Here is a 553159-nt window from a genome sequence, read left to right on the forward strand (position 1 = left end):
AGAGATCCAAACCTCTTCAGGCAGAAACACTTTTAAAAGAGGCCCTACACAGCCACACTATGTGGGGATCCCCAAAACGTGATGCCAGAAGAAAGAGCAGAAACCATGGGAAATGACCTACATGTCTTTTTGTGAGTCCTTCACATTTTAGGCATCCAGACACAGCAGCACAAAGGCCTGACTAACTGAAATTAATCTAAAAGCTCCTTGTGCGGCAGTAAAAGATGAAGCTGAAAGGAGGGCTTTTCCAGACTGGTGCATGAACCAGCCCCACAGCACAGAGAGAGGGATGGGGTGAAAAGGGATGTGCTGCCAATGCTAAATCTGCTGCAAGGAGCAGTTTTAGGAACACAGTGGCAGCTTCGCCCCCTTCTTCTCCCTCTCTAGCACTCACTCCCAGGACCACGTTAACAAGCCCAGCCCTAAATCCTTCAGTGTTCTCTGCATGAGCAGATCACCGCTCCTGGATCTCAGTGGCCCTCCTGGGACTAGACAGGGGATAGCTCTTGGACAGAAGGGACAGAGATGCTGGGAAGGGAAAGGAAGGGGAAATAGGTATGGAAACATTTGGGCACACCGCAGATGAGGCTGTGCCCATTCACACAGCATAAGGGACTAGCTATAGTGACTTGATGAAATGCAAAAGCGGTGGCGTGGAACTGCTGGGCAAGGGCCTGCTGACAAAACGGTCCGTCCTTGGAAAAGTCTGACTCAAAGAAATGGAGACTTCCCATGGAAATGCATCCATGTCTACAAAAGTTTCCTTAGGTCCCTGCCTGGACCTGGTCTTGCCTGACTTGTCTCGCTTGTTCTCCTTCTCCGCATGGTTTTGCCTGGAAAAGCCCCAGAGCAGCTCCACAGTTTGAACGCTGCCCTGCCCAGCTCCAAGCAGGAACGTGGAGGATCTGTGTCTCGCATCCCACGTGAGTGCCCCAGCTGTTGGGTACGTTTTTTTTCTCCATTACACGCCTCCTTCTCTTTTTTCCCCTGCCATCCAGCAACCAAGCAACCCATCTGATTTTCCTTATTTTCTCTGCCCGTACAACTCACTCTCAGACTACCAGTAGATCCAGTTGAATTATTCACTGCAATCATTGTCATTAATCCAGCCTATTTGCTGAGCCCGCCCTGATGGGTGAATATATTTGTCATTCCTAAGTATTTGCCAAAATAGCCTGGGTGAGCCATTTAGCCCAGGGCCATCTGTAGTAACTATTTGTGTTCCTTTCCATTAAAACTCATCTCTTCCGTAATGGCCAGTACAAGCCCTGTGTGGTGCTGAAACCCTGCTCAGGTGCTGTTTCGAGCACCTTGGTGCAGGGCACGTTCCCCTGAGCAGTTTTTGCCTTGGCAGCCTATCTGCGCTGCCAGGATGGCAAAACGCAGCCTGGCAGAATGCAGCACTGGCTCTCCCGGAGGCAGAGTTATGACTCCCCAAATTAATGCTTTTCCCCTCTATAACTATTACTTTTTTTTTAATTCTCTCCAATCATAGCTTTTCCTGGCTATGGACACCAGAGTTACGTGGATTTTCTGTTTGCTTCTTCAAAAGTGCACGTGCATATGGGTGGAGAAAATGTACTAAATGCCAAAGATTATATTTCTCCAAGTGTTGTAGTAGGTTCTATGGTTACAGCCACAGAGAGCAAAGGAAATGCAAATGCTGAAGTGGCCACAGGAGCTGGAACTGAGCCTCTGTGCATAAGACTGGCGTGTATTTAACATGAGTGGCTATAGGCTAGATGATCTGTTTGAAAATGTAACCAACCCGTGCAGAGTGTTGAAGCCTAATCTGTTGGGGGAGTCATTTCTGGTGATGGCTGCCTAAAAACTACACATTGTGTTGCTTGCTTATTTCCATTTCCTAAACCCTGATAAGGATGTGCAACATCCTCAGTTGCACAGAACCCTTTATAGTCACCATGTAGCTGATCACTATTTGCTAACAATGCAATATGTGTTTAATATAAATTAAGCTAATAACTATGCATGTGTATTGCAATTTGAAGGATTCACCCCCTGTTAAATATGGGGTAATGCGGCAAAAAAATCCCTATTAGTGACATATTTGTTGTAAATCCTGACAAGTTAAAAAAGGCCCTCAGCTAGTCAGTCAACTTTTGATAAAAATATTAACATTTAACCCAGAAAGTGGCAAAGCTGAGCCCAGCCTTGACCCTGCAAATGTAAATAAAATTCAGCTTTTGAGATGGGTGGTGTTTGAAAGGAGCCCTGGATTAGCCAGACAGCACTATTTTCATTCCATCAGACTCCACGACCATGAGGATCCCAATGTGCAATGGCTGTTACATATAACATGACAGAAGAGGCAAACTGCTTGAAACCTCTTCCAAGTTTAAGCCCCACGGAAGTCAAAGCCGATTACACCAGACATGTATTTGGCCTGTAAACTGCTGAAAAGCAGATAATCAGATATGTTCTTTGCTTGCAAGACAGAGGCTCCAGCCTCAGGCATGGCCACAGCACACGGTCAGTGTGAGGACCGCACTCCGGAGGGACGCACGAGGTTAGCACTAAAGCCATATCCCTCCTGCATGCATGCTCACGTCTCCTCCCGGTATCTTTTCGCATTCTCTGTTTGCCGCAGCCGTCCCTGGACCACACAGCCTGTTTCTGACCAACTGCTTCAACCATCCTCTGATGAAAGAGGGGTGACCAGCCTCACGTGTAGCATCGGTGGCAGGATGCACATAGGCAGGTGCTCCGGAGCTGCTGACCCACTCTCAGTTCACACTGATTTACTTTCTCTCCATATCTTGATAGTACAATACCTTTGACTGGCCGGAGAGGACTTTGCTTTCAATGCACCTCCGTCAGGGCCATAGAGCAAACAATAAAAACATAGTGTGTCAAGACATCAGACTTCAAAGGTTCTGCCTGTAAATTTTTTTGCCTCTTATAATGACTTTTTGCAAACAGGTGATAAAATGCAATTGCTCCCTCCTTTTTAAGTGAGAGCGGTGTACGATAAGCACCCCTGAGAAGAAGAAATATATTGTTCCACAGCTCGATATATTCATAGTTTTAGACCTACACATTGCATTAAATGAGTTGCCATCAATCAGCTAGGAAATGCTTTAGGTCTGTGAAGCGTGCCATGTTTTAGAGAACCAAAGGATGTACTGCAGAGCCCTTTATCATGAAGACGGGGACACTGCTCTGGGAAACGGTTGTTTCCAAAGATAAAGCCTCATGGATCAAAACTCAACCCGAGAAATAACAGTAAAATTGTACTGACGCTCTGAAATGGCCCTGGACCAGCTCCCAGAAACACACCATTAACAAAGGCATTGCAGGAAATCTCTGCTTGCTGCGCTGCATGGTGGCTCCCCGCTTTCCTCCCTCTCTTCCCCCACGTGGGCAGGAACCCTGTTGACACAAGCGGTAATTCTGCCTAGGTAGAAAGACAAGTTTATGTCACATGGAGACTTTCATAACCAAAAGGAGAACTTTACCACAAGACCTATTTTTGGGGATAAACAGGCCAGTCTTGAAATTTATAGTTGTTAAACTTCTGTGGCTAGGGCTCATATTTGCCTCATATTTGCACAAAAACTATACCAGCTTTGTGCACCTTATCTCCACAGATCTTTACTTGCAACTTGGATGTTAATGCAAGCTGTGAATGTATCTCTGAGGGGAATCCAATCCTTTCTTGCCTCGATCCTGCAGCAGAGACTACTCCAGGAGCAAGGGGAGCACACTGGGGCAGGGGCAGGTATGGCATAAACACCTTCATCTTCCCCCAGTCTTCCTTGTAATCAGATCCCAAGGATCCATCTTGGGACTCCCTACAAGTTCAAAATTTGTCTTTGGAGGGAAATGATGACAAAATAAACCAAGTGTTGAATGCAAAGCCCCTTCACCGTTGTAGAAAAGCTGCCTTTATACATGCCCTTCTTCCAGATCAGAAGTGTTTAGAGAGGAACCACTGTAGAACAATGTTGGTCTGCATGGACCAGACCTCGACAGGCTTTCACAGGGCAAGGCTAGTGTTACACTCCTGCCGACACCCTGGTTGCAGTACGCTGAGCAGGTACCGCTAGAAGAAAAGAAAAAAAAAGAATATGACATCGCGTTCTCTAGGCATGGCTTTGTAAATCTGAATCAAAGAAAGCTCGTGGAGCCTGACAGACTGAAACCAGAAACACAGAGCAAAGTACTCGGCTTTGAATGGATGCAGGGCAAGCAGAGAAGACTGTCAATGACACAAATTTCCTACACTCCACTGTTATTGTACGTCAACTCCTACTTAAAACATATGATTCTGGAGTAAGAGATCCCAGAAATACAAGGGAATCATCCCCACTTTGCTGCATGACCCCAGAATCGGTGGCACTGGCAGCAGCCCAGGACAGGAGAAAGCATGGGAACTGCTTCGGCTGCCCTTGCTGCCAGGAGAAATCCCTGTGCAACCGCAGCCACAGGTTCCCTGCAGCAGTTCTGCCTCCGACTGCCGAAGGGTGACAAATCCCATCACCACACACCCCATGCCCATGGGTGCTCCCAGCTGCATGCAGCGGGGCAGGGGATGAGGATGAGGAGGGCCACGGGAAGGGGCCAGCAGCTGTGGGGAGGAACAGATGGCCTCAGCCTTCCCACGGCAGCTGCAGTTGTGTCTGTTTAGAAATTGCTGCAAAGTGCCAATTTTCATTACGTGAAGCACTGAATACTTGCCTGGTGGTAACCACATTTCATCACAACCTATGTAAACTGGAGATTATATGAAACTCTATTAGCCTGGGTCTATTTTTGAACCAAGTTTTAACAATTCTTTCATTTTTACACCTGAGGAATTTTCATGCAGACCCTCTCCCCCCTCACTGCTGCAATCACATAGGAAGCTGAGCCCAGAAGACCAACACAGGACAAAGTTACAGGGTTTAAAGAAGACAGAGGATGTGTGGAGTTGTGCCCACCCCTGGCTTTCTGCAGCAATCCTGCCTGGGGACCGGAGCGCAGCTTTGCTTAAGGGTAGGGACAGATGACTGCACCATCAGAAATTGCCGTGCTTTCAGCTGAGATACAGTATCGGTGCACACTGGTCACCTTGGATAAAGAATTACTTGAAAGGAGTTATTTTCACAGGAACAAAATTCACCTTGCTGCCCGCTCTCTCTGCCCGCTTCCAGGCAGTGATCTGCAACCAACCGCAGGAACAGGAGGGGCGGGTGAAGGAAGGGAATTGAATGCTTAAACACTTGACTGCATATTATGAAATGTTTTACATGTAAAATAGCTTAAAGAACATCATGAGGAGGAAAGAATATGGAACAGCAGGTTCATGGTGTTGGTCTAACATGCATTCATGGCAAGGTCAGAGCACACAGGAAAAGTTCATCTTAAGGAATAAAAAAGCTCAGATCAGATTCTTGTGTATCCAAGAGTTTTAAGTCTTGCAAAGAATTATGATTAACCTGAATGACAGCATTCGGAGCTCCAGGAGAGCTCAGTGAAGCAAATCATGCTGAACTAAAATTAGCGGCGTCTAAAATTCAGCCGTCTACTTGGCATCCACACATTATGCTTCCCTGGCCCCAGACCCATCACATCACTCAGCTTTCCCAGTGCCGTCAGCTCCTTGCTTTCAAAAGCACTGCTGAGTGAATTGCTGCTGTTCACATGCAGCCTGCACCTGCCTAGAGGCAGCAAGCCCAATTGCTAGACATAGGTTTGGTTTTTTTCCAATATTTCCTCCAATGTTTATTTGCTGATTGTTTTCCAGGCAGCTGGAATACAAGATGTGAAGTGGGGACTGTCTGTCAGTGAAAGGATGGAAAAAGACCGCAGATAATAGGACAGGATCATAGGTCTGGAACTACACTGGAATCCCACATGGCTCAAAATGGACAGGAACCGTGTCCTGAGAAAAGCAAGAAGGGGTTTATCATGGTCCACAAGCTATAGGGCAGTAAGACATGAGTTAAGGTCAGCTTCTAGGGGACTTAGCACGGAGAATAAGTGTGGAAATAAAGTTTTGTTGCTTTGCCCTAGATCCCATGTATTTGCTGCATCTGTGCACAAGAGTACGGCTGGACTCACTCACCCTGAGCATTTTTCAGCTCCAGACTTACTGTTCCCATTTGCTGCCTACAATCCCATAGGCACACAGGCCAAGCTCTGAACCATGCTTAAGCACTCACTGCCCTTGCCCAGGCCCACGCTCTTCCTCACAGGGTCTGGAGGGACTGGTGTGCCTGTGCTACAGACCAGTTCGCCAGCAGTAATCCCAAAGCCAGCTCCAGTTGGAAACTTTGAGCCCAAACTGTGGCTTAGCTAAGAGCCAGCAGTGTGGATGGAAAGTACTCAAGCAAAGGGATCCAGTGTTTGTCACCTCACAGAGCCCAAGGGTGCCTTGTGAGGAGTAACTTCTCCTAGGGAGCATGAAAAGGATGACACAGGACATTAGGACAGAGTAGCAATCTAGCTTCCATCTGTAGAAAACCCCTCAGAAATACTGGGAAATGCTGAATGTGAGGTTTTTTGCCTGAAGAAGCAGGAAAGTGGGAAACTTGGCAGGTGATGCACAGTGCACTGGTAACAGCTAGAGAGTAAGACAACTTCACAACAGCTTGCCAAAAGGGCGGACGAGCAGCACAGTAGCGGTCAAAATGCCAGGCCAGCAAGCACATGTTGGAACAACCCATGCAAAAGGCAAACCAGAAAACTGCATCACTTCAGGAAGACAGGGTGGCCAGCAATAAATCAAGGATGAGGCAGGGGGAAGGCAAAGAGGGCAGAGAAAGAGAAGGAGGAACCGAGATTTACTCACAGTACAACAGCAGAGACAGCAACAAAGCTAGGGAAAAAATACAGGTATTTTTTGAGCACAGGACATAAATGAATAGTATTTAAAAGCTATACTGAATTTCTCCTAGTATCACAATGCAGACATCATTCAAAGAATCTGTCAGAGAGCAAAACAGAGACAAGAAAACACACACATACTGTGGAGCTCACAGCCATCAAGGCCACAGATCTCTCATGACTCATATGAAATCTTCATATGTACAACTAAATACCAAGAGAGTTTTAGGAGCGATAGAGCCACATGTCCCACGATTATACCAGTTTCAACAATGGACATGAGGAGAAGACTCACCTCTTGTAGAAGACTCCATATCCACCTATTGCAAGGGCTTTTCACTCGTCCTCGTGAGCATTTCACATCAGATACAACACTGGACTGGAGAGACCACTGGACCCACCTAATACAGTATTTTCCATGCTACTATTTTTTCTGACAGCCTTGATCTTCTGATGTCTTACAGTGGAGTTTCTTCTCACCCGTACGCCCTTTCTGCACAGACACATGCTGTCTGCATCCTTGTGATGAGGTATTTTCACAGGCTTGTCCAGGTACAGCCTTTGAAAAAAAACCTGCAGTCAAGAGGATGCGACTGGGTGCTAATGGAGCCTGCTGTGGACTACCCGGTGGAAAAGGCACAACTTACGGACCAGGAGCAGTGGAAGCTGTGGGATGAGAGAGAAGAGAGTGAGGAAAGGAGGAGGTCCAGATGCCGGTCCTGCCTGGCACAACAGCCAGCCGTGTGCTTCATTTACTCCATCTCCACGTCCTCCCAGGCTCCATTTTAGGCTCTGCAAACCCCTTTTCCTGATACCATTTACTGTTGAGTGCAAAGGAGTTTGTCTGCCTCCCGAGCTCCCGGGGCAGCTTCCCTCCCTGCCTGCACCAGTCCCACTACCTTATTTTATGCATCTTCCCATCTCCTCGAGGTGGTTCACAGATCATCATCAGCGCTGACCTTTCCCACTCACCTTCTCCCAGCTGGACACAGGCAGTGGCACTTAAGGCTTTTATCAGCTTTGAGAGCAGATTTCCATGTCTAGCCCGATGCTCAGCCATGCCAAGCCAGCGTTGACTTCCAAGAAAACTTCCTGCCCCGATAGCCATCTTACCTCACCACAGAACATGAAACATGAACACATTTCATTGGAACCACCAAATCAGACATTTTTATGGTGCACAAGCGGCAAGTAGGATCCCCAGAAGCTGATAAACCAACTGAGGTGAAGCAGGGGGAGGAGAACACTTTTGCTCGGAGCACATAAACATTGGTTAAGAAACAGGCATAAAAAGAAGTTTAAGGCACGATCATTCAGGCTGTTACTCCTGTATTTAGGCTGCCTAACATTTTGCATGATAAACAATTTGTGCAGGTTTCTTGAAATGCTTGGAGATTACTATTATTTGCAGGAGATCTCAAATACAGCAGGTAGAGCCCTCAGGCTAAAGCCATGCCTTTTCCTAGACTTGTGAACTGCTATCCCAATTTTGTTACAGCAGATAAGTCATTAAACATGAATAACCGTTTTGCTCCCCCTCATTCCCTCCCCTACTACTGTTCCCCCTCCCCAACTGTGTATGCCTCAAAACCTTTTAGCACTGAGCCAAAGTACCTCACAGCAAACTAGTGCCTCTTCTACAGGCACAGGGGTCACACGCTGCTTGAACACCAGTGCCACATAGTGCATGGGGGATGCTGGCAACCAAGGGAAGAGGAAAGCAGGGGGGAGGAAAATAAAAGCAAAGGACAGAAGCAGAGGAACAAGGGCTTTGTCACGGCACCATTCTCAGGTCTGGCTTGAGGGCTGTTGTTTGCCGTTGGGAAACTGCACGCAAAAAACTTTCCCTGCAGGAATGTCAAGAAGGGTATGAAGTCAAACACTCAGACTTGGGAAACACCAGCTTTCCCAGAACACCGTTTCTTCTGCATACACATGTGCAATGAGGTGCTGTATTTTTCTACAGGACCCCTGCCTGATTTTTAGCTCAAGATGGAGGCAAAGGGGAGCAGAATCCAGACATGAACACTCACTTGCAGCATTTCCCAACTTTCGACCGACAGACTTCGTAACTGCAGGAGCCCTCTTTCACGATTTGTATGTGTCAGTATGTTGATGCACACACATACACGGACACACACAAGGTAGATTTTAAGCCACCACCAGTGTGCAGAGCACTGCTGGGAGCAGGAGAGCCATGCAGGTTGTGCGAGCTGAGACACAAACTCCCTCCCGGAGGAGACAGATAACACATCTCCCATGCAGAGCAGCTCTACACCCATCAGCTGAGTCACAGGGGTTAGGTACACAGGCAATCATGTCAATCCTTTTGTTCTGGTGTGGTTTCTGGGAGGCCTGGGAACAGGCAGCACGGTTACACGGGACACAAGAAAGCAGCAGCACTTACTTCTGCCATCTTCCTAAGCCTTTCCAAATGAGTGGTTTGGGCCAGTTATCTCTCCACCAACCAGCAGAGATGTCCTCTCATTCAATGCACTGATTTATCAGGCAATGAAGAAACGAGCTTTCCCTCCTGCTCTGCATGCTTAAAGAGAGGATAGCATTGGCCAGAAATATGTTACCCAACAAGACTAGACACTCATCGTGCATCAGTCTCTGGCAGATTGCAGCCTCCCAGGTTTATTTGAAGTTACAGGTATTTTTCCTGCTTTTAGGGAAGGACTGCCAACAGTGTGTTGCAAATGTCCTCTCTGGTAGCAACGGGCCACCCAAGTCCCATGGCAGTGTTAGTTTCCTGCCTGGATAAGCACAAATCTTGTAATCAGGAGAAGGTTTTGCGAAGGCCATCGGTGGCTTTCACTGCCTAGGGACAGGAGACAGATAAGCTGTGACTCTACAAGTTTTGTACAGATCATTTTCAGCTTTTCCTCTCTGAGCCACACAGACCTTTGCCTGAGGCACTGGTACTTTAAAAAAAAAAACCAACACAAACCAAACTTAAGCTGCTTGACAGATTTGTTGGCAAGATATGGATCTTACAGTTAATTCTGTCTGAGTACTTGTTAGACATACTTATGTACATGCATGTTTTTATTTACAGAAGACTGGCACACCCATGTCTGGCTGACTTCATAGCCTTTGTTCCAGAGACCTGGCAGGGCTTTCTGAAAACAGGATCCCACGTTAAAACCTATTATTCCATTTGCAAATAATGAGGTTTAATTTTGCTTTCGGTAGGTATCCAAAGCAGTAAATCTTGACTGTTTGAGTGTTCACAGCTCATGAACGCAAGAGAGGTGCGAACACAGATAAAGCAAGCATATTTTTAAGTCAGAGCAAATACTCACAGAAAATGTACTGCATTCTTCCGGCCTGGTAACCGGAGAGTGCACTGGGCTGCTCTGTTTACTCTGGAACGGAGTGACTCCCATCTGTGCAAGAGTTAGACACAGGCTCATAGAACTGACCAAGTTATTTGTCACAAATAATTTTAGAGATTTCGGCCTTCACCGTTTACAGTTTGTTTGCAAGCAAGGTTCTTTTTTAAACAAACCTCTTCTGTATTCCTAACTATTTGGCAAGCACTCCAGGCAAACAAATTTCAGTCTCCCAATTGTTTGCAAGCTGTGTCCATTTGCTATCATTAGTTCTGTTGCAGAGTGGTGGACTCCAAGTTCCTGCATGAGAAGGAAGAGATCCCCCTGGGCTAGGCAGAAGTAGGCAGCCCAGCCTTGATCAGCAATGGTCTGGTGGAAAGCACAACCTGCCTGGACAAATGTACATATCCACCTCCTCCACTGTAAGACTACCAGTTAACAGGTCTGCTGTAAATGCCAAGACACCCAGGAGCAACTGGTGCTGTTGTGATAGGTGCTTATGATATTTTTGGCTGGTGAATCACTTATTTGCTGGAAATAAAAAAAATTAAAAGGCAGTTTCAGGGTGGCCAAAGCTATTTGTAAATTCAGGCAGCTCCACTCTACATGGAGTATTTGAACATTTAGCAATCCGGAGACAGGCAGACTGAGGGCAAACTGTTCCAGTTGCTGCTGATTGAGGTGAAAAGGTTACCACTCCCAAGCACACTTCACTGTCTCAGCCTTTCCCCACACTAACGGTAGTTATCACATTCACTTTCTTACCCAGTTTAAACAGTTTGTTTGATCACTTCCAAACTCAAACCTGTAAACTCTCCAGCTTAATAATAATAAAAAAATAAACCTAAGAACATACTACTATTAAAAATATTTTTAAAAATTTCCCAGACCTTTAATCATTACACAATCGACAGAAGGTTACACAGATGTGGTAAAGTTACACAGTGGTAGGAACTGATGAAAAGGATGTGGGAAGAAAGTTACGACAACCAGCTGGGGATGGAGAGGAGAGAATAAGTAATCTGGACCAGCAGATGGAACAGGTCATCAAGGTCAACAGCTGGAACAGGGATTCAAAGGGAGAGCAGGCAAGTTCATGAAAGAGAAATACCTTGAGTGTTACTAATACATAGAAACTGCATTTGACTCAGAAAATCCCTGAAGATAGTTGAAGGCTGGGAGCACACTCACGAAATTCATGCTTGGCATGCTTGAAGTCTTCTCCAGGCACTCACATCTGGCCACTGCTGGAAGCAGGACACAGCACTAGGCAGATCCTTGGTCTGGCACTAGAGAGATACTTAACACCTGGCTAGACAGACATGGTGGGCAGCCCACACGCCTGAGGAGTTGGACAGCTTAGTTCAAATCTCTGCTTCAGTTCCAGCTGAGAAAGTCTGGTGAAGAGGCTATTCATTTGGGTAGTAATGATGTGGGGCCAGACTGTGGGAAGAAGAGGGGGAAGGCGGTAATGGGCCTTGAGTGCTATCTGCTAAAGATACACCCATTGTATAGTCAAGCAGTGCTTTTTTTAAGGGTCCTTAAGGACCATGAAGCAAGGCCAGATCACTGTGAGAACAAGTGATGCCAATGTATGAGGAATATAAGCTGACAACAGGTCTGTTTTCTACATCTCCTACCAAGGATACAGGTGTCCTTGTGATCAAGTAACATTTGCTAATACATTCTTCCAGTGAAGCACTTTTCTAGTCCTTAGAACCTCTCCTAACAGTTTTACAAAAGTAATATCGCCTCCACTTTTTAAGTTCAAAAAGACTTTTTTTTTTTAACAAAGTCTGTTGGAGCAAGTGGGATAAGTGACAGCATCCAGATTTGATCTGCATCATTAATACTGACTTCTAAAGGAGGCAGTTCACACAGGGCAGGTGACAGGATCAAATATATTGTTTAAGTGGGCACAAGAAGAATAACCATCTGTCTTCCTTGCATCCTGAAGCTCTGCAGAGCGTGTAAATGACAATACTTTCATGTCACTAGATCAGGCAGTTGGAACAGTGCTGGGACCAGTTCTTTCAGCAGTTAGTATGGCTCATACACAGTTTCCCTGCAGGGGAATCACAAGGTCTTTTTCTAGATGTCCTAAGAAAACTAAAGCATCACTTCTCAGAAATACTGCAGTCACCTGGGTAGTTTGTATTTATACTATTGGCCCCTGCCAGGCAAATTTGAGGCTAGTGAAATGTATGTTGTGGGCCACACATCATAAGCCAACAAAACATGTTCTCCTATGGCATGGTGGTATCGAGTTTCTGGAGTATCAGGAGTATATTGAGCCCTTGCTGTCATACTTAACTTATGTCTGGCACTGGCAAACTTTTAAACATGTTTAGCTCACATGTGAGGACATGGAGAAGAGGTGAAAGGTTTGGTAGAAACCTCAGGTTAATCTCAGTATGTGTTCAAGTCGTAGAGCTTTAGTTTTTGAAAGACATTTGGGACTTGCACAGACAAACCTTGAGGGATCTGCAACTTGCACTGAACTACTGAAAGCCAGGTACCACGTTGAGACATGAACTGGACAAAACCCATGCCTCAGGCACTGGTCCTGGGAGCAGTTTGCCAAGTCAGCCTCGTGTCCAGCCTTTTCAGGGTATCTGAGTTCACCGGGCATTGCAAAACTGCTGCCCAAAGCCATTAGGAATGACTGTCTTAATGGAGAGAGTGGTAAGCCCCACAATTTGTGTTGTGATTTCTATAGAAGAACTGCATGTACCCTTCCATGCCAATTGCTGCAGGCCCTTCCCGAGGGTCTTTGCCTAGGAATTGTACCCAGAGGTGAATTAACAAGGATTGGCATAGCAAAGGAGCTGTGTACCCAGCACCAGTCCAGAAAACTCCCCTATACTGCAGACATGACATTTTTCTTCACATTGCATGCTGAGAATTTGAAAACTTCCTCTCTCCAGATCTGAGTTTTCTTCACTAACGGTGTCCAAAGCAAGGCGTAATACTGACCCTTTCTCCCCCATGGGTATGGTGGTGTGGAAGCCCATGGGCAAAGAGCTACACAGCCTACACACTATTGCCTGCTTCAGGGAATGGGCAAAACCACGCTCTTTGTTCCTAGGAGGACCAGCCCTGCTGGTGGCAAGAGCCCTTCAGGCAGATGCTGTGAGCAAGATCCTTCTGCAGCAGTATTAATGGTGAGCCTTGCACAGGGGGATCCTGACTCGTTTGCTGCATGTCAACTCCTGCGCCTCATTCAGTAAGAATTCATTAATCTATAGGGTAGCTTTTCCAGTCAGAATCCCTAACAGCTAGAGATAAATTAAGCCGGAACTGGAGCTGGACCAAGAACATTTGAGTAATCCATCCAGCCTAAGCAAGATCTCCCAAGACAGGAAATCTCAGCAAGAGCCTAGAAAGAGATTATAAAAGACAATAAGCCCAGGCACTGCAGTCATGTGCTGGGTGGACAGCCCAGCAGAAATGAGAACACATTAGAGGCCATAAAGCCTGGTGTCCGTAAAGGCTGTTATAAGCATACGTCAAAGCATAAGGCAACCTCAGCTGCGACCAGAACTTCTTTAGAAAGAAAAATTGCATCCTTCAGGACCTGTGGTTTATTTCTGTGGCTCTGTCCTACAGCATCTTCTGCTGTTGCCTTTCCCTGACTACCTGTGAGAGAATGGGAAAGGAAAGCTAATGAATCCCGTGCATAAAAGTGCACGCTCAGGTTGAGCAGCAGCCCATCAGATGTAGTTCCCTCTTACCAAAGAACACGCTAACACCACAGAGGGAAAAGTACAGGAGAAAAAGGTACACTGCCATGGTCTAGAGGTACATCCTGAAGTTGGAGAGCCCAGGGACCCTTGCAGCGGTGTTTCTCACAGCTTAAAACCATGTTACAGGTGCCTGACCAGGGTGGCAGGGACTTTCACCGGGATGTCATAGGCCATTTCTCGACTCAGCCCTGCTTTTTCTCTCATGCAACAATGACACTCCTGAGGTCAGAAGTGTCACCTCTACCATGTAACTCCACCAACATGAGTGCCCTGCCTCTCACTTCAGGTTATTTCCACACCAAGTGGGGCACCTTGCTGAGGACAAGGGGTGGCCAAGACACTTTCATCTCCCCCAAAGGCATTGCTGGCTAACAGCGTGCAGCCCACTTCCCATCACAAATCCCCCAAAATGCCAGAGCAGCGTTTCTCCTGCTCGCACACAGCCACATCCCAGCCTAATGCAGTGGCTACACAGGACAAGTAAATTTCTAGCAAAAATACCATTAGCTGTCCTTACTAGGGGCACTGCCTTGAGGCTCAGCGAGGCTCTGGGATATAGGAAGGTGGGTAAGCATAGGAAGCATGAGAAGTCTGAGCGCAGACAAAGGGGACTTGTATCAGAAGTAAGCGGGAAGAGGATAAGGACTGCCAAGCTTTTAAGAGGAACTGGAATTTAATGAAGTGATTGAACAAAGAAATTGAAAGCCTCCTTTGCCTCCTGCAAGGGTCAAATGGATCTGAGCAATACTTGGCTTGGCTGCATTATAGGGTTGTTATTTAATTTTAAATAACTTGGAAGCTTTCAATGTACTTCATAATTCTATTGACATTTATGATTCGAGATACTTAATCTTGAAAAAACAAACACAACGCTGATCTGTCTTTCACCCAAGAGAACCGGGAATCAGTGCCTGCAGCTCTTTAATGCAGCAGATCTAGGCCCTGCTTGCCATGTGCCAGCTTTTACCTACCTCTGTCGCTGATACCAGACAGGGACCTTGAGCTTTGCAGAGCTGAATTATTCAATCCTGAATAACTTGATACCTTTAAAATTAGCTCGTTTCATATTTACCTTGCAAGGCTGTGACTCTGGTCTTGCTCCTGGAGAAAGCCCCCACCCCTCCCACACCGTGCTCAGGCTGGGAGCCTTCCTCCCATAAACCTGGATGGAATGAGTGGAGCCACGGCCACATCATCCGTACATCAACAGCAAAGCTCATGCAGCTTGCTCGTTAGACCCCTGACCGCACAGAGGGACCAAGGACTCAACATCCCAGGCTTGCTCCTGGGTACCCCAGGGCATCCGCAAAGCTACAGCTGACCCTGTGTGTGTGTCGGGGTGTGTGCAGACAATGTTGTACAACTGAAACTGGCTGGGTACTTTTGGGTCGTTCTCCCTCCCCTGGCAAAGGATCCCACAGAAACCAACATGAGAAATGTTGGTATATTAAGTCTCATATTAGGACCAATATATTGCAAAGCTCAGGTCTGTTCACATGTGAGGGCAGATGTTGCCAGTAATCATGTGTATTAAAATGGAAGAATATACGTGGCAAGCCTGAAATTAATTAGGGTCTGATTCTGCTCTCATTAACAGGCATGCAATTCCCATTGACTAAACAAGATGTTGTACCCTTAGAACAGACTTTGGTCCTTAATTTTCACACCATGAAATTGGCACCTACATTTCAAAGGCATTACAGTAGCTGAAAGCTTGACCCTTGGTCTTTGCTACCAAATGTATTTTCAGAGTATGACCAATTTGTAAAGCCTGACATTACACTCATTAGTTAGTGAATGAAGAGCACTTTGAAGATCAGAAGTGCTATTATTATTTCCATATTTTTGCCAAACTGAAACTCCATGCTGAAGCCATGTGTGTCAAATGTAAAGCATTACCTCCAATGCATTCTTTCCGAGCAGACCCTCCCCACATGCCCCCGTTGTTCTGCCTCCATCTGTGGTTTCGAGATTATTTTGTGAAGATGCAGTCAATGACGTGGCAGTACTGCAGGGATGGTGGAAGGCGCATCCGGACAGGATGGCAAAGCAAGCTCTGGTTTGGATTTCACAACCATGTTAGGGAGCAGCAACCTAAGAGCTGAATCAGGTGTCAGCAGAGACGGAGGATGCGCTGGAGACGGGGCAGTGGATCGCTGCTGCTCCGGGATGGCAGGCTTGAGGTGAGGAGCGTGGGTGGGACCAGGGAGTAACCGAAGATGAGAGAAAAAAGGGAGAGCAAGGAAAAACATACTCTCAGCAGCCTCACACTCAGTCCCGCGCCTGGCTGGTGGTGTGTTACGATGTGAGCGCAAGCATGGGAAAGCAGATGAATCACAGATTTGGACCAAGTGGAAAACTCAAGAGCCTCACGCTTTGCACAGGGAGACAAGGCTCCGCTTTGTGAGCGGCTTCGCCGAAAATCCCCCCCTCTGAGCTCCCACAGCCACCCTGTATGCCCATACAGCCAAAGGGACGTAGCCGGATGGGAGCTGGAAATAATCTAGAGAACAGCAAAGCCCGTGGGAATTTTTCCATTGATTTTAGTGGACTTTTGATCAGACCCTGAGCGAAGCAGAACTTGTATGTTTGATACCAAATTCTGTTCCGGCTCCAGAGAGAAGGAGGAGGGTCGGGTAGAAAAATGGGAAAGATAGGAGGTGAAGCTGCCTCTCATTTTTTTCTCTTCTGTAAAGCTTCTGCTGTTTCACAAACTAGCGGGTCCAGAGGGAAGGGGAGACGAAAAGGGCCAAATCACTACGTGAAGGAAGAATTTGCAGTGCTGAGATGGGGAAAGTCTGCCCTTTGTGAGATAGCATTTCTGATCTGCAGGCGCACAAAGCCTTCATAATTGCTGGAGTCATTATTTGCTGTAGATGGCAGAGAGACATGACAGGTACTGCAGGACACATAATAAGCTGGAATGAGCAGTGATGTTAATCCAATACCATCAAAGATGGGGCTCATCACAGAATCCCATTTAGAGTCCACAACAGCAGCCCTGATACCGCTAAGGAATATGTTTCATCTAAGTGCAGACATCACTCGGTGCAGGCTTCAGTCCACGGCTGTACATTTGCTATCTCCTCCTCTGCTCCCAGATGCTGCAGCTACAATCTATCCACCCCAGTTTACCCCAACCATGTATCTGACCCACTGTTTGTTAGAGCCTGGCCGCCTGCATTTTATTTCACTACCTAAACTATCTCCAGTAATGAGGAGGCCAGTAACGACCTTAAACAGCATATGTAAAAATTCACTTATCTTTCAGCCCAGTTTCCAAGGCTGCAGGTGCTGTGTTGCTCTTGTGAACTTAGGGGCTGTAAGCTGAGTTTCAGCTCTCAGACATTTTCTATTTGTCGTGATTCCCAGATGCAGCATCAGTGAACACCCCAGCGTACCTCCTCGCTTCCACAACATGCCAGGTAAGGAGAATATGTCTAGACAGAAGGCAAGGCTGAAGCTAGGGATAATTTTTCCTCCAGCAGCCCCTTGACAGCTTTCAGCACAGGAATGACAGCTAGGGATTTATGGATAGGTTGCCGAGTCCAAGCAGACAGACACCTTACTCAGGTGCTTTTGTGGGGTTGGGAGACATAGGAGACAGCTGCTGAAACAGCACGGTGTGGGAGGACGTGTTTAGTCAGAGCTTTGTGAAGCACATTCCTGAATGTTTATTAAATTCAAATTTGACTGCACAATTTATGACCACTAAGCTGGGTACAAGTGTTCCTGCAAAGAGACATGCACAAGAACTGAGGCTGAGCTGCAGCTGACTTCTGTGGAAATAGCGCCCAATGTCTTGAGCATTTGGCCTGTTACTTATTTTTAGCACTTGAATTTTGCACTGTGGTCTCTGTGAACTTTACTACTTTGATAGTAACCAGAGTGCTCCGTGTGAACAAAACAAGAGAATAAAGTGACTACAACTTTTAACTACAGCGGCAGGGGAAGCTGCAAGACACAGCAAAAGGCACATGTGAATTTATACCAAAGAACTTCATTAGCTGACTGCTTATTTAGAAACTAGCAGCGTGACCTAACAGCCCTGGCATCCAAAGATTCAGTAGCAGAGGACTGGTTTTGGGTATACAAATATACTACAGCACTATAAAACCAAAATGTCGCTTGTTTTGCTACATTTCTGGAACGTAATGCCTTTTCCTCCACTTCTAAAAAAGCAGAGAGTACCAAATTTCAATGACTGCAATTAGCCTCCCATCTTAGTTTTGTGGCTCTTCTGTTTATTGGTTCTTCTCAAGGAAACCCTGTTCAATGAGGGCTCAACTCTGCCTTGAAAACTTGATTAACTTCTACAGGAGACACTAATATAGCCTGGATAACCAAGGACGGATAGGGCATAACTGGAAGGAAACTGATGAACGCAGAGAAAACAGCTGTAAGGGACAGCTATTTGTACTAGGGAAGTACCAACCACGTCTTGGTGTTCGGATACCAGCTCCCTCCTTCAGCTGCACACTGGAACTCAACCTCTTTACCCATGATTAATGCATTCATGCTTTTAAAAACTTGCAGCACCTGGAGTATGAAGAGAATTTTCGGATTTACAACAATATCCATTAAATGCATTTTTAACACAATTAAAAATAAAGACTGGGGCTCTATGACACTTAGCGCTTCTGCCAGTCCTCTGTTCAATGCTCCCATACGGTTAAAAATGAAACTCTTGTGTGCCCAGGCTGAATTTGAAGACATTAGCTTGTAACTAAGCCAAGCTGGTAATGATTTATATAAGTGAGATGATGATATAGACTTCTGCTAGGGTCCGCTCAACAGATCAGTCATTTCTACAGCTGCCTGGTAGTTTGCACACCAATGTCTGAAAAACTATCAGCTCTCTCTGCAACATGGGATGATAACGTGCCATCGCCTATGGTCAGAGCACTGGTGGCAACCAAAGGGCACTCCGTCCCTTGTGGTGTACTAGCTCCACCTGCACCCAGTCTAAATTAGCTGCCTAGGTTTTCTCTAGGAGCTACGGAGGGAGAACATGTCACATCCAAGAGGCAGTTCATCCCTTCTGACTTACCTTAGGACAGGTATCTCCAGAGGCAACTCACCTTATAGATCTGCACTAACTAGAGAGTTCCTTAAGACAACTAAACTGAACGCCTTGCTTTTATCTAGCTCGAGATAGACACGGAGTGCTTGGGATTGCCACCAATACAACAGGAACTTTCAGGGTGCCAGCTGCTGTAGTCACCTCCACAAATCAACCAAAAATTAGAGTCCTGTATCATCGCTATGGGCCTCAGCCATTTTGCACTCAAGTAACTCAAAACAGTTTTAAGTCAAGCGTACCCTCCTTCACATTCCTTTGCTTTGCTGCCGAATTCACTGTCTGAAGCAAGCATTCCAGACCATCAGAAATAACTGGCTGTGCAGGTGAAATAAAGAAGATTTGCAACTCATTGCATTAACTTGAGGGCTAAGAGATCCTTAAAGTGTTGCTCTGTTGGTGCTCAAAACCACATTATATCCCTTTCAAAAGTTGCCCAGCCCCTAGACTAGCGAGACCCTCCTTCTGGTGGCTGTAACTTGCAGAGAGGCTACCATATGCTTACGCTAGAGCCACAACACCATACAAGAAACTACTTGACCTTTTATTGTTCCAGATCAATTTTTTTGCTTACAGATTTAAATTTCCTTTGCAAGACAAAGTTAGGATTGTTTGGCAGATTGAACCTTCATCTTTCTTGCAGTAACATACAAAGATTTGTTTCAAAGGTCCCCCCTATGCTTTTTATCCTTGAATTGCTGAAATAAACACTCCACCTTAAAGGACTTTGTCTTTGAATTACTTGGAGCCAGAGGAACTGAACATTTATTCAGTGATAATGGCACCATTGCCCCTGCAATTTAAAGTCTTCAGTCTGCTAGATCATCAGAACAGCAATATTCTGCATGATTTCAGATAAAAGGCTGTGATGTGCTCTAATTTCCAGGAAATTAGTTATCTTTATTAGAAATATTTCCTTAGGTCAGTGTTCAAGACTTACAGGATGGCTTGCATTGCCAAGACCAATGTGTGCATTTAAATCCGTAAGCAGATTTAGCATCTCTCTTCCAAACAGCAATGTCTTGCTGCCTGACCCCTACCATGCCAGTAAATCCCATGTGTCTCCCAGAGCTCATGTGTCACCCTGTGAAAGGTGGGAACAATCAGTAGCTGCAAATATAGATTCAGAGGCCTCAGCCATGTACTGATATAGCTCCTTTCACTCTCAGGGGAGAGGAAAGTATAAACAAAGGATCCCTTACATTTCTTCAGAGTCACCCAGAGAGTCCAATACAGCACGTTCCCTAGGGCATCCATTGAGAAAGACCTTCTCTGTCATCCTCATAAGGGCTGCCTATGAACTTTGGAGCCAGTGGGAGTCTGCCCTTTGCGTTTTGGGTGCACATTGAGAACCGAATGGACATTATTACTTGGCAGTGATCAAAATCTACCCATGGTTTCTGAGAGTCACAGATAAACACTGAGTCCTAATAGATAAAGTCATCTTAGTCCTCCTTTGTTCTGACGCTAGCACCTGCTAAAATGCTCAGGAATATAGGATCAGAGCTCATATAAACAATCCGTACCATGCCCACTCACCCTTTCCACTCCAAACCACCCAAGCTCCCAAGGCTTTCAGAAATCCTCAGCCATACCATCTCAGCCAGCATCTCTAAATGAAAGGTTTGCGTATCATCCCAGTCCTAATAGATTAGGACTCCTGCTGGCAAGCAGAGAAGCTGGCTTAAAACATGAAGGTCAGTCGGTCGGTCAATAGCCATTTACACCAGAAGGTTGCTACTCTGAACAGCGTTGGACCACGCTGTCCAGATGTCAGCTCGGAGGCTCCTGCCTCCACTGCCCAAGCGGTGAGTGCGGGGATCTCCCCTGCCTCCCCAGGCACGACGAGCTCTGACCCCGGGGAGCTCAGCCCTCCTCCCCTGCCCACCTTCGCCCCACCAGCAGTGCAGTGCAGTGCAGCTTTTGGTTTGGTTTTTTTTAATAGCCTCCTTTATGCAAGCCACTTTATGCAATGGAAAGTCCATTTCATGGGGAACAGGTTAAAGCACCCCATCAAAAAAGCCAAAAGCAGCAGGAGAGAGGTGTTAAGAAAGAGAGGAAGGAGTGAGTAAGGACAGGTTAAAATTGGTAGTGAATTACATTTGGGAGTTGCAATCCAGGTCCTCCTATTGTGCAGGTGTTCACATTTGTCCTTAAAACCTTTACTTATTAACAGCAATCACATAAAAATGGCCAAAGCATGGTTAAACCTTGCCAGAAGTGGAGTTTTGGGAAGAGCAGAAGCATTGGGCAATTCAATCCAAATTTAATTTTTTCAAGTTCCACAAAGGGAGCAATTTTTTTTCAGTGTTGAAATACTCATTTTCAACTTAAGAAGTATTTAATCCCTTTCAACACTTCTTTCTGAGATGGCATATTTCATTTAAAAAGCATCCGAAATTACAAGCGAAAAGGCTAGACACCCCAAAATAAATATTTTCCAAATAAAGTGTTACAGGTCAACCCAAAATTATTTTTCTGGTTTTATATTTTCCTGGAGAGCCTAATAAAACCTTTGGGTTTTGATTCAAAACCCAAATTCTTCTAGTCCAGCCACTACCCAGACAAACCCTTTATTTTCCAAGTTCTACTTGCACAGATGTTTCCACCATCAGACCTGTGTTTAGTGCTCCCAGCTTCGCTGAATTTATCACACGTAAGGTGATTTTATCCTGGAAGAGCACAAGACACCCCATCAATTTTCTGACTGCCCAACACATGCTCCTCATACGAGCTGCAGAGAAGCAGCCGATCACAACTACCATGGGAGACAGGGAGAGCCGAGAGGACATTTCGGACAGGATGCACAGCAAAGGAATAACAAGTATTTTTCACAGGCAGGGAGGCGAAACCGTAAAGCCCAGTCGAACTAAGTCTAAGGCTGCTTTGTGTCACCAGAAGCAGTGGAGGGGCCACCAGAAGCCTGCAGGACCTTCTAGTGGGGACAAATGTGGTTCTGACTCTGCCACAGCCTCAAGAGCACCTTCTCCATCCGCACAACCCCACGCAACACGTGTGCCAGACTTTTCTGACTCAGTGATGTATTATTTTTTTTTTTTACCCTGAGTTCTCAGATATCACATCCATGGGAGTGGGAAGGGGGGCGGTTAATTGCATTTCTTTAAAAAATTAGGAAGTTAAGCTTATCTCTCTGCCTGCATATGGGAAGCTGTGTGTCCTGGATGAGCGAGCTGACGTGAGATGGTTTCTAGGCAACTTCTGCAAGCCATGTTGGAACAGGAATATGAATTAAAATTAAAAACAAAACACAAACAAGTCAAACAAAACAAGTCACAGCTACTCCACACAAAACCAGTTTTGACTGACTCGTAAGGTTCGTGCGAGGTCTTTTGTGGGATTAATATTGCTTTACTGTTAAGGAGAGAAAAACTGGCACCCCCGCATCAGCATCTATTGTGAGACATGTGATAAGTGTGTTTATGCAGACAACATACATAGCTTGTGTGTGATAAGAGGCCTGTCATGCCACATCCGTGCAATGATGTTACTTGATAGCTGAAATGCCACAAACCAAGTGTTCCAGGAACACCAGCCCAAGTACACCCTGGGGCTGGAAAATGGTGTCATTAACTCCAGTTTTTTCCTCTTTCCCAAAGAATTTTGCTTTGTATTTACCAATTCATTATACCTCTTTTTTCAAGGGATTGGTAAAGTTTAGGCAAAAAGTAGTGTTCTTGGGAGCTGCCTTTATTTGCTTCTTTACTATGTAGTAGAGAAATGAGGACGACGTCTCATCTGCTTAGGTTATTCTGCAGTATTAGGAATCGATCGCTGTACTTTTTTAGTCTCGGCCCAAGTTTCAGAATTAAGGTGAGGTGACCCCATTCCCCTCAAAACCTATTCTTCCAACTTCTTCACCAATTTATTAAACTACAAAGGTGTCAGACAGAACACAACCTCACCCATGTAAATCCAGAGTTGTGTCATTTTTCCAGTGTCAGAGTAAAATTTAGTCCTCAGTGCTCCGGCTGAAAATTAACAGTTTCACCCCACACACAGTCAACTTTGTTTCTGAGTCAGCATAACAAGGGGTATTGGATGCAGTGTTTACAGCCTTCTCTTAAGTCATGGAGGGCAAGGAATGCCTTCCAGGGATTTTAATTATCAGGATCCCATTCTGCTCCTGCATTCACCAGCGTGAATGAAAAGCAACTGCCAAAGTCTGAACTTGACTGAGAATAGGGAATTTGCATGGTCAAATAAAATTGCTAGCAGGTGTTTTAAAAGCCAGAATCACCATCATTATTCCAAAGTGTGTGTTCAGGTTTCAAGAAGAGGGATACCAAAATCAAGTGAAGTGATTAATAATCAAGCCTCCAAAGCAGTTTAATTTACAAATCACCTTTTTTTTCCCTTAAAGGTTGCATGGCACCGTTTGTCTGAGTGTAAGACCGTCTTCCCCCAAGAAAGCAGGTTATAAGCAGTGACACTTCACAAATTTTGTTGTTCATATGAAGTCAGAGCAAATCACGGTTATCGTTAGAAAACAAAACCTCTAAGCCTAACTCAAGCTTTTCTCCCAGCTCTAAAGAATTCATCGACCAGCAACACTCCTGGGCTTGCTTCCAGTGGTTATGGACCCAACACTGGCTTTAGCAGTGGTGTGTTTCCTCTGCTCAAGAACCCAGAGCAGCATCCCAGATACTTCAAATTGCTCCACGTGTGTCCAGCTCCTGATCCTTCACAGCTTCTGACAGACGGCCAGTGAGTGAGCACTCCTGGACTGCTGATGGAAGTGGACTTGCCTCTGGGGACCAGGCTGTGCTGGGTCAACACCTCCGGTGGTGACACGCTCTGGCTCCATCATCTCTTGCTAGCAAGAGGGCTAGGCTTCCCTGCCTTAGACATCCTGTGGAGCAGGACCCTGCTGGTCGTTTCCATGGCTGCTCCTGTCGATGCTGGCTGGAGTTTGTAAACCCAAATTTAACCACCCTAGCACTTGAGTCCCATGCATTTGGCCTCCATTTCTGGAGTTCACCAGTCCTTAGCACCGCTGGGTGACCATGCACAGACTTAACTCTTTTAATCCCTCCCAGATTTCTTCATGGCTGCTTTCTTCCGAGTCCCTGTGACCCACTCGGACCTCTGAGACTTTGGAGGCTCAGCTCAGCCTGAGTGAAGCTGAGGCAGATGCTGAGACTGGCCTCCTTTTTCCTGCAGTCTTTCCATGTGTTCCCAAACTGACAGCTCTGCTCCCTGCAGTAAACACTCTCGCCTGCTGCCATCACTGGAAACCTCGCTGCCTGCCTTGCCTGCAGACAGAAAGGGGCCTATGTAATAAAATAAGGAGGAAAAATTACCAACAAGGCCATGCTGTGATACCGATTATAGAGAGTAATGGCAGCCATCATCCATAGCCAACATCCGTGGTGTAATTCGGAGTGACACAGCCTCTCCACTCTCAGGCTCTGGCCCTTCCAGAGGGATAAACCCCTACGACCACGCAAAGCGACTCACAGCATTGGGACTGAAGCACTTGTCTTCTGCAGAGGCTGGTCTGCTCCTCACTACCAACTCTCCACTGTCCAGAAGACATGCCAAGGGCTATTTTAGGGGGAGTCTTGGATTAGTCAGAGAGGTTGCATCAGAACAAGGAAAGGCAATTTCTCCTCTCAGGGATTCAAGCTACTGCCTCAGGAAGACTTACAAACAACTCTCGGAAACCCAGGACAGGAAAACCACAAAAACTAGATGTCACTTATTGTAGTTCTAACCCAGAATGAAGGACACCAACTGAGTATGCAATGCATTATTATTATTATTATTATTACTATTACTACTACTACTACTACTACTACTACTACTATTATTACTACTACTGCTACTACTACTACTACTGTAGAGTGAGAATGCAGGTGGTACCCAACACTGCTCACATATTAGAGAAGCTAAGCACTGTCCTGCATTACTTTTTCGGATTTTAGTGTTTTCCAAGGACACTAGCTTAGCCACAAGTGAAAATTTAGCAGCAGAGCTGATGGAGCTACGGTTGCTCCAGCCTGCACCCTTCCCTTTCCCCCCACACACTGCTCGATGCAGGACTGAAGCACTAGATCACCTGGCATGACGGCAGTCATATAGTTCTAGAGGTCCCCTTTGCGCATCTTGGCTGCTCTCACCCCTGCCAGCACAAGAGGAAATTTGCCATGAGGTAAGGTTGGAAGATACTCTTTGAAAAGTTCAAGTGGAAGATTTGTGTTTTGCAAAATTAAACCCCAAACTGTGGATGAGTCAAACCTAGGTCCTATCATATCTGTACCCCAATAGCCTGCCAGGGGAAGAGGGTTCCAAAAAGAGGTCTTAGTTTACCTTTCCCACGTAAGCAAATACATGGCTATGTACGAACAAGTGTCTCAGTGATGGCTAGGTGTGTTTCAGAAACCTTTAGTGTTTTTAGGAATTTAAAAGACCAGTCACCCCTGAAAGGCCTTTACCATACCCTCCAATAAGCTACCCAGAGCTTTGTCAATTCTGTTTCATGAAGGAGCCATCTAACCCAAAGGCACTGTGGTCTTGCCATTTCAAGGACTTCACAGAAGAAAATGGCTGAGGTTCACTTATTAGCTTTATTGGACACCCATAAAAATGTCAGGATTCTCTGTTACTATATAAGCAAGTGCAATTCTTACACTGCAGATTAAAAACTACCGTGTAGAAAGATTTTGGAGTAAATGTCTACCATTCATTCATGCCTTTTTAGGGGACTATTGGAGATTCACTTTTAAAGTAATTTCTGTTCTGGATCTTTGCAGTTCATCTCTTCTAGAGATCTGAGGACACTGCAAGATACAGGCACATCTGTTTCCTGAACGCAAACCTACGGGCAGTGACAGCTTGCTCTGTCTAATTGTGTGTGTGAGTTTGTGGGCAGTAAAAATACAATTGTGTTATGCACAGACACATACACAGAGAATATTCTGTTGGTGGCTTAAGCTAAAGCCTTAAAGCAAAACACCAGGGGTATCAGAATCACAAACCAATTCTGTGGGCTCACCTTGCATGTGATTTCAGCATAATCTTACAACGGCTTGCCTTGTGGGTTGTTCTTGATAGCATTTTTCTAGAGGGAAATTTTGAGTAAAGTACAGTAGACAAGGGCTTGATCAGCTTCTGGAATCTGGTGCCAAATTTTCAGCAGAGCCTGAGTCAAAATAGCAGGAGAGAAAAGTGGCAGATGATTTTTTGTCATGCTTGCTATTATGACTTAGTGGTGGGACGCTCAGGGCTGTGTCACAGCACAAGCACTTCAGCACATGGTACAAGTTAAAGAGCATGGGCCGATGGGGGTGACTGCCCATGGAGTTACCTGATCAGCAGAATAAACGCCTAGCTGTGGTGTGAAGCACGCTGTGTAAGCCCACAGTGCTCAGCGTACCCTGCCACATCCCAGCAAACAGCCAAGCTTGTCTCTGCATAAAACAGCTCAGTCCACATGTAATGCATGCAACAATTAACTTTTACATGTTAATTACCTGACTTTTCTATCATCAGTCTACTTCATTACAGACCATCACTCTGATTTTCATTGCTCACGTCTTAATAAGCCACATACTCCCTTTTTTTATGGTTGAGGGGAAGGTAAGCAGCACATCTTGACCACTTAGAGCACGCATTAGGCGAGGAGTCCCAGGGGGGATTTCTGCTTCGGCACTGCTGCCTCCACTGAGAGATAAGATGAGCAGAAGTTCACGCGAAACATCACTGCATGATGTTTTGAGCAACTAAACCTCAAAAGGTCTGCAAAACGCTCCCAAGCAAGTTACAGATGGGTGACCATACTGTCACCTCAGAGAGATGCTGAGCTCTTCAGTGTCATTTTCTGAGGTACATCGGACTGCAAGAGAGCAATTCTCGTAAAAATGTGAATAGTGATTGATTATATATCTTTCTGACCAGCCGTTTCAAACCAACATGAGAATCCCAAACAATTTTTTAGGCTGAAGCACAGGGGCAGCTAACCAGCATAAAAATATATTGCTTTTAAAACGCTTCATTTCCATTTTAAGTGGATTTTTCTAGAGGAATTCCACTGAAATCCACTACTCCAGATTTACACCACTAGGATTAAAATCTGGCCCCCTCCTTAAGGAGGGCCCATTAAGGTGTCTACGATCCAGCAACGTAAGGGGTATTAATGTAATGTTAATAATTCCTTATTAGCAGCATTTTGAAGCCTTCCAAAGACCTGAAGGAAGACCAGAGCTGCCTGGAGCTGCACAGGAAGTCAAACACGTGGTTCCATCTTGTCTCAAAGTCTATTGCTTCTCCCTAGTAAAGCGTCCATGTTCTTACTTAAAGGCATCTGCAGGTAAATTACTCTCTGCCTAGTCTAATGGACCAATTTCTGCTTTCATTTCTGGGGATATAAATCTTAGGCTCACTTTTCTGACAACACAGGCCATTTCAGTGTAAGAAATTTCACCCAGCAACCTCAAAACCCTGAATGGTTTCCTAACTTGGGGCTTTTTTCAAAGTCCTACAGTTTATTCTTTGTATGAAAACAGTGTACCAAGAAGCACAGCAACCTTACTGCAGATGTCAGCAGCTTATCCAAACAGACCTTTCCAGAAGACATTTCAAAATGGAGGGTGCAACACACCAGCGTCATCTGTCTTCAGCCTGGCTCTGCCATTGGCATTGCGCAGTCAGCTGAAGAGCAACAACAGGCCCAAAGTGTAATGGCTTGGTGCAGGGCACAGAGGAGGAAGAAAAGTGAAGACTGAAAAACATCCATCACGTGGGCTTCTGTGTTCAGCATCTGCAAAAGAACGTTGTTTTTCTAGCAGCTGCTTTTTGCAAAAGGGTCTTACTGCCAACAAGGTACAAACTTTATTCTTAAAAAGCTTTTAATGAAGCCATTTCAGTAATACAACAGACCACCTCAGGAAGGGAAAACATTTACTGTATTGTTTCTGTCCCCTGCTTCTGTCTCTGCTCTGGTGACCAACACTCTACCAGCATGCAGGAGGAGCACCACCATCCTACACTCAGCAGCACGAATGCTGAGCTTTCTGAGGAATACAGTCACTGTTGTTTTCCCCTGCAAGAGGGCTATATGCACAGATATATGTAAGAAGAGAGCATTTGATCTCAACTGCTGATTCAGTAAGAAAAATGGAACACAAAGAAGAGACCAGAAATTAAGCAGACAGCTAGCGGGGGGTGCAGAAGCCATCCGCTGATACCTGTGCAAAGTGTTGCTGTTTACCCACCGTTTGAAACTCCTGGGTTTTAAAGCGGTGGCTCACTTTGCTTTCTACGTTTCTCTGTTTGCTGATCTTGGTGGTGGAAGGTCGGCGGAGCAATTAGCCACTTTTCCACACTGTGGTATTTGCCACAGAAGTAGTAAGTGAAAGCAGCTTCTAAAAAGGCACCTGGCGTGGGGCTGGGGTAAAGCAGGTGCATTAGCAGGGTGTTCAAGAGTCTTGCACCTGATAGATCAATCAAGGCTAAATTCAAAGGCAGATGTTTAAAGACTAAAATAATTTTAGAGATTAAGGCCTGAATTTTTAGCATCTAACATAAAACACTTGCATGAAGACCCTGCATATGAGCAATCTAGAAGTCATCATCACTGGAAAGGAAAGGCAGATCTATCTCCTTTCCATCGACCACCAAGGAAGCTCCCAGGAGTGCTCTCCTAACGGAGGACTCTCAGCTGAACGCTTGAGGCTAGATGTTAGGAACAGAGGCCATGATTAGTAAACTTGGCTGTAGTATTCAGGCTTGAGTTTAGACGAAGACTCAATTATAGGCCTCACTGCTCCAGTGATGGTGCAGCAGGAGTCCAGTTGCTGTGCAGATATGGAGATTCTCTCCTGCTTCCTGATGCTCTGCATCATGCATGGTGGTTATCTGCAGAAGAAGGAGCCAGTCACCTGGAGGAGTGGAAATAAGATACTGGTAACCAGAAAGTACTGAAGCAAACCCAGCCAGTACAAGACAGTGGTCAGCATTTGCTAGCCCTCAAATCATGTGGTGAGTCTCAGTCCAGCTCCCAGTACACCAAGGTCTCCCTTGCAGAGACCTTCATGGTCGGTGATGCTGAAATGGAGAGGGCCTTTCTCTGTTACGGTGCCTCTTTCATGGGATGCCTTTCAGCTCCATGGTTCTGCCCATATATGCTGCCATGAAGGAGAAGACCGCAAGTTCATAAAGGCACACTGTGCACTGCAGAGACTGGCCTTGTCAACACCTGTCCCTCAAACCCTCACTCCCACTGTGCTTTTTTCGAGCATATTTAAAATTCCCTTTCATGTAATTGGCGATTTCCCTTCCCTCCCTCCTACAGGTTAGGTTAAAAGGGGCAGGAGGTCCTTTTCCGCATTGATTTGTTTTCCTGACCTTTCAGATACACGCAGAGAAGATCAACAAAAAGGCACTGGAAAAGGAGCAGAACAAAAGAGCAGTGCTTGCTCTCATTTGAAGAAGTAAGAGAAACACGAGACTTAGCATTGAGTAGAAAATAAACTGTCCGCTGAGGAAAAGAAAGAAGCTGCCCGAACAGAGAAGGGACTGTGAGGAGTACCACTTTGCACTGCAACATCGATGGAGCAGGCTGTGAAAATGGAGAGTCAGCCGTCAGCGAGCAGTCACGACCTCAGAGGTTTTGGTTTTCTCTTTTCTTTACTTTTTTGAAATGTAATTTAAATAGATAAATCCTATTTCCAAATCAAAGGAAATCAGATAAATTATTTTTAATCCTTGATATTTACACCCTGCTATTAAGCCGTTCCCCACCACAGTGCACTGTGTGTGGTACCATTATATGTGCTGTGGATTTGGTTAGACATAAAGCAGACGCCCTGATCGCTAAAGCTCCCCTGACATTTTCTCGCGAGTGCATCATGGTGGCTTGACCAAATTCTAAGCTGGGTACTAACATTTTTTTCCTTGCTTAATTCCTCCCAGGCATTCAATAAGATTTTCTTCCTCCCTCCCATATCTTGTAGCGCTGCTTTGCCTTGCTGTATTACACACTAAAAGCAGACATAGCACAGCAACAAATGAAGTGATTGTTACAAGGCCTTTACCAACCTCACAGGGACATGGTGAGGATTAATTAATTGCTTATTCAGAGCTTTTATATCCTAAGATTAAAAATAGTATAATCATAATAAAAACAGATTACTACATTATCAGAATCAGTTACTAAAATCCCCAGTAAAGACAATACAAGTTTCCTACTAAAAAATTTCAGGACTGTATTCCAATTACACCCCTGCTGGGAGACACAAAAAAATTAACCCAGACTAACTTTTACGGTCAGTAAATTATATCTCATTAAAGGCCTGTATGACATTCTCTCTCACAATTATGCTGAAACAAATTAGGACCATTTTAATTCTGAAGAGAATAAGCTAAGGAATCCATCCATTTATGTGGCATTGCTAATCCACTTTCATTTCACACATTTAGTTAATTCAGATTAAGTTTTCCTCAGCGACTCTGCATACGCAAATCCTCGCTCTGAAGCAATCACCTCCCATCACAGATACTCATCAGCAGCTTTCATAAGTTCAGTAACTTGTGCATTTATGTGGCTGGACATGGGCGATGGTTTCTTCAAAGCCTCAAACCTCTGGGATTCAGATCTGAGCACCAGAGAAGTGGGGGAACTGCAGAGGAGATTCCCGTAGTCCTTCGCTCGAGATGTGACCCAGGGTTGCTCCAAACCACACACCAGATGCAGTAACCCTTGAGGGCTGTCAAGCAGCCAAGAGCAGATGGGCTGTGGGTCCTCCAGTGCCGTTCCCTCTCACGCCTCGCTCATCCCTCGTGCTCGGAGGCAGCAGGCATCCATCTCTTCATGCAAAATTTACTCCTTTGGGTGCAATGTCCATCCTAAAGGAATCCTTCGTGGAGCACTTGTGTTCATACGGCCAGAATGAGATCTGGATTGAGACTTCTATGTCCAGTTTTTATACCATGAATACCTGCCAGGTCTTCAGGACCTCACTGCAGGCATAACTTCATTGTTTTAGAGGGAGAAATACTCTGTCAAGTTTCAAACCCTCTGAAAGATGGCACTAATCCACTCCACTATTACACTACTACCAGTGAGGTCTGCTGAAAGATATCAGCACGAGGGCAAAGAGCCCACAAATGGGAAACTGAAGCAAAGTACCCTGACACGCAAAGAGCCAATGCTCAATTCAAAACAACCAAAACAATCCTTTCCTTGTGCCCTGAGGCACTGAAATTCTCTCTGAGAGTGACATTCTTTTAAAAGAAGAGTAATCAAATATAAATGCTTTTCAGCGCTGAAGCTGATGCCTGCACCCACGATGCGCAGGGACGAATGCACCTGTGAAGAAAACGCCTTTGTTCCTTTCCAGCTCACATCGGGGCAACGTGCTGTAGATGGCTGCAACTCCTGGAGCTGAATGTAAAGGCTGTGCCCTAAAAAAAGGAAACAACATTGCTTTTGTGTACCGTTAAATCTGGCTTGCCACCAGGGATTCGTTTAAGATACAGGGGGTCCTGAGGCTACATGCCACTGATGTATTTTGAAGTTAGGGCAGATCTCTTCATTGCTAAGCAAACCTTTACAAATACCTTAGCACACCCTGCATAAGCCACAGGAGGTGTTTAGGAGACTACAGAGGAGCGTTCATTAGAGCTGCTCAGCAGTGAGGAAATGGAGCACCAGTGCATTCTGCTGAGAGAGGAACAAACGCGCTGCTCAGAGCCGGTCTGTGGATATGTACACCATTATAAAGTGCTCTTACTGCAGTGTTATGTCCTTTGCAGCTTCTTTACTCTAGCTTTTCTTGTGTTTTCTCTTTCCTTTCCTCACCTTCATTATCCCCAATTGCTCTTCTGTCTTCACCTCTTTCCTTCCCGCCTCTAGCTGCAAGGCCGCTCTTCCTCCCAGGTCTGAGCAGTCCTAGCAATACAACAGCAGCTACCCTGACACTTGACTAGCTCTATAGTCCTCTCTGGCAGGACCTGAACACTTTCAGGCACACAGGCCTGGGTGCATGTCACCTCAATGCATTACCTGAACTTTGCATTACTGACTGGTCACCCTAAGAGCTCTCGTTTTCTTCTCCCAAGACAGATAAAGAGGTCCTGCAGGGTGATTCATCCCATTCTCATCGCCTTCTGCAGTGGTCTCACTTGCACTGGCTTTGCTTATATGCTTAAGTGATGCTCTTGAATCAGGCACCTCAATTAGATTTCCCTTTGTCTCAGGGTAGCCAGGATGAATCTGGGCTTCATACCCTGCCAGCCTGATGTACCCTTTGCGGTAGGTTTGGGGTTGATGCATTTTTTTTGCCAACTCAGGCTAAGGATAAATACTAAATCTGGATTCACTGAAGCTGTATACACGCAGCCTGCACTGAGTTCAGTCCTTTTCTAACTGTGGAGAAGCTCAAAGCCGTCAGCTGCACAAACAATCCATGAATTCATAATCTGTGAATTTTTGAGGATGGGGAACAATTACTGTACAATGCTGCACATGTATTATTCAAGCTCCTGAAGCCACCCAGCTGGCAAGACAACAAAAGAACAAACGTTTTGCAATAAAGTTCATTTTAATTGAAAGACCAAAGAGTCACATGTGCCTCTCCTTCTAGCCTTAAGGACAGCAGTAAAAATAATGTCATTTTCAGAGCCTCTGCTATTAAAAAGAGAGTGAGAGGGGCTTTGTTTTTTAACTATCAGAGAGCCATATTCACTTTTAATGCCCGTCTATGCTACTCTACCATTATACAGGGGAGTCCATTTTGATGAGACTATGAAGCTGTATAATTTGCCTTTTATGGATTATATGGCCTGTCACCTCAAATATTCATCTAGATATTACCACAGAAGGGATAAACACAATAAAGATCTGGTTCTGTAAATTCAGTCCACATTCATGACACCACTACACAAAATCAGTGCTGGGTGGGAAGCTCTTTGGTGTGTTATCCTTGGCATAAGAAATAGCTCAACAACTAAATTAACTTAGATTCTCTGATTTAGAGGCAAGCGTACATACGGCTGTCTTCAGGACAAACTCACACACCAGGCTAGACGTCGGGATGGCGACATTTCTTTCTTTTTTCTTTCTTGGTTTAACAAATCACTAAAGGCAGTCTTGCACGGTACATGTCTGCAGTTTTGCACAACTCGAGGTTGAAGTCCCAAAGTGACTGAAACCACTGGTACACACTGTTCCAAGCACATGTATTTATGAGGACAAAGCTTGTGAGATCAGAAAGACCCAGATGAAGCCAGCTTCTGGCTAACTAACTGCTGCGTCCCTCAACGTGCAAAACCATATGCTATACGCTTTACCTTCCTCATGCATTCTCCTAGAGTGACCTGCTGCTATTAATAGCCTGCTACCATCAGGATCCAGCGTGACCTATCAGAGCAAAAAAATTTGCTCCTTTTTGGAAAAGGCAGACAGCTTCAGCATTCCCTGCCCAGCTTCTCGGAGCTGCTCTCTCTGCTGTACTCTATCCATGCAAGGGCAAATTTTGTGGCCCCCTTCATTGGTTTAAAAGGGTGTGCAGCAGATGAGTTAGGTAGAAATAAAATGCAGATTCTCTGTAGTAGTATGGTTCTAGTAGATACAGAGCTCCTCTGTGACACTGCAAGAGCATAAGACTTTCACGCCTGCTGCAAAGCTATATTCTGCATGGCTGCAGCTCCTGGGAAACTGCTCTCCTGAAGTAAGGAAAGAGGTATGGCCTGCAGAAACGAGCTCTGACTTCTTGCCAGGACAAGAGGATCTGCTTGATTAGACAGAGTTGTTCTGCCCATACTCTACAGGACAGCACATCTGCTTTTTTGGGGACCTAAGCCCCTTATTTAGGGCTGACCCTTGTTTGACCAAGTCAAAAGTCCCACTAACTCCAAGTAGTGTAGGATCAGGCTCTTAATCCTTCAACACATTCGGGAACACAGAGTTCAGTGAATTTCACTCTTTTACTGAAATCTCTTGCCAGTGAACCATGGTTTGCTCCATCCTGAGCTCCCTGTAGCACTTGATCTCAGATCTCCAAAAATGCTCACCAAATTTAAACTTCCTCAGATTCCTTTTCACTTTCTTTTTTAAAGGATGGAAGTTTTGCTTTTGTTTCTTTTTTTAGCTTTGGAAATGAATTGTTTCTGAATAGCTGATTACAACATTGATTCCTCCCCTTCTATCATGCAGGGTGAATCTAGATATTTTAATAATGCTCTAAGACTGTGTCTGCCCTGTACCAGAAACCACTCTTCAGTTCTGTTCTGCAAAATATATATGTATTGCTTGCTGTTTGTTGGCCTCTGGTCAAAGGAAATAACAAATGAGCACAATAAATTTAAGATATGGGAGAAGAGAGATCTTTTGGATGTGGAAACATCACTACTAGCAATTTCAAAACCCCATTCCACTTGCCCCAGCCCTTCTGAATGCCATCCCCCTCCTGTCTTCCAGGATATCAGCAGTCCTGGAGGTGGGGAGAAGCCAAACAAATGGCAGCTGCTGAAATCCGGCTTCTGCAAACAGTCCAAGGACAATCTGTTCCTTTCCAGACCACTTGGAGGGAAAAAAATACCCTTCAATTTTTTAAGCATACATTTTGTATTTAAAAGACCACACACAGTCCAGAGCTTTGAAATGATACTGTGGGATTCAAAAGGATATTTTCTGGCCATAATGATTTATGGTGCTGCATCAGAGCCCTCTTTGAAGAAATGAGGTGAAGCAAAGTGGCTTTGGCAGGAAGGGAAATGGCCATCCAACGATATGTCCAGACATTAGGTTTAAAACAAATAAAGACACAACCATCACTGCAGGATGTTGCAAAGGCTGGAATTACAAATGGGTTAAAAAAGGGATTAGACAAATTCATGGAGACTGGGCCCACTGGCAGCTATTAAACATGAGGATCTGGCTGTAGCCTCTGGCTTGTGAAGTTCCCTAATTCACTGATTGCCAGCAACTGCTAGGTTTTATCGAACGAAGATGTCTATATGTGCCCTGTCGTTGTAGTCTTTCCTTATGCAGCTGCCACCCACAAAAGGCAGCGTGCTGGCACAGCCCTGGGTCTCGTGCAGGAGGGGGAAGCGCTGATTTGCTCTGCTGAGTTACCCCAGGCCGCGTGGCTGAGTGCTGCTGGGGGGGTCTCTCATCAACTGAACATACAAGGGTGTTCAGTGGACACTAAATGCAGAGCAGGTGGGAGGGAGCGTCCTGTGCCGTGCTCACTCAGGAGCCGAGCAGGTACGTGCATCCTAACGCAGGTCCCAGGAGGATGACAGCTACAAGAAAATACACTCGTTAGGTTTCCTGCAGGACTTCTGGAAAAAAATACACACACCCTAGTAAAGTCTTTAACACTGAACACAAACACTGCAGTGGAGTCAGCAGGAATCCCGTCCACGAATCCAAAATATAGCCCAGGACTGAGAGCTTGTGCAACAATATCCTCACTCGCATGGGTGGAGAAAAAGCACAGGGAGAGTCTCTGAGGTTACAGCCTGGAGCGGGGAAGCTGTGTTCAGGGGAGAGCCTTCCCCCAAGGCTCTCCAGTGATGTCTCCAGTGATGTCTCCAGGTCTCCGTACCTCGCTGAAGAACAACCCAGATGTCTTTTGAGAAGAGATACAATTGAGATCAGACTTCAAAAATATCCATCATCTTCTGTAAAACAGAAACTCTCGCTGTGAGCAGCTCCCCACATGACGCAAAGTGCCCGGTGTTGGTGAAAACCCTGCCCTGTGGTTACCCACCCAGGTGAGAAGGGACATCTCAAAGCATGACCCTCTTCTCAAGCAAAGAGAATCATTTGAAAATCTGGATTCTCACTCAAAAAATCCACTGATCGATCTCTGCATTTTAATAATGTGGTGTAGGAGAGTTGTCCTGCATTTTGAGAAGTTGTGTGATTTTTTTTCAAGTAAATGCTCCCTCCCTAATACCTTACACAAGCAGACTTTAATGCCAATCCCATACAGCACCTGTAAGCCATGTGGAAGACGAACAGCTACACAGGCACAAGCAGCCTACCCCAAAGTTATGGCAATGAGAGATAATGATCCCGGCTGCAAAGGCAGGGGCAGAGCACTATTCTCAACAACATCTTTCTGAAGTCTTCTCTCAGCCCTAACTCTTCTCCCAGCCCTGTCATGCCAAGCCTGGTCTCATTCTCCTCATGTAAACCCAGGAATATATTCATTACAGCTGGTAATGGGGATTTGCCTCCTTTCTCAAGCAGTAGAGTGGCATTTTACCAAATGGATGGCAGGGTCACTTTGTTAGCTAGCAAAAAAATAGAAGATACTCGCTGAACTCTCTGAGATTGTGCTTTGGCATGCACATCTTCCAGCGCCCAGCACTAAACGTCACCACAGAGGGCAACAGCAGGGAACAGTCAGACGGTCCCCGAATCAGCACCTTAGTGCAGTGCCAGTGGCAAACAGCTGGAGCACAGCCAACCCTCTTACTCACCGCCTCCTTGATTGCTACAGCTTGTACCCAACTGTAAAAACGCCAGGCACTGCCTACGTTTGAGGCAGCAAAGCCTTAAGAGAGGTGAGGTGCACAGAGGAAAAAAATGATGTGATGACTAAAACAGTCGCCAGGGACTCCAGGGACGCGGGTGCTGCGTGACACCAGGCAGTTCAGCCCCCGGTTCTGCACATCTTCCCGCACCGCAGCGGTGCTGGGAAGCTTAATGAGCACTTGAGAATCCTGCAACTTTTTTTTTAATTAAATTGTGCTGCACTGTGAGCTTTTGCTGTAACAGGTCTGGCTGAAATACCATGCACAACGACCTGCTCAAAAGTCACCTCAACGTTAAAAATGATTGGAAAAAATATGTCTAGAATTCATTTTAATGTGCATATTTTTCTCTCTGTCCTATTTTACCTCCCCCATTTTTTCATATCCCTCCTCTCTCCTTTTATTTCAGTGCAGCCTTGTAAAAGGCTGGTCCAGGTCTCTGACTTCTGGTTCCTGTGCTGTAGGTCTTACGTTCAAATCCTGCAGTGGTAGCAGCAGGTGGAGTAGCAGCAGATGACCTCTTCAAATTTTTTAGGGTTTTAAAATGGATGTTGAACCATTTATGGAAGGGATTATATGCTTTTTCTTCCAGTCCAAAGGACCTTTTAAAAGCAAGAAGTAGCCAAAGGAGGGGAAAGACTTCTTCTATTTAAATGAAGCAAAGCTTTAAATAAATGATGGTTTCCCAAAGAAATGAGACTTGCAGAGCGATTCCCCAGACATCTTTCAGGCTGGCTGGTCCGACTCAGCCAGGTTTGCCAAACAGGCAGAAACCTCAGATTCCTGTGAGCTTGGAGGCAGCCAGAAGAGAAGAAAAGCCTCACGTTAGGTCATCCACCGTGCTGATAACTACGAATGCTGTCGCTACTTCTCCAGCCTCCCTATTCAAGAGGGGATGGGAGTGGGGAGGAAGAGGAAGGAAGCAGCCATGAGCAGCATGACTCCTGGGAGGGGTAGGAGGCACAGTTAGGAACCTGAGGATGCTGCAGTGAGACTCTAGCAGGCTTTGGGGGAATTAGCTACAGCTCCAATAGCCAGCTGGAGAGCACTGGGCCCGATTCTGTCTGTCAGGAGGTCAGAAAGCACTGCGCTGGGGCTTTTTTTTAAGATAACAACAGGGCCAGTAAGAGCTGGTAGGGCTGTCAGAAGAAAGCTGCTGCAAAGGCCAGAGATGGTCCCCAGTCTCATAAAATCTGTCTCAATGGGAGAAAGTAGGACTCATCTCACTATTTACACTGCCACACAGAAGTCTGCCACTAAGCTGGTCACCCCCGTCTCTATTTAGAGAAAAAGAGGAAGAACAACACAGTTTTAGGGTGCTATGACCTAGTTTAGGACAAGAAGGGGAAGCCCCAAGACTATGTTAGGTATGTGTATGCTGACTGTAATGGAAGTCTGGGGTCACTGCTGCAGAAATCTGGGACAGGGAAATCCTTCTTCAGGTGTGTAAGTCCCATCCAGTAGTCCCCCTAACCTCTTTTCACTTGAGCCTGCCATCCAAAAAGAAATTACACTCCCACAAGCCCGTATTTTCAGCAGAGAGAGGATCCCAAACCCGAGGTCAACTCGCTCGAAGCACGGTACTCTAAATACAGAAAAGCGCTCTCCTGTGCCCAGTGCTCCTTTTGCAAACCCTCTCCACAGCACCGTCTAATTCCCCATCCTTCAGCCAGGGAGAAGGTGTGAGAGCGGGAGAGCGAGCACACAACCAGGCTGCAATCATAAGAGCAAGGGAGGGACCAAACAGCGCTCTCTACAAAGGGAGTTCCCAGCTACACGCTAGCCGCCTGCTAGCCATACCGAGCCCTGCAATGGGGTGTCTAGCCAGTAGCACCGCACTCCCCAAGACCTAATTTGCAGAGGCTGCAAATAATGAAGAATAACTCAAAAAAAAAAATTCATATTAAAAGCCTCTCTTTTTAAAAGGATTTCCTCAGTCATCCCGTTTCACGTCTTCGACCACGGGGTAAAGGTAAGAGCCAGTTTCGTTGCACGGGCATCCCCTTGCAGCAGCTGCAGTGTGGCAGAACTGCCACCTCTCTTCTGCTTCTCCCCGGCGACGGTAAATCCCCTGCAGGCTTTTTCTGAACTGCCTCTGTCTGTGGCTCCTGCAGAGCACAAGCAGATCTTAACATCCATCAACAGATCCACCAGACCTCACTCCTGCTGTCATCCCCCAGACTTCGTCTGCCATCCTCCTCCACCGACAGCCACCTGCCTTTGCCATGAGACTCCAACCCATGTTACTCAGCAGGATGGATTTCTTTAGCCAGGAAGAGTCTGCCATTCCACATGGTCTTTCCCCCTCTCCTTGCCAAGCAGCAGACAAGGTCTCCAGGTGCCCCTGGGCAGGGGACTACCAGAGAAAGCAGCAAAGGAGCCGCTGAGCCAGTTCCTGGTCTGCTGCAGGCCCCAAAGGGATTTGAGGAGATGCACAAGATGAAGGAAAGCCTGTGCACTAATGGTCTCATGAGCTAGTACCAAAACGACTGCCTGCTCCTCCTGAACACAACTCCTACGTGTCCGGCTTTGATAACATAGTATGCACCTTTGCAGTGGTCATGAAGACGCGCTCTGACCTTGAAGCCAGAGCTCTTCCAGGCCTGGACCTGCCATGCAGGTTTGCAGGGGAATGAACCATGGGACCTTGCCCACCTTCCCTGCCTCTCCCTCCGCTGCTGACTCAACGGAGACAGCACCGAGTCAGACGCCATCGCTCTGAGCGCTCAACGGACATAACCTGGAGAGACCTCCAGCTGAAAACACACAAGGAGGGGGATAAGCGTGCCACAGATACCCCTTCTTTTTTTCCCCATCATGCCTTTCCAACCTCTGTATGTGAAATGTACAGCTAATCATGATAGCTCCCTTTGATAGTCAGTTAGTGATTTGCATCCTTTTGGTAATTATCCCATTGCCTGCACAGAGCAGATAATTCAGTGGGTCTGCTGGCACCGTTCAGCAGCCACGTCCCCAGGTTATAAAGTGAAGTGCTGAGTGGAAAATTTTAATGACTAGGGGCTGGTGAAATCTTAAATTGATGCCAATACATGGTGAAGTCTGTTAAGTAATGTGAAATGCCCTTTTGGCTGGAAAGGGCTGGATGAACCTGTGGTTGATAAGTTGTTAAATTACATCCCATGGCTAGCTGCTTGTCTAAGGAAGGTACCGAATGATAAGTGCGCAAATTATCGTTACCACACGGAGCAAAACTATTTCCAGCAGAGATGATTTGATAAAAGAGAAGTTATTTATCATTATTAAAAACAGTACCTTTGTACTTCTCCACATTGAACAGATCCTGAACTGGCAATCATCCTCCAAAAAGGTACCTGAGCCTGATTTAAAGGGCTTTATGACTGTTTTAACAGATGGGTTTTTCTCTCATGGAGAAAGAAGATTTTAATATCTAAATTGCCGTGTTTCTCAGAATTATTTCTCCGTTCATTGCAGGCAGCTTGATTTCATTTTGGTTTTCACACCCTGTTGTCATATTTGACTTTTCCTAAAAAAACCCCAAAGAAACACTCTTTCACAAACAAGGAGGAAACAGGCTGCTACATGCAATGGTAGAGGAGAGCTTTGTCTTCTACACCTTCACTTTGGGCCATGCAGAGACAGACAAGGCTTAAATTAATTTTCAGTGGTTGGCTGCTCAGTGATGGAGGGGATTAGGTGGTAGAGTCAGTTTTGTTGCAAGAGGCAGAGTGACTTCAGTTAGCTTTAACTACCACAGCCAGCAGCTAACCATTAGCCACTGCCCGGTGGCCTTTTGAACTTCTCAGGGGACAGATCAAATGAACTTGATATGAGCTCATATGAGCTATCATTTGAAATATGAGCTTCCTGAACAGCTCTACAGGGTACCAAAGCCATGCTGGGCAAGGTGAACCTGCCAATGTTCAGTGAGTTTAATGGATAAATTAAGGGTGTTATTCTCCAGTACCGTTATTGCAGGCTCCTTTAGCACAGGTCAGTTAAATGTAACAGTTAAGTGGGACTACCTATAGAGTACCATGACTGCCACAAGTTGCTGGTGACAGCCATTGCTAGCACCAGTATACAGTAGCCCTTGCATGGGGAAGAGCCCAGTCATATTCCCAAACCATTCCCTTTCCCTTCCCCCAGGTCACAAGGAACTTGGCCATTTTGTCTTCCTTGAAACAGCACAAAAAACCCCACTTCATGATAATGTTAAGCTTATAGTGCAGCAAGGTAGCTAAACATGTCTGGGCCAAAAGACAAGAATAAATGGTACAACATCAGGGGACTGCCTCACGTGCATAGAGTATGTGAAGTCTAGTTTGCTGAACTAAAACCTCTTTCCAGTATTTCTTGAGGTCTTCTGAGAAAGACGTCATTGTTGACATTTTGGCATTAACTTACAAGCCTGCTATCTCCTATTGATGCGGTAGTAGCTGGTTTAGATTTGATTATCAAATCACCTAATCTGACTTTCCATCTAATATGGGCCAAGGGCTAATACAGGTGAGATATTTACCTTCCTGCAGTTCAGCCAAGCTCACCTGCATCTGACTACAGTGCCCCTTTCAACACAATCTTACCCTTGACCTGAAGTCTTCCAGAAAGATGATTCAACACCAGTGTGGACATTTCAGACAAAAGTACCTTTGAAAAAGGGGAAAGAAAATTCACCCATAACTATATAATGATAATGCTGCGGTACGTAGAGAACCAGCGCTTTCCAAAGCCCCACTAGTGCCATCACCAAAGGGAAGAAAGCGTCACCTTGCACTGACATGATCCCTTCTGGCAGGATCCACATCTAAGGACTTCATAAAGTTTTTCTTTTGTATTACAGGAGCTGCAATGCTATTACAGATCACTCCTTTCAGTATTTTTCCTCTGTTTCTCTGTTTATTTATTTATCTATGTTTCAGTAATACACTATGCCTGTGAAAGTTAGACATTCTCTGAGATTTTCTGATGCTCAGAACGGTAAAGCCCCAATAACAGTTTATTCACAGGGAGTGTGTTCAACAAGACAAGCTTAAAAGAAGAGAGATGGAATTAAAGATCAATTGGAGAATCAAAACATTGCTCTTTAAATCTGCATGCTTGCCAGCCAGACAAGGACAGGGGGATTTCATAACTAGGTTCTCACAGGGCTCCTCATGCTGCCCTGACAGGAGACAGCATGGAATATTTCAGCTGCACCTCAGTATCAAACTCAGCTCCATCACGCCTCAGTAGAGTTGTGTCTTCTCAAACAAGGGACAAATTTGGCCAAGAAGCTTCAGTGGGAGCAGCACATAGATAGCCCTGAGCAAAACTCAGTCCTGTCAAAATGTCTGTTTTCCGTCTCCATTAAAAAAACATGTCCCAGCGTATAATCACGCAACTGACAGAATGTGGATCTCCTTTAGCATGCAATTCATCAGAGACCTGCTCCTTCTGTCCTGACCTCTTTTATTTGCAGTGAAAGAGCAGATCTCTCAGCTCAGCCATGGCACACCTGGGGCTTGTGCAGGAGTGGGACCTCGTCACCAAGAGCCTTCTGTGCCACATGGACTGAAAGACGAAGCGGTACTTGGGCCCTCGTTGCCCTTACTGACATCAGTGGGAAAGGGGGCAGATGCTAAGAGCAGAAATTGCCGAAGGGACGTTTTTGGTGACTTCTCTGCTTTGCTGAAGTCCAAATGCTTTAAGGCAAATTACCTTCCATGAGAAAAATTTCATGAGAGGCAAAATACTGGGGTGCTGTCACAGACTAGAATAACTCCTCATATGCGACAAAGATCGTCACGTAGTGGTGAATTTAAAAAGTGGGTGAGCTCACCTATTCAGTGTAAGCAAAAGAGGGCAAACTCTATATTGCCTAAATTGGGTGTGGAGCAGCGCTGCTTACCTTCAGCTATGTCCCTGGGAAGGAAAACCCAGGGTCATCCACAGCTCTGGACAGGAGTCAACAACCCAATAACCCGGCTGTCCTTCTGTGCCCCAGCTGGGCACCTCCTCATCCACTGCTGTCACCATGTTGGATGGGAAGAATGAAAACAAATGGCAAAACTCAGAAGCTGCTCCAAAATTGGAATTATCCTCCTCCAAGTGACTTCATTAACCAGCACTTTATCAGAGGTTGGATCCCTCACAAAGGCATGACAGTCTTGTAAATATTAAAATACCTCCAGCTGTTTAATTTCTAACAGTGCTTGGAAAATTCACCCAGGTCCGGTTGAGCAAAGCACTCCTCTACTTGCTCAGCTTGAGGTGCGCTGAGAGGAGTGGGCCTGGATTAAAGCACATGCTTAAAATAGCACATATGAATAATTGGTTTGCTAATTTGCGGTCTTAAAGTTGAAAAGGTCCTTTTAGAAGCTCAGGGCGGAGGTATGATTCTGATTTCCAATGGCATCACTAAGTGTAATTGCTGTCAGATGTTTATGTATGGTGAATATATGTGCAGCAGATGATAACCTAAAACTGCATTGACTCAAACTATACACCATGAGTAACAGTTTCAGTGCTCATGTAGTAATAAAAAATCCCATGCTCCATTTATGTTTCTGCTCCCCTGTGTCTGCCCTTGTAGTAACCCAGGGCAGTGATGGAAAACAAGCTAATACCCCCCCTAGTTTGCTAGGATTCCCCTTTCAAGACCCCAGAGGAACAGGGCAAGCTCTTAGTGGCATTCTGCATTAGTAATTCTGCCCCCACGGGGAATGAAATGAATTTTTATCATCTTGACTCACGGAGATGGAGAGCAAGGGCCCTGATCTCTGCCCAGGCGTCTGCAGTGGTACCTGCAGCAGAGGGAATGCTGCAAAGCCAGAAGCACCGGGTATGCAATAGTACACCCTAAAATGGATTAAGAAAGGCCACATTGCACCAAAACAAGGGTTTATTTAGTCCAGTAGCCTCCTCTGACAGTGGTCAGAAGGAGATGTTTAGAAAGAACAGAAAGAGGGTTTGTATACAAAGATCTTTCCCTGATAGACCCTCTCAGCTTCTGCCTGTCCGCAGTTTAGGCACTCTCTGGGTCTCAGGTTGTATTTTAGTTACCAGTAGATCTATCCTCCCCATTTCTACCCAAAACTTTGCTAAAACCATTACACTTAGGGCTGCCACAGCAATCTGTGGCTGTAGCTCCACGAGCCGTTTCTGTTGTCAGTGAGTTACCGGCATGCAAAACTGAGGACTTGTTCCGCCGTTTCAGGGAATCCAAAAGGACCAAGTTTATGGACTGATGTAGCTGATCAAGAATGAGCCAAACAAAAGATGCTTGTTACTTATCCTGTCCGTCTGTTACCTCTCCATTCTGCCAATGGACCTTTGACAAGCAGCCACGTTCTCATGCTGATGCCCATGTTCCTCCATGCCCTTCCCTTTCCCTACAGCATCTGGTGTCAGCTCGCAAGGTCCTGAGGGCAGAGAGCAATGTAGTTGTATTCTGAGGGGTCTAACAAGCTCCTGGTAACTGGAAAATATAAGTACTGATAGCACTATTTAGTCTATGCTATTAAAGTATACACAGCTGGCTAGAACTCACCCATATTCTGCTAGGCAATTTACTTGAGATGGTTGACAACCAGCATGTAAATGACAAAGTTACTTTGTTGTAGAGGAAAAGCATGTGGGTACTTAAGATATTGATGAACTGGACTATAAGCGGATTATCACAACACTATGAGTACAGACTAATTTCCCAGTAGAAAAAGCCTTTTGAAATACAAGACAAAATGTCAATCCATTTACTAGTCACACATATTTAAAACATTTCTCTTATTTTGCTCCCTGCTACCGACTCTCAGCTTTCAAATGATACAGAACTGAGAGGAATGTCCAGCATTAAAACACCACATAACTTTCAGATGATCTGGATCTCAAGGTTTGGAAATTTGGGATTTGGTGGAAAGGCAAAAGGTTCGTACAGTTCCACGGTCTATCCAAATTCCCTGCAGGGTCTAAAAACACAAACACATAGATTTTCCTTGGAGATGACTGCTTCAAGGCAGGAGGATTTCTCCTGTGGACTGGTGGAGGAATCCAAAACCTTCTAGCTATACCTTGAGGGCCTCTTCCAGCCTCTTGTTTTAGTCACGTGCAAAATTCCCTTTGATTTTTGTGTGACAAAGAGAACATACAGCATGAAACCCTTACTGGAGGGACCCCACTACTTTCAGTTGAAATACAATGTCCAAAAGGAAAAAGAAAATAAAACTGGAAGGAAGCTGTGGAGAAACCCTGGTGCCTATTGTAAACATAGAGAAGTCTCTATAAGAAGAGATCTCTCGTTAACGCTTAGTGGAGAACTCAGAGGGACTACCTCTTCTTTGGGCAAATCACAGCTCACTCTTGGCAATCTGTCGGTGGATCACCCAAGCCATGGATTCAGCATCTCTTAGGGTTCATGAGCCCAGTGCCATGCCAGACGTGAGGCCACACGCTTGCCACTCAGACTGGGCTCCACCCTTCCCAAAACCCTGCTGCTGGGCAAAGAAAACTTCAGGGTTCGGAGCCAAAGAGAGTGCATGGCTCTGTCATCTCTAATTGCAGTCTCTGCCTGGGATGAAGGACACCTGGGAGGAAGTTCCTGGTGTTAGGACTGGTTCTGTCTTTTAGCAAGTGACCCTTTAACTTAAAAAAATAGGTCCAGGAGCAGGACCTATGGTACCATGCTCTACAATGGTGGCCCTGCCACTGGAGAGCAGGAGCCAGGTGCCCCGGGGCTGCCGTCGGCCAAGAGCCAGAAGCTGCTGGGAAGGGGCAGAAATCGTGCAGGGAGGGCTGAGCCCAGGAAAGTCCAGACTGGGGGGTTTAATGGCACAGATCAAATGGGCTGCTCCAAAATTAACTGAAGACATGGGGAATATTTCCACCCATGTCTTTGAGTAAGATTTGGAAGACGTTTCAGGAAAATGCATCAGCACATGATAAATCCAATTGAAGATGATGACATTTAATCACATCCTTAATTCTGACCTCACGCTTACATGCATACCTGTATAGGAGGCTAACAGCAGCACTCCCATTAACTTCCACTTTTCAGACTTTCCAGCTGATCAGATCCTTACGTCGCCAGGGTCATTTTAATCCTAACTCGGCTGGAACAATACACAGGTTGCCTGTCTAGACTTAAATCTATTTCTGAAAAAAAAAAAAAAAAAAAGAGGGGGAGAGGAAAGAATGAAATTCTTTTAAGCCATTTTCAAATCCCAGACCTTCAAACAATGCAATTTCACAGCTGATTTCGGGTTCTGGTTTTGGTTTTGCCAACAAAAGCAGATATATGTTTTTTAAAGCCATTTAAAGGGTCCTGCTGAGGCAAAACTTGAACTCCCATGCCTGGCTGCCATCCCGAAGGATCGGGCCCACCAGCGGAGCAGGTGGCGGGTGGGTCACCCGCGCCTGTGTGACAAACTGTGATAATTGGATTGTTTGGGGAGCGGGGGAGGGATGCGACCGCTGTGTACAAACCACAGAAGGGAATTAAAAGCGAGCCTGCATCCCGGTTAATAGCACTCTATAAAAATGCAAAGTGGCTAATGATAAGCAAAGGAAGTTCCATTAAGCCATGTGCCTGGCGCGAAGGGGCATCACTGACCCCACGAAGGATGTTTGCTGGGAAGAGTCAGGCAGCAGAAACAGGTGCAGAAATAAAAGCAAACCAACGGCTCGTTTTAAACTCCCCAATCTGCAATGTTAATGAACGTGAGGGCTGGGGACAGCCAAAGAGACTAAAGTGGCCAGAGCGTAATTTTTTGTAGCCATTAAAGTCACAGGCATGCTCAAAACTAGAGGAAAATCGGGAAAGGGCTTGCCTAGCGCTGGCCGTCCATTAGCCCTGCGCGGCGGTACGCTGCACCGAGAGCTTGCCGAGGTTATTTGGGGTGGGGTGGGACGGAGGGCAGGGAAGGAGCACGGGGAAAAGTTCCCCTGAGCCCCGAGCACCTGCCAAGCTGTGATGCGGTCAGTGGGGAAAGGGACTCTCATCAGGCCGATAATGAGCCGTCCTCATTATAAGATTAGATGCCAGAGTGAACAACACCCTCTTAATAATGCACACATCACTATGACAACCACGGAGTTTGATACCCGAGGACAACTTTATTGTGCTTGTGAAATTTCCTTATTTTAAAAACACTATTTATAGTTATCAGACATCGATTCGCCATATCCACCCTCCTCCTCGTCTCTTCGCCTTGCTTGTTTCCAAGGCAGGATTGGCCGAAGTGTTTATGTGCCGCTCCTAAGGTTAGCAAACTGCTGTCAAGTATCAGCGCCAGAGTCTGCTGACATAATTATCCTGCTAGCCCATACATAATTAGTAAAGCTAAACCCAAACTATATTAATACCAGGATTAATTACGGTGGAAGCATAAACAAGGATATTAATGCTATGAAAGTAGCAGTACGGATATTCGACAGCCCATATGCTTGTCTGTAGGACCACTAGGGATTGTGTTGAATCGGGAGCTGTGCAGTGCCCTGACTGTAATGAGAAATGAGAAAACTGCTGAAAAATTGATGCCGCCTGCAGATTGCACAATCCGCTGAACAGCAGGGGGTCGGCTTCTTACATCTCCCACTCTCGGTACAATATGCTAATTTCTGCATGCATACGAGTGTAAAAGGAAAGAAGAAAAGATTTCACAAAAGGAAAAAAATGCAAATGACAACCACAAAGATCACTGCAGAGAAATCCATGAGCTTTATATGGATTAACTGTGTTGGAGCTAGTGCTCGTCTGAGTTTAACCCTTTCTGTCCTAGACCCTTTGGCAGGTCCTTTTTGTGGTACAGAGGAATACTTATGGCTCCTTTGTGGGGAGGGAGGGGAGGGCAGCGGGGAGCTGAAAGGATGGAAAGGATCTTTTTTGCTCTTTTCCATGGCTGCACTCCTCTTGCTTTAACACTGACAAGGAGGCAAGGGTCTGGAAGGGGGATAAAAAGGGGACTGGGAGGGGAGTTTAGAAAAGGAAGCTCACCAAATGTTGGTAGTGTTTGAGAGGAGACCACTATGGCCCAGCCTGGTCCAGCTTTAGCTGGGGGGGACTGGCTACAGACCCTCCCTTGTCCTGCAAGAGCTCCTCCGACTCCCTTTGCCCTTTGCAGCATGTGGCCAGCAAGGTCCTCCTAATAACATACTACAAAATCCTCATCAAGAATACAATTACCCCATGATTATTTTCTACTCCCGATTCACCACCTCTTCCTCCCAGGCGAAAGAAGCAGATGTGCTGGCTTGCTGACAAGCCCATCTCTTCGCTGGAGACAGCCGATGCGCCGGCGGTCCTGTGGTTCCCTGGCATGCCCCGAACGTGCAGCATGCCTGCATACGAGCGGGCTCCAGCAGCGCCCAGACAATCCCGCTGCCATTTCCATTCGCCTTGCTCCCAGAGAAAGCCTAACCCTGCCCTCAGCCTGCCCATGGGAGCGGAGGGAATCGCTGCTACCACAGCTCCAGGGAGCAAACTGGCCCCTCTGCCTTGCACGTAGCGCTGCCAGTGTGGGGCAAACCCCACGCGTGCCAACTCCCGTAGAGATAACGGTGGGGTGGGTGTCCGTACAACCCCACTCTTCCTTCAGGTGCTGCCGGGGGGGGCCACCCACGCAACGGTTTAAGCCCCTCTTGCAGCAGAACAGGAAGGCAAAGAGCATCTCCTCCCCAGCCTGCAGGGGGGAAATACCTATGTTTCTGCAATAAGACAAATCAAAGCCTTAATTCTTCTCCAATAATTAAAGAGATTAGTTGCTCTCTCTTTAGTAGCAGCAGGAGCAGCAGCAGGTGCTGTTATGCTTGGTCCAATGTATGCATAATGCAGCTTCTGTATGCAATCGCTGTGTCCAAGCATGAACAGAAACCTTAGGAAATATTTGTCATTAAAAAGTTGCCACTGGGCCTGTGTAATACAGTAAGTGCTTAGCAAAAAGAAATTGTTTGCTTGTTTGTTTTAAAAAGTTTTGGAAAAAATTTAGCACTCCTGGAAAAAATATTACTGCTCTGGCAGCCCAGAGCACAGAGACTGGAAATGCCCGTCTCACACCTGGCAGGGAGCAAGATGCGCATCCTGGAAATGCAGCTTTGCCCCAACCTGGACAGACACTTGGAGTGAACAGGAGAGGTGGCAGAGGGAAAAAATATGAAGGCTGTCCTGCCTCCCTATCTGAATGTGGCAGAGACTGTGTGAAAGGAGGACAAATATTTTGGGTTTTTTGGTGGCATAAATTTATCACCAGAAACTGGGACAACAAGCAATGACCACCCTGCAGATTTCAGTACCTATGTAAATCTTCAGCCCACAAGTGAAAAATCTTTGTATCCCACTGGAAAGTCTCCAGTCACCTTCTGAGTGTTCTCCCATCCACCAACCTTCTTCCTCAATATACCATCTCCCCTCCTCCTCCAAGCCTCTTTTATCCTCAGCGCTGCTTACACTAATTGCTGATTTATAAGGGATTTTTTTCCTGATTGTGACTTATCAATTTGATTTTAACCTTTGTATCTGTGATTGCTTGTGCACGCTCTTCTTCCCCTGCTGAGTATTCTTCCCATCAGATGATATTGAGTCTCTTCTCTAGTCTGATGCTGGAACCTGTAAAAGCAGGTGACTTGTACCCTACCTGAAACCTTCTGACTCCATAGCAATAGCTGTAATAGCAATAACAGATGAAGAAGAGCAGTTGGCAAACAATGAGGAACACGTGTTTCTTGCCTCTCCTCAAATACGTTTGCTTGCAGGTGAAGAGGGGCATTAGTACAAAGAACAGCCATTCCCCTAATATTTCTGCAAGAAAAGTCCCTTTAGGTAGATGTTCAAATAGCAAACAAATAAGTAAATGAAGTATGAGTTGTTGTTGAGTAGCGTCATCGTTTGGAATAGCAATGAATATTTGAAAACAACCTTTAGTAGAAAGTATTATTTAGTATTTGATCAGCCCTACCATTACAATAACCTTCCTGAAGTTACACAGAAAGTCTAGGGTGGCACTAAAATGTCTTCTTTTTGTTTGTACCAGCCTGACAGACTAAGAATATGAATGCTGTGCTTTAACCTTGCTGGAGTTAAAAGGTGTTTGGGGGAAGGGGAAAGCAGTGTGTTTATAGCAGAAAGGCTGTCCCCCTAAATGATGGAATAGCACAAGAAGACACTGTTATGAACACCATAGAAGGAAAAACCCACACTCAGGTGAAAGAATATCTTGTTGGTAGTAGTTTAGAGCTGCTGTGTTTCAGGAATAAGCTGCCCACTCTGGAAACCCCTCTATCCAAAGCTGTTAGCTGGAGCCAGCCAGCTGGAGAAAATGTGGAGAAAGGAGAGAGCAGAGAAAACCACCAAGTCAAATGGGGCAAGTCAGAACGCCCCCCATCCAGGCATCCTTCCAGCAACTGTGAGGTGCGCACCCACACAAGACGCCGGCATCCAGGGGCACGCGGGTGCTGTGGAGGGGCACAGCACACTGCCAGATCTGGTCCCCCAGGCAGCGCGGCAGTGGCTGTGCCAAATTCACCACAATCAGTTGAACTACGTCAGATTAAACCAGCTCATTAAAGTGGCCTCTCAGATTTATAATGAAGGCTTCTCCTTTATATAAGCTAAACCGGCACCCCTGGACTATACACGCATTTGATTTGAAACAGAAACAACGCCTAATTCTCCTAGTCTGCATTGGCTTGGGTGATGAGCAGTGTAATTTTGACTCCCACTGCAATTTAACAAATTTCAGTTTAAATCATTTTTACTCCTCTTCTCTCTGCTTTTTTGCATCCCTGCATCATCTCTGGGTAAAATTGTTTGCACTGTAAAACCAACCCTGCCTGATTTATTATTTAAACCTGGATCAGCTCATTGATACAGTCAAAAGCCCAGCACCACAAGCTATCAGATCGGCTCTGCTGAAGGAGAAGCACAGGGGCAGGGACAGAAGCCCTTGCACCAGGATCATCGCTGAGAAGAAAGTAAGAGGAGCCACACACCATCAGAGTCTTCTAGAAACACCAAATGCTGTCTCCACCAGGGAAACTAGTATTTTGAAATCTATAGCAGGGCAATGCAGGACATATATTCATCAGGGCATGTCCATTTGAATTTGTGCTGAGCTCAGGAGGACCAGGTGAGTTTGCATGATTAACTACCTGACCTTGCAACCCAAATGCAAATGCAGTGAGTCAACAGGAGATTGCTGTGTGTGAAGAAAGCAAGGCTCATATATGAGCTTCATATATGGCAGTGATGAATTCAGCCATAAAAACATTTATACGGTGGCGATATTTCTTTCCTTTATTTTTTAGAGAACTTCTAAGGAATTTGTGGTGGCAACGAAGTACAGAAAGGCTGTGACCATTCCTGTGACAACACCTTGCTGCTGGTGCAAAAAACCCACATAAATTAGGCTTTGCAGAGCACTTGTAGGAGAGGATCTCGCTGCCACAAGCCCCACTGAAGACTTCGAAGAGGGCGATAGCTAAGGAGAAAAGTAGTGAGGCAATGGCAAGATCCCATTCCGGAGGCTGTGGTAAACAACTCAAGCCATGTGGAGACACATGAGCCCTACCTCAGATGTGCTAATGCTCTGGCTGCCGTCCAGGGAAGCCATCGCACCGCCGAGCCTCCCCTACCCTCCCTCTTGCCCAGGAAGTTGTGTAGTGCCGCTGCGTGCGCTGTTAGACAGATGCCCCTCACCGCTCCAGCCCAGGGGAGCCCCGCGCAGCACGGGGATGCGTAGATGTGCACAATATGCTTCTGCCTGTCGCTTGGCTGTGGCGGTGCTTTGAGTTGTAGGGTTTTTTTTCCTGGATAAAAGGGGCTGCATGAACATAAGACCTGATTGCTACCCCGGGTTGCGTGCAAGCCCTCTGAGCGGGACTGATCTGTCACGGTGGGCAGTTCTCTGTCTGATGTGACCTGAAGTAATTAAAAGTGGCCCAGCAGGCTGGTGCCTCCCTCCCCGCATCTCTCCTCTCGCTCCATTTGCTGGCATTTACCCAAAACAACAGTGACTGACGGCTCCGAGAGAGCTGTCGCTGCTTTCCCTGCCACGATACGGCCATTGATCCGGCAGCATCTGCCAACTCATCAGTGCTTATTCTAATTCCCTGCCTCCAGGTTTGGGGTTTTTTTTTCCCTCCCCCTCCTCCCCCGAGTGATAGCTGCTGCGAAGGAGAACTCCCTTTTGACCAGCCTGATGAGATCTGCCAATTACCACCATGTCAGTGCTCAACCTTGGGAGTGCTTGTGACCACACACTGACCTTAATCAAGGACGTTCAGCCCACTGTCGGAGCAGAGAGCTGATGGCAGAGCGGAAGGGCAGTCATTTAGCTCAGCCCCCAACGGCTGGGGGTCCATCACTAGGAACCCGCCTCAATGTTAATTCATGGTACAGCCCAAAATAGAGGAGCCTGTCGTGTATTTCTCCTCTTTCTCCCCATCTCTCCCCACCTACGAGGCATGGGGAAGAACCACATCAACCAGCAAGATGGAGTTATACTCTGGAATTGCGATAATTGCACCAAAACCCTATTATCAAAAGCCTAGACGTGGCCTTTTTGCAAAGCGTGAATGAACTCCAGAGCAAGGAGCATCTGCTGTAGCTTCAGAGATGTGAAGTGGGTCTGCCCTGGGTCAGCCCAGGGTATGCAAGCGAGTGTGAACAACTTCCCATGAATTTCCCCGGTAGCAAAGCAGTCTTCATCATCAGAGCCGAAAGAACAACCACCACCATTGATATGCTGCCTTTCATGAGGTGGGCTCATTATAAATGAAGACTTAGATCTGTAAGTTACGTGAGTGGTACGAAACACTTGGTATGAATTGGCCTGGCTCCAAAGGACTCAATACAGCTCTATGGGAATCACTGCAGTTTCTGTGAACCAATAGCACCTGAGGGATACAGGAACCACAGACAACACCAGTAAGGATGTCAGTCTGTTTTCGACAGTGTCCAAGACTACCTTTTTTTCTCTCTTCCCTGTTAATGCATGATATAACTATTACTGCCCCTGAATAATGAATATTTCACCATGATTTTAAATTCAGCACAGGGCCACGCTAACCAGAAACCTCATAACACTTTCTGTTTTCCTTTTATTCTTCCTATTTTTTTTTGATCTTGGCTTCTACTTTCAGATGGAGGTGCGTACGCACAAAGCAAAGTGATACCTCTTTCACATCATGTAGGTGCATGGGTGACTGCTCCACCAGGCACCTTGCTGGCCGCTTGCATATCCTGGGATGCAACCTGTGGGCTTGCTAGCAGGCTGATCCTCTTCCACATTGCAGCGTGCCAGCCTGCCCAAACTGGGCTTACACACTCCCACACACCCACCCCTGGTTATCCATGAGCTCCTTTGCCCTAGGGAGAGGGAACGACTTTTACCTCCTCACTAAACACCTAGGAAACTCTTTTGGTCCAGGTCTTTCTTTGCTTAGTCTCCACTCATCCATATGATCAGCCTATCAACTTCAGCTGAAAACAGCTGGCCTTTCCGACCACAGGCATTCAAATATCATCAACCAGATACTCAACCACCCTGAGAGCACCTTAAATGTGCTGGGATTTGGGAGAAACATTGCAAAACCAGTTTGCTACCCTTAGGAAGCTCCTTTTTTCCAGCAGGGAGGAGAATCGGGGTGCTTGGCGCTGTCTCTTCTGCTGCTTTCAGCCCTCCCTTGTGCCCCGTGGTGCAGTGCGGAGCGGAGGGGAGGAGGCGAGGGCACATCTGGCTGCCGCGCTTCAGCCTCACTGGGGGTTTTCACCAAGCACTGCGTGGAGCGGCACCAGACGTGCTCGGGAGCCGCATGTGGCCTGTCGGCTGCACTTCCGTCACCCTGCACGGCGGCTTGCGTTGAAAGGAAACTTCAGCCGTGCCATTTTATCTTGGGCCCAAGAACGCCCCACGAAATCCAAAACTCATGTTTCATCCAGATGCAACGCTGCTGCTGCTGCTGCTGCAGGCGTGGTGGACGCAGCTCCGGGAGGCTGACACAACCCCGCAGGCATCCCCTCCGGCTCCAGCCCAGCAGACCTGAACTGCGGCTCGCTGCCTGGGGCCAGGGAGTGGACCGAGCACAGATGAGTTGGAAAGGCAGACTGCTCTTCAAGCACAACATGGAGGTCTTGGGCAGCAGGCAGGAGGATTCCTGACCAGCACCACCCTGTGATGAGCTTTTTGATGAAAATTTGAATTTTGAAGCAAATATATAGAGATATACCTACAGGAGATGCAAGAGAGACGGATTTTCTTGCCCATTTTTGCTGCAGGATAATGAGACATGAAACAGCCTTTCCTTTGCTTGTGGGTTGGGGTTTTTTTTTACCCAAATATCAGGATGGTCCAACCCGTTGCCATGCCAGCAGGACTTTCAGAGGTCTAAGAAGCACCATGCTGTCAGGTTCTTCAGCCTTCAGTCAAAGCATTGACCAAATTTTGTTGAACCTTTGTGACCGCTTTCTCCTCGCAGTGTGTTTTGGCTCTTAGACTAAGCTGACCTACATGCAGAGAGCCACCAAAAGAGGTGGAGGGTTCTGCCCTTAGCCCAGTGTCTGTGTTGCCTCCCTTCTGCTAGCGTGCGCGGCAGCGAGGTCACCTGGAGCAAGGAGCTAATCCACCTGGACGCTACTTCTACCAAAAAAATAGTGATGGCTTTTCAACCAGACCAGTCCTCTCCTCAGCAGACTGCACAGCCACTCTTATGCTGCTTTCAGCTGGCTAGTGGCTGATGTTATGGCGAAGTACACCATAACATCAGCAGCAGTCTTGATGTCACTCCCAGGAAGGAAAACTCCACGTGCTGGGAAATGAAGTTAGAGTGAGCAGTTTGACAGCAATGCTTCTTCCTCATCCCAAATGAATACTGTTATAGAGGTGTGGAGACAGGCAGAGGGTGGCAAAATGTTACACACACAGAGCTTGGAAGAAGGGGAAGCAAAGACCTTTTAAAGAAGCCTAGAAGTCTATTTACCTAATTTTCTTTTTTAATTACCACCCTTTCGCAATCTAACCAAACGTGCTTGTTAGGATTACTTGTGCGAGCCCCTTATTTAGGGATCACCAGTGTCCAAAGATGGTATCAGTTTCACCTGGGGGAAAAAAAATCTTCAATTTATTTTCTATCACTGGGGCAGAGGCTGCATTTTTTATAAAGTTCCCAAAGAGTATTTGGAGACATCCCCAGGCTGGTGAGACTACAAGGCAAGCGCTTTGTTCAGAGCCGCAAGAAGAACTCTGCTGACTCCCAAAAAATAACATGGTAATAATGAATAGCAAATGTGGGTCAGATGCTCAGCTAAGAAAAATGGGCCTCGCTCGTCAGTCTTTGGCAGAGCTCAGGTGGTTTACACCAGCGAAGGACCAGGGTTTCTCACTCTACTTGAGGATATCTATAGAGGATTCCTTATTTGCTGGGGTGGCATAAAGCTGTTATTGACATGAATTTGGGATGCCTGCTCCACTCATGACTAATGAGGCCACAAGTGAGTTATATTAGTCACCCTGGCATGACTGACACTTGGATTTTTACTGTGCCACACCACTGCCTCTTGTTTATGCCAAAGGATTTACAGACACAAACCCTAACTCTGAGACTTTATTAATGTCTGCTTTCTTAATCCCTCTACCTGTACTGCTAATTTGCCTTACCAGAGACCTAGGAGGGAAAATAAATATAAATGGTGCATTTTAAAATGTCTAAGCAACTCCCTAAAACAGCAGTCTTGTCAATCAGTGTCATAATTTTAAAATCTTGTATTTCCAATCTGCCACGGTTGGAAACACTTGCTGTATTCCTCTGGAAAGTAGGATTTCTCAGCCATCCGGTAGCAGAAAGCCTTCCTTTCAAGCACTCATAATGATATATATTGATATTTGTTTCTTACAACTGCCACTGTTTGAGGGACTGAATATCGTACATATAGCAAAACCAGCTGGCAGACTAATTGATTGATTGGTTGGTTGATTTTGGAGTGGCAGCAGGATTTTTTGTTTGAAAAGGAAATTTTTGCTGTTGGTCAATGTGGAGAAGCTTAAAGTAAATTGGCTGAGATATAAATCTCAGATATACGTTCTTATTTACAAATAGATAAATTTGTTCTAATTGGAGTTGAGACTTCCAGCTATGTAATCCCAGGGGAATTCGCAACCAAGACATTGTTCTCAAGGAAAAGTCTTCTTAAGCAACCAAGGCCAAAGACTGAGGTGATCAAAGGTGAAAGTTAGATTAAGTACAATTTAGCACCTGCTTTGGCAGCTTACCACAAGGGTATATGATCACCTCATAGGCTATAAATACGTGCATACGTGCATATTAAATACAGATATAAATCTGGGAATAAATTCACTTTAATATTTAAAATCTTGGCTCTATAGCAGAATTACACTGCTATAAACAGAAGTGTGAATCTAAACTCACATAACTACTTGGGCACTGTCCTCTGTGGATATCCTTACTCCGGAGTTGGCCATGTACTGTGGTGCAAGCAGCTGGTAAGACTTTCTGCCGCAGTCAGTTCCTAACTCTCTACCTCAGCTGTAAAAGACAGCTTAAGTGATCTAAACCACAGGCACAAAACATCTATTTATTTACACTGGCTGCTTCATTTCCACCACTACGTGGAGTTAGTTAAGGCTGAATTGAAAAAGCAACCGCTGGTATCTACGGAGATAGTTCAATAAACGTATATTGCACCCACAGCCACAAACCCATTTTCACTCAGGAGGTGAACATGCCCAGGCGAGTGGGTCTAAGAACAGTCTTGACATTTTCATTATCTTTAATAAAGGGAGAGGCTGAAGAGAGAGGTCAAAAAGCCTGAGGAGGTGGAAGTCATGTAAAAGCTGCTTCCAACTGTGTGTAAAATGGTTAGCAACTCCGGTGTCATAGCAGTTCGACACTGAGTTGGCAGCGTACGCTCTCCTGTATGCCAGTTTCTCATGGGGCGAAGGACAGCTTTCCTTGAATTGCCAAGCCTGCTCCAATGATCAGACATTATTGAAGAGGTGACAGGGGCTGGGACTGGCAGGGCTGGTTTGTTTTCAGAGGTATTAGGGGTATTATATTCCGTTCCAAGTTAGTGACATCTGCTTGGACTCAGATCCTCATGAGGCTCTTACTCCTGTATATTATTTACAGTGTACTTCTTTTCCAGGGGCAAATGTCTAAAGATTTTGTAGTTGGCTTTTTTGTAGAGAAACAGCTGTAGCATATAGAATAATCTCAGTGAAATGAAGGATGGAAATAGAGGCAGGAAGGGTTACAAGAAGAGCAGCTAGCAAAATATCAAACTTAGCTAATAATAAAACAAAGTGTCCAGATGATTTCTTTTCTTTCTTTCACTGGTGCCTTTTGCCAACAGTTAAATATCAAAAGAGGAGATGGACCAAAACCTGTGATAAGAGCAGTTCCTCCCTGCTCCTCTACTAAACTTCACAGAAGTTCAGCTCCAAACTTTGTAGCTTTCTCCTGTTTGATATTAAATAAAAAATCCTAGCTTTTGCCAATGATTACATTCCTCAGCAAATCCATCTGTTACTGTGCTGTTTCCATGGAAGTTGAGCTTATCAGCTTTTGCGCTGTTTTGATGCCCATGCATGTTTTTAGCCAAGTGGAAGGCATACCTGAGAAACCGTAAGGTCCCTTTCTTCAGAAAATCGTTTGTAGCTTGATACCTGCAACCTAAAAGGCTCATTGCAATGCTGAGTCCCAAATCAGTAACTTCAGCTAGAGAAGAAGAAGAAAGGCCATGCCAAGGTGGAAAGAGCTTAGCTAAGGGACCTATCCTTTGTTAACATGCAAGCATATCATGAACTTGGGAATTAGATTCTAAATCTGTAAACTTCCCACCTACTCTCGTTACCAGGAGAGGACAAAAGTCTCAAGATACCAAAAAACTGATGTGGGCTGTCCTTCCCCAGGTTTGTTTATTGTGTGCCTTAGGGAATGGTCAGTCTGCTGTCCTGGCCACTGGCACCCCTGTGCTGCTCTGCTCAGCCCCCTCCGGAGCTCACTTCCCCCTCAATTTTGTCAGCATAATTGCACATGAAAGGGCTCTCTAACCCAACTGTTGAAGTGATGAGAGCTACAAAAATAAATGTAGTACTGGAAGTGTTGAGGCTGACCCAGATTACTGTGACAGAATTGGGTTAGGGAGCACCTCCAACCTGCAGTTATGCTGGCAGATACGAAGCAGGGATGTTTAGCAGGGTGGAAAAGGACAGCTGGGGCATGGGGGTGCTCTGAAACTGGGTTCATCTGAGGCCAGAAGAGCACATTAACCCCTGCTTTAAAGAGCACCTGCTGCCAAGAGAGCATCTCATTTCTTAGCTGGGTGAACTCTTCCCTACGGTACAAGCATTCAGAAGGCTTTTCAGTGACGACAGCAGTGAAGCTAAAAGAAGCCATGAAGAGAAAGAGGGACAGGGTGAGAAGCTGGTAAGAGGTGAAGGCTGTCCTTGCTTTAGGGTCTAGGCAGAAGACCCTTCTGAGTTACACACAAGTAAGAGAAAAGCCCTCTTCTTTCGCCAAAACTTCAGAAGGGGGTGGTTTTTTTCCAAACCAACAGAAGCTCCAGGGTAGAGATGAACCCTGCCATCTCAGCAAACACCTCTGAACTGAAGTCCATCCCTCACTCAACATTAGCATTTCCCCCTCTCCTAGCACTTGCTACAGCAGCCTCTTGAGTCAGTGAATGTCAGACTCTCTCACGTCTCTGCAGCCCGACTCTGGTCACGTGTTAGAAAAGATTAATACAAAGATAGGAACTATTATTACAAAGAAAGTAAGGTTCCAGTTTCTTGGAAGCCCTCTTCTGTGGCAGGTTGTTAATCAAATGGTATCAGAAGTAAACATTTTTTCACAGAAATGGAGAACAGGACAAAGCCTCTCCACTTCTCATTTGGGATAGGGCTGGGTGAAGAGCAGGAAAACGGGGAGTGGAAAGTAACCAGCCATCTGCCAAGGTAAAACTACGCGTCTTTGTAGACAGAGGGGATACATCAGATCCATCCCAGAAGGTCAAGCTTAGGAGAGGAAGAGAAGGTATGGAATAAAAGGCAGAAAGGCTAGCTCTGTTTTTCAAGACTACCTGGAGCTTTCCTGGCAGGGTGCCTCTGGTGAGAGAGGTGTGCTGCTCAGAGAGCCCCCTTCAAGGGAAGTCACCACAGGCAGGCGTTGTGGCCAGGGAAAAGTCTTCCTCAGCACTGGAACAGAATTAAGACGTGATATTAAGTAGAAGCTATTTGCATTTGGTAAACAAGTTGCATTAGCTTAACAAAACCCTGCAATTATGCTACTTATTCTGGACATCACCTACTGATGACCTCTCTGCTGTTCCTCATGAATAATGTGTATATACGGTGATACAAAGCACTCCTTTAGTAGAGACTTGAGACCAGTTTGAGGGTGTTGGTTTTGAGGGTGTTAACCCCTGGAAAGTCTGGGCTCTGGGTCACATCATAACAGGGCCACTACCCTGTAACTGATTAAAAGCGCCTCTTATTCTTAGCAGCACTCCCTGGGGTCTCGACTTTACAATACGATTCAGGTAATGAGAGCAAAGTGATTACAGATATTAATAGATATCAAATCTAGCTGGAAGATGGGAAGCTGACTGTAAACGTGAATGCCTCCCTTAAGTGAGTTTTGTCTGTGAGCTTGGTGAAACGACTGAAGTGCAAGGGAGAGAGAGTCATTCTCATTTCCAGTAATATTTTATTGATTTACTTCACATAATGCAGTTCAATAACTCATGCCCCAAATAGATGAAACTTCAGCTCCATCTAAATAGGTATTAATCTCAAGTAAATTACTGATGAGTCTTAATTAAGCAATAAGATGGAACAGCCCATATAGTCGGGCTGATTAATGGCACACCTTGGACATGTACTGAGGCACAGGGAGGCACAGGGCAAAGTAAAGTGCTTCTAGTCCACCCATGGCATGAAATTAATCAGCAGAACGGTAACTCCAAACCCACCCTCAGGGTACTGGCATAGTCAAGGGCTTGACTGTTGCTCCAGCCATGATCATGCAACTTCCAACTGTTTGTTTAGAAGAAAATATGGCAGAAACCGAGTCCCTCAGATTCTTCCAAAGCAGCAGGCCATGTGATTGCATGTGTTTGCATCTGCCTTATGCATCCAAATAAAACAAGCCAGTAAGAGCAGCAGGAGCAGGGGAGAAGGTGTATAATGCAAGAAACACACCAAGTAGAGGGACGCCTTTGCAAATCCCTGGAATACACCGTGTTCTTTTGGTGTAAGCTGAAAACAATTCTGCACGTTTCAGAGGGCATCGTTCTGATTTTGTTTATGGCACTGTAAATTAGGAGGGACTCCATGGAGGTCAAGAGAACTAAAAGAGTGTGAAATTGATGCAAGGGAGAGAAGAGGGGGAAAAAAGCTCCCTATGTTTCTCTTCTTGCACACTAGCGTCAGAGTCTGCTTCCTGGTTTATCAAAGCATGCTATAGCCCTTTCTATTTCCCACTAGAGAAGCAGACTATTAGCATACAGCTGCACCTCTTAGGAGAGCAAAACAGAAAGAACTGGAGTTTTGGTGGAGTGTTTTTCTGGGGTTTGGGGTTGTTTTTTTTTTCTACAACAGGCAATATAAAACACACAGAAGAGGGAGACACGACAAAGCAGGTTCTCAGCTACAGTAATTCAATGCAACTTCTTTGTAGTCAGTGGAGTTATACTGATTTACACTAGATGGTTAATTTACATCAGGCTCCCCACACCCCCTCTCTCCCCCTGGGTCCAGAGAGGTTGAAAGCAAGCACTGAAGGGAAAACAACATATAAGGCCAAAGAAATGCAAGTGGCAGAGAACCTTGCGGAATGAGAATGCATCGATATTTAACAATGCAAAGACTATGTGCCAGAGAGGGGAAAGGGAGACACAGGACATTCCCAGGCAACTGGGAAAAGTTTCCAGTGGAAAAGGCATTGCTGCTGGACAGTCCTGAACTGCTAGCACCACTTCTGACCCCTTCTGAGAAGGGGGAAATGTAAGGTTAAGGCGTAAGTAAATGAGGGACTTCCACTCTACTCTACAGGCTGAGATTACGGGTCCATAATTATGGGAGCCCACTGATTGCAGGTTCCTATTCCCTCCTTGCTCAGGGTCTTCCTAGTCTCCTGCATGCTGGGGCTCTGCATGCCTCCATTCCCACTGTTCTCCCTCTGCTTCACCAGGATCCCTCCTTCCCACCACCACAGGACCTGCCTGGCATCTCCTTATTTTTTTTTCTCCTTATTTTTTTTTTCTCCTTTCCTCCTATGTCCCTTTACCACTGATTTTGTGGGTCCTGTTTCATTAAGGTGGGAGGTAGGTGAAGAAAAGAGCCATTGGCCATTGATTATTAGCACTAAGGACTTCAGCCCCAAGGATAACTGTCCTTGCTGATTAAAGTACTGACTGTGGCTATCAAATCACTTTCTAGCTTAATAATACTCTTCCTGCGTGCCCTGTCCACCCTTCCAATCCAGTTGGAAAAGTCCAGAGCAGGCTGGAAGCTTTGACAATGAAAATCAGTTCTTTTACAGGACTGTTACAAATAAAGCCTTTGTTGGGAACAATTTCTTTGAACCAAATTAATACGGTAGGTTGTTACCTGGCACAGCTGAGGAACAACCAGGTCAGTTGTTCTATCATGGTCTGCTTCTGACAGCAAGAAGCTCTGGCTGAGGTGTGGTGGGCAGGCAGAAGTCAGCAACCTCTTCAGCCACCTCCACTGAATCCAACAGACAGTGTGAGTCAGCTGGTCTTCAACGTGTCGGGATGTCCTGCTAATTTTTCCCCAAAGTTCAGCACTTTGGGGTTTTTTTACTCAAGCACCAGAACAACAGATTGCATATTAGAAATCCTTTTTTCTTTCACTATTCACTCTGCACTTCAACTACACTCCATGCACACACGCATAGACACAGACACACACACACCATTTGAGCTACTGGCAGTCCAGCTATATCCATCCTAGCAAAGCCCTCTAGGGCAGATGTAAGTAATACCAGCCAAAAGTGCTTTGGGTAGTGCACCTTTTAGTCTGGTTCACTGATGTAAATGAACTCTGCCAGGGAAAAAAAATGTTTGTTTTTATGCTTGATGTTGGTTTAACTGCAGCTGCCATAAAAATCTAGCTGGAAATGTCACAGCAGAATCACACCCTGGCTGACAATGAAATACCAGCCCACGTTTCTAGCATAAATCTTGCATAATGAAAGTACCAAGGTTTAATTTCTAGGGCAAAGGGAAGCGGGCAGACCCAGCAGGCAAGAATTTAAAAGAAAAGAAAGAAGAAAGGCACCTTAGAAGAAAACAATTCTATTATTAAATAGATATTCATTCATGCACATTAGCAGATAGTGCTGCATCCCATTAGCAGTCACTCTTACAACAGTAAGAATTCTTCTGTCTGTTTAAGGCCTCTGGATAAAGCTGCCAATTGTTGAATGGAAAAAGCTCCAATGAAAATATTTAGTTTTGGCAGAGACAAGGCCACCTACGAGGCTTTCCATTTCCCTTTTTTCTCCTCGTTCTCCCTCTCCCAACCCCCCTGCAGCCATTAATTTACTAGCAGCAGCTGTGATGATTGTCTGAGATATGCAGAGAAGCATAAGAAGACCATCCTGCGCCTCATGCCAATGCTGTTAGTTCAGGAATTTTACGGGATTATTTTTTAAGATTTTCCTCCTGTTGTATGAAAGGCTGGAATTGAAAAAAAAGAACTTAAGAGGATTTTCATGCAGTGTGTTTGTTATTCATTTTGTTGTTGCCACAGCACGTGGGATTTGTGTGCATTTAAGATATCAACTTAAATATGTTCCCTTCACTTCATTACTTGTGTTTGCCAGCTGATGGGATGCCAAGGTGAAGTAACTGAATCAAAGAAGACTTAAAGTAAATACCATTTAGAATACGGGGCAAACAATGTAATAACTAGTGAGGTGGCTAGAGAAGGGGAGAGGAGGGGAGGAAAAGGGGTATCATATGCCATTTTAATAGAGGGTGCCTCTCCAAAAGACTAATGAGAGGAGAAACCAGCTGTCCTGACAAAAATCATCTCAAATGTTGCCAGAGACTTCTGTTGTCATCAGTCCCTTCTTTCAAAGGACTGCTGCACTCAGGTTTTATTTGGCGATGTCTTTTACTGTGTTCTGAAAGGCATTCCAATCATTAGTTATCCTTAGGAGGATAACTACAAATAAACTACTGCATTGTGCCGTAGATTGTTTTTGTCCCATTTGCACTGTTTCTTTACAAGATAGACCTTATCAGTGTACGCCCAATAGATTTTGCCTTTCATCTTCTCATTCTCGGATTTTTTCTTTGCAGGTACCAAGAAAGTAAAGACTAAAAACTAGACGCTTGGGGCGTAAGCACTGGCTACATACTCTGTGCCCTACCTCCTTTTTTTGGAGAGCCCTGTTGAGTTAGATGATGTGTTATTCACACAGTAGAGCTCTGCCCAAGGGGCAAGCATGTGACATTACCTTCACTGTTTTCTAGTTGGGAAGGTAAAATCTACTATTACACCTATCTAAAATTTCACTTGTCACATGTCAAGGAGACTGACAGTGGTCAGTAGTTAATGTTTTAGAGAAAGGAATGAAACATCCTGTTCTTGAAAATAATGAAATAACTTGGATCTTGAACAACTGACTTCTATCGGGAACTCTCACTACCCGCACTTAAGGCACTTCAAGGTTAGGGTCACTTATTTTCAATCTTCTAAACAACAAAACAGTATTTTGTCTAGGGAACACACTAGTATGGAGAATTCAGAAGAATTATCTCTCTATACCTCTCTCTCCTCCATCCAGATTTTGGAAATGAGAATATTTATTAACAGTGGCAAACTGGAAAAGATATGGCCCAGTGAAGGGGAAAAGTCATTGTCACTCCTTGCGAAAATCTTTTTCTAACAAACAGCTTCAAAACTCATGGACCTGCCAAGGCAGCCTTCATTTGAAAGGAAAGGAATGGGTGCTTCTGGTATCAGATACATGTCACGTAAAGCTTGAAGAGCCAATGGCTGAGTTACCTCATGCAAAGGCCTGATTTCAAAACGGCTCACTCGGTGTCCTCCAAGCCTTGCTGCCTTCCGCTTAGCTGCCCATAATAATGGATTTAGCCTCAAAATGACATCAGGAAACCAAGACCTCTGACCCCCATTTTACAGGTAGGGGACAGCACAGAGGCTCAGAGCAGGGAGGAGATGGATGCAGATCTCCCAAGTGCTTAGCCGCTGTCTCGACCGCAAGCGATACCCCATCCCCAAGACCCCTTTGAGTGGCACTTGTCACCCGATAGCCCCAGCTGTCACCGTGCCAGCATGCCGCTGGCTGTGCCCACACAGCAGACTGCAGCTGCGCCCGTAGCACGTGCCAGCGTACCTGCCTTTCTGCCAGCAAGGGTAACGACGGCAGGGAAAACGGGGGCAGCGGGGGCTTTGGCATATGTTAGGAATCAAACCACATAACCAGCATCCCCGGAGTGTTTGCATGTTGGTTGCTAGCAAACGTTAGAGCCCGGGCAGTAACAGAGGCACAGCTGCTGTCGCCCACACTACTTAGAGTAATGTAGGACATGATACAATCACACCTTTGCTCTTCTCTGAGGCTTTTGCTCACCGCTCTTGAGTCACAGCCCGGGGGCACTGGACAAGATGTTAGGAGACCTGAATGCACGTGGCTTGAGACGGGTCATTCCACTTCTGTGCCTCCATTTCTCAAGGTTTTACGGCCCTAATAATTATTCCCACCTTATCATTGAATCTTTTTGTTCTCCTGTTTACAGTACAGCTTACAAGGATGCTGTGTACCGCTCTCATGTAGTTTTACTTTTTTAACCTCTATTGTTTACAAAACCCCACTTAAAAGGCTGAAAATAAAATTTCTCTATTGATTTCTTTTCTTTTTCCATTTGGCGAACATTGATTTTTTTTTCCTTGTGTTTTTAATGGAGCTTGAAATTAACATGAATCTGTTTGTTCAGATCCCTGTTTGAATTAGTGCAGTTTTAGTAATAAAGTTAGGTAGCTGTTACCTTGGAAACAGAGCTCTGTTTTAGCAAACACTTTAACAAACATTAGGGCCTATACAAACAGAAGTAGTAACACCAAATTCCTCGATAAGAGACTGGTGGATGTTGGTATCAGCCAGTACCTTCAGCCCAGAACAGGCTGCCTGCCTGATGGCGATCGTATAAAACGTGCGTTACCTTGGGGGCTTTGGCTGTTTCACAATGTTCAAGTTTTTGCAAGTGCTTCTTTTTTCCCTTTTCATCCAGTAGTGCCATGTTGTCAGTCAGCATTAAGGATTCGCTGCTTTTCACTATCCCTTAATTGCCAAGCTAATCTGAACTGCTTGGCGTAGCTGTGTGATCCTGTAAAGGTGCAGGCGTACTGTGTGTACCTCTGATTCCACAGCAGTTTCATATCCAAGGTACTAGGCACGATTGCCATGGCAAGATGGCCACAGGGAGCTGACGATTAGTTGCAGGGATATACTGCGCTGCTGCAAATATGCAGGTTTGAACAGTAACCCACATACTCAGAAATGTATTAGGCCTTATCTTCTGCAGAGGTGCAGGAGAGAGCCTCGAGACAAAAACACTGAAATGTATGCGACAGTTCGGAGAGCGGTGGTACAAACACAGAGGCAGAATATATCCCGCAGATGAAATTGGAAAGTGGTTGTCCATACACAACAACTTCACTGGACAGAACAAGAGGCAGAACAGACTGAACCAGCTGTGTTAAGCTAGATCACCTGAAAATTGTTATTTATACTGGTTAGACAAGGTTCATTTTTCTCAATTTCTTTAGTTTCCAGTGACATCCAACTGGTGCACCCGGATAGGACCACTCCCCCTCTTTCTCCCCCCTGAAAGAGAAAGCATTTAACAAAGACCAAAAAACCTCAGGAACAGCAGAACTGTTTCAGCTCCTCCTTGAGAGGTGTGATTCATGTACACCTGACTTTCTTTGACCATGAGGCTAAAGGTGTCTCAGCCATGCTTGCTCAGATTCCAATTAAAAATAAATAAAAATAAAATGCTGAAAGAGAGATGACATGCTGTTCTGCTGAGGTTTGTTATTTTTATGATTGTTTCTGGCTTCCAGTATCACCTTCAAAAAACAAAACTTGTAGCTTTGCAAAACACCAACTGGCTGGTTACTTATTTAGCTACGTGTGTCTTGCGGACAGGCAGCAGAACAATGAAGAAGGAAGGATAATGCTCAGTGTAGCCTCAGCATTAACGCATACAGCATAACAGATGAGTAGCCACCGCATTTGAAGAGCAGTTCATGAAGCAAAGTAGAAATGATGTGTGTGCAGGATATAATTACAGCAGTAATGTAATAACATTCCATGTTAGATTATTAGGGGTCTATTCTGCCCTTGACATGCCTACATAACTCCCATTAATGTTAATTGAGGTTATGCACGTGAATCAGCAGCTGAGCAAATCTCTAAATTAATTACATGTAAAGTACCTGTTTCATTTTTTTAAATCCACTGATACGTTTGGCCAGTGCAAATGCTTATAGTCCAGGAACGAACTACCACAGGGTGGAGAAGGGATGTGGAAAAGACTGCGCGGATTTAAAAACCCCATTAAACAAAATTAAGTTTTGACAAATAGGTAAGGGGTAGTGGGAATATTAATTCCTGGCCAGGGCTTCCTGTACATTCTTCAGAAACCCTGGGGCTCTGTTTGAATAAGCTAGGAGAGACTCTTGCTTTTCTGTAGCACCTCCTGCAGAGGAGGTTATCTGGAGCTTTTGTAAACAAAGGTGTTAAATGCTGGCTCTGCAGGCAAAGGCAGCACCTATTGTGAGTGCAGCCATAAGAGCAACGACAGGCTCGGATAAGGCATACAGCTACTATTTTTTTCCTGCTTGGCAATCGCAACCCCCACTTTCTGTTCAGGAACGCTTTGATCAAGCAGATGTGATGACAAGGATCAGTGTGATGACAAAGTCTTTGCATATGGTGGGAGAAGTTTGGGCTTGAAATTCAAAGCGTGTGTTTCACTGAAGGCTCTCGTTCTGCAAACGCTTATCCCGGAGTTTGAAGGGTGGAGATTGTTATACAAGAAACTAAATCAACCTTCTCTCACTCTTTCTTTGTTTCATTTTTGGCTTAAGCAGCAGGAGCTCTTGAGCTTTCAGTACTCCTGAGCTGCTAAAACTGGGTGCAAAGAACAGAAAGTGCTTCCTGGAGAAAGGAGGGGGACGGTAAATACCCTCCATCATCTGTACCTCTAATATTGCCTCCTTCTGATGCTATAATTAGAGCAGAGCTGGGTTGTCAGCCTTTTCCACAGCAGGAACCCCCTGGAATCCCCTTCTCAGCTGGGCAGGATCTGGAAGGGATTCCCCCACCCGTTTAGCAACCTGAGAAGGCCCGGATGGTCATAAAACCCTGGCACCTGTTTGTGATCCCCCACTGGGAGGGGGGGCAACTGCCCCACATTCAGACTTCCTGAAATAGAGCAATATCCATGATACAACCATCAGAGCCCCCCTCGCTACAGATTAGAAAGGACACCTGGGCTTTTAAACCTTTATTTTGCATGGAGTAAACAGCCTCTCTGGTTTCCTCTGGACCTCTCTGAAAGAGCAGCTTCTGGAGTGGCTTTAGTTACAGTGAGCTCGCTCCTCTGCCCCCACAGATAGTTTGTGGCCGGCTCCCCGTGTGTGCCTGGTGGCACTGGAGCATGTTAGACGTGCTTAGCCATGTAAAGAGGCTTCAAAGAGTTATGCTTACAGGCTCAGTGCCTGCCTGACAGGCAAAGGGGAACCTAAATTTCACCTCAAGACAGTGTGGACACAGCTGCCGAAGTAAAGTGAAGCTAACCCTGGTCAGCTGCACTGCAGATGGGGTTGCCAATTTAATTATCAGTAGCATTACTTTCTGTAATTCTTAATAGATATTTATACCCATTTATTTGTAATAATTTTCACTTAGGAGTCCCTTGTCATCACTGAGGGTATAAAGAGGGCCAACTGGAGGCATAAGCAAGCTGAGCAGTTGCCCAGGCTGGCAGAGAAAGGAGAGAAGGTAAAACTGCAGCTTTCAGTGAGATCTCACTGCAGCGGCCACGGCATCATCCCTGGCCTGCACTGGTTCAGTGGCAATGGCATAGCTATTCCCACAGGTCCTATCCTTCTCGAAGAATAACAAGCAGTGATGGCTCTGCTGCCTTGGTGTCTGGCTTACCACTGTCTCCCTCCCCCACAGATGAAGACAGACAGCCCACACAGAAATTATGCGTCCCAGTGGCAGGGAAATGAAGGTGGGATAGAATAAAGGTGTCTAGAGACAGACCATGTTTCTTCCTCCCCTCTCCCTGCTCTCTGGCATGTGTCTCAATGTTGTCTTGTGGAACCCCATCAGCAGGACCACAGCAGCCAACTGTGGGGCTGGGGAACCTTTGCTCAATGCCTCAAAATGCTCAAGAGAGATGGTGCTTAAAGAAATTGCTCTGCTGCAGCAAAGGAACCCCAGCGCAGGTGAGATGGTCTCCTTTACCTTCCGTGCACCCTGGACTGCGCACACTGCTGAGAAACTGGAAGTTGTCATGGAGAAAGGACTGGCCTCTGCCTCAGAAAGCTAAAAAGCTACCACCTAAAAAAAGATGAGAGTACAGAGAATAGATATTCAGATGCCAAATAAGAATTTTGATGCTTAACTTCAAACATTCATGTTTAACAATATAGACATATGTATTTGCTTGAGAAACAAAATGACTTGTTCATCCCTTGATTTTATTCAGTTCAGTCTACAGAGGTGTCTGAAAAGCATTCAAGGTTATGGAATTGGTAGTTTAAGAAAGAGAGGTGGACCTTGTGGACATAGGACTGGCTTTCCTCCTATATCTAACGTGTTTGGCTCAAAATCTCAGGTGCTGCCCACTTCTATTTAAAAATGGAATTATAAAACAAAGAGAAAACAGCACGTGAAAATGCTCACCAGCAGGTTTCATAATGTTTTTAAAAGGACAGATATCTTACTGTGCTCATTTCAGAAAGGAGGGGACTGGCGCTCACAGGAGAAGCTGTGAGTAGTCAGGCAGCCACCAAATGGCAGATCCATTTAAATGAGCTCCTGTCCCATATCGTATTGTGCAAGTTTCATTACCTGATGTGTGCATGGATCCTATTCCCGTAACAGGTCAGATTCAGAGATATCAGAAAACCTAACTCACCTCTAGAATGACTTTTATGTCTCCAGCACATAGTGCCTTTCTAAGACATCACCTACACATACAGGCTCAGTGTAAGTATACAAGGCCTAATGATTAAATATCCCTGTATCAAACATCCAGTAGTTGGAAATTTTACTCTGCAGTTCCACAAATATCAATTACTTGACCTGAACTCTTCTGCACTTTATGACATATTAGAAATCACACCTTACTACGGCCTCTCCTTTTGCATTACAGATTGCACTTCAGCCTAAATATTCAACTCCAGTTTGTTTTGCTTAATAAAGTTCCGGGCACATCTGTGCTGGGAGAGAAATCATAAATAACATGAATAGAAGGCAGGTCAGGCGCTGCAAATACAGCCAGCCAAATCAAAGAGAACTTGAACGATTTAGACATTGATGATACTAAAGTTTCGATGGTGGCACACAGAATTGGGCTATGCCTCCCTCACACCCCATGGGGTTGGTTATGGAGGCTGCCACTGAAGCTAGTGGAGACTTTCCACGTGACTAAGCTTCCACCTCTGAGTGTAAGAATTGCAAGATACAGCCCATAACCAGTGCCCTATGTCACAAAGGGGAATCTTTTCCACTATGTTTTTTCTTTGTTGAATTTTAAGGCTGTCTTGCTAAGCCCTATTTTTGGTCTTTTTTTTTGGGTGCTCCACGGGCAGTTCCCCATCCTCCCCACAGTTAATCTCCCACCTGCCCCGACCAACGCGAGCGGCCTGACTCGGCGCTGCCCATCAATTAGGCCACTAATCCTGGGTCGTGGAGGTCTGTGGCCAGAGCAGCGTGCAAGCCCCGGCGTGCCTCGTCCCTGTCCCCGTCCCCATCCTCACCCCGGGGCCAGCCAGCCCTGAGGCCCCGAGGTCCTCAGCGAGGCACCCCAGGCCCTGGCTCCCGCTTGCCCACAGCAGCGCAGCGTGTGGCAGGGGCCAACGCGGCAGCCGGGAGCACCGTAAGGGGACCAGCGGGCACCCTTGGGTGTGGCGGCTGCCCCACGGAGCCCCAGGGTGCAGCCGCCACCGGGCAGCCAGCACCGGCAACCCAAGAAACGCAGCTTTCACCGGAAGCCAGCATCACTGTATCTTGCTCCTCGCAGCACTTTGTTCCTCGCTCATCCCAAATCAAATATAAACCCGAGCAGCAGGTGTTGCCCTAGATATGTAGGAGAGAAAAGAGAAAAAAAGGGAAGACAAGAGGGAAAATAAGGAAAAAATAAACAAACAAAACCCCAAAACACCAGCCTTGCGCTATACACCTCTTCTGCTGACAGCCCTAAGGAAAACCGCGCTGCCTCCCAGCCGAGCCCCCCGCCGCGATGAAAGGTCGGGCGGGGAAGGGCGGCGGGGCGCAGGCTCCGGCGCGGGTCCTGCGGGCCGGCAGCGCCACCGAGCCGCGCTCTCCCAGCGCCAGATGCCGGGGGCTGCGCGCAGCGGCAGAGCCGGAGATAACCCCCGGGAACACAGGCGCGGCCCGCCGGCCCGCCCCGCCGCGGAGGCGGCCTCCCCGCCCCGCTGCCTGAGGCGCGGCCGCCACCTGCCGTCCCGCCGCCGCGCTGCAGCCGGCCCGCGCCGAGCCGGCGGGGAAGGGCGGCAGGCGCGGCGGCCTCGGGCGGGTTGTGAGCTGAGGGAAATGCGGTGAAGGCAGCCTGCCTGTGAAGGGAAGCCGGGCTTGCTGGAGCAGCTGGACGGCCGCGGCCACCGCCACCTTCCGCCGCCCCTAGCATCGGCCCTCGCTCAGCGCGGGGCCCGCTCGCCCGACAGAGCCGAGAGGACAAGGCCCACACAGGCCCCCCAAAATCGCTCCGGCGTTGTGGAGGGTGCTGCTGGCGGGGCACCCGGTGGCCTCCTCCCTCTCGCTCCGTGAAAGGACCAGCCGGTTGAAGCAAAGCAAAATTTAGCTCTGACGCTGTCAGCCCCCGACTGATTTCAGGCGTAAATTAAGGCAGAATCTGGCTACAAGCGAGTGTAAATCTCCTGGGTGCCTTTGAGCGAGAAAAGCCTGAAACACCGCAAACGGCACCAGTGATCGGTCGGGAGTAGCTGGAGCTGGCCAGTAGAATAGGCCAGGAACAGGGCAAACTGCACCACTTTCTGCTATTCTTTCCCCTTTCCTTTGCTTTTTATATGCTAATAATACTCATTTTGCAGACAGGTCCCAGGCTGATGTAAACCACACCACATCATTGTAATATCCCCTCACATCCTCTCTCTTAAACGCTGTGGCCACAGACTGCTGGCTGCCATTCCCAAGCAGACATCAGGCCACTTCAGGTAGGGATTTATTTCTTCACTGTTTTGGGGGTAACAAATGGATGACAGACAAATAATTATTGCCACTGCAATCAAAGGGTAGGCATAGGTTATGAGTGAGTAACTGCTGAGCTGGAGCACGGTCAGAGGCAAGACCAGGAGAGAAGTTTCTCTCCCTCGTGATCCTTCTTTGGTAACAAGATGTAAATGCTATTGCCTCTCACTGCTTTGCTCACATGTACAGCAGCCAGGATACAGTCCTGTGGGTTTTAGAAAAAGGAAATAAGGCTAGAGAGGATGCTGACTCGGTTAGAAAATATTTATTCCTCTGTACCTGTATTGATTACCTTTAGGTATGAATAGCAATGGCATTCTTATCCTCCAAATGTTCGTTCTAGTCAATAATAAAATTAATTTGTATACCAACAAATCCACAGCTATCCAAGAGGGAAATGAGCTCATATACAGTAGAGGGGAGAGTTTTGGCAAAAGGGAGACTGTAGAAAGAAGCCTGCTTACAAGAATTATTGATAAAAGAATTATATGTTTATAGAATCCAATTCTGTATCTTGAAGCGTTTTATACGCTCAGTCCTCAGCGATAACTGCAATCATTTCAATAATTGCTGTTTGCTGAAGAAAATTGATTTTAAAATCTCCCTGATTCATTTACAAATTACTATTATTTTTTTGTACTAAAGTAGCACTCCAGAGTCTGTAGCACAGATTAGGGCTCCTCTGAGGTAGGTGCTGTGTAAACTCATAATACAGGAGTGTTGTCCCTTCGAACCATCACCCGGGAACTGGCTTTCTAAACCACACAGCTCAACAAGATCCATGGGTATGTATTTGTGCGTGTGGTATTGTATGACTGCACTAAAGCTGACACCTGACATAAAAGCATTTATTTATGAGAGCCTACACAGGTTCTCAAGCACTGAAAGGTGCCTTAAAAAAGCTAGCATCCACACATAAAAGTCTCTAACTCATGCAAAACCCTAATCCAGCTGGTGTTGCAGCCACTGTGGACTCTGAACTCCTTACAGGTGCAGAGGAGCTGGGGGAATGGTGGAGCACCATTCAGAGGAACTTTCGGTCTCTGCCTGTGCCAACCCAAAGCTGAGGGCAAAGAGGACAACACAGGAGGTTTGCAGAGGTGTGATAGGATGCAAAGACCTTACCTCACTGAATTTGAGAAACAGGCTTGCATGGCAAATGCTCGCTCCAGTTCTGCCCAGGAGGTGCAGTGAACAGGCCCCTTCCCTCCCTGCGGGGAAGATTTGCTGGGTGACGTGTTAGCCTCAGTGCTGGCGCTGTAGGGGGGAGGAAAAACTAAAGAGCAAATGGCCCAAGAGGTACAAGGAAAAATGCATTGGGGCGCTCACAATCCAAAAAAAATGCCACCATATGTAAATAGGCTAGTTAGACACAAAAGGGGTAGGAAAAAAGTATTATTCTCCTCATGCTGTGGTATATGGTGAACTGCCAATACGGGAAAACAAGACGTTAAGAACCAGTATTATCCAGGAAACATGTGACAGGAGCAGGAAATGATCCCCATTGCAGTGTCCAAATAATAAGGTTTACCTTCATCTTAACCTCAGTGTTAACTAATGGGCAAAATGAACGAAACTGCATTTTAAGGTCAAGTGATGCTTTGCCATGGACTGTACCCACAGGGGGGAGCAAATGAGTGTTTTGAGCAATGCAAAGCACAAAGTAGAAACAAGTGACGTGGGGGAAATCCATCCTCAGACGAAGGGCTGTGCTGAGCCAATGTGTCTTAAGTTGAAACTTAGGGGACACATGGGTTCTGGAGCACCGGCCTGGAGGTGCACTTTATCCCCCACATACACGACGACAGCAGAAGCTGGGGAATAAGCACAAAGAATGCACAAAAAAGACAAGGAAGGTAGCCATGATCTGGATGCACCAGGATATCTGCGTTGTTTGTCCATCTATCTCCAAAACATGTGAAGGGCAAGTCTCAAGTGAAACAGATGGGCAACCGTGGCAAAAGCTATTCTTGACTCTGATCCAAAGCCCACAGCAATCAAGGGAAGTCCTCCTCTATGGCAAACCTCATGCAGTACCCACAGCTTCAGTGAATATGGTCAGTCTGTAACAAGGGAATATCAAAGATACACAGAGGAAAGGGTGTCTTAACAGCACCCTGACGAGCATTTAACCGTTATGAAAAACAACCGATAGCATCCTTCTCTCTGCTGGATGCAGTAAAACAATTTAATGGCCAAATATCCAGTCATAATGTTACCATCTTTCATGGTATATGTTGAATTTTTTCAAGCCTCAGCTTCTGGAAGAGTTCTGTGATTATGTGAAGAGCCCACTTTTATTCTGGTTTTGTTTTTATTTTTACTTTAGTTTCTATTCTCCATGTAGCTGTAGAGAAAAGCTCAAAAGCCATGAACACTGAAGGGCCAAACTCAAACTCAAATCAAATGTATAATATATACATACATACGTATGTATATACACACACACAGGTGTGTGTGGGGGTGTGTGTAAATATTATAACGCCACTTCATGGTTTGACATAGGATTTTTTTGAACTTGAGGGCTTGGCAATACTGTGATCATCAATGGCCAGGCATGGCCTTTGGGGAGAAAAACATATGGCGTCACATCGCTGAACACTAAGGTACCACCAGTCACCAAAGTGACAGTGCTAAATTCTTGGCTGCTCGAAACTGGCATAGTTCCACCGAGTTACATAAATCAGCAGCTGGGTCATGAACTAAAACCTGAAGTCAGGGAAAATACAAAATTCTGGGAATACAGACATTTCAGCTTGCTTCACACCCCCCATCTTTTGTTAAACTCTTTTTTTTTTTTGGCGTTTGCACAGAAAACATGCCAGTGTGTCTTTTGCAGCACTCTGAGGAAGAAAATTCAAGCTGCTCTGCCTGATATTAAAAGATGTGGCATTTGGTAATATTTGGATGCAATCCAATTGCTAAACTGCTGAACCGCAGTTTGTAACGCAAGCACAGCTTGAAGGGAAAGCAGCAAAAGACAGATTAAAATGAAATTTATCAACAGGAATAAAAGAACATGTGAGCAGAAAGCAGCAGGAGGAATATCCAGTGTCTGAGAAGGGAGAGAAGTGTACCAAGCACATTAACAGTGGTATTAGTGATTTAAACACAACCACGTAATGAACCTGAGCTCTAGCGTCATGATAAATTGGAGTCGAAGAACAAGCTTTGGAGTGAGTGAGTGGAAGCATAGCATGTGGCCTAATGTGTGATGGCATGTGAAATGAGAGTGACCCCACCTGGAATATGTTAGATGCTAAAGACCAATGCTTTCTGCTTACTCAAATGACGAAATGGAAGTTGCAATATGTAAGATCAATACACGTTAGAAGAAACAGATTATTATGCTACCAAAAAGATCACGGTCTGGTCATCAACGACTCAGTTGTGTAACCTCCAAGTATTTAGCCTTTGAACAAGTGTTACACACATTCAAGTGTTAATAATTAAGGGTGGGATATCAACCTTAAGCTTTGAATTTTCCCAGATATTGTCACTTTAAATCTGACTCTTGGCATTGCTATACCATGTTTTTGGTTTTAAAAGGAATGATGAGGTCCTAGGAATATCACATCAGCCCTCCTAATGAAAGAGCCACAGAAAATAGGGCTGGAAGGGACCTTGCGAGGTCATCTAGTCCAGCCCTCTGCCCTAAGGCAGGATCAATTATACCCAAATCATTCCTGACAGATGTTTGTCTAACCTGTTCTTAAAAACGTCTGGCAATGAAGATTCTACAACCTCCCCGGGCAATCTGTTTCAGTACTTCACTACTGTTACAGCTAGAAAGCCTGTCCTAATGTCTTCCTTAAATCTCCTTTGCTGCAATTTAAATCCATTAGTTCTTTTTGTATTCCCAGTGGACACAGAGAACAATTTATTACTTTCCTCTTTGCAGCAAGCTTTACATATCTGAAGACTGGTATCACATTCTTATTCCCTCCCCTGCATCTCCCTTCTCTAGATGTATAAACCCCCTTCTTTCAATCTGTCCTCACAGGTCATGTTTTCTAGACTTCTGATCAATAGCACTACTTTCTGCTGGACTTTCCAATTGGTCTACATTTTTCTTTTTTGAAGTATAGTGCACAAAAGTAGACGCATTACTCCAGCTAAGGTCTGAAGCAGAGAATAAGTAGGGTAGGATTACTTCACACTTCTTCTCCATGATACATTATTTATAGAGCCGAAATTGCATTAGCTTTCCTCACACCGTGGCCTATGTTCAGTTTTTAATTCACGGCAGTCACAGATCCTTCCTGCAGAATGACCACTGAGTCAGTCGCTGCCATCATTTATGCATGTTGTTGGCTATAGGAATTCAGTGGCAAGATCCTGGAGTGTCCAACACTTCACTTCCTTGAATTTAAACCTATTCACCTCAGACTACCTTGTTCAGGTTTAGTAAGGAGTTCACGTATCTATCAGTATCATTTTATTGACAGCAATGGAGTAACATCAGAAAATAACTTAGCCCAAGCTGCCCATCCAGCATAGAGGAATTCAGCAACAGTTCTTCCCATTAATACCATGTTTAGCATATTCAGTCTGCAATAATCTGAAACACAATGATTTCTTTTTAGAGGAGTTGGAGAAGTTTAAAATACAGAAAATTAAGCACCGAATATTACAGCTTAGAGGTATACCGATATGATGAAAGGTCTCCAACCTATCTGTATCCTGATGGGTATAATGCCCAGTGAGGGGAGGGCTCTTTCAAGCACCAATTATACCCAAAATAGGATGAAATGGGAACTATGTCTTATCAGCTCCACCTTGGCTAGTCGTCTGGAAGGAAAGTTCAATCTCTATTCATATCTGTAATGTAAGGAATTGTATTTGTCTTATATAATCTTGAAATGTGTGACGAGGAACCAGGTATTGTTTCTCTTTCTGCTCTAGAGGCAGATCCTTCTCTGTAGCAGCTGGAGTGATTTGCAGGAACAGGCTTAAGCAGAGAGAACAAGGTTCCTCACAGTAATGAGGCCTAAACAACAACCCAAAACTACACTGTGGTAAGAAAAGGGTTAACTCTTAAAGTCCCAAAGTGGTTTTTCACCTGAAATAGAATTACAAGTTACCCCCCACACACACTGTTTATAAGCACATTAAGCACAATAGCAGTGGAATTTAAAAATTGCTCTGAATTTGACCTTCCTCTAATTTTGATTTTTACCAAGTCTTTGAAACAATTTGGCATGATTAAAAATTAATAGTGGAATATTAAGTAGCTCAAAGGAACAAATCTTCTAACTCCCATCAAACTCGAACGCATAATTCCCACGGGTGCCTTTGAAAACCTCTATTTTGAATGTTGTTGTCCATTGGATAAACAGCTCAAACATCACTGGCTTTCTACACAAACATCATCCGCCTGAAATAATTTATGAAAATCATAAAATTGATTTAAGCTCTTCTCAGTGCTCCATAAATTTTATGCAGCCTTTAAATTATAAAACTGCTGCTGCTGCTGCTATGGCACTGATCAGAACAATGCTTAATCTCTTCTCTTGAGATAGCTGGCATGTCAGAGGAGAAAAGAAGAGACTCGGGCAGCTGAATTGTTTGTTTCAATTTAACAGGGCAGAATAAAACAGCCTAGATGCCAGGGCTCTAGTCCCGCTGAGACTGTGTGCATCAAATTTTTATTGCCAAAATAGTTGTTCTAACCTTCCCCTGCCTTTCCTTGGTTTTAAACCAGAAAATAACTTTCATAGATTTCACAAGGACACTTTTTTTGCACACATCATCAGATTTGTGATACTTGAGATGTTCCCCTTCTAATTTATAATCAGTGTGTTCCTGTTCTCAGATACATGACAACAAAATGCTGCATCTGCCCAATTACACATTGGTGAAAAAGCTCTGCAAACCTCACTACATCCTTATCAGATAGTCTCTCTCTCAGCCCAAAGCTGTACCAGAACAAATGTAGGCTTTCTGCTTTTACTAAAATTAGACTTTTTAGGAATGTTTGATTTTTTTTTCTCTCTGCCTTCTTTGGCAAAGATTAAAAACATCATTTTTGGCACTGAATCTAACACAAGGTGAAATTAAAGTCCTAGTATAAAGAAACTATGTTTGAATGGGCTCCTTTACTCTTAAATTTGGCCTAGCCACGTATTAAAGCTGCAGACTGCTTTGGCTTTATTGAGATTTTGATTAGTGCTAGCTAACTCAGATTAAGAGCATCCTTGTTTTTCTGGTGAAGTCTCATCTGGAGTAGCCCAGTTTTCAAAGGAAAAGCGCTCAGAACATTATTAGAATCACTCTTTTTGGTGTTTCATCCTGGGGATCCAAAGTCAGCAGCTGCTACAGTCTTTTTCTTAGCACTGACACTTTCCAGCTCTTTCCACTCTCCTGATAATGTTTCCTAGTCTGTCATTCAGACAGTAGTCATTTTTAAGGGATGCGTTTTCAACCTTTCTATGCTCACGCTTTTCTCCCACATAACCCTGTGAGTTTCGTTCTTTCTCGCACGCTATGTTTTTGCTCAGAGGTATACAAACCATCTGTGCCTCTAATACAATGTTCTTAAATAGCCTCCAGGCAGATCTCTATGGTTTTTAAGTACTTCTCTTTGCCCTTCAGCCTGCTGTTAACCATTTTCCTCATAGTTTTATAATCTGCCCTTTTAAAGTTCGTTGTCACTATGTTGTCCCTAAGGGAACAACTCTTTTATGATATCAAAACTAGAAGTGTGCAGTGATCACCGTTACCCCACGGAGGCTTGACAACACCTTTCTCTAATAACTTCTGCCTATTACAAGGTAGCTCCCTCTTGCCCATGGCCTTAATTAATCAGGCATTGCACTGAGGACTGCCACGGGAGTCAAGGAAAAGGAATCCTTTGCCATATGGATTGGAATGGCACCAAAGCCACTCTACATCTTCTGATAGAGGAAAAACTGCTTTTGCCAGCTGTTGCTTTACCTCCAACAAAAAATAAGAAGTGATAGCGGGGTAAACACTGTAGAATTCAATCTTGCATAATTTTCCTGACTGGTCCCATCCCTTTTCCCCAGGAGAAAGTTACTTCTCAGGCACTGGCTCTGAGATTTTGTAGGTTCTCAAAATCTTGAGGAAGTCTACAGGAGGTTGCAGTCACTCACATAAAACCCTGTGGTGTTTCTCCCGTGGTTTTAACAGCTACCCTTGTGACTGCTGTCTCTGGAATGCTCTCAAGGAAATGGGGCAGAAGGGGAGGTCTACGACATGAAAAATCTCTTTGCAGATTAACACCTCACTCTAGGAATGGGAATAAAGGGATGATACTGAAAAGGCAGTTGATACACCAGCCTTTCTGTTTGCTGAATGCACAAAGGATTGATTTATGGCATCTTGCCACGGGAGAGGGCTATAGGTTATTAACCAACTTCGATGGACAAACACTTGCTGAGACTGCATATCATACCTCTTGTGCTGTACCAAAGGTAATGACTCATCTTCAGGCACGCCTGATGTCCTTGAGAATACAACTGGCTCTACACAGCAAAGTGAAGCATTTCTTAGTTAATGCACTACAGCACAAGGGAAACAATCAGCTGAAACAATAGCATTGCTACTTCCTGCTTCATTATAGATCTGCAGCTTCCTAACAGGATTATATACTGAAGCACTGTAAAAAAGACATTAAGTCCTGTGATGAAACTTAAAAAAATGTGTAATTAAAACAGCTAAATACAGGCTTCTTGTATTCAGTGTCTGAAAAACACAGCCTTTGATCCTCCAAATTGTATTTCCTGGAAAAGTGCCGGACACAAAAACTATCAGAATACAATTCTGACTCATCCCTTCCTGTTTAGGCCAATGAAATGACCATTTGCAGTCCAACAATTTGTTTTTATTTGAGAAAAATTAACCTAATCAGACAGGCTAGAAATATAACCAAGGGTAGGAACTCCTGGACCACCTGCCCACACGTGCATTTTCTTGCTTATTCTGTTCCATGTCTTTGCATAATGCAGCATTCTTGATGATTCACCTTGATTCCTATCATTTAGAGAAAGATCCTCTTTCTTCAAAACCAAGAAAGGTGACAGAGCATCTCACCTTTCCTGATGACATCCAAGCACCTTTGCAACATGAAAAGCCTCCACTATAAGCATCCATTGCTGCAATGCTACTACAGTTCACCAGGTTTGTTCCGGCTTACTGCTCAGCTAAGAAGAACAAGAACTAAGACCACCATCAATAAATGTTTTGGAGTCTTAACGAACTGGGAAATTTCAAAGATTGTATTAATAAAAACTGTACAAGATTCCCATATTAGGTAATCCACAGCTACTTTCACCTTGCTTCTCCACAGCGCTTCTCTCACACTTAGCTGAGCAAGCTCCACAAGAAAATAAATATATATACATTCCCCGCTACAGGAGGGGAAAAGCACTGAGGATGGGGGCAGGGAAGAGAGAAAAAAAGAAAAAGCCAGGAAAATTGTCCGTTCCAGTCCTAGCCCCATGTTCCATGTGCTCACTTTGGCTTCCTCTTTATTAGAAAGTTCTTGCGATTATTATTTTTCCATGACCCATTGCTTAAGGCAGGTGATTGCTTAAGACAGTTTCACCTTTCTTTCCTAAACGAACAAGTAATTGTTCTCTTTAGTCACAGGTTTCATGGGGAGTTGATGGCGTGTGTAATTTTCCTGGTGTGTCACATTAAGAACACTGAATTTTCACATGACTGCTTGACTAAAATACTTTTGTGCATCACTCACACCTCTTAATAAATATATCCAATTAGTTATTGTTAAGTAAACTGGGGGTGAAATACAATGAATACAGAGGTCTCCTGGTCAGAGCATTACAAACCAGAGTCAGAATAAAGGAAAGAAACTGGGTTTCCGTATCCACCTTTCTTTCCCCTGCTGTGTTGCCTGAAGAACAACATGCCTTTCATTATATTATTTCCAAGTAAACCCTTTTAATTTATTTGCATTCCAGGCATCTGTCATGAAGTTGTAGGGCAAGGAGCATGATTAAGCAAAAGTACCGCACCCAATATTTTGAGGTAACTCTCTTTTTACTGGACTTCAGTTTCACAAGTCTTTCACTAGGAATAGTAATTTTTGTTTAAATGCAATTACTAACCAGATTCAAACAAGACCTCAATTTTATTTTGAACATGCCAAATCAGCTGCATATTTGGGAGACCCTCTCTAATTTTAAGGTAAATCCAAATTCCCTCTGATCCTTGGCAAGCATTTATCTCTTGACAGCCATGTCTCCTAAACTGCCTCACAGCTAAAGCGAAGAGTTTTCAGGCTGTGCAAGAAAAATGTAAGCAAGTATATTTTTGTGCTGACGAACAGAACCAGAAAAGTTTAAGTAAGCAGTCAATGGTTAATTCATTCTTTCAGACGAGTCTCAGCAAGTCAGAGTATTTACTCAGTTGTTGAAATATGTCCAAATATTCCTTCAGTATACTGTAATGCTACAAGATTTCTCATGGGTGTATATATATATTTTTTAATGGATTCAAACAAGTTTGAAGTATACAAAATAAATGGAAAGATTAATCCCTGGGAACCTTTGATTCTGTATTTCTTCTTCCTATGTTTCATTTTCTTTTTTATATATGCAGAATACAGACAAATTTTGTATTTACAAATGTAACATGTCCTCGTGGGAATAATCAGGTTGTCACACTGCACCTCTCTGGCAGTTCTAATATCAGACCAGTGCTACAACATGACTTTAATATCCATTTATAGGTCTGGTTTTAACTTTCTCAAAGGACAACAAATCTATTCATTTTCAAAATCAGAGTAACATGCACTCACACAGTGTGAAATAGTATGCAGACTTGCATTGGTCTTATGCTGCAAGGAGGGTGGTATGTACAGAGACAGGTAGCAGTCATAAGAGGCTTCATTATCAGGTGACAAAAAAATCCCATTTTATGCACTGAAATTTTCATTAAAGTATCTTTGGACCACTTATAGAAAACATAATTTATTGTTTAATACCAGATTAACAAACTAAAATGAGCTGTTTCACACAGCAACTTCAAATTTGCTCCTCAATGAAGCTTTACAGCCCAAATAATTTTGAATGTCCTGTCACGCAACAGAAGAACTGGTTTCATTGCTTTGTACCCTGTAATTCTGCAGCAGTCTCAGGTCTTGCTTAAATATGGTTACAGAACACACCATACTTCAAAATAATTTCAAAGTCACTAGTCCCATTTCCACCACCGTGTTCTCCCCAATTCCATCAGCTCTCTGTTATTTTGAATTTCAGCACATCCTGTTACATAAATGGTACAGAAATGATCACTTTCAGTGTATTGTACATGGGCAACTGAAAAATTTTAAAACTTTGTATCACAGCTATAACATTTCTTGACTTAAATTTCCTGTTTACAATTTCCTACTTGAAGAAAACCAAAATAATGCTTTTCCACAGCTTAAAGATTAAATAATTTTTTAAAAATAAGCTGTTTGAGATCCCAAATAATTATGAACACATATGTAGCCAACTGGAACAAATATATTTCAAAAAAAAACCCCAGCACCAAACCACTGAGCCCATCAGTATGATAACCAAAGTGCACAATATCCAAGGGTTTAGGCATCTTTCTTTTGCATTAGTTGATACCATCAACTACAATCAAAAATTTTATATCTTGCTAGCACAATCAATTCAAATTAATTTGATGCTTCTCAGACTGCACTCACCAAAGGCAGGATTAAGACTGCATGATTTTAGCAACTGCAGGCTCACTTACTGCAAGGGCTCTGCAAAGAGCTAATCTGCCAAACCACACATGCAAAAGTTAGGGCAAACTTTTGTTAAGCTATGAGACAGAAAACTTCAGTCTCTGTTCCGCAGCAATGAAGTCTCTCTCTTTTGAATGTCAAGTCAATAACAGGTAAAAAACACACAACTGTCAACTAAGGCCAGTAAATAGAGAGGAAATACATTTTTAGTAATGAAGGATATTTTAAAATGTATTGATTGAAAATTTATATAAGCTGGATATGTACAGGTATATTTTGCTACACATTTGTGACCTCAAATAGCTTTTACATACATGTTTAAATTCTCTTTTAAAATAAGACATAACATACTGTTCATACAGTTCCATCTGAACTGCAAAGACTTAGCTCTTGCTAGTTTTATACTATGTCTCTCTAGTTGGACTATAGCAAAGTTAAGAGAAGACTCAGATACCATGCCTCAATTTCTAAGAAAACACTCAATCTTACTCAGATCTCTAGAAGTGTAAGTAAAATATAAAAAAATACAGCTCCTAATCATCATTTTCCTCATCATCAAATGAGAGAAGACTGCTATTTTTTATTTGCTTAGCTGTACTCTGAGGAGTAGTTGCTTCTCTCTTAGTTTTCTTTGCCTCTTTCATCTTCTTACTTGAACTTACATTGAAGTCCAAAAACTTCTCTGATGAACGTTTGGCTGGTTTCCTGAACATAATTTTTCCATCAGCAGGTTCTGGTTCACCATCTATAACAAACAGAGTAAAATCAGAACTCATCTGCACATGTTCACACACACATACAGACCTTCACTATTATCTTTTCTTTTTCCCCAGGACCAAGATCAGCGAGACCTCTGATAGAATACAACGATCATGAAAATGTATTTTTTTGGCCACAAAGTCTGTATCGATGAATGTCCTTCATGCACACGCATCTGCTCCATGGAAACCAGCCCCTGAAGACAGTTCTCCTGCAGTTCCTATTAGAAATGGGTTCTCACTAACCAGAGCTTTAACTTAGAAGAGACTGTGAGCAGTAGAGCTTTTCCCACACAATCCAGCCGCATCCACTCATCAAAATGGAGACGACAACTTTATAGGATCCTCTAATTCCACTTCACTAGTTGTAAAATCCATAACAACAAATGCACTTATGTCGGAATTATGATATATCTTTAAAGAACAAAATGGCACATATACAAGACAAAGCTTTTCTTTTTCTTCTAACATACTCTGTCCTCCTGAGATAGCTAAAAAGATTACATAGTCATAAACCTGCCTTTTATTTTCATATGGGATGAAAGTTTTAGGGTTTCTTTGTATCTGTAAAATCACCAAACTATTCTTACTGACTAATTCTGTTCCTCTGCATGTACTAGAGCAAATAACAATTTTAAAAACAAGAGAAGTCCCTTCCAGGATTATCAGGCAGAGGAGGAAAGCTACTGCACAAGTAACAGCATCAAGGTAATATTTCTGGAAAAAATCCCCTGTAATTGTAAAGTCATGAATCAGACACAAAGGCTCACGCTGCAGTAGTGTGCAATTTTTGTAATATATATGTGACAGGATGTTAAAGAACCATAGGTTTATTTTTCCTAAAGTACTTTTGTGAAATTAATTATGCAACAGAAATTTCCTAACAATATGCATGTGTTTGACAAGATTATGTGCTATTTAATTATAACCAATAAATATCTTTTGTCTTTATCACAAATTCTTTCCTCAATTCATAAGCATTATGGCAGAAGACTTAACATTTCAGTGTTACCATGCACAGCGCTGGCTGAAACACTCTTCAGTGCATACTCCAAACAATACAACTATTATATCTGGTGTCTTAAGGGTTGTGTGGTACAAATTAAGATCATCAACCTCATTAGGAAACTTCACTTATAATTCCTTAACTTTCACAGACCCTTTTTAAGAAGAAATCTAGCTTAAAAAACTAAGCACCAATTCTGTCAATGACTTCTACAGAATGCACTCTTCTGCAGTAGTTTATGAGAGGAGACTACTATGCAGAAAATAACTAACCAGGTTTTGGGAAAATATTTCAGTACTGGTGCATTACAAAAGCATGACAGTTAAAAGGCAATACCAGCAATAGTAAACTGTAGATATGATAAGCATACTTGTCAATGGATCTGTTCTGAATTCTGCATGGAAAGCTTAGGCGTTTAGATGCTGTACATAGGATACAGAAGCTTAGGAAGTGCCTATGGTAAATTCTGGCAGAGAAAAATAACTATTTCTTAAAACATATCACACCCAACCAATCAAAATGCACTATGTACCATTTTTCTCAGAAGTTGGATTAAAAATTCAAAATATTTTTCCACATAACTGCCTCCATTTTGGGGCTCTGAAGTTAAATATAAAATAATTCCCCTTACTAATTGTTGGTTAACTACAATGTTTATTTGGAAACCCAGATCTTCTAACTTAAATAAGATCTGAGGCACATGATATAAGCCAAATTCTGAGGAAAAAAAAAAAGCATCTATAAGAAAAATTTCACTTATAAGCAGACCCAACTGTGTATATACTTGAGCCAGTCAGCACACAGACTGTATATAGTACCAGTAAAGCTGTGGAAATAGGACTTCAAAGCAACCAGCTACTGCATAAGCATGAGGAGCATAAAAAAATCTCACTGGACACTCTTTTAAAGAGCAATTACTACATTTTCTTAGAATGGTAAATTGAAAAACCAAACCTCTAAAAACCTAACAAAAGCATATCCGCAAAATAAATCAGATAAACAACTATGTACTCATAATCCATGTAAAAATGGAAGTCAGAAATTTCAATTTTACCCCCATGTCTCCCGCTACCCACGTTGTGAACTGCACAAAATCATTTCATCTTGTCTACCAGGTGGAGAAACTGATAGGTATCTTTGCAATATGAATTTAAACTCTTAATAAGGAAAGTGCATAAACAGGGCAAAGCTCAAAACCTCCACCAAAATGGCAACTAGCTTAGCTCTGACCTCCAGGGCCTCAATACTATTTGCGGATCATTCTGCATCAAAGGAAAAGGTTTTAGCTCTTGGCCTGGTTAAACACTGTCAAAATTTCATTATATGCTCAAGGACATTCCTTTCAGCAGGAAGCCCAGGCCAACTTCAGAGAGCTATGATGTGTTGGCAGTGCTTGACAAAGAATGAAGCAGATGAAGAAACACAGCAGGCCTAACCTTACCTAAGCAACTTGTGCAAAGAGGGAGAACAGACAGACTATGCTTTTTGAAAGAATTGCATGTAGCAGCTCAATAAATTTTTGTTGATTTGTTAAGATTGTCTTTTCCAGCTGGTAAAAGCTTCACCTCATCCTTTCTAATTTTACCAGACTCTTATGTGTCAGCTGTCTTTTTTGTTTTTATCAATGACTCCAAAAACTGACTTGTACTGAGCAATGCAAAGAAGAGACTGAAGAAACAATCTCAGTGTTGGTAGTTTTTAAAACAGAGCCCCGATGAAAGACTGTATCAGTATTACAAATTATGGAAAGCAGGATTTCTGATAAACACACAAAGTAAAATAAAACCAACATAAAAGCATTACAGGAGAAATAATAAAATCCACTTGTGATAAGAGAGTCAAAAAACTACACTAGCAGTTCAAATTCTGACTGTTCATAGCCTCATTGCTGCTTTTACCTGGATCACAAATGTTTACACTGATTGACTAAGAGGGGCACAATCAAACATTGAGCTGAAAACTCAGCTTAAACCATCAATTTAAGAAGCCACAAATGCAGAAAATTTTTTCTGCTCTTTAATTGCAAGTTAGGTATTACAAGAGAAGTAGAAATGAGGGTCTGAAAAAGAAACACTGCTCTTCAGTTGACTGTATTTTTTATTTAGTAGTCATTTGTGTAGTTAGCAGCACCATTTTTCAGCAGTTTCTGTCCGCACAGGTTAATGAGGCAACAACAAGAAACACAAACGCCACTAAACTGGCAGGAACAACAGGAGGAGCAGCGCAAACAATATTCCAAGATATACATCAATTCAATGATAAAGGTTGGAAAAAAATTATGATAAGCTGGCAAATTTCTTAATGGTTTCTAAGGTTAGAAGTTCAGGTCAGCCGTTTCAGATGCTCCTTCTAGTGCTTTCTGGCCACCCATCTCTTTGTATGCCTTTGGAAGCATTTGCTACAGGAATTCCGCACGCTGGTATCATGAAGGTAAAAAGGCCAGTCTTGCTCAGATATTCAGTCTCAATCATTTATGAGGATACTTGGGAAAGGTTTTGTTACTTAAATACTGTGAAATTAGCTTTGATTTCGATTCCTGCTGTTCACATGATGAAGAGCAGCATGAACTCTGTGATATGTATCTGATATAACAGCTGCTTAAGCTAAGGAAAGAGCTCCGATACCCATGACAGGTATTCTTGCCTCTCCCCTCTCTTGTCCTCCCCCAACCCCAGCATACAGAATGAGACAAGAATAGTGTTAAAAGACTTTGAATGAGTAAGGACACCTTCTGCCAAAATTTGGTCATCTGCATGTATCAGAGTGTCCCAGAGGACAAATGAACTAGAAAAGCAGTAGAAAAATCAATTCCATAGACTATAATGAATGCTGGGATAAAGTATCTTGCAGTAATTGCCATCTTTTCTTTTGTGCAAATTTAGTTTCTTGTAAGACCATTTTTCTTTGTCTCTGAACCAAGAATTTATAAAATGCTGCATAAAAATATTAAGCAAAATGACTGTTGATAAACAAATTCTTTTTAAAAAGCCTCTAATTCAGTCTTCCATGGAGAAAAATATTTCAATATGGAAAGGCGTTTTCTCATATAGGAAAGGTTCAGTCCTAGATAAAAAAGGTCCCTGTGATTACACTTGCAAAAGCCAACGTACAAGCTTCACTAAATTTTGTTCTGCCTTAGGAGGCAACTAAGTGCAGCTAGGACATTAATCAGCTGGTTTTGCCAAATTAATGCAAAAGTGTTACTCATCTGTAAAAGAAAATGCAAGTAATGGAAACTGCTGGTGCCTGAAATAAAAAAAAGTGTAGCCGTGTCAAACTACTTATAGAAGAAAATTAAGGAGAAACGATGTAAATGAGATATGGAAAATCCTAGAATAATATCCCAAACCAAAGCCTGAAGACAAGGACCTTCAAATGAAGACAATCACTACAGATACAAAAGAGGAGAGGGCAGAACCTCAAAACTGAGTACTTTCCATGTTTTGAAAAACTAAGAGTTTCTATTCACAACAGATAGTTAGCAGCACATTACATACGATCTATCAAAGTGCCTCGGCATTGATCCATGGTGGAAAGGAAGATTATCAGTTGGAAAATTTACTTCCCTGCTACCTTTTCAGCTTCGTGTAATTTCACTAATGATCTGATTTGGCGCTATATATTATGATCTAGTACCCGTTAAATTAATTTCACTTTCAACTCTGGGATAAAAATCAAAGCAACAAGAAATGTAATCAAATCATGCAGAATCAAACTTTCTTTATACTTCCCACTGAAGTATAAAGTATCCATCAGAATTGACAATTATTTAAAAAAAAAAAAAAAAGAAAATAAATGAACACCTTATTCAAAACTCTCTTTACTAAAGTGGAAGTAACCAGCTGTCTAAATACCTGCCTCCAACTAGAAATCAGAATTTAAATCTAGAGGTCAGACTGTCAGTGCAAAGATGGACAAAGACTCAAAAAAAGCCTTCAGCAAGGTGTAGCACAGTCACCTACACCTTCATTAAACATTTCACACCAGGTCCTCTCCATAGCAGAGGTGCCCTGTTCATTCCCATAAGCCAAAAAAAGGAAAAGGAGGCCAAGACCTCATATTAACAGCAAAGGCAGATGAACGAATAGTAATACAATAATGTAGAACAGAGGGCAGCAGTCCCCAGAGCATAGTGATTCAACACTCCTGCTACCTACTACTGTGGGGTTTTCTCCTCCAAATGCAAGCTATTACTGAAGGGCTGAAGGGGTAATAAGCAGAGGTGCCGAAGTCCTACAGGGACTCAATACTACCATCCTCACAACATACAATTATGTCTTAGGAATTTCTTTATCCACCAAAGAAGTTCAGTTACTCTATTCAAATACACTGCCATTTCATACTATGTATTCAACTTAGTAGCTGTTTTTGGACTTTTTTCACAGCATGGACTCCACCTCAATAGATTCTCATGGACAACTACTTCTTTTTGCCCAGCCTTACAAAATCATTTTTCCTCCTACTGTGATCATTCAAAATTCAAGTTGCTTATATGAAAGGGACACCAATGCTTAGAAAGAATCATGCCGTTTCTTTCCAATACGTTGAAATGTCTCCCAATACTAGGAGGGTGATCCCACTTTTGAAAAGAAATCATGTGACAACTTTACAAACTGCAACACCAAGCACATGCATTACACTTCAATAATAAGAGACCAGGAAGTAAGCCAGAAGCTGAACACATTTTCTCAGAGGAGTTCAAGTTATGTAAACGCAGCCCTCAGTCCACTACCTGGTTACACCTTACATACTCATATCTACCTGCAGAAACAAATCAGATGTAGTTTTATTTAGTTTCAAGGTAACCTACATTATAAAAATTAAGAATTTTTCACCAATCTGTTTTTCAAAAATGTAAGATTCTCAATGTATTTTCTCCCAGTACTGTTATTTGACTTCTCCATTTATACCATTTCTACCACTTAAATTTTAACACATACTTCTACATAGGGACAGCACAAACCTGAATTTTCGAATCCAAACGGCAGAAAAAGACAGAAGCTAAGGATGTCATATTGATAGCCGTATGCTAGCCTCTTAATCTGCTCTAAATTTAATTTATAGCCTTTGTAAATAGCCACAATGGCTAACTGAGGAAAAGGTCCACAGCTTCTATGAATCACCTTTCTATTTCATATTTGTGAGGTTCCAGTTCTAGATTTTTAATTGTCAAGACATTTCCACTAGAGACAGTAATATCTACCTTTAATCTGTCACGTCTTCTGTCAGAAAAAAAATAAAAATAAAGCTACATTTCATCACACCCTGTGTGATGATGGAAGGTTTTGGACTCTCAGAGCATTTATATAAAACATATCTGAATGATGAATACTGACAGAAATTCTTAACATAACTGTATTCATCAGCTAGTTTCACGTCTTTATTGTCTAACTGCAGCAACCTCTCCCATACTACTTCCATCTTCCCATTCTTGAAAAGCCTGTTAAATAACTTAGATAAAGCTTTCTAATTCTTTGTAGCAAAGAAACATTTTCTTCTATACCTTGCTGTTTTTTGGTACTATTGTATCATCTGTTATTTTCAACTAATCCATTCAGTTTTGCTTAATATATTTGCAAGTCACAACACATACTGGGGGATGATTTTAAGCAAGTAGTAACATGGACCAGTCAGTTAAGTGAACACATTACTGAGCTTACACACCTGCCATTCTTTCTACCTAAGTGCTAACCTGAGTTTCCTCCTTCTGCCCAGACACTCTCTTTCATGAACTCATACGACTACCTTTAAGACATCCACTCCACCGTCAAATTTGGCTGAACTAATTAATGAGTTAAAAAATTACCACAGGTGGTGTCAAAAGACTGTATACTAGGACAATGACACACCATAACAAAACAAAAAACAACAAAAAAAAAAGAAAAGAAAAGAAAAAAAAAGATTTAAGGTCGTATTTGGAGATAGGATGATGCACAATCAAGACGCACAGAACTCAACGCTATAAAAAGCCAGACAGCCTGGATATGTACTCAAAGACTTCAGATTAGGAATTACAAGTCCAAATTATTTAGCTGAAAAATTCCAAACAACTAATCAAAGGTAGTATTAAACGGTAGAAAACAGAGAAAATGTCAAGCTCCCTTTTATGGGTTATGTCTCTTTGGCTAATACAAAGCAAGAAGTTAGTTTGAAATTCACCTGATTCATTTGACTTTAAGGCCTCTTTGATTTGCTGTTTAATTTTCATTGCTTCTTCAGCAGTCAAGTCCCCTTTTTTCAGTGTTACCACTTGAGGCTGCTCATCTTCGTTGTCACTGCCGTTCTCACTATCATCATCTGCAAGTGGAAGCTGCTCTCTCTAGACAGGAGAGAAATAAAAGCAATTCTGATCACATTAAATCACAACAGCTAAGGGTTGGTTAGTACTCTTTGGTTTCACTTTTGCAGTAAGTGAGGAGACCTGGCACAGCTGTCAGTGCCAGGCCCTCCCAACACGCTTTGTCCAAATGGCACTTCAATTCTATCACTGAGACATAGCATCCCCTAGAAAAAAAACAGTATGGGTTCTTTCAATTAAAGACCAAAACAGTAGGAACTTGGAAGATAAGAAATTCATTACTTTTGTTCGTTATCTTTACTGTACAAGTACTGTCTGCCATGCAACACTAAGAAAATCTTAAATGCGTGGGTCCAAATTTGAATCTTCTATGCTGTACTCAAAACAGTGCAAAGGGAAAGGGAGCTCATGGTGGCTTTGTTATTAAAGCCGCCTAACCAAATCATTGTAAGCATTACTGACATAAGGAAGACCATGTCCTTGTTTCCACTCTCTCAAACTGGTGCTCTGAGACAGACGCATCATTTGGAATAAAATTTTATATAAATAAACTTGCTGGCATGGAAACTTCACTGCAACAACATAAAGTTTGGCAATATTATAGGAACGGAAAATTTCATCTTAGAAGAAAAGTATGGATAGTACTACCATAATCTACTTAAGTTACCAAGAGATAGACAAAATGCAATCTTCCTCAGCAAGGAAAACAGTTCATACTAAATTTACTAAAGGCATAGTTTTATCTCAAATTCCAGCTTGTCACAAATAATGACGGGCCTCTTTCTTACGGCATCCTGTAAAACCTTACAGTTAGTAGGAAACATATGCAAAAGCACATTGGAAACATAGAAAAAAAGAATGCCCCCAGAAAAGGCTGCCTTTTAACATGCTGGCTCAAACCCCTACTGCCCCTGTCCTGCCTTCCTGGCCATCACACCAGAGTTTGTGTCTGCTGACCTGATGTTAAGATGATGTTAACCCTTTTCCAATATACCTTTTTACCATACTCCTAAACCACTTTTTTTTTAATTCCTGCCTGGGCTTTGTAAGGCCAGTTAAACTTGGGACATCACTGCTGTTTCCCCTGTTGCCCCCAGAGACGACTTGGGCGCTGACAGGTCAGCACTGGCTGCTCTGCAAAGGGCACCATGATCACCATGGCTGCAAATATTAAAAACAGCAATGGCGAGGGGCACTGGATTTTTGTTGTTGTTTTGAATCTCCAGCACAGAAGCAAAAACAAGTTACAAAGACACGTTTCAGCTAATTCTAAGCGGGTAACTACTGTTACCCCTTGCCCTACAGGGGCAAAGCCTGGAAGTGCTGCTTCCCCACCGCCTGCGACGGGGCCTCTCCCCCGCCTTCATTTTAGGCCCCGGGGGCGGTATCGTGGCACGGGAGGCCCCGTGGAGCGAGCGCTGCCCCTTCCCACCCCCAGCGAGGGGCCGGCCGCGGCGGTGGGAAGTGAAGCAGGGCCCCGACACAAGCCCCCGGCAAGGGGCCGGCGGCAGCCCGGGGCGGGGAGGGCCGCGCTGCCCGAGCACGGGGCCAGGCCGTTACCTTGGTTTCCACCGTGGGCCCCTCCCGATACCCGACCTGCCGCTTGAAGCGGCTGAGGAAGGCGGGCTCGGCCGGCCGCACGTAGGAGACCTGGTTCCTTTTGCTCATGGCCGCTGCCCGCGACCAAGCCGCACTGCCGCCTCCCGCCCCACGCTTCCGGGCCGAGCGGGCGCGAGAGGACGGCGGCCCTAGTAGGACATAACTAGCACACCACCTCCCTTCCGTAACTCTCCTCGTCACGTGAAGGGGGCGAAGGCACTTTCAGCCAATGGTAGGAGAGAAACCGGAGCAGGGAAGGCGGGCATAGAGCGAAATGGCCGCGCCCATGCTGGCTTCGAGGAGGGGGCGGGGCCACGCTGCCTGCTGCTCTTAGCGCCAAATTCAAACATTCGGCCATTTTGGAGAGGTGGCCGGTGGGTGGGGGGGGGCGTTGGGGTTGGCAGGGCCGGCGACGATCATGGCTCCCGGCATGAGAGGTGAGGGGGGACGGAGTGGCTGTGGGGCTGTGCGGCCGTGAAGGGGCTGAGGGATGTTTCCCCCCTGTGCGGGGAGCAGGCGGGGACCGGGACGGCTCGGTGAGGGAGGCCGCGCTGCAGGCAGTGCCCCCGGCCGGGTGAGGAACGGCTCTGCTCTCTGGGGCCGACCGCCTCCGGGGGGAGTATCACCCATGTGTAAGAACAAGCAGGGTCAGGCAGAGGTATGGCCGTGTTGGCTGGGCTCGGTGCCCCGCGGAGGGGCTGATGCGGTCCTGGAGCGCCCGCAAGGCAGCCGCGCTGGCCCCGGTGGTGCCGGGGAAGGGTGGTGGGGATGAAGGAGCGGCACGGAGAGGGGTGCCCAGCGCTTCCAGAAGTACTTCTGGCACCGACATCCCCAGGCGCTTCTTGTGGGTGATACGTGTAAGCAGCCTTCCTAAGCGGGAAGGCTTTACAAACCCTGTTGCTCTCAGCCGTCCCGCGTTTATCAGTTCGTCTTCTGTAATTTTATCGAGTTTTAATTAGCTGTGATGCTTGTAACTAGTCTCTTACAAACTTTCAAGTGAGAGCAGCGCTTGAGAGCTAAGAACGGTTAGCTGAGAGTCGGTCATTTCCCAGGGTACAGGTTGTGCAAATATCTATCAGTCTGATTTAAGTTTTAAGATGCACTGCTTTTCTTGTCCCAGCTCGTTTTGATACCTTGTGCATCTGAAGAACAAATAACTGAATTAGAAGTTAGCACATCCCTCAAATGTTATTGTGTGAATCAAAGCAGGTAGGCTCGCATAGCAGCAGCAGGATATTTATGTAGTATGAGTGTTAATGAGAAGGTTAGTGCCTTGGCACATCGTAATTAATCTTACTTTTAAAGGGATCCTCCTACAATAGAACTTGTGCACTTTTAGAGACTTCATAAGGTCTTTATTATTGGAATATTTGGGAAATAATCTTTTTTTGTAATTTTACTTATTTTTAAAATTTGATTATGTTACTTAGTTAATATTTTTACTAACCTAGATGAAATAATTTCATGTCAGATTCACCCTTAAGTAAAAAATAAGGCACCGTATCTACTATGGGGTAATATGTGCCATCTCCTTGAAATGTGAGGCTGTGCAAAATGATGCTCATACGTATAGGAGAGCTCTATGTATTACAGAGTGCTCAATATTACTTCATAAAAGTGAAAGTAATATAGCTACTCAGTTGTGCAGGTTTAGGAAATTGAGTTTTTGCAGTCACGTGAGTAAAACTATTTAATGCTGTATTGTTTTATCTGCAGTGAGTTAGCAATTTTTAAAATATAATGGGAATATATAATACTATTAACATTTATGTTCCTATTCTCCAAAACACTTGCAAAACCTTAGATACATTAATTTAAGAGGCTACTTATTGTACATACATTTACAAGTGTGTGCATGCTCACATTGCAGGACTTGGAGCTTTCTCTACTTTTGCAAGAAACTGCAAACTTTCTGTCAAAGGAAGACAGTTACTAAATATTTTTGTGCAGTTCTGATTCATGCATGAAACAGATATTTATAAGGCTCTCCATTTATTTCCCTCAGTACTGCTTACAGTGTTTTCTATTTAAATATGGAGTTTTGAGCAATAATTTTATCTTGTTTAATTTTTGTGTGTGTGTTTCACTTTTATTTTGTAGGAGATTTACGTGACTCTGCATTACCTTTGTTGAACTCACCTAGGTAAAGTAGTATTGGCCAGTTCCTCTGTATGAATAATCACACTGTACAAAAAGTGCAAACAAAACCTAGTATAACTTTGTAAAATAATTTAAAGTTTTTTCTGTCAATGTTTTCCTGCACAAGACTGTTGCCTTTCTCTCCTAACTTTCTTCTAGGTTTTCAAAAAAATGTTCTGTTAATAAAAGTGTTGTTCTGAGGCATCAGATTCCTCTTGGAATGCTGCCATGCAGCAAATTCTCATTTGTCCACTAACTCTGCAGCTGGACAAATATCTCTTCTCTGAAGAGATATTCCATGAGGAACTTCAATTCTGTGAGGAAGTCCTAAGCTAAAACAAAAAACAGAAAGCCCTCCTCCAAATATAAACAGTTTCTGCCACAACTCCGCATAATATTATCTAATGAAAAAAATATTCAGCAAGTTAGTGTGGTGTGTCTTAAATCCAGTATAACATCTTCCCTTTCTCAGCTGCTTCCTGTTCTTTTTTAGACCTTTTCTCTGCCACTCCCCAACCCCCCATTTCAGTCATGAAGTCCTTCCCCCACTTTTAAAACTATTCTGTTCCTTTCTCTTGTTTACCAAAAGTAAAAATCAGTAACAGTTATAACACCCTTGTGCTATAACTGCCTTTTGGGAAAGAATGAAGTAAAGTAAATCCAAGTTTGCTGCCACTTCATGTAAGAATTTAGTTCTTTAATATTATATCGGTGTATTGGTATTTACGCCACAACTCCTCAAAGCTTTAATATAATAGTCATGCACAGTTACTTATTCAAGCTAAATTTACTGGTGCATCCACTGATAAATTTAATGAAATAGGTTAGGGAGCTTTTAGATGTAGGCATTGCTATACTTTATTGGACTCATGGATCAATAATTCATTGTTCTTTCCCTTCTTGCAAGCACCAAATAAAAATGCTAGTAACTTTCTTGCAGCCCATAGTCTTAGAAACCACTGAAACCTTTATTATAACACTGGTTTTATATATCTCAAGTTCAGTGTGAAATGTAGTTTGTTTTTTTTAGAGCTGAAGTTACATGCAATACCAATAAATTCCACTAACTTCATGTTCTTTGTTTTTAAACCTGCCATATTGTTACCTTTAATCTTTGTGTTTAAATCTGCCACATTGTTACCTTTAATAAATCTTTGACTTGTAATGAATTGATGTGTACAGCTAGAAGTAGTATATTTTCAGGAGATACCTTTGGATGACTTCACATGTTTAATCTGATTTTTGTGATTTAATTTTATCAAACAGCTGATAGATCTATTTCAAAGTAATCTAATGCATAAATATTCTTTTAGTGTTGAAGGTGATGCTATCAAAGTTTATGTAAGGGTACGTCCCCCTTCAGAGGGAACTGCGTTAACTGATGGAGATCAAGGCTTGTGTTTATCTGTTCTTTCATCAAATACCATCCGTCTGCATTCGAAGCCTGAGCCAAAGATCTTCACTTTTGATTATGTTGCAAATATGGAAACAACACAGGTAATAACTTCCAGAATCTAATAATGATATTGCAGTTTTCCCCCAAATTTTAGCAACTGCTACACTAAACCTTTTGAAAGATGTAATGCCTTAGGTCTTATTTTTTGCAGTGGTCAGATTGGTAATATGTAGTTGTAGTACAGAAATGCTGCACTAAATTCTGCTAATGGTTTTAATGTATTTTTTAACTGTTAATTTCTTTAATTAAAGTTTGCATTAAATTGAAGCTTCTATTTGTAAATGTTACACTAACACCATAGACAGAAAATAAACCCCCCTGTTGAGACAAACATATCAAAATACCTGGCAGTCAGTAGCTGATATTAAAGATGCTATTTGTATATTAGGAACTTACAAGTTTATATTCTATTAGTTATATTTCTTTCTTATACATTTGCCTTTTAAACAGATGCGTTGTTCATCTGGGATGAGTAATACTGGAAGGAAAATCCTTCAATTTAATTTTTATAATATTGTGTTTGAAATTCTGAACATAATTTTAATTCCTCTAAGAATTCAATTTCATTTAACTTCTGTTTAAAAAAGCAAAACCCCCCAAAAACCCCACCCACTGTAGGCTGTTATTTGCAGCTAGGCTCTTCTTGCAGGTCCAAGAAATACGTGAAAATAGATGAAGCTAACAGTTGTGCAGATTTTTTGAATAAGCCATTGTACGGTGGCAAATGTTGAAAGCTAACTAGATTTGATGAGTGTCATAGGTTCAGTGTTGACCTACTGATGGTATAAACCACAAAAAGTAATCAAAAACACTGGACCAAAATTAATATAATATGTATTTGAAAGCTGTTACTATGATGCTGAGTTTTATTTTTTTATTTGAGTTATCAAAAAGGAATAAAATTTTTTCAGAGGGAGTGATTTATGTCACAGACTTAGGATGTATTGTTCTGCTGTGAAAACTCCAGGGGTCATGATACACATCTAACTTTAAGGAATGCATCTCTTTTATACATTATAAAGTTATGGCATAGAAAACAGTGATAGAAGAGATACTTAAATGACTGGTGCCAAGTGCCTTCTCTTTCCCTTGTCCCCAGGAGTCAGTGTTCTCAAGTGTGGCCAAAAATATTGTTGAATCTTGTATGAATGGCTACAATGGAACCATCTTTGCATAGTAAGTAATTTAATGGTATTTCATAGCAATTGCAACATTTGAGGAGATTGTGTTAATGAGTAGTTGTGGTTTTAAGTGCCAGAGCCTGCCTAATGTTACAGTAAACTTTGAAAGTGCTTCCTTAGTGCAGCACAAGATAGGGAATGTTCCTGCAATATTGAAGAGGAGTACTTATTCCTCTTTTGGAGCAATCTATTTGTAGGTGTTATGCTTCTAATACTTAAGGCCAATAATGTGGATAGTAAAATTTAAATAAGTTTACAATTGTTTGTCCAAAAACTAGAAGTTTTATTGTACTGTTAAAGAGAAAGCTAGTTGTTTTCAGTATGTCCATAGTAAAATGGAATGAAAATCGCTTTAACTTGATATTTGGCCAGCTCAGCTCTTTAGTGAGTCTTAGCTGCCTGTGGGGAAAACTCATGAATGATAACTTTAACTTTCAAAATGTTTTCAAGGTAGAAATATATCCATGACTAGTAGCATGAATATCATTATATTAAGTCTCAATATTTTTTCATTTTGAAAACTGAGTAAGCACTTTGGCCAAAAATGCTAACTTGAGGGACTGATCTAATCAAAACCCTACTGGGTTTTTTAGCCTAGCACAGCATTTGCAAAACTGTGAAGTGAAGTCTACTTTGTTACAATATACAAATGTGGAAAAATGAAGTGAAATTGCCCTGAAGTTTCTCTAGCATGATTAATAACTATGGTTTAAAAAAAGGATATATGCAACCTAAAAGTATTTTTCTCATTTTGGGTTTATGTGCACTACTGGGTGACACAAAACCCAAAAGATTGACCCAAAAATTAGTTTAATGTATATATTTGAAAGCCTTCACTTTAATGCTAAGTTCCACTATTTCCCTTTCCAACAGAAATAAGGAAGAAAATGGTGGGTGGTGGGGGAAGAGAAAAGGTGATTTATCTAACAGAATTTCATGCTTAAATTTGCTGTTCTATTTTTATACCTTTTTAGCTGACTGATTTCTCAGCTTGCCTCTGTCTCTTTTTATCTTTAGTTTAGAAGATTTTTATTTATTTATTTTAAGCTGTGAGTTCTCCTTAAAAGATGCAGATTAACAAAAATTTTAGAGCCAGAATAAAGCTTTATCCTGACCTTTTTTTTTTTTGTTGTTAGTGGCCAGACCGGGTCAGGAAAAACCTTTACTATGATGGGTAAGTGGATGAGAGAGCTTAATCTTTCAGTGGTTTCTTAATTTTTTTTTTGTCTTGAGTTGAAATGTTGTCTTGCTTAAACACCAGGGATGATTTAGATTTTTGTCTTCCTGCAGATAACTTTAAGATTGAAGAAATGGTGTAGTGCTCAGCGCAGTTTTCTTGCTTTATATCAAAAGAGTGAAGTATAGGTACTCTCCTCTATCTTTCTGAAGATGTAGAATTTTTTTTTTCTGTTTTTAACAGGAGAGAAGCTTTTCAATTAAATCTAACACTTTTAGTAAATTTTCTCAAAAATGATGAGTATTCTACTGGTTTCCCTGTTTGGCTGATATCCCTTGCATGTGTAGAAGAAAAATATTCTAGTGTGCAAGGGTCTTCCATATTAAAATATAGTGAGGTTTTCAAAATAACTGCTTCCTACCCAACTAGGAATTTAAGGCCTCTCTGTATATGGAAGGGATCACCTTGTAATCTTGTTCTTCATACAGTGGTGATTTTAAATGCATTAATATTGTACTTGACATTAGAAAGTTACTGAAATAACCAAAACCAGTTTGGTTGACATGTTTCCAAGGACTACATAGTAATTAACTAAACATGGGGACAAATCTACCCCATCTTTCTGGTTGATGTACCTGCACATCTGTACATGTTTTCTATGGAAGTCCAAGTAGTTTATACTATTTTAGGCTTAGGTAACCTATGGACAGGTAAAATAAACTTTCACAAGCATCATTTAGACTACATATAAATCTTATTATGGAATATTATCTTAGATCTTGAAAGTTAACTTTATTGCATGTCTTCTGTGGTTTTGCCATAAACTGACTAAACCCTTTTTGCTGAAGTCTTCTATAATGACATCTCAAAAAGATCAACCATTATTCTTGAGTAGTACTAATTAATTTTTTTAAATTAAAAATCTCTTTAGGACCCTCTGATTCTGATAATTTCACTCACAGTCTGAGAGGTGTAATTCCACGGAGCTTTGAATACTTATTTTTTCTGATTGAACGTGAAAAAGAAAAGGTACATTCATTTTATACTTATTTTTGCAGTGAAAGTAATGTCTCTCATTAAAGATTAGCTAAGGCTGTTTGATAAGCCTGGTGTGTAGCAGTTAAGTTTCCAGGATTATTGCTGTCTTGCATCAAATTTATTAATGAGAAATGTTTGTGTCTAGTACTCTACCAAATTATAATACGCATTCTTCAGATGCAAGCGTGCTTATATTTTGCGTCTAAAAAAGCATCTAGGTTTCTGGGTGTCGGTTGTCATCTGGGCATCAGAAATGTATGGTATGCAGAATATATATGCAAACTAGTAGCTTTAGATATGTATAAAAAGATACTCACTGCCATACAATGCCAGACTTAATAAAACCAATCTGTTTATAGTGTAAATTACTGTGTTTTTCAGGCTGGCAGTGGAAAGAGTTTTCTCTGCAAATGCTCGTTTATTGAAATCTACAATGAACAGATATTTGACTTGCTAGATTCTGCTTCAGCTGGACTCTTTCTCAGAGAACACATCAAGAAGGGAGTCTTTGTTGATGGTGCTGTTGAACAGGTGTTGTCATCTGCTGCTGAAGCATACCAGGTATTTTTTTGTCACTTTTTAATGTTTGGACTATTTATCCTGATGCTTATTTGGTAAATATTCCTCTTTGATTAAAGTACATTTTTTTGCACAGTGTCTGTGACACCCTCTTCCCCTATCTCCATCCTCCAAAAAACACTGTAAAAAGCTGTCTAGGCAATGCTTCCTGACTGTACCACACACGTAAGAAATCATATCGTTCTGGAGTTTGGAGTATATGAATTGCAATTACAGTAATCTTTCCCTAATGCTTGCCCTACACATCTCTGAAATAGCAACAGAAAACGACACCTCCTGCTAATTAGGCTCTGTGTGTGTGTTCCAGAAATTTTCGGGTTTATTCCTCCATGAATGAGACGCATACACATAGTACTACTGCAACTTTAAATATTTTTTTTCCTTGTGTACTGCTAACATACAGTAGTATTGGATATGTTATGCTTTCAAAGGGCAATGGCACTCTTGGAGGAAAGAAGTTAATATTACAATTAGTGTTTTTATTAAGCTGGACTTGTAGCTATATTTTTTCACTTTTAAAATACTTCTATTGCAAAAAAGTAAAAAAGTCCTTGTCCTTGAGATTTTTGAAAGCTGTTACACTGAAATACACTTACTACTGTTTGTCACCTGTATGTAAATACTGGATACAGTCTGAGATACTTGATACTATTTGATGTCTTTTTCATGGTTAGGTATTAACTATGGGCTGGAGAAACCGTCGTGTAGCATCAACCTCAATGAACAGAGAATCCTCAAGATCACATGCAGTTTTCACTATCACAGTGGAATCCATGGAGAAAAACAATGAGATTGTTAACATTCGGTCTTCCCTGCTCAACCTGGTAGACTTGGCAGGATCTGAGAGACAGAAAGACACTCATACAGAAGGACTGAGGTTGAAGGTTAGTTCTGTAATCTGTGGCATCTTTCTCCTTTCAGATATACTGCCCTGTTCCATCCACCAAAGCTATTCACCTTTGTTCTCTTCTCTTTTTTTTTTAGGAAGCAGGTAACATAAATAGATCACTAAGTTGTCTGGGCCAAGTAATCACAGCACTTGTTGATGTGGGTAATGGAAAACAGAGGCACATTTGTTATCGGGATTCCAAGCTCACTTTTCTGTTACGGGTAATATATATCCTCCGGATTTTATATGCTGCTTGAGGTGTAGAAAAAAAATATTTTTGGGGGGTTGGTTTACTTGTTTGTTTTACTCTAAAAAGCTGAACTCGGGTACATTAGAGATTTGTTTCAATATTGGGCAAGTGGAAGAAAGCTTGAAAAATATCTCTTTACCTAAACAGACTTATAGTCGATTTATTGCTGTTAACAGAAGACAAGAAATGTATTTATGCTCATAATCTCCTTTTAAATATTTGCAAGTCTTAAAGAAAAAGAAGCATATGTTTTCATCCCTATAATTTGGGAAATACCATGTATCACAATGTAATGTTTAGAGATGTGTTGAAATGTTTGACAGGATTTCCAGAATTAGCCTATGTGCGCTAAGTCTTGATATGATGTTAAGAGTTAGGTAAATTTACAGTTTCCTACCTGAGAGATTATGGGCTCTTTTCAAGACGAACAGAAAACAAAGATGGAAGCAGTCGAAGATTTGTTGTATGCCAGCCCTCGCCAAAATTCTGTGAACAGTAATGAATAATATCTGTAACATATTTTTTATTATAGTATAGTATTTGTACATAATATAGTATTTGTGTTGCAACACAGTATTGTTGTATTCACAGCAAAATTTCCCAATCATTCCATCCCTGTTCTATGTATATCTTAGAATCAAGAACCTCTGAAGAATTATGTTCTTCCAAGGCAACCCAAAATACATAGAAATTGGAAGTGAATTGCAATCATATGAGCTGTTACTTTCTTAAGTGTTTTTTTTTTTTAGGTGGTTGTACTGCAAACAAGTCCACAAACATGACCTTCTCTACCAGATAGAGAGAATGCCATTGAGGCTTGTGGGCTATGTTGTAGTACTAGGCTTTTAGAGTCTTGGGTAAAACTGCTACCTTCTCCAGAGATTTGAGAGCTACTTGTCTAACAGCACAGAGGTATTTGAAGACATGCGTGTAGAAGGGAGAGGTTCCTCTTAATCCTTGGTCAAGAATCTATTCTTTTGTGATTTTGTTTGTTTGTCAATTGCCACCAGAAGATAGGTTGGAACAATCAACAGGCTAGATGATGTTCAAAATAGTGCAAATACCAATCTGCTAATGACCAAGATTAAAGTGAAAAATCTACTTTATTCTCTGAATTTTTTTCTCTGTTTTTTTCTCTCCCTGCTGTTCAGGTGTAACAAATATCTCAAATTGTTGATTAGTAATATAGAATCAGGGTTTTGAAAACCCAAATAAAGTCTTTATTTACAGTCACATCCTTTATACCCATGTTTGAAATAAAATTTCAGAAACTTAAGTAGCATGGAGATTTGTTAAATCCCTTCTGCAGTTTGTTGAAAGTGATACGCAGTAGCTCTTAAGGGATGGCTTCCTGCTGTAGCCAAAAACATGCAAATAAAGCTAACCAACTTGTATATTTTCAAATAGGATTCCCTTGGTGGTAACGCAAAAACATGTATAATTGCAAATGTTCATCCAGGATCCAGGTGTTTTGGTGAAACACTGTCTACCCTTAATTTTGCTCAGCGAGCAAAGTTGATTAAAAACAAGGTAAGAGAGTTACTCAATGTCTTTATTGTTGCAACAAACAATTCTTGTCATATAAACAACACATCTGCCAACAGGATAGCTTCATTGAAATACTCTTGTGCTTTCACTAATTTAAATGAATATAACTTACTTTAAAATCCTAAATTTGCTTTCCTGTTTGACATGATTTTTGAAAAGGACTTGTTTGCTTTTGATTATGAATAGAGTACAACAGCTGGGGACTAGGTAATGGCTGATAATTGTGTGTGTTCATTGCTCATTCTCCGAGCACTTAATTGGAAAAAGTAAGTAAATCTGTACTAAAAATTAAAATTTTCATTTAAAAAAATTAGATTCAATAGTATTTCAGTGCGTCTAGTGTTTATATATGTTAATTCCCAAAATGTAATTTCTCATGAGTGGGTTTTGAAAGTATGTTGGCATCTGGATGGAAACTACTGCCTTCGATACTGACTGCTTAGCTTTGTTGGTCAAAAAGCTCCAGAGAAAATTCTGCAGAAAACATTTAAATTTTTTAACCAATATTTTTAGCTAAAGTGCAACTTACTGGTTTCTCAGTAAATTGAACTTTGCTTTTCCCATGAGTTCTTTCTTTCCGACGATCGAAAATTTCTCAGTAGTTTTGTTGCTTTGCAGTCTTTTACTTTTATCCTATAAAATATAAGATTTTTTTATTTGTACGTCTTCCTACTTTTCTCTTTAACATATTTATGAAAGGCTGTGGTAAATGAAGACACACAAGGAAATGTGAGCCAACTGCAAGCTGAGGTCAAGAAGTTGAAAGAGCAGCTTGCTCAACTTACTTCAGTGCCGTCTATGCATGATACTTCTGTATCACAAGGTAAGAATTGGAGGTGAGGAAGAGAGAACTTGTTACTTTTTTAGCCTAGAGTGTTGGAGCCTTATGTAATTCATTAAGTTCCTGAACAATTAATATTTTTGTAGGGACTGGCCTACAGAGGTTGCATTCGTCTTATGGATCCCATTGCCTGTATTTGTATCTAATATTTTGCGGAAATTGTTAACGTGATTTTATTTTCTTCCTCTCATAAGTTTGTGTACAGGGCTATGTTTCTATTATAGAATACCTAGAATACTCTTCCAGTTTGTAAGAGGTATGCTGCCTATTCCTTTAACCAAAAGTTTACACGTGATTGCTTGTACATTTAGGTTGGAGGGAGGGCACTAAGGTGTTGATAATGCCCATTGAATCTGCATTCTTTTTAAGCTCAGGACTGGAATTCCCCCCCCCCCCTTTCCCCTTTTGCCCTTTCAGGAAGATCCTAAGAAGGATGTTTACCTTTCAATAAAAGATCAGTTTCCATGTAAGATGGTAATGGATTTTTCATCAATATGTAATTTTTTCCTTCCATTAGCTTTTCACTAGACCACTCTATGCTGGGATCTATATTGCAAATAGCTTTCTACTATGTATACTTCTCACTGAAATATGCTACCTTATAATGTTTGATTACAAGGTAGTAAACTTGATCTTGTAACTCTTAGTGTGATCCTGAGTCAACTCTTTCCTGACCTTGCCAAGAAATAAAGATACAACAATAGAAGTAACTACAGAAGTTAGAAAGACTTGTCTAATATAAAGCATCTGTGGTTGAGCTTTCCTAAAGAAAAATTACTTGTCTGTGAGCATACACATTTAACCAGTAAAAACAAGTCAGTGATTATGTGGGACATTGAATCACTACCCGTGAATGCACGAATATCGACAGAGGGCTCAAAAATGTTGTTAGGCTTGTAATAGAGTTCTGAGCAAGTGATGACGCCTAAACACTGAAGAGAGGTTTTATGCAGAACCTAATGTATTAGAGCTGTGTTTATTCTATGCAGTTAAATCATGTTTGTAATATTTGATCACACAAACAAGAAATCTGCTTACTAACTACTTTAAAAACATGATGACATTTTTTAATATATTAAATTACAATAGGGTAGTTGTTATGCACCTAGATACTATGGTGATTAGTATTCTATAAATAAGTAGTCTTGCCTGCATGAGGATATTCAGGAAAGCTATTTTAAATTAATTTCTGAAGTGGATTAGTTAAGCCCTTTTAATTCCCTGAGTGGACACTTTCCTTCCAGATTAAATCACTAATTGTCCACTTAATTCACACTTATTTTCCTGAATTTCCTTCTCATAAACTAGTTAGTCCACTTTTAATATGTATAAACTGCAATAATAATGCCAATAATAGCTTAGTGTTATCAAATTAATTTCAGAGGGGTTTTGCATTTTATAGATATACTCAGCTGAACAAACTGATTCTTTAATTCTAATAAAAGTTCATTGTAAAGCTGTTGAATGCTTGAACAACTTTGTTAATTATACAATTATGTATGTTGACTCTGTGCTTTATCAGCACTTGCAGGTGACTTAAGAATTACAGTCTAAACTTGTGTGCTCTGGGTACGGCACATGATCTTAGAGGAACTTTATTGTTTGAAGAATTTATTGAAATTTTCTTTGCACAACTGTCACATTATGTATGTAGGAAAACCTGGTTAACTGGTATTTTAGTAAATATGGCATTTGTTTCTTTGACTTACGCTACAGATGCAGTTGAAAAAGGGAAGAACAACATAAATTACATGAACAACTTTCTTGAAGCAATGTTGTTCTGGGAGAAATCAGAAGGTGAAAAGAAGGTAAAAAAGCACTAATATTTCTAAGTGCATTCTGTGTACTGTCTGAGAGACCAATGAGCATATTGAAACTGATTCTCTTAATGATTTTTCTTTGTTTTCAAATAAAAATACTCTGTCCAAAGATGATAAGGTTTGGTAATAAGGGAACTAGCCAAATGACATTTAAGACAAAATCTTTCAAATTCAGACAAGCCATAGGATAGCTTTCATAGTATGTTTAGTTTTAGGGGTGGGTTGTTTATTTGGATTTTCTAATAAAAAATTTGAACAGAACAACAAACTTCTGTTTTACTTAATTTTAAGTGCATCTTTGAGTGTTTGGATCAACATTGTGTTTTTTGAAGCAAACCTCCCAGTAATCCCCATTTTATTGTGCTTTGGTTCATGTCATGGCGCAGTGCTGAATCATCCAAAATTGATTTTTTTGGAAGATTAACTGAAACAAGCACTCTAGGGGTGCATCTGGTGTGCTTGACTGAATACTTAGTCTACAGGATCATATTGGAGCCTCTAAGTAAAGTTTTTGCAATATAGTCTATAATTTGGCTTCTTGGTGTGAGCTGTTGCTCTCTACAGATCTGCTCCAAATGAATGACAGTCTGTGTATTCACAAAATTGTTAACTGAGTTTTGCATGACTTGTGCATATGTGATGTGCGCCTTAAAAATTCATCTAGTCTAACTGTCACTTTTCCACCAATCTGTATATGTACTTTTGAAGAATTTATTAGAAAAAATTGCTCAACTAGAAGATCTGTGTGCCAAGAAGGAGAAATTTATTCAGTCCAATAAAATGATAGTTAAATTCCGTGAAGACCATATTGTTCGCTTGGAGAGATTACATAAAGAGGCTGGTGGAAGTTTATTGCCAAAAGAGCAAGATGATCTCCTCAGTGAATTGAGGGAGGAATTGCAGACACTCAGAGAACAGGTAAGGCTTTAGTCTTTCCTTTCTAGAACAGTTTTCTTTTGTGAGAATAGCTCATGTGATGGAGTTCTGTGATAGGTGGGTACAGGCTTTTTAGGAAAGGCAGACAGGAGAAAAGAGGATGGGTGGTGGGTTCCTTTATAGACGCATCTCACATACATGGAGTTTCCCTGTGGAAGGGGCAATGGGTGGGTTTAGAGCTTGTGAGTTTGCATAAGAGGAGAGGCTAGTAAGGGTGATGTCATGGTGGGAGCTTGCTACAGGCCACCTGATCTGGGTTAGGTAGAGGACTAAGTCTCCTTTAAGCATCTCAAAGAAGTCTCCAAATCACAAATCCTCATTCTTATGGGAGACTTTATAACCACCATGACATCTGTTGAAAGGGAAAGACAGCAGGATGCAAGTAATACAGCAGGTTTCTGAAGGGTAATAACACAGATGTTAGATGGGCCAATCAGGGGTGATGCTGTCCTGGAGCTGTTTGAGGAAGGCAAGTAGCAATATACATACCTAAGGCTTCAGGAGAGGAGGCTTTGGGTTATTCAGGTATTTGGTAGGTGTGGTATAATTTGTGAGGCAGTTTTGAAGAACAAAGAAGCTCAAGAGAGAAGGCAGATCTTTAAAAACAATTTCCTCCAGGCACAAGTAGGAAAGGAGTAGATTAGTAGTATTAGAAGACCCGCTTGAATCTGTAGCTCGTAACTGAGCTCCAAAGTGAAGAGCGGGGGGGAAGTACAGAAGTCAGGACAGTCATTAAAGGACTATAGAAACATCACTATGGCATGCAGGGACAGTGTTTAGAAAGCCAAAGCTCAAAGTTGAAACTGAAAAGAGGTGTCAAGAGCAACAAGAAAAGCTTCTACTGCTTTTTTATCAGTAAAAGAATAAATACATAAAATGTAAACCCACTGTCTTTGAGAGCAGATTCCAAGGGAGTAAGAAAACTAACAAAAAAAAATTGTGGCAGTTTTAACCACTGTAGGGAATACCTTTTTTTTTTTCCTCTTCTACTACAATTTAATGCTTATTAAAGAGTAGAGCAACAGCTAGATATGTATAGCATTGTCTGGAAAATAAAAACTGTTGAATAAAATTCTGCTTATCACAGATGGAACAACACCCGCGAATTGCAAAGTATGCCATGGAGAACCATAACCTCAGAGAGGAGAATAAAAGACTTCGTTCTTTACAGTCAGTTAAAAAGGCCCAAGAAATTGATGCTCAGACCATCGCAGAACTAGAAAAAGCTTTTTTGGAAGCTTCAGCTACAGAGAAAAATACTGCAGGTAAAAATATGCTAATGTTTTTCAGCTAAATAAGCTTACTGTATTTCTGTTGTGTGCAGCGTAGTGTTGAAAACGTTGTCTGTCTTGATGTATTTTTGCCCTCTTCAAAGTGATACCTGAAGACTGATAAAACAAGTTTACTTCATTTTATTCACATTGGCCTTGAAGCAAATACAACAACAGGGAATTTGGATTCTTGTGCATCTTGTGAACACCATCCATAATCTCATTTTGTCCTTAGTTGTCATGAAGACTGCAGTAATATTAATTATTCTACTAGTTTTCATGTGGACTGTTGCTAATACCCATTTTCTTCAATCTCAATTGCTGCTGTGCTGCTCAAAAGCCTACAGATGCTTTCATTTTAGTAAAACTTAAGGTATTTGAGCTACTCTGTGATTTCAAAGGGTATATATTTGTTCTTTAGGTCATCATTTATATTCCACCACCATATCAGTGGAAGGCAACTCACTGGCATCTGTTGAAAGGCTGAAAGCACGCCTGCTACAGACTCAGAGTGAACTGGCAAGTTCAAAACAAGAATATGAAGAATTTAAAGAGCTAACCAAGTGAGACAAAACAGTATAGAAATGTCTTTAATTAATGTCTTTAAATAATAACTTATATTGATTTTTAAAAGTTAATCTCAGATCCTGAATATACAGTCTAAGTGTGTTCTTCACATGTAAGAGAGGGCCAGGTTAAGAAAAACGGCATGCACACAGAATATGTTCCTGTTGAACTCAGTTACTCCTAGACTAGGAAACAACCATGATGCAATCTGAAGGCATGTCTGCACTGTTGCAGATTTCTTTGTCTTTCCAAAAGTTCTTTATGCCAAGATGCAAAACAATGCTTCACAACATGCAGGAGATGCACATACCCTGGAATTCTGATAGTCACCTGCTTAATGGGACAGGGAGAATTTGGCTTAGTTTCCATGCTGAGCAAGTATTTTTCAGTAACTGAAATATTACAGATGGAAGCAGTGACAGGAATTAAGAGTTGATGGGGTGGGGGGGTGTATTTTGGGGTTTTGTTTGGTTTAGTGCAACAGTAATTTTTAATGTAACCTCTTTAAGATTGCAAGTTTGAGTCACCATAAATGTAGAATCCAAGCACCCCAGAAAATTTTGGCGAAACTGTTGGTTAATTTTTTGTCTTCACTTCAAAGATTTTTAAGGTGGCAATAGTACCACTATCTTGAGACTTGTTACTGGAACAGAGATTTAATTCAAATTAGAGCAAAGATGTGGCGTCAATAGTTCATTCATGTGCGTTTGCTTTGCCATCTAAACATGAGATAAGGGTCTACTTTGTCCTTAGTAATGTAGCAAAGAATTTACTGTCATTGTTCTCCTTGAGGGCAGCACAAGATAATGAGAAAGGCCTGACTAATACTTTCAGTGTGTGTGTATAATATGTGTGTGTATTCAAATGCAAGTGAATAATACATGGCTTAACTTGATCAGCCACATTTCTGAAAAATTCAGGTCCTGTTACTGGAGATACAAGAAAAATAATTGCATTCCAGCAAACATAATGTAAACCTGGAAGGCAAAAGGGACCTGATTTTTTTTATTATTATATCTATTTTTTGCTTGTACCTAACACTGTTGCTTGTTATTGATTTCAGTGAATCTAGACTGTAATTCTAGAAGCATTGGGCACAAGAGATTTCTGTTTTTGCCTCCCCACTTTTTTTTTTTTTGCAAGGTAGCTTTGTAATGTCCTTTTTGCTCATTCAGGCAATTGCACAAATCTGTATTTTTGTTCTTAGATTTCTGTGTTGCAAATCCTGTGAACTTTATAAATCATAACATTATGATCTACTGAGTTATCAATTCAGCAATCCATCTATTGTCCTGTATCATTAGTTACAATGGTTTATTTATATCTTCATATATTAATTACTTTATTTTCCTGCCCATTCAATGTATTCCTATTTTATGTATTCCATGTTTTGTGCATGTCTTGCTCTCTTGATAGTATGTATGCATTTTTATTACCAATTACTGACACTTTCTTAGTGGAGTGCAGTCAAACAGAAGTGTACTTTTGAGCCTCTGGATTCACCTCTGGATTTCACTAAATTTTGAACTTGTTTCCAGTTTCAGAGTAACTGGATGCTTAATTTTACATGCAAGTGTAACTATATCCTGTAACTGAATAAGTAGAGTAAAATTTTAACAATTTCACAAAATCAATGTATGCTAATTTTTCTGTTGTCCCATAGCAGTTAGAACTAAAGTTCTATTCTGTTCTGTAAGTTTTGTTGCAGATGCTAAAAACATGAGGGAAAGTGATAGCATTAAACTGCCAAAAGATGAAATAGTATGTTTCTTTTTGTCTGTAGACTGTGACCCTACAATTATGTCAATAAGGCCAACTATCACAGTAACAGCATGTAACTCTGCAAAATACCTAATGAAAATTATTCCTAAATTTCTGCTCAACTGTTGGATTTCAGTTAAAGTACTCTTAGAGGGCAAAATAATCTTAACACAGCAGCACTTCCAAAAAAAAAAAAAAATCTTTAAAGGATTTTCTTTAATCCTGGTAAGCACCAGTTCAGACTTCTCATATAACTGGATAACATTTTTAAAGCTTAAATCCATATTGGTATGGGTGATATAACTTTCTCGTAAAAGGAATTGCAGAGCGCTCAGCTTATTTCTTACCGTGTAATGGATTTTTTCTGACACGTTTAGCTATCCATCTGCTTGCTTCATTATGCAAGCACAAATAAGCTTCTTAGCTTTTTCTTTTTTTTTTTTCCTCCACTTTTTAATACAGCAGTGGTGGCTTTCTTCTCAAAATAATGTATTTCAATGTTTGGGCAAGAGTTCAGCTTCAGTTTGCTCATTGGCAATACTGCAGCTTATTCTTACTGATGGGAGGGCATACTGATGGAGTGGTTTTGACAGAGTAAAATACTTCCTAAACAGGAAAAAGCATATGGAACTGGAATCAGAGCTTCAATCCCTTCGGAAAGCAAACCAACGTCTTGAAAACATTCTGGAGGCAACCAAAGCACACAAGCGCCGAGAAGTCTCTCAGTTACATAAGCTACATAGAGAAACTCTTCAGGTGTGAGAATAAGTTTATTTAAAACCACACATACTTACTCGTGAGTTGTGTGAGAACATAGACTTTCATTTGTATGGTCCCTTAACCTAACTAGTGTTCTGGCATGTAATCCATACGTGATAAAGCAGATATGCTGCTTTTTTGTTCCGAAATACTTAGTGAATGACTGCCATTGTAATCAGATGACAAATCTGAAAAAGTGTAGTGGTTTAGAACTAACCACTCTGAGCATTTTATTTCATTATTTCATAGTTCTATAAGCAGAATACAATACCAGACAAAGTCTTAATTCCATTTTACAGCTAAAATAAAGACCGCTTTGTCATCTTTATAACAGAACATAACCACTCCAACAAAAGCTTACCAGCTAAGATCTCGCCTAGTGCCGCGAATAAGCCCAGAAATCTTAGATTATCATTCTGAAGATTTTCAGTGTTCCGAAGAGATGATGGATGACATTTTGAAAGAGCCAATTCCCCCAGAGATGAATGAACAAGCATATGAGGCCATTGCTGAGGAGCTCAAAGTGGCACAGGTGAATGTTCTGAGTAAAAGCTGAAGTCCATGTGTAACTTTATTATAAAGCAGGTTTTGGCATGAAATACTTCCCCTCCCACCAAATATATTTAATTTGCATGGGAAACTGAAGCTCTTGATGAATACTTATGGCTTCGCTAAACAGTTAACTATACATTGTACTTAAGAGGATTTACAATGAAAATACTTAAAGGGATTTGAGAGTTGAATATCTTAAGTAGTTTAAGATATACAGGGCATTTAAACTTTTACTATTTTAACCTGATCACTTGTTTCTGAGGAAACTTCTTTATAAGTCTCTGGTGACAGCTACATTTGGAACAATACCCAAGCTTAATATATAATACTGCATTATTTGAAGAAACCTGCCAAATATTGCTTGTCCACCATTATACCTTAATTGTCTTGTACCTTTCCTAAAGGGCAGGGAAGGTTTTTTGTCACATAGAAGAGTGCTACAAAGTTATCTGAACTATTCTTTAGAAGGGGGAACTAACTTCAGTGCATGTAAAACCCTGGCACAACAGGCAAAACCCCTCTTTGATGCTTATCATAGTGCAGAGATCCTGTAAGGAATCTGGCTAGCGTATATTTTGAATAACTTATTTTTAAAGCCTTATTTCTCCAAGATAAACATGTGTCTGAAAACTACGTGTTTATTGGATTCAGTCCTTGTATTCCCTGACGGATTTTCTTGTGTTCTGGCAGTTTAGTTAGCAATAGGAGAAATCAGCTACTTAAGGTACCAGCTTATTTTTGAATGTTCTGTTTTCTGTTGGTTCGGGTCATAAAAAAAAAGAAAGTAGTTGACATTTTTATATTTAATATGCACAGACTGCCATATGGCATGTGAGAATAACTGGAAGATGGGTGTTCTAATTTTGAGTGTCTTGTGTCACAGGAGCAACTGAGCACAATGCAGACAAAGCTGGATGAAGAGGAAAGCAAGAATATAAAACTCCAGCAGCATATTAATAAACTGGAGCATCATTCTGCACAAATACAGGAGGTGAGAGAACAATATAATACAGGGCTATATGTGAGTGTGTATATATGACAAGGTGATATTTACCACACTCGTACTACTGTGTCTAGTGATGTCTGCAGGGTTACTTGCATTTTGACTTTTGAAAAATTTACATAGCATCATAGCTCAGGGCTGTGCAGGAAGACAAGGACTTCATTTAACATAACACTGCAGGTTTGGGGGTTTTTTGTTTTAGATGTTGTGATTCTGAGCCTGCTTGATCTTAAATAATAAGCAAATAGACACTCAAGATATCTGTGCTTGTTTTTGGCCAACTTCATGATTTCTGGAAAACAGCAGTAGCCACAAGGATATTTTAAACTTTGGAATGCTGAAAGTACTACTTGCCTCAGTTGGAACTGAACTGAAATGTCCTTACTCTATAAAATATTTACAAGTCTTCCTTAATCGCTAGGCTTGATTTAACATAGAAAAGGAAATAAGGCCTGTTTTCTTCCCAGATCAGTCTCATTTCTGATAGTTCTTTTCCAAAGAAGATCTTGGCTCCTAAGCTGTGGGTTGCTTTTAAATGAACTTTTTAGATAAGGTAACGTCTTCAGTTATAACGAAATATTTTTTTTTTTCTTGGACTTCTATGGATTTCAGATTCACCAAACATCAAATTTAAAGAAAAATGCATCTTGTATTTATAATCAGCTGATGAAACGCTCTACTACATTATTATTGTTACAGCTCTGTGACTTAGACACTCCTACATTTCCTCCCATTTAAAAATTTTACTTCTCTTCTCAAGCTTCTTTCATCTGAAAGGAATGACTGGAGTAAAGAACGCCAGGAGCTCCTTGAACAGATAAAATCGCTTGAAAAGCAATTTCAAGACAGTCAAAGCAAGACTGATAGTAAGTCTGTGTAACACTGAAATTCCATATGAAGTTTTGAGGTGTCTTAATGTTTTGAATCAACAATAGCACATGCTAAGTAACTATTTGGGTTTAAGATGTTAAAGTCATACTGGTTTGATTTTTTTTTTTAATTTTTTTTAAAGAAAAAATCTCTAATACATGCAGAATAGCTTTTCTCTGTGCAGTCTTGCACAGTATACAATATTGAAAATTGTTCTCTGTTCACTCAATGTGAATGGAGTACAGGATACGGTATTTTATAAATAAAATATTAACTAAAAATAAAGGGAAAATTCTCTATTGGTCTATGGAAATGCAGTGGTATCATATGGAATGTTTTTGATTCTGCCTGTACTCTTTAGTTTCCTTTCCCATTTACAAATCCTTTTTGTGTGTGACCTTCAAGGTTAATTCCACTGAAAATATGTAAACTTTTGTGAGACTTTCCCAGGACGTTCTGTAGTGTTACATGTCCTGTATCTAGCACAGTTTTCCAAATAACATGTAGAATATTTGTTTGGTTTTTGACAGTATTAAAAAGTGAAGTCTATGACTTGCGCATTGTCCTGCAGTCTGCAGACAAGGAGCTGTCTGCTGTAAAATTGGAATATATTGCCTTTAGGGAAAAGCAAGAGAAAGAAATGAGTCAGCTTTCTGGTAGACATATGGATGTACAGTTCCAGCTGGACAGCGTCAGGTATGTTGGCAGTTTGGTAAAATGCCTTAACCTCCCTTCTGGATGCATCCAGTGATTTAGTTGTTCTTTCTGCATGTGAACTTGCACTTTACATCTCTTATTTAAAGTTGTTGTTTTGTGTTTATGTCCTTTGCTTGTTTTTTTTTCCCTCCATTCTTTCCATGCCTATTTCAGAGCCATGAGGTGAAATTAGCAGAAAGAAAATAAAATGAGGCTTCCTTAATGGGAAAATGCTATAGCAAACCAAAATTAAGTAGGATATACCTATAAGCTTATTGATCTCCAAAAGTTAAGTAGCTGAAGATGCATAGTTTGGGGTTTTTTTCCAATTTAGTCTTAAAAATTAACTGTTACTTCTCAGTCTGGTCACACGAAGCAGGCAACGTAATGATGCTGCTCTAAAAATACAAGCAGAAAGAAACCGTAAAAATAAACTGAAGCTTGACTATTGAAGCCTGAAAAGCTCACTATGTTGTATGCAATAATTGACATTATTGGGAGATGAAAATCAGTGAGATTTTTAATCATTAGTGTGACTTAGCTGTGTTGGGTTTTGTTGTTTTCTGGTTTGTTTGTTTGTTTTTTTTCCCCGGAAAGCTTAACTACATTATTGCATTATAGCAGGTCATATCTTAGCTGAAGTCCATTTTTCGAGTGATGCATTGTGACACTGGGAACCTGGAAATGAAATTAAATGTTGTGGTTTCATTGATGCCTTCTATGTTAGCAGAAGTACTGACTTTTGGAGGGTATTCTTTCTATAGACTCTCCATTAATAACATGATTCATAACACTTGTCTAGCAGCTCTTCTACCCCTCTTCGCTTTTCACTTTTGTGAAAGGTCAAATGAAATAAGTTTTCGGGGCAACAATTTAGAGGGAAATAACCCACACTTGCCCAGAATATATAAAGATTTTGTATGGGATAAATAACCCAGATATCAACTAAGCAGATGTAAGTACTCAGGATCATTCTAGCAGTCTTTTGTCCAACAACTGGCTAAAAAGAAAAAAAAAAAAGGGACGCCATTATCAAGACACAGTGACTGAAATTTCTATAGCATTTTGTAAGAAGTAAATTATTTCTAGGGATCAGAAAGACTACTCTGCCTTCTCTGCCAATGCCACTTATATTTTCCATGTCATTCATAAATTTGGGGTTTCTGAATTTAAAAAAGTTACCATTTATGTCAGTCACTTCTTTCTAAAATAACTGTACTCTATATATTATCTGAAGATTATAAAATACAATTGATTGGAGTATTTTTATAATGAAACAAACCCTTATCTTAATATTGTGGGTGGGTTTTTTTTTTTTATAAAGGCTAGAACACGAAAAGATTCTTGAACAAAAAGCAAGCCTGCAGGATGACTATGACAATTTGCAGGAAGTAGCGAAGTTTGAGACAGATCAACTGAAGCAACAACTTGAAGACAGAAAACAAGAAGCAGAAGCAATGAAGACTGAGCTTTGTGTAAGACAGTCAAGGCTTTTAAAGGACTTTATTATAGTTACTCATGTAGCCAGATTGTTTAATTCCTGTTACTGCATCATTGATAATAGATTCCACAGTAATAATAGGTTTCCTGGTGATCTCATTTGGAAGACATAACCAGAATCTTTTTTAAAATTTAGTGCAAGATTTTTGCAATCTCAGGCTACAAGAAATATCCAATAGCATAATGAATTAGTAGGTTTTTCAGCTGAATAAATTGCTCTGGAAATATTGAGGGAGATGGGTTAATTAGCAAAGGAATAAGAAACTGCTTTGAATCCTGACAATAAGAATCCTGACATCAAAATGCTGGTGACCTTTCATCTCAGTGCTAGCTAAGACTCGCTTACTTATTCTATCTTTACAAAGCAGTTTCTTAAAAATCTTCATAGTGGACATGATCTTGTTAAAATGATCTGTGCCTTTTTGTGGTGGATCACTGTCCTGCAATTTAGTTGATGCTGTCCTTGAAAGTCTGTCAGACTGCAGTGACTGCAAAACAGCAGTAAGGTTGCTCAAGGGCTTTTGCAAATGATTTTGCCTGCTTTTCTGCAGTGTACGCTGTGCCTGCTCAGCAAGTTTGCTGTAAGTTTTCCTTTTTAGTGTTTAAAGGAATACTGACAGATTGAAAATTACTATTTTAAATTCCTTATAGTCTAATATCTTGAGCTGCTGGTTAGAATTTGAAAAATCCCCCCAAATTAATCTACATTTGAAAAATTCTAATTTCTCCCTTTAAAGCCTTGGATACTGAGGAACATTATAGCTATATAAATGAAACCATTATCAATGGGAGGTGAAAAGAGCTGATTGCTTAATATAAATAAGAGTTTACTTTTGAACTTGTCTAGAACAAAGCCAAAGATCTTTCTGTTTCCATCTAAGGTTTTGTGGGGGTTTTTTTCAGTCATCTTAGGAGACTTAGATTTTTATTTTGGTTTAAATTATTCTAAAGACCTTATATTGTAACTTGTTATAACAACATTTGATATTCTAGAACCTTTTGAAACTCCTGAAAACAGAAAAAGAACATAATGAAAAACTAACATTACAATTACAAGAAGACAAAGAAAACAATTCAAAGTAAGTTTTAATTAGTAGTAGGGTTTATTTTCATCTGACTTTATTGGTTTTGTCCTATTTGTAGAGGTGTTTTTCCCCAGCTGGGTGGAGATAATTACATAATGGGCTTTTTTTATTTTATCCAGCTTAGAACACTTCATTTTAATGTATTCAATTAACATGACAAATGTAATTTCATTACAAGTATAGTTCTTCATGTCAAAGATGAAGTTCCACTACTGATAGCAGTGTATGGCTAGTAACTAAACTATTAGTCTTTTGTATAGTGCTGGTAAGGTGATAGTTAAAGAACTCTTCAAAAAAATTAAGTGCAAATAGGAATAAACGTAGACTTGATTCTTGTTAAAGCTCTCTTATGTTCTTATTATATTTCTCACTAGAAATATGTTTTCTTCTCCAGGGAGCTCTCGAAAGTACTTGAAAAAGCACAGGTGGAGAAACCATCCTCTGAAATGGTCACACAGTGTGAGCAGCAGGTACAACAGCAGAATCGAATGACTAAATTGTGTGTTCGTGGATTTCCTTGTGCATTAATAGCAATTTTATTGGTGAACTGACTGTTCTGTAGATTACCAGCAAAATAAATATAGAGTTCTCAGGTTTCAGATTGTTTTGTTAAGTTACTACTTAATTTTTCTGGTAAGGTAAACAACTTAGTTCCTTCCATTTTTTTTCATGGCTTTGTGCTTTACAAAACATACTTCAAAAGTAAGTCCTTCACAATTATTATTTCTTCTAGGAAGCAAAACTGCAGAAATTGGAACAGGAGCTGGCTGCTGCTGAAGAGTTTATTGTTTCTTTGAAGAAGACAAATGATGCGGATAAGGTTTGGGCTTATTTCTGTTACTGATACCCAGTTTTGCAGGTAACTATGTTCTGTAGTAGAGTTGAAAGCCCAGAGCCTTTCTATGATACTTAGTAATTCTGTGATTCTACACAATCCTGGCTGTGTAACTGTAAAATAAATCCTACCTTTTACTGGCATGGAGTTTTCAGGATAGTAGGAAACTGATATGCATTCAGAGAAAACACAAGATAACTGAAGGTTACACACACAAAAAAAATCAAGGTAAAGCTGTCTACTGGACAAAACATTCAATGCATAAACGATGTATAATTCCCCTGATGATTAATAGGGCCTTCCAGTCAGTGTCATGTCGTAATGGGCTAATAGAAAAGGTAAGAAAGGTGATGTAAGAATGTGACTGCGGGTATCTTTATTAATAAAATCAAAGCACTTTTACGTGAAAAGACTGCTCCAGTGTTCTGTAAGCTTAAATAGCAAAAGTTCTCATAGTACAAGCATTTATGCTGTATGTAAAACAGGCATAAGAAATCACATAATGGGTTTACTATCCAACATGGTGCATTGATAAGTCTTGCTTTTTCCATGCTAAAACAAAAAATTTGACACATATAAGGTCAGAAGAATCTGGTATTGTCAGTGCAGTGGTGTTTCTTGAATGTGCCTTTTTCCGTTACAAACAAATGTAACCTTGAACTATAGTACTTCTATTCTCCTATTACAAACCCATTACAGCCTGAGACTAAATCAGAGGGCTAGTCTTCTCTTCTAATGAACACAGCAGGTTATTTAATTCTTTATGTAAGTGCTTAGAACAAAAGCCAATTATTTAAATGCAAATTTCCTGTTACTCCTTTACATGTGCGTACTGAGGCCTCATTTTCAAATGGCCGTTTGAATTTGGGATTGACAAATTATACACCAAAGAAAGTCGAGTAATAAAATACATATTTTATATATATATATAAAAAATGTATCAGGATTAACTTTTTTTTATGTTGCAGGAAGTTGTAACTGACTTGATGAGACAGATCCAGGAGCTGAGGTCTTCAATTAATCATAAAACTGAGTCCATAGATGGGCTGACAAGAGAGCTCGAGGATATAAATGTATGTTCTGTCATTTTGAAGGACATGGTATAGTTTTTCAGAAATGGAAGGCAATGACATGTCTTATCATGGGTCTCAGTGTAACTTGCTGTAGCATTTTAGAAGGAAACTTCTTTGTTTTGACATGTTGAAATCTTCTGAACACTTTATGCCTAAGGCTGTTTTGAAAACTGAACTCTTTCCACGTGGTGGATAAAGAGCAGTGTCTCTAAAGGGACCTATTCACATCCTGTAAACTACACTTACCTGACAGTCACATTTAGATTTTCTCAGAAATTGGCAATTTAAGACCTCAACAATTGAAGCTGAATTGTAAACTCATTTTTGAGGGAGTGAATTTTTATGTTGCTGATATTACTATGTTCTACATCTGAAAGCATAAGTATAAAGAACTAAAACTATATATTTTAATAACTATGAATAAATATGATGCATCCTTTTTATTAAAATAGGTCTGGCTTGCAAACTGATAGAGCAACCCACAGAATGCTTTAGATACTGTCCATGTATGAACTATGAATTCAAAAGGTCCTACAGACAAAATGTTGATGAAACAGATTTCTACATATGGTTATCTTTTTTTTTTTTTTTTTTTTAATAATGGGGTAGTGGTTAATATGTATTGTGGTGGCTAATACATATTAAATTAATAATCTTTTCCATTGTTCTGACAACTCATTTCTAATAACATAGTTTATACAATTTAGCAAGTATATCGTTCTGATTTTAGTCATTGACACTGATGAGGTTTTGAACATTTGTAGTTGTCATCATAAGATCTGTGATACACATTTATTTGTATTATGTTTGCCAACTTTCTTTGATAACATGTTTTCCTAAAATATTCTAAAATTTAATTTAATCCTTTTCGTAGTGCAAGTATAATCTTGTTCTGGCTGCAAAAGAAGAAAGCAAGGGAATCATAGAGGACCAGGAAAAGAAGATTGAAGAACTGAGGGAAGCCTTGGAGAGAAGACAAATAGCTGATAACATTGAGGTAAAAACATTAACGTTGGTATATTATGATTATTTGTTCGAGAGACCAATTGGATGTGGTGTTGCTTAAAATACTTGTGTAAAACTTAACCTCATTTTAGTTCCAACTAAAGCTAGTTAAGCTGTTCTTAAAGGAATTTTTCATGAGATACCTGACAAATTCTGTTAAATTATCACATTACTTGACATAAATATTTTATAAGCTACTTCATAAAAACCTATGCTAAAAGCCTGGTTTAATTTTGTTAAGGCCACTAAGGAGTCATCAGCTGAATTTAATGGCAACATTAGATGATGCAGCTGAGAAATTAAAATAGGTTGAAGAATATATTATGTTCAATATTATCTCTTCCCCCACTGCTACTATATTCAGTAACATCTTTTCCTTACTCGTAATTTTAACTAAAAGCTCCACCTGCTGGAAACAGATCTAGGATGCATGGTTGATTCAACTGCGGTTTTGCTTTTTAAAATTGTATCTTTCTTTTTTAACTTTGTCTTTCCTGTTACTGCTCTCACCATTATTTTGGTGAACATGTCATCAGTCTAAGCCACCAGCCTCTCCTTACAAGCAATTTCTACAAGATCATCTGTCATATTACATATGCTTAGTCCAATCATATAGCACCAATAAAGTCTTCCAGAGTAGTATTTGCTTCTCAAAAACAATTTTTAAATATATTTCCACTATTTTTAATAAACAGACTATCTTTATTAATAAACATATCTAAGTTTGACATTCTGGAATCCTAAACTGAGTTGCCTGCCAAATGGATCACTTTCTGGTTTGGGGTTTTGGGGGTTTGTTTGGTTTATTTTTTTAAACTGAAGTAACAATTCTTATTCCATTGCTATCCTTGGGTGTAACTGGCTCCTGACAAAATCATCGTGTTTCTCCTTTGACTTTGTACATCAGTTACTGACTTCCTTCATGCTTTCTTGACTGGACATGAAGAACTAAGTCCAAGGTGGCATTTAAAATACTAAGTACTGTTTCTCCTTCTTGGGTAATACACCTTGTGTAGGTAGGATGCCCTATCAGAGAGGGTGGGAAACTAGATCCTAGAATAAATCCAGAGGTATCTACAAAACAGCAGTGCACTAAAAAAGCTGTAATCACTAATTCAGCATGGATTAAAATCTATACATTCTTTTCTGGTTTCTTATTTAAAGAATAGTATCTCTTTTTAAGTATATATTTTACTATAAAACAGTGTCTGATTCCAAATATCTCCCACAAGTATATAACTGTAACTATACTGTAGGAAAGTTCTCATTTTTGTTCTGCAACAAAGACAATGGATATGGAAAACGTGCTAAAATAAGAAATTTATAGATGAATGCTTGCTACAATTCATGATGAAAAAGTGGAGGGAAAAGGGAGATGCTTGTAGCTGTTAGCCATCTTAGCAACAATGACAAAACATCTTGAAACAAATGCTTTAGAGTAATAACCTTAACATTTCTTTCTTTACTCATCCAATGACTTAAAATAGAGAGACCTTCTGTGTGAAGACTTGCATCACACCACTGAGCAGCTGATAAGACTGACAGAGGCCTCTAAGAAACATGATTCATTGCTTCAGTGTGTGCAGGAAGACGTAAAAAAGAAAGAAGCTGTAATCCAGGAACTCAGGGAACAGGTAAAACAAGGAAATTCTTCTGATAATTAGCTCCTTGGGAGGGAGCTGTGGTTAATTGTAGCTTCTGGAAAAGGTTTTACTTGTAATTTTACTCGGTGAAGAGCAATGCTCCTTCCTGTAAAAGCAATGTAGTAGTTCAAAAGCTTCTGAAAAAAGGCTAGATAGCCTTTAAATACTTTGGAAATGGTGTCTAGAGATCATGAAAATGTTTACTCTGAAAGCAAAGTAAAATTATCAGTACATATAATAACAGAGCAACCTGAGGTTGTAAGCAGTGTAACTTAGGGGATTATTTTTTCCTCTGCTTAACACTTATCCACAAACTATATCATTATGTAGTGGAGGTAATTGTTGAGCTCCATAAATCATGCAGTCTGACAGTGATTTGGAGCTTTAGCAGACCAAATAGCTATGTTAAACTTTTGTCCAAATTTTAGCTCTAGTTGTCACAACTGTCATAGTGCTAAGTAATATATTTGTGTTGGCAAAAACTCTAATAAGGGTAAGTTACTTTGGAAAGAAGAGTCCTTTTGTCATGTTAGCATATTCTCTTTGAGGAAATTGATTAAATCTATACCAGTAAAATCTTTGTATCAAATCGTGTTTTGACCAGTAATGTTTGCTAACAAAGTTCATAATAGTTTTTCTGTGCTAGCAAGCCCTTTGAAAGGTAGACTATGTTAGCAAGGCAAAAAAAATCATATACCAAGAACAAAATTCAGATTAACTACACAGTATACAGTATATAGTGTAGATATGATTTCAAAAAATGCTTGTTACATGCAACTAGTTTAATTTTAATTAGATTAATAGTTATTAGGTAAATATAGAAAATAATTATGGACGTGAAGTCTAAGGTAACCTCAAATAACTTGCGGGGTACTTAACCTTGCTCAAAATAGAGATCTGTCTGCTGTTTTCTTTAATATTTTGTGTCTATTATGAGCTAATTTAATTATAATTGGGGTTTTTAATAGCTGGACAGAATGACAGAAGAACTGGAGAAGAGGAAGAATGAATATGAACTAAAAATGAAGCAAATAGATTGCTTTGTGGACTCATCTTCAATAACATTTCCCCAGGTATGGTATATGCGAGAGAAACATTCTTATTGTAATGACTTTTAAAACTCATTGAAAAGGACTAATAAACTTTACAGCATGGCTTCAGGCTGGGACCAGAAATGACAATGTTGAGAATGGTCAAATCCCATTGAGCTTGTTTGTAACTTAAATGTATTATTGATTATTTGTCTGCAAGGAATTTATTAATATATTACTCCAATTAAGTATTAAAACATGTAACCAATACATAGGGGAAACAGTTCCTTACTAATAGTTTGTGGGTTTTGTTTCTTTTAACTTGCCAGTGTCCAAAAACTCCCCCTAATTTTGATGTGAATTTGGCAAAGCTCTTGGAAACTCATGAGCAAGAAATAGCTGATCGGAGGGCTTCTGCAATAAATCTGGAGCACCTTGTACATGAACTTAATGAAGAACGAAGAGCTAAAAATGATGAAATTCTAAGGCTGAAGGTACTATGAGTTAATCTCTACAGGCAATTTGTAAGGCTAAAATAAGACAGAATACAGAGTTCAGATTTTTAATGAGCTGCTCTTAGTAGTCTGTCCATTAAAGCAGGAAGGCAGTTCTTGGTCTTCTCTACCTAGGCTGCTAACGAATGGTGACAACTTGCTTGAGATGTCCATTATATCTCATTTTCCCAAGGACTGAGTTGTTTCCTGTTTGTGAATATCAAATGGTAACATTTTTGCTGATGAAACTGTTCTGACATTCCATTTACAGTGTCATTAGAAACTTGATTTAGAAGGGTGATGCATATCTTTGCCAGAGAACTGTGCTTGTTTTCTGAGAAATAGTCTTGTCTTCTATGTTACTCAAAAAGGTGTTCAACTGGAAATGAAAACAGGAATTTCAACTCGGTCTTCAAATAAAATGTTTCCAATTTCACTTGCTTAGGAACAATTAAATGAGTTAGAGAACTTGCGTCTGGAAATGCAGATATTGGTGGAGAACAACAGGAATTTACAGAGCCTTGTAGAAGCTCAGAGACTAAGCAAGAACAGGTAAAGTAAAATAAAACAAGAAAAACCTGTCTTAACTTGAAGCAATTAAGATAAACAATTTTTTATTTGAAATACAATCTTACATATTGTTTGTGTAATTAGAGATTGACTCAGCCTTTTCTATGACAATTGTTTACTAGCTTGTGAACTTTATTGCCTTTAAATCACAAATTCGTAAATACAGCAAAGTTTTATAAAGTAAATGGAAATAGAATGTAAAATAATAACATGCATAGCCATTGCTGTGTATTATATATTGCCATATCACTTGTGCAGTTATGGATTCAGTAGATAGGAAATGTCCAAATGAATTCAACACAAGTTTTAACACGGACATAAATGGAACCAGCTCTCCACCTCGTGTTTTTGAGGGTAAGGAATGAACTTCCTCTGATAAGATGGTATGCTGCTGTATACCTCAGATTGGAGATATCCTGAGGTTTGGTTCAAACTAATCTATACAGCTTAGTTTTGGACAGAAAAGGTTTTGTTTCATGGCTTGCTTGTTTTGTTTTTTCCTTGTTTTCAATTTTGTAAAGAATTAAATAACCTGCTGTTTTACATCTTGTGAAAAGAAATCTTAACTGGCAACAAATAATTCTGTTGATATTTATTTAATGACAATTAATTTTAAGGTCAATTTAGTAAACAGTAATTTAATGCTAGGTAGGAGTTTAATCTTTTTTTGCCTATTTAAGGTATCAAAAAATATATTCCAGAACTTTTATCTCTATTCAATGAAGTATCAGTGTTGTCAGTTTTAGAACTTACTTTTTGGTAAGATAAGTGTTTAATGTAAAAGAACACTATTAAATTTGAAAAATTAAGTATCCCAATTAGAAGATACTGTAATTGCAGGTGTCTGTGCAACTCAGATTTGTCCTTGCATTATATATATTATACAGTAATCTTCAATTATGAAGAAATTAATTTGTGGAAAACATTCTGTGCACAATGCCTACTTGGTGGGACAGATCAGGTGGGATACTGAATGACGATGATGTCTCTAGGGCCTTCTGCTTTGTTTGCAGCTGACATTTGAAAGCGTGTTGTGAACTGAAATGGGAATCACAGAAAAACAAGAAGGGGTTACTTTGCCATGGAAAACTGGATTCTGTGGCTTTGTTTTTCACGCAGTTTATGGAGTAGGTTACTTGGACCAAATTTTCACAGAAAAGCATTACTTTTATGTTCCTCATTTGCTGGATTCCCAACTTGGGACCTTGGGATATAATTTGGATAAGCATTAACAATTCCCAGCTGCTGTTAGTTGATAGGAGTTATGGTTTGAATAGACTGAAGGCTAATAGTATATTGCATGCTCCCTGAAAAATCAAGTTTAGATATCTCAGTTGGGGATATTCACAACAGACACATGCCTCATACATTATGGGAGCAGCTGATAGCAGCAGCAGGTAGTAGTTACCTTTTGTGTGGCCCAACATTAAAGAGCAAGATGATGTGATCATTGGTGTCACACATGACAAAGTAATGAGATGTGAGGATCTTGGACTGCATTGGAGGATGTTTGAGAATACCAAATGAGACCAAGTGCCTGTTCTCTTTTGGTATTTATTGTTAGGGCAGGGAAGAGCAAGCTGTACAGGAAAGGTCAGCCTTCACCTCTGTAATGCTAAGCTGGAGCGGGCTCAGTTCACTGCTTTGGAGCTGGTACAGGCTGACCAGTACTGGAATTTGAAAGGCTCAGGCATAATCAATGATTCTAAACTTGGAGCTTTTAAAGTTCACATAAGTATTCACTGAGAATAAGTAAACAAAATGTGTTGCGGTTTTGTCCAACCATTTATAAGTTGGATGAATTTGGGTGGATTTTGGAAGTGGGTGGTACCAAAATCTAACAAGGAAAATAAATTATTTTTATTTTAGTTCTTAGAAGTTGTTAGATGTTTTAAGCTGGCATTTAATTAACATTAACAAAAAAAACCACCCACACATACACAAACTTACTCTCTCAGACTGAGGCTGTTTATACCAGATACGAAAAATAAATCAACCTAGCTAGGTAAGTTGACAAAAATTTTAAGTTACTGAAGACAGTGATCTTTTATAATTGCATCCAATTCCAATAACTGTTAATCAATGAATTTCTTCCCTTATGGCATACTACAAGAATGAAGTGGTCCCAATGGTGTGTTGGTTTGCGGGTTATTTTACTTTTATGGTGTTTGCTTACTTCCATCCAATGTTGTGTTTATTAAAAACTAACAAAATAAAAGGTTTCCAAGTCTTCTGAATACAAAAATCTTTTACCTTCTTAACTTGGCAAGACCACTGAGCAAAGATCTTATAGGAAGGAGTTGCTTTCTGCAGTCTATATGCACATGAACATCATGAACTAATAAAACATTTACCTCAATCCCAAAGCTAACATACAGTTGCATAGTTACTACATTTTTAATTGTTTTCATTAAAATATTAGTTTTTCTATACTCTAACAAAGGAAAATGTGATGTTCTTGGAATATAAAAGTTTAAACCCTTTCAGAGTTTTTTCATGATGTTCAGTGTTCTGGGTATGAACATGTGTCAAGACAACTACACACATTTACTGGTTTAATCTGGATAAGATGTTGTTTTTGCAACTAGTTTACTCTGTTTATGAGAAACTTTCTTCATTCTTGGATTTCCTAGTGATCAGAAACATCCTGATGTTCAGTACCTCAAAGAGAAAGAGGATGAGATTGCTGAAGAACGACTGGCCAAGGTATATTACCTTTTTCATGTAGCAGTCAATTGCTGTTTCTCTGCTATGAAGTATTAACATGTTTTCTTCTATTTCATGGCAGTGAAACAAACACTGATTTCTAATGAATTCTAACAGATACAGAGCCTGATATGTATCTCTTAAGGTTTCCGTCTTGTCTAACACCAGTGAACTGGGTGTCAGATTGCACAATAAGCAAAAACAGATTTGGATCACTAAATCTGACTCATCTCCACAAAGTTGGAAAGTTAAAATTGTGTCACTTGCTATGTCAAGGCTCTGCCAAAGGGAGGTTAATGTTGCAGCGGAGGTTGCCACAGATCTCCCAGACAGAAGAACCCCCTGTCAGAGCTCTGCTGTGTATGAATGGGCAGAGATACTGCTGTGCTGGCATGAAATTGGAAATTCGTGCATATAGCAAAGAGATGAACTTATAATGAATGTTAGAGATGTGATTACTGGGCAGTAGGATGATTTTTGTTGGGATCCGGAATGAGATACTTGGCATCAGTTAAGTGGCAAATAATTTTGCATACATATATATGTATATTAAACATTATGAATGTAACTAATATTTGGAACTCTTACAGAATAAAGCAATGGAGGAGATGCTGAAAATCAAAGCAGAGTAAGTTTAATATTGTTCATTGAACTGGAGACTTGTATTAAACTTGTTAATACCAAAAAGGTACATTTAAGCAATAGAAATCCAAGATCTGAAACTACAAAAGATGTCATTTGGAAATGTTGTTTACAGTTCTGCAAGACACATTGAGTTCTTACTTTCTCATCAGTAGGTGGTAGTAGCACCTATTACTATATCTTCCAAAAGGGTAGCATTACATCAGGAAAATACTCTGAAATAGGTGGAACCATAGAAAAACTTAAATTGTAAGGACATTTTTAATTCTTTAAAATTATCTATGTTTTGAATTTTTATATGCAGTCAATTCTAAGCACATTTCTTTTCAAATTAAACTGAAATACTGTTCATTTCTTTATTAATACCATAAATATTTTAAAATTTTAAACTTAATCTAATTCTTTGCTTTTTTATGCTATTCATTTTATTTTTTGTGCTTCAGCTTGAATAATGAAAATTGTTTATTCTTAGAGGATTCCTAGATTGTGTTTGCACTATCGTACAAGTAGTCCTCGAAATTCAAGTGTTTTGCACCTTGGGTGGATAGTAGTCAATAAATAAAATACTGAATTAGTAGATGAAAATTAGTTTGAAAGTGTTGCTCCTGTTATTCTTTTCCTAATCTATATTGCTTCAGGGACTTATAGTGGCTGAATCTCCTAATTGAGTTATTTACATTTAATGGAATGCTTTCTATGTAAGTAACTTCTTTTAAGGATGAAGATAGCTTTTATGAACACAGACATTTCAAAAGTAATATATACTAAGTTTTCCAGAAACCTTAGTCTTGATTAGGGGTTATTTTGCTATTCAGTGCATTGGTTTTTCATACCTGTCTGGTCTCTGAAATACACTTTGTAACAGTGCTACGATGTCTCATACAAACACATAATGTACAAAGAGGAAAAAGATTATTTTGTCATCAAGAAAATGTCTTGACAAATGCAGCAAATGAATACTGTTTTTATACAGTAGATCTTAAACGCCAGGCTTCAGTGAAAGAAAACTGATGACAAAAATATTTTAATGTATGCAATAGTTGAAGAGACATGCAAAACTATTAAAGTTCATATAATCAGTAGACAGGCTGCTAAATTTGATGGCATGGTTTAATATTCTGTGAGCCTGATAGAATTAAAACATTTTCAGCAGACAAGACATCTATCCAAAGTGGTGGTCCTTCTGTTACCAGGCCAAACAAGCTCAGACCATCTCTGAGCTGTTCAGAGATGTTTCTGGGCAACAAGGCTATTGGGGAAAAGCCATATACAAACAAGCAGTTTAGGGGAAACTTGAAGAGCAGCAGAGTTTATCTGGCAAATTTACATGCCTTAAATGAAGTCCTAGCGTTCTCGTAGGTGAAGCTTCTGTTTTCTTTTATGAGTGGACGTGTTACGGAAACAGTGTACTTCCCAAAAAGAAGAGCAACTCCAAAGCACTGACTAGTTAAGAGATTGTATCAAACTCAAGAGCTGTGAAGCAGAAGGTAATTTTTCCTTCTGTTAGCACTGAGTTCTAGGGAAAAATAAATTGTCTTTAAAGGATATTTTTAGAAGAGTCTGCCTACATGTCCAAGGATGACTTACTAATTCAGTTGTATGCCATTTATGTTGGTTTTAATATTAGATGATGTTTTTCTATTGGCAGATTAGAAGAGACCAAAAATACCCTCAAAATCAAAGAGAATACTTGTCTTGAAATGACTCTGGAGATGGAACGAACAAGAGCTTTGGAGCTGAAAGCATTTCATGAAAAAGAAGAAATTAGATCAAAACTGGAGGAAACATATGAAGAGAGAGACAGAATTGGAAAGGTTCTATATGTATAATTTTTTTGTTGTCTTTGCAGTAGAATCTTATTCAGCAGAGCTAGAACTGTTGCTAATTGGACAATATTCTGAATTAATTAGCCATCAAAGACTGCCTCTGAAAATGTTTTGTCTTGCAGTTTAGTTATATTTGTAATGCTGTTTCCTGCACTGGTGGAACTCCGGGTACGGAAATCACTGTTGCACTTTGTAATACAAGTCAAATGGTGCTTTTGCCCTTTAGAAGGGATGTAATATAGTACTTAAGACAAATAGGTGTTTCCTGAATGAAACAACTCTTGCATAATATGTTACAATAAACTTAAATCTCAGTACGTTAATAGTTTTAAAGAAGCTATTTCTTCTGAAAAGAGGAGGGGCTACAGTTAAGAGGTATACAATGTATGTATTAATTACAGGAAATGGAATTGCTGAGGAAGCAAGTTGACTCTCTTGCTGAGGAGAATGGGAAATTACTTGGTCATCAAAACCTAAACCAGAAGATTCAGTATCTTGTGAAACTGAAGAAAGATTACACTAAACTTACTGAGGTAAGTTGCAGAGTAGAATACAGATGAAGTGATGGCCTGACCTAGAAGAAAGCTAAGGTTTGAGAATGAAAACTAAAATTCCTGCTGCTCTTAATAGATACCTCTGATTTTTTTTTTTTTTTATGCAGTTGTGTAGGTCATGGCTGGTCTGTCTCCTCACAGGCCCCAGACAAGAATCACCCCATTTTATTTGCTCAAGTACATAGTGTATAAGACACTTGAACAAGTGTAGATACCACTTATTTAGAGATATGAAAGAAGTGAGTGTAATTTCCTTAATACACCCATGTTTTTTCTGTTTTACAGGAGACTGAAAAACTACGAGTTGAAAATGCTTTTTTGAAAGAATCAAAAAAATGTGACATATGTAGACATCATGATCAGCTATAATGACACAAATAAAACTGCAGAGCCTATTTTTTAAAGTGTACAAAATAAGCAAAAGCCAGTTGTCGAACTTGACTTTTGCTGTGGTCCTGGTATAATCAAGTATTTTAGTTTCCTGGATTTTTTTGCTGGTAATAACTTTTAGTGAAGAATTTTATTCCAGCTAAGTGGGCAGCTTTCAATGACATATTAACACCTTCCTATAATTTTTCAAAAACCTATTTTGTATAGATTCTGGAAGATACTTCCTTGAAACTTTTGTACCTTGCCAAGGAAAAGCTTTCTCACTGGGAACACACCTGGATTTTTGTTGCCTTTTGTGCTTTTATTCAGGTTCCTACCTCTTCTGAAATGCTACATTTTCCACCAGAGCCAAATTTTAAAAAGCACAATTTTTTCGTGTTTGTTTTTTTTAGCTAAACATAGGGTGTTTCTACTGGGTTAAAATTAATTTGTCAAATGTATTAACTATTAATACTTATGGGTTGCTTAAAAATAATTTTCATATTGAAGTTTGTTCAGTGAAGCACAAATGTGAATTTAGTAATAGACTTGTAAACAGTACTATAAATATCTTTTGCCTTTGTATTCTTTTCTTTCTCTATTTGAAATTAAAATGCTTTTTAAACATTTTCCCCTGGTATAAACGTACAGCAGACTTCTATATTAGCATTGTAGGAAATTCTTTTGAAGTATTTTGCAGCCATTTTCTTATCAAACAAAAGTTAGAAATGTTAAGAAACAAGATCTGAAAATATGTATAAGATTTTAGGAGTATAGCATAAGTTCATTAATTGCACTTAAGATCTATTGCATAACTGCAACTTTTATTAGTGGAACACAAAATATTGATTTACATACCAATATCAAACACTTGTGTTTAGCTTTTTTTTTTACTGGCTGTAATACCATCAGTATGATTACCATCTGTAATAATTTGTACAATACTACCTTTGCTCACAAGCGATGGGGCAAAAGGGAATGGAGAGGAAAATGTGTGTCAAGTCAAGGGCGGGATACCTAGTGAGTTACTTCAGTATTTGGCTGAGAGGAAGAAGAATTTCCCCCAGCTTATCTATGAATTTTAAAGTTGCCTAATCCTGCAGCTTTGTTTCCACTTGAACTGTAGAAGTAAAAAACTGACCTTAAACTGGGGAGGTTTTTTTTTTCTGTAGACAAATAATAATAGAGATCAGAAGTAACTGATTACTAACAGCCTAGAGGGGTTTGTCTGGGACCACAAAGCTGTTGTCTCCTGTGGGTTTTATTTGTTATTGCCATGTTCTAGGTTTACAAATGTTCCTCAGAGCACCTGTCTGTCTTGTGGGACTGTTTCTGGACTATTTCCATGCAGGCCGCGTTTTCCGCCCCTCCCTGCATGGGGACGCACGATCCCTGCTGCACTTTCTTGTCCGTGAGCCTTTCTCCGTGTTGTATGTCTATAGCAGGACTCACATTGTTCCCGTACTGCATCCTTTTTTTGAAATATAAACCCTTTGTATATCAACCACCATTGCACCCGTGCATTTCTCTTTGCCCTTCTCTCCCCTTCAGCAACGCGGCCCGCCCGCCACACCTCCCCGGGCCGGCAGGGGCGGTGCTGCGGCGGGGCGCGTCCCGGAAGGCGGCGGGCTCGGCGGGCCCGCCATGCGGGCGGGCGGCGGGGCGGCGGCAGCGGGGGCCGCAGGGCTGCTGGGGGCGGCGGCGGCCGCCGCGGCGAAGCTGGCGCTGGGGCCAGGCGGGGAGGCGGCCGGAGGCTGGGTAAGGAAGGAGGAAATCGGTGCAGGGAAGCGACTTCCATGAGTTAGCGTGCGGCCTGCGTGCGGCCTCCCCCGGCAGGTGTTACTCAGCCGTTGGGCTGCGCCGCTTATTGCATCTGGCGTGGGGAAGAAACACGCTGCTGCTTCCTGGTGCTCTCCCAGGGCCTGCCCTGCACTTGCCTGCAGAGGGATTTGCGGGAAGACGGGCGGTCTCGGAGAGCCGAGCCGTGACTCGCCTCTTGAAGGGAGCCTAGCTTTGTAGCTGATGGAGGGTTGACAAATGCATTGTGGTAATGTAAATAGACAGCGAGCTGACTGAACCGAGTCTGCTGGTACGTAAGAGAGAAGAAACCAAGCGTGGTATGGGAATGCCTGAAACCAAACCCAGCTCTGAAAGCCCATTTGCAGTGGTTTTATGTCGGTTTTACTTTAAAAGCAGGATGTTAGTATGCTTGCATATCAAACACTTGTTCACAGCCCTGTGCTTTGCTAATAATGTTGCCCTTCTCCCGCTCTTGTTCTATTTCTGTTTCCTCGTGACAAGAGCGGAGAGGTGGAGCAGTTGATTTCCATCGTGCTGCTCAGCTGATGCGCCCATCTGGTGAGGTCTCCTTGGGTGTTTGTAAGGGATGATCTTTATCTCAGTTGTGTTTCTCAAACCTCATTTTGCATAAGGTTACATGGGGCTGCTGGCCTTTCGCCTCAAGCATACAGTGTCCTTACCTACAGAGGTGAACTCTCGTATAGGCAGTGTGAATGGGGAGATGCAGAGGTAGACAGCATACGCGTATCATAAAAACCCATCAGGAAGACCCATTTAGGCATAAAGCAGGGGTTGTTATTCATATAGCAAATGTACATTTGGACTTGAAATCTAAAGGAGAACCCACAAGAGAAACTAGATCTGAAAAAAACCCCAGCCTTCCATCAGGACAAAAGAAAATCAACTTGTGTGATTGTTAGAGATGGTTAAAAGAGCAAAAACTCCATACTCACCAATCCTGTTGATCCTTTCCAATATATCAGAAAGGATGGCAGGAAGGAGAATAAAAAATTTTAAATCCTGATACTGTTCCCAATCCCTCCAAAAAAGATTGTGCTTTGCACTGACAGAAGAGCACAGCGTGGAATTACTGAAAATGTTGACAGCAGCTTTCCTGCATGTTTTTCTCCTTTGAAATTTATAGAAATATTGCCCATTTGTTGGGGGTTTTTTTAAGGTGCTATGACAAGTATTATGTCATTGAGGTGGAGTGTTGCCAGCAGGTCAAGGGAGGTGGTCCTTCCCCTCTACTCAGCACTGGTGAGGCCGCACGTGGAGTACTGGGCCCAGTTCTGGGCTCCCCAGTACAAAAAAGAGATGGAGCTACAGGAGAGAGTCCAGCAAAGGGCCACAAAGATGATGAAGGGACCGGAGCATCTCTCCTACGAGGAGAGGCTGAGAGAGCTGGGGCTGTTCAGCCTGGAGAAGGGAAGGCTCCGGGGGACCTCATCAATGTGTATAAATACTTGAAGGGAGAGTGCAAAGAGGACGGAGCCAGGCTCTTTCAGTGGTGCCCAGTGACGGGACCAGAGGCGATGGGCGCCAACTGAAACACAGGAGATTCCCCCTGAACACCAGGAAACACTTTCTCAACTGTGAGGGTGACCAAGCACTGGCATAGGTTGCCCAGAGAGGTGGTAGAGTCTCCATCCTTGGAGATAAGCAGAAACCACCTAGACACAGTCTTGGCCAACCTGCTGGTTGGACCAGGTGATCTCCAGAGGTCCCTTCTAACCTCAACCATGCCGTGATTCTGTGATTGTGTTTCTTTTTTCTGGACAAATTGGTTCCTTCAGTTACTTCTTTCAGGTCTATTCTAGGTGATAATTGTGAACTAAATTAATCAGTTTAGCTGTAAAACTAACCGAGTTTTAAGCAAAAGCTGTAATCTTCCTGGTAGCTTAAATTGCGCAGGACCGTAGACACTTAAGTGTTTCAGAGGGCTCGCTGTTTGAATCCTGCATGCTTGCTACAAAGGCATTCTGCAGAGCAGCCACAAGGTGACAGAAATTCAAGGAGTTTTGTCTTTGAGGAAGAACTACAGAAATCTGAAAATAAGTCTAAGAGAGCAGCCATCACTTGTGCAGCGTTGGAAAGGAGCAGAGAATGTTAAAAGTGTATTGACGCTTCTGAGAGGGTATGACGTAGGGTAGCAGGATACTTGATGGCAGCACAAAGATGGCGTTACAGGCCAGAAGGATGTGTTGTGATGGCCCAGCCTGAGAGTGGCCTGACCAGGAGGGGTCATTTCATTTGGAACAAAGGTTTTCCTTTACTTTCCCCTCTCCTCTGACAAGCTTCATCTAAAATTACTTCTGTCACTTCAAGAGTGATTCTGGATTATCTGAAATGTACACTGAAATTAATCTCTAAGAAAAGCAATCAGAACAGTAATGCTTGACTCACTGGGCTGGCTCAGCTGAGTCCTTGGCAGGGGAGGAATTTATACCTCCCTCCTTCCTTGTGGGGAATACCTGGGGATGTTCCTATTGCTCTGCCTGCGTGCCATTGCAGTGACCCCTCCTCTGCTGAGGATGCAGAGGGACTTGACCTCTGGAAAACCTTCCTGCTGGGCCTATGCCACCTCCAAAGAGTACACTGCAGCTGATTTCCTCGGCTCTGCAATAGAAGAAGATCAGAAGAAGAACCCATGGGTTCAGGGTCACTTTTGAAGATAGCATAGCTGCTGTGATGATGGGAGCCAGCTTTGCTCTGCCATGGATAGACTCACAGACTAATTCAAGTTAGGCAGGACCTCCAGAGGTCTCTAGTCCAACCCCTGCTCTGCAACAGGTTGCTCATGACCTTTCGCAGTCAAGTTTTTAATATCTCCAAGGCTGGGGAGTCCATGAAGTCTGTTCCAGTGTTTGATCACCTTTGTTTTTCCTTGTATCAGATCAACACTTCACTTATTCTAATCTTTACTTGCTGCATCTTGTCATATCCCAACATAACTTGGAGAAGAGCCTGGGCTCCATCCTCTCTGCACCCTCAGGCAGATGGTTAAAGACAGTAACAAGATCTCTTTTTCTTAAGGGCATTTTTCCTAGCAGCATACCTCAGTAGGCTCTTTCTGATCTGGAAATAACATACTGAATTTAGGTGAAACACAGAGAATTGTTTTCCCCTCTCATCTCTTTACTCCTAAGTCTGCCAACCCAATAGAGGTGTATGTGGACATACACGACTGCCCTGAGCAAGGTAAAAGTGTCTGGTCACAGAGGCAGAGGGTGAAGCCAGGAGGCAAACCTCATCCCACAGTGAGCTGTAACATGGCAGCATGTTTCTTCTTTAGAAGGCCAGTAGCAGCTGGGTATGGTTGTCCCTCCTATCCCTCTCTGCAGAGTTTGCTATGGCAGTGGTGGGAAAGCAAAGTGGGAATCATTTTGGTGGGAATCATTTTGGATCATTTACTGTTGCCATGATGAAGTTGGAGACCTTTGCCACAAGTGGGGCAAAACAAGGCTGAACACCTGAACCATCCCTCTCTGGGATGGGGTTAGCCTCGGAGCACTTGTGCCAGCTGTCAACCAGGGATTTGCTTTATGGCCCTTCCCATTTAGCTTTGTACTTGCTACATCACTTGCTTCAGAAATCCCTATGGCCTCCCCTAGCTTGCGGTTAATAATGTTTTCTGAGTGGGAGCAGAGCATGGTTGGTGACTCCCATTGATCTGAGCGACTGGCTGCAGTGCAGTTGTTCCTGCGGGGCAGGTGCCACCTCTCGGCTGTGTTTGTTGCAGCTTCATACCTACGTTTCTGTCTGCTTCAAGATGGAGCCCGCCATGGACTGAGAGAGGTGATGGGCCGTGAAGGCATGATCACTACGGGCTTAGAAAAAGCCATGCTTTCCCTTGCCCTCGTGTGCTCCCTGCGTGTTTATGAGAGTCATTCAGCCTGTGATTTCCTTCCTTGGTGTCTTCATGTCAAGTACCTGACACCCAGGGGATAGGGAGATAGCTGCAGCAGCTAAAACTATGGCTGTAGGGGGAGACTGAATTGTGAAGGCTTTTTAGGCAAAACTCTGCCCTTTTTTCAGACTGAGGCTGTTACATGTCTTGTCAGGTTGTCTAAGGAGGGAGGTCTTTCTTGAGAACCTGGTTGGCCTTGAAGGCCCTTGAATTCAGAGGCGGTTTTGTTGCTGCTAAACACTGGAGCAGAGAACTGTCAGTAAACCAGCTCTCTAGCAAGCATGCAAAGTAGGGCATGAAGCCCCTCAGCTCTCGCTTTCCTCCCACAGGACCCTGCTCAGCCCTCACTGCAGCAGTAAGGCATGGCAAGTGGTGAGGACCAGTGGTTTGGGACCACGCTGGTCTTAGCCTGAATTCACAACCGATGGGTCCTGGATCACCCGCAGTGCCAGCACGTGCAGCTTTGATGCAGCTTTCTCTGGCAGGGCTGAATTCTACCCTTTTCCCTACATCTAGCAATGAGTGATGGGCATTTCACTGGATTGCGTGTGCATCATGTCAAGAGCTTGAGAGCTTTCTGGAGTTTGGCTTCTGGCATGGCAGCTGCTGTACACTGTCCTGGCACTTCCCAGCTTGTGGTCTGAGCCTGGACTCACAGCAGGACGTGCCAGGGTCACACTCCATCCAGGGCTGTTTCCTCGCTTCTGTTTCCTTCTGCAATTTAATATATAACTTCTTGACACTGCTGGTGAGTGAGCCAACTAGGGAAGGCACCCTGCTGGACCTGTTGTTTGTGAACAGAGAAGGACTTGTGGGTGATGTGACGGTTGGATGCTGGGCATAGTGATCACAAAATGATAGTTTTCAATTCTTGGAGAAGTAAGGATGGGGGGTCAGCAGAACTGCCGCCTTGGACTTCTGGAGGGCAGACTTTGGCCTGTTTGGGAGACTCGTTGACAGAGTCCCTTGGGAGGCAGTCCTGAATGGTGAAGGGGTCCAGGAAGGCTGGACATTCATCAAGAAGGAAATCTTAAGGCGCAGGAGCAGGCCATCCCTATGTGCCGAAACACTAGTTGGCAGGGAAGAAGACTGGCCTGGCTGAACAGAGAGCTTTGGCTGGAATTCAGGGAAAAAAAGAATTTATGACGTTTGGAAGAAGGGGCAGGCAACTCAGGAGGACTACAGGGATGTCGTGAGGTTATGCAGGGAGAAAATCAGAAGTGCTCACTGGGGGAGGTCCCAAAGCCCAGCTGGAACTTAATCTGGCTACTGTCATAGAAGACAGTAAAAAGTTTTTCTTGTAGATGGGCATCACATTTGCTAACCTCCAGTCAACTGGGACCTCCCCGGTTAGCCAGGACTGCTGATAAAGGATTGCAAGTGGCTTGGTGAGCACTTCTGCCAGCTCCCTCAGTACCCTTGGGTGGATCCCATCCAGCCCCATAGGCTTCTGTGTGTCTAAGTGGTGTAGCAGGTCAGTAACCATTTCCCCTCGGGGCTTCATTCTGCTCCCTGTCCCTGTCTTCCAGCTCAGGGGCTGGGTACCTGGAGAACAACTGGTCTTACTTTTAAAGACTGAGGCAAAGAAGGCATTAAGTACCTCAGCCTTTTCCTCATCCTTTGTCACTATGTTTCTCCCCGCATCCAACAAAGGATGGAGATTCTCCTTAGCCCTCCTTTTGTTGCTAATATATGGTGTTGTGGTGAATGGAGTTAAATCCAGCTGGTGGCCTGGTCACAAGTGGTGTTCCCCACGGCTCGGTACTGGGGCCAGTTCTGTTTAATATCTTGATCAATGATCTGGATGAGGGGATCGAGTGCACCCTCAGTAAGTTTGCAGATGACACCAAGTTGTGTGGGAGTGTTAATCTGCTCGAGGGTAGGAAGGCTCTGCAGAGGGACCTGGACAGGCTGGATTGATGGGCTGAGGCCAACTGTATGAGGTTCAGCAAGGCTAAGTGCCGGGTCCTGCACTTGGGTCACAACAACTACAGGCTTGGGGAAGAGTGACTGGAAAGCTGCCCAGCAGAAAAGGACCTGGAGGTATTGGTTGACAGCCAGCTGAATATGAGCCAGCAGTGTGCCCAGGTGGCCAAGAAAGCCAATGGCATCCTGGCTTGTATCAGACATAGTGTGGCCACAGGACTAGGGAAGTGATCATCCCCCTGTACTCAGCACTGGGGAGGCTGCACCTCAAATACTGTGTTCAGTTTTGGGCCCTTCACTACAAGAAGGACATTGAGGTGCCGGAGCGTGTCCAGAGAAGGGCAACGAAGCTGGTGAAGGGTCTGGAGCACAAGTCTTATGAGGAGCGACTGAGGGAACTGGGGTTGTTTAGCCTGGAGAAAAGGAGGCTCAGGGGAGACCTTCCCGCTCTCTACAACTCCCTGAAAGGAGGTTGTAGAGAGATGGGGATCGGTCTCTTCTGCCAAGAAACAGGCGATAGGACAAGAGCAAACGGCTTCAAGTTGCGCCAGAGGAGCTTTAGATTGGTTGTTAGGAAACATTTCTTCACCAAAAGGCTTGTCAAGCATTGGAAGCGGCTGCCCAGGGAAGTGCTTGAGGCACCACCCCTGGAGGTCTTTAAAAAACCTGTAGTTGTGGTGCTCAGGGACATGGTTTAGTGGTGGACTTGGCAGTGTTAGGTTAACGGTTGGATTCGATGATCTCAAAGGTCTTTTCCAACCTAAACGATTCTATGATTCTATGGTTCATCTTCATGTAATACCAGCCCACACCATTAGGTTTTGCTCCAAAGCACCCATGAAATAGTGAGGGTAAATGAGTGGTCAGTGAAAATACATGGGTTTTTCCCTTTTGTCCTACAGCTGCCTGTGCTGCTTCGCATTGGCTGTGTTGGCTTGGTGTTTGCATGCAATGCGGTGATGTGGACGGTCTTTGCAAAAGCCTTGCGACTCTCTTCCTCCTCAGCGACTGCCTCTGTGACGGCGACAGCCTCCAACTTCATCTCTTCGGTGAGTAGATCCCTTCCCCAGGTGCTGAAGCCTGGAAGAGCACAGCGATGTGGGAACGGTCACACTGGACTTGACGAGTCGTCGCTCACCTCCCAGCGCAACCGGCATTGCTGGCCACAAAAGGGAGTCACAGGCAGACATGAAATGATTGTAGCAGGCCTCAGCTGCTCTGCCTGTTGTTCATGGCAGAGGCTGTAGGGCTTCTCTGGGTGGTGCAGAAGGAAGGGCACTGCTGCCCAGTGCAGTGCCTTGCAGCAGCTGTACAGTTTACTGAACTTTTCTAATTGCCAGTGAGAGCTGGGAGCTTTGCTTTGTTTTGCTTTTCCTTTGCAACACCTCACCTGTGACAAGCCAAAGCCACCCTAGCTGGCTGTGAAGATATACTGTCTCTAGTGACAGCAAGAGCATTTTCGACCTGCATGTTTTTTCTGCTCGATTTTCTCAGCAGCTGTCCACCTTGTTTCTGTGCTCCAACAGCTCTCAGCCAGCTCATGGTCATGTCCAAAACTCAAGTCAGCGGGGCCCCTTTTTATATCGACTGGAGCCGCCCAGTCGACTGGACATTTGGCTCCCGAGAGGTTCTGGGAAGGCAGCAAAGCACATGCACGTCTGCCAAAAAATCCTGTTTTAGGACCACAATCTGACTGTGCTTCCAGGCTGGGTAGGTCGTCACCGGCATCACCCGCAGCAGCTGTTTCTCTTGGTGGTCCCAGCAGGAGTTTCCTCAAGCAGTTTTTTTCCAGGTCAGCTCTCCCAGCAGAAGTCCCCGCAGCTCTGGCAGCACAGGAGGCTTTGGGGTGGCTTGGCCCGGCAAAGATTTGTCTCTTATCTTTTCCTTCAGGCCATCCTGGGCAAGCTTCTCTTCGGGGAGATGTGGACCACTCTGTGGTGGGTCGGCCTCACCATGACGCTCTGCGGCCTCCTGCTGCTGCACACAGCTGCGCCCCGGCCGGCATGGCTCCCAGCGGAGAAGAAGGATGCGTGATGGCTGCCCGAGGGGGCACGGCACCTTGCCACCCGTCCCCCTCGCCAGCCTGCCTCCAGCCACAAACCTGCTAACCCCTGCTGGCCTGCTGATCTGCCACCTTGCAAAGTCATGCTGGTCGCATCTTTCCCGGCAGGCCAGCGGTGGTGTGGTGGCAGTGACAGCCTTGGAGGGAGCTGGTCTGCTCTGAGTCAGTATTGTGGAAATCAGGGCCAGAGGCTTATCAGCTGCTCCTCCTCTTCACACCCTGCAGCTGCAGAGCTTTCCCAGTTCGGGGAAGGCTGAAAGTAAACATTGTGGCTGTGGAAGGTGCCTGTGCATCAGTACTTTTCCATAAGAAGACCCATCCCAAAATAGAAGAGCAATCAGAAGTAGACACTGAAGGCAGCTGATATTTCTGCTCTGCTGTTCCTGACTTTCCTCTCTGCCTTTTGAAATGGCCCCATGCCTGCCCCAAGCTTGTGCTGCCTGTAAGGCTGTGGAGCCTTTCATTAATTCCTTCAGCTTCCCCTGTCAGTCACATATACCTTTTAACTTGCCGTTTGTATCCGACACCTATAATTCCCACTTACCCATTCCTGACACGTTATTCACTGTAAGATTGCTGCTCTTTCCTTTAAACTCTTAACCAGGATGGGTTTTTCATCACCATTCCTGCTGTGTGTAGATCAAACTGTAATTTTGGGAGACTACAACAGGCTGCATGTGAACAGGCAGCGGCTTTCACTGGGGGTGTCCATGTTCAACACATCCCCATCCCCCCACTTAAGCTGGCAATTGGTTTAACGTTTCGTAAAATGGAGTTTCTCAAGCAACATTTTTTTTACACCTCTGGATAATGCTGATTTCCATTCGTGCGATGTAATCAACCAGATCACTGGTACCCACACATGCCAAATTTGTGTCAGTGATTACTCAGTGGTCAGGATGAGATGCCTGTCGACATGGTGCATGCATGAGGAATCATCATTTCTAAGGTATTGACTTCTTTCCCGTGCCCACACATCTTGTTTTACTTGGAAATTTTTTAGTTGCAATCCTAATCAAGAAATATAATGATGCCTGTAAATGTATGCATCGTGGTGGTGATATCACTTGTTTGCTCTGGGCTTGCCAGGTTGTCTCTGTCTTGTAACGACAGAAAGTGAGTCACAGTTGTGGCATGTGCAGCAAACCTAAGGACACATTTCTGCGAGCCTCCATATCAGAACCTGTCAGGTTTGTCATGACTGGCAGATCTGCGCCATGTCCAGCAGGAGCGTAAAAATAGACTTGCAGGTGGAAGTCTGCCACTGGAGTTGGATTTGTGCCTTTTCCTTCTTCATATCAGAAAGAAAAAGTCAGTGTCCGCCAGGAGCTGTTTGCTCCAAGTCCCCTGCTTCAAAAGAGTCTAACTCATCATGTCAGGCAGCCATGTCCCCAGAGGGACAATGCCTTTGCCTCTCCCCTCAGCGAGTTCATAAGTCTTCATAAGTCCAAAGAGAGGAGCTGCCTATGTGGTGGGGAAGAGGGCAGAGTGCTCTGAGTGCCTTTCCTCCTTACCAGCATGGGTGTTTGCACCTGGGGAGCTCTTTGGGTAGCAGCACAGATGGAAAGAGTGAGACACGTCCAGCTGCCTGGGAAGCTGGCACTTGATGTGATGACCCGGCATCCCTCATAGGTCTGTGGAGATGACAACTAGGAGCTATGTATTTCTAAATACATCAAGTCTCCTTAGACCTTCATACGTGATGGAGAAATAATGAAGGCTGCAAGCCTGATTTGTTTGCCCTTGGTATCAACTCTCAGCCAGCTGTAAGCTGTGGCCGCCTTTGCACGAATGGCAGAAAGACCAGGCTCTCTCCTCTCTGGTTAATTTGTCTGTTGCCCCTCCTCCTAACAAACCTTTTGGAAAGTTTTTTAACATGGACTATCTCAAAACTGACATTTCTTCATTACAGTCGTTGTTGGAGGTCAAGGTCTAGGAAATTACACATGTGCAGGAAGTGTGGGCGGTGTTTTACTTGGTGACTTACATTACTTTTAGGCAGGAGAACATAAACTAGGGCTGTAAACTCACTGTTGTAAATACTTGAAGGTGGGAGTGGAAACACGTGTTCCACCAATTCCTGTGGGAAGAAAAGATTGCCAAGCAGGGTGCGTTTTTTGGCAGAATCCCTCTCCTCTACGTACACAGGGTTTGGCCCACGTCTGCTGATGTTGCTTGTCAGCTTGGGGCCAGGGCTGCAAGGAAGGCTGCAATCACCGTACGGCAAAGCGATGTGCTTCTGGTAAATGGTTCATGTCCGGTCATCCAAAATGCAGCTGGAGGTGATCTCAAAAAGGGGGGCCGACATTTCCAAATTAAAACACTGTCCAAAGCTCAGTGGCTGAAATCTAATATTTACAGGTGTTTTAGACCACATACACACACAAAAAAGTGATGTGAGACTAATGAGCGAGCTGTGTTTGAAGAGTGAGTGGTTCAAATGTGGTGGACCTTGTAAGGTGGCTGAAGATGATGGCCAACCATAACACCTTAGTGTACCAAGGCAGAAGGTGGGTTACTCTTATGCGGGAACTACAGTAATGTGCTTGCATGGAATTTTTGCACACTTGAGCCGAGGTATTTTTAGAGAAGAGTCTCAGGCACACATTTCCACTGAAATTCCAGTGGAATACACTTTTGTTTGCACATCTCCCAGGTGTTGGCTATAATGAGTCTTTCCTGCACCTTCCCCTCCTTCTCAAACACAACCCTAATTTTTCAGCACTTTGTTCATCAGGTTTTCCTCAAGCAGGGCTATACCATGTCACGCTTTAAACGGTAGAAGGAGCAGGTGTGTGGTTAACAGCAAGGCTCACAATGTCACTTATGAAGATTGAAGTAAGTATTCTTGATTTAATGGTGGGAAGCATTTTGAAAAGTCTGTTGTATAAACCATGTCCAAGAGTATTATATTCTAAGGTAAATAATACCTTGTATACCCTTACAAGAAACAAAGCCAAATGAAATTATAAGCATTAAACATTAAACATATAACATCAACATTAAAGCATAGTTTGACTGATTAGATAAGGAGCTATACAGAAAACCTGACAACCTCGTTGTCATTGACGAAGAGCCACTGAAACTTGGAAGGTTTGTACAATATCTTGGTCTCAGCATGTATCAAAATAACTTGAAGGACAGTATGTTTGCCCAAGTGATAGGTAGTAGAAGTAGATGCAATGAGATCAGTAGATTGTTCTGCTGAGTTTGGTATATTTAAAATTTCCAAGGAACTTGATTCAGTGCCCTGTGTTGACCCTTCAGAGACCTTAAATACTGATCACATTGCAAGGGTGTCACACACACACTTAATTCCACTAAAATGTTGCAAGCGGTGGGATGTGTTCGAAGAAGGAAGTCATGGTGACAACACACCCTAAGAGTGGTGCCTTGGCTTTGACCTTGGCTGTCACAGAAAAACCATGAAGTTATGAATAATGGGTACTAATCCTGATGTGTTTGTGTTGCCAGGTGTTCTGCTCACCTTCTGCAGAAGAGCAGCAGCAAGCCTTCATTTTGGAGGTTTGAGAGCTGTGGAGGGGAGTTGTGCAGGGTGGGCACTTGTCCACAGCAAACCATGCAGTGCCTGCAGCTCACTTGGTCTCAGAGAAAAATCTGGGGTGAGCTCAAGTCAGTGGTAAAAGCCTTCCCAGGAGAGCCAGGAGTTCGCCTCTAAAAATCAAGTGTGGGGGGTGTTGCATCATGTCACTTTTTAAAGGAAAGGATTGCAAGAAGACATTTCTGAAAATGTGGTCCTGAGGAAGAAACAAAGTATTTTAGACTGTAAAGCAACGCCTTCTAGCTTCAGGTGGAAGATGGTTGTTGGGCTAGGTGTTACAGTGCCCTTTCTAAGGCAAGTCTGTTTCTAGATACTTTAGCACCCAGAGAGGCGGCAGAGTCTCCACCCATGGAGGTTTTCGAGGCTCAGCTAGACAAGACCTCAACTGACCCAACCTAGTGTTGGTGGCCATCACATCTGGGCAGGAGGTTGGACTTTTTGTGACCTATGGATGGATTTCATGAGCAACACCATCTATAACTGAAGCTGGTTTGCCCTTTTGCCTCCAAGTTTGGCAGTTCCCATTAAATGCTGCTGTGCCACAGAAAGGAGGTTCCTGCTTGAGACACCATACAGACCTAGGCTACCAGAGGCTTGTTGGCCAACCACAGAAATCATAACAGACACTTAGATATGCATTCGTAGCCTGAAAACAAATGCATTGTTATCAAAGGAGAAGGAGCCCACCGTACTTAGCTGCTGATAATGAAGTGCTTTGTGTATTTGAACCTTTGCTGGTTGAGGAAACAGCCTGCTGCATGCAAAGCTAGCAGTGGCTCCCGGAGCAGGGTAACGCCAGCCAGCTGCAGCAGCCCAGCATGGGGTTACCAAAGCACTGGGAAGCCAGGACCTTGCAGTGCTCCATGCCGTAGCTGCATGCAGCACCACAGGAACCCATGTCCAGTAGCAGCATTTGACAGAACACTTTTTGCCCTGCTGAGCAACCAACCAGCCACTCTGTTCACTCTCCAAGGAAACTTTTTGTTTTCTGTAACCCTCTTGGTTGTTTCAATTTTTCTGCTGGGTTTAAGGAAAAGTGGCTGTGAATGGCTGTACTAATTGCCAAGACTTCCTAAGCAGCTCCCCAGGGCTACTGCATGCCCTTGAAGTCCTGAGGGATTGCTGGTGCTGGGTTAATGTGTGGCGAGCTCCTGGGTTGGGACTCCCACTTTTGCTGGGGGAGATGATGCACGCCGTGCTCACCCTGCACACGTCTTGCATGGCAGTGAGGCTCCGCTGCGACGACAGAAATAAGTGGGAGGGGAGGACTGGGAAGAGTGGTAGTAAGTGGGGTGTGGCAGATGGTACCACTGGTTTTTGGAGGCACGTACATTTTGAACCCATCGCTCAATCTCCCTTGGCTTGGAGGCCGCTACGGGCTGGGATTTCATCTCACCTGTGGCAGCTGGGGCTGGGGCTTGGCCACATGAGCAGTTCGCCACCTCCCCAGACAAAAGTGGAGCCTCTTCTTTTTTGCAGCAAGAGATAGGAGTCGAACGATTCTGCTTGGCACCGTGACCTGGTGCATGTGCACAGTCTGAACATCAGCTAGGGCTTTACACCTAATTGCTTTCAGTGAGTTAAGGCAATGCTTAGAGAGACATGAGCAGTGCCCCAGGGAAGAATGAGGTATTACAAATGCCACATTTCCCACTGCTAAGTGACTGTTTCCTCATCCAGAGAGGAGGTAGTTTGAATGACTCATTCCCTTCAGGACACTCTTGAGTTAGGCAACTCACAGGCATGGCTCTGCCAGGAACCAGGGCTGCATGAAAACGCTTCCTAAGAAACTCTGGTGGGCATGGAGCTACTCCAGCTGCCTACCAAGGCGAGGGTATCTCGTGCTGCTGTGAAGGGTGCTGGCCTGGATGCTGCGAAGAGGGGTGAGCGGGAGTATGCTGGCTTGGTTGCCTTTCAGGACAAATAACCACAGATCCCTGCCCTCAGTCAATCCCACCATACCAAGGAGGCTCCCGCATGTGACATCCACATGTCCAGGGGTGGGTCAAAGCCTTTGCACCCACTGTGCTTTGGGTCTGCTCCTGCGTGCCACGTGAGCTGGGTCTCCAGCACTGGGCAGGACCGGCTCCTTCCTCCAAATCCCACTGGTCTGGGAAGGTTTTCCCTTCCCATCACATAGCGATTTCAGTCGCGCTGCTGACTGGTGGGGATGCAGCATGGCATAATCTGACCTGTAGTCTGTAGACTGTTTACATCTATATGTATATGGACACAGACACCCACACAGACAGATGGGAGAAGCTGTCGCACCACCCCTGCAGAAAAAAAATGTTACTTGAAGACACTGGCATGCAAGTTTCTGTTTTCTCACTTAGACACGTGCAGCCAAACACATATCCTGTAGGTGGGAAAGTATTCTGTCAGTATTTTCCTTGTTCTCTGAAGCTGTTTTTAATACATGGATAAACTGTTTTATCCCTGATTCAATATTTGTGCTATTGATTTCCTTGCCCTTACCATTTATTTTTTGCAGCCCGCTTTTGCTTTATTTTTCCTCATACCTTTTCATATTGTTTGCTTGAGGTGTAGTCTGTGGATACGTGTCCACACTGCAATCAGTCAGTGTGGTCAGACATGCACACTCGAAGTTAGTTCATGGGTCAGTGGCAGTAGGGTGGATACGGCCGTGGAGTAACTGCACCCACCCCGCTGGACCCTTTCCAAGCACACACTGCGGGCTGCAGGGCTGCACGGTGGGAGAGGGTCCTTCTTCCCATCTTGGGTCTCTTGATAGGGTGGGACGAAGGTGTGAGGAAGGAGTTAGCAGGCTAGGAGCGTTCAGTGTGGAAAAGAGAGGGTGGTGGTTTGTAACAGGGGCTGAGAAGACCGTGAGTTGCGTGGAGAAAGTAAGCTGGCGTAGCTGTTGACTGTCTCCTCTACCACAAGGACGGGGGCCGCAAGGGAAGCTAGCAGGCAGCAGCTTCAAAGCCAGAGGAGCTTCCTTCTCCTACGTTGTGTCATTCAGCTGGGGAACTCCTGCCCGTGGAACACAGCAGATGCTGGCAGGTTCGTTGGGTTCAAAAAGGAGGCAATTTTATTAAAAACGAAAGCTGCTGTCTGGAAGAAGTGACACAATGGAGATCTTTCTTTTGTAATTTCTTGCACAAAATTCTAAATTTTGCTGAGAAGCAGAAGTACCTTATAATGAGTCATTTTAGTCCAATACACAATAATCTTCTCGGCACTGGAGCATGCTTATTTTGGTGTTCCCAGTGCAACAGTTGTACCAGAGTTGAGGGTCAAGCAGTCACAGTACCAAAGTCCCAAGTTCAACCTTTACACATAGTTGCACCCTGTATCTAGAGTGGTTTTGCAATTTTGCCTCTTGCATCTCAACCAGGGAAGGAGAAAGGGATCTTGAAAAGCAACCAGAAAAGATATTTTAACATTATAGCATTTTGGCTTGCTGTTAAAGCAGTTCTGTATTTTTCCAAGATGGCCTGGCCTAAAGCCTCAGTTTCCTGTGATGACCACTGGATTTCTCTTTCAGGGCAGGGAAAGTGTAGGGATCACAAGACCATAAGCTGGCATTTGGTATATGTGTAGTTGTGGTCTCTGTTTCATCTTTGTCTTTGCCTTCTTCAGAAGCAGTCTCCCTGGGTGGTGCTGGGCTGGGCACAGAGCAATATGGCTTTCATTCCTTCTGGAAGTAAATGCCCAAAGCTAGTCACCTACATCCTTAACTTGAGGTCCAAAAACCCCCTTTCAAGGTTCAGTGAGAAGGAAACAATGGAATTTCTGTAATAATTTTATTGGCATCAATCACTTCTCTGGTATTTGCCTGTGAGAAACTCATTACCAGGTAGCTGGGGCCAGATGACTTGGAATCAGTTAAGATCTGGGCTTGGCCATCTTGCCTCAACCCCTCATATCCAATTGCCTGCCACAAGTTGGCTCATGTAAGATTAGAAGAATAGCTGCCTGCTGGGAACACAGGATGCCCTTGGGATGTAGCTGACCGGCCACGGTCACTGCCCATGGTTGGTGTACATGAGTGAGAAGTGATCAGACCAATGCTCCTTTCAGAGTAACAGCAGCACAACATGTCAGGGTCATTACATGGATGAGCTGCGTCTCACTACTAGGAAATTCTTAATGACCAAGATACAAGCGTAATGAAATGGTGAGGGGAGGACCAATATAGCACCTCGAATAAGGTCCAGCTCAAAAGAGCTGGACCAGACCCTCGGCTGTTCTCCGTCTGTGCATTTTTTTTTCTTTTTATCCCCCCAAGACTTCTCATTACTTATCGTTCCCTAGGCTGTGATTCAGGAAGGACTCAACACAACACGTACTAGATGGTACACGTGGGAGCAGTCCTGCTGTGGTCAGTGGAAGGCACCTTCTCGCCGTGGTGCCCCTCAGGACCCAGACCTGGGCTGTATGTGTGTGTACCTTGGCGGATGCACCGCTCACCCCTTGGCACCTTGGAGCAGCTTTGCAGGGCAACTGGAAGGATTAGTTCACCTTTCCAGAGTGCCGAAAAGGAAGCCTGTGGTGCTTTTGATCTGTGTTTCATTTTGAGTGTTACTCTGACTGGACATACTAAAAAAAGGACAAAACAGAAGCAACGTGAAGCCTTCGATGATTATAAAAAATGCAGGTCGGTACATTACCATTATAAAAGGCAACTTCTCCCCAACTAGACATGGGGCTGCAAGTGAATAAAACTGTAAAGCTAAGGATTGTGTTGCACTTCATGTCCTTCCTACTTGGCATTGATATCTGTGGCTATGCTTTGGAAGTTTTACTTGTTCTTGTCATTTTAGATACACAAAATAAACAAAACCTGAGACAAAGGGCAAGCTTGTAAATAGGGGAGCAGCTACTAGGCAATTCTGATTTTATTTATTTGCATTTTATTACCTTCTTATGCCAGCTAATAAGGTGACTTACCTTGCAGCAGATAGATGCAGATAAGGCTGATAGCCTCTGGTGTCTGATTTTGCAAGCTGGGAAGTGAGTCACTGAAGTTATTGGTAATAGGCTGGAGATTGCCTGTGAAAAAAATATCATCTCCTGCTCCTGTTAATTAGAAGAGTATACTTTTATGAGATGGATTGAAACAATTAACTGTTGTAACTGTTTGGGAAAAAAAATTCAAAAGGCCTGGTATTTTTCGTAGTTTCACCAAGGAGGAGGAAAAAAAGCCACGCTGCTGAACCACAGCCAGCCACTCTGGCCAGCAAAGACAAAAGGAGATTTACCTGTAGGAAGGACAGCAATCACCTGCTCACAACATGAAACAAGCTGAAACCATGTCTTTGAAAAATGTTCCTGCAGTTTAAGTTGAAATCCCTTTTCTCGGACCTTGCCAGCAACTCTCTCGGTGGGTATTACAGTTCCATGACCTTTCCTGTCAGGGCAAGCTTGTACGAGCCAGGGGAGGAAACTCATGTAGGAGTGTTATACCATATGCCAAGTTTAGTGCCCTTGAATTGAGATACTACCAGTGCATAGAGAAAGATAATGGGAGCAGGCAAGAGCAGCAGCTGCACAAAGTGAAAGGAGAACTTGAAAGCTAGATGCGGTCTACTGGCATAAACAACAAATTCCTGTAGACAGTGAAAAGAGCAGCCAGCTTACAAGATGAAGTAGGTTCATGGCAGGGCAGAACCCCCACCCATCTAACTTCTACACTCTTTCCTTGAACTCTGAGGTTCAAAGTGAGGGTCAGAACATGTGTGCTGTTGAAATCAGCCTTTTGCAAAACCTTCTAGGACTGGAAATGTGTCTGTTCCTGATGAATACATGCCCTTCCTCCACCACTGACCCTCCAGCACGCACATACATAAAGTTTTTTCAGGAGCAAAGCATCAGCGACATCAACCCGTTCCTGTTTGCAAAAATATGTGTTTTGCTATAGGACTACTGTGTCAACACAATTTAAGCTGCCTCCAACCAAGCATGGAATTATATATATATAACAGGTTGAGACTGCATTAGAAAGCTACTCTCAGTGCCTTCAGATGAAGTGGATTACTCTGTTGCTGCAATTAAGTTGAAACCAATAATTACATCGTAAATGTTCAGATTACATGTATTATTGGTTATGTTATTGTACCGACATTCCACGTATACTTTACTTCATTCCATGCTGGTTCTAAACAGAAATGTCTTTCAGCTTCCAGGAGGAAAGAAATGCAGAGTAAAAGCAACGCTGAAAGGTAAATTGGGGTTGTAGTGTTTTTTTCAATAGTGAAATATGTACTTGCCAGCACATTGTCTGGTGCTGAATGGTGAGTGATGCTCTGTCTACTAAGAACACAGTTCAGATGTTCATACAGATGTCCTGCGAGATGATACATGTGTACTGAACCGTTGGTACCCTGGAATGCACTAGTCATGCTCTCACGTAAGGACACCCAACATACACCCACCAGCAAGCAGTGACATGTCCGAAGGGTGGGATCTGCTAACTCAGCACCTAGCTTGAGCACCAAATGAAACAGTCCTCCCAAAGTAAATACCTAGTTACCTGAATTGATGGAAAAACATTGGTGCCTTTGAAGGCTTCCACAGGGACATCTTGTTTAGGGAGATCCTACATTTACATGCGCCAGCCTTGCAGACCGAATCCTTCCTTGCTGGACCCTGGGCTGCTGCCGTGAAGGGAGGCATCGGGGGGCTAAGGCTGCTCCCATGGCTAAGCCGCCTCTTCATTTTTGGGTATTTGGGGACACGTTTGTATCTCTTTCTGGCCACTGTGCCCATGTCACTGTTGGCCTGTGCCACCAGCTCTCCCCTCTGTGGGGTAGACTCATCTCTCCATCTTTGGTCACTCCAAGGACCAGGGTGGCAGTGGGGCACATTGGGGTCCAGCCACCTCTTGGGCAGAGACCTTTGGTACAGCTGTCAGCAAAGAGCAGCCAGCGAATGGCTTCTGACCCGCTACATTTCTTGCTCCTCCTGGACATGGCCTGTTTCTCCTCTTTCCCACCCAGTGCTCCCGCTGGGCTATCTCCCCCGGCATCCGCCTGACCCCACGGGGAGGGAGCCAGCACCAGGATCCTTGGGCTTTCCAACCCTTGCATGTAAATGCTGACTTTTAGCCCACAGCTTCAAGTGTTTCTGTCCCAAATGTGATGATAAAAATCTCATTAACTTCAAAGAAAGTCACACTGCTCCTAATGGGGAACTCTGTTTTCCCAAGGATTAAATGTTTGTGGGCTGCCTTGTAAAGTTAGCCCTCGAGTTGCAGTCCTGGTGACCTGGATATTAGGGCATAGGTGCCTTCTTGTTACTCATCTAGCCCAGGTTTGTCAGTGTTTGTCAGTGAAGGGTCTGTCCACTTGTCATCTGATTGTGCAAATCCGCCTTCCATGTGAGTTGGGATTTCAGTTTTGCTGTTTTTTTCAGGGTCTGACTACGTGCATAGGGAGTTGCAGTAATTTTTTTCCATGGGAACTTCCTTTCTCTAAACACCTCCCCTTGGCAGTGGACCTGCTGACACCTCACACCAAGACACTGATAAAAAGGGCAGCCCGTCTTCCTTCTCCACACTCAGAAGCGAGTGGCAGAGGCTACTCAGGAGCTCCGAAGCTGCTGGCATCACAGGTGCCTCGGGTCGAAACGCTGACAAGAACCATGAGCGATAACGCTGGTGAGTTTTTAACGCTTGATACGATAGCCTATGTTAGATGTGCAGTTTGGCAGGTCTCCTGTGGGGAGGACGGCAGCTCCAGTGGAGGTGGAGGGTTTCTCACCCCTTGGACCGCTGTGGGTGGCACCTGGGGAAAGGGGTTTCGGTGCTGCCATTGCTCACGAGGGATAGGTTTGCTCTGGCTGTGCAAATTCTGGTTTTGACGGATTGGTAAACCAACTGAAAAATGCAATGCACTTTTCATCACTTTTCATTAACCTGTAGACATCTGGCTCTATTGGTGATAAAAGGACAGAAACACAGCTTTTCTAAACTTGTTCTGTATCAAGGTGAAAGGAATTTCTCTCTTTCAGGCTACTTAATCATGTAGAATATTGCTCTTTAGTGATCGCTGATACCGTCTGACAGATGTTTCAAAATAACTGAAAAAAGGATTTATTTGGACTTGAGCTCTGTCCCGTGGACATCCTGCCTGCTCTATTGTCAGGAGATCCAGCACCTACCTAGAAAGGTGCCTGAGTCACTCCTGTAGCAGCTGCTAAACCACCACCGCTGGCTGTGCTCCTGGGGCCAGCCCAACCCCAGGATGCCCAAAACCCCTGGGATTTGGGGCGTAGCTGAGCAGCCCTGCAGGCAGGCTGGGTGGTGCTTGCAGCAGAGCCAGGAGCAGGTCTCCACAGCCGTCACGAGGGGAAGGGTGTCCTGACACCGCTCCGAGCCCCTCCATTTCACACCTCCGTAGTCTGGGTGTGGATGAGCTGATTTTCCAGGAAGTCTCGGATAGCAGCATCTTTGGGATGTGATCTCACGTCTCTGGGATGTGAGAGAGTGTTTGCTGGAGGTTGGGCAAGGATGAGGAGTAAATGTAGGTGTCCAAATTTTGCTCTCTCTTGCAAAACTACGGTTCTCATCCCTCTTCCTCCTGTCCTTCTGAGCAGCCCTTATTCCCACTGAAGCCAGGCATGCCATAAATGCTCTGCTCCGTATTAATATTTTTTTAAACCCCATCACCTCATCCTCATGGAAAAAAGGCCCCAGATGCTTACCACTGCAAAGCCCTCATATCCCCACTTTTGTTCTGGGTGATCGCTGTGCTCTCGAAGCTCTGAACATCTTCCCAGGAAGGTAGCATGCGATGGGGCCAGTGGGTTAGTGTAGGAATGAGTTCTAGAAGGGATAAACCATGGAACCAGGAGATAAAAATAAAAGTACTGTCTTGAAATTTCTTCTTAAAAAAGGAAAAACTTATCTGGCAGGATTTGGGTTTGCTTCTGGCCTGCCCCAGGAGCGAGCGCAGCCAGGGCTGCCTCTTGCAGCTCGAGCCTCCGTCCCATGAGCGGGCACGTTCTCAGCGTGCCCAGCTCTGCTATAAATCATTCATTCCTGTGTTGGCAAACCATGGCACCTGCAGGCAGCCGGGCACGGGGCGTGCGGGTGCCCGGCCCCGTGCCCCTGGCAGGAGGCAGAGCGGGAAGCCGAAAGTGGCACATGGGGGCTGCCTGGGGAGGGTGGGCTGCGGCCAAGCCTCCTCAGACATGGCGACAGGCGCGTCACCGGCTCGCTACGCAGCATTTCTTAGCACGGGACACCACGCCAGCCGGATCACAGGGTATCATAGGTGTATTTGCACAGGAGTAAGTGCAGCGCGATTGACAGGCAGTGCTCACAAGGACAGGTCTTTGGCACCATGCTCTGCACTGTCAGGGCATGTTCCAGGGCAGCTGTTCTCTGCGGTTTTTCTCTGTGCATCCTCAACATAGGTGATGTCCAGAAACAGGGGATGGAAATGCAGTCCCTAAGTTAGGAAATGCTGGAAGGACGGATTCCCCAGGGCCCTTTCCCACAGCCATCCTATGCATTCAGCTCCCACATCCCTCCAAAGACCTCTCCCATCAGGAGACCTCTCCCCTCTCCCAGGGCTGTTTTCTGGTAGCTTCTCAGCCCAGCACCATCAGGAACATGGTCAAGCAGCTTTGGTGGCTGGAGATTTGTAAATGCTGAGGAAGACTCACTTCCCCTTTGTCATTTTTGAGAGGGTTAAGCAATTTCAGCTGAACATTTTTGATGTATACACACGTGTACCCCCCGTCACGCAAAACATCAGCCCGAGGTTGGCATTTGGCAGGCAGTAAGGAAATAAAAAACACTCAAAAATGAAATCAGTTAATGAAAGGTGATGGTCAATTTTAAGTCTATTTGCTGTACCACTAATAACTGTTACGTAATTAAGATAAATATGTTTTCTATAGTTACTAAGAAGAAATACACAGATGTAGTAATCTGGTGGAGAGGGCAGGCAGTTCAGTTTACTCAAGGCTGCAGTTGCTGCCCAGCACAGGTCGCAGCGGGAAGCGTGCCACTGATTTCAGCCTGCCCTGGACCCAGCCCTGCCTGCGGCATCTCTCATGCCACAGCAGCTACCAGCAGATTTCAGCCTCTTCGATGTTAGGGATGGCTCATGTCAATACTCAAGTTAGCATGGTTGCCCCATACTGTGCAAATCTGTCAAAACGTATTGTGAACTAATTCCTTCAACCATTATGCCTTTGCCAATGCCTTGCTAATTTTTAAGTTACCATCAGTGGTTTTAAATTTCCTGGCTCTCCCACATCTTCATCTGAATCACTCATGAGCCAAGTGCTTTTAAGGTATTGTTAATTCCTCATTAACAATCCCTAATTGTTAATCTTTTAACACAGAATTTGTCCTTTAAGGATATTTAATGGGCAGGTACAAGACGTGTTAGACACTTGCAAAGAAATATAGCTGGGCCATGTTCTGGCATGCTCCGGCTTTCCCTGTCACACCTGGGCAGCTTGCCAAAGCCCGACACAGTGATCCCCAAATCCCCATCTTTATTGAAAGCTGAGAGCTTTCTCTTTGCTCAAGCTTTGCTCAAAGGCTTCACTCTTTACTCAAGCATAGCACCGGGTTGTGCCTCTCAGAGCCCTGCTCCTATTCCGCAGCCCCGAGCCCTTTTCCCAGCCCCGCTCCCATCAGGAGTTGCAGGAGGGGAGTGCAGCCTGGGAGACAGTGATTTTAAATGCTGTGTCCTACAAAATCAACTGCTGTGTTGAGAATGAATGGGAGCGAGGCACCTGGCAGGGACTCTTGCTGGAGTCCAAAGCTGTGCTGAAGTCAAACAGCAAAAGCACCAGGTGTGAAGGGGGGCAGAGCGCTGCCCCCCACATTTAGCATCCCCCTAGATGGGCAGCATCTCTGCAGCACAGCTGGCTCCTGGCCCCCCCAGACCTTCCTTTAGTACTTGGGCTGTAAGAGAAACCAAGTCCTTGGGAAAAAAAATTTTAAAACCTGCAAAGATTCACATATGCAGACTTCCATAAGAGGTTGATTAATGGCACTTGTGATATTATTTGGGAGTAATTTTTGAGGGGAAAATATAAAGAATCAGCTTCAGAGTCCTGAAGAGTCCTATTTCCCAGACTCATGACATCCCAGAGACACTGGGGATCTCAGCAATTGAGGGGAGCCAAATTTCAGCACATTCAGTTCACTTCCAGCTTGACTGTGTATGCTGCATTTTGTAAGGAGCAATTAAAGCTACTGTTAATTATTATTTGATAACATGAAGGATGTGTTCAATGCTAATATAAGGCTAGTCTTTGACCAGAGAGAAATATCCTGAGATAAAATCACAACAATGAGGTTTAATTTTTAAGCTGCCCTGTGCTAGCTGGGGACTGCCTGGGAGCATCACCTCTGAATGTGCCTTGGCAAGCAGAGCTTTCTTCACCTGTCCGTATTACTACTACTACTGTTGTTTAATACCTGGAATAACAAAGAAACATTTGTAATACTCAAGGAGCTGATGAACCATGCGCTCAGCAAGGCACAGGCATGCAGCAAACAGGAGCTGCTGTCACAGCCTTGGCTTTGACAAAGTGCCACCAGCAAAGCAGCTGAGCAGATGGGGGCAAAGAGGAGAGGGCTCAGAGACATGGCAGGACCATGGGCACTGCCCATGGGGATGCTGTGGTGGTCAGGACCTTTGGTGGGCTCCCACGCGAGATGTTCAGGGGAGCGGAGCTGCCCCACAGCAGCTATGGGGATGGGATGCAGATGTGCTGTCCGCTTTCCACTTTCGAGGGGGAAGTAAGACTTTCGCAGAAGCAAGACTTTCAGTATTGCAACAGAACTTGCAGTCATGCCATCTTCCTGGCCCGTGGTGGGCTACGGAGCTGGCTCATGGCTGCTGGCCCCCCAGCCAGCTGGCAGCGTGCATGGGCAGGCAGCGGGCCAGCAGACGTGGATTTCCAAACCAGTGAGATCCCATTTGCAGCCTTCTGGCTGCTGAGGAAGCAGCCCCAAGGACACACGGTGGGCAGCTGCCCATGCATAGAGGTGCTGGCATGCCGGCTGGATGCCTGGTGGCTGGCAGGGGCAGAAATCCTCACGCTACATCTCCTACTGCTGCCACCTCCCTAAGCTGCTCATTCCCCACTCATTCCCCAGGGCCACCTCAGAGGTCAGACATCCCTCAGACTCGCTGGGTGGCAAGGCAGGGAGGCAGAGGCACGCCGCAGCAACCTGGGGCCAGTCGGAGGGCGAGGCAGGGGCTCGTCCCTGCTTCAGGTGGATTGCTGCAGCACGCTCACCACCACCAGCCTCCGTAACCCATCCCAGCAATATGACTGTCTATATACATATAGTAAGAATTTATATTATAGTATAGTATAGTATATTAATAATATATTTTTATATGATACGATGTAGCAAGTGATAGGACGAGAGGAAATGGCCTCAAGTTGCGCCAGGGGAGGTTTAGACTGGATATTAGGAAATTTTACATCACTGAAAGGGTTATCAAGCATTGGAACAGGCTGCCCAGGGAAGTGGTTGAGTTGCCATCCCTGAAAGTATTTAAAAGACATTTGGATGAGGTGCTTAGGGACATGGTTTAGTGGTGGTCTTGGTAGTGTTGGGTTTACAGTTGGACTCGATGATCTTAAAGGTCTTTTCCAACCTATACAATTCTGTGATTCTGTGATTCTATGATATGATATGATATTATATTATACTATGTTTGTATATAAACTATATAAACTATAAATATATCAAAATTTATATAAACTATAAAAATTATTTTTATATATTTATATATTATATATTTCTTATTTTTTTATTTATTATTTTTATATATTATATATATTTTTATATATATTTTTATATAAACTGTTATACCATCCATTAACTTTGGCGATCCTTGGTGTGATTCCTTGTGCTTAGACCACTGGACACTTAGATGTTTTGATGACCCACAGGGCTCCATTAAGAAGAAGAAAACTGTCTTTACTGAGCAATTTAACTTCAACCCCCTTTTCTTTTTTCTTTCTCCCTCTCTGCTAACGGCTTTCCAGGGACCGATCTGAAGGTCACTGGGATTGACTTTCTCAAGAGCCAGAACTCCCGCCTGCACCACACGGATGCGTACAACATCAAGAACCTGGTGGTGCGGCGTGGGCAGGCCTTTCAGCTCCAGCTCAGCTTCAGCAGGGAGCTGAAGGCTGCCGACAAGCTGTCACTGCGTTTTGGCATTGGTAAGCGGGTCCCTCCTCCGCGGCCGTCGGGCAAAGCGGTAGAGCCCCGGCAGCCTTTGGCTGCCTGTTCCTGCTGCCCGGCACTGCGTGGTCATTGTAGACCCATGCAACCCCCCCGCATTTCATGTTGGGTTTTTTTGCAGGCGAAAATCCAATGAGAACCAGGGGGACCCTGATGTCGCTGAACCCGAGGCAAGAGCCGGACCCCAACGGGTGGCAAATCTCCATAGTCAAGAACAGCGGCAAAGAGGTAGAACCCGCGGGCTGTGCTCCCACACAGGGCAATGGTGGAGGGCAGCAACACTGAGCCCGCTGGGAGCGATAGATCAAATCTTCATACCGCTGTCCTGCTTTCCCTTAGCCCTGTAATTTTAGGTGGGCAGCGGCCTTGCCTTCTTTAATTCATTGCTCCCCCACTGCGCACGCAGGATGCACCCCATCCCTCTTCCCCCACACGCATCCCACGGCCACTACCTTCGGTGCTTGTGCTGAACTTGCGCCGTGGCTCTGGCCACAGTGGAGGGTCCATCATGCCATCTCTCCTTGTCGCCTCCCCAGTGCCTGCTGTCTGTCACCAGCTCGCCCAGTGCCCCAGTGGGAAAATACACCCTGAACGTGAAGAGTGGGACTAACATTTACAAGTCCGAAAACAATGCTGTCTACCTTTTGTTCAATCCTTGGTGCGAAGGTGAGTGGTCCCACAACCAGGGTTGATAATTCCTGCTCCCAGGGAAGTCTCTGAGGGAGCTTTTCCTCACATTTTTCCTCCTCTCTTTCCCACATGCATTGCTTTTTCTCCCTAAAACACCACAAGCAGCATCCTCACGGAGCCAGGGGGAAGCTGGGCAATAGCAATGAGCCAGCTCCTCCCTGGGGATGCCCCAGTACCGGGTTAAGGGGCATCTCTCTGTCACCTCTGCTTGCACCTCTGTGTCACCCCTCGCTGTTTCCCCAGGCCACTGCAAAGGTTAACTGAGATGACTGACTTGGCTTAAAATCCAGATAAAAAAAAAATAACCAGACAAAAAACATGTATGTTGTTGGTTGGCATCAGTTGCCCCAGTTTTCTCTGCTGTCTACCTAGTCCACTAAAGTGTTCAGAAAGAAGCATTTCACTAAAATAAAATAGTGGTCATATAGCAACAGACCTACAGGAGTAAAATAAAGCTTAGTCTTATAGGAAATTCTTCCATAATGGGAAAAAATGTGAGTGCTGCATGGTCATCATTTGGTGTGAATGTTACAGACCACCAGCTCCCCCAGTTTAGCTTTCCAAGGAATACTTCGTATAGTGTGCGTGCAAACCACCTAACATCTGAGGGGTTTTTTGTTCCAGCTGACGTCGTCTTCCTGGCCGATGAGGCGCAGAGAAATGAGTATGTGCTCAATGATACAGGCTACATCTATGTTGGGTCTGCATACAAAATATACAGTAGACCCTGGAATTTCGGGCAGGTAAAACACAGCTGTCTTGTCGGCGTTATTACCCTTATTCACTCTTTCACCCTTAGGCGTTCATTTCAATGAATCAGACCTAAGAACAGTTTAAGCCCGTGAGTAGCTCAAACCGCTTGAATAGTCCTGCCAGCTTCACTGGGAGGGCTCATCTGCTTAGAGTAATTTGTGTATTTAAGTGTTTTCCCCAGCCACAGCTTTAGAATGGGGTTTAATGGCATGGTTATAATCAGATCACGAGACCCCTGGCAAAGGACATGGAAATTGGGGATGGAGCATTTCTGGTTGAAAAGATTCCCATAAAGAGTCCTCCCTCCTCTCATGCAACACAGCAGCCGTCGGTAACCAGCTCGTGGGCCGCGGAGAGGGCTGACGGGGGAAAAAACCATCTGATTATTTACCTACTGCATCACGATCAGGAAAACACAGGGGAAAAGCACTGGCAGAGGTTGTCATCGTTCAAGTGGTGCCTTCACCGACAGCAAGGTGAACTGTTGGGTGCAGGACACAAGCAGCCTGCCCTCTCAGGAAGGGTGTTCCTCCACGCTGCCTCTGAGATAACTCTAGTGGCGTGGAACGACAAACGTGCTCAGGCTAGAGATAAGAGGTAGACACCAGAGCAGGTTTGTTTGCACCCTGCAGAAAGCACACAGGCACCCAAGCAGAGCATCCTGCACCCTATCCAGACAGACCTCCCCACCAAAATATGTTGGAATCTGGGGGGATCTTTTCTTCTTTTTGGTTTTCTTTTTTGTTTGTTTTATAAGTCTGCAACGTCAAGCTGCAAGATATAGATAGCCCAGCAAAAGTGCTCATGCTGATGCCCTTTCCACAAAGGGGCCAAAGGGCTGCCCATAGGGCTGTTCCTATCCTAGTATTTATTTTGCCATTAAGCAATGAGAACTTATATTGATATTCTGCCAAGCTTTGTTGGATCAGATATTTGACTTGGACCTCAGGGAGCTTTACAAGCAATTGCTAATCAGTAGTCTTTTGCTTTAATAATCTGCATTTATGTACCTCTTTTTTTTCCCAGGGTTCATTTTGTACCTATGTCAATAAACTGAGTATCTGTAGCACTCCTAAATTTTCATTACTCTTGTGAGTAATTTGCAGGGCTGCAGGGAGATGATGACTTAGGACTACTCACAGGAGTAAAGATTGCTGGGTCAGGTTCCAACTGTGTTTGCAAGACATGTGAGATAGGATTTTGTCTACCAAGGTGGGTTTTCATTTAAGCCCTTCTTTGGAGAAAACAGCTTTGGGAAGCCCCATAGGCTCAAGAATTCAATATCATAAGGAAGTTTAGAAGGTAGGATTAGTCAGACAGTTTCCTCCAAGTACTTAGACTGTAGTGATTGAGCAAATTCTGTTTTAGAGTGGCGTATAAAAATGTCCCCACTTTCTCTCCAAAACAGTTTGAGGAATTCATCTTGGATGCCTGCATGTATCTGCTGGACAAAAGTGAACTCAAGCTGAGCAATAGAAGGGATCCCGTGTTTGTGTCCAGAGCCATGTCTGCTTTGGTATGCCTCTCTTGGAGAAGTGCTTTGCCCCTCCAGCTTTCCCTCCTCCTTCTTACTTGCTCTTCTTTCCCTGGGATCTTGAACACCATTTCAGGATGCATCTGAAATGGATTCTTTTGGGAAACGGCAAGGAAAGAGCCAGAGGCGTTTTGGGTGGAGGCAAGAGGCGAGCGAAATACAGCATCTCCCCATCCCCAAAGCTTGCAGCTGTCCCGGTGGTTGTCCTCCCTCAGCAGCTGCATTGGCAGGGCCAACACAAGGGTTATGTTTTGGAGGGCAACTTCTCTCTGTGGTGGGACCCTTCTTGGAGCCCTAGGGTTTAAGAGACAAGATGCAGAGTGCATTTTGGCTGCCCCGAGCAGCAGTACCACCTCCCTCTAGATATCCAGGTGGAGGGTTTCCAACTAGGGGAGCCCCCAGCCAGCACCAGCAGCCTTGCTGGGTGCCTCAGGGCTGTGGAGCACCTGGGGAGCCACAGGGTGGGCAGAGACCCCAGGGTTTAAGCCTCATTCAGCTTCATTCCCATTTTTTTTTCCTTTGCATGTGTGTATGGCCACAGGTTAATGCCAACGATGACAGCGGTGTCCTGCAGGGGAGCTGGTCGGGGAATTACAACAACAGGACCTCCCCTACGGATTGGATTGGGAGCGTCTCAATTTTGCAGAAGTATTACGAAACAAAGAAGCCGGTCTGTTATGGTCAATGTTGGGTCTTCTCAGGAGTCCTCACTACAGGTAAACAGTGAACTGTCTCCCTTCTCTGATATCCTAGTTACGGTGCTAGTAAGCCAAATTACCGTGCCTCTGAGCACTGGAGGTGGCAGTGTCTGTCATGTAAGGAGAGGCTGAGGGAGCCGGGACTGCTCAGCCTGGAGAAGAGAAGGCTCAGGGGGTCTTATCCGTGTGTGTAAATACCTGACAGGAGGGAGTGGGGCAAACAGAGCGAGGCTCTCCTCAGTGGTGCCCACTGACAGGACCAGAGGTGATGGGCTCAACCTAAACACGGGAGGTTCTGTCTGAACATGGGAAAAATGCTTTTTTCACTGTGAGGGTGATGGAGCACCAGCACAGGTTGCCCAGAGAGGTTGCGGAGTCTCCATCCTTGGCGATAATCAAAAGCTGTCTGGACACAGTCTGGGGCACCTGCTCTAGAGGAGCCTGGGTGGGCAGAGGGGTCAGACGAGATGATTCCCCAGAGGTGCCCACCAACCTGAGTGATTTTGTGACCCTGTGTTTTGTCTGTCTGCGTCACAGTCATGCGCTGCTTGGGGATCCCGTCCCGCTGCGTGAGTAACTTCAACTCGGCACACGATACAGAGGACAACCTGAGAGTTGACGTTTACCTGAACGAATCAGGAGAAAAGCTGAACAACATGTGCCTCGACTCCATCTGGTACTTCCAAGGGGGAGCTAAAGCTTCCTGCCCCCCGCGCTGCCCCGCAGTGTTGCCTTTCCCAGCCCCAGAGCCTTTCCTTTGAGAATTTCCCTACTGCTTCGGGTTTGCTGCCCGGGAGAGAGAGAAAGCCTGGGGTTTCACAGGGTTACATGCAAATCCCCATTAAACCTGCCCTTACTTAAGGATTAAGAGAGGAGATCGTGACTGTTCTGGCTGTAACAGCTCAGTCCTTTTCTTTCCAACCCAAATGCATGCAGGAACTTCCATGTGTGGAACGATGTCTGGATGAAGCGGACGGACCTGCCGGCAGGGTTTGACGGCTGGCAGGCAATCGATTCAACCCCTCAGGAGAGAAGTCAAGGTAGGATTTGCCTAGAAAGGCTCTTCTGCAACTCCCATGGGAGGCAGGGACATTTTGTATAAAAACCGTGGTCCCCAGTCAGCAAAGCGCATACTCCCCGTGCACATCTTTACACACTTGGGCAGTGACATCCTAAAGCTGGAGGTCTCACTCCTGCTGTCTCAGCCCAGAACAGGAGGAACAGCGTTTCTCGGCAGGCAGAAAACCAACCTTGTAGGATGCTGTGGGGACATGAATGTCATTTCAGAGGTTAGAGCACACAGCTGGAAATCAGAGATAATTTCTCTTTCCACCATCCTCTGATTCCTTTGGTGAAGTTGAGGACTCAAAGCAGTCTGTAGTAAGAGGTGCCACAGCTTTCCCCAGTAAAGATGCTTTCTGGAGAGCTTTCCTGAGGAAGTCATGAGTCTGTTCGTTGGTAAATGAGAGGAGTGACTGCCAAAATTGGTGACTACTCTCCCTGCACAGATGCAGGGAATTTGGAGGCAGGAAAGAAAACATTAATCCTCAAGGCTGTGCAGAAAGTGGGGTATTGCCAGGACATCAAACACAGGTGGCTGGACTCGGTTGACTCCATCACTGAGCCATGACTTTCAAACCTTAAAATTATTTAAGTGAGGAGAAACACATAAAAGCTCTTACCAGACCTTGATCATCTATAAAAAGCCTAAACAGCTATGGGATAAATGGGGGCTTTGGGAGTTCATCACTGAGTTGGAGGAATAGTTACTACTAAGAGTCAACTACCATGGCCACAGATTCCTGCTTGGGTGGGTCTGAGCGTGGAACAAAAAATTGGAGGCTCTGCTCATATTTGGAAAAGCAAATGGTGTTGAATGCACTTTCTAGGTATTTTCCAGTGTGGTCCATGCCCGCTGAAGGCTATCCGCGAAGGGGATGTGTATCTGCCCTTTGACAGCAAGTTTGTGTATGCGGAAGTGAATGCTGACGAAGTCTACTGGCTCGTCAAGAAGGAGAATGGCAAGAATAAGTTCATCAAGCTTAGCACGAAGACCCAAGGCATTGGCATGAACATAAGCACAAAAGCCGTGGGGCAGGACAAGCGGGAAGACATCACCATGGAGTACAAGTTCCCTGAAGGTGACTGCCCCCATCCTCTAAAGCAGTGCCAAAGAGGAGACCCCCTGGCCGTGTAGGTCACCCTGCAACATGTGTTTTCTCCAGGAGAAAACCACAGGGGTAGCTGCAGTGGCAAACCCCGTGTAAAGCCTGGAGACCTGGGGGAGGCAAAGCTGCTCCTGGGCATCTACATGCCCGCAGTGACACCTATAGGCTGCTCTTTAGGGATGGGTGTGAGCAAGCTTGCAGGTGGTGAAAGAAACGAGATGAGTGACCACCCTAGTGGTCAGACTCACCGTTGCTTCATTTCTTCATTCTTCTTCTTTTTGTCTTTCTATTCCCCAGACCGTATTGGAAACAAAACAAAAAAACCCACCACATTCCCTCCACACAGTTCTCAGATCCAGCCATGTTGTGCTAGACTGTTAAACCCTTCCCAGTGAGGAGCGGGAAAATCTTAGGCTGAAAAATTTAAGAGCATCCATTCTCTAAAAGTGTCTCCTTCAGGAAATTCTTCCAGTCCAAAATGCTACAGTTAGAATCATAGAATCATTTAGGTTAGACAAGACCTTGAAGATCATCGAGTCCATCCATTAAGCTAACACTGCCCAGTCCACGGCTAAACCATGTCCCTAAGCACCACAATGACAGGTCTTTGAAAGACCTCCAAGGGTGGTGCCTCAACCACTTCCCTGGGCAGCCGCTTCCAATGCTTGACAAGCCTTTTGGTGAAGAAATGTTTCCTAACAACCAATCTAAAGCTCCTCTGGCGCAATGTGAAGCCGTTTGCTCTTGTCCTATCGCCTGTTTCTTGGCAGAAGAGACCAACACCCACCTGGCTACAACCTCCTTTCAGGGAGTTGTAGAGAGCGGGAAGGTCTCCTCTGAGCCTCCTTTTCTCCAGGCTAAACAACCCCAGTTCCCTCAGCTGCTCCTCATAAGACTTGTTCTCAGTTAGATCCAGTGGTAGTGTAAACCAAGAGGGTCTCCTGAGCAAAGGCTGGAGGTTCCCTGACATCCTCTCTGCTCAGCAGCAGAAGCATAAATAAAGGGAAGCTGGCTCTGGGTGAGGAGACTGAGATACAGCTATTACCCATCATTTTTCTTCATCCAGGCTCCGAAGAGGAAAGGAAGTCCATGCAGAAAGCTTCCTCCTTCATGCACCCTTCAGGAATGGTACCTCGTGCACGCCTCGCTCTGCGTCTGCCTGTGAATGACATGGAGTCCAAGCCTGAGGTCCCGCATGAGGTGGTCTCCAAGACTGGGCTCCAGCTTGAGATAACCAATAAAGAAGCCTTGTATCCTGGCAATCCCCTTGAACTGGCCATCACAGTGAAGACCTCTACTCCTGGGAGCTGGACCATCAATCTTGCCGGCTCCTGCCAGCTGCAGCTCTATACTGGAAAAGTTGAGGCCAACCTTGGATATGTCAAGGAGACCATCAAGCTTGAAGGCAAATCTGGTAGGCACGGAAAGCTTGCTGTGTTCTATGGGCTATGTACTGTGGCAGTCTGGGATTTCACTCGAGCTGGTTCATAATAGCTCTGCTATAGGTCAATTCATGGCTCTGTATGGCACAAAGAGCAGAAATTGCCTGCCTGCTACCTACTTACTGCATTTGGGAGTCTCAGTTACAGACTGAGATCCCACTGTAGCAGGGACCAAGATGTGAAGGCCCTGTGCCTGCTGCAGCTTCAACGAGATGGTTAGAAATATATCAGTGTGGGCAGACAGACGTTTTCAAAATGTGAGGTGTGCTGGAGCATCTCCCTCCCGTCCTCACCATGTAAGCATCAAAGGTGCCACCGCAGGCTTCGGGCGTGTCCATATGGGTCATATCCCTCACAGGATTTAGATGGCTGGAAATTTCAGCCTTTTTTTGTTCTTGTGCTTGCCACTTTAATATGTTGATCAGCTGGTGGTGATGCTGGTGAGGGTTATTTTCTGAATTCTTCACCCAAGCAAATTTCAACCTCATGGCTGCCTGCCTGGCTGATCCCAAGAGCTGTTTGCTGTTCATTGCGTATCTTTGAGTGACCTGGGTTGCATTTCTGATCCCCAGCAATGTGACTGAAATTTGCTAAACAAGAGACTAACAAGTGATGAATAATTAACAGCACTTGCTCATTCCAAGTGTGAGTCACTCTCACAAAAAAAAATCTTTACTGCTGATGAATGCTGGATGTTTTCATGTGTATACCGTGGCTGTCAAAATGCAGCAGGGTAGGACACAAAGGTAGCTACATACATTTAGAGATAAGGACGGGCTTTTTTTATTATTATTATTCCCAGAAGCCAGGAAGCCTTGCAGCTAAAGCAGTATTCAGGCTCCAGTGCTGCTGACTCCGGGGCTTTTCCGAGCCACTGGAAGTTTGTCCAGGCAATTAAAGATAAAATCTAAAGTGAAAGGAGAGCTGCTAATTTTATAGCAAGCAGTGCCTCAGAGAAACCCCAGGGGACATGGGCTTAAATGTACCCAACCTTATGCTCCTCTGCCTCCTCCTGAGTGCCGGGGCTGCTGGGGACAAGGGCTGCTGAGACGCTGGATGTGAGCCTGAGCCAGCGCTCGGCTTGGTGGGGAGATGGTGTGGGCTCAGCTGCCCTTCCCATGGGTTGCCTGTGCCGGCTACCACTTGCCCAGCTGGGGCTTCCCCCTGAGGGGCCCCTGGGTCAGGCCAAAAGCAGGATGGTCTCAGCAAATAGCCTCATCCCGTGCCCTGGGGCACTGGCCACCAGAGCCGACTTTGCCACCCAGTTCCTGGGCGTGTGATGAAGCACCGAGTTGTGTTTTCTCTCCTGTAGAGACGCAGGTCCCTCTGAAAATCGCAGCTGACACATACATGAAGACGCTGGCCTCGGTGGAAGACGAAGTGTTCATCCGCATCACCACCATTGCCGAGGTCCAGGGGACGGATGACAAACTCACCAAGGAGATGACGATGAGCTTCGAGTACCCCCCCATCACCCTCCAGGTGAGGCAGCCGCCAGCCTGGCTCCTTGGGGATGAGGGTTAAAGCCCTGCTCACTTTAACACCAAGGTGGGGTTAGCATTCCCAGGGGAATCTCCCAAACAGCTGCCTCCTCGGATGCTCAGTCCTCGGCATTTTATTTGGCTATTCAACCTTTATTTGAAGGTTGAAAGTAGCTATGAAATGGAGATTTTTATTGCCCCATCTAAAATGGGCAGGCAGGGGCTGCTGGAGGGAAGGGGATGGAAGAGGACAGTTTGTACAGGGCCCATCTCCGACCCCACAGCTCTCCCTCCTGAAGGAAAAATGTGTTGAGAAACCAGAAAGAAGAGCTGAGAAAACAGCCGGCGGGGCAGAGCACATGGTGCCATGGGAGGGTATATGAGGGGGTTGTCCCCCACCATGCTGGTGGTGAGGACCAAACCTGTAGCAGCTCCAGCATCTTTATTACCCCTCTGATCCCCAGCATTTGGGTTTGTTTCTCTCTTTCCTCCTCTGCCAGATGCCAGAAACAGCCAAACTGAACAAGGAGTTCACCTGTGCCTTCATCTTCAGAAACAAGCTGAATGTGCCCTTGGACAACTGCAAGCTGATGGTGGAGGGCTTGGGCATATTTCAGATGTCAACATTTGATGAGGGGTAAGGAGAAATGAGCCCAGTATGAAATGAGCGTGGCAGGACTCTGCTTTGTTTCTTTTTAAAAAAAATTTCCCTTAAAGAAGTGGTATGGGGATTTGAAGTAACAGGGCCCTTTGCAAGCTATGTTCGAAACTGCACCATGTTTGGGCACAGTCCACACAGCAGAAAGACGCATGCAGAGGTTGGTGTGCTCAGGGTATTTGGGCACGACAGGGGCTCTCCCCCCACTCCTGCTGTGATGCCGGGTGCTGCCCAGCCAGTGTGAACACAGCTGCTTCCTTCAGAGCTGAATTTAGTGTTTCAGCAGTACGGGGAAGTCTGGGGAAGGTCCCCAGGATCGCCGGGACCACCAGCCAGCACCACCGTGCCAAGCCCCACTTGCTGCACGTTGGTCACAGGAAGAGGAAAACACCCACCCTAGACACACGCAGCAGCTATTTCTTTAAGCAAAACAATTTGAAAGTGGCAAATAAGAACCAATAACTCATGCTGGGACTATTTGTTTTTTCTTTCTCCTTAGGGATGTAAAGCCTGATAAGATCATTAAGTCTGAAATAATATGCACTCCGACGAGACTAGGAGAGAAGAAAATTATAGCCAAGCTGACCTCGACCCAGATCAAAGGGATCTCTGCGGAGAAGACCATCACCATCACCGAGTAGGATCAGCGCCTCAGCAGGGTGTAAACAGTGGCCTTGCTAAACGTGTAGCACCACTGCGTGTCTTGAGCACTTCTTGCCTCCTTCATTGCTGGATAGTAATCTCGAAGTAAAGAGCAAAAATCCCATTAAGCTAAGGGAATTAAACTGACTTAAAGGGCACAGTTGTGTTGATTGCAGTTAATTGTGATTCAATAAAGGTTGTTGAAATCGACTGCATGATTGGGTTGTATAGTATCGCCGGGTTGGGATGGCTCTGAGCCCGTGGGGGGATGCTCCCACCTCAGGCCAGGGACCGGAGCTCATGAAGGTGCTGGCTTCGGCCAGCGGTGGGTGTGAGCCCAGGGGGTGTTTTGCAGCTGCTTGGCTGCCCGGGCTGTGGTCCTACGTAAGAGGCTGCCCGGGGACCTCACTGCACCACAAGCTTCTGCCCAGCTCAAGAAACATTTTAAACAAGTCCCTCCTGGGCGATTCCCTCTGCATCCCAGCTAGCCAGCTGGGGAATATACTGGCATACACCTTTTTTTGTCTTTAGACAACACAAAGAGCAAACCTGGCACAGTCTCCCCAACCCACGTTTCATACATCTTCCTTTCCTCCCACCCAATTTCTTTTGGGGGTTTTTGGGCATTTTTGAAATAAGTACCATCTCCAGCACCATTAGCAGTGCTTCCCTGGAAATGTATAACCTCTATCCTTCCCTTTCCACCCTGAACGCTGCTGGACTACACATTGGACCTTGATGGTGACGTACATCTGGAGCTCTTCCAGCCATAGTCACGTCAAAGGAGACAACAGCTGTGCACAGCTGGAGCCCACCCAGCCCTGCCACTGAGCTGCACACCCCAGCACCTCCCAAGCCCACCGGTGGCAAGGGACAGCTCTGCTCCACAGCATCACCGCAACATGGCCAGCAGCAGTCAGGCGCTGGGGTTTCCCGCATTTCTGTGAGGAAACTGAGCCACACAGTAGTATAGGGGTTTATTTATTTGTTTACTTAAAAGGCTCAAGCATTAGGGCTGCAGTGTGGAAAAAAGAAATGGTGACTACATCTGGTTATGTGCCAGCCCCTAAAAAGGGAGGAGGAAAGAAAGGGAGGAGGAAAGAAAGGGAGGAGGAAAGAAAGGGAGGAGGAAAGAAAGGGGAAAGAAAGTTTTGACCACTCCCTTGCATTTCAAATATTTAGGGAACACCTGGAGGAGCACCCAGGTGGTAGCTGGGCCACAAAAGGCAGTCAGGCTCCCCCCGCCCCTGCCACCCCTCTGCCCACCGTGTCCCGGTGCCCCGTGGCAGTGCTGGGTCCCCGCAAGGCCACCTCCAGCGGTGGCAGGGCTGGGAGCGGGAGCCCCTCTCCCCAGGCAGAGTGGGCACAGGGTCTGCGCACGGTGACCACAGGGAAGGGAGGAGCAGGCGGTCCTTGGCGGATGAAGTATTAGTTCTTTAATAAGTACAATAGTGACCAGAGGCATAAAAAGGAGTTACAAACAGCAAAATATATTTTTTTTTTTTTTCAAGAGATGTAAATTCTTTACTTGCATAGAAAAACTGCTGTAGAAGACACCAGATAAGAAGTACAAGAACACTTTCCATGTCTGCCATGACCTTGTCCATCACGTATTAACACCTCATGCCGGAGCAGCAATGGGATCTCCAGTGGGTTGCAGCACACCGAGTGCTCTCGAGGAGCACCCTCCCCGGGGCCCGGCACGCCAGCCGGGACCACAGCAGCAAAGCCTGAAGATGAAGGCACGACTTAACAAGGGGCAAGGAATGCATGGAGGGAAGGGAAGGAAAACGGTGGGTTTGGTTTCAATTTCATGAAAATCACATTTGGACTCAAGCTACCAGATAGTCATTAAATAAGGAGGTTTATGGCAGAGCTGTGGATAAAACAGATTTTTTCCAACTTGTGAAGACTTTTGCAATTTCTGACAGTTGCCACACTATACTGAGACAGAGAGGAGACATACTGAGGGGTACTGGGACTTTGGGGGGGGGAAGAAGAGGGGGACAAGGGAGGCCAACAGCCAAGAGAAACCAGAAGAACTGATTTGCTGGACATAGGAAGTCACCCCACCAGGTTTTGGGGGGCACCAGAGCTGGGTGGGCTGCCATCCCATGGCTCTGCATAGGGCACAGGGACATGTCCCCATCTCTCACTCGGACCATAAGTGCACTGTGGGAGGAGGGGAGATGGCTGTTCTGGCTCTCACCCTCCTCTTCACATTGCTTTTCCATTTCAGCTATTAAAAAAAAAAGCCTAGAAATGCCAGCACCTGAGGAACAACACGAGAGGTGGAAAACAGAAGCAAAGGATGCCTGTCCTCATGATGAGGTGAACCAGGTTTGAGAATGGAGGAGGAAATATGCTGCCTCCGTCCATGCCTACCCAAAGCCACATAAGTGGGGTCTGTGTCCCGAGAAGCATCACGAAAACGCAGGGCAAGGGGGTCTCTCCCAAGCTGACATCCCCATGCGCTCACCTCAAAGCGATTTTCAACCATTAACTAGTTTCTCCCCCCAGGACCCCGTAGCACCATTCCCACTCTGCAGACAAGGCACTGGAGGCAGGGATGTTAACTGGATGCAGAGGTGGAGCAGCAAGCCAAAATTAGAAACCATGAGCGGAAAAGGACACTTTCACTTTTCCTCCTTCAGCATCCCTATTGCTCCCTATAGGAAATCCCTTCTAGATCTGTGTATGTCCCTGTTGTTCCTTCCCTGTGCGATGCTGAGACAGAGGAACGTAGGCTGGTGCAGGAGCAGGAGAGCTTCTTCCCTCACTGTCACACTGCTGCACAGGGCGAAGACTTTCAAGACCTCATGTCTAAATGACATGAGAGGACACCTCAATTCCCCTCAAATGCAGTGTGTTTCCCTTTACCTAAAAGGTTTTTATAAATACACAGTGCCTAATTATTTTTTCTAAATCTATTTTTCATTGACAAAGAGGAGACATCCAGAGGGGATAGGGGACGGGACGGCTGCTTGGAGATACCCCCTGGGTTTTAGCCAAGCTGTGCTCTTAACAGTCATGGCACTCAGTTTGTTCCCAGTCCCTTTGCCAGAAAAAGGGACTGCTGTGGCAGAGGACAAGTCCAGGAGAGAATCTCGTCCCTTCACAGTAGCCCTGAATGTCACACCATTAATAGATACTAAGATGCTTTTTTTGGGGAAAAAAAGAAAAAAAATCTTGCATAAATTCCATTTGGTATTGCTTCTATAAATAATAAAAATTTCATCTAGGTCTTTCACAATACCATGCTTTCATCCCCAAAACTCCTTTCTCTCGCTTCCGAGAGGAAGCAATTATCTTTGGTCAACGTTGCAGGGGAGGGGGAGATGAAGTCAAGCATGACCTCCGGGGGAAAACCAGGAGCACATCTCTAATACCCTGCAAAATGTACTGACAATTAAGCTAAGGGAGACGACAACAAGAAAAAAAACAATTAAAAAACAGTCTAAATTAAAACTACACTAACCGACGTCTGGAGCATGCCACGTGTTTGTAGCGTGTCTGAATGCAGCAGCTAGTGTCACCTCTGCATGACTTTGCTGCAACTATCTCCACCCGCAGGGACACCTTCCTTGGGTGATGCACGTTCCTTCTACGTGTTCACCAACATTCACCAGGACCTGGCTGCAAAATCAGTGTAAGGAAACCCTGCATAATGGCAAGTACTAATAGGACAATGTTAAACACCAGTAAGATTAAGAGGCAATATTCATTCGCAACTAACTCTGGCTATTGGGGGGGGGGAAGGGGGGAGAAAAAGAGAGACATCTAAATTAGACAAGTCAAATGGAGAGGGCCAGTACCTCCATCAGCAGGGTGCTCACGCCTCCCTCTCTTCTTTGACCGCAGAAACAGCCCCGCTGCCTGGCCTAGACCAGCTGCCTGCTTTCTGGGCTGCAGAGTTTGGCCCAGCAGCTCCTGCTCCACACGTCCTACGTGCTAACGAACCGCAGCCCCCGGGAGAAAGTTTCCCCCCCCAGCAGCTCGACAACCTGGCCAGTATTTGCCTGCTCTCGGCTGCGCTGGCCACAGGCGAATGCTCCCGCCAGCCCGGCACCACCACCAGGCCACCGGCTCCAACGCTGCTCAGCCATGCACCACCAGTCCTGGGCAGCCCCACGAGCACAGAGGGTTAAAATTTACCCTGGAGATGGTTTGGAGGTCGCCCGACTGCTGCATCCGCAGCCTGGTTTCCCACCTCTGCTAAGACGTGAGCACCAGCAGCTTTCATAATCCAGAGGGAGCATCCATGGGATGAGCTAAAAAGGATGCATTTTTCAAGAAAGCCTTTAGAGCTGGGCCATTGCACAGGGCTTATCATTTAGCCCTCCAAAAGGCTGTAAGAACAGACTCCTTAGGACTGCACATTTCTGGAAGCTGGGACCAATCTATGCGACAATTATAAACTTTCCTTAAAGGTCAAGTAAGAAAAGCTCGATAAAGCAGTTGTCGCAGGTCCGAAAAGGAGCTTACGAATCTCATCACTTGTAAAGCTTCCTCTGGAGATTTGCATTGCTTCTGCTAGTGCTGTACCTGGCTTCCAGATAAATACTCCTGAATTTTTTAATGCACCGAAAGTATGTTAAAAAACAACCCCTTAAATCTCCAGCACAAGTAGTTATTAAAAAAACCCCTGAAAGCTGCTCTTGACATCTTGGAGGATGCTTTCCTTATTCATGTAACACTTGGACGGCAACGTCTCGAGCAAGAAACTGCTCGATTTCTTCTTGGGTCATTATTGCAGACGCAGGAGCTGCTGCCGCTGCCGCTTCGGCCGGTGGTGGGCTCTCGCAGTTCAGGTTCGAAAAGGGATTGAACCAACCCAAGGAGAAAGCACCACCGAACGCCAGCTTCATTCCTTCCCAGCCGCTGATCCTCTCCCAGGTTGGCTTCTGATTTTTAAGACGTTCAATACCCTGCAAAAAGAGAAGAGTTTTAGGTCATCTCACGTTTATAGCAGGGATTTGTGCACCACCCGCTGTGGCACGTGCAAAACTGCCTATCTACAACCAAGATGTTATTCAAGTTTTAGTTAACAATGAAGAGAGACGTCCTGCGTTACTGAGAGTTTCATCCCTGAATTTAACAACAAAACCAAGACCAAATTCATGGACAATCTGAATCTCAGTGACACTTACTTCGGTACAAGTTGCTACCGATTTTTATGGCAAAGTGATGGCTTCTAAAAAACCATCCCTTTTGGAAACATGGATCTCTTATCCCGATGTTTTTTGAATCCCTTCAGGGAATAACGAAATACAATTACAGCTTAAAATTTCACCTTATTTGGGCACTTTTACCATAGTTCAGATACAGGCAAAATACTGCAGCTTTTTCCAGTGACCAGGAATTTACCACAGCCACATCTAGGCTTGTCACTAGAAGCTGACATAAGAACAAGCTTACTCTGCACCAATTAAGAGCAAATATTTAAGAACACAATCTTCATGTAACAAATTGTGAAAGACAAGTCACAATGCAAGCTGGATACCCACTGGGAGGTGAGGAAATCTGTATAGGTGGAAGAGGAGGTCTCAAAGCAGGACTGGAGCCTTGGTCAGTCAATATTCTGATTCATTCTCCCTCCAAGAACATCACTTTTAGTAAAACAAACATTTTGATTGTATTTAAATAACAGGTCCATCAAATTTGGGCAGCAACATTTTTTCCCGGTAGTCTTCTCCATGTAGAAAGAAGGAACTAAGTTTTGTTGTTTTCTTTTTTAAGGCTACCGCTATGTGAAATAGGGCATAATTTCTTTATGCCCATCTTCTGCATCATGTAAGAGAGGAGTCAGATCTACAGCTGCATATGATATGCTCACGATGATATATAAGCGACCACATAGAAACTCTGTTCTTAGAGAAGCAAGGATACTGGATCCAAATTTTGAGACACTCAAGGAAAGGAAAAATGAGCAAATTCAGTTAAAACCATTTAAAAGAGCAGTTTTAGAAGAGCTGGATGAAAAATACACTTGTCACGGTCTAACTCTGCAGGTTTTCCCTAACGACCCACAAAACGTTTCAAAGCTTTGCAGGGGGGGAAATGACGACACACAACAGCTCTGCAGGACCACAGCTGCGCTTGCAGTAAGCCTTATAAATAACACGACATTTTAATACAGCAGCTTGGTTTTGCACTAACATTGAGTCAGCATGAGTAGACCCGGCAGAAAACACACCATAAACCAAAGAATTATGTGCAAAGCTTTTGTGAGCTTCATTCATGCCCTGTTTCTCGTGCTGACTTAGGAGAAATCCAGCAGTCAACGTGCAGAAAGAAATGACACAATACAGAAGCTGAAGTCTTCAGGGTTGCAATTTTGGGAAAAAATTCAAGCCCTGAAGCACAAACGTGCATCTTGCCATGCTAAGCACAGGCACGTGTCCCTTTGCGCTGCTCCCAAGCTTGCAAACGGGTGGCTTCAACTGTTCCAGGGGTCCCTTGCAGCCTCCGGCCCCTTGGGACAAGGCACTCAGTGCTGCTGTGGCCAGTGCCAGCCCTCGCCTCCCTGCCGGGCAAGCTGGGAGAGGGGCAGCGCTTGTGCATGGCAGAGCAGAGCCTTGGCAAAGCATTTTAGCTTTACCATGTCCTTTTCCTCTGGGATACTCTGGTTCCAGCACCCTGCGGCCGTGCAGCTGGGAGGCAGATGCTTTTGCAGCTTAAAGCAGAGGAAGACCTTTGGTTGTCAGCTGCTCCTTAGCAAACTGCAGAGGTTTCTAATGCGTTAGTAACAAACCATCACCGCGGCTGCAGCATTTATTGTGTGTGTCTAGAGAGAAGGAAAACAAGTGGCATGGGACAGGAGGAGAAACAGACACCAAGCATTGAAACCCTTCCCCGGCAGCACAAGCTTTAACCCTGCTCTCAGTCACATGGGTAATCCGGTTCGATCCACACTGCCATCTAAATTGGGAATAAGGATCTCGAACACTTCTGGGCAGCAACCTCTCTCTTCCCTCCCCCAAAAAACCATCATTCACCTGCTCTGAACAGTGTCTGCTAACCAAGGTGATAAGCAAGGTCAGGCTGAGGTTGTACTAATGCCAGATTAGGGAGCAGTTAATTGGAGCAGGCAGGGCCATACTTTCTCTCTCCCAGCCTGACCTCACTAATCCCTTCGGGGCATGTATTGAAAATGAGCAGGGGTTTTAAAAATTGTATCCTGGTCTAGTTTTGGCTGCCTGCCCCATGGTCGGTAGGGCATGAGGTTTTGCCTTTAAAAAAAATGTCAAGGGGATGGAAGGAATGCACAACTGTTGAAGACATTTCATTACTGTTTAATGAAACTTTTTAAAAAATATATTTACCCAAAATCTCTCATTGTTATTTTAGAAAGTGAGAACTTTGTATTTCAAATTAAACCAACACCTGTTTCTCTTTCTCACTGTGCAGCTATTTCACCTAAAAAAAACCCCAAAGTGCTCAGAAAGCATCATCTTTCACTATTCCAAATCACATGATTTTGAACAAAACTGGAAAGAGAATACATACATAGAGAAATATAAAATACCGGACACTCCCATTTCAGTAAGAGGTAGAACGTTGCAAACGCGGGGACAGTAAGACAAGGTTGACCTGCTACCACTGCGATGCTGCAGGATGTACCCCGTTTCTCCCACTATTGCCCTCAGTATCTGCTCCCGCGCAGTGCCAGAGGGAGATGCTGGGCTGCGTGGCCTGACCCAGAAGCAATCTGCAGGACAGTTCTTGCATGTTAGAATAAATGGCTTCATTTCTTTTAATATGCTTTTAAAATCCAAAAGGAAAGAGCGAACAGAACAGGCAAGCATTGTAACAATTTGTCCATTAAGGGGAAGACACAGGAAGCGTTGCTAGCAGAAATCATGATTAAGGCAGACTTTCCCTACAGCGGTTCCTTGCACTCATTTCTGCTGGGAGCACCGCTTAGCTTTTTGCAAAAAAGTACCCTGCCTTTGCTTGAGTTTGTCCTTCAATTTCTCTTGGCCATGCTAAAAAGAACTAGCACCTGAAATCAGGTAGTCCTGTCTGAGAAAATACTTTCCATGAGAAACCGGTAAGTCTGCCTTTCTCGTATTAATATTGACCCACACTGAGTATCATTCAAATTGCACTAAATTGCACCACCAAGTCGTACAGTACCAGTAAAACCGAGGTCCCCCAGTTACTGAGACACACACACGGCAGGTACCACTGGACGTTTCTGCAAGCTGTGATGACGCCTCATTTAAAACAAAACCAGTTTGACTGAAAATATCAATGCTATATAATGCTGTTTAACAATTTGCATTTGTTTGAAACAAGAAAAACTGAGTAATTATACATTTTTTCACAATGGTCAAAATGCCAGAACAACGTAACCAATCTTCCTCCAAAATGCATAGTGAATAAGGGTAATTAAAATAAACCAAAACTGGAATGTGCACCAGTGGAATTTATAACCAAAACAATTTTAAAAGCGATGAACTGTACAGAGAGATGCATTCATTTGTTAATTGCCTTGGTGACTAAAGCCCCCCTCCAATACATTTGATTTTGCATCAAGACAGTGTTAGGGCCGGATTCTCTACCAGTTCAAGTTACCACCCGCACGTGCCTCACTGGCTGAACTGATCCTGACCAAAGATCCAGCCCTTCACTATTAAGCTGGGAGCATTCTCTGAAAAACACCGCTGCATACTAAAACCAGAGCTACATATTTATTTACAATAGCTTTCCACTATCAGCAGTATCAGCACTCTAAAAACAAACCCTAAACTTTTCCTGAACTTTTCTTCATTAACGAAATGTGTATGCAAAGGCCGCGTTTCCTTCACAGAATCTTCCCACTGAGGCACAAGTGCAGCCTGTGGCTCCCTCCGTGCAGTCCTGCAGCAGAGATCACAACGTACTCCTGATGATCTAACGCTGAGCAAGTAGGATTGCAGAAACAGCCTGTTTATGCAGCCGAGCAGTTACTGACAGCCACTTCCAAGTGGTGAAATAAAACCACTGATTAACAGATCAGTATATTACCGATTAACTAATTTTTAAACTTAAAAGTGGAACATTCAGTTAATTAACCTTTATATGCTTCTGCCTGCTTGCATACAGAAGTGAAAGTTCAGAAAACCATTACAGATTTTTCCCAACGTTTGACGTGAAGAAAGAAAATAAGAGCAGCAAACAAGTTTTTGGAAAAGTTTTATTGCATTTGTTTTCCATATGGAAGCATTGACAGATTGAAAAGATGCAGCATTCATGTTACTTCCAATATGAGACATCCATTAAATTTCTTCTTCCCTGATTTCCCTCCCTTCCCCCATGGCTTTGAAGCAGTCTAAACAGGTCATTTTTCCAAAAAAATACCATTTTATTTTAAACCAAGGAAAGAAAAGATTCCTTGGCAGTCATGGACACAGCTGATTTTTCCTTTGTTTGCAATTCATTTGATGAGCCCATGGGAGTCATGATCCAAAAATATAATAAAATTCCTGCCTGAACACAAGATGTCAGTTGTAGTTACGAATGGTTTAGCTCTACCCGTTTTTGGAATGCCTTCTGTCCCTCCCACTTTCATCACCACACAGTTCATAACAGTATGCATGCTCCTTACCATCAATATTTCCCACTTTAAAACACTTACACATATACGTGTGTGTGTTTACACACATACACATGTATGCATAAATAATGAGAAAAGATTTACAAAGCTCTAAAACAGGGCAATGCTAAGAACATAGAATCAATCACCCTGGTACACCTACACATCCCATCAATATTAGTCTTTATAGTAGTCTGGGCATTCATGTCAGTTTTTCACATTAACACTGTTTAGCAGGCATTGCTCTAACAACTCATTTACCAAGACAAACACACACAAACAAGATGATTCTGCTACTCTAAACACTTGAAAATTAGATTTCTTTCTTTCCTGCAAATGTAAGGCATTTAATAATCCAAAGAGTCTTCTAAATCTGCCACAGTTACCCTAAGAGGGCAACAATTTCCTGCGCACAAGGGAGGGAACAGACAAAATAATGCCAGAAAGATGGAATCAGTTCTGCGGCTCAAGGAAAAAGGAGGGTGGGGTGGGAATTGGTGTTGGCAACATTTGTTTTAAGTACTTTAACTGTATACAATCACCAGGTCAACTGGCTCTCTTGCTGTGTCGTGTTCTTGTCTTGAACCTTTTGGTAAGTGAAGTGTCTGCTTCCCCATTCAAGTTCACTTATGAAAGAGCAATGTGCTCCTTCAGGAAGTCCAAAGGTGTCTGTGTAGGGCTGTTGGCACTCATATGTCTTCCACAGAGCTCATCACAGTCAGGAGACAGCATGAGAATCTACTCAGAAGAGGTGGGTCACAACAGAGAAAGAGGATCCCCTTCACATTAGTTATGCCATACAGAAAGCAGAGAGAAACAAATGCCAGTAAAATTAACAAGATTAAAAAAAGAGAAAGGAAAAAGAAAAGCAGCAGCAGTTTCAGCCAGAGATATAGAATTATCTAAAATTGTGGAATACAGGGCTTTTTTTTCTCTGCAATTATCAGCCATTTAATAGACATAAAAAAAGTTTGTTTTGCTTTTTGTTTTAAACATTCATGGAAAATTTGTAACAGTAGTGCTGTAATATGTTTCTATTTTAGTGGAAATGCTGGTCAAGAATTCCTCAGACCACATACTGGTACGGGTCTGCTTTTCCTTGGTCTGGTGTTGCGAATGGGCTAAGCCATGCTATAGAGAACGGATGGCCAAATACTGCTTTCATGTTCATCCATTTTGTTTTTTTAGCCCATCTTCTCTCTTCCTTTTTCAACTGTTCTATTCCCTGAAAACAGAAATATCACATTTTCAGTCAAACACTCAGATTTTGTAGTTCTGGATTTGGGGAAAGGTCTAATCTCAGTTACCCCTTATCCAAAGGATGGAGTAAAAAAATAAAAATGCATCTATACTGCCTTTCCTTTTCTTCTCATTGTTTTATACTAAAAAAATATTAAGGATAGAAAGTATTCCTTGGAAATATAATTACTTTCATTTTGTTCAGGCCTAGATATTTCATAAACCTTTTAAGACCTGCCCTCCAATTGCCTCTGATGTCAATCAAAAAAACCCCACCACCTAAAACCAAACAAAAAGTATGTGCTTTAATGGCTGAAAGCATTATGTGCTAACCAGATGGAAAAGTTTTAGAGGAAACCATTATAAGCTTGCAGACAAAAAAAAAAAAAAAAAAAACCACAAACCCAACGATAATCTCTATAATGCTCCCAGATTCACCAAGCAAGTTCAGGAAGTGCCCATGGCTCAGTGTAGCTGAGTCTACCTGGTGCCTCTTCATGTTTCATTAGAATCGCTGCTAAAACATGCATGGGCTGACAGCAGGGAGAAAGGGTTAAATAACATACCGATTTGAGAGAAATCATTGGCATTGTTTAGTAAAGGTTAGAGGGAGAACAAAAATAAGCCATCAAGCAATCAGCTGAAACATTCACTAGTCTATCATTAAAAAAAAATAAGGTATCTGTATTGTGTCTAAAACCCACAAAGTGAATTTGGTCTTTCAGGAAAGCTATGCCTGGCTGCCACAGGAGCAAAATGAACGAGTGCAGTCACTGGAGAGCATTACTCTTCCACAGGCAGCAGCAGCAGGCAGATCACTCTGTTCTTTAACTTTGGATCTTTTGCAAGGTAAGCTTCTCCTGACCTACGTGTCTCTCCTGTGCTACAGATTAATGCACTGTAATACATTTGTGTGTCTCAAATTACCAATTCTGGGAGCTCTGCTAAACACAACATGGGTCAACTGCAAGAGTTGTGCTGATCCCTGGTAAATGTCACCTTTAGAGACAACAGCAAAACACCAGGGTTCTGGGTCCCTTTGGCAGAAAAGAACCATCCCGGTGGGACAGCGTACACAAGATGGGGAATGAGGTCTCCCAGTGACTGGAAAGAGCAAGACACAGCCCTGTCTCTAAAATGTGAAGTAAAACACTGCAAGAGACCACACCAGGAAAAATGTCACCTGGAAATATTCCTCTGCTCAAAACAGATTGCTTGCCAGACACAGCTAGCTCAATGCTAACAAATCAACAATGAGATGTTCCACAGAGCAAAATCCTTACTGGTACATATTAAAAAAGAAAACAAAAATGAAAACCCACAACCCAACAGGGGGAGAGCGTATTTCATTTTTTTATTTTAGATCATGGTATTGTTCCTTTAACATCTATGAGTTCCCAGAATTTGAGGGGAAGGGAAAATCCAGGGACTTATTTGGGTGCCCAGCTGTAGGAAGCAGCTTCTAAAAATTCTTGACGGATTTCAAAGATTCAGAAATTCAGATGATGATTTCACGGGCAACATTGCTAATTTACACACTTATTGATAAACTCAAGCTCGGCAGGATCTTGTTGTTCTGTACAACACTGTACTTCTTCCTGGGGCTCTCCCCAGCAGAAAGAACAGCTGAAGTCTTCCTCTGAACCCAGAATAGCCACAGTGTGAACATCAGCCTCTTGCAGAAGCCAAGCATTAAAAAAAGTACTGCAAAAAAGAATCAGTAGAGATGGGCTCTTACAGTCTATAATGCCAGTCATAGCTCTCCAACGGCAGCAAAAATACCTATTCTAGCTTCAACTGGCCATGGGCAAACAAGTGAAAGGGAAAGAGAACTAAAGGTGTCAGGGGAGGAAATAAGAGTTATCACTCTTTTGAGACTATCACTTCTCTTCAACCACTCCAGTTAATTCAGGTATCTGAGCGTGCTTGGTGAAGGCCGGCAGTATTCACAAGTGTGGGAACATCCCCAGGAGTCACCAGCTCCATCTTTACACAACCGGGCAAATGCAGGGATATATGATGGACTGCAACACTACTGTGTAACCTCTACTGTGTCATCTTTGAATTGGGGACAACATGGTGGCTTTGCAGCAGACTGTACCCAGCAGGTTTCCATGAGCCTACTCCACTCCCTTTTTCCCTCTGGCAAGAGTTTTTCAAGGAGCTAAAACTGGAAATCTTCTAGACTAAAAGAAGTGTGTGTGTGTGCGTGTATATATCTGTCCCCCACCTACTCATCTTAGCTTTCCAGCACATGAAGCTGTAAATAGTGACACCAGGGGACACACGGCTGAATTTCAGATAATATCAATGTAAAAGCACTTCATTAAAGGAAAAAGGTTCCTGAATCCACAGGGACAAATACTCTTTACAGAGTAATCCTAGTTACCAATGCCTACCTTATCAGAGGTACTGTCAACACAACATCCCAGCCAATACATAGGTGTACACTACTTCTCACAGTAACCTTCAGAGAGCACAACCCAGCACTGTGCTAGCTCAGTTTATTACATTGGGTCTTGCCTCAAAGGGTACACATACATGAACTCCCCAAGCAATGAGGTAAAAACCTGTGGCCCTTCACTGTTTATACAAACAGTGAGAGAGACAGGGTAAAGGAGAGAGCGCGTGAGACACTCACCGTTTCATCAGTGCAGATGGAGTGTACTTGGGTCCCAAACATAACCGAGGTGAAGATGAGAAATAGGAGAGCCTCGAAACACAAGAGGATGAGAAGAATCACTGTAGTTGGCGGAGAGAAGGAACTGCATTCTGTGAAGACAAAACAACAGAGTTGGAAGGGGAGAGATCAAGTAATGCAGCAGCTGCAAAACGCCTGCTAAGCCATGGGTTTTCCATACTGAAACTGTCAAAATAAATTATACGATTACCATTCTCAGAAAGGTGCACAGGGAAGCTCTGACATTCTTGAGGATATTCAACAATGAAATGATCACTCCTGCAAGTTTAAAAAAAAGCAAAACCGAAAAAAAACCCCTGCAACACTTCAAGAATGCAACTTTTTTTTTCCACTTAGGTGTTTCCCCAGCACACTGGCTAGGACTCCACTCCATTTCACCTGTAGCTTCTCTCTTAAACCTTAATCTTAATGGATTTTCCACAGTGATAAAGTCCCATTAGAAATCTCATGCTGGTGGTCAGGACACAAGGATAATTATTTCTGTAGCACCAACATAAAACCAGAGTATGCTTCCTTTCATAACTGCTCTAAGTCATAACCTAAAGAAGGGCAGATTAAGCCAAATTCTTATTTTTCCTTGAACTCTATAGTGCAAACTCAGGCAAGAGCTGAAAAAATCTGAGACGGTAACTATAAAAGAGGAGCAGAAGAAAGGAAGAGGAAGAAAAATGTTATAGGGCAAAAATCATAGTGTTGAATTGAGTGTTATAAGTGTCAGAACATCTCCAGATTTTTCTGAAATTCAAGAATGAGTACCGCAAAAACCCCCTATTTTTCTCATGAGATGTTAAGCTTTAACAGATACACCACAACCAGGGGCTAACACAATCAGCACAAATCCAAGGCAGCTGGAACAACAGATCCATCTCTCATAACTGCTCTTTTCTGCCACCTAAACCTGGGACAGGAGGGAAAGCGCTTCCCCCACGCATAAAGGCTCTGAGAAAGCTGGCAAAGGAAACTCTATCTTTTGAAGTATCCTTCCCCTATGGCCCTGGCCACTGTAGACAAATCCAGATGTTCTCAGCGACAGCTGTTTTACAAAGTTTTGAACTGCAGAACAACCTTGTCAAATTCAGTAAATATGTGTAAATGTACCCATCCTCTGCAGTATTATAAACTTAAACCGGTCATTATATTGAATGACACAACTGAAATTCCATGAAAAACAAAGCTAATGCTTTTCCAAAAAAATCCACAAGCAGCACATACATCTGCACACACATTCTTTGACAACTTGTTGTTTGACTCAGCATTACCTAGAGGATTTCCTATACCCATTTGTGTTTTTAAAAACACATCTCAACTGGCTTTGTGAAAAATTACTCACCGGCTGCTCCAGAGTGAGGGCTGGGGTTTTTTGTTTGTTTGTTTGTTTGTGGGGTTTTTCTGTGTGTGTGGAAAGGAATTGTTTGTTCTTGTGAGGGTGGATTTTTGGATCTGAGTTAGCATGTTTTCCTGGCAGTCTTGCAAGAATGATTCACATTACCCTTTTAAAAAAAGCATACACATTCTTCTTATCTTGTGTTGGCATTCAGGAAATTAGTGCTGCATTTGTGTCAACAGTAGATTATTGCACACAGACTATCTAGGTGTCTTTACATCTCAGCTTCTCCCTAGGCGGTACCAGGCTTAAGCTGAAACAGGACTTTTCAAGACAGAGATCCCAACAGGTCAGAAAGAATTATGAAGTTCCAGGAATGATCATTTAAAAAAAAAAAAAAAAATAGAGATAGCACAGCAGAGCCCTGATAGCATTCTTCTGAAACCAGCATAAAAGGGGTTGCCTTACAAGCAAACTACATTATAAGGTCTTATTCACAGGTTAATCTGGTATTTTAATGAGATACTTTGTTAGTACTCACTTGTCCAGTCTTCTTCAAAGCAATACAAGAAGTGAAATCCCACCATGATTAGAGCATGTAGGGAAATCAGTGCTATATACATCTGAAAAATAAAGGATGTAATATAGGTATCAGGTAAGTTTAAAGACCAAAATGCTAAGTCTTCCAAACACTTTAAATAAAGCAAAGTGTTAAGACTTAAAAAAAACCCCCAAACCACAAACCACCCCAAAAAACACCAAGCCCTCCCATCCCCCTCTAAACAAGCATCCTGAAACTGGCAAATGCCAAGACTACATAGACTCATTCTGGCCTTACTAACAGCTCTGAGTGCAGGAGGGAGACTGTTTAGTTCAAAGCCAGCTGGACACAAAACCCAGCCTCCTGCGCCCCAGCACAGCTCACTGTCCTTATCTCCGCTGAGTACAGTGCAACTTTCACAGAACAGCAACTGACATCGAGGTATCATGTTGTCAAAGCTTACATCCTTGCTCTTGAGAGCACTATAGTTTCCCAGAGAAACAACAGCTAATTTGTTTTAACCACAAAAAGCACTTTATCTATTTTTCAGCATGAGTTTCAGATTTTTTTTATTTTTTTTGTTAGTATTTTTCCCCCCCGAGGCAGACACTGGCATGGAAAGTTTCTCTCAAGCTTTAATTCTTTGTACTTAATCCTTTTTGTTTTAAATTAGGTCTTTGTAACAAAAAGCTTTGAACTATATGCAATGCTACACTACCATTTACCAAGACAGGGCTAAAAAGATGACTCTCCTGAACCTACAGATCCTGACAAAGGTCAGCAGGTATTAGAAGTGAGAGAGATTTTGTTACAAGAAACCCCTGTGGAAGCAGTAAAGGGTGACAGGAGAGTATTTAGTTTTTCCTTGCAAGTTGAGCATGCTGCCGTTCTTTCACCTCCTCAGGTCTCAAAAAGAATAACCAAGAACAAAACCAACAACCCTTATTTTGTTTCTCTCAACTACATTAAGTGTTTAATACAGCCTGCTTGAAAGTAGGTATCAGTTTTAACAGAAACAGAAATCCTTTTGATAGGATTAAAACACCTAGCTCACTCCTCATGGTGAAAAAACCCTGCTCCAGGGAAAGAAACAGGATTCGGTTTGTTCTGTAATCCACATCCTAACAAACCACACCACAGAACAGTAAGCCTTTCCATTTAACTGAAAATCTCCCCCTTTTTACTTGGTAATATGAGAACATTCTTCCTCGAACCTAGAGATGTCTCAAAAGATTTATTAATAAAACAGAGCATCACTGAAACTCAGCCTTGTAATGTTCACACTACTCCCACGGGATATTTGCAGTTCACTTTGATGAAACAGATTTCAACCCTTCCATAAATACGTAGTATTCAAGTCTGCACTCCTGTTTTCTTACTCATGATGCCACAGATATAGTACAAAAAGTCAAACACCTCCTTGGTTTTCAAGTATGAAAATAAACCACTTGCAAGTAAAAGGTGGATAATTCTTGCCAAAGGGGATGCACACTTCCCACTCCTCGCTTAAGATGTGGCAACAGCTCTTATTATATGATCCCACACAGGTACTCATACAACTACAACATTTAGGAACCCTACATATGGCCTGGGACCCTACCAGCCACAGTATGGTGTAAAAGGATGGCCCATGCCTCAAAGAGCTCAACACTACAATAAACTACTCGCATTACAAAATAGCATGCTGAGTGACTGTCAACACAAACCTCACAAAACCCTGACAAATAGTTCCTGTGATGCCTTTTCCCCCTGTTGCTGTGTTGTGTGTGTTCCCTAATTAGTGAAACAAAGTCTGCAACAGTTCCCTGTAAAGTTCTTCTGAAACAAGAAAAAAAAGAAAGCCAGCCTTCAGAGCTGTTTCACGCACAGCATTTCAGTGCTGCCCACTGGACAACCTCAAACACCACTTGCAAAATACTTACTGTAAACAGTACAAAGTACTTCTGGTTATTCTCTCCTACACAGTTATTGACCCACGGGCAGTGATGGTCCATTTTCCGAATACACCTCTTGCAAACACTGAAAAAATACAGGTCTTTATTTATAGCACATTTCATTGCAGGAATACAAGATTTCACAGGGGTTTGGTGGACACAGAAATTAAAGGAAAGAATCAGAGGTGAAACCTGAACCTCAATAAATTTACTGGTCACCACATTTATATTTGTGGTTTGCTCACTTGACTATGTCCGTTCAAAATGAGCCATGTAATACCAAATCACCATTGCAAAAAATTAATGCCAAGTAAGACACATCAGCATAATATTCACATCAGTGGTTCTGCCAAAATATCGTTTGAACAATACATTCAGGCAGATGGAAAGAATCTGTGATTTAGTTTAGTTTTAACCTATTTGGTCTGTGAAAATGTCCACAGATAAAAAACAAACAAAAACCAGAAAGATATGAAAAGCAGTAATGAATAAAGATATTTTTCAGAGTTGCTAGTAACAGACTAAGGCTTATTTACTAACATTAGCTGGTAGCAAGAACTTGCAAAAAAGAAAATTAAATAAAGCATTAGAAAAGATTCTTGACATCAAGGTAAGCCACATACTAGCATAAAACAGCTGTGGCAGTCACTCACAAAGACCATACCACAATATATATTCAAGATAAAATTAGATGTTAAAGCACTTCACAAAACCAGACTAATAAAATCTAAATTCAAATTCTTGCCAGCATGCACACTGTGGCCAGAAGTCAAATAATTAAAAGATTATTACTCTGTCTGAACATCATTCTCTTGCTTAGTCAGTAACTGCTTCAATTCACATAATAAAGGAAGTCTTTTTCTCTGCTGCTTTCTCATATGATAGGAGACGAAAGGCAGTCTCCTGATACCACATTGCACAAACAAGCACAGAAATCAAATATGAAAAAACACGAAACCCCAAACCAAACAAACAATAGACCCAGAAAGGAAATAGCCATTCCAGAACAATTCTGGCAGCACTGAAACAGAAAGGATCAAGGGCTCTTCTAATTTTATTTTTCTTCTTGTAATAAAAAAATATTTTGACCTTAATATAAACAATAAACTTCAACACCCAAATGCTTAAGGGAAACTCAAACAAAAACATAAACATGTTCTTATAAGCACATACGAATAAATAATAGACAACCTCTCCATCAGAACAGCCTTGCACTCACGCTACGTGGTGGGAGGGGGTAATCCCCAAGGATACATGCCATGCCTGAAAAACAAATGAGTTGCTATAGCCCTGATCCTAAATGAAAGTTGGTCAAGCAATCCCCAGCCTCTCAGCATGGGGCCAGATGAAGAGCTGCTTCTCCTCAGGCAGGCATGGGTACCCTATTACCTGCCAGCCCCAGGTGCAGTGGACAACTGGAAAAGACTCGTTTATGCTAGAATAAGCAGCTTGAAATTATTTTTGAGCTACATGGGGACTAAAATCAGCTGGCACAGTAAAAACAATTTATCTGCCAGATAACATCATACTTCATATGGCAAGTATCAATTACTTGTTTTTTAAAAAAAAGGGGGGGAGGGGAGGCGGGGCAGGTGGTGTAAAGCAGGAGGATGCCTCCCTGTGGTCTAATTTACTTTGTCCCGATGCACACACGCTTCCCTTGGGCTCTGAAATGGGTAAGTACCCAAGCAACCTCTTCATTGCTCCTAGGTCCTAGCTCCCCAGAGGGACAACCTGAAGCAGCCAAGCCAAAGATGACCTTCGTGAAGGAGGTAGCAAAAGCTGAGAGGAGAGTTTTTATTCCATGCATGCATACCAAAAGCAGTTGGATGAGAGGCAGAACGTGAGACTAGCTGGTGGAACAGGAAACTCGGAACCTAAGACTGAAAACTATAGGCAGCAGGGATTGCCCATACTCAGATATGCTCCCCCTGCTCAACCACCAAGCTTCCAAATGCTGGAAGGAGTAGTTTGCTGGGCATGAGAGACTCACAAAATAGCATACAAATCAAAAAGCACTCTGGTCCCTCAGGCTTACAGCTAGCAGTACCTCCTGCTGATGCATATGCACAACCTTGATGTGTGAAAGTCCAATAAATCCCCCTACCCCACAAAAAAATGTTTGACTGAAGATTCTCAACAGCATCAGTGCTCAGTGGATCAATTTCTCAAATCTTAATGTCTATAAAGTTATCTTAAAGCATACAAATAAGGACCATGGAGATGAGGTTTTGCGTTTAGCCAAAGATCTTTTTCATTTACCTATGCTGTGAGCCATCAGCAAGACAGCATTTTAGATGCAAAGTTTCATTCATAATTGAAGAAATGTCAGAGGGGATTTTACAGTAGCATTAATAAGTGATAGGCACTATCACATTGCTCCTGTTGAATAACCAATTCCTGATTTGGATTAAAATAAAAAACCAACAAAAAAAGAAAAACATTTGCAAACTAAAGGTCTGAAAATAAATAGGAAAATGCAAACAGCAGAACAAGTTTGTTTAGCTCAGTACTACATATTCCCCTCCCCGCAAGACCCCTGCATGAATCAGCAGTAGCCATGATACAAGTTCTCTCAGTATGTATTGGGTTTTGAGTAGGTAAGGAAGGGACATCAGTGCAAACTCATTAACTACTTACTGGAAAGCAGGTTCACTTGTTTTAAAAGCAGAAGAGAATTTTAGGAAGTAGTCATTTTTTTTGCTCACTGCCTTTAGTACTAAAAAGCTCACTACCAGTTACTTTCTTCAGGGAAGTTTATCCCACCAGAAAAAGAAAGGACATGACAGATCAGTAGGCATACTGATCTATCACAAAGCACAAAACGAAGTCACAGTACTCAAAGAAAATGTGGAAGCCGGAACTCTTAAAAAATATATAGTTACCTGAACTTTATTTTTAACTTAAGTATCACTTCTAAATAGAATCTACAGTTAGACAAAGGGGTTTGTGAATAAAAACAAAAATAGAAGATTTTTGACATAGATAGAAGAAAAATAGACCTTTCTCAAAAGGTCATTACATTAAAAGACATTACGTTTCATGGATTTCTAAGCATTCTGGTATATAACGTCTCTTTTTAAGTCATGTTTACATGAAAATTTATGGAATGTCAATTACAGGTCTGGTGTCAAGGCAGCATTCATTTGAAGTGTTTCTCGCTCTGCAAGAAGTAGCCCCAGCCTGCTACAGATGAAAACTTGTCAGAAAAGGCCTGAGCTTTTTTTCAGAGAAGCTTGAGCATTTCTTGTGCTATTGGCAACAGAATCTGGATGCCAATTTCTCAATTTAACCACTCAAGCCTCAGATTCCAATACAATTTGGATCAAGGCACACTGGATAATTCTTGAGGTCTTGATAAAAGAGCAATCCTCAGAAAAAACTTTACCTGCAGTGATGTGCTCTGTCAGGTTTGATGCTACAACACTTTGGGCACTTGTAAACCACCTGTCCTGGCTTTAGCTGTAAACTCTCGATAAACTCCTTTGTGGCATTACCTTTGGGTACAGCACCCTGCAGAAAAAAAAACAAACCAGAAGATTAACCTGTGGACATTACAAGTGCTAAGAGCAATAGGATGACTTAAAACTATGGGAGGGGAGGGAACAGAAAGAAAGAAAATCTTCCCTAAGATCAACAGAGCTTCAGGAAGAGCAAGAAAATTCAGGAAAAAAAAAATCAAAATGAGGTCCTAATACATGGAACCACATACTTAAACATCATTTTGGTGGGTTTTGTTTTTTTAAACATCAGTAAATCCTCAGTTAAGCAATTAGTCTTTTGTAATCCTATAGGAACCTTAAAATATTTAAGAATCCTCAACCCTCTCTTCACATCTATCAAGAAATTTATCATGCCAGTGTTTCACATCACAAACTGGAAACCACAGATGTTTTATTCCAGTAGAAGCAGCTACTTCTGAAGTATCATTGTGTACATTAAGAGTTGCTGGTAAATGCCTCATGTATTTATAGCTATGTTTCCACTGTGTATTTGTTATTTAAATTAGGGTTTAACATTCAAACGGTGAACACTAACAATCCTCCCACCTGAATAAGACTAGGCAAAACATTCTTAGCTGTGCCATTTCACTGTAAAATATGTGTCTAAACAGGTAGCGTATTGCTGCTGCAGTAGCCTCAGTTCAAGAGTTTCCAGCCTTTCTAGGGCTCCATAAAAAAAAAAAAAGGTCATGAAATGTGCTGTATGAAATCGGTGCTGGTACACTGGCACAAATGCACCTCTGTGGATGTAAGGCTTTTATACTGAAATAAAAACAGGGATATAATATTTTAACAGATTTCTGATGGAACAGTCTCTTTTTAACACATCTATACAACCTCCCAACAGCAATAAATAGGAACAATATGCATCAATGACAGAACTCCACGTTAAACCGGTACTGTAAGGCTTTCTTGAGCGGTCTTGGGGTTTTTCCACAGAAACCTCCTAACAGGCCTGACCAATCTAAAAATTACCAAGACCGATTTCCACAAAATGCTACAACTCATGTTCTCTCTCTCTAGTATGCAGCAAAGCTCAAAACCTTAGGAATGTTTTTAGCAAGAACCCACAGGAAGCAGTTCCTGAAAAGCCTGACACACGCTATCAATTCTGAAGAATTTAGGCGTTCATTTATTTATAAGAATTCTATTTGTTTGCCTCAGCAGTGCTTTCTGTTTCACTCTCATCCTAGACATGCCCCTGTTTCTCCATGTCCCAGCAGCTTCCTTCATCCCTGACTCACACAGTTTGCCAGAAGTTGCTGCATCCCCTCACTTTATCTTCCCTCCTTCATTTTGTTTAGCTGATTTCCTCATAAAAAAAATAAAACAAAATCCCACTAGCTCTCACCATCCACACACAAAAATCCCACCACACACTAGGAATTAACATATCTTTTCCCAATTACTCTGCATAGAGATTGTATCTGCTCCTCCAACAACTGCTTGCCCAGCCTGCTTCAGAATACAGCTTTTGTTTCAGAAGAGTTCCTGCTAACTCTGCAAAATAATTCCAGCGACCTGAAGGTCCCTAGGCATTAAAGCCACACAGCATACAATAATTAACAACAACAACAACCCCTAGGATATAAACTATATAACAAACTACTGCAACCTTCTATTCCCGAGACCAATGACCAGAAGTTTCAGAGCCTCAACTACTGCCTACAGCTCTGCCCAGCAGCAGTAGCGTACAATGCATCAGTCTTTACCATAAACTGCAAAATTATCCCGAATCAAGCCATTTCTGCAGAGCTGTTGCTTCTGGGAGAGCTGGAAACTAAGAAACAAAGATTACACTGAAGTTTTAATGGCACCTAACAAGGTTTCAAGTAGGAAATGACATTTGGAAGGAATACTTAGAGTATCAGAGGCACACTGCCATTCCCAACAGCAACAAGGACACTCAGGAGGAAGAGGCCAAGAGGAGTCTAAGCTTGTTTTTCTTTCCACTGACTAGTGGAGATGGGGTTTTGAACTGAATCTACTGTCCAGAGGTTATTAAGCAAAATAAACCATCACAACCCACTCAGAATAAGCATCATGGTACTAAACTGTATCTTCTCACTAGCTGAAAGACAAGGAAGCAGCAGACCAGGTCTCTCATAAAGCAATGTCCTATGGAGACACCGAAGGGGATCTTACAACTCTGATGCTTCCCGCCTGCCTAAGAACTGTCAGCTCTTACCATGCTCACATAGTATTTATTTCAGCACGGTTCAATAAAGTCAACTAAATCCCTAGTATGAGAGATGGTAACATGGCTTTTTCAAAACAACACACGTTCTACTCCATTCTGATGAAGTAATACTTGCCAAGGCAGACAACCAAAACCAGCTTTTCCAGCTTTCCTGTTTGTCAAGACACAACAAGCCACAAACACGAGATCTGCCACTGGGGAGAAAACAACGTCAGAGAGAAACACTCTCCGTCCCAGTGCAAAAATAGGAGCTGCTCACACAATGGGAATCTAAAGCTGGGTCCTTGACTTTGCATCTGACTTGAGTGGGATGAGAAATTAGCATACCACATCAGCAGCCTCACTCAGCAGGCTGACACACAAAAGTTATTTAAATCTGCCATTCACTCAGCAACTGAGTTACCCAACATCTAGCAGACAAGAAAACCACCTCCTGTTTCTTTCTGAGACATACAGAGAGAGATATACTTACTGGATCTGTCAGCATAGCACGAAAATGTGAAGCCAAAGCGAGGAAAGCCAAGGTGTTGAACAGTGTGCCATTGATGACACTATAAACATAATCTCTCGATGGGACTAGCATGACAAGAAGGACTACAAAGTCGGCATAGAACACCAGCATCCAGGTAACGACAGCACATGCAATACCACAGCCATCTCGAATAAACCACATTGTTCCCAGGGAAGCGCGGCTAGGAGGTGGAACACACTTTTCTGGCTGGAGGTATTCAGGTGTCCTTTCAATATCTCTGAAGCGGTGGACTGGAGTAATCATCATAGGCTATTATGTCCATACTTGCATCTGAAAGAGAGTCAGAAACAGTGTTCACTGCTTTGCAAGACATGGAGACCTCTGTTCGCATAATGGCATGGGGATCACGTGGGAAATTCCAGATTGCAAAAAGTGAGTTGAAAAAGCAAAAAACGTAAATAAATCAAACACGAAATAGTAGATTTGGAAACCAGACTCTTGCGCTTATCAGAACACTTCTTACTCAGAAGACTCTCTAAGTGCTTTTACGACTTGCTAAATTACACATTAAACCCACCGGTGTGCCACCTCCACTCCCCCCACAGGAAAGGCAACAAGTGTTTTAATGAAGAGAACAGTGATCAGGTAGGTGGCAACAGGAGCTGCCACAGCAGGAACTGAAGCAAGAACTGGACACCATCATGTGAGGAAAAAAAGTAAAGACCTGGCACAGTTGGCAGGGTCACTTTTTGCCGAATCAGACCTGGGGAAGGGAAGGGTCTCTCCTACAGATACGGGGAAGCTGAGCAAGTGGAAGAGGTTTCCTTTGTCCTTATCCACTGACTCACAGCTTTGGGGTAAAACTGCAAAAACAAGCCACTGCGAAGTTATAGTGGCATGAACTGCTGAAGAAGCAGACCAGGCAAAGGTCTTGATAGAAATTTCTAGTCTTGCCTGGAGGATGCTCTTCCTGAACAACAGCTGTCTCCCACTCTCACCTCCTCCTTTGGCTTTATGTCCCTCTTAAGTCTTCTACTTTGCCATGCTTCTCCCACCACCTGAATGGCATCCATTTTACCTCCCCTTGTTCCATCCCTTGATGGCATTCATTTTACCTCCCCTTTAGCATTCCTAGCCAAGTCCACTCCACTGCAATAAGGGCACTAACATGACATTTGCTGCCGTTGCCCTGTCCTCTCCATCTCTGCAGGCACCTTGCCCATCCAGAAGGTAAGGTCCATCTTGGCACCAGAAACTGTACTATTCCAGGTATGCAGGGCACTTACTGTAGTCTCAATGTAACTCTCACCAAACGTAGGCATTTGAGAAAACAAAAAAGGTGCTCATAAGACTTTGGCAGGGGATCAATCAATCTGCACTGTGAACGTACAACACTCAATTTTAGAGCACATCTGGAATGCTACGTTTTGAAAGCAGCTCTTTATACACCCAGCAACTTCTTCCAAAGATACTTCTTAACAGAGTATTTGCACAATGCTGTAAACGCTCAAAAACACTACAACCTCTACATAAAGACCCACCTTCTACAAAAATGGATACAATAATTTTACTAGCAAATACACTGAATTGCATATACCTGAACAGAAGGGTTCAACCTCCTCATATTTCAACATGTAAGGATTATTCTCACTGCTTTGCAAAAAAGAGTGCACTTTTCTGTTTCAATCCAGAGAAAGGGAAACAATATTCACCATTAATTAAGTTTTCTGCCAGAAAAGTTCATACTGAAGCTATTTTTTAGTTTAATTATTAAAAAGTGACATCATTGCCTACAAAAAATTGATAAATTTTATAGAAAAGATAGTGAGAGGATCGCAGAAGTACCTAGGACCTTAAACTTCTCTCAAAACTTTTATGGCTAAGCTCTGTCAAGTACAAGGAGAAAGCTCTATTTTGCATAACAGCAACCTAAATGGAGACACTATTGCCCCTACCTAGACAGGAAAGGAGATGGTAGCTTGCTTTCTACTTGTTATTTCAAGAGGACCAAATTCATAAGGGACAATTAGTCTTTCACAGCCAACGACTAAGGTTATTAATGAGCAGGACGATTAATTACATCCAAGCAGAGAAGTGATGAGCTTCTGCATGTTAGTGCAAGTGATGTGGAAGAGAGGTGACTGGAACCGCTACTGCCACAGTGAGAGGCAAAAGACAGGAGCGCAAAGTTTCTAGGTGCACAGAAGTGGATGAACCAGACTATTTACAGTATTTGTTTTCTAACAGAACTGGTATAAATAAACTAGGACAATTAGGTGTTTTCTTATATTTCTGCTTTGAGCAGAGTGCTGCCAAGTGAGAGCATTTAAGATGTTTTATGAATCTGAAGAAAGTCTCATGGATTAATGTTAAAGCATTTCAGTCTTACATTTATACATGCATCACACACAATAGAAAAATCAAGACAAAAATGTACACGTGTGGATCTCACTTACTTTGGCGAGAAAAAAAAAAAAATCCCTCTCCTCCTCATTCACAAAATTCACATACCACACTGTAATTACTTTGTATTTTAACCACAGCTATAATTTAGCCTCATGACTCCTGATAGTCAGGGAGACAAGCTATATAATTTTCAGAAACAGTGATTACCCAAACAATCTGGTGGTCTAAGTTCAGATAAATCTGTACCTACTAGTAAATCCATACCTCCCCAGTTTTTCACAATTTCTGTAAGGACGCTTATGTATTCATACATTCACACAGACTTAACAAGTATTTTAAAGACTCAATCCCTCCCCTCCCCCAAGGAAACAGGTTAACCTTCACTGCATTATTTAATAATCTTATTAAAATTGTTATGCTGGTTTGCCAGCTCAAAATAAAGCTGACGTAATCAAAGACTCATGCCTGACAACAATGTTTAGTTGACAGTAACATCGTATTGCGTTAAAAAATAAGAAAGAAAACAGTAATTTAGGTGTTCTACTTTCAAACTAAAGTCTTAGACTTGACACATCAGGTGCAGTAACAAGCTGGGATAGTCCCAAACACAGACTTTCAGGATCTTTTGCCTAGACTCTGAGCCTTTTTTTTTTTCCCCTGAGGTTTTGTTTCCCAAAGCAAAGGAATGAAACAGTCACAGGAAAAGCAAACTCCTATTTAACAGATTAATTAGTTTGACAAGTCACCTTAAGGTCAGTATTAGTAGAGACTGACTGAAAGCTAGACAAATACATAGTGATTAAAACTGTGGGTTTAGTGCTGAACAGCACACTTCAGCAGTCAAATAAAAATTAATCTCTCTTGCAAATGCAGGAAGTGGTTTCACTCCAATAAGAGTTCTACAGCACTCTCTCAGAAATATTATTGAGCTAAACTGAAAAAAAAAAAAAAAACAAAAAAAAGAAAAGAAAAAAAAAAGCAAGCTATTGCTGTGGAATTGTCTAAGGAGAAACTGGAAGGAGCCTTGAGGCACCTCAGTCTGAAAGTCTGGGGACTTGTTTCTGCAGTGCAGTAAGGAAGCAGTTAAGAGGACACAGCTCAGGCCTCCAATTCTGACTTCTGCTGGAGGACAAATTTGTTATTTAATGCACTTTGTTATTTAATGCTTGCTGTAGAGGCATCATCAGGCGACAAAATGAAAAATCAGTAATCAGTACATAAACACCATTCATAATTTGAGAAATATATATGTATTTTAGTGTACATTAACTTAGAGTCAAGTTACAGGAGCTTGGAGTCTCAGCTTCTCTTCTACATGACCTGGTTTGGGTTTTTTCTTTTAATTCCTTGTTCTTATATACACAAACATCTGGTTTTGTTTATGTTGTCCAACCTGGTATTTTCATATAAACAATACCCCCCAAAAAAGATTGTAGGGGGGAGGAGGCAGTAACTTGCCCTAACTGGCCTGCCCCTGAATCACGCTGCATATGAACTTAATTTATAACACACAGATGGAGTATGTCAGTCCCTCCTGCTCTGGAGCAAACGATACGTAAACAATGCAAGCAAAGGGCTTAAGGACTTAATCACAGTGCCAGGCTACCAGAGAGGCCACTAGGTAAATGTGAGACACAATGACAACACAAACATCAATTTAGCTTAACGACATGTCAGAGCAAAGACCTTTTCTTCTTTTTTATCTGGAAGGCATTTGGCATTACAGGAATAATCAAAAAATGATGTAATATACACATTAGAAATGTAAATAAAACAAATTAAAATCCACTTCCTGCTACAATGAACACTTAAAATATGCTATTACACCCTATATAAATGAAGTAACTATCTTTTCACTTGCCATAAGCCATGTCAAAAATCTATTTTTTAATGGCCTGTGACAGCCAAAGAATGTGTTAAGAATAAACTAATGAATGATGTGGGCCCTCACCCAATGTGTACCTGAAAGCTACCTGAGGTTCTGATGTTATATAACTTACACCAAGCTTAACACCGTCATCATCGTCACCCAGCTGATCTTCATGTAATTACTCATGCTAGTGAAGTCAAGCACATGGGTATGACTTGCAAAACCACAGTATTACTATGTACATTGCAACCATTTCCTCTATTACAAGTCCATTAACATTAAATTTTGGGAAGAGGTTACATTTTGCCATATGAACCAAGTGAATTTCAGATTCTGCCAATTACATGAATACAATTCTGAAAAAAAATAACAACAACAACAAAAAAGAATGAGACCAAGGCAGATCATGTGCATTTTTTGAGGTTTTCAGTTTCAGTTTTTATATACTTTAAAGAGATACTTTGGAACAGCTTTTATGACACAAACAGAACCAGAGTTCATTGACAGTATTTTGAGCACTGACAAACAACCCTAAAGTTAACTTTTTATCATCACCAAACAGAAGCAAACATACATAACCAGTCATGCTATATTCATGACAGCTAAACTAGGCAATCTAGATCCACAGGACAGGATGTCCCTTTAAATAAAACCAACAAACCCCAGATAGACAGATAGATTGAAACTGCAAGAGAGTTCATTTTGAAGTTTATTTCATTTTTTCTGTACATAAAGCTGCATTGATTAAAACATTGCATATTTAATCTTCCTTTGCAACAGAAATGAGAGAAAGTGTGTTTTCTAACTAACAGGATATTTACCTATGCTTCTCCTGCCACACTTTCATACAGCCCAAATCTAACAACAAGCCTGTTAAAACTTGCCAAAGCAAGTTCTAGCAGGGATAATAAGGGAATATCAGTATTCATACAATTTTTCCTCATGGATTCTGCAAGGCCTAAAAAGCTTTATCTGATCAGCAGGAGTGGAACAAAACAGCCCAGCTATGCTGAGAATTTTTGGCAGTCTCCTGCAGATTCATCCAGATATCCATCAGCATGGCAGTTTCCAACCCCTGGTTTACAAAACCTTGAAGGGTCAATGGGACATTTCTAACAGGTCTGTGAAAGGCAGCTAAAAAAAGCAAGCCTATTATTAGCAGGCTTAAATTTGCTATAGAGAGCTGTACTTCCATTAGAATATTTTCGGGACTCCACACATGGTTTAAAAAAAACCAAACCAAACCAACAACAACCAAAAAAAAAACCAATGCAAAGCCAACTCCAGTCCAAAACCCCAAGCAGGTCCAAAACTACTCCTCTCAGGTTAAAATGGCAAAAGCAATAGGGAAGGATCAGGCACAGGGCTTAACACTGCACTGACGGGACACCCGATAACTCAGATCAAAACGTCACGGGGCAAGTCAGTACCACTAGCCCTACTTCAGCCACCCCTGGAGCAGGGTAACAGGATTATGCCTAGTGCAGATAATTTTTCCTTTTTCTTCTGGAAATTCAGGCCACATTAAGGAGTACAGTTTCAGCCTAAGTACTACATTAACAGCTATGCATTTGCTTTTAGCAAGAGGCTGACAAACACCTCAGATTCCCCTGAACCCTTTGGTTACTGAAGTCATGCAATTTCAACAGTTTCAGTTCCCATACTGAAGAAAAATAGCATAAAGAAATCAGAATGTCAATTATATTAAATCCATTAAAAATAATCTTAAAAAATTACACAGCTTAAAACAAACTTGTGTTTTCTGAGGCTAAATGCACAGGCTTGGATTACCTGCCTTGGAAAGGGGGAAAGAGAGCACACAAAACCAGACTGGATCCCAGTTATAACATTTTTCTATACATGAAGGGAGTAAGTGGCTATATTACAACATTGCTTTAGAGTCACAGTTTAGAAAACTGTTTACATCATTAACTATTTTGACAAATCATAATTTATTATTTTTTATTTTTATTTATTATTTTGAAGAGGCCATGTGCGAACAAGACCTTAGTAAAAATGGATCACACTAAAATCACACTTTTATTATTTTTATTAGAAGCATCTTATTAGAGGGGAAGATTTAACTGAAGTCGTACATTTCTGAAAATACATTTGAACAGGAGTATGAATACATAGAGGGAACTTCTCCCTTAGGAGAGCAGGGGGAGGTGGAAATTACCGCAGAGACACTTGTCAGATCTAGAAACTCCATCCTGAGGGCCTGGGTCGGGCTGAGACTGATGGGCTCAAAAGAGACACAGCCACATAAGGCACAAACCCCACAGTTCTCCTCTTGTTTACATCAGTGCAAACAAGAAGCAACTTCAACAGTGCCAGAGGAATTCCATTAGTAGAACTGTAAGGAAAATAAGGCCATGTTTTCTCAATTAAAAACATGGTTTTTTCCTATCCTGACATTTGTGGTAACAGCTTCCTGGTTAATGTCTGTGTCATTCCTGTTTAACTAATGGATATGTATTGTATAAATAAATTATAATGCAATAAAGACTGACCTAAAAGTTTGAGTTATCTGCTAAGTGATTGCAGCCCTACCTACAAGGTCTGTCAGCTGTGAGCCTGAGCAAAGGAGAGGAGACAAAGACAACGTAGTTACTGTCCAAGGTACATAAACGCTGGACCACTATGGATGAGTGACAAAATTGGGGCAACACCTGGGAACAGGACACAAGTCACAAGGGCAGTAGAGACTAAGGTCAGACTTGGACCTGACTTAGTCTGATCATGCAGTTAGTGATCTTAATAAGCTTTTGATCAGAGATGGAAGGTACTTTACAAAATTGTCATTAAGTATGAACCACTACAAAATAACTTATGGCAACTTTTTAACTATCAGAGTTGCAAGGGCAATACAGAAATTTTGTCACTTCAATCTTAACAGTTTCCCAATAGACTAAATACACACAAGCTGCTTAACCTATGTAAAAAGAGAAATATTAATCCTGAACATATAAATGCAAACCAGCTTTGTGGCATTGCTACCTATCCGGAGTAAGTATTGGAAAGAAAGAGCAATCTTGTAGAAGGGACCACACGGGGAAACAGAAAACAACAAATGGGAGTGCCATGCTTTCCCACAGCACTGCAGTTATCCTGAACAGACAGCCTTATGAGAGCCAAAACAGGAGAAGCTGTCCTCGTCTTCTAGACAGCTTTGCAATTTTGATGCTGACTCAGGACTTAAAACAGCAAGCCACTGGATTAAGGGAATTTAAATTCTCAATTTACCCTGTATTAACTTAAAAAAAAAGAAAAGAAAAAAGGGAAAGACAAAAATTAAAGGGGGAAGGTTTGTCTATCTATACAACTGGTATTATTTGTAGCATCTGTTTTAAAAAACTACACTGCTTTCATGGCATAAGGAACATATTTTCCAGAGAAGCAGAAAAAAAGTTGCAGCTTTAAAGTTTTAATCATAATAAGAAGCTGGCAGAACCATCCTAGCCTAAAAAAATATTCGGAATATTATCTTTCAAGGCAGAAAGAGCACCTTAACTATCAGACATACCTTGTCACTCAGGTGGTCTAATCCAGGATTTGGCTCTCACCTGCTTCTGCTACAGCCCTCCCTTCATAAGCATTAACAAGTCACTCAGGCTCTCTGTATTTTATTCGCCCACTTGTAGTCTACACTTCTTCCGTACCATATAGCAGTAGCGAAGATACAGGTATGAAGGCTGTAAGGCATTTAGATTTTAAATCTAAATAGTACACCTAAGCAGATATCTAAACCAAATATAGAAAGACACAGGGCATAAATTAAAATAGCGCATTAAGAAAACAGGGACCAAAAAAATTATCGCCTCTACCCTGAAAAGGCCTGAAGTGAAAATGATTGTCACAATCCACCTCTGCGATGTTAAGAGCTAGCCTAGAAGAAACCTATGCTGCTACTTCGGAGAACTGGAAAAACCTGCAGGTTCAAAGTTGCTGTACGTTAAAGCTTTTGAAATGTAGTAAAGAACTTCTGAGCTGGCAAACTATTTATTGTTTTGCTCACTGTTGCATTAGCAAGTACAAGTGATCCCTGTCTCCATAAAAAATATGATTTCTGTGTGTAAACATTAATTTTATTATCCTTCGAAATACTGAGAGTTGGAGACCAGACTAACTGCAATACATAGTATACTGCTTATCTATTCTATGCTATACTGGACATCAGTGATTCAAGTAGTCATTGCGAAGAACAAAGATGTATATCACATTACTATCTCCCTTTATCGCCTGCTATAGCCCTCTGATCTCTCTATCTATGGTATGGCACTACTGCCTTCCCACTAGGACTGCAAATGTTTCACTGTCTTTTTTTTTTTTTTTAAATAGCATAGTACTTCACACTGCCTTTATTCACTCTTACTGTTTCAACTTGAGCCCATTTGTTTTAACTTCTGCATGCTGCACCACGTTTAAGAGTGGTTGCCCCTGTTAGTTCTGCATTATTGCAAAACTCACAGCTGAACTTCACAAACACGCCATCCACCACCAGGCTAGCAGCAAAAACATCAACAAGGCCCTTGCATTTCTTCCCATTCAACATTCCTCTCTTGTCCAAGGGTATTAACACTGTTTTCTGTGTCCTTGTTTTAGTTGCTGTTACAGCTCCTGGAACAGCAATTCCCAACATTTTCTAGCTGAACCCTGCTGCTGTAGCCTTCCTTCTCATTTCCTTACTTTCCCACCCCTATCCTCTGTTGTTTTTTTTCTCCTTGCACTCCTGCTTTTCCTGTAACAGCACCAGTTCTGTATGGTCACCTTGTAACTTGGTGGGGTGAAGAGATATGGGGCTATAAACCTCGATAAATCTCTCTCCAGTCTCCAGAAGCACTCCCAAGCACCCCCCACCCTGGGGGCACAGCCAGAAGCAGAACAGAAGGTGAAAGGAGTTAACCTGACAGTGCTCCTGTGGAGTAAGAGCCAGTACCTCGCTGCACCTTGCACCTCACTAGCTGGGAACTACTGCTGTATGAGGAGGCCTTTGGCACCCACAGCCTGCAGAGGCAAGCTGGCTCACTCTTTTGGACTCCCTCTCAAAAGGACGGTGTGTGAAGTGTTACCGGCAGACTTGCTGCACTGCAGTTCCAGTCAAGTTATAGGCTATCTTTTTTTCTTATTGTCTGCACAACCCAGGAAACATGCAGCTCTAATTAAGAAAGCTTTAACTTCTCGTTTTCTCTAACGCAACCTCAAGTTTCAGATTAGTTACACGCACAAGTCAAATACAATGTTCCAGGTACCATCGTTCACATCTTGTCTGCTTCAACCAGCTAAGCACCGGACAAGGAAAATAAAAACTGACAACAAGCTTTTCTGTCTTGTCATATTTTACATTACCTGCTGTCTTCTCTCAAGAAGGCAGAAAAACTGTATTCCAGAATATTGCCCTAAGAAAAATGTCATGTCTACACTGCAGAGGGACCAGAGAAAAACCATAAGCTCAGTCAATTAACATCTGCAGAGACTGGCTAAGCTACAGCCAAGCCATTTTCAGACTGACAGCAGTGTGGACTGACAGCCCATTACCTACGCTGTGGTCTCCTCTACAGGAGAGATATCCCATTATAGATGTATGGGAAATGTCTGCACGAGCAAGCTTTGTGGCTGCATGAGCAAGTTTCCCTGAAATAATGCAACACATGGGTTTAAACTGCATTGACTACGCGACACTGCTAGCTCCTATTCTGTTTGAGATGCACAGCAACCCACCCATCAAGAAAAGTAAATTCATATTAGATAAGAAAGAGATTCACCAAAGCTGAGTTAACATTGCCCAGGCTACATGCCTACTGTCAGACCATCAGTTGTTCCCATTTGCTGACACAAAGAAACTGCCTAGAAAAGACACGTAAACTACTTGGGCACAGCAGACCAGCATCTGCTGAGGAATTAAGCATCCATCTTCTTGCAACCTGCTCCAAATAGCTGCATTAAATTACATTTTGACATTTTTGTCTACTACCAAACAAGCAACTTCAAATAGAAATACACACTCTGTCTGTTAGTACAGTACTTAAAATGAAAACTAAAAATGAAGCAGAGACATATGCAAAAATACCCAGGAGGTGTTAAATGTTGTGATAAAGATTTTAGCTTTTAGGCAGACCTTACATTTGTCCTTTTATTAACCTATAACCGCACAGAGCTTCTGGTCACACCTTCTAAGTCTCAACTAGCATTCAGTCAAACACAACTTACTACCACAAGCAGCTCCCATTGGTATGACAAACACTATTGCATCAGTGAGAGAGCACTAAGAGCTACGCTGACAGAGTCGCAGAGTTTGAAGGACCGGATCTTTATTGCACATGGGGCTTCATTTTCAAAGACATATGAATTAACGTGTGGCTCCCCTTATGATGACTCTTATCACTGAAACGCCTGTAACACTATACAAAAGACTTATTTGTTGCTTTCACTAAGCGAAGAAAAACATGGTACTCACTAAAGCCTTGTTATCTACACCACCAGGCATCAGAAGCAGTCACTCACTGCATCCCGCCAGCCCCTTCTCTGTGATTCCACTTTATCAGAACGACCATGTGAGTTTGGGCTCCCTTCCTACAGATCTGACACTGAGCACCTTTGCTGTGTCAGGAGTCTGGCACACAATCGCTCTCTCATGCACCAAAAAATGTAGTTTATTTTTTCTAAATCAGGATCAAAGGAAAGAAACCTAAACGAGCTCTGGTGTCCACCCAGCATCCCTCACCGGCACGCAGGCAGTGGGAGAGTGCAGAGAGCAGACTGCTGCCTCCTCCCCCGTGCCTATGTTTTCTTGAAGATTGTTTTCTAATGAGCCTTCGTGAGCGCTCGCTTCTTCCTAAAAATCACTTTTCAGAAGTACTCCAGTAATACTTAGAAGCTGCAGTTTAAAACCAGTCCAGATTACTTCCCATTAACATGTAACTCAGCACCCATTTCAACCAAACTGGCACAGCAGAGTGCCGTGGTTTCAACACAGATTACTCCCGATGCTGAAGTCGCAACTGCCCTACGGTCCCATCGGACGGCCGCAGCCAAACGCCGGGTGACCACGGCCACCTCCGAAGCGAGAAGGTCCGCTCCACTGTCCAGCCGCTCGCCGACGGACACGTTCCATCACTGTAACTCATTAACAGATTACAGGACCCCGTTTCATCACTGCAATTCAGTAACAGATCACAGGACCCCGACGAAATTGCTGGAGGCTCCTCCGATGTTAAATTTCCTGCCGAGGGGATGTTACGCTGCTCTGAACGGCCGCCGGAGCAGACCTAAATCACGTATTTAGCCCAGTATTATTTAACGTCTTTAGCCTCGCAGTATGTAAAGACCAGCGCTGGAAGCCGGCGGATCAGCAGGAGGCGAGGGGCGAGCGGGAGCCCACCGCCCCTTTTCCGACCGATGCCAACAGCTCCAGGAGACGCCGCTACGGGACGCGACCCACCGCCCTGCACGCCCAGCCCCTACCCGGGGCGCCGGCGGAGGGAAGCGGGGCACCGAGCGGCCCTTGGCCGGCCGCGCCACCCCTCCGCGCCCGCCCCGCCAAGGGGCTACGCGGGGAGCGGGCGCCGGGCGCACCGGCAGGGCCGGGGAGCGGCTGGTGGCGCGGCGCAGGCGGCGGGCGCGGCCCCCGCCTCAGCCCCGGCGGCGGGATGGCCGCGCCGCGTCGCTCCCGTCAGGCGGCCGACGGCGGCCCGCTCCCGCCCCCCTCCGCAGCGCACACCTGCCCGCGCGGGCGCGGCGGGCCGCCCCCCCCGCTGTCAGTCGCACCCACCTACCCCACAGGCCGCCGCCGCCGCGGGTCCGGCGCGCGCCCCGCCGCCCCCACGCCGCGCGCGCACGCCGCCACGCAGCGCCGCGCCCCGCCGGCCAACGCTGCCCCACGCGGCGCCGCGCCCCATCCGCCCCGCCGCCCCGGGGAGCCCGCGCGCGGCAGCGGCACGGCCCCCGCTCCTTCCCCACCCCCCCTTCCCTCCCCCGCCGCCCCTTACGCTGGCTCGGCGAGGAGGTGGGGCGGCCGCCGGGAAGAACCAGGAAGTGAGCGGCGGCGGGAGGCAGCGCGCACCCCTGCCCTTCCCGTCCCTTCCCTTCTCCGCCCCGCCGCCGGGCGCGGCGCGGCGCGGGGGGCTCCCCGGCCCACGGGCGGGCACCGGCGCCGCGCCCGGCGGGGCTCGGCCCAGCCGCCGGGGTGCCGCAGGGCCCCGTGTGACCGGGGCGCGCCTGTGCCTAGCGCGCGTTTACGTCTCAGGCGTGCGGGGGGGGCGGGGGGCGGGAAATGCGGTTTTTGCGAGGGAAAAGCCACCGTTTTGCTTTGCTCTGCTTTGTTTTGTTTTACACGGGGAACAGATGGGCTTCGCCGCGCACCTCCGAGCCCCGGGCGAGTTCGGGCGGTTTTGGTTTGCAGATACGGACAGTCCTACGGCACGCAGGAGGACGGAGCCTACGGCTGCAGGTGGAATCGCGTCCAGGCACCTGCTTGTTCGCAGGCAGAGCGGTTGTGAAGTTTGCTTGACGTTCTCCACGTCGAGCCGCTGCTTCCAGCGTTTACAGCCCAGCCAGGCGTTAGTCACGGGGCGCAAGTTTTTACATTCCAGGTGGTTCCCTCAGGCTGGCTTTATTTCAGCCAACGCACGCCGTCCATTTACCATAATGAGGTTAGAGGAAAAGACACTGTCCGTGTTAAAAAAAAAAAACACAAACCAAACGACTGGCATTCTTTTTGTCTGAGAACCTTCACCGTTGCCTTGCGTTGCAGATGGAAGTTGGAACGCACTAGGAAGCACTCTTTAGAGCAAGAGGATGCCTTCTGCCATCCCGGAGGAAAAACGAGCCAGACCTGGGCTTCTCCAGCCTTCGGAAAACTGCTGTTTGCACGTAAACAAGATCTGCTAGCCAAGCCTCTGGACTGTGCAAGAATTGGACTCGCATTAAGTAGACTCCAGGCTGGGATGGCAGAGGGGGGAAAAGAAAGAAAAAGAAAAAAAAAAAAATCACTCTTTCCTTGCAGTTGGAACTGTTAGCTGCTGTGGGCTGCGCCGTGAGACAGGCAGGACTGGGAGCCAGAACGTGCCCATGCTCTCACTGGGAATCATAGGGTGCACCTACATTAACGCTTTATTTCAGATCAGGAATTCACTTTTACAAGGGAGTTTCTCATTTCTTCTTACCGTAGTTTGGCTCACACTGTGGCATGTGAGGACATAAGAATCGCACCGCGGGGTCAGACAAAGGGTCTGTCTGTGCTGGACGGCAGCATTGGCAGATGCTATTTAGGGAGAGCATGTGAACCAAGCCCCTTTTCTGCACAGGCACTGCCTTTGCCTGGCACTCCCCTGGCCCAGGGAGGAGGCCTGGCCCTGCTCACCTCCTCAGGGTCAGCAGGGAGGGCAAGCTACCCAAGCCTCGGCTCCCAGCTCCGTCAGGCTCCACCACTGGCTCTCCTCGCTAAGAAGCAGTAAATGATCCCCATGCAAAACAATCCTGGTGTGCAGAAACCCAACTCCTTTTGGATGCAGGCAAGCCATGGGATGCATCCCAGAAATGCATCCGCTCTGCTCTGACTGCTAATGGATGCGCAGCCCACTAATGGGACCAGACCAGCGCTAGCCCAAAGTTAAACCTCCAAAATGTCTCCCACTCTTCATGTCTGCTCCCACTGCATCATGCCGCCCACTCAAGTAGGCACAGCCAGAAATGCTCCGTACATTTGATTGAGCAAGGAGACTCAGAGAGGAGAGCTAGAAATGCCTGGATAAACTCTGGCCATGTGCTGTGTAATCCTTGTAAGCCATGGGTCATTCTCACCCCAACAAGCATCAGCATGAAGTCAGATAGTAACTTTTAAAATAATTTGAAAATTATACACAAGAGCTGTACAAAAAAAGCGTGAAACTTACAACATTAACCACTCTTGTTATGCAACTTTCAATTAAGGCTGTCAGAAAAAAAACCCAAACCCTTATTGTTTTAATATATAGCATGAGTTTTTAATTACATTTCCCATGCTACTTTCCCAGGGATATCTGGCACAGGACCAACAGCACTCTCCTAATGAGAGCACTTTGTTTCTTCCCTGTTCCTGTGCCACCCTGCCCCGTGCGCTGCACCTCGCTCGGACCCTTCTCTGAGGTAAAAACCTCTGCATTTCCTCGTTTTTCTTGCGGGGTTAATCACTACGCGAGCCCTTAGGTATTTTCACAGCCTCCTTCAGGAGCTTTTACCATGGCACAGGGCGGGCAGAGAGCAGGCATTGCCCCTTTGGTTTACCATGAGCGTCAGCTTCTTGGAGGGGGCCGTTTTTCAGGTCGCGGGGTGCTCAGTGGGCACCACGTCCAGCGCTCTGCGCCGACTCCCTGTGAAGGCCTTCCGTGGGGAGTTTAACGGCCGCACACCCCACCTTGCCTGTAAGAAGGGGGAGATCCCGACGTGAGGTCCCCCCTCGCCGGGCGGAACGGCAGTTATGGCGACCCGGCCGCTTTCCCGCCTCGGGCGCGCGGGAGCGAGGCAGTGCGCAGGCGCAGGGTCCGCCCTCCGCGCCAGGCCCGCCCGCCGCCGGGCGTCGCGCGGGGCCGGAGCGGCGCGCGCCTGCTCGCTCCCCGCCCCTCTCCCTGGTGTAGCGGCGGCCGTTGCCAGTAGCGGCGGCGGCGGCGGCGCGCGGGGGCCGGAAGCCGGAAGCGGAAGTGCAAGTGCGGGAGCGCGGTGTCGTCCGGCGGTGGGAGGTATGGCGTCCGTGGTGCTGAGCGAGGCGGAGAAGCTCTACATCGTGCACGGTGTCCAGGTAGCCGCGGCGGCGGCGGCGGCGGCGGGCGGCTTGCGGGAGGTCCCGCTAGCCCGGGGCGGCCTGGAGGCGGCAACCTCCACCCCGGGGAGCGGGAAGTCATTCGGGCCAGCTCGGCCCGACTGTGCCTGTGGCCGGTGGTAGCGTTGCCCTGTGAGGCGTGGGGCAGGGTCCTTCCCCGCCCCTCCGGGTCTGCTCCCTGTGAGCAGGTGTGGGGCGGAATGAGTTACAGTGTAGGTTGGGGAGCAGGGAGGGAGCTTTCCATTGCCTGGTGTCTAGGGGGAAATCTCTGGGGTAGTAATCATCTCAGCACGCTGAGAACAGAGCATCAGAACAGAAAGCAGGCTGAGAACAGGACGTGGGTTTGTTTTTTTGTTTCTTGTCGTTCTCTTTCCCCCTCTTCTCTTGCTCTTTCTCAAGTTTTTGCCGTTGCATAGAGTTTTATCCTGTCACTAAGCTGAGGAGCAGTGAGTGGACCAAGGAAGAAGAGTGGAGGATGTGTGGGGAGAAATGCCGAAGATAAAAGGACTGTATTTTCTGCAAAGTACAGAAACTGTATTTTACTGCAAAGAAAACTGCTTTTATGGGGATATATAGTATCTGAGGGTGCATAATATCTGTTTTTGAAATACAAACAGATGAATGCATTTAGAAGGCCAGTGAGTTATTTTTGTCTGCTGGGTCCTAATTACATATATAAAAGTACAGAATTTGAGTATCCCAAGAAACACCCGTGTTGTGTTAGGTAAAGTACCTTTTAAAGCCAAGACCTTTACACTTTTGTAGTTTGAAGCTTTCTGTTGAAACAGGATGGAAATAGTGCAGGAGGTCAGGTCTGTCTGCAGAGAGCTTGTTGCAAGCTCTAGATAAATGACAGGTGAATGGAAAAGTACAGTTGGTTCTGTTGTGAGTGACTCTTAGTGTGTGAGACTCACACTCTTAGAGTGACTCAAATCACAGATTCTTTTTTTTACTTTTCATTACTGATTCCCTCAAGCACTGCATATTGATTGTTCTTTTCAGGAGGACCTTCGTGTAGATGGTCGTGGCTGTGAAGACTACAGATGTGCAGAAGTAGAAACAGATGTTGTATCAAACACAAGTGGATCTGCAAGAGTAAAGCTGGTTGGTAAATGTCTTAAGGGATCACGTACCTTGCTGATGCGAATTCTGGTTTATGTGACTAGTTTTAAGATAAGCTAAGGCTACTTGTAGATGGGTTTGTGTGTGTAATAAAATGTGTGTATATATAGCACTAACTGGAACTAAAGGTTAAGGAAATAATGACAGGATATATAATTCGTTCAGGCTGGCTTAACCTACTTAAGCTAGATTTACTGTGAAGTACCTGAAAAGCCTTCAATCTGAACTAATTTACCATTTAATCTTGAAAAAAATGAAATTGCTGTTGTGCCTAATCACTGCAAAAAAATAATTTTGTTCCTTTAGAGTAAAGCAAAACTACCTCTGGCGTGTGTTGACTTTGAAGAAGATAAATATAATGTGCAATATTATAAAGGTTCTGTAGATATAGCTGTTTCCAGAACCAAAATGGCAGAGAAAGTCATGGATAAGAAGAGTGTTTTTCTAGAGAAAGCTAATATGCATGGTAATTATTTGAAGAAACATCTTAAGCTTAACATTGTTCTTCTAAAGCCTTTCCCTTTTAAAAAAAAAAAACTAATGTGATTTTAAGTTCATTCTGATAGTATGATGGGTGCAGATAACTGAAAGGTAGAAATGTCAGCTTACCATAGACATTTAAATTAAACAAGTAGTTTTGTGAATATAATTCTAGTTGTGTGATATGTTTTTGTTTTAACAGGGACACACTGATATCTTGGTAGGTGTAAAAGCTGAAATGGGGACACCAAAGTTGGAGAAACCAGATGAAGGTTACCTGGAATTCTTTGTTGACTGGTTAGTATACTAAAAGAGAAGGAGGTAGATCTAATATTTGGAATAAATGACTAATCAGATCTTACCATTCTTTTGAAGTTTATATCTTCATTCAACTAACCTCCCGTAAGGGTCTGAGTAATAGAAACAAGTTATTCTACTGTTTCAGTAGTGGTGAATGTCCAGAAACTTTCTGCTGGTTCTGCAGACCCAAAATAAGCAAAACAATAGGAGTTAAAGAATGATACCAGGTTAAAAAAAAATAATCCCAAATGGCATAGCATCACTGCAGCTGGAAAAGAGTAATGTTCAATTGCACATGCGTTCAACATGACTTCATGACTACAAAGTCAATAATCTTTTTTACAATGATAGAATAGAAAGAATCTCTTTCAAAAATGAAGTATTCCAGAAGAAAAGAATTGACTGATATAGGTTGTACTTTAACTGTACTTAAAGAATTTTGCTTGCTAAAGGATTTGTCTTTGGAAGCAGTGGAAAAAGTTTGACGTGTGTTTTGTACAAAACCATTTCTTTAAAAAAAAAAAATCCTCACTGTAAACTTCAGATGCAAAAGTTAAGTAGAAAATTTAGTTATCGTATTTATCGGTGAATCAGTATTTCATTAACTAAAATGTTATTTGTTTTTAATCGTATTCCTGGCTTTGTGCTACAAACGGACTATGGTTTATCCTACCAGTCTTCATAGTGCTTGAATTATGAAGGAAGCTAGAAGAAAACTGAGAGCTCTTGTTTTCAGGTCGCTCTGAGATAGCATAGTGACATCTCAATGGTATTCCAGACTGTTTGCTGTCTGAAACTACAGTATCCATATCTTGCAGACTTCCTAAAACTGTTCTTTATGAAATAATGTGTTTTGGGAAACTCTCATAAAAGCCTTGGCACTGTCAGATTAGTTTTTTTGCATGTGACCTTTTTTATTTTGATTAAAACCAAAAAATGTTGCTACTCTGACATTGAACCAATATACTGTTAGTAAAGCTAAGGTATGAGAGCTACTAAGTGTATATCTGATAATTTTTCTGACCTAACTGGCTACACCTGCCTTAACATTTGTGTATCTCTCGCATTATGCAGCCTTTTCTAAGACTGTTTCTGTACATCACAATGTACTACTTAACTGTGGAAACTTATGGTTTGTAGGGGGAGGGACTCACCTATGAATTAATGATTTACCTATGGTTACTGTTCAAAAAATATCAGACAGGAAGATGGTCTTCTCAAATGTGGTCCTGCTGTTAGAGGGGATCTGAGCTTGACTACTTTATAACACTTGTGTATGAAATATCCTAAATAGTACCTGCTTTGTTCTGGTGGTTTCCATATGAAGAAAGTCCAATGACAGCAGGGACATTTCCTTACTAAAACAAGTGGCCTGTGGGGATATTGCAATTCTGTGACACTTCTTTCGTATTTAAATAAATGTTAGAAAAACTTTAACTCATTAGATTAATGTTAGGTTGTATTTTCTAACTGTTCATCTCTGCTTCATAAGATGGGAGGGAGACATGCAGCAATATTGTGCAAGATTGATCTTGTCAGTTCTATAAATAGGTAATCCTTACTTTCTGTGACAACACAGACCAAAAGCCTAAATTTTAGGGAAGGGTAGTCACTTCTCGTGTGCTTGTGCTGCCAGGGAAAGGTGACCTCTAGCTTCCAGAAAGCTGCAGAAGACAAAATGTGAAGTCGGAGCAGCTTGTTCTCTGTAAAGGGAAATGAGATGCTGTCAGTACTCTGATGCTTTTCCAGGCTGCCACTGGGTGGTAGTAACTGAGCATAGTTTGATATACTGCATCTTGTGGTGAAGTTCCTGTATGTTCTGCTTGGCTTTTATATTGTTGAGACTAATAATAAAAACTCAGACTGCAGTGTTAGCTTATCTTAAAATGCTTGTTTCCCAAAACTTTCGTGGTTTCTTGTACTGCTGAAAATAGTCACTTGTTGGATCGTGTATATAATTCTCTGCCCCAGAATTCCATTTCTCTTCATTCTGCTCTGAGTCCTTATCCTGAAATCTGAGAAGCACATTTAGTCTCATTTTGAGACAGACTTTAATGCTAGTCTCTGGAAGAGATGATTTTTGGGGCACTGATTTGTGATACTAGAAATTAATTATCATAGAATAAGTCCATTTCCTATGTGATGTCCTTACTGCCCATCAGCACCAGAGAAGACAGTAATCCTGGTCATTGATGTTGAAAGACTGCTGTGTCTGCTTTTCTCATGTTTGAGTTATGGGGCTGTTCTAATACTGACTTGTTAGGGTTTTTTTGGTTTTGGTTTTTTTTGACTGAAGCAAGGATTTATAATTTTCAAAGTGTAAGAAATAAAAAAAAAGCAGACAAATCTGAGTTCCTTGAATGCCTTAGATTTTGTTACATTCTATTCAGGAGTAGAAATTCTGTGCTCCACTTGGCCACTACTAAGTTCTTCCTGTGCTTCATAAAACAAGTTTTTTGGCATTTTTTTATTAGCATGCTAGACAACACTTTTTCGAATTTTACCTGGTTAAGTTACTGCAATAGTCCGTGAGTATTGGGTGGCAGTATTTACCATATAGTTATTATAATAGTACCCTGCTAGCATTACTTTTTTATTTCACTTTGATTGCAAGGAATTGAAGTGTTAAAATAATAATGGAATTAAGATGCAGTGAAACTTGCAATAATATTCCAGTTGAGTCTTAATGTTCTTCTTACTTGCTGTCAAAGACAGTGGCCATTTATAATTAAAAACTACATTAGATAAAACTTAATGTTTAGAAATAATAATGAGGTATAGACTGAGGTTTGTATAATTCTTTTCAACTTACCATAGGAATCATAATGCTTGCATAACCATACTTTGAACAGGATGGTTTCAACAGATTGATCTTGTTAATTTGCATAAAAGCTGCTTCCATGGATAAGTGCTTGTTTAATACAACCTAAAGGCCTGACTCATCAGATTTCCAGAATTAAGTTATATGTAGATATGGTCCTATCTTATAAAATTGTTGTCCAGTATTAACACAACTGCAAATAATATCGTCACACTTGCAGCACTTATTCATGGAGCAAGTGTAGTTTGGAAGCATAGGTCAGTGCTTGATTGGCAGTAATTTAGTTATTTTTTTAAGCATGTATAGTGTTGTCTGGTTATAGAAGCAGCAAATAGCTTCTATAAAATTCAATAGCTGTTCCTGGTATTCTGAGTTTTCATCAGTTCTGCAAAAGAACAAGTTGGGAGAATTACTGTGAGGTAAGGATTTCCCTCATAGGCACTGCAGTCTTATTGATACAGCTCACTTGATGGTTTAAGTCATACCTACATAATGTGGATCTTTAATTGTTTTTTTAAAGGTGAAGGGATTATATTCCAAGACTTTGTTTTCTGCTCTATGTTTGCATTCCTGTGGTGTTCCTGTTGGAAGAGCTAAGAGTTTGTATCAGCATATAAACACAAAACAGACGTGAGAAATTGGCCAGGAGAACACAAGGCTTTGCTATTACAGATTTTGAACATACCAGGCTACTTCTGTGGAAGCAGCTCCTTTCCTACATTCTGTAATGAGAAATTAATTTGGGGGAGGTCTGACAAGTTTATTTAAAAACAAGATCTGCAATGTGTGCCATGGGCCCACTGCTTGAGAATGCTCTTGCCCTCCCTATAAACCAGAGGTTGGGTTCAGAATATTTGTTATTTTGCTGTATATGCATCTGGACATTTCTGCTCTATTTCATTGTGACTTGGAGGTGGGGGTTTTTTTTGTTTGGTTGGTTTTTTGTGGGGTGGGGTTTTTTAGGCCTGTTTTCTTTTATTGTTAGAATTTTGTTCTTAGCTGCTTACAAGGCCTCAGCACCCAAGGACTTTCTTGCATGGCTGCTCATAAACAAAGTTTGTTATGTTCGAATCGGGGAAGTGAAGACCACATGTTTTTGTCAGATCCCTTCTGGAAAAAATGTTCTTTAGTTGCTGCTCTCCATAAGCTGCAGTTGCTGAAAAGAATGAGCTGCTGTCTGTAAGTGGCTTGATAACAGACAGTACACTCAGTAAAGAAATTACCAATTAAGGTCAGGCGGTCATATCGCTTTAAAAAAATGCATATTCTACTTGTCATATCGTCACATCTTTCTCTTCTTAGCCACTGTCCTACCTTATTAATTTAACATTCAACTCTAACAGGCTGTCTTGTTAGCTGTTCTGAACTTAGTACAGATTTATCTCACTTTTTTTATTTTTGAAAGGATTGAGATGATAGAAGATGAGAGTGCTTAAGAAATAATCTCTGAGAGAATTCGCCAACTTTAATATTGTAACTTGGGAACTGAAGATAGTAGTGGAATTTAATTAGTATCAGAGTTTGTAGCAAAATGTAGGTATATTATCTGCATCAAGACATTTTCTTGTGCAAAATGGAAGTAATTTCTTTACAGATAGGATGCTTATTCTTGTACAAATAAATCTGTAGCTACTTCTAATGCTTTATATTTAAGAAATGTTCTTTGGGTATTGGCTGCTTCAGAAGTGAAAGTATTTTTTCTTTCTTTATCTAGTTCTGCAAATGCTACTCCTGAATTTGAAGGCCGGGGAGGAGAAGAACTTGGCACAGAGATAGCAAATACACTCTACAGAGTGTTTAGCAGCGAGAGCAGTGTAGACTTGAAATCAATTTGTATTAATCCCAGAGAGCACTGCTGGGTTCTCTATGTTGATGTATTGGTAAGTAAGGAAATGAAAACTAAGATTCAAGGAGGTTTTTCAAGGTGCTGACTGACTTAGCATAACCATGTGTATTTTCATATAAAAAAAGCTCATAATGTGATATAATGCTTCACAGCATGGATGGCTGTTTTCCTGTGAATCTACCTATAATAGTTAATCACTACTTCCAGCTTGCTCTTTTTCTACTCTTCTTGATGCTGCTGCTCCACTGCAGAGCTAGTAAAACACTGAATACTCCAAATCTGTCTCGGATAAAAATAAGTGACCTTATACTGACAAGGAAATTGCTACTAAAGAAAGCTAAACTTTTTTCCAAGCTAGATATAACAGCAAATGTATCATTCTAATGAATGTAAGTTAGCATGGGCGTATGTAACGTAACTGTCCATCCTGTCCATCCTCTTTGCACTATTATCAGTACTAACTCAGTAAAGTAAAACAGAAACTTTTCTGGCAAAAGTTACGTTTAGCCTAGGCACTTTTTGATGAAAGTTGTATACATGCATTGAATGTAGAAGAGAAAGTGAATATTTGTTCCCATTAAAAAATGGAAACTGAATTTTATGCATATAAATCTTGTGCACGCAGCAGCTCAATTTCAAAACTATGCTGTATTTAAAGCACTCTGTCATGGGAATTTAGTAGAAGTCTGCAAGTCAGACTCTCCTGAGCATTATTTCCAATTCTTATTGGTCCAAAGTTGAGTTTCTATTTGTCAAATTGTAACTGAAAATATGTTGAGAGATCTTACTCACAGGAATCCATTAATGTCTATGAAATGATTTGCAAAATGTTAAGCTGTGTTGCAGAAAAAAAAAAATGCAGGGTTTTGTTAAACAAAACAGGAACATTCAGACTAAGACCTAAATAAATGTGAAAATTAGTCCGTTAGGTGTTTAAAAAGCAGTAGCATTAGCCTAATTATAGTAGATATGGTACACAGTGTGACTTAGTTTGCATACAGAATGATCAAATATGTACCACTGCTGAGTGCTTTAACAGTCCCAGTCACCAGCTTATTGGAGCTTGGCATAGTTTAATAGAGAATGAAGTGTTAGTTCTGAGAAATCACACCGGGGCCTTTAGTTACTAGGTAATTACAAGCAGAGGTATAGAATATTAGATGTTGTGCTTATTTAAGCAATGTACTGCTTAACATTGCATAAACAAAGACTTTCATAAAGCTGACTGCTGCAGAAGTAGTTCTGTATAGCTTTTGTAGGAGATATAACTGGTCATTACTTGATTCTTCCTGGTCAAGTTGTTGATAGTCCACAGCTACAGAGAAAAATAGCCTTGGTATTTTTATGCTACTAGTTGTATCAGAGTTATGAATGTAAAGACCTATGTTATGTGATGAATTTTACATTTAGCTTTGTTTACAGTGCCAATAAAGAATCTCTTGTAGGTTCGTAATTAGGACTCTCAACTTGATGAGTCTCTTTAATGTCATATTCTGCAGGGATTTTGTGTGTGAGCATTGACGAGCTGCTGGTGTAGTTAGAACAAGATACTGTTAACGTTTGTCTCTCATTCTGTTCCCCCCCCCTCTTTTTTCCCACCACAGGCCTCTGTATTTTCACATTTTTGAGGTATTTGTACTATTTCCTTTTCTAAATAGAAGACATGTATATCACATGTGATAGTTTATATTTGATGTAGGTGCTTGATACCTACAGATTTTCCTGAAGCTACTCTTGCTGAATCATTCCTATAGAATTCTCTTTTAATAGTACATGGTGGAAGTATGACACTTGTGCTAATATAAGGTACTACAAGTCATATTATTCATCATTTGAGGCAGGCAGATTCTAAATATAACAACAATGCTTATTAAGAGTCCTTTGGATGATGTTTTCCTTCAGAATTCCCGGAAATTGTTCACGTTGGTGTTTGTGTTCATAGTTAATTTGGAGGGAAAATAAGCCTTAAATCTGTCATAAGCCTGAAACTACTGGAACCTTGTGGTCAGGTGGGAAGGTACTTGTTTCAAGTCTCTCATTCCAAAAGACAAAACCAAAAGAACGTTACGAACCTGGAGATACTCCATTGCTATGTAATTTAGCCATGCGCACTTCAATCAAAGCATCTATGTTCAGCTCCTATGTGTAAACAAAATTTGAGATATGCAACCTCAAAAGAGAAAATAGTATATTTTGCATAGTCATGCAGCTTATTGATTAAAAACATCTCTCAAATATTTTTTAGTGGTCAGTGTACTTGGGAGGTGCTATAATTGTGTACAGTCAGACTGGAAAGAAAACAACTTCAGCTATACACACTGCAAAGATACAGACATATGGACACTTATAGATATGTTCCAAAGGTCAAGAATATATACCTTGAACTTTCAAAATACATGCATTCTTTCTAATAATAGAAGACATTCCACTTCCAAAGAGTAGCTCATGAATGTGGAGATACACGGTACTGCAAAAATATAAGCCTGTTCTCACCCTCTCTGTCTTTCCCTCAATTTCTTTCCCCTTCTAAGGCATTGATGTCAGAAATAAGCTTTGAGGCGTTTTTGAGGGTGTTTTTGATACATGTATAGCCTTCTTCACATAATTTGCTCCAGCAGCCTGCACTGCTGAGCAAGGAGAATCAAAGTGTGCAATCTCTTTTCATTCCCTTCCCAATCACAGTACATTGTGTGTTGGGGGGGTGCATTATGTTCTGTTGAAATTTTAGCAATTCACTACTGAGCATCCCTCAGAGGATTTCCTCATCTTTTCTATTCCCCCCAGTTTGAAAAAAAGAAAAAAAACCCAAACAAACAACAACTTACAAATCTGTCCTTTTGAAGGAAAAACTTCTTGTAATAAGGCAAGGTCTACAATGTTTTCTCTTTTTTTCCACCCCCAATAACTTTTTCATTTGTATATCAGTAAATTAAAAGCAGTCCTTTCTAAAGACTCCTTTGCTTCCCACAACTCACAGTTGTGCAGACTTTTAGTCCTTAAAAAAAAATATATATATATATATAATGGGGAGGATCTCAGTACACAGTGCTTCAGCTGAGAAGAGAGTGTTCATTTCTTTTTGGAGGAATTGTTGTACCATGCTTGATACAGGCTGTGTTCCTTACCTGTAGGCGCCACTGTAGTACAGATGAGGCTTTAGAACAGTAGCCTGATCATAAGCCTAGCAACAGTACAGGCACATCCCATTATTGTGTTTTAATAACAAAGATATTGTGGGGCTTATTGTGTTATCCAGTAAAATCCAATAATGACTGAAAGTTGCAAGTTAACCTCTCTGTATCCAGCAGCTGTTTGCACAGAAATAATTTGATCACCTTTGTGTTTAGCTTTCTATCCCAACTTTTTGTCATTCTTTTTACACAATTCAGTCTGTCTTCATAAAAATAAACTGTCTTTCCAGAATATCTGATTTATGGTTTGCTCCCAGTGTGGGAGTTTATCTCATTCTTAAATAGATTTTGAAGAACAATCAGTGCAATCAGTGTTGCAAAATTTGTTTTGCTCTCATCATACAGCATAGATTGATGTAATAGAGAAGCATCCGTACGTTCTCGCTGAAGTAGTTTCAAATGCTTGCTGGGGATGTGTGTGTTCATAGAATAGTACTGGCAGCTCAGAGTGGAGCTTGTCAGAGAACTAGCACTAGACTATGGCCAAAACATCTTTGAGTTGTCTGTCAGCCTATAGAAGGTATTAGTGGTTATGGGAGCCTTGCCTTTTTATATAGTATGCAGTGCTGTTCCCCTGATCTTCATGGGAAGAAACTAAGCTAGACTCCCTCCACACACTTTAATTCAAATGATAGTGTTATCAACAAGTAGACTTTGACATCAGGATTTCCTTAGATCCTTTTCAGCTGCAAGACAAACCTGCCAATGACTCCTTTTCCATAAAGAATAGAGAATAAATCGTGATGTGCTTTCATAACTGTACCTTGTATAACTAGCTTTTCATACCATGTTCTGGGTGACAATTTGTGTTGCTGCTTTGAAAACAATTCTACCAACTGGGTTTGTCCAGCTGATATTTTAAAAACTCCTATTTGAAATAAAGTATAGAAAATGAATTGGCTTGATTTAACATTAAAGAAAGAATGTGGTGAGTTTGTAAAAAGTATTCTGGTCATAGTCTAGTTCAGAGCCTTAGCACAAGAAGAGTAAGAACAGCGGTGGTTTCATTTCAGCTGCTATTATTAAATTTTATCATTAATTTTATTATGAAGTGCGTTAACTTTTCTATTGTGCATGTATAATACAGTTAGCAGAAATCTTAATTTCCTATCTGTTGTTTATTTTCATAGATAGGCTTTAAAGACAACTTTGTGTTTTAAAAACCTGTTCTGGTTCTTAATTTTGTGCTGTTTCAAGTAGGTTTAAGTAAAATAAAGACTTGGTTTAAAGGCACTAGTCTGATTTTCTTTTAAAGAGATTCTTTTTTTCCTCCCCAGTTATTGGAATGTGGTGGGAACCTCTTTGACGCAATCTCTATCGCAGTGAAGGCAGCTCTCTTTAACACAAGGTAAAACACATATTTCATGTGAGTGGAAGTGGCATGGAAAGTGAGAGAGAAGTACTGTCTGTGAGCTAAGCATTTTTAATGCTTAATTATTTAAATAAGAAATACCCAAGGTAACTTGCATTCAGATACAAGGGAGTCCATTTGCATGCAAGTAACATGAACTAATGACTTTAATTAAGTTTCTATAATCAAGCGTCATATTGCATTATATGCACAATCAGGCTTACAATATAACTTTTGTTCTGTAGCCAGATCCAGAAAAAATTGTGTTGACCATATGGTTTTGTTGCAAGTAGTTGGAAACCTTTGTGTTGATGCCTTGCGGGTTTAAAATAAGAAGTATTTACTGATATGTGATGCTCCTGAATAAGAAACCCTCTGTCAATGTGACTACTGATTTGTAACTAGCCCTTTTTTCCCACTTCTGATGTTCTTTCTCATTAACCGTTAGTCTAGAGTTCTTTTTAAAACTAAGAGGAAAAAATGGTGGTGAGAGATTGTGGGGAGGGGGAAATGATGTGTCTTTAAAAGAACTTTGCCCCATGTATTTTAATTCAAAGAATGGAAGAACAAAATCTAGTAGAATGAATGATACAAGTGCTCTGTGTGTGTTTTAATGATAACATTCAATAATATATTTTCTGATGTTTATCTTCTTGATCTGTAGATGAAAGGGAATACAGAGTTTTGTAGCACCCTTGAGAAAGAAACTAGTGAATGGCTTTGCTAAAAAACTTACATAGGGAAAGTAGCTGGAAGAGGTGCAAAAGTTAGACTCTTACAGGCACAAATGTCTTGAAAGTGGATCTCAAATTGTTCTTCAGCTGTAAATTAGAGATCTGCTAAAGTCACTGGCATAATTCTGGCTTATTCATCAGGGAATCAGCGCACAGTACTAGCGCTGGAAAAGTATGTGCAAGAAGAAGAGGAAAATACACCTTTGAAGACAGGCAGTGTATCAGGATATAAACACTTTAAAAGGGGATAAGGAGAGAATCCATCTAAGATTACAACTTGTATATATTGCTGAGAAATTTCCCATGTTAATCAAGTTCTCAACAGTAATTTGCTTTTGTAAATTGTTTTTGTAACATTGAGAAATACTGTCAGAAATGTAATGGCTCACAAAAGAGTTGACAGTACACTAAAGGGAAGAAATGCCTATGTCTCTGTGTGTGAGCTGCCAGGATGCAAAAGTCGTGTAGTTAAAACAGTTGCTCCCATGTGAGTTGTTTTGCAGATCCAAGGCACGTACTTTATTTACAAGATAACTAGGTCTTTTTTCTTATTTCATCCAGAATCCTAGTTCTGAATAAAGAGAGAAGATCATATAAAAAGTAATTAAAATAAATAAATAAAAGAAAATCTCTTGCTTTGGGAACATGAGCAACATGGAGAGTGTAATTGTTTTAATGATTCTGCTTTATTCTTATTCTTCTGCAAACTGTATCTTTCATATAATCTCCAATCGGTGGGCAAGCATCCACAGTCTTGTGGAAGTCAGATATCAAATCAAAATGTGGTACAGTATGACATAATGCAGAGCCTGTTGATTTTTGACCTGTGAAAACCCTGTCTATTGGTTTGAGCAGGGAATGCTAGTACGTCTAATTTCATACGAGCTCAGAAAGTCAAGAGGTGAAATTCAACGTGAAAACCTGTTGTCCTCATTCACTATTCCTCTCCCTTTCCTTTGGTACCTACTAAGTTTTCTTTGGATTGACACAAGGTTGTTTAGAGTTGTTTACCCTCTCTCCATAAAATATTATTGTCCCAGCAAGACGTCAGTTTGAAGATCACTTCAGATTAAGTGTTCTGAACTTCACTTGACATGTGTGTCCCTCTTCGAGTCTTACTTGCCTTTCATAATCTGTTTACAACCAGGTTTTTGTTATAAGTCTTTTCAGATCTTTGTCAGCCTTGACTGCAGCCTTGGAACCAAGAGTGGGGAGCTCAAGCTGCTGGGGTTTTTTTTGAAGCTACAAATTTTTAGATGTTCAGATAGACATTTGAAAACCCCAGCTTCATCTTTAAAATCTTGCTTTAACCATTTTTATAATAGCTATGGACACATTTTTCTTTAGAGCTAAGTAAATGCAAAATCGTAACTTCAGGAATTTTGCGCAAGAATTATGAGATTTAAATCCTTTGTATGTCTGACCGGACTCATCGTATCCCCTTCAGGCATGGAACAATGACAATATGACTGTTTTAGAGGGAACATTTACTCCTTGGAGTTTTGTATTGTTCATTATGTTTTAAAAACTATATCAAGATAATGTGCAAAAGACAGCAGATATCAAACTTTCTTCTTAACTGCGTCTCCAAGGTGCTTAAGGCTGGATTTATCCATGATCGAAGTAGATACTGCAAAAAAAGTGCAAGTAGCTACTGTGTCAGGACTTAGCATTAAACTTGATCCTGTGGAATGTGCCTGCTTGCAACCAAGGCAACAGAAACTAGGCAAGTTCCAAAAACTACAGCGTTTATAACACAATAGCCTTGCAGATGTCATGCTTTTTTGCTGGGCAGCATGGTAGAGGCAGAACTGATGCCTGCTTGCGAGGGTAGAACTGGTTTTGTAGTTGTGAAATCTGGGTCTGCAGCAGACAGAAAAGAACATTGTTTGTTATGTGACTAAGTCCTGCTGTACAGATTTCTGCCCTGATTAGTTGCAGGAATCAAAACAGAAAAATAAAAGTTGCAAAGTAAACATGTACAGCTAGTTCTTAAGATAAATCTTCATAAGCTGGGAGAGGAAATCTCCAGTTTGCTGTGAATGCTCTTTGTGCTACACTCTCTTTGCCTAGGTTTTCTGTGTATATACCCCTTTCTGTGCAACTATGATGCTTGTGTCTGATCAGCTATCTTTTTGCCTCTGCAATAGTTCTAATTTGTACCTCTCATCTGTTGTTGGCCAAAACAGCTCTTTGCAGGGATTTTTCAGGTATTAATTCTGGCAACTTTTTCTTGCAGACCATACATTGTTCTGGTTTTATAGCTATTGTAGGATGGAGTTAAAAATCGCTTAATCTCACAGATTTTCTTGAAATGTTTGTTCTTTTTTAAGCACTGCTCTGGCATACACATACACTTCTTGTCTAGGCTGTTGTCCAGTGTGTCTCTATTGTGTAGCTAGAGGGTTAGTTACCTTGTGACTTTATTCCATCAATTTTTAATGGAATACTTTTAACTTGAAAACAGGCTTTGATGCATTTCCAATGAGTTGTTATGTAACTCCGCAAAGCATTTTGAATTTCATTTCAGGAAAAAGTACACATCGTAGTTGTTCTCCTTACTGAAAGTTTTAGTTTTAGCTTGGTTCAGGCCAATGTTCTTGTAGGGAATTTGTTCTCACTGAAGCAGGGTTGGCTGTTGTGAATTACTTGCCTCTAGGACTCTTATCCACAAATAACTAAAATACTCTTCCAGGGAACAACAAAAATCACTTTGCATTGGTGGGGGAAATGTTCACTAAATCAGTCCCTATCTCCTCTTTTAAAAGAGATTTGGTACAGAATGCGCAAAAGCATGTAACCTCCAGAGTCTAGTTATAAAACACAACGCTACGGTAAAAGTAGTAATATAAAAACAGATTGTGGTTACATTCCACATGGTTACTGAAGTTAGCTTTCTAGGGATGTCTTGAGATATTTTATGTTTTCAAGTGCAAATGTGTAAAAGTGAGAGCAGTATGGTTGAGCTGTGTGTGGGTTTTACTGGCCAGTGAAGCAAAGTGTCAGTCAGTACTTCATCCTAGTGGGCACCTGGATAAATGAGGGTATATAAGACACTGAGGTTCTTGGCTTCTTGAGATACCATCTTCTACTAAATTGTTTTAAATGACTTTATTAATTGTTCTAAGAAAGCGGCATTAAATCATCCTGTAAAACTCCCATTAAATGGCTATAAGAAACACAACATATGTGTCACTGATAAGGAGCCTGTCTAGCTCATTTGTGAGAGAGCTTGTCACTCACAATTGAGAAGAAAGCGTTTCTTGGATTTCTGCCTGGGTTTTTATCCCTGGTGGTTGCTTTTGTATATCTGTCCTTAGAACAGCAGAGTTGTCTGGCTTTTTAAAGAATGAGAATATCTTGCCAATCTTCCCATCTTGCTAAAGAGAATGGATTTTGCTAATGTCATCTTTTTCGTTTACCCCAAGTCTCCTTATTGTCATTCTTTCCTGAACAGCTTTACTACTTGTATTTGCTACTGATGTCACAGCTTTGCCAAGCAATGCAATTCTGACAACTTAACTGTTTTCTGCAAGGTTGGGAGCCACAATACAAAAGGATTCAGTCTTGGTAATTTCTCTCCTGTACATCCAGACAGATGTACAAAGAATTGTTCAGAATTGCATTGTGCAAGTTACAAAAGAATCTCTCCCCATATATTAGTTTAAAAAACAGTTCAGATTCTAATGGTAACAGTTTGAATGATGTCAATAGGATGGTCTTATCCTAAATATCTTCCTGCTTACAATGTTTTCTTCCTAGTCTCAGTGAGTGAGTTGTTAATACTTTGATAACTTTGTGGATTTTTTTCTAAACATTTAGCCTCATGTAGAGAGGAAAGAGCACTTCTTGGAGTTGAGTCTGTATGACACCTGTATTTGTTATCTGTTCTGGCAATGATTTTGCACATTTTGTTTCCATAGAATACCCAAAGTCCGTGTTCTGGAGGATGAAGAAGGCTCTAAAGAGATTGAGCTGTCTGATGACCCTTATGATTGTATTCGACTTAATGTGGATGATGTGCCCTGCATCGTCACACTAAGCAAAGTAAGCCTGACAAATTTCTGTCCTTCTACCTAGAGACTTCAGTTTCTATTAACTTCACCTGCCCTTTATTTTTTCCCTAGAGATAAAACTTGTATTACAGAAATGGTCAGTGTCCACTAGGTATATATTTGTTCATCTCTGGCCTCCTGATTAAGAAGAACTTTTACTGAATAAGAGTTTTTTTTTCATCTCTGACTTGTAGATTTCCACTTGATGCATTCTTAAAATGTATCTTCTTGCATGTAGAAGAGTTGTTTATTATTTTTCATCTCCTCCTCACTCAACATCAAGAGCAGCAGATACTTCAGTATGTTAAAACAAATGGGTATTGTTGTGAGGCACAGAGGTTATGTGATCTGCCTGGCATTACACAATGAGTATTTGTTGCTGGGGACAGAAGTCTGTTTTCTTGGGTGCAATACTGTCCTTTCCTTTCAAACAGGTTTTTGTTTTCCTTTTCCATATATAGCCCACGACTATCGCAGTTGATCTGTTGGATGCTGCATTTTCCAGTGCAAGAGTTAGTGGTTTGCTTAGTTACCTGGAATTTTGTCTGACTTATCTTTTAAGCAAGTTTCATAAATAGTAGGAAGGCCACCACTGAAGTGGGGGCTCACCTGAGTCTCAGGATGTGTAATTTTCACCTAGCGGGGAGGAAAGTCCATGCCTGGAGTTGAGGGGAAAGGGGAGTCTGGAGTTTCATATAGATGAAAGGATGGTCAGAGAGGAAAACGGTGTGAAATAGTGACATGCTTATCTCACCTCTGTTATGTATGTGCACATAATTTGGGGTCAGAGGCTGTTTAAGTACTGTGCTGTCAAGTCAGTCACATGATATTAGGATGGGAGGCTGTAGATAGCCAACAGAGCTGCTACTCACAGTTTAACTTCTTAATAAAGACCTTAGACAACTGCAAACTAATATGTTGTTTTATCACTAACTTACAGATTGGATATAGGCATGTGGTGGATGCTACCCTTCAGGAAGAAGCCTGTTCTTTGGCCAGCCTGCTTATTTCTGTGACCAGTAAAGGTGCCATCACTTCTATGAAGAAGATGGGGAAAGGTAGCCTTGATCCTGAGAGTATTTTTGAAATGATGGAGGTAAGGAGTTTTGAGCAGTTACTGATGATACTGAATGAACTGGAACTTGAGTATGTGAAAAGCTGCAGTAAGGACTTCAAGAGCGGAGATCCTGGTGCTTTTATTAGGTGCACAAGGGGCTTGCTGAAGGTCACAGACAGTTCCTTTGAAACAGAATCTAATATGAATGGAAGTTATCTAAAACTTTTAGACGCCTGAAATGTATGATACTCACAGTTGTTTTAGTCCAGTACCTCACAGCTGTAAGACTGCAAAGCTTAAGTTGATAAGCTTTGAGAGTATTTTTAGAGAACATGTTCCCTCTCTCATTGTTTCCCTTAAAGACTGAAAAAGCAAAACTTCTAACATGGTAAAATCCTTATAGAAATAGAGACGGTACTTTGAATTGCTAGTGCATTGTGTTCTCTTCTAGCACAACTCATTTGTTTTGTGGTAAGCTTACTGTTCTCATTTTACTGTTGTTTTTCTTTGCTCCTTTATTGGGTTTCTGATCTGCCCCTACTCCATGAAAATACTAGTATCTGGATGTTGTTCACATCCACATAAGAATTCAATTTTAAACCTTTCTTCAGGCTCTTCTTAAAACTGTCTTCCAGTATAAATTCTCATGCCTGGGTTTGGCCTTGAGCATGAGACAGAACTGGGTTTTGAACTTGGAGTCAGAATGAAAATTAAATACTTCAAACTGGCTCTGTTTCCTGGAGATCCAGAACTAATTTCAGCATGGCTGTAGTGAGGAATGCAGAACTTGGAGCCAAGTTTGAAAACAGTTGGTCTCAAGTGGAAATTACATGCTGAGTATATATGGCACTTCATTGTTTCATTATGTCGATCCAGAGTGCTAATCTTGGTCGTACTGGTGGGCTTTTTATTTGCATTCAGAGAGGTCACTTATCCCCCTTACCATCTGCCTAGATGTGCAGAGGGGGATTATCTTTGACTTGGCATCCTAAAGAAGCCAAACTTCCTATGGGCATCTGATGTGTCTTCCTTGATGGATCTTGCATCCAATTCTAACTGAATGTCATAGAAAACTTGAGATTTTGGGTCTAGGGCTGCTACAAAGAGATGGGTGCTTAAGTTAGATACAGGTTCCTGGTAGAAGCTGGCCCACATGCAAATTATCTGCAGAAAGCTTTGATTGGAGCCCTTATTTTGATCACAGATTTCACTCTACACTGAGCCCTAAATAGGAAATGAACTTCTGCAATTCCATTGTATAGCTTACCCCCAAAGGCTGTGCTTGGGATTATATAATGCTCATCTAAACACTGATCAGAGATGCATATGGAAGGTAACCATGGGAAATCTTCAAACCATCCTACTCTGCTTAAGAGCTTTAGTGAACTTGTCCCTACTTGTTGGTGCAAGGAGCTAAAAGTTTAAGCTGATCACCCAGTGAGTTGTTCTGTCTCTCACTTGCTTTGGAAGAAGTCTTCCGTCCTGGGTGGTGAGCAGTTTGAAGGAGTGAGGGATAAAGCTGATGAGAAGAAACTAAAATGTTTTCTGGGAGGTCAGAGATTATCTGTTTGGCCCTGCCTCAAACTCAGCAGCCTGATTAGGATACCAAGAAAAATAAAAAGGCCTGGGAATGTCCAGTGGAGGAGCTGCGCAACCCTTGCTTGACACCTCCATTCCCTAATGATTTGGCTGCAGTTCAGAGAGTGTTCAGCTTTCCCTGCCTGGTAGGGAACAGATGTTCCTGGGACATATCTCTTAGGAAGGCAGCTTCATGGGAAAGTCTTGAGAAGCTGCTGGCACTAGGCTTTTCTTACTGAGTTTGTGATCCAATCCATAAGAGAAGCAAGCAGGAATAAGATGGCAACAGTGTTGTGTATTGTATCAATACCAAAGGTCTGCACAGTTCCCATTCACTTTGACCTGGTGTGAGTGGTGGTGTCCTACATTTGAGGAGAAGAATGCACAAAGTATATCACCCCTCAGGACTCCAGACTGCTGCTGTGATCTTTGTCCCAGTGCAGAGCTGTAACAATTCTTGTGTGTGGCCCCCTTGATTTAGCATGACGCATAGTGTCTAGGATTGACAGCTACCCTGCTGCATTCCAAAGCTCTTTCCAAATGTCCTTTGGTACTATGGGCCATATTCTGTCCTGGTTCTTCAATTAGAAATTTACCTTATTTTAAGGTTTGTGTGCCCACGGTGTTGGCAACTGTCATCAACAGGTGAAAGAGAGCTTTGTGGTCAGTTGTATGGCAGGCATAGGCTTTGTTGCGTAGATCAGGAGCTAATAAACTCAGTTTAATATAATCTGTCTTTGGCTCTTTAGGGACAGGTTGGCTCTTTTCATCTCTGTATGGAGTCAGTATTTCAGGTCATTTAGAGAAACCCTGGGAAAGCTCTAATAGGCACCACTGCCTTGAGATCTTTATTTCAGCATTGCCCAATGTTTCCCTGTCCTGCAGTTTCCACAGTACAATTGTGCATGTGGGAAGAGTAGAGGTTGGTATCAGAGCTAATCCTGGTGATATTCCACTGCTGGAGTTTATTTCTGTAAAGAAAACCTTCTGTTAACTCCTTTAAGGTCCTTGGACAGTACAAAATTGCACATCATAATGAAGGATCTGCCCACAGACTGATTTAGTGGTGCAGCCAGTGTGCATTTTGGGCTTCTCTGTCTCACACGACAGTGTGTTGAGCTGGTCTAAATTCAGTCTGCTGATTCTGAGCCCATTCAGAAGAGTTTACTGAACTTCGTATTAGTAGGCTGCTTTGCTGGTCAGGTGCCTCTTGTCCTCTGGCAGCTAGCATTTTGCTTCATATTGCATGTGCTGGCTAATTTGAATGCATGCTTGTGCCTGATGTGAAATTAATTTGTATTCCTGGGTGATCCAGCAGTCCACAGATCTGGTGTTAATGAACATAGAATGCTTCTCTGATGAATGGGAGCACTGCCTTTATGTGTACATTTTTCCAAAACTTAATCAAATTAAAATGAAACTTCCACCACCATTATTTTTCTTAATTAAAAGAGTGTTTTTATTATACCAGCTGGTGTATATTAATTATTAAAGGGAAAATATTTGTCAAGAGGAAGTGTTCCGTGAGAGTTGTCTTCCTGTTAATAAGCATATGTCTCAGATTTGTTTTGCTTTCTTTTCATTGCAGACGGGAAAAAGAGTAGGCAAGTCATTGCACATAGCCCTTCAGAAGATTTTGGATGAAGAAGAGAGTTTGGGGACCTCACGGCAGAAAGTTGGATTTCTAGGATGAGTTTTTATTAAATGTTCAAAACTGTTCTTAGTTTGATTGTGCAATCTTGTCAGTTTGTATATAGAAAAAGGATTTTTTTTTTTGTTCCAGTACCTTTATCCGTCTGGCTAAGAGGCTTTTAAAATGTTACTAAGCATAAAGCTAGCTACAGTTAAATGTGAATAAGCAAATTTGAGATGTTTTCTATATGGGTAACTGTCCACATCAAGGAAGTGCACCAGCAGCAATTGATGCAGTTGCCTGGGAAGTGCTTGAGTCTGTTTTCAAGAGTGACTGGGGTAGATTCCCCTTAATTCTGGTTGTGTGTGTTCCACTTCTGCAGAGCAGCTGCTGTGTTCTAGAGCATATATGAGGGTGTCCTCAGTACAGCACAAGCCAGGTTTTGGGCCTCTTGAAATTTTTTTTTTTATTCACCAGCCAGATGAGAACAGCACTCTCTGGAAGTCTTCCTTCAGATTATCTTACTTTTTCTTTGAATAAAATGTGGTTAGATTTTACTATAAAGACAACATGGTCCGAAGTTTCTAATTCATATTTTAAACCAAGATTTCTTTGCTTACTAGAGCTCTGCCTATCCCTCTGGCCAACAATAGTAACCTAGCCAAAACCTCTCACAGTGGCTAAGGAAAAGGGGCATGGCTAAGGTAGAAGGGAAAATAAGTTAATTTTTTAGGAGTTTGATAATTCAGCTGGAAAAGCGTAGTGGCTGTCAGTAATGATCCTTTACAGGGAAAGGCAGAAGATGGCAGATAAGGTATGCAATCAAGTTGTATCACCAGGTCTTCAAAGCAGTGGATTCCCTCCCTACATCAATTGGCTGGCCCAGCAAAGAGTAAGAGCTGTTTATTTGTCAGGATAGGAAGAGACAACAGATGTAAGAAGTTGAAGGAAAAAGTTGATTTTCAAGAAGCTGATATTTCAGCTGCAAGTGTTAGAAGGATCGTTTTGAACAAACATTATGGCAAAAGTTACTACAATAATCCAGGCATCATCCCTTACTCAAGCAGCGTTTTCTGAATTTCCTGTTTTAATGTAATAATATCAGATTAAGAACATTCTCCTGTCTGGAACGTGTTTGGTGGAGAGAAGGGGAAGGTTTTTGCTGAAGGAAAGCTGTAGATATAGGGCAAAATATATTACAGCTCAAATTAATAATCGTGATCACCTTAAAATACATGGTGTACTTAAGGTCCCCAAATCTCTCCAGCCCTTTTCCTAGAGCTCACTCACATAATTATTCAAGGTGACTGCAATGCTACTGTGTATTTCAGATATGTGTAGCCACTACTATAATGAGCAGGCAGGTTAAAAAATAAATAAATAAAAGAAAAAATTGTCCAACAAAATTTGCCCAAGATCTCTATTTTGAAGAGATGGGATTTTTTTCAGTACCTTCAGTAATGTGTTAATTGTGTTATGATAGTGCTATGTAGTAGTACAGGCAGGAAGTGGCAATGATTATATATATCATGCTTAATCACTCCAGTAGGGTTATTCTATGTGAAGCAAAGACTAACCTGACATCAGCTTTACAGTAGCTGTGATCTATTCCTTGCCACGCAAAGCTACTTGTAAGAATGTAGAAAGAAAGAAAACTGAAGGGAGAAAAACCATTTACAGTACCTTTAGACTTACCACCGGCAGTTTTTGTTTGGTCATGTATTGTTTAATGTTTCAGAAAATGGTTACTAAATAGGACTGTAAGTCTTAAACCACAGCCATTCTCTGAATAGCTGTTGCCTGTTTTATTACAGATTTGTAGTTGGATACCAAAAGGCTGCCCAGAGTTACTTCCAGGGTGAATTTTGTAACATGGTAATAATAGTGTATTTCTACATGGCCTTCCAGCTGAAGGAACTCCAAACATTTTGCAAGTTACATCATTTAAGATGCTTCTTGTCCCCTCTCCAGATCCTTTTAATTTTAAATTGATTGTTATGAGAGCTGGGGCGGGGGGACGGAGAAACCTCACTGTGTTTCAAGTGTGTTAACTGACACCTCTGTGGAGGTGAGTATATTTGCATTCCCTCTCCACTTCTTCCTACGGATGGCAAATATTTAGCCCATCTGAGATTTAGGCTATGTGCTCAAGATACCTAAAAAGCAAACTCTTGCTACCTGAGCATCTGTGTCTGCTGCTAGCACAGGGAAATTTGTGGAGCAGCTGTGTATACAAAAATGGCTACCCCAGTCACAAAACACTGGGTACCAAGCACTTCCTGAGAGTGTAAGTGTAAATTAACATGGTGTAAGTATCTGCAGTGCCTCCCCTAACCATGCATGTCCTCCCCCCAGGGCTTTTGTAGCTGTGTAAGCAGGCACAGAATGAATTGGGGGTCTTCAAGGGGTCCTATTCCTTCCACACTCGCTACCTCCCATCTGTTGGCATTGAAAAGCAGTGGGGTGGAGTGTGGCCCCAGTTCAGACTGGGGCTGGTTTTACCCCTGAGACATAAATAATGAGCCTGGCCAAAAGTATTACAGAGCTCCTAGTTGGTCTCAGCTGCCCCTGGAGGTTTGCTGCTACCAGCTCATACCCCAGATGGATAAACAAAGCTCTGACAGGGATAAAAAGGCCTACAGCTCTCCCAGTTGATACAACATCTGCCAAGAAATCTTTGAGACTGTGGTTCTCAGGCATGCAAAGGGCTATGCTGCTCATTTCTATTTTCTTAGCTCTCTTTAACCCCTCCCTTCCATCCCAAACAAAAATAGCAGTTAGATTTTTAATAGATGCTTCAACTGAGGCTGCTCCTGTTCTCATCTGGGCCGGTGGAAAGTTCCATGTGTTGCTGTGCAGATATTGCCACGTTTTCATTGACTTGAGTCCAGTAGAACTAAGAGGAAACATCTGCAGAGCAGGATAGCTCTCTGTTTGTCCCAGAAATTAATTGCTTCTGCTGGGAGTGTCGAGAGGCTGAAAGCTGTATACTAGAGATGAGGAGTCTAGCAACTCCTGCTAGGCTTCTACTTGTGTTGCCTAAAATGCACCCAGGCACAATTTACCTTCCCCCCCCAGCCCCTTCCCACATGTATCCCAGCTTAAAGGTCTGTTTGACAGGGACAGTCCCCTTGAAGCAGGAGAAGGCAAGGCTGTAGGTCAGTGGACCTGTCTGGTTTGCTTCTCATGGTCCTCCAGATCCGTGTTTACACTCAGGGTGATGCACAGCAGATTTACCAAGCCCAGGAATCCCATCAGCCAACATTTTGCAACTACACTAATGGTTCAACATTGCAATTGTGTAGTTTGGGGAGGAGAGGGGAGCCTGTTCTGCCCTGGGGACAGGGGTTGAGGCAATGGAGAGAAGGGCTATGCCACCCACAGTTGGGCTTTATGAAAACTTGCTTCAGAAAACTTCAGAAACTTGCTTATGAAAACTTGCCTGTTGTAAAGACAAGTTAGTGGGAGCCAGAGCTCACTCCTGGCTCCCGTGAGACTGGAGTGTGCAAGTCTTTTTGAGGGATGCAGCACCTTGACTTGACGTAGATAATATCTCGTGGAGTTTCTGTGTTTTCTCTGTAAATAGGAATTAACTGGGATTTACCACCTTCTGCTAGGGCTGCCTCCAGCTTTTCTTTTAAACTTCAGCAGATGCCACTGCCCTCCTCAGCAGAGGGATGTTCTCCAGCCCTGCTGTGGCACTGGTTTACTTTGCCTGTAGTAAGCAGCCATGGAGCTCCAGAGCAGGGGGATGAAGTCAGTGTGGCTTGGTAAGACCTGAGAGGACAGCACGCCAGTCCTTACCCCAGAGCCTTGTTCCCTCCTTTCCTTTAACGTGCTTGAGCAAAGTGCAAGAGGAAGCCTGCAACTGGGACTGAAGCTCTTCAGCCGTCGGCCTCCGTGCTGTTGTTCCTCCCTGCTCCCCAGCCCCTCGTCTCCTAGTACGCTCCTGCCTGTTTGCAGTCCCTGCCTGTGTGAGGCAGCTGTTCCCTCTAAGGCAAAACGTGGATGCTCCTGTTAGCTGTGCCTTGCAGAGGCAGGTGTCACCTGCCTGCTCCCTGCTGTCAGGGAGGCAGCTGCCAGGGGCTGGTTTCAGACTGGCACTTTAAATGCCTGGTCCCTCGCTCCTTTTCCTTTGGTGAAGCCCCAGACTGCAGGTCATAGTGCTCGACCACAGCAGGGCACTTTGGTACCCATCTCCCTACAGAGAGACTGCGATGCCTCGTTTTTTCCTTTGATCAGCTGCATTTCTAGCTATCCAGTAACAGAGACCTTTTTGCTGTTCCTGCAAAACAATGTTAGGTTCTCAAATGTGCTGCTGTTAATTACTCCCTGGTGATGGTTTCAACCTCATTTTCATCGACTGGAACGCTTCTTAATACGCCCGTGGTCATCTTACGAGCTCTATGAACATCTCTGTTGCTATCCTGTTCTCAAGATTAGGGTAGGATCAGCAGCACAGGCACCCCTGAGTTTTTCACATCACACCGTTTGTAGATCAGATTTGATCTCCCTGATTTAGACTGAGAAGATCGTAGTTACTACGGCTCCTTAGCTTTCCCCTTACTTTGGGAGAGGAAAAAGGAAATGAAATCTCAGCTGCTTTCTGACATACAGAGGCCCCCTGCCACCCAGCTGGCATGGCGGGGACCGCAGCTGAGCCAGTTGGGCTTGGGCATTGGAGGTAGTCGGAGCCACCAGCCTGCAGACCCTTCCTTCCAGAGGAGCTCTCTCACCACGCGTTTTTGCTGTGTTTTGGCAAACGGTAAGTTTTGATATTTCCAGGGTTGGAAACCTATCAGTTGAAAAGTCATGATTTAAGTCCTACTTCTTTCCCCCCTGAGAGAGACCAGCTTTAATCTGATGAGGCTTTTCAAGGGCATGGATTGCTTTCTTCCTGCTGTCTGATCACGCAACCTTTTCTCTAAATTGAAAAAATTAAGAAGTTCATAAGGCTGATGCTGAAATTCTCTTACAATCCTTAATTCAGTATCCACAGCCATATGAAAGCAAACCAGTTGCTCAAAGGTGAGAATGACATGCAACAAGATCATAAGCTGGCAGAACCACCATCTGCTTGCCAGTCCTAAAATACTGACTTTAATTTCAACGGTGACTTCATTTGAGCTGATGCCGAGACAGATGGTTTTGTGCAGCCTGCTCAGCGATCCTACACAATTAGGAATTTCTCCAGAGTTTTGGTGTTAGATTTAGACACTTGACTACAGTTTTCCTTTGGCTGGTTGGGCTTTGGGACATGGATGACGGGCAGAAAAGCAAAGCAGTGAAGACAGCCAGATTTACCGCTAGCCCATAGGAGCTGCGTGCTCCAAACAGAAGCGGGGGGTGAGTCCTTCAGTGCAGCTCCTTTTGGAAATGGGATGATTTTGAGAAGCTGATAGCATTTGAACTCAAGTTCTTCACATTTGGGTCCGGTTTAAGGCCCAAGGATCTCCTTTAGCACAGATCCTTCTGTCCTGTGACCCTTGGTGAATGTGGGGTAGGGATGTGAGCTGTGCTTGCCATGGGATGTGATGGGAAGGCTCCCTTAGGCTCAGAGCCAATTTCCTAAAGTTGGTGCTGGGGATAATGTTTTGGCAAAGTGCTGACTCCTTGGTTTTCCCCATCATTGTCCTTATGAAAAACGCCCTTTCCTGAACTATTATCGCATTTCTTCTCAATTGGTCTCTGAAACAATGATCCATAGATTCAGCTCTTTCCATTTTAACCTGTTCTGATGTTGTTTATGCTGGTGGAAATCAGGAACGATGCCAGCACGAGTTCGGGCAGCGGCTAATTAATATCAGAGATTTTCTTCTGTTAATCTCACTTCCTCACAGCATGTTTTTTACTGTCCACTGCTGTTTCTCTCCTACTCCTCTTCGGGGTTACTGAGGTGCCGCTGAGATGCGGATCCTCTCCCTGCAGAGTGGATTCGATGAAGGCAGCAGAGGTACGAAGCCCTGCCTGCTGCCCAGCCGTGGGTCAAGCCACCGAGCTGCACGGCCCCACGTGTAAAGACACTTTTGGGTCTCCCCTTTGCGTTCCTGCTGTCAGCACCGGCTGAGGTAGGTAGGAGCAGGAGGAGGTCAGAGCCTTCCCGGAGGAGGGGGGCTGCAGGCAAAGAGCAAGAATTGTTTGGCATTGTGGTGGCCTGCCTTTGAACTGGTAACTTAGCCTTGAAAGCTAGTGCTGGTAATTGCCTATCTTGATAATAACCGTGTGAATACTGTTATCTAGTCCACCCTCCCACTTTCCAGCCATTGTGCAGTGGTGCTGCCTCATTTCTTGGCTTGGCGATACCTGCTCATTTCCTAGGAGCCAAATCAAAATAGCCTCTGATCTCGCTGCCCATTTCCTTGCCTAGCTGGGCACGAAATCACAGGTCTGCATCATTGCCAGGAGCATCCAGCTTCCTTTCATGGGCTTATTCCAGCCAGTGTTTTGCTAACTGGAAGCCTTCCAAATTCAGCATCGCAGCCTACTTACTGGGTTTCCCAAAGCCACGTAAACTTTTCTGACTGCTTCCTTGCGGCCCTGGGACGGTTTCCATAAGCATATGTTCTTCTGCCCTCTTTTTTTCATCTCGAACCAGTTTTCTTGCAGCTAACAGGCGCTACTGTCTGTCTGACCAGGAGACCGTGCTTGAAACCAGGGAGTAAAGTGCTTTTACTGGGAAGTAAAATCCATAATTGTACAGATTTAAAAAATCATGGACAAAACCCTGGTTTCTTGGCATAATTATAGCCTTTCTCCTTCTCATTAACCCTTCCATGAATCAGCTGTTGCTCTCTTTCCCCTGGTGCCTGCTCCCTTGCTCTCCGATGGGCTATACATGCCTGATGAGCCTTGCAGCTGTTGCTCTGAGGTTTGCTGCTTCCCTTTCAGCCCCGAAGGGGAAGGGTTCGTGTGGCCCAAACCTCACCGCCGTCTTCCAGTTCTATTAGTTCATCTAATAAAAAGGATTACCTCTGCCCACCTCCCACGCCTCCCTTACATAAGAAGCGTGAATCATCGGGATCTCAAAAGCATGATATCTGCCCAAAGAGCCAACTTACAAAGGAATAATGATAGCCCTGTTATTTAACTGGAACCGCAGCCTCGGGCTTCAGCAGGAGCCCAGGCAGGGGGTGGGTTCCGTACAGGCAAGGGCCCTCTGGCTTTTGGGTGGCCCTTCCCCATAGCATCCCTGTTCTGGACCTGTTGCAGCAACACTTCAGCTTGCTCCTGTCGGGTGGGTTCATGAGCTTTTACAGTGTCAAGGATTTATTTTTTCGGCCTATGAGAAGCAGAATTGCAGCAAAGCCCCCTGCGAATAGGTGTTACAGCCCGAGACAAGCTTTTTAAGTCTACTTCTTTTCATTTTTCTCTTTTTCAAGAAAAATTATGGTGGCATCCAGCACAGGACCTGCTGGCTGGTGCAGGGAGAGGCCCCCTTGGTTGCAGACCTTCAGCGTGGGGACCTTCATGCTCAGAGAGGGGCTAACCAAAAGCCGCCCTGCCCTTCTCATTTCAGCTGGGGAACTGGAGAAATGCAACGCTCCGGTGGGTCCCAGCCACCCAGAAACCTGTGGTTATGGATTGCCATCAGACTCCACATCAGAGCCATCTGTTTCACGCGCAGCAGCAAAGGGAGCATTTCAGTTTTTTCCCCAGCGTGGCAGGACATGAATCAAAGCAAAGGCAGGCGAGCAAATCTGGAGCCAAGGAAAACTGGGAGGTGCTGAGTTACCAAAAGTGCTTTGGATAGGTCAATGCTACCCAATTGTCAGGAGAAGGGAACATATATGTGTATGTAGGTGTCTAGCATCTCTTGGGCTCCATCCCATTTTGGGATAGTCCAGGCGGGAGAATGGTAAATCCCAAAAATACGTACTCTCTGGCTTAAATCGGAGTGGGGCCATGTGTGTGGTAAAAGGGAGCGAAAATAAAACCCATTCTTCCTTGGCTTCAAAAGTTTGGACTGCAAAGGAGCTCTATTCAGGTAGCATATAAGGGCAGGGTTTTCCTTATTCAGCCAAAGTGCGAGGCAGGGTAACAGAGTTATGGCCAAACTAAATCAACGGCAGCTCTTTTTCCAGCCACACCTCTGTTTATATCGGACCTTTTATGCTCATACGACTCCAGTGGTTCACGTTGTGCTGGGTGGCATCTTGCCTTAATTTTTCAGAAAAGATTTAAGGTTAATGGCTGATGCCTGGAGCACTTTGTTCTTCAAAATGCCTGTCCATCCTCTCCTCTCTCTACACAAATTTCATCCACTTGCTCAAAGGTTCCTGTTCCTCCCAGAGGAAAGACTCACCCGCTTGTGCTGCAGCTGCTAAACAGCCCCAGCACCCAAAAAATGAGGCAGTGGTCTTGGTTTAGGCTGCAGGGCTGCTCTTGCAGCAGCTGGGCTGTGCTGAAGTCGGGCTGGGACCCTGCGAGGGGGACTTGGGGAAAATGGCTTTCTGTGGGATGTGTTCCCCCCCCATCCCAAGTCCAGCTCCTCACGGTCGTCTGTTACAGCTCCAGGGTATTTAGAAGCCTGAATGTTCCCAAAACTGAGTGAAGACCCAAATTTCTGAGTATTTTTGGTTGCCTAACTACTCGGATGGCCCCAGGGACGACCCCCCCACATACTCGGCCTGACTCCAGGGCAGTGGGTGTGAAGCATCAACCAGCTTTTCAGAGCTGCTGTGCCTCATGAAGTGTCTCGGTGCTTTGACAGACCTGGCCACGAGATACTTTGGATTATCAATCCTGGCGTGTGCCAGATTTCTTAAGTGCAAAGAGCACCTGTAGATTTTGACTCTCAAAGGTGTGAGTACTGCCAGAGGAGGAAGGGAAGTGGTCCAGTGCCAGGCGGATGCAATGCACTTGGAATGGAGATGGAGCAGCCTTCCTCTTAATGGGACATCTGCAGTGGGAGGTCAAATATCTTCCCAGCTTTCTTCATCCATGCTTTTGCCCAGGCCTGCTGAACTACGGTCCCTTTTCAGAGCACTTTCAGGACAAAGGTGTAGAGGCTGAGATCTCCCCTTCCCGCTGCCTGGTAGGGTGAGGTCTTTCAGCTCTGGCTGAAACACCTCCAGCTCCCAGCCAGGGCAATGGAAGGGGTTAAAGAGCAACATGATGAGCAGCCCTCTGGTTTGGTTAAAACCTCTGGAGCTGTTTGGTTTCCTATCTCACAGAACTGAAAGCAGTTTTGGAAAACGGAAAGCACGTGAAGCCACTGCGTGGTCTGGTGGTGGGGACGCGTTTACCACCGAGGGAGTCTCGCTCCTCTGGACGGTGCCAGCCAGGCACCTCTGAGGTCTTGGTGCAATGCTGCTGCCAGGCAGCCCCATGGCACTGACCACCCCTGTCCTTGCAAAATTGCCATAGGGGTAGGGGACAGTATGGCCAACGCAGGTGTCCTCACCCCTGAGGATGGCACTCGTCATGAGCAGAGTGATTTATGCTGGAACTGCCCCAGAACCGGCAATTCGAGCCCAGGGCTGGGAGCCACCCTCTGTCCTCAGCCGTCGGTGCAAGAAAAAGGGGGGACAAATGCCAGGTCAGCCCCTGCTGTCCCCCCAGCCCCACACAGGTCCCACACTTGAGCGGGGTGCCACCAAGGTGCTCTGCATGGGCATGGACCGAAGCCTTACCCCGTAACGTAAATTTAGGAGCTGGGTGAGAGCAAAGGCACAGCCACACACACCACAGGGCTGCTGTGCACAGAACCCCCCCTTTTGGGGGGAGCGTCCCAAAAATAGAGGTCCAAACCTATTGCATTGGAAGCTGCCCTCAAACTGTGGCTGTCTAAGGGCAAAGAAGAAATTACCAGAGCAGAGGGGAGAAAGCGGCTGGCTCTCATGGGATGGCTCTGCCTCCCATCCCCGCAGGGAGGGTCACCCTCCAGAGGGGACCCCACGCAGAGCTGGGAAGAGGTGGGCATGAGGCACCAGTCTCATTTCTCACGGAGAGGCACTGATGGCAGGACGGCCCTGCCGAGGCCACGGTGGAGCTGTTTTTCTGACATTTAAGACTGTTTTTCTGTCCTCCACTTTGAGCAAGGACTACTCTATAAAAAAAAGCCCTCTGTCCCCGCTGCGGCTGCACTTGGGCTGGGGGATTGCAGCAGCCCCTTGCAGTGCAGATAAACCTGAAATCTCCACGGAGGGCCTTGCATCATGCCGTGGCGGGGGCCGAGGTGCTCAGGCCCCCCGTATGCTCCCTCCGCCGCTGCCGGTGCTCGCAGCATCCGTTGCGGGCAGCCCCGCAGAGAGGCCGCCCGGGCAGGCTGGCCCCCCTCTGTTCCCTGGGCCACCCAAACTCCGTTTCACACCTCACATCATCATTGCCATCGCTGACACATGAGATCAAACCCATGGCGTTTTGCTAAAATCCATAGGAAATCATTCCACAGCCTTTCCTTATGTTTAGCTTAGCGGATTTTCAGTAGATTCATTCCCTTCTTCTTTTTTTTTAAACAAAAACAAGCAGCGTGCTAAGAAATGTGAACCCGCTGGGATGTTTTCAGCCTTGGCCGGAGCTGCCTGAGCCCCCCCGGGGCCGGGAGGCTGCCTCTGGCCGGGGCTCAGCGGGCGGCTTTCTGGGACAGCCATTTCTGATGCAAGCCGGCGTGAAGCCGGCTGTCTGAGGGCAGAGCAGAGCCGCTCCACTTCTGCTCAGCGCCGGACGGCAGCGGCATGGCGCTCCGGGGAGCCTGCCTGCTCCTCTGCCTCCTCTCCCTCGCCCACGTCTCCGGCCAGCAAAACGCCAAAGTCCGGCAAAAGCCAGTGGCTCCCAAGAAAGGTAAGGAGCGGCGGCACCTTCCCGGCAAGAAAACCTGGCGAGGCTTGGGGGGGATGCAATCACCTTGATCATTTGGGCATTTAACAGTGCTTTAATGAAACTTTTTAAAAAGCATCTAAATACCTCATAAAGTCTTATTTTTTTCCTCCCTGGGGGAATGATTGCATAGCCCTTCTGTAAAATAGCGAGGAAATTGAAATGGTTTTGGTGAGTTCCTACATTGAATAAATTTGATGGCACAGCTTGGTCTGAACTTCAGAGGGCAACATATTTTCCATGTTATCTCTAAGGTTCTCCCCAAACGTTTCCTCTACTAAAATCTCCCTTTCTATGATCCCTACCCCTCCTCATTCATTTTGCAGAAGCAAATAAGTGGCAGATGACAGACTACTGTTGTAGATTTGGAGACAAGAGTAGGCAGATAATACATAATCCATTAAATATCAACATGGATCTTTAAAACACTTGCCCCGGGTGTATGTCAAGCCATACACGAACTCCAACTACTCAGGCTTACCAGAGGGCAAGGCACACAAAAAGATGCCTAAGTTTTCTTTTCCCTAGTGTTTGGGTTTTTTTTTTCCTTCTCTTTTTTTGTTGCTGTCCCATCCTTTCTCCCTCTGACTCAATGCACGGTGATTATAGGAGAAGGCAGGTAAGGAAGCGGCTTGCATTGCAGCCCAGCGGCGTGTGAGCCTGCCTGCCTGATGTGTCCGACTGCAGTCGCATGGGCTTGGACCACTTCTGGCAGGCGCTTGGCTGCTTGGAACAAAGCAGGGAGCGAGGAAGAAGCATCCCAGGAATTTGTTTGGCCAGGCTGCTCTCTGCGCTTGCCCGGTGGCTATTTTCATCTGATCCCATCCTTGAGAAATTTTTCCTTTTTCTTCCATTAGATCTTTCTATGAAATCATTGCATAGCTGCTTGTTCCATGTCTGTGGCTGTTTTCTAGAGCAAAAATACCTCCTTGAGCTGGTATAGGGTACATACGTGGTTGCACTTACTGGACGTACCAGGAGAGAGAAATGAGTTTCTTAGAGAAATCTTATTTTTCTCTCTGTGTCACTGGAACCGCTGTTTGCAACCCACTGGTAACAAGCAGGTGAGAGAAAAATCAGGTGGTGGGAGAAAAGCCAGGTGGTGGGAGAAAAATCACCTTTTTGAGAGGAAAATTTAAACACATTTTTCAGAGGGGAGGGGGCAACATTTTTTTTCTGAAAATCAAGCCATCTGAAACAGCTGGTGGCAATTTTTCCTGAGAGCTTTGGGGTTTCTTTTCAAAGGAGAGGTCAAGTTTTCTTTGGGGAAAAGAAGAAAAAAACCAAACTTGGCATTATTTGGCCGGCTGCATCCAGCCGCGCAGCGGGTCAGCTGCCCTGCCTTTACTGGAAACTTCCAGCATTTCTTGGTTAACTTTTTTCTGATTTTTACCAACACCAGGGGATGGGGAAAGAGGGAGAAAAGCACTAAAAGTCCCCCACGAGGCTCCTCTTTGCCCCCCGCCCCTCGCCATGTCCCAGCCCGCCTGCCCACCTGTCGCAGGGGCTGGGGCTCAGGGGCAGGATGCCCCATCCCATCCCCATCCCAGGCCCTCAGTGCCTCCCCTCCCAGTTCACTCCCTGCCCTTCACCGGGGAGGGTCAGGCAGGTTGAAGCCACTGGAGGTTTGGGGTGCTCGGCTGGATTTATTTTTCTTTAATCTGCACAGCCAAACCGCATATGTTAGAAAAGAAAATGATGATTTGAGCCAAGCTTTTTCTCTTTTTTTTCCCTTGTATTTGGTTTTTTTTGTTTGTTTTGTTTTTTTTCTTCTTTTTTGTAATTATTGCTTACATTTGGATCTGCTTCAGAACAAAAATGATGCTGTTTCAACATGAAAAAGCCAAACCATAGCATTTAGAAAATGCTGAGATAGCACATTCAGTTTGCCTGCTGTTGGGTTTTTTTCCCCCTCAAATTTCTCCCCAGTGATTTTCCCAGATGCAGCGGTTCAGCAAACTCTCCCTGAACCCCGATGTCTTGGGGGGCAGATGGGATTTGCCCTCCTCCAGTCTCGCCCAGAAGGGTGCCCAGGGCAGGCGGGAGCGGTGGCGGGCAATGGCACGGGTGCCCCGGGGCGATGGCATGCCCTGCTCAGGGGTCCAGGCTGGGGACCCTGGGGGGGCTCCCCTTGGTCACAGCCATGGCGGGGTGCTGGGGGCATGGGAGGGAGCATCTTTGTGTAGTTCTCATGTCTATTTTTAAGGTAATTGGAGACGGCCATTGGAGTCCGGGTGCTTAAATCGGCGAGTACGGGCTGATGTGGGTGCCGCTCCTGCGGGTGCCCAAAATTCCCATGTAATCTTGGAGTGTGGGTGCTCTTCCTAGAAAATGCCTGTGAACATTTACACCGATATAAACCCAGCACAGGTGTGTTTGGTCCCCTCCTCTGATCCAGGGACAGACTGCAGTATGGGACCCGACTTTTCTGGCTGGGACATTCAGGGAAATGCCTGGTGTCAGAAGAAATACCGATGGCCAGGGAGGTTTGATGACAGACGTTGTGAACCAGAGCGATGCTCGCCCTGCCGGGGGACAGAAACCTGTTCGGATAGGAACAAACTGGATGATGGCTGCCCAGGCAAAGCTAAGCAACCCAGATATAGATCCAAACTTCATGTAGGGGTAGTTAAATAATCAAAATGAAGTAGAGGGATTGCGTTGTTATTCAGCATATAATTAGAACAAAGAAAAACGGGCAAGAGCTCCCATTTGCAGCATCAAATACATTACTGGCCAGGCTTTCAAACCAACAGACTATTGCGACCCACATCCTTCTGTGAGTCTCCTCTTCATCTTGCTTCTGCCCACGCTTCATCCTGCTGCCCACAGTTAGCCGCACAAGGACCTGCTCCGGCTCCCATGGGCAGCATTGGAAGCCCCCATGCTGGCTTCAGTTGCAGCAAACCCAAGCTGTAATAGCGTTGATCATGGGCTTCAGGAGATGAGCCTTGAGAAAATAACAGCACAGAGACAAAAACCTCTGGCAATAGAATAGAAAACTCGGTGTTTGTTGATGTAGCCATGGTACTTGCTTTGTAGCTGAAGTGCAAATTAACCAGTCCTGATTCTCCCTGCGACGTCCCAGTGAACGCGGTGCTGCAGGAATATCTTGTGGCCCACGGCTTGGAAACTAGGTGGTGAAAAGGGACAGGGCCCTTAGGTAGCTATCAAGGAGACGTCTCCACCTTGGGTGATGGGGACCCTCTAGATGGGAACCCACCAGCAAACCCAGATGGAACAACATAAGGAGCTGCCCCAGCAAGGCTCATTGGCAGTGTCCTGCCATGGCCCTTGGATGTTACTTAAACCTAAGGGACATTTGTTCTGCTGCAAGATAGGCTTGTGTGGAAAAAAAAAAGGCACTAATTAGCTCTTTCCCACAAAGTGTTTTCATCAAAGGCACCAAGATAATAGCTAGTGCCTCAGTGTTAAGTGAACCCATTAAAGTTAATTGAGCAATGAGTAAAGCAGCTTAATGCCCTCCTCCTGATGTGTCTGGCTTTTCATATTCATGGCACCGTAATCTTTGGGCTGGTGGTTTTGGTTTGCATCCAAGCTGCTTCCTCGCTTAGCTGGCTTGGTGCCTTGGCTCCCCATCCTCCCCATCTCCTTGACCGTTCTACTGCATTCGTGGACAAATTGTCCCCTTTCCTTTCACCCCATGAGGACTACCAGATGCTTATGCCAGGCGAGGTAAAGCAATAGGAGCAGCAGAGATAGCGTAATGAATACAAACACCTCAATGTCTGATCTCCCACCACCTCCAAGGCACAACACTCCTTTTGCTCCTAGACAGGAGAAATCCAAGTACTGATTAATAGTTGGTTGGAGCTGTTGCAGAGGCAACACACCTAGCAAGACGTAGGCTTTAGTAGCAGGCTGCAACCAACTCCCAGGACAAGGAGGTGTCTTCTCGCAGCAGGAGAGCAGCTGTGGCCAGTTTTTGGGTACCTGCACTGGGGATGCTGAAGGCAGAGGCAGGGCAGAGGCAGCTGTGATGGCCTGAGGGATGGTGTGGTTGGTGGGCTGAGGGGTGGGGTGGCTGATGGTGCAGGGATAGATCTAGTGGAGGTACTGCAGCCCTTCCCACCGCTTCCTGCTGAGCATCAGCCTGGCGAGCGAAGTGCTTTCCAGCCAACGCACTCATGAGAGCAGACTAATGTGGGGACACAGCAAGGAGTGCATACAGAGAAAATAATGTGTTAGGGTGTTTAAGGAAAGCCAGGAGGGTGTGCTGTGAATAGAGAGAGAGGGCATGTTTTTGAGGAGTTTAGAAAAGCAATAAATCCTATTCAGCAGCAGCTTTAAGTTCCCCGCAAAACACTCGTGTGTGGCAGGACTCCTGCTCAGGAAGAGCAGCGTCGTATGGTGCCCTCCTGCATTTTGGGAGCTTGACCCCAGTGCAACACCACCCCAGGTGAGTGCCCTACATAGGGGCTCCAGAGACGAGCCTGCACCTTGCAACGCTCATGCGTGCAACCCCCACTCCAGCACTGCAGCAGCAGCCCAAGGGGAGACCACCAGCCCATGAAGCCCCATGAGGTGCAAAGCCCCAAAACCCAAACTGGGAAAACTGGGTTGCTAGTGGACCCAGGCTAGCAAGCAAACACTTGCTCTGATGGATATGCAAGGGGACAAGTGTTGACTTTGCAGATCCCTTTTGTTTGTCCTTCTCTGAGGACAGAGAAACAGGGAGTTTTGATGATAAGAGCAGCTGTCCCCTCCCTGGGGACATGGCCAATATTTATGCTCCTCCCTTGGTTTCTCCAACAGATGGTGTGAGCCTCAAAATGATTGAAGACCTGAAGGCCATGATTGACAACATCTCTCAGGAGGTTGCTCTACTGAAGGAAAAGCAAGCACTCCAGACAGGTAAAGGACTTGCTAAAGAAGGCATGGCTTTTGCTTTGAGAGAGGAGCTGCTTATAAAGTAGCTACAAGTGCTCCACATGCTTTAACAAGAGATGCCCAAGCGCCCTGCGACAAGGAGTCCATCACAGGGAAAGAGGTTGGGGGATCAAAGCTAAATGTGGGCTCTCTGCAATTCCTCCAGGCAGATGAAGCTCCTCAAGCAGTTGATGACAGGAGTTGTGCAGCATATGGCCCTCCTCTTCATGCACCAGCGCTTCCCATTTGTAAAGCTGTGGATATTTCTATGACACCAAGCCAGATGTTCATTTTCCTTTATGAATCAGAGGGAGGGGTAATAGATTATTCTGTACTTCAGTCAAATGTAGCTTAGTCTTTTGTCTGAACCCCAGTGAAATGGTGACCTGGTCTTTTATACATGCCACTGTATTGCCCAGGGAACCTCATGGAGGGCAGTCCCACCATCCTTCATTGAACACACACAGAGGACAGTCCTAAAATGTCCATCTTCCAGCCATGCTCCATGGTTATTCTGTGCAAACTCCACCAACATCGATAGGAGAGGGATTTGCAGAACATGAAAGAGAAATGAGATGAAAATGCAAGTTAAGGAGAATTTTCTCCTTAAAAGAAAAGGAACACAAGCAAAATCAAGGCTTTAGTTCCAAGCTCACATTCATTGGTTTGGATATTAATGTGTGGCTCTGATTAGTTATTGTTTGGCTACAGTACCCTGCACATTCATGGTTTAGAACTTAAAAAAAAAAAAAAAATTGCTATTCTTAACAATAAAATCAGAGGCAAGTAGAAACTTCCTCTGAAGACCTCAAGCTATGCAAGCAGAACACTTCTGATCAAAGCCTATTAAAAAAGACATTTTTCTCATGCTTGCATAATTAATGTGATTGAATTGAAATTGCAGCCTTTTTTTCCAAAACACTCCAACACCCGGCAGCGCCCATCAGAAACCTTACCTCCAGCAAACTCATCAGAGCAAGTGTAGCAGCAGCTGGGGGAGAGCGAGGCCAGGGGAAGGGGCAGGAGGACCACGCTGTGCCTCTGCTCCAGCAGCAGCAGAGCCCAGGAGGGTGACAGGGGCACCCCGAGGTCCATTATTTTTCCCGGTGGTTTGCAGACAAGGAGGGCACATCCCCACAGCCATGCCCTGCGTAGGAGGGAGAGGGGCCCAGGGACTCCCGTGCTGCCAAGAGTCACTGCACAGCCTAAGAAATGAAATTTCTAGTTTGGCCGCTGCGTTTGCTGCTGCTGCCTCTCCCTGGGCGCTGTTTTTAAAACCAATTCCCTTTCTGTCTTTTTGTTCTGTTCGTGTGGTAACCTCTCAGTTTGCCTGAAAGGCACCAAAATTCACCTAAAATGCTTTCTTGCGTTTTCGGAGACCAAGACGTACCATGAGGCCAGCGAAAACTGCATCTCGCAGGGCGGCACGCTGAGCACCCCCCAGAGCGGGGAGGAGAACGATGCCCTCTACGACTACATGCGCAAGAGCATCGGCTCTGAGGCGGAGATCTGGCTGGGCCTCAACGACATGGCGGCGGAGGGCAAGTGGGTCGACATGACGGGCGGCCCCGTCCGCTACAAGAACTGGGAGACTGAAATCACCACCCAGCCCGACGGCGGCAAGCTGGAAAACTGCGCAGCCTTGTCGGGGGCTGCCGTCGGCAAGTGGTTCGACAAGAGGTGCAAAGACCAGCTGCCCTACATCTGCCAGTTCATGATCGTGTAGCGGCGGGGGCTCCCCCCTGCCCACCCGCAGCCCGGGTCTTCCCCTTTGGCAGCAGGATTATAAAGCTATAGGTATGTGTACATGTACGTATGCACGCACGCACGCACATGTTCAAATAGAGTCGTTCTTTGCAAAGAAAGTCGTCACAGCTCGGTATCGGATTAGAGAGCGTTAGAGCATTTCGTTTGGCCACATCCAGCCCTGTTAGCAGCTGCATCGTTCTTACTAAGGCACAATTTATAGATATATTTTTTTACACAGGGAATTTATTCGGACAGCTCGGTTGTTTTGGCAAAGAACCAGTGCAGTAATCCAGCCTTGCAAACAGCCACCTCGGCTGCCCGGGACTGTCACTCTGCAATGTCCTTTCCCATCTTGCTGAGCTTCATTGGGACACCAGCAATGCCAGTTCCCACTTTCTTCTCCTATTTTGCTTCCCCGTGAGCTCTGGCAAACGGGATTGAGCTCCTGGTCCCTCACAGCACCCCGATTCAGGCTCCTGGGGATCGAGGTCCTGTCTCAACGAGCAGAGGGAGTTACTTCTGCTTTGCGTTGAGAAATGCAATTGGGCCTATTGGCTGGTCAACGGGGTGTCCGACTCATCCCCCTATGTGCATGAATGAATTAGCAAGTAACAGGCATGGGTCGACTTACTGAGAAGGAGAGCGTCCTTTGCAGAAGCATTCCCCATTTTGTTCATCCTTTTCTCATCAGTCAGAAGCCAATGTTTCACTGATTTCAGTGGGAGAGCTAGACCCACTGCCAGATCTTTTTAAAAAATCCTGTCAGAAGCTTTATTTATTCTCCAGCATCATGGAGGAAGAAGTGATGCCTTACAGCATAGTCAGACAATATATTCTTGGAAACAGAAGATGAAAGTATTAGGTAAATAACAGAAATGTAATGCTATTAGGGAATATGCTACCATGTAAAAAACAATTGTCTATTGAAAATGAACCCCAGGACAACCCACTTTAGCAGCTTTAGGAATCATCTGACCTATTTTAGTGATGGAAATCCAGCTGAACTACTTCAGTCTTTGTTGGTCCAGGCATAGTCCTCAGCAAATATAAATCTACTGAGTACTGTTTGTGCCAATAAAGTCATGCCCAGCTGAATATAATGTTTTGCTGAGAAAAGGGTTAAAGAAAAAAAATAAATTGAAATAAACAGCAATGATGGGAAAGAAGTGCAGGTCACCCCAACAGCTTAATGAAACTTTGCCGATGCTGATTTGCTGGCTGTTGGCTGAAAGGTATCAGCAGTTCTTTGCAGCTCAGTGCTTGGTTATAATCCCTCCAGTTTGGGTCACATCCCCTGCGCTGCCAGGTTGGGGGTGTCAAGACCTGATGCTCTTGGGGAGCCCACGGGAGAGGTATTTCAACTTGCTGCTTTGTTTGAAAACAGCACAATGGTGGGTATTCCAAGATATCGAGTGGGAGAGCCAGGCTGGAGGGATCGAAACACACACACACACAAATGCAGAGTGCACACTTCCGAGGCTGTCACTATTGCCAAACTCTCCGCTGTTCAAATGACTATAAAATAAAAATATATATAGCTTGCTGAAGGAATGGAGTTGTGTCAATGTGATTGGAGTGCTTTCTTCTCCTTGCATTTCTCTTCAGAGCAGCTCCAGGGACCTGTCAGAGGGTCAGAGATATCAAAGGCAGAGGGGAAAAGCAGAAAGCGAGAGCCTCCCGCCCTGGGATACCGTTTATAGGATTTCCACCCCCACTCTTATCATCCCAGTCACATGCCACATGCAGGATACAGGCAGGGAATCCTTTTATAGGCAAATAAGATTTCCTTCCTCCCCTCCTTTTGCTGCTGGGAGATGTCACTCCAAAATATGAGCTGACCCGGAAGAAAGGTCCTTCCCTCCTTCCCCCATTTGGCAGCGGTAGCGGTGCCGGGGGAGGTGGCACCTCAGGTCCCAGCATGGAGCCAGCACTTCCCAGGCTGCCTCCCACCTCCTCCGCAACGAGCAGAGCTGCAGCAGCACCGAGCATCCCTCTCCTTCCTTCACTGAGGTGGTGACGACTTCTCCCTCCCCATCCTCCTCCTCAGCATCCCGCGAAGGAGAGAAGACCATACATGAAGGAGCCAGTGCTCCACACCAGTCGGGGAGGTTTCAACTGCTGCAGAACTGCACATGAAATTAGGTCTCTTTTGCAGAACAGGACAGCCCTTCGCAGACTCTGGGCCCTGATCCTGAATGTTTCCAAGGGTCTTTGCTGTAGGTCACGGTTACACCCTACAACCAGCTTGTCTCGATATAAACCCTCTAGTTCCCTTAGCAGACGATCGCTCCATGTTTTGAGATACACATGAACGCAAAGCAGCAAAGCCGGCAGTGTTGCTGGCTTTGATCCTGACTGGTCATAAAGCACAAGGTCTTAAAACATAAATGTGTGGTCAGAGAAATAAACAGAGGGCTTTTATGGGAGCCCAGGAACTAAAGAGGGGCACTGCAAAAGCCACAGACCCTGGCGATGTTGAGCTTTGGGGAAGATGCGGGTGCCATAGCTGGACCGTCTTTCTGCATGGAGTGTGGATCTGAAAAACAGCTGTGGAGAGCGATGCCAAAGGATATTCCCAGAGAGGACATTAAGGAGTCAACCTGTCAAAATGTAGAGAATAACGAGTTGCTCTCAGCAGATTTCTTGCTCATATCTCTCTTGCGCTCTATTTTCACATAGCTACACTCCTGCCAACACCATTCTTCATAGATGTTTTGCTCTTCTGAAGCTGGGAGGAGCGCGGGGAAGGGGTGGCTTTGCTCCTGTCTTATTTGTTAGACCCAGGATGCCAAAACTGACCTTGCAGATTCAGGGTTGCGTTTATGAGTTTAATATTTTTCTACATGTTTCTTCTTACTGTACATTATGAACTACAAATTTTCTTTTAGAAGCCAAAGAAAAGGAAATTCTGGAAGAGTCCTCATCCTTGCTTACCACAGCACTCTTTGTTTTTATTTGTTTGTGGCCAGCCCCACATTTTGTGCTCACAGTGAACGCCGGGGTGGAGGGGTTGAACAGGGGACGCTGGCTGCCTCCACTCCAGCATGGCCCGATGGGAACTGCCCAGAGCAGATGGTGTCCATCTGCTGGGGGCTGGGACAAGCATCACTTTTTTTGATCTTCCATTAAATCTTTTTGGCACTCAAGCCAGAGAAGAACATCTGCTGTCCACAAAGTGCGGTCTCAGTCAAAGGGATGCAGACTAATGGAAAGAAACCTCAGCTCTCCCCCAAGAAAAAGAAATGTGAAAGTGATCATGTCTGAACCAACATATTGCAATGCCTGCAATCTCAAATGAACCTCATGTTGTTAAAATAGATGTTGTGTAAAATCTTGTGCCAGTGATCACGCCGCTCAGCTGCCTGCAGCTCTGTAACACAGCAGAGGACAGAGGAAACATGGAATGTGCATATATTTATATAAACAAAAGAAGAAAAGTTAATGGGTGAGCCCACAGAAAGCGTTACCCCAGCACTACGCCATCCACAGCTGACTTCAGTAGAGCTACGCTAATCTACCCAACCAATTGTCCTGACCCCAGTTCACCACGGTCCTGAAGTACAGGCAAAGGACCAAATGGTTAAAAGTAAAATGGTTAACCGTAAAATGGTTAATACCTTTGTGAAGTAACCCTCCGAGCAAGGGCCAGAACAGCACACTATCAACATATGCCAGCGGCCTGGCCAGCAGCCAGCTTGCTTTTGGCTTCAGTCAGTAAAAGGGGCAGGTAGGCAAAGGTGAGTAAGAATTTGGCATTCGCAAGCCAAAAGCTTGTTTTGAGCCTTGAACACTTTTGGGGGACTCAATCCTTAGCAGTCCTGGGTAAATTCAGATCAAGAGAGTTCGGTGACATGGGAAAAGGACCCCAAGCAGAGAGAGGGAGAAAATTCACTCTCAGAACAAGCAACCCAACCCCACGCCTCTGCTCCTTGCGCCTGTCTGCTCGGTCTGGGGGTTACTCCAACCCAAGTCTCTCACTGTCATATGTAGTCTCTCCCCATCATCTTCTGCAAGGAACAGCTCCCAAACACTTCTGCTCCTGCCTCCCCCAAGGGGAAGGCAATTCCCACCTCTGGCTGTGGGATGAGACCATCAGTAGGATGCACCTCAAAAGGGAAGGAGCACCTCCACCCCTGCACCACTGAGTCTTGTTATTCCTATAGGCTTTACTGGTTGATGCCGCTCCTGTGTAAGCACTGAACCCCACTTCAGTACCTGACCTCTCAGTCTCTCCTTTTACAAATAAAATAAAATAGAAAAATTAAAATTACACTTCTCCAGCTCAGAAGCTGCCATAGGCAGGGAAGAAACACAGATCTGTAAGGATCAGCAAACAAGGGTAAGCCAAGCAACCGCTGGGAGCGTAAATATAAAACAGTTGGGGGTCACTACGCTGATGGAGAGCATAAAAATAACCTCCTTGCAGGTAGAAGATAAAGCAGGGGATGATAGAATATCAGACTATGGTGTACAGAGAGAAAAAAATAGTGCTTTATTCCCTAACAACATCTAAAATTATCTCCTGTTTCGAAGTATCCGGAGGGAATCCAAAGGTAACAGCTGGGTACTCTTGCAAATACAGCTAAAAACAAAATCACAAACATCTTAGCCATGACTCACACCCAGCAGCCTCACCGCTCTGTCCTGCTCTGTGCCGACAGGTCAGCGGCTGCCTCACCTCCCTGCAGCCTCCTGCTAGAGCCTCGGGCCATCGGTGCTGGTGGTGACCACAAGGCACCCAGCGCCCGCAGCCTGGGTGCTCGCTAACCAGCGCTGTGCCCTCAATGTCCAGCCTCATCCCAGGCAGGAGACAAAAACCTTCAGGTGACCGCCCTGCCAAGAGGTGAGGCCAACTGCTAATAGCAGAAAATATTTGCTTTCACTTCAGCCCTGTTAGAAAGCTAACCCTGAGCCCGTTGAAGAGAAAAAAACACACAAGCCGCTTGCCAACCTTGCAGGCTGGCAATGAGGAACACATCTCAAGAAGCTATGTTTAGAAAACACTGTTTGGGAAGCACTACATCGTATGAAAGAAAATGCAAGAGGGGAAATAAAACCTACATCCCCTACTGCTTTGCAGAAATACCCCAGGGCCAGCTTAGTTTCCCACTGCAGTAACAGGAATGCTTCTTATTTCCATCACACCCATCAACAGGGATACCAAAAGCAAGGTCTCTGGTGTTCAATGTTGTACCCCCTTTCTATGTTTCTCAGGACCGGTGAGGCCACATCTGGAGTGCCAGGTCCAGTTTTGGGCTCCCCAGTACAGGAGGGGACATAGACTTACTGGAGCGAGCGCAGTGAAGGGCCACAAAGATGATGAAGGGACTGGGGCAACTGTTGTGTGAGAGCGGGGACTGCTCAGCCTGGAGAAGAGAAGGCTTGGGGGTCCTACCCACATGTTTAAATACCTGATGGGGATGGGTAGAGAAGACAGAGCTATGGGCACAAACTGAAATGCTGGAAATCCTGCTTAAACAGAAGAGAAACCTTTTTTCTGTGAGGGTGGTCAGACACAGGTTGCCCAGAGAGGCTGCAGAGTCTCCATCCTTGGAGATACTCAAATCCTGACTGGACACGGCCCTGGACAACCTGCTCCAGGAGACCTTGCTCTGAGCAGAAGGTGGGACCAGGTGATCGCCAGAGGTCCCTGCCAACCTCAACTAGTCTGTGCAGACACGGAGACTGAGCAAGGGATCCTACCTACGCAACTGGGTCCTCTTCTACAGTCACAGGAGAGACACGGGCATTTCAGGGGGAGACTGATGACCTCAGGCACCTGATGGATGAGCTGTCATGTAAAAGCCGTCCTACAGTGAAAGGTTATCAAGAAAGCTGATAAAATAATCTCTTGTGGGATGTGATTTCAAAACTGTAATGTTGCCAGAGCTCTAGATACTAGGTCTTACTGCTCTGCCAAGTGTGATCAGAAGACAAGAGCTGAAACTTCATATAGCTATTCAACCGAAAGGAAACTGAAAAAACTCCACCAAAGCAGCACAAAGCAAATGAGATGTATTTTTATATTAAATGATCAGTCCAAACACACAATTCACGAGTGGGTAGATGCAGTTGTGAATCAGCTCAACCACAGTGACAGATTTGCTTTACTGTTAGAGCAGGATGGTCCATGGGCAGCTTGAATTTCATCCGGATTCACGTGCAGTCTGGACACTGCTCCATTGTTGGGAAGGCTTGGATCCAAACCCAAACCCCCGAGCACCGAGCCATGCTGACATGGGGGATCCAACCCCCGGGAGATGGCACAGGTCCCACCTGTCCGTGCACGGGCACAGAGGTGCTGCAACACACATCCATGGAGGTGGCTCTTGCACTTTGTTCTATAATATGTCAGAGCAGAAAGCCAAACCCTCAAGCAGGTAGACCTTAAACCAGTCAACTTTAAGGAAATGCTCCAGAAATAGCACTGGTTATAAACACGGTGAGACGAGGACTTGGAAAGCACTCTGTGGGTGGGGTGCTATGTACCTACAGTGAGTGACTGACAGTTTTCTACAGAGCCTAGAAACTGAACTTGCTTTGAAAAATGAAGCAGAACAACAATCAGCGCTTTTTATTCCTAAATTAAAATGTATGCACCAAAAAGGGATGCAAACACAGCGAGTAATTGTAGAGTATCGCTGGAGAAAGATAAACAAACCTGAAAGCATGGTACTGGGGAAAAAAAACCACCTTACATACAAAATGTGGAAAGCTTGAAAACAAACAAAAATAATCATTACCGAGAATTTTTCCTTCTCTTAAACATTCACAGGAATTGTTATGGCAGCCTATACAAGTAGCCTAGTTTTAAGCCTGCGGGAACTGCAGATGTAGGTAGTGCCCACAGCCAGATATAAAACCACCTCATGGCTTTTATCAAGTGATTAAAAAGAGAGCAGACAGCTCTGGAGGCCAAACTGCAGTGAACAGTGCATGCACCCAAAAGTAAAGATTCAGCCTTTGATTCACATGCTAATCAGGGCGCCTGGATGACCCTGGAGGTCCATAGAAAATCATGGTCTTGGGTCTCAGGAACTGGCTGTATCAGGGACAAGATAGTTTTCTTGCTCCCCTCCTGTTTTGGGATGAATGAGAGAGGTGTCCATAAGCTGCCAGGCTCTCCTGGGACATCCACCACTTGGTTTGTCCCTTTACCAGTTCTTGCATGATGGAGCAAGCTGGCCATTGCTGAAATCCCTGGAGCAGACGGGTGGCCCCAAGGCACAGGAAAACTGAGAAGCCAACCCACCTCCTTCCCTCGGGCTCAGGGGAGGACACAGAGATGGCAGCTATCTTGCTTTAGCTCATACAAAGGCCTGAGGCAGAGCTCAAGGTGCCAAGATATTGCCTTTTCATCACTGGTCCTCTCACCTCCCGCTGTGGAGAAGCAGTGTCTGCCAGCCGCGGGGCCGAGGACACCACTCTTTTCCTGCTCTCCTTCCCCTTTCCCATTGCCCTGAATCCATAATCCTTGGGGATTCAAGTTGGTTGTTCCAGGCACAGGGACTTGAAGTTGCATAAAAGTTGTCTATTAAAAAAAGCCCCCCACATAATCTGACGGTTTCCCAGCCTGCATATCAGTCATCCGTCCACAGGAACTGCAGCAGCATGCCAGAGCTTATCTGCACGCGTCGGATTTTTGCAGCAATCCCACTACTTCCTCAGCTGCATCCCCACAGCACGGAGCAAGCTGGGATATTTAGTGTAGTGTTGAGGTGCCCAAGTACAGCACTGGGATTTCAGCTAACAGAAGTAACAAGGAATTACACATGCCTGGAGTCTTAAGCCATACTTGGTCCAGAAACGCAGTTCTCAGGTAAATTTAGGCCTTCCCAGGCAGATAAAACAGGCAGGGACCACAGCAGCCAGCCCCTCTCACCTCCTGCCCATCTCACGTACAAGTTCCCATTGACTCGCTCCAGCTGCTCTTAGCAGAGCTGCAGATAAAATCCAGCTTTGTCAAAGGAGAGGGAAAATTTAAAAGACTACCACGTCATAACATCTATGTTCCAGCCCTTTGCTATGGTCACGTCCCAGAGATGCTAATGCTATTTTATTCATCAGGAAAGGCACCCAGGCTGTGCAAGCATCGCTGTGCGGAGCCGGTTTAGAGGCACAGGCTAGGATGAGGCAGGACTCCTGGGCACCCGGTACCCACCCAGAGATGTCTGCATTAGGGCTGTGATCGTGATGCAGAGGGCACCTGAGTATTATGGACATTGCAGTTACGGGACTTCAGGTTTGAATCCTGCACAATGAAAGACAACGCACGTGCACACAAAGTAAGAGATAATAAAGCTGTAAAGCCCCAGTCCTAAAAAATCAGGAAAATGTGAAAATTAAGGTCACCTGGAAAGCTTGACTCAACACCCTTCTTCCATTATGAAGATTCCATTCCATTCCATGCATGATTTTATCATCATGCATTAGCTGTACCAGTAATTTCATAGCAGGGTTAGTACATTTACTGCAAGCATAACAGCAGCAGTAACCACAGCAAATGCTATTACAGCAGTAGCTTTGCAGAAAAGGATGAAATTTAAGCACCCAGGCAGAAATGTGTATTCTGGCTGTGCAGGGCAGCTCCTCCTCCCTCCCTCCCTTCCCCAGCTGCGACCTAGATGTGACCAGTTTCTTAGCCAAAACCTAAAGGGTAGGTTAGCGTCCCTAGTTAGGGGCCACTATCGATGTTCACAAAGGAAATATCTCATGTTCCTACTGTTGTAGAAAGTTATCTAAATATATTCTGCTGGCAAAGGTTAGTGCAGAAAGTGATTTAACTAAATATCATGTCTAGGAGCAGAGACTTGGTAATCAGAGAGGTACTAACTTCCACTAACGCCATCAAAAGCAACTGCTGGCTTGGGAATGCCTAGAGGTGGCACGCTTGGTCCTCATCATCCCCAAAAGCCCAGCACAGCCTGCCTACCTGCTGCATCTCCGGGATTTTGGCAGGAAAGAGAGGTGGTTGTGATTTTCCAGGAACAGAGAAAGCTTCATGCACAGCTCCTGCCATAGCAAACAGGACCCTCCTCTTGCCTCCATGTCCTCACAACAATCACGTGAGACATTGCAAAGTTTGGCATAGATTATTAATTATCAACAATAAGAAATACCCCAAAACTCCGCATTGCACCTAAGCCATTATTACCAAGTGTCAGGAGAGCAAACACATCCCCTAAACTCACTCGCAGCTACCGCTTGCCACATTCAATAACTCAGCTCCACGTGCCCTTTGTTTTTGCAGCACACTTTGAAACCCAGCGATCCAGGCATCCTGATCAGAAACTGCTGATGGCACAGTGCAAACTGTTCAGTCATTCAGCCCCTCCATAAGCTTGGCTTTCAGGGAAACAATTTTTTTAATTTCCCCCTGCCCCATCCCATTGGGAGTTTCAGATTTGAAATCCATTCCCTCCTCCCACATTAGTCAGGTGGCATCCACCTGATGGGCTTCCGCACCTCATTTTATTTCTATTTATTAGAAATAAATCAAGGAAATGAACTACTAAAAACTGCTTCTGTATCTAGGGAAGGAAGCTGAGGGCCTCCCTTTATGGGTGGTGGTCTTCTTTCCTCCTGGGTTTGGCGGGACCAGGGTGAGGACAAGCGTAAAGCCTAGCTTCACACTGACACTCAAGAAAAGGCTTAAACCTCAGTAGGATACAGGAAAATATCCACCCTCAGAATAAGGTATAAGTTTCACCTTAATGATTAAAGTTAAAATTGGTATCTAAGCCTCAAATCATACTATTTCTAAAGCAAAGGGATGCATTATTCCCATGATCTTTTCCTACTTTGAGGTAGCAGGAAGGGGAACAGCTCCTCTGTGTTGTTCCTTGGTGACAGAAAGCCACAGAGTCGTCACCATTGCACCACCTAAAGCGAAGTGTGAATTGGTGGAGCCGTTTTTACTATGGTAAAAGTTAGTGAAGCAATTACAGATTTTGTAAAGTATATCTTGGTTACTGGTAGAGACAGGATTTGTTGCACCATTCACGGACCTGGCTTATCATTCTGCACACTTTGCTGTCTAATTGGTTATTACTCATATGAGAGGTCATTCAAGTCAAGAGAAGCAATAGTTTCCAGAATAATTTGAGTTTTCCTACCTCTATTAATGTTTTCCCAAGTACTTCTCCAGCTATTTGAGATGTAAGCAATTACTTCAAGTACTGCCACTTCATTCAGCTCTGAAGTAGCTTGTGACAGCAAAACCTGGGGACCTTGCTGTAGCAAACCTCACCCAGCAGCTTTGCTGTAACCTCTCCTGCCAGAGGGAAGGGAAGCCAAGGCAGCAGCAGCATTTTTAACTCAGGTAAACCAAGCAGGTTCAGGTGTGGCTAGAGTAAGAAATATGTTGTAGACAGAGGTTAAAAGTATTTCACCCCAGCATTGGTTGCTTGGTGTAAATCTCATAGAGGACATTCACCAAAAAAGTGGTTTCTGGAGACTTCTGCCTTGAATTTGGCTGACTGGGAGTCGGGGGAGAGAGGAAGAAAAAATGTGAAAATACAGCAGTAGGAAAAGAAAAGGGGGTGATGACAAAAATTCACCTTTCAGTCACTGCTTGGAGCAACTTTGTTGACTCATGGTTCAACCTCTCCAGGTTGAGTTGCCTTACATCCAGCACTGCTACCTTTCCAGCTATAACCCGGGCACAGATTCCTTAAGACTCATGTTCCACAAGCAGTATCAGGAGGCCTTGCCTCAGAAATCCAGAATCTCCTTTTAGCTGAAGCTCTATCTCATCCTTTGACCCAGATGGGTGGCCACAAAAACCTAAGGAGAACGTGTCGGAGTTTGACCTGCAGAACTGATCAGCCAAAAATCAAATGTCAGAATACACAAGTACATAGCAAATTGCCCATTTTCCTCAGATGTTTGACTAGCAAGGGAAAACATTAAATTGTCTTCTAGGATATTAGACATATGTATGAACTCATATGCTTTGCTAGGCTGGTTTAAGATATTTAGAAACTTGTTCTCCATTAACCCAAAGAAAAGAAATTAGAGAGGAAGATGTAAGGGCTTGCTGCTTTTTTGGTTTTTAAATTGCTCTGAAAGACTAAGCTATAAAAAGTTCACAGAGCAGTCACACTAGAAGATTTCATTATGCCTTTGCTTACTTTTTAGGTTTACTACTTATTAAATAAAAAGCCAAACATACTCATATTAACTTAAGGAAACCAATGAAGGGAAAGTATATGAACCTTTTCAAGCTTTTGAATGGGTAAAGCATTAAGCTGTGGAAGTAATTACCAAGTATCTAAACAGGTTTGATTTGGCAGAAAGTAGAACAGCTTTAATTTACCATGGAAACATGAAATCTATAAAGATTCAAGCTTTTGGGTTTGCATCTTACTACGAAGATTATTCTTATATGAAAACATCCCAGCATTTATCTTTAAAGTCCTCACTTCTGAAGAGATCAGAAGCTGCATTACTTTCCTAAGTAGCATAAATCTGAAAGTTTCTACAGTGTGAGACAGCACTGGTGATTATGCAGGCCTCCAAAGTTGAAAGCCTCGTGTACTCATGCCCCGAAGTGCAAACATGCAGTTTAGTATGAACAAAACTCTACTTAGCAGCTTAAACTGTAGAGCAGTAATTTTTACCTCATTACAAATGATTATTTGGCTTCATAGTTCACTGTCTATTAGAAAAAAATGTTTATGCATATTTGTTTTCGGGTTACTTTTTCCAGAATCCAGCAATTAAATAAAAGCAGCATTTTGAGAGGAGAAACGCACCATTAATTTGCTTCTCTTTTAATTTAAAAAGACTCCTTTTAAATAAAAAGCATTTGCGATGATGAATTTGAAGCAGATGCTGAAACAATTGGGCTCAGGAGCCTGCAGTTCATCCTCCTGAGACCAAGTGGTGAATCTCACTTAAGGCCAGGTTCTTCTGTGCAGAAAACTAGATTTATACACACGTACTTAATAGATGCCTTGCCGTGATTAATCTCATGCAGGGAGGAAGCTGTCTGTATGGGCTCTGTCTGTTGTTTTTCAGCCCTTAAAATAAAGATCAAAGGCAGGGATATTTTTCCCACAGTGGCAAGTGGCAAAGGTTCAGGATATCCTCACACCACCTTCAGGGAAAACCATGCCCAGGGCTCCTGAGAAAGAGGAATACCCAAACCCATCCCTGTTTCATTTGAGGAGAAATCCCCTGAAATGGAAACATCCCCTCACCTCTCCCAGTTATTTAACCCAAACCACCCCAGTGGGGGACGCAGCCTTTCTGACCTCAGCAAGCACCAGCGATGGCCTCGAGTAATGTTCAGAAACAAGCACCCAAGGCCTTTGATAAATATTGGGGAAAAAGGTCAATCTGAGTGGGAAAAGCCCGCGGGAAAGCTCCAACAGCCCCTGCCACCAGGAGGCCTAAGGCCACTCAAAACTTCTGCATTTCTGAAGGAAAAAGTCAGTTTCGAAGTCAAGCATTTCAGCCAAGCACAGCTTGCTGCTTTTTTCGTGGAGGGGCTGTAGCTGTGCAAGTACTGCAGTAAAAAGTAATATTTAACCCTTGCTGGGAAAACCAGCAGGTAGGCTGAAGTTGTTGCAGACACCCTGATGTACCCTGAAGCTCTTTTTGGACCTCTCACAAACTTGCCCTCATTGCCTACATTTTTTTTTTGGGGGGGGAAGCCTCAGAACAAAAAGCCTCCAGAAGAAATTAAATACATCCAGGAGGCCTGTAAATGCCTTTTTCTTGCTAAGGCTCAGCTCCCTTGAAATCAGTCACATATAGCAAACTTTGTCCCTCGCCCTGATGGGAGGAGAGACATGTGGCACTCTCCTCCACCCCTCCCGCAGACCAGCTGGATTTGCACCCACATGTGTAGGACAGACGTTCTCCTTGCTAAGCACTATCAAAGTTCAGCTTTATGCTGACAATGAAATAAAAAATAAATAAAAAGAGGAGTACATACTTTACATGGAACATTTTGTTTCTTCCACGTAATACTTTCTGAAATCAAATCATTTCCCGTTAGAAAAAAAAAATATAGTTTTGCTGCAAAGATGACAGGACATTGCCATAACTTTTCCCCTCTTTTTCTTCTGAGAAAACACCTTTCAGAAAGTGAGGCCATTTTTCTAGCCTCACGTCTAAAAAGGTGCTGTGTGCTGATGGAGCATTGCTCTGTTAGAGCGTCTTTGACAGGATGCATCATGGCACTCTTCCTACAGCTATGAGTGACTGTAGCAGTTGTACCAGGATAAAAACACGTATCTATATATAAAATACACACATACACACACAAATTTTGCAAGAAACAAAGCAGCTCCTTCCATTTTTGAAGATTCATCTTGCCCAGAAGCGTAAAGCCTGACTTGTGTGCAGCAGTGTAGCAATTCTTTAATACAAGAGATGGATGCAGCCCAAACCACAAAACCCCCCTTTTATATGTTAGGAGTGTTGCTAATTGAAACAATTTGCCACGATTCATTTATGTTGCTGAAATAACATGCCAGAAGTTTCTAAGTCCCTGTAAAAGGACTGTCCATTCCTCCAGGCTGGATCAGTTTTCCACACCACAATTCCTCAGTTTCAAAGAAAATTAGGTAACCCAAGCTTATGTAATTGCTGGGAAGCTATACTTTACAAAAAATAAACCAATCACTAATTTGGATGTAGGAACCCATTAATACTAAAGGAATGAGTCCTATTTTTTTTTTTTTTAGTTTCTAGCTTCAAAGTTTTTGGGGAGATAGATTTGTGCCCATCTTTGTGTCCACTGCAGCTCACAATTAAATGCTGGCTGGTGAAGATGTGCACATGGATGAGGGTTAGGTAGCATTTTGCTTCCTTCCTGCCCCCCAACAACATTCACATACTTAAATTTATTCTCTGTCACACTCACAGGTATCCCAGGATAGTTTCTTCAGAGTAACATGATTTTTTCCCCCCCCCTAGGGTCAACGAGTTGAAGTCTCAATATTAGTCTGGTGTCAACAACAACAAAAACAACTTTTTCACTTCTTACTGGTGCTCTACAAATTTTGCTCTAATCCAAAGAGTAATAACTTGGCTCTTGATTTATCTGGAAATTGCACTAGACTATTCACATACATGCTTAAAAATAAAGCAATTACTGAGTGCTTTGATCGATCGAGATTGTCCAAACCTCACAGATTCAAGTCTAAGCAGCAAGTAGTAGTATCTTTTCAGCTTTGCTGCTTTGGGCAACAAAACCCTCCACTTCTCTTTGCTCTTCAAAAGCAAGTAACACTCTGGCGAGGAGTTTCTGTCCTCCTATGGACCCCTGCCTTTCAATTAATGGTTAACTAGACTTCAAAATTTTCATTTTTAGATAAAGACCACTGCATGGGAACTACTCCAGGATGGCACAATCTCAGTGAAGATACAAACAATGAGTACTTTCATTTACATTCATATTAAGTGGCAATTTTGCAGAGGGCCTAGGGACTGGCTGATCCTCGCTGAGTTTCCTATGCCTTCCAGGAGTAGATATGACTAATTCAGCCTAGGATCCATTCCCAGCAATTACTGGGATCTTCAGTAGTGAGGATTTCAAACATTATTTTCTATGTGTGTTAAACTTGCCTCAAAATAAATTAAAAAAATAAACCAAGAAAGCAGTCAGTATGCTTTCTTGCGCTTTAATTTAGAACGAAAAAAGGCTTCACACATTTTCATAAGGGTCTCTTCTGGGCTGAAGGACTAGTCTTAAAAGGTACTTTTATGCTATTATCCCTGAAAAGAAATTAATTTGGAATTCAATTGTATGTGTTAGCTGGGCGTGAATAAATTACAAACATCACGACCCTACCGAGACGCCACTGAACCATTTATTTTTATACTGAAAGCTTCAAATATTTTACAGCCTTCTCCCAAACAATCTAAACACATGCCTTTAAAAACAGCAATTAATGGCATATCACTGGCTATGTGAGAAAAAGGACACGCACAGTCAGCAGTATATTATCCCAGCAAACTAGGTTCTCTAGAAACCCATTTCTATCATCTAGGGCGATGGCATAGCTACCGACAGTCAGACATCAAAATACTCGAGGCTGAGTTTACACGCACACACGACACATACACTAGTTACTCCAGCTGGTAGTATCGTTATATTTTATTTATTTTTTAAAAAAATTAAGAGTCACAACTTTCTCTTAATGAAAAGCAAACTGGAATTTGTGCCTGAACTCTTACTCTAAACACACCAAAGCACAGTGAAAGTCAACCTTAGAGTGGAAACAACTGTAAACTAAGGTTTACATTGTCATACCAAAAGCTGAGTTAAAACAGAATGAATAAAAATAACTGTCAACAAGCATCATATTCTTCCTTCAAAGAGCAAGAGGTTGTCAACAAAAGCCTGACCTCCATTACATTTTCTTCAGTTGGTTAGAAAGAACACGAACTAAAAAATTTCATCTAAGCAACTGCAGAAACCGAGCTAGAGGGATGAGACAGCCTTGAATTTCTCTTACAGACTTCTCATTCCTTTCCAATAAAAGAACTGAGAAGCATTGACCAGATAAATGCACAACTGGACTACTCCGATAAAAATGTATTGTGGCAATTCAGTTACCTGAGAAAAACAGATACCAGTATTGCAGAAATCTTTTTAAGTTCTCAAATGACATTAAAACGACCCAGTACACTTTGAAATATGTGATCCCAGTGACTAGCCAGAAATCTAGGAATACATATTTCTATATTAAAAGTGATAAACATAAGCAAGAAAATACCTGAAACAATTAAAAGGCACTTTTAGAAGGCACATGTTTTGCTATATGCTACAGAAAACTGAGTCAGATAAGACATTACATTGAATCTTATAGTGGTCCAAGCAGTATAACGGTATACACTGTTAAATACACACACTTGACCGTATAAAGTCGATTTGCAATGCCAGCATAGTTAACACAGGATGAAATCCACATTCTTTTTTGATGTAAACAGTAAGGTTTCTAGTAAAGACATTTTCATTTTAGACATTGTTTCACGTTTAACATTATTGCATGCAACACTGTCTAAAAGTTTTATGGCACCTCTGTATATCCTTAGGCAAGAAACAGTCACCATAAGACATTTGGAGAGAAATTCTCAAGTCGTTAGGTCTAGTGCTGTATGCAAAATTGCAAACATCCTCAGTAACTGCACACCTTGACAAGCCAGATGTTTGTATATAAAAGGCAAATTTATTCATATACCCGTAGTCCTCTGCATGAAGATCTGACCCTCAAGTTTTAAAAGGCACAGAAACTGAGGGGCATGCTAGCTACAGCACTTAAAAATGAGACCTATTATTTATCTGATTTCAAGAGGTTGCTTTCAAAGGCAGCTAGATGACTGAAGTATAAGTCCCGCTCGAAATAAAGAGCTGTCCCCACCATCATTTCAACATGGTTGTTAAATTCAGATTGATGAAAAAAAATATCTAGGCTTTCCTTATGGATTCACTCTCACACTTTGCATTTCAGAGAAACTACCTGCTGGAAATAATCTGTTTTCTTTACTCCTTTTTTTGATCCTTATTAAATAACCAAGCACCTCTAACATGTGAAGTGAAATACATTACTAAACAACTGGATGACCACATCATTATTTCTTCACTGAATCCTTACTCTTACTTGAGCCAAAAGCGCAAGGTATTAGTAAAGTGTGAATGCTACAGACAGCTGAACAGAAGCACAAATTGTTTTAGATGTTTAAAACTGTTTTTGTAAAAAAGCAAAGAAAATACAATCTTTGGTGTAGGCTCACACAGTGCTATCCAAGTATTATAACATCAGTTGGAAATTAGAGAAAACCCATAACTTTACTTCCAAACTAGAAGAGCCCAAGCTCAAGCGTTCACGCTGATTTACACACACAGAGCTCTTCCACACAGCATACGTGGTCTTTCACTACACTTACGTAGCCACTAGTATGCTAAATACAATGAACTTCCAAGCAGCAAGTGGTGGAAATGACAGTGGCCCCGCCTTTGCTCAGACATTAGCAGATTGCTTAGACATCTGTGCAACCTGGAGCTGCCCTGAGACGGCGATGTAGCCTACGCCTTCAAGGAGTCACCAACCAACACTCCAGAAGAAGTGACTTGCGAGAGAGGAGGACATGCTGGACAAAACACTGCCCCCACTCTATTTAAGCTGGCAGTTAGGAAGTCATTTTCCTGATGTCTTTATAATAAAAAGCAGGAGCGTACCTTTGCCACCTGTTTCACAACCAGAAGCGCATGCAGTCCTGGAGTGTCTCGACTGTTTTTGAGTTTGCTAGATGTTCGCTCTAGAACTGAAAGCTATCAACAGCTGAAGTTTAAAAAAAACCCAACAAAATCCAAAACACACACACAAAACAAAACAACATCAAAACATATTTAAAAATAACACTCCTCTTCAGTTTTTTTTTTTCCCCTAGACCCTTGTCCTTACAGGTCACCTGTATTTCCACAGGAAACTGCTATACCTGGTGTAAAATTACTCCACTAAACCTTCCTGTTCCTTATTTTCCAGCAAGGACGTGCTCGTATCTCCATTATTCTCTTCATTTGTATCTCCATCGTCCTCTGATTGCCCTGATTTCTGATGAGCAAATGTATAAGCGTCATGGTCTGTGTCCGTCAGAGGTGAAGGTTCCTCGGTGTTAGGAGAGCGTTTAATGTCTTTTTTGAAGGACAATGGAGGTGGAGAAGGTGGCAAGCTACCAATGGGTCCATCGAAAGGCCTGTACACATCAACTTCTGGAGTGACGGAGCCATTGGATTCCTTCAGCAAGTGCCCATAGACCATAGCATCATCAATTACTGCATAGACATGAGATTCATTGTTTTTCCTCCCTTTTGTGAATAAGCCTTGTCTTCCAGGCACCTGGGTATTCACGTTAGCATTGTATACTCCCACCATGGGATTCTGGCTTTTCTTCTTCCTGTTAGAGTTGAAATTGTTAACAGGTCAGAAACAACACATGGCTGGTGCGTTTGAACTCAATAACGGCAGCTGCTGTTTACCCATCCCAGCTACCCAGGGTCAGGCAGCCTACCTGCATTGAATGCTTTACTTGCAATCTTGGGAAAAATAACTCGAGTATACATGTTTTTTTGGCAGAGCAGAAAATAACTTTACACTATTCGGTTACCTACTGCTGTTCTGCTCACCCTGAAGTTTGCAGGATTAACTCCAATGGCCTCCCAAGTACGGGCATCCTGGCTGTGCAATGTACTGAATCTCCCAACATCCACAGACACTAATAGGACCTAGAGGCCGTCAGATCCTCACAAAACAAGGCTGAGCATTGCTGAAGATCAGTAAGGTAGTGGGTCTTCTATGAAAGTTGAATGAACTTTTCTTGATTGCACTTTCTGGAGTGACTGTCCCCAAGGTAGGAAGACCAAAGGCTGAAGATTTTTAAGCCTGTATTTGTAAAGTCTTTCCTGTGTGGCAGAGGCATGTGCTCATAACTGCTCTAAGCATCATACTGCACAAATTCATTCCAAGCTCTACAGCTTCAGGACCCAATCACCCTGCCAACGCTGAGCATACATGTACCAGAAACCCCAAGCTATCGATGACTTCAGACTCTGCTTGCCTGAGTAAGGCTATGCATGTTTGCTTTGCACAACCTAGTTCTCTCCCCAAAGGCTGGTCTCACAGAAAAATGCTCTCACTTGATGTGCAAACTCCAGAAGAAGTTGCTGGAGATTGTATAGATGAAAGACAGCTCTTAGTATATCTGAGCGAGTTTACAGCTTGTCTAAACAAAGCCTTGTCTAGAGCCACAGGCACAACAGGCACATTCATTGCGATTTCATTTCACAGGAATTGCTGATGAAGTCCAACCAATACCTTACTTCCAAGACAGCCAGAAGTCTGTGCTAAGTAAGGCCAAGGTAGGCAATCTGCTGGGGGTGGAAGTAACATGACTCAAGGAATGGTGCTCTGCTCTTAAAGTCAATCAATTTAGAGTAAAGCAGCATTCCTGGAGGTGCGCTACTTCAACCACCAGCACACTGCCTACCTCATGCTTCAGACCCTTGTTCAAGGGATCTATATCAACACACGAAACAGAGGCCCCAGCAGCTCTCCTGAAATGCCTTCTTGAACTGCCAAATTACACATGCCAAATTATGAACTTACTTCTTCTTAACACAGCACACAGTGAGTCCAATAGCTGCGAGAACTCCAGCCCCAGCCACCACAGCAAGTATCACTCCGAGGTCTGCAAACAGACAAGGTACAAGGACACTGAGCAAGAGAGAGAAAACATTCAGCTTTCTTCTAAAAGCCAGATGGGTTTGAACCTCCTCAAGAGTTTCCAAGCATACCAGCTGCCTGCAGAGCAGGACTTTCCAAGCTGTGCTCACCATGGGGTAACACAAGCCCTTTCCAAGAGGCTGGAAGCCAAGCCACGACAAACTCCTGCAGTGGAGCACAGCCAAAAAACCCAACCAACCCACCACCCCACCTCCAAGAATTCAGTATAGCTCATGGGCTGTTAAACTTACCTGCAATGTCTCATGTGCCTCTGGCTGAATAGGCAGGGAAGAGAAGAAAGTACAGAGAGAAGCAGAGAGGGATTCAACAAAGGAAACAGTGACATTTCACCAACTTCCCCTCAATACAATCTTTTCCTCTGAAATACACAAATTGTGTTGACCTGGGGTTTTCTAAGAGTCATAAAATTGATCAGGAAAGTCCATGTGTGAGCAAAGAAAAACGCTGCATGTTTTAAAAGAAATATACATTACAAAAAAGAAAAAAAACAAGGAAAAAAATTAGAAATTAATTTGATACTGTCTCAGTTCTAGCCTGTGTAGCCAATACTTCTACAGACAGCAGTCTCCCACAGATGAAGAGGAAGTGCAAATGTGAAGCAAATTTACACAAGCAAAGCCTACCCTAAAAATACCTTTTTAAAAATTATTTATGTTTCAGGGACATGAAAGATACCAAGAATGCAGATTTTGCTGTTAGCAGTCAGCGCACTCTCCACTAAATGGTCAGACCTGCCCCAGGGATGATTTCCTGCTCATGTGGACACCGAGACTAATTGAACTGCTAACATGAAGTAAAGACGACTTGGATGAATACGTTTGCATAATCAAATCCCAAGTTGTTCACCAGGTCTGTGACCTTGGGAGGGAAAAATATCACTTGATCTTCTTATACCTTCTGGCTGTGATCTCCAATTTAAAAAGATAAATTAAATAAAGAAAATAAAATCCAGTCTTACTGACCCCAAGCCCTGTAATCCCCTATCTCATAAAAAAACCCCTAACCCTCCTTCCTCCCCAGCCTCTAGAAGTACCCAGCTGTAACTCTGAGCGGTTTTTGAAGGACAGGTATTTCTGAAGGCAGGGATCTCATAAAACCCACACCCAAGGAGGGCCAGCATCCATTACCATTCCCCAAGGGAAAGCAAGGAAACAAGCGGTAAGCAAACCAGCACAAGCTTACAGGGCTCACCTATCTGCTTGTCAGCAAAAGTCACCCAGAACTGCAAGTCCAGCTGCATCTTATCCACGGGTTTACAGTTGGAGATGTTTACCCAGAAGTTGTGATACATATTTCGGGGCTCAGGCAGCAGCTCATCCTCACGGCGCACAGTTTCCTCTGCCCTCAATGTCTCTTCCTTTATGTTGACATAGGCACGGCCCGTCTCGCAAGCGATGCCCATGCGGTCCTTGGAGAACCCTAGGCGGGCAACTTGCTTGCTGGGCACGATGATGTACCAGGATATGGAGACATAAGGAGGTAGACCATACAGCCAGTTGGGAGTCTGCAAGTAAACTTTAGCTTTTGGATCTGGTCTCACAGTGAAAGTGCACTCATCTGCAGTAAAGGAAAGGAATAAAGGAATGAAAATTTAGTTTTGATACTTCCTTTATTTTAAAGCTTTCTCTTTCAGCATGTAAAATTATCTGGTCTTTCTTCTCCATAACAAAAAAGCATCACTTATACCTGTGACCAGCAAATTTATAGTCACCTGCATCTCCGTACCAGCAGTACGCCTCACCTATCATTCCTTCCACATTAGTAATTACCACAGTTAGCCCAGATATACCTGCAGAATTTCCCACAACCAACTATCCACCACCTGGAGTACAAAGTTCCTTCCTTCTTCCAGGAAGAAATCACCTCACTGATTCAGATAAAGATTGATCCAAGCAATGGCTCCAGGACTAGACTGTGAAGAAGTGAACTCTTATTTCTATTTATTCATATGTGCTCTAGCAAGCGTATTGAGAGATCCAACACTGTACAACAAAGTAGTACAAGCCACTACTTTACCTTTAATATGTGGCACAAAAGACATTTTCAGATCCTGATGGTTAGACTCATTGAGGAATCCTTTACCAAACATTTCTAACGATATGGTGATATTATTCCTCATCTGAATCTTTTCAATGGATCCACCAGGACAGAATATACCAACTTTCAACTCCGTCTCTGGGGTGGCACTAACAATGCTGTAACGGTAGCTTGTGTTGCACCTCTGCTCTGGGACGCGTTGCTGAAGTTTCAAGGACGGAGATGTAATTTCTGTGTTGATCAGATCAGGAGCCAAGAGCTTCCAAATAAACTTATGCAGCTGAATCGGCAATTGGGTAATAGCCTTGGGCACCGAAAGGGAATAGATCTTCCTCTGACACCACCGAGGATCGACACAGCCTGCAATCACAAAAACAAGTCCCAAGGGTTGTATTTTTCTTGCAGAGGAAATATCTAGTAAAAACAAGTTTTCCTGTGTACCAGAGTACACATACCTAGAGTACTGTCAGTTTTGTGTTACAGACCCAGATAAATATTTACCTGAGAAATATCCTCTCTTAGTAACCTTTACCCAAACACGTATAATTTGTAGTTAAAGAGCTTTCCTTAAAAGGGTGCAGGACACCAAAGAAACCAACAGATACAAACATATTCAAAAACCCTCACTCAAGATATTACTTTTGCTATATCACTTGCGGACTGGGATGCAATTGCAGACTAGCTGAGGTCCAGATATATACTTTAAAACTCTTTCTATACTGGTAGTTGAAAGCATTTGGGAAAGTCCTACACCAAGCAGACATGCAAGCGGCACAAGATGCATTCCTGATGGCCATCTTGGTCCCGCATTTTCATGGGCAGATTTGTGGCTCTCCTGCTCTGTTTCCATATTTTGCAGTTTTCAGCGAGAAGGTTCTTAGGTGCCTTCTGTCCTTTCCCTTCTAGGAATAGCTACGCAGTTTCTATTTTCTGTTCTAGAATAGAAATGAACTGAAATAGAACTGAATTATATTTTTCTATTCTAAAGGTAGAATGACAGAGCAAACAACAAGGTCATCTCCAGATTCATTGCACCCATCTCCCAGCCAGCCGAAGCCTGGTTTCCAACCTCACTCTACTGAAAGCCCAAGCGAGAGAGGATGTTTGGCTGATCCCTGGGGAAAAGCATGCAAAACCATTCCCTAGGAAACCACATTAAGCCACTTTGGTCATACTTATGCCTTTTTCAGCTGTGATCCTCAGACGGGACAAGTCCTTGCACAGAAAGGAGATCTTGTAGACAGTGCCAGACACTAAAGTCAAGATGCGGTCGCAGGTTCGGGGATCCTTACAGATCAGGCATATCGGTTCAGACATGAGTGGGATGTGGCTGGGCCACCCTTTGAAGTGTATCGTTACAGTCATATTATACTCCTTGCTCAGGTCGACCAAATGGGTGACATCTGCAACAAAACACATCCCAGAGCAGTTACTGGCAAGAAGCGTGGAGTGAAGCAGGACTTCGTCCATCTCTTCTCACCCCACTAGATGAGCAGCTGTCACAGCCTATTTCTACATTAGCTAAGAAATCATTATTTACTTCTTTCCATCACTGTAATACAAACTCAGGCAGTATTGTATCACTTCTAATTTAAGAGGTTTGAGCCTTTCCACACACAAACCCCATCTCCCCACCACTTTCCAGCTATAACAGGGTAACACGGGTAACAGACCCCTTTTGAACAGGTTAGGCTATAATGCAAGGAGCTCAGCCAACTATGGTATATTTGTTTTCCCCAAGAGGTTTCTCTTATTTCCTTTAAAGTTGGTTCTACCGATCACACAAGAGTTGATCGGAAAAAGGTTCTCCATTCTCAAATTTCTTATTTATTGCTAGATTTCCATCTCAGCTAACTTTTTGTTGGTTCAGGTTTTTTGGAGCCAAGCTGAAGAAAATTGTCCAAAGTCACTAATTAAGCACATCTGGTTGTCTGGAGTCAGTTAAAGATTAAGGTAATTTAAATGCAAGTACCAATATGGTTCAAAAGGGAAAACACTGCCAAGTACTGTACTTCAGCAGAAGTGCTGGCAGTCATTATGAAGGTCACTGGAGCCTTCAAAGATGCTTCCTAAAAGTCTTTTCTGTTTGGCAGTTAAAAACATATAGAGATGCCACAAATTGTCAGAGTCCGTCACCATGCCGGTGGGAAGGCTGAGGATCACACCTCGCTTGACTGCTTGGTTTCCCTCAACGGCATGACTGAACTCCCACGCTGCCCTTCCATTTAATTGCTCAAAATCATTCTTCCAGAAATAGTTTCTGATTAGCTGTAAAAAGCAAACCTGAGAGCTAGCAGTTAATCCTGAAAAGAAGAGAGCAGGTTCCCCTTCCTCACCACTAGCCACCACTTCTCTTGCAGTCCACTCCTCTCCCTGTACCCCACCGCACACCAGCTGTAATGCCCTCCAACCTCACTGGACCTGAGGTGCCCAGGTGCACACAGTGACCATTACCCCTGGCACCCTCTCTCCAACAGCGAGATTCAGCTCAAAGATCTGCTTAAGGAGGCATGTACTGAGGCCAAAACTGCTTAACACTTTCACTTAGTGGGACAGACGATGGGACAGAGGGCGCCCTCAGCAAGTTTGCAAGAGCAGGGCTGGAAAGCAGCTTTGCAGAGAGACCTGGGGGTCCTGGCGAACACAAAGTGGAATATGAGCCAGCCACGTGCCGCTGAAGCAAAGGTGGCCAACAGCTTCCTTGGCTATGCTACAAAGCATCAACAGCAGGTTGAGCAAGGCGAGTCTCCCCCTCTGCTAAAGCACTGGTGAGACATCTGCAGTGCTGGGTCAAGTTCTGGGCTCCCCAGTACGAGAGAGACATGGATGTACTGGAGTAAGGCCAAAGAGCCACAAAGATGCTTAAAGGATTGGAGCATCTCTCATAGGAGAAGAGACAGAGAGAGCGGGGACTGTTTAGCCTGAAGAAGGTGGCTCAGGCGGATGTGTGCACATGTGTGTAAACGATACGTGCCAGACCCTTCTCAATGGTGCACAGTGACAGGGCAAGAGGCATAAATTGAAATACAGGAAATTCTGCTTAAATATTAAAAAATATATATATACACTAATGCAAGGGTGGTCAAACACTAGAACAGGTTACCCAAAGAAGTTGTGGAGTCTTTGGAGATACTCAAAATCCAACTGGACGTGACTCTAGGCAACCAGTTCTATCTGACCCTGCTTGAGCAGGGGGTTGGACTAAATGATCTCCAGAGGTCCCTGCCAACCACAGCCATTCTGCAAGTCTGATGTCCTACATGACTTGCTACAGCAAATCTGAACAACAGGGGTAAGCAGGGATCACAAACACCTTCTTCCACATAAGCTAATGCCAGTTGCAAATACTCAGAACATCTGGAAAGGAAAGGGGGGGAAAAAAAAAATAATCCAAGATTATGGCCACAGCCTAGTTCATGAAGATTAACTGTCATGTGGAAAGACAGGTATCGGATCCACAAAGCATCCTTATGCTGGCATTAGGATTTGAACAGGTGCCTTCGAACAAGGCACGTGTCTCTGATGTCAAAGAAAGCAACCTGATCTAGTGGAAGGTATCCCTGCCCATGGCAGGAAGGTTGGAACTAGATGATCTTTAAGGTCTCTTCCAACCCAAACCATTTTATGATTCTATGATACTATAAAGGACAGATTTAAAAAAAAAAGATATATATACTATTATTACTCTTCATTTTCTGTTTTTAGCTATGGATCTCAAAGGCACAAACAAAAACTGAAGAAAATAGCTTTCTCCTGTGTGGGAAATCAGACACACAAAAAGGCAAGCGGTCAGGTGGAGATCTACAAGTCATTGCCACAACCAAACACAGAACCTAGGATTTCTACCATAAGGTTACTCATTCTTCAGAGGTTTGGGGTGGGTTTTTTTTGTTTTGGGGTTTGTGGGGGGTTTTTTTGTTGGTTTTTTTTTTTTTAGCAGCTAAACACAGAAAGGGTTAGATCCAGAAAATATTTTGATTGGAAAGAGCTATATTTTCCTCTTATTTAATGACAAGCACCACAGACAGCTGTGGAATACCCATATGTTTGGGAAGCTTTGAGAATATGCAGAGATCAATGCATTTTTAATAAGAGCCACGTTTAGCTTGCACACTGCAGATGGAATTTTTGGTTTGGTTTTGGTTTTTTGGGGTTTTTTTTGTTTGGTTGTTTTTTCTTAAATAAGAGTTTCAATACTGTCCTGAGGGCTGAATTTGAATCTTCTATGAAATTCATATAACTTAAAAAAAAAAAACAAAAAAAACCTCGTGAGATCCTATAAAACCCTAGAGAAACCACTGTTGTCTCTTAAATCCAAGTGGTTTATTACTTGCATTTCATTCAATAAATGACAACCTGTTTTTTATTTTTTAGATTATTCTTGTCTTGTCTACTGGCCATAAATACATTAAAATTCCTCTTTGCTTTCCCAAGTAGAAGTGAGATAAAGCTGATTAACCGAATACAATCTTTTCACTCTGTCTGGCTTCTAAGGTACAACACACATAAATGTAAGCAAACATGATTTGGCTAACAACAGTTTCAGGAGGATTTGCTGTTCGTGAGTGGAGCCAGAAGTGACTTCAAGTTACAGGCCATTCAAACTTTATTCCCTCTAAAATGACTTAGCCTCTAAGTAGTTCCTCCTGCAGTGGTAGTCTGGAGTGTGGACTTCCCTCTGCCTGCTCCTCTGCAGTGAGAGCACCTTGATTATTAATCTCCACCACGAACTGAGGTCAGAGCTAGGAAGCCAGAGGATAAATCACTTACTTCATAGCTCATTACCTAGCCAGGCCTTTTATTTCTGTTTTTAGATAGATGCTGTGGTATTGCAAGTCATTGTGTTAAGCCAGTCTGAATTTAGGGCAAGAAAACAGAAAAAAAAGTTATTTTCTTAGTGTAGCCACAAGCAGCAAGAAACCTAAAGAACATCTGAATGTGTAGAGGATATTATTATTGGAGTATCTTACTGACACAGAAGTCACACTAGAAGGTGTTCAGGCTTCCCTAGGAAGCAAAATAAAAAACTCAGAGGAAGGAAGAAAAGAAGGAAAGAAATGCATACTGATACCATTAGTAGTATGATGACAATTTTCCATCTCCAATTTCACCAGTTGATGCTATAGATTCTGACCAGCTGTGACAGCAGGTTTCACCTTGCTAAGTGCGACTGCTACAGAGCAGAAACGTGGGCTCACATTTTAAGAATGGTCTTTAAAATGTTGAATCTTACGTCTGAAAATAAAACTGTCTGAATAAGCTTGAATTTGATTTCTGCATTGGAGAATAGGCAGTGACACGTGAGCCTGGACAGTTCCAATCAAGCAGTTATGGTCCTTGCCCGATAGCTGGATCGGGCCCCCAGAAGGAACACAGTTGCAAGGAAAAGCTACCTGGTGCTTAGCTTTGTTTATACAATGTGCAAGACCTCATACCGCAGGTGTTAAAAGCATTTTTTAATTACACAATGCAGGCGCTGGAAAAGGAAAGGAATCTCCATTTACAAGCTACAGTGTAAAGCTACAGAGCTTTACACTCCATTGCAAACTGCAAATTTCAGCATCACCTCTTGCTTTGTCGTAACAATGGCTGGTGGTACAACAGGGATTGCTTGGCAACTCACCTCCTTAAACTCAAGGAGGGTCCAAAGTTCAAGAAAAATGACAAAAACCATCATTTATCTTCCTTGTGTTGCTCAGCTCAGGCATCTGTAAGCAAAAGCAACGGAAGGGGCAGGCAGGTACTTACTCTCGTCAACCTGTGGGTGCTGAACAACGACTTGGAAGAGCAAACGGAGGATGCCCGGGTTCTGGGCATCTTGATCACAGCCCTGCAGGGACAGGTTGAAACTGCCAGCGATATTGGCAGGTTGGCTGTCACTTAGCTTGAACACCTCCGGGTTGCTGAGGGAGCCAGGGATGTAGTACTCCACCCTCTCCTCTTTCCTTTCGCAGTTGGAGAGGCTGTAGTTGTGGAAAAACACGCTTGCTCTCATGTTGGAAGGAACCACAAACTGCCATGTCATGAGCTCGTCTTCTGGAAAGCCCAGTGGGTAGTTTGGGGACATCAGGGTGACTGAAGACTCCCCGTTCAAAATGGATTCAATAATGCATAATCCTAAAATAGGGGGGCGGGGGGAAACATACAAAAGTTGCAATTAATGAAGACACACTGGCTTATCTAGCACCCCAGCAGCGTATTTTTATTTTGACAGTGAGATCATCCACTTTGGCTACAGATTAGGTTATTACAAAACCCTCAGACTAAAACATATACTCATGTTGATGCTTTTGTCTTCAATTACAGAAAAGGTAAGGGTTATATTAATGCTGTATTTTCAGTTTAGTGGGTTCACCTTTCAAGCACATGGACAGAGGCGCCTCTATTTTTTGGAAAGATCCTAGTTCCTACTTCTGGTCCTGGCTTTACAAGAGCAAACATGCAACCTGACAACTACTGCTGCTTCATTGGGTTTCAGGAAACAAAAGATGTGAGCTTTTATACCAGCACGGAGCTCTCTGTCCAAAAACCTCCCAGATCTAACAAGAGTATGCCAGCAAAGAGCCTCAAATACGCATGATAAAACACGAATGCAAACCATGGAGGCTGTGTAAGACACTTTATGCTTGGATGACTCTTGGCAGCGTGAAGTTGGGTACACGGAGATTATGGTCCCGCTCTAGGACTCCAGTGACGATGTGCAACTACAAGGACTGCCAGGAGTTACAAACACTCATGTTCTAGAAGCTTGAGCCTGGACCAGATCCCTTCTATAACTGACGGCAACAACTGCAGAATTCTAAGTAAAGAGCAAGAACATGTCCTAAAGAGCATTTCTCACGAGATCACAAAGTAACCCACTGATTGCTATATAATATTCCAGGTATTTTAAGAAGATTATTACACAACGTTTTATGTTACTGTGCAGGTTGAAACAGATAGCTGTATTTAAGCAACCTCACGTGCCTTCCAGGCACTGCTTCCCCTTTTCCCACCTTCCTCTCCTGAAGAGAGGCATTGGTTTGAGACTCTAGCAAGTTAAGGAAGCTTTATTTAAAAATAAACAAACCCAACTACACACTGCAACCAGCAAATAACTCTCTTGGCTCATTCTAATTATGCTATCTAGTCTCACCTAGCTGAAAAAATAAAAACAGAACAGGTATGTTTCAGTTTTAGGGAATTTAAAGCCATTGAAAATTAGTAACGTGCACCAAAAGCAGCTTCACAACAGTTTTTGTAATTAGGTTATTGGTTATTATATATTAGGTTATTATATATTTCGTAATTAGGTTAACCAATCAAACTAAGATATTTTGACGCTAGAAGAGCAACAGCTACCACACTAAAAACCACACAGCAACAGCTTTTAGAAAAGATGAAGTGGAAGGGAATTAGGGGTAGCAGCACCAAAACTAGAAGGTTACCTGAGAAGAAAGGTTTAAAGAATTCTGCTGCAATCTGCACGAGGCGATTACAGGTGAGGAAACGCTACTCTGTACTTACGTTTTATGGAAGCCCTGTTAGCTATGCTGAAGCCCGAGGTGGTGAGAGGCGAGTCCCATGGGAGGTGCAGAGACATGACGACGCCTCCCAGCAGCTTGACACGAGACACCGAGCCGTTCCTGCAGAAGGTGCCAATGTTGACTCTGGCCGTATCGATACAGCTGTTGATGTTGTAGCTAACAAAATCTGGGCACGTCTCTCCTGGTTCAATCTGTCTTAGCCACGGGGTAGAAAATTTCAGTTCAAGTCCAGCCTTTGTACTTGCCTTCACATCCCAGATGAAAGTCCTGTTAAGGCGAGGTAGTCCCGGTGGGTAAAGCTGAACGTCTCCAAAGGGACACGGACCTGACACACAGTCTAAATGCAGAGAGAGAACAGCTGTGATACACTATGGAAAGCATTCAAGTAAATGAGGAATTTGACACTTGCTGCTTCACTGCTATTTTCACAATTTTTAGGTTGCACTTCACTTCTATATACATTAAAAGACAGTCCTATAACATGGTCACATGCTATCTCCAAAGAGGACTCCTAGCCCATAGAGCAGACAGGATAAACCTGCTTTAGTCAGGCTGACTAATAGAAGGGATTCATTGTAGTATTCCCGCCTTGTTTGCTGAAGAATTTAGAAGGTATGTACTGAACAGGGTAGAGAGCTGAATGAACAGAAGGGTGAAATTCAACATCAGGAGAGATGGAAATCATGGATCTAGAGAACCAATTTTATCACATCTCACTCTGAGAATTCCTGGCAAAACATTCATCTTTAAATTTTCCACCGCTTGCCATGAACTGTATCATCTTTTCCTTGGTGCCCTGATGGACAACCTGTAGCCCAGACTTTGCAGAAGTTATGAGTAAAAACAACTGCCACTGTAGGATTCTGGGAGGAACCTAGAAAATTTTTCGTTAAAAAAATCCAGATTATTGGTATTTCAAGTTGAACACTAAAAATAAGCATACTTCAATCTATGTCTAGGCTCCAACTTAAAAGAAGAAATATCACAAGTGCCATCTTACAAATATATCATGAAATATTGTGAACATTACTATTTGCACGAACGACATGAAAAAAACTCCAAAACATGAAGAGAACTCTCCTTGAACACCATCCCAAAAATAGCAAGATGCTACCAAAGACTGAATGACCAATGAAGTTTGGGATCTTGTTGAGAAGTAGCATGTGTTCATGCCATTAGAGAGTACATTAACATACATACACCAGGGATAACATTCACAGCAAATGAAGGTTTAGTTCCAACACTTCCAAATTTTCAGTTTCTTGACTTCAATAATGTTCATTAAATATAAGGAAAGACGTGTATGTCTGTGTTTCTGTTGCCCTTATAGATACAATCAAGCTGTTCAACGAATAATGTGGGTAATGTATCATTATCAGTGCTCAGAGGCTTTGGAAAGGAAAAAAAAAGATCAGCGTTTATTTTTTTAGTATTTGATGGGTTTATAAACTGTGGGAGAAGGGAAGGCAGCAAGGAATTGATGCAACAAGCTATCATTTAACTGTTTCTGAAACAGCCAAGTTAACATTAATTCTGCCACCCATAATACAGACTACTTTAGCTTGCGTAGTTTCAGTAATTCAAGGTTATTTACCAGTGTCCAAAGATTTCTTCTTACCCAAGATTATAGGGGATACCTTTTTTCTCCTGTTACTGTATTAAGGTATGTGGTTTTACTGGAGGAAAATTACCATTGGGGGAAAAATTAAAAAACTGTATCTTACCAATATTTTTCTGAATTTCCATGATGAAATACTTCTCTGGAGTACTACAAGTGAAGGTAAAAGTCACATTCTCCCCAGGATGTATTTTGAGTTCAGACCTGTTGACATTTTTAACACGAATTTGACAGCTTGGTGAAACACCGGGTCTCTGTTTAATCACAACTGTGATGCTGTCCACCGTACGAAGAGAGATCGTAAAGGAAGCTAAGAAAGAAAAACAGACATGTTTTGTTACTAGCATGTATGAGTATCACCAGCCTCTCCACACATCCCTGCAGATGCCGCATTGTCAGAAGGAATATTTGCACCCATGTTCTCAAAAGTCTCTGGTGTTGGACCTACAGAAAATGCCTTGGCTCTTCCAGTCCAGCACAGACGATAGAGAAGTACGCTTGCTGCATGTGTCCAGAGAGAGGTATACATGGAATTTGTGTAGGACCAGTTCTGCTCCAGTTTACCTTCACCGGTGTTACTTATTTCACATTTTAAAAGTAGCTCAACTATTCCTTTCAAATTTCTGTTGTCCAGACTTTGGTTGTCGGTCTGTCATGCCCATCACAGAGCCTGCTTCATTTTTCAAGGCACCCATGAAGTTGTGACTCAATTCGGGAAGTTTATTCAGCAGCCAAACAACAAAGCAACCCTCAACTTAAATTGTACACGACAGTAACAGATGAATCTCTGGGTAGGCCCCAACAATTACTGCAGACCAGACTAGGTACTCCGGTGATACCAAAAGCACATACCAACAGACACACTTGTGGTCATGGCCATCTCCCACCTTCCCCACCTTTTACAACTCATTCCCTGAAGGTACAGGACATGCATCAATGCCTCTCAGCAGCACAGAAGGCATCTGTGGCCTGGGACGGAACATGCGTGCTTGGATACCTCCTCTCCATCCCTGACATGACCATCACAGACTTACAGCTTTTGGGGAATACATAAAAGCCTCAGCAGTCTTCGCAGATTCCAACCCATCCTCAAGCACTACCGAATGCAGGAGCAGCTCTCACAGGAAATACTGGAGCCACAGAATAAACTGGTTGTTGAATAATCTTCTCATATTGACTTGGTAGCAATTTATCAACAAATGGACCAAAGTTGACTGTCTTCTAAAAACATACAGGCAATATAAGACACAAAGGAGCACCAACGGGACATTCAAGAAGACTAGAAAAGTTATTAGCATCAGTTTGATGCTTAGAAAAGATTGAGCCCAGCCCTGGCTGAAGCAAGTAAAGTTTGCATTGAAGTCAACCGTATCCCAGCCCCAGGTGAAAATCTGAGGCCAGGTCAGTTGGCAAGTTTTCTGCCACTTGTTTTCACTACTCTCCCCTCCTTATTTCACAGTACAGAATATACAGTCACAGCGTCTACAGCACTTGTGCTTTTAGTGTTTATGGGGAAAAAAAATAATTTATGTATAGAAAAAAAAAAGAGATCTAGAAATAAGGGTACCCCAAGTTCTGTTCAAAAAGGTCTGTTCCTTGACTGGGACACTGCATGGGGCTGCATGACAAAGCTCTGCCCATATGCCAGGTTGGGAATCCTCTTGCTCATTAACCCCAATAAAGAGATATTTACCCTAGCAAACCCAGCAGTGCAGCACTCTGGGAGAGCCCCTGCAGCCATTCCCACCAGCAGGCAGCGTGCCAGGAAGGTGCGAGAGAACAGCTGGCTCAGAAATGCACATCTGCAGGGCACCCCAGGCTCTACCCAACTGCTCACCATCCCTTGAACACCTTAAGATCCAGCCTGGCCCATGCCAGCTGCTATCTGCGTGGTGGTGGTAAAGAGGCTGGCCAAAGCCCAGAGACCTGGGGGCTCACCTGGCAAGGGTTGTAGGGAGCAGGGCCAAGCTCCCCTTGATCGGCAGAGTCCTCTTGTGGCAGATGAGCACACCAGAGACCCTCAACCAACCTACCCACCCAACTCAAAACTTCAGCCATCGCAGCTGCAGAGAGAAGCGTATAGCACTAGCGACTCAAGCTCCCACAAAAACCACCTGTCCTATTTTTAAACCTGCCTTTTAAAATCTTCTGATTTTTACAGCAATCTCATGGTTTTGCACGGCCTGAGTTTCATTGCAATGTTTTGCAAAAGCCCTGGGGATCGATCAGTCTGCAGGGGCTATCGTCCTTCCCTGCCACTGGGAACATTGCAGCTCCAGGTTTGCAAACAGCAGGCATCAAAAATCTCACTGCTATGGGGAGAAGGGCAGAAGAAGGTACTCAAAGAGATACCCCATCGTGCTTTTATTTTAGTTTTGTTGGTCTTGAGCCTTTTTCCAGACTTTCCAGCTTTTCTACACAATCTTGAAGTTAAAAGAGACTTAACAAGCCCTTGAAACTGCCTTACTTATTTGCCACCAGGATCAAAGGCTTTAAATGAAAACCCCAAACCCCACGAGGCTTGCCAAATTTCTCCACATACTTGTAACAATGAGTTTACCAATTCTCTATGCCATTAGCAAGAACCTGGTCACTTAACAACTTTCCCACAGCTTTTAAGTGACAGGACAGCCCTCTGCCCTGAGCACCTACACTGAATTCCCTCGCCTCTTCCAATGGCTGGCACCACTTGACATCTGCATTTCTGCCTTAGAAATGCTTTTGCAGAGGTTTGCAATTGGGGTTTTCCCTGAGGTGGGGAAGAAAAAAAAAAAAAAAAAAAGACAGCCATGCAGGCTAGGAACTGCCTTGTGCAATAACCTTCCAAGCACACAGGGGACAATCGCAGGGGCAATGTCCATGGGGTGGGGAAAAGAGTAAAGCAAAGCCAGCAACCAGAGCTGCTCCTCCTTGTGCTTCAGGAGGAAGCCGTTTTCAGAAAAGTGAAACAACTAATTCCAGCCTAGCCCAGAGTTTTGTTTTCCGTACTACTGGATGCTTTTGGGTTTTATGGGTTTGGTTTTTTTTTTACTATTATCATCACACTTAGTGCACAAAATATCCTTTGACGCTGACGGTCATAATTTTTCTGATGTTTATGTCATCCAGATGTGAAGTGTAATAGCATAATACCAATGATTTATAGCTATGGACAAAAGAGACTTCTTTCTTGTTTACGGTAATTCTCACCCTCGTCTACAGTTTATAAGTAACGACTGAAAAGTCTGTTCCTCACTTTCTTGTCAAACAGTTATCACTGTTCCTTTTCCCATCCCTGGGACAGCACAACCACACAGCCAACCTGGCAGGATGGAGAAACGCACCAGGGCCACCAACAGCCAGCACTTCTGCACCAAATGCTTGGGCACGGCTCTAAGACCATTTTTAGACATGAGGATTAAGTTTAAGCATAACCTTAAGCACGTGACTAGCTTTAAAGCAAAACAAATACACGCCCTGAGCTGAAACCAAGGAACAGACATTATGAACGACATTTTAAGTAAGTGAGTAAATGCTTCCTACAAGGGTCAAAACAAAGCGTCGTCTCCCCCAGCCCTTGAAAGACCTGACTTCTGCTGCCTGGGTTTTTTGTCCCCCATCCCCTTTCCAGACTTCACGACCACGTAGTCATTCATGTGATCTCCCTGCAAGAAAGACGATGCTGGGCGATGGCAGGTGAGACAAGGCTCCTGCCTGGGGTAGTGCATGCACACAGCAGCACAGCACACAGGAGAGACTGAGCTTGCTCTCAGCTGCAAGGAAAAGGCATACAGATATGGACAAAATAAAGCAACGTTGTCTCTAGTTTTCATGAAGCCAGCGTCATGAAACTCCACAGATAATCATTTTGGTCAAAGAAATAAGAGTGCAGTGCTGTAATGTCAACAGCAGCCAGCTGCTAGAGATGTGCTATCTAATCTCATTTTTGTAGCAAAAACAGTGATCCCAAAGTCACTAAAAATGACTAAATGGCTAAAACCTCCAACACAGCACAATAGAGAGACTACTTGAAATCGCCTTTATTGCAGAGCTTTTATAAACACGAGTGAGTGTCTCTGTGACTCACACCGATCTGTCATTGTCTATGATTCCCACTGCATGCCTTTTTATTAGGATTACCAGTAACTGTACACATTTCTTGTAAAGAAGGAATTGCCACGCCTCATTAATGCCGCACAAGGATGACACACAGGATATACAAACCAACAAGAGGGAGCATTGCCAAGCTGGATCTAGTCTCTGTCTACACAACAATGAAATCGTTGGGCTGGAAGATGTCAGGTGAAGCCTCCAGTCCTGAGATGGTTCACAGGGTGACGTAGACATCTGATGTCATGCTAAACTTTTTTTCCCACTCTAAGCCATTACAGTTTTTCAGCCTCCCTGGGCTATTTCTTCAACCGGCCCAATCTCAACCTGCATCTTCCCTGCCACAACTGGATTTCACTACTGCTCATCCTTGTTTAAGACTGCTCCTTCACGACAGTTGTCTCATCACAGCACCCCTTTATCACTCAGTAATGCTCCTCTCTGCGCAAATGCGCCTTGGCTAGCTTTTTCTCAACAGTATGACTTTTCCAAACCCTTCATCAATTTTATTGCTCAGAGCTCTCCAACTTCAGTTAGAAACAAACTGCATAGTGTAAAACAAATCGGATTACTCCTCAGAGTTTAGCCTAAATTTATCTCCTGTGGTTGCACCTGACACTAATCCCCTAGTATTTTTTAATATGTATACATAAATGTCAAAAGGACATTTTTCCTGTACAAGAGGGGATGCAATGTAGAAGACAGCTAGAGGAACAGAGAGCATGCGTATGTACGTACAAGGAAAGGACTTGGCAGGACAGCAATTTTTATGACTATGTAGAGTGCCTTGCTAAACAAAGCAGGAGTGAGAACAGAGTCCAACTAGTTTTGGCTAGAGGGCTGCATTTTATTGCAGCAATTTATCCATAAGAATCTATAGACTGTTTCATGACTTCACCGTATGGATTAAAACAATCAAAAAAATCCCAGACAGACCAAGAAACCAAAGTCCGCAAGAGTCCCCAACAAAAAAATCTCAGATATTAATTTATCCCAAAATAACATACAAAAACTGTTTGTTTGCTCATTCTGGTTAAATCGTGGGCTTGTTCCACTTCAACCATTTTTAATAAAAACCATTTGGATGGGACTGACTCAGACACCATTCATTAGCTAGCAGCAGCTGGAGGAGACAGGCTGCTGCAGAAGACGAGTAGCGGCAACGCTCGCTCCGGATATGAAGTACCTGGATCCAAACCTCTGTTCTGCCCGAGGGGGATCTGAACCCACACAACCAACACACCTCTCTGGAGAACAGGCTCATCCACCACAGTGCTTCGTGCCACCGCCTCGGGACATGGATAGCACCGCAGCGGTGTTTGCCTCTACGGCGCGGTAGGGTGTCCCAGAAAGCTCACCACCTCTTCCGAGCCCTTGCAGGGATGCTGGCCCACAGGCACGCTCATAGCCTGCTGAGGTTGTTCCACTACACATAACCTCCTGCAAAGGTCACAGCAAGACAGTGGGAAGCAAGGACTATGACCCAATAACACAGTGACCCCGCCATAAGCTGAATGATTTCAGTTTCAAGCCATATGAACTCCTGTTGCTGATCTAATGGACAGCATTAGATGCAGGAGACAGCTGCATCGGCAGGACACGTTCAGAGCAATCCATCCAAAACACCCTTTGCCTAGCCAGGGGACCTCAAGGCTGTCTCCTGCATGATGGGGACTGCAGGCTCCAGCTCTCACATCCCAAGCAAATGCCCCAATGGCTCAGCTAAAAGAGATGCACCAATGCTACACCTGATCATCCATTTCCCCATCACCTCCAACACAATTTGTTGCACAGTTGACTCAAATTTGCCAACAACAGGTCAAAGAATATTTCAAAGAGTAAATGTCTCCCTGCTTTGCTGACTCTAAAGTTTTGTACCTGTCTTTTTGAATCTTTCTTTGTCAATTTGAGTCCAACTCTCCAGTTTAACTACAGCACCCAATTACCCGAGCGTCATCCACTCCTCCAGTTCCACCTGCGATGCCCATCCAGGTAATTGCCTTCACATTCCTCAAGCCCTTAGCAAAGTTAGTCAGGGACCCATACACTGTTTATATTCTTCTCACCTACTAAATGGTGCTATGAGCAGCAAACGGAGATCACAAGCACAATCACAAATTACAGCCAACCCTGCTTGCTGCAAGCTGCTGAAATCCTGTTGGACTTTATAAAGCAAACAGGTTTTCTGTTTACATTTAAAATGTAAACTAACTACTCTCTACATTGCTCAATGATCTCCTTATATCCTTCCTGTCTCCAGGAAGACAGGACCTGTCTTCCAATACCATGCTTGCTTGGGATATGAGGTCTGTATTCTGTGAAAGGATTGCTTTCAGAGAATCACCCAGAAAAGTAAAGCTTAAAATCTGCAAAGCCTGTGAACACTTACAGATAGGTGCTGCCAATGGCTATTATGCCAGGGTAACCACCCACGTCTCAGGAGAGGGCAACTGGGGGAGAATATCCATTCCTCAGCGACCACAGTACAGCCCCCTAAACTTCACTGATGGTTTCAACTGATAGCCAGGATGAGGATACAAAGCAGGCGAGATGTCACGCATCCCATCAGGGAGGAAGGGTGGACATTTCTGCAGCAGTAATGTTACAAGCCATCCCAGCACAATTCACCAAAGAAGGTCTGTCAGTACCCCATGCCAACAAGGTTGCTCACTCAAAAGCTCTTAATTCATTAAGTTAATTTGTAATGCCTCAAAGGAATAAAGTACCTTCAGTTTAACAATAACTTAAAAAAACCCCCCTTAATTATAAATTTCAGTACTTCTACCACTTTCTCTGGAACCTCTTTAGAAGGATAATTAGAGACATATAAATCATGTGTAACAGACAATTTTAAAAGAAGCTTTTTTCACCAAAAGTGGGGAAAAAAAGACACTTTGGGACTTCACAAGTTTAGCTGTAATTACAGAAGGGAGAATGTTGACTCTGGGCTGCCTTTTTAATTTTATTATTATTTTACAGATACGAAGCTTTGTTGCTTCTGTAGGAGCGAGACACAGAGCTCAAGTGAATGCTGTCTGCAAGCTGACTGCCAATTCATGTACAACATACAAAATGTACGATACATGGGTCTGTGCAACAAAAAAATGTCGCAGTGGCATGAGGAACGCTAAGACACCAGGCAAGTCACTGCAGGAGCCTCCCTCGATCAAAGGGGTGTTTGCTTGCACAGTTTATCCTGACCTTGATGTAAGCTAGCGAGAGGACAGCATCTTGGAGCATGTCTGAGCAGCTCTTTGGTCTTGGCTCTGGTTAACAAAGGTGGAAAAGCACGTTTCACAATCAGTGGTCCCTCCCATGCCAAATATCCTGCCGACAGCTCTTTGTCTCTCACTTCTGAGGAACTTCACATCATCTCTTCTCACCCCTCGCAGTTTGCTGTCTCCATACGCTAATCTCTCAGCTCCACCCAAGGACCCAGAAGAGCCAGGGCCCACTCCTAAATGCTGGTGTGGTTGTACCTCTCAAAAGAAGCATTTGCTCTGACAGCAAGTAACCACACTCACTTTGTTCCCCAAGAAATCAAAAGGCACGGCTCGAAGAAGGCTGTCCCATGGCACCCTTGAGGATGGTTGTTAAAAGGTATCCAATGGAACAGGCACAGGTGAGACTTTCCCCCCCCTTTATATAAGATAAGTAAAAAAAATAAAAAAAATCTGTTTTCCCACAGTACTGGCAGCCTGGGCACTCAGAAGCAGATGAGACCTTATGAACATACGTGAAATGCACATCTACCAGACATTATGGCACGATTCTTCAGCTGGGTCTTCCTGAAGGTATTCCAGGAGGTCCCATCAATACTATCAACACTCAGCAGGTTCAGCTTCAGGCAGCAAACCCTCGCCTCTGTCACCAGCTAATACAGAAACAGATTTTGCTCTGACGTAACAGCCAGCAGTCAACAGTTTACTAAGCGCAGCACAACCCACGTCCTTTCCTTCATGCCCTGGTGGCACAAGCAGATGTTGAACAAGAGGAATCTGCATGGTCATACCGCCACCAGATTAGAGAATTTTTCCAGTTGAGGGATGGTGACCAGGCTCTATCAGCTGAATCCTACTAAGAGACCACCAAAATTCACCAGGTGCTCTACAGGAACTGGTTAATGGTTTGGGTCCAACAAATCAACCCGTGCTGCAGTGGGTGTGTTGTCCGCTCTAGAGCTGAGGTTTGACAGGGATACCTGAACAGCCTCAGTGAGATGGCTAATGTCCCAGAAATCACTGGAAGTGCTCTGTTAAGGTAACATCTTTAGTCTTTCCCCCAGTCGGACAAAGGCTGATAAATCATAAAAATTATTAAAGTTGTATAATTGTAAAAAAAAATTTAACAGACACTTAAGAAAAGCAAGGGGAGAGGATACAGGATTACCCAAAGAGAGACCAGTTAGATCAAAACTGGCATCCAAGACCCGTTTTTCCCACGTCCCCCAGTCTAACACACGCTTTGCTGCACCTGAGCCTTTCTAGGAGCTCTTGCGCAGAGACCATGGCCAGAAAGCATCCAAAGGGAGAGCTCAAAGGATCACCCAGAAGACAGCAGGAGGACCCTGCCGCAGGCGTAGTAAGAAAATTGCTAGTCAGTTCAGCTGAACAGGCTGCTCATGACGGTGAGCAACACCCGGCGTCCCACCGCACAGCCCCAGCAATAACCCAGCACCACCAGTGGTCCTGCACCGGCCACAACACGAAGGGGTACGACTCCACGCACATTCACTGCTCTCAGGTTGCATTCATCTATCACTGGCCAGGACCTGAAGAAGGTCATGTTTAGCCATCAGCAATTACAAACAGCAAATGAAAATCTAGTCAATACAGAGAAACTGGTGAAGAAGAAAAAGAGCTAGTCACCTATGATCTACACTCATTTGCAAACACATCACACTTCTGTCACCTATAGCTGTAGCAGTCAACGCAGGTAAGGCCAAAAGCATCTTGACTTTGTTCTCAGCAAAGGATGGCTCCTCATGCTGTTTCCAATATGAAATATTTCTGGAATGAACTAAGTGCAAAGTTGTTCATCCTCTACCTAAGACTGAGGTTTTGGCAGATGTGGATTCCAAAGCTTTTTATTTAACATATACACATGTATAAGTATCAATTAAGCTGGGTGATAAGGGCTATACCAATAAACCAAGCCCCAGCAATACTTATTTGTGAAAATACTGCTGCTACATATTTCAAGAAGTCAAAACTTAATTTTTTCAGTAGCTTTCCTTCTACTTTCCTTTCTATCCAATATTATTTATAGATAAGATTAATTCATTGAAGTAATTAACAAGCCTGAACACAACTGACGCAAAGGATACCTGATATCACATAGGGGAAAGGTTCTTCCCGTATTGCATAAACCAAGACCTGATTTCTGTCTAGAAACTCCCATTATGGTGTAGCAAGACAATGCACACAAGTCAGAATAAAAATGAGAGGAGGCCAATCTTCTAGCTAAAGAGTAATTTCCCCCATGCCACAGGTCCATGGTGGTACTCTGGACATGAGCTTCAGCAGCCTACAATCCTTCCACCCCCTGTTTCTCCCCCAGCCAGTCCTTTGAGCCCATACCTTAAGCCAATGCCAAACAATAATCCTTGTCAGCCAGCTCCCCCTTAATTATTTTTTGGATGATGAGCCACTGCAGCTCATCAAATGACAACCCAAGGCACGAAAGACTCGCCAGCCGCCTAAGGAGCCGGCCTCAGGAGCTGGCCCACCACATCACCTTTCTTCTCTCCTGGGCCACTTCTTAGCCAAATGACTGCTATTTGTTGGTGTTTTCAGTTTTGCATACGAGTAACCCCATAACCAAGAGTATGGCTGCTGCAGAAACTTCATTCACGCATGACTCCAGAGACCACAACCTAACTGAGGATCTCTGGTGGGGGTACTCGAACCGGTGGTCGTTTGTGCTGCTGTGGACAAGAAGTTCAATTCAGTGTATTAATACTCAAATATTTTCAAGCCCCCACCACCTCACTTCCCCACTTGGGCTTTCACATTACCTCTGCATCCTTTCAGATTTTAAAAAGACAAACAAATGAAAACAAATGTCACAAACAAGACTCACACCAAGACACACAATAAATAATTCACTATACACACGTTATTTTCTAGAGAGTAAAAACTAAGCACTCCAGACTGATAATGGCATGAGGCAAGCAAAAAAGAAAAAAAAAAGGTACAACTGAATACTCATGCATATTAGTTGTGGTCTTAAAAGGCGAGGTCTCGATCGAGTGAGCAATTCAGAATGGAAATAATCCAGCTTCCGCTGACTTTCAGAGGAGCGCAAACAGGCTGGTTATTTATATTCGGTCAGAACACCAGAAAGACCCTGCTAACAGCTTGGGTTTTTTTTATTTTATTAAAACTACATAGGGGTGTGGGAGAAAAATCTTAACCTGAACTATCTTGGGTTTTCAGGACAAACCTTTGCCGAGGGAAATGTTCCAACTACAGTTTTGGTTGTGCAGTAACAAAAGCAACTCTCACTGGGATGAAGGACGCACCAGGCACACAACATCTGCCAATAAATCTGGGAAGGCACCGTTCCCCTCTCTGGTCCCGCTCACACCATTGCAACCTTCAGCCTGCCACCCCATGCCACTAACACAGCCAAGACTGAGCCACGTCTTTTTTGGGGGGCTGGGGGTCCACGAAGGTGAGGAAGGCACCGAGTGAGAGAGTTTGACGGGATGATAGAGGAACTGGCACACAGGTGCTTGTGCAGGAGAGGGACAAGAGGGCAGAAGCATGCAGTTGGAAAGGAAGGGACTGAAGGAGGTAGGAAGAGGGACCACCAACACTGGCAGCAAACCGTTGGGTCTACCAGTGGTGTTTTGTGCCACTTCACTGTTACTAACTTCGCTTTACAGAGCGACTTCACGGCTTGCCCGAGGGCAAGGTCACTGGCTGGTGAGAACTCTCTCCCCAGTTCCTCTAGATGAAGCTAAGAAAGCCCCAGACCACACAGACATCTTGTTTGTAGAGGAGGTTTGCACGATAAGGATAGACTAGACCTTCTTCATTGGACTCACCATCGTCCTTCCATTTCCTGCACCTTCCCATCTGATTTGGTTTTCCCACCTTCCTGACAAGAGCTATTATAATCACACGCAAAGCAGACTTGCTTGGCTCTCCAGGGACACAGCTTGCACCCACAGCCACCACACAGCTGGTATCCTGCTCACTACTACACCCAACCAAACTAACAGCGTGGGCTCAACCTTGCATAAAGCAGGTATAAACTTTTTTTTTTAATGCCAACACAAACGCATAATTCGTTTGGATGTTTTAAACATGAAAGAGGGGAAGAAGCCGGAGCAGATGATGACAATAAGCAAAAGTCAGACATTGGCTCAAAAAGAGCTGTACGGTGCCTCAAAAGCAAGCCCATGAAGTTTAATGTGAGGCATCAAGAAGATTTATGGGGGGGGGGGGGGAGGGGGATAAAAGGAAGAAAGAATTTTGATAACACAGTTTGACCAAAGGGTGAAGAATAATGTGTGAATGTATGATTAATAGGCTGCTTTGTCTCCCAGTGAAGGTCTAGACCTATGTATGAAAAAAGATGCAACTGAGGATTTTTTCATTTGCTACTTCAGCAATACAAGATCCTTGGAAAGTCTAGCTCCTCTCCTTCTAGCACTGACCCACCTAAAGTTTTAAAAGTTTGTTTTCTCCGAAAACAACACACAGTTAACCACAGCATAATATTCTTTCTTGTTCCTTTGAAGAGGCTTAGAGAGTCAAATAGCTGTCGTTCACTTGACTCAGAGGCAATGCATTAAATGCAAATATTTTATTTAAAAGACTACATAGCTTGAAACTTAAACCCCAGTGCTGTCCAATTCCACAGTCAACATTTAGACTGTATTGTTTATAATAACTATGGCTGTGAGCCACACTTCAGCATAACCAGCACAGTTAAAGGTAATAGGAACGTTAAAAAGGCACAAGTTTCACATCAGACTCTTTAGGTTATTCATAGTCACTGCAAATAACTCGGCAGTTCTTTTGTATATGACTCATACTTCAAGAGTCTTTAACAAGACTAATAGCTATAACACAGACTGTTTAGATTTGAGGATAGGCATTTTTTGCAATCGAATAGCTTTGGAAATTGAGGAAAACCCCAAACACTGTCTCTGCATCCATAACCAGAATTCTTTTGGGGTCGCAGCCAGGATTTAAGAAAATTATTAATGGGTTATATACACGGGATTGCGTCAAGCATCCAGGAATTTCAAGAGACCGAGAAGTTCATAGTGAGCAGCGGCCTCCCATTAAACTATCCGACCCGCCCGGGCACACAAGCCGTTCTGTTTCCCAGCACGTACAGTTCATCCATTGCTCTATATAAATAATACATATTCATACATAAAAATTAATTCTCTTTGCTTAAAAGCTTATGCGACTGTACAGTCCAACACAGAGCACGATCCTGCGAGCTCCTGCTCCTTCCAGATAATTCAGCTGCCTCTCCGGCACCCAGGGAAAAGGACCTGGTCAAGTTACTCGCATCACCAATACTCTAGCAAGCCAGGACGTGAAGATCTAATCATTTATCTTGTTAGTATTTCTTTCGTAGAGAAAGAAAAAGGAACGTTCGAACGAGAGCTGCTGAACCTGGGTGTCCCCGGTGCCACGTTATTGGGAACCTGGGTGTCCCCGGTGCCACGTTATTGGGAACCTGGGTGTCCCCGGTGCCCGCGTTACTGGGACGCCGAGGCGGGACGAGGAGCCGGCAGCGCCGCAGTGAACTTTCACTCCGGGAAGGAGGCCGAGCACCCGCTCCGCAAGCCCCGGGGCTCGGCCCCGCCGGCCGACCCAGGAGAAAGCCGGCGGGCACACGCTCCTCCCGGGGGGCTAGGGCTGCCGTAAAGCACCGTACGAACATTACAGATGCGATTCGACCCTACTCCCCCTTCTCCCCCCCCCGCCCCCCCCGCCTTTAATAACTCATAAATGAGCAGTAGCGCAGGGAGATAAAACAGAGCCACCGGGCTCTCGCCTGCGGTGCAGCCCAGAAAAGCGAGGCAGGGCTCAGCCGCGCACCCGGAGGGTCCCCCCCCGGCCCGGGCAGCCCCACCGGGCGAGCCGGGGCTGAGGGGGAGCCGCCCCGGCGCAGCTCCCGCCGCCCCGTCCCTACCTTCCCGCTGGACGAGCTGCGCCGAGGCGGCGAGGAGCGCGGCCAGGAGCGCGGCCAGCGCCCGGCCCGCCGCCATCTCCCCGCATGGGCCCGGCGCCGAGGCGGGCGCGGGTCCCCTCCGGCGCCGCCGCCGCTTCCTGCTCCACCTCGCACCTGGCGGGGCGGGCCGGGCCGGGGCAGGTGAAGTCCCTCCTCTTCCTCCCGGGCAGCGGGGAAGGGAGGGGATGAGATGAGATGGGATGGGATGGGATAGGATGGGAAAGGAAGGGCAGGGCAGGGCAGGGCAGGCCAGGGCAGGGCTCGGGGCGGCCCCGGGCGCTGCCACCGCCCCGGCGCGGCGGGGTGGAGCCGGCTTGGCGGGGGCACCGGCGGTGCGGGTCGTAGTCGATGGGAGAGATGCTGCTGCTGCTGTTGCTGCTGCAGAGCGTTACTGCTGCTGTTACACCTTACTCTAACGCTTCCCCTGCCCATTTCCGACATTATTACCTCCTACCAAAAGAGGTTTGAATTTTCGGTCAGCCCCCCTCGCTCTTGCTGAGTGCCCCGTCTCGTACCGATGCCAGGCAAAGCGCACCTTGCCTGCCGAAGCATCTCTGAAGAGGTGTGCTGTCTCATCTAGCGATGGGGAGATCTTATTGCAGCCTTTCAATGCTGAAAGGGGGCTTACAAGAAAGATGGGGACTGACTTTTTAGTAGGGCCTGTTGCGATAGGACAAGGGGTAATGGTTTTAAACTAAGAGAGGGTAGATTCAGACTAGATTTAAGGAAGGAATTTTTTACGATGAGGGTGGTGAAGCACTGGCACAGGTTGCCCAGAGGGGTGGTAGATGCCCCATCCCTGGAAGCATTCAAGGTCAGGTTGGACGGGGCTCTGAGCAACCTGATCTAGTTGAAGATGTCCCTGCTCGTTGCAGGGGGGTTGGACTAGATGACCTTTAAAGGTCCCTGCCAACCCAAACCAGTCTATGATTCTATGTTTCTATGTTTCTGTGTTTGGAAGTGCCACATTTCACCCAGAAGTAGGTTCCTCCCAGTGGACAGCAGTTTATATCCTGCTTGTTAAATGTGTGGGGACTTTGCAATGAAAAACTCTGAGCAGAAACCATTGTGACATAGTCAGGAGTAGATGTCTGCCCAGTGAGTAAATACCTTACTGACGTCAGACAGCTCATCTTCTAGCAATTCCATGCCATTGCCTTGGAGCATTTGTTTCTTTGGCAATATCATTGCAAAGAAACAGTACATTTATACTAGCCCACAGCAGCACCTGGCTATTACAGAAATGTGCGCAGGAATATTCATGTTCAAAGAAGGAGAAAAGTCAAAATTATGTCAGACGTTCAAGACCTTTTACAGATTTAAGACCTAGCTTTAGAGAAGACTGAAGACCCTTTGCCCTTGCTGATTTCAGGTGGCAGTGAGGATACTCAGCTCTCCTGGGAGATCTTTACACGTCTTTATAAATAAATCTATTTTTCAGTGGCCTTCTGCATAGTACGGCTTTTTACTCATCTTAATGAAGAATATGCAATTAAAAGAAAATGTGTATGGCAAAAAAAAAATCAGTCCTTAGAAATGGATGCTGTTAATAAGAAAGTAACTAACTGGTTATGTGACTGCAGAGAAATGAACAGATAGGAGCTTTACAGCCATATGAGGAGGAACAGAATTATTTCTTAGGCGCTCAAATCAGTTCTGATGCCGCTTCATCAACATAAGGAAATAAGGAAGGGGTAGGGGTTTTATTTTCTCCTACTGGAGAAATAGGAAGGCTTTTGGCCAACTCACAGGTTTTAATTTATGTTAGCTGTGTCTTACCAAGTTTCACATCTTCATAAAGTTCAGTACTTTCCCACTGAAGGTAATTCTTATGTCAGCTTTATATTACCTTACAGTACCTTTTTTTCTCTTTTACCAGATCAAAACATGGGAAAAGTGTGGTAGACTTCCTAAAATAGATGTGGGTTTATGTTCATTATAGTTCTTAACAGAATACTGTCATTTGTAATTCTGAGGTAGGAACACAGAACCAGTCTGGCTGCTCTTGTGTTCTCCACAGTCGCCCCTCTGGTCGCCAGCATTTCCAAACGAGCTCTATAATGCTAGCTAGCCAGTCTAACACCACCTCTGTGAGACACATAAGTTCAGTTCCCTCTGATTTGGAGATGATGGACCGAGGGACAGACAGTCCTTATGACTTGCCCCGTGTGACAGGAGAGTGACTACTTCTCCATGGGGCTGAGAGGGCTGTGTAGTGAGGGACTGGCTAGTTATGAGAGTCACTTCCTAGTGGATTTGGACATCTACTGTTGCGTAAACAGCGTAGATAGCTGGATTAAGATGCTTAAAATATCTGGCATGGGAAAGCACGCAGAAACAACCACTTCTAGTCAAAAAATATTGACTGTCTGTACACATAACTCTACAGGACAAAACCCATCAACATGAAGTGAAGGCATTTTCCATTGACTTCATTAAGGCTTGCACAGCTAATGCGTTTCCTTACAGTGGTAGCAATCCTGGTTGCTGTAGTATCAGCTGCAGTGAAGGAGTCAACCTCCATCAGCACCTTTTGTCTAGACATGCCAGGATGCTATAATGGAGTCCTGGCATGTTGCCAGGGTTAAAGTTAAAGAGTTGTTCCACATGTCTACCCCAAAACACCCTGACCCTCGGAGTACAGTGCAAATGGAGGTGTACCACTCTCAGTGATGATGCTCCAGCATCCAAGAGGTAAGAAAGCATGCTTTGAAGGTGAATGCTGTTAAATAGGTACCCTGCTAAAATCAGACTTTTCTCCTCTCTCTGCAAAGGGTGAGGACCAGAGGTAAAGAATTGTCAGTCTAGTGCCAAGAGTCAATATGCTAAGCATAGAAGTACTTTAATCTGCTTTGCTATGACTTTAATTGCTTCAACTTTGTTTTTAAAATGAAGAAAGAAGGAAAACAGGAAGAGGAGTAAGAGACCCTCCTCCTTTCACACATCTTTTTACCAAAATTTCCTTTGAAATAGCTATCGACTTTCACTTCAGTGTATTTTCTTGAGAAGGTGAATACTCTTGTGATACGGTCAATTTGTCCACGTGTCTATTTTGGCTGATGCAGCTGATGAACAATTCCCTCAGTCTGTCTTTTTACTGATGACAAAGATTATTTTTAATTGTCCCATCTTCTTCTTTTTTTTTTTTTTTGTGCTTAAGACATTTCTGGTTTTCCTCTCTTTTTGGTTATGCTTATATATGGACAGTGATGGGAAAGATCCTGATTTGGTCCTAATATGGCTTAAATGTGAAAGGGTCTGTAAGCAGACCTACCATCCTGCAGGCAGCTCTCACCTCTGTCTCAGGCTGGAGGCGAGCAAGAGCAGCACGTGTCATTTTACATTCCTCCTCCCTGCTCTACAGTCATTTCCTCAGAAAAGAACAAGAGTCAACTGGGTCAGATTCGGGGGCCGGTCTTACTGGATCAGCTTAATGTGGTATGCAAGTCTGTGGCTTGAAGCTCCCAGGGACTGAGAAATAATTGCATCTGCACTCAGAGTGTGCCCACATGCAATGAAAGCTCCATCAAAACTGGCTAATTTGGCTTTCACCTCTCATTAGCTTAATGCACAGTGCCCTGGTCCAGCTCAAAACAGTGTAGAAAATCAGAGGGCTTAATCCTCGTTAACATTATTTGTCATTTTTATATCATTCTTCTGCAAGACTTGAAGTGTTTTGGAGCAGCCATTTCACACGGGCCATGTATTGTTCATTGTTCAGTGGTGAGCTTTACTGACCGGCTGACCACAGTAATGTCCATACACTTCTGAGGAAGAGCTAGGATTAATCATCTTGGACATGTGAATTTAGCAAGGGAAGCCAGGCAAGAGATAAAAATGGGATAAAAAAAACCCCCAAAACCATCCATGTGCTGGTTAGTCAAAATTATTCCTCTCCTTTGTCTATGGGAGTCATAACCTTTGCCTAGAAATGCCCTATTAATTACACAGAGCAAATTACAAGAAAACACAGAAAAGCTATAAATGGGAGCACATGAATTCTAAACCATACTATTTTTGAGGAGCAAATCTCCCACTTCAGCTTCCTTATCCCCACAGTGTGTGTAACATTGCTAAATGAACACATCAAAGATTGAGCCACTGTTGTTCCTACCAACAGCTGTCAATGAAAGATTCCACTTCCTACTTTTTTTGGCTAAAATGAAATCATTAAAGTAATAACCATACAGGCACATGGGCACAGATCCTCACAGTCAGCCTGGGGAAAAATCTGCTGAGAAAATATTCTGATAACTTCACACCGGGAGAGACACACCATTTATGTGCTCTTGTCCTAATGAGGGAAAGTTCACTTGAGTAATTTTTGGGCTGGTCACTTCCACCGTGCTCTGACTCTCAACAGCAAAACAAGCTCAGCGAATCCTGAAACGATGGGGTGTGTATTTAGTGCAGATGTCCATGAGGCAGGTGGTAGAAGAGCCAATGCAGCTTCAAAGAGAGTAATCAAGATGCAGTTCATCGTGCTTGAAACACAGCTGCTGTATGAGATAGCATTTGCTTTCACTGTGTAAACCAAAGCAGCTTTCAGCCAGCTGCATGGCACTCATCCAGCTGCCCGAAGAGCACTGGACGAGTACCCCGTGCTGGAGAGGGCACTCGCCGGGTATTCTAGCTGAATTTCCAAGTATTTCATCTCCTCTGTTATTAAAAAAAGACCACATCGAGCAGCTGCTTTATGACCATATACTGTGGTGATGCCTAAAGATGCCTAAAGGTGCCTAAAGGTGATGCCTAACACGGACAGCTTCACCCTAGGCACCATGCCAACACTGAGAGCGAGCCTTGCTCCACAGAGCTTGCAAATACATAAGCAAAAGGTGGCAGAAACCTGTAATGGAGAAGAGGATGTGTTAGAGGGAGCAGAACCTGGGGCTGTTGGTGTCTGTATGCACCAGACAGGGGTGAGTGCAGCTCCGCTTTACTGGGATCTGATGTACCGGGGTAATTGCTATGCGTTGGCTCTCCAGTTCTGCTGCAGCTGAGAATAGCAATGATGCACAGCATCTGCTTCCCCGTGCTGGAAACTCAGCTCAGTATGGTAGCAGAATGGTACAAAGTACAGTATCTCTTGCAAGAGCACAGGAAATACTGCATTTTTCAACTCTAGAAAATTCCAGGCATATTTTTTTCACTATCTGAAGCTTGTTACTGGAATATACTGAATTTGCTACCTCCTGACTGAGGTAGGCATGGAAATAGCTAATAGCACATTTATTTTTCAAGCTGGTTTTACTTACCGTGTTTTATGGAAGTGATATATTTCCCTTGTACAGTAGTTGCATCATCCTAGCAGGCTAAGACACAGCAGGTTAATATTAAGGGAAGACCAAAGAACTTTCTATGTTCCCTTGTCTCTGTTCAAGAGAACCAAAGTCACTGTTACCTCTACTTCAATCCTAGCAGAAGTATCCAGCTATAGTAATATGGCGTATCCGTCATGGTACATGGGATGCGACACCTCTCTGCTGTTTGTGGCAGCTGCCTGGAGAAGATGGAGTTGGAGTCTCATGACTGCCTCAACAAATATGTAAGGAGATGGGATTTTTATTGCCTGCCAGGTGTACAGCCCCATGCGGTCTTCTGCATATTTGTGAAAATGCAGGCCATATGAGCACATTTCTATTCCTTTGATAACTTCTTAAAGTAATTCTTCTACTAAAGCAATTCTTCTACTAAAGTGATTCCACAGGGTAAGTCTGCCCCATTGCCTCTGACCAGGTCTGGTGACTCACTTCTCATGGGAAGCAAGTGACTCAGGAGAAGCAAGGGAAGGGAGCAAACATAAATGCCAAGGTGCATTAAAGTCAGCGCCCTTCTGTTAAATGTAAGTATGTACTTAGATAATTTTGTAATCAGCATGATCAATGTCTTACTGACACTGGCTCTAGTCCACTCAACCTTCTGGACACAGGATTAAGTCCATCTCTGCAGGATAGAATAGAATTTCCCACAATAAAAGACAATTATTTGCAGGTACTTAAATTCCACTGCTTTCAAGTTAAGCACTTGCTAAAGGCTGTTCTTGAAATAAAGTTGAAATGTATCTGTGCTACAGCTGTATTTGGGAGCTACTCTGTTATAATGTTTAATAAGGATACCTATGATGCTAAATAAGAAATACAGCTCTGCATCTCATACTATATACATTATTGATCATAAAAAATGGAGGAAAGAATTAGGCCCAGCTCTAATAATGATCCATGGAATATTTTGGAGGCAACAAATCAGTCTTCCATAAACTGAAGTCACACAGCGTATAATTTTGGTCAAAAGCTTAATTATTTCCAAGTTATTCATGGTGATTAGATGAATTGTGGGAAGCATAGGGACTGCTTACAGCACTTGAATACAGACTCTGATCAGTTTTTGAATATGAGTGAGATTCAGTGATGCTTGAATGCAGGGCTTTAAGCCAAGGCTTGTTACCTGAAAATACACCCACAAAGCACTCGAATAGCTTAAGGAAAGTTTTCTCTCGCCAGAACATTTAAAATGCTCTTGTCGATATCTCTGATTTGACTTGGCAGCTACATTGCGCAGCGACTGCAGCAACATTTGTTACGGCTTGTTCCATGATTTTATGCTGCAAAAGAAGCAGCCCCCGAGCTGACTAGAGTTACCCTTCAGTCAATTACTTAGCATGGGGCTTTTTTCTCATCATAGCAGTGAGGCAATTCTGAATTGTACCCTGGTTATTAGACAAACAGGCTTACCTTAAAGACTGGAAGTTACATGTGCAAGGTCTTATCCTGCGATCTTTTGCCCTTTGCCTGAGACTTCACAAGCGGGGCTGGATGGAGCAGCAAAGCGGAGAGGGGATGCGAAAAGCTGCGCCCTGAGCAAAGGAGGAGGTGGGTCACAAACTGTGTGGTAACTCTGCCCCTGGCCAGACTGCTCATTCAAACAAGGGGTACTCGTTCACGTAAAGAAGACGAGCGGGGTTTATCCCTGAGCATGCTCTGATAAACAGATAGCTTGCAATTTTCCTGTGAAACTGGGTGTGAAGAATGTGGTGCTGTTACAGTAGCATGGGAGAGAAATTGCTGCCTCTGGTACGTTTCATTTCTCTTTGGTATAAAGTTATAGTTTTCTTCTTGCTCATATTTTAAAGGGAGTTTACCCAGGAAAAGAAATAGAAGCAGGACTTCATGAGAGGCTGCCTGTCCCCCTTCTGCTATGTGCTATGCAAAATGCAGGGGAAGAAAACATCAGCAAGCCAGAGTAGCTATTGGGCTGGTTTGTATCCCTCTGCTCCCAAATGGTGGTCAGGGGTGATCCAGCACAAAATGTATTGCCTTACCACATGAGACATTGTGGCCTGAAAGGAGTAACCTGCTTGCGTAGGAAGGGAGCGCTCGTCATATATCACACAGACAGCAGAGAGACTCTCGAGGCTCAGGCATTTCTGAGCCTCTGGGAAGAAACCCAATTTTTTGTCAGGGAGAAGTCATATTCCATCATCTTTGTCTCTAAGTGAAATCATAACAACCCGGCTTAACAACAGGAACATTCCTCAATGCTTAAGGATTGGTTATTTATTGCATACTGTATGTATCTGTTTGTCAGTTTATACAGACATCTCTGGTACAGATGCTCAAGCTCTGATAACAAAAGATATAAATAGTATGTGTGGTAAACAATTTGTGGAATAGGATGCCACTACAAAATACCACGTATGCCTATATGTATACTTAGCAGAGACAGCGTGAGTCATGTAAGGGCCTCCACGATGAGCCCTGTGCTTCCCCATGGCTCTCGCGCTGACACGTATGTAACGGGTCCTGTATATATGGGAACTGTTGGTGATGTGCCTGCACTATTAGCTATTCTGGTAAAAACAGTGAATTTGTAAAGAGCTTGAGACACTGAGGTTTCCTCCCTGAGTTGCGCATGTGGTCTAACATTCCCATGCCTTTGTAAAGGTCCATGGCTTCATTAGGAAAGTGAATCGGGTGCCTACTGCATAATATTCTGCCTTTAAACAGGTTGTGTTAGGTACTGAAATGATCCGGTTCACACAGACACAAATTGTGCCTGGCACTGACAGTCTTTCCATCACAGATTTATAAAGCAGGGGGGTTGCATCCCAGGATTTTCTGTTGTCACTCATACCCAGTCCCATTCTGGCAAAATATTTGTCATCTCAGGTGGACAAGGAAAAAGAAGGACTAGGTCAGTGATTAAAGACAATTGTGGACTTCAGTGAGATTTTGTGGTGATGTTCTAGGTGCAATTGCAGCAGGTCGTCCAGGAAGCTAAAGTTCTTATTCCACATGTAAAACTGCTAAGACTTTCCTGGAAATGTTTAATGAGGAAGAAGCGAGCATATGCTGAAGCTATTTTAAGTTATACAGAATGTATCAAAAAAGTGAGATTCTGCCCAACAGGATAATGTGAAGTGTCAAAGTTTTTTTGTTTTAACTGAAAAGTTTGTGGTTAGATCCGGTCGTCACCAAAGCCTGGGAGAGTTGGATGTGATTCTCCAATGATGTTGCATTTACACTTTGATTGTTCAAGCAGCTCCCGATGCTGCTGTAATGATTTCTGCAGGCTACAGGGTGCTAAGCTAAGAAGCTGTCATCTAGATTTGAATTCAGCTTTCCAGGAATCCATGGCATGTAGGTCCAGCATCCTAACTCAGGTTTGCAGGAACAAAGCGTGATATTAAAAAGCCTGCTCGGGAACGGGAGCACAGCAGTCAGTCCTTACCCTTGGCAGAAATGAGACATCTGCCCATCATTTCCCACCCACCCTCGCTGTGCACCTCACTAGCCCTGCTTTGCCAAGCTTCCCAGCAGGGTGAGTTAACTAGGCGGAGAACTTACTGGGCTGTACTGGGTTTTGTGTTACCTTCTTTAGATCCTGCTAGATGAGAGCGGTGTCATGTCGTACAGATGTAGTTTTAACTTTTCTGTGCCTCAGTTGCCTAACGCTTAACAAGGAAAAACAGCAACACATTTTCATCAGTGCTAGAAGGATTAAAGGCATTTGAAAGTGGGGGTGGTGGGGTGTTCTCTGATGCTGTGGCAATGGAGATTGTACAGGTGTGAGAAGTTTTACTTTCAGTTGAAGTTAGGGACTTCAGTGGGTCTCCTGTTTTCAAAAGCAGCTGGAGAAGAGGCTGCTTTGCCCTCTGGGGAGAGGAGTCGGGTTTTGGAAGAGCTGAAACCCCACCCAGAAGACAGATAGCCTGGATGCTGAAAGGGCATGGATCAGCAGAAACTTTCTGTAGAACCTGTTAACACCAAGAACGTACAGTCCTGGGGCAAGGTCTAGCTCTATTTTGGTGTCCACAGATCATCTGCTGCTCTTTTGGGTACTAACTTCGTAATACATGCTGCTGTGCTTCTGCCACCGAGACGATACCTTCATAAATCCCCAGGCTTGTACACTAAAGACCAAAACTCAGGTGAAAGGCACGGTAGTGGTCATTACTAGAAAAGCAGCGTTTCTCAGAAGATAACTGCCACACATTGCTTATGGTGGTTATACAAATACCGTGGGATCTGCAAATCAGAATGCATTTACCTGGCACAGATGCCGGCTTTTCCAAGGGCAAATAATGTTTCCAGTAAAAAGAACTTCTCTCCTAGGATTTTAGAGCTGAACTTCAGAAAACATCACTTTATACTAAAAAGCTTATCAAATCCCTAGGAGAAACACAGTCTAGGTGAAAAATTACTTACAAATATCCAATTTATTGGACAAGGAGAAGGCGCTGGTGACGGCAGGCAATGTAAGATCCTTCTGCCTGAAAAGGCTCGACATCTTTTTCTTTCCTGATCACTGCCTGTGCATTCAAGCTCAGCAGAGGGCACCGAGCCCTCTCAAATGAGCCCTTACAGACTGAGTCTGCTACCTTCTTCCTAACAAAGCTGTACATAAAACAGGAGAGAGAAAGAATTTTCTAGGACACTGCATCTGTACCACGAATTAATTGTAAAAACCAGTTGGCTCTCACTCCACATGTAGCAAAACATGAATTCACATCTTCCATCTCAGAGAAATACTTTGAGAAAAGTAGGTGCAGAATATCTCCATTTAATTCTGTAACAGGACATAGCGTAAGCCCTTGGTGTACGCTTTAAATTACATTCTTTTCCTTGCTTGATTTCATTTCTCTTTTCCTTTGTGCTGTCAAATATTCCTGCTGTTCCACATAGGTAGACTCAGGCAAATGTCACTGTTGCCAAGAGATCATGCACAAACCTATCCCTGGCTGGAACAACCTCAAGCCCTCTGTCAGCTTTCTACATCAGGGAATTTCACATTCATGGAAGAGAGTAGGGGCAGATCCTGGCATGATGTTTATACCTATCCCCTGCTTAGGTGCTTAAACTTTCTCAACTTCGACTTCTGCACATTTGGTTCTGCAACACATTCAAAATAGAGGTTTCAGCCGATGTCCTGTGGCGCTAACGTGGCTAACGCACCAGATTCTGTAGTAAGAGCAGCACAGGGAGGTGTTGCATCCTTGAGTCCCCAGAGAGAACAACGGGGTTCAGGAGAGGCCTTCAGTGCAGGTTGGTGGGGACAAACAAGTGGACAAACTTTGCTGTCCTCTCCTTCCTGGCAGTATGCAGCAAAAGTAAAAAAACTCCCTGAGTTTAGAGGTGGGATGCAAACTCAGCTAAAAATCCTAATGAGTGTTCCTAAAGCTTAGCCACTTGGGAGCACTCCGTACACAGATGCTAATTGCCTCCTGAAATATTCTTGAATATCTTTGTGCTGTCAGATAGCTTTTTTTGTGAGCTACACAAGATCTTGCAGCTTACAGCATCCTTTTATGTCAGTGGTACCTCCTGATCATGCAGTGATTCCTTATACACTGTTCCCAGGAAACTGGTGAGGCCAGCAGGTTTCCTGGAAGGGAACAGAGACGTCGGGGTGATTCAGACTGATTGCTCTGCCGAATGCCACATTCACTGTGTGGAGGCTGAGTGCCTCTCAGGTTATTTCAGCAGAGCGATAACTTACGTAAAGTGATGGCTAGTTTGTTTTGGAGGGAGACTATGCTAAATGGAAAGCCAGCTTCTTATTTCTCACTAGACAACAGCTGCAAGTAGAAAAAATGATTAGTGTCCAACAGTTCACTGGGACATACGTTCCTTTGCAGAAGTCAAAAGTCTTAATACAGGTAGTATAAACTAACGCTGGATCTGCCAAGGGCATATTTCTTGCACGGAGGAATAGTGCTTCTTTAATAAAAGTCCCTGCTGAATATCTGAAGATGTAACTGTACAGCAAAGAAATCATCATCATCATCATCATCATCCAAGGAAACAGCTCTGTACCATAGGCGGTACCCATAATATCGTATGTGGCATTTTAATGGGGCATATGATATTCACCCATTATAGACTCGGAATGGCACCTCTGGTCAAGATTGTCTGATGCTTCCCTCTCTAAAATTGTTTTTGATTGTTTGTAAGCTTATTATACTCTTCATGCTGACAATTTCATGCCAACTATCTACTTCAACCTGAATTCTTTGAGTACATTCTAGCCAAATTGATTTGACTGATTCAATAAAGTCATAATTTTATTACCTGTAAAAAAATATGGTGATCTTTTTTTTTTCCTGAAAAGCTCTGCTGTTCACATGCTTTGGAGCAAGAACTAGAAATAGTGTGGGGGCACTGTGTCTGTCCGGGGTTTTCCAAGATTTCCAGCAGTCTGAAAGCTCCGTAGCTTCTGTTGCTGATGCCACGTAGTGAAATTAATGTCCTTACTGGTTTTGCTGCTGATACCAGAAGGCCATTAGAAGTCTGCCAGTTACTTTGTACAGCTGCTTCGTGTTCCAGGAGGGACTGTGCGGAGGCCAGGCACTCACATTTTCCACGTGTCTTCGGTTGCGGGATGGCTGATGCAGTTCCTTCAAATCGCTGCTTTGTCCTCAGCAGCAGGACATCAAGCCTGAGCATCTAGTTTCACAGTCAGCTCACTAATCCAACTGAAAAGTGACCCTTCAAAAACAGAAGAAATAATCAGTTTTCAGGTGTCCCAGTTTGCTGAGCAAACAAGCTCATGGCAACACGCTCTGGAGGTGACGTGAGAAAGGGAACAAGGGAGGAGACGGGGCAGCACTGTTGTAAGTCAAGGTAAGATGTTTCTAACAGTCTCTCAGGCCAAAGCAGCAGAACAAACACTTTTGACAAAATTTATCTTACTGAAAATTTCATCCAGCCAGATCCCAAAGCAAATACCAGGGAAAGTCCCAGGAGGAGATCTGCAACTCTATCTTCAGAAGAGTGCCTGGCGAGGAAGGCACGCAGCCTTCCCTGTCCTGATGGGGAGAAAGCAGGAGGATGGTCTGCTGGCATTTACATGAACACCATCCCTGCTGCCCTCTGCATTCAACACCTGCTCCAGGAAAGAGGTCTCAGAGTCTCGGGGACCACCGCTGCGTATCGGCAGCTATCGAAAGCTGCAGGTTACACGTTGAGAAGTAGAAGAATCTTAATTTATTTTTACTGCACCCTCTTGGATCCCAAAGCACACAATGTTTCTACTTGCAAATCACTGAGGATCAAAATGGCTCACCAGGCTGCTGCAAGTTTTATTTGCAGCCATGCACACATCCACCTTCTGTAGAGAGTATTTTTGCCATTTATCCTCTAATCTTTCCATGGATCAAAGCCTGCTTTATTTTGTGTAATTCTTCTTCCAACCACCATTCAAATCAGTCAAGTTGTCAAAAAACATGTCTGTTACTAAGGCTCACTAGTGCTGTGTAGAAGGGTAGAAAGAAGACAGAGAGAAGAAAAAACAATGAACAACAAGATCTCCCCAATGCACTCAGAAATGCTCCCAGACTTTTCAGTTTGTTCCCCAGTTTTGTTTACTTTGTCATTGCAAGGAGAATAAGCAAAATTTGTTTGTATCATTCTTCCCTCCCTGAGACAGAATATTATCAATACTTACTGCAGCCAAGCAAATAATTAAAAATGAATAATTTATACGATTAATGCAGTCTTTTCTCCCATTTATATAATAACTGCCAGAGGATCACAAATTTCTTTTGAATTTATTCCTTAGTTAAGTTCATTTGATACATCTTAATGATCCTACTGCTCTGTAGATTGAATGTTAATTTTAAGTAATTATTCACATTCGTTAATATGTACATTGTTTTCTAGTGGCTGGTCAAATAAATCAAATGATGTCATTTTTGTTCCCTGGCTGAATAGATCTGTAGTCACTTCCAGTACAAACGTTCATAAACATGAATGCAATGCTTATTTTTTTGAATAGTCAGGCATACAAACTTTGAAAATTCTCTTCTGAGTTTATCTGAACTTGGAAACCGTGATTTCCCCCATATCTTCAAGCAAATGAACACAAAAGGCGTGACAACACATCTAGAGTGAATGTATTTAAAATTCAAATGGATATTGGCTTGTGGTTTGTTTATTTGTGCATCTTTTTCCAGTCCTTCAAGTGCAGCTGATGCACGGAGGCCTCTGCATCAGACTGCTATATAAAAGACATTATTCCCTCCAAATTCTAGCATCTTCCATTCTCTAACGCATTCCCAGCAGATAAACAGCATCCTTTTGTACTGCTGATTGGCATTTAAGAGCTTCTTTAGCCAGTCCACAGCAGTAATGAGAAATAAAAATTACTTTCCTTGTACTGTGTGGCCAGACCACAACGACCTGCTTTAATGCGAGCTTTTCTTTTGACTTCAGTAGCAGATTGATCTAATCCTGGCTCCTTTTAGCAGATGGTTACTTTGCTTGGAAAATCAGCATTTTTTGAGCAGCAGCATGCAGCCTTCATCAGAGGGAGAAGGGTACCCACCTTCCCAAGGTCTCTGCTGTCTTCAAGAAAGAGTAGCTCTTTAGTGTTGTATCAGTCCTCAATAAAATCCCTTCTCATCATGGCACAAAGCTCCTGGGAATGTCACAGCAGCAACAGTGTCTCGAAACCTAAGGGTTAGGGTTTCCTAAAAGCTGAAGCATAATTACTACCATTAACTCTTGTTCTCTGTGAGAGTTTCAAGTGTGCTTTTAAATCAGTTAGATGCTTAATGTTACTAAAAAAATGTATAAACTCCAATATAATACAATAATGCAATGATAATACAACCAATATAATATAATGTAATCCCAAAACTATACCACCAAAAAACTATTTTAGTGTGAAATCTACAGGTCCTGTGGATGGAGAAAGCCCTCCCTCCGCACACCAAAAAAGTCTTTGCCCGAGGAGCTTCTCCTCAAAAGCATGCCCAGAGCAGTGCCGTGTATCACCCTGTTGTGAATGCTGGGTGTTACTGATGTGGTGGGAGGCTTTGCTACTCTGAAAGAGCCAGGAAAGCTACAAAATTATTTTAATTTTATTGATTTACAGGTGTAGGCTTGAGGACATCTGGAACAGGTTCTAGCAGAGGAGCAGTACACCAGGAGGTGCTACGCTGGCAGGCAGACATGTAAAGAGAGAGTGATGATTTTAGCCCCGATTCGTGGGTTGCCATGGTTAGTGCAATCCACTGCCCAAAAGGACCAGCTCAGTGGCACGCAGGCACTTTGTGTTCGAGCCAGGATTTTAAGCAAGGGCCGCGGGGTGCTGAGCTCTTGCCCTGACTTCAGCTTCTCCTTCCCCACCAGTGCAGAGCTCTCTCCTGGCTTCATCCCTGTCTTTCATTCTCTGCAGATTTTTGCTTCGCTACAGATATTACTCACCTGCCCAGCCTTTGTTTTCCCTTCTATTTCTAACACACTCAAACATCCTCTTGATAAAGCATTTCCCCTCTGATTCCACTTCCTCCAACTGTTATTCACTAAGTGCTGCCTTTCCAAGGGCATCCAATTTAACCGAGGTGCCTCCTGGGATTAATCATGGGAGCTAAGTAGGACAGCCTTGCGAGGCTCTTCATCATCTCCTTTGCAAGTCTGACTGTCCTGCTGTTATTTGTCCATTTTATTGCATTTTGGCTCATTATTATATTTGCATTTGTTGTCGTGAGTGCCAAAACTCTGTTGAGAAAGGCTTAATGCTTGTTTAAGTAAACAAACTAAAGGAGGTTTCTGTGATAATATTCAGGTATCAATTGTTTTAACGGTCCACTTGGCAGCTGAGACAGACTAGGAGTGACCTCTGTGCTAACCTAGGTAGGTTAGACTGAGCCCAAGGCAGAGTCTCCAGCCAGCTGGAGACAAAGCTCGGGCTCAGTCCGTCCCCTACTCACACCGAGCCATGCCTGCTCCTAGGCTGAACGGGTCTGGTCTGCCATGCACGTGACAACAGCCATAGCAACAAGTTTGTGAAGAAGTTCGAGGATAAAGTGTGTTGACATAAATTATTCTCTAAATATGAAGACCGGTCAGATGAATAAAAAAACCTATAAACATTATAAAAGTTGGGATTATAGGGGAACCATTTGATGAGCTCAGGAAAAATTCACTTGAAATACCAGAGATGCTTCTTGTCCATGTATAAAATGAGTAAACATCCTTGAGAAGAAAGCAAGCAACTTTTTTTTTAACAATCTTATGAAAATACCACAGTAAATACTCTGCTTTGTACAAATGGATACCATTGATTTATACATAGACATCAGTCTCTCACTCTTTGGAAATGTACATTTGGGATTGATTTAGATAAAACTCTTCTGTTTAGGTAAAAAGAAAACAAAGAGGCTATTGGACACAGAGGTAATCTTTCCCCTGATGTTTTTAAACAAGAAGGATTTGCACTAGTAAGGAATCCCTGTGCAAAGTGCTTAGTTTGCATTTTCTCATCTCGGGGAGGGAAGCATTGCACTCACATGGGGAGTTGCATTTGTCAGAGCACCACCAAGCATGACTGTTCGTACCCTGAACCAGACCGCTATGGTCTTTATTTTTTTCTGAAGACGGTGCTTGTGCTGAGGGAACAATTACAGGTTAGCAGGTCTCTAGATAATGATCCTGAAGGAAGCTTTTAGCAGAATAGATTTCCCGTTATTGTAATGCACCTATTCCACCGTTATAATTGTTCCGGATAGATCCAGTGCTTTCCGTTATGCATCGCTCAGATTGCTTTGGTAAACAAAGCATTTGCTCATGTTGACTGTAAAGTGAGAAGGAAACTCACACCCTAATCCAATTTAAAATATAGCCAGGAGGTGGATGTTGATTACAGTGTGAATATAGCCACCACCACACCAGTGTAAGCCCAGTTGCTGGATTAGAGAGCAGGCAGCTTGGTACCTGCAGTGCTGGGGGAAAGGAGCGGGTACAGGCTCCCAGTACCCCTGGGAGTCTCAGGGCTATTGATTTTCCTTAATCTCCCTGCCCATTAGAAACGTGCTCCTCCGTGTGTTTATGCATTCTGCTTATTTCAACCACCTAGAGGTGGGATGGAAAAAATAAATTTGGGTTAAAATGTGAGCACAGAGCAGGAATCGCAGTTTGTGAAAAAAGGCTGTGATATTACCAGTTAGCCTTGCTGTAAAAAAACTCAGTGAACTGAAGGATGGAAGAAAAGAAAAGCAGGAGCAGTGGAAGGGAAATAGGGAATTGAGGAGGAAGGGGAGGGAAGGAGACAATGGAAGGTATTATTGGGGAGCAGCATGAACATTAATGGAAAGTGATAACCCTAACCCCCCAGAGAACCAGGATTCATGTTCACAGATCAAACCTGTCAGAAATAAACAGGCTCTACTCTTTGTTCAGTTGCTTTCGTTATGACAAAGAAGCAGGTGGTCTCAGTTCGTTTCAGGTCTCATCGCAGTTTCCACATCAAAAAGCCACCTACACCAGTGGCCTTTTTGTTACCAGCGTAGGCACAGATGTCGGGAGCTGCAAGATCAGAGAGCCTTCCTCTTGCTACAGGCTCTTGCCCAGCCCCCATCTCTGTAGTGCCTGAGCAGAGCAATAATCCCATCTGGCAGACGGGGAACGGAAGCAAAGCGATGCTCGAGTTCGACCAGGCAGCCCGTGTGAGAGTGGGGATTGAAGCCCCCAGCCCAAGTCCAGCCTGCCTTTCAGCCATCCCTTCTTGGCGAGGTACACACGCACTATAGCCTCTGTGCCTTCTCCTGAAGAAAATAGGGCTGGTCCTTCTCATAAAGCAGCAAGACACCAGGTAAAGTCTCTTGTTTGCTGCCTTTCTAATGGAGTTTTACTTCGGGGGGGAGTTGTTTTTGGGTAGCTGGATCACTGCAAACATTACAAACTTCATATTAAAGGAACTGACTTTGTTTTCCTTAAGAAACAAGTTTTAAAAACAGCATAGATAAGATCCCACAAGACCTACTGGCTTGACTGCAGGCCAGATTCAACTCTCAGCTGGTATAAATGGAGAATAACCCCACTGCTGTCCATAATGTTGCTGCAAACTCCCTCTCAGGCAGCAGAGATTAAAATCTGCTCCTCTGTTTTTGCCTCAAAGTAAAGTTAAGAGGAACATGCTTCCAAGGAAAACGTAATTCCCCCTGAAATCTCATGGCCAGCTACTCCAGATTTGAGCTAGACATGTCTGAAAAACATGTTTCTATAAGAGGCTTGGACTAACAAACCAGTGATAAGATTACATGCTTTTTTTGCAGGGAAATGTTAGCTTGCCTTGGTAGTGCTCTGAGCCAGGCAGAAATAATACAGCCAGGTTAGGGCAGTGTTGGACCTGCGCTAGCTACAGCCCCTTGTAGGACGGTGCTTCTGCATTGGACTCAGCTCCATGCAGATTGCAGCTCTCCATCTTCCACCTCAGAGCTGACTCTCAGAGCATGGGCTGAGCTCAGTTACGTGAGGCTGTAAAAGCCCATGGAGATATATTCCTGGACAAAAGCACAGGAAAGAAAAGCAGAAGAAGCTGGAAAATGTTTTCTGCACACCAGAGATTAAGACATGTACAGCGATCTCTGCCTTCTCCCTTTCAGGTTGGTACCAACACCAAAGCACTGCTCCACCAAGAGAGCATTGACCAAATGAGTGCAGACCAGAAGACTGTTACCTCTACTAGTTTCACACAGGTCAGGATATAGCCACAGAGCAAGACAGTAGAGACTCAGGGTTTCATTTTTCCCCATAGGATTATCCCGATCTGAGACACCACAAAACAAACTGTGCTGGGGCTTAGCAAGGCCCCAGTGACCAAGACCAGACAGGTTCAGCGAGCCATGGGATGGGACTCCTCAACAGACAAGGAGAATTTGCAGCATGCCTCCCTGTTCTTGGAGATAGTGGCTTCAACTCTAAAGCGGATACCCAGTGCAGTTATTTTTCTGGTCCAATAGTGCAGGCATGAATGGTGCTTGACCAACAACATGAACCAAGTCTTGGCCCTGAGACATGTATAGTCTAAGACTTTGATTGCAGCAGGGAAGAAACGGGCAGATTCCTGGCCTAAACAGATTTTGTGACAAGGTATGAGCTGGAAAAGAGCAAGGGAAGCTAACAGAGTCCAAGTGAGATACTTCAGCACCTGAGGGAACTCCCTGGCTTTATCAATCCCTGTCCGAATAATCCTCTTTTCCCCTGTTTAGCCCATCCCAAAAGATCAGTTCAGTCCTTCTGGATGAGGATCTGCATCACATCCTCTCGAGCAGCAGCAGCTAGCAAGGCTTGGCTCTATTTGCCTCTCACATGGCATCCCCTTGTGCGGCTGTGGATGCTGATGCTCGGGGAAGAGGAGGACTAGGAGTACAGCAGTAACTATCAGATTTGCTTCTTGTCTCTGGTTACAGTGTCAGGTATCATGGCTGGTTAGAGGATTTACAAGAAAAGCAATGGATTTGGGGGAAGAAAATGTAGCAGGGGGATTAGACTGCAAAGTCCATCAGAATGGTGTATGAGCTATATATACATACAGACACAAAGACACACACATATATATAACACAAAAATCCAAAGCAGTCAAAAATGAGTAATAAAGGACTACTGAAAATTAGCAGAAGGACATTTCTGAAAGCAGGGAGACAAATGTCAGGAATGCTTAGGTATTAGCACAGGCTCTTTGTAGCACAGTTCTTTGCAAACCCCAAAAAACCCCTGTACCTGGAATGGGGATAAATGGAAATATTGACTGTTCTCTTATATTCTCTTTGTCAGCTCCATTTCCCAAAGTGCTCTATATTTAAAAGACAAAGGACTTGACCCCAACATTGGCTTAGTAGGATGAAGACCCCGTCTGTTAGCTGGCTTTGGAAATCCTCTCTTTTGTTAGGAACTGAAGATGCAGAGAAAAGCTCTCTGTCAAAATGGTTTGGATACACTTAATTTGAGCGCCAGTCCCTTTTTTCCATTTGTTTTTTGCTTTGATTGGTCTGTCACTTCACATACCTTATAGGATAAAATGAACCCTGGCCAGGTAATGGTTGCTTATTTACCAAAGAGGCACAGTTCTGGTTACCACCTGAAGTTTCAAGCTCCCACGTACTGCTCTGCAAGCCATTTGGGCAAAGTAGCCAGCCTGACCTACAAGTTGTCTGTACAAAGCTGAAAGCCACAACACCTGTACCACATCCCTCAGAGAGCCAAGGAGCCCCGGCAGTGGCTCACTGGCAAAGGATAACTACCTTATCCTTGCATGTATCCTTGCAGCTTGCAGGACAGAGCAGGGCTGAGCATGCCATGAGATCCGGGGGCAACCTCTTGATGTTTGCAGCAGCCGTCTTGCACTCGGCCAGCAATGCACCCCTGCACGGGGACCGTCCTGCTGCTAGGGCCTGGGAACGGAGCTGTGCCTGGGTAGCCAGCGAAATGCAAGGGCTCATGACCTACAAGCCAGCTGCCCTGGTCTAAGGTTGTATTAAGGGAGCCAGCCTGCACTGATGGCTCACTTTTGGGCTGCTCAGAAGCCACCATTGCTGCACAGTAGCATTCTCTGGTTTCTAAATCCCAGCAGTTATTAAAGCTTCCCTACCTGGTGGTTGTTGCTAGGCAAGAGGCATCCTGGAAGTGCTCCATCAGTGAGGTCAATTAAATGCTATCCTCAAGCAAGCTGCTTTGAACTGAAGCCTGTGTGAAAACAAAGAGACAAGATCCTTGTTCCCTTCATTAAAGAATGATTTGAGATGTTGATAGAGGCGAGCCTTAGTCACAGCTTTTAATTTCCTCAAAGTAGAAAGGAGGTTTGGACAGTAATCTTTAGGACTAAGCAAAGACACTGAATGTTTAAAGAGAAAGAAAATGCATCCAACACAATGTACATCATTTGAAATAGCAACGCAGAAAGGTCTGCCCACCCCCTTCTCCTTTGCATCACTTTTTCATCTGAAATGAGTGTTAGCGTTGAATGACACCGCAGTTCATGCCCATGTAAATGGTAGGGTCCCTAGTTGTACCAACAGAATGAGGCACATTTCTCTTCAGATTTGGGATTTACTGCAAGAGAAGGAGAAAGATAGGAGGGCTGCTAAGGTTTGAAAGAGAGAGTGAAGCAGAGAAAGCAAAAAAGGAAAGGAAAAGATCATGGGTAGGCTTAAAGGTAAGGATGTTTTCTCACTGATAATAAATGTGCCAAGAAGGCTGAATTCATTTTAAAAGGCCATTGGAAAAAAGTCAGATGAAAAATGTTTTGATAATTGAAATCAAAAGTTTTAAGCATATTATTTCATGCTGGTTTTCTGTCAGCTCAGCCAACCAGCTTCTGGGCAAGCAGTGTTGCAGCCAGTAAAGGAGCCTGTCTCCAAGCCAGGACCCCCTGGACCCCTGCTGCGTGCAGCTCCGCACAGCTCCATCAGGCAGACGCAGCCAGGGAAGGAGCCTTGGACCACCCAAAGCAGTGCGATAACCGGGGGAACTGCTGGAAGTGGGATTGTGGTTGAGGTTTCCCTTATTTCAAAGCCCCTGTATTTCAGCCCTGCGGGTAGAATTTTATTTGTAAAAATTAACACGTAATGCTGAATTATTCTTTAAATTTCTTTTTTTGGAGAAATTCCAATTCCAGAATGATAATGTAACAGACTTTTCATGCCTCATTCAATCCTAGTGCGTACCTAAATCAATTTTTGTAGCAAATAATTTTTTTGTCAGTGAGAGACATTTTAGGAGCCACTACACTCATTCAAGTTTCATGTTGAATTTATTGAATAGTTCGGGCAGAAACAAATATTTTGAAAATGTCAGATCATTTGCCTTTGAGTATTTGGTGCTTCATTCTGCTGTAGCATTGTAAAGCTAAAGAAAGCAGAGGAAAACACTTGGTGGTGGTGTCAGTCCCTTCACTAGATTGGGCAATGGCGTGGGAAAATCCACATCTTAATGCGCAATGAGTTAGAAACTGGAACCCTCCTGCCCTTCACCCACTGAGCCTGTCACCACCAGGTTACAGAGTTGCTGGCTCAGTGTAATTTCAAGCATTTGAGTGTGTTTTTAAAGAAATGTATTTTTGAGCTACAGCATTCACCTTGGAGATGAGGAAGTCCATCTTTGCCCTCCTACATCTAGGGTGCATCCCCCAAATGCTAGGCTTCTTTGGGAAGGGGGAAGAAATATCATGCCCATGTCAGTCTTCAGTACCCAGAACAAAAAGCGTGATGCTGTACCTGGCTATAAATAATTTTGGAAATTTTTAAAGAAACAGCAATGTCACCTTTCCTCTTGTTCCCTCCCAGCTGTGTTCCACCTCCTCCTGCTCAGGCTGCAGCGGAAGCTGATGAAGACCTCTGTGAAATGCTCTATAAATTATTTCATTTAACCTGAAACACAGTTTCACAGCTGCTTCTTTTGTTGTGAAAAACAATGTTTGATTGTGGGTTTGTCCAAAATGGATGTCTCTTTATTGTATTATAATCCTACAGTGCATTATTTGATTCTCCCCTCAAACAGCTTTCCACCAGGAAAAAATGAAACCCTTATCCTTCCTTTGACTTCTGTGCAGGCATCCTGCTGGCAGTAGTAGGCAATTTGCTATTTGTCATAGGATGGTAGCATCTTGAAAACATATCTCAGCTGGTGAACCATTTGTCTTTTGAAATCTATGTTCTGCACCCTCTGGATATAGTTGACACCCCAACCTAACACACTGGAGTAACAGGGGCTGCCTGCAGTCATATCTGCATTTCCCAAAATGCAAAGTATTTTGTTCTGTGGGTTTGGTTCTGACCCAAAAAAGCACAGACATTTTTTCCCCAGTCCTTCTCCCTCTCTGCAGGACCATTTCGCAGCTTGCTGCAGCTGTGTCATGTAGAGGAGAAGGCATCCATGAATTCTTTCAGCCAGGCCCAGTGCCTGGAAAACCACTGCAGCATGGCCGCAGGGTACTTCTTACTGACTTCCTTTCTCAGCAGTAGTTTTCAAGGGTCTTTCCTCAGTGCTGTGGAAGTCCCTACAGGTGACATGCCATAGGACACTTCCAGCCTGCTGGAAAAGCCTTACGTAGAAGCCAGTGTGATTCTAGAGCCAGAGTCGAGACGTGGTTTGCTCCCATTTCTGGGGCTGCCATCCTGCCCTAGCAGGAGAAGTGACAAACGTTGCCCATGAGAGGAGAGTGTAGTACACGAAAAATCATTGGGTAAGAAAACAAATGTTAATTATGTAAGCTAAAAAAACCCCAGTGCACAGAGAAAATCACAGGCAACTGCTGAATTTTCCTGCTACTGCATCTCACTCCTTTTTACTGCTAGAGCTTCCCGTAAGAAGAGCTAAGCTACTCACGTAGGTTGAGATTTGCCAGGGTTTTAATCTTTTCTGCTGTGCCAGAGGGGCCAGTGGCGAAGGAGCCTGACAGTGGTTTTATCCAGCTTTAACATGAAGTGGAACAACAGCGTTCTGGCAAGGATGCTAAATGGGGGAGTCAAGTCACCACAGCATGTAATTTCTCGCTCAGCTTCCTCATGCTTCCCTTTTTTTCCCCTCTGGACAAGCTACTTAACTGCAGTCATCTTTAGTTGCCTTATTTTTGTGTTAGAGACAGAAATATCTGTGCCACGTTTCCATGCCTACTCATATTTACAGAGTTTGTTCTGAAATCCTGAGCTGAAAATCAAAGGAAAGGGTTGCTAATAACAGGACAGCAAAGCAGCCCACCTCCTGCATCCCTTGTTTTGCCCTGAGTCTCATCTCCCAGGAGAGCAGTTATTCAGAAAGGGAGGTCAATAAAACCCTAAAGACAAGCTAACTGAAAAGTTCGTATTTCTTATAGTCTTTAATGATGTTCAATGACATGAAATTGTTACCATGGAAACTAGTTTAACAAAGGTATTATATGTGCTATTTCCAAGGTTCAGACAAGGCTCCTGCCCCTACCAGTGAAGTTTGTTAGAGGAGGGGATGACTTTTCAATGTCTTCATGGGTCTAACAACAGCTATCTGAAAATCTGCAGCCCAGTAATTAGATGTTTGCCTGACTTCACTCAGATAGGGCATCCATTGTTCCCAGCTCCTTTCTTTTTAAGTAATCCATATAAATTTAAGATACTATTAGCTGAAGACTCTTCAGGAAACGCTAGAATTGAATATAGCATGAAACTGGACCTACCAAATAAATTATTTTCTATTGCTTTGTTGCAGGCTATTTTAGAACAGAAAAGATACAATTTGGACATTCAAGATAGAGGTCATCAGTTTTGTCAGATGCTGAGAAAACACAACATTCTGCATCTTTAGGGGTTTGATAATGAACCTGCTGTCATTGTCAAAAGACATATTTCCATGGAGCGTGCTTCTGAATTCCACCCGGAGTTTATAGCAGGAGATTTATTCTTCATAGCATATAATTCCTATTATATTCTATTCCTATTCTAGTCTTCCTAGAATTATATTAAATTAAATAGCATGAAAAGAGAGAGAGGAGGCCTTTGGCAGTCAAGATCGAGCGATTCGCTTGGATACTCCAACACCAGCAGTGGCTACAAGGTAGGGAGAGTGGCAAGGTCATCTGTTGTACCAAGGTGAGCGCAGCCCTGCAGGAAGCCTACAGAGGCAGAAGTCTGCTAAGTGCAAGTTGTGTAGGTATGTTATGCCCAAGGATGGACTGCCTCGGGAAGGCCAGCCTGCTGAAGAGAGCCCTGATGACACAAAGTCTAGAAAGTCTGAAAGTCTTTCTAGTCTGAAAGTCTAGAAAATAAGACCTGCAAGGAGAAATGGAAGGATGTGTGGTTGTTTAGCCAAAGAAGAGAGCATGGAGGAGTGATGTAGGAAGTGTCTTCAAATACTTCAAGAAGGGACTATTTGTTTGGGGGAGGCAGGGTGTGAGAAGGACAGGGAATAATGTGCTTAAATTACACATGGCAAAATTTAGGTTTGGCTTTAGGGGTGGGATTCATTTAAGCAAATGTAGACATCTCCTGTGTAAATACCCCATCTAGGCTTCATACATAACAGTGGAAAGAAATATTCACTTACAGAACACAGATCATCTCATCCTAAAATAGACATCTAAAACAGTGCTTTCACAACACCTCATGCTTTTCATCCAAAGCAATGCAAACCTACTTCTTGCACCCAGCGCTTCCAAACTGGTTCTTGCTCTCACAGCCCTAAACATTAAAGTTTGCAAGTCCACCGTGTATGCAGGACTAGGTGCCAGGGGCTGCTAACCCTGCTTATCCTAGTTTGCTAAGATAAAGAGCAGACCCAGGAGCAGGCTGAACTGCTCCATCCAATTAGCGCTGTGACCACAAGCCCATATTTAGCAGTTGTAGCACATCACTGTGAGCGCTAATGGCCACGTTAGAAAGACTGCATGTTTATGCAGAATATAAATGTCCCTGTTTCCTGCTGTCACATGCTGGGAATTGGCTCTGGGTCGTGCTCCCTATGCATCTTTTCAGAAGGACAAGGGGAAGAAAGGAAGAGGGAACGTCACCTTTGTGAAAGACAGGTTTTCTCTTGCAGTCCAAGCTGACGGCGTGGCACAGATGTCTGTGCAGCATCATGGTTTTGAACATGTGGAGAATTAGAGTGTGATGACCAGGTTTCATATAATCGAAGCAAAATTATAGCTTAGGTTGTCAGAGGTTAATAAATTAAATGACTGCATCACTCAAAATAATACCTTCCCTTCACCATAATGATTTTTGTGCCACTGACACTCCTTTTCCTTCTTACGTAATTCTTTATTCCAATATTACCCATGCAAAAGGCCAGCAGCAAAATTTTCTTCCTTGCAGTGAGCTGACATACACACACACACAGACACACAGACACACGTATCTGCTCCTTGTTTCTTTTCCTTTGATAGCACCTGTAACAAAAATGCAGGGATGCTTGTAATGGCAAACAGTAATAAGGGTGCATATTGGTACATTATTATTGTCTTTAAAGAAAAAAGCAAATTGCAACAGCTGTATCATGAGGAAAGAAAAAATCTCTCCAGCCAGAGAAAATGGAAATGACTGTGCTGTGCTCATCTCTGTTCTAAACCACAGAACTCAAAAGGGCTAAAGGTTGATTTTAATGATCTCTTGATGAAGTATAATGAAGGATACTTTTACTGCCCAGAAAGTCCAATCCCACAGCACATTTTACTTACAGAAACACTCTGAATGTTGAGCCATGGATAAGCCACCCTGCCTTTGAGACTCTGGCAAGCTCCTGTATGTTTTATCAGATACAATAAATAAATACCAACCAAAGGAACAAAGAAACAGGCAGGGTCAGTACACAGAAATCAGGTCAGCACACTGGTACTTGTAAAACATGGTAAACATATGTTACACCACCAGCACAGGCATTAAATCAATACATGAGAAGATGAGGTGTTATCAGGAGGCAAGCAGCTATAGATACCTTCTAGTTTAATTGTATTTCTGCACCTCTGTAAGCCATTAGAGGTGAGTAAATATGCCAGCGTAAAGGCTTAATGATGACTTACTCTAGCGCTTCTGTAACACTTTCCATCTTCAGAATGCCACCCGTCTGAGACATGTAGGTAAATATTAACCCTGCTCTACAGCTGACTTATTTATAAGCTATCAGCAGGCAGGTTACGGTGGCAGGCTGCAGAGACTAATTTATAGCTCAGCCATGGAGAGTCACTTGGTTTGTCTGCACCTCGGACTAATTTCATACTGTCACCAGTCCTTCTTCAGCCTGTGGATGGAGATTGTCTTGTCAGCCAGCTCCTGCGGTGGGTGGATAACGGATAGCTGGCTGCAGGACCCCACCAGCCTCCTCTCCTCTGGATTTCATGGCCAGCGCCGGGCTGGCTAAGTCCAGTCTGCCGGGCCAGTTTGTACCCCAGCTTCTTCGCAATTGCTAGGGACAGCCAGGGGCACTTTATTTTACCTTTGGAAGAGCCTTCTCTTACTTGCCAGACAAGACAAGGTCTTGACCTCATATTCCCAAGTGTAAATCCAGAGAAACGATGCTGAAACCACTGGGGTTGCAGCATCAGGGCCAGAGTGGTTACAAGCGAATCAATTCCTTATTATTTATTGATCACGCAGAGGATCTGATTCTTGCTGTGTTACAAAGAATCAACCAAAGAAGAAAGGACGTTTTATTAAGGAAATAAATGTTAGGTGTGGATTGTTCTAGAAGCTAGGAGACTGCATAACAAATTACTTATGGCCACTTTTAACATCTTCCCTGGTAGGCTAATAGCACTGTAACACACTTAAAACATCTATCATTTCCTAACTCACTATAACCAGTTAAAAAGCGCGTCTTTAAAGACAAATAGGTGATACTTTCTGGACACTGGCTTATTGGCATAACTGTTCTTGCTGTCTTGGAAACGGGATGCCACTGGTGATCACAGATAGGTATGCAAGGGCTGTGGGGTGGATGGCACACAGCACAGCCACATGTGGGGCACTCCCATGGCCAGCAGGCTAAAGCACACACATACTGAGGTAGTAAGACCGATTTGGGTAAGTCTATTTAGCCTGTATGTACTGAGATGTTAATGGTGCTTTATGGCACTGTGCATTAATGGGATGGCTGGTGAATGCACATTTTCATTCCCTTTCTGCTATTTAACTTGCCAGTGAGTCACTTCTGCTCATCGCACAGGACAGTATTTGATAGCATTATTAGACAGTGTGATTACATGGTAAATCACACAGCTGTTAAAGCAAATCCCCAACTCTGTAGAACAAACACAGATGTGCCTTGTGAATACCTGTATGTCTCTGAGTCTCTATCTTCCCTGACAGTACAGGCTATATTCAGTCCCGTTCTTCTCTGATGTACTTCACCCTAAGAGAAATCACTCATTTTAGTTGCAGTGGCTACCTGAACTTTTTGTTTGCTCCTTTTAACTTTGTGAATTACTCACATCCAAAATGAATCACTGCAACAAGTCATGATGAGGTTGAGAAAACCTATCTGCACCAAAGGAACAAGTCCTTCCATCTTCCAGGTCTCCCATCTGAAAAACTTACTCGACTCCCAAGAGTCTGGTCAGGGGCATGGTACGGCCAGGAAGCCAGTAGTGAAGGATGCAGTCAGAGATCAAGCAAGATCGGGAACAGAGAAGCAGGTTGAAGCTAAGGGGTTCAGAGGCAGGAGCAGCACGCAGAGCCAAAAAGTGGGAGACTGAACCAATGACCAGAAGCAAGAATCTGGAGCATAACGGCAGCCCAGAGTCGGGCCAAGCAAAGTCAGGGCATCCCAGCAGCCCTGGGGAATGGTCTGGGGGCCGGTGACCAACTGTAGCTCAACTGCGTGGGACCCACAGGTTGGGCTCAGAAAGCCCCCAACATTTTGGAGGGTCAAAAGTCTTTGGAGCAAGAGGAGCGGACCTCTAGCAAAGCAGTGCAGCAACAGCACCGTGCCTCTTATGTTGCACTGTGGTAAGCTGGAAGGATGCAGTAGAGCTGAAAACTCAGTGGGGTTCCTGTAAGCAAGCATGATGATGCCACATGCTGGGCATGCTGCTGGGCCATGGCCTTAGGTGTTGCACCTGCAGCTCGTCAGAGTGGGCTTGCTGAAGTTTGTACAAAGAAGTACTCGTGCTAGCATTTTCAAAGTCTGGAGTAAAGTCGTACACTGCCTTACACCCCCTCACGGTCGTGGTCAATTCTGTGTGAATCACGTTACCATTCAGATACCGTGTAGTTCACCACAGAGGCACAGTTTTCATTAATACTGCTTCAAATTATTATTCACACACATGCTTTTACTATTCATCTCATACATTTTTACATTAATTTTTTGCTTTTCTTAATATGCAGAAGGTAATCTGATTACAACTTTGACCTTTAAGACAAGGCATAGCTTGTTTTTTAAATGCCATTTTCCGTATAATGTACACATAAGTGTAACCTTATTAGACACAATTTCTGGTTATTAATGACACGAAGCAGAAATATCTGTGCATAGAGACTATAACCAAGTGCACTGCTGAATTCAAATACCAGTCATGTTAGTGCTAATCACTCAGACCTTTGGGCACAAGCAAAGCTCACGTAACAGTGCTACAGCCACAACCAAGTTGCAGTATTGGCCAGGAATGGATTCCTCTGTGAGAACAACAGTGGTAGTTGGTTTATCTGGCCTTCATCTTCCAACAGGAGCTTGGAGAGAAGAAAATTCAGGATATGCAAGGAAATAGATGACAGGAATATACTCTTACTCAAAACCATCGTGCACGGAGTATTCTGATACGTGGGTCAGTTAAAAGAGGAAAGTATCAAAGTTGTGGTGGGGTCTAGAAGCCAAACCGCCGATGAAGAAAAGTAACTTAGGGAAAGAAGTGTGAAGCCTTGAAAATGCAAGAAGCCCGGAGTACTGGAACAGGCAATATCAACACAAATGCCCTTCAGCCATGACATTTGGATTCCATTTGCACAGCACCTTAAGGTGCAAACAACTGCAGAAAATCTTACTTGATTGAAACAATTTTAAAATTCTGGCTGACACTAGTAGGTAACAAACTGAAGACTTTGTTTTAGTGATTAATATTTGTTAAACACCTGAGGCACTCCCTGAGCAGCTACCTTCAAGAGTGGAGAACAGCAAAAGTCAAGAAAGCATGACTGAGCCCATTGAAACTGGAGTCAGTCAGAGCAGCTCCAAGTGCCTCTTTAGACCAGCCTAAATACATGATGATTTTGCTTTTTCGGAAGCAGTGCTCACACCAACAGCCATGCTAGCACAAGGTGGTAACTCTCACCAAGCAGCCACAAGAGAAAAGCAGCTTCTCAGATTTGCTCCAGCTATTTGCTCCATGAACACGTGCCCACGGCTCATGGACGTGTGCCCACAGCTGTAGGGTTCTGCCTCCGAAGTGGCACAGAGGTTACCTTGCAGGGCGATAGTGACTGCTGCCCTCTCTCAGAGGTTTTTACCCTCCTGCCCACCAAGGAGAAGGCTCCGTTGTTTCAGCGTAGTGTGGTTAATGGGCATGTACTGCAGTGCTGTGGGGTGAGTCAAGACGTGGTACTCGTGCAAAGCCGCCCTGCTGTGCGGACTTCCCATCAGAAGTGCTCTTCATGTGATCTACTCTTTCAGCATATATATATTTTCTATACTTTCTCTGAATTAATCAAACCCCTATATTCCAGTTCTCAACTAACTCAAAATCCTACAGTAATGTAGAAACTTACACCCTGCGATACATTTATTTATTAAATTCACCAAATTCTAACAACTGCCAAAGCTTAAACTAAAAACAGAGGAGCTGATACATCCTCCTTTCCTTATGCTTTACCCAGACTGACTGCTCAGTGCTTTGAACTGATGAATAAAGATCAATTTCTTAAAATCACTGCAGTGAACATTTATTTCATTCTTTTCTGAAGTTGTGCTCCACACTTTGCAGCAAGCAGGGCAAGGAACTTCCAGCACCCTCCGTTCCTGTGCTAACTCCAAGCCTAGAAGGATTAGTATTGCCTGTAGCAAGTTTTTGCTGAATTGCTCATGTATTACATTGCTTCCTCAATAACCACAACTCTAAGCAAGCTGAGCAAAAACACAGTACAGCAGCTGTAGGAAATAAAGGCAAGAAAATGAAGATGGTCAAAGGGAAAGAACATTTTGGACCTTTTAAACCCTAATATTCAAGACAGGCTTACAGGTAGATGAAGTATGCTTGTATCATTGAGAAACTCAGAGTAGTAGTTTGAAAATATTTTATGCGCATTGCCACGAGTAATTGGTTTTACCGTGAATGTAGGATTGAAAGATATTAGGAATTAGCTAAGCATATCTATTATTTGCCAAGTAATAGCAGACACAACATGCTTGGGACCTTGCTGTGAATGATTTCTGTTGCTACAGACAACCTGTAGTCCTTAACATTGAGGATTTTGATATTTTAAATATATTACAGAAACGTATTAACTCTTTGATGTTTTCCAGCTTACCAGCTCTCTGAATATCACTGTCAGAAGGATTTAACTGGGATTTTAAGCAGGTTTTTTTGTCAGAAATGTCATTAACATTATTCACCATCATAGGTTTCTCACTATCTTTTTATATGTAACAGAAGAAGGACAGCAATAGAGACAACTTGATAGCCATGAAGATACTAAAGATAGTGCAGGTATCAGCTGAATCACACATAATTTGATGAAATTAATTGGGAAATTTTCAAAAAGTGATCCTATTCCTATCACTATGGTAAAAGACCTTCCAATCACACAGTTACGCTGGGGCTGTTCTCATGGCAATCAGACGGAGTTACATGCAGAAAAAACAGTTCTTGGTTTTGTTTTTGAAAACTGCTTCATTCAGAGTCTGCTTCAGGGGGGTTGTTTTTCTTACATAGGTAAAGCCACTGATTTCTGCTTCGCTGTGCCCTCCACATGTAGGAAAACAGATTAGCCAATGTTGTTTTCCTTCTGTACTTTGTGTGTGGGAGGAGAGTAAATCTCTCTGACCCATTCCACCCACAACACTTCAGTTAGCATTGGGCAGCACCATTATCAATCTCACCAGCTGAATTCAGGGAACTCAAAATTGTCACAGGCATGAAACATTCCAGATGTAGGAGGAAAATAAGAGTTATCTTTTTCTGTCTTAACCCAGCATGGGCTGTTGCCTGTAAGTGTTATGATGGCAGTCTCATGGGGAGAGGATATGAGTCTCCATTTCAGAACTGGAGATAAGTAAGTGACATTTTGGAGGATGAGTTTTGTCATGGGCAATCCACTCTCACACCAGGGTAGCTAGAGCACAGCCTATGGAATTAGATTCTATATGCGTGGGAAAAGGGTGTTCCCAAGGCAGTATCTACAACAATTCCTAGTCAAACTCTAAAAAACATAATAAAGCAAACTAAAAAGGCCTGCCAAACTCTCAATATACATTAAAGGCATCAGTACATGGCTCATATAGTGCACAGACACTCCTTAATAGCTCAGTGAAAGATCTTTTCTGCTCAGCATGGCTTCCAGGCTAAAACCTCATTCATTTCCTAAACTGTGAATGTGGTTTCCCTTAGCTGCCCCACATGGACCTATGAAGAAGTCATAGCTGTAGAGTGCTCCACCGGCACGGACTGCCATCAACTGAGGGCAAGAGGAACAAGAGGTCTGCTGGCAGTGGTCCTCTCCAGAAACCACTACAGCTGTATTCATTTTTGTGAGAAACTGCTGCTTGCATGGGCCTGCTGTAAATTTATTCCCACCATAATTGTGCTTCCAGGACAGAGGGAAAGGTGATATATGGCTGGGGGAGAGCACAGAGGCATAAGGTCTTCATGGTCCTAGCCCCTAAATGATCCTACAACTAGATAGTGGGGGTTGGGGTGCCATGGGAAATCACCGTCTTGGGGACGGGATGGGGTGTTGCAAGGTCACATTGGACACACTGTGAAGTAAACATCAAGCCTCAAAAGTGGGTTTCTCTGGGTTAGGAAAATGATGTGACCCTGCATTGTTAAGTGCTTTACATGTCCTGGAGGAAATGAAAAAAATTCTCAAGAATTCATAGCAAGTATTGCCTGAAGAAAGTAGTTTCCAGTTTCCATTTAGGAGCAACTACATTGCTGGTATAATTAGGCACAGCTCACATTCCCCAGAGAAAATGTGATGAAACACGCAGTGCAAGAAAAGAAATGAAATAGCCCCATGATTAAATCTCCACCAGCTACCTCCACACCAATTTTTTCACATATTCACCTCCTAGAAAGTACTTCTTACACCTTGGGGGATTCTTTCATATACTTTTGGATTAATGAGAATCTCTTCCAGTAACATTCATCACTTAGTAATGATTTGTTTTTAATATATCAGCTCACAGCAGCACCTTTCAATGGGAAAAGCATTTCCAGAGTAGAGCTATTGCCTGGCTAAAATGTGGACAAAAATGTGCAGAATACCTTAATTTAACAACACAAGGCTCAAACCATGCCCTTAAGTGCAAAAAAGAACAGAGAAGGAATAAAATCATGTTCATGTTTTGCATTTTTATTATGCTTCACATGCTGAAAACACCATACAGGATTTAGCTCATTAATCCTTTCACTACCAGTATGAGTAAATATTATTTCCTCCACAGCTAGAGAGACACGGACAGACATGTTGTTTCAGAAAGCTTGAGCACTCACAGACTCCAGCATGAGCTGTACATATTTATCATCTTACAGAAGTAGGGCTGCAGTGAGTTGTCCTGGCCACTCACTCAGTTACTAGTGAAGCCAGAATGCTATGAGATCAGCACTTGAAAAATCTGTCAGGGCCCTCTGCTTGTACAACTTTTCCATCCAGGCAAGGGACTTCAGTTTCTGCAGAATCCAAGGTTTAATTGAAAAGTAATAGTTTTGACCCTGTAGTTGCATACCTGAGCTGAGTGTCACTTTAAATGCTGATCCAGTCCTAAGTGAGATCACTGCTTCTCTGGCTGTGCAGAGCTTCGCCAAAGTGTGAGACACCTTCCTTCGGCTAGAGAAGAAGGCAGGGTGAGACACATCCTGACATTGCAGTCAAGGATACGTGGGAAGGGTGGCATGTGAGAGCTCCCACGGTTCATGAGATAGGGTTTTGGGCAGGTGCCTGAGTAGAGGGATATACAGAGAAAGGACTTTGAGGAATTAAGGTGGAAGGAAGCTCTTCAAATGGGTCCACTTCTCATTTACTAGAAGAAGACACAATAACTTAGGGCCCCTGCTCAGTGTCTGGGCCAGAAGTGTGGAAGAAGTCCTGTGACCACAGGACTGGTGGGAGAGACAACTTTGCACTTGGGTTTTGCCCTCAACACAAGGTTTCCTGTTCGTCTTTGGCTTGGACGTGTCACAGACCAAAGGCATGAGAGGTACGGTCTGAATGGGTGAGAAGCAGAGTGGAAAAGCAGAAGAAACTGATAACACAGTTTCCTGGGGTACTTTTTATAGCTTGATAATATAAGACATGCTTGTGGGAAAGAGGGGTAAGAAATCTGAAGACAGAAAATGTCAAGATTAAAACATGCTAGGGAAAGAGAGAAGGAAAGAGGGAGATAGTAGGTAAGAAGGAACAAATCTTAAGAATGATTAGTTTTCAATGACAGAAGAAAAAGTGGAGTGAAGCTTGAGAGATAATGAAGATAGGGACAAGAACGGAAGATTAAGTAGGTAGACTTCAAAATGTATGAGTGAGAAAGTATTGGCAATATAGATCAGAATGCTATAAACAGCATACCAGCACGTAGTCTTGTCAAGAGCAGTAGCCCAGCCTGGGAAATATGATCACACCAGCACCACTTGAATTCAGGTGAAAAGCTTTAATACAGTTCTGATAAACATTCACGTGCTGGACAATGAGAAACATATATTTCACATGGATCAAAACAAGATATGATGGAAGAACCATATCCTTTCCATAAATACAACTTCTGGCATGTTTTCCTTACAACCTCAGAGAACATCTGAAGCAAAATTAGAGCAGATAGTATATGCAAGAGAGTGCCTTGCCATTTCGTTGTTTGGTTTCCAGCAATATGGAGATGGATTTATTTTCTCTTTTTATTTATGGTATGGTGGTCCCACTCCTAATTTTTCTTGAGCCTCCCATTTCTTCCCAGGCTCTTATTCTCTTTTGCCATTACTTTTGCCACTTGGGGGGCCAAAACTGCAATCAATTATTCAAGCAAAGCACTGAAAAATTTGATTGAATATGAAGTATGGAATTGAGTTCCTAATTCATCTTATGTCAGCTTTCTTTTTTCTCTACAATCTTAATCGCTGTCTTTTTCCCAGTTGATACTTTGCAGCTTCTTTGCAGAATGTGCTGGCACATTTACTCTCTTTATGCTTTTTCTATGTCTTTTGTTTCCTTTATTCCTCCATGCTCTTCTTCTGTAACTCCATTTTAACCACTTCATGTTGCTTAGCAACACATGGAATGACACCAACAAGGTGAGGTCCCACTGCTTCAAGCAAGTCTCACCTTACAAGGAACAAAAATATAATTTAACTTCACAGTCCCAGTGAATTCAGTTCCTCAGAACGGCATTGATCTCGAATTCATGTCTCATTAATCTGATGTTTTTCTATGAAAGCTAGGAACAAGTCAAACACACAGAAACAACATTTCATAGGATTTTTGGATCTTCTAGTTTTGCTCTGACTTTGGTAACCTGTTGAGACAACATGAAAGCTAAAATAAGAGCTAAGGTTTTAGACCCTGTCTTTCCCACCATGCAGATCCAGAGACTCCTCTGTCATATAGATGATCAAACTGCTACACTCAGTTTTGAATCCAAACTTTATAGAAGTTGGAAGATATTTGGATTGTGAGACTTAGTCTGGCCACAAATCTAATTAAACACCATCCAGACATTTCCAGTAAACATCTTTAATATCCCAATTTTTATACCAGGCTGCTTTCTCCTTTGGCATAATAGAATAGAAACAAAACAAAAGGGCTAAGCTACTCTTTTTTTTTTCCTAATTGTTTGAAACAATTTATTTAACCAGAACTATTATGAAGGAGGGACAAGAAATGTAGTTCCTTATCTGTCACAAGCTGCAATCAATTCCAAATCACGGAAGAGAACATTATGATTAGAATATGGCTATGTATCACACAAAAAATAGGAGTAATTTTTTTTTTTTCTCACAAAAGCACTTTTGCAAGGTAGAACACTCATATGGACTTCTGATCTTCATTGAAATGTTCTGCTTCTGAGGGGAAAAATGGAAACCGATGATTTTGTTTAAAAATATGCTTTTAAAAATCAGTTACTGGTTAAAAAGATTTTTTATGTTTTGAAATCGGAATACATTTGGGATTTGACGTTTACACATTTTCCCAGAATCACTAAAAACATTTTTTGAAAAACCAAGGCCTTTCCCTGAAATATGTTGAAAAAAATGACATTTGTTCAGTAAAATTCCTTGAAAAATAACTGGCATTTTCACACTAGCTTCAGAAAGAAGTTAATTTCCAAGCTAGCAAGGCCCTACATTGGACTGAGAAATCCTGACTTTGGATTTATGAACTATGAGTATAAAAAAAAAGAGAGGAACAAGAATGCAATACCTACTCTTATATCTAGATATATATCTTTAAAATAGATTCTTTGATCTTTAGTCATACAAAACTTCAATTAACTTAACTATTTGATTTCATTGGGCTTTTGTTCAGCCCTGGAATCACATAATGTCAGCCCTGGAGATACTTTTATTCAGCAAGTGGACGTCACGATGAATAATACTTACTCAGCCAAGTAAGGCTTTTAATTAGTATTTTTTGGGGCCTGGTTCAGTAGCCCTTACTCATATTGAGTAATAATCACTGCACAAATAGTACTGCTGTTGCAGTCATATTAATCATCGAAAGCACTGGTGAACTAAGCCCTGAATAAGTAACAACTCTCACATTTATCCAAGTATGGCAATTTTGCCCCAAATATCCACATACCTCCCGACATACAAAACTGCTCTCGATTACCAATAACCTATTGAACACCAGTATGCTTACATAATACGTAATTATTATTATACTGTAGTACATTTTTATATTTTCATTATGGGAATCAATGTGGCACCAAATAACAGCAAGGCTGTGTCCACGCTAAAACTACGTATTCATCTGTATACTTCTGCTTCTAATATATCTATAAAACATAACTAAAGAAGTATGTGAGGGAGAGACATCCAATCCTGAGGTCTGAATATACAGCAAAAAATGTACCAGTCTAACACTAGCATACAAGCCTAGTATCTTCTAATGCTGAATCTCTCTCTGGAGAGAGTTCCTGGTTCCTGGAAAAAAAATCTGTAATATACTTGGATTACATAAAAAGGAAATTGAGAAATTACCTCTGTTTCTAGGTATCCCTTGCTTTTCAACAAACACAGGTACGTAAATAAAGTCAGGATAACTTACCAGGAAACACGATCCAACAAACAGTTAGTGAAGGAAAACCAGTATTACTTGTTCAGTATTATTTGTTTCTCACCATCCTTCTTCTCCCTTTTGTTTTGACTTTCTGTTGTACACAGTAAGTCCTCATGTATAGATGTGTATATATATATATGCATATATGCCCTCCCTGAGTATATGAAGGATTATATATGGTGACTAATCCCGCTCTTGCACTGACCCTGCTACCAACTGGTTTTAAAAATATATCCAAATGAATAAAAATGGCTTAGAATCATCCCCAGTAAAGAGACAATAAAACTCCACTGCCAGTGAAAAAAAATAAATAGACTCTTTGCTGTCTCAAGTTGAAATCTAAAACTAGCTGGTGCAGAGATGGATCGTTTCACATTGTTCCGGGCTTGAATCTTCTGGGTTTAATTCAGATGAAATTCCCATGGATGCGGGTGAAAGTTGTGTGTGCCTTTTGTGACTCAAGATTATCAGTTACTTCAAGTCATAGTAGCAGCCACAGCTATGGGAGCAGGGTTATTGGTGTTAAATGTATTAGTGACTGAAGACAGCTCACGGTCTGCATAATGCCTTTCCATTCTCTGTTCTTTACAGGAGAAACCCTGCTGCCACCTCACCGAAACCCAAAGGTTCAGGGAGTTAGGTCCAGGCTAAACCCTGTAAATCAGGTAACCTCTGTGCCCTCCACTGCGCCTTAAAGTACTTTTTAAGGCACAGAAACATGGACTGTCCCCTCTCTATGAAGGGAACATGCTTACCCCAATGGTTACTGCGATCTAAAGAAACACCTTCCCTAACTCAGACGTGCTCTTTGCACTTTGTAGCTGAGATCAGTACTCCCTGAAAACGTTACGGGTTTTTGTATTCTGGACAAGATTTGCCTTTTGGGGTTTGTTCTGGGTTTTTTTAATGCCACCCCTGTGTTTTAAACATTTCACGTTTTAGCAGATTTTTAATAGCAGCTCCACTTACAAGTGTATTTATAGAAGAACTATAAGCAAATCCTTCTCTTCTATCACACTTTTTAAGTGAAGCAGCAAAATATTCTGAATATGGCATTGCCTGTTCACAAGGTTCATATTCAAGCTGATATTGGTAGAAGTTAGAAGACATACCCCAAAACCATTCTGTACCAGCTTTACTGTTCTTGGTAGGTGTCTGTAAGAACTGCAAATAAAAAACCTTTCATAAGTGAAGCTGCCTGTTTCAGACAGTAATGTTATTATCTTGCTTATGTTGATGCAATTCAAGAAAAAAACCTGGCATGTCACCGGTGAAACTAGGATAAGCAAAAAAGAGATTCCAACCTCGAGTTTAAGCACAGGCTCCCTGGGTCACAGTGAGTACTATGCACTGTACACTACAAAGCCACCAAAACTTCCAAAAAAGTTCTTAACTCTCTGCCTAAATATATCTTAATTTAAAAGAAGAAATTATTTTCTGGCATGGCAACTCTTCTGAGGGTTTTTCTGTATGTAGAGCATTTCTCTTTCAGGCAAGCATTAACATTAGCTTCATGTTCTCTTGCTAGCCTTGCCTTTCAGTACGAAGAGGCTCCTCTGTCACATGGGGCATTACAGGCAAATAGCTGCTCTCTAGCGTGTCGCCTTTCTATGCAAAAGAATTTGCACAAGGTGGAAACGACACTGTTTTTCACGCAAAGCAAAGAAAAGCGGGGCTCTGTAAACTAAGCATACAGGGGAAGGTGCCCTTCGGATCAACAGGTCAAATGAACATTTCTCCCAGTGACTGGATCCTCTACTTTCTGAAAACAACACTACTGCAATGTTTACTCAAGTGACATGCCCATGAAGATCAACAGGAGAAACAGTGGGTGTAGAGGTAGCCCCATAACATGGAACATTTTAAAATCTTGATTTATTTCTGCTCTTTGTCAATCTTTTCCTCTCTGCATTTTTTTTCCAGATAGCATACACATAGAGCATGCATTTGTTTTATTTTGTTCTCAATTAAAAAAATAGGACTCCTAAGAATTTAATCCTTCCAGACTTTTCATCCAGTCATTTCCACCAAACATAGGGAAGAAAACAACATTACAAATACACCAAATTAGCCCCGAGTGAGTTCATGTGTCCCTAACAAATCAAATACATTGATGTTGACAACGGAATGAGAATTCCTATTGCAAATCTTTCTCGCTTAGTTCACATTTTGGTTTTAGAAACTTCAGCTGGACTAATCACGTCCAAGGCAAATGAAACAACTACTTACAAGGCTGAACAGTTGCAAGTACACAACAAATGATATTTCAGGCTAGGCAACTGTCTGCTTTAACAAGAAAGCAGAAATCTTGCAAATCTTCCTTCCTTGCACGCTTGCACGGTGGCAGCCGTAATCTAGTTCTGGACTGGCAGCTCCTGCCTTCTCTCCACCCCACAGGCTTTCTGTGAGCAACCCTGTGGACTGCTAGATGAAAAAGATATTACCATGCCTTCAACAAATACACCGCATCTGAGTTGTTTTTGAGGAATACACTTTGTGGAAGTCAGAGACTTGCCCCCGGGCTGCTTTTAACCCATCTCAAAGAGTGGGCCTCATCTTCCCAGGACCGAAACCACCCGACCTCAAACTGAGGAGAAAGCCATAGTCTGTGCAGCCGTGCTAAGTAAACTGCCTTGGAGGATCTCTGGCACGGACATGTTCCCCATCCCACCCCACCCTGTTGTAGGCATATAGACCTAAATCTACTGTAAGGATAGGACAAACACCATTTGGAAAGGGTTTGGGATTCCCCTTTTTCCACCAACAACCCCAGTAATATCATCTCATGGGGAAAGGAGCTTCGCAGTCGGTTTGCACACGGGGAAATCGGCCAAACCCCCCATTCCACCCTGGCGAAAACAGACCAACAAAAGGCTACAGTGCCTCCAGAAAGAAAACCTCTGTATTAAAAGCCAAATAACGCAGAGCTACAATAATAAATACACACTATCTCAACTGGGAAACACAGTGTAAAAGGTTCGTTAAAGTTCAGCTTCAGCAATAACAATATATATATACTGCTTCAGTTCTTGATCCTGCCAAAAAGAGACTTCCTTTTCTGTAAATAAAGAAAAAACCTGCTCCAACTGTATTCATATACAAAAAAGCTACTCCACTACAACAAATGCGGTTGAATGGGAGGGTCTTTTATTTCCTGCGTTGATTGGGGGGGGGGGCTTTTTCTTTTTTTTTTTTTCTTCTTTTTTACTAAAAGGTTCTTTTAAAACGGGTATTAAAGATACAAAACGAGCACACAGGATTTGGTCGTCTCCGGCGGCGGCGGGGCGGGCGGCGCGGCGGAGCGGCTCCCGTCAGGGCGGGCCGGGGCTGCTCCCCTCAGGGCGGGCCGGAGCCGTTCCCCTCAGGGCGGGCCGGGCCCCGAGGCGGCCCCGCGTCCCTCCGCGCACCTGTGACACGCTTTAAACAAGAAAAACACGGCAGAGTCCGGCCCGACGGCCGCCCCGCGTCCCTCCACATCACACGACGAAGAGAAGGGGGGAGTCACCGGGAGAGGCTACTTGGCGGCGGCGGCGGCGGTGGTGCCGGCGGCGGCGGTGCTGCGGCGCTGCTCCATGCCGTTGGGCAGGAAGCCGGCGATGATGGGCACCGGCCAGATGAGGGCGGCCACGCTCCACACGATGATGACCAGAGTCATGAAACAAGCCACCAAGGTAGACTCGATGGGCTTGCGGTTCATCCGCCAGCCCGGCTCCCCCTTCAGCTCCTCCAGGCTGAAATCCAGGCAGCAGAAATTCAGCGGCTCCCCTTGCAGCCAGTACTGGCCGGGCTCCGCCGCCGGCGGGTAGGAGAGCGAGGAGGAGGAAGCGGAGGAGGCGGCAGCGGCCTGGGGCGCGGCGCCCCGCAGGCGCCCGACCCGCCTGCCCCGCACCCAGCTGCAGCCCACGCAGAGGCGCAAGTCCTGCTGGGCGCCGCCGGCCGCCAGCCCCAGGTGCTCGATGAGCAGCGGCGGCCCCACGCGGTGGAAGGCGGCGGAGAAGAAGGCCCGCCCGTGGCTGTTGGTGGAGAAGAGCAGGAGGTCGCACTGGATGCCCAGCGGGCGGCTCCAGCGCACCAGCAGCGAGCTCAGCATCTGCCGCTGCACGCTGATATTGCAGTGCGGGTCCTCGGCGGGCTGCGGCTGCCCCTGCGGCTGGGGACGCTGCTGTTGCTGCTGCTGCTGCCCGGAGGAGGTGGGAGCGGAGGGGAAAGGCTCTTGGCTAGGGGCAGCCGGCGTGCCCGGGCTGGTAGTGCTGCCTTCCTCCTTGCTTGCTGCCCCGTCGAGGTCCATCTCGAGGCTGGCCAAGGAGCGGGAGGAGGAGTTGACAGGGGGCAAGAAGAGCTCTTGCTCCGGCTCCTCCTGCCCGCTGGCAGCCGCCGAGGGGCTCCAGCCCTGGCAGGGCGGCAGACAGGCGGCCAGCAGTGCCGGGAGGAGCAGCGGCAGCATGGCATTGACTTAGAGCGGGAGAGGAGGAGGAGGAACGGGAGGCTGCATGGCGCTGCCGGCTGCCATCTGGGAAGGGAGGCACACTGCTCTCGCCGAGAGAGCGAGAGAAAGGGAAGGAGGGTGGGGGCAGGCGAGGGGGTGGGAGCGGGGCTGGGGCTGCCGCGGCGGCGAGGCGAGCGAGCCGGGAGCCTCGGTGACGGCAGCGGCTCCCCCCTTCCCCGCCTCCTCCGCCCCCGGCCCGGCCCGGCCCGGCCCGGCAGCTCCCCGGCGGGAGGAGCCGTGCGCCCGGCCGGCCCCGCTGCCGCGCCCCGAGGAGCCGGCCAGGCGCCCCCGCCCCGCGGCGGGGCAGCGGCCCTCCCTGGGCGGGCAGCGCCTCCCTCCCGTGGGGCACCCGCAGGCAGAGGCGGCCCCTCTCCCCTCGGGCGGGACCGCTCTCCCGTGCCGCCCACCGCGCCGCTTTCCCCCCCTCCTCAGCGGGGGAGAGCTGAGACTCCCCAGCTCCGCCGCCGTCCCCGCGGCAGGGGCGAGAGGTTCCCCGCCGCCTGGCGAAGGGAGCGGAGGGCAGCGCCGCGGAGGGCAGCGCCCTGTGTCCCGGGCCCGCTGGCTCCCTCCCTTGCCACCTCTCCCGGCCGAGAAGGCAGCTGTGGGGCGGCCGGCGGGGGCTGCCGTGGCAGTTGCCTCGCTCCCTCCTCGGGGGGCAGGGGCGAGGGAAAGAGGCCGGCTGCGGGCAGCGCCCTCCCGCCGCCGCCTCGGGCTGGGGTGGGGTGGGGGGCGCAGATGGGGTAAGAGCATCCCGGAACCGACTGCACAGGCTTTCATTTCGACTTCATAGGAAGGGAAAGGGACGAGGGAGGCGCGGAGGAAGGGAGTTTGAACTGTCTGAACTGTCAGATAGGGTGCAGCGGCTGGGCCCTTCCAGCGGTGCTCTGCAAGCCCGGGCTCAGCCCCAGGAGCTGCTCCTGCAGCCAGGCATCCACAGCCTGGCCCGGGCTGAGGCGCAAGGCGTCCCACAGACGGTGCAGCCGGTCCCTGTAGAAAGCTTTAAACGTGGAAGCTTATTACAAGGAGCACAAAGCTACCAAGTGTGGTAGCTGTGAGACTTGGCTGCGTTTTTCAAAAGGCTGCTTTATAAGCACGATAGTTTATAATCAAGCTAGATACTCCAGTTTGTTTCATGACCCTATGCTGGCTATAGTATTACTCTTGGCACAGGTTGAGGCTTGCTGTGCTGCAGTTTGACACTTGGAGCCTCGGGGAGGGACAGAACTGGATGACACAAATAATGAACATTTCTTAGTGTTTACCTTGGGCAGAGAGTGGGATAGAGTTACATTTTCCTGGCCAGCATCCAGAACTGGGACTCTCCTCTTTGCCTTTGCAGCCCTTTTTTTGACAAATACAGATGCAAAAAGGAGACATGAATACAAAAACTAGGCTTTCCCAAGTATGTGTGGGACAATTTATGTAAATGATAGAACTGAACTCCGTAAGGCGCTCCTTTGAGGTTGGCATTGGTCCCATGTCAGACATGGTCCCACGTCAAAGCGACACATGGACACGTTCTCACTTGGAGTTCCTGTAATACCACTCTCCAGTCATTCATATGAGTGAGGGTAGTGAATGAGGGTAGACAGTAAATTTTAGATTTGCTGTAATTCAACATGAATGAAGGTAGTGAATCAGTTTTCTTTCAAAACCCTTGCCTAAATATATCATGACAAAACCCAGACTTGCTTGCCTTCTAGTCAAAAGAGACCTGAGCACCAAAATGGACTTGTGTGCAGTCCCAAATTAGCCCAAAGGGTATTGTCTACCAGATGTCTGTAGTTTGGCTAGTTACAGAGAAACATGCCTGATGAAGTGTTCAAAGCAAGCTGTCCGGTTCCAGTTCTGGGTTGTTGCTCAGATGTTACAATACAGTTAATAAAATTTTCAGTGTTATTTCAATGTCTCTTATTTAAGAGTTCTCTGATACTTTTTCTTGTCCCTTGAATGTGTCTCTACATGCATCTCCTTATGTCCTTTGTCATATCCACAGTCCCACGCATTTGTGTGGCTGTAAGTTTTTCTGTTGTAGTATGTCTATAGACCCAAAACCAGATTAAGAGAGGGCTAGTGTGTAGCAAATAATGCCAGAACTGTGCGACCACTCATGTAGACAAATTACATTGCATTGGGATTTTGGCACAAAGGACTGGAAATGAAACTAAGCCTCATAAATAAGATTTAGCTCCTGAACACTGTTGCAGTATGTGGGTGGCAAATGTTCTCAGGCAGAGCTTCAGTTCTTTTGGTCTTAACTCCCAGCACCCAGCTGAATGCAGTCAGGGGTATTTGCAAAGAAGTTTGGGAAGGGAGAGTTAAGCTAAGTTTCTTTTCCTGCAAGAAAAGATACCTGGCCACAGGAAGGTTAAATGCATTTAGTATAATTTAGACTACCATGGCAAAGAACTAAACGAGGGCAATTTATTTCAGGTTGGAGATGCATGGGTGCCTCATATCTATTCCTCTTCATCAAGGAATAATTGAGCAAGTGGGTAGAAGAAGCAGAGAGTATGTTAGATCATTGGTTGATAGCCACTGTCCAGTAGGGCCCTTTACAGATATTTCATTTATAGGTCTATCAGATATCATTAATCTCTGCATGGATTCAGTCATTCAAAGAGGTTGCAGCACACTTGAAAACTCTTTATAATTAGTATTAATATATAGCTCTGTTCTGTGGTTTTCAGCCATAAATCTCAAAGAACAAGGTAGTTTTATGGCTGGGGAGGCTGAAGTATAAAGAAATCAGGGGCCAGCCAAAGGTGACCTACAAGTCACAGACAGATCAGGATGTAGATTTGGCAGGTTTGATTCTACAGATATAACTAGAACTATAATATGCACCGTAGGTCACAGTAGCATTTGTCAGTGTGGTAGAGGAGGTGTGAAGTGGGCTATAATGATAAAATTTTAGAAGGGAATAGTGAGGTAACAAGACAGTAGGAGATTCATGAGACAGACTGCAGAGCTGTTGGGAGGATGAAGACTAATGGTAAAGGACAATCAGGATCTTTGAGTTGTTTTAATGACATTTTAACTACACATTTTTATTAAAGTATCGCTTGTGAAATACTTCAAGTAAGATGAAATCAAGAATAAGTATTTCCGCCCAAGTGCCATTAAAATTGCATCTCATGAGGGTTCTGTTTTAGAGCCTGAAGTCTCATTGCAGCTAGTGGAAACTGACCCTAAGCAGGTACAGATTCCACAAGGAAATCCGTAATTGAATTCAAGTCAAATCTTGTGATCCTCAGGCAGCATTCCTCAATTTGGCAAACTTATGCTGCACTGAGGGAAGGGAATAACCGTGGAACTTTTCTTGACAGAGGACGTGCTTTTGAGGTTGTAATTTCTGAAAGGAGTTACATGTGGGAGAGAAGATGGGAAAGTAGTGGAGTAAAGGGTTTGATACCCAGCTATAACATCACAGTGATATTTTTCTGTGGAAAGACACCTACTGTCAATTACAGGAAAAAAGATGTTAGGAGCAAGTAAGTATAGCGGTGTGTTACTGATCTCTGTAAAAGCACCAGGTAAATAAGGAGAATTTCACAGTCAACAGCTGAAGAGGGAGGCAGGGTCAGGAGAAAGAAGTTGGTACTTGACTCCTTTCAGAAAAGAGCAGTTTCAGTTCTGTGAAAGGAGTAGGATCCAATCATCCTGGGGATTGTTCTGGGAGAGATACTTATTCCCAGCTGAGGAAAAATGTTTTTGTGATATAATTTAGAAGGCTTGGTTGGCTAATGGTTTCACAGCTCATGTGGGGGGAGGATCTCAGAGTAACATAAGGAATTGAGCTGATCTTATGATGGCTGTGGAATATGCTTTTTGAGGAGTTATTGATAATCAGTGGTTTGCTGGTTGAGGAAGGAGCTAAGGGATGTTTCATACTGCCCACCAACATGTTGCTTTGATTGTCAGCACAGTCATCAGAACCTTCACTCTCCTCCTTCTTGCTTGGTATTCTTGTGGATTTGTCAGAAAATATTTGTGATGAAACACTTAAAGGCCACTGAAGCTTCTGAAACAGATAGTAGAAGCTGGTTGGACTAAGCGGCTTGCTACTGCTACATCATGTCAGAAAGATTTATCTGCAGAAAACAGAGATCATGCGCTGCACGGAACAAGCCAGGGTTTTGTACCATTGTATATGAATATCAGAAGCCCAGACAAAGGGAACAGCCAGTTGGCAAGCAGGCTGAGAACAAGGGCATAATCTCTCCAGAGAAGTCAACACACCTATCTCAGCAAAGACACTAAGCTCATCATTTGACGTGCATTTCTATCAGCAGCAGATATTGCTTCCACACCACGCTCTCAGTTATACAAACACAGATGTCCCTGAAGCCATAAAATGACCCATATCGAAGAGCTGGGCAGATGACTGCTATTTTAAAATACCTTTGATATACATGCCTTTTTTCATTAAAATATCGTAAACATTTTCAGCCCAACCTTAACCCCAATCTTTAACCCCTTATCCAGATCACCACACACTCCTGCAAAAAGCTGTACCTGCATAGCTGAGGGAGTGAGGCAAGGCAGCAGGGAAGCTGAGAAGGGTTTGAGCAGTGAGGGCCAGACTAGGGCTATTCAGCCACTGCATGTCAAGGTGGGCTCTAGCGGGGCTCCTGCGGTCTGCAAACCACACAGCTGATGGAGTGTGGACCAAAAGAAAGCAATTGCCATCAGGAATCCAAAAGAAGTACTGAAGGAGTTATCCATGGCAATTACTACAAAGTCTAATCCAGCTGCAAATACAATTGCTAGAAATCAGGAAAACATTGTTCAGAGCATCAGGTGTTATCAGTAAGACAGAGGGCCTGCAGGGTGAGGGTTCTGTGAGCTTTGAGGAGGACGTAGGAGCTCATGTCCAGAACTCCGTTAGACTGTTGTACTAGCACAGACTAAAAAGACTGCTTCAAATCTAAAGATAAGTGTGAAATATATGCAGAGAATGCTAAAGAGAATGTATTAATAGACTTTCAGAGCTTTTTTTGTAGCATGCTTTATATAGGTTGAGGCTTTTAGACAAAGATCAAAAAGAAATGACAGGAAAAGAAGAATCAGTGGAAATGGGTGTAAGGGAGAAGTGGTCCAAAGCACAAACTTTGCACCTCCAAAGCTGAAGGTGATCTCAGAACAAGACTAGACTGCCTTGAGGTAATCGCAAAATAGAAAAACTATGATATAGCTTGGTTAGATCTAGTTGGCCTACAAAGAGTGATAAATGCAGTACTTTCATGTATTCCATTTATACAATGAAGTTTTTAAGATGGGTTTTGACCTGAAGCAGTGTTCTAGGAAGACTGGATTTACGCTCTTGCCTAGGTTCCCACTTGCAGGTTGAATAAGATTCACCTGGCAAGATTCAGCCCTGGTCTATATTTATTTTGCCTTGTAACTACTACACTTGCTTATTTTAAATTATTTTGGCCAGGAGCCTGACTATAATGATAACTTATTTTGCCTCATATTTATTTCACCAGTAAACCTATCCAGTGTTCGAGCTTGGCTGAAACTGGCAAAGCTAGGATCTGATATGTTGATAACGATAATGAATCCAAATTAAATGGCCTGTGCAGGCAGAACTGAGAGACTGGCAATCTGAGTCGTTTTTAAGAAACCTCAGAGAGTGTTAAAAGGGCAATATAACACCTTTGTTCCCACCAGAATATACACATTGCAGGACTCGGGACTACTTTCTGCCAGGTTGCTAAAGGCCACTGTAGGGTGGGTTTGACCAGGTGTCAAGCTTTGTATGTTCACGAAGAACAGATGTTCTGAACATCTGAATGATCCCCAGGGTTCTGGGCAAACCCTGGTATCTCACAGCCCTTCTTGAAGGAAAAGAGATGTCAGCTAAAGCAGTAGTTGTTTAATGCCGATGCTGTGGAGGTACTAGGAATGCAAAAACATTTTGTGTGATTACATATTAAATTGTTCTGAAAAATATTTGTACATAACATAGCATTCCTAAATGACTGTTTTATGAGTTTGTCTTTGGAAAATCTAAACATTTACTACAACAATACAATGAAAAATGGCTCCCTGGAAAGCATTTAGTTCTGCAAATACTTTGAGTGTTTCCCAGCCTGTTCTGAACATGGCCCTAGGGCTTGCCTTTACTGTTATTTATCCCTGTATAGAAAAGGGAGACAGGTGCAGAAGTCTGGTATTAGTCTGCACTAAGCAGACGTGGGTTTGGCACTCCTGTGAGCTTCCAGTGTGGCCTCAGTCTCTCTGTGGCTTTAAAACCCAGCTATAAAATATAAAATCCTGCTTCCCTGGGAAGTTGCAAGACATTTGGACTGTGAAGCAGTCCTGTTCCACAGGAGAGGAAGACAAGGTAGTTCACAGGTCATTTAAGAGTTGTTTTGCCATACTGCACAGAAGACACACAAACACAAGACATTGTCGATGACAGTCTGTATCGTAAAGAACTTTTCCAGAAAACAACTGGATGAGAATCGGAGTTCAAAGGAGAGGGTGTGATACAGATTCTGTGTGCAGCTCCTTAGCCAACCTGCAGCCCTGACCATCCTCTGCCTTGCTGTTATTAGCTGGTGCTTCAATGCTATGTGATACATGACAGAGACATTGTAAAGCAGTCTACAACAGAGACTTTACTGGTTTCACTGCAGGTTTTTGTCCCCAGTCATAAAGGGAAGTGTAGAATCAAGAAGCAAAAATGGAGGCTGCAGTCGACAAAGCGAGGGTCAGTGGAAGGATAACAAATAGCAGGACTGGTATGAGGCAGGATTGACTTGTGAAGGGCTTTGGAAGTGAGAACAAGGAGTTTGCATTTGGAGCAGTGGCAGAGGAGAGATGACGGAGAACTGTGAAAAACTCAGTGATGTGCCCAAATGAATGAACTTGAGACAGTTCCAGGTGCTCTAGCCAGAGAGGAGATTACAATAGGGAAGATGCACAGGCCTTGGCTAGGACTTTTGGCAGAGCAAGTTGAGACGAATTGTGATACTTTAGAGATGCTGCATGAGACAAATCAGTGACATTTAAAGCACAGCAGTATCAACATCATCAGTAAAATTAGCGGTAAAAAATAAACTCCTCCCTGCCTCCAGACTGTGCATCAACACCTTAGATGGGGGCTCCCAGGGCTGCTGTAGCTGTTGGTGTGCAGAAGCGGAGACCCTTGAGTTCTCAAGCAGCACTCGGGTACCACTTGCAGCAGTCTGCATACTAGTCATATGCATGCCCCTGTCTGGGAGCCCTTGCCTGCTGTCCCTTCTCTGGTGAGACACTTTTGCTGTGTATCAAAACGGGAAAAGAGATTCATCTGCCTCCGTGAGTCAGCAGAACTGCATTAACTCTTTCCAGAAGTGTCAGTGCCAGTGAGTGGGGCTGAGTCATCCAAGCAGACACAGCTAGCCTGATGCCCACCCATTCCTTGGGCTGGGAAGCAGTCCTAAGGTGTCAAAAGAGAAGGTGGTTACATTTCCCGTTCCGCTCATCAGTCCAGCAATATAATTATTCACAGAACAACAGACAGCCTGAGCTTCAACTAGCAGATTCAGAAAAACTGTCAGCTGTTTCTGGGTTAGATAGGAACCAGATTTAAAAGGACACAAAATGTTCTTCGTTTCTAGGGAACTCGCTAATTCACACTACTTATTTTTCCAGCAATGGCCACAATCAGTATGACATTGCAACAATTGTCTGAGCCATAATTAGGCACTGAAAACCGAAGACTAGTGCTCAGACATCTCTGTTACACCTTTGCTAAGCTGGAGTAGCTTCGTGGAAGTCAAGGGAGTCACAGCTTCAATTCCTAACTTCCAAAGCACTCTTGTCCTTAATTCAGCAAAGTCAGTACGTGAACAAGGCGACTGATTGCTTTCAGCAGGACCATTGCACTCATAAATGCGATTCTGTATGATACCAAGGATTGAGTCCTTAATGCGGGGCTACACAAGTAAGAATAAATGCAGGTTTCAGGCTTTAAACCTGATGTGTTGAACCAGCAGCGGAGGAACACAAGTTCTTCAAAAACAAAGATTTTCTATTTTCATGCAAATATTCCCAATGTTCTGAAGCAGAAGGAGACGCTTAGAAAATACATGCGGTATGAACAGCTTGCTCTCTGGAAGATCGATATTCACTCAGCATTACCTACTCTTTCCATGAGCTAATAATCACAAAACAAGTAGGGAATATAGCCTCTAATGTTATGTGCCTGGTTCTTCACTGAACTGACCAGGTTTAAAACGTGTGCCTGGGTTTTTATTACGTCTTGGCTTGATTCTGCAAATTAAAGAGGGACACGTATCAGCCCTAAGATGTGTATCTTAAATTAGTCTGGGGGATCTCTTGCTCAAGCCATCACATCAAACGGTACACTTCCTAATGCTGTACGTGAATCCATCGCCCACATCATTGCATTTGCCCTTGGCCCTTTTTACTCTGTCACTGTAGAGCACCCAGAGCTGACAATTGCCTTTTTATTTTCTCAGAAAGACTGGTAGGTGGTAATCTGTCATAACTGTATTCAGGCTCCTCTTCTTGAGGTCTAGCTATGAATGAAGCCATTGATTCTCTTCTCACCTATACCCATATCCTATGGTCTATCCAGACTAATCCTGCTGCAGTCGACCAACTGCTGGTAGAAATGCCATGGTTCCCTGGTTTCCAGGCCCTGGTATACGCTTCCCAAACCCTAGAGGAAGACTCAGTTATGGGAAGGTGGCATAGGCATGTTTGTGCTTTTGGTCATATCTTATCCATAGAGGTAAAAATAGGATTTAAAAATAATCCCCTGTATTCTTATTGCAAGCCAGGAAAGTTGTAATTAGTCTCTATGGGATTTCCATGTGCAATGACAGTGAGGGATGCTGACACCAGTGGACCACTAGAATAAAGAGGATAATCTGATAGAGAGTTTAATTAGCCTAATACCTTACGAGAATATTATTTCTATTGTATTGTCTGCATATCTGAATATTGAATTAGCTGTCATCCCTGCCATAAAATACTCACTGGCTACATTTTCTTCCTCATGCCAGATCAATAGCATCTGCAAGCAGCAGGTTAGATCAGAATTTGTTTTCCCAGCTTTGCTGAATATGTACAATGCCAGAAGAGAAAGGAGCATCTTCCTCTCTCAGCACAGGGAAGCAGTTTGCTCAGAAATCTGTAGGATTACTTGAATATCCTGTTTCAGAAGTTCTTCAATTTCCTTTCCTTTAACTTTCGTTCACGCTTTTGCCGTTTGATTTTGGTTTGTATCTCTTGTCACTGATGTCTGCCGATACGCATATTCCTGCCTACAGTTAATCAAACAGATGGATTCTCTGTGCTACAAAGTGATAGATGCTAATCCACTGATCATGCCTTGTTGTGAGGTATCGTTGAATGGATGTTAGAGCCTTAAGTTTTATGTACAGTGCCATGTACTATATACAATATAACAATATAACTTTTAAAAAAAACATCATTAATCGTGGACTTTCATCTCTGTTTTCTACTTCGGTCTGTTATCATCCCTGTACAGTTTTTCTTTTCTACTATGCTGATGTCAAATCCTTGCTCAGAAGGCTGGACCTTGGCTCACATGCTTAGAACTTGCCCCAGGCAGCATGGGTTTTCTGCCTGCAGTATCTGAACTGGTGCTCCCAGTCCTCCTCTGCTATGATTTGTACCTACCAGTTCTGAGACAGTGTAACTGGGACTCCAAGTCTCTCACTATGTAAAATGACCAGTATCGTTTATTTTCACTTTCTGCCAGCAACTCTGCTTAAATGGACATACTGGATGGCTGGTCCCAGGCGACAGGAAGCACAATTTCAGCTTAGGGACATATTTATCTCACTTCTCTTCTCTCTGCTTCTAGCCTACAAATAGGAAGACAGATTTGGTATGTCAGCGGTGATAAGAAGGAAGCTGCAGAAATGTTGAGTGAAGGTAGTTGCTTGTTAAACTGGTAGTTGCATAAAAGGAAATACAGAGCTTAGTGTCACAAGTTAACAAAAAAAAAATCAAGATATTTGTGTCTTACAGAGAAAATCATGTTATAGGGACAAAATTAGGAATAAGTATGGAGCATAAGCCTTAGTCAGTCTGCCAGAATTGTTGGTTTTTATGTGGTTGGAGGAGGTGGGTATTAGACTCTCCAGCTGTTCTCCCTGTTGTCAAGTACACCGGTAGCTGGTTTTCCCTAGAGATTTTACAAATGCTGATGCTATTTTTGTTCCGTAATTTTATACTCTTGAGCACACTCATAAGAAACAAAAATGAGTTTAATAAACAGGACTCACTGAGGCTCTGCTGATTAGTGAAGATGAATATGGTTAATTATTTAGCATTATTTTCTTATTCAAAATAGTGGTTTTGCATCAAACATTGACATGATGTGTTATAAAAATTTCCCCAGTGGTAAAAGCAAAGTATATAATTTAAGCAAAATTGTCCACGTAACTTGAATCTGAGGTTTAACTGACACAGAAGGCCTTATGACAGTCTTTTGTACTGGAAGGAAATTTGACACAAGAGCAGAACTGGGATTTCTTGTGTCACTATTGAAAAGAGGAGCTTGAGGTATGCTTGAAAATGGCATCTTCAAAGGCAAAGTCCAAAAACAGTTTCAAGGCAGCGGAGCTTTTATGAAGATTGTTTACTATAATCAGAACTGGTTTGGACTAAGGCCTCTTCCACAGGCAATTCTGACACTAAATAAATTAATATAAAAACATTCTGAAGTAGAACTGAAAAGTAAAATTATTCAGGAAATTAAAATCCTAAAGAAATTTGTTTCTAAGCTATTATTGTATGGATTTTAAAGAGTTGGCTTACTACTATCATGTCAATAACAAAAACTACTTTGTGCCAACCGTACTATCTTGATTAATTTTGCTTAGACTTTGCATCAAATTAATGTCTCAAATGTCACATATCCGCAATATTATGTTTATATATTATCTAATATTATTTAATACAAAATACGGAAGATAATAGATACGAAAGCCAATATCAAGCAATAACATCAAAAGCGGTTGTATTTTATTAAATTAAGCATTTCTACAAGATCACAACAAAACTAAAAGGGTGAGAGGGTTGCGTCATTGAAAACTGAACTGGAAGGTGGCAAGTTGTGGCAGACTGGTTTGATCTCAACAAAGCTACATTTTGTGCCAACTTTGCAGAGCAGACCTTCGGCTCATTTACACACTTAACACTGCCCTGATTATTAGCGTTGTTAGAAAAATCTTTTGTAGAGATTTTACTCTTGGTCCCTCACAGATGGTGAGATTCTTCTAGCCCTCCTAATATACTGTTTCCAATGTGCCAGGGCTACAAAGAGGTATGGATATGAATGCTAAACAATTCATTCAAAAGGCCAGGTTTTCCTTTGAATATAGGGTTTACATCAACATCATCCTCTTGATTTTGACAGTTATTTCTGATTAAGACACATAAGAGTGGAGAGGCTTGAGACCATAAATTTGGTTGCACTGTGGCCAGGCATCTGCTGAAATAACAGTGTTCTCTGGGATTTCAGTAGTAATTTTTTGGGTCAGGTTTTCCAGCTACTAGAAACTGCTTTTGAAGTCAAATCCATTGAAAAAGTATTTGCTTCACAGAAAGTATTTGCTCCGGAGTCCCACAGGGACTGTCAGCATTGAATGAACAGCTCCAGGAGCTCAGCACTGAAGATGATCATTGTTTGTATAAATGGTGTACCTGTAGTATTACTGCACCTGGATACATTCAGCTTGCTGCAAAGAAGTTACAAAAGGCACTAGAAAAACTTACGGATGATAACTCTGGCAGTGCTCTTATATATTGGTAGTCCATTAAACTATTCCAAGAGTTGAAAGCCTATACCTGAGGCAGGATGACCCCATATATACATATACACACATATCTATATTATATATAGGTAATATTATGTTCACATGAAAACTTCTCTTTCATTTTCCCATTGAGTATTCTATAAAAGCCAGACTCAGACATGCACTGAGCAATGTTGAAGCCCATTGTAACAACTGAGCTCTGAAGAGGAGGCAGTTCCTGGCCCTCCATATTCTGTCCCCAGCATGGTGTAGTGGATGGGCCATCAGAATAGGCCCTGGAATGAATCCTGATTCTTTGATTAACCTCTCTGGTAACTGTGGACAGAACAGGGTGCTTCGTTCTGCCACTGCTTCCTCCAGCTTCAACCTGTGACTGCAAGCACCTGGGAATATGTTCCGCATTCTGCTCTATGTAAGTGTGCAGAAGCACAGAAAAGCCTGAGTTAGAAGGGACCACTTTGGACCACTTTGTCCAACCCTCCTGCTCTAATCTGGGTCAACTACAGCAGGTTGTTCAGGACTATGTCTGGTCAGGTTTTTAATATCTCCAAGGATGGAGGCTCCACATCCTCTCTGGGCAAGCTGTGCCAGTCTTTGACCACCCATATTTAAATGGAATTTCCTGTATTTCAGTGTGTGCCTATTGCCTCTTGTCCTTTAACTGGATAACACTGAGCTACAACTCGGTGAATACCACCACAGCGCCTAGCACAATGAGAACTAGTCTTGGTGGTGCCTGTAGGTGCCCCTGTAGTCCAGAAAAAACATGGAGAAATAACAGTAACAGTCATGCAGGATTTCTCTCCCCAGCATTCCCAGAGGCTTCCGGTACTTCTTAATGAAATTGTTTAAATAATTCATTTAATACCATAGGCATTGCTCGAGATGAGCTCAGTGCTGATGGAGTGGGAACTGGGAGCATCACCACACAGGAACAGCGTGACCCTCCTTGGTTGCTGGAGCTCCTTCTGTGCAGCCAGCGGGGAGGCAGGGAGAGAAGGGCACGGGGAGCCTCAGGCACTGGAGTAACAACACGGGTGTGGGGCAGGAGACCTGCTGGACTGTCGCAGCCCACTTTGGGAGCTGGGGGCTCTGCAGGAGTGGGTTGACTCAGTATTCCTCTCTCCCCATCCTTTGCCTGAAGTTTGCCATAAAGGTGGAACTGAGCCTTACTTGTCAGGAAAGAATGAAATGATCCCTAAGGTTAGCAAAGCACTCAGAGACCCTTTGGAAAGAAAAGTGCTATGTAAATAGAAGCTGATTCCTACAGGTTATTAATAGAGGTATCTGCAAAAGTAATGTGCAAACTAGTAAGGAAAGATCATTCTGAGTTAAATTAACATAATTTTTTTCATTGCTGTCTCTTTTCAGGAGACCTGGATAATACTGCTGACAATGACAGGTTGAATAAGAGACAGGGTTTGTGTGGGCCAGAGGTGGGAACAGAGAAGGAGACTAATTATATCTTTTTTAACCTTTGCATGCAGCTGAGCAGGATAAAAATGAACTATGAAACCAGCAACTGAGCTGTTAACCCAGTGGAGGCTGCAAAAATGGTGCCCAGGTTATCCAGAAACATGGTCTGAGCTGTCCCATTTCTTCTGGATTTAACCACTTTACAAATGTTCAGATAAAATGGGTATTTTCTGCATGCTTCACCTAAGGCTTATGTAATTATCCTATGGACAAACCAAAACAGATATATCTTACTTGCTTTTACCTCAACAATGCAGAGGATGTAGGGCAAGCACTGATGTGGTACGGCAGAGCTAGGAGTAGCATTCTTCAGTGTACCTTTTGAAACCTCCCAGGTTTAATAAGTTAAAGATGATGACACTGCTTTTACAGTCACTCAGATGTATCATTTGAACACTTTATTGTGTGATATTTATGCCACTAAGCTTTGTTCAAAGGTCGGAGCCGGATGGGAAGGTGTGGAGGGGCCTTTAATACCTGTATTGCTCAGCAAAGTAGCAGGTGTCTGACCAGAAAGGGAAAGGCAGCAATTATGCAGAAACGGAGGAATATGTTCCCATGAAATAAGAACTCTTTTCTCTCTGCTCCCTTACTTTCCTCCCAAAATTCAATTCAAACTACAATTTAAGCTATGTGGTCTATTACTGATATCCTATAGCTCTACCACTTTAAAGGGTGGCATAAATTGCAGTCATACCCCAAGCAAAGAATTTGACACTTTAGTCCTGAATTTTTCTGAACTCTTATTCCCACCATTTTGCAGCATCATCTGTGCCCCACGCCAAATTAAAGCTGTCTGTATCATACAAAGGGCTTGTTATGAACAGAGTTTTTTATGTTGCTCCATAAAGCTTCAGCCAGTTAGCCCCTTCCTGGCTGAGCTTATCAGAATTGAACTCTGGAGGCTGAATGACGTGTCTTTCAGAATCTGAACCCAAACTTTGCTCAGTTTTGTATTAGTTCCCTATCCCTAATTTGGTCCAGTACAGTATTTATTAACTGAGTGACCCAGGACACTAAAAGGCTTTAAAACTTGCAGCCTGAGCCAACTTACCTAATTCAAGAATTTTGGCTTCTTTTTATTTTCACTCTTTGTTGTCCCAAGGAAATAGCATCAATTATGTCTGTGTTCTAAAAAGAGGGAAGAGAATATGTTGTATTTGGTTGCTATTGACTTACAGAATGGAAAGGAGCAATATTTCACTGGAGTAGCTGTGCCTGATGGAGTACAAAAGACTTTGTTAGGTTAAATCTTCTTGCAGATAACCTGATACCTCAAAGATGAGTACATGCCATTTCTTTGTCTTAAGTAGTGTAAAAAGCCAGAAAATGAAGTGGAAATACTCTACTAAGATGCAAGACAAATTCTGTTCGTGGAAGGTCACATTTTACTGAACAGAGATTTCCCCCCATTCTTCCCTTTTATAATCTGTGGCACCTTCTGTATTTACAGTCAAGAACTTGTGATTTTGTAATTATTTAAACACTAAATGCTAGGTAACCTACTGCCACCTGAGTGACTGAATGCATCCTCACTAAACTGCTAACAACGACCCAATGAAGCAGTAGTCTGTGCCAGTATCTCTAAGAAGGCCAAGTCAGTTTTTGTAAAACATCCCAATATAGCAGAACTGTTGATAGTTTGGATATAGTGTATAACATTAATGCTTGTGTTAGGAATTTACCAGTCCTAATATCACCGTTGCTTCTCTAGAGGTATCTGTCATCCGCTTGTCATCCACTTGCTGACATGGCCTTGAGGAGACAGCCCTTTCTGGAGCCCTCATCAGTACACACGAGCATCTGTGACAGTGGGGAACAGTCTCCAGTACCCGTGTCTCCTGGATTTGGCCTTAGGCCACATTGTTTGTGTCCTCCTAGCATGTTCAGTACAGTGAGCTGAATGTGAATGGAATTCCTGAGCTTGTGAAGATCCAGCAGATTAAATACCTATAGCTTACTTGTCAGACCAAGCAAGTGAATACAATCCAATGCCGCACTCACTTATGACACCTCATGAGAAGAGAAGTGAGCTCAATATTTTAGTTCCTGTTTTTTAAACCTCCATTGGACTGGTCTTGCTTCAGAAACAACCTTGGGACCTTTTGTGATAGCAATGTTCTGCTGGATGTGGAACCAGTAAGCTTCAAGGTATGGGAGGGCTTGTGAATGCAACTGCCTCCTCACGATGTGAAGGGATTTGCAGGTATACATTGCACATCTATGGCCAGTAATGCATACATTCCTAGGCAAAGGAAGAACCAATGCAATAAGCATTCTTATCACAAACATAATCAATCACTACTGCCCATGCGGAGCAAAATTCATTAAGTATATAAGCAGAGGAAATCAATCTAGGAATCAGCATCACATCCTGAATGCCCTAGAAGGTTACCAGCAACCCTGTCCCAGTAGAGAGGAGTTGTGACTGTATTATCTATGAAGAAACAGATGATAGTGGCAAAGCAGATTTAGGACAGAAATCACTGAAAACATTTTGAGGGACTAAGAAATCGGAAATGCATTCGACATTCTTGAAAGAAAAAAAAATAGCACCTGCTGCCTCATACATGTTATTTAATTTATTCAGGGGTCTTTTGGGTGACAGTGCTGTTGATTCTATTAAACCAGCACTCAAGGTGAGCAGGACTGCTGCCCATTCTCCATTCCCAGATGGATGCATGTACTACCCAGAAATACCATGTTTATAAGCGAAGAAAATGATCCCCAAATCAACACGAATTAACACAACACATATATTGCACGTGACTTGAGCGGGGAGTTGCACTGAAATGAAATCACTGGGTGCTCCTTGCAGCACATGTGCAATCACGCCAAATGGTTCGTTTATCCCAGAGACTGGTGTTGGTTTCTTTGCAGAAGCCCAGCTCTCTCAAAAGGACAGTTTAGACTGCACATGAACACCAGGCCTTCCCTCCAGCTGCAAACAGCGGTGCAGAGCAGGAGAGGGCTGCGTAGGTGGAGCTGGATGTACACGTGGGGAAGAAGGGCAAAGCCTCATCTTGTGGCCTTGCCAACAGCCACTTGGTGAGGTAGGGGCTGCTTGTGGACCAGCGCTGCTTCTCCCAGCACCTGAAACGCCCACCATGGCTGATAGGCAGTGAGTGAGCACATTGCTTTTTAGCAGTGTTTTTTTTTTCTGAATGGGAGGCACCATCCTGAATTTCTCCTTAAAGTAAACAAATAAATATATTTCCAGTTTGCTGTTCCAAATCAAGACAGAGAAAGCAATACATAGACTACATGTGCATAGCTCTCCTTCAAGGAGAAAGACTTTTCCATTCTGGGCACCAACAGAGCCTTTGCACTTCAGCCATCTTCCCAGGCAGCATTTTTAATTAAAGTTGTAACTTATCCCAAGGAAGAATCCAGAAAATATCTGGATCTTTTCTTCCTTTCATCAATCCTCTGCCCTAGGCAAGGAGATAATGAACTAGTCACTTCAAAATAGTGCCTACCATGAGCTAATTTATTTTGTTGTATTTGGAGCTTGGGAGTTAGTACAGACTGGGGATTTCTCCCACAAATGACAGAATATTTTGAGCTGACTGGAAAGGCAAGCTTGTTTTCTCTAACTATTTAGTTCTTAAGCAGAAGGAAAGGCATCAGTAGCATTGTAGCATTTAATCAACATACGGATGGAAAATGCAGAGGTGCGGTTGTGGTGTGCAGAGTCAACGTGATGTGTGCTCCTTCCTTTCTGCAAGAGGACCTCCTTGTCGAAGTAGCAATGAGTTGCAGTATGTGTGTGCTCTGCATGAGCATCTGAAAAGGCTTCCCTTGCAAGCACCTCACAGGAGACTTGGGAAGCAGAAATACCTGTGGCTGCGCTGGACTTCCTCTCCTTGCTTGGCTACTTCCCCACCATTCAGGAATAATTACCACCTCCACACAGCCCAGTACGGTGCAGAATTTTAAATCCAATCAAATTGTTCCCCCTGTCAAATGATTTCTCACTCCTAAACTTCTTAAACTCTCATTGTCTAAATTAGTTCCCGTTGCCTCATTTTCTTTGATGACTTTGCTGCTGCAGAGGGGTCAGATGAAAAAGTCTGGGGAAAGGGCAGGGGAGCTGAAGACCCTCCTATATCTTTGCCCATCAAGAAAGTTATTCAGGGCCTGAGAGCTGCAGACTTTCAGTGGGCACTAAGCTGCAGCTGGGGCTGCTTCCCATTTCTAGGAAATCATAAAAGGAAGGGGAAAACCGAGGGGGCTGAGGAGGTAAGAAGTAAACCAGCTCATGCTGTTGCCAGATACTACCATGTGCTTGGACTAGATCTCCACTTCTGAGTCAGGTGTGGCACCAGTAGGCATCCTCATGTCACACTGTTGGCATGAGAGGAGGAAGAAGATGACAGTGTATAATTCTCTCCCTGCTGAAAATAAAAGACCTGGTAGCCGATTTCCAAGCGCTTTTTAAATACTTATGGTCTCCTGTTGCCTGTCTGATATTCTGCAGCTCAGCTTTCCACTTGTTGAGCCAACAGTCGCAGCTTAGACCTGCCCTGCCCTTGCCGTGGGCTGGCACGGAGCATCAGGAGGGCACGCGGGGCTGGAGGTGCCCCTGCTGCCACAGGGCAAGGCACTCCAGCCGTGCAGGCCACTGGGTCGGGGGTGGCTTCCCGAGGGCGAATTGGGGCCAGAAACGGGCCCTGATGGAGAACAAGGCTCACGGTTGGAAGAGCTTGTCTTGTCCCCAGGGCCAGGGCCAGGAGAGGTGCCCCTGCAGAGCAGAGTTTATTTCCAGTTGATGACTCAGAACTTCTGCTGAAGTTAGTGGGGTTCATAGCAGAGAGAGGGTTGTAATATGACAGTGCCCAGGTACGTGACCTTAGCAGAAAGCAGACCGTGAAGCCTAAATTCTGGTTTAGGAACCTCTTCAAATTTCAGCACTTCTGTGGCTGATCCTTTTTCAGGTGGCTGCCATTTGTGTTTTTCACATGGAATTCAAGGGTATTAAGCCCCCAGTTTAGCAAGGTAGATGAACACATTTTTGCAGCATGACTCGCAGAGGACTGGTCAAGTGCTTAGAGTTACCTACCCAGTTAAATGGTCATGCTGATTTGAGACCTCAGTGGCTTTAGTTTCCTGTCTGCTTGAAACCTTTCTTCCTCCTGGAGAAACACGTACACTGAGTCACTGCCGAGGACACTGCAGTATTGATTGCATTAGAGGCACACGCAGAGACATCAAGTCACGTGAGGGATGTATTGGTCCATGGGATGACAAGACTTGCAGCACTGCAGCTGGGACATGTATGTTTTAGCAAGGCTCCTAGGGGCATGAAGCCCCACCAAGAAGCTCCTGGTGCATACGGAGCACTCCTACTGCGTTTCTCTCAGCCCAGGATGTCAGAGCAGCTGTTCTGCCGAGCTCCAATGAAGCGAACCTGGGCATGCAGTACAGGGTATCGCAAAGACGGAGAAAGGCTGTGCAGCTGTGGTGATATCTGAGCCCTTGGCAGAGAAGGAGTAACACATTGCATGAGGATCGACAGGTCTGGAGTAAAGAAAAGGCGATGGAAATAATCTCTTGTAGAGTGAAGACTGTGACCTCGTCCCAGATCTGTTTTGCTTGAAATTAGTATTATAGATGAGCTAAATAGAAATCTGTTTTCCTCAGAAACTCACCTCAAGTTTAGCTCCACTGATCTCAAGTTTAGCTTCAGATTTACAGACAGCAGGGAACCTTTCTGCTAGTTGGAGTCTAGCATCAGGTGGGACTAGCAGAATTTCTATGCAGGATCTTTTAAGGAAAGCAGATCCTTTAAGGAAAACCTGTACTACATCTGTGCCATTTTTACTGTCTAAAATTTTTTGTGTGTTATTTGAAAGTATGTGAAACTCAGAGGGTGACAGTAAACAGCAGGTGTCATCTGTGATCGATTCATCTTCATTTTTTAGACTTGGGCACTTCTGGAGCTGAAACTTCAAGGAAAGCTCATAACGGGATGCAATCAAAGACATACAAATGTTTGTAGGAATCTCGTGAACAAAATGGCTTTATGAAGTCTCTATTTTTGGTCTTGGAATATGGGGAGAGTTTGTGAAACCTAAGACAGTTGTCACTGTACTAACATTGATGTCAGACCTCCTAATGAATTCAGGCTTTCATTTCAATTCATTGATATTTTTCTTTAGACCCACTCCTAAACTTTAATCCCTTTTTTCACAGGAGGAAACAATATGTATACTAAACACAAATTCATATCTCCCATTGGACACACCTGTTTGTATCCCATCAGAACCAGATATGAAGAAATAATCTAATTGTATATTTAGATTTATGTAATCTAATGCCTATATTTGTGCATTTCATGATGGGCTCATCTAGATTTTCCTACATTGTGATTCTCCTGTTGTATATTTATATCAGCCTGTAGACTTCCCATTAACACCACCAAACATTCAACCTTGAGCAGTTACAGTAACTGCACAGGACACAGCAAGGAAATCTCTCTATTTATAGTTTAGTAAATCGGAAACCTACATGGTAACACATGCTGTAATTCAACAGTGGATTTTAAAAAATGCAACCAGCAAACCAAAGGAATCAAATCTAAAATTTGATTTTGGTTTGATTTTGGTTGAAAGGAAAATGTGAAAGGATAGGGAAATCAATGAAAGCCTGTCTGATCACTGTAGGTAGACCTTAGTTTTGAAAAAAGAAAAAAATAAAATAAAATTATATAACATGCTTTTCCTGAGTAGAGTATCATACTAGATATTGCCCCTTTTTATTCAGAACCAGTGGTGAGGTTAATGCAAGTTCTCTATCTCTGTTCATAGAGAGATTGGCAGCTTGATTTAATAGATCACTTAAAATGCTCCAGGTTTGACTTGGAGAAGTTTTCCAAACAGGGTCATTGCTATTGAGTGGTCAGGATGCTGCCAACTGTCCAGGGAGCTGATAGTCATCTTCTGTGTCAAGGAGACCGATATCTGTCCATGGCTCTGGGCAGATGTTCTCTCCTGGCTCTGGTGATGCCACCTGAGGACAACATTGATACTGCTCATGTCTCTCATGGGGCTCGCAGCTGCCCACCACCTGGAGGTATCAGTTTGTCTGCCCACCGCTCTTCTGTGTCAGCTCTGCCTGATCTGCTCTGTGCCTATTGGCTTATACTCATCCCTAAAAGCAAGATGACCCCACCAGCATTTTTTTCCTGAAGCAGGTGAGGGAGCTTTCACAAGGTCCCTTCCGCTGGCAGAGCTGGGGCAGTTGGCGACCTCCAACACAGATGTGATGACAGGCAGCTGGGAATGGTACAGCTGTTTGCAAAGTGAATGTCTGTGTGCGTATATATGTGTGTGTATATATATATGTATATTTTATGGCCTGAGCATTTCTCCTTTAGAAGATAAATGACTCAGTCTACAGTGAGCAGACTAACCTCCGTTACCTAGTAAAGTGGCTGTTTCTGCCACAGTCGGAGGAAAACTATGACCCTTTTTCTAAAGAAGACCTCTTTGAAGTCAGTCCTCCATGACTATGCAGAAGGGTTAAGAAGCTTATGCTGTTTTCCTAACCCAAGACAAAGTCTTCCCTATATGAATGACACCCCCCCCAATGTCATTCTTAAGGGACGTCTGAAGAATGAAAGGAGGATTGAGTTATTATTTTTAGCCTACCCATTTTCTCTGGCTGTGCTATGAGTTGAAAACCTTCCTTTGTGATTTCAGTGCTGTAGGGTAACTAGTTTCCTATAATTCTCCAAAAGAGAGAGATTTGTGGTCATACCATATTACATGTTTATGACTATACTCGGGAAAACTTGCATGACCCAGAAATGTTTGCCAATATTTAAGGGGATTTGCTGAACATTGAATGGATCTCTATTACACTTTTGTGATGATTTTCTGCACTCCAGATACTGCTTTATATGCTGATTCTTGTAATAAGACATATTTTCTTGCCTTCACCTCTTCCATGGTATGCATAGACACTTATTCAGTGTACATGTTACCAATTACTTTGGTTTTACTCAATGATTAAATTGTTAAGTTGGATGGATTCAGTAATATCTCATTTTACCATCAGATTAAGTCCTGCTTTTATTTTCATTCTCTATTCTAAGAGTACTTGGTATACTTATTTTTGGCAGTACGCTGAAACCTAAGTCAGTGTTACTTAATTTATAACATATTCTTGATATATTCTGGTCCATTAAACAAAGGAATGTCTTCACAACCTCTTCTGTAGATAAATTATAGCACTATTTGAGTGTCTGCATTTGAAACATTCTTTAGCTCTAGCCCACGTAGGACATTCAGTTCCTCTGATCACACTCCCGTGTGGGATCTGGGTAGCTATGCCACAGCGGTTCATCCTGTGCTTTGTTTATGGAACAAGCTTGATTTTGAACTTTAACAAATGAAAGGTGTAAATCTTTTCCTGTGCTTACTATCATTATCTTTGGCTTGCAAAAGGAGAAACAACCAAGAAATGCCAAAAGCGGGGAAATTTGCTGGATGCCAAATGTATTACTGCCAAGAACCCAAATATGCAAAAAGCAGACAATTGGATAGTCAAGGACATCTTTTCATAGCTCACATAAGAATAACTTATTCCAAAAGTCTTCATTTTCCTATTATTAGGAGTTTGGTTTGTGTAAAATTGTGTAAGAGTTGAAAATGTTGTTGCTACTCAACAACTATAGGACATATATAAAGATAAAAGAATCTTACACATTCTTATAAGAACGTGTAATATCCATACCTATATATTGACATATATATGCCCTTATTATATATAGAAAAACTTAATTTTGACTAGCTGCTGGGCATTTCATTCTATTTCCATTCCTTTTCTAACAAACATACATTTTCTTATTCAGTGCAGGCAAGTTGCACTGGCATCCTTGTCAGAGGTCCACTTCCTCAAAGCTATTTAGGCAACTCTGATGTCAAAGGGAATTTGCTACCTAAAATAGCACAGAGGAGCTGGGCATAAACTGCTCACAAAAAATACAGGATGAAGCCATGTAGCCATGCTTCAACTCCACTAAATTTGGTGGCATTCCCCCATTTGCAAATGGCATCATTTGGTCTGGTAAGTATTTGCCATAGCTGGCCAAAAAAAGAGGGGTGGGGGGAAAAGAAAGCAGGTGTGGGGAAAAGCAGAGAACAAGAGCAAAGAGTCCTGGAATTCCAGAGAAAAGGGGAATTGATTCTTGGAGGACAGGAGAAAGCTGAAGAAGGAGTAGGAAGAAACCCCAGACATGGTCAAAGAAAAGTTCCTACAAGACTAAAGCTGAAAAATAAAATTTCAAATGTTAGCAATTACTTTCAAGATGTTATCAGCCATCGCTAGTGTGTTGTCATGGGGAGAAAAAGGCGGTACAGCATCAAAGGAAACAAGGAATGTAATGAAGAAAGAAATTAGAGGACTAATTTGCATCTATTTGGTGATACAATCTTCAGAGGCGCTTTTGTTAATTAGCAGATTTGGGCTGTACATATTAGAGTACTGAGAGGCTGGTGGAACTCTCCAGAGATGTTTCGAGGCAGTAATTTGGATGGTCAAAAGAACATTTCTATAGCCTCACAATTTATCAGCAATATTAATTATTTTTCCTTCATCACTTGAAACTTGACAGTCAGAAGGGAAGAAGACCAACCTCGTGCAGGAGCCTGTTTCTGTGAGCAAACATAATACTGAAAAGCTCATCTTTTCTTCCAGATGATGGTAAGATGATGGTAATGGCGTACTCCCTCTGTCCACTGGGGTGTGACTATATTTGAGTGTACTCAGTCTCAGTGGTGACCATTTGTTCTCCTCTTGCATTGTGGGTTTTATTCCTTTGTTATTATACTTTTGTGAGTGTTCAGAGGTCTAGATATCTGTTTTGAAATAAGTAAATAAATTTAAAAATACATAAAGGGACAGAGAGAGTAACTCCCTGCTCCACTGAAGTCAATGGAGACAGAACAGCAAGCAAATTTAGCACACTTTCTGGTAGTGTTTATAACTTCAGATGTTACTTAAGTGGATGTTTATTTATCATTAGCATCTAAAATTTCCAATGGCAAAAGTCGAGCACTTAAACCCGTACATTTTATGAATCTGAAAAAAGTCTTTGATTTTTAGAGACTTCTTTACATGTGTCAGTTCCTCTGAAGCTGAGGTTTGAGTAAAACCTAATTTGGTTTTCTATATACTTTTTTTTTTAACCATAGACATAGAACTTCTCTTCCCTTGTACAGGGACTTCCCCAGTCTGAATGCTTTTTCCTTCCTTTGTACCTTTTATTTTCTTCATCTAGGACTTTCTCTGGTCCCCGAGTTCTCTTTTCCCCCGGTGTGTCTCCTGCTTCAGAATATACCATGTCCCTGCCCCTTCCCTGTGCACCCAGCTCCATTCATTAGGTGGATAATTGCCTGCAGCCATTTCACCTGAAAACAATACTTTATTCCAGTCCAACCTCCAGTCCCTGCTGGAGTCAAATTGAGTCACAGGGTCTAAAATTATCCCTGAGGACAACTCCACGGAAGTAAATGCAGTCAATTTAACTCTGTGATTTCTTTATATTTCAAAGATTATTTTTTATAATTTCAGCCTAAACACATATGTTTTCAAAACATATTTTCATTGAAAAGTATGAAGGGAAGAGCTCGTTCATTCCCTTCAGCTAATACCTATTCTTTTCACACAGCAGCTGTACCAAATAAAACAATCTTTTTTTTAGTCAAAACAAGCAGACTGCTTTCACAGCTTACTTGCTTGCCCCCTCATTACTGATATTTTGCTGTAACCATGGATCTATCTGTAATGCCATGTTTTGTGTGTAGTAAACTTTGTGTTGCTGAAAAAGCTCTGACCAAACTTGCCTGGGAGACTCAGCTGAGACTCGTTCAAAGGACGTGGCTGAAACAAAGAGATGTTTCCACCATTCCATAAATAAACCCTCCTAAGTGTGAATTGTGACCATTCCTCTCTCCATCTGAACACTTCAGGCTTTTCAGAAAGCAGCTTTTATGTAAGATTAGAGAGCTGTCTCCATGACATGATGCTCTGCTTCTCTTCACCATTAGTTGGGCGTTAGTTGTTCTGGCCGTAAATAGACAGGCACAGATGGTACCACGACTCTCCGAGCCTCCACACATCTTGCACTGCAGGGATTTTTGTTATTCTTGTTATCTCTCTAGCAGCTCCTACTCTTTCCTAACAGTTTGTTGAGAAGAAAAAGGGAAGGCTAAAGAACAAACAGTCCCTTTCCTCTCTAGGATTGCTGAAGGCTTTAGACAGGACAGCAGCATTCATTTTTACTTTTTTCTTTGCTAGGGGAACCCAGCCACTCGTCGATGGGCTCGTCAATGAAGCAAAATTTCTGCCAACCTCAGCAGGTGAAGCCAGTCCACCCCGAGACAGCTGAGCAGAACTAGATGCCCCAATGCATTAAACTGCAAGACTCAAATGGCACATCCTCCCTCCGTGCCCTGCAGCTCTGACCACCACACTTCAGAACCATGACAGATAAAAGAGAAGCTGGTTTCTTGAAAGACTGCCTTGGTGCACAGGAATAGTGTTTGCAGGAAAACAGGCTGGAACAATTAGCAACACTGAATCTGGAGAGGGCATGGATAAGAAGGACGTGACAGAGTTGTATCCCCCTGTTCCCATGCATGTCATGGAGAAGGTAAAATGGGTGCTGCTCTTTAGTCTTTCATATAACACAAGAACAAGATGTTAACTTAAAGGCAACAAATTGAAATCTGATAAAAGGAGTCAATTTTATAGAGAGTACAGTTAACCTCCTGCAATAACCATTGAAGCCAAGGACTTAGCGAGGCTATAAAAAAGATTAGATGTTTGTACAAATTATTAAAGTATTCATTTGATATTTTCTCTATCCCATCTAATGTAAGGTTATAAGCTTCGGTGTCTCTGGAGGAGTCAAGTTACTAGCATAAGGATAAGAAGTAGTCTCCCTTCCCTGCTAGTAGGCAAATCTCCTATTTGTTTACTACCTGATTTTTCACCATCTTCCCCTACAGTCTCGGGGAATGAATCAGTGACATGGTAATGGTGTCCTGCTCCTTGACAGCAGTTCCTGCATTTTCACCTATGAAGCTACTAACATGAAGAAAACTGGTAAATGTTAGCCAGTGTGTTCATGAATAGCTCGCCTCACTCCTGGGCCTCAGACTGTTCGTATAAACCTGTGTAACATTTTTTGCGGGACTAAGCTTTTTCAGATACACTAATGCCAAAGCAGTAGGCAGAGGACTAACATCTGTAGATGCAGAGCAATCTTTTTTTTTTTTTCCCCAAAGAAAGACATCAAAATAGCAGCAATGCAGCCGTGAGCTGGCTGTGGTGAAATACAAGCCCAATCCACTGGGTCTCATGGTCAGGGGACAGTTTCCTTCCTCATCATCCACCTCTTTTGTATGACTCCAAACTCATCCACCAGAGCCCCGTAATGATACAGCCTATCTTCATACAGGTACTGCTGCAAAACAAAAAAATCCCTCCTCTTACAGGGAGGTACACCTATGTACACCAGCCACGGGTGGTCCCCAGAGACCTGCGGGCAAGCAGGAGTGGGGTCAGCGGGTGCCCATGGTGGGCCCAGACCCCCCACCCCCTTCTGTGCTGCTCTCGAGCTTCTGGCTCCTCTTCTGTGCTGCTCTGCCCTGCTCTGGGGAGTTGATCTACATCTGTATTTATCACCCCATCACAGGCCCTATCTTAATCAAGACTGCAATATCCTGTAACAGAGGCCAGGCTTGCAGGAGAGGAGAGTGTGATGAAAATATTGCCAGAAGGAACATCACGGTTCACCTCTTTTTTAATGAAAGGATTGACTGAGAATAGTCCATCAAAAGGGCTAGACACCTAAGTGATAGATGCATTTCCTAGAACTGCAGTGTTTCGACAGGAAAAACAAAAAGTACCTTAATATTAAATAGAAGCTGTGACTGTCGTGTAGAAATAAATCTATGACAATCTGAAGAGGAAGCAGTTGAAGGCACGAAAAGCCTGATGAGATTATAAATAATATCATATATTGCATGACACCATGCTCACGCAATTTGTGTTTCCTCAGCTACTCAGTATAGACTGCTATCAGTTCACCCCTTATCTGCTGCAGACTTTGGCTATCTCTTAGCTCCCCCATAAATGAGACAGTTTGGACACTGACATGTAGAAATGGGAGGTGTCTCATTTCTCTGCGGATGCCAGCGTATGTGGCAAATCTGGGTGAAATCCTGACTGCGTGAATGGTTCAGGATATGCCAGCATGGGTTGGAAAAGGCAAGTAGAGATGCAGTTCTTTGCAAATGTGAAGACAAATAAATATATAATTCACTTGACCGAGTCAGAGTCAGTGGCGATGGCTTTGAAGCCTGTGGAGCAGTTATGCCAGTAGTTGGTTTGCTGAGGCTTTTCTGCACCATTTTTCCTGGTGACTCTGCACAGCCGCTCCTGGGGAAGCTCGCAGACACCCTGCTGCAGAATGCGGGAGATGGTCGATTCCTCCGTGCTTGGTGCGTTCCAGTTAAAACCAGCTCTCTTCCTAGAACGCATGCATTAGCTGGACACATGCGATTAGCATCAATACAGAGCTGCAGAGGGAAATTTATGGACATTGGCATCTGGTGTCATCTAAAAGCAACCCTTGCAGGTCTGTAAGACATTCACTGTACTCTCTTGCTTACCTGTTTGTCTCACCAGCATCTCCTAGCTTGCCTTTCAGAGCGGACTCTGTTGGAGAAAAAGCCCGTCATCTACCACGCAGTACCACAACAGAGTGGGCCCCCAAAGAAGTTAGCTCTGGAGGCTGCAACGGAGGTCCTTAATAATATTCCCGACTTTTTTTGATTACTGCCACTGAACACCAGCTTCTGCCGATGAATAGAGCAGGGCTTTAGAGCCAGGTATGCATCTGCCACTTAAACCCTCATGCTTTGCCGCTGAAGTGAGCTGCTTGCAGGAGTTGCTAGGTAACCGTAACCTGCTCATAGCTTAGGCAAGCGAGCAAGATACTTCTGATGATGTCATGCCTCAGATTCGTATTTCATCTCTTAAAAGAGTTTTCTCTCCGTTTCTACAAGAGCAGGTGCATGGGGGAGTTCTTCAGTGAGGCAGAACTTCCCTGCTCCATCATGCTTATACAGCTTAATTTCACTCTTGCAAAACACTGTAATAAAGCAAAATCGGCCAGGGCTTCTCCAAGTGTGCTTTCAGGGGAGAACTTCTAGCTGTTCAGGGCTCTTTTATCTTCTAGACACCAATTCAAGGGCTAACTCCTTGGAAACACAGACATCTTCAGTGGCTACTCTGCTGCCTGTATCTGAACAAAATGATGGCTTACTCCATAGAAAGATAACGGGAGTTTTGCGATTATGTTTTTCAAGAAAATAAAAATCCAAATACTATGTGCCAGAAATGGACTGAAGCTGGAAGTTATGCCCCTTTCATGACTATAATATTTATTAGTGAGAGTCTAGTTACGCCAATGTGTAACATTACGAGTGTGTGTAGCACATCTTTGACAAGGCAGATGAGAAAAGCTTCTCAAACAAGATGCTTTGAACATGCTGTGGTGCGTATGGCATGGATGAGCAGGAAATCACAGAGTTGTGGGAGATCTAGCAAGCCTGGTCTCAAGACACTTCAGCCCTAAACCCGGGCTGAACAAAGCCTGCAAGGTGTGTATGTCCTCATTCCTAAGCCCAGAGGGGATGCACACTCAAAGCGTGGTGTGTCTGAAGGCTTTCCAGGTGGCTCTCTGCCCATATGGGAAGGCAGGGCATGAAGGCAGGTGACTGGCCACGGCTGTGTGTGTTTGACTCCCACTGGGGCTCTGCAGATGTATTTGTCATTTTTCCTGGCCTATCTGTTTCTCACTGAAAGCCACCATTTTGCTTGGAGGTTCTCTCTTGGGTCGGAAGGTGTGCTGTCACCTCTGAACAGGCTGGTCTTGTCATCTCGTGGTTTTTTTCTTCAGTGACCACCGTGTGCATTGGCAGCAGCAGGAACATCACGCTGCAGCGGTCGCTGGTGCAAGCAAGGAGAAATCAAACCCTTTGTCTCCTGTCTTCCAGCTTGTAACACTCGTGTGTCCTCTGGGAGCTACTGCCTTCATCCCTGACACTCCTAACTCTATCTACCGGTTGTTCTCTCCCTGTTTGCCTGTCTGATTTGATCTTCTTTTTCTTTATCACAGCCTCTTGCTGTCGTTCTCCCCCCCACTCTTCCCCACGTGTGCGAATTCCTAATCAGTGCAGAGCGCAGGTCCCAGGCATGTGCTGTGCCGGGCTGCTGCGACAATTAGCTAAGATTTGGAGAGTGCTGAGCAGCACGGTCTCCAGCATGCTATTTTAAGATGCACAGTTTTGATCACATATACCGGTCTACCTGGCAGGAAAGGAACTGAGGCAGAGCATACAGCTGATGTTCCCTAGGCTCCGGACAAGTGCCGATGTTAAATGTGCTGTTTAGCACGGGGAAGACCATTTTCTGTGGAGAGAGAGCAAGCAGGCACTCATTAGGACAGGCACAGTCCCGTGGGAAAGATGATATGCCCCACTGTCAGCAAGTGCCTTGGTATCTTCACCTATTCAGGGTGATTAGACAAGAAACCCCCCCCCCCAAGATGAACTGTAGGAAACCTTTCTGCTTTGTGTCACTTCCACAGAAATCATCACGACGATTTGCATAAATATGCAAGTGGTAATCAAACCTGGGGAGTTCAGCTGGTTTATGGTGCTTTTTTTGGTACGTGCTGTGCATACAAAGCAAATAGATTTTCACTCTGTTTAAACTGCACAAGGTCATTGAATTGAGCAGGGACCAAAGTAATGGAAAGGACATTTTGATCCCCTGCTTCGTGGTATGATACCTCTCCTGGGACGTAATACAGTTACTGTCATGGCCAAAGAGTGCAGCAGATCTGCTGGTCCTCTAATAATGGTCCTGTTTTTCTGCCTGCAATTTTCTAACTAGCTGAAAACAATAAGTAAATAAGGACGATTACAATTGCTGATCCTGTTAGGAGACTTTTCTTTCATGTATATTTTACATACCGAGACACTCTGCTAAATCTAATTTACGAGCAAGAAAGAGTCTATGAAGAATTAAGTGACTGAGATTCCTCACTCTTGACGTTTTCATTTTGTTTTCTGCTTGATTCCCTGCTTGTTCTGATGCTCAGAACAAAGATTAACATACACTCCACAAAGCCTCCTGGTACTTTATAGACTATTTTATAGAAAGTACTTGAGGTATTTTTGCGGCTGTCCAACAGAAGCATGGCAGAGGGCTCCAGAGTTTTACAGAATGATCAAATACATAATTTCAGCCATGTCAGTTTGCATATCATTAAAACTGGGAACTAGAGATTTGATGATTTTTCAGAAATGAACTAAATGAAGGCCAGTGTAAGAACTGAACCAAAATGAGGATTTAAGTATCATTCTCTTAATTACCTGACACAATCCTGACATTTTTGTTTTAATAAATTACTTAAGTGCCAGCTAAAAGAAAGTCAATTACCTAGAAATCTGGTAATCATTTATTGAGTTGTCTAAAAAACCAGCAGTCCCCAGTTACACAGTGAAATATTTATGACTTATGACTAGTGGTGATACATTCTCAAGGCAGATGATCAGGTTGTACATAAAACAAATCAGGCATCGGTAGTTTAGGAAGGTGTCATTAAAGTCCACAGTTTTGAGGGGCTCATAACTTTCTGACGCAATCACTTTGGGGAAAGAAGTTTTTCATTGCTTGGTCCCTTTCTGAAGATGATTCCTTTTAGATATTCATAACCATTCTAGTTTCATATCTCTGCTTGAAGAATATATCAGCATACTGTTCCATACGATTAACAGTGGTATCTGCTGATGAAAAAAGTGTGGCGGTACAGGTTAAGGGGTAGAATTAAGAGAGTGCATGTAACTCAACATCTCAGACATTGAGGGCCAACAATAAATGTTTCACTGTGCAACCTGATGATGGCAATCTGCTATATTCACAGAGGGAAAACATTTTTCATTGAAGACAAATTTTTAAGCTATGTCGGTTTGAATAATCTGATTTTTCTAAACAAATGACGTGTTAATAATTGTTTAATAAAATATTGCAGAAATTATAAGCAGTTTTTAAGAGTACCCGTTCTTGGGATTAAGGTTTTGAAATTTTTCACCCAAGTTTTGTGTTCTGTTCTTGTCTCCTTGTACAGAGACAGCTTGTAGAAACAGTTATGATTTATTATGCTCCAAAGAAAACAGCTTACCTGGATGAAGGCATACTAGGATCAGCTGGTTTTTTAATAGTTCGCTTTGTGTTTGCATTGTGACAGTTAGTTACATTTTTGTTTTTGTAGGAGAAGCCATGTCTGCCCTGGCCCATACGGCAGGATTCTCAGCACTTCCGTGGTGGCTGTCCCCCGGCACTGTGGACTCGGGTGAGATCACCGTGGGCACAGAGCGGTTCAGCCCCGCCCTGTTCACCTCCAACGAGGAGGCTGGAAGCAAAATGAAAGATGCTTCTCCCCAGCCTGCAAGTTACATGGATGCTTTTCACTACAAAAAAAATGATGCTGTGAAATTAAAACAAAAGCAAGCGCCCTTCATCCCAGCTCCAAACATTGTTCACGGCTGTTTATTCAATAGCAAAGCTCTTCCAAACAAAGCCCTTCTGTAGGGGCAGCTGTCCTCCCCAGGGCACATCCCTCCGGGGAGCTGCAAAGCAGTGCCAACTGGGGGCTCTCCCGAAGACACCAGCAGCCGCCGCACGGGGCTGAGGGATGCGCTCCCAAGCTCCCTCCCCAAAGGCAGCGTGGGCACGCCACGATGCCGCCACTGCTGCTTGAGGCAAGAGCTGCTTGCTGAAGTTGGCTACGGCCTCCAAGGAAAGTGATGATCAGTTGCATTTTATTTTTATACCCTGAGCTTTCATCTTTACACTGATAAAGGAACAGCTGCTTCTAATCTCACTTCTAAATCCCAGGCCTGGTATGGCAACCTCTCCGGCATCGTGGATGCTATCCTTAACTGGCCAATGAGACTCAAATGCCAGCTATTATCCTTATGGCAACTATGTGCGGCATTGCTCATGGGTCTTTTTTGCTGCCTGGTTAATTTTCGCAGTAGCAGTTGGGGCTCAGGAGTCAGAGAAAAACTCTGCAGTCACTCCTCTTGCTAAACATTCAGATTCACTCACCAGAGGCGTGCAGAGGGTTGTTCAGGGCTGCTTTGAAACTAAAGGTTTCATTTCCAGAGACTGTCACACGGTGATGCAAACTGCCAGGGGAATTTAAGCACAGATGATTAATGCATGGTAAGGTAACCCGTAGACTAGCTGAGCTGCTATTGCCGCAGAAAGAATGTCTTGTAATATTTCATTTATATAAGAGCAGTGAGACACTCTGGCATCGGAAGTGCAATGGGTTGAGTTCACCATTTCCATAAAAAAACATGAGGGCATGAGGCTTCTTGGCAGGGTAGGCAAAATGCAGCCCTTCCTGCCATGGAAGAGACTCAGCAGAGGCCGCAGAGGTGAGGCTGTGGGGAGCTGGTCTGCTCTGCCTGTACGTAGATCTGGTCCGGCAAAGAAAATAGTCTCCGTATGCATCAGCCCGTTAGTGAACTTCTGCCTTTTGGAAAGTAAAGAGGGGACCATTACTTGAAATGACTGGAAGAACGTGGAAATGGATCTGTCGTGTGGATAGGGGAAGAGCTCAATGCAGGTGAAAGAAAAATTATTTGTGTCTTCCCTGAGATTGGTAGGTAAGTATGAAAAGGCATTCCACCTTTTTTTTGCTAACTTTTACTAAAAGTGAGGAATTCCTTCCTAAAACTTGCCCACCACATAGTTCTGCGTGGGTCAGTGGAGGCAACGCTGAGTAAAGGCAACTCCTTTGGAGGACGAATGAATGCCTGGGAAAGAGGCAGGGGGAAAGTATAGAGCAAGTGCGATACGAGAGACTGGAAAGAGGTCATTTGCTCTTTTTGTCACAACGAGGAGTTTTATAAAGGGCTTTGCAGTTGGTACCTGTATCCGGATAAGATTTAATACGTATTCTTTCTGATGGTGATGAATTGCATTGGGCAGAAGAGATCCTTTTCCATATATGCAATACGGAAGGCTTGGATGGAATATTTTCTGTTAAAGTGAGGGGAGTAGTACTAAAGATGCAAGCTGACAGCATGCCTTCAGAGCTAGTGGTTTGTTGACTTAATATTCCTCTTCCAGGAAAGCTGGCGTGCCAAAAGAAAACCAGGCATCCTTCATGTTCCTGGTTGCGGGCTGTGGTTTGCTCAGGCACTGAGGGATTATCCTCATGTGTCCCCTTGCCCAGCCTTCACCCCACAGAGAATACAGTATGTTAAAATGTGAGATATCCTGGTGACAGAAAACATCGAGGAGAGAGATTCACACTTACAAATATGAATTCTTCTCCTGACTTAGATTCACCAGCCTTCTGGTCTGAGCCTATAGCCAGAACAGCTGAACACCAGCAATTCATTTGAAGATGGTTCTTTTATATAAACAAATATATGCACAGATGTACACAAGGAGACATCTACAAATGTTTGCAGTTCACTGTAGTGACAGAGGACATAACTCAAACGGTATGAGGGATGTTGAAATTATTTTTCATAGAAAGGTGCAATAACTTTAGCCTCATACAATTCCTACATATTCCACATGGCCTCAGTTGTTGTTTAGTAACTCACAATATGAATAATTTTTAAAAGTTGTAAAAAAGCTGTTTATCTCCTTTATCAAACCAGGTAACAGAAATGATTGCAGCTTCTATCCCATGCACAAGCAGGGCACCACTGCATTCCTGGTAGCGTAGCCCTGAGATGTCTGGTTTGCCTCAGGGCCATTCTGCAGTGATTCATCAATTGTGTTCAGTCCATCCTACCTCTCTTCTCTCCCAGAGTCATTAGTCTTTCTGCTCTATTGGAGGCACAGAGGAACCTTCCACCCACCTACACTAAACCTGAAAAAGCCAAAAGAGTCTTTGGGTCATCTATTACCTGTGCTGAACATACTGATTTGCATAACTATATTAGTTTTATTTCCTCTGCCAGCAGACTGTGCTGCCAAAAGTTTTTAATATTTATCACGCATGTATTGGGAGCAGTCTTGCCCACCTGTGGTATCCCAAACACCTCTTGCTTTCCAGATGGGAAAGGACACAGAGCAGAGCAACTAAGGAAGAAATCTCTCAGGCCCCTTCCACTATATGAAGGTGGGATTAAAAGGGCAGATGCCCAACCTGCTGAGGTGGAGACAGGAAAAGAAGTGAAGCTTTCCCTCCATCACCCTGTGCTATGTTCTAGAACAGCCTTAGGATTGAGTCTCTTTAGAGATATGAGGAATACCTACCTCAGACATAATTAAATCCTTTTTCCCTTTTTATTGTACCAGTAAATCCACCCACATACCTTCCACTGAAAAGCAGATCACTTTGAAATGCACCACCTGGGCTAATTCTTTGTTTTCAAATGCACTGGTCATACTTGTCTATTCTGGGTTCCTACTCTTCATGAGTTCATAGTTGTCAAGCAAGATTAAAAGGTAAATATGAAAGCCTTTTACACCAGCATTCTAGTCCTGATCTCTCAGGGCAGTCAAAACCGGTTTTATTTCTCTGCTACTTTTTTTTCTCAACCTATTTGTACAATATATTTTTTTCTACAATATCCTTATGTAGCAAAGTCTAATCTGAAAGACTTTTGTTCATCAGACATTGCCTTTCACTAATAAGCATGTCCTGTTAGAGCTGTAGTGTTTCTCTCTGGTTGTTTGATGGCCCATCTATGAAAGCTTGTGGCCAGTCCACTCAGCTTGAACAAGGAGAAAGCTGACAGGAGGCCCTTCAAGACCCTGTTCTTCTTCTGCTGGCTTGCAAGCTAGTTCTGGGCTAGTAATTCCCAAAAAAAGTAATAGCTTTTATTTTGTCTTATTACTACAGTGGCTCAAGAAGGGAAAGAAACCAGAGGGCATCTAGCTAAGCCAGTGAAGAAACATCTCCATGGTTAGTGAGTAACTTGTTCATTAATTCCCAGTTCAAAACAATGTTTTCATTAGCCGATTTTGCTTCTGCAGCCCCAACTACCTTGAGAAAGATTGAGCTGTTTATGTGCAACTTAAAATGGATGTCGGAGACACTGCTTTTTTAAATAATTGTTTTGTATTGCTGACTGGTTTTCTACTAAACAGGCACAGTTACTTAAATGATGCTGTGATACTCACACTTTATTTTCTGTTCAGTTCCAGGAAATTTGTCTCATGAGGATTAGACATGCTGCCATCTGCAATACAGACATTTCTATCAGCGGATATGACCAGGAAAACCTACTGTTTGTGAGTAATTTCTTCTAAAAATAAGCACTGTCTCTTAAAAGTGAAATGGGAGAGTGACACGTAGCTTTAAAACTATTCTTCTGGCAGTTTTTTTATTTGCTGCCTTCTTCAAGGCAAATACCATGGGCATGGAGCGGGGTGCTAATCCCCTCCCAGCCCAAATGCAGCTTTTGAACTTCGGTCCCACAACAGTGCTGGGACCATTGGCTGGGACCATCGGCTGGAGACCCTCAAATCCTTCCTTCGGATGGTCTCCAGCCAATGGTCCCAGCTCCATTCACCTCTGGCAGGGTATGAACCTCCCTTTTGCTCAAATGGTGGAGAGGAGCTGCGGTAACAAGGGGCAGGGGAATGGCACAGACACCCAAGCTACTGAGATGGGAAGGGAAAGGTAGCATGGGGCAGATCAAGGGGCAGGATTAGACCTTCTCTTTATCCTGTAGGACCAATGCAAGCAGCCTCTATACATCCTCTGAATGGCACAGCATATCTTCTTTTGCAAACCGCTAACCAAGGGAGTAAATCAGAGCTTATCATCAGTAAAGTAACATATGACAGCTCTTTTTGTCTCTCCCTTAGCGCTAGGTCTTCTATGCTGCCAAGACACTATTAAATTGACACCAACTTCTTAACATACTTGCTCTAATGAAAGGTCTTTTGTCACTCTTGTCCAGCCCACTCGTGTCCCAGGTGCTGCAGGACACAGAAAAGAATCATCACTCCTGATCTGCACTCAGTCTACATTTCCATCTGAAATAGTCCATCCCTAGCTCACAGCAGAGAACCTGATGGCAGCAAATAAAAAGCTCCTGGAGGCAGATCAGCCATTGCCCATTCAAGGGACCATTTCCAGCGCAGTTCAGCAAGCTCCCGGCTGCACCCCTGCTCTAGCTTTAGATAGGGCTGTTACCTTTGTAAATGCTGCTCAGGCAGTAATACATTAGGCACAAACAGTAACTGCCACTTACCATCCTTTCCCACAAATCCACAAAGGGAGGAGATTTTTGTCCTCTCTGTTAGAGACAGGCCATAAAAAGATCGCTGATTCAGTCTTTGGCACAACCGAGAGGGCAGAGACCTGTGGCCAGGAGGCAGGGGGCAGAAATGGGACAGGAACCTCTTAGAAAGGCAATAAAAAGGTCAACTAGTTATAATTTGTGAAAACGAAAACCAGTAAATAGTCCACCATTTAACCCCCTACTTCTACTGCTGTACTTAGTCATTAAGTCTCAGTGTGACAAATTAATGAAATCCTTCCTTTGCAGAAGTGCCTAGTTTCTGGTTTGTCTGAGGAAAACAACTTGAGAGGTTTTTTTATGATTCCTATTTGGTTTTAAGACTGGGCTAACATTGTCTCTAAAAATTACGGCTTGCTAATGGGGCACCCAAAACATCTGACAACTTGGACTTCCACATCAGAGAAATAATCACTACTGGCACTGAAAACAGAGAAATCATCTTCCCGTGCCCTACGTCTCCCCGTCCCACTGGTGAGAGTTCAAGGACAGTCCATTATCCACCCTTGGTCAGGAGTCAGCAGGGCATTTCTGGAGCCTTGTACTTCACAAAGTCTACGGAGGAAAAATAATCTTCTTGTAGTCTTAGCTAATGGAGTGAACATAATGTGAAGCATTCCTCTGCTTTCTGAGAGCAGGACACATACAGACTAAATCAGTTTCCATCTTCCAAGTTGTCGTTCTTACCTGTATGCATCTCCTAGGGCCAATCTAGTAAACAAGAGGGAGAAGTTTTCACACCGGAACTCTGAGCAAAGCAGAGGGGAGTCTGCTGAGCGGAGGCAATCGCGGAGCCAGCCGAGGGGCATCGTCCTGGTGCACTACCTGTGCTCTGCTCTGGCCACAGCATCCTCCGTCCATCAGTTCTACTGATGAATGGGCTTTCAGGGGCACTTTTTGTTGGGTACGAGCATCAGAGGGCAGAATCTGAGCTTTTAAATTAGTCTAGTTTCAGATAGTTTTGGTCTGGGTTGTTTTTTGTGACTTCCCCAGGCTGCAAAAGGCATGAAAGCAACAGAAACTTAGCTGCTGGCATAGTCTGGAAAGCACATGCATGATGCAGTACAGGAGAGAGTTGGGAGGAATTTGTGAAAATTTAGCGGAAGAAAATGACGATTGGTTGTCAAAAATAATTTCTTTACAAAGTGATGATCTAATCAAAGAAAGTGGTAAGAAATCCCGGCCGCTTGGACAACTACAGTTACTCTGAGTGAAGAGAGAAACAGTCTGCATTGGCTGGACTTGTCCTTCCTCCCCCCAAAACCCAGAGCTCTGGGGCAGCTCTTTCATAAATATTTTACAGCACAGCTCACTAGGCAGCCAGCAGGCTGAGGCCAGTTGTGTGGCCATTTCTGTCCCTAATGGCCTGCTCCACTACAGCCCATGTAAATCAGTGAGAAATATTCTCACGGGAAACTGGGGTCTTGAAAAAAGCCCTGCAATATAGCAGATAAATCAGCAGCAGTGTTGGCATTGCATAAAGGGCAGGGTGAATAATAATAGCAACAAAGAACTCCCAGCATCCAGAAAGCACGGCAGAGGTTAGGCTCTGCCACCAAGACAGTTGTTCGGGAGAGATTTAAATGTTTTGAAGGAAAGCTCAGCAGGGCAATTGCGCAGGGAGCGACTAAAAGGCTCTGTTTCAGCTGCAGCCCCCGGGTGCTGGACGCTGGCAGAGGATGCTGCCACAGAGCACGGCCTCTTCAGCACTTCTCCACATGTTCCCAAGCGTGCACGTCCCATAGTCCACCGCCCTGTTGCAGGCGGTTCAGTCCATAGTGGCAGACTGTGAAAGCTGAAGCCTGCTCCTCAGCAGCCTGTTAAAAGGTGCCTCCAGCAACCTGCACTCTGGCCAGCTCTTGCTCCCCTCTCCAGCAGCCACCTCGGCCATTTTCAGCTCAGTGAGTGGCTCCCTTTCCTATGGAAATTCAAGCCTGGAGCTGGAAGCTGCCACCATCCAACCTCACCCTCCATAATCCCGTTGCAGCTTGTTGCCAGAACTTTCCTTGCAGACCCCAGCCATGTTCACACTGGCCACTGCATTCCCAGCAAATTCTCCCTGCATCCCTTCAGGGAAGCCTTAGGGGAACACATTACCACAGCTGTCTTCACCGTGCGCTGGCTCTTTGGGGTCAGGACAGACTGCAATATTCTCAAATGTATCTTTTCTTCAATGGATTATTTTTTAATTTCTTCAACAATTAATTTGCGGTCTGTACCCTGACTCACTGAGTGCTGTACATCTCTTAAGTAATGCATGCTAATGATCATCTGCTCTGCATTTTATAGCTAGTAGTGGTGAAAGATGAAAGCCCAATATTGCCTATTATACTGAGGCTACAGTCAGATATTAAAAAAAAAAAAACCCTCCAAGATGACATCTGTTGTAGCCAAAGTTCATATATTCCTTCATGAAAATTCAACTACATTAAAAAAAAAAGGAGGCTTTAGATGGAGTATGATTCATGCTTAAATATACAGCTGAATGTCACTCAAAATTCTCTCTTTTCCCTAGTCCTTGCTGTTTTGTGAGTCCAGACAGGGAGGAACTATGATCAGTGCTAACAAATCTCTGTTTTCTCACCTTGCCCTTCAAAATTTCATCAGAGATAACAGTAAAATCTGGTGCTCTTTTGACATCATGCAAATAGCATTCCCTGGCTCTCTTCTCCTCTCTCCTGCCTGCTTTATCTTTCACTGCTCAGCAAATCTTCACATGAAGCTAATGTTTAGCTTCAGAAATGAAGTTTATGGAGGATATGCATGAATACAGAAAGTAGCAGGACTGTCACTGAATGGCCCTTTTTGGAGAAATTGGCCCCATTTCAGCAGTTAGTGAACAGCTGCCTCCCAGCTGAGATTTATCAGCTAAAGACAAGGTGATACAAAATCTAGCAAAAGTGATAGAGAGCTGTGAAAACTGGAGGGCTTTTTTCTGGCTGTACTCGGGAAGTGCCCGAGCCTGGGCATTTACATCCCAGTGAAGGATGCCCAGGTGTGTATGAGTAGCAGACCTGCTCCCAGCAGCTCCCACTGGGAAGAAACAGGCCCCTGCAGTGAAGGGATGATGCTGCTAAGTGCCAACTAGTAGAAGAAAGCAAAGCTGAAGCCCTGAGACAAGCGCCCAGATTGATGTCTGGCACAGTCTCCCGTATCCCTGAGCTGCAGAAGTAGGTCAGAAAACTTGAGAGAGAGATTGTAGCGTTTCTATCCAAGTAGCAAGTGCTTCCTTGGATGATCCCCGATTTACAGCTGCTGAGTGTCTTCCCATTTCTCTTGGTCACTTCAGTCCCCTGGTCGTTTTGGCTAACACCCAAAGCCAAACTGGGTCTCCTGCTCTGCCTGTGCAATGATGCAGGCTGAGCTGGAAGCGGGAAAGATGTGCTGGACCACGGGAGGAGGGAGGGTGCTACTGCAGTCATTGCTATCTTCCTTTTTGAATGCCTGCAGAAGCAAAGTGAGGTGGGACTGTCCTTCCATGGACTCACGTCTCCATTACGTGTTTCTGAAGACTACAATTTGCTGTAATTCAGAATTAAGCTATTGCAGTTCTGTGGGGGAAGATTAGCTTGCTAAGACGCTGGTGCACCTCCAAGGCAGCCACAGCTGGATTGTCAATGAGTTGGTGGCATGTGAAACCAGGTTGCAGGAATGAGACAGGGAACGTGACACCCATGTAGGTATCCTACAGAAACCATGGAAGAAAAAAAAATGGGGCTGGGACCCCACAGACAGGAGAGCCGATGGAGAGAAGCACGCAGACATGGAAACCATCCCTCGTTGCCCAGGGGAGTCTGGGGCTGAGCTGTGTTTTGTGCGATACAAGCTTTTAACATCTCACTTATATTACCGGTTAAATTGGGAGATTTTGTCTCCCAGAAGCAAAGCAGCACTACCAAATGCCTAGTTTTTTCTTATTATTATATCATCCAGGTTTCCTGTACCTGTGAGTTTCACAGCAGAGCCGGATCCTTGGGGAGGATGCCTGAGCAGGGTCCCATGAAGCTCCAGCCCAGGACCACGGTGGTGAGGGAGGGCATGCCAAATATGCTGCACTGGCCGAGGAAAGCAGGAGCCACCCAGGAACTGTGAAGACTACTTTGAAGTTAACTCCATTTTTTTTTTGTCCTTCTTTCATGTCTCAGGATATTCTGACTTCTGAGGTTTTTATGGTTGCTCTGGTAATTGAACGATGCTCTGTGGGAATGAAAATGTTATTTACAAAAATTCCTTGTGAAAAAGTGACAATTAACTGCCAAAAATTTTTGTAATGCACACTGCAATCACAGATACCAGAGCTCTGATTAAAACCAAGGGCCACTCCTGCAGATACATGGCGAAAATCACTCACGGTCTCTTGCAAATTGCAATTTCTCATGCTGGCAACCCACCAAAGCGCCCCGGCTCACTCCTGGCCAATAAAAGCATGGGAAAAGGTTTTTCATGTGTCTCTGCACTAAGGTTTGGTGTTAATGGAACAGGATGTTCCAATAACCTTTTAAAAGGTTAGACTAATTCAGTTGTTTGGGTTTGTGAGAACGGAGCTGCGTTAGTCCGGTTCTTGGGTGATAAGCAAAGGGAGGCAGCGTAGAAGGGAGTGGGGTGGTGTTTTAAGGTGTTTTCATGTGGCGGTTGGTATAAAAAGGCAGATGAGCTGGCCAGCGGGGAATTCAGCTTTCTGACAAGGGACCAAGGGGACAGATGCCCACAAGGTTGTTGTCTCTCCTTGGCATCGCCAGTCCCTGAGCCAAGCTGCACCTGCGCAGCCCCGGTACTACCATCCTGGGATGAGAGGGATACGTGGGGATGAATAATTCAGCTGCAAATCAGCTCTCCGACTGCACAGCATTTTTTTCTGGGTTGCTATTTTTAATGTAGATACTCCCACGTGTGTGTTTGGTGGATTAGAGACATATGAGAAACAGGAGAAGGCGGCTGACGCAGGCAGGTAGCAGAGCCTGGGGGTGGTGGAGGTTGAACCAGTGCTGGCCTTGAGCTGGACCAGTGCCGCCTTCCTGCCCAGGGCAGCATGGGGCTGAGCACCTCTGAGTCCTACTTACTTCGGTGGGAGCTTAAAGTGCTCAGCACTGCTTGCTTGGATTTACACCCCTGTATTGGCAATCACAAAGAAACAGCGGAGGTGCCCGTACGGTTAGAGCCAGGGCTGGATGTCAGGGGACCTGAGTTCAGTTTTGAGGTCTGCTACTTATCTCCTCTGCGCAAACCTTGTAAATCCTCTCTCTTGTAGTTCCAGATTCGTTAGTGGGAAAAACATTACCACTGCTTCCTTTGGTCTGCCTCACCTAGTTATAATCTCTGGGGAAGAAACCATCGCTGCTTGTTTATAGCTATAGAGGATAACTCATGGGGGAGCCTCTTCTGTTGTAAGGTGGCATCTTCCTATCATATTTTTTAATCACAAACATCAGAAGGAGAGAGTTGTCAAAATGGTTTAAGATGAGAAAGGTTTTAGCTGTAGCAGCTCATTGAGGAGGTGAGGGACTGTAGGAAACAATGGGACAGAAAAGCTGCAAATTTGGGCAAAAGCAAAACTGTCGTTACATGCTCATCTTTGTGAAAATCCAGATTTCTGGGAAGAGACTGGCTGGCCTTTTGATTTGTACACTAGTTCCTATAGCTTATAAAACTAAAGATCAAAGCATAAAGGAAATCCTGTCATGTCTGAGAATCTTTTCTTTTTCTCCTTGCTGTGTATACAGTGTTTTCTAATAAATTACTTCAGATGAGACCTAATACTAATAATAACTGCTTTTACAAAGGCTAGACTGCTTTTGCAAATCCCTGGCTGGTAAAGGCATTCATGTGTTCCTGCGGACTCAAGGAAAGCTTTGAAATTTAGAGTAGTTCACTCTCTTCTTGTTAAGTTATACGGAGTCTCAACTCTTCAGCTGTTAGTCACTGGATATGAGGAAGCTCTTAAAAATGAGATAAGAGGGAAGCAAGTATTTGAAACCCAAAAATGAAATAACTAATGTGAGATCATCCCATAGACTACTGCCAGGGTTGGGGAAGGCATCCATGGTTCTGAGGCATGGTGTACTGTGCTACCCCTTCGCAGCATCTAAATAAAAGGCTTTATGTAAGAAAAGCCCTTTACTTCTTTCTTTATTTCTTGATCCTTGTGATCAAGATAATCCTGGACTATTGTTCAGTTGCTCAATTCCAGATCAGGAAAATCTGCTGCTCCCAAATTTGTGGGGAAAAGAAGGAAAATAGAAAAGGAATCTGTAGTGATGAAGAAGCCAACATCCTTCACAACAGAAATTTGATGACTAATGTTTCACAAAGCCTGATGGTCAATTTTAACCATGTGATATCCAGGAGACTGGAACAAAAAGCACTCTCAGTTACACTCAGTTCAGAAAGCAGGTCATTAGCCAACCAGCTAAATGTCTAATAAGCTCCATTTATCATGCAACTTTGGCCTCCTGACTTCTGGGAAAACAGCGAGCACCAACAAGTACATACCACATGGTGGCTTCTCACACCAACATTTTACAAAGCATAGCTACAATTTTAAAACACAAACCAACATGCCAGACACACAAAGGTTTCTCTTCCTTTCCTAAAATGTTAATTTAACCTCCAAAAACTACACTTGCCTGCAGCCCCCAAACAGCAAGTCTACAGCACTGAAATGGAGTTTGGCTCGAGATAGGAATCCTTGGAGGCATTAAGGCAAGAATGGATTGCTTTATATCATTAGAAAGCCATGACTGTCACTTTCCTAGGGGATATAAAGCATTCAGTTTGCAGCTGGTACTTCACAAGATACTGAGCCATAGCACTGCCCCAGAATTAGCTTTTGCATATGCATTGCAGACCATTTTAGAGTTTCGAAACTTTTATCAAAAATTGAATTACTTTTTGTCTCTCTAATGGCATGTCTAAAGGCACGATGCAGACTTCTTATACACCTTTTATCCACCTAATTCTCCGTCACTACTTCCAGATTTTTGGAAAGTTGTTGGCATGTAATTTTTTCTTTCTAGTTGGTCTTCTCCTGTTTTGTTAAAGCTCAGATGGATAGAGAGGCAGCCATTAACCAGCTTTCAACCTGTGAATAAGCTGTAGTACAGTCACTTGGTAGACTTCTATCAGGAAAGCACTGACATTTGATTTCCCACCAGCAATTTGGTAAGTCATAGACTTACAACAGCCTGTGGTAACCACCTCCCAACACATCTGTGCAGCCAGTGTATATGGTGGCTCCTAGCTCCAGCTCCCTCAGCGCACAGAGAAGCTCCCTGAAACCCCACCGCATTAGGAAGATGTTTTGGAGACATCACTCAACACCCTTCATCAGCATCACTCCAGGTCATGGAACGCTCTCAGTACGCTAACGTACATTTGTGACGCTGGATGTACGGGGGTACCACCACTCGTGCAGGCAGCGTCACTGCTTCCCAGCGTACTGTGAGTCCCAGTGTGTCCTACAGTCCAGAAACTGCTCCTGAATAATTGCGCACAGTGTCCTGTGGGAAGCATCCTGTGTTGGGTTAACACCTCAGCCGCAAGCAGGCAAGCGTGGGAGAAGCCCTTGGTTTAGGACGAAGAGAAGTGAGGAGTACTTCAATGGAAGCCTGAAAGCGAGTGAGAAGTACTCCTCAATTTTTCTATCCTTCTTTATACAAATGATGGGCCATTTTTTCTCCACATACAGCAAAGCACTTAATAAAGAACAGGCACTAAAAATCCTGGACAGGCCTTAAGAAATCTTAGCATTGAGTTCGCATAAAAGCAGTGCTAATGTGGGCTGGGGATTCTAGGTGTCAAGCTACCTTCCAATCTTCACTCCTCTACTGGGCTTTTAAATGTTAAAGAGTAGAAAACAATATTTAAATTAGCATAAGGTTAACAGTACAAGTATTGGGTTTGCAAAGCATATGTAAAAACTGCAAACATTACATGCTCTGCTTAGACTTGGGAATGTTAATGGGAAAAAATACATCCAAAAAAACATTTAGAAGTAAGACTCGAAAGTACGAATCTGCCTGTATGGACTGTATATACAGAGTGCCTGAATGGTGTTTTGGTATTTTGTTCACTTCATGCAAATTATTTTTCACAAGTTCAAGCTGAACTTAAAAACAAGTGGAATTTGGCTACGAATCAACCCTGTACTTCTCACGTAGGACACAACGCCAGGATACACAGACAGGTCACCTCACCATCCCTTTGGGTCTTCATAGCTAGAAGCAAAACTTGCCTTGAATTCCAGGATATAACTTGGCATTGTTGAGTTTATTTATGGCAACAGAATCTAAAATGAGCTGTACTCTCCAAAGAGACACTCTCAACTGTTAAAAGAAAAGTTGCACTCATGTAAAAAGTCTTACATTGTTGAAATATAACTACTTAACATTTAAAATATATTTTCTTTTTTTAGATATATAAATCTCAAACATCTTCTGTTAAGAAGCAATATACTCCACTTTCTTATACAGTTTTTGTGACATATTTTCCTATAATTTCAGCTACAAAGAGAAAATGAGTGGCAGGTTTTATAACATCAAATCCTGAGAATGAGGTGTTAATTGGTATTTAGGAATTGCAGTCCAGACCATTCAGTCATCCTATTAGTTATCTAATCATCGGGAAGCAAGAGGATTTCTATCTAGTACCAATGGATTTGAATAGCGTATGCATTATAGCTAACAACCAAGACCATTCTATGTAATGGACTTAGTATCTCCATAGTCTACTGGCATTAAATAGACCTGTTTGATAGCCACATTCATAAATTAATAAAAATACCAAAAAAAAGGACAAAAGTTAAATCATAGTAGATGATCATTAGGAAAGACCGCCAGACTTCAAACAGCATCCACAATGCTTTACCAATCCTGTTTTTCTTCCTTTCCAAAGAAAATTAAATTTAAAATTCCTTTACCAGGACTCAGAGCTGCAAATAGTGCTAATGAGGCATATAAGGTGTCTGCAATTGCATGAGACAGCAGGGGATCATAATAGCGTCATAACTTTCCCAGCTGTAATGTATGCAAGATCCTAAAGCAGCACAATAGTCTCTCTGCTGAACTGCGGACAGGCGTCCTCTCTCCCCTGTGCATAACCTCCCTGACAGAGTGGCTTGCTGGGTCCAGTAGCTAGTTGTGCTTGTGCTGGTCCTGCTTGGGCTCCCCCAGCTAAATATCGTTCACCATTCCCAGGTCTGGTCTGAACCCTTTCTGGGACTTGGGGCTCCCAGCCCAACTTGTTTCCTCCCTCTGCTTCGCCGTTGGGCTGAGAGTCTGACTTCTGACAGCAGGTTATTAGCAACTTCACTCCTCCTAGGACTTTCCCATTTATCATCTCTTGTGTTTGTTGATGATGGAGTCCTTACTGTATCAGTAGAGTGCGGCACACAGATTTGGACAAAACATCCCACTCAATTTTTTTGTGAAATTTGGCTGTTGGCTTTTCTGCTGGTTTTCCTCCCTGTCCCGGCATCATGAGAAGCAGCAGATTGGTAACAGAACATAAAATATTAAATCTAATTAAAATGCAGAGATGTCCTGCAGCCTTCACATCTTTACAGCCAATCCACCAGGCCCAGAGAGCACAGCTGAGCAAGATGTTGACAAAAGCTATCCTAAGGGAGGCCAACTCCCTCCTTCAGCTCCTTCTGTAGTCAACGGAGAGAGCAGGGGTCTGACTTAGGTACCCTGTGTTGCCAATGGATGAACTTTCCCCCTTATTGCTAAGCCTTCCTCAGCTAAAATAGGCCCTGGTGAACACTGTCCCCAGCCCCATGTCTGGGTTGGGCTCCACAGGACCCTAGGTGGAGTTCCCACATGCAGCTCCTCACTGGCCCGGGGACAAAGTGACCTGCACAATCTGGCTACCTTAGGTATAAAATGGGCACAGTGTCCTAGCACAAGAAAACAGTCTGTTTGTCCTTTGCTGCACTACCTGCTTTATCACCCCAACAGCAAGGAGCTGCCACGACTCAATTGTAAAAAAATGCTGACAGGGAACAGCGTTGAGTCACCATCCATGACCATCATTCCTGGGCTTAGGTCATTCTTGAGTGAACAAGTGATTTTCTTATGTCAATAAAGTATGAATCAAGGTATATCCTGTGCTGAAATTGCATCTCCTTTGCTTGAATCTGCTTTTTGGGCCAGGAAGGCATGGAATATCCTCTCCTGCCTGTCTCTAGCAAGTCATTTCAATGGGACTAAGGAATGCTGAGTGAGCTTATCCGGTACATCTGGTATGCCTGCAAGCCGTGCAGGCGGTTCTGCTGAAAAATGTGCAAAAGAACCTTCCCTCTGTTGAAACTTAAATTTTCATTTTTATTAAAGCATAATGAGTTTTGAAGAGGGAGCAGAAAGTGATTTACAGAAATGCCAACTTTGCATTACATCTATGAGACGTTCAGGTTTCCCGCCGTACTGTAGGATGGATAGCACACCTCTATCTGCCTTACTTTGTGATTCCAAGCTAATTGCTAGCGAGCAAGGCTCCCACTTTAAATGTTACTTCACAAGGTAATTTAGAATTTTTCCAGGGAAATAAGGACTTGAGTGACCAGTTACAGTATTTCAAGAGGCCACCTGCATTACCAAACCTAGACCAGGCCACGGCTTTCCACAGAGATCATGCCACATCGTCTTTTCTGTTAATGGGTTGAATTTTGTCCTAGAGTTGCTAGAGTTATTGGAGGGGGGAGGCTGTTTCCACTCCTTCAGAAGGTTGTTAGAGGACCTCTCTGATTCAACAGGGAGAACTTGCTCTTGCTTTCCAGTCTAAATGTAATATGGTTACTTGGGGTTTTTTTATTCTTTTCCTTAAATAGCTCTTCTCTGTTCCTGGTTTTAGGCCAACCAATATATTTCTAAAAAGAAATCAGTATCCTACCATAGCCTTTATTTTTCAGACTAAGCAGCACTTTATGTCATCTCTCATATGACATGCTTTGTGGTACCTCTCTGCACTGGTTGCAGGTTAATTCATCTTTCTTACAGAAATGTGACAGCAGTTGTGTTGCAGATGTGCATTCATCCGTGCCTTCTACAATGTAACTTTTCTCTTTCTGCTGGAAATACCTTGTCTGATGTATGCTATGAGCATGTACACCCTCTTCATGGCTTCATCCCATGGTCAATTCATTGTCACCCTGTGATCATCTACGACACCCAGAGTTCTCTCCGCTTGAGTCATCTCTTGACTCTCTTAGAGAAGAAATTCCTCGTTAACCCTGAAGTGCACGCCCTGACATTCTGTTCCAATCAAACATTTCTTCCCATTTATCTACCTGTCAGAGTCAGAAAGGTTTTAATATATGATAGTCTTCTTCCCTTCATCTTCAGATTTCAAGAGCACACCGATGTCATATGCTGATGTAGTTAATGAAAATATTACCAGCACTGGTCCTAAAATTGATCCTTGAGGAACTCTTGCAGTAACTTGCTTCTTGACTCTTCTCTTTTCTTCCTTTTCCTCTGCCCTTTTCCATCAGTCAGTTCTTCCCCACCTTTCGTGTCCTCTGTTAACCTCCATCTTCTTTAGCTTCATTAATATTTTCCCATTTAGGAGTGTATCAAGTGCTTTGCTAAGGTCCAAATGAGATTTACCACATTTTCTATTTTGGAAAATCCATTATCTCATTGAAGGAAAGCTATCAGATTATTCTGGCACCATGTTCCCTTGGTAAAACCAGGCTCCTTTCATCTTGTTTTCTGTTTAACTAGAAAGAATAAGTGAATAATTCTTCCTCCTTTAGTAATTATACTATGCGTAGAAATACAGAAAATAAATTGAGGTAAATCACATTTACTTCCATCTGGGGCATATTTATATGTATATACATATAAAACATGCATATACATATGTGTATGTGCATATGCATGTTATGTGTTTACATATATATACACAGACAACACATACATATACATGTAAATACATGTATACAACAGTTTCCAAGCTGCACTGAGCTTTTTAGTAAATACTAGCATTTTAACTCTTCCATACAATAAAGATCAATTAACAGTCATTAATTTTAAGACTTGTAGGTATTTTCCTCCTATTCTACTCCAGTTTTTCTTCTGGAGCCAGCTGACAGCCAACAAGACAGACACAGTGTGCAGGATGATTTTACCCAGCACTCAGACTGTTTCCTGCTGTCAGACATCACTACAAAGTTTAAGTGCAATCTAGTTGTTGGATAATTGCAGTGATGAAGTTTGGCCATCAGTGTAAAAAGCTGTTTTAATAGTCACGGTGAACGGAAAATGTCCATTCACCACCTATTTTAAACATGAGGGCCTGGCTCTTAATGAAAGAAACATCGTCACACGAGAAGGGTTTAATTAATGGGTGACTGTCTTGTTATTCTTTCTTATCTGACATGGTAGCACATGCTTTTTTAATACACAATTTTACTGTGAAAGAAGGTGAGGGAAGAGGGGCACAGCACCTGTCTATAAGGTGGCTGTCCAGACAGATCATCTTCTCCCCCATGTATATACAGAGGTTATGTACCGTATTAGCATGGCAGCCTTCCCTAATGGCTTCAAGCAGCTGGAATTGCCTGCCTCTTGGTGCACAACTGCCTTGCCATCTCAAATGACAGGCTTCACAAAAGAGAGAATGAAAGCCCAGGTTTCCAAAATTTGCATTCCTATCTATAGTAAGGAGACATAATGTTCCCAGATGCATCTGAGTTGTGGATAACTTAATGACCATATGGTATCACCATAACCAGAGTCCACCAGCTCATGAGGATTGGGCTCTTAGACTGTAAATTCAAACAGCTTTAATACAAACAGCTTTTTTCCAGATTAAAAGCCAGAAACGTAGAGCTTTGAATGCTGGAAAGGGGCAATTTTGCTCACCACTGTGTATAACTAGCTCCAATCAACAGCAAAGTTGTGCTAGTGAATTAGAAGAAGATGGCAGAGATGAAAATACAGTACAAATTACTTTGCTTGAAAACTGGACTGTTGATGAAAGGCAAAAAAGCAAAAGTGCATTGATTTTGATAACTTCTCCCCACCTACATGCACATACCTACTCACAAACTTTAGTCTGAATCAGTAAGAAGTTGCTAACTGTCACAGACACTGGCCTGATACCTTTGCGTGGAACATTGAGGATGTGCATTTTGGGTTAAACGCAGCAACACCTCTGCAAACACCCAACACAATACAGGTGCTGCAAAAAATCCCCTCAGAATAAGGCTCACTTAGGACTCAAAATGGACTCAGCCCCATGTCCCAGCTCCAGGCTTAGGGGCCAACATCAGCCTGCTAAAACAATGCTGGTAAATACAATTCCACTAAGTCTGGTTCTTGTATATTTTCAAAATCCTTCTGTATCATTCAGTGGTTTAATGAATGGCACAGGGATAGGCATAGGTTATGGGTTTTCCAACCTGACGGGGCCATCCCGGTCACTGAGCACAGACCCCTGGATGGGGGGCGGGGAGGTTGTTGACTTCTTATTTAGCTGATCTCTTCTTCCATTGATGCCTTGTGCAAGTTCTTCTTCATTTTGCAAAACCAAAGAATGACAAACCTGTGTTGGTTTGGATGACAAGAACCTCCTCTGTCATCAAGGCCAGTCCCCGGCTGGAGCGGGTGTCAACCATATCATGTAACACCTGTTATGAGCAGGTTAAGCTCCATCCCTAGTAATGTGACCAGTCTTGCCCAAATCCATTCCTTTCTATCCCAAAAGTATAACTCTACCTCTTCTATCTGTTTCAAGAGTTTGTTCTTCCACTACCACAATATTTGAGTGCTTTTTAAATAAAATCTATTGCAAGAATGAAGCTTCTATTGATCTTCATGGGGCCACTCAGAATTCTTCTCTTTGAGATCTAGGCTCAGATGGTGGACATGGCTTTGAGAGGTTACTTTTTTTTTTAATTCAGTCTTTTAATTTCTTGCTTTTTTATATTCTCAAGTGCTGTTCTTCACATCCCTGCAATCCAATCACCAGCATTTTTAATCTGACCTTCTGTTTTAAAGCAAAAACACTAAATACATGTATTTGTAAACAAAGGCAAAATGAAACTCAGAAGCAAAAGCCACTCTCAAGGAGTTTAATGGACAAAAACAAGCAAACTCTTTAATTACATGAAATGGGGCTGGGATTTGAAGTATGCAGGCAATAAAAATTATTTTGTATTCCAAATCCTCTTTTTTCCTTTTTTAATCCTCTTTTTGTAGAAGGCTGGAAAAACACTAGTCATGTTGTTGATGTAGGAGCAAAAGAGCAATGCCAGGAAACACAAGCATCAATTCTGGTAACTATCAGCAAAGGCAAAATTATATTTGTACAGAAATCTGGGAAGGATGTCTATTTAAGTGTCTGTTTAAGACAACTGGGGCACTTCTGCACATTTCCCATACAGGAACTAATGAATTACCTAACTACGTAATCATCTCCAGCCTTTGTGTTGATTAACAAAAATACTAACAAACAACTTAGTGTAAAGTCTAAAAAAGAAAACAGGGGAATATCAGCCTTACGGAAAATAGTTTACTACCAAGGTTATTATTAACATAAATACAAATGTCATTATATCCTTAATTTCCCATAATGAAAGGAGACTGAGCAAACAGCCCAGGTTAACAAGCAAATCCCACATGGGGAAGGTGGGGATCATGGGAGAGTGGGGTAGGTCCCCCGTCTGGAAAAGTGTGAGGATCTCTTGTATTCATCCCATTACAATACGCCCCACCATTTGTGGTTTTCATAGTTTGATATTTTGGCTTAAGCCTCTGGAACATCTGGATGCTCTTGAATGTAGAAATTAAAGGTCGAAGTAGAGGCATAGTAGCCTCGAAACTCTCTGTAATTTTTAGTGGTATCTCAAGCTCCCTCTCATTTAAAAAGAGCGTAATTGCCCCTGGTCATTTCCTCTGACTCTTTTTCTGTTTGTCCTACATATGCAGGTGAATTACCTTCCTTTCACAACTTGGCCAACCTTCCACCCATCCAAACATGCAGACAGGGCACAGCAGACAGGAAAATCTGACCTCCCATTGCTGGATGAGGAAAATATCTCAGAGAGGTTAGGAGACTTGCATGAGACCACAGAAAAAAAGTCAGTATCAGATTTTGGAGGAAAGCTTTGGTGTGCTTTTGGCTGTCGTCTTCACACCATGGGACGATCATTCATTGTCATTTCTGGGACTTACTGCTAACATGGGATCTCGGTGTTTTTAAAATGGTGATACCAAGCAATTAGTGCTTAATAGGTAGGCAACTCGCTACTACTCTTACCATGAGTAAGCCAATAAAGAAGCCCAAATGCCAAATAACAGTGTATATCTGTACAGTTTTTGATCTTCATGGATTATCGTACTACTCAAAATACCTTTGCTCTTCTTTCCTTCTGAGTATGCTTCTGATTGGTCTCAGTTTTTCTCACCTAGTTTTAATTTCTGTTTACAGATAATCTTGCACCTTGCTTAGCTTCATCTGATATTGGCTGCCTTCCTCACTATCAGAATCCAATAAGCTTCAATAAGATCAATCGGAAAGTGACACAAATTAAGACTTCGATATATTCTCAGAGTAAGTTCCCAGTAGTACCTTGACAGAAGTCATCTTCTACATGTCCTGAAGTAACACACAATTCAAACCTGTGTCAAATGTGCTTGGCTTGTTTTTTGTTAGTAGCTAATCAAAATCATACCAGCAAGTCCTCCCAGAAGAAAATAAGGAACAATAGAAAACAATATTCCTTGTTTTTTAATTTTTCTCCGGTTTATTTTTTTGAAATAGTGGGTGCAAAGTGGCACCTATAGCCAAGACTTGGCACAATACTGTGCCTCCACCCATTTATAAACCCCTCTGGCAGTAACCATTTCGGCAGTATCACAAGCTACGTCCAACTTTAACCAAGCCCCGTTTGGGTCATTGCATAATATGGCGAACAGAGAAGTGCTGAAGGCTCTATATAGGCCCAAACCCAAGTGCTCCTGAGGTACGGCAGGTCTGCATTTGTGTATAGCATCCATCTAACTTCTTTGGAGGCATTTAAGATTGCGCTTAATTTAGTATTAATCTAAACAGATTATCCTCAGCTTCAAGCAAACGAAATACATAAGTAGATTGTCAGGATGAGAAAGCAATATTTTAGTGAAATGAATGGATTAAAAAGATAAGACAAAGGTCTGACTACTCAATCAGATATAATCTTGATGGCAGACCTTGAGAAATATAGGTCAATATGTTTAACGTTAGATACTTCAACAGCCCAGAGATTTAAATGTATTTAAAAAATCATAATTCTAAATTTGAGACAGTGATTGGACTTTCAAAATGTTTTCAAGACAACATAAAATAATTATCTCGTTATTTTGCTACCTTCTCTCACTCTGAGCTCTACCATGTTGTCCCCAGTCAAGGTGAAAGGCACTACACGCACAAAGTAAAGAGGTTTTAATTTGCGAACAAGGACAGCCAGCTCTTCTATGTGAGGTCCCTTCTCTTTGGAAGTGGGAATCTCGCAGGTGCCTGAGCTGAGTCCAACAGGGATCATAGCCATAGCTCACAGACCACCACACGAAAGAAAATTAAATTCAACAAGGGTTCATCTTAATAGGCCAGGCAGGGGTTGAATACACTGCTCTGTCATCTGTCTCTCCTTACCAGGCCGTAACCCCCGTGGAGGGTAGGGAGCGAGCGGGGACACAAGCCCTTGAATGGCCCCACATAAATCAGGAGAGCTCAGGGATCAGGGCTGGTGTGAGGGAAATCATCCTTTGATGTGAAAACACGTCCCAGCTGGTCAGGAGCTCTTGTTTATCCTGGGGCAGGGTCTCAGCCAAGGACTGCAGTGCCTGTTCCCCCACACTGCAAAATGCCCCGTCCATCCCCAGTCCAGGAACTCACACAGCAGCAAATTCGGAGAGAGATTTGGAATGGGAAGGTCTGTCAGACCAAAGTCACCATCGCTTGCTGAAAGGGAGATCAACAGGAAAGAAAAGCAAAATTATGCACAGTCCTGGTGAAACTACTAGTTTATAAGCAGGGTAAGCATCAGAGCTGCTCTCAGTTCGTTTTTGTGGTGAAAAGGTTATAATTTAAGCATACTTGACAGGTACATGCAACCAAGCAGAAAACTTATACTCAGTAAATACTTATTTTTAGTCATATAAGAAGCCCCTATCCCTGGAGTACAAAAAGGTTCACCTTACTGTAGGCATTGCATTGCATAAACAGAATGTGTTGGTTTAAACTCTGCTGGAAACACAACGGTGAAGAAAAAGGTTTAAAAATGAAAAAAATCACCAGTTGCCACCAGCAAAAGGGCACAATCCACAGGAAAAAAAAAAAGTATTTCTTGTTCCTTGGAGGCTACTACAAGCTACTTGCAGTAATTAAAAACAACTCTGAAATGTACAGTGTTGACGACTGGGTAAGATGTTGTTTTGCAGCCAGAGGAAGAATTAATTACGCTGCTCTAGATTGTCTTTATTGACTCCTGCTTTTTTTCCTCATTAGTCAAAACGACATCACAAAACAACTATTGGCTTTATTTCAGAATCTGCCTCTTAAAAAAAATACAGTATTACAGAAAGGAAATAAAATTATTGAAGACAAAATGCTACTGAGATTCAGCCCTAAACTGTATGGTCACTTTACAGAGTATCTGTATATGCAGAGGCGAGCAAAATTAATCAAGCACTGTGCTACTTATATATAGATTCAATCCCAGCTAATATTTTTATTTAGATTCCCTAGGTTTGCATGTTAAATACCTGAAATACAAAGATACAGTGACAACTTCAGCCTCACGGTGCCCAGCACAAGATCCTCCAGACCCTTAGCAGTGCTCCCATGTGTTACTCAGGTGACTAGCCTGCTTTCATCCTCTGTCCTCATCGAACACCTACTGAAACGTTTGCAGGACTGAGGGGCCAAGGACATCAGAGGTACCAGGCTGCCATTCCCAAGGCAAAGACTGCCATCTTGGTAAGCCCTTGTAACAGATAAACGCAGTGTACATACTGTCTGAGCTGGGGTGCCATTTGGTCTTCTAAAACACAACACTATACCTAAAACAATTAATTAAGACGGCTGCTACCTAGCTCTGGTAGGTTGGTAACTGTCTATCGCTGCTGAAATTCAAGTTTTGTCCTAGATTTTGCAGGGCAAGTTTTCAACGCAGGCTCTGAGGGGATCCCGCCTAAGCAGGCATCGCACCTGGGCAGCCTTTGGAAAGGCTGCCGTTTCGGAGGGCCACGCTTCCCTCCCATTCTGCCTACTGTGAGGCTCAGAAACACGAAAGCCTTCCTGCAGGCTCTTTGGCTTTCAGACCGTTTGGTCCTGGCAAGCCAGACGCCGAAGTGCCCAGTCCTCCAGCTCAGCTCACCTCACCCGCCCGCGGCGAGAAGCCCGCCCGCAGCACCGCTCCTCCTCAGAGCTCCCGCCTCTGCCAGGGACGGCGCCCTACGGCGCATGCGCGGCAGGCCGTGAGGCGGAGACGGCGCATGCGTCGTACGGACCCCGGCGCCAAAAATGAGACCAAGATGGCGGCGCCCAGGGGGAGGAAGGGACGCTGAGGGTGTGTGAGGCGCAGCAGCGGGCTCCCGCGCGCAGGTAACTGGTCCCCGGGCGGCGGGTGCGAGTGCGAGTGCGGGGCTCGCCTCCTGTCAGCCCAACGGCTCCAACTCATGCCTGCCTCTGCTCCTCCTCACTCTTACCCCCAGGTGGCCGTTGCCTCCGGTGCGTGTAGCCGTGCTCCCCTCCGTGCTTCCCCTCGCCCGCTCTGTTAGCCTGTGCCCCGCAGCAACCCTCCCTAAGTCTCCCGCCTCGCCGTGACTGCCTTCCCGCTCGCTCTTTCCCGCCGAGAGAGCTGTCTGCTCCCCTCCCTGCTTCTCTAGGAGCGGGCCACCCCCACAGGGCTTTTACTAATAAAGTGCGGGGGGAAAAAATGTAGGGAGATTTTTATTTTCTTTTTTTAATTAAAACGTGAGCTGCAGGGAGAAGAAAGGAATTTAACTCCCTGCCTCACTTGCAGGGTGAGTGAAATGTGCTGGCCCTTACCAAGCAATTTTCAGTACTTTAATTTAGTAAAGGTCTCCTCTCCTGTGTGTTTATTGCATCTTTCCAAAGCAGGGTCTCAACCTTTGTTCCTCCATCAGTCCAGCCGCTTCCTCCCTTCTTGGCACACCTTGCAGAGTTGGACAGTTTTGGCTTGTAACGTGCTCCTTCGAAGACCTGCACAGCACTGGGCTGGGATGCCCATAACTGGGGCGGGGATAGGCACCCTTCTTGTTCTAGTCTCATGCACACAAGCCTGGAAAGGCAAAACCACTTAGGGCCGCATCTCTTGCATGTGCTACATGTCCTTGCTTGGCCCAACCTGTGACTTGCTGATCATTGCATCTTGTGCATGAGGGGGTCTGGGAGCAGGAAAGAGACTGCAGATCTCTTTGTCATCCTGGAATTCTATGTGTTTAAATGAGCTTTGCTCTAACGCTGTGTGACCCAGGCTGCGGCCCCTTTCCCACTCTCATACACTGCTCTGACCCTTGCTTGCATCATCTGTAGGGTCTGAGGTCACCCAAATGTGCCCTGGCAGGCGTGACATTGGCAGGCGCGCTTCTCTTGAGCTGTGCACAGGTGCGGGGTCTAGCTTGTGTCTTTCTGTCTTCCACGAAGGATTCATGTTTTAAAAAAAATATATATGTAGTAAATCAGTAATGCTGAAAGTGGCCTACCATAAGAAAGGGAAGTGCTCCTTTCTGTTGTAAAATAAATTGAAATAACAGAAATAAGTAATAAGCAAAGAATTCATGAAATAAGTAAAACAGTGAAGTACTGAAATGTTCTTGCTAGTTTTGAGCTGAATGAAGAAGTGTAAAATTATGGAGGGGGAGAAATTAAGTGTTTCCTGAATAACTCGTGTGCACTTGCACTTGGAATGCTGACTTCAGTCCTGGATTTGCTATTAGTAGAAATATGAGAGATTTTAGAGATTAGCAACAAAAAATTCAAGGCACTGGCATGATTTATGTAAATGAAAAATGTTTGAAAGCCTGTTTGATAAGTAACGGAGAAAAGGTGCAATTCTTTAGTTATGTAATGGTACAGGCAATGAGGGCTTGTCTATGCATACGTGGTGAATGTTAATGAAGTATATCTCCCACTAGATATACTGGGGACCTAATTTAGGTGGTATAGCAATTATTTCTACTGATAATGTTGCTGTCATACGGGAAATAAATTAAAAACCCTGTTTCTTATACAGAGTTTCTCTACACAGAGATTTTACTGATGTAACTCTGCAAGAAAAATTATGAACTGACTGAAATAGCTAGCTTGGTACAGCAGTCAAGTGTATAGGCCAGAATTTGAAAAAAAAAAACAAACCCACAACCATAGAGGATAGGAAATATTGATATAAATAAATAAGATTTTTAAAGAAGGAATTAAGGGTGAAGATGAGGAATAAATCTTCTCAGCATAGGGGTTTTTTTAATGCCTTATTTCCTACTGTAGGAAGTAAAATTGGTAGATATCCTTTTGAGACCGATCCTGAACTTGCGGACTGTTTGATCTTTCTCACATCTGAGTAGTTTTATTTTAGAAGACACACTCTCGAGCATATGAGGAGTTCTTTTAACTGGATTTTTAGGTGAAAGCAAACTGGATTGCTTTACTTTCTTGACTTGTTAAATTATATCTTGTCTGAACAGTGTAAGTTTCTCAGGTAGTTCTTGCAGAAAACTATACTGAGGAGGAAGCCCTTAGCAAAATACTCAATTTAGAGTATCCAGTTGAAATCTACTAATTATAGTCATCCTCCCTTATCTCTTTTCAGTGATGACAAATTCAGTAGTTTTACAGGATAATTTCATCCAACTTCCTCTTCTCCCTATTTTCATTCTAAATTGTTACTAACAGCCTGTTAGCCATCTTTTTCTGTTCAGTCAGCTGAGTTTCTTAAACCTTCGGTTGACCAATCCTGCTTTTATGGGAGATTGAATGCAAGAATTGTACCTTATTAGAGAAGAAATCTAACAGAACAGTTTTGTTCCATGCAAGGGCCGCAGTTAGTTCTCTTGGCTAAAAAGTAAATGCTTTTATAATTCAAACACATGGGAATAAAATCAAGTACCATGGAAAACAGCCAAGTAATCTAAATCAAGCTAAAATATAGCTTTCATAGCTACCAAATTTCTGTATAATCATAATAACCACTGAATTCCTTTTATATATTGTAGACTGAAATACATATTTTTGTATTTTTCAGATATCATAACCTTAAGAATGCAGTTGGTTTGTCAGAGAGTTGGCACTTGTTCCTCATGTTTGAAGAGACAACTAAATGGCTTCCTGGGATTAATTAAATGGCAGAGAAGACTGGTTCCTGCTTGTGTCAGGACTATTTACAGTGAGACGGGGAAATGGGAAAAAAGCTATGGGTTGGAGACAAGAAAAAGAGTTGAAAATTGGTGGCTCCCAAGAATAAAGGATCATTTCTGCAAAATTTCAGAAACGGATGTAAGCATTATGAGAAATTTGGAAATTACATGTTTGATATTTTTGTTTTCTCAGAATGAAATTAATTGAAAATTACTTAGTACAGTTGGCTTATAATGGTTGAGATGTATATTACATTCCAGGGGAAAATACTTTTATATGACAGCAGATTATTAAAAACAGTTGATGAAATAGGTGGAAAAATAATAATTAAAAAACCTTGAGGAAAAACACAGCAAAGTATGAGCTTGTAAATTTAGGAAGTGTTTAAGTAATTAATTCTTTCTTTGTATATTATACCACATTTAGGAATTAATTATTTAAAGTATTAAAAGAAACATCTACATTCGTAACTTTTGTAAACAGTTAATTTTTTAAAGATCTTGTTCCCAATGGTTATGACAAATCTATTACGCTACACACTGTGACTCATTAAAATCTGTGTTAAGGGAAGATGATTTTTTAAGAATATTTTCTGGTTTACAGTCTCTTAGAAATAATGAATGACTTGCAGGAAAAAAAAGTTTTCCCATGTAATAAAAGATCTTGAAAACAATTGTAATCTTGGTCTCTGACTCTTTTTGCCTTCACAATCATGCTCAGTCACATAGGTATCAAAACATTTTTGTGCCCCTTCATGTTTGTTTGTTCTTCTATCGTAAAATGTGCCCCCTCTCCAACAAAAAATTGATTCTGTCAAAGTGTCGAGAGAAAAGGGGCTTGATTTTTCTGAGGAAGAAAACTGAGGTGAAAATTGTGTGTATGCATACATGTAGCAGGGAAAGCATTAATTTAGGCTTGTGTCTTTAGTATCTGACAATACATGTATACATAGGTCTCATATATATCATACATATGCTAAGTTCTAAATTGTATTTTTAATTATGTTTTTGTTTTATCCTCAGAGTTGAAGTAAATTTAGTAACATCTCATATTAAGAGGCAAATAGTGTATAGTGCTGCAATGAAGTATTCAGATTATTTCTAATTTTGCTATTATCGGACAAAAGCCATAAAGAAGTAATATTTAATAAATATGAATAGAGTTTGGTTCAGAATAGTAAAAGCTACCCTTTTTTTTTTTTTCTTTATTAACATAAGAAAAATAATGTAGGAACTTATCAAGCATGTATCAGTGATAAATTCAGTGGTAATCAAGATGTATTAGGAATCATTTATGGGAGAGATATAATGTTTGATTTCTCTGTAACTTTTGTCAATTTACTCAAACCTAACTAAATGGAATTTTTACTTTCTTTTGACTATGCAAGATACTGCTTGTAAGATGTCTTTGGATCTGAGCATACGTAGTGGAACTGAACAGTTTCCCTTCAGTGGATGTTCATGCAATTGCAAATGATTGAGTTAGTCACTCAGTGAGTTACTGCAGTTCCTCTGACAAAAAGCAACTGGCCCCGAGTGAGCTGCATGTTTGTTGTAAATACGAAGTAAAACACTTATTTAATCTGTCATGTTTTCATTTTTTGGTGGGACAGATTAGGAATGCATAGATAATCAGTGACAGATGCTATGGTAGGGAATGGTGATTTGTTAAGCTGCAGTTATGTTATTATATCTTCTGTTGAGTAAAAGTTGATTACAATTTTTAAGTGTGATTTAAGTATCAATATAAATTGATGAGATGGTGGCAAAGTCTGGTAAAACATCTCCATTTACAGCCCCAGAGAATTTGATCCTAGGAACTTTGTCAGTGCTCACTTGGATCAGTTCCAGCAGAACCTTGTGTCTTTTCAAGGCACTTTGTAGTTTATAATGTGTGCATGTATTTATTCAAGTGAAATGCTAACTCATGTAGTTATAACTTTCTAAAAATTTCTTTCTAGAAATCAAGACCAAAATTTTATGTGCTTTCTATGTTCCCATATCCTTCTGGAAAGCTTCACATGGGCCATGTTCGTGTCTACACCATCAGTGATGCAGTAGCTCGGTTCCAGAAAATGAGAGGGATGCAGGTAAGAAAAGATCAGCAGTAGGACTAGGAGCTTTTTTGATGTTTTAATATCACAATTTGTCAGAAAATTAGTATTTTCCAAAATCCATGAAGGTGAAGGCTTAGTTGGAATATATGCTACAAATGCATAGATAATGACTGGTGGACCTTTGAATATTGAAATTTGAGACTTCTTTAAAACAGGTGGTGTTCAGAACTCACAGTTGATAACAAATCATTAGACACTATCTCAAATGATACAGCTGATGCTGTATCAGCTACCTGAATCTATTGATATGCGGCACAGTGTCAATGAGATGTGTGGGCCACGCCATTTCTATGAGAGGAGACAGAAGACCCTACTGCCATCTAGGTGGGACCATAGGGGAGAAAAAAGTGTAGCTGGCAAGAGAAAACTGAGACACCACAGAAATCAACTCCTTTCACCTCTTCTGCTCCTGACAAAAGGCTGATGTCCTTTGTTGGACTTGGAGGGGACATCCTGCTCCTCCGTGCCAGCTTGGAGGGAAACCTGTTCTCATGACTGCTCTAAGTCAAATGAACGGGGTCCCGTCACACATCATGTCACCTGGGTCTAACTGTAGAAGTTTCTGTTCCATAGTGGCTGACCCCTTGACTTGCATATTTCAGCGTTGCTCATGCGTATGAAACGCTGTCTTCTGAGGGTGCAATCCTACGAAGTAGGCTAAAGACTAACTACTTGCCACATCTGCAAGGAGAAATCACGCTTTCTGTTCTACGTTCCTTTGTTTCCCAGTCCGCCCCATACCTGCCGTCATTTCTCCCTCGCTCCCTTCTCTCTCTCCAGTAGGTAGAAAGTGTAGCTGAGAGCCTAGTCCCCGCAGTCTGCAGGTGGGATCCTAATTGGTGTTCTGCAGTAAAGACTGGCAGGTAAAATTTGAAGGATGTGAGGCAGGTGTGGCAGAATTGTGGCTGGAGTGACAACCATATTAAGGGGGAAGAAGACATTTGGTAGGGGGAAAATGTTGAGAATCTGGGAAACAGTAGGAATGAGGAATATGGAAAGAGAATACCCAATTTTGGGGTAGGGAACAAAAGGAAAGAAATAGCCGTAGGCAAGAATCTAGGATGAGACTCGGAAAGAAATGCTCTCTAATGTACAAGAGAGAAGGAGCGGTTCAAGTATATAGGAATCAGACCCTCAAAAGAGTACAAAGAAGATGAAATGGAGAAATAAATGTTAGTTGCTGGTTGTGGTACTAAGTGCAAGTTCCTTGCTACAAGTGCTGCAGAAGTGTAATGTTTCCTGGATTTATCACCATCCATGAGACTCTTAAAAGGTATTGTCACTGAATTATTCAGTGTGCTGCCTTTCCAAATACTATGTATTTTATGCCAATGATGAACATCCCATGCACTGAATATGTGCTGTTGCTTTACAGAAATGCATTCTCATGCTTTTAAAATTACAGGAAAAAGAAATAACTACCTTAGACTTTAAATGAGAAAAAAAAACCCCAATGTCTATTGTAATACTAATCTTTGCTAAATCCTCTGAATGACCAGAACTTCAATCTCATTAAAAAAATTGAGCCAACTGTGCTCTTGAAGGATCTTCTGATTCTTGCTTGATATTAAGACCACTGGAGATGTTATTTCAGGACATAGATCATCTGTCATCAATAACAGTGGAGATATCCACTAAATTTCTGTTCAGAGAGATGAAAACATGCTTCCTCTTCTACTAGCTAGGATAAAGTGAAAATAATTGTCTACATCCAGTATGATGCTGTAGGTGTTACCTTTTGAACACAAGGGAAGTAAGCATCTTTAGTAGAAACTAAAGTGAAACTAACTTCATTTGGAGAAAATGAAAAGATAATGTAGTTGCAATGAAATACAAGAGCCACTATGAAAGCAAGTTTTTATTTCCACTATTGCCTGTTTTTTCCAGAAAAGTTTTGAAAGTGTTTTGAAGTTTTTAAATCTTGCATTTCAGCTTATTTTTACATTTCATGTAAAAATGACTTTGAAGGGTATTAGATTGCCTGTAGAACATGCTGAATTTCTATAAATAAGTATATCTTCTCTTGTGTTAACCAGTTTGAACATCTATTTATGACTAAAGGTGGGCAGCCAAAGAATTTAACCTTCATGTATGATTAAGAGACATAAAGGATCTCTCAAATGATTTTTTGAGTATTGCAGACTAAGAGCTGTTGTGTTATTGATGTACGTTAACTTGCTGGAACTTATATTTACCTTAAAAAACCTTTTTTTTTATTAGCCATGCTAATTTCTCCATCACTTAGAACTAAAGTCTTTATAATTTATTTTCTCCTTGCAATTAATTTATCAGCCTCTAGATGTTTTCTCTGGGCATTGTCACAGTTGTCCAATCTGTTAAAGATTTATTTATTGTGATGGTTATAGGCTATGACATGGTTATGTCTTATCATACATAAAATTTGATATAACCCAGAAAAATGTTTTTCCCCGTATTCAGGGAATGACTGGCATTCTTCAGTAAATAAAAAGAAAGAATGCTTTAGAAACAAAAAATATTAGTATGCATAATTTTGAAGTTATTCTATTGTTTTTTTAATTTTTTTTTTCTTTCTGGAACATGTTTGAAAGTTCAGGGACTGCTAATTTTTCCCAAGTCAAAATTCTAAGTAGAAATTAATGCATTTCAGGTATTCAAGGCAAGTTTAGGGTAAGATTTTTGAGTAGTAATTGCTTCCATCATTTCCAAACTAACAAAAAGGAAGAGTCATTGAAAATAATCTTAGGAACTATATCTCTACATATAGATGTAGAACTGACCTTGGTTAGCAAGTCATAAAACTATGCTAGAAGCAATATAGGTAGGTTGAAAGTGTTTGTAAGGCAACAAGGAACGATGGCCTGTTACCACGAAAAACACAGGCAAAAACATTCAGACTTACAGTTCCCAGGGAAAACATCAGACTACAATGTATCTTTGTTGTCTAATAAACAGTGAGGGGAAAAACATCAGGGAAAATATATATGGTGTGTACATAGTTGACTAGTATATATGGTTGAGTAAGAGAGTAACGTATGTTGAATAAGGTGGAGGTATTTTTCTTAGAGAATGCCTTCATGAGCAAATAGTAGATTAGTTTCATACTGATTTAATCTGAACAGGCAAGAATTGTCTTATTTGTTATAATACTTAGTAAGGATAAGCTTGAATACCTTTACAAAGGGATTAGAGCTTCTTTAGTAAATTGGAACCATTATTTGGAATGCATTCATGTAATTTCTTCATATTGGAGGTAGTTTGAAATCTTAACTGGGAAAGTGTTAAATCATTTGGATGCTGGTTTTTTGTTTTTCTGAAATGGAACATTAGTATTTCATTTTTCTAGCTGGATAGGATCTGATTTTATTTCAATTAAAATATTCTAGAGAGGTAATACACACTGAAATCTACTGATACTTGCCAGAAACCTGTACTTCACCAGCATTCTAAGTGGGAAAATATATATTTGTTGCTCTTTTTTTTTTCCCCCTTGTTTTTTGGAAGAAATACTGCTTCAACATAAAGCCGTAGATGATATTGGTGACTAATGACACTGAAAATGGGCAATCAAACAGATTACTTAATGAGCAGCAGCCTTTTCTGTAATAGGTGACTGGCTGGTCATTTATTAAATGGTGTGCAGGGGTGGGATTTAATGCAAGTGTAACATCACAATAGGCAGTCACTTTTTCAATGTACCAATGAGTGATAAGCTTCACAGAGTTTTCAGTAGGAGGTGTGTGAATGTGTGTATCACAGTACAGAGGTAATCACCAGAGTTGCGTCGATACGAGGCCAGCATATTGATTGTGCCGATGGGTAATGAAGTCCCATTTGTTTTACCTGAAGATCTGACCAGTGAAGCATTGTCTTCTTCCAACACTCCTCAAGTACCTGTAGGCAGTGCATGGGAAACAAGCAAACTCTGTCATGACTTGGGTTAGGTTGCTGGGTAGATGATTTGTAGAGTACATCTGTTGTTAGATAAGTTGTTTACATTCTAATTACTGAAGATGAAGTTTGAAGTCTTTGCGTGGGAACTGTAAACCATATAGATTGCTTAGCACGAATGCAGTGAGCTAGTCTCTTTCGAAAATGTGTTAAGGATAACATTTTTCTTGAAATGCAATTAAAACAATTTTTGTGTATGGAGAGTTATAGTCACAGATCTTATTACAAACATATTTATTTTAAAATGCTATGAAAAAGTAATTTATACATTTTAAATTACAATTTTGTATGTATTGGTAAACCAATCTAGAACTAAACTATGAAGTTTCTGGTTGTGTTTTCTCCGTAAATTTACATACATGTTGTGAATTCAAATGTACAAGTTTTGTAAGAAGTTAAGAGATTTCCTATTCATTATTCAAGAGTGCCATGTACAAATTATAGAGCTATTCATGGTGATTTTCACTATGGCAGATTTCCAGTCTGCTGCTGCTTGGGGAAAAAGTATTTACCATTGCTTTATCATACTATCATTATCATGTCTTTGATAAATTCCAAAGTGGATAATTTGTGCCTCTCAGAGGACTGAGAATAATTCCCTTGGCAATCAGTAAACAGAGAATGATTCAATTCAATAGTTCATGTGATATCTTTTTATTAAAATTTTGAATTGTAATTGATACCACAGCGAGGCTGTCATATACAAGTTGTGCAGTAATGAGAGTGATCATTGGACAATTCAGGGTGAAATTCTTGTACACTAGGATCAGATTTCTTAATTTATACTTAAACTGTTCCTGATAGATGGGATTGGAATATTGTTAGTGATATTTCCACGATATCCCAAAATGACTTAAAGAGCGTTTTTATTTTATCCAGAATGTCTTTTTTGAAATTGGATGTATTTTCATTAATTGTTTTCCCTTTCAGCAGTGAATCTTAATACTCTTGAAATTGCAGAAGTGAATGGTATTGAAGACAGGCAAGTTTAATTAAAACTTTATAATGAATTCATCAATAGGATGAATTATTTCAATACAGTTCCATTTTCCAATCACCATTAGCTGCTATTCTCCACCATTTTTTTGTGTGAGGCTGTTGTGTCTTTTTGCCAGGTTGTTTTCTGTGGTATAAACTAAGTGGAAAGTATTAAAAGTATCCTATGTGAATTGAATGTTATTTAAATTTAGTTTTCCAGTAGCAAGTACTGAAAGTGTTAATTAGCTCACTCTGTTTCATTTTGAAAGAAAGAGGGAGAAAACAAGGTATTATTTTAAATGCAATTATGTTATACAAGAATGTGTGAGATTAAGGAGGTGACACCTTTGTTTTCTAAATTTTTGTAGTAGTGTGTGAATGTAGAATAATTTCTTATATTTTATATCTTGTGAGAACAAGAAATAAATGAGAGCATTTTATAAGCAGAGTTATGTTTTGATAGAAATCTGTGTGGGTTGATTATTTTTTAATTTGAAAGTGCCTTATCAGAATGCAAATATGCAGCATTCTGTTGCAGAGAATCATTGAAATAGTCCTTGCTAGAATGTACACACTAGTCAAAAATTCATTATTTTAATCTGTTTCCAGGTGTGCCTTGCCTGCTTGGGGTTTTTTTTGTGTGGTGGTGGTGGTAATTTTTAGCTGTTGCGTAACGGTGTTTATTACCTAGTACACTTAAAAGACAATCTAGGCTGCATTCAGGTGGAGGTCTTGTATTTAAAATGTGTTGTATCTGTAATCTGTCGATTTACAAATCAGATTTTCAGCATGTTCAGCCTAATTGTAGGTGGCCAGTGGAAGGAGCAGCCATTCTCTCCTTTCCCCTCTCCAACCGCGTGTCCGTACTGTCTCACTTCTGTGTGGTTGCACAGTTGTGAGATCAAGTGCAAGGAGGATGACAGAAAGTTGCTGCTGGAGCCAGGGGTGTTTTCTGGCAGCTGGAACTCGTGACCACGGATCACCTATTTTGTCAGCCTTTTTTGGTTAGTTGACGTCGAGTCTGTCATGGGGTTATAACTACAGACAGGAATGTAGACTTTGCTGTATTGATTCAAATCACTAATCTGTCAGCAAACCTCTTTGTTTTCATTTTTGTTCTCTTATCACACATTCTCTGAAATAAATATATTTATTTACAGGCATTTTTGACACTGATTCTGCTGTCTTTCTTAAAATTTGGAATGCATCTATCTGGATATAAGAAAGATACATCAGCTCCCTGGTCATAGTTTTGAGACATACTGAGCACATCAGGAGAGCAAACAAGTTCTTTGTTTCCTTACAAACATTAAGGAAAATTCACTGAATCGTCTGTCCTAGTTATGTTGACGGAGGCAGAGAACTGAGTGTTATGAGATTATTGTCAGCTTTGTGTTATATAGTACCTGCTGATCTCGCCTACTAATGTCAGTGTGATGGGCTGATTGTTAACGGCAGTGAATAGATGAAAATCCTCTGAAAGGAAGGGCTGAGATCTCAGAAATAAATTAATGGAGTTACTGTGTCTTCCTCTGCTTCGTCCCACAGTCACATTAAGAGCTCTAGCCATGGTTAACGACAGATTTTTGACCATGCTGTGAAATGATTCTTACAGTGATGCTTCGAGCTAATATGGAGTCAGAGTCTTTGGGATCTAAAATGTTTCAAGATGCCACTGTTTTCCTTTTTAACAATCTGCCCCTGAAAAGACCGCTCAGTGTGGTAGTTACCCAGCACTTTGTTCCCCACACACTAATAAATCACTTCCTTGCAACTTCATGTTCCTGTGCAAAACGTAGTATGTGGAGTGGTAGAAAAAGCCAGTCTTTCATAGTTGATCCTGCCAGATCATGTGAATTTCTGAGGATCTTAAGCCCTCTGTGTTCAAGACTAACCTAGTAGTTTCAACCAGGAAGAGTTTACCTGTCTACTTCATTGTGAAGACCAGAAACACACAGCTGCCATTGGAGATAGTACTGGCTTCTGATGTCTTAAAATGACTAAAACTATAGCCTGCCTTCTTTTACCAGGTATAGACATCCTCAGACCTATGCAAGCCTCCTCTCTCTACAAGATATGTTCATTATTTGTTTTGCTTTCTCCTTGTGGCTTAGAGAAAATACTGTCTGTACGGAGAAGCAGTGCTTGGAAGAACGGTCACTCTAGTGAGCAGAATTGATCCCTTAGTGGCATAAGGTTTAGAGACTGCTGTCAGAAGCAATCAAGTCAGCATTCAAGAAAGTGGATGACTTTTTTTCCATTTCTTCTGCTCGTCTGTAATGCTGGAGGGAGCAGCCATGTTTTCTGCTAGCCTATGGCCAACCCATCAAGGAGCTACAAGGAATACCCTTTGGTCTTAAAAATTGCTTTCTTCCTATTTTTGCTTTGTCTTGAACAGTTGAACTGTTCATTTATTCTTTGTGCCAACTTTTGACATGTTAGTATTATATTTTCTTCTCCCCTTCCATGTCTCTTGAGATTTTTGATGCTTTTCAAAACTATATAGTTAATCTCAGCCTTGTGTTTTATGTTGGCTAAATAGAGTTAAGATGTAATGCCAAGTGCTGTGTGGAGACCATGGCATTTTAACTGTAGATACGTAGCATACATTCCAGACAGAAGCAGCTGACCTATCGTTTAGACAAATGCATTTCACAAACCTTTCAAATCCATTCACGGTAGAGAAGTAAAAGAGACAATAAACTTGAAATAATTTTCTAAACCACTGTGCGTGTTACATTCATCTCTATAGCAACTACATAAATAGATCTATCCTGGAGATTAATTTGAGGATATTTTTAATGTCTCTTTAAATTCAGGTTTCTGATTGAAACTTGAATTAGAGTATTTCTTCAGCCCTTTAACTTGAGGAATGCTATTGGTTGTTAAATTGAACTGTCTTTTGAATGTGATAAGTGAATACACTGTATGATATTTTTAATATACATGCTAGAATTGGGAAGATCTGCGTGAGCAGATAACTCCTGCTAGGGCTGATGGTACAGTGATAAAATGTCTGCACATTAGCTGTCTGGAGCATCAGTCAGTCCTTCTGGGGAGCCTGTAGTCAGTACTGAAGCAGCTTTTCCCACATCCTTTTGCTCATGAGTGTGAGGAATGAGATTGCACCTTGCTTTTGGCTGCCTATCTATATCCAGGAGATCTTCAGAAGCCAAATTTTACAAAAATTAATCAAGAGTAGTTTTTTAAATCTCACTTAACGTGCATCAGCTTGTAGTAAAATAAGGCGTTTGTAGGGATGCAAATGTAGGGCATTTGTCTAAACAAACGGGGTTTAAATAAGAGAAAATATGTATTAGACATTAAAAAAAAATCTGGTTTATTTCTGTGCAGAGACATGCAGTGAGCAACAGTAGTGGTCAAAAAGAGGTGAGCTGCAGAAACTAATATTTTAGTGTGTCCTTAAAGAATTCTATTGAGATTTGTAGTTTATGTAAAGTTTACCTTTCTTTTTTCTCTTTGATACCAATAGTTTTGATTACTGGTGGGGGGAGGGAGAGGAGAAAGGCTGGGGAGAGATGTGCTTCAGTGGGTCCTTGACAAGTGGTTTAGGCTCCAAATGAGATTTTCCATGTAACGCTTATAATGTGAGGAAGCAGGGAGTTAGGAAATCTGATTCTTATATTTTCTGACACTCTGATACAAGGAACAATAATCTGTCTGATTATAGGGAAAATTGTAACACAGCATAGCATTCCATTTTCTATTAGATTTATACATAAAAAATGTGCTGTGCATGGACCCTTACTGTACTGGCTTGAATCACAGTTGATCACAGGTTAATACCTTTGGTTTTGTTGCTGCACCAGCAGAGTAATGATATACAGCAGGTTTAGTTTTAGCTCAGTATTGAAAACAAGAATGCTGAGGAGTCACATCTGTTGAATTCTGTTGCTTTTACACTGCGTTGGTGCCTAGGGCACCTTTATAAACACGTCTATAAAATATTTTTTATGAAAGAACACATTGAAGTCAGAGGATTGGAAGGCTGTGGCAAAGAAGAATAAAAATAATTCAAACCAGTGACAAAAGTATCTCTTATGCTTTGGAAACAAACAGATTTTTCACATGGAGATAGCTTATGAGATTAGTATTGCTGGGCTTGCTTTCTTATTGCTTGTTTGCTTACATGCCACTAAAGAACAAGTTCTTTATATTTTTAGGGGTAAAATTTTTGATTTCTTACAACCTGTAAAACGTTACTCAATCATGTGTTGCTGTTGTTAAACTTGTGTAACTTTAATCATAGTTATTGAATTTATAGCACATTTGTAGGTATAAGAAATGGGATGGGTTTTATCAGGTATCCAATATATAACTGTGTTTAATGACAGTATCTTAAGTACTGGCCTTTATTTCCCTGGTTATTAAACAGTTTTTTTGAATACTTACTGTATTGCTAGATTATTTTTCTAAATAATTTGCATGTTAATAGGAAAGTTATATATCTATTTCAACAGAAATTATCTATTAGATTTTGTAGTAACTATTTTTTTCCAGCTTTATTTATTCGTGGTCATTCTGTCAGTCTGCAGTCTGTATTTACAAAAGATATTTTTTAGTAAAATTTGACTAAAACAGTTTTCCCCATCCTCTTCATTTTATCTGTTGGATTTAAGGTTATCATAGGGTATTTTTCTTTTTTTTTCTTCAACAAAAAGAAAAAAAAAGTAGGCTACACATCAGGTACAGTTATAAAACCACTGGTTCAATTAGTTTTGCTTGCTTTCTTCTCCTTCTCTAGGATGAATATTTAATTCTGTTTAGCAGTAGCATCAACTGCTAATTTTGACCACCACACAAATTTACAAAGGATTGATTTTTGTCAGTTAATCTGGTATTGAAATAGTCATGAGGATTTATTACATAATACTTTAAGCTCCCTTTAACATCACATTGTAGACAGCAAATATGCTTCATATTAATCTTTTAAAACAGACCTAGACATAGTGGGCATGTTTTGAAGAGGTTCGATTCAGACAAAGCAAATGCTGAAATGCAAAACCTCGTTCATTATTTGGATGCAAAACACTGTTCATTATTGAGAAGCCTGTGTGTGGTGTTGATGCCATTCCAGAAAGTTATGTAAGATTGTGTTTTTCCTTTTTGCTTACAGGTGATAAATCCAATGGGATGGGACGCGTTTGGTTTACCAGCAGAAAATGCTGCAGTTGAACATGGGCTTCACCCTGCAAGCTGGACACAAAGGTAGTTTTAAATGAATTTAAGTAATACGACATTTCCACTGTGAATACCTGTACTGTGGCCCCCATAAACCAACAAAACCGAGCAAAACCAGTGTAGAAGTAGAAGAAAGACAGTACAGAAAAAAGCAGGGTTATTTGCCAATGTTTTATGAGACTGTGCAGATGATTCAGTTTCAAGAAACAAATGTATCAGGATGATTTTCAAGGTTTTCATCTCAATTACTTTTAAGTTGTAAAAGGTAGAATATTAAAAGAGTGACATTTTCCAAACACCCAAATCAGTGAGTAAGAAATAAATCAGAATTTCATTATGGTGAGTTAAATCTTAGTATAGAATACACAGTTGAAAATTATGAGCTATGTGGTTAGATTTACTAGCAGTTTTCAGTACCATGAGAAAGAGGAAGAAAGTTTTTTCATTTGAGACTGGGTCTTGGAAAGTGGCAAGCAGCCATTATTGCTGCTGATTTCTGTGAAAATTTTGGGCTTTAGACCACAGGACTGAGTGTTGTGTTCCCTTAATATTCTTTAAAATAAGGAGAAAGTTATATAAGTAAACATTAATTTCTATAAATTACTCGGAAACCAGTCTTCTTAAGTGAAGCTGTTTGTTGTGCTCTGGGTGCGGTAATCTAGCTGTGGTATCTTTTTGAGCCTTAATCCATTTCCTTCTTTGATAATGCTGTTTCTTTTAAGTTTTTTTCATGCTTCTGGTCCCATGTTAAGATCCTTGATACTTCTCCAGCTAAAATATGATGGCAACTGATTTCACTTAGGGAGAATGTATGAGTGCACTACACACAAATTCTGAGTTATTTATGCTAATTTTTTAAAAATTTCCTTCATTTATGATTTAGATGAGAATATGGGTGAGAACCAGTTACCATCAAGACACAAAAACCTGGTTTTGTTCTTTTGAGAGTCTGAAACATCACTGTGTAGTGTGTTACGGGCTACCAATTATATTGTAGCATGGCCAGTAAATTGATTATTTCTGTCTTCCTTCAATAAGCCTACTGAAGCTCAGCTGTAAAACAAATCTATGTATGTGGTTTATCTGAGTGCCTCATTTTTAACTCGATTATCTTGATGGAACCTTCACCAGATAGAGGGTTACTGTGATCCTTACCTACATGACAAATGAGGCACAAAGAAGCGAAGGTTGTAGTTTTGAGACAACAAGGCTCACGTTAAATACTTGTGACTACAAAAGGGTCAGTGTTTTCCCCTCCTCTCTGCTACGTGATCCCTCCTCACCTATTGTAATGGCTTTGGCACTGGTAGGACATCTTGTTGAACTGACTCAGCTTGCTAACTCAGAAGAAAGCCATTCTGCCAGCTGACTGAGTAGAATTGGCTCAACAGAAAAGCAGCGAGTGTGTGGGGCAGAGAGACTGCAACAGCAAAGTGCCTTATCAGCTCAGCCTGTCTCATCTAAGCTGTTTGTCTGGGTCTTATCAAAAAGCATGTGGCAGGGCACAGCCTAAGCTGATTCTCTTCTGATACTTTCTGTGCTCTTCTATTTTTCTCTTTTCTTGTAAATAGGTGCATGTTCCATACACGTAAAGCAGTTCAGCTAGTAGTTACAAGTACAAGATGTTTTATATTGCAAGAGAATTTTGCTTTGAAAATTTCCTTAGTAATGAAAATACTGAAAAGAGTGATTGTCTAGTTTTAAGAGTTAAATAATACCATTATAACAACAATCTGAGACAAGTTAGCACATCATCATCGAGACTGATTATAATATCAACCAAGTAGGAAAATTATTTACATACCCAATTTTTTTGATTATGCTAAGGAAGGGAGTTGGTTCATCATACAGGCAGTTTAAATTCTGACCACTGAAGTAATTGCTGTCTCCCGTTTTCTCCGCTGTCCCTGTCCTGAATGTTTCTCGTGCCTGCAGCAGGGATTACTGAACTGAAGGTGAAGCTGTGATGGTGTGATAGCAACCTGATGTGTTTTAGTCATCCCTGGAGCAGAGCCAGCCACCCATGTAAAAGGGGGCACATTGTAAGCATTTCAGCTTACTTGGTTGAAATGCTTACAGTGAACAACAAAATTTCAGAGCATCATAATTTTCTGAAGAGGTGATTTAAAATGAGCTCCAATTGACTCTTACTTCTTATATTCTCAAAGTTAGGAAAAAACCATAAAACAAATTGAAGACAGAGTTACTTATACAAAACACATGGAAATGTTTATTAGTAAGAGTTAGTATAGTGGCAGAAGCTTTGTGAAAATACACTCAAATTTGAAATTTTTTTATTGGTACAGTTCATTTTGAGTGGGACTTTAATATAAGCAGTACTACTGAATGTATGGTTTCTCCCAGTGGAAGCTGTGAGTCTATAAGAGGATTTCCTGGTATACTTGTACTGGGATGACCCTGCTGGCAGGCCTTTTCTAGTGTAACTGGGGCTCTGCAACTGTTAACACGGGATACTTGCATTACTCCGTTATTCAGCAGTGCAAGTTTGTTCTGGGTCAGAATTAAATGCTTGGTTTCATGACTGTCAAATTAGCCACTGTGGGAGGATAGATGATACGTTATATGGCATAATGCATTTTAGTAGAAAGTTAAAAGTCCATAAGAAATTTCAAGCAATTTTAAAGTATGTGAATGAATTCATACCGGATCACTAGTTAATATTGTGTAGTTGTGAGTATTTTAGTACATGTATTTGTATTTACATATTAAATTAATTACATGTATATTATACATATACATGTATTTGTATACATATAGCTGTATTTAGTACATTTTCAAACTAAAGCTTCACTGTATATTCTGATGTATCTTATTTTACATTTTGAATATAATCCATCTGGGGCAAGGTCTAGCCCTACAGTTTTACAGTTGACTTAAGTTTATCTGTGGCTGCGCTGCCACCAGAAGTTTAGGGGTTCCTTGTCACCTCTCAGGATATATGTTCCTACCACCTCCTTTGTGTTGGCTCAGCTGTTTTTGCAGCCACAGTATTGTTGTGATCAGCCTGTTGGTCACAGGGAAGCTGGAAAACTGGTGGGCGGTTTTGGAGGACTTTTTGTAGGGCATGTCTTCAGTCGAATGGGTAAGCTGATTCAACTCATCCTATAGGCACACACAATCACCAGAGCCAAAGCAAAATACAGCCAGGATAACATTGCCAGAATAGAGCAGGATTAAGCTGATTGTGGAAGTACATCCTAGTGCATTGTGAAGATTTCAGAGTGCCCTTTGGCTCAACTGCAGTAAAGAATAATTAAAAATAATGAGAAGTGTTGCTTCAGGAAAGTTTCCCTCAAACTGCAGTGCCATATTTGCTTTCCAGTTATGCTCAAATCAAGAGAAGAAAAATCCTTGCCTTGTACACACAGCCATTGAAATTGAACCAGAATACACTAGGGACTTTTAAAATTATTATTTAAGATCAGTATTCTGACAGTTCCTTGAGTTTCACTGTTAGTGAGATAATAGTGTTTAGAGATTAACTAGTGCTTTTAATTTCTCAGAACTTTATAAGCTCCTGATTTTAAATATGATCTCATGAGAGAAATATTTTTAAGTTAATAAACTTTTTAATTTTTTATTTTGCAGTAATATTCAACACATGAGGCAACAGTTTGATGCACTAGGTCTGTCTTTTACATGGGAAAGGGTAAGGTTTTCTTTTTTAAGGGATGCTGCTTTAATGTATGATGGAACATTGAAAAACATGGAAGTTCACCATTTTATTTACGACAATATAGAAGTCTTTGAAAGTGACCAGTTTAAGTTGTTCAACTGTAAAATTACACTTGAAAAAAGTGTGAAATTGAGCTTCTCTCAAGCTTCTTATCAAACTTCTCTTACTTCTGACATACTGACATCATCTGATAATCTCGAGGTTTAGGAGAATCTTTTCTTTAAAGTAATTTCAGTTTTGCATTTTGATTTTTCTCTCTGCTTTTTCGGCTCTTTCAAAGTAGCAATTTTCTGTGTTAGAAGTTAGACAATAGTCTAAATACATATTTATGAAGCAGCATGCCTTTGTGTTAAGGTATATATGTTTTGAGGTGCTTTTTTCAATGTGTATGTTTTTATAATATACTCAAGGGTTTAAAGCTAGTAACTTGAAATGGTGATTTGGTTATGTTATTCTAAATTTGAAGCATAAGTCTGCATTTTCGTAGGTGTTCATATCATGACCGTTTTGGAAAATAGAAATTTTATTTAAAACACTAACGCTCGAGAATCAGGTGTTCACCTTAAAAACCTTACCAGCATGATCAGACGTAAGCTAATGTCATTTTCAAGATAAAAAATAAATTAATTTTTGAAGCAATTGTAAGGTTATTGCATTTACCAGTGAATCAAGGTCAGTCACTGCCTTTATATTCTTAGCAATAGCCATTGCTTATCACCTTAATATGATTCTGAATAGAGTGATGGAGATGCTAATCTTGGATTTTTATAGCAGTATTGTAGCTCTGAAAAGGAAAAGGATTAGTTTTCTGGCAGTCTGAGACCTGCCATCTGTTTTCTTTAATCTTGAAGGTGGGGTTGTTTATTTGTATGTCTTACATCTAAAAACCATATTTAATCATGTCATATATATGGCAAGATTTTCAGTATAAGCCTTTTTAGTAAGATTTTTGTTTTCTTGATAGCCAAAAAGTTGCTCTGAAAATAAAAGGTTTGTTGTGGAAGGTTTACTGCACACATTCTTGACAATTATTTTCTTCTATTTAAAACTGTTAGTATCTCAGAGATTTTCTGTATGCATAATACAGCAGTACTTCAAAATGGTGAAATCATGTGTGTAGGCTGTATTATGGAACACACCAGAGTTGAATGTTGCAGAGTGCCTTTCAAGAAAATTGAGAAAATTCACTTCTGTATATGGACTTTTGTTTAACCCTTCCATTCTGAAGAAGAGATGGAGAACTGGCAGTACTGAAAACCATGGCAGGAAGTATAAGCATACAGGGGAAAGTAATTGCTCATCTCTCTGCCTGTTCTTTGAGGCTTACCTTCACTTTTCTAGTAAACCACGTTTTGGTTAATGAACTTTCAGAAGTCTCTGAGTACTTGTGGAAGGGGCTTTGGTGCTGTACAACTAAGTTAATTTGAAGAGTTGTGTAATTAAAATAATTTAGAATGCTCTAGGGGCACGTAGTTTGTGGTTTTGAAAGGTAAGATTTTAAAAGAGCTAAAAAGTGTTCCTTGAAACACAATGAATTTTGGAGTTTTCACTCCTCAGCTTATTAGTTAAGTTTTATTTTACCTAGAAAGTCTGCCTTATTAACTGGAGTAAGAGTGACCTGAGTGGTAATCATTAGAAATAGATATGTTTATTCATTGCAAAAAATGTATGATGCCTGAAATATATCTGTATTACATGATCTCCAAGTGCACGGATATTTGAGCTAGCCATGAAAGAACTACCTCTGGAAGCGGAACGGCTAAGCTGTGGCAGAGTGTATTTTCCAGGCTGATAAAGCCTGCTTCTCTGCAAGGCTAATTAGGCTGGGCAGAGCATCTTACTGCCTCAGCTGCACTGCTTCTGGGCTAACTCAAGCATCTTCGCACAGCAATGCACTGTGCTGTGCAGGTACTTATCTTAAAAGTGAGCTCTGTGAGGTAAGGAATTTTTGTTGTTGTTGTTCTGTACTTGTATGGCACTACATCAGTGGCTTACAAAATACTGTGACAATGCAAACAAACCCAGTAGCGTTAGTGGCTCCTATGAAAAATGCAAGAAAAACACTTTTCATATGAGTTAATCTAATTAACCAAGACTGTTGTACAAAACAGGAGTTTGTTTTTTATTTAATTTCATTGGTGTTGCTTAAAGGTGCTCCTTCATTGTGCTAGAGCATAGTACCTAGAAAATATATGCTGGAGAGAACCTATTCCCCTACCTTAGATCCCTATTTTAGTGTGCGGTGAATTGCCTTTTTAAAGTGCGAACCTTTTATGTTAACTGTCTCTGTCATCTGTGGCCAACTTAGAGTATATGCCTAAATGATGTGAAGGAAACTTAAGTAAATTTTACCATTTTACAAATGTTAAGGGAAAAAAAAGTGGGAAAACAATAAAAAGTACATTTTTAATACCTCATGCATGTAGCTGTGCTGAAGAAGCTGACTGCTTATAAAGTCATGTCTGGTGTTCAAGAAAGTCCTGCCCGGGAACATGAAGACTAGTCCTAGTTTTATTGCTTGGTAAAATTATTATGAACAAATACCAGTGTACCTGGGATACTAGAAGTTTCCTTTTATTTATCTGGGGTTTTTTCATTGTTCTCTCTGTCTTACAAATCCAAATGCAAAAGTATTTTTATGTTGTAGCAGCCAGTGAAATTACTAAACCAGTAAGGCACCACAAATAAGGCATTATTAAAAGCTAATTAGATTATTTCAGAAAGCCAGATTACAAAGACACTTGAAAATTATCCTCCTAAACAGAAAATGTAAGCAAACTAAAAATGTAATTAAGTGCATAAAATAGCTCTGTAAGTACTTTGCTTTAGAGTAGTTTTGAATACTAATAGTGATCTGATATTTTTTTCCCTGAAACATATAGGTATTTTAAGTGCCTCAAGTAATAAATGTTATATTTTTAAATCGATTTGAAAATGGTGTGATTTTGGGGAGCGATTTTAAAAAAATAATGAGAGAACTTTTATATTCTGAACATCTACATTTGTCAGATCCAGGGTTAAAAAGCTGCAGTTTGAGGATGGAAGAAATGTCTCTGAGAGACATTAAAAACACCTGGAAAATAAAAACATTGTGGTTATGTTTTGTTTTTAAGATAACAATAATTTGGGCATTCCTGGTGATCAGATTTCTCCAAAATACCATCCCAGACAGCATAGCAAACTGCCTGCCACTTCTTTTAAACATGACTTTCAGGGGAATTAGACAATATCATTTTCAAAGATTCCTATCATCAGCAACAAGGGATGGAGAGCATATAACATTTTTCCTTTCTTTTGCTCAGGAGTGCCATCAGACTGAATGCATGTTCCCAGTAAGCCATCAGTTCACCACTGCATTATCAATCTGTAACTTTCTTCTAGAAGGTAGCTCGTACTGCCAACATTTTTTAGTCTCTTCAATTCATGCATGCCAAGTGACTTAATTTTTTGCATACGAGTAATGTTCCCCTTCTGCTCTGTACATTAAAAAAGATTAAATCTTTGGTAGATTTTCTTTGTGCAGATATTTTTCTGTTTTGAAGTTGTCATTCTTGTGCACTGCCTGAGCATGCATAGAACTGTAACAGTAGATAGAGCATTACCTATTAAATTTTCTTTTTATCGACATATCACTGATAATCAGTCACCCTACTTGTAATTAAATAAAAAAGGAAACCGTTGATACAAGGCTCCTTTTTTGCAGGAAAGATATTCATGCTCTAAAATGTAGGCACTGCATGATGTTTGTATTTGTAGCTAATAAAGCATGAAACTAAGGGCCTTTGAAATACAAATATTCAAATTAATTTAGAAATGTAGTTTGGTCTAGCTGTAAAGCTCTGAAAATCAAATAATTATACTTCCAGATGAGGTGGTACATGCCCTTTAATACCAAAATAGGCAAATAATAGATTAAAGACTGTTTAATCTTCCCAAATAGATTTTGAAAATATCCATTCAGACTTTTTCTGCTTATCACCTTTTTAATAAGTATCAAGTGCAACATGGCTGTCTTCAGGACAGCATAAGACTGTGCTAGAAATAAAATTGTTAGTAATAAACTAGGAAATTACTTCTCTCTAGTCTAGTTACATATTATTCACAAAGCTTGATGGATCTTACAATAAATAAACACTTTTATGCAGCCTGTAAATGTTACTTTTATTTAAAAAAAAAAAAGCCATGAAAGTAGCTTGAAGACATAATCTTCTTAAAAACAAACAAACAAAAACCAGTTTTAGGTTCAGAACTACATAATAGAAAGTTGTAAGAACGGAACAGATTTAGAACAAATGATCAATTATAAAACAAGGCATTTGAAAATTAGTTTTTCTTTTATTAATGACCAAAATCTTCCATCCAGTTTGGGGTTTTTTTGTTTATCCAGGATTCTTTCTGTTGGTTTTCCCATATTTTTGGTAGTTGGAGATTTTTTATCACATTTTTTAATAATGAACGGCCCTTTAACCTTAACATGAACCAGTTGCTTCCCAAGTCGCACTGCTGTCAAATCTAAATTGTAATGCTGCTATTTAGTCTGTAATTGAGAATTTATTTGCAAAAACAAATAAGATGCTAACCCCTCCATCATGCTATTTCTTAGGAACAGATTGCTGTGCTGCGATAAAGGGATTAAGTAAGGTAGTTTTTGGTAAGGGTAGGGATCTTTCTCTTACATACCTTGGCAATATCTGCTGTTTTTAAAAGCAGACCACTTTTAAAGGTGGTTTGTTTTAATTGTTTTAATGAATTGTTTTAATGAATCAGTGTCATTCCTGTAGGAATAAGGAGCAGTAACAGTAACCAATGATAAAGATGCATTTTGGTGAGTGTATCAGATACTCTTTTTAACATTTTTATCTATCTATCTAAGGTGGGAGCTGGACTCCCCCCAGGAGTGCCAATGGCAACAAAAAAGCTGCTGAGGATGACAAAAGCTTGTGTTAGGGTATTGATAGTATGTAGGGATGTTATGGGCTTGGAATCATGACGTGTCATCTATCCTGCCAAAAGACATTAATCACCGGTCTTTACCTAGGTGAACGGGCCACCTTTACTTAACCCGGAAAAGGAACATGTATAATTTTATATATATTCAATAAATAGCAAGCTGACAAAAGGAAAAGGGAAAATGGTTGGGGGAAGAGGGAGATACTGTCTGTCCCATTTCATGGTACCTTCTGAAATGCTGGGGTGATGGGTTATCACTAAATCTGTCACAGAGCACTGAAGAGCACATGCAGTGGACAGCTGAGCAGCATATTTCATATTTGTAAAAAGGGTTCTGATTTTTAATACATATTTTATCTTTGGAGAAAATATACTAATATCCTGTTTATTGACTGAACTGCTTTATGATATGGGGTTCTGTATGTATGCTGTTATGCTAGTGCTCAGCTCACAAATGAGAAGCAGAAGGTTACGTTTTTTGGCAGGGTGGAAGGGCTCCATTGTGCTATTTTGCAAACCCTTTTATAAACCCTTTTCTGTATTTCTGAGTTAAGTCTGTTCTGTTAATGCACTGCAAATCTTTGCCATGCTCATAAAGTATAAATAGAAATGTTAACATTCACCTTAATTTAAGCCTGATAGCAGCTTAATGGAAACTTTTTACCAGACATTATTTATTTAATCAAGATCAGTAACTGGCATACATGGAAAATTCTTTTTCACCGTAAGTCTTAATGTGCTAAACGGTAGGAAAAAAAACGAAACACATTTTGAGATTGACAAGAGGTTGCTGGCTTGTCATCAGCAGCTCATTTCACTTGGTAGTGATGTAATTTCTCTTTCTTCGTTAACTTCAAATGCTGCTTCAAACCTTCATGGTTATAAACTTAAATGATGAGCTTGAGTGATCTTTTTGCAGCTCAATGACCACACAACAAATTTTCTTCAGTGATAACAGTCTCCTGCATTTCTTTCTAAAAAATATGTCAATTTACAACTTGTGAGAGAGCATGGACATGAGAATCTGCTCCCAGGAGTTAGCTTGTACCGTGTCCTAAACGTGCCTGTTTAGACTGAGAAACGTCATCTCTTTTTGTTTCAGTTAACACATATCTGCTGTTCGGGACCAAAAGGACAAATCTCAGTCCATATTTTTATTTGACAACTCACTGCAGTTGCCTTACCTGTTTGCCTGTTGCTCACATAATCTTCTGTTGTACCAAAAGGGATTGTCTCTCTTCTTTTGTGTCTCTGATATTACAGTGATGAAGTTCTGTTGCCCGGAGTGGCATCACACTGGCAGAACAACTCCACTGTGTGGAGAAGCAGGGCAAAAAAAAAAAAAATTATTAACTGGGTAGTGTTTAGTTGGTGAGATGGAAATCAGACTTTTATCAAGTGTTTTTTTCAGTGCAGAGCACAGGGATTTAATCAAGCAACTGTTTTTCATAACTCCTCACACGCTGTGCTGAAAACTTGCCACTAAATGTCTCTTTCTGATCTTGAAAGTCTCTTATATGCACTTTTGAGGGATATGTATTCAAAGGTCATATTAATTGTTCAAAGCAATGTTTCAGCCCTGGAATATATAGTTGTAGAAAAAGAATAAAATTTTTATGCTAGAGTGTTTCAGATGTCATGTGAATAGCAGATGATACTGCTGATGTCGTGTGTAGTGGGAGGCTTAGATGATGGGAAAGCCTGGGTGAAAGGCATTTCACATTTGGAGCTATTTCAGGTAGTTGATAACTATTTGCAAATGGAATAAATTTTATCAGCGGCTTGCTGTCAACCCTGTAACTCTAAAATCAAGAGAAGTTCTTGTTGATTTGAAGTTCAGCATAAGAGTCATCTTCCACTTCAATAAGTACAAATGTGGTCAAACAGAAAGTTTGTAGAAATGTTTCTTCTTTAAACAAGTGCAAGTTAAACAGGGAAGCTGTTGAGGAGGGAAATGTGATCTGTTTATTGTTACAGATTTGTGATGTAATTAGAGCTTAAATACTGAGTTACACGGTTGTTTTCACTTTGGCCAAACTTTAAAATATGTGAGTGAAAGTGTATGTGTATCCATTGTGCCTGTAAAACACTGTGTTTGTGTAGAGAAAATTCAGAGTCTATAATCATGTAATCCTGTAGTCATCTTTACATATTGAGATGTTTATTTGAAATGCAGTTTGTTTTTTTAAGAACAAACATTTAAAATATGGAACTTTGTAAGCAAGTGATAAGTGGGTTGGTTTTTAATTATTGGAGTTCGCTAAAAACTTATAAAATGTTTGCAAGTTTAAAAAAAGCTATCCGTTATATTGTTACCTGCTGTTCTCTTAACTCCCATTCCTTCTTCTTATGTTGTCTTTTATTTTTCTCTGTCTTTATTTCCCTCTTAACAATCCCCCTCATTTGTGACTTCTTTCACGGCTCTATCTTTTTCTCCACACTTTAACCTAGAGCATTCTCCTACCTTGAGCTGGCTTGCCTTTTAAAATGGTCACTTATTTGACCTTTGATTGTGAGATATCCTTTGAAAGTCTTTCATCGTGAAGTTTAGAGTCTTACCCCATATTCCTTCCTGTCTGCCCCACACACTCTATCTGTCAACAGCCTTGGTTCCTCAGTGCTGTTCTGCTGTCCTTCTGTATCTGCTGCTTCAGCTGTAGGCTCCGCCAGTCTGCTTGCTTCTCTGCAGCCAGCTCCCAGCTGCCGCCGAACAGTCGACAGTCTCTGTGCCTGCTTTTCATTGCTGAGCAACAGAGGAAAAGGCAACGTGGCTCAGATGACTTCTTTCTTCTAGTTTTGCTGTTTCCCTGGTCAGGCAGCTGTGGTCATTTCTGTTCTGTTCTTCTATCTATTAGCATTGATTTTACAGGGTTCATATATTCCATGTTAACAGGGAAACTTTTCTTTGCACATCAAACCCACACAAAGCCCATGTTCTCTGGTTTTGTGTACACGTGAATATCACTCATTATAAACATTACCCAAAATTGCATTTATGTTTTCTCTGTGGCATATATTATACACTCCTGAGTTAATTGTTTAAGTTAAAACGCTGTAAGAAAATACTAAGAATAGCTTCAGGAATTTTTATTTTATTTCATTTCTGCAGGAAATAACCACTTGCTTACCAGAGTACTACAAATGGACACAGTATCTCTTTCTTAAGCTTTTTGAAGCTGGGATAGTGTATCAAAAAGAGGTAGGTACAAACCTTGACCTTTAGTACTTTGGGGGTGCACTAACTCAAGTCACTCATTATGTCAGTGGCACATTCCTGGATCGTCCATTCACATTCATTAAGTGCACAGGTATCTATTGTGCTCTATTGGTTTTAAATCACTGCAAAATATAATGAATTTTATATATAACTGGATTTTATACATAGCTAAATTTTATATGTAAGTAACTAACATGAATGGGTATTGTAGCTAGTCAAATCAGCAATGTTTATTGTCAGTGATTTACATTGAAGTGCAGGATCAGAATATAGCTACTATTAGTGTATTTCATGGCTTTAATATAGAATTTTCTAGGTCTTAACTTCCCTCTCATGAAAACGTATTAGATAGTGTGATCATGAGCAGTCTCTTCAGCAGCAAGATTATTTAACTGTATAACATTACTGTGATGCTGTCTCAGAACTGATAGGATTGGATAGGATAGTTAGAGATTATGTGCCTAACCGTCCAATTCCTGGACCCTGTTTGTGATCTCTAAAATATTACAGAAATATTAGATGCTACAAGACTATCACAGCTGTTTTTCTGTTAGAGTACATTAAGAAAATACTGACCTTATAATATTTTGTAAATAATATATATCAGGCTATCTGAAAAGGGAAGGGTTCAGTTAACTTCTTAAGCAGGAGGTGAAACAAAGATGTTAAATGAGCAATTACAAAGAACTCTCTGTATAGCCAAGGCAACGCGGTTCCAGAATACCTGAACAGCTGCACCTAAACAAAGCTGCGATTTAGTGAACATTTCTAACTTAAAATGGAAACTAAGATTTCTTAAATATGCTTTGACGTTTCATTTGTATTCTATAGAAACCAGGAAACCCCATAGGATGTAATTAGGGATGTACTCTAATTATTCTCTGAACCCAGAGAAAAAGGTTGATGGTGAAAGGTAGCATTTGGAATGGCAGGGTGTTACTGAGCTGCTACTTCTGTTTCCGTAGGCAAGATGTATTCAGAGATCTTAAATGATAACCAGCAAAAAGATTCAATATTTGATATGTCCTAACATGCTGGGTTTGGGTGGGGTGTTCTTTTTTTTTTCCCCCTATAATTATTTTCTCTGTAATAAAAAATTAAACCCCTAGCTTTGCCATAAAAAAATTTATTTTCATCTGTAAATTTGTTTGCTTGATGAGTGATCCCAGGTGAATCTGAAAAGCACAAGGCTTGCTGCTTCGTTAGAAGCAGTGATGATATACAAGACAAATTTTGCATGCAAGCTCCCAGTACTGTGGGAACCTGGAGGTGTTTGGGTACCAGTGATTGGATCTGCTTCCCTCTTAAGAGTCAAGGATCAGTTTGAGGACTCAAATCAGCATCTGTCAACCTGTAGGGGATGTAATCTCTGGTGGATATAAACCACTTGCTTTTTGGCAGGAAACAGATGGCAGAGATAGCCCATAACCCTGAGTCCCTTCAAACAGTCATATATACTTAAAGCATATATTTATCCCATGTCTTCAGCCTATCTGCAATATATGTTAGGCAGTATTTTTGCACAGCTTGAAGTCTCCTGAAACAATTTCATTTTGGGTACAAGGAGATAATTCATAGCCTTACTGTGGCGATAAGAATAATACATGTAGAATGTTAGTCTAGTTAATGCTCTGTTCCAGGAGTATGTGTGTCTGGCCAGAAGTTACCCTGACTGGGAGACACAGATTCAATATGTCCAGGAGCTGGAATTAGTGAGAATTAACAATGTCTGTCTGGGTGCTGCAGCATCCATAGAGGGCATCTTTATTCACTGTAGCAAAATCCTCTCTCTTCTTCCTGCAATACTGATCTAGTCAATGTACTGTAGAGGTTATTGACCTGGCCAGGTGTGGGTGTCTTATTTAGGTTGAGACTAACTTCTGCCTAGACTCTATTGATTATTTTGATTAGGTATCTGTAGACTGTAGTGGAACCATAGACACCAAACCTGGAGATAGATACTTATGCTATAGATACCTGAAGTTAGATGAGATGAATCCTATCTTAAAAGCATATGGTCTACATTGGTGTCATGAGGAGATCTAAATAATTTGTGGTCTCTATACGCTTTTGCACTGTGCTCTCTTTGTGTAGGTGACATTTAGCGGCTTCCTGGGGCCGTAGTTCAGAGGCTGTCATTGTCAAGAAGTTGCCTGTGTGAGGTACAAGTGGGAACTAAAGATTTAATGTAATATCCAGGTTCTGGATATTAGTCAAAAGGCCGTGAGAGATGGAAGGAACCAAATGCAACTCTAAAAATTCACAGACAAGACCTTTCAGCTACGGATTTCTTAAATGCATATTTGCTTTGTTTTACATTATTTATTTAGATAAATCTTCCTGTTATGAATCATGAGAATATGTTATGCTAAATAATTATAGTAATATAGATCAGTTCAGTTACCTTCTAAAATTTTCATCATAAATTTGATCCAATATCATCAAAACAGAAACAGTATTTTTTCTCAACTTTGAGTCATAGCCAATTTAATACAAGCATATGCTAATACTGCTTTATGCAACTGGCATTTTATTACTTCTTAATATTAATCTGATTTATCTCTCTTTCGCTGTTATTTTAACTTTGTGGTGGTGTGGGTTTTTTTTCAGAACTTACAAATTAAAAAGATCATTACTTTAGAGACAACTTCATAATGTGTTGTATCATTACTGAAAAAGTTGTGTGTTCTGAAAGTCTAGAAAATAGATCTGTAATAGTGGAATATATTGAATGCTTTTAATTTCCCAATGAATTTTCAGAAGCCTTTTATAAAAACCAGTGTGGTGTTATTGGTAGGTAACAGATAAAAGGTAGGCAAACTGTAAAAATTTTAAATTCCAATGACATACTGAATTCACACAAGCATCATTTGAAAGTGAATTTGTTTTTATCAAATAATTACTTTCATTCATTTAATTGTAATAAATTTTGTATAAATCAATGTAGGTAATCAGACTTCGTGCGCACGCACGCACGTGCACACACGCATACACATACCACATGCTGATAACAAAACCAGCAACAGTATTCCTAAGGAAGAGTATCCATGCATCTGTCTTTCTGCTGTCTTCACTATAAGATTTGTAAAATGGTTGTGATATTTACTATTTCTCAGAATATGTAGCATGTTTAAAACTAAGCAAATATCAGCTGTTTGGAAACTGGGGCATTTCAGAAGGTCATCAGTGATAGATAAAATGTAAAGTGAGTAATATGAGGACATCGATTAGTTTGTAGATTGAGATACTATGTCCTCCCCATGCCCAAAGAATGCATTTGAAATTTTCAAATAATATTTAATGTATTAGAATGCTATGGAGCTGCAGCTACTGTTTTTCAGTCAGGCTGATTTAACTTTGGTTTAGCTCAAATACTGAATAACACTCAAAATAATGGATTACTCTTCTTTATCACTTTGATTATTTTTTTTCTTTTTCCTTCTGTTCAGTTTTTTCAAGTTAATGTCTAGCATTGAATACCACTTCTGGAATGAATGTTAGGGTTCTTTTGTGGTCTTAGATCCTTTATGATAAATGATCAGCTAAATTGTTCAGCACTGGGGGGGGGGGGGGGGGGGTAAGTTTGATTTTTGCTCCCTCCCCAGTATGTTATGTCTGGTATTTCATTTAGCCCTCAAAAAACAAGGTTTGTAGAGTTGAACACCAACATTTATTTTGCTTTAAATTTTCTTTAATGTATTTGTATTGATAAGGAAAGATGATTCCAAAAGTAATTCACACAGTTGACAGAAGTTATGTGCCGAAAATGTCAACTCTTACACTTGAAATATAGTTGACCACTATAATACTTCTTTGTGATTCTGTCCTCTCAAGTTGGAGATCCTCGGTTATTCATCCCCCTCAGTCTGACTCAATGCTTTTGGATGAGTGGTGGACAGCTTTTAATCCTCAGACTATGTAGTTTGCAGTATAGTCAATTGGAACACTTACCTATTTAATATTCAAGTATCAGCCTATCCCGCTAACATGATCAATCAAGGCAAATGCTGCCAAGTGCATTCTTGGGTTTTTTGAGTTCTGAGAAGATGAATATTCAAAACATCTTCATTTGTGTCCATGCCGCTGATTCAAACGGGTGTTATAAAAATGTAGAAAACTCAGGGGCCCAAGGAATGTTTCTGGATAATTCTTCTGGTGTCTGAAAAGTAAGATTCTGGTTTTGAAATAGCTGCTGAAAATATTTTTTCTTTCTGCAACTTTTTTTAGGCCTTGGTTAATTGGGATCCAGTGGATCAGACTGTTCTAGCTAATGAACAGGTGGATGACAATGGTTGCTCGTGGCGTTCAGGAGCAAAGGTGGAACAGAAATACCTCAAACAGTGGTTTATCAAAACGACTGCTTATGCAAAGGTACGAGAATACAGTTTTTGGAAATTATGGTAGCACTTAAAAGAGGTGACTTTTCATCCAGAAATATTCATCAAGCTGAATGTGGTCTTTTATATATGCATGTTTGTGTAATATATAATTATATAATAATATACGTGATCTGTCCCTGTGTATGTGTTTATATAAAAATTATTACCCCTGAAGTCTTTCTATTCACATCTTTAAGAATTCTAAGTAATTGGTGTAGGATTAAGTTTTGAATAAATCAAAAAGCATAAGTTAGAGGTGAATGAGTGAATTCTGCATTCACACATTGTCATCCCATATTTACTGTCAAGTGCTTTTCTGCATATTTTGAGTGTACAGCTATGCAATCCTTTGAACTATAAACTTGTTCCCCTAGTCAACCAGTTGGACTTATGGGCATGATATAAGCAATGGAGTACAGCCTGTCACCTAGCATTCATTTCCACATGTGTCTGAACCATAGTTCTTTATGATTAACTGCTCTTTATTGAAGATTATATGGAGCTTCTATTATACTTTACTTCATACTCTACTCTATTTGATTATGTGTAATTTTAAAAATATTTTCAAGTTATTTAAACATCCTTTTTTGTTATGAGCTCAAATTTTGATTGTGATGGGACAGCATAGCTTCCATACCTAGGAATTCTTCAACAAAATTTTTGGCTTTACGCTGTTTGAGATGAAAATGTCAACTTCCTGTTTTGTCCGGGTGAAGTTTTTATTCCATCCAAGTGTTCTGTGTATTGAGACTTCAAGAACAGATTGAGAAAGTTATTCCCAAGAAAATATTAAAAATTCATCTTTGACCCTTTTCCTGAGCCTCAGATTCAAGAGACCAAATTTCCACCATCATCCAGGGAGAAATCCAGGTCTCACTCTAGGTCCATTCATAATAAAGAGAAAAACCTTAGATATCCTGCCTGATGCTTTGATTCCTCATACACGGAGAGGGTACTTAAAATGCATGTTTTCTGATTGTGCTGCCTGTTCTGGCAGTAAGGAGGGAACATTTGCTATAGCTGAAGGAAAAATGGAGCATGTCTGCACAATCACAAAATGATCACAACGTTCTGAGCTTTTTCTTGATGCTCTTGTCACCAGATTTCATGATCACCTTTGTGATATTTCAGGGTCTGCCCCAGCTCACTGCTTCCCTCAATTTGAGGCTGGAGCTTCACTAGAGTTTCTACCTTTACTGATACATCTTTTGTCTATTGTCTTTATAGAGGTTGTAGGAAATAATGACTGGTATTTCTGGGCTGTATCCATGCTTGCACCAAATCACTGTTTACTTATCTCCCTCTAAGAGGGGTGAATCAGCCTTAAACTTTTACTCACAAAGACCAAAAGACAAGACTGACAAGCTTTTCAGTAACTTTGAAAACACCCTTGGCTTACGGGATTATTACCTCTTGCTCAATATCCACCCTCCTCTAGGGAGGAGGTTTTATCTTTTGTCTTTAGTCTCTGACCTAAGAAATGTCATTACAGGAAAGGCATCAGCTCTTGGGATGATCACGTCTCCCACATGTCATTCTCCAGTAAGTAGGCTCAGCTGATGACAAGAAGGAACTTGTGCCTCCACAGCATCCCCTAATCTTCCCCCCAAAGTTGTCACCTCAGGAGGCTACCATATCCCCTGCCTACATGAAGGGTAAAAGTGCAAACAACCGCTTGTTCTTGAACGTCTTAGTGGCATCATGAATGAGAGCTGCTTCTACTTTGCATTTGGGAATGAACATTTATATCAACCTGTACAAAACCTTTAAGCATTACTACAGAGGAGAGTTGAGTACTCTACAGATCTCTGTAAAGGTTTCCCAAAATTTTATTCTGTGCATGATTGTTACTCTGTAGGGTCTATGCTAGCTGATACAACCAGGTTGATGAATGATGCCATATTGCTCCCAGCTCAAGTGCTTTGGCAAGCATTGCCTTCATGTGCTCCCACTTCTTGTACAGTGACAGATGCTACCAAGTATCAGCAGGTGGTTTGGATTTTCCTTTTTACTTTTTACTCACCCTCCACTGACTCCCGTTTTTGTTGCTGTGGTTCTGGCACATTTTGAACAGTCTCACTCTGCTTCTTTTGGCAAGGGCTTTAAACATTTGGTTGTAGAGGGGGGAAAAAATTACTTTTTTTTTTTTTTTCCAAACATTCAAATAAGAATAGCACATTACGAGGCTCTGCTATTCTAAGTCCAATATCTGATATTAGATGGATTTCATGCTTTGGAAGATTAAGATAAATAAATTCCCTTTTTTGGTACTTGATTTTTTCTTTCAAGTTGCAAGAGGCCAGATAACATAGCATGTTGCGTCTTACTTCTGAAGAAGACTGTTTTGGCCATACAGCTCTGAATGGCCCATGAACTGCAAACCGCAACTGAAGATTGTCCATCAGAGGGAGACTGTCTCTGAGCTAACACTGGACAAGTACTTCAATCTCTTAGAAACTCTGTGCCCACACTGACATAAACCAGGAAGCTTCACAACAGCATTTTGGCAGAAGCCAAATTACAGATCTTAAAAGTTACAACTTTGGCTCCTCTTTCTGAATATCTTGACTAATTATCCTCAAAGCTCAACTTTACACACATTTCTTCATTCCTTACAGTAGTCATCCCAGTAGTTTTCAAGGAGTGGTAAGAGACATGAGTCCTTCCTTCTAAATCTGTTTCTTTTGTATACTTTCATTGGATTCAGGCTGTTGACAGTTGATCTGAATCCGTATCGTCCTAAATAGCATAGTGTTGAACACCATGGTTACAGCAATCACTCTTCCTAGCCTATTCCTCAAGTCTTCTTCCCCACCTCTTTTCAAAAGCCTTTGCCAGGAGACCAGGCGTTATTGAGAGAGAGAAGTTCATTTACCTTTATCATTTACAGAGCCTTTCATCTTGGAGTGGAGGGTCCTAATAGATGTGGAGGATAGAGACATCTCTTTAAGAAGCTAAAGATCTTTAATATGATTTTAGGATTATAACCTTAGTGGTGATAATACCTTCGCTTCAGTAGGGGGGATTATTTCATGTCTCTTGATCTTGAAGATACTCATTTCCATAAAGAGATTTTCCTGGTTTACATCATGGACCAGAACCACTACCAGTACAACTTCCTTTTCTTGAAAGTCTTTGCTGTTCAGAGACTTCAGATATTTGTGCTTCTAATGATAAATGAGTATAACAATTAGGTTTTTTTATCCTTACTTGACAGTTTGCCAGTGAACATACCTCTCTAGAATAATACCAGGTTCTTTATGGATCTCACTTCCCTTTTTCTTCAGTTGTTTGGGGCAGTTGTTGGAGCCTGAATGCTCAGGATGCTACAGTAGTAGAGAGCATTTTTATCCAAGCTGGGCTTAGATGATGAAGCTTACTTAAGGTACTCCATATGCCAGACTCTTTCAAATGGGAAATCTGAGAGGACATTATAAAGATTAATGGGACTGGGGATTTCAAATCCATGGTGAACTTCCTTTGCACTAAAAAAACAATAGAAATAGAAATTTGCCCTTCTAGAACTTGCCTGGCCCTGAGGTCTTTATTCCCCATTTCTGAATCAATTGCCTGTTGAACATCTTTTGTCCACTTCTGCTTCTTTTGGTGTCCAGAAGGTGTCTGGAAGGTGTCCAGAAGGTTAAGGCAAGATGGTGCCAGATTAGCATGGTCAAAATCATTCTGATCTGAATACCTACATTTTCTGTCAGTATAGAGTAGCTTCTAGGTCTTTGAGCCATACTGCCAGAATTCATATCAGAATTCACCTGGCCCTCTGTTTCCTGTATCTCACAGCTTGGACAAGTTCATGGGCATAGAGCAGATTTATTCCTTCCTTGTGCAAGACATTCTTACTAGGTTTGCAAAAAGGTAGAGGGTTAAGTGGATCAGGCTTTCAGTGAGTTGTATGGCCAGATTTCTGTTATCCACTGAAGTTTCACTACTTTTTATTTTGAAATTAAAAAATGGGAGGCACTAAGAGAGTATCTGATAGTAATTTAATCCTTGCACCTTTTGGGGAAGATTTGTATTTTTTTCCCGCTTTGGCTACTTTTAGACTTAGAGGGTTAGTATTCTTTAAGTGTGTTCTACTTCTCCCACTCATCTTTCCCCAGTGAGGCCTTAATGTGGTTTTGGTATCTCATGGGGAAAGCCATTTGATTCTGGTCACTTTTTGCTTGCACCTTCCATGGTGACTATTATTTCTTCTGGAAAGTTTACAGAAATTCAAGACCAAATGTCAGAAAGCTCCACCTTCCTTGCCCTTTTTCTGCAACAAGACTCTCTGCAAATCTGTTCCCTATTCCTTCCAGAAGTTACCCCTGAGTTTTCTTTAAGTTGACATAGCGGGAAAGCATGTTGGAAAAAAGCTTTGGTAAGTAACTCCTTTCCTGTGTGGCTTAGAGGAAAATGTAAGTCTTTATTTCATAACCATGTTTCACAGACAAGGTTCCATTTAAAATACATTTAATGAATCTGCTATCCTTTAATTCTTCATGCAAATTGCCAGCTAGCAATAATGGCTGAATATGTATGCATACAACTTATTTTCTACTTGAAGCATCCACAAATTATTTGGTTGTAAATATTCAACCTATTTATACTGCATATTGATGATCTTTCTATTCATCTGTCTTCCTCTCTTTCACCCATTTATCATTTTGTGTTTTCTCCTGTATCTCACAACCTTAATAAAAATAAATACTAGTAAGGGTAATCTTCATCTACAATGCTTAAATTACTAGTCAAATAGCAACAAGGAGTTACATGATCAATAATGGTCTGCGAAATCATCTTGTGTGTTACAGGAGTCAGTGTTTCATTCTCCACACACTATTCTTTAGATTTCTGTTGTGTCCAGAGGAATCTTCTTCTGTGGATTTGCTTTGATTTCTTTATTGTTCCTGCACCAGCTCATAGTCCTTTCTTGAAATAAAAAATGCAAACAAACAAAGCAGTGTTTTCCCACATGGCAGTTTACCATTGGCAATGAATTTTTTTCAAAGGGCAAAAATATTGACCATGTTTTAAGCACTTAGCAGAAAGCATTTTGGTTATGTAAAGTAATCATGACCCATTTTTTAAACTGTGAAGTACATATGAAATGGTCTAGCAGCTTTTATGGATTTTTAAAGAACATTTTAATTGTCATTTTTCTTTTGACAGATTTCTTTGATAAAAGTATAATGCCTTAGTTGATGGCATTATTATTCAAATTGTTGTCTGTGCATTTAAGATGTTTAAGCTAAAACATTTAGTTGCTATGGTTACCCAGCTGAATCTGTAAGCAGATTCATTGGAAAAATCTATCTGTAAATGTTAGTATTTTCTGTGTGTACCTGTAAATTGCTATTATGTTTTTTTATGCACAGACAACTGAGTCCTCAAATGAGAATCTGTAAGGTTAGTCTTTGCATAGTTCCTGTTCTTCCTAAATTAATTTTATACAATATTTTTTCAAATTTTACTTTCCAAAAATCACCCAAGTAACCAGAAAATAATCTTTTTTTGAACAAAATAAAATAGAAGCAACTTTGAAACTTCAAGTTTTGCCTTAAATCATCTCCCTTTTTTGCACAGCAATAAGATAGTATATGTATGTTTAATTTAAATACTGGGGAAAGTGACAGGGCCTACAAAATTCTGCCACTCTAATTTACAGTTGCCATACAGATAAGTAGTATTCTTTATTTTTTATTTTTATAGGGTTTTTTTTTTAATACAGACATTTAGAGAGAAATCCTTCTCACATTCTGGGAAGCGCGGGAACTTAGATGTTTAGCATGGTGCTAACTCTGTGAAGGGAAAACAACAAAAGATCTACCAGTTCTTCTCCAGCTTTTCTCTGGGTTTGTGCTGCATCTGTCAGCCCCTTTGTCTGGTCTGAATAGAATTGGAATTGTTTTACATAATTGTGTTTTGCTTGATTTTTTTATTTTCTATTTTATTTCTGAGATATTCAGCAGAATGGTAATGAAATGCAATGAAACTGAAGTACTGCATTTTAGGATGTTAAGAGTCTTGACAGTACTTTGGATTTCATAGCATGAGGTAATGCCTCATCATTGAGGAGAATAGCAATGCTGGCTCTTTATAGTTTTTCATGCGTTATGTGTGATTTTTTTTCACTTCCCACGCTTGGGGTCTAGCTCATAGTTTCTTCTTCCATAGTCTTCTCATAGTCTTCTTCCAACAGAATGGGCTTGATAAACCTCGCTTTGAAACTCTTCCTCTTGAGTCAGGCCGAGAGCTCTCTCCTGGACAGGGACCAAGAGCACTGTCTCCACAGGTTGCTTAGTGCTTCATTAATAAAAAAAAGACACCTGTTTTGTCAGCTTGGCAAGACAGAAAATTGTTTGTGAATATCCAGACCAGGCTGATCTTTTCACCTTAGTTTAAATGCAGCATCTCATTTGATGCTACAGCAATATAAATTTAAGTTCCTGTTGGTATAAGATTATCAAAACAGTGAATGCTCAGTACTACTAAAAATTATAACAAATGTTTTAAAGAGCTTTTATATTTATGGAATCAATTACTCATTTATCCCAAAGATACACTTCATTATATTGGAAAGGGAATACCTTCTCTTTGGTAATTGCTACAATGAGAACAACTCTGGAGAGGAAATCTGGAGAAGAATGCTGGCTTTACTTTTTGCTCTTGAGGAATCGTTTCTTTGCCTCCGTTCTACATAGTCAAACCAGAGGTGTTTGTTGACCATAAATTATATAATAAAGAAAGGGAAAAACTGACAGTTCAGACATTTACGAGAGAGAATTTTAAGCACACACAGTATCTGTGTTGTTGCTCATTTTTAATGTATGTTTTCAGTATACTTCACACTTGGGAAATATGAGTCAAGAGTGACCTACGATAGTACAGGCAGAAACTACTGAAGGTAAAAAAAAAAAAAACAAAGAGACAAGAAGAGATTAAATACCAGCAGAAGCTGTACTGCATAATCACAGTTGGAACTGCGCAATAGAGTGCAAAATAAAACAGTGGGCAGCCTAACTTTAATTTCCTGTACTTTAGTTAATACATTAAGTTGTATTAAATGACTTTGTGTCATCTTTAGTTTATATTTGGTTACTCTTTTGGGAGCTTGATCAAATAAAGTGAAGAATTTCATTTGAATCCAAACAGATCTTGAATATTTCTTTGACTCTTCTTCAGAAGCAAAGCTTTTTATTTTAACTTTTTTTTCATTTAGTTAATAGAAGACAATTTTATTTTGCTAATGAATTGAATCCTTTTGAAATGAAACCTTTTGCTGACCTTTTTATTTTAGTCTTGTTGTTATGTTGCAAATTTGTCAAACTTCATTAAACTGTCTTCATTGAAAAAAGAGTAAACATTTGGCTTTATAGCTTATATTTAGATTTTTCACTTTATTTCACTTACTATCATGGAGGAGTTGAAATCCTCTCACAAGTATGAAATCTAGTGGCAGGCATTGATCATACTAAAAATTTTAGTTCCAGAAGTCAGAGACTGAATTTTTTAGGTGCTCAGCAGAATCCTCCCTCTTTGAATTACAAGCAGGAGAGGGACTTTTGGAGTTGAGATACTCTTGAGAAATTATAAAACACTTCTGTTCTTCGATTTTATGTATTTTTTTCTGTCTGAAGATTGCTAAACTGAAGTCCTGTTTCTCTATGAATCTTCAACAGACTAAACAGCTGGATATGTGAGATGAGTTTTCCACTTTTAGATGCTTTACTTGTTTGTTTCAGGCCATCGTTGTTGGTCATCATTGTGTGTGATGAATTTTCAGCAAACTCATCTTGATTTTGTGACTGTCTGATCATCTGAACTGGTTGACTTTCATCTTCTAGTTATCCCAGAATTTTCTAGGGGTTCTGAAAGAGTAAAGCAGTCCTGTGAAACATTAGTTTATCCTGAATCTTCAACTTCTCCAGCACTTTAAGTCAAACTTTCCTAAAGGTGTAAGAGCCTTGAAGTCATTCTCATCCCTGAATGTAGCTTTGATTTCTTTAGCTTTTTCCTGAGTCTGTCTATCTTTAGATCTGAAAGACTGCCAAAATGTATTTATGCTTTAGCTTGACTTGTGTTTAATTAAGATGGGAGTAATTTCTCCTGTAATTAGATGGTTGCGTTTTAAGTTTTATCGTCTCTTCCTGAGCCATGAAAAATGAAAGTAGAAAGACTCTGCTACCTAACATTTCCGAGTTTCTCACTATTAAGTCTCATCAGAAATTTGAAAATGCAATTTATTTGATAAGTTTATCGCTCTCTGCTTACTGGATTGTGATGCTGCTGTTGTTCTTTGTCCCTTGCAGAATCCAAAATGGTTTTACTTTTGTTTATTTGCCTGTGTGCTGGGGATCTTCTTGTTGATTGTCTTTTCTGTGTTACCTAGTTAACAAACTTGTGGCACAGATGACTAGAAGTTATGTACGTGCCCTTAAGGGTCAGAATTTTTGTTTAAGAATCATATCAGTAATTGCAAAATAATAATTGGAGCAGAATTCATGGGACTATTTTAATGATTCATAAGATGTTTTACCAAATGTGGCAGTGATTTTAAAAAAGAAAGTGGAAGCAAAATTAATGGAGTTAAATTTAACTTTTCAAACACTAGCTTATAATATTCAGGAATTTCTATGCTAGCATTGGTCAGCTTCAATTCAAAAGTTTCGTATACCCAAACAGGCTACATATAACTTTTAAAAATTAATAATAGTTTTAACATATATTTATAGATTTATGTTTTTGCAGGGTGTAGTGCAATTGGATTTGAAAACAAAAAGTTTTTTAAAAGGGTTTCCCTTAAGCAATTTTTAAAACCCTCCTAATTTGCATGGATGAATTTTGAATGTACAATGCAGTAATGTGTGTAAGAATTAATGTGCTTTTCTACTTTCCTGTTAGTGAGTATCCTAGGTTAATTTACCATCCAGAAACACTTATTAACGTGCTAGCAATATACATACTGTATATTTTTTGCCTCTGTAACACTATGTAAAGTGTTTGTGTTTTACATGTTGTTCATTTTCTACTTCACCTGCTATTCGTAGCCTTGACAAGAAACCAAAGTAGTGTGTTGATTACAAAGAACAGAGAATCATAATTCCATATTGAAAATTTTTTAAGTTTCTTTTGGTTGCTTTTTTTTTTATCATGCTATACTACTACTATTCATGTGCATATTAAGATGTGACGAGTTTGTGTTTGCAAACTCTGCTAGGCTGTCATCATGCAGAGTAAGTTTTATCTTTGTCCAGGTGAAGCTAAGTTGGCTCTTACTGTATTTAGCTGCATGAAGCAATTGCATTATCAAGAGAAGAATTGGGCTAAGTCGAACTGTAGCCTATAGCTCCTAATAAGGCCAACTAACTAGAGTTAAAATAATTATAACACTGGTATTAAGGATCTTGATGTATTAATCCTGCAGTGAAAAAACATCTAGAAAGTTTTGCTGGCAAGCAATTACAGACTGTACAGTTTCAGTAGAGCACATGCACATTTAGCTGCTTCTGCCAGCAAAATGTAATGTAGATTAGGATGGATATCCAAGCAGGAGAATTTATAAAAATCTGCTGATGTGTCCAGACAGTTCTGTGTGTATTGGCACAATTTCATTCTTTCTAAAATGCATAAAATTCTTACAAAGAATGTATCCAAGTATTGTGTATATATATCTATATATATCTCCAGTTATTCATTATTCTTTGGTAGGTATATATGTACATGGATTATTCATGGCAGATAAAGCTCAGTAGTCTCTACAACACTAAAATTAATGAGAATAATGAGAATTTGGAATTCTCTGTGATATAGTATACTTGCAATTGTGAGCTACAACTGATTAAAGTTACAGTATGATTAGAAACCTTCCAAAACCTTACCATTCTTTTATTTATAAATCATCAGAAAATTAATTTGATTCTTAAGGATGTAGAAAGCAATAATAATCCCAAGTGGTGGTGTAATATTATGATTTATGAAGGATATGCCCTTTGTTGTATTTTGAATGATAGATATACAACAGAACAGTAACTAGAAAGTAATCCTTATAATGTCTTTTATCCATCTCACTCTGAAAATATTTAAGAATGTAGTTAAAACACCACAGTTTAAAAAGAATTAGTTGTATATTCACTAATTACCTAACTACCCACTATTTAATTTGAGCGGCACATAATAGCTACTGTCCATCCTTGCAGGTTGTTAGCAATTAATGAGATAATAAAGAGCTTGCACGTTTGATGTTGGGAGTCACAGCTGAAGGAAAAATTATTCAACATGTTGCCTTATTCCTAGATTTTTAACTGTAATTGTTCAGCATATCCACCATCTGTCTGAGTGACTCATGCCTCTGGCTGTACTTCTGCCAAAGTAAAGATTTCGGACAGTCATGGAGTATTCATAACACAAATGTGAAGTGTTATGAAGTGAAAAATGAGAGGAGCTTTGAGTTATCCATCCCTTTGTATGTCTTCTCCTTTACTTTTTTATAGATATTTTTTATTAAAAACATACTGTTCAAATGGTTTAGGCAAATATTAGTTGACTTGGAATAGTCTGTTATGCTTCCATGCCACACATCAGAAAGCACGTAAATATATGGATATATCTCTTGCTGAGTAGAAATATACATAGAAGTTACAGGTTGGCTGTTGGATATTATGGCTAATGAGGGAGCCAACACTTAATTTCTTCTCTGCTGCATAATATATTATACTGTTATTATATTATTATAATATTATATATTTTTTGAATTTAATATGAACTCTTATTATTATGATTTGGAGTTTGGGGTTTTGGGGTTTGTTACAGGATGGTATCACCTAAAGATCCCACTCAATTTTACAGCCTGTTGTGCTTGGTAAAATATCAATATGAAATATGAAAAATAGATAGGCAGCTGAAAACTCTATTTTGCCATTTTAAATCAGAGCTTGAAAATTTTAGGACATGTAAACATCTTTTGTCTGATTGCCATCTCCAGGCTGTTGTCTAGAACAACTAATCCAAATGCAGGCTTCATACCTGCAAGCACATCTCTTATGTGTCAGTAGTCTTGTTCAGCTCATTAGGTCACTTACACTTTCCACAATTTACACCTGTTGGGAATATTTTCTGTGTTTGTTTTCATCCAAGGGTTTTGTTCTGTGTTTAAGGCTTAGTCCATTCAAAAGGAAGGCATCTTTTAATAACAATAGGATCTCTGTTGGAGACGTCATACCTCTGGCTTGTGCCATGTTAATTCTATTCTCAGAGAGATGAATGTGAGGCAGCAGCAGTATAAAAACACCTCTTCCTGTGTTTTTACCAGCACCTTATAATTTTGCTGTTGTTTGTAATTAAACCCATAGTCTTAATTTATATGCTTACAAAAGCTGAATGTTCTAATTCTTTCTTTTATTGCATCAGGCTATGTTTGATGGTTTGTCCGATCTCCCCCAGTGGTACGGTATAAAAGAAATGCAAGCAAATTGGATAGGTGACTGTGTTGGATGCTCTCTTGACTTCTTGCTAAAGGTAAGTCAGAAATTTCAATGCTGCTATCTTGGTTGGGCTCTCTGCAATGCCTGAAATGCGTGATGGGAATGGATTTTCAGATCTAAAAAGTTTGAAACCTACTAAAAGAGATTATTATATGTTCATGCCCAGACCAGCACAGATCCTGAAGAACACCACTTGTGGGTTGAAGAGATACTCCCTGTTGTCCTCCTTAGAAAAGGGTTTGTGTGTTCAAGTGCGACATCGGATGCAAATTGGCTGTGTGTATTTGTGCCAAAATACATGCCAGCTAATAAGCATTCCTGAAAGCCAGGACATTCAGGGGAGCAGTACCAAGAGCAGTATCAAGTGGCACTGCACAAGTCAGCTAGGATCTAGCTGGGCTTTAGCTCTGCTCTGCACAGCACCTTCTCTGTCAGACCCAAACTGACCTCAGGCAAGCCACCTTACTGACATTTGTCTATTATTTCATTTATTACATACAGTAATTAAAATAATGAAAACCAGACAATTAGGTAGTGATGAAGCTACAGAGAAGTCTGCATAGGAAGAAAGGAGAGGAAGAAAAGAGAAACCTTAAGAGAGTTATAATTATCTAGAGAAAAATGGTAAAATCTGAAGTCCTTCTGAAGAGATGCAAAAGGCTTTTTGAATATGGTAGTGACAGAAGAGATTTTCAGAGACCTTGATGGAATTTCAACCCTTGGGCTTCAAAGCTTTATTGTGCTCATTGTATTTATTATTTACTCTGGTCTAACATTTTAAAAGTTACTTCTTATTTTAAAATACTGAATTTTGGGGAATCTCAAATTGAGACAGCTTAAACTTTCTTAATACCTCTGAATTGCACACTGCTAGAAGGTGCATTTTTTTATTTATTTTTGGCAATTGGTTCTGCAAATGTATATCAATACCTGTTGTAGAAGAATCTCCTTCTAAGACCCTCATACACTCCACAGTTAATTGACCTAAAATATAAAGCCTTTTGATAGTGCTGGGTGATAATTCTTAAGCAGTCTTCTGGGTTTATTACTCTGATTTTATGTCCAGTTGTTTTAATGTTGTGCCACCTTTTATTATTTTATTCCTGTACGTAAGTAGCACCATTGAATTCATCAGAGAAGTGTGGTGGAAAGCCTGGTAGCTGAGAAAATCTTAAATTCTCTTTAGATTTCAGAGGTAACATCTCATTTCCGTTTCTTGGAAACAGGGCATGCATATTAAAAGGGAATAGAAGGATTCCAGTTTACTTACCCAGGGATTGAATCTAGCTCAGTAGCACAATGTAATATTACATACGATTTTAGAATATAAATATTTTTATATATATTTGGATAAACTGAGGCAGGATTGTAAAGCAACTTTCTCAAGGTCTTAAAAGTAAATTTTGTCAAGATTTGATTCTGGAAACTCCCTATAGTGGGAATGCACCTGGCTTTGATATTCAGAATTGTATATCTCTGCAGGGTGATGTATATTTGTTAGTTGCATAAAAAGCAAGCGGAATCTAAAACCACTGCAATTCCAAAGGAGACAAAAATAAATTCATCGGGGATGTTTTCTGATCTTTTTCAGGTTAATGGTAAAGTAACAGAAGAGAAGCTAGCAGCTTACACCTATACGCCTGAAGCCATTTATGGAGCTTCCCATTTATGTATCTTACCGACTCACAGACTGCTGCATGGGAACAGCAGTCTCAAGGAAGTCTTTCAGAGGGAGTTCATCCCAGGGAAAGGTGATATTTTTCTCATGCTGCATTTTGTTGTAGAAGAGTAACAATTTTGGAGAATGATCTTCAGAGAATGTGTGTCAAGCTGAGCATGAGCTGTTCCTGTTGAGAGGGAACAGGTCTTTTGATTCTATGTATATGTCAAACAGTATCACATCAGCCTGTCCTGGCTTCAGATACAGTAACGGCAGCTACATTAGAATTCTTCCTTTTATAACGGCTATAAAACTTCATAGTATATAAAAGCAAAGGAACAGTTTCTTGTTTCCTCATGTACCAGAAGTGAATAGTTCAACTCTGACTATGTCAGCCCGTTGGAAAATCTCATGGCTATATGGTAATTTGTCATTAGCACAGAGACAGCAGAACCAACTCTTGCACCAACGATGATCTCCTCCTGTCATAGGGAATATAAAGAGGGCAAGAGATCATTAATACATAGCAAAGTGGATCATTGATAGATAGCCAAACAATACTCTGCTGTGCAGATCCTTAGTTAATACAAGATTCTAATGGAGTAAATTCAGAGTAGCCCTGTGGGAGGTCCTGACTTGTACAGAGGGTACAAATAAGAGGTAATTCTTTAATTGGTGTTGATTGGTTTCCTGAAGGCTCCTACCACCAATTCTGCCTTTATTTAGCATCCCTGGTGTCGTGGTTTAGCCCCAGCCGGCAGCTAAGCACCATGCAGCCGCTCGCTCACTCCCCCCCGGTGGAAGAGCAAAAGTAAGAAAACTCGAGGGTTGAGATAAAGACAGTTTAATAGGTAAAGCAAAAGCTGCGCACGCAAGCAAAGCAAAACAAGGAATTCATTCACTATTTCCCATGGGCAGGCAGGTGTTCAGCCATCTCCAGGAAAGCAGGGCTCCATCACGCGTAACGGTTACTTGGGAAGACAAATGCCATCACTCCAAATGTCCCCCCTTCCTTCTTCTTCCCCAGCTTTATATACTGAGCATGACGTCATGTGGTATGGAATAGCCCTTTGGTCAGTTTGGGTCAACTATCCTGGCTGTGTCCCCTCCCAGCTTCTTGTGCACCTGGCAGAGCACGGGAAGCTGAAAAGTCCTTGACTGGTGCAGCAACAACTAAAACATCTCTGTATTATCAACACTGTTTTCAGCACAAATCCAAAACATAGCCCCATACCAGCTACTATAAAGAAAATTAACTCTATCTCAGCTGAAACCAGGACAGTCTCCACCCCTTATTCTATACCATTTACGTCATGCTCAGGTCTCACATTATCCAATACATTCTCATTACCGACCGTCACCCTTCCCATCCTTTGATATAATACGCACATATCATTCCCTTAGTCTATGGACCACCCCAACAAAATATTTGTAAAATGTCCATAAATGTCCACAAAATGTCCACTGAGTTCATTCAGTCCATGACTTTGGGCTTCATCTCTTATGGTTGTTACTCAGGACAGGAGAGGTGGTGTGTTTCTTGGAGTTATTGGGCACCAAAGCCAGCTCAGGTCAGGTCACTGCTGCACTTGCACTGCTTCTTGTAATGCTTCTCCTCCATTGGTTCAGGTGGTTCTGGCTGTAGTAATTCCTATAACATGCAACTCAAATCATGGGTTACAACAATTTAAAGATATATCCATTACACTGTCCACCCCTGGTCCTTTTGGGCCAGGTTATAGGGTTTAACATTGCAATGAACTCCTCCCCTTGCTCCTAGCCTGGCTAGCAACAAGGGGTTCCTGCTATAGTAATTCCCACAACATGCAACTCAAATCACGGGATACAACAATTTAAAGGTATTTCCATTACAATCTCCACCCCTGGTCCCTTTGGACCAGACCATCAGGTTTAACATTGCAATGAACTCCTCCCCTTGCCCCTGCTCCAGCTTGGACTTATCCACAGAATGTAGTACCTTCAGAAGTAAACTTGCTCCAGCATGACCTCATGCACAGCCACTGATGCTTCAAGGTGTACCTGCTGCAGCATGGACTTTATCCACAGCCACAGATGCTTCGAGGTGCACCTTATCCAGCATGGACTTATCCTTGGGCCACAATCCCTTCAGAGGTATACCTGCTGTGGCACAGACATAACCATGGCCACAGACATTTCAAGATATACCTGCTCTGGCATGGGCTTATCCATAGGCACAGACGCTTCGGGGTGTCCTGCTCCCACATGGATTCATCCACAGGTCACAGTCCCTTTGACTCGAGTTCACACCGGAGTTCCAGCCTGTCCAGTACAGCAGCACAGAAACAGCAGCGATGTCCTGGCCATCTGCCAGCCCAGGCGCAAGGCCATTGCTGTTATCAAAATGTTCCCAGGCACAGCACAGTAAGATGATCAGCAGTACAGCAGCACGGCAAGCAGTGAAAGCAAAAAGCAGCCACTAACGAGCCCTAGACTCTAACATACAGTAAGGCAAGCAAGCCTATGGCAAGCACAGAAGCCTGCTGACTAATAGCTAAACAGCAATAACAGCTATAAATTCTATCTGGCACATTCCAATCAAATCTGTCATTATCTCAAACCCTTCAAGCCCCACGTTGGGCACCAAAAAGGACTGTCGTGGTTTAGCCCCAGCCGGCAGCTAAGCACCACACAGCCGCTCGCTCACTCCCCCCTGGTGGGATGGGGGAGAGAATCGGAAGAGCAAAAGTAAGAAAACTCGAGGGTTGAGATAAAGACAGTTTAATAGGTAAAACAAAAGCTGCGCACACAAGCAAAGCAAAGCAAGGAATTCATTCACTACTTCCCATGGGCAGGCAGGTGTTCAGCCATCTCCAGGAAAGCAGGGCTCCATGACGCGTAATGGTTACTTGGGAAGACAAATGCCATCACTCCAAATGTCCCCGCTTCCTTCTTCTTCCCCAGCTTTATATACTGAGCATGACATCATATGGTATGGAATAGCCTTTTGGGCAGTTTGGATCGACTATCCTGGCTGTGTCCCCTCCCAGCTTCTTGTGCACCTGGCAGAGCATGGGAAGCTGAAAAGTCCTTGACTGGTGCAGCAACAACTAAAACATCTCTGTATTATCAACACTGTTTTCAGCACAAATCCAAAACATAGCCCCATACCAGCCACTATAAAGAAAATTAACTCTATCTCAGATGAAACCAGGACACCTGGCCTGCTATTTTTTTGTTGTTTGGAAAACCTGAAAATTGTAAGAGTAAATACAAAATATACTGAATATATTTTTTGTTTCCACTTCAGGCTGGTGTTTAATATTTACTTTTTCCTCACTGGTAAACATGTGGCTTCATTGTCTATAAAACACCTGATGCCAACAGCAATGAAGCAGGAATTTTGTGGGAAATTGTGATGGTTGAACAGAACCTGCTTTATTTTTGAGTGCTTCATTTCTATAACCTTAATAAAGTTCACTTGCTAGCAGAAAAAAATGGAGCCTGAATGTGTTGATTATGTAGAGCCCTTATCTCAGAGCTGAGCAAAGCTTGGAGAATTTGTATTAAGGAACAAAGGAAGAAATTCGCAGTTTTTACAATTCAGCCAAATCAAAGCACTAACCCCAGAAACGCACATCCATGTACACGCCTGTATCTTTGTTGGATCTAAGATCTAAGCTTTAGCACAAAGCCAGACCACACAGGTGCAAAACTTGTTTTTAATAAGGACCACAATATATTTTTTATTTTGTTTTTATGTGAAAATACTTGAAAGGCTTTTTTTGTGTCTGTTAACAATAAGCTTCACCTTTTGGTTGAGCTAAATTAAGAAACTCTCATCTGGAATAATGGCAGCCATAAGACCTTGAAAAAGAGGCTTTAAAGTTGACACAGTTCCAGAATCATAACTCTGCTACTGTTGTGTACTCCTGCTACTCATAAATATACTTATATGCATTCTTCAGTTGAAATTGGCTGATGTTTCTTACTATTTCTTGAGCGTTTCAAAGGCATGGACTGGTATTTTCCAAAGAAGAGAACATAAAGGAGAAGAATTTCTACATGGACTTTCAGATTTGCATTTCAGCCATGGTACATATGAAGGGCCCACAATGGCATTTAAGTAAAAAGAAATTTTTGATGGCCTTGGATAGACCATATTTTCACATTAACCAAGATGTTTTTAAAACATTCACCAGTAACAGTAAAATTTTAATTGTTTTCTTTTCAGCAGAGATAGTCTTATAACTCCCTTTCTTCACTGTGTTCTCATTTAAATAATTAGGAGGGTATGTTTTTATGTTTTCTAGGAGAGGAAAAAAAAGATCTTGTATGGCAAAGTAACTTAAAGTTCTAATACCTTTACTCTTGGAGTACAGCTCTGTATTTTAGGCTATTATTATTTAAATAGATGTGAGTAACTGGTTTCCAAACACTCTTTTTTTTTTAAGCCGAGCAAAATTTATGTTAATTTAGCATCTGGTAAGTCTTCTAGTTTTGTCAGTGTGAGGTATCTGAGGTAAAGATTTGATCCTTACATTGTTCATTATCTCATTATAATACTATGCATACATTCTTCTACTTTTGTAACTGTAATATCATCTCTTTATGGCTATTATAATAATGATATGAGCAAAAGAAAGAGTGCCTTCATGAACTGGAGTTATTATTTTGGGTTCCAGCATAAAATCAAAATTATTGCTGGGTGGAAGAGAGAAGTTATTTTTAAAAGCAGACTGTCCTACCCACTCAGCATCCTGTTCATGAGGCTTTTTGCTTAGTTGCTTTTAAAGAGTGAAATGATTCCTTTTGTACATTTTCTAAACAGAGGAGAAAAGCTATGTGCAGTGGTTTGAACGTCAGAAATTTTATCTAGAATATGGGTATCTCAGAGACCTGAAATTTGTAAAGTAATCAGAAATAAATGAATATATTGTTTGTGTTAACAAGACTGATGAGATATAGTAGCCCTGTTCTCTAAAATGGTGTTATTTGGTGTGTAGCAATACAACACTGAGACTTTCCTCAGCTTAGCTATGAAGATAGGTGAAAGGAAGCTCTTAGCAGCCTGTATTTTAATTATTTTAATTATTTAATTATTTTAATTATCATAAACTGAAAAAGTTAGAAACAGGTCCAAATTGAGATGTGGGGTTTGAATCCTTAAAACTTGGAGTATTCAGGTTTGATTTTCTTCTTGACGAGCCACCAAAGCTACACATTGTAAATCAATTTCAGTTTATCACCCTTGATTCTCTCCTCCTCTCCCTCCCCTTCCCTGTGGACATTAGGTTCCTCATCTGTAATACGAATATGAATATTCTGTTTGGAAATCAATTGGTTATTTAGGTTTCTTTTTTTACACTAGTCAATATTTTTCATGCTTTGTAGTTCTTCTGTAAGAAAGCAAATCATAAGCATAGTATATATGCTCCCCTTCAGTTTCATCTGAATAACTGGATTTTTTTTTGCTTAGTTTTGTAATATCTGTTAGTATATAATTCAGGGTTTATTAGAGCAAATTCATACAACTCTGCAGCACACAAATAGTGGTCAAGGACTCAGTATTTTTTTTATTATGGTCCAGATCTTACTCTGTTTTTATTCAGGTGTTTGTTGTAAGTATGTTTTCTAATAATGAAAATTTATCAGTCAGACTTACTGAAGATTTTAATACATCTGAACTTTTTAGATATGTGATTAGGCTTTTCATTTTCTTTCTTATTTAAACAAAATTCTAATTTAAATTTGATGTATGTTTAACATAAACTGAGTTTTAATAGTAAGTAATGTTCTTAGTGTATTTTCTGTCATACTTTACTTACTGTGATCGTTACATTTGTTTCCAGACTCACTTACTTCAGTGACAGCTGTGAATTTGCTTACCAATCAGGAGATTCCTGTAGTCATCTCAGCAAAAACCAATTTTGAGAATTTTATCGATACTAAAATAGGTATGTGACATTTAATGCGTAGTTGAAATAGTGTAGTTTTCAATTGCTGTGTTGGAGCATCAGATACTGTTGCGACAAATCTTTGAACTTGATGGCTCTCTTCTGGACTTTGGAATCCTGTTCTTCATTACTGTTCTTCATTAGTCAAGAAGGAAGGGAAAAGTAGCTATGTGGAATCTGTCTGGGGGAGAGATTTACAGGATGATAAATTTTAATGGAAATACTATAAAATGAGCTGAATTTGAGGATCTGCATATCTTAAGAGGGTTGATTAACTACAGTGCATGTGTATTTGGCTGTCTCTCACCATCCTTAATCAAAACAGAACTGTACCATTGTTTGACATAAACATTTTGCAAACAACCCAAACTTTTAGCTTGTTTTTTATCTTATGTATACATAAATTATGTGCATCCTTATAGAGAAATGTTTCAGACAGTAAATGTATGAAACTTCCAAGTTTTACTTTTATCTGATAATATTTGTCTCGAGATCAGTAAAATAAATCAGAATAGGTAATAATTCTATTCAGGTAGTCTTGGACACTTATCTTGGACCCTTTATCTCTTAAAGGAAGCATTCCCATAATTTACGCACGTAATTTAGGATTGAGCATCCATAAACGGAGGGGGAAGGGCATTGCTAGAGGATACTCTAAATCACCTGGAGTGGGCTTCTCTTCTCAAAGTCATCCTGTGGAGCAGCTTGTCTTACTCCTTTCCTGCATAGGGAGCCTAGCCCCTCAACTTAGGCAGTTAAGTACCTATGGTTAGATGATGTGACTGTCCTTCTAAGTAAAATTAGAAATTACACTAACTTTTAGAAATTGTGTCCATTTTAATCTGCAAAGTGTATCTTCATCAGTAGCATCCACCAAGCTTTTTGTTTACTGTTGTGTTTTGTTGTGGTTTCATCCCAGCTGCGATGAGTAGGCCATGTTCTGTGCCAGTCCTAATAGGAAGTTCTTTATCTCTTCTTCCCCCTTTCCACTACATCCTTATCCCTTAAGTCCCTTTTGTTGCCTCCCTGTTGTTGATACTTCTTTCCTGCCCTGGAGCTACTCCTTTCTTCTCTACGCCACTGCCAATGTTGGCTGTTCCTGCACAACAACTGGACTGAATAAAACCAGCTGACACTGCAAAAATGTCTTGGATGACCCTCACAAGGCTAATAGAAATTATTCACTTGGGCTCTATACCTTCCTTACAACATCCCTGCATCTTACACTTAGGAATGAATCTGTTTTTGAGAACCAGAAGCTCTGCTCGTGTAAGAGAAGCCAAATAATTGAGATACCTAATCATATTTTTCATTAAAAGCTTCCAGCTTGCTCACTGGCATGTACCTTGGCCTTATGTCCGCTGGAAACAGCCCAACTCTTCCCGGGAAGTTCTGGCTGCCAGCTGTTGAGCTTTGCGAATGTACATTAATAGCATCATCTTTTCAAAAGAAAGAAGACCAAAAAGTGGGGCTCGCCTTTTTTCCATTTGTAGAGCATATTGTGAAGCCACCTGTTGCAGGCTGCAGGGCTCTCTGACAAATTAAGATACATACATTATTCTATAATAGGCCCTTGAAATGGCAAAAGCATACATCTGCTGGAAAGATTAAATAGTGATTACGTATTTTGCTAGTTAGGGAGTTATTTGTCACAGGGCAGTTTTGCTTGGTTTTCTTTAGTTATCTGCTTCCAAACTTCCATGTATTGACAGAGTTAATGTGTAGCAGGCATTTCACTGCCTGAACAAAGACAATTGTTAAACTGGTTTTGAACGAAGTAGTTTGTACGTGAATAATTCTAATGTGCTCAGCATATTTTGAGAGTTTTTGTCTGTAGTTTTCACCAACCTAATGTTGGCATTGGCTTGTTGAAACAACTTTCTTTGCCTTTTACAGATGACAGCAATTGTGCAAGTTTGTTCAAAATATTAAATAAATTATCACTGAAAGGAAAAAAATATGCAGAAAGATGTATCTCCCTGTGGAAATAATAAATCTGTTAGTATCTCAATGTTATTTCAGAATACATGTGATGATAAAGTCAAGAAATTTCTTATCTCGCCCTAAAAGGTAGTCCTCCAAAGTAGAACAAAGTATCTTTCAAAATACATGCAGCAAAATCAGAGGGAAGATGTCATCATCTATCAATATGAGTAAGAAATATTTAAAGATCATGTGTCATTTAATGGTGCTGGTAAATTGCTATAATAAAAAGAAGTCTATGTGGCTTAGAAGAGGAACTTGTATTCAAGATGTATGACTGACCCAAATAATAACACGCAAAGGGAAAGATAGCGTCAGGGGCCTTAAATACTGTGACTTCTGTAACTGACTTGAACAGCAGTAGGAAGTGCTCTCAGTAGTTATATACTGAATAGAAAATTGATGTTATTTGAATTGTTTTTGTGAGAGTAGACAAATCTTGTCTTTCATAATAAGTTAAAGGGATAGTAATGTTAGAGACTGTAGTGTTGTGGTACATTTTAATAAACTGTGAAATTAAAAAGAGATTAAATTTACTATTGAAACAAGAGGACTATTTAGGCTGTTTGTTTAGTATTTGTTTCTCATATTAGCAAATAGAATTTAAATTTGTACTATTTAAATGTATTATATTTAGATAATATAATTGTATTGAAAATCTTATTATTTATGCAAATTTTGTAGCTTTACTTTTAGGCTTTTTCTGAACCATCTGATTTTCAGCCTTTTCTGTGGTGGGACATTGATTAATACTTGGATTACAGAGAAACAGAGAAAATGTGTTTGTAATTATTGCTGCTTGAATTTCACTGCTTAAAGAACATTAAAACATTTTTATTGTTCTTAGATTTTTAAATTATTTTGGGCAAACATAAGTCATTATAAAGAGAGTGTCATAGAAATAAAATGTTTTATCCTCAGATTGATGATTTATATCCATGTTAGTCAATCCCAGAATAAATTTTCTTTTTTTATTTCACTTCCCTCCATCCCCAGGAATACCTAGCACAAGTGCAGAAGATGCTGCAGTAGCTAAGAATCTGGGCATTTCTTTCACTGAGGTCATTGAAACATTGCCAAATGGTTTGGAGAAATTAATTAATTCTAGGGAGGTGGGTATACAAGTATGGAGTTCTTTCCAACTTGCAAAAACAATGCAAACGAAATCTGTTTTCTCAAGACTGCCAGATACTTTGTATGTTTAAAGGCTTTTTTTTTTTTTTTTTTTTTAAGAATCAAGCCAGGCTTATGCTACCAAATTTCTAGGAATAATTAAATGATTAAATATGTTGGCTCTTCTGTAGCAATAAAATGAGGGTTTTTTCCTTTTGTGCAGGAGAAGAAGCTACAGTATTGGTCTGAGTTTTATAATGGAAACTGAATAATTGATCCTATGTTAAAAGTTTATTCTTATTTCATCATCTCAATACATTTTTAAGCTAAATATTGATATATTAGTCCTTTTTCCACATATTCATTGAAATGTGGCGCAAGCCTTTCTGGTAACATATCTGACTGAAGTGACATAGGAATCTTATATTTAAATATAAAATGTATATGGTGTTACAGCTCTTGAAAAGATGCATTTGATAGCAGACACAAAGCTCATATTCTGTTACATGACAGGTAGGGTCTAAGTGGTTAAGATGTATCTGAAAGCAAGAATAGAAAAACCCCAAATGAATGCAGGAGAAAGCAAGCTGTTTCACCACCCACATTTCTTCAGTCTTCACCTTGTGTTGGTGATATTCTGGAAGTTTCAGCATACAGCAGTTGATTAAAATATCAGCAGTTAAATGCAACTATCTGACAATAAAGGCTGAAGGGGTCTACAGGACTCTTTCTCAGCCTTGTTCTATTCAGGCCCTCAGAACATTACGCTTTGATTGAGAGGGTTTAAATGAATCAAGTAACTGGTATGTGAATAGTCTCTTGGATAGAAGGATGTTAAGCAGCGGGAAGGGGAAAATTAATATGAGGCTCATAAACTTTGACTCTCAGAAATTGCTTTTGTGACTTTTTTGTCTGTTCTTGCATTTTCACTGACAGCAAATAATACATTTTTCTTTCTTCTTCTGCTTCTCTTTTTTTTTTAATCAGATCACAGGCATGACTCGTCAGGAGGCTTTAAAAGCTATTACCCAGCAGGCCAAAAATAAAGGAATAGGTGGAGACCTAACGAGTGACAAATTAAGAGACTGGTTAATATCTCGACAGCGGTACTGGGGAACACCTATTCCTATCATTCACTGCCAGACATGTGGCGCTGTCCCTGTACCTTATGAAGACTTACCTGTGGTGTTGCCCAGTGTAACCACCTTCACGGGAAAGGGAGCCTCACCTTTAGAAACTGCTTCAGAATGGGTGAACTGTTCTTGTCCGAGGTAAGCCAATGCTGCATTTACTGCAGACTGGGAGAGATCACTTTGTGCCTGCCTGTTTCTTGTGCTCTTTCCCTAAGTGTTGACGACTGACCACTGTGAGCCAGGATACTACTCCAGAATGATGTTTAGTCTGATCCAGTGTAGGGGTTTTTTTCTTATATACTCTGTAAAACTCCTTTTTAGCAACACAGACAGCCACTGCTATTTCTTCATAAACAAGCTGAAGCAAAGCTCACTGTTTTTAAGTTGGAGAAAAGAAAAAGGGAAAAGAGAATTATTTTCTCCCTGCCCTCCATTTCTTAACAGTATTTCTCACTTCATTTACTACAAGAAATTTCATTATCTTTCACCAGCAGAGTTCCTATAAAGCTTATAGTGATTATTGAATTATTTCCTTTTCTGAAGGAAACTAACATTGTGTTCATTTTCTTAGCAATAGTCCAACAATAAAGTGTTTCCTCAGCTATATAATTCTTTATCATGAAGAATCACATTCACTGTATATTAGAGATGACAGCATGTAATTCAGATTGAAGGAGATACTAAGTATATGCATCTTGTCAGTGTTGTAATCTTTATTGTTTGTAGTCCAGCTGTTTAAGAAATAGAACAGCCTAAATTAAGTAGTGAGAGATGTGTCATGAAAATCAGTTGTCTAATCATGAGGGCTGCTTAGATACTCTGTACACTGGAATTTGCGTACAGGTTCTGCAGAAGAACTGGTGGAACATGAGTTATTCCAGACAAGATTTTCATCAGCAGTGCAATGCAATGCTGCTGCTAACAAACTGACCAAATGGGAAGTACGTTATCAGGCTGCCAGGCAGGGGAATCAGACATATAAATGGCATTAGGGCTCTCATTGATAACGCAGCAGTTTCATAACATCTCACTGTATTTTAACATTTGCAGGCTAGAATATCAGTGTGGTTTTCGTTTCTAATTAGGTAGCTGATGCACAGCAGTTCTGTGGTTCTCTGGCAACATGTATTTTCACCTTTGTTGATAACATCTATTTTATGTAAACCACACATTTACTTCCATGTTTCTGCATAGAAAATTTCTTCTCAGATATGCCTATTTAAATTACATATAGTTAGTGTATTTTAAAGCGTGACTCTTGCAGGGAAGCCTTACTAAACAAGATCCACAGGTTTAGTAAAATCCCTACAAATGCCTTGGTCTACAATTCCTAATTTGAACTGAAAATTTTTCCTGATGTTACTGAAAGTCGCTGTCTGCACTCCTGGCTTCCTCCTGACCTTAATAAAAAAAAAATTTTGTTGTTTACAAGGCAACAAGGTTCTTTTAATGTATAGCAAATCCTTATGGTTCCTAGATATTTATTGTGGCTGCCCTACCTAGAAGTTAATCAAGGGCATTTGTTTAGTCAGAAATAAAGGTGTACAGGATTAGTTTCTTAGCCTAAAATGTAGTAGTTTGCTGAAATTAATTTTTTTAATTCTCACCTTTATTTGGCTTCTTAATTCCTACCTATTTGACAGCTATCTTCACTATTGCTCATCCATATGTCTGCTACAGTTTCAAATCCTTTGAGCTATTGCCTTTGTGTGTGCAGCCTTCCTTGGTTTTCCTTCCCCCAAGAAATTACGTCATCTCTTCCTTTAGTCCTTCTCTCCAGTAATAGTTTTTTTTCATTAGTTGCACTTAATATCTAGAATTAATAAGGAAAGCAAGATGGAAAGATACAAAAGTCTGTGAGTATTTGAGTGACAATAATGTAAGCAGTCATAAATGGGAAGAGATGCCCAAGTTATTCATTGTTACACAAGTCCAGGTAATCGTGTTAGTTGTCTGAAGATCGTCTAATGAGATTACAGTATTGTGCCTGTTGTATAAATTTTGAAAGATGCTCGTGCTGTCTGTGTCTCAATGAGCCGTGTCCATTTACAGTACAGGCAACATCAGAGGCATGAAGCAGATATAATTATGGTTCAATGACTGTAAAGTATTCTTGCTTCTGACTGAAAAGCCATTCTGTTTCAGTATAATACAGTATTATTTTACATTGGCCAAGTCTCTGCTTATATGTACAGTTTAATAAAATGGTTATTCTGTATTAAAAAGCAGTTAGAGGTAAAATTTCTTTACTACACCATTCCCATTGAAAGAAAAACTTGCTGGTAGAGAAGGACCTGGGGCAGAGACAGAGAGAAGGAAAATGTTAATTGGTGATACTCTCCTAAACTTGTCTCAGCAAGCCAAGCTGAAGTGTCAGGCAGACAGGCAGATACATGTTGCAGCTCAGTTATCAAGTCTGATCACAGACTAAATATGCAGTTGGAAAATATTAAATAGCCAGTGCCCATTTATTACGTATATTTATTATACGTATAAATACATTTAAATTTACATACATTTATAAATTGCATACATTTCTTACATATAGCCAGTGGTATTTATGTGCAAGTTTGTCACAGGTTGCAAAGTTTCATTTATATTCGAATAATCCCATTGTTTTAACAGTAAGAGTTTACAACAAGTGGAATTTTATTAAATGTGATTATTGGCTCCTACAAACAAATAATTTATATTCAGGGAGAAACTAGCAGCAAGTAACCTGAGCTTCTAAAATGTATTTAAAAACTGTTTCTCAAGGCTGCCAATGTAACTCCTAGCAAAAACTGATTTGCAGTAATCACAAATTAAAATTGTGCTACAGGGTCTAGAAGAGATTTGCTACATCTCAGTGAAAGCTGAAATTAAACTAACTTCATTTTTTCTAGAGATGAAAAATGGAATCTACAAAGACCTTTTTGTACAATCAGAGAGGCAACCACCTGCTCCGTCTGCTGAATGTTTATAAAATTATTTGTCTGCTGGTACCTAACGAGTGTGATATATATTGAGTTCCCACTAACTTTATGGCAAAGTACGCTTCTCTGTGCTTTAAGACTTGCTTTGTTTCTTTTAAAATGGCAATTCTAAAAAATTCCGGGAACATATGATGGAGAGGGCTGTCTGGTGTGGTGCGTCTTCTGCTATTGCTGGATGTTATAGCTGTTCAGGCTTCTTTTTAGTTTGCATTTTGTTTGGTTTGGGAGGGAGAGGGAAGGAGAGTGGGCCCTGTTAGTTCTGTTGGGCTTCTTCTGAACATACCAGTCTTCAGACTGTTCAGACTTGTTCATTTTTCAATGTCTTCATGGCCACTCTGTACATACACGGTTGTTTTTTTTCCAAGCTTGTCACTTACCTAAAAATATCTTTTCTCCGTCTCTCTTGCTCAGGTGTAAGGCAGCAGCACGGCGGGAAATCGATACTATGGATACATTTGTTGATTCCGCTTGGTACTACCTGAGGTACACTGACCCTCACAACATGGACAGGTGAGGGCTGCCGGCGCAGGGCCATCGGGTGGGCCCCGCTTCACAGAATGGAAGGGAAGAGAGGCCAGACACTCTGGTGCTTTTAGCTTCTAACCGCCTTTGCAGATGGCAGCGTAAACCCCTGGGCTGCCCCAATTTTGTGCCCGTGCTCTGGCCTGAGCGCAGCAGAGGGTAGACTAGGAATTGCTCCACAAATGTGGCATTTGGTTGCTCCCATGGCAGGAGATCTACAAGAGCAGGATGCGTAGACACAACTGTGTAAGCACAGGAGCGACAAGGCAAGGGGCAGAAGTTTGCATGAAAGGGCATTATGGGGCAGGGTACAGAGGAAATGTTCAGCTGAGGAGCTGAAGATAGTCCTCAGTGGAGGATGCCATGAAGAACGACAACCTACCATGACTCTCTCTGAGACTGTGGGAAGTTGCATGGAGTGTACCCTCCCTGGCAATACACTGAGTATTTCAGTGTGTGGACAGACATTGCTTTTCCGCCGGTAAGAAGAGGAATAGGCCGGTGTAACATCCAGCTGCCAAGAACAGCACCCTCATTTCTCTCCTTTTGCATTCTAGTAACTCATGCTACTTCCTTGTGCGCAGACCTAAAGTGAAGTGGCATCGCAGCAAGCTCCTGCTGTGTCGGCACTTCGACTATATGCATAATTAATGAAAGGAGATTTTTCATGTGCTGTGTATTAGTGGCTGCAGCATGGAGAGTGTGAGAAGACAGATGTAGTTATTTAGCTGTTTTTCTGCTTCATAGTCTGCCTGTGGTAGCGCTGCTGATTGCACCGGTTTTTCCAAAGAGGAATTAGTGGAACAGCTCTACTATATAGTCTGAGGAAGATAGTGTTGCATGTTTTAGATATTGATAAGACATGTAGGGCTGTTTGGGGATTTATTTATTTATTTGTTGTCCGGAGCAGTGGCTGGGTACATACTACATACCAAATGATATAGTATAGCTGGGCCAATTACTTTTTTTTTTATATTGGCAGCACCAGTTTAGTTAAACTAAAGAAATATCTTCTGTGAACACTTGTATTTGACATTAATTTCAATTATTTTCTAGTGATATGTGAATTTATTATTAATATTATTAAGTTATGCAGACTGCTTCCTCTCTAGTGACAGTTTAAAATGTATTTTTGTGCATGGACAAGAGGGACTTTTCCAGAAGTTGAAGATGAAATAGTCAGATGTAACATCCAGCTGTTGAAGTAACAGCTTAGTGTAGCTAAATCTGTTTTATATTGAAATAACATCTTTATGAACTTCTGCACTAGATCACTACCTCTGTTGGATTTATTTATTTGGGGTTTTTTTAGCTAAGCTGGGTATACGTAAACCCTTTATTTCCATAAGTCATGTTTCACGGTCTAGAATTTGGGAGAATTACTCTGTCGATTTTGGAACCCTGTGAACAAGTTAGTTTTGATTTGTTCCACTAAAGACATGAATCACAGATCCATGATTTGCTTCTGGGCTCATCTCTGAGGAAAAAAGTGTTGCTATTACAAAAATTACACATGGAATAATCAAACAAGCTGACAAAACAAGTGGATTTGTTAGAACGGGGCCATAAAGCATACATTAAAGAACATACATACAAATGGTACTTTGAAGGTAGGAGCCCATTACAGGAGACATAACAATATTTAATGAAGCAGTAGGCAATGCTAGGAAACCATGCAGGTGACCTCCAACGACATAGTAAATATGCTCTAAATGACAAATTTACTGTAAATTCATAGAGCATCCTTCAGTTGGAGTACGATGACCCATCTGACTCTTCAAAATGTTTTGCTACCTTATAGTAAACTGCTTCATTGCCCCCTAATGGCAACAATGCAAACCTCCGATTAAAAAAAATCAACTGTTTTTGAGTGGGCATGGCTTTTTTCTTACACTGTAATATATTTGTATGTAAAACTTGATAAATACTAAAAAATGTAAAGGCTAGCAACAGGGTATTTATGAAAAAAATCATTTAAAGAGCAAGCAAATATTTTCATTGCTTTCTCAGGTAATGTATGTGAAATCTTAGTTGCTTCCTTAAAATATATGAAAATAATATTTTTGTGCATCTGCTTTTCAGACGCAATTAAAATTTCGTCTATAATTTAATAAGCATATCACTTCTTAAGAATTAAAGAGATCTGATAGCAAAATAAAAGTTTTATTACACATGTATAGCTCTCAGTAAATAGCGGTGTCTAGTCAAGTATGATGAACTACTTTAGTAGAGCTGATCTTTCTTTTCCATATTGTATTTTTTCTATAATTGTTTTTTTTTCAGGCCCTTTAATAATGACTTAGCAGACTACTGGATGCCTGTGGATTTGTACATAGGAGGAAAGGAGCATGCAGTTATGCATTTATTCTATGCGAGGTTTTTCAGCCATTTTTGCCATGACCTAAAGATGACAAAACACAAGTAAGCCTTATATATTTCTATAAAAATCTTTCATATTTCATTTGACTAGCAAGAGTGTTAGTGGACATTGTTATGATGATAGAACATTACATTGAATAAGCCTGAATTTTCCTGCTTGTCAGTCTTGGCTAACTACTTGGTTTCTCACAGTCATTTTCTGTATGCATACATACATTGCATTTTTATTACATGAGTATGAACTGGCTCAAAGCAAGTGATAAAATGTTGCTGTAGATTTTCAGCCTGCAAAAGCTTGCATAAACTTGTAACTTCAGGCATTCTGAGTAGTGCTATTATTTCAAATTAGGTAACTTCATGCACAGTAATGCCATTAATTTCAGTGGAACCATGCATATGTAGAAAAATAAGCACTCCTATAATTCACTGCAGTATTGGAGCTGAACAGTGCAAAACAGTTCTTGATAAGCAAAAGCAGTATATGTATCTGCTGACAATTTATTTTTTATTTAATGACTTATTATATAATTACTTGTAACTACTCTTGTTGCTGATGCTGCTATAGCCTAATTCATTATCCTCTGTTTTTGTTAGAGGTAAAGTTTGAGACAGAAAGGTGAGTCATCTGATGTTCTATTCTTTGTCCTCTCAGGTTCCCAGTTTGAAATCCCCATTTCCACTGAAATTCTGCCCTTTTTTTACCCTAAAAGGCCATCACAGGAATGCCTCAACAGGGAGGATACTAGTGCCAGAATAGTGAAATATTGCCCCATGCTCTGTCCAGTTCTCCCATCAGCAGAGATGTTTGACTAGATTGAGTCAAAATGAGTGATCCCGTGAGAGCAACTGCTCAGTAATTTCTCAGCTGGCAACTCGTATGCGTTCATTCTTTACTAGTATCCACTCTAAAAACTTGACGTAAAAGAAGAACCTACATATACATGGCACTGAACTCTCTTGAATGCAGCAGTTTTGCTACAAAAGTAGAACTTAAGTAGCTGTGCGCCAGAAAAAGATGACTAGTTAGTGGAGCCAGCAGACTATTTCCCTGAGTTATTTCATAATCATTTGATGAAGACAGGCGATGTGTTTTCATCACTCATTCTTGCCTGCAAAATAGTTTGCAGCGAAAGCTGTATTTGAGATTTTGGATGTGGATGATTTGTGTACCTGTGTTTCACCTGCTGTCTCCAGCTTGCACAGCTGCAGCAGGAACGCTGTTCCTTCTCTGAGGGAGTGGGTCTCTCAAAGCAGATCCTTTCTGTCATAGGCACTGTTCCTTTAAGCAGAGAATTTCAGAGCTTTGCCTTGCAAGCAATTTCAGGCTTATCAGTTCTACAAAAGACTTTACAATCCTTATCTATCAGCCATCTAGTGGAGCTGTAACACACAGCAGCAAAATGTTCTTTTGCTAGTCAAATTCTTCCATCTCCCAAAACAACGTTAACTATGGTGGCTGAAGTATGGTCACTGTAAACTGAGACCTCAAGGAAGGGGAGGTTTGCTTGCAAAGTAAGTGGTCCATTCTGGTGTACAAGAAAATGATGAGGTATGAAAAGAGACCAGCTTGGCTGAAAAGGGACCTCCTGAGTGAGCTCAAGCATGGAAAGGGGAAGCGAGGATGGGCTACCCCTGGAAGAATGTGGAAGCATTAGCTGGGTAGGCAGCGTAGAATTAGAAAAGGCCATAGCTCATCTAGAATTGAAACCAGTGAAGAATGTGAAGGCAATAAGAAGGGCTTCTGCATATACATTGACAGGAACGTCAAGGAGAGTGTTGGCCTGATACAAAATCAGACAAAGAGCCTAGTAGCAAAGGACAACCTTTGCCTTGACCTTTGCTGTCAAGGTTTGTGCTTAGTAGGAGAGGTTGAGGGAGAGAGGTACTACCCACTGTAGAGTACGGTTGAGTTAGGGATCACTTAAGTAAACCAGACATGTACAAGTCCATGGGACCAAATGGGATGTATCCAAGGGTGCTGAAGGAGCTGGCCTTTACCATTGTGAGGATGCTGTCAATTGTTTTTGAAAGGTCATGGTGATCAGGGAATGCCCCTGTTGACTGGAGAAAGGCAGATGCAAAACTCATCATCAAGAACAGGCAAGAAGGATGATCCAAAGTACTGATAGGCTAGTCAGCCTCACACTGGTCCCCAAGAATATTTTAAAGCATGTCATCCTGGTAGTAATTTTCAGGCACATGAAAGACAAGGTGGCTGGGAGTAGCCACTATGGATTTAGCAAGAGAAATTATGCTCAACTTAATCTGCCTTCTTTCTGTGGTGAGATGATTCCCTCTGTGGATGAGGAGAGAGCTGTGCATATCTTCTACTAAGACTTTAGCAAGGCTCTTAACAATTTCTCCCGTGGCATCCTTGTAGTCTGACTAGGGAGATGCAGACTGAATGAGTGGACTACAGCACAAATGGAAAAACTGTCTGGGCCATCAGGCTCAAGGAGTCAATGTTCAAAGTCTGACTGGCAGCTATTTGCAAGTGGTATTCCTCAGGAGTCACTGCTGAGGCCAATCATGTTTAGCATCTTCATCAACAACCTGGGCAGTGCAACAAAGTGCACCCTCAGCAAGTTCATTGCACGCTGGGAGAAGCCATTGATATTCTGGATGGCAGGGCTGCAATGCAAAGGACTTTGACAAGTTGGAGGAGCAAGTCTGAAGTGCTGACAGGAATCTCATGAAGTTCAACAAAGGTGAATGCAGAGTCCTGTACATGGAGCAGATTACCCATGGAAACAGACAGGGCTGGGCCAAGTATGTGAGGAGGAGCACAATAGAGAAGGGCTGTAGGGGTCTTGGTGAACACCAAGTTAGATGTGAGTCAGCAGTAGGCCTGAGAGTATACTGTGCTGCATTAGCAAAAGCATGTCCAGCTTCAGTTATCTCTGCTCATCACTCAGGAAGTCACATCTGGAATGCTGTGCCCAGTTTTGAGGCCCCCCAGTGTGTGGGACTTTATCAAACTGGGGAGGGTCCAGTGGAGGGGCACTAAGATGGTCATGGGCTGAAGCATGTGTCATACAAGGAGAGGCTAAGGGAGTTAAGCGTGTTCACCCTGGAGAAGAAAAGGCTAAGGGGGGAGTCTAATTGCAGTCTGCTACAGGAGGATTATAGAGAAGACAGAACCAGACTCTTCTCAGAGATGTACAGAGAAAGGAAAAGAGTAACAGTCACAGGCTGCAGCAAAGACCAACTGGCTAGAAGGAAAATAATTTTGACAGTGAAGGTGGCCAGACTGGAACAGTTTGACCAAAGAGGTTGTGGGATCTCCATCACTGGGTATTTTCCAAACTCAGCTGGACAAGGCCCTGAGCAACCTGAAGTTAGATCTGCTGTGAGAAAGGGGTTGGACTGAATGACCTCCAAAGGTCCCTTCCAAGCTACATTATTTTAAGAGTCCTTGATTCTGTAGCTGTATGAATTTGGAATGTGTTTTGTTTATAATCCACTGTGACAGAGCAGTAGCACCAAACTACTGTGCCAAAAGTGGTCTAAATATGGCAAATTGCAGAAAAAAACCTCTTAACTTCAATGAAACAAATGCTCAAGAAGCACTGACTATGTCTAGTGACAATAGCAGAGAAAATCAAAATTGCTTTCTGTAGAAGTAGTTTGCAAGACTGCGGAGAGTTCCTTTGAGGCCATATACAATCTCAAGAACTGTTGCACATGTGAAGATACGTTACAGCATTGCCCCTAGGATCTGTTGTACGTACTGCTTATACAGGCGTTCAGAATGCAAGATGACTGTAACAAATTCATCATCATGCGCAAAATTGTTTGCTTGCTTTAGCTCTACACACTTAAAGCATTAGGTGCTTTTAAGCCATGAAGTCGAATTAGGATTTTGTTTTGATATGGAAATCTCAACTCCTTTATAAATATTACCACGTGTCTTAAATATGTTTTAGCATTGGTCAGAAGCCACTTTTGCTCAGTCTTCTGTTAGGACTGCTCAAGGGCTGGTCTGAGAGATCTGAAAAGGGTAATTAGAAACAACGAGCTTATTGTGAGGAAGTTTAAAGTCATGGTGTCGAAGCCTGCAGCTCTGAGGGAAAACATTAAAATGTTAAAAAACACTGCCTTCTTGTGCATTTTCAGTCTTTCTCTAGTAGCTCAGGTCTTATTCACTGATTAAATTAGTAAAATTCTGCTACATCTCAGTTAATGAGAGCTGCCACCATTTAAAGTGTTATCTAGTATCCTGACAAATTTTTATGATTTCCCTATTAATCTGTAGTAATTTTTCATTTTGATACGTTTTCTTCATGGAAATTTTCATTGTTTGGCTCCTATCCTCTGACTTTCAAATCCATGGAAATACTTCCTGATAGTCTTAAATTCTGTACTAATGGCTATTAATATAATAATGAGGTTGAAAACAAAAGTTTAAAATTCCATAGTTTAGATTTTCAAAGCAATCTCTTCAAATATGATGCACATTATTACAATATAAATATTATAGGCCATTCATTTACAGATGTCATGCATGCTTTCATAGAAAATGCAATGTTTGTAGGCATCTAAAATTGTAAAGGTGTAAACGTAGTTTAAATATCCCCTGAAGATGGCGCATGGTCTTCTATTTTATATTTTTAATGCATTGAACTGGAGATGGTGGGAACTGCTGCTGATTTCCTCTGTAATGACAAGGCAGAATAAATAGCACCCTCTGGGTATTGGTACATGTGACAACAGATTAAGCCCAAATTGATGTCATTTTGTTTTAGCAATCTGGTCTGTAAAGTGCATCAGTTCTGGAATTAATTCACAAGCCAGTCAGCCCTCCCAGCTGTGACCACTGCTGGGAGAGGGGCCAGGGAGGCAGCTGTGGCCAGCAACCTCCTCATCTGTTCCAGCTTAATCCACCGTGGCAAGTGTGTGCTGACACACTCGGTTACACCTGCGCAACTGTATTATTGCAAGTACAAGTTACACAGAATTTGGCTCTTCCCTAGACTTTAGTAATCAGTTCTGTCTGATGAATAATTGTAAATGGAATCTAGCACACTCTCTCTGAAGGATTATAAAGCAATAAAAAAGTTTATTGTTGCCATTAAGTCAGCAGATTTGGCTGTGATAGCAAATCTGTTGAGTAAGAAAGCACTATTCTTGCATAGCTGTGTTATAGAATAAAAGAAGATACGTGTGTGACAGAAATAGCTTATTCTGTAAAGGAAGGATGTTAGAGCTTCTCTGTGTTCATTAGGGACTTTATCACTAGTGTTGATTTTAAGTAAAAGCACTCAGCTATTGACTGTGTAAAATCTGAATGTTCAATATTGTTTGATCTTTTTTCTGCCTAAAATCATCAGCTCCCACATCCCCCAGTCACTTCTGGCCTTTTACAGGATTGCCAGATTGTTACAGATAGATCTAACTGCAGGTTTCACAAGCACCTGAATTCAGCTGACAGTGATTGACGAAGGTCTTGTCTTGACTCTAGGGCACAGCGTCAGGTGCTCTCAGCCGTTCTGGAAGTGTGGGATGCAATACATGCAGTGAGCTCCCTTGCTAGAGCTATCCCTTCTTCTGAGTCCACTGTTGAAGGCTCCACAGAGTCCTTCAGCCAGGTCATTTGTAATTGGATCGAAAGTCCCGCTAGTCTGCTCCTTGCACGGAGCAGAATGAGGAGCTTGAGGACATGGCACTGAGCAGGAGTTCCTGATCTGTCAGTCACACTTACCCTTCCATCCATTGTGTGCTCCAATATAGTGAGATTCCTCTGTCATAGAAGTGAAACTGTATATGAACATTACTGAAAGGAAAAGGATGGATTACACACTTCATGGCTAGCACAGATGATCTTTCTTGGAGGTGTCAGGCAGACTTCACAGGTGGGGTCCCATCTGACGTACAAACGTGATCAAAAGCTGCACACAACTAAGGCCACAGTGCCCATAGTCCAGCGTGGGCGCAAACAGACTTACAGGCAGGTGAAGGCATATCCCGTTCCAGCATCCTTACAACTTGAAAGGTGATCGAGCATTCAAAGAAACTCAAGCCACCTCTTCGCTTACTGTCCCAGAAGTGTCTATCTGTCCAAACATAGCTGAGTTTCAGTTGTTCCCAGTGGTATTTGGCTCAGGAGGTGTTTATGATGCCAGGCCATGAGTGGGTGCTGCAGTATACATACTGAACTGCATCACACCTGATGGGCTGCGGCATCTTGGCAGTCCCCTTCCGCAGCCAAGAAACACATCGCTTTCTTCGAAGGGGAAGGGTTTAGGTGTGCGGTTTTATTAATGTAAAATTAACGTGTAACTCTGCATGTGACCATGAGATGGAGCCACCACAACACTGGCAAAATCACTGTGCACTTCAGGAGAAATTCAGTACACTGCTCGATTCGTTTCTGAGCCCTGTGTTTATTAAATGGGCTCTGGCTTTCTCATTTTGGGCATGTCTCCATTCTCCTGCCGTCTCCCACTAGGAACACAGGGGGGGCTTTTTCCCCATACTTGGTAATGTATTTTGTATTGCATTTTTGTAGCCTCTGTCAGCATAAACAAAAATAGGAAATGCTCATTCCTGCATTCAGCTTTTAATAACTTGGCGTATGATCTGAACTAACTCTTTGTCATTAAAAATAAGTGTTCCTTGAAAAATCACTTCCAGTGGAGAGCCCTATCTGATTTGGATGTTCTGGCTACCTCGTTAGCTTTATTTTAGATAGCAGCAAGTGTAGCTATTTTAATAACTGTTTGAGATCTTAACCAGACTGAAGTCTGAATGATAGGGGGGAAAAGTTTTTTTATTTTTCCTTGGTGTAATGTCTTTAGTTTGTAGAAGAAACTTATCCTGAACAGTTATCTCCTGAAGCATTTTTACACCATTTGTTGATGATAGGATTACCAGGTTTGTGTTCCTGATTTTCATCTTCTAATTCACTTGGGTAATTTGAGATAATTATTTGAGATTTTAGATAATTATTACCTCCTATTTTTAAAATACTTTTTCTTGTTTGTACTGTCTAAATTTGGCTTTGGTTGTCATCTCCTTAAGTTCCTTTAATTTATTTCTAAACAACAGGATTTTTCAGGCAACCTATGAAACATTGTTTAGGAAAATATTTATGGAGATGCTTGAATTGCTCCTCTTACTTAACATTGTTGATAAAACCAGGTGGCATGGTAGAGACTAGTGCTGCTTGGTGACTGAATGATACACTATGTGCCAGTACTTGTACAATATTTAGAAGTATAAAAAATATGCAAAGAAGGAAACTCGTGTTCAAATATGAATATGTTGAAGATAAAGTATGAAGCCTGTCACTTTCTCTCTCCCAGTTTAAAGCTTTTCTTTCAAATATCTCCTTACTTCAGAGTCATCAAAAGGGTTTAAAGAGTAGTACTTGGAAGATACCTGCTTTAATACAGTTAAAATATGCATAATTGTTATAAAATTTAATAATACTTTAACTATATTATTAAATCAATTACAGTGGTTTAAATAATGAGATAAATTGTCATATAATTTATACTGCCTAATAATGTAAAATACTAAAATGACTTCATAAAAGTGAGTAGTGTTTTGGATTATGACTTTTTTGTACATGTGAAGTAAAATGTGGAAGCCTATTTTTACTCTTTCTTCTTTAGATGGATGGATTTATTTTAGCTTTTTGAAAAATGTGTAAATATAAGTGATGCATCCTCTTTACATAAGTTGTTTTGGTAAATATGTGGGGCTTTGTTAGGTGGAAGAGGGGAGGATTCACATTGCTTAATGTTGAGCACACATGTGAGCATTAAGAGGTGCAAGTCAGTAGTAACCAGTGCTGATTAGCATGTCCTCCAAAATAATGGTCACCAATGTCTTTGCATCAGAGGATCCCATGAGAAGACTCCCCAGACTGTGTGCCTTCTGGGTCTGGCTCCATACCTCCTCCCTGGCCCCTAGCGTTCTTGGGGTTGCTGTTAGAACTGCCTTACTTTCCTGACCTATCGAGTGGGGACCAAAACCTCTGGAGATTAATTTTGTTGCCTTTTTTCAGTGAAAACAATAACAGACAACTGATTTGATGACTTAGAAATGCAAGATCATTAAAGGAGGCGGCAGCAATAATGTATCCGTCAACCAGAGCAGTGTTTACTTAGAGTTTATTTCTTGCTGAGTGCACCATTGCCCTTAGCTTTGGTCCTTTTAAGGCTCTTTTTAGCTCTATCATACACACATTTGATGAGAGTTTACTCTCCCTGATATAAATTTTGATAGAAAAGTAAAGTTTTAATATTCAAGATGCTAAAAAACTGATCCACTGACGTGAACTTTCCAACATTGGCATTCTTCTAGTGTACTTTTTTCTTACAGGTAGGTCTTCATGACTAGTTCTGCAAAGGGACAAGGCATGCACATGCTTATGTTAGGGAAACTTCTCTGTTTATTGAAAGAAATGTGCAGTGAGATTCTCATTTGTTCAAAATGCTGTGCTCCTCAGAGAGAAGCTAGAACTAAATATTTGTAAGACAGTGAGGCCAGGTACTTGAATGCTTTTACAAATGGGGATTTAACTTGAAGTTAGTGAAATTGCACAGCTGGCCAAGAAACTTTTGTGTATTATCCATATGCTAATTTGAAAAGTGACGTTAGAATAACTCAGTACTAAATCAGGATGAAAGAATGTGTGCAGAATACAAATAAATACTTACACTTGCCAGCCAGCCACCATGAATAAATGCACAAAGTACTCTTTCTAAGGTGACACCCATTTATGTATAGTCAACTTGAAATTCTTGTTTCATTAAATAATTGTGCCTGATTGGCTCAGCCCCTGAGGCTTATCATAAAGTATGCTTTTGACAACTCTTTTCACAGACACGTTTCTTTTTCATTCCATCCTTAGGGAGCCTTTCCATAAGCTCTTGGTTCAAGGTCTTATCAAGAATCAGACATTCAGACTAACAACAACAGGCCAGTGTTTGAAGAGAGAGGAGGTTGATCTCACTGGTAAGAGAGACTGCATGGGAAAACCAGCACGGATGCATCCAGAAAGTCAGGGACTGCTTTGGTATACAAGTCTCAGTGCTGGGAAAATTTGGAAGAGAAAATGAATCCTTGTAATATTTGAACTGGAGAGCAACTTCTGTGAGTTTTGGATTCCCATCCACTCTGAGTGCACAGAGACCCTACTAATCCAGCAGCTCTTATTTGCATCCAAGCACAGAAACAGTGCTAAGGTGTTATTTTAGCTCCAGTGTAGTCCAAAGGACCAGAAGTCAGTTTTGTTAAGACAGTGCTCAGCAACTTACTGAACAGAGCCAGTAGTCCCAGCAAACAGACAACCTACAAAAACACCATGGCAAAGCTAACACAGATGTTGGTGTATTCAGTAGATATTAGGCATGTGTAACACAGGTATAGGAAAAAGTGCTGTTTCTCAAGTTCTGTCCAGTGCCTTCACTGCATAAGCTGGAGCAACAGCCCTTGTTTGGGGAGCTGTAGCAACAAGAGTGGCTTGGTTGTATTTGCCTCCCTTAAGCTCTCTCACGCAGCCTTGTTTTCACTGTTCTTCTCCTGCACACAAACCCCAGAAGCCATTTAAAGAATCAAATTAAAACCCCCCTTACATTTACCACTGTCTGCTATCCTATTTTCTTCAGAAAAGCTAGGGCTTTTCCATAGCAGGTGTTTTTGCTTGGTTGCACCTTTATCAGTGTAAATGCCCCTTTCCATCTCTAAGTTCATGCAACAGGAAGGCAGGTTCTTGTCAGGATAACTTACTGCAGTTGAAACCTATGAATTGAAATCTGGTGTTTCTAAAAGCTAAGTGCAGGTCAAAATTGTACCAAATCAGTACACCTATCTAGGAGGTTTTAAATGTCATGGTTATAACAATGCTTAAGTCTCAGGGGCTATCAAGGTAGCACAGAGGATGAGTGCCAGATACAGCTTCCAAACAGTAGAAAGAGACTTTGTCATGATGCAATGGAAGCATTGGGATATTAATTGTGTTAAAACATGAAAGTAGGAAAAACTTGGGACGGAAAGGTTTATTACGTTTACAATGGGTTTTCCTCTTTAAACTGTTTGAAAAACCAAAAAAAAAGAAGCCACTAGAAATAGTTGTTTCTTCTTGTACTTAGGGAACAAAATTAAATGCAGTTACAAATGAGCAAAATTTGTTTTAATATTTTGTGTATGTCTTAATATTTAGGAACTGAACCAGTTTACCTAAAAACTGGTGAGAAGCTCCAAGTTGCTTGGGAAAAAATGAGCAAATCTAAGCACAATGGGATAGACCCTGAAGAATTAGTGAAAGAGTATGGCATTGACACCCTACGTCTTTACATTCTGTTTGCTGCTCCTCCAGAACAAGATATTTTGTGGGACGCTAAAAGTAAGTTGGACTGCTTCTGTTGTTTGGTTTGGGGTTTTTTTTTCCTAGTGTGTTATATTTTAAACACAAAATTAATACAGTGCTTGATGCTCAAGTTTTGGAACAACTGAATCATAAAAGTATAATAAGCAGGTTTTATTATTTGTTTCTTTTAAAAGAGAATGGGTCACAAACCTGTCACTGAGAGGCAGTTTGCAAGATTATTGCAAGCAGCTTACCTTTTTCAAGCTAAAAGCATGTATGAAAAGTACTTCTCAAGTGGTATTTTCTTCTGAAATAATAAAGTGCAAACCTGGACCTCATTCTCTTATTTTTTTATTAGCTATGATTGATTGACTGAAAATTATTATTTTAAGATTTTCTTCTTCATTATAAGATTTTTTTTAAGTCATATCAGATTACAGATAAAACTTTGCAATTTTTTATTATTTCCATTTATTTACAAATGTATGCAATGGCTTTTGTAAGCTGGACCATGAAGTACTTCCCAGAAGAATCTCATTAGAAGATAATCAGAGTTCCCAGTAACTAATATTTGTACACCCATGACATTTTTATGAGCTTAGCTCTTGAATAAGATAAGATTTACCCTCCTACACACTTATTTACTGCCATCATGCAATTTGTCATACTGACAGATATTAATTTCTTTTATCTACTGTGGTTCATACATTTTAATGTAGTCTTATACATGCATTTAAATCTAGCCCTCTTGTTGCATAAAGCTTTAATAAAACACTCCATGCCTGGTTTAAAAAGGTATATTTCTTCATTTTTTCTTGTGTTAGCTTCTTGCTCTTTAGGTCAGCCTGCACTAAGCATTATTTCAGTTGGTGTCTGTCGCCCTTTACATTCATATATGTTTATTTACATACTATTGCACTGTTGTATGTACTGGAGGAGTGCACTATATGACTTTTCTCAGTTGGCTTTCTGTCATCATCTAATCATAACAGTACAGAGCTAGGCATATGAAGAGGTAATGTCTCTTAAAAACCCCAACCACTTGGAATCAAGCTGTAATTCCTGCGTCCCTAACAGTACACAGGTACATAATTCCCTCTGAAGCAGCTAATTCAGTGATACACAGTCTTTTTGCTATATTTTTCCATCTTGACAATGGAATAACTAAATTAGTATGAGAATAATGAATATGAGCATCAGACTCCCAGTCCCACCTATGAGAGTTCATGAGGATCATGCAGAGATCGTCAATCAGGTTATATTTTACTGTTCCCATACATGCAGGAAGTCTTTCATCTAGTGCAATCAGACAGGTAATCCACCTGTATTACAGTCACTCACATGTCTTTTACTTCTCCCTGTTGAGTAGTAGCTCTGGAAGTCTTCTGAAGTGCAGTTGCTGGAGCAGAATTGGAAGCTCTTGCCAGTTGGGAGATCTTAGGGTATGTTGATACTGTGCAGTGCAGTGTGATGTAGTGCTGTGCAGTCTAGTAGAAACACAACACATCTGGAAGAGAGAGCTAAAGCCATATCAGTGCTGTACCTCAAGCCTTCACTAATGGCTCTGCACTACATCACATGGAGGACGTGGCTGTGAGCAGCAGTAGCTTGGGGCCTCTCTGTAGCATGGTCCCTAGATCACAGCAACACATTCTTAGAGCAGCCGTGGCACAGGACTAATGCCTGCAGGGTCAGGGTGAACAGCTTTATAATCTCCCCATCCCAAACAGCTGTGTCAAAAGGAGGTACCAAGGATCAGAGCCTATACCAGTTAGCACAGTAGCATCTCTGTAGCAACAAAGTATATGTAATTTCTAAAATCAAATTTTAGAATAAACCTCTCAATTTAAAAAATATGTGTGTGCATATTTGTGTGTATATATGTATGTTTGTATTGTTCCATGAGTTTGAAAAATGAGAGCATGTAGAACTGTTTTGTTGAGTCATTAAAACACAAGATGAGCATTCTAACATTGGCGTAACATTGGGTTATTTTACAGATTTAGCAAATATTCTTGCTGCATATATGTTTTAAAGTCATTGCAGGAAAATACTTTTGTTTTATCTTACCGTTTCTTTCCATTAAGGCAACCCAGCATTATTCGTAAAGGCATTTTTAATTGCATTGACATTTTTCATTTAAAATACAGTTGTCGTTGTTTTTTAAAAAGTTTAACTCTAGCATTCAGTTTCCTTTCTGCTTTTCTTTAAAGGTTTGGATTCATTCATTGTAACTGAAATCTGTTTCTGTAATCTTTCATTGATCTCAGCTGATGCTATGCCAGGTGTTCAGAGATGGCAGACACGCCTCTGGACGCTTGTAACCAAAGTTATTGAAGCAAGGACTTCAGGAACCATGGCCAATCCTGAGCTTCTGAATAAGAAAGAGAAGGCTGAAGCCAGAAGGATCTGGGAGCAGAAGAATCTGGTGATATCTGAGGTTAAAAGAAACACTTACATAGTTTGTAAATGACTAAATAAGTTGTTGCTCATGCTAAAATCCTATGCTTGACTCACAGAGCCAAAAGTTCTTTTTACCCAGATGAGGAGCTCATAAAATAATTTTTAAGTGAACTAATCTTTGTATAAGTAATTTTATTTACCTACAAATCTTATGGGACAGAACTCTTGCAAAATAGTAAGATTTGGATTGGCAAAATTTCTCTGCTGTGTGTCTCCTTTAAAGTATGAAGTGTTATGGCATTAAAAGATTATCAGTCTGGGTTGGAGTAACTCCATTTCCAGTAGCAAAGCTATAGGTGAGTTATGTAGATTATTCCTAACAAGAACTTTTGATCTGTTTGCTTCACACCTCATTATCATGCCTGCTGTTTCATATAGAATGAAAAAAAGTTGTGGGAGAAAATGTATTAGTATATCCTAAACAAAAAAGTACTGAAATGATTGTTCATCTCTTCTTATGTTTGTCTCATGCTGTGATTAGTGTCAATTCAATTATCAGAAGGAGACATAAATACCTGCAAAATTAACTTAAAATATTTTTCTACGGATGAAGACTTTTCCTGATTTAAATCCTGTGGTGAGGGACCTTCCAAGTGTTTTAACAGACATTAAAATTACAATCTTGCTATGGATGGACAAGCTGTCAACAGCATAACTGGATTTACAAGTATGAAGGCCTCTTGTAGGGGCAAAGGGAAGATATTTTATTAAAGAAAATAAAGGGTGATTACTAATACACAGTTCTAATTGGCATTGATTGAAGCTTTTAAAATCCTGAAACAGAGTGAGAGCTAGTCAACTGAATTTTTATATGATTATTATTTCCCCATACACACATGTGGTTGCATATATGATGTGTTTGCATGCCGAAGTGATTTTCATGTAAGAGGTAATATACTCCATGTTTGAGAATAAGTAATTAGTGACAGACCTTTTCTTTTAATACAAGGTAACAGAGTACTTTACAAAGGATCATTTGTTCAATGCAGCTATTTCTCGATTGATGAGCCTCACTAACGTACTCCATGTAAGTATGTGATCTGAATGAAGGTATTTTTTCTGTCATACCCTGTTCCTGTAAGTTTTTATACAAAGCAGGAGCTGCCCAAACTATAGGTCCAGCATTCCAAAAGTCATTTGTAGTCATTACCATTGCTACTAACTCAAGAGCCTCGTGGACTTAGGTGGAATTATTTGGTTCAAAAGCAGCATGTTCTAGTCTCACTGTAACCCTGAGATACATTGTTTTGCAGGATGAGCTTGACAGTATTAGAGCTACTAGGTTCTGATGTTTACACCTGCATCCTGTAATTTCAAAGGATACCTTTTGTTTAGCTCTGTTCTTTCTTCTGTTTTTAAACAATTTGCTTAGGTAGCTAGGTACAGCAGTACATTGTAGAATTATCAAACGTTCTGATTTAAAGAAAAGGGTTATTCTTTACAAGGAAAATTGCACATAACCTTACATTCCTCAGAGACAGCTTTCACCACTGAACTGTCTGCTAGTAATAGAGTTTACAAATTCCCTTTTTAAAACAAGAGCAAAAATAACTTAAGTCTTTAGCTTTTTTAATTTAGATTGTTGTTTATCAGCCAGTGGTGATAGATCAAATACAATAAACTCTTACCTTCATTTTTGTTACTACTCTTAGATCTGGTTGAGCATTCTTTTAGACATATAATGGTAATGTGATCTAGACCAGAAATCAAATTAAAATGTGGGGTTTTCAGCTTCTTTGTTGAAATACTATTTTATACCCTATGGATTCCAAGGAAATTATTGGCAAAGTCAAGGAACTTAATGAAAAGTTAAGTAGGGCATGCACAAGTGCTATACTGAAATAACATAAGTCTGGGATACTGTGTGGTGTTGGGAAGGTGACACGTGGTTCTTTATCTCCAGCTCAGTGATTCATATGCATTTTGGGCTGGTGAATGGTGATAAGTGAATGTTAAAAAGTAAATAAATAAATAAATAAAAATCAGTGTCCTATGGACAGCCAGCTGTTTGACCACTGACATATTTCTTGACCAAAGAAGTCAGTGCAGTGTCTTTCAAGAACAAGTTTCCCTATAGGATGGCAACACTTCCTCTTTCGGTCCCATTTGAAAGGAGGACGTGGGAAGGTGGGTGAAGATTAAATACAGAAAACAGGTAGTAGTTACTAAAGCTTAATCAAATCTAGTTTGCACTGACCTCATTAGTACCATCTGATAACATTTGTGGTCTGTGTCAAACAAATCACTGGGCGTGGACATTTTTCTAGTAGACGGGAACAAGTGTTCATCACACCCACCAAATATTTCTCATAAGCTGACATGTATTGACATTTTTCTGCACTGTTTCATTAGAGAGGTGAATTACAAAATAAATGCAGAATCTGAACTTACCATGGGATGTAATCTCTCTGAGTCAGAACAGGCAAAGAAAGAAAAAGTTTATCCGGCTACTTTTAGTGCTGTTTCTTTTCTATTCAGATATAATAAATAGAGGAATAAAGGTTCTAATTTTGTCAGTCTAGCACCTTTTGCAAGAAATCAAAGATTTTCTGTACTAGAGAAGCTGCACACTTTACTAAAGCAATCTGAACATCAAACTGTAGAAGGCTGTGCTGCGCTTTTCATTCCCAAACCTTCCTTCAGCTCTAAAATCTCACTTCGTCACTAAATCCAGCTTTATGTAAGCCACTCTAGGATCCTGTACAAGTGAACCTTGTCCCAACAAAAACCATGCTGTATTCAGCACAGTTTTACTCTTTTATACAAGTCCTTCACCTCTTCTCAGATAGCACTGATTTTATCTAAGATTGCATTTCTAGAAGTGGCAGCACCCAAAATGGTTTTGAGGGCCACAGTTGTCCACACAGTCTGTGTTCAGACTCCCCTACCAGAGCAGATCCCCAAGGGTCTGCATCAGCCTCTTCAGGATTAGCTTCCAAGTGTTAGAGAGCACTCTGTGACCAAGAGTTGCAATTTTAATTCTCCAGAACTTTTAGTAAAGTTCTAACTTACTATGAAATTACACTGTCCTGAGCATAGACATTGATTTTAGGTTTTATTACTGCATTTTTTCTTAATTAAACTACTTGCCCCACCCACCCCAGAATATTTCTATTAACAATTGATTTTCTTTTCCTTCTGTCTTTTCGCTTAGCAAGCTTCTCGGCCTCTTACTCTCCACAGCGCAGAATTTGAAGATGCTTTGGCTACACTCTGCATCATGGTTGCACCTATGGCTCCACACATTGCATCAGAGATGTGGAAAGGTATTTACAGAAATACACTTTTTATTGATGTTGCAGGAAAAAAGGCAAAAAGTTAACATAATACATGTGTCACTTATCCCTCAATTCTGCATCTATCATGTCACCTTCTGTCGTAGTTCCTAAACAAACTTGAAACTTGTGGTGTTCCCAGATCTGTCTGCTTTTAGTTTCTTTCCCTTTGCATACAAAGGTGGGTTTCTTGAGACTAGGCAAAGAAAGGGAGAAGGAAGAAAAATTCAAGACAGGACTTGCATGAGGAATTAATATGTCAGCTGCTAGCTGCTCCTGTATGTAAAGTATTAAAAGCTGAACCCGAGACTAGAAACAGCCCTTTTTCAAACAACTGTTTCAGTGTCTTTGGACTACAAATATTTTCTTTCAGGAATTCAGGCAGAGAGGACCATGTCAGAGGGCTGTATACTAAAAAGACTAAAGGAGTGTTCAATAAAAATCCTACTCTTGTAAAATTCTCCAGAGACTGAGGGACGTTATGCTGCAAATTAACCTCTCGCAGAGAGTGGGAATGGTAGACAGGAAATTTTTTTAAGATCTATCACAGCTGTAAACCTTGAGGTCTGAATCCCAAGTGGGCTAAGTTGCGTGGTGCTGCTACAGTTAAACCCTGTGAAACAAGGGATGTGGACGCCGGAGTTCAGCAGTTGCTTTTAAGGTTTATTGGGAGAAGTCCCAAGACATATGTGGGAAGATAGGAATATATTCTGCATTAAGACTGGCCACAAATTGCTATGTGGTTTTGGACCTAATGTTAGCTTTTGGATGCTGTTTTAACAGTTTTATTTTCAACAGTCATCCTAAAACTTTCTGCATTCAAGTGTTTACAGAGCAGAGCTACTTAATAGCTTCTATTTCAGAGCTGCGCATGGCCCTGTAATAACGTTAACTGCCAAAGAAAGCCTGCTCTTGTTCAAAGCAGTAACATAGGGGCAGAGACACTGGAAACAGCAAGATACATTAGGGAGAGTGGGGTTCTTTTTGTGTTTTCATTTCCAGTGTTTTTAAGATGTCTTCATAAAGGCTTAATTGTTTAGAATAAAGAGTGGCATCAGACATGATCCACCTGGAGAAAGCTACTTATGGTCAATATTCTCTTACAATATGAAGTACCATCTAATTAAAATTATACTTATATGGAAGTAATTGCCACAACTTTGTTTTCCGCATTGGTTGACATGGAAACAGAAGTGGTCCAGGCTAATTACTTACACATACAGTGCCTTGTGAACTTGAAATTCGAATACATGTTAGGGAATATAGAATTATCAAATATGTTTGATAAAATGACAAAGAACACTAGGGTGGCTTAATTAATGTAACTTGTCAGACGTAAAGCTTAATTCTGTAACGTTTTGAATGTTAGAGAAGGAAGTCTTTTCTTATTACTAAAAACACTGGAGAATAAGAATGGTAAATATTTTCTGGATCTCTCTCTGATGTAAGAATGAAAAGGAAGCATATAAAAATTGGGACTGTATTGTCCTCAGCTTTTGTCTGCATTTAAAGATAAAATTTTGCTTGTGTGGTCCAAAGACTGGGCATTGTAATTCAGTGCAACTAGCATACAAAAACATTGTGTGGTGATTACTGCCTGAAGAATTTTATCACTAAACATGAAAATCACAATCTCTTTTAGCATGGTCATCATTACATTACATCAAAGTTATTAAACAGTTTTATCAGGACAACGTATGTACATTTAACTACTGCAATGTGGTAAGAAGACTATTATTTTGAAATAGCCAACATCTAGCAATTCTGTCCTGGGATTGGGATTTCTGGTGGAAAATGTCCAGCTGTAGTCTAGAGAAAGATTCCCCAAGCTCATGTTCTGAATTGCACTCTGGTTCCACCAAGTCTTGTTGCTCTTCTGATGTAACCAATTTCTTAAACTTTATTATGTATAGGTGATGATGCTTTCTTATTTTAAATAATTTCAGTATAAAAATTAAGCTTTCTAAATACTCTGTTTAGTTTTCTTTGTGCATTGGTTCTCCATACACACTCAGAGTAAGTCTCTCTTTTTGTATCTTGGCTCTGCATCTAAATGTAGGGATAGTGCTGCTTCCTCTCTTGTAAACTAGTCAGGAAAAGGACTTTGTATATTATTAGCTCTATAAATAACACCTATAGCAGTGGACCCCCACACTTTGATGGAAGCCTCTGTCTGCTATTGTAATGCCAATAATAAACAACACATAAGCAAAGTATTTATAACTAAATATTGACATTTCATTCTAAAATAACTTGTACGCAGCCTTTACATTTTGTTTGCTTTAGTGATTAAAACAAGCCTTTTTCTTTCTACAGGGGAAAATGAAACTGAGAAATTTGGAAGCCCTGTAGTTAATATCAAACAGATAATTTTGCAGTTGAGTAAGAATGCTGGTAGGAACAGTGACTTGTGTTAACTCTGAACCACATTATGCTTCCTTGTGCATTTAAGCTTTTTTTTGAAGAAAAAGGATTTTGCTCTCTTATTAGTGTTTCTCATTAGAAAGTGTTTACTACATAGTAAGATATGCCTAATATTAATTTTACTACAGCCTTAAAAGAGAGAGAAGAAAAGAGGATTCTCATTAATTTTGCCTGTTTGCATTGTGCTTCACAGGATGAATAATACTTTTACTGTTGCATTGTAATCTCTCATTTTATGCTTTTCTGATCACTGATTATGGTCAAGAAACATTTAAGAAGAATTACAAAGGAATTTAAAAATAAATGTGAAATAATGACAACCTACAATAAGACCTTGGCTTAATGTTTTGTATTATATTAAGTTAATTCTGTCAAAGATTTGAAGACAATTAAACTACAGAACTATAGAAATTTCTGGCTAAGCACCTGGAATGAGGCTTTGTGGAGGTAATAAAATTACTTTTAACAACTGGAAGCTTTTATGCAGGTGCAAATAGTATTTTTTAAGTTTAAATGATAGGTGTGCTGTAAATTGAAAAAAAATCAATCAACCTTTTTTCCTTTTCTAGTTTTGGAATAAAAAGCTAGGCAAAAGAGGCTAGGATCTATAAATATTAAATCTTGAAGGTTCTGATGTCCAAAAATATCTGATACTGTTAGTTTTATTCAGTAATTACATTAAATATTCTCCTTTGCTTGAAAAAAATAACATTTAACTGCAAAACATGATATGATAAATTTTAAGTATCTAACAAATTGTCTTAAATACTTGCATTCTGCTTTTTTGCATTTTATCCTTAACAATCCTTTATCCTTAACATATTTATCCTTAACAATGCTTTTTTGCATTTTAATTGTTTTCCATTTCAATCTAAAAGGTATTTGACACAGATCACAATGAAACGTAAAAAAAAAATTGCAAATCACTTTTTTCTAATACAATAGCTTGTAAAAATTAAAACTTGGCTAAGGGTATAAATATGTATGTAGGTATCCTCTTGATTAGCAAAAAAGTTCTTTACAGCTGGATTTAACTGCTAATCAGTCCATCTTAATGATTGACAACTAATGAAAATATTAGGAAAATTACAAAGATAATTTTAGACTATTAATTAAAGATGCTTTGCTTGACATTCTAAGTAATGACCAGCATCGGGGGTATAAGTAATTTTGATTGTAATAATGCTATCCTGCTCTGTAGGAGTTCCATCAGAGTTCATTTGAAATTTTAGCTTTTTAGTCCACTATGTTTTCTTTGTTAGTTTGTTGATAAACTTTGCAAACTCAGAACTTCAGTTTGATATCCCAAGGATGCTTCGGATGTAACGTTCAACTTTTAAGTACAATTAAAGTAAAATTAGGTAGATTCAAGATACAGCAATTTTTGTTCTTCTGCAGCTGAATAATTATTCTGCCATGGGGTTTAGTTTATATGTGACCATCTTGTTTTCATGCATCAGGTAGGAATGAAGAGTTTGGTCCCTTTGTGAGCTGGATGAAGAGCATACTTCAGTATTGGCAGTAAATATTTCCAGTTTTAGTGAAGAGAAAAGCTGCTTGAATGCTGTTTGATAAGTGCCTCACCTTTCAGCAGCTGAACAAGAGTAACCCAGTGCTTTGATATTTTGTGTGTGAAGTAGTTCTTTCTTCTGCTTAGAGAAGGAACAGTTTTCAGTACTTTGGCGTGTCAACCTAATGGTCTTAATTGTGCAGTGAATACACTGGTTTATCGCTTAATAACATAAAAAGCGACTGTAGCCCCTCAGTGTGGGAAGAGTTCATCCGGCTGATATCTTGGCAGTTTATGAACACTAACAGGATGAGGAAATCTGTTTCCTTCCTGAAACCTTGTATCTGAGGAATATACAGACACCATTTGAGATGTATTTTTTTTTAGTTTGTTTGTAGTAGTACAGTATTTTGCTGTCCAGACAAGGATATGAAACTGCTTATTGTGAGTTGTTAAATTTTTATTAGAGATGGCACATGAAAGATTTACACTGATGATAAACACATCTGAAGATGTATTGAAATGAAACATAATTATTGGAATTTGTAATGTCTAATTGTCCTAGCAACATTTTAACTGTCGTTGCAATAGCTCTATTGCAAGAATTTCTTCTTCTGAGTTCAGTCCTTGCTCAAAAAGTCTTCTGTAAAGAATAGAGCTGAGTAGAAGCTAATTGATGTTGCAGATTTTAATTGAAAATCTGAATGCAGAAATCCCCCTTCACGAATTCAAGAAGAAACACGATTTGGAATTAAAAAAAATATTTTTTTCATCCAAGAGTAATAACCCAAAGTGAAGGATAGTAAGTCCATACAAATGGAGGAAGGCAGATCATTTTCAGAAGGTTAAAAGGATTCATGTGGAGTTTGCTAAATTGGAAACACATTCTAGAGTTTGCTTTTAGCAACCCAGACTTTTCACAGCCCTCCTTGTGCTCCACATCTGTCACTAGGGAATGTATAAAATTAATCTCCTAGCACTGTATTGAGTAAATGTAAATTTTCCTGACTTTACCCAGTTCTGTACTACTATACTAGCAGTACAATACAGTTTTTCTCAGAGCTGTCTGGAAGCAGCTGTTACTGTATCACTATCATTTCTTTGAGATTGCAGACCATTTCACATATGACTGACAGACATACTCCTCCTGGGCTGCAGAAAGGTATTTCAGATACACAACTTGCCTGAATCTGTCAAATAGGAAGATTCATTAAATAGTAAGAGAGCATATCAAGAACAAAGTAACACGGTAACAATCTTGTCCTTGGAAGAGGCTGCAGAGGCAAGTAAGGTACTGACCCAGAATGCATCTCCGCCTACCCTTGCACACTCCTGCTCTGAGCTTTTTAAAAACTCTATCTGTTTGTCTGCCAGTGTAGTGGATTTTTACTTAACACAGATTTCTATTGTTTGGAGTTAGCTAAATCCAAAAGTTATTGGCATTTGGATAACACACCCTCATAGTCACCTTATACTGCTCCCTCTGATCTTCTTATATCTCCTGTTAGAAAATCCTTAGTCCTAAACTCTGATACTGGCGTTGCTTCAGATGCCTTCATTAACTTCCTTTTATCGCCCATTAAGACTTCGTCCTCCTTGCCTTTTCTGCTTTGTTAACCTCTCTGTGCCGGCCCTTGTCCCATGCCAGTTCTTACTCAGTTTACTCCATAATCACATCTTTTTCTCTTGCCTACATAATTTTGTGTCAAACTAGCTGCACTATTGCTGGAATTTTACAGATAATTTTTTCTAGTGCTTTTTTTTCTGTAACACTAGAATTATCTTGCTGTCCTAACTTACCTTGCCGATATATGGTTGCTTCCACATCTTCCTTCTTAAATCTCTTTAAAATGAGAATCTGCTCTTTCCCTCCAAATCGCACCTTAGGGGAAGTATTATGCTTATGAAACACTCATGTAATGCTAATAAAACATTGCCATCAGCTGAAATGGTGTTAGACTTGTCCTGTTCCCTCCTTCTCTCAACTCACTCATTTACAGTAATATAATATGCGTTAAACTTGGTGTTTTAACTTGGGCTCCAATGCTGTGAGTTACTCGTTAGGGAAACCTTGTCTTAGTATTAGCTTGCTAGTCAGTAAAAGTCCATTGAAGTAGATCCAATTGCAGGATCAGGACTTCAGATTGAGCACAAGTGTTGTCCTTGATCTGTCCTGTATGGATGTACAGATGTGTACCTACAAGTAAACGGCTTACCGTAAGTAAAAATGTACTCAGGTGGCTTTCTGTCCTATGTCTGCAAGAGAATCTATAGCCATAAAAGCAAAATAATAAAAAAATGTAAAGCATTTTTAAATAAAATTAAAAAAATCTAAAGCAAAATGCATGGTGCTTCATAATGTGCACTTCACTAGGTGCTTTCCAGTACAATAAGACAGTAAAACAGGTTTTCAATGTTTTCACAATAAAAGTCTGTGAAACGGTCAGTTCTTAACTTCTCAAACAGCACTTTTGTGTAACGTCTCAGAATCAAGTGGAAGGGCTGAAGGAGGGTTCTGCCTAGGTCCTGACAAGTGGACCATCGCCATTCTGGATCATAACGATAAAGTTTCTGGTTTTGTGTGTGTTGCATTTTGAAAATGCAAACCAAATTACTGCGTTTTCTGTGTTCTACAGCTCACAAAACGTGAATTAAGGCAGGAAGCCAAGCAGGCAACATAACTAAAACCTTCATTTTGGTTTCCTGTCAAACTCTGTTTTCTGAAACTAGTTCTGTTGACTTTTGCACTTTTTTTTTTAATTCGGATGAGCTCATAGCTCATTTTCTAACAAGAAAATGAACCAAAAGATAGACATTGTGCTTAGTCACACTTTATCTGCTTCAAAATACATTCTAATTTTTTTTTTATTAGTAGGTTTATTAGGACTCACAGCCTCCACAGGGATTAGAAGTGACCCTGGTTTTGCTTTTGTAGGTAGAAACTCTTGACTTCTATGAGAAAATGGGTTTTAAATAGTTTGAAGAATCCACTTCAACAGGAAAATAAGGAGTGGCCAGTATGCATGCTTCTGCCACAAGGCATGTGATCAGTTGGAAAGAAATGAGCTCATCTGGATGTTCAAAAGCCAAAAAGGGAAGAATCTAGCAGCTGTTGTCTTTAAAGTCAACGTGATAATGAATCACCAATGCCAAGATTTTTTTTTCTGCTTGAGTTCCTGTCTTTTGCTCTTTCAGTTTCTGAGCTACTGTCGCAAGAGAAAAAAATACACAAATCCAGATCCATTGAAGTGTTTTAATGAATTATTTACCTAATAAGATTGTGGCTTAGTTGTTATTCTTAGGAAATGTGCACATTCTTGCTTGCCATTAGAAATAGCTCCCACCGGTCCACCCCACTGCCCCTTTCTGAATCATTCAGCAAATAGCAAGGCTGTGTGTCATTTTACCAAAGTGCTTTGTCTGAAAAAGTGCTTGCAAAAATCTGGCAGATTTTTCTGGAGGAAGTTGCATTCCCTTTATGTCTCTGTTTGCTGTTACTTGCTGTATTAGTCTAAACAATCCAGCTAGGTAAATCCATGTATGTATTATGCATGGATTGGTTTTGCTCCTATGTCTGCCTTTGTGCTGTGTTTTGAACAGCTTCAGGTACCTCAGTCTCAACAGTGAATCTTGCGTTGATGGGTTTTCTTTATGCTCTTGCTGGACTTGCCCTAAACCAGATGAGATTTCAAAGACATTTTGCAGTTCTGAATGAAGCATGTGCATAAAAAAAGTTTTAAGTCTGCATTCTTATCCATACACAGAGAATGTTTTTAATTAAAAAATCCCCTGACTTTGCGAGAATCACCACAGCAATCATCATCAATATTGATCATATTTGACAGTCTCTTGTTAAGTGAAATCTTTTTATTTTGTCCTACAGCTGGAGTAAACAGCAACATAAATCCCGACTCAGAAGCTTTCATTCAATTAAAGAATGTGGCTTCAGAATGAATTGCATCCTATTCTATTACTTAAACAAATCAGGAATGAATTGTCTTGGGGAGAGCAAAGCCTATTTAATAAAAGGAGATAACTTATAGCTGTTTTAGGAGTTTTTAAAAATAAAATCAGAGGATAAAGCATTTCAGAATGTACGTATCATAAGAAGGAGAGCAAGCTGTGCAAGGTATTCTTACGTAGCACCTTTAATTTGTGAAAAAATAGATACTTGACAAAATATGAGAAAATCTTGCAAGTAGCTTGACTTGCAAATTTAGAAGCTACCCAGCGTATTACAGATGGTAAAATAATAAGCCAAAATTGTGTATAATTTTGATTGAGTTGTTAGTAAAATTTTAATCAAACTGGTGGTGTTATTGAAAAAAACACAATATTATGATTGACTTCTGGAAGTAGAGGTTAGCTTGTGTTGCAATATTACAATTTAAAATAATGAACGGTGATCTTCTGTGCTTTTGGCAAAGTTTTGGAGTGCTAATCCAAATCTAAAATGTGCCCACAACATTCATGTTAGCATCCCTACACATGGTATAAAACAAGCACTTCAAAGATGTATACCTTTGTGTTTATAATGTGCTGTATGCTAATCTAAACAATGTTATTTCCTCCTAAGGGACTTACTTTTAAAGTCAACTTTATTCTGTCCTTATTTATCAAACAAATTCCAAAGATCGAATGTTCTGGTTACAATACAGCTGAATATTTGACTGGTTTAATTTTCCAGGTTTGGCACACATGCAGAATAAACTTTGTACTCATCATCACTGGGATGTTGATGTGCTGCATCAGTCCTGGCCCAAAGTAGACCCAGAGTACCTTCAGCCGTCAGATGTTGTGGAGATGTCTGTTCTGGTAAGAGCGTTTTCATTTATTTTCAGTGGTGGTCAATTAACGCATTACAAGCTCAGAGGATGACAAAATTTCTGCTCTTGTGGAAGTCAGTTCTTTTCTTAGGTGGCTCAGTGAGAGGTCAGGTAGAATAGAAGCTGCAATTACTGTTGTGCTGAGTAATTAAAATGGTTTCCTAAATGAAAAAATGTAGCAAGTCTGGAAGGGAGACGATCTAAATATAAATCTTTCTGAGCGACCGCATATTAGTATCTGTGGAGATTTGACCAATGAACAGCTGTGGGCAAGGACGGTACAGTCAAAACTGTGATCAAAATACAGGTCCCTCCAGATTTTTTGCCTGACAGTGCATTTATGATCTTGGCCCTGTACAAAAATGTATAATTAGGTGACATTTCTTGTGGTACCTGTAGTGCTAGGGTTGCCTAATACAACTTATCATAAACTGGGTTAAGTTGCTGTGATTTTTGCCAAATGACGTTTCCCATCTGCCTCGGGCTGAACTTCCGGCACATTTCAGCAGAGCGTATTTGCAGGAATGAGGTTGAGGAACAACAGGTATCTCTCCTAATGTTAGATCTGCATTCCAGTTTCTCTTTGAGCTCTAACACCTTTGTGGTCTAGGGAAAGAGCTGGCAGTTCAGTAGAAGAGTGGACATAAAACTACATTTAGTTAACCTGTAATTTTCTAAAACGTGTATGTGCACATGCACAGTGTAGTCTACTGTCTTTTTTCCTACGTCTCTAACTAGTCTGTATTCAGCATTGTTAAGCTTTATCGTTACATGGAGCACATTAGCAGCAAGTGCCACTGCAGGCCATAGAGAGTCTGCGGGGCTTGGAGCCAGGGGGTGGGATCCATGAGTAGTGTCTCAGCTCTTCCATCAACTGGCTCCTGGTCAGCTTGCATTCAAGTGCTTCATGCTCAGGCATTATGGTAGTCTGTAATTAGGTAGTTGCGTACTATTAGATATGCAGGACTCCAGCCTTTTTCACTGCTCACCAAAGAATAACCTTTAATATACCACGCAGACATTCTGATCTTAAATGTTTTAACTTAAATTAAATGTTTCAACTTAAACACTTCTTGTGTTTCTGGACATTGAATGAGATGGAGCCTCTAGAAGAAGTGTCATTTGGTCATGTAAAACTGCATGCTCTGTGTGTGTGTGCGCGCATGCACGTGTGTGTAAGGGAAACAGAAGCAACGCATTTTATCTATATTTTATGTATTTTATTTTGTTAGCTCCTTTGGGTACGAGGAGTAACTTCAGTTATTTTTGTTCAACTGGGTTTTTTGAGGAGGGAAGAGACTGGTTGGATTTAGGGGAAGTTGTGTTGCTGTAGATTTCCTTAATCAAAGGATCTTTGCAAATAATTTCATATCTTGCCAGATCTGTCAGCCACAGTCCACTTGAACAGAATGAGAAATGCTGCTAAAAACCTAATTTTTCTAATGTTCAACATACATGCTTAGCAGAGGCCACAGAGTATTTTTTCACACAGGAAATTTTCAATTGGCATCTTTTCCCAAACCAAGGAGAACTGAAGTGCCAGCTGGGGTTAATAGCAGACTTAGCCTAATATTCACTGTGGGTTTATTGCTTTTTTTTCCTTTCTTTTTTTCTTAAGAGATAAGTATTCATTTATACCAGTAAAAAGGTCATATATCCACAAAAATCTTTACTTGGGTATAATCACTTTGCTCAAGCTTAAAATAAACCTTCACCTTCAAGCACGGCTAGCAAACATCTTAAATTCCAGTGTTCAGTTTATAAAGAAGTAATGAATGAGAAATTTTGTAATTATAGAAACTTCTTTGTAATTGTGGTTAAAGCAAACATGTTATTAAATATATCCTTAAAATAAAAACTTCAGCAATACAGGGAAAACTCTGAACTCAATGTTTTTAAGACTGTACAACTGAACATAAAAATGCTTAAACATTTCACTGATATTTTTCTGCTGACATTAAAATTTCCTTCCCAAAAAAAGAAAACAGAAGAATAAAAATTAATTTGGCTTTAAACAACCACTATGAAAATTATTTTTGTTTCTTTTCCTGGTTGCCTTCGTCAAAGCCATAGCCTTGTGTAGAAGTCTTGTAATAAGAGAAAAAGCAACCCCTGTATTCTCAGTCATATATTCATGGAAGAATATGATGTATGTAAACACCTTCCTTAGTTCTGAGAAAGCAAGTGACTGGAAGACCAGAGAGACAAGTTCTTTTTTCAAACTGGGAATAATTATTAAAAATAGTGCCTGAGGGGTGTGCCTGGCTTTCTAGTGTAAGAGTAAGGCAAAAAGGAAATGCAGAGGAGCAGGGAGAAATCATCATAAATCTGAATATTTTAAAGTCTTGTGGACACCGTAGGTTTTTGCATGGCTGTAAAAGTAAATTGCCCTTATTAAACCAAGAAACACTCGACATACGGAGAAATTGGTTAGTTGGAAAGAGGCAGCGTCTCTTCACAAGGCTGCACAGTCACACTGAGTCTTTGGGCCACAACCCTATTCTTCTCAAGACGTCAAACTGCCTCAGGCTGCCAGGGATTTGCCTGCTGAGACATTATGGTTTTACTTCTCTTGACACAAAATACTTCATTATTTCCTGTCTGTGCTGGAGTTATGTGTTCCCATATTTAACCCAAAGCAGCAAAAGCCACCAACTCACTGCATCCTTGGCTGATACAATACAGATTGCCTACAAGACAGTCATTTAAATTGACTGGGTATCCATGGTATCTGTTATTCTAAATGTTATTGCAAAGTTGAATATTTTTAATCGTACCATATATTGTTAATGCTGTGAAAAATCTGACCTGAATGTAGTGAGCATTTCATCCTATGAACACACTTCTGACTAGCATTCCTCACATTTTCTAGGTGGTGCAGAACTGTTAGGCAGCTGTGGTATTGTAACTGCTGTTTTGATAAAATTAAAAAAAATTGGTGTCACTTTTCTTGCTTTGGCGTATGAGGAAGGCCTAAAAGTGCACAGATATTTATTCTCCTTTTTACTTCTCAGAAGGATTATGCATCAATGGTAAAAAAATATTTGAGTTGAACTAAAAATTCCTTTCTTCAGCCTCCAGGTGCTTATTTTTCAGTCTTTTGTGATTTCATTTCATCCTTCATAACCTCTCTAGTTCCCTCTAGCTCCCTCTAGATCCAAAATAGTCTAAAATGTCAAATGTTTTTAATAAAAAAAAAAAGAAGAAGAAAAGAAAAAGCAAGAGCTTCCTTCCTCAGGGGAAGAAAGGACCCAAGCCTCATTTATTTCTCCTCTTGCAGTTTGCAAGTGGTTTTTCAGAGAAATAAGGCTGCCAGCACCCAAGTTTCTTGTGCTGGCACTTTTACCTGGAGCTGCCAAGGGTTATGCTGGTCTAGCAAGAAACAGAGAGAGAGATGGAGGCATAGCAGAAGATATTTGTCCTGCTGAGAATCTAACCCCTCGACTAAAAGAACATGTGAATAGGATGCTTGATATGCACAGCGCATGATTAAATCTGCAGATGCTTATTTTAAGAATGGGGATAATACATTTGACTTTGCATCACGATACCTACGGTACAACGAAAGCCATGCTGCAAGTATGTGCTGAAATCATAATCAATCTGCCACTTGATAGGATTTTTGGACTCAGCTCGCAGCGCGGTGTGGGAAGATCAGGAGAGATGCTGTGGGAAGGTACACAGTGTCAGGTCGCCTAGGCTTCTCGACCTTTCTAGGAAAACACAACCGCTAGCAGTCATTTGTTTACTAAGTTGATTTAGACCGCTTGGCTTTTCTGTTGAGAACAGCACCAAGTAGGCTAGTTGTGGCAAGTTTCCCCCTGCCAACATCCATCCACTGGGACCTATTAATTTGCATCATGGAGGACAGTGAATGACATTTTAACTAAGCAGGCATAGTTTTAAACTGCAGGCTGTGTGTCCTAGCAGCGAGCTCACAAGCTTGCTTTATATTCTCACTAAAACTGTATCCGTTTGGATTTTACCATTTTCTTTTTCCTGCGGGATGTATTTCTTTTCTGAAGTGCCCTGTCAAAAAGAACTACTTGTATTTATTTTTCACAAAAGCTTTAAAAATAAACTCTTTTGTGTTTTTCAAGGGATTTACTTTGCACAAGGTGCTAAAAGCGAAGTTTAACATAGGGAGCCTTTTATGATACCATGTTATGGATGCATGTAGGAATAGTTAAAAGCCTACCTACATTATCACTGCAAATTGATGTCAAGTCTAGTCAAAAAACAGAAATGACTCATCCCAGCTGCATTTGAGACTTCATCTTGTTCCTTAAAAATCTGTCCCAACTTCCTCTCTCTGAGAATTGCACAGATTGTTTTATTTTCAATAAGATACAAACTAGGTAAGTGAAGTAGGTCTCTCTCATTCATGGTATGTTGCATACATGTATCCTGGATAAAATCCAGGTGAAAACCAAGCTGTGTGCATTTTTATGTCCAAGCTGTATGAAGCAACATATGTTCCTTTTAGATGATTGAAAATTTGTTACAATGATGTCTAAAGGTCAAAGATCTGCAGTACCTGCAGCAGATTTTTATGCAGGTAATTTGATTGAACTGGATTAAAAAATTCAAATTATTTCATTTGCTAAAATGTGGGATTGATATTCTTTTCATTAATCCACTGAAAGTACTCCATATAAATCTGAAAGCTTTTGTAATAATGAATTTTATGCCAATTCCAGAAGGGGACTCAGTAAGGCTTTGTAGTCTCTGTCCATTATCTACTCTTACTGGATGACAGAAAAGATTTGCAAGACCATTTTATAAATTAAGGTGATTCCCACTGAAGGCCTTACTCAGTTTTACTTACATGATTCTGCCCTGCTGATGCAAAACCAGTATGGAAGCTGCTCTGAAAACCAGCCACACACAGGAAAGCATTACCTTATGAGTGTTTGTCATCTTTGTGGTTAGTGTTAGCTTAATGAGTCATGCGTTTAGTACGAATGCAACATATAATGAGTTAAAGCCTATTTTTCTAAAAATGAGTGAGAATGAATCTTTCAGGTATCATTTCAGCCACAGATATTTTTATTTTAATAAATCTTGTATTTGAATCTCTGTAAGGAATCGCTTAGCTGTAAAGAATCCAAATTGCAGCCTAGAAGAATGTACAAACCAATATTCCCACTTGACAAACCATTATGTTCACTCTCACTATTCAGCTTGTGTAACTATCACGGTTTTAAACTTAAAAGATCGCCGCATTGCATAGTCACATGGTGCTTGCTATCTTCAAAACCAAGATTTCCTATGGCTACTTCTTCAATTTTCCTTGAGTATCGTGAGTCAGAGTTTCATTCTCTTATTTTATGGTAGAGGGACAGGAGGTATCGAGAATTTTATCTTCTACTTAGGAAGTTTGGTGTTGGAGAAAAGGTAATTTTAGTGATGTTTTTTCCCCACGTATGATGAGATGGATTGGATTCAGGAAATGAAATTGCGTAAATCAGTCTAGTAACTTCTGTTTTTCTTGTTTTTGTGTCTCTCTTTTTCAGATCAATAACAAAACTTGTGGCAAAGTTTTTGTGCCTCAGCAAGCAGCCCGCAATTTTGAAGAAGTCCACAAACTAGTTCTTCAAAGTGAACTTGGAGTCAAGCATCTCCAGGGACGAACCATTAAAAAGGCCTTTCTGTCTCCCAGAACTGCCCTTATCAACTTCTTAGTGCAAGAATAGCAAAGGCTGTGCTGGGCCGTAAAAGGGAACTGGAATCTTTCGAGATGAAACCAATTCAAAAGTACCAGTTATGGTTATTTAAATCTCATGTAACGGTGGGGAAGAAATGTTATTAAAATCAGGTTGCGCTAAATCTTCATTTTGGCGTAGAGAAATGTGCGGAATTAAAGTTTTTTATTGGGTCACGGTGAGATGCTGTTTGTCCGTATTCTCTGGGAGAATGAGAAGGAGGTGCAGAAGAACTAAATTATTGTAACAGAATGTAAATGATATTAAAGCGCAGGGGTTTTAGTGTCAGCCTCGGGAATATAATCCTATTGGAAAGCTGGCTTGGCTAAATGCAGAGGCATAAATACAATTCCAGGACTAAGCAACTGCCCTGAGTACATGCTACACCAAATGTTAGGTGTGCTACAGTCAGTCTTTGCTGCCTATATCTCGTGTTTGGGTACCCTACCATCAACTAACATTTTAAGTTGTAAGAAAATGTTACTACAGAGTGTTAATTTTAAAAAGGATTTGTTTAGCACTGGCCAATGGCCTTGGGCAGAGCAGGTAGCCAGGATTGGGGTGGTTTGATACATTTCACATACGTTTCAGAGCCAAGCCAAGAAAAAGGTCAGATTATTTAGCCAAGCCCTGCCTTAGCCGGGATCCTCCTTCCTCGCTGGCATATTTCTGTTGGCTCATATATGAGACATTCAGTTTCAGCAAAAGTGCTGGCCGTTGTTTCTGCACAGAGCAGAATGGCAGTTACTTCCTACGCATGAGCCATCTCAGAGACTTTTGGGGGGATTAAAGAAAGGGATGAGTCGGCTGCTAGAAATGCAGCAGTGGTGAAGGCAGACAGCATGCTTTCTTGCCTCTACACCTAGTTCTTGTAGTGCCTAGATCATAAAATTTGAATCAAAATTCTTTCTTTTTTTTGTGAGGGCTTCATTAAGTGGAAATAGCCATCATGTTTCTAAAAATCAATCAGACTTTCATAAAACACAAAACCATTCTCATGCCTCATTTCAACCGATTTATTTGTACCCTCCATTGCTGTTATATCTACATGGAAATGTCTATTGTATTTAGCAAATGCTTGAAAAAGGGTTTCCAAAGAGACAATTACAGGGTTCATTGTGTAAGAATGTCTTTTCTTTAACAGCCATTAAACTAAGTAGTCCAATAAGCCAGCCATTTATGAGCCATTCTGACAGTTAAGAAGCCGGCAATAAGAACCAGCTTGGCAAATACAGAGGTCTGTATTAACCCTCCAGCCCAGCATTCATCCAGACTGTGTATTAGATTAAAAGGACACCAACAAACATCTCCCAGTAACAGCAAATAAGTCCAATAGATCCTAAGCAATGAGGATCAAGATAGATCACACTGCAGTGTGAGTACCAGCTAAGCAATACCAATACTCATTTTAGTTTTGTGTATTTTTGGTACTGAAGATCTAGCTGCATAATAGAGGTGCCAGGCTCAGAGAGCGGATTCGGCTCTACACATCCCTACTTCTGCAACAGAACTCTTCTGATTTCTGCTTCCTCTTGGACCACACTCGTGCAGATTTTCTCTCCAGCAGTCCTTTGACACAAGAATGACTAAGAAATGGAATATTTATAATGAAGATATGGTCTTTGCAGTCTTAAGACTCCAAAAATCTCAGCCACAAAGGAATGCATTCAGACATTCAAACACAGGCCTTTAGTTGGAGTTAAAATAATTTGAATTCCAGTGTCTGCCTGACATATATGTTGTTATAAATTCATAAAACTCCTGTTCAGAAGCCCCTAAAAGGACTGTGAAAGAGATCCTTTACAGTAAAATCTGCAGCACAGCACAGTCCTGCTTTTCTTCTGTATAAAAGTTTAACACACCCTGTGGAACCATTTTAACAGAGTTTTTATTTGGGGGGAAGGTGACGTGTTTGGTGTAAATAAAAACTTTTAAAATTTACAAGGATGAAGAAAGATGTTGTAAGGCCAGCAGCCCTATGGTGCCTTTAAACAAAAGCTGCAGTCACTCCAGGGCTGAGCAGCAGCCCAGAGCGTTTATTGCTGTTAGCACTGGCGGGTATTTGCTCTTGCCAGAGGAAGTGAATTGTAGATGTCACTTGGTGATTCAGGCAAAAATCAAAATAAGGAATGGACTTCTGCACGCTAAAAAAGGAAAGGTAGTGAACAGCAGTCGCACAAGCACAAAAAGTGTACGGTTAGAAGTCACGCCAGCATGTTTACAGTAAGTTGAAATTCAGTGTGGTCTGAATTTCAGAGAGAGATGATGCAGTAAGTCTGACCGAGCCTGCTCCCCTGGTAAGTGTATGTTTGAAAGATGGTGGAGGTGCCAGCTGTGGAGTTGTGCAGTTGTCCTGACAGCTGCTGACATTTCTCAAAAGGTTGACCTGCTCTGAAGCACGGTTGCCATTTGTCTTACGATAATTGTGACTCACAGGTTTGGTCTGTGCCTAGATGGGACTGATACTGATACACAGGCTGTAGCCTGTTACCAAGCCTTTTTAAAATAACTTATCGCAGATGCCTCTCATTTATTTAACAGTTGTTACTTGTGTCACGGTACAGATGCATCTGTATGCTGAAGGTGGTATAAAGCGTTGCCACAGATTGTGTGCCCTTGAAGAGTTCAGTGGCTAAATAGTATGGGAGTTTTAAATCTGGGCAGGGATACTTGAGGAGTGAGAAGGAAAGGCGCTGATGGGCAATCAATCAAATTGCACTGCATTTGTCACACACATTAAAATGGATATGGTGCCACTGTCCTTATTCCACGAAGTGATGAGCCAAAGATGTGGGAGATTTGCTAAAACCAGTGGGGTAGACCCAGGACAAACTACTCCAAGAAATGGATCCACGACACGGAAGGGGCATTCCCTGCATCCTGTCGCTCACGGTGACAGAAGACTGGTCACGCCACTGATCCAGTCTGTATCAAGTTATTATTTTAAATAATATAAAATTTAAAAAAAAATATTGGTACACTTTCTACCCCAAATGTAACTGAATTTCCAAAATGTCCAGCCTTCAAACACTGATCCTGGAAAAGTAAAAATTGTCAAAGTCCTGAAAGGTCACCAAGTGCTTTTCTGATGCTGTTGGTTTCATGCGAGGGATCTCGGATGCTGGGGAGATGGGGGCAGTGTAATGTGCTGGAAGAACTGTGTAGAAAACTGTGTTTTCCACAGTGTAGAAAAATGTGTTATTAGGCGTGGGTGTTTCGTAGCCATCTCCAGTGACTGAGATGACATGGACACACCAATGCTGCTTTGCAGCAAGGCAATGGGGCTTTTTACATCACATTAAGGAACAATATTACAGCTTAGGTCACTAGCTAAGGCAGGTCTCTAGCCAGGTTGTCCCACCTATGGTTCAAACAAAAACCTATACAAGGGCGTTGCTGAACAAGCATGTATTTTTCCATGCCCTTCACCAGAATCCAGAAATGGAGATTTGGTGCAAAATAAAATCTGTGCTCTCTCTGTGATTTAGCGGATTGAAGTAATGCCTCAGAACTGACATCTGGTTAATGATGGCTTTTTCTGATCTGACTTTGTAAAAGCCTGCTTGTTTCTTGTGGAGGGAGAAATTCCACAGATAATGCAGGTCATGCAGCCTCTTGTCTTTGTCTCTCCTTCTTCAGTGTAAAGCCTTACAGAAAGCTATTCCTCTTCTCTAAACTTTTTACAATCAACATGAGCTAGAAAGAATGTTAATTAGCACTTTGCTGGTTGTTCCTTCCTAGGGAAGTTGACAGTATATAAGATTTTTCTAAAAGCTTGGCTATAAATGAGGACAGGGGGAGAAATCACTGGGTTTTTTTCTAGTTTTGCAATACTTATTGCAGTTTACAGAGAGGGAATTGGCTTTATTTCTGTATATTTACCAACTTGGAACAGTACATACGCTGGTTTTGCTGGATGCTTTTTCTCCTGCTTTATTTCTTCAGTTCCCTCCTGTTAGGATCTGAGCTAATTTTGCATCAAAGGACTGTGCTGTAAGAGAAGCCTTGCATGTGAAGCCAGGTCTATCACCAGAACCCGAGTGGTGAATATACTTATTAGCCCACTGATTTCTATCAGTCCAGGTAATGTCCACTTTTGACTTTAAAAAATGTTGCTGGAACTACAGCCGTGGGGGGTTTTTTTTATGGAAATGGGGTTTATGTCCCAAAGAAGAAGCATGAGCTGATCACAGTAGATCAGAGGCAGTTTTTAGCACGTCCCAGCCATAGCAAGAGCTGAACTGGAGCATTATCTCTGCACAGGAGGGAGCAGGATGAGAGCTCTCATCTGCAGCCCAGATGATAAAAGAGATCTTGCCTGACATGCGGAGGAAACGTGGGATTTTTTTTTCCCTTTCCTGATTAAAGTGACTTTCCGGTACCACAAAGCACTCTGCAATTCACAAACCCCGTCTGTCCCAGGAGGCCCCGCGTCACACACGACCTTTGTGTCTCGCGGCACATCTCTCACTCAAGGAAGCCTTGGGTTGGATAAGTTCAGGTCTGGTTTTAGCCCTGGAGAGTTGCAAGCCAGCATCATTTTCCATATAAAATTAGCGCTAGTTTTATGTGTAGTCAGAGAGTTTGAACAGGTTTTCCTGGGTTTGTAAGTTGCCAGGGTCCCTGAATGGGAGTATTTTTGCCTGGGTGTAGCGATGTGGCAGAGAGGAGTCCTGATGGCTCTTGTTCTATCTGCCAGCCTTTATGTTGGCAGATAGAACAAGATACGTTGGAAACTCAGTCAAGGTCAAGAGGATGCTTGTTGTCAAGTGCAGATGGCCCAAACCCGTGAGAGATTTTGATCACAGGAATCTCATCAAAAATACCCTGCGATATTGAACATCCAGGATATTTCCTTGGATGCTCATCTGCCTGCACCACGCCAATTTGCTCTCCGTTTTAGGCTGCCAAATCGCTCACTCGGCAAAGGAACATGTAAATGGGAAAGGCTTAAGTATAATGAGCTAAATATCCATTTTCTTTCTGCATGCGCTTGTGACACTCAGCCTGGGACATTTGGGGCATAAGAAGTTCTTTTGTTTGAAGAGCCTGATCTTCTTCAGTATAACTCTAAGCAGAACGTATACATTTACATGAACAGAAATGCGTGCCTTTGTGCTTGCTCTCTTAGCCACAAGCACGCTCTCTGGGCTGGTTGCAAGGGGAAAGCCCACAGTCACATCTAAGGCTCTGAACTTCCTTATCTACCAGTAGTTTTTTACATGTGCCAAAAAACGAGCATAAAAGGTCCAAGGTTCTCCCAGTATGACCACCTCCCACTCCCAGAAGAGAAGCACGAGCTGCTGAGCAAGGGGAGTTGCTCTCCAATAACTGTGCTTGGTGCCAACAATATGTGAAGCGAAATACACGTAGTCATAACAGCTGTAGGTGATCCAGTACACTGATCAAGAATAATAAACACAGGACACATAACCGGGGCAGAAAAGAGAGTGATTTAATAAAGGAGCACGACACGTTGCTGGCATTGGCAGCCTGGGTTTGTTTCTGATGAAGATTAAGAGAATTGGTGTAACAGGAAATTGTTTTCTGCTACAAAGGGAAATCAATTGTCTTTAAATACACAGCGGTGTAATTAGCAAATCTTACTAATTGCTGCAAAATAGAAATGTGAGCGTGCATTGTCAGGCTGGCTAAGCCAAGAAAGTATTATGAAAAAAATCGTAGAAGCTTTTAGAAATGAATATTTTTCTTAAGTACGTCTCCATCCCTGGAGATCCACATGGCTGGATGAAATAGCAAGGGTGCAATAAAAATATATACTTCCCAATTTTCCCATGTGAAAGAGCATTTAAAAACATCTGTTAGTCAGAGAGCTTCTCCTAGGACATGCACGGAAGAATGGGGTGGGTGCACTGACTGCATCTGGCAAGTCCACTCGAAGTCCACCAAGCCACGTGAGGCCAAAGATTGATGGCAGGATGTCGTCTGACCTGCAGACTGCTTCCAGCTGAGGATTACTAAAGGCCACGTATGTTGGTTAAACAGGTCACAGTGCTGTTTGTGTTAATGCGCTGATAAAGAGGCAGGGAAACAGAGCTGGAAAATTCTCCAGGCAAGTTCTTGTCCTGATAAAAGGCTCTTTTTAGTAGAAAATGGAGAAAACAAACTATTCCATATTCTTTTGAGCAGGGGTAGGAAAACCACCAAAGCGCCCTGCATTATTTTGGTGCAACCCTGATGCCACCGAAAGCAAGTGTTTGGCCCAGTGGACTGATGGCGAAGGGAGACCAGGGTCTCCACCACCGCTGATGGCACCTGGAGAAACTGAAGAGAGGAAGGCGAAGGGCGTTCTCTGCCCCGGAGTGGCAGCCGAGCGCTTGGCACCCGGCTCTGGCCTTCCTCGGGGAGACCGAACCACTGCAGCTCGGGGATTTGCAGCCTTTTCTCTCTCTGCTGCTGCCTGGGCTCCTGTGTGGCATCTTGGTGATTCCCTATGGCTTCTCTCGCCTCCCACGGTGTGCCCTGCCCGGTAACCCTTCCCTGCCTCTGTCTACCCACCTGTGAGCAGGGCCCGCAGCATCCCCACTGAACTGATGCTGCAGGGTGTAGTCATTTAAGGAACAGGACCCCGAAAGCCTTTCTGTGAAGCATCCCTACCACTCCAGAAAGGCAGTTTGGAAAGCTGTCCCAGTGCTGCCCTGGCCCTTCTGTGCTGTTAGTGTCAATTAAATGACTCTTAGTGTAATTTACAGCCGAGATCATGCCCCGTAGCAGCCCGTTGTACTGCAACAGAAGCAAAACATCCAAGTCCGGACCCATTTCTGCCCTGGCCCTGGGGGTGGGGACGCACGCACCCAGGCGGCGCGGTGGGCAGCTGGGCTGCCCGCGGTCCCCGGCCTGCCCCTGCAGCTCGGGGGTTAAATGTGGAGGCGGGGGGGAGGCGGCAGCGCGGGCAGCAGGCAGGGCAGGCCTCCCGGAGGAATGCGGAGGCGCCTGGGGCAGCGGTGGGGAGGAACGACGTCTCCCAACCCTACGCTGCCCTGCCGCCTTCCTGCAAACTTGGCGGAAGGGAGAGGCTGAGGTTTGGCATCTCCACCTCTGCAGCACCCCTTTCAGCAGCCTGGCCCCTGGCTTGCGCCCGGCTTTCCCGCCCGCAGCCGCCCCCGGGCTCACCTCCCGCTGCCAGCACCCTCCATCCTTCCCTCCGCCACCCTCTTAGCTACCCTACAGCCCTTGCAGCATCCTCCTGGTGTAAAGCACCCGGCTGGTGCAGAGAAATTGCACGTTTATTGAAACCCTCCTTAGAAAGCTGGAGGGAGCATTCATCGTTTCCCGCTGCGATTCCGTCGGTGCAGAGTTCGGGGATGCTGCGGCACTACCTTGCGAGAGCCGAGAGATGTGTTTGCTCCGGCAAGAACCAAGCCAGGCTCCATCCTGGAATGAATTCTGCCTTATAAATTGTTCACTCTGTTTATATTCTAGCACGGAAGCCTTTATTGCTTTCCCACTAGAAGACACCAGAGCACGTATCTCAGGCATTTCAGGGTGGCATGCATAGTCCAGGCTCCTGTGGGAAATGACCTGCCTGGGACAGCTACGGCCCCGGGGAGGCACAGGCACCAGCCATTAGACCTGGAAATGTCCACAAAGAAACTGGTGTGCCGCCAGCCGCTGGTTCCTCGTGCTCGTTTGCTTGCAAATAGTGAGTATACAATAGTTGCTTTTGGAGAGAGATCTAGCTATAAATTGTCACCCAGACATCTCCTAATCGTCTTTTTCCATAAACTATACAGCCCTGTGCTGTTGTCATGCCTCAAAATCTGAGGGCGTTTTCTCCCAGACAGAAAAATGATGGGGGGGGCTTTCTCCGCATTTTCTCCAGCTCTCTGCAATGTGAGCCCAGAGCCAAACGTGGCAGCAAGAAATAAAGACAGACAATCCCCTCCCTGCTCTTGTTCACGACTTCCCTGTTTAGCGGGGCAGGCAGCGCTTTGCCCCAGCCTGCCGCCGGCCCTGGGGGGCTGTGCCGCCCCAGCACGAGGCCGTGGCGATGTGCCGGGTTCTCCCACCGAGATGGGGCCAAAATCGGGGAGTGCCACTTGGGGCTGCTTCTCCCCAAATTGCTGCCTCCCTCCGCCCCACGGGCAGCTGCGATTGCCACGTGGAGCAGGGCTGGGTTACAAGCTGTCAGCGTTATTTTGCATGAGTAAATGCAGCGTGTAAGCCTTGCCCACAGGAACAAAACCAGATTAAATGAGCAAGGGTTTTTTTCTTCAAGGGATAGGGTTTAGAATAAGTTAATTCAGATAGGCACGTAGATTTTGATCCTGTGCTATGACAGCAGTCGTGGACCCCTTCACTCCTTAATAGGCATGGGCTGTAAAACTCACAGGAACTACAAAACTGTGGGACCATACCTAATCGCAGCAGAAGGGTCTGCAAGGCAGTGTAGTATTACATCTCCATTCTAGTAGAAAGTTCAAGTTAATCATCTGCTCACTTGGGAATACCCCTAACCCAAGTCTCAGAGAAAGAATAAATCCGAGCATGAAACTTCAAAGGTATTTTGCTGCCTAATGTTCGCTGAAAGCGTTGCAAATTAAACACCAAAATGCATTTGAATCGCTTGGCTGCGATTCTCCTTCGAAGGCGCTTGCCATCAAAGTGTCTGCTCATGCGTGCAGAGCCTGGAAGGAGGCCAAGCCCAGGGCAACAGTTCCCTATCCAAAGGGCTTCGGCAGCCTTTTCCATGTCATCTGCGCGAGCATTGTTCTGCAGACAGCTGATCTGATCCTTTGGCATAGGAAGGAAATGCACTTCACATAGCTGGTGAAGGTCAGCAGCATCCAGAGTGGCCATTCGGCAAGAAGGCTGCTTCCCCCGCCGAGGTGGTGAGCTACTGCGGGTCCGACTGCAAAATGACTTACAGATGTTAGATTATAGATAAAAAGTAATGGCAGAAAATGTATGCATGACCCTTAAAAAAGAAAGTCAGAAAAAAACCCATGATCTGAGGGAAGTTACAGACTCTTCCTTGGTTTGTTTGTTGAAAGCTGAAAATAGAGACGTCTATTCCCAAATACTGTTCCACCAAAGGGTTTGTTTCCTAGAGGACTGAAGAGCCTCATCTCCATATGTTCGCAGAAGAAAACCCCAATAGACACCAGGTGAGTCTCTGATATGCTGGATAGGAGCGTGCCTTCCCTTGATTAACTTTACATCCTTTGGTGAGGAGGAGGGAAGAAGGTGCGAGAGCAATGTGTAATTTCCTTTTCGATTGCTCTTTGTCCACTAACATCGCAGATTCCTCCCGCGAGTGAAGCAGTGGTGGGACTCACACTCCCATCCTTATCTACCTGCTGCTCTGTTTCCTTTCTGTCATTCTGTCAGGCCATACAAATATGGATTCAAGCAATCTGTTGCTCATTGACTCGGGACGTTGTCAAAACCAGCCTTGCACTAGCCCTTTCCAAGGGTGCTCTTCAGATGTTGAAACTCAGTTTTGGCTTTCACCGCCCTGGCTGAGCTTAACCTCAGCCTCAACAGTTTCAGTCAAGTCCCTCAAAAGAGGTAGTTATTTTTGCTCTTGGTCACTGGTGGCCTGAGCCTACACCTGCCGGGCACGAAGCAGCTGCTGGGGGCCACCGTGTCCTCTCCTGGCCATGAAATGGGAGGCAAGCCCTTTCTGATCCAGCCAAAAAGGCCCTGGCACAGGCAGGGGCTTGCTGTGCTTTGCATGACAGATGTCCAGGTGCAAGTTAAACCCTTCTGAACTGCCAGGGCTTGTGCAAAGTGGGGTTTAGCCCCCAGGCACCAAGCTTCCCCCAAATTTCAAACAGGGCTTGTGGGGCTCAGCCTGCAGAAACTGTGACACCCCTCCTTCCGTCACCCCCATGGCAGAGGAAGGCTTGGAAGGGTTTGATAGGTGGGATTGCTTGATAGATTGGGCTGTTTTCCCAATACTGTGTGAAAACTCCAGCACTATTGATCCTTAAACACTCATCAGGCCACGGTCAGTGGCAAGCACACGCTGGGGTCCCCCTTCCCTGGCTCCTGGGGACTGGAGCAGCTTGGCCACTGTGCTTCACTCTGTGCTGGGATCTCTACCTGCCTGCCTTCCCCAGAAACCATAAAACCCCTTATCTAACGCTGTCCTATGTCTGGGCTAACTTTTGTGAGTCTGAAGTTTATCAAGCATATCAGCTGAAGCTCGAGCCTAAGGCTGTCGCTGCCAGGACGAGCCTCTTGGTCCTGCTCGCAGCCTGCCAGGTTGCTTTGAGAGAAGATACACACCTTTTCCAGGGGCTCACAGTGCTGCGATTTTTAAGCACATCGGGCCGAAACTGGCTGGAAGAGTTGGGCTATTTTAGACCTGACCTCAGTTGCTCAGCAGTGCTTCTGTACAGGAACTGGTCAAAAAGAGGAGGGGATTTTTTGGTTTCTGACAGGTTTCGGTCACAGCCCAATTTGCGATTATTAAAGGCAGTGAATTTCCACGTTCCTTAACATCTGGCCCTATCTCCTGGAGCCTGGGGGAGGATAAAACAACAAGTCCTGGGAACGCAGGACACGTGCCCGGGCCCGTAGGATCAGCTGCACCAGTCGATTTACTCAGAGGCACCACGGCTCCCTACAAACCCGCCTCTCCCCCGAGCCTGGCAGAGGTCCCGTCACAGCCCCGCAACCTCCGAGCACCCCCAGCTGGGTTTTGTCATGAAAATTTTGCAGCAAGGAGAGAGGCTGGGATGCAAAGGATAGAATTTCAAGGGTAATTCTTTATTTATGTGCATGAGGTGTCCCATTCACATTGGGGCACCCCGAATGCGGTTTTACACACGGTTCTTACACCTTTCAAGTGTTCAGGTACAACATGATTTGACCAATCGCTACTTAACACACACGTGCTGCTGTTTTGCAAAGCAACTGACATTTTATGATGTCATCATCCATCTGCTTCTTTCTTGATCTAAACATCCCTGGAGTTGGTCTTGCTGCAGTTACTTGTCTATGATGCCAGCTAACGGGGATGGGTTTCACAGCGGTGTTGGAGGGGCTGGGATGCTGGTGTTATCTTGGGTGTCCAGGGGTACCCTTTATTCTTCAGGGTGGGGGCTCTCCTTCTCCTTGCAATGAGCTGGGGTCCTTTAGTCATGCTCACGTAAGCATGACTATGCAGCATACGAGCTGGGGTCCTTTAGTCGTGCTCACTTACATTGTATGCAGCATACGATGTAAAATATATCTGTATTAAGAAAATTAATAGGATTTCCTACTATAAAGACTAACTGGTATAACAGTTACAGAATGAGATTTTTCCTAACAGGGTTGGGGGGGGTGTGTGTCTGTTTTTTCACGACGGGTGGCAGCGACTTTTCACAAAGCTTTTTCACGAGGGTTTCAGGGCCGGTACGACCGTTCTTCAGGGGAATGTGGTGAGAAAGGGAGCGTTATGGGGAGGAGACGAGGAACCACACCCTCCTTGCATCATCCGGGCGACTTTAATCACCGTGCGCGTCCCTTTCCAAGCCCCTTTCCAAGACCTGGCTCCTTCCCAAGCGTTATCTGACCCCGCCTCTGCTGGATGCCTATTTGCGCGCGTTACGTCTCTGGACCCGCACGTGACGTCTTTTGATCGCCCGCACACGCAATCGCCATCGACCGCTGACGAGCGGCGGCTTCGCGCAGCGCGGGGGCGGGGCTGGGGGCGGGGCCAGGAGGCGGGGGCGGGGCGTTCGCCCCCGCCCCCGCCTCCTGGCCCCGCCCCCAGCCCCGCCCCCGCCGGCGACGGGCGCGGCGGGAGTGAGACGGCGCGGCGGGACGGAGCGGCTGCCGCGGCCGGCAGTGCCCTGAGCCCGGCGGGAAGGAGGAGGAGGAGGAAGAAGGCGGGGGTCAGCCCGCTAAGCCGGGCGGGATGGATAAGTACGACGACCTGGGTCTGGAAGCCAGCAAGTTCATTGAAGACCTCAACATGTACGAGGCCTCCAAGGACGGTCTCTTTCGGGTGGACAAAGCTGCCGGCAACAACCCCGAGTTCGAGGAGACCAGGCGGGTCTTCGCCACCAAAATGGCCAAGATCCACCTCCAGCAGCAGCAGCAGCAGCAGCAGGAGGAGATGCTGATGGCCACCCTGAACGGAGGGGCTGCCTTCAACACCCCCCGGCCCAGCCCACCGGCAGCATGGGGTGCCAAGCCGCCCCCGGCCTCAGCCGCTGAGGGGCCGCGCGCGAGGCCACATGATGGAGGCGAGAGCGGGGTGCGGGCCGAGGCCCCGGCGAGCCAGGCCGGGCGCCGGGGCTGGGAAGCGGAGCCTGACAGGATCCCCAGAGTGGGGGGCTCGCGGCCTGGTGTGGGGCGCGGGGAGCAGCACGCCGGGAACTCTGGTGACCCCCAGCCCTGCCACAGCGGGGAGGACAACAGCAGCGAGGGCAGGCGGGGCAGCGGGGGCCGTGATCCAACGCCAGCCGGGCAGAGGTCCTCCTCCTTCTCACATGCCCGGACCCCCCCAGCACCCTCGACGGGGACGGAGGAGGGGGTGCCGGGGGCCCTGCCGCAGCAGAGGTCCTCCTCCTTTTCGGCCCCCTTGGTGCAGCCCGCCCGAGGGTTTTCGGGCCCTGCTGACGCCTGCGGTCCCAGGGCTGGAGAGGATGGCAGCCAGCTGTGGTACCAGGGCCTCCCGCTGTCCTTCCCCTCCGGCTCCACGCCTGCTGCCCCAAGCATGGACTACCAGCACACTGCCGCCTACCCTGGCCCAGCTGGCCACTTCGTGGCCCATGGTCAAAACCATCGGCCCAATGGCAGCAGCGTGAGCCCCGAGCTGGGCTCCTCACGCCTGACCTCACGCGGGCCCATGGCTCTGGATGCTCCACAGCCGCCTTTCCCAGAGGTCGCAACTGGCCTGCGATCGGATGCCGGGCACCCGGAGAGCTCCAGCGCGGTGAAGGTGAAGCTGCCCTGCCAGACCCTCCTTCCACAGCCAGAGCAAGGGCCATCGGCAGCCGAGCTGAAGCTGGAGGCACTGACCCAGCGCCTGGAGCAGGAGATGGATGCTCGGCCAAAGGCTGATTACTTTGGTAAGGAGGCAGTCCACCAGTTGATGTGAAAAGGGTTCGTTGCAAAGTACCACTGCAGGGTTCGCACCTGCAGGGTTGCGTGTCTCTGTACGCCTGGTTGGTTATGCTTTTTAGTTGCTCGGGGGTTTTTTTTGTTATTTAACTTTTATTTATCACAGGGACTGGAGGCTCTTCCTCCTGCGACACTTTTTTCTTTAACCCTACCTCTTAAATTTTAAAGCAAAGGTAGTTTGGCAGCTTTGGGGAGGACAGCTCTGAGGAGAAGCTGGAGCAGCATCTTTTGAAATGCCCTTTGTTGCCGGCAGGGAGGCACTTAACTTGTCTTGACAGTACTGCTGGTTCTCCGTGTCTTAAAAGTACACTGCCCAACCACGTGTGAGAGGAAGGCGGACGTCCAGCCCGCAGAGGAGTTGTGCCTGCATACTCTGCGGGCACAGAGAAGGGCACAGAGCTCGGGGGAGGCTTTGTGGTACCCCCACGGAGGTGGCCGTGGCCGGGCGTGCTTGTGGGATCTCTTGAAGAGGAGTTGCTTGGGGATGGGAAGGGTGGTGGTTTCCCAAGCTTGCCAGGATTTCCCCCCGCCCCCAGGTGCTGCTCCCCATCAGCTCTGAAAGAATCAGTGCATCCTGAAGATGGCAGAAAAACAGGCAGTAGGCACATTCCTCCCTAAATCTCGGGTCTGTGAGTAGTCCAGACCACCACCAGAGGTTATTGCTGGTGCTTGGCAGTGGAAAGGGACCACTTACATGTGAGGATCTCCCAATGAGAATATTAAATGTCCTGCTGGATTAAACCAATTTACTACCCCAGGATGGCAGAAGGTCAGGGGCAAAGCCAGTGTTTCCTTTCCCTGCCGCACCACTTTGTGATTTAATAGCAGCCACTTTGCAATTTAATGGCAGATGAGATAGTTCAGCTTTTGGGAGAAGGAAACCCTAAGTTGCTGGGAGGGCTTAGAACTCCACAGTTAATTTAACAAATGATGGGAGCAGGTCTAGCGTATGGATTTTCCTCACTATTTTAGACCCACAGTCACAGAAGTAGAAGCAGGGACAGATTAAACTCTTCAGCCTGGTGCAGAGGAAGGGTTTGCATCTCAGGCTGCACAGGTCCCATTGCACAGGGTCCTGCCTGTTGGGGTCAGTGGGTGGCTCAGTGGTGGTCTGCGCACACAGGAGCAACTATTGGCTTCACGCCAAGCTTCAGGGACATAGCTGGAGGGACCACCGAGTGCTGAGTTGCAAATTGCATAAAAAAATGTGTTTCTTGGCATTAGGCGGTGAAACTTGCCCGCAGAGGGCTGTGCTGGGATTGTTTATCTCAGTATATGAGACTGGATGTGGCAGGGCAGACACGTTTTTATTCTGTCACAGAAAAGTGATGTGTCGAGTTGCTGTACTTGGAGCGTTTTGGCCTGGAAACATGTTTTGGTGCTTTCTGTCCCGTGTGGGCAGCACATGGTTTGAATGAGCTCAGGGACCCTTGTCTGAGGGGGGGCTGAATGCCATGACAAGGAGCTGATAATGAAGATGAGGTTGGGACAACAGTCTTATGGGAAACGGTGCTCAAAAATGGGAATATTTTGCTGGAGGCAGCATTCAGCTCCACTGGAGAGGTGTCAGGGGTCTCTTCAACAGACCCTGCTGCATGCATCTTCTCCTCACGGTGCAAGTAAACCAGCTGGATCATACCTCATCTAAAATGTGTATGGGGATGGGGTGAGAAGGCAGAGGGACCTTGCTGGTGATTAGATTATTTTTACATTTTTGTCACAAAATAGGGGGTAGCACCAGGGAGAGGCTTTCGTCCTGTGGGAAAGTCATAGTGAAGCAGGAGTAATTCTGGCAGCATGGAGAGTCGTGCTGGTCAGGCGGCTGAGTTACCGGTGAGCCCCAGTGAAGGAGGAGAGACGGAGGCTGCCTGATCCCCAGTGAGGTCTTTTGACGTCCTTGTGGCAGGAGGTTTTACACCATGGTGTAGTGTCTGAGAAGTTGGGGATGGAGGAGAGGGAGAGGGAAAAACGAAAGGATGCAGTCACGACAGAGGAAGAAGTAATGTTTTCTGGAGCCTCAGCTCTGTGGAGGAAGGCTCGGCAAATCTGCCCTGTGGAGGACCAAGGAGCAGGAAGGGGCAAGTACTGAGGTATTTTAATTCTGGGCCTCCTTCCCCTTTGTTTCTCACTTTTATTTTCATTTTTTCACAGTTACCTTACTTTCTTTGGAGGAATAAAGACCAGCTGGTCTTCTGAATCTATCTTTGCTATTCCCTACCCTCAAGCTAGCAACCTGTAGGATGGAAAATAAATACTTTTATGCAATAGTGATAAAAAGGATCAACAGTTTGTTTTGTTGCAGACTTTTCCCCAGTGAAGGGAAGTCTAATGCAGCAGCTTTGCAGTACATCACAGCCAGGAAATGAAACCATGACTGAAGTGCAAATGACCAAAGCATTTTATATAGAATGCTTTCAGGTCTCCTAATTTTGCGTGCTGCTTTGTAACAAGGAGGTTTTTTAAGATGGATCTGTCTGTCTTGGTAACATACAGTCCTTCAGTCTGTCTCTGTCTGGACCAGATATTTATCATGAACAATTAATTCTGATCACAGTAAAGGATCTTCTTTTTCCTTCACTATGTGAAAATGATCATTTGTAAATGAAAGCCTAGGAAAGGATAAGCTAGGGACTAGGCATAACGTAGGTAGGATGCTCTGCTGAGGAGTAACAGACAGTCTGGTTATCTGTCTGCACCAGCTTGCTGTACAAAATCCGTTTGTCTGCTCAGAGTATGTATAATAAGGGAAAGGAAAGAAGCAAACAGAGCCAAGAATTTTCTTTTTTTAAATAGTGGCCTATGCGTGAGCAGCGTGGGCTGCACGTGTCTCTGAAGGAATTTGGGTTCTCCAAGAGTGTTTTTGAAGTGCTGGCTTGATTTGTGTGGGCTTTCGAGGATGACACAGGATGACTCGGGTATAACCCAGATCTTATGCTTGGGGAGGGAAATCCTGAAATTGCTCCCTGGAGATGCTGGTTCTCATGCAGCAGAGGAGGGGCCCCAGGTCCCAGGAGGTGCTGCTGGAAGCCACCTTAGGTTGTATTCAGGTTTTTGGTGTACTGTTTCCAGGGAACATCTAGGAGTGAGGTGCCTGAATCCCACTCACTTTCTGTGGTGTTCCTTTGGATGCACCAGCCTTCATCCCCACTTGGTGAATGGGAAGATTAATTAAATAGGAGTGACTGGGGGAGTTGCAACTCCTCCGCTAGAACCACCCAGCGCAATGCAGAGGTTTTAGGTTAGGTGAGGTGGCACCATTCCAAGGACTGGCGTGGGATGAGTTTTCAGGTGAGAGCCAGGCAGGTACACAACCAAACTGAGCGTCTGCTTTCACTGCCTGGAAGTGACTTGGTAGGGGAGAGGCCTGGCTGAGAGGCATTAGGGTCTGCAGGGAGGTTTTGCCATTCATTTTAGCAGAACCTGTGGTACCATGCAGTTCCTTGGTCTGCAGGCACAGATGGATGTTTTTAGAGGTGTAACGTGTAGCATCACGTTTTTACCAGTGCTTATTTCATATAGCTAGATGGAAATCTCCAACTGAAGGAGACTATCTACACCCTTACCAAGAGCTTTTTTTAAAACAATTTTTATAAATGGTTTTCTTGTTTTCTTGTTATAAATATTTGTTAGGTATTGAGTTCTGGCTTCCTTATTATTTAGAGCAGAGCTGATAAGCTGCAGGTATTTTAGGAGGGCCCCAGGCATCTTGTTTTGCAGTGAAATACTGGGATGCTTCCCAGCAGTTGGGCAGAGAAGATCTCGCAGCGAAGTCTGCAGATTTCTTTTCCCCTTGGCAGAAGCAGAGCAGTTGCCGAGTTGCTGAAACCCCATGGAGACCTGGAACCCCAGCACCTTTGAATGGGTGTGATCAGCTCGAAGGCCAGCAGTGCTCTTTCCAAGTCTTGTACATAGTGAAGTTAGTGTTTTACCACGGCCGAAACCACAATTCATTGAACTTTAAGGCTGTACACATCTGCAGACTTTCCCAAACCCTGATGATGATGGTGCACCAGGATGCTTCAGCAGCAATGAGGGTAATTTCAGGGCTGCCGAGTGGAGAATTTCAGGTTAAAATGAAAGTTCTTCTGAGGTTTGTTTTGTACGTGGGTGATGATGACGGCATTGTTTCCACTGGGAATGAGCAGATATGTCCCTCGCTGCCTGCTCCTGGGAGAACACCACATCTAGAGGGAGATGCTTGCCTGCAGCGGAGAGGAGGGGGAGGCAGGGCAAGGTGGGTCCTGGTGGAACAAGGAAAGCTGGAAGGATCATGTCACGTGGACTACTGAGTGTGTGCGGATTGCAAAGCTTATCTCACTGCAAGGAACCAAGCAAGTAAGTATTTGCCTGGGATATGGCTCTTCAATATTACAGCAGTATATTGCTGAGCTCAGCTGGGTTTGCAAGCTAAGGAAAAATCTGTACCAAAAGGAAAGAAAAAGGAAGGAGTTGAGGCAGAGGATCCATAGTTCTTTCAGCCAGGATATTGTGGCAGTGGCGACTGAAAGGAATAAGGAGGCTCATTCATTTGGCACTGGAGTTAATGTAATCTCGGACATCACTATAAGGTACTTAAAATGTCACTGATGTGAGTTTGATGGTATTTTGTACTTTGCCTGCAGTGTGTACACGACTGTCTACAGCAAAGTTGGGGGTCAAGAACATGGCATGCAAAAACAGTACAGAAAAATTGCATTTACCAACTCTGTGGTTCTTTGGGCAAGGAGGACCTGCACGTCTTTGCTACCACTGACTGACAACGTGGAGCTGATACGAGTGATGATACCCAGTGGTGAATGGGACCAGACTGCCAGGTTTTCCAGGCACTTGATCTCACATGGGCCTCCAGATCTCCTTGAAATCAACTCTCTGGCAAGCGTGATTGCACAGTAGTGGATGACAGCACAGCGAGGCACGCAGTATGTCTAAGTTAGAGTTTGATATAGGAATGACTTAGTTAAGGTGAGCCACAGGGAGGTGGCATCAGGTTCTGGAGAAGGTCTGAAGTAAAACCCGAAGACCTGAGCATCGCGTTGGGTATGACAGGGTGAAGTCTTTTTTTTCAGCAGACAGTCTTTGAAAAATGTGTGTGTAAGTGGAGGACTTGGTTATTCTGGAATAAGTAGGTGGGTTGGAAACACAGAAGCTGTACATTCACGAGGGTCCTCCCCGTCAGAGCGGGAAAGGGGAACAAGGCAAGAGCTTTCCTCTTGTCCTCAGCTTTCCTGAATGTACAGCTTCTGCCAAGAGGCAGCAGGGTCTACTTCTGGATTAGCCACGTATGTGTCTGGGCAGATGGGAAAGATGATATGGGAGGTATTTACGTGCAAAGGCTCTAGGGTTTTCTTCCAAATGCAACTGGGGGTTCTTGAGTATAAATCCAGCCTCCTGTAAGGAAGGAGCAAAAAACAGTTATGTGTGGTGGAGAAGAGTCAAGCTGATCATGGAAATGTGGCTTGCTTGGAGTAAATGGAAGGGGTAGGATAGACTTACCCCTCCAGGTGCTGTTTCTGAATTAGCTATGTATGCAGACCCACACCACCAGACTCTCCCCTCATCCTGCCACTGCATTCCTCTTATCCAGGACCGGATTGATGTGGCAAGGAAATCTCACCACTGAAGCAGCACAGCAACACATTTGGCCCTCTAAAATTAAGCGACAGTCTTAGCAAACCCAACCAGGAGCATGTGTAGAAAAGCTTGGCTGTCCTCGATGCTGCTGAGAACATGGATGCTGCTGAAAAGAAGGGGGATGCTGCTGGAAAAACCCACAACTGTGTTCTTGGTTTGTACATAGATGATGTCTGGCACGTGGAAATAAATCATACCAACCAGTCCTAGAAAATGCTGTCGTTCAGCATGGTTTGCATTGAATTTTTAGTGAGTGGGATATAGTAAGTAACTGAGCTCCTTCTGATGAGTGTGAAATAGCAACGCTTAGAGGAAAAAACATCTCTAAAGGCTTTGAGTCCGGCAGTAAATGGAGATGCACTTGTTGAACTTTGATGGTGGGACTGACATTTCAGACTGGGCACCAGGTTCGCTTTCATTTCTGACAGCCCCTGAGGTCTGCATCAGACCTGTTTGATCTCATGAGCCAAGGCTGTTCCCGGTGGCAGCACTCCTTGTGGTTTGCAGTGCTGAGGTGTACGGCAAGTGCCGGGACGTGGCTTACAGAGCATGTTTTCGGTCCCAGCTCTGCCCCAAAGGTCCTTTTGTTCAGGCGCTCAGCTGCAGCGCAGGCGGTTGCTTGCTGCATGATGCAAAAGGGAACAGAGATTTCTTTGTTGTCCGGGGCCCGGCTGCCCTGCCGGGAGAAATTGAGCCGAAATCAGCAATTTCTATCCCTTTCCCTTTCCAAATCTGGCTACCATTCTGCCAGTGCATTCGAGCATGAATTTACCAGCACTGCGCATGTGCGGTGCTTTGGGTTTGTCATCCTGGTGGTGAAAAAGAAACCTTTAATTTCTCCTTAATAACATCTTAATAATTCCATCTGAGGTTAAAAGCCGTAATTTCAGAGGGGATATCTGCTCAGATCGGTGCTTGCATAAGCGCTTGTTACGTGTGGCAAAGTAACCAAGTGCAGGAATCCGGCATCTCACTGGGCCGTGGATACTTGGGATCCCTCTGCTTTGAGCTGAGGACAGAAGTTTTTGCTAAATGCTGCGTTATGCCAAGAAAATTACCCTGAGCTGCTGACTAGGACCAGCAGCATGTGGGGCTGGACTGATGCTGCTGACATTTTAACTCTACGCCTTGGCTAGCAGAAAGCATGCTCAGCACTCTTTTGGGAAATAGTCGTTGGAGCTGGTGCGGAGCAGGGCGTAGAGCCTGTTTTGCAGCGGGATGGGGATGGATGTGGCTTGTGCTGCGCTGCCTTCCATCAGGCTGTCTTCGCACATGTGTTGCCGAGCTTGGCGACTGGCCACCATCAGCAACAGGTATTGCTTCTTCCTTGCGTAGCCTAAGCTGAAAGAACAGGATCATTGTGGCAGCAGGGAGTGAGCAGCAAAAAAAAGTGGAAAGGAAAAATCAATAATAAAAATCACCTCTTTTTCCCCTTTCAGGCCAGGTGTGCTGAGAGTCAGAGATGAAGGCTCAAGTATATCGCTTAAAATACTTCAGAATTATTATATTTGGAAGAAGCAATGACTTATTTCTAGAATAATTCCAATTGCTACTGAGATTTAATTGGCTTTCAAGTAAGATTTAGCAGATACAAATGAAAATATAAACTATACACATATTTGCCATAATGCCATTTTTCAATTGTCAGCCTTGCCACAGGACATCTATAAATATTTATAGCATGGCTGGTTATTACTTAGTTGGGTAATTAGCACATTATAGTTTTTACAGACAACATTGTCAATTTATTTTAAAAGCCCTTTCATTCTATGACTTTATTTTCCATGTTTTAAGGGCCTAAATATTTGAGGAAGTGGATAAAAGGGTTAAGCAGGGGATGAAACGGAGCATGTACTGAAAGAAAGGTGGAAGGATGGTGGGGAGAGCCCGGGCAGCTCCTGCAGGATCCGGCCGGACTGTCCATCCCATTGGGGAGAGCACGGGCAGTGCCTACGCTCTGAAGCTTAAATGGGATAGAGAAGAGACAGCAGAGGCAATTTCTATCCTCTGTGGGATTTGCATTAGGGTATTTTATAGTGGCTTTAGATGCCTGCCAGCAGCTTTACTGTGCACTGTGCCTGCACGCCGCTGCTGTGCCTTCTGCCTCCTGCTTCTTCTTGCTGCTCATCCATATTCAGTGTGACCCGGCTGCTTTCTGGAAAGGAGGAAATCAGAGCACACTGGTGATTTTTTTCTGGAGCAGCCACTCATTGGCATGGAAAAGGGGAAAATGCAGCACTTGTAGTGCAATAAATACATCGGTTCTGTGGAAAGCCTGGTGAATGTCGTGGAAAGAAGGCTTTGAGCAGCAAAATCAGCAGGTTTTCTGCTCTCAAAACTTTCTGCTCGGCACCGCTGTAGTCGAGAGGGAATTTTGTGAGGTAGCTGTTAGCTCTTGTGTCAGACGATTGCACAGCATCCCAGGCTGCTGCTGAATGTACGCGTTCCTAGGAGAACACATCCATTTGAAAAGCCAAATTTTCTTATCTTTGTTTTGTCTTTTCTTTTTTTATTTTCTTCTTTTTTTTGTAATGCCTGCATGATTTATCTTTTACTTTCTTAAAATGTTTCTTTCAATAAATAACTGAGATAAATCTGCTTGGTTCGAAAAGAACCAGCAAACTTTGCTAACGTGGTGCCAGTCTGCGTGCTGGGGTGGGCCCGCAGCCAAGCTAGCATTTCAGTTCAGGTTGAATTTGGACAAAACAGAGTAACTAATTATACTCTGCAGCCTTCTCTCCAGGTTTGTGTCAGTTTGGACTCTGGCTCTGAGTGCAGTGGGGCTTGGAGCAGCGCTAGGACAGCTTTCAGCATGCAGTTGAACGCACGCAGGCAGCTGCAGGACAGAGAGCCAGGGCTGCTCTGGGAAAATGATGTATCCGCTTTTCAGCAGCCCTGTGTGCACTACTGCAAAGGGTTCCTGAGTGTTTTTAACCCTGTAGAGTGAAAACTGATGGCCGCAGCTATCAGCTGCAGGAAGAAATTATTAACCACCCTAGAAGTGCCAGCGTGGTGCTGCCGGAGTTGAGAGTTACTTTTCAGCGCTGTCGTAAGTCTGTTGGGTTTCTTCCTAACTTTCACCAGACCTTTCCAATTACTCTGGAGCTTGCAGGGCCCCAAAAGAAGTGAAGTTTTGTTAACCACAGCATGACTAAGGATCTCCAGCGAGATGATGCTGTCCCTCTTCCTGGGCCAGAAGGAGCAAGACGTGACCAACAGTCCCTGCCCCAGGGAGTTCAAGAGTCGGAGCAGTGGTGGAAGGAGAGACCTGGAGGTGAAGTCAAATTCGCAGGATCGCTGAGGAGTAGAGACACATCTTCTGTTTGTCCTTCACACTGCCCTTTTTGGGTAGATCTGTATTTTATTTGCTTAAACATGGATCGAAGTTGCTCATTTAGAGGTTGTTAAAGGGTGATGCTGTTTTAAAACCGGTCTGTAGCAATCACAGGGTAATGCCTGAAATAAGTAAACTGGCTTGATGTGTCATTTTCCTTGGGCAAGGTCTTTCTCTCCCTGGCCACTAATAGTGGTTTTGGGCGGCCTTGCTGTGTTTCTGCCTGCCAGGTGGAGGGAGCAGGTCCTGCTAGTGGATGCTGTCAAGGGCATGAAACTCAGTTGTCACTTCTTACTCTGTTATCAAAATAGTTTTATGTGGAAATGTAGTGAGATTTGAGAGGCCCTAGGTGAACACACAACATCCTTTGCGAACCTGCAGTGCTGAAGTCTTCTCCCTGTGGTCCCTCCCCACCACCACCACTGTGCATCTGCCCCGTTGCCACTGTTTCCAGCCTCAGTCAGGCAGGTCTGTGCCGGGAGGGTCCCAACAGCTTCCTCATGAGGTGGAAATCCTCACCCTATGCTCTCTGCCTAGCTTGGGTTTTGGGTTGGAGCCCCACACTGGGGTGGGTGCAGGTGGAAGTGTGCTTGGCTGTGCTGGCTGTAGCGAGAGATTGGGCTGAACAGCCGAGCGCAGCTGTCTTCTCCCTCCTCTGGAGCTCCAGAGCTGACCCTGGTCTTTAGGTGATGGCGGTGGCAGGAAAGCCTGGGTGCGAGGAGCAGCTTGGACTGGCACTTGGGACAGCTTATGGCCAGAAGATGACTGTGTGTGCTGGCCCTGGCTCTCCTTCACCTCACAGGCCACCTGAGAGATAGCCCCCCTCAGCTGGTGGTGCCACCGCCACCAGGTATCCTCTCCTTAAAACTGGCTTCTTTCTTGCCTTGTCCTGCAAGAGGCGAGAAGAACATCTGGGCAGGATACATGGTCTGTAGGTAGTGGCTACGTTGGTTCTCTCTGTTCAGATGTGGCTGACAGAGGGAAGAGAGGTAGGTGTCAGGTAGTCAGTCCAGCTCTGTTTCAGTGGGAAATCCCTAGGGCCTTCAGCAGATGCGAGTGGGGTCTGAAATCGATGAAGATTTAAAAGGGCTAAGTGAAGACGTGTGTTTTCCTCACATCGGTTGCAACCAACAAGCTTATTTTATGCAATAAGTAGCAGAAACCATTGGTCTGTGAACAGCCCTGAGCACCACTTACTACCACCCAGGCTTTTGGGAGGGTCATTAAGTGGTTTTAAATGTATATAAAGTTTGTGGGAATGAATGGGTGAAGAAAGAAGATGTTGCTGTAGACAAACAAGGTTGCTGTTGTCCAGTTTATTTTTTTGCAAAATGCTTTCGCCGTGAAGATTTGATGACTGTCATGGCCACTGTTAACAGTATCTCTCAGGTGGGTGACACCGATGTCACCTACATCTTGTGGCTACGATGAACTGCCTGGTCCTAAGCTGCCGAGCCACCATGCCGAATTACAGGTGTGGTCACCCAGCCAGTGACCCCAGCCACCCCGCCGGGTCCCGTTTCTGACCTCTGTCTCCCTCCCTCTCTTCCAGGCACCTGCGTGAAGTGCAGCAAGGGGGTGTATGGAGCAAACCAGGCTTGCCAGGCCATGGGCAACCTCTACCATGACAGCTGCTTCACCTGCGGAGCCTGCAGTGAGTATCCCCTGCCTGGCCTGCCAATGGAGCAGGGCCCTGGGGCAAACTCTGTGGGCTTAATGTTTTTCTGGTGTAAAGGGGGAAAAGAAGGAGGTGGTTATTGAATTATCTGCCAGCTGGAGTCTGCCACAGCTGTATGTCTCAGTGGTGGTGGTTGCTATTTGTTTTAGAATGTGTTCTTGCAAGGCATGTAGAAAAGATATTTTGGATTGCGCTGGCTGACTGCCTTCTGGTATGGGGGGACGGTTGTTTTCATTCCTCTGTCTCTCCGTTACAGCTATGTTTTCTTACTCATAAGAGTATTTTTTCAAAGTGGCAGTGAATATGCCTTAGCTGACATTTAGGGGTTTTTTATTTGTCACATCAGGCTTTACAGCCATTCTGGCCTTTCAGTCTGCAGACCCCAGGGAGAGCTGCCAGGTCAGTGCCGTTCCGAGGGTGCAGGCAGGGTGTGAGTATCGGCAGCAGGCTCTGCGTCGCCGGAGACACCTTTTCAGATGGAGCTGCTGCATGGTTGGTCCGGTCACGGTGTTTTCACTGTGTGCATTACCTTTACTTGCTGTAATCATTTTGCCCTTCTGAGGGACCTCTGGTCAAAGCATCTAAGTGCGTGAATGACCCAGGTTACACATCTTGCTTGTTCTTTCTCCGGAGAAATGGAGCCATGCCCCGAGACAAGGGACATGTCTCTGCCAGCTTGCTTTCTGGTTATTGCAGGGAGGGAGCTGATTATTGTGCCAGAGGTATCAGGCTGGGAGCAGTGATGGTGAGCCCTGTGAAATCTGTCCGTGAAGCAGGGTAAATAGTTCGGCTGGCCCCGCCAAGCTCCCTGCCGTGTGTCAGACCCACACATGAAGCTTGCTGAAGCATATAGCATGCTGCAATGTATGGATCCCCCTGAGTGGCTTTTCGAGGAGGTCCATGATGGAGCTGGGGTGAGGAACCAGGCTGCTTGATTTCAAATCATGGCTGTGTTTGTAAGACAGTGGTTTTTCTATTTTGTTATGTTTAACTCTAGGGCCAGTAGCATATTTTTAGAAATGTAGCTGTATATGTGGTGGCAGAAAAAATAATAATAATCCTTCTGGTGCTTTTGTATATATCAGTTTGGTTTTCCCAGATGAGTCTTAGGGTTTTTCTCCTGCGTTGTATTTAGAGTTGTAAACTCATCAGGACTGCATGTGTTTTATTTGGAGCTGTAAAGTGGGAATAAATATAGAAAGATGTGTATGCTTTTTAATAATAGCTGAACCTTGAACTCTGCTCATTTCCCAGCTGTCCGACACCAGCTGCCTTGCCTCACCTCACCTATGTTTTCAGTAGAGCACTTCACCATCATCTGACCAAAACCGGGAAAACTGAAAAGAAAAAGCGGTGTTTGCGTGTGGTGGCAGTTTCCTAAAGGCTCAGAAGTCAGCAGCTCACTCTTTTGTCCTCTCTTATAAATTAATTCAAAATTGTCTCCTGCGGAGAGGATTCCTGGCTGCAGACGGAGCTTTGCTTCAGGGACCTCTCGCCCTCCGTGGCCATGTGTCCTCCAAACTGCCCTTGCACACAAAGCTCCTGTTAAAAGTAATCCAGCAGCAGGTTCGAGCTGTCTTAAATTTCCAAAATTACTACTGTGCAACTGGTGCTTTAGAAAGAGACACTTTCAATTCTCCTTTCAGAATGGATTTTACCATCTTTATTTGGAGACCTGCGCTAGAGAGGTACTTGCGGTTGCAGAAGTGTCAGTGGTTACTTCCGTTTATGTTTGTGTTTGGTTAAAAAATAGCTTAATCCCATTTCTAATGAGGTGGGTTGCTGAGGGCTGAAAGAATAGCTATTTGCTGCTTATTCTAAAAGGCAACCCTTTCCAGAGGTTTCCAATGCAAGATGAAAAGGTTTGGGTGTCAGGTGAGACTTAGAAAGATGGAAAAAGCCTAAGTTTAGCAAAGTGAAGCCCATTTTCTCTCTTACCCAGGCTGTAACTGAGGAATTTCTTTGGAGGTGTGCTGGAGCCAAGGGTTTCAAATGGAAAGTAAAAAAAAAAAGCTAGTAAAAATGCTAGTTAAAAAAAGAAAGGAGGGGAGTAATAATAGCATTTCTCTGAGTAGAAAATACTGTATTTCCATATGAGATAAAAAAGGGGAATGGAAGCCACAGGAGTATAAGTGAGAGCCTGTTTCAGCATGTTCAGTGCACGAGAGTAATTACTCATGAAAGCTCAAGTCCTTCCCATTGAGGCAGCGGCCGTGCTAAGACGGGAGCTGGACGTGGCGATGGCTGGCATGGATGGATGGAGAGGAGGGTGTGTGGTGTCCTGGGACTTCTGGTACTCGAAGGAGAGCGGTGCCAGAGGGAGGCTTCCGCAGTAGCGGGGTTTCCCTCACGTGCAAGTACCTCTACAAGTGGCAAGTCTCACAAGAAACCCTCCAGTACAGGGGGTGGTTTCCTGCGCTGCCGCTGTGGTCTGCAGGAGTTGTTTGCTCCAGGGGCTTGGGAGGCATGGGGAGGGCATTTGTATTCCCCCCCCTCCAGCAGCGTGCTTTGCAGCCTGGCTTGCTGTGCTTATAAAGGCATAGCTGGGGTGACTTTCTGATTCATCAAGCCTCTTTGCATTGCAGCTGCTTAACTGATGCCTGGGGTGGTACATGCCGTCCTGCCCTGCGCTCAGGGAGGAAATGTACCCGAGGGGAATCCCCCCTTTTGCAGACCGAGGTCATTTCCCAGTCCCCCGGACCATTGGCTGCAAGACGAATGAAGGCACACAGCCCTGTCGTTACCCAGAGAGAGCGCGTGCCTCTCTGCAGGCTTGCTGACGTCTGTGTTGCTGCAGTAAATATGATGAGACCATTTTATCTGCCAGAAAAATAAATATTTGTCCCGATGGTGTTGTCTGTCTAGCTGCAAAGCACGTCTTCAGCAGCCTATGTGGAAACTCTGGTTTCCAGCTGAAAAGTAAGTAGTGCTTTTAAGGTCAAGTGGAGTTCATCTTGGACACCATCCAGTACAGTCTTGTCTTTGAGAAGTCAAGGTTGCTCGTGATTTCAATCCTAAAATTTCTCCTCTGGTGGAACACTGAATATCTGTGCTCCCATAAATAAAATACACAAAATTACCTATTAAGGTAAAGCATATTGTCCTCCAGATATTTATATCTGCTGTCCTGCTGTTTTCATTTTAGTGAGGATTTCTACTTTTGCTCATAGTTGGATTTGTGTCCAAATGTGCATTAGTTTCCCAGATACAGAAAACTGAGAGGGTCTAAGGAGGGGAAGGGGGTTGATACGTCATGGTGCCAAATTTCCTACACCCTCTGTTTCCTGATACACATATGTTCAGAGATAAATGATAGAGCAATTTGTTGAGCAGAGCTATGCATACGTTACAGGGTTCAGTTGTCAGGAAGAAAAATGTACTGTTTTATCTGAGCCACTGGCATGTAATGCAGAAAATTTGGCTTAGAGGTCAAAACAACAGATTTAGAATGATACACTTTGGCATAAATGTCTCATTTATCTTCTTGTTTGTTACAGGGCAGAGACACAAACAAGGCAGCTTTTTGCAGAGAGGGAGAGGAAAAAACTTCGGGCTCTTTCTGCAGCATTAGTAATAAATTATATTTGCTTTACAGGAGGGCCATGAAAGTAGGTTAAAAAAAAAAAAGTCCTCAAAACTCATACGGCTATTTCCTGCAAGCTCAAGGTGTCTGTTTCCGTCTTGGGTTTTTTTTCAGTTTGTTGGACAAACAGTTGTAGTTATCAAATGGTTTGTTACACATTAACCATTTAAATTAAATCACCTGTTTATACGTCCTCAGAACACAAAAAATGCCAGCTGTTTCCAGATGTTGATATTTATTATTAAGGTAGTAAGGAGACCTTATAAATGGTATAGATTGAATTAGACAGTATTGCTCTAACCTATGTGTTGTTTTAGTGTTTTCTCTAGGATTCAGCCAGGCTTATATCTGACTGCCGCAGATTGCCTGGAAAACAGACCTTTTTAGCTCTGCTGGCAGCGTAATTTAGAGCATAATGGTCTTGTACTGGAGCTGCTTGGTCCTCAGAGGAAATCTGAAAGCTAAAAAAGTGCAAGGGAAGTGTCAGAGATGACTGTGAAGGAAATCAGTAGGCGAGGAAGGAAGTCAGAAAGAACGAACTGATTGCAAGGTGGTTTGAAGGAGGGTTTGATGTTGAACTGCAGCAGAAGGTCCAAAATGAGGGCCAGATTTTGACCCCTTATTACAAAGAGGTGGAAACCTTGCATGTTTGCCAAATTACAGAATTCGACCTTTGACATGTCAACATTACTACATTACTTTCTTTTTCTTTTTTTATTGTAAGCTCAGATGAATGTTGATGTCTGTGTAAGGGTAACAGGCTGCTGTTCCAGTGGCAAGAGTTTGAAATAACACAAGCTGTCTGTCTCTTGCCACCCTCTGGGTTTTTTTTTAATATTTCACAACATAGTTGTGTTTAGGGGTATCAAGGGTCATTTACTAAACAAGGTAGCGAAGGTATCGAAGCAGCATATCTGTGAGCGTAGCCCTCTGCTTGGGCTAATTAGTCTTGCTGCAGTGAGTATAAAGCATGGCTACTTAGAGCGATGCAGCTCTTGGTGTCTTTGGGATAACTATGTTGAATAACCATGCCCCATATTGATATATAACCCCTGTCACAACAAGGCCATGGTTTTTATTGGTATTGCTAAATAACTCTACGAGTAGAAAGTCACCTTTTTCTGCGAGTGCGACTTAATCCCAGGTTGCAGGACAGGCAGCCTCGCCAAGTGAATTTCCCCACGGCGCATGTATGTGTATGGTTATCTTCAGATGCAGAAACTACCAGCTCTTCTAGTGGAGGCAGGATTTACTGCTTGTAATTGGATATAAAACCACTATACTGATTGACACGTGTGAGAAACGCACAGATCTTCAAAGCAGAGAGTGCAAAGTACTGCTGGTAATCCTTCCTCAGCATCCCTTTAATAAAATTATCATGCAAGAGTCCACATAGTAAACAACACATTTTTTTAGCACAAGTAATCTCAGAAAAGATTCAGCTGTGCCTGGCTTACCGACAGTTTGGGAGACAGGGAAGGCATCAGTGCATGTTTCCGCTCCAGTCTAAATTACTGCTTTGTTCTTGCTGACTTTTTGTCTTCAGTCTCTCAGCTCGCTGGTGAGAAATCCCCGCTGTTTGGCACAAGAAGTGCTTGCCGTAGATGAGAAACGCCAGGGCAGCTTTCATGGTAGGATGACAGTACTTGTTCCTCTCCTGGCCATATTTCAGGGTGGTAGTGCTTTGGGGTCTGAGCTGAAGGGGCCTTGGCATGGTCCAGGTGTCCTCAGTAGGTATCGCTGCTGGAAAGGTACCAGTGTTCAGCTCATACACAGGAGATGCAGTCAGGGTTTTATCAATATACTAGTGGTTTGAGTCAGTTGCATTTGTTTTAGTGCTGGCTGAAAGTCTGAAGTCATTAGGACAATGTGAGAAAAAAGGTTGAAACCTTTAATGGAATATATTTCCAGTCTTTCTGGTCTTTTTATTTTATAATGTCATCTTCAAAGTATTGTTTTTTGTTAAGAACAGGCATAGGATTAATTGTGCTGTAAAAATTTTAGGGGGTTTCTTATAATGTTTTAACGGTACCTATGAATAATTTTCTGAGTAGTGGCTCAGTAAGCACTGAGGCCTCTTCCATACCTAGAAAAATTTAAAAATTGCTCTCCTATAGTTTCGATGCAGAGTTACATTCACTGAGGACACAGAGATTGCCTCTCCGTCCTTCCTCCTCTGAGCCTCTGTGTGTTTTGATGACAGTCGGTGGGTGATGGGGTGGGAGGCCACCTCTGACAGCTGCCTGATTTTGGTGCATTTTGGGGAACAGGGCAGCCATCCCTGAAGTGATGCAGAGAGCAGCTGGGCACTGGGTTGAAAACTGGTACATCAGCAGGGACTCCCTGGATTGTAGCGCTGCTTTGTCCCAGGGTGACTTTATCTTACCTCTGAATTTTGAAGCTTCTAGGGGTTTTCCCTAAAAAGAAAAACATTTGAATATCTTCTCACAATGGTTTGCCATCAGCAAAGGAGAGGTGTTGTTCAGTTGTGTGGCTTATGGTGGTTTCACAATGTTTCTCTCTGAGGAGCCATTTCTGCCTTCACCTGCGGTTGCTTTGCCGTTAGAGGTGGCTGACCTTTTCTTACTCATGCCAGAGCATGCATTTGGCTTTCAGGCATCAGATCATTTTCTCAGAGTTGTTTGGTTTTTTTACTGCCTCAAATGTGTGGTGAGAGCACGGAGGGTGTTTTTTACAATTTTACAATATAGCTGGTGTAGTTGAGAGAGAGACGGAACATCTAAATGGTAACGGAGCTACTGTGCCTTAGCGCAGTTTTTTCTAAGAGTCGTCCTATCCTCCTGCCCACGGTTTTACCAAGGCTTTGATCTGGGGTATCTGCCAGTTGATCACAGTCTGAGTTTACCTGATTTGGAGGATGTGCAGGCATCTAAGTGACTCCTTTGTGCAGCCCCAGTTCAAGAGCGGATTGGAAATATTGGTGCTTCTGTGCTAGACTCAGTGCTGCATCCAGCTTTAATGGTGGCCAACAGAAATAGCACAGATGGCAGAAATTAAGTAGAGCTCTCTGATGCTTGACCTAGTCTGTGGCACACAGTAGGACACCATACTGTGTGTCAGCAAAGCCAGTATCCATGGAGGGCTCCAAAATCACGTGTGCTGGCCGGGCACCAGTGAGTCGTGTGCTGCTGATCTGTGGGCACCAGGGACTTTTGTACGGTGTGAGGGAGCTGAGGCCTCTGGGCTCTGTCTGCACCCGTCATGCTGCCTGCAGGGTGTGCACAGACCAGAGTAGGTTCTTCGATCTGAACCTCCTCGCAGCTTTATTTGGGGGAAGTGAAAACTGAGGGAAGGACTGCAGCTTGAGCCAGAGCCACCCAGGACTGAGGAGGAGCTTGTTTCGATCCTTAGCAGCTAGACGGATGGTGTTTCCAGCCTGCTGTCCCGCTAGTGTGTGAGGAGGTTACATCCACTGAAACTGAAATCCTTTCATATTTAACCTGCCATTAATAATCACATGTCCAAATTTATCTTACAGCTGTGGTGCTCTAAGAAGGACTGATTTTTGTAATGATAGAGGACCAGGCCTGTCAGCATGGAAAGGATCCGGGAGCAGCTGCCAGTCTGCAGTGATTCTCGCCCATCTGCTGTGCAGATACCACAGGGAGCTCCATGGTGCTTAGATAAGTGATAAGTGAGGTCCACACTGCCTCCCCAGCAATGCGGGGTCCTGGTCATGCATCCCCATAGAGCCCTGGGATCTGGACGTGGCCCTGTACCATTACATGCATCAAGAGCAATCTCTTGTCTTTGAACATGGGTTTGTGACCCCATTCTCCTTTTAATAAATAATGGAAAAGCAACTTCAAAAGAGAAAGTTGGGTCCAGCTCCCCAGCAAGCAAGCGATGCATCTCCCAGCATCCTCCTTGGGCCGTTGCAAGTCCCTGGTAAACCCCTCTCTGTATGAACTTCAAAAGGAGAGAGCTGTCGTTTGAGAAGACGATGGACAAAACCACCAGCATCCTGGGAGTGCAGCCTGGTGGTATGCCTATTATCAGCTGCTAAGCAAAGTGTATTTATCTTAGCGCAAAGGCACTAGTGCCTAAGCTTGAAATATTTTGAAATTGGTGCTGAAGTGACCTCGAGGTCATTCTGAAGGTCCCACAGCTAAACAGATTAGACAGATGTGTTAGAGATGAGCAGTACCTAAAAGTACGAGGCTCAAACCTCCTGTCAGGAAGAGGATCAAGAAATCTTGTAACAATGGGTGAAGATGGTAGGGTTGAAATGCCGAAGAATTTTAACTGAATTTTTTCAGGTGAGAGATTAGCTGAAGTCAGGGTGAAGTGAAAGTGAAACACGGTCAGGAGCCAGCAGCTTAAGACATGTAGGCAATCAATACTGAAAGCAGCAAGCTATGCATTAATATTCCTGGGTTTATCAAAGGATATAATCTCTGTAGTCATCATTTAAAGTGATGCATATTTAAAGTAGGCAGTGATCAGTATGTGATTCCTTATATGCCATTTAAGTTCTCCATCCTTCCTTTCGATGAAATTACGACAGCATCTCTATGCTGAAGCGAAACCTGTGCCAGCCTCTGCAGGCACACAGAAGTATCACTTTTGAGAGGGACTTGCTTAATTTAAGGCACTGTCCCATGGCAGGGAGCTCAGCACAGGGACAGAAGCCGCTGCCACCCTGCTCTGGGCTGTGGGGCAGACCCAGCACAGTTTGTTTTACTGGTGTGGTTGCAGCCAGAACATGCATTTCCCAGCTCCACTGGGATGGTCCCCAGTGCAGCCTGGGGAAGTGAGCTTTTCCTGCATCTTGCTTTCCCATCTGTACGATGAGGAGATGCTTCCTCACCTCAAAGGGGTGGTGGGAGAAGTCCTTCCCGACATGGGCAGGGTGTGGCTGAGAGCAGCACAGCAAGAAATTGGCTCTGTTTGCATGCACTGCTCCCGCGGCAGCTGCAGGGGTACCTAGTTACTTGGTTTTTCGGCAAATTTCCATTTACATTTCTGCCAGGGGCTTAAATAGAGTTGTGGAGAGGAGCTAAAAATAGTAAAAATGACCACTTCTTCTGTAAAAAAAGTAATTAAGTCATCCCCGCCTTTCCCTCAAAGTGCTCTTGGTGTCAGCACCTCTTCTTCATGGGCCCATGTAATGCCAACAGCCAAATTATAACCCTTTATAAAGGGGTTTATCCCTCTGCCGAAAGCGCTTGCAGCGGAAGCCCAGACACAGCACACCGGCTGTGGCACCTTCTCTGAAGGTCTGTTGCCATCAATCTTGACCTGCTAATGTCACAGGGTTAAAAATATACCGGGTGCAGAATGGCCAGTAAATGCTGTTTTTGTCACCGTGGAAGAATGATGTGGTGGCAGTGATCCAAACCTCGTATCCTCTGTTGTGACGGCTGCTGTACACACACCGGCCATCATCCAAAGAAGCGTCTCCTCATTGCATGGCTCCACGTGTATGTTTTTCCTCACCGCTGCCAGCTTGTCTTTAAGGAGAGACATTGCATATGGGTGGAAAGTCACTTGGGCACCTGCCCATTGCACTAAACTGGAGCCCGCACTACTGCGTAATTTAAAATCGAAGTTAAATGGTTTTTCTTTGTTTTTCATTTTTAGGAGTGCCAAATCCCAATGGTGTATTTAAATCAGCAGGAGATTTTTGGGGGTACTTCTTGCTGCGTTAGGCTTCTTGTTAACTTACTTAGGACCACCATTGGAAAGGGTGCTGCAAATCCCAGGTATCCCCATGCCTCTCCTTCCCCTCCTCAGAAACTGGGACTCTACGACTGCTGGCGAGCATACCGGGCTTACCTGTGGACGGGCAGGCACACAGGAGAGGTTATCGTACAAATACGCACCCCGGTTCATGGGCCACAAAGCTAACATGTCCAAGGTTAGATATGTTTTATTTTGAGCTCCAGGTCCTGTTTTGGTGTCAGCAACCTTGGCAAAGCATCAGGGTGGGTGAGAGAAATCAGAGCAGGATGCTTTCGGGTTTGTTGACTTTTCTTCCGTGTCCCGTTTGACAGTTTGACATCCACAGTCGTGCAAGGATGGGCTGGCCTCCGGGTAACATGGTTGTCCCCAGCGGGGATTAGGGGAGAACGGGGGACGACGAGCGTGTCGGGGCGGCATGCTTCTGTCTCCTATGCCGCTGGGTAGACACACGTCTGAGCAAAGCCTGCAGCTGAACCACGAAGCTGCTGCACGTGCAAACCGGGGCTTGTTCCTTGAGAAACACACTGCCACATCCTCCGCCGCCTTGCTGGCTGAAACCTGGGCAGGGCACTAAGGGCTACTGGAGAAATGTGGGTCTGGCTGAATTCACTGGCAAAACTTTAGAGCTTCACCGGAGCATCTCCATTTCCCAAGGAGCAGTGCGACTTGTTTCCCAGCCTGAGAGTGCCCTCTGGTGTATGCAGGAGCCGGTGAAGCTCTTAATTTATTGAAGTGGTTTTACTTGGCTTCCTCCTTTTCTTAATACTTTGCAGCCAGCATGGTTAATTGTCGAAGGCTGCCAGGTAGGTGCATGCCATAAAGCACCCAGAGGTGAGCTCCAGACCAGTTCCGTGTGCCGTCTGCGTTTATACACCTAGCAGCTGATGATCATTTTTTAATTATGCATGCATATCAAGCAGGAGGCTTCTGGGCCCTGGTGTCTTGGTTCCTATTTCCTTCCAGCAATGCCTGGTAGGTCCCTGAAACCAGCCTGCAGCAAGTCCTGCTCCGGCTGTGCCCGGGCAGTGCTGCTCCCCCTGCTCCAGGTGCTGCCTCCGGGCACGTGCTTGGGGATCCTTGATTGAGCAGAGCAAGCAGAGCTTCTCCAGTGCTAGGCTGCATTTCAAACCCCTGGCTGAGTAGGGAAAGCGGGCTGCAAAGAGGTAGGAGCAGCTTTTTATAAACAAACAAAATCTAGCCCATTTCTCTGGGGAGAGGGCAGGGCATTTAGAAGAAGTGGCAGCAGCGTGAGTATGTGTTGCCATAGTTATGTGGAACCAAAAACAGACGGCGAATGTGAGGCATAAACACAAAAGCTGCAGTAAATATAAATCTTCCCCATGTGTAGAGTCCTTTCTTGGAAAAACTTTGGCATCTTATCTCTGTTAGGACGTTCTGGTTTCAAAAAAAGTATTTTTTTTTAAATGCTTTCAAATTTTTGTTGGCAGCTGCAATAATGAATATGCTGGTAGGGCGCAGAGAGAAGTGTGTTCAGCGCTCTGGTGTTGCAGTCTGCTGGATGCAGACCGGGTGGTCGGGTACTGCAGTGGCTTATCTGGCAGCTGCTGGTTGAAGGTACCTTCTAGTGGAAAGCATGGGAGGTGACATTTTGAGGAACGATGTCAAGTATGGATCACCCTCTGCATGCCCTTTCTTCGTGCTCCTCTCCTGGGGTGTTTTCCAGTGTGAGTCGGAGTACCCTGACTCACTCTTGCCAGGTTATTTCGTGTTGTTATCTGCCAGGAGGTGGTCCAGGCTTGCAAAGCTACCTCCTCCTTCCCGGAGGTGGGACTGTTGTCCGGATCCAGCGATTGGTGTTCATCAGCGACCACCAGTGGAAGAGGAGATGGGTTAGTCGCGCTGGAGGCTGGGAAGACCCGTGCTGGGGTTGGGTGCTCTTCTCCAGCTGTGCGGCAGCCATGCTCGCATGTGCTCGTTGTTGTTCTCTTCTCAGCAGCCAGTTTTTGCTCACATTTTCTCCCCGCTCTCTGCTGACCTTTCTTTTCTCTCTGTGTTTTTTCCTCAGGTCGAAAGCTGAGAGGAAAAGCCTTTTATTTTGTGAATGGCAAGGTGTTCTGTGAAGAAGATTTCCTGGTAAGCACACAGCTGACCCTTATGCTGGCATGTCTCAGCCTCTCTGGTAGATGTGCAGCCTTTCTGCCCGGCAGCTTTGCCCGCATTTCACACGGCTCTAGTCCAGCATCCTGCCTGGCCCTTCTGCTCCCCCTTTACCCAAGGCCAGCCCCAGCCATGGTGGCTGCCCACATGTGGTGCTGGAAGTAGCTGAGTGAAAGACCACGGTTTTGCAGTGCAGAGCCTGTAGTTGAAGCCGTAGCCTCTTGCGATGGCTCCTTCAAAGCGTGTCTCTGTGGCTGTGCTGTGGAGACAGGAGTGAGATGAACAGCTACAGAAGAATCAATGAGTGAATTTCCCTTTCCAATGAACTGGTTTTGCTTGGGCATCTTAATGGATATCTTTACGTTGCCCTCAAGGCATTTTGTGTGAATGTACCTGAGCATGAAGCAACCCCATGGTCCTCTCCTTGGCTGGTAGAGGTAAAAAGCCGTATAACCCCCTGCCCTCGAGCCCTCATTGATTAAGCCTTCATTGAGACTTGAAAAAGTCATATTTGCCTATTTATTGGGGAAGTCTAGTGTTTTCTATCAGAGGGAAGTGAGTTAATCTTCTTTGCTCTCATCAGTATATTCTACAGAGGCTGGAAGTGGAAAGATTGGTTAAATGCATCTAAAATATTCAATTTTTCCACTTTGCATTTCCACCATTCAGACAGGACTGAAACCTTAGACATGTGTTGTGCCTGAGGTGCATGTTGTGGACATGACAGGCAGTTCCTTACCATTAGATCTTAGCAATAGCAGCAAGAAAGGTGCTCTGGGCCAAAATTGAATGTTACACTACCAGAGAGCTGGGACGATACCACTGGCCTCGGGGAAGCTCCAGTAGACCTATAATGGTGTAACCAAAGGAAGAATTTGGCTTTCCAAGCCTATATATACAGATGTTGTGATATGAATTTGTGATAAACACAAGTAAGTTCCTGGTGTATAGATTCACCTGGTCAAATAAGAATGTAAGTCTTATTAGTAAATGCCTTATTTGCATGTGCATTTATTGCATTTACTTATATACTTACTTCAGTTTAGATTTAGGACTTGAAAGTTACAGGAACTCATACTCCTCCTGAACAGTGGAAGTCTGATGTCTTTATAGAATATCCTCTGGGGACCCATCCACAGCTTCATATACTGAAAAAAGCACTGGAAAGTTTAGATTGTGTAAGGAGTACAGAAAAAGGCCAAGCAAATAACACCCCATAATATCTTGTTGTTTATGCTCGACTAGCCTTGTGAAATTTTAAGCCAATTCTTTTTTGTCCTTGCAGTATTCTGGTTTCCAGCAGTCAGCTGACAGGTGTTTCATTTGTGGTCATTTGATAATGGACATGGTAAGTGATAATTGCTTTAGGAGAAAAAATCCCACAGCTTTTTAGAAGAATGCATCAAAAGCAAAATATATTCATAGCCAGTACTGTCTGTTATCATCTGGTAGTCTGCCTAGTGAGAGATTGGTAGCAGAAAGAAAATCCACTAAGCCTTTTGTTGATTTCTGCAAGGAAGTGAAGCTGGCATCCTGCTGTATGCGATGCAGAGACTTTGCTCTGCCTGTTTTCAGTGCAAATTGAAAATCAGAGCCTTCAGCTCTTTCATCTGCTTTCGGGCTTCCCTGGACAGTGTATTCGTAATCCTGTCGATGCTTCCTGCTCAGAAGTGCCGCGGCTCTGCAGTGCTCCCTTGCTGTGGGGCATCAGTGCAGCTCTGCTGAGCCTGTCTTTCCTGTAGTCAAGACGTGGCTTCCCACGTACCTTCAGGATGAAGCTGCTGTCTTGTTGCTGCTTGTTGGTGTTGGACTGATACCTTGGGGAATAGGTTCGACCCAGAGTATGTGATCCACACGTCAGTTCACATCTGTCCAAGTCCTTGAAAACTGCTCAGTAGATGTGTGGACATCCTGCTAAAGCAGGCAGTTCTCATTAGCCTACAACAGGTACCATCCGTTCAAGATTTGCACAGTGGGTCATGGCTCAGGGGGTCAGCTGGTCTTTAGCCAGCACCAGGCAGCATTCAGTTGAGGGTGATTCATGGGGAGACAAATTCATGGTCATGTAGCTGGTGAGCTACGGCTGAGGCAAAGAAATTAGGAATTTCTGAGTGGTTATTTCACAGCATGCCTCCCAAGATTTTCTAATGCTTATTGTTAATTATCTTTGCTTGCCTGCTTACACTGGAAAGCATTAAAATTGGAAAAGCTATTTTATACTCAGAAATGGTATTCCAGGTAGTAATTGCTGCCCCAAAGCCAGCAGGTAAATTGCAGCTGTTGAGTTCAATACAGTTTCCATGGTATGCGTTAATTAGAAAGCCAGGCTAGCAAGTACAAAGCTCTTGGATATCTAAGGCATTATGAAAACCTAGCAATAGTATTTGCTTCAGCCTGTCATGGAGAATGTAAAGATGTATTTCCTTTTGTTGGCCTGGTACGTCTTGCCTTGTGATCCTGCTAAGTATTCTCCAACTGTTGGCTTCAGAAATTATTTTCTTTCCTTTAAATGCTGTCACTTCTATCCTTTGTAATGCTAAATACCTTGGCTGAGACTCTAAATTATTTTCTTACCCATGCTAATAATTCATTTCTCTGGAACCAGGTGATATATATTGATTCCAGCTGCCCTTTCCATCCCTGTTAACTCATTTTTCAGATGAGGTGCCCGAAGAAACACACAGCCCTGCTGATGAATATGCAGCATTGTCTGATGTAAAGCTGTGTGTTTATTATTTTCACCTTTATTGGCTGTTTACATGCTTTTTTCCTGTCTCTTGGTTTGTTGCAGATCCTGCAGGCTCTAGGGAAATCATATCATCCAGGCTGCTTCCGATGTGTGGTCTGCAACGAGTGTCTGGATGGTGTGCCATTCACTGTAGACTCTGAAAACAAAATCTACTGTGTCAGAGATTACCACAAGTAAGGACAAAATAAACAGCAGAGATGCTCCAATCATCAAGCCTCTAATTTAGCTTTTCAGCTAATTAGGAAGCCTGGATTAGTAAAATAGGGACAGGATTACAAGGTAGAAGTTTGAGGATGGGGCTAGACCCTAGAAATTCCTGATGTCTCTCCTCTTGCTCTGCCATTGACTTTCTGTGTAACTCTGAGGAAGTCACTTGACCCCTGGGCTTCAGCTGCCCCTTCTGCAAAGCAGAGATAGTGAGAAATAGTGCTCATGAAGTGTTCACTGATGTAAGAAATCAGTCCACTCTAAAGTAAGACTGTGAATGCCTGTTGAAATCAACGTGACTTGCTTTTTGAGTAGTTGCAGGGGTGAATTTAACTTTTAAAGAATGCTTTTAGAAATCAAAGTGAAACTTTTATCCAGCTCTAAATTAAACAACCGATAAATCCACTTAAAAAGCCACTTGTCATTTAGTAAAATAAATGTGCTCTTAGCTGGTAGTTATGATATTAGAGCTGCATACATTTTGAGTGTCCGTTTGGCTTGCTTTGCTCCTTGCTCCATTTTCTGAGCAGGCAGAGTATTAAGTTCCCGGCTGCTCGGGCAGCCCCGGGAACTGTTCTGTGTTGTGCCAAGATCAGAGTTGCCTCCGTGTGCCACTGTTGTTCTGAAATTATGCATGTTTCCTTGCTATTTTGTTTACTTATTTATTTATCGTGTTACGTTGTGTTATAAGGCCTTAAGGAACCTTACGGTCCCATGGTGGTTTCTCTGAGGTTTCCTGCCCCGCTGCAAGGCTGCCACTTCTTTTAATGTGTTTTTCTGGGGACAGTCCTGCTCAGTTTCTCCTCATTCTCTCTTCCAAATCTCTCAGTAGCAGCCAAGAATTCTGCAGTGGGTTTGCTTTTTTCCTGGCACTAAATGTAAAATGTAAGATCTTTTTTTGCCTGAGCAATGTGTGCCAAGCATTACTTACAATCAATCCTAAAATGAATTTATGATCTCGGGATGTAAAGCTTTCCTGTGGATAAGTTATTTACAGCTGCAGCTTTTCGTCGTATCGCCGAGAACATACAGGCCTCTCTTTTTCTGTTGATCTATAACTTGCCTTCACTTTCTCATTGCTCTTCCAGAGTTTTAGCTCCAAAGTGTGCAGCGTGTGGACTTCCCATTCTGCCCTCCGAGGTGAGAGCCTTTTATGTCGTATTCCCTCTGGGGAGGGAGCATCATGTCTCAGGCCTTGCTCTCTTTCACACTTCACCCTATGTCAAGACGGATGTCCTTGGGGATGGGGAGAGATGATCGCTTCCTCCAGTGTGCAACCTTTTGACCTGGGCTCATACACTGCCCTTGAGATGTGACCCTTCTTTTGCTTGATAATGAAGCTTATTTCTGCTGAGCCAGGCTGCTTTTTTCATCTCCTGCAGGATTATACTGCTGTTAGTTTTATGTTCGGGATACCTTTCCTTCATGTCAATAAATGCTGGTGGTGCTCATGAATGACCTCTGTGTGACCCCTCTGGGATGAACTCATTTTAATACTTGGAGGAGATGAATCTTGGGCAAAACCAATTTAAAATGCTGAGAAATGTGATATATTGAAATTACTGAGTCATTAATGCCTGATTTGGGGTAGATGTGACTGTTAAACAGAGAGAATTTAACATTTCTGATTTTACATTTTGGAGGATATCTGCAGTCGATGATGAAGCTTTACTGTAAAAATAACTGCAGGTGGCAGGATTTATTTGTGGTGTCTAACCAGCAGCTGAAGTGCATTTGTTCAACATTCACATTGTTGCAGGAAGCAATCTACAGAGTGCATGTGTCTGATCCTGCCGTAATCCTTTGTAATTTCTCTTTTGCTTGAATGCTTACAGGGGTCTGATGAGACTATTCGGGTTGTGTCCATGGACAAGGATTACCACGTGGAATGTTATCACTGCGAGGTAGGTCAGCAGCTTTCTCAGGGAGTGGGTGCTTAACAGTGATAACTACTATTATTTTTAAGATGGAAATAAATCTCCTCCCTTCCAATGGCAGCAGATAAGCAATTCAAAGCTTGCATTGTGCGACCCTTTCTATCAGTGGCTGAGAAATTTCCAGTTTGAGGACAAAAGTTTTTGCAGCAATATTTCTCAGCTGCAATTTCATTTGCTATCCATAAAATTATGGGCAAAGAGTTAATTATCACTTTTAAACTTGGCAGTTTATTTGTTAATGAAGGAAAAGTGGTGACTTACTAACGTTCTATTGCTGCCTTTCAGAAGCCTTGAGCTCCAGATCACATTAGTGTATCTGATTTCCAAGTCAGATTGTTCAAAAATGCTAAGGTGATGACTGATCCTGTCTGGTGTAAGTTACCTTCACTCTCATGGGAAATGAATGTGTCATTGGGGCTGGAGAAAGGATATGGCTGCACAAAAAAATCCCAGAAGGTGCTAGCTCTTCAACACGTTTGGTCTCCTGTGCAGGGCTTCCCAGAGAGCCTTCATACTTCTGCTCTGTGAATTAAAATAAATAGATGTCTTCTCTCACTGTGCTCATATGCAGTGGAAAGAGGCCCTGACTCAGCAGGCTGGTTTCACATCAGTACAACTGCAATTAATGTAATGTGAAGAGGTGAATCCTACCTGAGAGTGTAAGGAGACACGAGCATGTTTAAAATACATAGGGTTGCACCTTGCCACGAGTTATAGCTTATTCCATAAAACTGCATAAGACAAATTTGTACGAGGCTGCCCCTCAAAATGCCTATGTCAGATGCTTTCCTTCTTGTGGCAAATGTTGGACTTACTAGGAAGGAGCTGTTGGCTGGGTGTCTTCTGTCCTTGTCACAAAATCACCTTCCTGGAAGCCAGACCCCGCTTGACGCTGGAAGGTGAACACATGCTCTCATAATTTGCATGGCCTCTCTTTGCAGGACTGTGGGATGGAACTGAATGATGAAGACGGGCATCGCTGTTACCCGCTAGATGAACATTTGCTTTGTCACTCCTGTCATCTGAAACACATAGAGAACGGCACTACTCCAGCGGCTGTGTACCAGCACCACTACTAGCCAGCGTGGCCGGCATGGCGAAGCCTGGTCAGAAGACTTGTTACGTGATCTCCCTCTCCACACACTCAGTTGTTTTCCTGTGCATGTTTTTCTCCAGTTAGCAATGTTCCTGTAAAAGGGTATGAGAGATTTTTGCTGGATTCCCAGAGTCTGTATGCTTGTGAGTTACAGCTGTATCAAACCACGTCTACTTGACCAAGAATGTGGCATGTTATCTAAACTGATGAGTTTACTTTTACGTGCCTTTTTCTGCTCTCTGGAGATTCCTCTTGGCTCATTTTGGAAGATTCTTCAGTGAAAGCACAACTTGCTGTCATGTCTATGAACTCAGATCGTGCCATGCACGATTAAAAAGCCAGAGGCTGGCTTGCCTGCCTGCCTGCCTGCTGGGGACACCCCATCAGCCTACTAAGTGTTTCGTGACAAGCACATTTCATCAGATTCCCTGAAGGACATCAACCTATTAATACCAGTTTTTAGACACTCCCTCTCTTTTTATTCATTTTTTTAGGAAAAGAAAAGAAAGGGGTCTGTGCAAAATGGCGTGCTCAGACCTTCCAGGTAATTCCCTGAACTCCAGTATCAAGTCTGGCTGTAAAAGCACCAACTCTCCAAGCACAAACCAGGCATGCTGGCTGGCAGGTGGAGGCCGACATCCCATTTCAAACAGAACAAAAAACTGGAACAAGCTAGGCTAAACTAGCGTGGTGACTTGGGGCCCAGGCTTGCGTGTCAGCGTGATACGTAGGGGCCAGCCTGCTGTATCAGAGTCTGAATAGTGGATTATATTTGGAACGGAAAGGTCGGGATGCTGAAAGTGTGGACACTGGGGAAATCCAGCCTCGTTCTTGCTTGCAGAGCTTGCTTTGGAAAAAAACTCTCTGTACACAGACACTTGCCGGAGTTTTTCAGCTTGTCCCCACAGCTCAGCCCCCAGCCTGGCCACTCCTTTCCGTGGTGTTTACCCAGCACAAAGCCATTTCATAATGGTGCTTATTTAGAGCTCTGGGAACAAACTCAAGATTGTTATGAAGGCTTTGTTACACAGGATTTAGAGCCCAGCTCCACAACCTGTACTCAAATGAGTATGTTGGTATAAACAGACTTGCTCCCATGAATAATAACAGCTTATCTGAGCAAGGGGTTAGTGAGTTTGGCCCTTGCTTTCTGTTCTGCTGAGAAAGCAGAAAGGCAGATCATTTATCTTTTTGAACCCCCCTCCTTTATAGTCAAAGAAATCTGCTTCCCCAGTATGTGTTACTTAAAAGATAGATGTGCCTGCAGTGCATGTTCTGTAGGTACCAAAGCTGTGCAGCCCCTTGTGTACAGGTACAAAGTTTTTGTTTAAAAAAAAAAGCTTTTAATTTAAAGTCTCGGATGCAATCAGGGATCTTAGCTACCCTTTCTGACATATTATGTGGAAAACTAGTTAAATCCTAACGTATCCTTGCTAAAGATGTAAACTCAGTTCTGATTGATAGAGGACAGGATGACATTCTTGAAGATCTTTTTAGTGAGGAAACTACAGTAAATTAGCTGAGTAGTGGCACTGGGACTCCCGGCATGAGTCTGTGCCAAGACCCCACTATGGTTCAACCAAACCTCTTTTCCCGTAGCATGGATGTAGCTAGATAGGTGCTTGAACTTCACACCACGTAGTCAGACTGCCTCGTGTACCCATCTGGAGCAGCACTGGTGGCAGCTGCAGCAAGCTGCCTGTCTCTTGCCTCTGCTAATAAATACCACGGGCCTCCGTTTTGAGTGGTGCAAGTTGCTGCGCTACGTATTAAACAGAGGCACAAGCATCTGCTGTAAAACAGATGAAGACCAGTGGCCTGTTAGCACCCTCCTACACGTCTGTATCAGCTTGCCTTGGCTGAAGTGTGAACGTCTGAAACTGCCCAAGGCTCTGGAGCTTGGTGGTCTTGGTGTGGAGTTTCATCGGGCCAGCAGACCATCCAGCCTTCTGCTCCATCCAGCCGTAAGCACCTCCGCCTGTTGCTGCTGCTCTTCGGGATGGGGATGGTGGCACGTAGCTGGAGGTTGGTCCTGCGCTGGAAACCATCCAGAGCCCCAGCTTTTGTGTAGCTTGGCTTTGTGGTGCCGTTTCTCCTGGGGGTATGCAACCCCTCAGTGAGCGGCCGAAAGCTCAAGGCGGGGGGGGGGGACGGGACACTTTCCCACTGCAGTATACATGGCTCTGGGGTATATATAATTCGGACAGTTTTATCTGTGATTTTAGAGGAGGTAAAATTGACCCCAAATATGTGAGCTCCCTGGAGCCTTAAATTTGGCCTCCGAATGCCCGGCACACCGTGTCAGCTTGTGTCCTGCAGCGCAGCTGGGCACGGGGCAGGGGGGTGTCTCAAGATGCAACTGTGATCTTAGGGCTGTCTGAAGGGACTGAGGTGGGAAATAACGCCAGCTGAGTGTCCCTGGTAAATAATTCAGATAGTCCTGGGCAGGTGGTTGCCCTCTCTGAGCTTCCTTTGGCGGTGAAGGCAGTGAGATATCAAAGTGGTTTCTAGAAGTGAGCTGGAAACACCAGCCCTGATCTGTTGTTCTGCCTCTGAGAGACCAGCTATTACATGGCTCATGCTTTTGCTAGCTCTTGATTTTTAGAGCAGCCCCTCACGCACATTTTCTGGCCTTCATTTTGGGAAGATCTGAAAATGCTAGTGGGGCTTCTGTTTTCATTTTAAGCTGTGGTTTAAGCTACTGTGTCACTCTTGCAGCCTTCCTCACAACCCCAAAATAAGCAGGCAAAAAGGGGAGAGGGAGAAGGGCAATTTTCCTTCGTGGAAAGCCTCGAGCAGCCTGTGTGTGGAGCCTCCTTTGTGTCAACAGAAAGCTTGGCCTCTGCTCCCACATCGTGTCTTGTTACTCCTGTCAGCCATCCCGTATCCCTCAGCGCTGGGGAAATGAAGGCTGCCCTACTTTCAGTTTTGAGGTCCAGTATAAATTATTAAGTGCCAATGCTCTCTTTTCCTGTACTTACGAAGAGCTAGAAATGACGTGAAGCTATTGAAAATGGAGCGTGTGAGTTGGTGGGTTTGAAGCTGAAGTGTCTGCTGCATTGCCCTGCTCCCCTATGTGTGCTAACTTGCACCGCTTTTATCTTTGGGAGTTTGAATTCATTTAAGCTCCTTATTATTCCTGCCTTTTCTCCTAGGCTGTGGGTGTCTGAGTCCATGCTGATTGTCCCCGGCTCTGCAGCTGCCTGATTTTGGGTCTGGTAGGGAGGCAGGGGCATCCTGCACAGGGGAGGCTTCACCTCCTCCTGACCCCCCTGCCAGGCATCTGTGGAGCTCCAAGCCCTCACTGCCTGCCTTAGGGCAGCTCCCCCAAAGGAAAAAAACAGGCAGGCAGGTAGCTCTGGAGCTGGAGGTGTGAGCCTTTGCATGCTCTGCAGAAGAATTCCAGAAAGCGTGTTAAATTCTGCCTGTAACCTGGCTGATACGCATTGCATTTTGCTGTTCATGTGAACCTTGTTGTCTTTTTATTTATTAAGATGCTGACATGTGCTATGAAAAGTTAGTCTTACTTCCTCCCCCAGCGTGCTCTTCTGACTGGTTTTTGGGTAAGGGACCCTTGGAAGTCCCATTGTGCTGGTAATGAGTAACTCACATGCAAATAGTTATTCAAGTGAATTCCCTGAAACTTGCTTTCAACGGCCAGAGCTTAATAGATTTTTTTTTTCGTTCAGATCATGCTGTTAAATTCCTATTGTTTAGAATATGGAAACTCATTTAAATAGAGATTTTTGCATAAAAGCCAGGGGAAAAGCCCCAGCTGTAGAAGAAGCAGACATTTTTGTGTAACTTAAAGTATGACAAACACCTGTGATCAAAGTGATTTAGGAAACTGCCCTGATGTTAAATGCAGGGAACAGCATTTTCAAACACCCTGGTGAGGAGTGTTTGATGAGGTCCATGGCTCTTCAGTTTCTAAGTTTCATTTGGGGGCTTTTCAAATGTTTTCCCAGTTTTTCAGGGTTTAAATGATTTTTTTGTAGATTTTTAACTACAAAGTGAATAGCTCCTTGGTCTGGAAATGATGGAGTCTCATCAGCATGAGGTGTGCTATGGCAGATGTGAAAGGGGGAGACTGGGCTCGTAAGAGCTGGTAGGGGTCTGGCTGGCCGTTCGAAAAGAAGGGGTATCTTTGGCTGCCAAGAGAAGAAAGTAAATATCTTCCTGTGCTTTCTCCTTGTGCTGATTTATAGCACTGGGCAAATATTTGGCATCCCTGAATTTCAGTATTCGGGTCTGTAAGCGCTGCTGTGACCTCCTCCTCTTTCTCCCGTGAGTTCATAGCCCTGGGGAGGATCACAGGCGTGCTCTTCCTCATGAATTTAGTCCCAATTTTGCACTTCTGTATTCCCTGGAAATTTTACTACTTCATTATTTAAGCAACAGCAAAACCGGGTCCTTGCTTAAAGGAAAATAGACACACGCTCCCCATCCTTACTTGAACACTTTGACCTGATCCTCCAAATTACCGGAGTATCAGCCTGCTGCTGGTCGATGCAGCGGCACCTTTGTACTCCACTGCTGTTGCTAAGAAAATTGCATGAAGAACTCTGCGTTAAACTTGAAGTGCACAGGCAGGCAGTCCCACTGAAACCAGTAAGGCTGCGCACGTACATTAAAATCAATGTCTGTGCGTAGGTCAGTGTTGGATCAAGGGCAGAGTGATTTTATTACAGATAAGACATATCTGGGGATGAATCTGCAGCAGTGTAAAAGTTGCCTTGAAAAGATCGCTGAAACGGGCTGCCAGCTTTTTTGTTCAATAAGCAAAAATATGTACTGAAGCAGTGGGGGTGCATGGAGAAAGAAGGATGTGACAAAAAACACAGTAGCTGTAGGGAAAAGAGGGCAGGTGATTACAAAGAGCAGGGGAGAAGGTTGCACAGAGGGGATTTGCTTTTGTTTGTTTGTCATATTCCTGGACATTTATTAGAGGGGGTTTTGAGGGGAAGCGCACCTGCGTACCCTGGTCTGGACCATGCTTCTCCCATGTTGGCCTCGGCTGCGTGCTCTGTGTCCGCTTTTGGGGTCATGTCTGCTGTTGTGTCTGTGCACATGGACATGCGGCACGAGCTGCTTGCAAGCAACCTGCCTTTCACACCTCTGTGCCCATGCCAAGTGTTTGTAGATGCATTTTGAGCAACCTTCTGTGCATGAATGTAAGGACAAATTGACCTAGGTTTATTGCTGGAGAAACATCTCTGGAGTCAGTACCTGCGGGCAGGGAAGGGCTACGGCCAGATACACGTCCCTTTTCCCCCATCCTCTGAGGCCGAGCGCCTGCATCACTGGGAGAAGCTGGGAGGGGGTTTGCCTCTCTCATTGCACTGCATTTGTGCATTCATTTTTCTTTGCCATTTCTGCGTCCCGCCACTCGCTGGCTGCAGTGGCACAAGGTGTACTTACTGGAGCCGATTGGGCAGACGTCTTCCTGCCGTGATCCCAGACAGAGCACAGAGCTGCTCACCCATCCTAAGGAGAAGCAAAATTAAGCTTTTCTGAGTGATAAAAATCCTCACCCTGCTTTCTTCTAGGGCAGCCAGAAGCTCGCGTGGCAATATGCATCTGTAGCCCGCTAAGACAAGATGAGAGACGGAAAGAAACTGTCCCCACGTGAAAATACGTGGCGTAGAGCCCCTGAAGGCAGACGACAGGAATGCCCCGTGGCCCCGGTGCAGGGATGACCGGCTACAGTTCCCAGCCCTGCTGGCACCGACCCTCGTCCCCACGCAGCAGGTCTGCGGTGCATGGCCAGACGGGGACTTGGGCACGCACACGCAGGCTGTGGCTTTCTTTATCTGGAAAGCAAATCCAGAGCCTGGCTAACGATACTGAACGGTACTAATTGTTTTGTTTGTTTCCTTCAAAGCTCAACTCCAGGAAAGAGTATTCTAGGATTTGTGCTGGTGTAACTAACCTTAGCCACCTGTGAACACAGCCCTCTTTTCTTTTGTGCTGTTAAATATTTATAAAGAATGAAGGCTGGCAGGGGCAGCGAAGCCACTGGCCTGTTGTGATTTCAGTGATTAAAGACAATACCATAAAGCGGTGCTCAGTGTCAAGTCTTTCCTAAAATTACGATTGTCATCGCCCAGAGTCCATGGGGAGGGAGTTACGCTGTGAAATGATGATTTCCCAACTTCTGCCTTCCTCCTCTCCCCCTGTCTCAGTAGCTGAAGCAGGGACTGGTGGGGGGAGACCTTCTTCGTGGGGTTCACTGGGGACTTCCAGTCCTTTGCAGGTGGCTGGGATTTGCCGCAGCCCTGTCTGAGGCCGTCCTACTCCGGTGTCCCTCCAGGGAGACCCTGGTCCTGGGGTGAGGAGCTGGGGAGGGATGTGCTATGGGTGGGAGCAGGCTCCGGTCCCAGCACAGGGGGTCTCCTTTGCAGCGGTGGTGGGGAGGGTTTTGGGGAAAGTTCCCGTGGTTCTGGGAGGCAAGCGGCCATGTGGTGCCCCCATAGGCTTTGCTGCAGTCAGCGACCATCATGCCTCATGTCCAAAGGCGGGATGTTTAAGTACTGCTGGCTGAGCAGCACCACAGCAGCATGGAGCTACCAGCTAAAATGAAGCTGATAAAAAGGATTCCCTGTAATTATACTTCGGGGTTCCCCCTCCTTGAGGTGAGAAGCAGCCCAAAACTGGGGGACGATACCCGGAGGGCTGGATCCAGTGGGAAATTGGCCAGGAGGTGCCCCAGGCCTGCTCCATGCTGAGCCCCCAGAACTGGGCTCCCCCCCCCAGCCCAGGTGGGGGTGCCCAGGTAGGCACTCGCCTTCCCTGCAGCAGCCATCCCCGTGGTGGTGCCTGTGGCAGGGGGCTGCAAAGGGCCATGCGGAAGGCCACAAACCTATGCAACGCCACCCAACTCTGGGGTGCTTTCAACTCCCCTGCACCTCACGCACCCCACGTTAGGGGTATGAGGGTGGCCGGGGTGGGTCTGTGCAGGAGCGGGGGGGCTGCCCAGGAGCGGGGTGAGTGCAGGCAGCACCCTCGGGATGGAGAACAGGAGGGGAAAAGAAAAAATAAGGGGCCGAAAGGAAAAAATGAGCAGCCGAGCCAGCCAGGAGTCGAACCTAGAATCTTCTGATCCGTAGTCAGACGCGTTATCCATTGCGCCACTGGCCCTGCTCGCGGTTGTTCTTCTGCCCGCATGCACTTTACCACAGATCTCGCTCGGGGGCGGGGCCGCCAGTGGGAGAGCAGCCAATCCAACGCGACCTCCCCGCCGACACCCCTCCTAGCCCCTCCCCTGGGGCGTGGCTTACCGCCCCACCCGCGTGATGGCCAATCCCCACCGGCTTCGTTTGAACGCCCCCGCCCCTCCCGCCCCCGGTCGCGCGTCACCGTTTCGCGGTGCCCTGGTGGCCCCCGGCGCGCCGGGGGCGGGGTTAGAGCGCCGTGGCTCAGCCAATCGTGGGGCCGGCGAGTCAGCCCAGGCGCTCCCCCTTCCTCCATAGGTGGTGCCCCGCCCCGTGGCGCTCGCTAACGTGCCCGAGTAGGTTTGTCCTGCGCGGGGTCCCGTCCCTCAAGGCCGGGGGACGCGTCAGTCTGGCAGGGAGGGAGCGGCCGGGTCGGAGGGGGTGAGAGCGACGCGGAGCGGAGCCGGCGGCGGCCGGAGACAGCCGGAGGGGGACGAATGGCGGCGGCAGCGGCAGGAACGGCGGCAGCGGCGGCCTACGCCAGCCTGAAGCTGTGAGTGACCCGCCGGGAGGGGGGGACGCGGCTCTGTCACCTGCCGCTGCCGGCGGGAAGGGGACAGGGCAGGCGACCGTTGCTCCAGCGGCCGGCCCTTCCCCTCCCCCCGCCCGTCTCGCGCTCCCCTCACGGACCCGCGCGGGGTCCCGCCGCGCTGCGGGGAGCCCTGCGGCGGGCGGCGGCTCGCTGCCGCTCTCGGCCGTGGCTGCGCGGGTGCCCCGTCCCCGCCCTCCCCCCCGGAGCCGCCGCCGGGCTGTGCCGGGCTCGCCGCCTCTCCCTCGCTTCCTGGGTTAGCGCGAAGGGCTTGGCCCGAGGCAGCGGCTGCGTGCGGCGGCCCGGGGCGAGAGGGAGGAGGACTTTGGCCGCGGGTAGGGATCCGATCCCCTTCCGCCGTCCATCATCAGATGGCTATCAAGCGCGGCTGTGGGTAGAAACGCTGCTGGCGGTTCGCGTGTCGGTGTCGTTTCCCTCTGACGTGTGTACACAGGAGGGCTAATGCGTGCCGGTCTTCTCGGGTGCCCGCCTTAGCATGACGGGCGAGTTGCACTGCTGAGAGGGTGGCTACTCCGCCGTGGGAGTGTTGGAGTAACTGCTGCTCTGGAAAGAGGAGGTGGTGCACGGAGCGGGGGAACCTAGGCTGTCTTCTGCTTTCTTTATAGGTGACTTTTGTAGGAATTCGAGTAGTTGACGCGACGCAAAGCTCTGTATATGCAATGTTACTTGCCAGCAGAAGGTTCATTAAGCATACATGCACATCAGGCCTTTGTGGCACGGGTTTTTTTTTTTGTGGTATGGTTTTGCTGCTAGTTGATGACTTTGAAATTTTGGGACTCTCCTGTGTAGTGCTTACTGTGACTTTTCAACAAATTCTTCTAACCTGCTGGTGTATTTTTTTCATCAAAACAAAGGTTTTAGGGGAGAACCCTTTGAACTTGCGTATGCCAGATGTTTGCTTGCTGCCTTTATACTGCAAAAGAAGTTGCATAACCAAAGCAACACAAAGTTAAAACTGAAGAGGTGTTTCCATTATAAGCCCTCATGCTGGCCGGTTGAAACTCCTGAAGAAATTACTCTGAGCACGAGACTCTTTATGGCTGTCTGAAGCCAACAGTGAAACGTCCTTGTGCATTCTAAAGGTCTTTTGAGGCTTTTGACCTCTAAATATTAGCTTGAAACTCTATAATTGAGTTACTGATGCCATTTTCAGGCAGCAGTATCTGAAAGTGATTTTTAAGCCTGATTTAACTGTACTCAATGCTCTGTTAAATTTCATTTGGCAGTCATCTTCTGGTTTCAGAGCAAACATACTTAGATCTTTCTTAGCGATCTGTATGAACAGTTTGTCATAAAGCTGTTACGTATTTAACTGGGCTTCTTTCCTTATTTTGATTAGGTAGCAATGTGAGGGTACACAGACACTGGAGATCATTGAGTATTACTGAAGAGTAAGACCATCAGTGATAGCTGAAAGACTTGCTTATTTGGCAGAAAGCTTTTTTTTTTTTCCTCTTGTCACCTAAACGATGTTTGTCTTTCTTTAAGCTGAACTTGTGATCTTTTTGCCTGCAGAGGAGAAAAGGTGAGTTGTATGAGTAGCAGTTATGTGGCTTGTAGTACACAGTTCTTACTGAGATTTTATTTTAAGTAAAAGCATTTTTCTGGATACAGGCTAGTACAGAATTCTCTCATTTAAAGTTTAATCTTAACTAAAAGTAAGTTTTGATCTTTTTAGAACAAGGCTGCATCAAATGTAGTTTAACATGAATTTTTATATAAATGTGAAAAGAGAATTGGTTTTTGTTCTGAAAAACAGGCTTTTTTCCTGTTATTACACCAAGTTGTGATAATGCCTGTAGACTTCCTACCAAGCATTTTAAGATACAGGGCCATAACTTGGGTGATGAGTCAAACTTACTAAATTGGCAAAGTCAAAGGAGAATGTTCTTCTAAGAAATCCAGGCTACACTTCAGTTTGGGGATTTAGTGGTAACAGTGGTTTTCTCTTTTTTTTTTTTTTAACTGACTTCTCATTCTCACTACGGAAAGGTCAGATTTTGCAACTGCACCTCTTCTGGGTTGTCTGGTGGCCCTGTATGGAGCTTCACTGATTGTAGTGGTCTGTGGGGTCCCATTCTGTACATCCAGTCGCGGGTTCTAGCTCTGAATGCAAACCTCTTGTGTTTCTCATGTTATCAAAAGTAATGACTCAAACCCTTTGTGCCTTGACCAGTGTCATCAGTCGAGTTCAGGTGATGCGGTAAAAATGCTGATGTCTAGTGTCTTTGCTACGGTTGGAACTATTTGAGTTACACCAACAGTTACTGGGGAAAATTATTAACCTGAAAACTGCTATCCATAGTTGTGTCATCTATGTCGCTGCTATACTTGCTTAACTTCCTCTTGTAGCCTCAGGAATAAATCGTAAAATTCAAACAGCTATTGCAGGTAGTAAGCTAGTGGATGGTAGTGAAGCTACCAGTCCAATTAATCAATTAAAACTGCTTGGTAAAGCTGTCTGCAGAATAGAGAGAATCCTGGCTGTTGTTTTGGCTCACTTAAAATCACTTTTTTTTTTTTCTTTGTGCTTGGGTGAAGAGTTATCTTGCCAATAGCCTTCTCAGTATCCCATGGGTCTCTGACGCTAGTTGTCTTCCAAATTGAACTCCTCCTGCCCACAGTTATGCCTACATGCTTTGTGAATGTACTGGTCAGTCATTAGTAGCTACTGCACTGGAACACAGTGCCTTCCACCTGCCTGTATTTGGACAGAGGTGCAAAAGTGCATCTTGTCTTTGTTTCTTTTTTTTTTTGCCTGTTTTCTAAACTAAGTTTTCAGAGTTTGGATAATACTTCTAGAAAGAACAGCTACACATCCCTTTTCTTTTTTGCTTAATCTAAGTGGCTGTCATGGTGAAACTCAGGGATGTTGGTTGAGGAGGGCATTAACTTATGCAGCAAATAAGTTTCACTTAAGATGATAAATAAACTGGAAATAGTTATTATGAAGCTATGCCTTTAATACATACCTTTTCTTGTTTTTAAATGGTATTTCCATTAGTGGTTTTTAATCCTGGAATTATACTCCCTTTCTCCTCCCTGCCACAACTGCTGCTCCATGGGAGATGTTCCAGTTCCTTGAGCTGTTCCTGCTTGAGGAGTAATATTTATTGTAGATGTGTAATTAGCACACCTGCTCACCTAGAAAATCTGGAATCTCTGGAGTGTTGAAACCATCAGCATGTTAGCACTGTTACTTAACACGCTGTTGGGACTCTGTGTGCGCATACTAATGTCTTTCCTATATCTCACTGCAGACCACTTTGTTATCTTGAGTACAGAAAATGCATTGCTGCGCAGTACAGGATGTGCTTTTGGCTTGCTTTATGACAGTATTTAGAGGCTGACATCAAAGAGTTTCCTGCATTAGAGCAATGTTAAGTATTTATGGTGAAATAATCAATTACTGAAGTAAGGATTTGGCTGTTGAGGCCTAGAAGGCTTAAGTGATATTGAGTGAAGTACTATCTTTAGTTGCCATTAGAGCATGATGGATCCTCTTTCATGCTGTATCTGAACACAGGAATATTCTTGTCTGTAAGATCTGCCTAACTAAAATGTGGGATGCAACTCTGCATCATCGTCATGATGTACAACACTGCTTTATAATATAACTAATGAAGTGAAACTTCACAACAAATATACAAACTAAAAAAGACTATCTCACTTAACTGTAAATTAAGCTGACTTTATACATGGTATAAGCAAGCAATGTTTTTGTTTTTTCTTCTATGTTTCTATGTTGGAAATCAACACTTTCTTTTGTAAGGCAGCCTTTTGCCTTGGATTATTAAATGGGACAACTCTTGTTTTGATCAATGGCTTAAAAAGAGAAGGCAAAGTCTTTAAAAAGAGATCCATGAAAGTGGTCAGTTAAAACAACAGAAGATGGTTTTTCTTGGAAGATCCTAAGGTGCAGCTCAAGGGTTTTGAGGTAGGATGACTTCCTCTGTTAATTTCTCGTGAAGCATAGGTATACAGTAAAGCTGAATTGAATGAAGAAGAATAGAGAATATTTTGTAATATAAGTAGCTAACAAGAAAAAACACAGAAACTGTGAAACTTCCTGCTTTAAGGTAATTTCAAAGTATCTTCGCTTTCGTAAGAACTTTCAGAAAGTTTTGAAGGAAAAACACTCTTGATGTAACACCAGCCTTGTTCAGACACTCACTATAAACGTGGAAAACATCTTTTATTCAAAGCATGACTTGGATGCTACTGAAATAACTACAGAAATGAGAGGTAATGAGTTAACTCTCATTCAGATTCTGATTGGTCATAGATGTTCTTGTCCTTCTTTCCTTTTCTCAGGCCCATGTGGAACAGTCTCTCATCTGAGCATTAAAAATGCCTCTTGCATCTAAAAACTTATGCTGCAACGCAGTACTTGGCCCAGTTTTGGAGAGTATGGGGACTAACTTCCGTAGAGCCATTTAGTTTTCTCTTGTTTTACTATACTACTAGGCATACTCACTTATGTCAATGACCAGAATGATTTCATGAGGGTGGTAGTGCCTGAACTAAAGAAAATGCCTGAACTAGAAAATCAAAAGGCTTAATTTTTAGTGAGTTTTACTGAATTTTCTTTTTGCTTCTTAAAGGCAAGATAGTTGAAAGCATTTTCTAATTGTAGCCTCTGTGTACCCTTTTTACATAGGTTTTCCTTTTGACTGCTTCTTCAGCAACATGAGCTGAAATAATGAAAAACTACCTTTTATTTAAAAAACAAACAAACCCCCCCAAAAAACCAAAAACCCCACCCCCAAAGAAAAACCACAACCAAACTCAAACTAAGACCTGATATGTAACTGTGCTGTGTTTTCCTTCTAGGTTGTCCGTATTTAAATAACTTGCAGATACAGTTTCAGTTGGAGAAGATTTTCAAAATGAGATCCAAATCACCTTTAGTAATGCTTGAATTTGGTGGTTGCAGTGCTTCAATACTTTTTCTTTTTTTGAGTACTATGTGTTATATTATCAGTGTCAACTATTTCCATTTATTCTTTGTTCTTTAGCAACACTGAGAAATAGTCCGTGATAATGGTGGTCAGGTTTAAAAAAAAAAAGTAAATGAGAGGAACCCAGATTTTGTAGAGGTTTTATGTGCTGTAATGGAAGCAAGATTTGCTGTTAAGAGTTCTTGATGTTTTGGATGGTTATAGACAGCAGTGACAACGCAGCCAAGGAGAAGGCAGGCTCCAGTGTCAAATACAAAGGTTATAGAAAAGCAGAATGTAGCCTGGTATATGAAAAGTAGTTTCAAAAGTAACTACAGAGATTATGAGCTTCTAGAAAATACGGAGTTCTTTATTATTTTTGTTATAATACTAGCACTTGGACTTTCTGTCCTTTATTTCATTAAAGGAACAGAATTAATCTGTCTGCAGATTCCTAATAATTGTGAATGATCCTTCTTTCAGCATTTTAATATCTTCTTCTCAGATCAGTAAAATAAGCATGTGTGTTACCTTTCTAAGCTTGTGATAGACATACAGACTTGGTACTGAGTGGAGTCTGTGGAAAAACACCATTCTTGCGTGCAATGTTCATCAGCTTCCTTCCTGAAAGAGAAGTGGGAGGCAATCATCTTAGTGATTGCAATCTTACGATTGAAAAAGTAATCTAAATGAGAACGAGTCTACTAGCCTAGTTCTGGTAATTGGTAAGTTTGTAAATAAGCATTTGGGCTGAAACCTCTTTGAGTCTTGGCCTCTTCTTCAACTATATTTGTTTTAGAAAACTTGCAACTATTTGCACAAACGAAGCAAGGAATAAGTGAAATCATCTTTCTGTGTAAAAACTTTGAAGAGCACTAAGTCTCTCACTTCTTCTGAAGCAAGGATTTAACATTTTTCAGGGCATTGGGCTTTTCAGTTTGTGGTATTGTGCAGTTGTATTTTAGGCTGTTTTTAATGGTGATCCCAACAGAGAAGTATTTGTTTAAGTTCTCTCAACTTCGTAGACTGGCAACCTGATTTCTTCCTGCCCCCTCCTCTTCTCCCCCCCCCCCCCCCCCGACCTCCAAAACAAAACCACCCAAAGCTCCAAAACAGTGGATGCCAAGACTGTTCCCATGTGCTGCAAGCTGCTGAAGCCTAGAGTCAGTTTGGTCCATTGAACGGAAAACAGGGATCACTTGTCTTGTGTTCTCCATGACACTTTTGTCATCAAATCTGGTCTTGGGAGAGGACCACAGGAAGGAGGATTTTGATTGCAAAGTTTTATTTTCTGTGTGTGTCGAGGGTAAAATGCAGATTAAGCAAAGATAGAAATGTACAAGGCATTGTGGAAGAGGAGATAAAGGTGATTAAAAAAAAAACTGTTAAAAGGGCAATGGTAGTGGCAGGAGACAAAATATGGGCTAGGATTTGAGAGAAAGAGAAATGCTGGGGCTGGTCTAGCAAAGCAGGGCATATGATACCTATTGAGAGGCCAGGCATAATTTGCACTGGCAGCCTTAATTCTCTCATTTTTTTTTAACTCCTGGATGATGAGGGTAAAAGACTTCATGTTCTTCAGAGAAACTATTATTCTTGAGTGGAGTAAATAGAAAATTTGTTTATATGACAAATATTCTACACCTGTAAGCTTTTTCTCCGTTGTTTGAAAACAGGGTTTAACTAATATGCAAGTGAATTTCAGTGCTGAGAGTATAATACAGTCATGCCCTTTTTGCACTTTATGATGAAAAGAGCAGCTTTTAAAAATAGTGATCATGGATGGAAATGCTCAGTTGTGCTCTGTATGGTTAGTGTAGGTGTCTTGTCTACGTTGTGTTCTTCATACAGAGTATTCAAAAACTGAAACTACTTTGTTTGGACACTATTTTACAACCTGCTATGTTAAAAGATTTTTTTCAACTTATTTTGCTTAAGATAGTCAGATGAGTAAGAGTGCATAAGCATCTGTGTTAAAGGTATAAGAGGTCCAATATTAAACTTTGCAGTGCCTTTTCTTAGTTTTCTTAGCTGGAGTTTTCTTAGCTTAGTTTTCTTAGCTGGAGTCTTGTGTGTCAACTGACCTCCCAGAAAGAGCTGACTGTTCAACTAAACCAACAGAAGTTAAGTAGCCGCAGCTTTCTCTTGTGGAAAAAAGTCGTCTACTGTTTCCTGCCAACTAGCAGTAGGTTTCTGACTGCACCTTAAACAGTATATCCTGATTTCTTTTTAAATTCTTTAACAAATTGAGGGCTTATAAATGTCCTTAAGCTTGTCTTGCCTGTTCTATTTGTGTAAGCTTGTTTGCTCTTCATGCATAAAAGCAGCTCCCATTATTGCTATGAAACCCCCTTAAAGAGCCAGGGGTGCACATGTGCGCTTCATCAGAAACAGAAGCAATGAAAGCAAAGTAGGGGTTTTAAGGCTTCAGCATTCAGTGAACTGCAAGTTTGTATTTCTTGCTGTGATGTTTTTAGTTTCAAAGATAAAGCATTTAATACATGTACATGAAAGATTAGAGAAGGCTGATTTACAAGGGGAATACTGTTGATGTGTTTCCCACCTTAGGACCCATAGACTAACTTTCCTTTAAAGAAGTTAAATTACTCAATGAACAGTTAACTATTGATTGCTTTACAGTTTATTGTTGTGTTATGGTGGGTTTTTTTCCCATTCAGTTAAGCATTTGGTCTCCTCTGGCTTTCCTCTAATTGCCCAGAGAAGTTGTAGAATCACCATCCTTGAGGAGAGTCAAAATACACCCTAAGAAATAGGGTTTAACTTTGAAGTTGGATAAACTTTGAAGTTGGCCCTGCTTTTAGTGGGTGGAAGGTGGGGTGTTAGACATGTTAAAAGAGGTGTTCTAGACCTCTTTCAAAGGGCTCTTCTGATCTAAATTAGGATTCTAATTCAGCTTTCTGAAGGATTAAAAAAAATACAAAAGAAGTGAAGAAATGCAAGATCTGTTTAGGGAGAAGGAGCCAAAAAATATCTATCCTGTAGAATAAGTTTCCAGGAAAAGATGTTTAAATCTCTGATCCCATGTCTTGTCAAGCCTTAAACTAAGAAAAATCATTGAGAGTTAAGAACAGTAGTTCAAGAGTGTTTGGGGTTGGTGGTTTGTTTAGCATTTCCTATGTACAGCTATAAGTCATTTCTGTGTAACTCTTGTATTGTTGCACAGTATAACATGTCTGGCTTCCTGCAAGTATCTCAACAGGTGTATTTTTATGGAATGTTTCTGAAAACTGTTTAATTTTATGGCTAGTGTTGTACTGCATACAGTTTATCTAAAGGAAAGATAGGTATGAAGTCTGAACAGGATGTCAGCATGTGATTTGTCTTATGTGCCTGATGGTGAGGATACAGGTTACCCCATGTGTGTCACATAGACCTGTCTAACAAATCTGGGGAATGGTAGTGTTGAGACACCTGCTTCAATAAATTAGTGTGTGACTTTTAACTCCTCTGTTTTTTTTTTTTCCCTGTGTTTTTTCTAGTGGATTCTTACAATACTTGGAATGCTCTAATGTGAAATAGGTGTTTTTATCACTTTGGACATTTTTGTGTTTACTAGACTTGCATCAGGGATGTAGTGCTTTAGTTTCTGACATATTAGAAAGTGTTTCAATAAACTTTTTATTTTGAAGTTTAGTTTTGGCTTATCAGACTTCTAAGTGACATAGTTCAAGCTTACATGAATTATATAGTGGGCCATTATGTACACAAATTCACTTTCATGTCTTTAACTTTCAGTATTAAATAAGAATTAAGATTATTAAACAAGCCATGTATTTTGCAGTAACTGATTAGTTTGATTTGCTTTTTATGCACTGTCAACATTGGTGGCTGTTGGGAAGTAATCCAGTGAGAATTTTGGTTTTGCAGCTGAAATAAGGTTTAAGATTGCTCTATCTTTACCTGGTGAAGAGCTTAAATATAAACAAACCCAAAGTAAGTGTTGCTAAACAAATTCTTTTTTCCTATCCATTCTGTTAAAGGCATATAACACCAGAGAAATTCTATGTGGAAGCCTGTGATGATGGAGCGGATGATGTGCTTGCTATTGATAGAGTCTCCACAGAAGTCACTCTTACAGGTATTCTCACCAATATTTCTCAATATAGGCCTCTCTTGTCTATTATTTTGCTCTAGGCACTCCCAGAAGATCTTCAGAACTTTAAATTGATACTGGGAGAATTGTTTTTATCTTTAGTTACTGTTTTAAAATAGTGCTTTGTATTGTGTCCTGCAAAGAACTTTGTTTGAAATACCTTCTTGCAGTGGGATTGATGCTGTGGGTAACCAGAGTGATAGTGCTTGCCTCTTTTTGGTAAGACTGTGCTTCACAACAATAAATACTGACTCATCCAAGCTAGTTGGTATTGGTGCTACAAGTCCAAAATTAAATATAGGAAGGGTTGAACAGTGGCCTTCTGCAGCTTTTGCTGAATTGTCTCAGCTCTGTCTTTTATTTAATGCTGAAACCTGAATTTTCATAAAGCCTCTAGAAACAAGAACAGTAAAAAATCCTCACTGTAAATTTAGTTCTCTTGCAAATCTGGATTCAAATGTCAGTGCAAGTAGTCTTGAGCGTACTGATGCTGAGGTCTTCAAAATTTTAGTTAAATTTTTTTAAGAATGTGAAACTAATGCATAAAAACAATCAAAGAACTTGCATTAAATGACAACATGAAATGAAGGCAGTGGGTGACTTCCCTTTTGATACTTCAGGAGTTTGTACCTCACTATTACTAATCTCTAAACAGACAGAAATGCTACAGTAATAACTAGTATAAAAGCAGTCATTCTCTTTTATTAGGTCTCCTGTAGACCTCACGTAAGAGCAGTGTGCCCGTCCCACTGATAACTTTGGTGTTGTGGTATAATATTTCAATCTCTCCTTCAATGTTGTCCTTTCACAACTGTAAAGATAGCTGTCTCGAGTCTTTTATTAGTCTTCATCTGTTCTCATTATTGGTGTTTTAGCAGATGAACCTGCAAGGTGTTTAAAGCAAAGGAAAAATCAAGTGCTATCTTTCTCTGTTCTCCACGCTCTGGGAAAATGCCTAACTTTGATGTGGGTGTTTTGGAGTTTTTTTTAAACTTCTCTAATATCCCTTCTGCTATTCTAGAAATGTGGATGCATGAAAGTTTAACATGCTAGGACTTCTAATTGATATTTGGATACCTTTTGGATCTCTTGGTATGTTGTTTGGAATACTGTATCCCTTGCCGCATCTATGCTCTTGTTGGTAGTTTTGCAGAGATAGACCAAAAAGTAAACTAGGTCTTCTGAAATGGGAATAGGCTGAGGCTCAGAAGCAGCAGTCAAAAGTGGAGGCACAAGCATTTATGGTTTGTTTGTCCTTGATGTCTTGATGGCTTCAAAACAAAAAGTTTCTGGAAGCTGGCAGGACAATACATTATTGAGGAGTCTACTTGCTATACTATCATGTAAAGGAGCTTGAATTTATTCAATTGAATGACTATTTTGATTAAACAACATGAGAAATTGGGTTAGAATACTTCCACATCCTTCCACCCTGCATCAGGCTGTGAAATTCTGATGCATTGCTGCTTATACTGAAGACTCTAGCAAAACTTGAGATTTGACCAAGAAGCTTTGACAAACGCAGTTTAATAGTTTTCTGATATAGTCATGAAAGAAGCAGTCTGAAATTCTGATGTTTTTTTCTTCTCTTTTTCAGTTAAGAAAGATGTTCCTCCTTCAGCTGTTACAAGGCCTATATATGGTATTTTGGGAACAATCCGACTGGTGGCAGGTAAGGAAAACAGAACTGTGTTCTTTAAAAATACTTAGGCAAAATATATTGCTAAAGAAGCTTTAAAGACAAAAATAGTATTTGCAAGTATCTGAGGTTACACTTTCATCAGTATGATGGGCTGTCCTTGTGGCTGCTAGAGGATGGAGGTATCCAAATATAGTTTATCATGAATGTTCATGTACCTCTTAAACCTGTAGTTGGCTCTAAAGCTTGTTGAGTTTTAAGGAATGCATTTCAAATGTGTGCAAAGAACTTCATCTACTTACTCTTCATAACTGTTTTAATCTTAGCTGCAGGATTTGATGCAACAGTCAAATATTGGGTAGTGAAGTTTGACTTTAAATCAGTAATCTTGGTACACAAATAACTGAGTGACAGGGTGATAGACTAGCAGATGCAGCTGTTCATGTAATGATTGTGTTCCAGCTATCCTACAAATACAAAGAAAATTCAACATTAAAAGAAAAAGGACAGACGGGAACAATTCTAAATTTTAGGGAGTTGTGGGATAAGGTAAGAATAAGCTGTCTGCTTTTTCTAAGTATCTCAGTGGTGTTCAGATCTAAACAGTCACTGCCACAAATAAACCTGATGCATAAAGGCTAAGCTTCCAGGAAAGTAAGTGTTGCTATTCAAAAGATCTTTTGTGGGTAGACTTTATTAGACTTTGAGACTAATGTAGTCTGAAAAATGATGTAATAAGGAGCATGCATACTGAATAAAAGTCTCTATACGTATAAAAGATTTAAGTTCACTCATTGCAGTATTCTTGACTGAAGCGAAGTATCATTGTGTTAAATGCAGTAACTTCTGATAGGATCTTAAACTACCGAACTTTATATGCTCGTATTCTAAAAACTGTGGATCTTGCAGCAAGGAGCAGTGTAATGGACACCTGTGTCCTAGGTACTTGACAAGCCCTGACTGTTTTAAAACTGAACTGCCCCAAAGGGGAATTTTCACAACTTACAGGCTTGGTAATGCCTTTCATTCATCTAACTGAATATTATAGAAGTATGTAACTTCTTTTAATAGCTTGGATTTTTTTCTTTCCACCCTCCCCCCCACCCCCCCCCCCCTCAAAGCTTTGCACTGATTGTTAGTATACAGCTGTCAAACTAAAGATGGTACCAGTTAAAGTAAATGTCTAGCAAAGTGTTGTTAGGCAGTTCACTGTTATCTGTTAACTGTAAAACTAGTTCCATATCTAGCAATGCAGCATCTTTAACAAGCATAAATAAATGTTTTTTGCCTATTAAAGTGCTCGGAGAAAAAAAATTGCTTTTTTATAAGTTAATATCTGAAGCTCTGACATCTAAACAGAAGGTTGCACACCCAAATAGGAAAAGACAATATTGAAAATTCATGTCAGATTAAATGTATCTATTTGTGCAGCATCTTTGTGGCATAGTTGTAGATGTAATGTGCTGTTTTTATAAGGTATCTGGATGCTTCTGACATACCAACCAAAAACAATATTTATAACTTGAGATGCAAACAAGCAAGAGCATTCTTAAGTGCTTGAATATTCCACCCAAGTAAAAGGTATAACACTAGAGCTGCGGAGGTAAAAAAAAAAAGTGGGGGTGGTACCTGTTCTTTGACTAATTGTATAGACTAGATATCTGATATAATAATTCACCTGTCCATAAAACTTGGTGTGTATATAAGTATAGTAGTAAATACAAATAATGGGTAAACTTACTGCACACAACATGAAGTGTTTCTGCTTTGGCATTTATACTTCTTTGAATGCTTTAGTACAAAAACGTACTAGATTTGTGGTTCTGTACTTCTGCATGACCTGCTTATTGCTTTGCTCTATTGAAGTTGTAAGTAAGCATTTAATGGTTGTAAGATGTAGATGATGAGACATTTTTATCCATCAATATGCAATTTAATAAAGTAACCTTTTTCTTCAAAAACAAGATGGCACTGAAGTACAATAGGCTTGGAAAGAAGGCTTTGTTGTGTTTACCAACAAGTGTAAATTAATTGCTTTGAGTAAACTGTGATGATTGTTTTTTTGCTTTGTTACTTATGCAACCAGGAAAACAGGAAAACTTCCTGTCTTTAATTATTAAAAGAAACCCCCTTCTCTTTGCTCCATTTTGAACCTATTAGGATAAATATTTTTTTCAGGATAAGATGAATACGCTTTTTGGATTCTGAAGCATGCTTCCTTTTGTGTATTTCTGACTTGCTCTGTGCTTTCCAAACCACATTCAAGACCACTGGCCTCTTTCTGCATTTGCAAGCCTAAAGACTTTCAGACTCTCTCTCTCTGAAGTAAGAGTAGCTGACACTTTTTTTATCTTGTCCATTTTTTTAAATTCCTTAAACTTAACGAGTAGCTCAAGATCTGTGATCATAGAGAAGTGGGTAGCTTAGCAAGTGCATTTTGTTTCTGTTCCAGCCCCTTACTGTTAAGAACATAAAGTCCTAAGTGTAACTTGAAGAAACCTCACTCTTTCCTATTGGTTTCAGTTTTCTGGTATGGTTAGAGGCTGCTTTTTCTTAATATGTGCATCAGTTGTTTTTTTTTTTAAACTTTGCTCTTTCTGATTTACAGGCACGTATCTTATTGTAATAACAAAAAAGAAAAAAGTAGGTGAGATTTTCAGTCATGCAATCTGGAAAGCAACAGACTTTGACATCCTCTCCTACAAAAAGACCATGCTGCACTTAACTGATATTCAGGTAGGTGGATTGGTTAGAGGAGTGTGGGGGAATGTTATCTTATGTTAATGTCCATTACTAGAGGACCTAATTTGATGAAACTATGAAAAAAATTTTTTTCAGAAGCTCTTTGAACTATACTTTTTTTCTCGGATTTGTTCAGGCTACTATAATTGATGTAATATTTGGGTATAGATGTATATAAAATTATGTCATTGAAGATAACAACTCGCATTGTGCAACTTAGAATATCATCCCCGGAGTTTGATCTGCATATTGTGAATTTTTGCCCCTTTTAAGATGGTACAGTATGGGAGGATTTGAGGTGGACTGTCTTGCTGCTTCTTTGTTCTTGTTCCTAAATCCTGTGTCATCTTTTCTCCTCTGAGGACCTTCATGAAGGATTTGCTTGCTTGGCATACTGCAGAGGTGTTTAGTGCTGCTTTGTAATAGATTGCACAAATGCAATGAGCCAGTCCACAAAATCACAGTGCTCTTCCTGTTACGTCTTTCTCACAGCTTTACTGTTCTGATAGCCCCTACAATAAGCTGCCTTCCTGTCATCTAATTATCTGTCTTCCTTAATGTATGGAATTGTTCAATTACATAATTACCCAGCAGGGAAGAATAATTGATTTTTCTCTCTTTTTTTTTTTTTTGAGAGGGAAGGAAAGGATGAAGATTGTTTAAAACAGATAAGTTGTGGATTGATAAAGAGTAGATAAGGGTGTCTAACCAATGGAGCTGAAAGGGAATCTGATGCTCTTTCCTGAAAGGAATGAGGTTAATCAAAACTTGAACAGAACACAGATTAGTTATTGGGGTAATCTTGACAGTAAGTTATAGTCTGTCTTTTGTATTACCATCTTATCTCGGTTTTTTTTTTGACTGAATGTTTTTCAGGGAAACTAATGGCTTCCTTTTTGCTTGGAAGTTGCTAATATTAGTTTAATATCAGCAGCTATTTACCTCACAGGAATACTGTTCTCTGCTCTCCGCTGTTCTTGCAGAATTTGGTTGCAGTGTGCTAGCTGTAAGTTATCAGTGAACTGGTATCAAAATTGCAATCTCATGGTTTCCTTCTTGTATGGTAGTCTCTGGATGATGTCACTTGTTGCTAGAGCACTAGCAAAGTTCATCTAATCACTTCAAAAAGTAGTGGTAGCTTAAGGATAAGACATTTCGATGGTAATGAGAGCTCTTCTGTCCTTTTTTCTCCTCTCAACAGTTGCAGGACAATAAAGTATTTTTGTCAATGCTTAGTCATGTCTTGAGCGTGGATGGATTTTACTTCTCAACAACATATGACCTAACACACACTCTGCAACGGTTAGCCAACACAAGCCCAGAGTTCCAGGAAATGAGCCTCCTAGAGAGGGTAAGGATTTAATGTTTTAGTGTCTGTGTCTCAGACGTTGCTAATCAGTTCTGCACAGCTTAATTTTAGTTTATGTAGCTGGTGTTTAAATGATGTCAAAACAAACTATCACAAACTAAAGGAAACTTTACATAAAGCTTAGGATGATGTTGCTGAAATCAGTGGTCCTGTTATACTTGAGGTTAAACTTTTTTTTTTACAATGAATTAATATGCTAAATGATGGCAGATACTGTTAAAGCATTTATGGTCCTCTGTTAAACTAAAAATGGCTTTGCTATTTTAATGATTAATTTAAACTAGTGAAACAGATTTACATGCTGCTTAGATGCAAATCCTTATAATAGAACTAGCAAAAAATAGCACTATGTTGCTAAACTGTGTAACTAGACAATCTCTGTGATCTTGTCAATCAAGTTGTACTGGGACAGTTCTCCGGAATAAGAAGCTGACAGTGAGAGGAAAAAGAAGCAACCAAGCAAGTCTGCAAAGTACATTGAGTCAAGTTATGGTTTGAGTTTGCTTCATAGGGTGCTTAGAATAAGGGTGGAAATTGCTGGTCTGTAATGCTTCAGTACACAAGCTTGTTCAGCACTGTGGCGTTTTATTGAAACTGTTAGGAGTTGTGGCTGAGCATACTAGTCCACCCTTCCTTAAGTCTCATAGCTTGTTAGCAACATTAAGTTCTAGAAATCTGTTCAGATGTGGTCAGACTTCTAGATCAGGCAGTTAGAAGTACCTTCTGAAGTCTGCTTTAAATGGATTTAAAAATTTCAAAATAAGTGAAAGTTTACTCTGACTTCAATCTTGAACACTTTTAAGTCTGGTAACTTACTATACTGCAGTGTAAACAAGGTCTAATCTGCCTAGGCACTGAAATACTGAAACCTTGGAAGTCAATACCACTCTTTCTTCCTTTGCCGAAGAGGTGGCAGCGGAGTCATGAGATGTTGTCTCTTAGTTACTGAAACTGTCTAACTGGAAGCAGTGCACTTTTTTCCTCCAGATTTAAAAAAAAAAAAAAATCAGTTTGAGGGGACTATTTTGCATTATCAAATGCTGCTCTGGCAGTACCCTTGCCAGGGAGAGCAGTTGCTGACATGAAAGGATTGGTTTGCCTTAAAGTTGTGGCACTTTGGAAGGTTGTTTGAAAGGCAAAGTACAATAAAAAGGTGTCAGATTCAAGTAAAATCAGATGTTAGGTGGCTAAAACAATTTGAATGTAATTTCATACTCATGTGGTTGCATATAATGGCTTAATGAAAGGATGGTAGCAATCTTGGGCATCTCCAGTTCACCTCTACAAGAGCAAGCCTGGCTTGTGTTCGGTGTGTGGATGTTTTGGTTTGATATTTGTGTGTGGTGGTTGTTTGTTTTTTTTTTTAAACAGTACTAGTAGAAGGAAACAGCCACAATATAGGGACACCAAAGCATCATGTCATGTTCTTTCACTAGTTCAAGATAGTGCAAGTAGGATTTGATCAGTTTCTGGCAGGTAGTTGTATTTGTTTTCTGTTAGACAAAGGACTGTTCCAACGCTGAGCTTGAATTAACCTTTGTCCTCAGTGATGTATTATCTGCCTGCTGCATCCTAAAATTCAGACTTATGCCGCTTCCCCGGAGCCTGCACTACATTCTGCAGCGAATGTCACTTTTATGACTAATCTGGTAGCTTTCTGAAATGTGCTCAGCAACCTGCTCAAGACACTTTTGAGGTGAATCAGGAATAGGAAATACACAAAGTTGAAGAGGATCATTTATGCAGCGGAATATAAATACTTTTCTTTTAAGCTAAAAGTATTGTTTAACATTCAGTTCTCAGAATTGTTGATTATTGCACACAGGACTCCTTGCATTTTTACCTTCTGCCCATTTTGGGAATGTTACCTTGCTATGGTTCTTAAAATTTTGGATAAACTCTTCAAGCTGTTTTTACTTAGGGCAAAGACTGGAATGTTCTTCTGATATTGCAGCTCAGTTGTTAATGGTTCAGCATGCCTGAAGTGTCAGGCAACACCCTTAAAGATTGGAGAGAACTGTTCTTTTAACTATTTTTTTTTAGATTTCTAGTTGAGGTCATGAATGGTACTGGTGAAAGAAGGACATTCCATCTCCATGTACATCTGTTCACCTAAGCTTGTGTAATGCATGGATACTATGATATTCCCTTTATGTTGAATTAAACAGAACTGACTGACAGTCTCTAAAAGCATGTTGGCTTTTGTCTTGCTGCAGGCAGATCCACGGTTTGTATGGAATGGACATCTTCTTAGAGAATTTGCTGCTCAACCAGAGGTAAACACTTTGTAATGATTATATTAATATAGGATGAATACACTTTCACTCTAAGTTTACAACAGTTTCCTGTAATTCTGTCTCTTGTTTCAGACAGCCAGAATCTAAGTGGCTATTCATCTTCTAGTTTAGCACAGTGACAGTCTTCTTTCAAACTTCTAACTTTATGTCAATGTCCTCAGTAGTACATATAGTAAAGCTGACTCTTTGGAAGTGTCTGCATTTGAAGATACTGTGCTCATATAAACCAAAGGGCAAGTTACACTGCACAGCATATGCTTCTCAAGCTTTTCTGAAGTTTAGCTACTTACTTATTTTGAGGTATAGGCAAGGTGCAGCTCAGCACTTTTTCCTAAGACTGGCTAGCATCTTTCTCCACAAATGCAGTTTAAACTCCATTTGCCTAGTGAATAGGTCATAAAGCTGATAATTAAGAGTAAGACTGACAGTTTAGATTCTTTCAATTTATTTCAAATGAAGACTAGCACAGTGTAACCTTTGAATTCACTTAGTCCAGCAAATACAAGTGCATGACCATAAGCCACAACTCTAGTGCCTCAGTGGCCAGACTGATCTAAGCTCCTTCCTACTAGATTCTTCAGATGTGTGTTAAACTTCCTGAACTGTCTGCACTGCAGCAACCTTTTCTCTCTATCAGTACTTCTCATTTATTGAAGTGAATGACGCACTGCTTCTATTTCTGTCTCGGTAACCTGTGGAGATGTGCTCTTACATTAGACAGCACTGTTCCAAAAGGCTGGATTGTGCAGTGCTTCTGGAATGTGATGATATGAATTAGCAAAGGGCTGTTGTGCATATTCCGGAGGCATATGACTGGGTGTATGGTTTGGATAGTGCTAAGCAAACAAAGCTTGGGAAATGAGAGAGAAGCTGTGGTGGGAACAGCAAAGAAAGCCAGGTTTGGCTGGTTAGTGAAAACAGATGTAGGAGGCAAAACACAGAAGTCGAAAAGGGAGATAACTGAGGGGAAGCATGACCTAATATTGACTACAGGTGGCTTGCTATAGTAACAGTTTTAGGTAATGAGATGTGGTATTTCTGACTTCTAGTATTGGAAAATTGTAATTTTAAATTTTTTGAAAGACCAAGTTATTCAGGAGTGGCAGGATGGGAAAAGCCCTGGAACAAGCATTTCAAGTATTAATCCCATAGAAGTATTCCTTACTGAAGCCCTGTGTCATTTACTACTACGTCTGCTTACATCCTACTGTGGAGGTACAGCAAATACCATATCAAAAGGTTTTCAGTGTGTACTGCTTTATATCTGGCATGTTTGTAGAAGAGTAAATGCCACGTATAGGAGGACAAAGCAGCTTGTGTTTTTGTCAAGGTCACTTAATTAGGATTAGACTTTCACTTTTTCCCTGCTGCTAATAAGGGTTACATATGTTGCTGTTTTCTTTGAACTTTTTTCTCAGAAAGAATTACTGCACCCTAAACAAAAGGTAAAGGATATAAAGTATAAAACTATCAAAAAAAACCCGCCTAGGTAGTCACTTGCTTATCTTTTTTTGGCTGCTAGTGTTTAATATTTTTAACATGTATTGTGTGTGTGTTTCAGATCCATAGATTTGCTATGCCTGTGATGCATGGATGTATCCTTTTATGTTGTAAAGCTCAGTGCTGAATATGGTAGTCTTAACAGCAGCCACATCAGCAACCATTTTGCTCTATTGGCTGTGTTGGCAACTATAACATAGAACATGGTGTCAGAATTAAGTTGAAGTTTGTTCAGATATGAGCATTAAATATTGTTTGACAGCCCGCTCATATGTCAACTCACTTGAATATTCTGCTTTTAAGGCTTAATGTATTTAATTTTACAGAAATGATTTGCATAACTGTCTTTCAATGGGATTGAAGGTTAAGATGAATATAGCAAATTCTCTCACATCAGCCTTAGTACTTATTATCTTGCTATAAGGATACCTTCACTTAGCATTTACTTTGGATTTGAAATAAGGGAGAACAGTTTTGACTTGAAGGAGTGTTTATGGATGTTCCTGTTGATGAATAAAAGGATAAGTTCTACTGAAGGCTCCTGGAGCGCTTCTCCTAGCCAGCTGCTTTTCCTGCACCAACGCTTTGGGTAACTGCCTTTTTAGCAAAGCAGTCATGAGTCTATTTTTCAGAAGGGGTGTATGGTGCAAGCATACACCTAATGCTTTCTGGAGGCAGTGTTCCTCATGCAGTGTGTGGCCAACAATAAGTCCCAGGTGCTCCTGGACTGGCAGCAGGAAAAGGACTGGCAAGACTGGACAGAGCAAGTCATGCCGCATTCTCCTTAGTTCCTCCATTGCAAAGGCCCCTCAGGTGTGTGGAGGGAGCACCTTCCAGACTGGATCAGTTATTTTGGTAGGACTCTTAGCAGCTGACAGATCTCCAGTCCTTTCTTCTTTCCTGTGACTTCATTTAATGGAAAATGTTGTGGGAGTAGGCGTAGAGGCAAGGAAAGACAGCAAAAGGGAACTGTCAGAACAAACCAATCCTTATCATGCAGGTCCTGGGTGGAAGAGTCTGGGTGGATTGCAATTAGCAATTGGTAGGCTGCAATTAACACCTTCCTCTGTCCTATTTTCACTATGTAAATAATTAGCATAAGTAATGTATGTTTTGCTGTAATTCTAATACTAACCAAACATCTTAGAGAACCCAGAAATTCAAATAAACTGGATTTTTAGTGATGAAAATGCTATGAAGAGCCCTAAGCAGAACTGTTACAGCGCCACTAGCAGTTATTTCAGTAAAATCAAAGATTCTTTTTTTCCACCCCCATATAAACCTAAATATATTTTGTTCAACTATCTGGACTGGGGTTCTAGTCTTGCAGTGATGAGAAATAATGGACTTACTTGGGTAATCAAGACTTAGATCATCTAAAGCCTAAACTATGTTTAATATTTCCCTAACTGCTCAAAAAAAAAAACCCTTCTAAAGAACAATAAATTATGTCTTTTCCTTTTTGTGTGTGTGTGGAAAGTAGCCAACAGCAAGTTGCCATTTAAGTTAGGACAGAGATTGCAGACAGAAAATGGGCTGACTATTGCTGTGCAGCTAAGTTTAGAGGTAACCTTTCTTTGCAGGAAACTGTTGGCTGTAGAAGCGTTGGATTAAAGGGTATAGGACCTGGCAGTAATTTTCCAGGAAAGCAGAGGAATAGGTCTTTTTCACAGTCTAATTTAAGAATTGTGAGAACATTCTGGATTATGTAGGGCCAATTTCTAATTTTTTTTTTAATTTTTAACAAACGGTATTAGCACAAATGCACACATAAATCAAGATGTTCCATGTACACAGTCAGTGTGCTCTTTAATGTAGCTTAGGTGTTCACGTGTGACACAGGTGCTTTATGTCCCATTTGAGTCCTAAATGCAGAGTCACTCTAAAATGTGCTGTTTTAAAAAAGAAAATACATATTGTTTACTTTAACAACCTTAGGACAAAGTATCTAGATTCTTCAAAGAATAGAAGGCTGCAGTATGCTAATACTGCAGCTTGCAAAAATTGACCATTTTGATCTTTTTGCTTGTTTTGAAGTCGAAGGTTTCAGTTTTTAGGGGTGAAGGATGGAAGCCTGTGAATCTACCTGGAGAAGTTATTCGTGATGAATGCTGGTCTCTATTAGACTTGATAGTTTACTGTAGTCCAAATAAATGCAATTACAAGCACCGCAGAACAAGACTCTCAAACTGAAACTAGTTGTCAGCAGCCCCTGTTTGTTGATTAGTCCCAGATTATGGCATATCTGCCCCTTTGGGTATCCAGCCTGAGCAGGAAAGCATTCTTACATAAGAAGCTCCCACTGGAGACTTGGTACGTGTTCATTCTTTTTCTTGGCGTGGATTTGAAAGCTAGGCTACCTTACTGCTAGTTCTGGCATCTGTAAATGTGATGTATGTTGCACTTACAGGTGCAAGGTATAACAGCCCAAGATATTCACTCTTCTAAAAGCCTAGAAAAAAAGTTTTGGAATGGTAATTTTTTTTTTTTGTTAAAAGCAATAGGGGCAAGAAATGTTAAGATAGCTTGATAAAATTATAGATGAGATGGATGTAGCACTTAATAGAACTTCAGAAGTCAGTCCATTTAATGATATACATAGGACTGTAAGACCAGTTTAATCTTTAGAATCCCATTTTCTCAAAATTATAGCAGTTTTAATGTGTTCATCAGTGACATCACCTATAGCCTGTCCTTTTTGATGTGCATACTGATCCTAGTACTAAGTTATGCTCTCTCAAGTTTATTGTTCAACTGTTATTGGTGTGAGAAACGTTTACAAGTTCCTTTGAATGTGGTCACTTGGTTCCGTGATGTTTCTTACCTCTTGATATATAAAAATACCCTAATGAAATTTTGGGGTTTTTTCCTTAATGTTATTCATTAGTTATCACTATGCATTCTTGTTCTATTAATGGCAAGTGTTTTGACTGGCTGCTTGTTTCCAGAAGAAGCTGTTTCAGGGCTGGTGTCCGCTACTATGTAAGAGGTAAAATAGCAAATTGATTTATTTTAAAATAATGAGAATTTCATTTATACATGTGACTTACCTTTAAGAGTAATTTCTGTTTAATGACTTGAACACAAAAAATGCTTATAATGGTTTGTCTCAAGAGGTCCTTGCTCCAAAGAAAATACTAGGAACCTGTGTGATGAACTGAAGCATGTTCTGGTATTTATTAAAACTGACTCTTTATTCCTCCTACAAAACTTCTGCGGTTATCTCTAGGGGTTTTTAACACTTTACTGTTTTTATTGGAGTTAAATGCAAGTGTGTAGTAGCCCTGTTGGCCTAGCAGTAAATTCAACTAAGAGCATCATTGGTGCTGGCAGGGGAGCCCTGAATAGTGGTGTTCTCTAATTGTTTCAAGCTAAAAAGTAAACAAGGAAATGGAGTTAAATTAATTTCTCTGTTCTTAGTGCCAGCATACATGCTTTGGAAGAAATTGGTTAGTTTCTGCAACACCATTGCTATTGAATTTTGCAACACCATTGCTGTAGAACATGTGTGTCAAAGCACTTGTATTTTATTTTGTATTAAACTACTCAATTTCTAGGACTATAAATATCAAAATGTGTTAAGCACAACTGTGCTTCTTCAAGTTAAATTTAGTACAGAACACTTTAAACTTTTGCCAAAGGTGTCTTTAATTTACCATCTTCAGGCAGCTGTGGTGTTTTTATGCTTTCTGTGAGTGCTTAAAAGGGAAGGGTTAGGAAGCCTTTTGCTGATATACTGTTGCTGTTCTGCAGCCAGTCTGAGCTGGTTAACAAGGTCTTTCTTCTACATAGGTATTGATTCAGAAGGACATGCTGCTAACTTTGTTGAAACAGAACAAATTGTGCATTACAAGGGGAGCAAAGCATCGTTTGTTCAGGTAAAGTCAGTGTAAGGAACTGCTCACTGGCTTAAGATATATAGATAGCTAGCTCTGATTCTAAATATAGATTATATATGATGTGCATGTGCACAAATAAACAAACTAAACCAGTCTGCTTCTGGTTTAGAGACCATTTTTAAATGGCCATTAAAACAATTTTTAAATGGCAAGTGAGTTCGTAAGTTTTGTTTAAAACTATTTCCATTCTTTTGCAGACCCGTGGATCAATTCCTTTTTTCTGGTCTCAAAGACCAAACCTCAAGTATAAACCAAAGCCACAGATCAGCAAGTCAGTAAATCATGTATGTGAGTGTTTGTTGTGTCTTGTGATTTTAATATATTTCTGGGCTTATGTTTGTGTGATAGGACAACAAACTGTAATCAGAAGAATAAAAATCAGCAATACTGGATTGAGCTTTATATTTAAAAAGTAGTAGTAAGAAGCTTTGTACTCCTTAAGGTGAGTTCAGAGCCTGAAGAAAATCCAGACATCAATGGGGGTAGTTTCTCTTTGGTTCTTGTTTGCAGCAGTTTTAGTAGCTGCATAATACTCGTTATCTGTGGCTTGTTTAATAAGGAGAGCTGAATGGACTGGAGGGATGAAAGTAGAAATGTATTAGCACAATAGAGAACATCAAACGCTTTACTTAGTTATAAAACTACCTATGTGGTATCATCAAAAAGATGATTATAGAGATTTCTTGTAAATCAGAGATCTTAATAGTAGCATACATCTGTCAACACATTTCCTTTCTCTTCTAGATGGATGGCTTCCAAAGACATTTTGACTCGCAAATAATTAGCTATGGAAAGCAAATGATTGTCAACTTGGTATGCTTTCACTTGTTCTTCCTGAAAAAGCTGCTGCTCTTTTAAGCAAGCTTTTGAGTAATACTGTCTTTTTTTTTTTTCTTCCAGGTTAACCAAAAAGGTTCAGAGAAGCCTCTTGAGCAAACATTTTCAAAAATGGTAAACAGCATGGCAAATGGAATGGTCAGGTACATGTGAAGTGAAATGATACATTCTGTGTTAAAAGTGGAGCATTGCCTCCGACACCCACAGAGTGATGGGTTCTTTTGGGGCCTTTACCAACTGATTTGTTTGAGTTTTATTTTTATGAAGTAACTTGCATGTGACCAATGCCCTTGCCTCAAAGCTCACATTCTAAGCAGAAGTGAGACTGTGAAGCGAATATGGGGCAAAGAGAGGAGACACACAGAATAAAGAAGGGAGCTCAGAGCCAATGGTCATGCCAGTATTGGAGTAATAGTGTGCTATGGAAACTGTGGAGATCTTCTGCAGTTTAGGAAAAAAAATGCCCTGTAGAACTAGCTTTGGCAAAAGGGCTCGGTTACATTGCTAACTTAGTAAAAGAGCGCTGAGTGTGAACAAAACAGTTTTGAGATAAAGGAGGAAACAGTAAGGGGAACATGTAATTTAAATGTCTGGACCTGACTGTAATAATGGGCCAAGAGAGTGGAGAATGCGCTTTAATCACAAGAGAAATTCTGTCTCTTTGTGGGAATCTTGAGTGCAGTACACAATTTTACAACCTGCTTATGCTTGCTTTCACTAACTTCTAGAGGGCGGACTAGCATCCAACTCCCACAGATACTTACCTCTATCTTTTCCATGAAATTGCTGTACAGGATTCTTGTCACTCATGTATGTCAAAGGACAAAATCCTACCCGTAAGCAAAAAGGCCTGTTTTAATAAGGATTCACTTCTGTCTAAGCATAACTAAGGAATTGCAGAGTGTAATCAAGATGCCCTTATAAATCCTGACATACTTAGAATCTTTTCCAAGCTTTTTTCTGCTTGTGTGATGCCCTGCTGCTGCTTTCACCAGGGTAGTTACAGATGTCTTTCTCACTTCTGTGTGCTTCTTTACTACCCTCAGGGGCGTGTTTGTGTGTTACTGGTGTGTGGGTGTGGATTTTTCTTTTGTTTTTAATAAAAAGACCACTTCTAAGGTGAGCTCTTTTCTCACTCTCACAACTAGGCTGGTATTGATACCTTAGCTGTACAAAGCTTGTGGAATTCTGTGCATTTTTGCTATAAAGCCATGTGGTGGAAGCCAAGATGTAAAAGTCTGTCAGGGTGTGTTTTAGAGATGCTGCTTGTTCTGTATATGTTAAAAAGTGGTGCTTGTCAGCCCCATTTTCTTAATGCTGCTAAAATTTTTTCTTTGTTAATTAGTTTTGATGGCATTTACCTGCCAGACTAAGACTTGAGTCTTCAGTATATATATACCATCTTTCTTCACGCAAATAGTCTTGAAAACTTGGCAAATAATAACTCTTGGATTATGAATACTTGAGGGGAGGAATGTAATGCCCTGTAATTCACAGTAAACATATATATATTAAAATGTTGAATCAAACACCACTCATCTAGAGCATTTCTTACCAGAAATGAATTGGCTGTTAAAATCTTGTTCCAAGTCAGTAGCTGTTTAATTTTCTTACGACAGTGTAGCTTAGCTGTTTAAACAGAAGCTGTTTCAGGTTTCTAGAGAGCTATCAATGGAATTATGCTGCATGTCAGCAAAGAATGTTGCATTTCAACACCTGTGTCTCTTTCAAAGTGAACTGAAGTTCCTAATGCAGTTGCTTGGGAGAGAGGAGGGCAAAAGAATCCTGGTGGGGGGGGAAAAAAGATATGAAATCAGATGCATATCCCTGCTGTACTTTCTGGAGGAAAAACACTGCCCAGAATGTAGAATGAGTATCTTGGAACTGAATGTGTGCTTCCCCAGACTAGTAGCATCTTGTAAAGAAATGTAAATGCTGTCACCGTGCACACTAAGGGAGAAGCCTTGGGAAGATTACAGAGCACTGACAAAATCCACAGATATTTGCTGGAAGCCATCTCTAAAGAAAAACAAATCCCCTGTCGCTACCTGTTTTATAGATCAGCCCTTCACTGTGGGGTTTTCTGAGACCTTCACTGTAGTACATATGTAATCTGAAAAGATGCTTCTCTCTGAACAGATATGTAGCATTTGACTTCCATAAAGAGTGCAGTCGGATGAGGTGGGATCGACTTCAGATTTTGATGGATCAACTAGCAGAACAGCAAGATGAGTTTAGGTAAGGCTCTGCAGTTCATTTTACTTCTGTACTGTTAAAATGAGATCACTTTCTCATAGTTTCTATTGTCTTGATTTAAGGCACAGTAAAACAGACCTATAATCTTCTATAAAGAAGATGCGTTTATACGTATTAGTGTTTCCATATCTCTGATCTCTTGCTGATACCATGTGCAAGATTACAGACTTGGTAGTGGCTAACATGTAGAGCCCTTTTTATGTCCTAATAAAATGGTTCTGAGAATCATAGCAACCCCATGTTGTGACTCAAGAGCTGCCTTTGTGCCTTTGGGTAAAAGATTAGGCAAAGAAATGAGTGTGCATACAACTGAAGCTATTAAAAAAAAAAAAGTCTCCTTAGGTGATATTTTTTTTTCATCCAAGAGTAATTCCATGTGTTGTTGACAGCAAACTGTTCTGCTGCATAATATCAAATACTTAGTGCTCCTTCCACAGGCACCTCTCTTGTTAAAAGTGTTTTCTCTAACACACCTTGTTTGTGGCACCAAACCTTGGCACTGGCACTGATTGTTAGCCCTTGCTAACATAAGTAACCCACAAGGAAACAAATTCTCACTTTGTTTAGTCATATAAAAGTTGACTAAATGTCCAAATCAACTTAAATCTTGTAGTCCCACAATTATGTTGTTCTAAGCACTTCTTGGTCTTTGCTACTTGTAGACATGTAGATTCTTAGGAAAACTTTACTTTGTTCTGCTGTTCTGATTGCTTCCTTCCTGTTCCTAAAGTCTTGTGCCTAAAGCACAAAGTAGATCAGCTAAAACATTACAAAACTGGCAGTGGTATATTCTATCCTTAAAAAAAAATGAGGTGAGCTGTGGACTAGAACAAGTGTCTCATGAATGAAATCTCTTGCCTGGAATGAAGGCTGTGGGAATAGTATAAATTAATCAGATTACAGTGAATATTCTTTGCCCACCACCAAAAAAAAAGCCTAAAAAACACTTGAAGAGCTGAAGAATAAATTGGCTTTGAGCACTTCAAATAAGGAGAAATAAGCATGTAGGTTGCCTATGCAGGAAGGATGCTTTATTCTTAGAGTGAATACTGAATCGCATAACTTGTTTCCTGTCACCTGCTATTGGAGGCTTACAAAAGAACCAGGTTTCCTTGAAATAAAGAAAAAGGGAAAAAAAGGGCCATGTGTCTCTAAAACAAGATAAAAAAATGAAAGCTCGTCCTCAAGATTAGGTTGGTTCTACCTTGCCTTGTTTTGTTTCACCTAGAGTGACTATTGCTTAAATAGGAACAGAGAAGTCTGAGTTCTGATATTCTTAGAAAATAGTTCTGCAACCCTGAGGGAGGTAAACAACTCTATTTTCTGCAGGTTAAATACAGTTGTGAAAGACCTGGAGCTCTCCAGAAAGGGAAAGGAGAGCTGGCTTGCTGGGTTTTGGGGGTGGGGGGGGGAAAGTATTGGATTTGGTGGGGTTTTTTTAATTTTGGAAGGTGGTGGGGGGTTTTTGTTTTAAATTTTTTAGAGCAATTATAGGAGATGCAGCACTTAAACTATCTTATTAACCAGAAATGTCTACTCTTCTACTACACTAATTATCCTAATATCAGTTCTAGGCAAAGCTTGGGGGGAGAGGGAGGAAAATGAAGATTTAACAGGTGTTATTGTCTCCTTTAATCATACAACAATGTAAAACTTGGTTTAACAAAAGTAGTTCTCCAAGACTGACAAAAATGGGTCTTGTTAACACAAGGTTGATCAAAGTAAATGCATATGCTTCTAATGCTCTTGATTTTAGTACTGCATGACTCAGACTTTATAATCTTTAAATGCTGTACAGTAATAGTAGATCATGTGCTACTCCACATTCAGAGTTCATAATTACATCATGGAGTACCTTAATCTACAGAATATGATCTGTAAATCTTTTGGCAACTGGAAGTTTAATGCTGTGACAGAAGGACAATTATAGTTCTGTCCCATTCACACATCCAACTGATAACTTGATCGGCGTATTTGTTTTACTAGCTCAGTTATCAGAATACTTGCATGCAATTCAGTATTTAAAATGATCTGTTTGTTATCAATTACTAGAAACACCTGGTTTAGTTGATTAAAAAGATTGAGGTAACAATTAGCATATGCAGTTGCAAGAGGGAACATCTGGTTCCCCCAGATGCTCACATAATGGAGAGAGAAGAGTAAGTGACAGTAGCAGATTTTCAGTAGTGGCCTTAAAGATTTTTAATACCTTCCTGAAGAAGTGTGCCTGACAGCTTATATGACTTTTTATGCAGTGGTGACTGGATTGAACCAGGTGACCAGGTACATACAAATCTGGTTACTTCTGCTGTTACACTCTGCTAATGAGCTTGATATCTGTGGAGCTAGGACCCTATAATAACTAAAAAAAAAGTCACTGATTTTGCACCAGAAGCTGCTCTTCCCAGTGGCATATAACTCAATATGGCTGCTTGGCTGTCTAAATGCTAAGAGTGAATACTGCCCTGAGATTACTAAATGTTCATATATTGATGCTGTTTTTCAGTGTGGGAGGGGAAGAAGTCAGGGAGGCATGAAAGTTCAAAGACGTGGCTAAGAACTCCTCATATGCTCAAGACAACTGTGTGTTGCTTCCTAGAATATTTAGTTCTGAAAACGTGGTTTATATGGACTGTTATCTATAAATACTTAGGCAGATTGTATGTGTTAGTTATTTTCTAGTTGATTCCGATGGTAAAATTGTGACTCAGCAGGAAGGAATATTCCGCAGTAACTGCATGGACTGCCTTGATCGGACTAATGTGATTCAGAGCTTGTTAGCACGCCGATCTCTTCAAGCCCAGCTTCAGGTAAATAGTTTATTCTTGCTTAACAAGCTGGAAGAGGAGAGAGGCTTTCTGTTTGGAATGGAAATGTAATTTTAACACTTCAGTAAGAGCTTGCATACTTGAGTTACTGTACTACTTACTTGAAATGCATTGGCCAGACTCTAGTTTAATAAATGCAGCTTTTTCTGAAAGCAAATCCTAATTTTTCTAGCCAACTACTAGTGAGCCTCAATACGCTTTTTGTTTTAGAGGCTAGGTGTTCTGCATGTTGGACAGAGAATTGAAGAGCAAGCAGACTTTGAGAAAATCTACAAAAATGGTAGGCTTTTTATAGAGTTCAAACAATCACTTTTTCCAAAGAGGGTACATAACTTCCTTAATCTTTCTAAATGTTTTCCTGTTCACAGCGTGGGCTGATAATGCTAATGCTTGTGCCAAACAATATGCTGGAACTGGTGCCTTAAAGACAGATTACACAAGGCAAGTCAGCCTTTCTTGTAAAGGCCTTCTGGGTTTTGGGGCATGTTTGGGATTTTCTTTAAGTCTTCATATCTGAGAAGGTTATTAATTTGAGGCTTAGACCATTAAGGAGTTTTGCAATGGTTCAACTGGTAAAATGTCAGACTAAAATCCACAGAAGAATACCATTCTTCTCTGTGTTTATATGAAAGGAGAAAAGGTTATCTGGAAATAAACCCAAGAAAACGTGCCTCTTCAAGGCACATTTATATTGTGGGATGGAGAGAAGTGTAATTTTACTTTCAACTTTGTTACAAGTATGTGTAGTAATAATGCAGAGGCAGCACTACATAAATGTATTTACATGCAGGTATTCATTAAACATAGTACACATTTGAACAATGAAAGAACTGTAAATCTGAAATTATCTCCCTGAATTTATAAATCTATTTTACATATTTTTTCAAAACTCCTTTTTGCAGAACTGGGAAGAGAACTCAGTGGGGCTTAATAATGGATGGCTGGAACTCATTAATACGTTACTACAAAAATAACTTTTCTGATGGATTTAGACAAGTAAGTTAGGCTTTTAACTGTGGGGAAATGTATTTGATAAACATTGCTGTGCATCCTAACTCTTGCTCTCCATTTCTTGTCCAGGATGCAATTGATCTTTTTCTTGGAAATTATTCAGTGGATGAAGTAGAACCTGCTAGTCCTCTACATGTCAAGAAAGACTGGAAGTTCTTAGCTGTGAGTATGGAGACTTTATCCATGATTGGAGAAACACATACAACCTTTTAGTCACTTGATTCATATGACTAAGTAGAACTTGTCTATTTAGTAATGAAGTGTCCCTATAATCTGGTTATGTTTCTATGATACCTGCTTATAGGACTAAACCCAGACTGTTCCCTTGACAGAAAATGGAGTGTCCTTGAGGTATTGAAAAAACTGCTTGATCTTTTTTTTTTTAAATCTGCTTCATCAAGTGGAAAGGGAGAAATTCTACTAGTCACCATCAATGACTGTTTCCTTCTGCAGAAGAAACTTGGGAAGACTTCTCCTCATACTTCATGCAGAAGCATAGACTGTAACAAAAAAAAACCTTTTTTTTTTTTCCCTTTCCCCTCTATTTTTGTGAAATGGGATTTGGGGACATTACGGGCTTAATTAGCGGCTGGTGTATTTTTAAAAAAAAAAAAAAAAAAAAACCAAAACACAAACCTCAACCTCCTTTTTTAATAGATAGAAAGTGTATTTTAATTCTTAACCTAGTTATTGAACACGCTTTTCCAAATTTTGGAACTATGCAAAATTTTAGTGGTACCTGACAGCAGGTGAATCGGCAATTAAAGCAACTTTATTGTAAAGCAAGTAAATAACTTTGCAGTACAGCCCATCTGAAAGGATATTAAGGAATATACATGCTACTATATCAAGTGATTATTCTTTTTCTCTTTCCCCAGTTGCCTATTATTATGGTGGTTGCTTTCTCCATGTGCATTATTTGTTTGCTAATGGCTGGTAAGTCACTATTGAGTTTAATTTCACAAAATTAACATGCTTGTGTGTGGACTTTCTATAAATGGTTACCAGAAACTATTCAGTATAAAATTGCTTCTCGGTCATACTAAAAGGTATTTGAGCATGGCTCTGGAGATTGAGGGTTAGCACTATGTTGTTAATGTGGAAAAAACTGAGGTGTACTATAGAAAACAATGTTAAAACTTCTGTAGAAGTCACTTACGGGGCAGTTAATTACGCCCAAATTTAGTTGCACCTGAGTAGACATCTAGCTTTATTATAAGCTGGATGAATCCCCAGAAGAACACCTACCTAATTTTGGGCAGAAAGACAGTTCAGAAAAGTCAGATATAGGCAGAAGCCTGTTCTGATGGATGTCCCCCTAATCTAAATCTGTGTTGGGAGTTGTGAACGTTTTTGCCTTCTGCTTTTGCCTTGAATTTTCTAACATTAGTGCCAATGGAGTTCTTGACTCTGACTTCTGTAGCTGCCTGTTCAAAATGTTCTAAGAACTGTGTGGCAAACACAGTTTTGCTTGGTAAGGAAATACAAAAAGAAAAGACCCCAATACCCATGAAGGATTTCTAAATTAATGTGACAGCAGATCTCTGAGGGAGGCCTTGAAATATTTTGCTTTTGTACTAAAAAATCCTCTCTGGTAATTGAAAATAATGAACTAAAATGTTTATCTGACTCTTAACAGGTGATACGTGGACTGAGACGTTGGCCTATGTGCTTTTCTGGGGAAGTGCAAGCTTTGGAACTTTCGCTATCATCCTTTACAACGGCAAGGATTTTGTAGATGCACCCAAGCTGGTCCAGAAAGAGAAGATGGACTGAATTTGTGTGTGTGGAAAGCGGCTTGGTACTGAGGATTCCTCAAGCCACACTTGGAGTCTCTACTGACCTGCTTTCCACACTGAATAGTGGTCTTTTTAACATTCTTCCTTGGCAGCGTGGGGGGTGGGAGGGGAAAGAAAATCCTGTCCTGTGGTGGTGGTAGCTTTCAACTAAGACCTGACTCGACAGTCTTGGTTGCAATGGTCTTTGGAATATTGCATTAGTGGAGGGGGCTCCACTCTTACTGAGGTAATGCAAAGATGAAAGCCAGCTTTTTGGTGTCTGGAATGTTTTAGGGCATAAGTGGACTGCTTAAGCTTATAGTCCACCTGGGCTGTTTCAGCTGAATTTTTGGTCTCTGGCTTGACAGGAGAGAGATCTGATGCTGTTCATGTGTCAAAACCCCCTGATGTTGAAGCATTAATTATGGAGCTCCATAATTGTGGTCTCCAAACAAATATGGCTTCATACCGATAGTGTCTCGTTCCAAGACTTGCAGCTGGATTACATTTGTTGTGATAAAGTCCATGTTATGGAGTCCTTCGTGCATATTTGTGTGTGGATACTTTTCACTAAATATAAAAGATTTTTGAATCCTAATGCTCTTCTAAAATGAGCTGTTTGTCCTGTCTTGTTTATCTAGGACTGATGCAATATTCTACTAATCATTGTTTGGGTGAAAGGACAGTGTAATTGGATGTTCCTGAAGTTGCAAATGTCCTGCCCTGTTTCAATAATACAGTCTCCAGATGATGATTCATTAGTTAGTGAGTTAAAATAGAGAATTTTCTTTCTAAAGATGTAAATTAAATCAAAGAATGTAAAAATCCTTTGCAGTCTTTATTGAACCTTCCTTATGCTAAAGGTCCAAAGTATTCCGTTACTTTAAGAGTGGGTCACAATGTAAAAGGTGAACTTCATATTGTTTTGCTAGTCAGCTGCTCTGTTCTTGGTTATGTTGGAATAATTTATGACAGAAGGAATAACAACCTGAGGAGAAAGCATTTAGTCTAAACTCCATGTTTGCACTTGGGAGCAGCAGCTTGCTTTTCATGCATGATACTGTAATACACTCTTTAAAAAAAAAAAAGCTACAGAATAATTTGTGCTGGTTAATAATAAATGTGTGTCTTTAAATTTAGTGCTTCCAAGCTGTATAAAAATAAGTAATCCTAATCAAGGACCAATTTTAAACTATTTTGTCACTTATTTTATATGGTTTGTTCAAAACCAGATGTGGAACTTGCTTAAGGCGCTGTGCATTGTTTAATATTTCCTGTAAGTACAGCTGTATATTCAGATTGCGATTATAAAATTTAAATGGGGGGAAGGGAGCAACATGTAGAATACTAGGACTAGCACAGTTGTCACTACTGAAGCTAGAACACAAAACACTGATACTCCAGTGTGTCCTTGTGTTATGACTGAAAATATGTACAGATTTTTGCAACTGTTAACTGTTCATTTTAACCTTGAATGTTTCTGGAGGCCTCTCTGGGTTTTGTGTAAACATAACCTGTTCATAAGCACTAGTACTTGCAGAGTATCTGTTTGCTTCTAGATGCTGTAATGGAATTACCAGTTGACAGTTAACTGGAAAATCCTCTACCTTAAAATTCTCAAAGGTGAACTCCATTATGGGCACAAAGTACCAGAACATCATAGACTTGGTATTTGAAAGTAATGGTTTTGATGGCTCACTGGCAGGTGGTGTTTGAAACTTGGTTCGGTTGTCTTGCAGCCTAGAACTAAATCTTTGCATCTTTGGTGAAAAACTTGTTGCAGCAAAGACCAAACTTGAATTGCTAATATAAAAGGTTTGTAAGACATAGAATAATGTAGGTTTTAGAAGTTGGAAGGCACCTGTATTTCAGTGCTTTGCAAAGAGTCTGTATTTCTAAAATCATAAATGGTGTACTCATAAATGACAATAAAATGTTCAACTTTTCTAGATACGCTGTCTGTGGTGCATTCTGTGCTTTGGAGTGGACTTTTCCCAAATTGTTCCTTAGGAGCTATTTCTCACCAGAAGGATGCTTTGGTTTTGTCTCTGCTCGTTGCACGTGAAGATCTTGCTATTCTGTGCTTAAATACTGATGATCTTGCACCGTACCCTCTGTAAGAGTTTGCATTAGCGTCACTTTCCAGTCTTCATTGCCATGTCCGGATCTCAGTCTGAGAACTACTGTGGCTGGATTTTGCTGGCGCTTAATCGTCAGTGTCGCCTCTGCTCAGTGCTGATGGCTCTTTACTTCTTCTGGGGGTTTTATTATTTTACTTCTTACTGCTTCAAGGGGTTTTATTGACCACAGCAGTAGGTGCTGAGGGTGAAAATTCAAGTTGTCTTCTCCATGCAGGCACACATCAGCTTTCTTGTTGTGTTTTTTTTCTTCGTTGTTGTATTGTGGTATGTTAGACAGTTGCATCAGCTTATCACAAACTCAGACTTGAAAGGCGCTTGCCCAAATGCACAGGTTCTGAGCTGATGGAATAATACTTGGAAGAGCCTAGCGTGGACCCTTTAAATTGATTGGGCTTCACTAGGTGGTGAGGTTTCTGCACTCGGACAAAATTATTACTGATAAAATTTTGGATCTTGAAGCTGTAAGTTTTTTTTTTTAAAATAAATTCATTTAAACGTTGTACTTCTCTGTTTTGCTTGGAAGCTTTTCTTTTTGAAGCTCAGAGCAGGTTTAAAATCAAGTACTTTAAAAGTACTTGAACTAATTTAGTTT

The 553159-nt window shown here is 42.6% G+C and overlaps 11 protein-coding genes and 1 non-coding gene across 31 annotated transcripts; 7 read left to right on the plus strand and 5 right to left on the minus strand.

Annotated features, from left to right (window-relative positions):
• Window positions 1–7422: 7422 nt before the first annotated feature.
• KIAA1143 (KIAA1143 ortholog) lies at window positions 7423–91558 on the minus strand. Of its 10 annotated transcripts, none has more exons than XM_072853771.1 (5): window positions 91337–91558; window positions 89638–89797; window positions 82377–82459; window positions 72117–72202; window positions 68190–69839 (listed from the first exon to the last, which is right to left on the minus strand). In XM_072853771.1, exons 1-5 carry the CDS (start codon window positions 91442–91444, stop codon window positions 69809–69811), a joined length of 468 nt encoding a protein of 155 aa, XP_072709872.1. In that variant the 5' UTR covers window positions 91445–91558; the 3' UTR covers window positions 68190–69808. The 10 variants fall into 10 exon arrangements, with proteins under 10 accessions (XP_072709875.1, XP_072709876.1, XP_072709879.1 ...); XM_072853772.1 differs by lacking the exon at window positions 68190–69839 and adding an exon at window positions 71154–71196; XM_072853769.1 differs by lacking the exon at window positions 68190–69839 and adding an exon at window positions 78409–78478 and having other exon boundaries at window positions 72103–72248.
• A 183-nt stretch (window positions 91559–91741) lies between these two features.
• On the plus strand, window positions 91742–128670 carry KIF15 (kinesin family member 15). The gene is made up of 35 exons (XM_072853779.1): window positions 91742–91812; window positions 93476–93518; window positions 94828–95011; window positions 96070–96146; window positions 97288–97325; window positions 98260–98357; window positions 98748–98927; window positions 99620–99829; window positions 99930–100055; window positions 101492–101614; window positions 102332–102455; window positions 104190–104281; window positions 105002–105211; window positions 106317–106494; window positions 106922–107063; window positions 109443–109584; window positions 109922–110119; window positions 111023–111130; window positions 111903–112008; window positions 112543–112708; window positions 114033–114183; window positions 115202–115287; window positions 115688–115763; window positions 116027–116113; window positions 117097–117201; window positions 118076–118198; window positions 119694–119840; window positions 120818–120922; window positions 121210–121374; window positions 121820–121926; window positions 124578–124650; window positions 125241–125278; window positions 126941–127106; window positions 127520–127651; window positions 127958–128670. Exons 1-35 carry the CDS (start codon window positions 91794–91796, stop codon window positions 128039–128041), a joined length of 4209 nt encoding a protein of 1402 aa, XP_072709880.1. The 5' UTR covers window positions 91742–91793; the 3' UTR covers window positions 128042–128670.
• Window positions 128671–129669: 999 nt separating this feature from the next.
• Window positions 129670–164741, plus strand: TGM4 (transglutaminase 4). The gene is made up of 16 exons (XM_072853780.1): window positions 129670–129799; window positions 136580–136726; window positions 148682–148925; window positions 154304–154483; window positions 154627–154733; window positions 155042–155171; window positions 155820–155938; window positions 157357–157464; window positions 158024–158198; window positions 158718–158856; window positions 159117–159220; window positions 160070–160321; window positions 161415–161762; window positions 163103–163272; window positions 163772–163908; window positions 164429–164741. Exons 1-16 carry the CDS (start codon window positions 129686–129688, stop codon window positions 164568–164570), a joined length of 2616 nt encoding a protein of 871 aa, XP_072709881.1. The 5' UTR covers window positions 129670–129685; the 3' UTR covers window positions 164571–164741.
• Window positions 164742–165618: 877 nt separating this feature from the next.
• ZDHHC3 (zDHHC palmitoyltransferase 3) lies at window positions 165619–200548 on the minus strand. 3 transcript variants are annotated; one of them, XM_072853782.1, is made up of 7 exons: window positions 200117–200198; window positions 188066–188395; window positions 185279–185403; window positions 181879–181975; window positions 179957–180038; window positions 178032–178162; window positions 165619–169499 (listed from the first exon to the last, which is right to left on the minus strand). In XM_072853782.1, exons 2-7 carry the CDS (start codon window positions 188369–188371, stop codon window positions 169254–169256), a joined length of 987 nt encoding a protein of 328 aa, XP_072709883.1. In that variant the 5' UTR covers window positions 188372–188395; window positions 200117–200198; the 3' UTR covers window positions 165619–169253. The 3 variants fall into 3 exon arrangements, with proteins under 3 accessions (XP_072709883.1, XP_072709882.1, XP_072709884.1); XM_072853781.1 differs by lacking the exon at window positions 200117–200198 and adding an exon at window positions 200330–200548 and having other exon boundaries at window positions 165620–169499; XM_072853783.1 differs by lacking the exons at window positions 165619–169499; window positions 200117–200198 and adding exons at window positions 173736–175376; window positions 200330–200543.
• Window positions 200549–202969: 2421 nt separating this feature from the next.
• Window positions 202970–223398, plus strand: EXOSC7 (exosome component 7). Its single transcript, XM_072853784.1, has 8 exons — window positions 202970–203115; window positions 204139–204240; window positions 204941–205035; window positions 209574–209739; window positions 214174–214244; window positions 218905–219028; window positions 219977–220132; window positions 223260–223398. Exons 1-8 carry the CDS (start codon window positions 203059–203061, stop codon window positions 223362–223364), a joined length of 876 nt encoding a protein of 291 aa, XP_072709885.1. The 5' UTR covers window positions 202970–203058; the 3' UTR covers window positions 223365–223398.
• An 8656-nt stretch (window positions 223399–232054) lies between these two features.
• Window positions 232055–265884, plus strand: CLEC3B (C-type lectin domain family 3 member B). 2 transcript variants are annotated; one of them, XR_012041131.1, is made up of 4 exons: window positions 232055–234086; window positions 238899–238997; window positions 240338–240809; window positions 265766–265884. XR_012041131.1 is itself a non-coding variant. In XM_072853787.1 (3 exons), exons 1-3 carry the CDS (start codon window positions 233981–233983, stop codon window positions 240736–240738), a joined length of 606 nt encoding a protein of 201 aa, XP_072709888.1. In that variant the 5' UTR covers window positions 232055–233980; the 3' UTR covers window positions 240739–242268. The 2 variants fall into 2 exon arrangements, 1 of the variants encoding a protein (XP_072709888.1); XM_072853787.1 differs by lacking the exon at window positions 265766–265884 and having other exon boundaries at window positions 240338–242268.
• Window positions 255859–284768, minus strand: CDCP1 (CUB domain containing protein 1). 2 transcript variants are annotated; one of them, XM_072853786.1, is made up of 10 exons: window positions 284459–284768; window positions 278495–278559; window positions 271311–271514; window positions 269567–269923; window positions 267809–268177; window positions 263236–263463; window positions 262040–262420; window positions 261215–261580; window positions 259886–259967; window positions 255859–258677 (listed from the first exon to the last, which is right to left on the minus strand). In XM_072853786.1, the coding sequence occupies exons 1-10, from the start codon at window positions 284542–284544 to the stop codon at window positions 258230–258232; spliced, it is 2586 nt and encodes an 861-aa protein (XP_072709887.1). In that variant the 5' UTR covers window positions 284545–284768; the 3' UTR covers window positions 255859–258229. The 2 variants fall into 2 exon arrangements, with proteins under 2 accessions (XP_072709887.1, XP_072709886.1); XM_072853785.1 differs by lacking the exon at window positions 278495–278559 and having other exon boundaries at window positions 284459–284765.
• A 38677-nt stretch (window positions 284769–323445) lies between these two features.
• TMEM158 (transmembrane protein 158) lies at window positions 323446–325321 on the minus strand. The gene has a single exon (XM_072851427.1). It carries the CDS (start codon window positions 325102–325104, stop codon window positions 324175–324177), a length of 930 nt encoding a protein of 309 aa, XP_072707528.1. The 5' UTR covers window positions 325105–325321; the 3' UTR covers window positions 323446–324174.
• Window positions 325322–379268: 53947 nt separating this feature from the next.
• LARS2 (leucyl-tRNA synthetase 2, mitochondrial) lies at window positions 379269–472224 on the plus strand. 3 transcript variants are annotated; one of them, XM_072853788.1, is made up of 21 exons: window positions 379269–379390; window positions 382050–382300; window positions 384123–384251; window positions 394324–394415; window positions 397998–398058; window positions 406145–406234; window positions 410480–410623; window positions 422035–422142; window positions 423700–423859; window positions 429600–429704; window positions 432684–432799; window positions 433788–434071; window positions 437320–437418; window positions 439714–439851; window positions 448670–448773; window positions 449981–450163; window positions 452341–452567; window positions 453540–453617; window positions 455745–455856; window positions 464487–464614; window positions 470142–472224. In XM_072853788.1, the coding sequence occupies exons 2-21, from the start codon at window positions 382067–382069 to the stop codon at window positions 470319–470321; spliced, it is 2772 nt and encodes a 923-aa protein (XP_072709889.1). In that variant the 5' UTR covers window positions 379269–379390; window positions 382050–382066; the 3' UTR covers window positions 470322–472224. The 3 variants fall into 3 exon arrangements, with proteins under 3 accessions (XP_072709889.1, XP_072709890.1, XP_072709891.1); XM_072853789.1 differs by having other exon boundaries at window positions 452398–452567; window positions 470142–472223; XM_072853790.1 differs by lacking the exons at window positions 464487–464614; window positions 470142–472224 and adding an exon at window positions 458182–458590.
• A 9842-nt stretch (window positions 472225–482066) lies between these two features.
• On the plus strand, window positions 482067–517513 carry LIMD1 (LIM domain containing 1). Of its 5 annotated transcripts, none has more exons than XR_012041133.1 (9): window positions 482067–483361; window positions 493931–494032; window positions 505372–505439; window positions 506749–506811; window positions 508255–508385; window positions 509508–509559; window positions 510255–510323; window positions 511298–513477; window positions 517002–517513. XR_012041133.1 is itself a non-coding variant. In XM_072853791.1 (9 exons), exons 1-8 carry the CDS (start codon window positions 482203–482205, stop codon window positions 511433–511435), a joined length of 1782 nt encoding a protein of 593 aa, XP_072709892.1. In that variant the 5' UTR covers window positions 482067–482202; the 3' UTR covers window positions 511436–511462; window positions 517002–517513. The 5 variants fall into 5 exon arrangements, 1 of the variants encoding a protein (XP_072709892.1); XR_012041132.1 differs by having other exon boundaries at window positions 511298–513416; XR_012041134.1 differs by having other exon boundaries at window positions 511298–511996.
• A 1006-nt stretch (window positions 517514–518519) lies between these two features.
• On the minus strand, window positions 518520–518592 carry TRNAR-ACG (transfer RNA arginine (anticodon ACG)). Its single transcript has one exon. It is a non-coding gene; the product is annotated as a tRNA-Arg (tRNA).
• Window positions 518593–519000: 408 nt separating this feature from the next.
• Window positions 519001–552377, plus strand: SACM1L (SAC1 like phosphatidylinositide phosphatase). The gene is made up of 20 exons (XM_072853792.1): window positions 519001–519159; window positions 528158–528255; window positions 529868–529942; window positions 532518–532645; window positions 533853–534002; window positions 536237–536296; window positions 537879–537912; window positions 540705–540806; window positions 541610–541695; window positions 541914–542000; window positions 542461–542529; window positions 542617–542696; window positions 544693–544791; window positions 547481–547619; window positions 547848–547917; window positions 548006–548078; window positions 548540–548633; window positions 548718–548810; window positions 549527–549584; window positions 550288–552377. The coding sequence occupies exons 1-20, from the start codon at window positions 519104–519106 to the stop codon at window positions 550422–550424; spliced, it is 1788 nt and encodes a 595-aa protein (XP_072709893.1). The 5' UTR covers window positions 519001–519103; the 3' UTR covers window positions 550425–552377.
• Window positions 552378–553159: the final 782 nt, after the last annotated feature.

The sequence above is a fragment of the Ciconia boyciana genome, chromosome 2, assembly GCF_034638445.1.
Source record: "Ciconia boyciana chromosome 2, ASM3463844v1, whole genome shotgun sequence".
NCBI classification, from domain to species: Eukaryota; Metazoa; Chordata; class Aves; order Ciconiiformes; family Ciconiidae; genus Ciconia; species Ciconia boyciana.

What these genes read in the sequence shown, in the direction of transcription:
- KIAA1143 (XM_072853769.1), bottom strand. Translation starts at nt 91,444, where the DNA reads ATGAGCAAAAGGAACCAGGTCTCCTACGTGCGGCCGGCCGAGCCCGCC. An exon ending in CTTAAAGTCAAATGAATCAG is followed by an intron (nt 82,460 to 89,637) that starts GTGAATTTCAAA and finishes TGTTTGTTATAG; the next exon opens with ATGGTGAACCAGAACCTGCT. An exon ending in CCTTTGGTACAGCACAAGAG is followed by an intron (nt 72,249 to 78,408) that starts GTATGATATGCA and finishes TCCCCCCTACAG; the next exon opens with CGCCAGCACTGAGGCTAACA.
- KIF15 (XM_072853779.1), top strand. An exon ending in TTCCAGCTGGACAGCGTCAG is followed by an intron (nt 112,709 to 114,032) that starts GTATGTTGGCAG and finishes TTTTTTATAAAG; the next exon opens with GCTAGAACACGAAAAGATTC. An exon ending in GAGAGCTCGAGGATATAAAT is followed by an intron (nt 117,202 to 118,075) that starts GTATGTTCTGTC and finishes TCCTTTTCGTAG; the next exon opens with TGCAAGTATAATCTTGTTCT.
- TGM4 (XM_072853780.1), top strand. Translation starts at nt 129,686, where the DNA reads ATGCGGGCGGGCGGCGGGGCGGCGGCAGCGGGGGCCGCAGGGCTGCTG. An exon ending in CCAGAGCCATGTCTGCTTTG is followed by an intron (nt 157,465 to 158,023) that starts GTATGCCTCTCT and finishes GTATGGCCACAG; the next exon opens with GTTAATGCCAACGATGACAG. An exon ending in ATGTGCCTCGACTCCATCTG is followed by an intron (nt 158,857 to 159,116) that starts GTACTTCCAAGG and finishes AAATGCATGCAG; the next exon opens with GAACTTCCATGTGTGGAACG.
- ZDHHC3 (XM_072853782.1), bottom strand. Translation starts at nt 188,371, where the DNA reads ATGATGATTACTCCAGTCCACCGCTTCAGAGATATTGAAAGGACACCT. An exon ending in GACAGAGCACATCACTGCAG is followed by an intron (nt 181,976 to 185,278) that starts GTAAAGTTTTTT and finishes GTATTTTTTCAG; the next exon opens with TGTTTGCAAGAGGTGTATTC. An exon ending in CTTTGAAGAAGACTGGACAA is followed by an intron (nt 178,163 to 179,956) that starts GTGAGTACTAAC and finishes TTGTCTTCACAG; the next exon opens with AATGCAGTTCCTTCTCTCCG.
- EXOSC7 (XM_072853784.1), top strand. Translation starts at nt 203,059, where the DNA reads ATGGCGTCCGTGGTGCTGAGCGAGGCGGAGAAGCTCTACATCGTGCAC. An exon ending in ACATCGTGCACGGTGTCCAG is followed by an intron (nt 203,116 to 204,138) that starts GTAGCCGCGGCG and finishes TGTTCTTTTCAG; the next exon opens with GAGGACCTTCGTGTAGATGG. An exon ending in GTATTTTTGAAATGATGGAG is followed by an intron (nt 220,133 to 223,259) that starts GTAAGGAGTTTT and finishes TTTTCATTGCAG; the next exon opens with ACGGGAAAAAGAGTAGGCAA.
- CLEC3B (XM_072853787.1), top strand. Translation starts at nt 233,981, where the DNA reads ATGGCGCTCCGGGGAGCCTGCCTGCTCCTCTGCCTCCTCTCCCTCGCC. An exon ending in GCCAGTGGCTCCCAAGAAAG is followed by an intron (nt 234,087 to 238,898) that starts GTAAGGAGCGGC and finishes TTTCTCCAACAG; the next exon opens with ATGGTGTGAGCCTCAAAATG. An exon ending in AAAGCAAGCACTCCAGACAG is followed by an intron (nt 238,998 to 240,337) that starts GTAAAGGACTTG and finishes GTAACCTCTCAG; the next exon opens with TTTGCCTGAAAGGCACCAAA.
- CDCP1 (XM_072853786.1), bottom strand. Translation starts at nt 284,544, where the DNA reads ATGCGGGGAGATGGCGGCGGGCCGGGCGCTGGCCGCGCTCCTGGCCGC. An exon ending in GCACCCACAGGTTGACGAGA is followed by an intron (nt 263,464 to 267,808) that starts GTAAGTACCTGC and finishes GTTTTGTTGCAG; the next exon opens with ATGTCACCCATTTGGTCGAC. An exon ending in TTTTGTGCCACATATTAAAG is followed by an intron (nt 261,581 to 262,039) that starts GTAAAGTAGTGG and finishes CCTTTACTGCAG; the next exon opens with ATGAGTGCACTTTCACTGTG.
- TMEM158 (XM_072851427.1), bottom strand. Translation starts at nt 325,104, where the DNA reads ATGCTGCCGCTGCTCCTCCCGGCACTGCTGGCCGCCTGTCTGCCGCCC.
- LARS2 (XM_072853788.1), top strand. Translation starts at nt 382,067, where the DNA reads ATGCAGTTGGTTTGTCAGAGAGTTGGCACTTGTTCCTCATGTTTGAAG. An exon ending in CCTGCAAGCTGGACACAAAG is followed by an intron (nt 394,416 to 397,997) that starts GTAGTTTTAAAT and finishes TTTATTTTGCAG; the next exon opens with TAATATTCAACACATGAGGC. An exon ending in CTCTTGACTTCTTGCTAAAG is followed by an intron (nt 422,143 to 423,699) that starts GTAAGTCAGAAA and finishes GATCTTTTTCAG; the next exon opens with GTTAATGGTAAAGTAACAGA.
- LIMD1 (XM_072853791.1), top strand. Translation starts at nt 482,203, where the DNA reads ATGGATAAGTACGACGACCTGGGTCTGGAAGCCAGCAAGTTCATTGAA. An exon ending in TCTGTGAAGAAGATTTCCTG is followed by an intron (nt 505,440 to 506,748) that starts GTAAGCACACAG and finishes TTGTCCTTGCAG; the next exon opens with TATTCTGGTTTCCAGCAGTC. An exon ending in TTCCCATTCTGCCCTCCGAG is followed by an intron (nt 509,560 to 510,254) that starts GTGAGAGCCTTT and finishes GAATGCTTACAG; the next exon opens with GGGTCTGATGAGACTATTCG.
- SACM1L (XM_072853792.1), top strand. Translation starts at nt 519,104, where the DNA reads ATGGCGGCGGCAGCGGCAGGAACGGCGGCAGCGGCGGCCTACGCCAGC. An exon ending in GCCTACGCCAGCCTGAAGCT is followed by an intron (nt 519,160 to 528,157) that starts GTGAGTGACCCG and finishes ATTCTGTTAAAG; the next exon opens with GCATATAACACCAGAGAAAT. An exon ending in TATGCCTGTGATGCATGGAT is followed by an intron (nt 537,913 to 540,704) that starts GTATCCTTTTAT and finishes GTTATTCATTAG; the next exon opens with TTATCACTATGCATTCTTGT.